The sequence below is a fragment of the Crotalus tigris genome, unplaced genomic scaffold, assembly GCF_016545835.1.
Source record: "Crotalus tigris isolate CLP2741 ecotype Arizona unplaced genomic scaffold, ASM1654583v1 scf7180000024472.5447098, whole genome shotgun sequence".
Taxonomy (NCBI): domain Eukaryota; kingdom Metazoa; phylum Chordata; class Lepidosauria; order Squamata; family Viperidae; genus Crotalus; species Crotalus tigris.
This window is the reverse complement of record NW_024100643.1, coordinates 402719-894999: the sequence shown is the minus strand read 5'-3', so window position 1 is coordinate 894999 and position 492281 is coordinate 402719. Positions and strand designations below refer to the sequence as shown.

General features: G+C 39.5%; 1 protein-coding gene across 20 annotated transcripts; it reads right to left on the bottom strand.

Moving 5' to 3' along the window:
• Nucleotides 1–13835: 13835 nt before the first annotated feature.
• SRCIN1 (SRC kinase signaling inhibitor 1) lies at nucleotides 13836–400810 on the bottom strand. 20 transcript variants are annotated; one of them, XM_039333060.1, is made up of 24 exons: nucleotides 400654–400785; nucleotides 397567–398431; nucleotides 335192–335425; nucleotides 322539–322601; nucleotides 187812–188095; nucleotides 132565–132588; nucleotides 81785–81977; nucleotides 80800–80998; nucleotides 79118–79211; nucleotides 77185–78014; nucleotides 73380–73472; nucleotides 71291–71334; nucleotides 70268–70446; nucleotides 66638–66813; nucleotides 59383–59513; nucleotides 51771–51918; nucleotides 50913–51222; nucleotides 43754–44012; nucleotides 42697–42851; nucleotides 42423–42575; nucleotides 37684–37791; nucleotides 20698–20838; nucleotides 16758–16799; nucleotides 13836–14004 (listed from the first exon to the last, which is right to left on the bottom strand). In XM_039333060.1, exons 3-24 carry the CDS (start codon nucleotides 335292–335294, stop codon nucleotides 13870–13872), a joined length of 3864 nt encoding a protein of 1287 aa, XP_039188994.1. In that variant the 5' UTR covers nucleotides 335295–335425; nucleotides 397567–398431; nucleotides 400654–400785; the 3' UTR covers nucleotides 13836–13869. The 20 variants fall into 20 exon arrangements, 17 of the variants coding, with proteins under 17 accessions (XP_039188994.1, XP_039188985.1, XP_039188987.1 ...); XM_039333051.1 differs by lacking the exon at nucleotides 397567–398431 and having other exon boundaries at nucleotides 400654–400810; XM_039333055.1 differs by lacking the exon at nucleotides 397567–398431 and having other exon boundaries at nucleotides 13869–14196; nucleotides 400654–400810.
• Nucleotides 400811–492281: the final 91471 nt, after the last annotated feature.

Sequence of the window (492281 nt, the reverse complement as noted above, 5' to 3'; positions counted from 1 at the left end):
TTTCAAGATTATTTTGTAACAATAAAATGCAGAAAATTGTTAATAGTAACAGCAAGTCAATTTTACTATTAATCTAAATAGACAGAATTTAGATGTGAAAAATTTTTAAGATATAATCTGGAATAAGCTTGGAGGACTAAATTAGCGTGCAAGGATGCATTTCTCCTTTTTCCACTTTTGATCCTTTTTTTTTTTTTACTTGCTCTTCATCTTCTGCTTATATTGCAGTCTATCTTCCTTTTCTTGAGCTCTCGACAGAGCAGCATGGATGTTACAAAAATGAGGGCATGACATAATGTGCTCGTATCTCTCCATCTAAGAGCTTAGAAAAAAGAAAGTGGGCTGTACATCATAAAAGATAAACCCTCCTCTTCTGGTAAGCTCCAAATCTGGAAATCAGTCAATAAGAAGTGACAGTATAAAGAATATCGTGTTTATACAGTTTATACACTCCGTGAAAGGTGCACATAAGAACAGCTTAGTATTTAACATGCTAATTTATAAACTAATTTAAAGCTAAGAATTATAAATTAAATAGAAATACAGTGTAGAATTCCTTCCTATAGCAGGAGATGGTCTGCATTCAGTCCTGATTGCTGCCAAGATGTCACCTCTGGGCCAACTTTCCCTTCTTTACCTTTAAGCCAGCCTGGAATGATCTCTCAAGACCAAAGACTTCTTCAAACAGAGGTCACAGCTACTCTTGTTCCTGTTTCATCTGCTCAACTTCTTTGGTTGTATGGAATCCAGAAATACTTGCCTCTAAGCAAAACTGTAAATCACACTTTTTAAAAAAGAATAACCCTTAAAACTGTAAATCACATCCCTTTTTTTAAAAGGAATAAACCCTTAAGAAATAAACCCTTAAGAAAAGTGTTATGGGGAGGAAAGAGTATTTTATTAAATTCAGACACTCTCCTAGGAAACACCAGAAATAGAAAAAAAGGAAAATTAAAGGAAAAAAGCAACCTTCCTTCATTTGGAATTTCTGACAAACAAAGATCACAGTTGTCACAGAAGAAAACATGGCATAAACTTTATACATAGGACTCTACCTACAATTAGCAGAAAAGATTTACAAAACTTACAGTGTATTTCAGACTGCTTGTTTCAGTAACCAGTTTTGGTATGGTGGCTTTTTTTTTAATAGAGTGGTCTTCTATTGTTTTTGTTTCCCTTTTAAAAAAAACAGTACATAATGAAATCCATGCAAAAGATATGTCATCAATCCTTCATACACAGTGCTCAAAGATTTCTGTTTTACTTTTTTAAACCTTTTTTTAAAGTGCTTAAAACAACAACCAGACAAGTAAAGCGAGGCTCATGGCATGCAGTGGTGATCGCTTCCCCCACAACACACACATATACCCATTACATCAAAAGTACATGCATAGCTTGGTGCTTTGTAACTTATATCTTTAAATTTTACACACGCGCGTGCACACACACACACACACACACACACACAAAGTTTATTTTAAATAAAATGAAAGCAGACTTATTTGTGAAAGTTAATTTACTGTGTTGCTCATTTGATACGTACAGACATTGTGCCATGTACAATGCAATCTTAAAGGACAAGTGTATATTTTAGGACAAGTGAAAGGATCTAAAACAGAATGGTTCTGGAGATCACTGCCTTCCCACTTACTGGTTTTTAAAGCTGTTTCAACAAAGGTTATTGGCAGGATCTGTTAACCTGATGATCATGCGCTTCAATTTTGCCTGAAGGAATTCTTTGTCCAAAGTGACCTATATGCAGCACCTCCTGGTAGGAAGTGGTCATTTAGCGCCTTGCAGCTATAGTAGTCACTTCCCATGTGGGTTAGTTGGGGTAGATGGAGTTAATAAGTGGTTTGTAAAGACTGGGAGACTGGGCATTACTGGAATCTGTTTATATGCAAGGTTGCTACATGGTTATGGCTTTGCTATATCCCAGAGAAGAAAAGTTATTTGAGTGCTACCTAAGCTTTTTATGATTCTTTCATTATACTCTTACAGAGACTTCCTAGTGACTTTGATTCCTAACTTGTGATGACATAAAATATCAATTGAACTTTAAAAATGCTGCAGTTGCAAAAGTTTCAAAACTCAGTTTGCTTAACACAGGCTGAAAAATACTTATTCTTTTAAACGAAATCCAATAAAAATGAACTGAGACAGATGAAGAGCATTTGAAATACTGTGTAAGATGCTGAAATCATATACTGTAGAGAATTTGTTCTTCCCTTTCCACATCAACAAAGATGAGAATTAAAGAGCTGCACTTAGTCATTATGAATCCAAAAATGATGGCTTTTTTTCTATGCATTGCTGATAAATTATTGCAAAACAAGAGAAGGGTCTATCCATTTTTTCTACTTTGAAAAAAACATTTTCATACCTGCCTTTCAGGAGATCCTTTCTTACCATGGACTCCCGCTACATGTTGCAAAGATTTCCTAGAACATTTTAAATGAATACTATAGTGAATTTGAAGGAGACTACAGGATGGACAAGCTTATTTGTTGGCATCAGCATGAACTGAGTATGCTAGCATTCCCCAGACTGTGACTTTCGGGAGGTTTAATCCCACCTGGCTCAGCTCACATGATCCTCCATCAAAATGACTCGGAATTATGTGATTTGTAGTACACTAGGGAAATTTTGGTGAAATTCACTGTGGTTCTCCAGAATACAGTTTGAAAACCACAATTCCAAAAATGCTGGATTGGAGCAAGGCTTGAATCAAATGATACTAACTTTCTATTATAGCACAATTAATTATTGGGTCACTTAAAAATAGCAAACAGATTTTATTGTTTTGGACTGTAAACAACTAGGTTATTTTAAGTCAGGCCACTGGCTTACCCGCACAGTAGAATATTCAAGTCTGTGTCAGGCAAGGATATTCCCAGTGCTGTTCCCCATATTCCTTTGAGCAAAAATGCCTGAACTTAAGCCTGGGGCTCTGGGCAAGGCAAGGCACACAATTTATGTCAGAGTTGTTGAGAGTTCTGCTTCATGAACCTAAACTAAGCAATAGCTGTATCTGTTCTCAGCAACAAAGGACTAGTTTAGTTTTCAAAAAATATTTTAGTTTGGGACCAGCATTAGTATGCTACTCAGAGGAAATATGCCAATTTATATATAAAGATTAAAAGAAAATGCTTTTGAATACATTGAAGAGAAATATATATGTTATGCTGGCATATCCATCATTGAGAATGTGTATTCACTAACACTTCATAAAGTAAACTAAGCATTCTGTAACATAATTTGCAACTTCAGTACTCTCTTTTGGATAAATATCTTCTGTTGATGCTGCAGAGGAATTTTAAATCATGATAATGGTTACATATGTATGAAAAATGAAGTAATAAAATTAGTCTATAAAATGGTGTAATATAGTAAAATTATGCCATTTAAGTTTTTTTCATGCTGAATAGCATGATTTGAATTTTCAAATATTTACCCAGACTAATGATATAGCATAGTGCAGCATAAACCATGTTGGAAGTATGCATCTGTTGGACATTTCCTGGGGGGAGGGGGAATACTTGTTTTTCCAATTTTTTTAAAAAAAGATGCATAGGCACAATCCAGTTTGTGTTTGCCCAGTAATACTAAAGGCTAATATAAAAAAATTAAAGCTAATGCCAAAAATCAGGTGTTTTTCACTCCTTATGGAATGCCGAGCATTAGATAGCAAACACTCTTATTGGGAGCTCTTTCTGAATGAGAGACGAAGAGCCAAGATGCTCCAAGGACTTCCCCTTAGGGCTGATTAAGTTAGTCCTAACCCTAAAATGTTAGGCAAGCTTTTGGCATGGAAGCAGGTTTGGAGGTTGAGAGAAGGTGGCCCTTTTGTAGTTTTAAACTAAATTTTTAGTTACATTGCTGTTTTAATTATTTGTGTTGGCTGTCCTGAATAATAGTCACTGGCAGAAATATTATGCATGTATCATTTAAATACAGAAAATAATTTGGCCTAAAGTCTGATTGTTGTCAATCTATCATTTCCAAGATAATGTTTCCTTATCTTATTTTCTAAGAAATTGTTTTATTTGACTACAAGGTAATACTTTACAGTGGGATAAGTATAAGTAATCTTCTGAAGCCACTTTGTTCTGTTAGTAAGTAAGTTTAGTCTTTATACAAGAACTTCTGAGATCTAAGGACTTCTCACTATGAAGTATTTTTTTTCCAAATGAAGACATGTATTGCCTCAGATCCATATGTCTTATCTTAAAAGTTGGCCAGAGATATATTTCTCAAATATGTTTTTCTTAGGGTTTTGAATCAGAAGGAGTAACAATCAGAACTAATAAATATTTATAAAAGATATAAAAATATACACTCGGTTAAGTGAGCTGTAGTGCACAAACATTTATGCTTTTTACAGTAATAACATTTGTTAATCTGGAAAAGGATTATCAGACTCCTGATATTTAGCTACTACAACACAGTTGTCCTCCTACAATGTCTACAATCCCAAAGGTATGGAGTTGCTTGAACCTCCTACTTTATTTACTAGTAAAAATATCTAGTAATGCCACTTGCCACTGAATTTGAATTTGAGGAATTAACCCCTGGAAAACATCTTTGTTATATTAAGGGTTCATTATCTTAAAGATCATAAAGGTAAAGTCTCCTTAAAATTTAGGTTAAATTCCTTGCAATTATGTGGAAATGTTTACATATTATTTTTTCAATAAACAGGAATTGAATAATGAAATTTATGTAGAATGCTATATATTTAACCCTTGTGAATAAACTCAATAAATATTTTAGAACTGATCTGCTTATTGATGATATAATGAATTTAAATGCTTTTTTAAAAAATGCATTTTGCTAAATTTGGAGATTTATCTAAAATGGATAATGTTGGTTAAAAGGCATGTGAGAGTATGCTTTGTCTACAATTTTTATTAACTTCTTAGAGGCACAATCAACTGCTGCTTCAGGAAAAACATTATGTTTTACTTAGACATCTATTTCATTTGTTAAATATTAATTTATCTCTGTTTTATTCTGGATATGCCTATTTAATATTTTAGGCCTGTCCTTGTTCTCTTGATCATATTCACTTTAAAAGTATAGATCTCAAAACTGAATGATTCTTGATTCAAAATGTGCTGTAGGCTACTGAATGAGATTGGTGATGACAATAATGTGAAATTAAAAATTATATAATTAAATTAAATTAAAATTAAATTAAGAAACAAACACCTTACAGTTTTCATTCTTTATTATGGCCAGAGATTGAAGTGGGAAAGAGGAAAGAATAGATAAGACAATTTCAAAGTAGGTTAGAATTAATCAATTCTATTGCAATGTAAACTAATTGCTAAGAAGTTTAAATCAATATAACTATATTTTGAAATCACTGGAATCACTAGTAAATCATTATAATCAGAACATAATTACTAATTTTGTCTTTTAAACCCACGTAGATTACAGCTATAGATAAAGATGGAAAAGTAAGGAAACAGACATTGGACAGATAGCTTCTTTTCCCTCCAATGCCCTTTGCTGGTTTGGGCTAACATGAAACTTCAATCTTTTCATGCATGATCTGAGAACTGATGGAAGCTTCGAGAAACAAGAAACTCTTTAACCAAATGACTGATTCTCGGAGCTCCACAAAACAACTGTGGGGTGAATCATATGATTTTAGTGGCATTAATAAAAACATCTATATCAATGGTGGCGAACCTAGGGCACGGGTGCCAGAGGCAGCACTCAAAGCCCCTCTGTGGGCACGCGCGCTGTCACCTGAGTCCTAGGCCTTCAGCTGGGTTTTATAAAACCTTTTCACTTTAGGCCTCTGCTGCCATGTGCAAAAAAAAAAAAAAATGATTTAATCGGTCAATTTCAACATCTTGCGAGAAAAAAAAAGATCTTGCAAAGTTGAAATTGAGCCAATGGGCCACACCCAGCCAATGGGCACTCAACGATGCATAAGTGGGTTTTGGGTTGCAGTTTGGGCACTCGGTCTCTAAAAGGTTTGCCATCACTGATCTATATGATATCCTCAGTGATTTTTTATTAACTGAAAGTAAGTGGAATAATTAAAAACCTGTATGGAACTCCCTACTTTCTCTCTAGGAAATCCTAAAATCTAAGTTTTTGCAAAAATGCTGAGAGGTCCAAACACAATTCTTCAGTTTGTCCCAAAAATGCTTTTTCAAAGGCAAATGGGCTTTATTTGTTTTTCCTTGAAGATATTTCACTTCTTATCCAAGAAACTTCTTAGTTCTGACTGAACTGATGAAAGTTAGCCCAGAGAAGAAATATTAAAAAGGGCAGAAAAATATATTTTTCCTCAAAAGGTCTTTTTAAAACCAAACCTGGCCCCAAATCTATCTCTCTGCCCCAAGCAAGACTTTAGCCCTATACAAATGCAGATGTAAAACCATCAGAAAGTTGAAGCCAGAGCAATCAAGAAGACAAAAGAGAAGATCTGCATACCCCACCCAAACTCTAGGAGTCAGCCCCATCACCTGGGAAGCAGGATATGATAATAGAATTAAACCACAGATATCAAGGCCTAGACAAACACTCAGAAACAGCCTCAAGGTTCATGCCACAGGAACAGGAAACTATTCCAAACAAAAGGCTAGGGGAGTTATAAAACCTACTGCCCATGTGCTCAATCTCGCTCTTCTTCTCTCCTCTGCACTTTCCTGAAGAACCATCTTTCTGCTTCTTCAATAAACTGTAACCTTCTTCCCAAAGCAGTCACCATGTTTGCTTATTTATTCCCGGCTTGGATGAACCAGGATGAAGACTTTACTTCTAACAATTTGGCACCCTGAGATGGGACTCCAAGCTAACCTCTTCAATGGACTGAGACTGGTAAGCCCCATCTTGCCGGCAGCAGACCCCCTTGTGTCTGTGGATGGGTTTCCCAGGCCTTGCCCATGTGGAGCTAGGGTAGTAAAGGGAGTTTTGAGAGTTTGAGCTCAAGGGCTGCTTTGGGAAAGAAGATGAAGGTGAGTACCTCTAAATTTTAAGTTTAAAAGCCCAGGGGAACAAAGAAAATTTCTGTTTGTATGAGTGAGAAGATCTTTTTTTCCCAATCACAGTTGGATTTTGCTGCTTCTGGTCTTTCCTAGCCGCAGAAAGGATCTGTTTAATTGGCAGAACCTGGAAAGCATGGGGGTTGGCCAGAGCACAGAACCTTTTGTTAGGGAAAAGGGAGAGACTGTGTGAAAATGAAATGGAATGAGTGAATGAAAGAATTGGATTTGGGCAACTAGCTGGTAAGGCCCTGTAAGCAAAGCAAAGTTAGGAAATTAAGCCTCAAGAAGGGAGCGGCCACTTACCTCCGAGAGCAAGTGGAGGTGCCCACGGACATTAGAGGCGTCCGTAAACAGTGGTGTGAAGCCGGCCGGTCGAAGAGTAGCCAGTACCTTCTAACGAGGAAACCAGAAGTGTCTCTGCAGACCCCTTTTTGGTCTGAAAACGTGGCAGGATCCCTCAGAGGAGCTGTCCCACGAACTCTGTGAGGGATCCAGAGTGCTCCGTGAGTCCCATTTTTACCGGACTCACAAAGAATCGTGGTGGAAGAAAGAAGTCTCAAAAGGAGGCTTTGACTGTGTAGTGCCCTTTAGCGTCAAGGGAAAATCCCGTCATATAAGAATGGGAGGTTCCAATTCAAGGGCTGAGGTAGGTTTCCCAGTTGAAAGCTTGCTCATAGCCTAGGACAGGAATCAGCTTCCTGTCTAGGCCGGAATGGAAAAGAGGTAGGTAAAGAAACTATATGAAAAAAAAAAATAGACTTTGCTTAGGGCCTTGCTGGGAAACCAATTTGGCTAAATAAAGGTACTTAAAAGGGAAAATAAGAAATAGTGATTCTCTCTCTCTCTCTCTCTCTCTCTCTCTCTCTCTCTCTCTCTTCTCTATGCAACCACGTGGTATGTTTAAAATGTGTGCCTTCCCTAACTTGAGTTATCTGAAATTTATGGTGGGAATGACCAGGATGTGTAAAACTAAGACTTCTGTTCGCTTGTCTTTGTGTATATATGTTTGTCAAAGTCTGTGTGAGAGGTAAATGTGACTGTTAACTGTTTCAAATCCAAAGGAAAAAGAATTTTAAAGTCTGCTAGAAATTCTGCTTAAAATAAGCCACAAAAAGGAAATACCTCACTCTGTTTGTCTGGCCAACAAACAGAGTGAAGAAAAAAAAATGTGTTTGTTTGTTTGTTTTCCTCTTTCTCTCTGTGTACTCTCAAGAACAGCCTTAAGTTACCAGGAGGGATTGTTTTAAGTTTATCTGTTGGAAAAGTTTCACTTGCATTTACTGTATGTATTTTATCTATCCTTTTCCTGAAAAATGTGTGTCTATCTACAAGAGCCTTTTGAAACTCAAGTCTGCTTGTGTGGGGAAATAATTTTTTAAAGTTACTTTTCTTATCCTATCACTTACTGGTGAAACTACTATGAAGCTTTCTGAAACATAAGCATTTTCCAATCTCTAAAATAATGTTATCTATTTTAGAATAAATGTTAAAGGCAGATCCCCCTGCCCTTGGCAAGTTGCACATATTAAAATATTAGGCTTTTAAAATTATTTGGAGTTCTCAGCATTCTCAAACTGTCTGCAAGCTACCCCCCCTTCCAATTCTTTTCTTGACCTTTGTTCTCCATGCCTTTTGTCTGCCTCTCCTGGGAGAGTCCACCCAGAAAGGCGGGGGGGGGAGACCTTGTTCTTGTATCTTTCAGCCCTGCAATCCTTCCCCAAACCTTTGGAAGCAGAACACACAGACCTAGATGCTGCCTCCTTCCATTTGAGCCATGGGATTGAGTTTTGAATCCAGCCATCCACTAAAAGGCCACCATGCAATCTGAGTGGAAAATCTTCCCAAGTCCTACCATTCCCCAGATGCCTGTGAGAGCTGCAGAAGGAAGGTGGTGCCATGTGAAGCCTCAGAAGAGAAAATTAGACTATGGGGGGAGGGTGGAAACTCATTGTAAACTTTTATTTCTTGCCCCATTTGTATTGTAACAAGCCAGTTGAATGTATTAATGGAGAGATGGCACTTGGGAATAGGTGGCAGAATAAGTACTGAACACCTTGGACTTCTATCTGGTGGGAGGGAAAATTGATCCAGAATGTTTGTATTGACTATTTTGAAAAAGTAGCTGCACATACATGCACACACACACACCATTCAGAATTACACTTGAGTCTATCCCCTCCACCTACCTTTAGTAAAGTTCCCCCCAGGCTGATTTTTGCTCTATTGCACCAAAGCTTTGTGGGACCAACTTCCAACAGATTCCAAAGGGGAGGGAACCAAGCCCCCTCAGGTAATTTGCAATTTATATGCCCTGACTAAGGAAGCAACAGGAAAAATCCCAAACTTCAGCCCTGAATATCTTGCACTGTTGGGCTTAGATTGGGATCCCTAGAGCTCATTATGTGCAATTTAAAGAAAATTTAATAGCCTGGCATATTGGACATTACAAACCTGGATGCACTGAATTAAGAGCTAAGGCAGGAAACAACCCTTGAAATTGGGCAGCCAGTGGTCATGTACTAAGGAGAACCATGGCTGTGAAGAATTTTGGGAGGTATGCAAACCTGACTGAAAGCTAAAGGTGATATCCAACATTTGAAAATGATTGGCACAGAATATTGGATACTATAAATTTCTTTTCCACCTAACAAAATTTTGCCCTGACTTTTAGAACTTTATGGGTGCAAGCTCCCCTTTTGGGAGCCACTAAAGGGATCTTTTTCTGCTGCCTCCATTAATGTCTTATTATTATTATTTTGCTTAACAGTTTAAAAGCTTGCCTACCAAGTCTCCCTGACCAGATCAATTTTAATGTGCCAATAAGTGTGTCATAAATTCACACTTAAGGCACAAAGCGGGGATTGATGAAAGAGAAGAAATATTAAAAAGGCAGAAAAATATATTTTTCCTCAAAAGGACTTTTTAAAACCAAACCTGGCCCCAAATCTATCTCTCTGCCCCAAGCAAGACTTTAGCCCTATCCAAATGCAGGTGTAAAACCATCAGAAAGTTGAAGCCAGAGCAATCAAGAAGACAAAAGAGAAGATCTGCATACCCCACCCAAACTCTAGGAGTCAGCCCCATCACCTGGGAAGCAGGATATGATAATAGAATTAAACCACAGATATCAAGGCCTAGACAAACACTCAGAAACAGCCTCAAGGTTCATGCCACAGGAACAGGAAACTATTCCAAACAAAAGGCTAGGGAGGTTATAAAACCTACTGCCCATGTGCTCAATCTCGCTCTTCTTCTCTCCTCTGCACTTTCCTGAAGAACCATCTTTCTGCTTCTTCAATAAACTGTAACCTTCTTCCCAAAGCAGTCACCATGTTTGCTTATTTATTCCCGGCTTGGATGAACCAGGATGAAGACTTTACTTCTAACAGAACTGAAGCTTCTTCAGTCAGAACTAAGAAGCTTTTTGGATGAGAAGGGAAACTTCTTCAAGGAAAAACAAAGGAAGTCCAGTTTCCTTTTGAAAAAGCACCTTTGGAACAATCATGACTTGCATGACTGAGAATCTCCACAGATAATTCTTCTGTTTAATTAACCCCATCTCCAACAATCACCCAATTCTTTGAGAGATATAAACACAGCTTAAAGGCAGTTTCTAAAGAGATATGCATTTAAAATTAATTATAAGTATATGATTCAAATGTAGTTCTTCTTTAGCTAGACTTTTGACTCTCTCCTGTCTGCCCAAGAGGAGGGAAAGGGGGAGAAATTGAATGGGCACCTCAAGCTCCATTCCTGCTAGAGATACACTGATAAACAGGAAACATGAACAATGGAAAACTGACACACAAGATCTAGAGTGTTACAACAATGAAACAATTTCCACAATATCAAAAGCCAAAACCAATAGGAAACATCTCCTGCACCCACCCACCCCAAAAAGAATGGGGTTATTCAGGAGCAAGGAATTGCCCTGTGGAGTAGAACTTTTAGCTCTGTTTACACTACCACTACTTAATGTAGCTTCTAAGCACGAAGAGTTACATATAGAATTGAATCAGTGAGAAAACAAAATCATTCTCTCTCTCTCTCTCTCTCTCTCTCTCTCTCTCTCTCTCTCTCTCTCTCTCCCCCTCCCCCATAGACACAACAAGAAATTCATTTTCTTTTTTGTCAATATTTATATATTTATATTACGTATATTATATTTATATAATATGTAAATATATTTCTTAAAACAAATATATAAAATGTTAAGACACTTCACTGAAATGTAAAGAGGTTGCTTTTTTGTTTTTTGTTTGTTCTGCAATCCCAAGAAATTGCATTATGGATTGTTGTTACATAGTTAAATTTTAAAACGTTTTTAAAACTTTGTTATTCAAAAAAAGGTTGCCTTAAAATTTTTATACAAAAATGATTTGATTTACAAAAAAAAGAGAGAAGAGAAACCATAAAAAACAAATACCCACTTTCCTCCCACCAAAAAATCCCGATAATAAAATTAAAAAGAACAAAGTAGTCAACAAAACCAGAAGTGATTACATCTTGTAATATGTTGCATACAAACGCTTCATTTTCTTTTTTTACAATAGCACACCATTTTGCTATACACATGATGCCCTCACAGATGCACGTTTTCCATGTCAAATATTACTTCATATATTGTATGTGCTTAACATTTCAGGACATAAATCTGGGGGGGGGGGTAATTATCACACACAAACACCACTGAAAAGAATGGGATTTGTGCCAGGAAGTGATTTTGCATCTGCACAGGTACCATTGATTTCATGGTGATTGTGCATGATGAGACCCCCCCCCCATGGATTATGCCCTTTTTTCTTTAAGGAATTTCCTCCCTCCCCAGCCCGCTTCCTCTTGGCATGCCTTTCTGGACACATGCATGCATATGGTGTTTTTATTTTCATAAATTCTCCATGATTATAAACACTCACCCACCTTTCTTTCCAGATCCACAAGGGTTTCAGAGTTTGGCATTTGTGATACAGCCAAAGCATTCTTCCCTTACCATACATACTCACATTCCCATGACTGATATATCTTCTTTTCTGTGCTGTATTTTTTAAAAAATGTCATACTGTGCAGATCATCATGCAGAATCTAATAGAAAATCACTAACACTTCTGCATCTTATCAGTTTAAAAAATCAGATAATTCTTTTTGATAACTTACTAAACATAAAGATAGTTTTTCTATCCAAACCCGATGAAAATTCCTTTCCAGAGATACAGTAGTACATTTAAGTTTCTGCCAATTGCTCCATAAATAGTCAAGAGCCACCCAATTTGGTTGATCCTTCTACAATCCACTACTCTAAAACTCAGCTCTTTTTGAGACCATAATCCTGTGGGAAATTCTTCAATGAAAGCCCCACTGAATTTAAGGACTTTCCCAACTGCTCTTTCTTTCATTCCACACTATCTTCCTCTCCCCCACCCCCACTGCCCTTCTCATCTCCTAGTTTGAGCTTTCGTAAATAAGGAACAGAATCTCTACAAATGATAGATTCTGCCAGCATCATTTCTCCAGCCCTATTTTGAAAAAAATCTGACGAAATCACCTTCACCCCCACCCCACCCCTTCAATTGCAGCAATAGTCTCTTTTGATTTGCTGCAAAGTTCATGTGAAACTCTTCTTTGTCCTTCTGACTCAGCTTCTCTGATACCCTGACGCCCTCATCTCCCTGACTATTGCCTCCTATTTGGTATCCCACACATTTGGGGGGCTCTTTCCCCTCACATACATGGTCACTGAAGAGACATTTAAAGTGCTACATTTGATGGATTAATTTTCTAGGAAGCGTAACTTTCCATTTTAGACCCTGTTCTCAACACTCTTCAGTAAACCTTCTGCTACCTATTCTGGATGTGTTCTCCCTCCTTCCCCTTTTTAAACATTTTGTACACTTAAGAAGATTGGAAGGGGCTAATATATTACCAGCTTGATATTCAGTGCTTTTCCCCCAAAATCTTTATTCTTCTACCAAATTTAATCCAGTGTTTTGGAAGAAAACATCCCCCCTCCCTCCCAAAGCTATCAAATTGCAAGAGATGTGTGTGTGTGCATACATATGCACATACACACATACACACATGTGCATATCCCACCTCAGTCTTTGATACAGCAAATAGAACAACAGAAATCCACAAAGTGGAAGCACACACATGCCCCAAAGTCAAAACACCATTGATTCATGAATGATTTAGCACATACCTACAAAGATTCATATTAATCTATTAATTACAACTACCTTTGTTTTCGTATAAGGAAAGATGAATAGCAGCAATGTCCATGGGGTTCTGAGGCATCTTCAGAAATAGGTCTCTTCCCTTCCCACCTATAGGCTTCTGATATGATTTGGTTTTTCTCCCCCACCCATGTGCTCAATAATGTCTTTGTTGCTTTCAAACATGCTGCTAAATGTTTGAATATTCTTTCAACAAGAACCTAAATTGCCAGAGTAGAAAAGTGAGGTTGAGATAGGAGTGGGTGAGGAAGGGAGGATTCATAGGAGAAACAGAAAGACCTCATCAGTCACATTATAGCATGAAAAAGGATAAACAAATCGGTCAACTTAGAAACTGAGGAGGAGGAACAGTCAACTAGCCATTCTAGAGCACACTAAGATGCCCAAAGTGACCCTTTTGGCTAAAATCAAGTGTAGTATAAACATTGGCCATTTGGAAGTGACCAAGATTGGCCATTTTGATGTAATGCTGAAAAGTACAAGGAAGGGGGAGACCTTTCTGAGGTGCCTCAGGAAGAGCTGGGAGTAGGAAACAGAGAGACACAAGCCCTCCCCAGACCACCCCCACCCCACCCCATCCCCGTTACAGTATGTAGGAAAAACTACCAACGGAGAATTTGGCAAAGGAGCTTCTAGAATGAAATGGAGGAGTTCCGTGACCCAAAGGAAGTCAGAACCGGGATGGAGGTCCTGCCCGAAGTAGGTTTCTCTGAGACTGGGCTGGAAGTCTCATTCCCCATGCCAGAGTCCTTGGCTGATCTAGCGGCCTAGAAAGAAAAGCAAGATTCAGGGAAAAAAAGAAGGTGAGGAGGAGAAAAGGGAAATGGCCAAGGGAAAAACAAATATTTTCTTCTCAATGGGCAGAACAAATAGAAGGAAACAGAGAGAAAGAGGTAGAGTAGGCTAATTGGGAATATTTCTGTTAGAAGTCAGAGCATGAAAAACCTAAGGCAAAAGGTCTGCTCGATAAAAACATGAAGTCAAGGCGAGTAGATTGTTAACAAGATTACTGAACAAGGGCAAGGAGTGAATGTTAGATAGAGGATGTAAAGAACATAGAGGTGAAAAAGAAGTCAGGTGGAAAAATACAAACACAGGCAAGTTGAAAAAAGGGAAGACAGATTTAGGAAAATGAGGAAGAAAAAGAATTAAAATATTTAGTTTGTGGCCATGGACACTAAGTTAGAACAACATTATCATATAGTGGAAGCAGGCAAAGCAAAAAATGAGTATAGGACAAAGGAAGAAAGGAATGCTGGTGCTTGCAAAGGTGCTGTTTATCAAATTAAGAAACAAAAAAACTATTTTTGGTTGGAATTAAGAGATATCATTTGTTTTGAAGAATGTCATAATATGCAGACTACTTTCAGATTTGGCATAGAGGGAAGAAAGTTCTTTTTATTTTTAATGTTAAATATTGTAAAGTTCGTCCAGTGGTTCTCAGCTAAAGATGTGGTAAGGAGGGAAAGAAAAAACAGTGAAAGGTGCGTGAGAATAAAATATAAACCAGTTGTGAATAAGTAGGCTTCTTTTGCAATCATTACTTAAGTTAATTCTATCTATTAAACCTGGCCATTTTGTGATCCCATAAAAGACTTTTTCTTCTGTAGTTGAATGCACATGAAATAAAATCACTTGTCATGGGGATTTGTGGTGGACTTTACACTAAATATATTAGCAAGGCAGACAGAAATGTATTTGCTTGGAAGAGAATCGAAAGGGTGAAAGATAAAACCCAATTCAAGTAATAAGAAGCTACACTAATCTATTCACTGACACTTCTGTGATTGTACATATATCCGTCATGCTACTCCTCTACAAGATAAGAGACGTTATGAAAAATGAAGACAAGGAATAAAAAATGTTAAGCCAACAAAATTAAAGGTGTGGGATACAGGCGGTCCTCAAGTTACCACCACAACCAGAACCAGAATCTTGATTATTGAGCAAAGAGGCGGTTACATGAGATGCCAATTTAACTGGTTCACTAACAACCAGAACCCTGGCAATCCCAGCTGCAATTGTTAAGAGACAGTATAGGTCAGGGGTAGGGAACCTTGGCTCTTTTATGACTTGTGGACTTCAATACCCAGAATTCCTGAACCAGCCATGCTGACTCAGGAATTCTGGGAATTGAAGTCCACAAGTCATAAAAGAGCCAAGGTTCCCTACCCCTGGTATAGGTGATTAAGCAGACAGAGAAAAAGAACTTCCTATCAAATGAGGGGAGGCAGCTCTCCCCCATGTGCAGAAGGGAATTTATGCACTGGACTGGAGAAACAAAACAGGGTTCTCTTTACGATCCCCACTTTGTTTCCCCCAGTTCCTCTCTCCTCTGAACATGGAAATAAATGTGTGTGATGGGCTGGAGAAACAAAACTCAGATTTTTGCAAGCCCTGCTTCATTTCTTCAGCCCAGCACACAAGTTCCCTTCATGGAACAACACTACATACTGTATATGCATAAAGTTCTTACTGAAATGTATGCAAGCCTGGATATATGACTAGAAGTGTTGCAAATAAGTCATATCAAGAAGGTTCTGGTGGTATTCCAGAAATGAAATCCCATAATCCTCCTCCAAAGATTTTACATAGTGGGGAAAAACTCTATTAGTTCTAATCACATTACCATAAGTCTCACCTCCCTCTGTTCTCATTTTTGTCAAAAGGAATAAAGAGGGAGGATTCTGATGTACTGTTACTTATTCTTTATAGACAAGAAACTTTTTGCCAGAAGAAGCTTTTAAATTTTGGTTTTTATCATCTACAAATCTCAACCCACTTGCTATTTCAAATGTTTTGTCATAGCTAGCTTCGTGATAGCTACTGATGCAAAACATCTGCACATCATTCACATAAATTGTTTTGGAAAAAGTTGACCATTAGAAATGTTCCTGACAGACAAACAGCACCTGTGCTAGGTTTGTATTGTAACTAATATAAATAAATACAAATAATAGGGCTACGCAGAAAAAAGTGATGAAGAGGGGTACATAGACTCATTTTGCTCATAACGTATATCTCATAATAGACCATGCTTCCCCAATCTGATATCCTACAAGTTGTACATTCTACAACTTCTAGAATGCTGCCTAGGCATCTTGAGAACATTACTTTTAATACATCTAGAAACAAAATGGCAAAACATTTCAAAAAGTCAAAAGAAGACAGCCAAATTCACCATTAGCCATTTACTCTCCCATGTCTGGAGTAGGAGAGGAAAGCTTGTTTATCTATTGCCAAATGAGCAAAACAGAGAGTCCTTTAGGGAGACATTAAGAACATGGGAAAGCAAGTATCCATGGTCTTTGATCTACTCACTCATGACAAAAAAAGAAGACAGAAGCAGGAGTGAATTCTGGGGAAAGCACCAGCAAATCAAATGTGCTTAGGGGCCAAGAAGAAAGGAAAAAGGGTAGGATTTATGGAAAGGGAGATCAAGTCTCCAGGAACAAAGGGGGGGGAGGGAGAAACAGGTAGATATGTTGTACTTAAGTAATGGAAAAATGGTGGTTGTTACCTTGCTTTGTGGCCTCAGAAAGTTGGCAAGCCACTGGGTACACTGTCAGCATCAGCAAGAACACAGAAGCATGTCAACCCAGCTGAACTGAACTGACTAAACCATTTAGACCCCAACCATTACTAGTGCACTTAGACAGTAGAGTGGCATAATTAGTGAATAGTGATATCAATAAAGAAGAAAATTTGTATTGTGTTTGTAATTCCTTCATTTTCCAGTGAATAATGAATCAAAACTGTCTCTGTGCATTGCATGACTACAGCTGTTAAATTTTGTACTCAGTTAATGTTCAGATAAAAAAGACTCAAGTTAGAGCTGAACAGAACTGTCTGCATAAATATTATATTCATTATGTGCATTGGATTTTCATTTGGAAATTTATAAAATTTAGCCTTGGGGCCCTCCTTTCCATCAGAATCATAAAACAGGCAAGAGTTTAAATTTTAGACTGGGAAGATTAAAAAATATCCTGGAAAAAGACAGTGATAAATCCCTTCAGTACTGTATTGTTGCCAATAAAATTATATGAATGTATCTATGATCTTGCCAGGAATCAAGATCAAATAAAAGAGGACTTTTACTTCCCAACTGCAATCCTAATAAAAATCCCTCGTATGTTGAATTTAGAGGTGGAAAAAGAAATTGTTAATGGTGTAAATGGGAAATTTTATTTTCTTATTTCTAATTGTGTTGCTGGGGAAGAATTTTCATTGTGACTGCTACTACTATGAGAAAAATGAAACTTCTTATGTTGCCTATATAGTTGTGAAAGTGGGGCGTTAATATAGAATAATTAAAATTGTTATATGCAGCTGCAGATTGGCTAATTTACATAATATCTCTTGTTTTCATTGTAAACAATTTATACAGCTTTTATAAAGGCATGCAATATACTGTCAATGTTTGTAGTTGTGGGAATCATGATAATAAGATTACCAACACTAAAATATTCTCATAAAAATATCATTTGTCATACTTTAACATTCTGAAGTTTAGATTGCTTGCCTATCTCTTTCTTCCATCCAGGCATATTCATAGACAAAGACCTGTATGGCCAGAGAAAGAAAAGGAATGCTGGGATAGGGCTTTATGATAGCCAGCTGGGTTTCAAATTGAGGGACACAGCTTGGAGAGCGAAGAGACTGCAGATATAACTTGACCTCCAGAAAAGGTGCTGGGAGCTAATCTGCCCATCCAACCTGAAAGTATCTTTCATCCCTGCTTAAATATTGATGACACTTCCATATAGCTTGCCTTTCCACCACTGAAACCTTGAGCAGCTTGTTTTGACCATTTAAAGTTATTGGGATGCTATGCAACAGGCATATTTATTTCTTTTTGAGTTTACCTTGCTTGTGTGAACCTTGCCATTTGTCAGCTCTCCCTTTCAGGCCTCTCTAAACCAGTGGTTCTCAACCTGTGGGTCGGGACCCCATTTGGGGTCAAACGACCATTTCACGGGGGTCGCCAAACAATGCAGTCTGCCATTTTTTTCCTCCCTTTTCCTTAGCTGTGCTACTCCCTTTTATTCTACTGGCTTTTGAAAGCCAATAGAATAGACTCTCTTGAATAGAGTCTAATTCTACTGGCTTTCAAAAGCCAATAGGAATTGTCCAGGCTGTCTCTGCCCTGCTGAGCCCGCCAAAAGACCAATTCTGCAAACGGTGCTGCACCAGTTGAGTAGTCCTCGACTTACGACCGGTTGAGTAATCCTCGACTTATGACCAGTTGGGGGTTGTGGCATTAAAAAGGTTGAGAACCATTGCTCTAAACAGACAAGGCAAAGCACTATAAAGGATATTCCAAATTTAGAACTTTTCCAAACTGATCACAGCATTTTGAGTTTGGTCCTGATTTGAAATCTAAAAGAACATCCAGTAGGTCATTGAGATATAGTTGGCGTATATATCATGGCATACTCTTCATGTTAGAGTTCCTCAAATGGATCCAAAAAATTTAGCTAATTCTTTTTATTCACAAAAGTAGTTCTATCTCATTAGAGGAGGGATAGTGAAGAACAGTTATGGAATATAGAAGGAATGAATCATTATAGTCTGGGGCCAACATCTATTTCTTAGGCAAAGCGTTCAACTAGAAACACCTTACCAAATTCAGACATTCTTCCATCGTTTCTCAATCCATGTTAATAATTAGGTATATCATAAATTGGGAATCGATGGGTGATGAGCCAGACCAGCAGTTTCCAGAGAAAGGGAAGAGATTGATGATGTGTGTTGTGAATGTCAGCTCCTCATGAGGAAGCCTACAGGACTAGGAGGGACTGAAGGGCAACACTGCATGATGAGGAAGAAAAATAAAGCCTCAGCAGATTCTTTATGGACACGAGGTACAGCACTACTCTATCAGTTTACACACATCTGGAATACAGGTATTTAAATGCTAAAGATATCTTCAGAGCAGCAGAGCAACCAAACCATCCAGTGAATGTTCTTATGGCTTGGGGCATGTTTAAAGGGGAAAAAAAAAAACAGAAAAAAGGATTAAAAAATTATCTAAGCAAAAAAAAAAAAAAACCTTACTAACAGTTTGGATTATAAAAATTTAAATGGATAAAGGGGCCAGTGGATTTTGAATTTCATTTTAAGTTCCTTCAAATTAATTAAATAAATGACACGTACCTCCATAGAAAAAGCTCTGTTTGGGTTCTCCATGGGAAATAACTGATGGATCATTGTTTATTTTTACAAATTTTAACTTATGATGTTATTGTGTTTTTCTGAGAAAGCTGTTTTGATGATGAGATCATTAAAATAAAATATCAATTCATGCTCAAGGGAATCAATCCAGATGAAAATCAAAGAACTAGGCTAAGTATTCAAGTTTTACCTCCAAGTCAATGGGGGGAAATAGCACCTGCATAGAAACTATAGCATCTATGAAATATTAATGCCTGAAACAATAAGCTTAGGATCCATGGAAATTTTTATTGATCTCTTTTAAAAAAATGATTGCCACAATTTGCATCTTTCAGGGACCTCTCATCCATTTTTATACTGCCTCCCAAATGTCTCATTATTAATTCAGTAAAATGAATTATAGAATAATTTTATTCAAAAGTATAGGTATAGTAAACATATTTACATTAAAAAGAGATATTAACTTGTATTTTGTTGTTGTTTTTGATTATTGGGAGGATTTATTTTAAGCTTACCCTTATTCAATATTTTTAGTTGGTTTTGATTGTTTTTTTTCCCAAGCCATTGTTATGCATCTATTGTAATTGCTCCAACTTTCTTCTACTTTTCAAAAAATATTGCAGAGTTATTGTGAATTGATTTTTTAAATAATTGTTGCAGATTTCTTTTCAATAGCATCTTTTATGCCATCTCTACATTTGGGTTATTATTATAATATGCCAGGCATTTTGAAAGGGTGAATTCAAGCTAATGTCTGGAATCTGGGTGACTCTTCTGGAAAATGCATGTGGATGGCCCTTAACAACTGAGGAAGCTAAAGACTGAGTAAGGTAGGAATAGATCTCAGGAAAAATGGATGTGCTCTAGTGTTTGGTGTATATATATATATACTTTCAGAGTGTAGAATCATCTCAACTCCCACTGTCACTGTTAATAAATAAATAAATAAATAAATAAATAAATAAATAAATAAATAAATAAATAAATAAATAAATGTAAGTATCCCTTCATTTTGAAATTCCAGTATGATAAATTATTGTGGATTTTATCTCAGGTAGGATAAAGATCAACTCTGAATACAATTTTAAAACCACATTCCAAATCTAAAGGGCTATTAAGAATCTATATTCAAAATGGATGCAATTCCCACCCAAAGCCTCAGAGACAGGACTATTTTCCTGGGAATAATTTTTTTTTTTTGGCCCAACTACCAAAATGAAGAGTTGCTAATCTGTCTCCATACTCGCACAGAATAATGGCAAAGTGGCCTACAAATAAACTACCTGCTGTTGTCCCTGGATGCGCATGTATTCCATGCGTTGCTTTATGTGTTTGCTTTTGTCTGGGCTGCCTTGCTGGGTTTGCTTTAGCCGTGATGCTGGATTGACCATCTTCATGGCTGGAATCGAGACACCGCCACCACTCTGGGGAAATAACAGATTAAGTGATATTGTTGGGGATAGGTTAAGAAACAAGGATGTTGAAAACCAACACAAATAATAGCTTAAGGGTTGCCTTTGCTTCTGCAGTTGTATTGTCATAGTGTGAATTGGCAGCTGTGTTTCCTGCCAAAAGCAAATTCCTCTATCCACCAGTCAATTGAGCAGCTACGATGTCATGAAATATCCCCAAACATTCTAACTGTTCAGTTACCATTTGTCTGATAATTTTGACACAAAATGCAGCTGAGATGTCAAAAAGGCTATTTTTTTTCTTTGGATTCTGGTCAGGGCAAGTATTTCATGGCAATCTTATCTGTTTCAATTTTATTGTATTGCGGCATAAGAAAATTAAATAATTTTTAAATTTGTAAAACAACTTTCCATCAGTAGTACCCTACCAAACCCATCACATTCTTTGATCAGCCTCTCAAAGAACAGACAGATGCTGATGCCATAGGCCCAGGAAATTACAGAATGCGAGTTTAGTACAAGTTTTTAAAACGAGTCCTTACTCTGTTTACCCCAGCTGCCAGTCTGAAAATGCACGAGGGGTTCGAGGAACAAGAAGAGTTGAACAAAGAAACAGAGAAGTTAATTGAGTAGCAGAAAATAGCAGAAGGATAACATAGGAATGAGATAAAGGGTTTTATTTTTAGTATACAGGATTTCTTCATACAACAATGTAGCAGATCTAGCATATGTAGATGTAAAGCAGTTCCTGTGGTAGATAACCTATGCTCAAAAAACATAATAATAGATATGTCTTATCTCTCACTTCAAGCAACTTAAAACTATTAGCTTTAAAAGTGTCAAAACCTTTTAATACTATAATACAACTTTTTAAAAATAGTCTAAAGCAGTGCGAAAAGAATTACAATTTTAGTCAAAGTATTGATAAAGGCTCACATCACATTGTAATTTATCTATTCAAATCACAGAAAAAAATAAGAATGTTCTACCTATTCCAATATTTTACCTATACCAATTCCTATGAGAAAGAAGAAATCGGTGTAGCTACATAAAAAGCTTAGTGAAGATCTGAAGCCAATGAAAGGATACTAGGAAGGATACTGACAAAAAGCCTATTGCTGTACAGTTAGTGCCTGAAAAGTAAAGCTTGGAATGACTTGAGATATTAACACTATAAAAATAGTTTCTTTTGTTTCTTCAAAGCAAAACAGCCAGGATATTAACAGCACAGTGAAGATATCAAAATGCTAATAGATGATACACACAAACACATAGACATAGGCAATGCTACTAACTCTTGCTTTGATTCAATCTTCTCCAACAATAACATAAGTAATGTAAATATAAAATGAATAAAAGAGAGGGGCTGAAACATGAAGATGATGGAAACATTTTCAGGATACATATGTCTATGACTAAATTTAAATCTGCAATCAGATCAACTCCATCCCAGGTATTAACTGATGATTTCAGTGAGCATTTATATAGTATGGGAGAAAAAAAAGGAAGTTTCAGGAAATTTAATGGATCCAGGAGCTATTGAGCAGTCAGTCTAACATTAACACTTAGGAAAATTTTAAGTATTTGTATTTGTTTTGAAAAAGATTAGGCAATCATCATCAGAAGTCAGCATGAGTTTGCCTAATGGTTTTGCATGATTAACCTTACTAGATGGGAATACAACCTTAATAGACAGGAATATTGAGAATATAATAGATTTTGATTTCAATAAGGCATTTTTCAAAATACCCCCTGCCTTTCTGATTAACAAATTTGATATGTATTGGGCATAACAATTAAATGGCTAAAAAATTAGCTTGAAAGTGGTGTCTAATGAACATTCAAAAATTCTTCATCAAATTGGAGACAGACATGTACTATGGTGAAACAAAGTTCTGTTTTGGATCTTCTAATTTTAAATATTTTTATTGATGACTAAGATAAAAAATTGGAAGGAAAATTCCCATATTTGGGGGTGATACAAATTGGTGGGAGAGCCCACACTCAAAAAGAATCCTTAATAGTAAAAGTAATGGTGATAGTAGAATAATTTACCTGTGTGTTCTCTATCAATAGATTTGTTTACAGAATAAACAGCCAGCAATCACAGATAGTAAGAGCAGGGAACTAATTCAGTGACATAAATGGTCCCTTTTAACTAGTGGTGGGATTCAAATATGTGAACAACTGGTTCTCTGTATGGATGCCGCTTCCAGAAGTCCATTCTGGGCCTGGGCAACAAAAAACTGGCTACCAGTTCTGCCAAATCAGTGCAAACTGGCTGAATCTTACCACTGCTTCTAACTCTATGATATTTCTATGCGGATTGTAAAAAATGCACCAAGAATTTACCAAGATCTATGAAATTGTATGCAATTTTTGTACTGAACTTGGATGCTTGACATAACTCCTAATCTGATTTATTGATGCTAATTACTGCTTGTGTTAGATGAGCGTAGATGATTAAATCTAGCAATCCCATTTTCAGTAACAACTTTTAAATAAATGTATCTTTCATTCTGTCAAATGCTTTATGATTATCTAAGGACAGGAAGACTATGAGAGTTTGATACCTTCTGAATTAATATAGTGGCTATGTGAGAGAAGAGACATAAGCGACACCTACGCAGAGCCTTGCTGTATTTTATTTCCACCACATATTGGAGATTTGGAGTATTACTAACGTTACATTGCATTTTAATTTACTTTCCCATAGATTATCAAAATGATCAGTTGTATGCAACTCCTTGCCTGAAATCACTGTCAAGACAACTTGGCTGCATTGTATAATTTCACAAGTTTGAATTTCAATATATAATCTTTATTTTAATATGTTGATATTCACGTCTATATTTATATGCAGTACCAGAAACCTAAAAATATCAGCTTTCATTTTTTTTTATTTTCAAAGCAATTTTCTAGTTCTTAGGGAATGTTCATGAAATTTGTGCAGCCTAGATTCAGGGATGGATCAGAATTTCTAGAAAATTAAATCCAAATGAATACTTCTTTGTATGCCTAAAGCCTGTCAACCAAATTATAAAAATATTCTTGACTTGCATATTTTATGGAGGCTACAATTTTTGAACAGTTTCTTCAAAATCAATACCTTTGATAAAAAGCTGTATGTGAATGTGAGAGCATGAATATCTAATATATACTACTTGAAAATAATAAAACAACTGTAAATATCTGTACCCCAAACAAATAAAATTAAGCTCTTTAAAGGCTCATGGTTATTGGAGAAAATCAGACAACCATAGAGAAAATCATCTCTCACATTTTATTAACAGGACTGAAAACGTTTAACTCTGAGTTGTGGTCACAATTTGTGATTAATTTGTGATTAATTTAGGTTCCTGTGTACTGCAACTTAAAAAATGTTAATAGTTCTAACTCAAATTTTGGCATAGAATAAGAGTATTAAAGGAGAATCATATTAACTTTTGGTGGGGGGAGGGATAATACAGAGGAAAATATAGGAAGCAGAATTACAAATAGAAGATGACTATATATCTGAGAAGCACAATGAAGCCTTCATCTTGAAGCACCCAGATATCTGAAATAAACTTTAGTTTCCAAACTAAAGTTTTGAGGTCTTCTGAAAACCTTTGGGGGATGCTTATCAAATTAAGGACTTTGTTCTCAATTACTTATTTCTGCAGTCTGGAAAAAAATGTAATAAAGGGAAGATTATGTCTAAGATCTTCTTTTAAGAAACTAATTAGAACCTGTCATAATTAAAATTAAGTAAACAAATAATTAAATTTAAGTAACAAATATGAGAAGGAGCCCAACAGCTTCACTGTTTCCAGCTGCCTTATTTCCTCCAATTTCATAGAATTTTGTTGATAAATGTAGCAAGCAGAAGATTGGATCTTTATTACTGCTGATCTGAAAAATCATGAAAAGCCTCACCTTCTATGCAATAAACCTGCTGCCTATTTTCCCAGTGTGCCGATAAATTGGAAGAAAAATGGGTGGGGGAAAATTCCTTTTTAAAGGGAGGCTAAAGCAGGCCTTTAAACATTGTGGTCTCATTGAAATATAACATTGCCAATGTCTGGACCTGAAGTACTATGAAAAAAATGAGAGACTTCCAGCTTATACAAAAGAGAAAAAATTATCTTTCTAACAACAGAGAAAATTTGTTTTAAAGTGCTTGTTCTTTCCAACTTTGAAGAGAAGGAAAGAGAAGAACATAGGTGGAGGGCAACATTTTATTTTTACAATTCTATCTAGTCTGACATTGTCAAGCTTTCATTTTATTACATAGCTTAATTCCTTTAGTAGTTCTAGAATTCCAAATCAGATGTCAATATACCTTCCTAGCTCTTTTCAAAACAATTGGAAGAGAACCTAAAACCTATATACTGTAGTTATAGCTAATACATATACAGTTGCATGCTCGTTGGCTCCCCAAAAACAGGTATTCATAACTATATTTCAGAAACTGAAAGAATGAAGAGACTATTCTCATCCACCAAGATTGAACATTGCTTGGTGCAGCATCTTGTGTGAATTATTTCTTGCCAGTTCAAATTGCAAAATGTTATTATTTTATGGACATGTAAGAAGTCCATGAAACTTCCCAATCTTGAAAAGTAAATGAATAATTCATTTCTTTCTTTCTGTCTTCAATGGCATATTTAGATATGCCTTAGGGGGTTGTCCTCTCTGCTACATTTAAAATAGAGAGTTAACTCAGAAAGTTTCTAAGTCCGTTTTTATTAAATAATGTTCCATGGCTTCCTGATAACTAAAAGGAAAAGATTCTGGGTTGGTCCACAAGCCTAACTCATTTCTGAGGATTTGGTAAGAGAAATACAGTAAATACAAATCTAATCCTCTAGTTCTATACATTAATGAAATAAATAGATTAATGAAATAAATAGATTAAAATATACAGTATAGTTATCAACTGGAAGAACCGGAGACAACAATGAGTAGATGGACAAACTGTGGTATTTCTTAAAGGGACAATAACACTATCCATTTAAACTCATCAAAATTATTTTCACTGCCTACCCCTATCATATACTCCCAAACTGATAAAGATTTTTCTGGTGGTGATCATGGATTGCTAAGAATTCTGCATTAGAGATTCGAGGATTATTATTATTATTATTGTTGCAAAACTCTATTTTTCCATGCTTGAGTGTGAACTACAGTTGTTGAACTACCAGGCTGTGCCAAGTAGTTTAAATTTGTAGTTCAGATATGTTCAAAGTGAAACTCAAGAAAACCCCTTTCATTTCTATGAAGAGGCAGTACTTAATTCATTTCAGAGATAGATCTGATGGTGATGAGAAAAAGTTAGTACAAACAGGAAGTGAAAAGTGGTAATTACAACAGTACTAAAGAAACAGCAATAAACTTAAAGAACACCAAAACTATTTTATAAAAAGAAAGAACATATAATGAAATTAAAAACAGTTCATTTAACTTTCCAGTGAGACTGAAGTCCCATTTTACAGAGTCCCAGCAACTGGTGGTTTCACACCTTTTCTCTTGAAAACAAATGAAATCTTGAGACAGTAAATGACACTTTCAAGAAGAATCAAGAGGAGGAGCAGATCAAGAGGAACATCAAACAAGTGAATCTGTTCAAAAGAAACTGAGATTTGGATAGTAAAGAGGCTTCGAGATGATTGGAGAAGAATTAGGTGGGCTGTCATTTGCATTTGCCCTGTTTTGAACGTGGCATTCTAACTTCACATCCCTATCAACAGTAATGCCATTTCTGGGCACTTTTTTACCTGCCTTTCCTTCTCTATTTTTTAATCTTTGGATTTTAGCTGTCCAGAAACATTAGGTCAATAGAAGCCTGGCAGCTAAATTACATTGATAGTTCTTTCTGAGTCATTGATGGTCTCTTCTAGGATATCCAGTTTTTGGCAAATGTCTTTTCAAAGGTCTTGGGTTCTTATAGTCATGACATCAACAGTAGTGCACACACCTTTTATTTTTCATCCAGATTCCTTTACTGATCTTCTCTTAAAATATCATCCTCTTCCGTAGAATCCTCGTGTTGCTGCCTAAACAATTTCTCATATTTCGTGGGATTTCATTCCCAAGGGATTGTAGATTTTCTAAGGGAAAATACTATTTGAAACATCAGCCTGGTTACCTCTAAGCATCTGTTTTCAATCTTCATTAAAGGTTTCTCAAAACTGAAAGTATCTCTTCTGAGTTCTGTCTTCTTTGCTTTTTAGTTCTGTAGTGCCATGTTTGTTATCCAACCCCATGAGTACTTCACCTTCTTCTGTGGATGAAGAAAAAGTCTTATCACCAAGTATGACATTTGATAGGAAGACAAAGCTGTTTGTTTCATATATGGACCCCAGCCCCTTTAGCAAATGTTTGTAGATTCTCTGCTTGGTTGGCCCCAGCATTCACAACCATATGATATTGCCTTCCAGTTGAATAAGTTTATCCTCCAGAGATGTTTTGACGCTTTGTGTATTATACTTCCCATTTACACAATTACACAAAAATACCAAAATATGTAGACTCTTTTAGAGCTAACCCATCCCAACTTTCTCTTCCAGGTAGAGAATGAATATATGATGGCCTTACTACACAGATCAAATGATAAGTGCACGAAATATTTCAGTTTCTTTTCATTGTTGCTCAGCTCTCCCAGCAAGACCTTTTTGTTTCTTTTTCATTTTGTCTGTAATCCATGCAGAGTCCCAACTGCCCCTCAGTACTTCAGTAATAGGACCGCATAACTCCAAGCCTGCTTGTGGCTTAGATTTAGGAAATTTGGTTACTCACACACAAAGAAAAGAAAGGAAAATGGGAATTTTTACCAAAAGAGTCCCTGAGAGTCCTAACTCTTAAGAAAAAAAAATATTGAGAGAGGAGTATTTAAGCAGTGAGCAAATCAGGAAACTTCTCTGTTCAATAATCTAATTATTTTATTAGTGTGCCTGGGTTAATGCTTTGCCCCATAGATCATTCCTTTATCTTAGATATTTGGTATTCTGGGGTCCTGAAAACTTGGCCCAAAATGTAAGGATGGATAATGGCAAATCAATATCTCTCATTACAAGTCATATCCAAAATCCTACGAAGTAATATACATATGTAATTTAAAATGGTTCACATATTGGGAATGGCTGAGGAGCAGAGACAAAGAAATAATTCTAGGTAGCCTTCCCCAGCTCTCTCCATACTGACTGGAGAAGTCTGTACATTTGGAAGATGGCCAGATTGGGGAAGAAGAACTAAAGAAGGAAAGTTCCTTTCTATGCCTGATTTCTGTTTGAAACTCTTCATTGCTGTGATTGACAGGTACTTCGGGGCAACAAATATTATGAACTGTTGCTATCTCTGATTTTACCAATTTTTTTTTAAGTTGACAAGCTTACTTTTCTGAGACTTGACTCTCACAGTCCTCTATTTTCTTCTTCATTTTTTCTTAGTGATTCAAAATTTATTAAACTCTTTTAAAGCCGCAGCAAAACTGGCACTGAATCAAGGAGGAGAAAGAAATATGTGCATGCAGCACAGGCCATGATGCTCCTGTTGTAGCCTATTCAACTATTTTATAAACAACATTTCCAGGAAAGAAATGATGAAGTGAAAACAGCTTCACTGAGAGCAGAGCTGACAGCTGTGGCAGAATGAAGACCCAGAAAGTGGGAACAGCTCTTCAGACTCCTCTCCAGACAAGGAAAGGACTTGAGATCATGCACAAGTGATCCAGACAGCTGTTCCTTCTGAGGATATGACATCACAGTGATTTCTGGCAGTTTTAAAGCTTTGGGAAACAAGGGAGTGCCATTTTTTACCAAAGCATGGTCAGTGCCATTATGGACACAGGGTTTGAATACTTCCTCTCCTAGTTAGTTTTGGAAATTGCTTGTTAACTGCTTTTTAGATATTAGAAACATTTAAAATGACAGTTTTTATAGCACCAGGTGAGTGTCTGTGAGTCCTCAGCAGAAGAAGTTTTAAACATGTTTAAAGATATTTTTAAAAAACCTTTCTTTGGAATAAACAAAGAGTGATTAGAATATTGATTTTAGAAAGTTACAAATGGACTAAGAGTCCAGATGAATTTGAAATAAGATTTTGAAATTAATTATAACAATCCTTCCCATGGGAAAATGTTCTTAAATATTATAGATTGGCTACTAGAAGAAACCAAAAGGAATTTAAAATTACAATTAAAGGATACAAATATTTAAATTTAACTTACTAATAGAAAATGGAGCAAAATACTTTAACATGGAACATACTGAGAAGTATTTGTAAACAATGGATCCAGAAGTTATTTTTAAGAGTGATGCCTCTATAATAGATCCTGTTTAAAAGCCCCCATGGAAGAGAAACAAATTTTATGAGACAAGACTGAGACTGATCTTCAAGTAGATTTTAAAATCTCAGGCTACAAGAATGCTATGGAAAAAGATGCTACGCTGGACATACAAATGAAATTGGATGATGTTTTAATAATTTGCATCGCACTGAGGCTGAAAGGATTAGCCACTAACATCACTGTTGGCTGGGGGATGCCCAGCTGGAGGCCCCTTTCATGTCCTTGGCAAGAGATGGAGTGAATGACAGGAACTCACTTAGTCCCACGGCAGCACTTGAGTCTCGAATGTGGGCTTGCTGCTTGTCAACCCGGCATCCTAACTACATGAACCACTGTGTTCCCATTTTAAGAATTAAAAGGGATATGCAAATTACAAACCAAAAGAACCCAAATAACTTTCCTATATCAGATTTACAAAAACATTTGTTAAAGTTTTGAAGAAAAAGGAATATAAAGTTTGTTTATTTGATCAAGTTTAAAATAGATATGTTCTTATCTGTGGCAACACTTAACGGATTTTTGTTAACCAGGACTGAACAAGGAGGTTTTAATGATTTGTTTATAGATAAGAAATGAGATATGAGATGAAAAGTTCATTTATTGTATTATAAAATGTTATAAATTACTAAAAACTATTTCTATTTATACACTATATATCTATTTTCTCTTTCTTTTCTATTGTTATTTCTCTTTCTTATTTTCTGCACTTTCTTTTATATTTTTATTCTTTTATTTTTTGTGTTTGTATTAGTATTCATCTTTTTAATTGTAATACTTAGTAAAATTAGTTTATTATTAATTTATGTTATAAGCTACTCTTTAATTCCAATGCAATTATGTCCAGATCTATTATTACTGTTACTATTACTACTACTACTACTACTACTACTACTACTACTACTACTACTATTATTATTATTATTATTATTATGCAATTATGTCCATGGAGGAACATTGACCATGGGGTCGTGATGGGTCGGACATGACTTTGCAACTAACAACAACAACTACTCAAAAGAACGTTCTGAATAGTTATACTCAGAGGAAATAAGTATAAGACTCAGAGGAAATAAGTATAAGTATATAGCCTTAAAACATATTTCTCTACTTTTATATATATGAAAAATAATACAGCAGCTGGAGGCTTTACTTAAGATAGTGTTCTTTCTCTCATAATTAACAGGAAGTTTAATGACAGAATAAGAACAGCTTTCATAAACAAATACCGGTGTGGAGATGTATCCCAAATAGTGTCCCTTATGAAAGTCAAATCCCACCTAATACTGCTTTTCACATATTCAAACTTCTAAAGGGGCTACTTCACCTATCTCATTGTCCTCTCTAAGATACCAGGCACATTCTAGGTATCATCTGAAAAATATTTTCCTATAAGACTTAGTGAAGATTGAACCTGTGAGACAGCACCTTTGGCATTTTCAAAATATGGTATAGCTATGCCAGCAAACAATTATCTACAATGTTTCTGTATGAAGGACAACCCCATAGACTACTAATCAATGAAAAACATGTAATCATAATGAACATCAGGTGACTAGAAAAGTAATATTTTTAAATGGAAATCAGATTATGAAAATATGAAGGAGACCAGCCTTCCCAGCTGTAGTCCAATGTATATGGAAGGCTCCTAGATAGGGAAAGAACCAGAGATAGGGTTGGAGGGGAGTAGGTAAGACATTTTAAATCAGGAGTTCTCAACCTTGGCAACTTTAGGACTTGTGGACTTCAATTCCCAGAATTCCTCAGCCAGCTTTGCTGGCTGAGGAATTCTGGGAATTGAAGTCCACAAGTCTTAAAGTTGCCAAGGTTGAGAACCCCTGTTTTAGATGAAGCTAAACTTCAAAGTCTAATTCCCCCAAAACAAAACTCAATAACAATAATCCTGGACAGAATCTACTTTAAGGCATCCTGAGTATTTCAAAGTCATTGCTTAGTTCCGACAGGGTTATGAGAGTTGGCTTTACTAACTTTCAGAACTTACTTTTGGGAAAGAAGTGACAAAGAACCAGGCAGTCTTTACAATAAATAGTCAGAATGGGTATTTTTTAAACTAAGTTAAGGAAGAAAATTAACAAGTTGAGCGAGGGCTATCAGAATTCAAATAATGTTATAGTTTAGCCGGACCAGAAACAAGTAGATTTTGCAAGATATGCCACCAGAAGCTGTGAATGCTCCAACACTGGAAGTTTTTAAGAAGAGACTGGACAGCCATTTGTTTGAAATGGTATAGGGCAGTGATGCGAACCTTTTAGAGACTGAGTGCCTAAAGTGCAACCCAAAACCCATTTATGCATTGTCGAGTGCCGGGTGAGTGTGGCCTGTTGGCTGGGTGTGGCCAATTGGATGGGCGTGGCTGCAGTGGTAATGGCAGACTGGGTGGGACTAAAAAGTTCAATCAATCAATTCCAAATTTGCAAGATCTTTTTTTTCCCACGAGAAGTTGAAATTGACTGATTGAACCTTTTTTTTTTTTTTTTGCATATGGCGGCGGAGGCCTAAAGAGAAAAGATTTTATAAAACCCAGCTGAAAGCCTAGGACTGGGGTGTGCCCACAGAGAAGGCTCTGAGTGCCGCCTCTGGCACCCGTGCCATAGGTTCACCACCACTGGTATAGGGTTTCCTGCCTGAGGAGGGGGTTGGACAAGATGACCTCCAAGGTCCCTTCCAACATTACTACTACTACTACTACTACTACTACTACTACTACTACTACTATTATATTTGCTAATTACAATTTTGTTTTGAAAACTGAAAGGGGAGAATTCAGAAACTAAGTATGAATTACAGCAATTATATTTTATTGGAAACAATTTGGCACTAAAGGTAATGTTATTATATTGACTCATTAATCAAATCTTGTATTTAAATATATACTGCAAGAAAAGAGTTAGCATGACTCCTGAATTAAAGATGGATATATAGGAAATTGAGATAGAAATAGGCACATGGCAGATCATAACCTTATAAAAGTGACATGGAAAGGAGTACAAAAAAACCCAAGATGGATTTTAAATCAATCTATACTAAAAGATAAAGAATGTATAGACTTGGCCAAAAAAGAAATGGAATTCTTCTTTAAAGAAAATAAAGAAGAAGACACATCACTACAAAATGTATGGGATACAGCTAAAGCGTATTTTAGAGGCATAGCTATAATGTATATGGCAAAGAAAAACAAACAGAGAAGACAGCAATATTTATTATTAAAAGAAGAATTTAGAAAGTTAGAGACAGAATTACAACAAAACCCACAGGAAAAGACTTTAAAAAGAGAAATGGAAATAATAAAACATAAGTTGAATTTGTTGGACTCAGAAAAATTGGCGGAACAAATAAAGAGAGCAAAACAAAATTTCTTCGAAAATGCTAACAAACCAGGAAGATGGCTAGCCTATAAGCTTAAAAAACAGAAAGAGAAGAAAATAATACATAACTTAGTAGATGGGAAAGGTTGTTTACAATTTAAAAAGGAAGAAATAAAAAAGATAATCAAGACTTATTATATGGAATTGTATGGCAAAGAGGAGGCTGCAAAAGAGAGAATTGTTCAATATTTAGAAGAAAGTAAATTGCCAAAGATTCCAGAGACATTCAAAACTATGTTAGAAGACAGAATAACAATGATGGAGATATTAGAGGCTATAAAACAACAAAAGAACAGGAAAACACCAGCCCAGACAGGCTACTGGCGGAACTTTATAAAAAGCTACAAGATATATTAAGCGAACAGCTGAAAGAGGTTTGCAGTGGACTATTGTTAGAGGCCAAATTCCCAAATACATGGATAGAAGCAAATATTACTTTGATACCAAAAGAAGATTCAGACTTGATGTATATTAAGAACTATAGACCGATTTCATTACTCAATGTGGATTACAAAATTTTTACTTCAATAATGGCAGAGAGACTGAAAAGATACTTAGTTGAGTTTATACATCCAGATCAAAACGGCTTTTTACCGAAGAGACAAATCAAAAATAACTTAAGGGTGATAATGGACGTATTAAAATATTATGAATTACACCCAGGGAAACAATTAGCATTAGTGTTTTTAGACGCTCAAAAAGCATTTGATAATGTCTCTTGGCAATTTATGATTCAACAATTACAAATAATGGATTTTGGAAAGAATTTTATAAATATAATAAAAACAATATATAGTAACCAGACAACAAAAGTGATAGTGAATGGAGAGTATATTGAGAACTTTGAGATAAGAAAAGGCACGAGACAAGGGTGTCCACTATCCCTATTATTATTTATCTTTACTTTGGAAGTATTAAATAGAAGGATAAGACAAGATATAGAAATTAAAGGATTGAAAATAAAAGATGAAACATATAAGTTACAAGCATTTGCCAATGATTTAGTGTTTATTTTGGAAGAACCTTTAGAGATGATTCCTAAATTATGGGAAAAGATAGAAGAATATGGAAAAGTGGCAGGACTAAAAATAAATAAAGATAAAACTAAAACTAAACTAAACTAATAGTAAAGAACCTCACAGATAAACAAAAAAGGCAAATACTAGAGAAAACAGAGGTACAAATAGTGAAAAAAGTTAAATATTTAGGTATTTATCTTTCGGCTAAGTGTTCGTCAATAAAAGAAGACAATTATATAAAATTATTGAAGCAAATAAAGCTAGATTTGGAAAGATGGAAAAATCTCCAATTGTCAATACTAGGAAGAATTGCTACAGTAAAAATGAATGTGTTGCCGAAGATTTTATTTTTATTTCAAACGATTCCGATAAAACTTGAGAGAAAATTCTTTCAAAATTTAAATTCATTGATTTTGAACTTTGTTTGGCAGGGAAAAAAAGCTAGAATTAAGATGAAAACATTATAAGATGCTAAGGAAAATGGAGGTTTTGGGTTACCGGAATGGACAATGTATTATCAAGCATCTGTGTTAACATGGGTGAAAGAGTGGATAACACTCAGAAATAAAAGGTTATTGTATTTAAAGGGACATGATTTACAATTGGGGTGGCATGCTTTTTTATGGTATGGGAAAAACAGAGTTCATAAATACTTTCAAAATCATTTTATAAGAAATGCCTTGTTAACAGTATGGGAAAAAATTAAAGCTAAAATATATTCAAAAATTCCAAGGTGGTTATCAACGATGGAGGCATTCATACATCCGAATCTGGTAGACTTTGAAAAAGTATGGACATATAAAGATATTTTAGGTATTGATGGGAAATTAAAATCTAAACAAGAATTGGAAAATTTAGGAATAAATTTGTCCTGGTGGGCACATTTGCAGATACAAAGTAGATATGAAAAAGATGTAAAAATGAATGGATTTTACAAGGATCAAAATGTGTTTGATAAGATTTTGTTAAGTTCAGATGAGAAATTAATTAAGAAAATGTATAATTTTTTGTTAATTTTAGATATGGAAAGTGAACAAGTGAAAGAAATAATAATAAGATGGGCAAAATTATTTGGTTATGATATAGAATTAGAAAAATGGCAAATGTTATGGGAGAGAAACTATAAATTAACAATTCAACTTCATATAAAGAAAATCTGTATAAAATGTTTTATAGATGGCACCTTCCACCAGCAAGATTAGCAAAAATATTTAAAAATATGTCAGATAGATGTTGGAAATGTAAACATAACATAGGCACGTATTATCATATTTGGTGGACATGTGGGAAGGCAAAGGCCTATTGGAAAAGCATACATATGTGGTTAGAAAAAATATTGGGCAAACAAGTGGATTTTAAACCTGAACTTTTTTTACTAGGCATTATGTCTGAAAAGACTAATAAGCAGAAATTATATTTAATTCTACATATCACCACAGCAGCGAGAATAATTTTTGCACAATACTGGAAGAATGAAGGATTGCCATCAGAGGAAGAAATAATCACGAAAATATTGGAATGTGCAGAGATAGACAGACTAACTATGAGGCTGAAAGACAAAGAAGATATGGACTACTATAAAATTTGGAATTTATTTTATTCTTGGTTAGAGAAAAGAATGAAGGATTAGGAATTGAACATGTATTAGCTTAGCAAACTCCAGACAACTTGTTGATTGGAAAAATTAACATATGTTGATGGAAAAATAATAATAAAAAAGATTATCAAAACAAAAAGAAAAGAAAAAAAGAAAAGAGTTAGCATAAATAAAGGATTTTCATTTTGGGATTGCACCTCTATATTATGATAATATCTAACTGTCCATATAAGAAACAGGTTTTAATTTATTCTTAGATTCATATTAATGTTTCTCAATGGCAGAAATAAGAAACTAATACCAGAAAAGAAGGACAAATTACCTAGCCTGATTTTTAATATATTAATTTCTAGTTTCCTAAGATGGGCATCAAAGAGCGGACACCTTTAATTGGGATAGTTTTTCAGGTTTTCTGAAAAGGATTTTCCTCTTATTGTAAGGTCTACAATGCATCATGGAATTCAATTTCTCTGTAAAGGCTTTCTGTTCTCTATTTTAAAATCCTTCCTTAATCAAATCTTCTTCCTCTCAACTTATTCCAAAATGGTAATCATCTTGTCAGAAATTAAAAGACACTTGCTCCTGGGGAGGAAAGCTATGGCAAATCTAGACAGCATACTAAAAAACAGAGTCATCACCCTGCCAACAAAAGTGCGTATAGTCCAGGCCATGGTTTTCCCAGTTGCAATGTATGGCTGTGAAAGTTGGACCATAAGAAAGGCTGAGCGTCAAAGAATTGAGGCCTTTGAACTATGGTGCTGGAGAAGACTCCTGCGAGTCCCTTGGACTGCAAGGCGTTCAAGCCGGTCAGTCCTAGAAGAGATCAACCCCGACTGCTCTTTAGAAGGCCAGATCCTGAAGTTGAAACTCAAATACTTTGGCCACCTAATGAGAAGGAAGGACTCACTGGAGAAGGGCTTAATGCTAGGAAAGATTGAGGGCAATAGAAGAAGGGGACGACAGAGAATGAGATGGCTGGATGGAGTCACTGAAGCAGTAGGTGTGAACTTAAATGGACTCCAGAAGATGGTAGAGGACAGGAAGACCTGTCCATGGGGTCGCGATGGGTCGGACACGACTTCGCAATTAACAACAACAAAAATCATCTTGTCAGGCATCGCTCCTTTTTTCCTTGTTTGTTTTAATACCTGATTCTCACACCCTAGAGTTAAACTGGGAACCAGATGAGATGTATCATTAATGTTAAGATTGAAAAACTTCACATTTATTGCAAATTTAAAAAATGTGTGGAGAGGGGGTGGGACTCAAAACTGAAATTACATGACAGAAGAATGTTCAGCTTTTTCTCCTTCCCCCCACTTCCCCTTGAGACCCTAGTCATTATTCAACTGCTACAACTGGAGGCTTCCATTAATATCAGTGGAAGGTAGCAAGTTCAAGATTTATTAACCCAAGATAATCAAACAAATAAAGCAAGATTCTTACAGACCTCTCTTCTGTTGCTGAGAAATACATAATAACAAATTATATACTTTATGATGTATATATGTAAGTTTTATGTTAAGACTTCAGCCTGAAGCCATGAAATATTCTTAGTAATATTTCAGAGAGATTAAACCCTTGGAGTGATCTTTATTCTCTTCTGCAGTCTTTAGTTCCCATGGAGATCACTGAACTGTCAGTTGTCTACTGATTTGTCTATACAATCCAGGCTCAGCTTGACCTAAACAGACATGAGCTGCAGCCCCCCAAAACTACTGAACAGATCTCATACATATAACAGGTAAGAGATACAATCTATAATGGCTGCAGGGGGAAAATGTATTTCACAAACCCAGATGAAAATACCCTGAATACCAAATGAAGCCCATTGTCAATTTACCACCATATCATTTTATCAGTAGTATCTCAGATGTGTTTGGAGTTTAAGTCCCCAGTCAAGAGGCAGAAACAGCATTTCTTAAACCCAACAGTTTCAAGACTGATGCATATGAATAGAAATCACTTATTTTTTTAATTTGTATTCAATAAAATGGCTCATTATTTTTAAAACTATAATAATATTTTTATTTCCAAAGATGATAAAATAATTCATAACTAACATGAGTGAGTTGTAGCATTTCCGAGTTCAGACTAAATGCACAATCAGGTATGGGAATTAGTAGCCAAGGTTACCCTAAATGATATGACTTTGATCACAGTTATTTTTTTATTTACAAGAACAAGGAAAATGCAATTTAGTACAGTGAGATATACTTCACCAATAAAAAACAAATGTGGCAAATTGAATTCATGTCCTATTCCACAAGTAGTTTCTGTATCCCTGTAAACAATCCAATATTTTAGTACCCCCCTGGTCTTCAATTTTGTATCAATATAATTGACACCACATTATGTCAGTAGAGTGATGAGACAGCACGAAGACTATTAGTTGATTAATGTAAAGAAAAAAGAAGAAGCTGAATTAATAAAGGCTGTAGACAAGAATTGGACCCTTGTTAGAAAGTGGGTAACCAGTCAGAAGGAGAGAAGAAAGGAGTTGTAATCCATCTGAACAACAGCTGTTACCTTCCATCCTTTGGTGGTTATGGTGGCCCCATTGGGCCACATATCTGTGGCTGGCACAGGTTGGTCGCAACGAAACTTAGGAATAAATGAAGAGCTTCTCTGAAATACCTGAGGAAGTCAGAACATGGAAGGTGGTTGTTTTTTACATACAGAAATCAAAGTAATGTGGATTGCTAATTCTGTTTCAAGAAAGAATACTTATCAAATTAAATCTTAAATGGAACTTTGAAAAAGAGAAGAATTCCAAACCTGGGAATGAGTAAAAATTGCCCATTTCATCTATTTCAATGTAGTTATTTAAAGTATATCTATAGTCAGAGTTTACAAGACATATAATAAGTTATGAGGACTTCATTATGAATTTAAAAACATTTATGCATGACCTTTAGAAAGGAAATATAATAATAAACAATAGCAGATATCCTTTTTATATTACGGAAATTGGTGAATAACATCTTGTTTCTCCAATCTGTAGCTGAAATCCTCTTAGGTTAATGCTCAAATTCTTACAAAGGTCTTAGCCCATCCTTTAAATATTGATTTTAAAATAATGTTTGAGTAGACATGGCAAAAAGTTTATTTCAGGCCCCTTTCAGCATTCAACAAATCTATACTTTTGGCAATTCTACATTTCTTATTTATATCCAATAAAAATGTTCATTAATTCTAAAACTCTTTCAAAAGCCATTAATATTAGTGGATCTGTATTATTATTATTATTTCAATAATATTAATTTCAACAAGTATTTCTACAAATGGCCTATCTAAAATTAAGTCAGATGCTTCTAGAAAATTCTTAGAGAAGAAACAGAGATAAATGTATTCCTTTGTCGAATCCCATATCTTACATTTAGAAAATACATTATTTTTGTACATAAAAAATTTCACTCATTCATCTCTACCAAGGCCCATCAAAGATCCACCTACTATGAATATTTCTAACACTTTCTTTAAAAAAAAATCCTCTAAGATTTGAAACAATCTCTTTTTTTTTTGGTTTTACTTAAATTTCATTTATTCATAGAGCTGAACTGAAGATAAATTCCCCTGATTTATCCTTGCTTTCATCATTCTTCTTATTTCTTATTGTCAAATTTTATGGAATCCTGAATTTTGTCATTATTCTGCAAAAGCAGCTTGTAAAAAATGCATCATATCATATATATTGTCAAAAGAACAGCTAGTGCTAATGGTCATGTGTAGTTAATACATTAGACACAGAAGGTTTGCATATATGCTCACCCCGAAACATGAACTGTTAGAAAGGCCTCATTTCCATGTCTGTACTTGTTACTCATGTGCAAATTACCTAATGTTTTAAAAACTAATATTCAGAATCATCTGAGCAGAATATTTTCTATTATTCAGATAAGCACAAAATTGAACTATTTTTTGCATTCTGTTTTTAGACTCAGATTTAATTCAAGCTGATCTGTATTATATTACTTTACATTATCTCTATTTTCAATGTTGCATTTCAAGTCAATCATATAATAACGAGCACCTGAAAAGATCTTATAAATCTTGGATTTTATAATTCTTATAATTAAACTCTTCTGTAAAATGTAATATCATCTACCCAAATTTCACAACTGGGTATATATCTTGCAGGGCCACCTATGGGAACATAAACTAATAAATATTTGATTTTCAAAAATTCTTTCCAACATAATTACACTGTTCTTCCTTCTTGGTACAGAATGTGGTTTTGCCTTTATTGTGGGGTAGGAATGGGGGTGAAGGTGGGAGGTAGATTATTTCCTGATTTCTTTGCTAAATTAAAACCTATGACAGATACATAGTTTTTAAATGAAGTGAACAGCATTATCTGACAATAACTTACATACATCTGTTAAACAGTCCCTTCCCTGAATGCATCACTACTGGATGGTAAAGATTTTATTAGGCAGATGACACAGGAAATACTTTGGAATTTATTTTATTAGGACTAGGTTATATAACTGTAGTGGATCCTGGATAAGCATTTGTTCAAATTTGGGGGGTTTTTTGCATATATTTTTGTAAAAAAGAAGTAATGGTTAGTTAAATCCCTAGAAAAGGAAGTTAAACAACCATTAACCTATCATATATATCCAATGAATATTTTAGGTCTATCTATGGATTTGATAAATAGGGTTCCAGTAAGCTTTGTGCTTCTGAAATAGAACTATTAATATTGTACCAAATCTCTCTTCTGTGAAAAGGGGACAAATTCAGTAAACTATTGAGTTTCAGCTTAAAAAAAAAACTATGCACTAACATAATATAGTGTTTGCTAATATCAGACTCTAGAGCAGCATCATTAAAATATTGTTTTGAATTATACAGTTCTACCAATAAAGACAGTTTTTTTCTATATCATGTAAGGTACCAATTGCAAATTAACATCACTGTCTGCTCTTTCATTTCAAAAAATTGCCTGGAATAAATCTATGAAACTGGGAAAACTTTCAGGACCTGCAGGTTTTCAATTGTATGGCTCAAAAAGTGTTTCAGGTTATGATGTTTTATTTTATTCTTTACTCTGAAAAAAATGCTAGCATTTTATATATTGGATGATTTATATTATATTATATTATATTATATTATATTATATTATAATTTAATATTTTTATTTAATATTATTATATTATATTATATTATTATTTAATATTATTATATTATGATTTGCAGTAATGGATTTCTGATCTGTGCTTTTTGTCAACATCTGGATTAATTTTTTTATTCAAAAAAGGAAGGAAGAGTACTTTTAATAGTTTAATAATTTGTTTAAAGTTCTTTTATTTATGATATATTTTCCAGACATTCTCATCATCTTCTAAAATTTATCTTAAAATAACTATATTAGTTGCATGAGTGCAATTTTGCTAGTTTGATGTAATGATGTAGTATATACATAAATTTGAATTCTATAAAATCTTTTATAAATATTTATATTGACATTATGAAATTATACAAAAATCTACACAATGCTTGTTGAGACGCATTCTCAAACTAGTTCAGAGGATTTTTGACAACAGAGATACAACTGAAAATATCAGTTGTATCTTGTCTTCGGTTATATACTCTAGTGAACTATATTAGTATATAAACTGGCTTTAGGTTGATAATGGAAAAATCAGCAAAGTACTCATTGCTTGATCAATATGGACACTTTATTGAAGCTTTTCCTAACCTCATGTCCTCCAGATGTGTTGGAAATCCAGTCTTATTTTCATCAATTCTATACAGTCACTGCCATGGGGGAGTTGAAGAGCAACATATTGTAAGGCAGGGGTCTACAACCCCCCAGGCCGTGGCCCACTTCTGGGTTGTGGTCTGTTCGAAACCAGGCCGTAGGAGAGATGGGCAAGCATGTGTGTGTGAAGCTACACTTGTGCAAGCAGAGAGCACTTATGCTTGCATGAGTGGAGCTTCATGAGCAAGCGCAAGTGCTCTCTGCTCTTGCATGAGTAAGACTTTGCACATGAGCGCAAGTGACTGCCGCTGGCATGCGAAGCTCCACTTGTGTCTGCTGCTCGCACAAATGGAGCTGTGCGTGCACACATGTGCCTACCACACACACAGCCCTGCACTGGGTCACCAGGTTGCAAAGTTGGGGATTGCTGCTTTAAGGCACCAGGCTGAGAAAGTCTGTCTTATTGTATAATGATATCATAACAGACTTATATAATGTTTTACAACATATGTCAATGGTGAAATGTATCAGTCAGTCAGTCAGTTTATTACAGTCTTAGACCAGCACAAGCAATGTATTCATGAATGTCTGTGGTTACCCATAAACCTATCTGTATTAATAAACGTATTAATAAAACTTAGTTGAGATATCTGATATAATCTGGAAAATGTAGTTGTAAGAATGAACAAATATTTGAAACTGCAGGACAGAAATACTGGAGGGGGAAATTTGGAAGATTACAATAAAATGCTCTTCTGCATCTGTGTTCCAAATCAATAAATTGTAGTTACAGAGAATTTGCGTTAATATAATGTACAAACCAGACCACACACTAGCACAGCAGTTCTCAACCTTTTTATACGGTGACCCCCGGTCACACGGATGCGGTGTGCATGCGCGGTGCCAGCCCCATGCGTGGCGCGCATGCGCAGCGGCGCCCCCATGCACGGCGCGCATGCGCGGCGTGGCCCCATGCACGGTACCGGCCCCATGTGTGGCGCGCATGTGCAGCGCCAGCCCCTGAGGGGGGAAATGGCGGATCGCGTTGTTTGGCGACCCCCATAAAATGGTCGTTTGACCCCAAATGGGGTCGCGACCCATAGGTTGAGAACCGCTGCACTAGCATGTCACATGTAGTGAACTGGCTCTTATTATCCAGTTCTTATTGCCTGGTGACATAAATATAGGCAGATTCAATAAACACTTATGAAATATTGCTACAATAGCAACTTTAATAAATAATAAAATAATAACAACCAGATAATTGCTAAATAGAGGTTGTTTTGAGCTTGTTCCAAAGCATGAAGATTTGGGAGTCTTGTACATGGTCAAAGATTCAACAGTTAAAGAATAGAATCTCTAGCAATCAGACTATATTTAGTTGAAGCATACATATTTGCTGAGATTAAGTCGTAAAACTATCAGCATAATGAATTTCTCCTGTGCAGATTTCCAGACTGGTGAGATTTTTCTCTGAATTTGTTGAAGTTTTAAAATTGTTTCTTCGCAAAACTATAGAACTTCAGACATTACTTTTAGTCTAATGCCCTTCCCATCCTACCTCAAGTTCAGCAATGATCCTATCCTCCTCATCGTCGTCTTTGATGGCAGAAGCAATGATGGGGGGTGTTGAAGCAGGCCTGGCAACCTCTGATACAGTTCTTCTCAGTTTCACTTGAGGCTTCTGGGTCTCCAGCTCTTCTGATTCAGCTTTCTGATATCATAAAAGCAAAAAGAAAAATGATAAATGGAAGGATAAGAGAAAAAGCTAAACCACTGGATCCTCTTTGGTTTTACTGGTCTGTATTTCTTCATTAGAAAAAAGGTCTTTGTACCTTCATGAAGCCAGATTCTTTTTTGCTGGTGATGATCACCTCTCCTGTGCGGGTAGTTGTAAGCCCATGAGAAGATGGGAAGCTTCGCCGTGGTGGGGGAGGAGGGGGAGACTTGGAGGGTTTCTCTGTACGATATCTTGGCACCGTCAGCTCATCTACAATGATAATGTTGTTAATATGAATTGTGCAGAGTATATGCCATAGCTAATAGTTAGTCGGACCATTTTTTAAATGAACAATTTAAAACTTAGAGAAACTTTGAAGGTGACAATTTGGAACATCTTTTAAAAATGGAAAAAGGATACGTTCTCTTTCCCCTTCCCCTTAAGTTTCCCTCTAATTTCCCTTTAGTTTTTGAGGGGTAGAGGAATATGCAATCCCTCCCTGCAAAAAATTAAAATAAAGCCTTTCCCCAAATCCCAAATAACTAAGCCATCTATATATGGATTTCTTTTCTGACAAATTATCTAAGGCTGCCAATGTTATAACAATGATACTAGAACATGAGATAAATCAGCTCAGGTTACACTTTCCTCATAATTAAATCTGCAACATGTTTTCCTGTTGCTGGTAAATAAAGTACTGGTTGAAAATAAATTATTTCTCAAAGGACGTTCTAAGTTTTTCCTCAGGTATTATAGATAGGCCCTCACACATGCTAACCTATATTTGTAAATGTGTTGTTACTATATAAACCTTAATTCAATTTTCCACAATTGTTCTCTATGCTGAATTTCTCATATTGTCCCTAAAACAATTAGCAGAAAGGCATTTGTGTTTCTTGTAATTTTCCACTGTTTGTCTCTGTCTCTCTTTTGGTTGTGATTTGGTTTCCATTTTAAATAACATTATTTTTTCAGTAGTAGTATGTGAAAAAGCAAGACTGGAGCATGAGTTCAAGGAACTATTTCTTTTCTCTAGAAAATATGCTTCCAATGGAGTGATTTTTATTAGGATGGCACTCCAGGAAGCCACGAGTCAAAACCCTCTCCTCATGTGTCACAATCCTGCTTGATCCTCTTCTTACAAGCTCTAATCAATTTTGTGCCTGCCTTACCTGATCCCCGGCGACCATTGGGGTCCATTTTGGTTGTAGTCTTTTGTGCATGCTGGGGTTTGGTAGGTTTGTGCTCCGGAGTGGAGGCAACACTTCCACTGCCACCACTGCTGGAAGACTGCTTGTGCTTGGCTGCAAACTCCAAATCAGGGATGGCTTTCATCAGCTCAGCTTGGGTCTCTTCCAGAAGCCGGTTAATATCTTTAGCACTGTACTGAGTCAAGGCTGCACGTTTTTCCTCCCAGTCTCGTTCTGCAGCCTGTAAAGTAGGCTTGTATTAACTACAATGAGGCTTCTCTACAGTACTGTGCAGTAGGGATCTATATTATGTGGCCCATTCTATAGACAAATTCTGGATTTCCAAGAAGTGCTGAGGGTGGGTGGGTGAGAAAATAGGACAATGAATAAAGAACCCTGTTTTTTTTAAAGAAATGACTGAAGAAAGAAGAATTATACTTTCCATTCTTGCTATTCAGCAGTTATCAAGGTCAATCTATCCACTGATATGATTGCTTTGTCTCTCAGCACAACTTATATAATACTGTGCTTGTGACAGTAAAATTTCTAATAGTGATTGGCTGGAATGGATTTTTTGCATGCTACCTTACTTGCCAGGGAACAACATAACAGAGTGTTTGCAATCCTGAATTTGTGAGCGGAAAAATTGTCAGTTTGATTGGAATGAAAAATTATCTTGGGTAGTAAGAACAGAGATAGCTTATTTATGAACCAAACTGGGGGCTGGGAAGTGCTATCATAAGGTAGGGAATTAAAATCATCATGACACTGGAATATTTCAGGAAAATTGCTAACACATACATATCAATTGAGCTGGGAAAATGTTAGTTGCAGAAATAGTTAAGATTCTCTCCTCTTTCTATTTATGCATTCCAAACCATCCTGCTCACAATGGTTATTTAAGGGGAAAAAAATCATTGAGTTGGTACCAAAAAATGGCATATATTTTACTATATATTTATATAGGAAGTCCTGTCAACGTTTTCCATATGTGTTGCGTCCTTCGCGAAATGGCAAGATACGAGAAGCAGTTGTAGTTCTCAGGAAACTTCTTTATTTCAGTTCAGCATACTAGGTACAAGACGCCGACGACGCCCAGAACTCCCGGCCTCTTTTATAGGCCATTCCTGGGTCAATCTGCAACTTTTGGCACGCCAGCACTTGCGCATGCGCACAAGTACTGGCGACAGCCTGTCTGGTCCCGGGCAGCTTGCACCTACCCGGGACTGCCTGCAATGCCCCGAGCCTGCTTGCACAGGCTCAGGACATAACACCCCTTCCCCCCGGGTTAAGACTATTGATCATGTCATACTAACACAGAACCCATTGCGAGTGTAGTGCCATACTACCTTAAACCAAACATTTCTTTTGCTTCCATCAATCTCAGTGTTCTATTTCCTCTGTATACAGGAATGTTCTCTGCTAACTCTGTTTTGCCAATAGAGTTACAAAATCCTCTAAATACTTAGGGGATCTTCTGGCTCTCTGTGACCTCCTAACCTCTGGGTACCTGCCAAGTACCCCTTGACTGAGGGGTGGATGTGTATCTGTCCCCCTTATTACACCTTGGTGGTTCCCAAGGACTGTGCTCCAATGCCTGGCCTGCTTGCTTGCCCATCGGGCTCGTCAGGCCAGGGCTTCTTTCCTTGTTTGACCTGGTTGTCCTGCCTAGCTGCAGGCTCTCTGGCCCCTCTAAGTGACTGTCACTGTTGGGCGATTTTGTAGAACCTCCAAGGTCCATCCAAGACCTGTCAGGAGGTTGTCTGTCCCCTGGTTCCTGTTCTGTCCCCGGGCTTGTGGGGTTTTCAGTGCTGTCCCAAAACTCAGTTGTCCCCTGAGTGAAGTCAGAGGTGTTGTAGTCGGGATTTGGTTCCTCGACCACCTCCCTGTATGTTTGCCCCCTTCTAGGGACAGGGGTAGTGTCAGGCCAACTAGAAGGAGTGTGTGCCAGCTCTCTTGCGGGGAGTGGTTTATTGGGATGCTCCCGGGTATCCTCCCTGACTGGAGTAAGCGTTGATGCCTGATATCTAGTTGAGTTCCTTGAATTCCTGTTTGGAGCACTCGCGGAATCTTGGGATAAGCTGTCTGTAGCTTCTCATTACTGATGGGCAGCAGCCCATACCCTTCCCTTTGCCCAAAGGGGTCCCCCTCCCCCCCTGGAGAAGACCCAGGAGTCTCAGTGGGAAGGTCCCATCTAGGGCGAAGCTGGTCGATGTGTCGACGCAGGACACGACCGTTGTCCAGGGACACCTCATAAGACAGAGGACCTGTGACCCTGGATATAGCAGCGGGGACCCATGAATGACCAGGCCCATAATTGCGAGTCCAAACTGGGGCACCCACAAGTAGTTGTCTAGGTGCCCTGGGGTGTGTGAAAGAAGAAGGCAGTCTGTCCGGATGCAACCGGTCAAGCTTGGTAGTCAGTTTGTGCCCCCAATGAAGTTCAGCTGGGCTCCTCCCGGTAGAAGTGGAAGGTGTAGTGCGATAAGAAAGGAGGAAGTCAGCCAACCTGTGATGCCAGTCTCCATAGGTAATTTTCTTCAAGGCGTCCTTGGTGATGCAAACCATGCGTTCAGCCATATCATTGGTGGACGGGTGGAAAGGTGCAGAAGTGGCATGACGAATCATGTTAGCCTGTAAGAAAGCTTGGAATTCGGAAGAAGTGAATTGAGGGCCATTGTCAGACACGAGGACGTCTGGAAGCCCGTGTGCAGCAAAAATCCCCCTCAGTACTTGAATAGTCTTTGCAGCGGTGGTGGAAGAGACAGGTACAACCTCAAGCCATTTTGAATGGCTGTCAACTAGGACCAAGAAGAATTGATCCTGAAAGGGCCCAGCGTAGTCAATGTGCACCCTAGACCATGGAGACTGTGTTTCCTCCCATCTATGTACAGGAGCTTGGGGCATTTCGGGGCGCGAACATTGGCAAAGGTGGCATGCATGCACCTTAGCTTCAATGTCTCTATCTAACCCAGGCCACCACAAATGGCTGCGCGCAAGCGCCTTCATGCGTACAATGCCAGGATGACCCTCATGGAGGGAACCTAAGACCCTAGTCCTCATTGAGGTAGGGATGACAACTCTGCTTCCCCAAAGCAGACAACCCTGGAAGATGGACAACTCGTTCCTTTTAGACCAGAAACTCTGAAACTCAGTGCCAGGACAGCTCTCTGGCCATCCAGATAAAACCCAAGAAAGGACACGTGAAAGTGTGTGGTCTGTGCCTGATTCAGCGGCTACATCCCTGGCATTTAAAGGAGACTCGGGCAAGGCCTGAATGGAGAGGAGATTGGTAGCTGGTGCAGGGTCAGCTTCTATTACCGGCAGGGGTAACCTACTGAGGCCATCAGCATGGCCCATTTCCTTCCCAGGTTTGTGAATTAGGGAGAAATCATAGGCAGAAAGAAAGATAGACCATCTTAGCATTCTGGGGGAGATGATTTGGGGAGTTTGCTTACATGTGGTAAACAGTCCCAATAAAGGCTTATGGTCAGTGAAGACCGTAAAATGCCTGCCATATAAAAAATCATGGAATTTTTTAATTCCAGCAACAACAGCTAAAGCCTCCCTGTCTATTTGAGCATAATTACGCTCGGCAGAAGACAAGGTTTTGGAGTAATATGCAACAGGAACCTGAGTTCCATCTGACCTGAGGTGGCTTAGTACAGCTCCAACCCCATAAGGAGAAGCATCACAAGCGATGCACACAGGAAGGGATTCATTGAAATGTGCAAGTACACTGTTAGAAGTGAGTAAGGCCCTGACCTCATTGAAACTTGCTTCATGTTTTTGTGACCACTGCCACACTGCCTGTTTGTCCAATAGCCTGTGAAGAGGCTCAGCTATACTAGCCTTATGTGGAAGAAAGGAATTGTAGAAATTCAGAAGGCCCAGAAAAGCCTGTAGTTCAGCCTTAGACTTTGGCCTAGGAGCATGCATAATAGCTTTCAGTTTGGATTCAGCAGGGTGAATCCCAGTAGCATCAATTTTGAATCCCAGAAAATCAGTAGAAGACACCCCAATTTTACATTTGTCCTTCTTAAGCTTGAGGCCCGTTTTCCTGAACCTTAACAGGACAGCCCTTAATCTTTCAGCTAGATTGTGTGTAGAGTCTCCTTCAATTAAGACATCATCAAAATAGGGGCAAACCCCTGGTATACCCCGTAGTGTGTTTTCCATTACGCTTTGGAAAATTCCAGGAGCGACATTTACTCCAAATTGTAGCCTCTTCACCTTGAATGCTCCTCTATGGGTCACAGTGGTCTGAGCTACAGCAGCATCATCATCAACAGGCAGCTGTTGATACGCCTGAGCTAGGTCAAGCTTTGCAAAAACATGCCCCCCCTTGAGGGAGGCCAGAATATGACTGACCACAGGAACAGGATAGGCATGTTGCTGCAATGCCTTATTCAGAGTGCATTTGTAATCAGCACAGATGCGAATGTCCCCATTTGCCTTGAGAGGCGTGACAATGGGGGTTTCCCAGGGACTGGAGTCAACAGGTTCTAGAACTCCTTGCTGAATCAGTTTGTCCAACTCAGTGTCAATTTTATCTTTTAAAGCAAAAGGGACCCTTCTTGCTTTAATTCTAATGGGAGTGACAGTGGGGTCTAGCTTTAATGACACAGGGGGTCCTTTGTATGTGCCCAGCTGGGGGCTGAAAACATCTGCAAATTCTTTGCAGACTTCTTGTAGGTCAAGTGTTTGCAGACTATTGAGCCCTGTGACGTGTATTCCCAAGGCCTCAAACCAATCGAGTCCTATGAGACTCGTTCGTTCACCCCCTACTACTATTAGATCTAGTGGACCTTCAAAATCCTTATACTGTACGTTAAGGGTGGCCTCCCCCTTAACACACACTCTGGAGTTTTGAAAGTCTGTTAACACAATGTCAGAAGGCCTCAGCTTGGCCTGAGTTCCGCTACCAGAACAAATCTTCCTGAACGTTTGCATGGAAGTGATCGAAAGTGCAGACCCTGTATCCAGTTCCATAGCCAATGGAACCCCTTGTAGCTTCACCTTAAGTGACAGCTTTTTCTTAATGGGCTTGTGTGTGCCTGTCCTATAGATGCTTCTTCGCGAAGCGCAAAACCCCACTCTGTTTTGGCTGGGAACCCTGGTACCTTTTAGGCGCAATTCCTCCTGAGGTTGTACCTTCTGACGGCCCAGGCACACAGCTGCAATGTGTCCTTGTTTTCCGCATGCTCTGCAGATAGCGGAGCGGAACTTGCAGTCGGTTCTCTTGTGGCGACCTCCACAACCAAGACACATGGGGAGAGCTGAAGAGCTTCCTTTCTGTTTCCCTTCCTTCGTGGGGTAGAAACGGTCCACTTCATCGTCAGGATCCTCCTCAGAGTTCCTTTGGACTCCTTCCTGGTGCACGGACGCCGTATCTGGAGTGCTTCTGATCGGCCGCATGTTCTTGATGGCGCCACCCACTGCTTCTTCTGCAGTGACCTCTCTCAAGGCATCTTGGAATGATAAGTCTTCTTTGGTAAAAAGTCTATGCTGTAACTCTCTATGCCTTAGTCCGCATACAAATCTGTCTCTCAGTCGTTCTTCGAGGTCCTTGAACTCGCAGTGTTTAGTGGCTTTTCTCAGCGCGGCAATGTATTCTTTGGCTGATTCTCCGGGTCGTTGATCCCTCTGTTAGAAGGTGTGGCGCCATGCGATGACGGACAACTTGGGCTGGAAGTGCTCCTTTAGTAGCTTTTTTAGATCTGCGTAGCTGACAGAGTCTAGAGGAACAGGTGCTGCAATGTTCTCAGTGATTTCGAATGCGTCTTGACCGCAAACGCACAGCAGGGTGGCAGCCTTTAAACTATCTTCCCTTACTTGATTTACCTTGAGATAGGTTTCCACCCTGGCTGCGTAGGACTCCCACCTCTCTGGATGTGAGACGTTGAATTCCGAAAGCCTTCCAATTTTTGCCATTTTGTAGAAAGGAAGGGTCTATCAGCCAGCCTACCCCCGATGCTTGCTGGATTGGCGGGTAGCTGCCGAGTCAACGCCGTTCCTGCCGCTCAGGACTCACTCGGGTAAGCTTACACCTTTCTTCTGTTGATGTAAGGCATCCCACCTTCGTCGCCAGTGTTGCGTCCTTCGCGAAATGGCAAGACACGAGAAGCAGTTGTAGTTCTCAGGAAACTTCTTTATTTCAGTTCAGCATACTAGGTACAAGACGCCGACGACGCCCAGAACTCCCGGCCTCTTTTATAGGCCATTCCTGGGTCAATCTGCAACTTTTGGCGCACCAGCACTTGCGCATGCGCACAAGTACTGGCGACAGCCTGTCTGGTCCCGGGCAGCTTGCACCTGCCCGGGACCGCCTGCAATGCCCCGAGCCTGCTTGCACAGGCTCAGGACATAACAGTATGGGTCAATGATGATGATGACTAGGCATATTTCAATCCATGATGAGAACAGATTGAAATAGAGCTGATTATTGTGAAGTTTACAGAATGATATATTCCTGCATTATTATTTATTGTATATGAAGTTAATTCTGGAAAAATACTTTTATAGTTCCTGTGAAGCCGGTGGGAAGGGGGAGTTGCCTGAAAAAAGTGCTGTTTGATTAAACCTCTAGGAATTATGGAAGAAAATAGTTTCTTTACAAAGATTTTTTAAAATTGAGCCAGTGAAGTCCATCAGGCTTGGGATACACAATTCTTCTTTGTATATACACATATATACACTATATATGTACATATGGAATGCCTAACCTTATATAGTGTGTGTCCCAATTTTGTGAATTTAATGTATAATTTTTCTGTTTCTTAATATTGCAGTTTTAGATGAAAGGAGGAATGAAAAATAGAGGAGTATAAATGGAAGCTATATTTGTCTGACTCTGCAGTAAAAAATCTACATGGAAGAAAGAGAAGGTGGAAGAACTTGGGGCTAAGAATGTGGAAATGTTGCCAGTGGTTGTAAACCATTTGCTGCTGGAATAGCTTTTCTCAACTCAGTTGCAGTTTTTATTATTCCTTCCTTTACACATCCAAATATTTTGGGCTGGTTTTGGAAATCCAGATCTGTCTAAGGGCTATCTATTGTCAAAGGACAATGCAAATTCAACAACAACGCAAATTCAGGAAATTCTTCTTTTTTGTGTTGAAAGAATATAAATTGCACTCACCTCTATGGACACTGATCTGTCCATACTTTTTTTGCTGGGAGTCTCAGAGCCTGTTTGGGGCTTGGCAACAATCATTTCGGAGCCCCGGGATGGATTGCTACTTTTGGATATGTGGCTCTGCCCTTGGCTTTGTCCAAAGCTGATTGTGCCTAGGCTATCAGTGGAAGAAGTTAGGTCATGGAGGTTCGTCGGAGGGCTGGTGGGAAGCTCAAAATCCAGACTTCTGCTGAAGTCACTTTCCAGCTCTACCTTCTTTGGAGATTGGCTGAGAAGGTTACTGGAGGAATCCCAGACACCTTCATCTACTTGCCTACCAGGAAAAGGGCAAGAAGAGTTAAAAGTTGGTTAGGAATTTCAGAAAGAAGCTTTCAGGTACAGCAATATACTAAAATGACTCTTCTCATGTATTGTAGTTTGTCTGCCTGGAGGGGCCATTTTTGAAGCTGCATGCATGTATGCATGAATAACAGCATTAACAGAATAATGACTGGTGTCTGGAATCAGTGAGAACAAGAGAAGCTGGACCATCAGGAAGAAGCAAACATGGGTGGATTGTAATAGGGATGATGATGGTAATAGAACCCCAGCCAGTGATAAGAGGGCCTGGGGTCAAAATGCAAGTGCTAAAAATAAGTCTTCCAATCATACAGTCCAGAGAATGGGCCACAGATACCCAATAGATTTCCATTTGCAAAATAAGTACATCTGGCCCCAGTCAAGATACAAGGGACAGAAATGCAACACTTAAATTGTATACTGGTACATTTGCAAGAGAGCTAAGGGCATCTATTAGGAATGCTGATACCCCAGCCTATCAGATCCCAAGGGCTTCTTCTTAGTCAGGAAGGGTTCACTCACTTGCGGATTTCTGTCAGGGTGTCAGTCACTGCTTTGCACCGCTTGAATAGGCCATCTAGGCGATGTGGCTCTTCTTTGAGGAACTTCACAGCCTCTACCTCTACACGGAGAACCACACGCATTTTGCTTTGCAGGCTGGGAAAATTAGCTGCAATGCCAGGAATGGATAGAGAAGGAAAGGAGAGGCATGGGAGTCAGAGCAGGCTGAAAGGAGGTTTTTATCTGAAAGTAAAGGGACTCATGGAGCCAAGTAGGGAAGCAGGAGGACTGGCTGGTAAGGTGCGGATAAATGAGAAATGGGGCTTTTCCTGGTTGTTGCTTGGCAGAGATGAAACAGCATTGACCCTCTGTCTAAACACTCATCTCAACATCTTTCATCTCCTGAGAGTAGTCAATTTTAGCCAAATAAATTCTAGTGTATTTTGAGGAATGAGGGGCATGAAGAAGGACTGAAAAGTCATAACTGTTCTGGTGATGGAAGTATATATATATATATAGGTCTTTGGTTGTTCGGGTTTTCTCCCGCGTAAAATTGGAAGTGTCTTGGCGACGTTTCGACGAAGTCCCATTCGTCATCTTCAGGCTGGTGCTTTCAGCTTTGTGCTTCGAGGAGCAATGTGTGGTCTTAGCTGTTTCTTCCTTTTAACTGCCAGTGGGGGTATGAACTGATTGGGTGGGAGCTTGGCTGTGTTCTGATTGGGTGGAGGTGTGTTCTGATTGGTTAGGGGCGTGGCTGTGCTCTGATTGTGCTGGGGGGGTTGGCTGTGCTCTGATTGGCTGGGGGAGTGTTCTGTTTGGTTGTGCTCAGGTTAGTCTGAGTTGCAGAGGGGTTTAAGATTTTGGGCTGCCTTGCTATTTTTTGGCTTCGCGTTTGTGGTCGTGCCTCATTCTTCATGGAGGGTGTCAGTTTGCTTCATGTATGGATTGGAGGGGTTTAAAGTGGCTAATGATGCAGCTGTGGTCTGGCTTCTGGTTTGTGGTCGTGCCTCATCATCGGTGTGGCTTTGGGTTTGCTTTTTGCGTGGATGTGTGGTGGTGACATCCTGTGTGGTTTTTGTGAGTGTGGGTCTGGTATCATTTTTTGTGTTAGGGAGTCGTTTGTCAATAAGGGCGGGTTTCCAAATGGCTGGTAGGCGGGAGGTATCATCTCGCTTGTTCATGCTGTGTGGGCGTTTTTCTATCTCGATGGCTTCTCTGATTATTCTGTTATTAAAATGTTCACTTTTGGCAATGGTTCTGGTATTTTTAAAGTCAATTTCATGTCCTGTGGCTTTAAGGTGTTGGACCAGGGAAGATGTTGGTTCCTCTTTTTTGACTGAGTTCTTATGTTCTTCAATGCGTGCACTTATTCTTCTGTTGGTTTGTCCGATGTATGTGTTGGGACAAGCAGTGCATGGGATTTCATATACTCCTTGATTTTCTAAGTCAATTTTATCTTTGGGGTTTCTAAGGATGGTGGATATTTTTCTGTTTGTGCAGAATGCTGTTTTGATGTTGTGTTTATGGAGGATCTTACTGATTCTGTCTGTGGTGCCTTTTATGTATGGGAGGAGGGCTTTGCCGTTTTCTTGTTCTTTGTCTTGGATTTTAGTGGGGGTTTCTTTTTGGATTAGGTTTGTAATCTTATTTCTTTGGAATCCATTGGATGTTAGTACATTGGTGAGAGTGTGTAGTTCGGTTTTTAGGTGTTGTTCATCAGCTAAGCGTTTTGTTCTGGAGATGAGTGTCTTGGCTACGGAATTGATCTGTGCTGGGTGGTGGTGTGAGAGAGCGTGCAGATAGCGGTTTGTGTGTGTTTTCTTCTGGTAGATGGTGTGTCCTAGGGAACCATTAGATTTCTTGTAGACTAAGACATCCAGGAAGGGAAGTTGGTTGTCAGCTTCTGTTTCCATGGTGAACTGTATTTTGGGGTGTAGGCTGTTGAGGTGTGTGAGGAAGTTGTCCAGTTTTTCTTTCCCATATGGCCAGATTATGAAGGTGTTGTCTACGTATCTGAGCCAGAGTTTGGGTTTGTGATCCGATTTTTCTAGAGCTTGGGTTTCAAAGTGTTCCATGTAGAGGTTGGCAATGACAGGTGAGAGGGGTGATCCCATGGGTGCTCCTTCTGTTTGTTTGTATTTTTGTCCATTATAGATGAAGTATGTGTTGGATAGGCAGTGGTTGGTCAGATCTAAGATGTGTTTGGGGGGTTATATTTGTTTTGGATAGCTGTCAAGGCTTCTTTAATAGGCACTTGGGTGAAGAGGGATATGACATCGAAGCTCACGAGTAGGTCGCTGGGCTGTAAGTTTTGTTTCTTTATGATTTCTATAAACTGGAATTAGTTTTTTACGTGTGAGGTGATGGATTCTGCATAGGGCTGTTTCTTCATAAAGAAACAAAACTTACAGCCCAGCGACCTACTAGTGAGCTTCTCACTATCAGATAGGATCCTCACCAAAGCCGAAACCAATGTCCTTTCCAAAGGATTCAACTTTGCAGTCGCTCCCAAACACATCCCCACTGAAACCATTATATGTGGAGTTGAAACCAGCCTGACTAAAATCAACCCCGACGACGCCAACAGAATCAGACTCGAAATCACCAACATCCTCTGCACCAGCAAGCCACCCAAAAGCAACTTACCCAAAGAGGAACAGACAGCACTACGTAACCTGAAAGAAGACACCAGCATAATAATCCTACCAGCAGACAAGGGCAACGCCACGGTGGTTATGAACACATCTGACTACCAAACCAAATTAACCAACCTACTCCAAGACTCCACATACAAACCCCTAAATACAGATCCCACCACCTACCTGGAAAAAACCACCAGATCCAAAATAAAAGCCTCCCCCATTAGCGAAGAGATCCAGCAAAGAATCATTCCCAGAGAGAAATCATCCAGATGCCCCAAACTCTATGGTCTCCCCAAGATACACAAAGGAAGGAACCCCACTCAGACCTATAGTCAGCTCCATAGGCTCACCTCTACAAAACCTAGCCAAATTTCTCGCCAAACAACTACAGCCCTATGCAGAATCCATCACCTCACACGTAAAAAACTCATTCCAGTTTATAGAGATCATAAAGAAACAAAACTTACAGCCCAGCGACCTACTAGTGAGCTTCGATGTCATATCCCTCTTCACCCAAGTGCCTATCAAAGAAGCCTTGACAGCTATTCAAAACAAATATAACCCCCCCAAACACATCTTAGATCTGACCAACCACTGCCTATCCAACACATACTTCATCTATAACGGACAAAAATACAAACAAACAGAAGGAGCACCCATGGGATCACCCCTCTCACCTGTCATTGCCAACCTCTACATGGAACACTTTGAAACCCAAGCTCTAGAAAAATCGGATCACAAACCCAAACTCTGGCTCAGATACGTAGACGACACCTTCATAATCTGGCCACATGGGAAAGAAAAACTGGACAACTTCCTCACACACCTCAACAGCCTACACCCCAAAATACAGTTCACCATGGAAACAGAAGCTAACAACCAACTTCCCTTCCTGGATGTCTTAGTCTACAAGAAATCCAATGGCTCCCTAGGACACACCATCTACCAGAAGAAAACACACACAAACCGCTATCTGCACGCTCTCTCACACCACCACCCAGCACAGATCAACTCTGTAGCCAAGACACTCATCTCCAGAACAAAACGCTTAGCTGACGAACAACACCTAAAACCCGAACTACACACTCTCACCAATGTACTAACATCCAATGGATTCCATAGAAATAAGATTACAAACCTAATCCAAAAAGAAACCCCCACTAAAATCCAAGACAAAGAACAAGAAAACGGCAAAGCCCTCCTCCCATACATAAAAGGCACCACAGACAGAATCAGTAAGATCCTCCATAAACACAACATCAAAACAGCATTCTGCACAAACAGAAAAATATCCACCATCCTTAGAAACCCCAAAGATAAAATTGAATTAGAAAATCAAGGAGTATACGAAATCCCATGCACCACTTGTCCCACCACATACATCGGACAAACCAACAGAAGAATAAGTGCACGCATTGAAGAACATAAGAACTCAGTCAAAAAAGAGGAACCAACATCTTCCCTGGTCCAACACCTTAAAGCTACAGGACATGAAATTGACTTTAAAAATACCAGAACCATTGCCAAAAGTGAACATTTTAATAACAGAATAATCAGAGAAGCCATTGAGATAGAAAAACGCCCACACAGCATGAACAAGCGAGATGATACCTCCCGCCTACCAGCCATTTGGAAACCCGCCCTCATTGACAAACGACTCCCTAACACAAAAAATGATACCAGACCCACACTCACAAAAACCACACAGGATGTCACCACCAAACATCCACGCAAAAAACAAACCCAAAGCCACACTGACTATGAGGCACGACCACAAACCAGAAGCCAGACCACAGCTGCATCATTAGCCACTTTAAACCCCCCCAATCCATACATGAAGCAAACTGACACCCTCCATGAAGAGGAAGCACGACCACGAACGCGAAGCCAAGGAATGGCAGGGCAGCCCAAAATCTTGAATCCCTCTGCAACTCAGACTAACCTGAGCACAACCAAACAGAACACTCCCCCAGCCAATCAGAGCACAGCCAACCCCCCAGCCAATCAGAGCACAGCCAACCCCCCAGCCAATCAGAGCACAGCCAAGCCCCTAACCAATCAGAACACACCTCCACCCAATCAGAACACAGCCAAGCTCCCACCCAATCAGTTCATACCTCCACTGGCAGTTAAAAGGAAGAAACAGCCAAGACCACACACTGCTGCTCGAGGCACGAAGCTGAAAGCACCAGCCTGAAGATGACGAATGGGACTTCGTCGAAACGTCGCCAAGACACTTCCAATTTTACGTGGGAGAAAACCCGAACAACCAAAGACCTACATACAAATACCCGCGAAAACCTCAGAAAACATATATATATATATATATATATATATATATATATATATATATATATATATATATATATATATATATGTTTTCTGAGAACTTCATGTATTTTTTTTTACAGAATAATCAGGTATGACATAGGAAGATATATAAGGAACGAGAAAGACACTTAAGGTATCAGGAAATATAGATTGCTGACAACCATAGTAAATACACCTATCTAGCACATCATAAAGAAAAAAGTGTTCCTGAACTAGTAAGGCTACACTCAGGCATATACCTTATCAAGGCAAAATGTTTGGCGCATCATGAAATATATCTGCACAGTGGTGGGATTTAAATATGTGAACAACTGGTTCTCTGTGTGGATGCCGCTTCTGGAAGTCCATTCTGCACCTGGGCAACCGGTTCTGCCAAATTGGTGCAAACTGGCTGAATCCCACCACTATATCTGCACCACTTTCCTTTTATTTTGATTTATTCACGTAAATGTCAAAAACTTGGCAAAACTGACAATAAAAGGCCCAGCGAGAAATGTTAGAAAACAAAATGCTGTCAAGCTGCTTTTTGACATTTACAATTCAAAATGTGAAAGGGGAGAGGGAAGTATTTGGAAATGGTGGAAATGAGACTGACATTTGGATAATTTACCAAAGGCATAGCTGGTCTTTATATTTATTGGAAAACCTTAGGATTTTCTGTAAACTCTCTCTTGATCCTATTGTAATGATGTTTTGGACATTTACCACAAAAGAATAAAGCATATTACCCTCTGGATTATTGGGTTGGCTCTATTTTTTTAAAATAGCACTACAAACCGATATCCAATTGCTTGAAGTACAGAAGCATTGTCTCCAGGTAGCAGATACATAGAGAAAAGTTTGTAAACACATACTACATGTCCCCGCAGTAATCAAACCAGTACAAGTGCAATAAAAAAGAAAATGGGTCTTACTCCTTATGATGTATGTACAAGATTGCAAGCACAGCACTTCTCTGATAGTAATTGGAAAGCATAAAATAAAGCTGATGAGAATTCTACCTAAGAGATCATCATGCTGAGAGACAGGTTTTGAGAGAAACGTTGCATTGTCTTATATGCAAAGTAAAGATATATGTAATACTATTATCTGGAAGAAGATAAGAGAAAGGTCCAGCTCTTTGGCTGGGTGCTGTTGTCTGCTTTTCTGCCTATCTTGAGTCTTGTAAAGATAACAAACTACTTTTTGCCTCTTGGTGTCTCTTAAGGTAGTGATCAATATTGAAATAACAAAAATACCAGCACAGAATATGATAAGAATGTTCAGTAAACAAGGTTGGGTGCGAATTATTGAAGTAGTTTAGGGAATGCATAACACATTCCAGTAGGTAACTTCTTATATTTCTCTTAATATATTGACCATGCAAAGCTAAAGAGCAAGATGAATGATCCTTATCTTTTTCTCTCTTTGATTTCCAACCAAATATAAAAGTATGATTAAATTCTCACTCCTTTCTTGCGTTCTCTCTTTCTCCTTATTTTGTTCAAAACATGTAAAATGATATTTTGGAACAAGATGATTATAAACATTTACAACTGAATATTGACGACCACTGTAAATATACCAACAGTTATTGGCAAAGCTGAAGGAAAGACTTTGGAGCAGAATCCAGGGTCTAGTCCCACTTAAGAGAATGAGCAGAGGAGTCCTCAAAAGCAATGAGGCAAGACTGATTTATCATCTGAAAAACGGAGTCTCTTATGAGGCATTAACTTCAGGAAACTTCCATCTAATGCAATGCTCACGTAGTAACTTAAAATGTTGCTCATTAGAGATTGTATATGAGATCTACTAGTGAATTCTTTGGGTATTTGCTTGATCACAGTTGGATTACTGGACTTAGCAGGTCTTTAGTCTAAACCAGCTTCAGAATACAAGTTTCATGACAAATGTCCTGGAAAACCCATAGCTTCCAGATTGTCCATAATCTATGTAATGAATATTGCAAATGTCAGAACATTTTAAAAAATTTAAAAATCCCTCATAAATTCACACTCAAGAGAAATCTAGACCATGTACAAAATATATCATTTCCTTGTTTCTAAACAAAAAGTCTTGAAATGCGTGAGCTGTTGCTTTTGTTCTGGTGTTACTTTTTAAAGACATTATTTTAATATGAAGATGTCATTAACAAACATTAAGGGTAAAGATCTATGGAAACATGCATGATAAGGAAAATAACCTCAGGTCAGCAACTGTTGAATATGGAATATTATATGAACTAATAGAAACACTGAAACGAATCTAAGAGTAAGCAAGAAAGGACCATTCATCCACTAGTAGACAAAAGCAGTTGTGTCTTTTCTTGGGATCTTGTGGCCATCCTCTGCAATTGTCATGCAAGCCTAGGAAAATATGTGCTTGATTTATGAAACTGCAAACAAGTGCTACCTATAAATGCTCCAAAACATATTTTTGCCTTTAATTCCAAATCACAGCACAATCTTAATATATTCTACTTATACATTTCTCAATGTAATTTCTAAAATGAATATGAGGGCTAGACATTTCCTGATTTGTTTGTATGACTGTTTTATAAGACAATTGAATTTGGTAAATATGGTACCAAATGCTACCACATAAGATTTCTCATCCATGGAATAGATGACTTCTTCCAATTTTGTTATATTTATCTGATCTCAAACCCAGCCCCATCTCACCCTTCAGTTCTGTCAAGGTATCTCCCAACTGTTTAAGCACCAGGGATTTCTCCTCCAGCTCTTGTATGGGAATGAATCTGTGATTATGCATTAAGTCCTTCTGGATCTTCTCTACTGATTTTTCCAAGTCACTGTGGATACACAAAGATAACACACTGAGGTCAGGGAGAAAAGGAAAGGAAAAGACATCTGTTGTCATTCCTTCCAAATGATATAGAAGGCAATACAGCACTAAGAAAGTTAATTTCTCTTTCTTTCCTGATTACTAGCCTTCATCTTCTACTTCTCCTCTTTCCATGGAGTAAACTAGTGTATAACTTGCATATAGACTCTTAAATAGCCACTTGCCTGAGAAAAGTTACAAGCTTGTTATTTTGGGGCGTATATATGAACAAGCTAATGCTTTGTGTGTACTAAAATAAATAACAAACAAACATGGAATCAAGCTAGTAAGTAATAAATCAGTTTTAAAAATCCCTAGAGACTGTACATCTAAATCATTTGACAGAGTTATTTGGAGATGTAGAAAGCAATCAGGAAGGTATGAAAATAGAACTGTAATGATAACGTAGAACTTCACCTGCTTTTAAATTGGCTGAATCAGTCTCAGTTTGACAAAAAGAATCATTTTTACATGCAATAAATTATGTGCAGATAAATGTGACTATTGACTAAATCTTCAGTTATGTTTAGAAAGTATTTTAATTTTAAAAAATGGGTATCCACCACCCCCGGAATAAGATGCAGTTTCATTAAAGAAATGAAAAGGTACCATTTGAAAGGTTAAATCTCATATATGGAACTAATGTAGAATCATTACAACATGGTCTCAAGTAACATGTATTTGATGAATTTTTTTTTTAAAAAAAGACATCACACTGAGAAATTCCCAAAGATCATCAGTATGATTAGGCCCAGGAAACTATGCAACTACCTCAGCAGTATAGTAACTATTTATCTAAGATAAAGGGGGAATAAAAAAGATAGGTGTTATGTCCTGAGCCTGTGAGAGCAGGCTCGGGGCATTGCAACGGTCCTGGGCAGGTGCAAGCTGCCCAGGACTAGACTGGCTGTCGCCAGCACTCGCGCGCATGCGTGGGTGCAAGCGCGCCAAATGTTGCAGTTTGGCCCGGGAATCGCCTATAAAAGGAGCAAGGAGATTTGGGCATTGTCGGCGTCTTGTAACCAGTATGCTGAACAGAAATAAAGAGTTCCTGAGAACTACAACTGCTTCTCGTGTCATTGCCATTTCGTGAAGGACTTAACACTGGCGACGAAGGTGGGATTGCCTTACATCGACTGAAGACAGGTGTAAGCTTACCCTAGAGTCCTGAGCAGTAGGAACGGCGTTGACTCGGCAGCTGCCCGCCAATCCAGCGAGCATCGGGGGTAGGCTGGCTGATAGACCCTTCCTTTTCTACAAAAATGGCAAAAGTTGGAAGACTTTCAGAATTCGACGTCTCGCATCTGGAAAGATGGGAGTCCTACGTAGCCAGGGTGGAAAACTATCTTAAAGTCAACCAAGTAAGAGAAGATAGTTTAAAAGCCGCCACCCTGCTGTGCGTTTGCAGTCAAGACGCATTCGAAATCGCTGAAAACATAGCAGCACCTGCACCTCTAGAATCTGTTAACTACACAGATCTCAAAAAACTACTAAAGGAACACTTCCAGCCAAAGTTGTCCGTCATCGCGTGGCGCCACACCTTCGAACAGAGGGATCAGCGACCAGGAGAATCAGCCAAAGAATACATTGCTGCACTAAGAAAAGCCGCTAAACACTGCGAATTCAAGGATCTAGAAGAACGGCTGAGAGACAGATTTGTATGCGGACTGAGGCATAGAGAATTGCAGCAGAGACTTTTCGCTAAAGAAGACTTATCATTCCAAGATGCCTTGAGAGAGGTTACCGCAGAAGAGGCAGCGGGCGGCGCCATCAAGAACATGAGGCCGATCAGAAGCACTCCAGAAGCTGTGTCCGTGCACCAGGAAGGAGTCCAAGGGAACCCAGAGGAGGATCCTGACGATGAAGTAGACCGTCTCTACCCCACGAAGGAAGGAAAACAGAAGGAAAGCTCTTCAGCTCTCCCCAAGTGCCTCGGTTGTGGAGGTCGCCACAAGAGGACCGACTGTAGATTCCGCTCCGCTATCTGCAGGGCATGCGGAAAACAGGGACACATTGCAGCTGTGTGTCTGGGCCGTCAGAAGGTACAACCTCGGGAAGAATTGCGCCTGAAAGGTACCAGGGTCCCCAGCCAAAACAGGGTGGGTTTCTGTGCTTCGCGAAGAAGCATTTATAGGACAGGCACACACAAGCCCATTAAGAAAAAGCTGTCACTTAAAGTGAAGCTACAAGGGGTTCCATTGGCTATGGAACTGGATACGGGGTCTGCACTTTCAATCATTTCCATGCACACGTTTAGGAAGATTTGTTCTGGCAGCGGATTTCAGGCCAAGCTGAGGCCTTCCGCCATTGTGTTAACAGACTTTCAAAACTCCAGAGTGTGTGTTAAGGGGGAAGCCACCCTTAACATACAGTATAAGGATTTTGAAGGTCCACTAGATGTAATAGTAGTAGGGGGTGAACGAACGAGTCTCATAGGACTCGATTGGTTTGAGGCCTTTGGAATACACGTTACAGGGCTCAACAGCTTGCAAACAATAGACCTACAAGAAGTCTGCAAAGAATTTGCAGATGTTTTCAGCCCACAGCTGGGCACATACAAAGGACCCCCTGTGTCACTGAAGTTAGACCCTTCTGTCAACCCTATTAGAATTAAAGCAAGAAGGGTCCCTTTTGCTTTGAAAGGTAAAATTGACACTGAATTGGACAAATTGATTCAGCAAGGAGTTTTAGAACCTGTCGACTCCAGTCCGTGGGAGAGCCCCATTGTCACGCCTCTTAAGGCAAATGGGGACATTCGCATCTGTGCAGATTACAAATGCACTCTGAATAAGGCATTGCAGCAACATGCCTATCCTGTTCCCATGGTCAGTCATATTCTGGCCTCCCTCAAGGGGGGGCGTGTCTTTGCAAAGCTTGACCTAGCTCAGGCGTATCAACAGCTGCCTGTTGATGATGCTGCTGCTGTAGCACAAACCATTGTGACCCATTGTGCATTCAAGGTAAAGAGGTTACAATTTGGAGTAAATGTGGCTCCTGGAATTTTCCAAAGCATAATGGAAAACACACTATGGGGGGTTTGCCCCTATTTTGACGATGTCTTAATTGCTGGAGACTCTACACACAACTTAGCTGAGAGATTAAGGGCTGTCCTGCTGAGGTTCAGGAAAACGGGCCTCAAACTTAAGAAGGACAAATGTAAAATTGGGGTGCCTTCTACAGATTTTCTGGGATTCAAAATTGATGCTACCGGGATTCACCCTGCTGAATCCAAATTGAAAGCCATTATGCATGCTCCTAGGCCAAAGTCCAAGGCCGAACTACAGGCCTTTCTGGGCCTTCTGAACTTTTACAACTCCTTCCTTCCAAACAAGGCGAGTGTAGCCGAGCCTCTTCATAGGCTCCTGGACAAACAGGCAGTGTGGCAGTGGTCACAAAAACACGAAGCAAGTTTCAATGAGGTTAAGGCCTTACTCACTTCTAATAGTGTGCTTGCACATTTCAATGAATCCCTTCCTGTTTGCATCGCTTGTGATGCTTCTCCTTATGGGGTGGGAGCCGTACTAAGCCACCTCAGAACAGATGGAACTCAGGTTCCTGTTGCATATTACTCCAGAACCTTGTCTTCTGCGGAGCGAAATTATGCTCAAATTGACAGGGAGGCTTTAGCTGTTGTTGCTGGAATCAAAAAGTTCCATGATTTTCTATATGGCAGGCATTTCACGGTCTTCACTGACCATAAGCCTTTGTTGGGGCTGTTTACCACACATAAACAAATCCCCAAATCATCTCCCCCAGAATGCTGAGATGGTCTATCTTTCTGTCTGCCTATGATTTTTCCTTATTTCACAAACCTGGGAAAGAAATGGGCCATGCTGACGGCCTCAGTAGATTACCCCTGCCAGTAATAGAAGATGACCCTGCACCAACAATCAATATCCTCTCCATTCAGGCCTTGCCTGAGTCCCCTTTAGATGCCAGGGATGTGGCTGCTGAATCAGCCACAGATCTCACACTTTCGCGTGTCCTTTCTTGGGTTTTATCTGGATGGCCAGAGAGCTGTCCAGGCACTGAGTTTCAGAGTTTCTGGTCCAAAAGGAACGAGTTATCCACCTTCCAGGGTTGTCTGCTTTGGGGGAGCAGAGTTGTCATTCCTGCCTCAATGAGGACTAGGGTCTTAGGTTCCCTCCACGAGGGTCATCCTGGCATTGTACGTATGAAGGCGCTTGCGCGCAGCCATTTGTGGTGGCCTGGGTTAGACAGAGACATTGAGGCTAAGGTGCATGCATGCCACCTTTGTCAGAGCTCACGCCCTGAAATGCCCCAAGCTCCTGTACATAGATGGGAGGAAACACAGTCTCCATGATCTAGGGTGCACATTGACTACGCTGGGCCTTTTCAGGGTCAATTCTTCTTGGTCCTAGTTGACAGCCATTCAAAATGGCTTGAGGTTGTACCTGTCTCTTCCACCACCGCTGCAAAGACTATTCAAGTACTGAGGGGGATTTTGGCTGCACACGGGCTTCCTGATGTCCTCGTATCTGACAATGGCCCTCAATTCACTTCTTCCGAATTCCAAGCTTTCTTACAGGCCAACATGATTCGTCACGCCACCTCTGCGCCTTTCCACCCGTCCACCAACGGTATGGCTGAACGCATGGTTCGCATCACCAAGGATGCTTTGAAGAAACTTACCTATGGAGACTGGCATCACAGGTTGGCTGACTTCCTCCTTTCTTATCGCACTACACCTTCCACTTCTACCGGGAGGAGCCCAGCTGAACTTCGTTGGGGGCGCAAACTGACTACCAAGCTTGACCGGTTGCACCCGGAAAGACTACCTTCCACAATCACACACCCCAGGGCACCTAGACAACTGCTTGTGGGTGCCCCGGTTTGGACTCATAACTACGGGCCTGGCCATTCATGGGTCCCTGCCACTGTGTCCAGGGTCACAGGTCCTTTGTCCTATGAGGTTTCCCTGGACGACGGTCGTGTCCTGCGACGACACATCGACCAGCTCCGCACTAGATGGGACCTTCCCACTGAGACTCCTGGGTCTTTTCCAGGGGGGGGACCCCTTTGGGCAAGGGGAAGAGTGCGGGCTGCCGCCTATCATTAACGAAGGAGCTACAGACAGCTCATTCTGAGATTCCGCGAGTGCTCCAAATAGGAAATCATGGAGCCCAACTAGAACTCAGGCACCAGTGCCTACTCCAGCCAGGGAGTCACCCCGGGGGCATAATCACTACTCACCCGCATCACTCAGTACTCCAGTCAGGGAGGATATCCGGGAGCGTCCAAACAACCCACACCCTGCAAGAGAGCTGGCACACATTCCGTCTAGTTGGCCCAACACTACCCCTGTCCCTAGAAGGGGGCAAGCACACAGGGAGGTGGTCAAGGAACCGAATCCCGACTACAACACCTCTGGCATCACTCAGGGGACAACTGAGTTTTGGGACAGCACTGAAACTCCAACAAGCCCAGGTACAGAACGGGAACATGGGGAAAGACAACCTCTTGATAGGTCTAGGACAGACCTAGGAGGTTCTACAGAATTGCCCAACAGTGACAGTCACTTTAGAGGGCCAAAGAGCCTGCAGCCAGGCAGGACAACCAGGTCAAACAGAGGAAGAAGCCCTGGCCAGGCATTGGAGCACAGTCCTTGGGAATCACCAGAGCCTAGCAAGGGGGACAAGCATACATCACCCCTCAGTCAAGGGGTACTTGGAAGGTACCCAGAAGTCAGGAGGTCACAGAGAGCTAGAAGATCTCCTAAGTATTTAGAAGATTTTGTAACACTATTGGCAAAACAGAGTTAACAGAGAGTATTCCTGTACACATAGGAAATAAAACACTGGGAAACAATAGAAGCAAACGGGATAACTGGTACAAAGCTAGTATGGGTACCACACTCGTATTGGGTTGTATATTATTATTGTATGATCATAGTCTTAGCCGGGGGGGAAGGGGTGTTATGTCCTGAGCCTGTGAGAGCAGGCTCAGGGCATTGCAACGGTCCTGGGCAGGTGCAAGCTGCCCGGGACCAGACTGGCTGTCGCCAGCACTCACGCGCATGCGCGGGTGCGAGCGCGCCAAATGTTGCAGTTTGGCCCGGGAATCGCCTATAAAAGGAGCAAGGAGATTTGGGTGTTGTCGGTGTCTTGTAACCAGTATGCTGAACAGAAATAAAAAGTTCCTGAGAACTACAACTGCTTCTCGTTTCATTGCCATTTCACGAAGGACTTAACAATAGGGATGGTATCATTGTCATATACCTCATATACAGAGAAATTCAGTAGTTTCATGTGGATGATAAAATAGATACGGACAAAGAGGAACTTAAGCCAGGAAACAGAATGAATCCTCCAGAATTATTTTCACCAGGCTTGAATCACTCAAGGTCTTTGACCTAATTTGAGACAGCCCTCAACCTAATTTCAAAAGCTTTTTGAAATAAGTAATTCAGATATCTGACAAAAGTAATTTGATTCTTTCAAGAAATCTGTTGAAGGAGCAGAAGGGAAAGGAAAGTGTCTAAGTGTGTATGTGTATAGAAAAAAAATGAGGTGAAAAGACAAAATGGCTGCTTTATTCACTTTTTGTGATGTCTCACCCAATTGAAATGGAACACCCAAAAAAGTTAAGATGATGGCCAAAAGTACATAATCAATGCACCTTTCCTGTGCATTGCAACTTTTGTAAAAAGTAGGCAGGATTTCATTTGCACAATCACAGCTTGTGATTATGAATGTCACAATGCATACCTTTATACCTATTGCTATTTAGGTTTAAAAGGACGAAATATTTTTAATTCCTAAATTCTTTCTGAGTCTCTTTGTCCAAACTAAACAACTGATTACCACTGTGACTGGTGCCTACTTCAATGACAAGATATACATTTTTAAACCAACCATGTTTCAGCAGTGAAAATCTAAAATCTAACTGTGCATTATGATACTAAGTTGTATCACCCACAGAATACCTAACCTTGAAATGTCATTCCCACCTAGCCAAAAAAATAACATACAGAGATACTCCCTACAGCTCTGATAGACTATGACAAACAAGTCCTTCTTGTTTATCTAGCCTTGCCCTAGATAAACATGAACATTTTTACAGGATCCTCACTTAAGTTGCTGAGTTATGAGTTCTTCCTCATTGAGGTAGCGGAGGCGTTCCTCTTCAACCAGAGTGCGCTGCCTTTGTAAGGGATCTTCCTGTTTGCGCATGGTGTCGGTCACTCGCACACTGATTTCAGTCTCTGTCCGTCTCAACATGGTCTTTACTGTCTCTTGATTTTGAAGCTGAAATGGATGGGAGGGGGAAGAAAAGCAACAGAAAAATAATCAAATGCAGCTAAATTGCTTCAGTCATCAGATCCATGCTATATTGGATTGTACAAAAAGATGAATTAAGGAGAGTCTGTATCTAGAGATCAAGTGTCTTCCCCAATGTGCATCACTTTCCTCTTAGTGATTCTGGTTTTGTTTCAATGGTACTTGCTTTGATCTAGCAAATAGAACTGCTTTTGCACAAAAATTTGCCAGACTAATTTTTTTTGTGAATAGTGGCACTATTTAGAAGGTAGGAGTCCTTCTATGCTCCAACCTAGCATGTGTGGCATTTTTTTGTGGAACAGAGTATGTTTGATTGTGTGCATTTGTGCAATTCCCCATTATTTCTATAGTTTGCTATGATTTAGGACAGTGATGGCGAACCTTTTAGAGACTGAGTGCCCAAAAACCAGCCCCACCCCTGCCCCCATCTGCCCTGCCCCTGCTCCTCCCCACCCCATCTACCCCACCCACCGCCAGCCCACAAGGCCACTCACTGCCTCCCTAGCCCGCTGAATGCCCAGGTGGCCCAGCAGCGCCATAATGGCCACATCCTCCGCCCGTGCCCCACAGCATTAACCGTGCAATGGGGCACGAGGGTGGAGTCTTGTTCCCACTACCTGGCTGCCATGTGCTTGGCTGTGCTGCTCCACATGGGCCACGCTCGGGGGAGACTCTCTGGGGGAGCTGGTGGTGAGGAGGGGGCTGTGGCAGGAGGCGGGGCTGGAGCAATGGTGCATGTGCCCACAGAGAGGGCTCTGAGTGCCACCTCTGGCACGCGTGCCATAGATTCGCCACCACTGATTTAGGATAAGGCTCCCTAGGTCAGGCTGAATGATAGCTTTCCATGGTCATAGCTAAGACATTAAAGAAAAATTGGAAAAGTAGAAAGCAGATGAAGCATTTGCCTGTATTTCCTCCATAGATAGTCAGGACCAATTAATCATTGATGTAGGATGGAATTGTTAACATTAAAGAAAGCTGCACTTCTAATATCCTTCAGGAACACTATGTAGACAGTATCCAGCGTTAAATTTTCACTCCTAAACAGATGCTGAATATGGATAAAATAATTCATTTGCATGACATACATATATACAATTACTTCTTTGCAATAGAGTTTACACAAAAGTGACATTGAATTACTTACATAATTAAGGCGTGTTTATAAGTACCTGCATTTAAAAAGACCTCCAGTTACTGTGTTTTCTCCTAAACAATGTAAAACTAGTGGTAAAAGAGCCAGTAAATGAGGAATTGGACCTAACTGTACATCTAAAATTCATAACATAAAATAATATTTACAGAGTCGCTTTACTGATGAGATGGTGATGTATAAATTTAATAATTAAATATTTGTTTTACATTTAGAGGTATACAATTGTATTGGAACATTGCATACATGTATTTTTATTTTCTGTCCAAAGTCAAGGAATGTATGAAATTTCAAAGGCTTAGAATTTTCATTTTGTAATTTAGAACTTGTGTGTTGCCGTTGGAGAGAAATCCAATCTTATTACTGTTATATGTAAAATACTACAACTGAAATAAATAAAACCTGGCAGCCTCTATTGTTTAACACTTCATCTTCTTTTATAGTCATATTGAAATTGTATTGGAACACTGCATACATAATTAGAATTGTTTCAATTTTTATGAGACTAATTTGGATTCCAAATTAAGAACGATTAAAAACAAATATTTTAAAAAATATAATATATTAATCTAGTGCAATCTTCTAACATTAATAATACTTCTTAATTGGCAGTCAAGGATTTTTTGTTTGTTTGTTTCTCTCTTCCTTAGAGTTTGGAGGCTTGATTTCTTTTACTTATATTTGCAAAGTAATGAAAGAACATACCGGCTAGTCAATCTACTACACAGATTACATATAGAATTTTACATGCCCTGCCCAATGTTGTTAGGAACCCTTGTCATTGGCCATTCTAGCTGGATCTGATGGGATTGGATGCCAGTTCATTTATCTTTGGAATACCCTTTGTTGAATGAATTTGCCACAGTCTAAAACCTTCCATTGGAATGATGTTACTACAGGTGATTAACACCACAGAAGATATCCACGCAAATCTGGACATAAAATCTGTTGCAGAATTTCAAAGCATCTGGGAGAAATAAGGGAGTGTAAGCCATTTGCTTTTCCACCTCTCAGCACTGTTTGCTGCTTCCCAGTTTCCAACAAGCTGTCACTGTTAATTATCTCCGGAGTTAAGCAAGTCAGAGAAAAAAAACACAGGCACCTCCCACAGTTTGGGAGGGAAGATCAGATTGCTGGCTCTGGATGCACAGCTACCATCTGCCCTTTTATTGGGTGCCACAGACTCCAAATTAATCTCACCTGGCACCAAGGCAGTTTGTTTTGGTGAGCAGGACTAATGAGAATAAATGTCAACAGAAAAGAGAAACAAAATTGAGAGCAAAAAGAGAGCAAGGCAAACTCTTGTGGCAAGATGGGGAAAGCAGAGGCTTATTTTTCATGGTGTTTGAAGGACAAGGAAAGATTTTAGGATTAAACCCCATCTTATCAACTAAGTTAAATGAATCCCAAATAGAAATGGAAAAATAACAAGCTGGATTCAGATAATGGATCCATGTGGCCCATTACTGTCAGTATTGATTGGCAACACCATTTCAAAGTTTTAGACAGAAAACCTTTTGCAATCTTAGTTGATGCCAAAGATTACACTAAGACTTTCTGTGAGCACTGTGTATGTGATAATGCTTAACTATAGAGTTTCTCTATACCTACATTTAATTTGCATTCCTTCTTGTTCTTAGTACACCTTCCTTTCTTCCTCTAGCAATGGAAAATTACAGGGAAAGGTTAATTTATTAAATGGAGTCAAAATATGTGTGTGCAGGAAGAGAGGAATGGACAGTATTGAAACTCAGTGTCTATGATTGCTGAATCAATACTGTTGCTTTTCTCTATAAAAGAAAAGTGAGACACAATTAGTTTTTGCCAAGCTTAAAATCAATTCTCTCCTTATGGAATTTAGCCAGAAACTATTTTTTTTCTTTAAAGAAGAAATAAGTTCTGGTTTATGTCTTTCAATTTTGTATTCTCTGAAGGATATGATTACATCAGATAATATAATTTTATTTCCAAGTGCCTCTCCAAATTCTGCATCAAGTGAAGTTAAATTCACAGAGCTGTATATATTGAGTAATTTGAACAAATTTGCAATACTTTTGCTTCACCTAATTTATTTGTTTTCTAGTGTTATACAGAGCATACTCTTACAACTGGGCATCAGATTCAGCCACTCTCTGAGCAGGAAGCATCATTTGCTTCCAAAATATATCATTTCTAATGGAGAAAAGCTTCAGCCAACATAATATTCTAAAATTTCTCCCTCCATTGGAAAAAGAGCCCAAACATAATCTTCCTTCCAACTCAGGTTACCTGCATCTTCTTGAGTTGCTGCAGCTGGTTGCGGAGTTCACTGGCATTCTGCTGCAAGTCATGGAGATGCAGCTGCATGTGCAGACGAGTGATAGCAGTGGGCTGCCCAGCTGGTGTACCAGTAGTAGATGGGGGTGGAGGTCCAGGAACTGGAGTCCCTACATTGCTTTTGCTTTGGGCTGAAACAGAAAAAAATACCAGAAACGCATAATAATCCATGGAGATTGAAAAAAAGGAAAAGGATTATGTCTTTAAGATCCTTTATCAAGCTTGCTGTACAAAATACAAATCCCGTAATTTTCATTGCAAAGCATTATAGGATAGTTATCAAAGACAACATCTTGAGTAATATCTTCTACATAAATAAAGTACACTAGTAACAAGTGGCTTCTATTTTTACCACAAATTGGTCTAGATAATGTTATTTTTTCAGCAACTCCAAGAATGCAGAGAGCTGCATTAAATTCACTATTGGCTTCCCCTTCTTTATATAATTCTTTTCCTTTCAAACCATCATGCAGAAGGGCCTGATACTTATGTGAAACTATCTTACCTCAGTTTATCTTTGTAACAAAGCCAATTTATTTTTAAGGTAAGAACAACTTTCCTCACTTTAAACTGCATTTTTAATATCATGCATCAAATCTGTTCAGTGTGGAGCATCATCAAGGAGTTGAATCAAGAGTGAAATCAAATTCTTGCTTCCATTTTGTTCCAGACAGCCTCAAAAGTGGAAAAATTGGCAGTGAACATGAGAAGAGCATACAGATTTCTATAACTTACAGGAGAAAAGCAAAAAGACTAAAATGGAAGGATGGGAGATTTTCATGAAAACTTCTTAACTCTAAAGTCCACCTATCAAGATAAAAATACTTTTAGTATATTTCTTCTTGTTCCAGATAAAACAGCAACTACAATTGGAATTTATACTTCTTGTTTTACTGCTCCATTGATGAACCTAAGATGACTTCTTTTTCTTGAGATAAGTCAGATATGAGGATGGGACTTCAGATGTTCACTTACATGCTGATGGAGGTGTTCCTCCATTGGTCCCTTCTGTTTTCTCACTGTAATGACAAATAAGACATAGATATTCCAAAACCATTTCTAGATTTAAGATGTTTGGATGGGAGTAAAAATTGTTTTACTGTAATATCATGTGATTTGTGTATATGATTATAAGTGAAGCTTACTTGCATTCATAATATTCTAGGCTGCCAGCACTAATGCAAGACATAGAAAACACATGTATTCATTTCAGATGTAGAATTTTCATCTTTAAGTGTGAGACATACATGCTCTGGGTCACAGATAGAAGAAAATTCTATTATTTATTTATTAACTAGATTTATAAAGCTGCCTAACTCAATCAATGTGACTCTGGGCAATGTACAAAGCTTTTTCCCAAGAAAAGTTGAAAGCTGGATAGTGGAGGTAAGAAGAAGAAATAATTAACATTATGCTCCTGAGCTTTTGATTAAAGGTTGGAATTACAATAAGTGGAAAAGTCCATGAAAACAAGCAGAATATGTAAATAAGTCTAGCAGCATAAAACTATGTTCATTTTTATCTTTATTTTTCTACATAGCGTTATTTGAGTTTCACTGATTTTTGTTTTTTGCAGCTTTTTTTTCTTATTACAGGGTATGCACAAAGATCTAAAATTTTCTTTATAGTTTTTCTGGAAACTATATATTAATTTAGAATTTTCTACCACATATCCTGACAGAAAATTTATGGTAGATGAGCTATAACTATGATCTGTCTCTTTTTAATGTTATCCCATAAACTTTGTCTTATTTATCCTGAATATTTGCATTTTAATAATGTTAAAAAGTAAGATTTACGTTTTATTTCTTTTTTTAAAAAAGTTTGATTTTTCTTAATATCTTGTGAGATTGATCTGTTTCTCCAAAAAGAGCAGGAAGGCATATGTACATTGCCAAACTAGAAGAAGTACTAGGAATTTATGCTAAAGCAATGATTTTGTATCTCATCTGTCACCCCATAAGGTAGATCAGACTAAGAAACCTAAAGCTTTAATTGGAACTGTAGTAACAGAATCTTGCAAGTCTGAATGTCCTTCCCTTCCCTTCTCTTTCTTTCAAGGCCATCGTCTATACCAGTGGTGGCGAACCTATGGCACGCATGTCAGAGGCAGCACTCAGAGCCCTTTCTGTGGGCACACATGCCATGCCTCGGAGATGGTGAGGGACTGGCCTCCGCCACCTTGGCCCCACCCATCCAGTCTGCCATGACCACTGCGGCCATGCCCACCTGGCACCCAGTGATTTAATAAGTTTGTTTTGGGTTGCAGTTTGGGCACTGGGTGTCTAAAAGTTTCGCCATCACTGCTCTATACAGTACTTGCTATATGACCCATTCTCATTTTAATTTTTGGAGCCAGCAGCACAGCATGGATTGGCAGTGTCCTATTTCTTTAAAAGAAGGAGAGTGCTAGAAACCATAGCAATAACTACCACTCTCTTAGCCCAATTAAGTACAATTTAAGCTAAGGTAACTGATTACTGTGCAATGGTACTTCACAAGGAATTGATGCAATAAAGAAAGTGGTAGCCTCAGTAGTGGTTCTCCTTGAAGTAGAAGGTTATATAATGTGGGAAGGGTGAGTTTGGAAATACGTAAATAATCATTGCAAAATACTGCTTTACCAGGTGCTTTGTCTTATAGTTATTGGAATAGAAACTCTATGGACTGATTGGTTGAGTTGGGCAAATTTGGTGAGTTATTGCCTTAAGATCACCTGCAATTAGGGTGATCAACTGCAAAAGAGCCATGTTTTTTTTTCAATTAAAATAAGTTTAGTTGCGTCTTGCCACTTTATCTATTACAATTCATTACTGAGCAGAGATTTGGTCAAAATCCCATACTCTAACCTTTGTATCATAGTGGCATTCATTCTCTTTTTAATCCTCTATTAAAGCCACCTAGCCAGTTTGTTTGGATTGTTGAAAATATCTCTAATCTGGTAATAACTTTCTGCTTTACATTTATCAGGATAAGGACGTAATTGAGTGAAAAGTTCACCATCTCTATCAATGCCAAGGGGAACAGCAGCAAGTCATGCAGTTTTACCCATCCAATCTCTTACCTAGGAGTCTCTCCATCTGAGCTTCTCATTAATGCACTCTGTACCAATCCTGTGAGACTGGCAATCTGTTTTTCCATCGCTTCCATGCGTTCCCTTAATAAAAAGAGAGCGGAAAAAGAAGAGAGACTGTACATATAAAAAGTTCCAGACAAGGCACTAGGATAATTATATGCTTTTTTCATTGATTCCTAGTATTATGGCAATATGAGTAAGCATAAGAATACAGTATATTTATTTGTATTCAATTTTGAAATAGCATCCTGCATGTCTCTCAATTTAATAATCTGGACTTGTTTGCAATAATATAAAGAAGGTAAAAGTATAAAATCATCAAAGCAAGAAAAAATATTAGCAAAGAAACAATATCATATCCCACACAAAACAGCTAGAAAATTACACTTTAAAAAGCACCTGATGGAAATCCATGTAACTTTCTGAAGCTCTGCAGATGGTAACAGCCTCATACGATGGGTGAAAACTAAGAAACAATTGACCAAAATAGGCTTCCTAAGGACAGGAAATTAAGAGCCTATCAGCTTTGTGGAAGCAGCACAAATTCATAAAGATCTTATAGATATTTCTGGGAAGCTGACAACCTGAAAGGAAGACAACCGCATAAGGTATTTCCTCGATGCTTGATGCCCTTTAGATGCAAATCCTGTAATTCCAGATTAGTATAGACAGCATATCCTCAGAAATATACAAGGCTGGAAATTTTGGCCTGAAGAAGAGAGGAGCTGGTACTTTAGCACATCAGATTTTGCATAGGAATACAGAGTGGTATGTGGTGCTCCAATCCACTGTGCTTCATTCTGTTTTCTCCATCCCATCCAAACAGCACATTATATCAGGTAAAAAAGTGTCACATGCAAAATGTGTTTTTGTCAGTGATTCTGTAGCCTTTATTTCACTCTACTTACAATTGCATTAACAACTTAATAAGTATGTCTACTTTCTCAGTCACAAGTAGACACCTAGGAAGATGCAGGTCAATTAGTGTAAGCAACTGTTATGCCAGTAAAATTCAGGCATTCTGTACCTTTAGTTGGCCAAAGTGAGGTAACACGCCTTTTCCTTTTGGGGTCGTGCTCTTTGATTTTACTTTGAAAAGGGAAAGGCAGAAATGAAATGACATAGCATGAAACTAAGAGTGGTTTTGGCTTCTCTCACTCTCTCCATCAAGTGTCCATCCCAAAGGGCCTCTTCGGGCAATTTTTCTTCAAGGTTCTGAATTGAGGAGCAACCTCTCAAGCATGTTTTCCACTTCATTAACTTCTGATAGGACTATGACTTTGATTCCTTTGACCTCTCCTGTTTACCTCTTGATGTTTCTAATCATTTCTTTTTTCTGTTTTTCTCTTATCCTAATGATCTCTGTTCTTACATTTCCCCCTGATAACTCAAGTCAGCTGAGAAACTATCCTCATTCCTGGATATATATGCATAGGAAGATTAAACATGAGATAAGGCACACAATCTCATGTTGTCTAATTTGCTTTCAGAGTCCTGAAAATTATGGGTAAAGAGATAGACACAAGTTAAAAATTGGGAGAGAATAGATTAACTGCTATTGTAGCATCAAAGATCAATTATTCCAATTTTCTTTCTCAGCCCTTCAGTACTACTGAGACAACAAAATGAAATAAAAAAAAAAACATGTTATCACGCTATTTTGGGGGTCATCAAACTTTTGGGAGCAATGGGCACATTGAAATTTTTGATGACTCCCAATCATAAACACCTTTTTTTAGCATTGCAGGAGATTAAAAAACATATTGGATTGCAGCCATCCCCACTTTATTTTCTAAAATAAAAATTCACATGGAATCTCAAGGTATGCTTGGGAATGATACTTTGCTCTGCAGGATGCAAAGCTTTCCATTATTATAAAATTAAAGATTTCTTAAAAGAATAGGGCAGGAAGCTTGACAAATTATAAGCAGACACATTGTTGTCTTGATACATTAATTGGGGAGCCAGACAGTATATTATCAAGCAATATCTTTGGGCTTTCTATAATATCTAATTGAACAATAAGACCCATTCAGCAAAACCCCTTCTCTTCTTTGTTGAAAGTTTCCTGCTTGAAGATTTTCACTCATTTTATTGCTTACTGCTGGGAAATAGGTGATAATTGTTCCATGAGTAGCATCTTTTAATTGAAGTTTGATTTCAGCTTCCCACAAGAGATAGCTATAATAACTATTTTCCTGCCATTTTTAATTTATTTTTTTAAAATGAGCAAAATAACCGTCTTTTTGCATATAATGAAACAAAAGAAGCAAAAGGAAGAACTCAATATATAATGCCTACAACAGATCTGACATTTGTTCAGCAATCCTGTTGGCAATTATACAGCAGTCAGCCTCATTATAGAGTAGAACATAATGCTGAAGAATACATAGGATTAAGCTGTAAGAGGTAATTACTAGGAGTATCTGTTCAGATTACCCACTCAGTTGTCAAGTAATGTAAGGGCAGAACTTGCAAGGATGGGAATGTAAATAAAGGTACACAGAAGACAGAATGCTGCAACAGTATTTTACTTTGTTATACTGGATTAATCTACTGCTGATGCAACCACATGGCAAATTAAAAAGGAAAAAGAAATAAAACAGATCTGGAAAAAATAAAACATTCTATTTTATTTTTACAGAGGGTCAAGGTAGCATACATTTGTAATTTTGCTGATTTTCCCCATTTTTTTATTCCAAATAGTTCTCTTATCTGAGAAAAGCTGAAGAGAAGAGGGGCTCAAAAAGAAGTGCTTTGCCCAGGCTCTAGATCAAGAGATTTTTGGATGGTCATCAGCAGGAATGGTCAGCAGAAACCTGTTTAACATGTCTTTCTCCAGTCTGTAAGAAGGCACAAATGTATGCCAACATTACTTGCATGGTCTTTCACCTGATCGCTGCTCTGCTTTGCTAATGAGACAGCAATGGGAGGTTCATTTCTGAGAGGTTAATATAGAATTGATTATTGAAAGTGATTGGTGGATTTCCTGCTGCTGCTGAAAAAAACAACAACTTCCAGTTGCTCTCCTTAATAAGGAGTAAGACTGAGGAAAGAGGTTAATTATGATAGATAGTTGGACCTATCTCTCTGGCTTTATTTGAAAGCAGACGGCTGATGATTTATTTCTCTTGCATATTTGCCCAATTCATTCTTTCTTACTTATATAATCTCTTTTTCACTCACATATCTGTCTCTCTTGTGCTTCCTTGTTATTTTGCTTACTTGTGTTCTCTTGCTGTCTCTTTTGCTTTGTCAAAAAACAGATGACAATGGGCTATGGGCAAATGTTCTCACCACTTCAACCAGCAGTGCTCTATTGTGCAAGCTGCCTTGTCAATCAGGGTCTAGTGGTCTTGCATGAGAGAGCTAGACCCATGTAGGCAATTACCCTTCATAGTGCCTGATCATTAATTTGCAAACACTAATCAAGCATCATGTGCTCAAATGCGTAGTGTGTCTGATCACTCCTGCTGCTCCAGCCAAAATGACCACAGGAGTCACCATACGAGTACAAACAAACCATTTACTAACCCATGTGCATTTATTTATTTATGGCACAAAATAACCAAAATCACTTGGGTTCTTTTGTGGCAACAGCATTATAGGATAGAAATCTCATTTACTGAGACCTGAATGTCATTTTTGTACTCAAATTCAAGTTCAGAATAAGAAAGCCTGCATACTAGGGTCCAACTTTCCAATGTATAAAATATTCAGGGTGCTGATCATTGTGTTATTAATAATGGTACATCTATAGATAGCAAGAAATGAGACACTTCCATCTTTTTACCTTGTTTCAGCATCCTTGGCAGGCACTGGTGAGCTGAATCCAGAATGAGGTCGTTCCCCAGGTCCAGGGAATAGTTCCGGAGCACCTGAAGAACTGAGATTCCGTGGTTTATTGACAGGGCTTTCCATGAACACTGAGGAACAAGAGTCTTTGCGGAAAGTCTGCCGTACTGGTGAGGATCGACTTGGAGGCCCTGAATAAGGGCTGTGAGGACTTTGGCTCTGCTGAACATCCACCAGCCGGCCATCAGCTATTTTCTGGGGAGATGACGGTGGCAAACGGAAGCCCATCCCTGGGCCATAAGTATCACTGTAGATCTGTGAATTGGGCTTGTATAAACTATCTTCCAGTTCTGATTGTAGGGCAGCAGCTGAATAGGTACTAAGAGAACGCACTGAGCCCCGCTTATAAAGCCCTCCAGGGTAAGCAAATGGATCTCCCATCCCAGCCAGTGACTGAGTAGATGTAATGCTCAAACGTCCCTCATGTACCATACTGTATGGATCAGCATACAGGCCTTCATTCTTCACCAGCACCATATTTTTTCCCACCAGGTCTTCATCTGGCTTGACATCCCGGCGTTCCAAGATAGCACTTGGACTTGGTGAGACTCCCTGAGCTGGAGGGAGGTTGGAGAGGCGCTCTCCATGATGTACAGGGCTGCCAGCATAGGAGGGTGGGCGCCCACCACTATAAGACATACGGGAACGGGATGGTGAGGATGACTGTAGCACTGGAGGAGGGGAGCCAGAAGTAAGGTGGGAAGCAGGAGATATACTGTTTAGGCGCCGGGTGGGAGAGGATTCTCTGGAAGTGTAGACCACTTCTCTCTAGAACGATAAGAAGCCAGAGAAATTCAGAATGTAATAAATCTTTTCTGCATATAGGTAAAATATGTGAGATTATTTAATCACATGAAACAACTGTATAAGTGCATAATATATACTGAGCTGCATGAGCATAGAGAAAAAAAAATCTTATTGGTATGGTCATCACAATATGGTCTGTCTGTCTGTCTTTGTCTCTCTCTCTCTCTTTCTCTCTCTTGCACAAAATTTCTTTCTTACAGTTTTTTTAAACTGTTGATTCATTCCATTTCATCTCCTCTTTTGGAAACATATTTTACTCTGATGAATGCCTTGATGGGCATATTTATAGTTTCCTGCCAAAGTCTGCTTATGCTAGTGAAATATTCATTGGCAATTTGCCAAAGTTTTTCATTTTTCTATTTCTTCCAAAGCAACTGTTTTCCTTACTAAACTAGGTTGTTCACTACAATAGAAAGCTTGTACTTACTTTTCTAAAGCTAATCACTTGTGGGATAATGTGGGATAACATAATTTTGCACTCAGATTTACAGAAATGCAAGTCCCATCTTAAATTCTTGAAACCTCAAGGACGCCATCCACTAATAGGGGATTCTCCATAGTTTTTTCTTTTCTTAAATTAGAAAAAATTTATAGGATATATAAATTGTTCCCACAGTGGAATTACTTAAAAAAAAATTCTGAATATCTAAAGCTCAAGGGAAATACAGATTTTCCAGTGATCCTCTCTATTAAAGTGATTTGATTCAAGTATTTTAGTTTTGCTGAAAAGGAAAGAAGAAAAGAAGGGGTGGGGAAGGTCCTTAGATTAGAATTGTCAGGATTTTTCTGTTACTTTCTGAGGAAATAATCACCCCAGTGCACATCTATAGCTCTCAAATTACAAAGAGGAAATTGCCGTCTTTTGGTAGAATACATTGAACATGAAAGAGGAAGATTATGACTGCACATCTGCAGAACTGCAATGCTTGCTAAAAGTCAACATATGACTGTGTGCACCATAGCACAGGTATTAACGAAATGTTCCTTAATACATTGCCCATTTTATCTCTTGTGGCACTGACAATAAAGAACTGAATGGCCTCTATGCAATCCTTTGCTCTTACCCGAAGGTCACCATTGGTGATGTGGGATCCAGGGAATGAGGCATAAAGGGGCTCTTTCCGGTAGATTTTGATAATACTTCTGTCCTGAATATCCCTGGAAGAACAAAGTCCAAAGAATCACATGAAATAAATGCGTGTTAGCTTTGGTTATTATTTCAGGTCCTAAAATATGCTTGAGCACACTCATAGCAGCAAAGATGACAGATACATAAAGGCATTTTCCCGTGCCATTGTTTCCTGTTCTTCCAAAAAGCCTTCAAGCAGATCAAATCAGGATTTAGAATTTATAATCTTTTTGCAATAATCTGTTGCTTTGATATACAGAAGTATGTCCATGCAAATACTTCTGTGGGGATCAAATGTGTACCTAGACACAACATTGTTTGGGTCCTATATATCTGTAGGCTTCCTTTCTTACTTGTAAGTTTGGGCTGAATTGTCAAAGCTCACATAAAAGAAACCATGAAGATCTACAAATGGGGATATTTCTGGTAAAATGGGTCCTGGTGCTATCAATGTTTAACTAAATCTCTTTTCTTCATGAATGCGTGTGTTGAGGAAAGATAAAAAGAGAAAAGAAGCTACAGAAAGCACTAATGAGGCCTATAAAAAAAGTGCTAGTCTTCAATAAAAATATTTTGCAAGAAAATATACTAAGTTCCTCAAAGAGTAATAAAAACAAGGATGACCAATTTGATAGAAATATTTAACAATGATGCATAATGCAAAAAGAGTGGCTAGAGACAATTTTTCTCCATTTCCTAACTCTAGAATCATAACACTAGAACTTGACATTAAACAATTAAACTGATTGGCAATAGATTTTGGATGACAAGGAAAAATATTTCTTCCTGTAAGAAATACTCTTAACAGAATCAGTTGTTGCAAGATTTATTTATCCATAATAATGGCTTCAATCTGCTACATTCTTATAGACTGTAAATCAAAACACCACAACGAAGGCAAAAAGTAAACTTATAAAACTCCAAAATCAAGACTCATCATCTCATAAGGGTGGGTTAAACCTCCACAGCCCACATACTTTCCTGAATGGCCTTTCAAAAGAAGTAGGATTGCCTAATATCCAAGAATATGCTGCTCCAAATCACTCATTACCAAGAAGGCTTGCCTTCTCTTTCTGATCTCACCTGAGAAGGCAGTCTCATAAGTATGAAACCCTGAGCCATGAAAATGTGGCAATAGCCCACAGTTTAGACAGATTCAACAGAGAATGATTTCCTGATAGCATATTACTATAGTTCATGATTGAGGCATCTCCCCTGTCAGGTAAGTATGCTGGAGTTGGTGTTCTTAACATTAGAGGTAAATACAATGAACCAGGTATGTTGCTACAGACTGTATTTTGATTAATATTTTCATAAAATATATTTTGATGTTTTCTTGATATACAAAACATTTCTGTTTTCATCTCTCTACCCAGCCTCCTACAATTCTTCTGGAGGAAAGAGAAACATTAGGAGAAACTTCTAATGTTTGGCAGCAGAATCTTAGAGCAAATGTATTTTCCATTGCTGGAAATATTCTAGAAAAGCTGAAAGCTTTTCCTTTAGCAGGGGATTGGATAGAAGACCCTTCCACAGAGTCATTCTTATACATAAATGAACATTCCATTTCCCCTGTTATTTTCTGCCAGGAGTTATTACCTACACAGCAAGTCATACCTGACATCCTCCAATTCGTAGAAAACATTGCGGGATTCGTCTTTGATCAGAATGGCAGTGTTTGGTGACTTAAGCATCCCCATTGTCAACTTCTGAGGAAACATGTGGACAATGAGGGCATGCAGAGTATCCATACTACTGATTTCGTGGGTGATATGAACTCTCCTTGTCTCATCCCCAAACTGCAAGAAAAGGATGCCTGAGGAAATGGAGAATAATAGGAAAAGATAATAGAACAGGGAAGGAAACAGATCAAAAGATGGAATTGTTGAGTGACTCATAACTATAAATTTTATAAATTTGTTTACCGCAAACAAATCTATTTTAAAAAAATAATGTTTTGTGAATTTTGGAAGCTAATAAACTAATAAAAATAATTGTGAACAAGTAAATTAATATAGCTAAGCTTTTTGAATTTCACTCAAAATACTAGTGTCCTGGGAATAGCATGGCTTGTTCTGCTTGGCAGTCATTCTCTAAGACAACCTTCTCAAATCTGGAATCCTCTGATTAAGATGGAACATAGTTTTCATTATCTCTTACAGAATGTCTTATGTTAAAGGTCAGAACATCCAGAGAAGGCTAGAGTAAAGTTTTATACCAGGGTCTTTCCTAGATTTATAAGCTAATATGTTTTAAACTAGGGACGTCAATATTTTAACCTTAACCCTATCCTTTTTCCCCTAAAAATATCTCAGGCCCTTTCTCCAAAAATCAGATTATTATGTTGTGAGAGGAGTGGCCATACAAATAATTTAAATAAATAAAATGAACATGCTACAGATTCATTTAAGATGCTTATATATGCACTGTAAGTGGGGAAAAAATGCTTATACAGAAACATCTCCTTTGAGCGCTCCACAAAGAAAACTCCAAAAAGGTAACACAAAAACTGCTTTCATTTAAAAGAAAAATGACATCTCCTGCCCAAGATCAGGATCCCCATGAAAATGAGAAATGCTTGGGTAGTTCACAAAAAATTTACCTGGTGACCGAAGTTTTGTTTGGCTGGTGGAACGCGACAATGGGAGGCTTTGCCTAAAGCGGTTCATTCTGTTGAACCCAATGGGCAGTTCGGCTTCAGACATGGTTTCCAGAGATTCTGCTGAAGCAAAGGAAAGTTTGGCTTGATCAGCCAGGCCAGGCTGAGAACCCTGTGAATGCCGAGAGCTTCGGGTCTAAAAACACAAATAGAGAGAGAGGGGGAGGGGGGGAGGTGTGACATTAGGACAGATATTTTCTATCACATTTCCAGAACATAGACTTAAACATGTTACTGTCTCTCATCATTTTGATATAGCCCAAATGTTCAGCTACTGTTCTGTTACAGAAGGAATCCTCCTTTTGTAGGAGACGAAGAAGTTGCTCAGGATTAAATATGAGTTGGCAGGAGAAGGTTGTGTCTCTAGTTTGTATCTGTCATCTTCTTTGTAAATTAAGTATGACAGCGAGCCCTGCAAAACAACAACCTGTTGGGAATAGAAACTGCTCTCAATCAAAACAGAACCAGGCCCAGTGATGCTCTTACAGCATTCAATTTGCCATTCATATTTGGAAGGCAGAAGGTGTGGCAGAGCGAGTCTTGTAAGAAAAAAAAAAAGACTGGAAGACAAATGGAAAAGTGTGGTTTTCTGAAATGGAAAGAAAAAACCTTATCGTGAAAATGTTTTTGGTTTCTTGCAACAAAACACAGCATAAGAGCATTTGTGGGAGACAAAGTGTGGGCAGACTTGTACCACAAGCAACATAATCCTAATGACAATGGATCTTAGGATTTGGCAACAAAAGAAAATATTTCTTTTTCTTTAAACTAAGAAGCAATTCATTAAGCCAGTGCATTAATAGAAGAATCCAAACAACAAATTTAAAAAGTCCATGTTAATATCTAAACAACTTTGGCTGCAGAGCTAAACAGGAACAACATGATTACAATCTGTATGGGGCCCACTAGGCCTGGAGACTAAAACATATGAAGAATGGCTGCAGGACTTGAGTTTGGCTAGTCTAAAGAAAAGAAGAAACAGGGATGACATCATAGCAGTATTCCAGTATTTGAGGGGCTGCCACAAAGAAGAGGGGATCAAACTATTCTCCAAAGGACCAGAAGGAAGGGCAAGAAACAATGGTTGGAAACTGATCAAAGAAAGAAGCAACCTGGAATTAAGGAGAAACTTCCTGACAGTGAGGACAATTAATCAGTGGAACAGCTTGCCTCCAGAAATTGTGGGCGCTCGATCACTGGAGATTTTTAAGAAGAGGCTAGAAAGTCACTTGTTTGAGATGGTATAGGTTCTCCTGCTTGAGCAGAAGGCTGGACTAGAAGATCTCCAAGGTCCCTTCCAGCTCTATTCTATTCAAACACTAGGAAATCCAAAGACCAGTGTAGTTTCTGTCCCATGCCTAGATCTGAAACTAGATTCCAAGGGTCCAGACAATCCAGAGTCCTCTGCAACTTCAGGCTCACCAATTTCTCAAACTTACCCACAAAAAGGGAAAATTGGACAAAGAATGAAGTCTTCCACTTTTATTATACCCAGGCCTGGCTTCTTAAGAAATACCAATGCCTCTGGTAGGTCCCCTTCTCTTAAAAATGTGTTGACTACAGTGTGGATCTAAGTTCAAATTCCCTGCCTCACTGCTTAGAGAGGTTGGGCAAAAATCCAATCCACAATTAACAACTAATATAAGAATATTGTGTCCCTTTTCTTGGGATCCACAGGCTCAAAAGCTTCACAGAATACACCCAGAATGTCATCCCTATCATCTCAATAGATTCTGCCCATTTAGATCTAACTTGGAGCAGAAGCAAATTATTTTATCCACGAAAAGCTTAACCAGATTACTGCATATTACAATGACTGGATCTTCTGGCTCATCCCTCCTAAAACTGTCTGGGTATTTTAAAAGCATAATTAGCTAATATTCCATAGATGCAATAAAGGAAAAGTAATTATGCCCTTATTGCTATAACGAAAGCTCATATTTAGGCTTAAATTATATCTAGTCTCGTTTTCTTCTTGTTTTCCATCAGTGCCATTCAACCACATCATTTCACAGACTGCTTAAGTAAACCAAGGAATTGCACAGGATTGGTGGATGCGCAGAGGCCAGTGCCCCAGTTGCCTCTGTATTCCAGTGGTCAAAAAAGCATCTAACAGAAACACCAGCCAACAGATGGCTGGGAACTCCCCAAGCGGTAACAGAATCTTCGTGGATCCATCAGATGTCAGTAGTGGACATTGAATACGTTCTTCCTTCCTTCAGAAGGTGGCAACGAGTCAAAACCATTATCACAAGGAAGTGATCTGTCCATGACAATGAACCGGTGGAAAAGTCCCTCCCAAAATAGATACCAATATATTTGCTCCAAAGTGAATGCAAGATCTAAGACATACTATGTGCACAAAGGCCAGTGATGGCCTACGACAAACACATGATTGCCATGGATGGGAGATTGCAGTCACCTTGTACTCTCTGATGTTATTGTGAATCCAGAATCTTATAATGATTGTGATATGACAAAATATAAATATATAGGGAACAATCCTACTACCTAAATTTATTTAAATTGTTTTAAATGGAATATAATCAAATTTATTCCTTCTGTTTATCTATTTGTCTAGTTGCATTTATTATTTTGAATATGATCCATAGCGTACTTGCTCAAAGGTGGAACATAGCTTCAATCTGAAAAAAGTTGTACATCCCTTATTTAGAAGAAATTTATAGTCCATAAATAGAAACCTTGCCAAAATATTTTTTCTGAAAACCACAGAATCAGTGTTTTATTCCAATATCTAACATGGAAGTAGAATTTGGATGCAGTTATAAACTTTAATCAATTTAATTGATATACAAGCACTTTACTTAATTAATAGTGGTTGATTAATTTTAATCAGCAGAGCTCTACATTAACAATGCTTGTTTAATTTTAAGTCTATTTTCATTCTGCTATATTGCTACATATGGAATGAAATACAAGTTATTAAATATGCTATTCGCACAATACCTTTTTTATAATTTTATGGTACATGCTTCCTTTAATATCTAAAAAAAAGTACAATTTATTGAGCTTTGGCTTGTATGCAAATGTACATAAATTTAGTCAACTAGATGACTGCTCTATTAAAGGCAAGTGATTAATCATGAAAGATGTTTTAATTGGTCAATAGCTTCCACTGGAATGAGCTTCTGCCAGACTTGACAGACCAGCTCAATTAATCTAGTAGTCAAGCATTCATCCAATTTGTTCCTCAAGCTCCCCAATGATGAAAACAGTTTTTATGCAGGCATGTGCAGTGTCCTTGGCAATCGGTTCTAGCACTGTATCAGTATTAAATTAGATTTATATCCAATGTTCTGATTTCTTTCCTTGATTACTTTTTTATTTCTATAGTTTCTTTCCTTTTCACTATGCTGCCTTCTTCATTTGTTCAAGAGCAATAGCAATAGCACTTAAACTTATATACCACTTCACAGTGCTTTACAGCCCTCTCTAAGTGGCTTACAGAGTCAACATATTATCCCTCAACAATCTGGGTGTCAACTCTACAATGAGCCTGGCTGTAGCCATCTTTCTCTTCATTCTAGGTTGCCACACAGGACAGAGGGAAGGGGGCTTGCCCAGGTGCTTCACTAATCATACTAATCTTCTGTCCCATGGGAACCAAGATCATCTACTGCTCCCGTGATCAGGGTCTGGGCATTGTATTAGAAAGCCTGCCAAATGCATTTAATGGGGAACATAGTGATAGCATAGTTTTGTAGGTGGGACATTATACTTGTAACTGGGAAATTTTAGTGAAAATTTCAGACTTGGTTTCACTTTTGATCGTGCCAATACTTTGTAACTAATAAACATGTTCTTTGAGGAATTTTCAAGCCTCGGAGTTCTGCTTTATTCATCTCTGTCTGTTGGAACCATGACATTAAACCAAGTCTCCTAAAACTTGGGCCCCAATTGCCTATCCATCTTTTGGGAGAGTGGTGAGGACTCAGCAAAGATTTGAAGATGGAGGAAAAGAATGGAGTTGTTGCTGGCTACAATGGAACTCTGGCTGTCAGAGCGCAAGCAGCCACCAAGGAGGCATCATAGGCTCAGCCAAAGTTCATGTTGATCCAACCTGGGAAGCTGGTACCGCAGGGGGAAACTACAGTCCTGGTGGACCTATATCAAACTGAGATTGCCCCTCAGCACAGGAGCACTCCTTAGCCACTGAAGAGGAACTCCTGTTTTCATCCACAGCATACCAGAAGGGAAAGGGATCAATTGGAGGGGATGACTCCAGAGACTGGAAGTTCCATTCTGCAGTCCGTAGCCCCCTGCTCAAGCAGCTGAAGGAGAAGTTCAGCAGGCTGGAAGTAAAAGAGATATTTCCCATCACCCAGGATGTGTGTGCCATGGGGGGGGGAATGTCAAGGGCTACCCATCTCTTCCCCCCCCTCACCAGAGTCCCAGCCCCACTGCTGGAGCCTGTACCACCTCACCTGTTTCCCAGCCAAGCTCTGTGATGTCAAGCCCTGTATCCCAGCTGAGCCCGCTGCCATGGCCTCAGATTGCCAGTCCAGGAGCCCGGCCAAAGGAAGTCCAGTAAGTGGTTCAGCTATGTCCCCAGGACCAACAAGCAGCCCAGAAGCAAGTCAAGTAGCCCTCCTGAAGTTTGAGCCACTTCCCATCAAGCCCAACTTTGATGGGGACCCTGAGAAGCTATCCTTCTTCCTAAACCAAGTATGGGCTCATCTAGATCGCTATGCTTATGCCTACTTGGATGTTGCTATGATAGTGAATGCTGTGATGGCTAATCTAGAGGGAGAAGTGGCCAAGTGGGTGACCAACCTCCATGATGAAGAGGGTCCTGAACTGCAGGATGTTGGAGCAACTGAGAGGCTGTTTTGAAGATGAATCCCAGACCCTGCTGGCCGAGAAGGAGATCCATTGTTTGAAGCAAAGAGGAATACATTTGAGAATTCAGAAGAGTTGCTGGTTGGCTGGGGCAGTGGCCAGAACGATCGTTGATCAACTACTTCAAGCAGGGGCTAGACTGTGACTTATTCCAAGCCTGCATCTATCAGGGCATTCCCAACCAATTGGGGGAGTGGTACAGCATGGCAATGACCCTGGACATTGAATTGAACCACCCCAGATAGCCAAGCACAGCCGAACCCAGGCCACCACATGTCCAAGAGAAACGCCTTTTTGGTCGACATTCCCAAGCCACCACGACCACCAGTGTCCCCCAAGCACCATCCAGAGCTCCTATCAAGTGCTAACAATGCGGTCAAATGGGTCACCGTGCTGTGGAGTACCTGGTTTCCAACCCCCAACCTAGAAGCATGCAAGCTGCCACTGCAAAAAGCCCCCAGAGAAGGAAGAGAGAAGACAAACTAGGCACATCAAGATCTGGTTGTCGAGGCCTCCCCTCCTACCAAGCTTGAGGGGAAAACCCAGTCCAAGCCACAGAAGATGCTGGGGCCATACAATGAGAAAGGCAAGGAGGATCCGATGGTAAGTCAGCCCATCCCACCTTTTGCCATTCCTACCAAGATAATAGTACCCAAAACCAGGGCCCAAATGGTTTTAATTGTTTTAATAGATCCAGGTTGCACCAGGTGCCTAATTAATCTGCCCACAGTGCTCAACCTGGGGATTTGAGCAAGGCTGTTACCCCTAGCCATGAGATTTGAACAAGCTGATGAATCCTTTATCAGCGGTGCATCTGCCATGCACCTGACAGAACCAGTGTGATTGGAAATGGCACTGGGAAAACATCCATTTTATAGTAGTCCCAAAAATGACTGAGGCTGTGATTTTGGGTCTGGCCTGGCTTGATAAATGGCACTCAAATATGTGGTGGGAGAATGGAATTTAAAGAATTTAAGATTGGGGATAGGCCCCCTCCCACCTACCACCACCAGTGATATAAAGGCCATACCATAAATGAGATTCAGGAGGAGCACCCTGAGACATTAACGACTGTTGTAGAAAAGCTGCCAGGAATCCAGCTTGTCCCAAATGAATACCATGATTTAGCTGAAGTGTTTAGTGAGAAAGAGTGTGACATCCTCCCCCTCCCCCACTGGGCTATGGACTGCACCATCAAAATCTTACCCAGGGCCAAGTTCCCGAAGCCAAAAATGTACTCAATGATGCCCAGAGAGATGAAGGAGTTAAGAGAGTACATTGATAAGAATCTGGCTCTGGTTTTATCCAACCAGCAAAATCATGTGTAGCAGCTTCTGTATTGTTCAAAAAAAAAGAAAAATGAGTCGCTGAGATTATGTGTGGATTTTAAAAGGTTAAATGCTGTCAGAACAGAGAACATGTATCTCCTTCCCTTAATGAAGGACATATTGGCCCACCTAGCAAAGGGAAAGTTTTTACAAAGTTGGATTTATTACCAAGTCTGGATTAAGGAGGGGGACAAATGGAAAAGTGCCTCCAATTGCTCCCTGGGAAGCTTCCAATTTAAAGTGATGCCTTTCGGACTACAAGGACCCCTGCTGTATTGATGCAGTTAATCAACCGGGTGCTCCATGATCATTTGTACAAGGGGGTTTTAGTTTATCTTGATGATATTCTCATTTACACTGAGACTATGGAAGAACACATTAAATTGGTCCACGAAGTGCTGAGAAAACTACTGAGGGCTAAACTGTATGCAAAGCTATCTAAATGTGAGTTTCACTAGACTCACTTTGACTATCTATGGTACCAAATTTCAAATAAGGGAATAGAAATGGATCCAACAAAAGTGAAAGTTGTATTGGAATGGCAATCGCCTCGCACCGGTAAACAATTTACCGCCAATTTATCCCCTCTTTCACAAAGATAGCTATGCCGATAACCAACTTACTGAAAACATGAAAAAAAGAAGGGGGGAAGCCTCGACCTTGTCAGCCTTTGTCATGGTCCCTAGAATGCCAAGCTGCATTCGAGAAACTAAAAAGACTCTTTGCAGCCAAACCTGTTCTCAAACACCCTGACCCTGAAAAGCAATTCATCATTCAAGCCGATGCAAGTGATGTGGCTGTGGATGCTGTCCTTTACAAAAAAAATCATAGGGGGGACTTGCAGCCCTGCACTTACACATCCCGAAAGCTAACCGACACAGAGAGGAGATGGGCCATTTGGGAGAAGGAGGCTTTTGGGGTACGATGGGATTACTAACATGGCACCACTTCTTGGAAGGGGGGGAGACACCTTTTAAAGTGTGGACTGATCACAAGAATTTGGAAGCTCTGAAAACCCCCGTAAATTATCCACAAAATATGTCCAGTGGGATGGGCTCAATACTTCAACCATTTCAATTTCATCTTAAAGTATCTTTCAGGGGGTAAGAAATTTTTGACTGATGCTTTACCCAGGATGCCTCAGTTCAAAAGCCACGGAGAGAAAATCATTAATTCTATCATTCCTCTACCACAATCTGCCTCTCAAATAACCACTAGAGCTCAATTGTGAAAGCAATCCACCAATCCTGATGACCGCTTACCAAAAAGACTAAAAGAGACCGACACCTGGTTCAAGGACAATAAGTCTTTATTAACCTTTTGGGGAGGGCTAGCCTGAAAGGGTTCTAAGCTATACCTTTATCTTTCAACTAAGTATTTAAAATTACTCGGCAAAAAATTGGGGCCAAAGTTTCTAGGTCCTTTTCCAATCACTAAAATCATAAGTCCTGTTACCATGGCCTTTGATCCCCCAGGATCAAAATCCTTCAGCGCAGTCATGATGCAAAGCAGGCTGGTCACTTTGGGTTTCTGAAAACATTACATTTGGTACGAAGGCAGTTCCGGTGGCCAGGCATAAAAAAAGACATTGAGAATTATGCGAAAAGCTGTGCTACCTGTGCTGCTATGAAGAAATGTCCTATAAAGCCTCCTGGGCTCCTGCAGCAGGAAGCTGACCCTTCCCAGTCTTGGGAAGAAATAGCTACGGACTTTATAATGAACCTGCCCGAGAGCAAGGGAAATATTGTAATATAGACTGTGATTGATCTATTTTGCAAACAAGCTCATTTTATCACTTGTTCATGGCTTCCCATCTGACGAAGATGTTTTTGAAGCACATGTATTGACTCCATGAAGCTCCTTAGCAGATTATTTTGGACAGAGGGGTTCAATTCACTGCAAAGTTCTGGAGGGAGTTCATTAAGCTTATTGGGTCTACTCAGGGACTCTCATCAGCTTTTCATACAAGTACTAATGGGGTGGCTGAACATGCAAACTCAATGGTGGAGCAGTACTTCAGATGCTATGTTAATTACCAGCAGACTAATTGGGCCAATCTTCTGCCTTTCGCTGAAGTAGCCTACAACAATACTGTGCACAGTAGCACTGGTCTTACACTATTTAAGATAGTTACTAGAAGGGATTTTGTGCTTATGCCTGAGTACCCCAAGAAGCCAAACATCAGATCAGTGGATGACCTCCTTTCAAAGTGTTTGGGCAAATGTAAAAAAAGCCTTAACCCAAACTGCTAAAGTTTACAAGGAACAGGCTATTAAGAAATGCTTCCCTCAAAGACTGTTTTATCTTGGGGAAAGGATTTATCTTTCAACTAAGTATTTGAGATTGAGGTTACCCAGCAAAAAATTGGGGCCAATCTAGGTACTTTTCCAATCACTAAAATCATAAATCCTGTTACCATGATCTCAAAGTTTCCACAGCTTTTCTGGAATGTTCACCCTGTATTCCATTGTAGTCTGTTGAAACCTGTTTCTGAGTTCTCTTTAAGATCTATTGTGAAGAAACCACCAGGTCCAATAGTAGAGGGGGAAGCCCATTATGAGATAAAATGAATTCTTGATTCTAGGTTGTTCAAGGGGAAGTTACAATACCTCGTTCAGTGGAAAGGCTATCCACTGTCAGAAGCTATGTGGATGAAATGTACAGATGTGAAAGCAGAATGTTTAATAGAGAAATTTTACAATAGACATCCTTACAAATCTTGAGGAAATACCTAATTTGCTTTTTGTTTCCCCTATAGGACTGTCAACTCTACAATGAGCCTGGTTGCAGCCATCTTTCTCTTCATTCTAGGTTGCCACACAGGACAGAGGGAAGGGGGCTTGCCCAGGTGCTTCACTAGTCATAACAGTCTTCTGTCCCATGGGAACTAAGGTCATCTACTGCTCCACGGTCAGGGACTAGGCGTTGTATTAGAAAGCCCGCTAATGAATATATTGGGGGACGTAGTGATGGCACAGTTTTGTGGATAGGACATTATACTTTGTAATTGGGAAATTTCAGTGGAAATTTCAGACTTGGTTTCACTTTTGATCATGCCAATACATTGTAACTAATAAACATGTTCTTTGAGGAATTTTCAAGCCTCGGAGTTCTGGTTTCTTTGTCTCTATCTGTCGGAACCATGACATTAAACCAAGTCTCCTAAAACTTGGGCCCCAATTTCCTACCCATCTTTTGGGAGAGTGATGAAGACTCGGTGAAGATTTGAAGATGGAGGAAAATAATGGAGCTGTTGCTGGCCACAATGGCACTGTGACTGTCAGAGTGCAAGCAGCTGCTCCAGCCACTGAGGAAGCATCACTGGCAGGGGTTCAGCCAAACATTCAGAGCTTGGCAAAGATGATATTGTGAATTATCTTATAATAATAGCAATTTGACAATCAAAACAACTGTTAAGATGCAAATTCCATCCCTTTTGTACATCACACATAAGTACACGAGTGGAAGAACTTGTGACATCACAGCATACATTTCACCATTTTGATAAAAACCATTGGATGTAGGGGACACTTATGGTTGGTGACATTCAGGCAGGGGAGGGTAGCAAAGAGAGTGGATTTAACATATTTTGCATCTATTTTGATTGGTTACAACCACAATTGGGACTGGAACTTCCGTTGCTAAGTGATGCATTCATTAAATGAGTTTTGCCTGATTTTATGAACTTTTTTGCTGCAATCTTTAGGTAAATCACATGGCCCTCCCCAACTTGTTGGAAGCCCCCTGGGAAGGTCACAACTGGCAAACATATGACCTTGGGACTGCAATCATCATAAACAGGGCTTTTTTTCTCATACAACGTCCAGAACGGAGTTCCGGCACCTTTTGTGGATGGAACCTTGTAAGGTAGGCAAGGCGGGTTGTATGACATGTGTGAGTTCCGGCACCTTTTTTTTTTTTTAACAAAAAAAGCACTGATCATAAATACATGCCAGTTGCCAACCACCCAAATTTTGATCACGTGACCACAGTGATATATGATGGTCCTAATTGCCAGGATTGGCTATAAATTGTAACTCCACACAGTTGTTAAATAAATGATCGTAAGTTGAGGACTACATGTAATGGAAAGCCAAAACAGAGGTTAGATATAGCACAGCAATCAGCAATGGGGAGAGCAATGTTTATGCTGGCATAGTTTCTTTCTGGCTCAAGGACATGCGGATAGCATTTTAATTAAGCTTTGGGGAAGATCCACAGAAATACCAAATAGATATTCTCTCTTTCCTCTCTCAGTGATAACTTTTGTGATAAAAAACAGAACTAAACTGGGAGAATATGACAAAATTTCAAAAAGACATGTTTCTGAAACATCCCCTTAATAAAATCTATATTTGAGATATGCTTTATTCTGACTATACAATAAAAGCTTTTTCTGGAAGCACATTTCTTCTCCTAACAGCAGGAGGGCGAGATGTAAAGAGGGATGGTGGGTGGGTGGGGGGAATGGAATACATTAACTCAGTGCTTTTTTTCTAAAAAAAAAAAAAAAAAAGGTGCCGGGATTCACACATGTCATACAACCCACCTTGCCTACTCTACAAAAAAGGTGCTGGAACTCCGTTCTGGGCGTTCTATGAGAAAAAAAGCCCTGCATTAACTGGAACTCTGTTCTGGGCGTTCTATGAGAAAAAAAGCCCTGCATTAACTGTCGTTAATCAATGCTGGAAGAGAGTTTACAAGGAGGCAACTTGCTCTTCTTCCCTTTCAGGGCCTATCTTGCCCCCTCTACAAAGAAAGTAACCTGTCATCAGATGGCAGCTTTCTTTTATGGCATAGAAGGAAAACCTCCACAGCCTAGATCAAGTAAGTTCTTATAGAAACCTTGATGGCTTTGCTGCCATCAAATAAACAAAGAACTCAAGATATTGGGATCACCTTTGAAATTGCCATAGACTGCCTATCTCTTGTGTGAAACAGACAGCTCCTAGGAGACATAAAGGGAAAAGATGTCATGCAAGGCTTATGGCAGCTGGAAGTAGGAGAGATGGGCATACATTCCCAGCATAGAAAAAACAGTAATGCATCATTTCTTTTAATATAATGTTCCATTTGCATAGGTGATTGTAAGAAGCAAAAGCAATGCACACAAACTCAGTAATTAGTATTACTTTTTAAAAAAAATTTCTGGATCAGCTTTTGTCATCAAAAGGTAATCCACTTCCTTACAATGAACCTGTAAATTAGAGTTGTGTGCAGCGACTGCATTAGAAGAGATAGGGCACTTTTAAACCAGCAATTCTATTCCTTAAGTCCATATATATCTCAATTGTAGACTTCTAAAAACAATTTTTAATCAAAAAATTAAAGATAAACAATCTATGAAATGCTCTGCTTTGGTTGAGACCACAACGCTTACACCATTATTCTGTTTCTAGCATATGGATGTAAAATTCCACCCACCAAGACATGATCAATCTGGTAATTGTAAGCCAAGATAAAACAGAAACAGGGCTAGAGAGAGGGGGGTCTTCCTTTTGGGACATTTTGTCAGAACAATCCTGACATTTTAGAACTCTCACATAAACTTCTGCTATAGTATCTTACAATGACTTGTTGCAAACGGGTTATTTTCCTCTCTGATTCAGGAAGAAAATAGTTTGAAGGGTCCTCTACTTTGCCAACAAACTGAAAAGTTGAAGATGGTGAATGACTCCAAAGGATCAGTAGACTGGCTTTATTTTGAGTTGACAATGGCTGATCATCCCCAGTGGGTTACTATGTAGCAGGCTAAAGCTCTATAATAAGTTTTGAATAATAATAATAATTTGAGCCTTATAAGTCAAACATAGAAGAAATAGTGCTTTATTCCAGTTAATTTTTATGTGCAGAAATAAGTATGTTAGAAAGCAACATGAAAACCATTTTCTTAAAAGTCTGCTGTGTTCTCTGCACAAACTGGCTTTTCATACTCGCAGAGGCTGACATAATGGGAAGACATCCATAAAGAATTATTATACCAGAAAGCAACCTTAGTTTTAATTCTGTGGGCAAACCCTTGACTTCTAAGTTTCTTCCTATAGCATTCCTATATAAATCCATGTAGATTTTTTTTCTTTCTGAGGACATACAGAATAAAATGCTGAAACTAGAAGACTGAACTGGTTTAAATTTAAAGAAGCTCTATCTATATTTTGAACAATGCTTTCAGTATAGATATTACATTTCATATCATTCATTATTACTTTAACCAAAAGAACCAATATTGTGAATGCAAAAATTCTCAGGAACCTAAATTCTTTGCTTTTCAGAAAGATGTGCCATCTTTTCCACCAATACATACATACATAGAAGTGTCTTAAAAAATCTTGTTCTGAACCCAGAAGGGAAACTTCAGAAGAGAGACTTCTGAATGCACACAGTAGGGTCCAGCATCATTCCTGAATAGCTGAAGAAAGCAAATCTGGCAATCATAATCTTTCTTTGCATAGTTTTTACAGTGTAAAAAATTTGTATGAAAGTCTGTGGAAAGTTTGAATTTTTATCAGAAATAAAAAAAAAGTTGCACTCTTGGACCATTGCCACATTAGTGGAAAAAAAGTTTTGAAAGGCAGCTTTGAAATCACTTCAAAGTGAAAGACCATAAAAGCCAATGCAGCAGCTAAACAGATGATGTGTGTGTATGTTCTAGGAGAGTTGTGTAATGGTTTTAATTTACCCTTTGCCAGCTGTTCATTCATGTACCTTTGGCCTGCCGAGCTAAAGATCCTAAAGTGAAACTTTGTGATTTCACAAGCTAGAGATGCCTCCAGAAAGTTTCCAATGGGTATTCATGCAGCTTATTTCTGTAATAAATAAGCAGGGAGTCTAGATGTCCCTGACTTTCATGTTTAATTCTCCTATACTGTCTACACTTTTGCTCTGTTATTTTCCTTAACCCTTCCTCACCCCAATTCAATCAAGGAGTAAAAAAATAAAATAGTACATTATGTCCTTTCACTAGTAGCATTAGTAGCCATCTATCTAGATGTATCCCATTATTTTAGAAGTGGTTCAGAATGGATTGTTATCAAATAACTGCATCATACCATTATAATACTTTTGCTAATGAAACCAAAACTGTGGAAATTGGATTTCTCTTCCCATGACCATCTGGGTCTATTTGCTTCAACACAGCTTGGCATTTATTCTATTTATTAGAGTCTGCCTGAAGGTCAGAAGAACGTATCCAGAGCTCCCATGTAATCTACTGTTCAGACCTCAACCAGAAGAAATCTGCTTAATAAAATAGCAGCTCAAACTAGCAAATAATTTTTGTGTGTATCTTTCCCAGATACATTTTTAAAACATTAAATTATTTACATTCTGGGTGAGCATGGTACAGCATTTTAGAACAAAGACTCACTGAGAATAATGAGCATATATCTGGGTGGAATCTACATTTTTTATTACATCTATCTATCTATCTATCTATCTATCTATCTATCTATCTATCTATCTATCTATCTATCTATCTAATCTTAAGAAAACAAGGGGAGCAAAATCACAACCATTTTCTGAAAGCTTGCATTATTGCAATAAGCACATGAAATAACATGAGATTGATTTCTGAAATATGTGTACTGAAAAATTTGTAAATATATCTATTGCAAGTTTATTTGCCCTAAGATTATTGCTCAAAATGAAATATAGTCTTCTATATATTATGGACACAGTTTCTATTTTTCCAGGATCTGGAGTCTAAACCTTCTCCAGCCTTACCTTTAGTCCATACCTAATTTCTCAGGATGCTCCCATTTTTATTCACGGATTCATCTTCATAGTTATTTTTAAGCCATTTAATTTCCCAAACATTCAATCCCCATGTTACTTTACTCCATTTTTAAACACACTAATAATACCTAAGTGCCTTCTTATTGACAAACTCTGGTTACGAACAAATAATATATTGAAGAAACAGTTTGAGAAAGATGGTGGGAAGAACTAAGATTCTGAAACTAGATTTTAAAAGAATGGAAAGAAGGAAGGACATCAATATTGAAATTATAACAGCTATAATCATTGTTTAAATGGGGCATTAATTGGACTTTAATTAGTCCTGTGTGTGGCACAGAAAATATTCTTTCTATAAATAATTTATTGTAAAATTTGCTATCATTTTTTTGAAGCTGTTGACAACTTTAAACATTTTGGGAAGGTGCTCTCCAAGTTTGGTTGTTTGCTTGCAGACATTTCATTAGCTAATTAGGTAACATCATCAGTGCCAGTGAAAGTAAGGCTTTACTCCCTGTTTTATACAATTGCTTACCCTACCTGTGTTGGCAGGGGTGTGATTTTTTTCCCCCTTGGAAATCCCTTCAAATAGAGTATTATTTTCAGCCAGATCGTTTTCTGGTGTTAATCCCTACTTATCTGGTTGATAGCTGCTGCAAAGGATACGTTCTGATTTTTTTAAATTTCCTGCTTAGCTTTTTTATTGTCTCTTTAGAATGGTTTGTAAATGTGCTTTATCTTTATGCAGGGCTTTTTTTCTCATAGAACACCCAGAATGGAGTTCCGGCACCTTTTTGGGATGGAACCTTGTAGGGTAGACAAGGCAGGTTGTATGACGTGTGTGAGTTCCAGCACCTTTTTTTTTTTTAACAAAAAAAGCACTGTCTTTATGTGTTTATTGATGGCTGATTTATCTGAATGCCAAGCTTCCAGAAATTCCCTAGCATTTTTGGATTTAGTTTGGTCTAGGATGTTCACAGTCTCAACTATGGTTTGAGTCTATTCATATGTTGTGAGATAAAGAAGTTTTTACTGTATCTTCTGACTGCTAGTTGGCATTCACGGATGTGCTCTGCTAGTCTTCAGCCTGTCTATCCTAAAACAGTAGCTGTTACAGTCTTTACAATGCATGTAAACAATCTATATGTGTCTTCATATTATGTGTTATAAAAAACAGCTTATCACGTAAAGATCATACATTCCTATTTTGATTCATGATAAAAAAACTTATGTTTATATTATATATATTTGAAGTCCATCTCATGTTAGAAGTTTCATGGATGTTTTGGAAAAATTTAGGATTGCCACGATGAAGCCCAAACATTTGTCTTTTCTTCCAACACATAGAGAAGAGAGCTATAAACAGTTAGATTTGAAGAGCAAGAAATGTTTAATATTGATATGGGGAAACACTTAGTCATCAGCCTTTGTTGTGAGAATCAAATTTTATAAATACATTTAAACTGTCTACGTACTAACAAATGTGAAAGGCTGGAAACATACAAGTAATCCTCGACTTACAGCTATTTATTTAATGACTGTTTGAAGTTACAATGGCACTGATAACCGACTTACAGCTGTTTTTCACTTTTATACCTTTGCAGCAACAGCAATAGCAGCTGCACTTAGACTTATGTACTGCTCCATAGTGATTTACAGCATCCACTAAGCATCCTCGTGGTCATGTGATCAAAATTCAGCCATTTGGCAACTAGCATGGGAAACAAAGTCAATGGGAAAGCCAGATTCACTTAACAAACCATGTTGCTAATTTAACAACTGCAGTAATTCACTTAACAACTGTGGGACGAAAGGTCATAAAATGGCGCAAACTCAATTAATAACTGTCTTGCTTAGCAATGGAAATTAGAGGTCAGTTGTGGTTGTAAGCCGGGGATTTACCTGTATTCATTTTCTAGTGTAAGTGACCCATTTTAAATGATTATTGATATGGCAAGATCAGAACCTAAATATTGTGGTGTCTAAAGCTAAAAATATCTAAATGAATTAGCATAAAGCATACAGGTAGTCCTTAACATACAAGCATTCATGTAGTAGCCATTCAAAGTTATAACGGCACTGGAAAAATGCTTTAACCCTTTCATTTATAACCATTAGAGCATCCCCACAGTCATATGACCAGACTTTGGACTCTTGGCAACCAGCCTGTATTTATGATGGTTACAGCATCTTGGAGGGGGAGGGTTACCTGATCACTATTTATGAACTTCACAGCTAACCTCTGACAAGCAAAGTCAAATGGTTGAAACCATATCTGTTTTAAGACTGCGTGACTCACTTAGCAATTGCAGTGATTTGCTTAACAACTGTGGCAAAAAGGTGATAAAATGGAGTATGACTCATCTAGCAACTGCCATGCTTAATAACCAAAATTCTTATTCCAATTGTATTCATAAGTTGAATTACTATCTGTAATTCTTGTGTTTATACATACTTTTTTCACTTCAAGTGACATTTGCGCAGAGATTGTCACAAATCAGGTTAGATCTGATTATCTTTTGCTTGATGCCACTGTTAAATGAAAATAAATCACTTGAAATGGCTGCATATCAAAACTTGTAGCAAGGTCTCCTCTATTACTTGTGGCAAAGGTTTTAGGAGGTTTCCGGGTCTGTGTTTTAGACTTACTTTTCTGTATTTTATTCAGAAACTAATTGTATAATATTTCAGTCCCTTCTCTAAGTTATTTCACCTCTTCCCTTGAAAGAGAGGCTAAAACAGTGGTGGCGAACCTATGGCACGCATACCAGAAGCGGCACTCAGAGCCCTCTCTGTGGGCATGTGTGCCATTGCCCCAGCAGAGTTCGCCAGAGTAGCGAGCACGTGGCGTTTGGAAACGACAGGGCAGGAAGTGAGCGAGCAAGCGGCATTGGCCCCCCAGTGATGTCTCGGAGATGGCATCAGCCGCCCTGGCCCCAGCTGCCCTGGCCCCAGCCACGTTCACCAAGTCTGCTGTGACCACTTCAGCCACACCCACCCAGTGGGCGACGCCCCCCAACCCCCCTGAGGGCACCACAATGCTGACGCAGCCCTGGCACTTTGCAATAAATAAGTGGATTTTAGGTTGCAGTTTGGGCACTCGGTCTCTAAAAGGTTCACCATCAATGGGCTAAAACATTACATAACTGATTTCCCAGTGCTAACCAAAATGGTTTTTGTTTTGTTTTTTAACTACAAAACCCAACACAGTTTGGCTCTAAGTCAGTGGTTCTCAACCTTTTTAATGCCGTGATCCCCAACTGGTCGTAAGTCGAGGACTACTCAACCGGTTGTAAGTCGAGGACTACTCAACTGGTGCAGCACCGTTTGCAGAATGGGTCTTTTGGCGGGCTCAGCAGGGCAGAGACAGCTTAGACAATTCCTATTGGCTTTTGAAAGCCAATAGAATTAGACTCTATTCAAGAGAGTCTATTCTATTGGCTTTCAAAAGCCAATAGAATAAAAGGGATAGCACAGCTAAGGAAAAGGGGGGGAAAATGCGTTGTTTGGCGACCCCCGTGAAATGGTCGTTCGACCCCAAATGGGGTCCCGACCCACAGGTTGAGAACCACTGCTCTAAGTTATCTTCAAGACTGTCTTCTGCAAACAGAACCTTTCTATGCTAGGCATTCAGCCTAGGAGATATTTAGGATCCTCCAAGAAGGCTGGAGAAAGTAAGTTTGCAGGCAGATCTTGGCTTCTATCTCTATGAGCTAGCTTATTATTCCTTGCCCCAAATTTGGATAATTCCTTTTTATCCTATCCAAAATATGAACAAAAAGTATTCTTTCTGCAAGGTGTTTTAAGTTTAAGTTGCTAGTGCTAGTTTGTTTTAACTTTTGAGTATGGTTATTGTTGCTTTTAGTTTCTGATTTGATCTATATTTTAATCGGTTGACATTTTCATTTGCTTTGTTATTTTTTACATCAATTTGTAAATTGCCTTTTCAGTGACTTTTTTGGGTAATTTTGCTGTTTGAAAATTGTGACTCACCTAGAATCCTTGGAAGGAGACAGATTACATATTTTATAATGAATAAATCCATAATCTTATTTCTAAAACTACCTACTTTCATATCTTTAAATGTATGCATTTGCCACATATATTTTGTCTTTCATCACTGAATGATCTTCAAAACTACCTGTTCTTGAATTCGAGGCAAAACATTTGCAGTCTACATCAAACAGGTTTTTTTACTCCCTATCGCATAATTTATTTTGCTGGGGGGAAAAAGGAAGCAAAAGATGATTGGATCAAGAGGAGGAAGGGAAAAGCTTACAGCTATATTTTGACAATGGAATGGATTTTTCAGCCAAATAGCTGCCGTTGCTATGCTTTTAAGTTGGTTGCTATGAGGTTTAGGCATACATGCATGTCAGAATGTTTGGGTAGTTAATTTGACATTCTTTTCAAATCAGTGGAGCTTGAACTTTAAGAGATGTGACATTGTTTAGTTTTATCAGATGGAACTTCAGAGAAAAGTAAAGTAGAATTTATGCCATAAACTAATAAAAACGTAAGGCTTGTATTTCTTCATTACCAGTTATAGAAATCATACTTTCTGTCTAGATCCCATTTATATGATGATACCTGAGTAGTGTGGGAATTGTTTGTATAGTAGCCTTAGTGTTTCAGTAAACATTCCCAAGTGGGAACAATCCTACTGTACGTGGAATGGGACCTTTAGGCTCCTACCCTTGGCTACCCCTCTTTCTCCTCAAGCCTCGCACCTCCGCCCATTTGCCTCCAGCATTCCTGCTCGGCTGGCCTGCCCCTACCCATTATCCCTGGCCAATGGGTCCCACACCCTCCGCCTCACATCCTTCGGCCCGGCCCATTCGCCGAGGCCCCCTTTGTCCTCGGCTTTTGGCCACACACAACAGTTAGCCGCTGGCCAATCAGTGGCAGGGAGAAGCCATAGTGGTGCAGGCGAACGGCAGTGCACGATGGGCGATCGCAGGGGCTGTGTTGTGGGGTGGGTGCACAAGCAAATAGCAGGGCAGGTGCAGCTTCTCCGATTACGGGGGAGTGCAGGCGAAAGGAAAGGCAGGTGCGGCTCTTGCAATTGGAGGAGCGGTCTGGCGTGGGGTAGCTGACGAACGGTCTGGCTTGGGGTAGCTGACATCTCATGTATTAAGCAACCAAAGCACCAAATGTCTTGTCTCAGAAACATATGATTATCATATATTTGTGAAGTCGAGCCTGCCAATTAAATGCATTTAAAATTTAATTTTTTTAATGCTGTTTGCTTACTCAATAAATCCCCTCTGTGAATCAGCAACAACCAAAGTGATTGCCACGCAGCGCCTCAATTATTTATCGCCACGGCTGTTATTAATAATGCTGCTGCAATTTCACTCATAAAAGGGCATTTAATATTTCCTGCCAGTCGGTAGACATATATCCCTGCTGAGAATGCATGTACGTTTCTGGATGGCTGGCTGGGGAAGCCGCAGACCCAAATCCTTTTCTGTCTACCTTGATTGTGCTACCAAATTTCAGTCACCAGATTGCAATAAATGAATAAATAACCCAGGTCAGGTGACCGCCCTCTCCCATTCCCAATGATCACTTTGCTAACCCATTCTAGGCCTTGTCTCTCCTTCCTTTGCTCTTCCCTCTTTCTAATGCGTGTGTGTGTGTGTGTGTGTGTGTGTGTGTGTGTGTGTGTCTGTGTGTGAGTGCATTTGCACAAGCACGGGTCTCCCCCCTCGCAGACCCCCATCCTCAACAGAGGATTGGAAGAGAGCTGTGACACATTCTGTGACTGGGGGGGGGGAAGAGTCTCCAAACTTTTTTGCCAGTGTTTCTCAATCTTGGGAAGGGAAGGAGGGAGAAGGAAGGAAAGAAGAATTATGGTAGAAGCATTCCAGAGAACGACTGCCTGGGATTCTGGCAAGATGCAGCGAAGGAAGGAAAGAAACGAAGGATGGCTGATGGCCTGGGTATGGTGTCTGGTGAAAACAATATCTGGGATGCTGGTGCGACCTTGGCAGTAGGTGCATCTTGACCTGTAGGCTTTGTTCAAAAGGAAAATAAAAGAGAGTGAAAAAAAATTACTACAAAAGGCTGCAAGAGAGGCAATGAGGGGGAAAGACATAGAGGCAGGCTGTGAAATTGGGGAGGAAAAGAAGGAGAGAGACAAGAGAAGCTGGGATGGAAGGTTCTTGCAATCTCCCACAGGGCTGGGAGCAGGAGCTGGGGGGAGGGGCTAGGTGCATCAGAATGAGGGGCAAGGGCCAGTCCACAGTCCCTTGAACCACACCATTTTAGTAGTAAGAAGTGAGAAAAAGAAAGAACCACTCCAAAAAACAGTTTTCATTAGTTTATTTGATAATTGATATTTTCTCTCATCTGCAAAGGGGGACTGTTCTATCTCCCTATCCCCAAAGTTTCAATTTCCTCTGTATATCTTGATATCAAGATATGCAAACTGAGGTTCCTGCAGAAGGCTTTGGGTTACATGGAATGATGGAGGCTGTTTGAAGACTGGAATGAAAATTCTTTTTTGGCCTAGAGTGTTGACATTTCCCTAGCTTTCATCTGCCTCCCCTGCACCTTTAACAACTCTGAATAAACAAATGTTGCATATAAATAGTTACAATAGCACTTCAGGAGAACTTAAGACGCTAGATTCACTCCTAATTATCCATACCTATGAAGGATTTTCTTTCCGGTCTTCAAACAGCCTCCATAATTCCATGTAATTCATAGCCCCTACCCCAACACTCTTATGGGAAGCCAATAAAATACTGTATGTTGCATTAATTGAGGACAACAAGACTCGGTTAGTGCTGTTGAGAAGAGTTATGTTATTGCTGTTGAGAAGACTTCTGCCTGCGAGATGGATGTAAATATAACAAGCAAGAGAAGAAGAGAAAAGTTTGTTTTTGATGGGCACCTGTACATATTTGATAAGCTGAGTATAGTTGATTCTTGCCTTACTTTTTGGTGCTGTGAGCAGTGTAATAGATGCAATGCCAGAATTCACACAAGACTCGGAGAAGTAATAAAAAGAATCAATGAGCATTCACACACACCATCAGCAGAGCGTGTGGAAGTGGTGCATTTCCTGAGTAGCATGAAACAGCGGGCAGAGGTCACATTGGAAGGCACATCTGCAGTGTCTATTCTGCAATACCCGCAACCCCAACATTGCGAAAAACTATCAGCAGAAAAAGAAACGAAATATGGGTGGCACCTTCAGATCGGGTAAGCCTTGATGACCTTGTTTTACTGAGCAATACAAGATATATTCACCAACTCCTGGATTACAAAAGCCTTTTCTACTAGGAGATTTTGAAGAGGGATAAAGGAGAATCCTAATATTTGGACGAAGGACATGATTGAACATCTTGCAGTCATCCGACACCTGGTATATAGATGGGACTTTTGCCATAACTCCAAAACTCTTTGCACAGGTGTACGTAATCCTAGCAAAGAAGTATGAGTGAGTGCATTCTGTGTTGTATGCACTCCTTCCAAACAAACAACATGCTACATATGAGAGGCTGTTTGAGTTTGTTAAAAACCTGATGCCTGACACACAGCCACATTCCATTCACATGTGATTTTGAATTGGCTGCCATGAATGCCATCAGAAAATGCTTCCCAGAAGTGGCTTTAAAAGGGTGCTTTTTCATCTAGCACAGTGGTTCTCAACCTGTGGGTCGGGACCCTATTTGGGGTCGAACGACCATTTCACGGGGGTCGCCAAACAAGGCTGTCCGCCATTTCCCCCCCTTTTCTTTGGCCACACCCTTGGCACCCAGTGATGTATAAGTGGTTGGGGGTCACCACAACATGGGGAACTGTATTATGGGGTCACAGCATTAGAAAGGTTGAGAACCTCTGATCTAGCACAAAATATGAGGAAATACTTGGTTAGAGATGGAACCTCACATAAATACAATACAGATGCTGAGTTTGCTGTGAGGGAAAAATTGGTTGTGGCCTTGACTTTCATGCCTATCCCAGACTTGGATGAATACATAGGAGCTCTGGAAAATTATCTCTCAGCCCAGCTGCTCTACCTGCTGCACTGGTTTGAGGATACCTATGTAGGTCATCCAGCCAGAAAGGGGCAAGGAAGACAGCCACCTTTGTTCCCAACAGCCATGTGGAATCTTTTCCAGCAAGCACAGAGATCAGAGGATCATACAAACAATCACTTGGAAGCAGCTCATCGAAGGCATCCAGATCCAACCATTTGGAAGTTTATAGATGGCCTACACAAAGTCCAAGTAGGCAGGGATGCATTTTACGAACAACTCTTATCAGGACATGGTTTGTCAAACTAACTGAAGAAATACTGCAGTGCAGACCAACCAATTTCCTGCATTGTCAGTAAATATGGCAACCGAAACTCTATCAATTACCTGTGGGCCCTTGCACACAATTGTCAAATAAACTAATAAAAGTGGGTTTCTTTTTTAAGTGATCTTTTTGTCACCTATTATTTCTTTGATGATGTGTGGTGGGATGGTGTGTACTTAAGGGAGTATGAATATCCCAAGAAGCGGTTCAGTGGGAGAGGTAGTCTGGGGCCCCATTTCTTCTCCAGTTTTTTGGGGGGCATCCTGTGTTTATAAGACAAGTATTTTCCATCATGACAGCCAATCACTGCATCTTGCCAGAATCCCGGGCAGTGGTTCTTGGAAGGGGAAGTCCTGAATGCTTCTACCATAATGGTCCCAATTTCTGGAAATGTCCTCTGCAGTTGTACCCCTTGCAAACACTCTGTGGCAAAGATGGAGCTACTGCCAAGGTCGTACCCAGCCTCCAGAGATCGCTGCTGCCAGACACCATACCTAGATCAACCAGCCTTCCTTCCTTCCTTCCTTCCTTCCTTCCTTCCTTCCTTCCTTCCTTCCTTCCTTCCTTCCTTCCTTCCTTCCTTCCTTCCTTTCTTCCTCCCTCCCTCCCTCCCTCCCTCCCTCCCTCCCTTCCTTCCTTCCTTCCTTCCCACTCTCCCTCCCAAGATTGAGAAACTCTCCCCCCCCAGTCACAGAATGTGTCATAGCTCTCTTCCAATCCTCTGTTGAGGGTGCTGGGCTGTGAGATCCTAGACTCTACTGTATGGCCTTGTCTGAATCTTTTCACCATTCACACTTGAATTCAGCAAAAACATGCCATGGCAATATCTTACTTTCTTCCGTATCTCTGTGACTTTGCCTTCTTCTCATCCCCAGCCCATGAGTGGGAGAGGTTTAAATTGCCCTGAACTGTACTAGCATTACCGTAGTATTGTTCTTACTTTAAGCCATCTAATAGCAGTTTCAAGGTATGGAAAAGCTGATATGCTTTGCAACTCATATCACTGTTGGAAATATCAGATGACCTTGTAGGGGTGAAATCTTCCCATAGATGCAGGGTGGAGAGGGAGATTGCCTGGACTCCACTGGAGACCAAAGGTAGCCAAAAAGGATCTCTGAGAAATTGTGCTTACTTTCCTTAAGGCACATTTGGAAGTAGTAACAACACAGAAGTGCAGTAGTAGTAGATCCCATTCACTAACTGGTATATAGTACCAGTCCATGAATTTTTACCAACCTTGCAGGAAGGCAGTGTGCATATAGAGCACCCACCTTGGCTCTTTCCTGTGAAACAAGGCATTGGAAATAGTGGCTCAGGTTATGTAATAAGTAGCCTAACAGTGATGCTAGTAATCACAGGATTTTTTTCTCATCTGGTCAATCAAGCTCTTGCGTTTGCCACCCACAAGCCTTGCTGTTATATTGAATGGCTTCAAGCTTATGAAGAGGATGGTCATCGTGTAGGAAGGCTGGACTGGGTGAATAAGAATTATGAGCACTGCATGCCTCTCTTAGGGCTTGAGTTATGCTCCAGCTTCATGCAAGGCTTGCAAACATTGGCTGAAGCAGATTAATGTAGATCTGTGCAAGAGTACTAGAAATCTGTGGAGCTTCCCAGTCATCCAGATCATGGTTGTCCCAAAGGTGCTTTTAAGAGGCAACTGGACTTTCTTTGTTTACAACACAATCCTTTCAGCACTTCCATTTGCAGTATTAACATGATCCTGAAGGCACAGATAAACCCCCAAATGGCTTCAATGACTCTTTGAAAGAGTGCTAATGACCAGAAGAAGGAATATAAATCCTTCCATTCTCCACCAATCAGTCAGGACTGAAGAAGCTTCTTGGATGAGAAACAAAACATCTTCAAGGAAAGTCCAGTTGCCTCTTGAAAAAGCATCTTTGGGACAAAAGTACTAGAACCACACTCTTCCACTTTGCATTTTTAATGCATGTTATGGAGCTGCCTGTATGTTCCTTTTCACTTCCCAATGTTCAATTTCAAAGGACACAGAAATTCAGTCATTAAACCTCACTCTATTCACACAGCACTATCATGAGCAGTGTATATATTTTCTTGCTGGCATTAATATTTAGGAAGCACATCTAGAGGAATGAACTAAATACTCTGTTTAATATGCCCTTTAGTCATCACCACAATTCACCAATGAACGAGGATAATGTAATAGAGGCAGAATAAGAAACAATAACAAGAGCACCAAGGTTCATGCAAGCATAATTATAAGAAGAATAGCAACACTGAAAATTCTGTTTTGGTTAGGATGTGAATTGGCTCAGGAAATTATGCCTGCATGAACCTCAATCAACCAATTCAGGGATATGCCAGCTATAACTGAGCTATTTAGAAGCTGAATTTTTCTATGGAAAAATAAGATGACATAGATTAAGACTGCCATCTTACAAATTTTAACTATTTAAAAAAGGGGGTAGAATGTATTTTTTATCTCCCTGCCCTTCATATGGACCACTGATCACTTAGAAATGTCTGTTATATACTGTACATACTTTCCACAGAAGCTGCATGCCAATATCCCCTGAAAGAAATATATTCCATTCCACTGAACTAATTTGTGAAATTGCTAAAAGGCTTTATTTATGACACAGATTTCACAAATGAATTAGCCAAGAACAAGATAATGTTTCCTAGCAGATCGCATTTTTGGAAACCTCAGAGCCTAACTAAACTACAAACTTAATCAATTTAATAGTAGAACAGCTGTAGTTATAAAGTATGAAAGGAGGAGCAAACAAATTTACCAGAACTGTTACCGAATCCCTAGGATTCTTTCATACTCATAATTTTCCTTCTAAACATGTATGTCTGAATGGAAGAAAATGGTGTAAATTAGTGGAACTATTGAAGTATGTTTGATATTTTATGCACTATGAAAAAGGCAGAGCTTAGGGACTAGTTGAAAAAGGCAAAGGAATTTTTTACTGTCCATAAATAAACATCTATCTCTAGATTGAAGGTTGGCTATGTCACATTAGCAAGTATAGAGTTCACAATACCACTAGATGGCACCCACTGACCACAACATTTTTGAGAAAATTATTATTATTATGGATCATCGCACAGTCAACCAGATGTTCAGACTGAATTTGGCATTTTGTCCACCTATGGAGTCCTTACCCAGGACCTGGGATAGGCAGATGTGGATGTTTGATGGTATTACAGGTATCGTCGCAGGATGGAAGCAGTTCCTAGTAAGGCTGCCTTTTGCAATTGACTAATAGCGAATTTGTCAATGTCAATGATGTTCAAGTGGTGCTCCAGTTGTTTTGGGATTGCACCCAAAGAGCCTATTACTATTGGTACTACCCTTGCTTGCTTTTGCCACAGTCTTTCTATTTCTATTTGTAGGTCTTTGTATTTTGTTATCTTCTCCAGTTCTTTCTCGTCTATTCTGCTGTCTCCAGGCACTGCCACGTCCACTATCCAGACTTTTTGTCTTTCTTATCGACAATTGTTAAGTCTGGGGTGTTATGTTGCAGATGCTTGTCTGTTTGAATTCTGAAGTCCCAGAGCAGTTTAATTTTACCATTTTCTCTGACTTTCTCTATTTTATGATCCCACCAGTTTTTGCTTACAGGCAAATGATATTTTTTGCAGATCTTCCAATGCACCGTTGTTGCTACTTTGTCATGCCGCTGCTTGTAGTCAGTCTGTGCAATCTTCTTGCAACAGCTTACCAGGTGGTCCACTGTTTCTTCAGCTTCTTTGCATAGGCGGCACTTACTATCTGTTGCTGTCTTCTCAATTTTGACTTTATATGCATTTGTCCTTAAGGCTTGGTCTTGTGCAGCCAGAATTAGTCCCTCGGTCTCTTTCTTCAATTTTCCTGCTCTTAGCCATTGCAGGTCTTGTTATTATCTGCTTTCCCAGCTATTTTTTTAATGTATTGGCCATGTAGTGCTTTGTCTTCCCATGCCTCTATTCTGTTCTTCATTTGGTCTTTCTTGGAGGCCACTTTGGTCTCTCCAGTAGTTAGTAAACCTTCCTGATATACTAATTTCAGTGCATCTTCATCATTGTTCTTCAGATATTCTTCCAAAGCCATTTTTCCTCTTCAACCATCTGATGTACTTGTAGCATTCCACGCCCACCTATTTGCCTTGGTAGATAAAGTCTATCAATGTCACTGCGTGGATGAAGGGCATGATTCATTGTCATTATTTTTCTGGTCTGCCTATCCATTGCTTTTAGTTCTACTTGAGTCCAGTCCACTATTCCAGCTGTGTACCTAATGACTGGGATTGCCCAGGTGTTGATTGCCTTTATGGTATTTCCTCCATTGAGTTTGGACTTTAAGATCTTCTTCACTCTCTTGATGTATTCACCTCTAATCTTTTTCTTGACTTCAGTGTGCTTAATGTTGTCAGGTTGAAGGATACCCAAGTATTTGTAGTAATCTTCCTCATCCAGACTCTTAATGTTATTTTCGTAGGGCATCTTGATTCCTTCAGTTTTCACTACTTTTCCTTGTTTGATAGTAAGTGTGGCACATTTGTCCAAGCCAAACTCCATAACAATATACGGACAGTGTTGAGCAGCGATTCTATTTCAGATGATGTTTTTCCATACAGCTTCAGATCATCCATGTAAAGGAGATGGGATAGTCTGGTAGATGTTTTTGATGTTTGATAGCCATGTCTTGAATTATTCAGTATTGTTGACAGAGGAAACAGTGCAATTATTATTATTATTATTATTATTATTATTATTATTATTATTATTATTACTATTACTACTATTATTATTATTATTATTATTATTATTATTATTATTATTATTATTACATGGCTGAAATCTTTCCAAGTATGCTGGGATTGTAATTTTCAGAACACCCATTGTGTGCATGAATTTTGGCAGAAATAGTTCAGGTATATTTGGAGGACAAAAACTGGGAAAGGCTTCTAGAGAAAGCACCAAATTTATTACTGTAATCTTTTTGTCACAGAAAGCAATCAATTAGAAAATGTATTCTTAATATAGGTAAATAAATAGAGGTAGAGTCACATATAATTCTATTACTGGAGATAAGCAAATGTGGTTCAGAAAACCCCTAAACTTTATTCAGCCATGATATCTGCGTAGGCTTGGAATGAAATAGGACTGATTTGGTAAATACCAAAGAATCCTCAAACTTTGAATGAGAGGGAGAAGTTCAAAAAAGATCCCAGAAGGCAGCTGTGGCAAACCATTTTTTTATGGTTGTCAAAAAGCTACATGGATAAAACCATGAAATCACCAATAGCCAAGTTCACCTAGGAAACTTTTTTTTATTTGTTTAATTTTTTAAACTTTTATGTTTTGTTTCTGAAATTCTTACTCTTTAATTCTCAGTGTGTTGGGGAAGTGGGGGGGGGGAGTGAACATACCATCCAATAGCTATTTAACTGCTTATTTCATTCAGATTATTATGAGGAAAGCATTTCCCAATCTTAAAGATAAGAAGCATGAATGTGCTTCTTGTGCTAAGGTGCTTTTTACAATGTTTGCTGAACTTTTGATCAGGCAATTTTGCACAATTAATTTGAAAAACGGCTGCTGTTGCTTTTTAAAGAGTTCTACTTTGATCTATTAACTTGGTTTGGCAAGTCTTATTAACGACAGAGTTTGGTGGATCAAAGCAAAAGCATTTTACAATGAACTGGGACTAGATTTAAAACACTCTAGTGGCATTTTGGCAATGCAGTTTTCAGCACAGCTTGGGTTCTTTACAGGCCAATTAGCTTCACAAAGTTCTAGGATACACACTGGTAAAATAGTTTGCTTTCATCTCTTAAGTCTTATTTCCTGGAAAAGCCATTGTATAGATAATACTGTAGAGGAAATAGCAATAAACGTCTTCTAAATAAGAAGAAAGTTTTCAAAAATAATAGAAAAACCAGTGACAAGCAGTTCACGGGAGATATAAAACTGTAAACTTGGAAGTGCCCTCGAAGGCAAGCTAGGCTTATAAATCAGAGAAATTTGTGATTAGATAATCATATCTAGAGTGCAAAATCAAATCAGTGTTGATGCACCCACAAACTAGCACAAAGCAAAATAAATATAACAGTAGGTCTAAGGATGAGAGTAAAATAATTAAAATAAGAGACAAATATAAAACAATTAATTTTAACTAAAGGAAGTTTTAAAACTAAATAATGCCAATTAACAATAAACTTAAATATAAAACTAAAAGGATTAGAATAAATGAAAGGTTAGAGTTTTTTTAAAAAGCAAATCAATTACAATAAATGATTCATTTGGCAGCTTGGCCAATGGAAAAGTCAGTCAATTTCTAAACTTAATGCTAGTATCTGACAGACCATAATCTAGTAAGTACAACTGTTGTTAGTTACAGGTGGTCCTTGTCTAGTGACTGCCTTGTTTAGCAAATCTTCACAGTTAACAATGATGGAAAAATAATTTTAGAACCAGTCCTTGCATTTATGTCCTCTGCAGGTCTATAAAGCAAAGGAAAGCTGAAGTAAGATGATAAGCACAGTCACCGTTTCACTTAGTAACTACTTCACTTAATGTCTGAGTTGCTGGTACCAAATGGGATCATGAAATCAGGACTACCTGTACTCTGTGTCTTATTTTACATGCAATACCTGGCAGTGTTGCCTCAGGATTAGTGTCAGAAAGCAAAAATGCTTATTGCTCGATGGTAAATCATGTAATGCTATGAGCGGTCTTTGGTGCTCTCTGAGCTTGCTTGTATCTTGCAGATGTTTCATTACTCAAACTAGGTAACATCATCAATACAGGTGATCACTATACTGAGGATGTTACCTCGTTTGGATAATAAGGACCTCTCATTTCAACCCTGAGCTACAAATAATCTCTTTTACAGGTAATGTTATTCAGAAGGAAAGTAATTAGAACTCTAGTGGGCTCCTGTAAAAGTAATAATAGAGGAGACATGCCCATTAGAGCCTACTTATTCTGACTCATAGAGGCAAATGCCTAATACCTGGGCATCTTCTTACAGCTACCTTTCTGATGCACCAAGCAAAAGGCATGGCATTGGATTAAAGTAGAAGCCCTTCTCTATTTGGGACATAGAAATGCAGAGATACAACAGCTGATGCCATAAAATATCTGAAACTGATACTCCATGAAGAGCTGGAGGACACTGCTGTATTAGTTTGGTGTTCTATATCAAACAGGCACTACTTGAACATTATTGTGCCTTGCTTGAGTAAATAAGATGAAAGGCCAAGAAATGAAAAATTGAAATGTCTACTCTCATATTTGCAACATAACCTATAGCAAAGAATGTCAGTATCAGCCAGTAATTTAATGTGGCATGTTGTGTTTTGTTTCTATTCTTGCTGCTTTTATTGTGGGATTAGAGGGTGAGGGGAGATTTTTGGAAAATTGCTTTTCAGGTGAAAATCCAGATAACTACTAGATGTAGAAAACTGCTGCATCTAGTAGATTTATTGGATTTTAGCAGCCCAAATTTGGTACCCCCTGGTATAGCTATCATATAATTGTATACTTTGGTATCATTCTTACCTTAATTGACAACTACATTCTAAAGCTGTGACAAAAAAAGGTAGTTTTGAGCCAAGAATCCTACCTTTCCTCCATTCATCAAGATTAGAATTGTGATTAGGTATTATATAAGAAAGAAGACTTGACAAATAGCCTTAAGTCTTTTAGTTTTCAGTTAAGAAAAGGAGAAGTCCATTTTCTGTTATACAAAGATTTTAGTCCATTTCAATGGGCTGAAAAAAATAGCAAAAAAAAAAAAAAATCCTTTAGGTGCCAGGCGAATATCTATCCCAGTATATGTTTTGTGTTCCAGGTCTCTTTAGTTAAAGAGTTCCATCTGTTGGGAACCAAGAAGAGAGCATTCCTGCCATGGACCCATCCTCTGGAATATCTTTCCAATCCAATAGATTAATAAAATACTTTTCACCCAGTAAAGGTTTTATTTATGAACTTTAGTTCTGCTAAAATGCCTAAGATTTAAAAGCACCCCTTGAGATTGCAGGCAGCTAGCAAATGTCCCATTCAAGAACAAATATACACTACAGCCATACAAAATTGCATGGGAAGTTTTAAAAGCTATAGTGCAGGTAATGAACAAAAGAATTGGGAGTGCAGGAGTGGCCAGGGAACACAGTCTTCTGAATCAGCAAGGGAGATATAAATTTCTGGTTGACATCTTCTGCTAAGGATACTTAAATTATTTTCCAAGAAAAATTACAGTAAATTATTTATTATGCAAATGAATGTTATGTTATGTTATGCTAATCAATTGCTTTGTTTTTCTAACTGTGACATTTAGAATGTTGCTCAGCTCTTCAAAAAAGCTCAGGGTTGTGTATGTGTGGTGATGATGGTAGTGGATTTTTTTTTTTAAATGTAGGGGTAAAGATATCAGACACAAGCTCTCTGATTTTTTGAAATCCATTGATTCTAGTAGGACATTTTAAAAACTCTTATCATTTTAGTAGAAACCAATAAAATATAAAACTGAGCTGGATGGCTGAATTCTGTCCAAAATACCAATGATAGCATAAGTTAGTAGTTTTGTCTGCATGGATACTTTTTATGCAAACCTAAACATTGAAGTTTTTCTATGCCACTTTTTGCTTTTTACTATTTTTACTATGTAGATGGAAATCAGAAATTCTACTGGACTAGCTCCTAAGAGCCAGTCAAAAGGTTCAGGGTAACTCCAATCACAACATGGAAACAACCTTTCCTGGAAATGTGAGCCAGGACGCAACCAAGAAAATATTCCCTTGCGTTGGAGTGGTATTCATCATCTCATTCCATTCAAACACACATTCTTTTGAAAACTAGAAGAGTCAAATGCAGAGACCTCCTAGTATTCAGGGAACATAGTTTCTAATGAAAAGTGGCCCTTTTCAAACAATTCTGTGCAGAACTTCAAATGGAATTCTTCCAGTGGCATTTTGTTCATGTCTAAGCTTGGCAGAAGCAGTTAAAAACATTTAAACTTTATTTAGCCCTGGGTCTTGCACTGAACCTGTACTGTATCTTTCACCATCTCTACTGGCTCTTTTGTTCTATCCTAAATTGAAAATGTGTGAATAGACAGGTGTTAGCTTTGCAGCCTGCCATTCTTTTCCAAACAGCAAATAAACCGGTGTCCATAAAGCTAAAGAATTTTCCCCTCCCACACAAAGTAAATGAACAAAGACCACACACATCTAAGGGGAAAGAGGATGAAATTCCTTCTTTCCACAAATCAGAATGCCCAATAGCCAGGATTTATATACCATTGGGCTTGGAAATGCAATGCCAAGTTTTAAATATCAAGATGAAAAATATTTAGAGTGCGGCACAGATACAGATTTTAACATAAAAATGGGAGTCAAAGATAATGATCAGAGCTAATGACTGAAATCAGGAGAGAAAAGTAGCAAATTTGGATATGTAATAACAGGTACAAAAACCCTCCACTACCTATTTCCACTGACTCAACGATATTATCCAAGCATATCAGAGTACCAGCACTCTGTTATATGGTACACTGGCAGAGATTCATCTAGTCATCTTTTATTTTCTCCTTCCTGTTTCACCAATACTGCTGTCTAGCCAGACATTTCTTTAATTAGTTAGATGTATGCACTGGTTCCCTGGCAGCCTTTATAGCTGCTATAGTAACATCTTTGCCTCAGCTTAGTCTTACTGGTGCCCAGTGAACTTCTCCATTCACGCCTGCATCCTTGTGAGATTTTTTATAGTCCTTGGAATGCATCTCAGATAATCTCACATTCATCCTCTGATGCACACAGGATGCACTGAAGAGCCAACTGGAAGCTACAAATTAGAGAGCACTGAGATCCAGGGATATGAGGGGAAAATGCTCTAAGAGCAAGTCCGTGGATACTCTCATCAAGTCTGAACAATGTACCCATTCAATATGAACATATATCTGAAGACATTAATACAAGAATTGCCAAACTTTCTTTCCTTTCATATCCTAAAAGGATTTCACGTTGCTTTAATTTACTGGAGGTGAAATATTTTTTACTTATAATATCAAGCAACACAAAAGTGAGGCACTGCTCTCCCCCCCCCCGCATCTATACCCCTGAAGTCTGTTTCACATGCCGTACAGGTTCTAATTCATGCTCCATTTGTTGTATGGGAACAATACATTAAGAGTACATATACTTCCGATCTATATAAAAGTAATCTAGGGAAAACTAGGCAACAGTGAGAAAAAATAACCCCTTAATTAATAGTCTAAGAAAGCAACTCACAGTACCTTTGTAGTGTAGAGAAGCCACATTGCTGCTCTATAGAAAATGAAAAGGTAACCTGAGAGGACAAAGTTGCAGGGGAAAATGCTTTAGAAATAAAGTAAGGTTGGGTTGGTATAATGAGCATTCTGCTTTTTAAACTATTTTTTTTACAAATATCTTCAGTGTGGTATGAAACAAACTTAAAACAGAAAAACCATATTGAAGGTAAAATATAAAAATATTCAAATATTTAAAAATGCACCCTGAATAAGTCATTTAGACTTTGTTTGGATTAGCTCTCTTCCCAAGTATTGCAGAGAGAATGCTAACATAGGGAAATGCTTAAGTACAGGAATGATCAAAGCAATAATGCCTGGCAAAATAGCTGCATTGTGAAGTAGCATAGTCCAGAATCCAGCTAGCCACATAAAACAACACACCAATTTAGTGACCTTCATATATGCAGGACCCCAGCTTCAATAATTTCAAACCAAAATAATGGGTGGTAGACTAATATCTGAGTAAAGTACCAGGCTGGGGAAGGCTTGCAGAGAATGTGTCTTAATATCTAAAACCATCTTACATTATCATACCTGACATTAGGAAGTACAGCTTCTAAGAGCATGATTTTGAGGTGTTCAAGCCTTGAACTTTTATTCTTCTAGGAAATTAAGCATCTTTAGCATCCCTGAAATGGGATATATTTTTGCAACCGGAAATGAAAAGAAGGGAAAGCTACTGCTTCTCAGGACACAGACAAGGAGAGGAAAGTATGTTGATACAATTAAGCAATTCTCGCTTTGCATCCAATAATCCCTTCATTGTTCCTGCTGAGAAACAACTTCATTATATCTGCCTGGTTAGATAAGACAGCTTTTCTGTTCCTGCTTCTCTGTGTGCCTGTCTTTTTCTACTCTGCCCTCATATCTTTGTACCACTGAGTCAGTTGATACTATACTTGCCAACCCCATTCTATTTAATGTTTTGTAACTAGAGACCCTGAGAAGAGGAATTGAGAGAAAAGCAAAATACAGTCCAACTTTTTGTACTACATAGAAGCTCTTTCCAGATAATCTTTTTATCAGATGTGCACCTAAAACTGTTCCAAACTCCACTATCTTATTTTAATTAAAGGTACAGACTCAAAGCTTTAATGTAGCCAGAGCATTAAACCTTGAAGCCTACCATATGAAGATATCAGAGTTAGGAGAGGGGGAGCAGTTACTGGAGTGCCTCTTAATGTTATCTCTTTTTAACAAATCTCCTTTGATTTTTGACAGCTATGAGTTTGTTTTTGGAGTAGAAAACATGAGGAATGGGGGAAGCTTCAATAACTGATGTTTGTCTATCAAGGAAACTGGATTCTTCAGCTCAATATTTATTTAAAGTTTTTCTCAACTTTTCATTGCCAATCCTTTCTGCAAATCCTTGGTTAAAATCAAAGAATCATCACAGTTACACTTGTTAGCACTTGTTAAATAAATAGATACTTTCAGTTTTACTGAGATGAAATTACTGTCTGATTTCCATGCACAGAATTAAAATGCAGATACAAATGTGACTGCATCCTAAGAGGTGTGCTGAGGCATTTGCTGACTAAGTGGGACAAATTGCAGAAAGGGGCCAAAAATCTTTCTGAAAGAACTGCTGTGTACATGCTTTTAGTTTAATTTGTTGCAAATAGGACTCTATTTTTTTCATAGAAATAATATTTTTCAGTACTCATATCACACTGTCTGTCCCATATTAGCTTATTCACCACAGCTTTTAAGTACTGTATTCCAGAAGCAGGATCAGTTACCAGTAGATGCTTGCAAAATTGAATATGATCTAAAGAATTTCATACATAGAAAATAAATATAATTCCATTCCAGTCCAACATAAACTCTTATTCAAAAATCCCAATATGATGACGGATGTGGTATTTTAGCCCAGAACCTCTACCTATCCCATCCCATGTAGGTATCAGGCTTTTGAGGCAGCATCTGACAGATATCTTGCTTTTTCCTAAAGCCTGATGTTCACAAGGTGGGGCGATTTGGTGTTTTTATAAAGCTGTGGTTCTTCAGTAAAGCCAACATCATGCACAAAATTAACACTGACAAATGTTTAGTAGCTACTATAAGATTTTGTGTCCTCTCTTAAATAATCAGTTGTATCACATTTTGCTAAGATAATGGCATAACATGCATATCAACATGCATAACATGCTGATAGAAAACAACCTGTTGTAAAATAAACTAAGAAAGCAGTTTATGCTGTCCATAGTTTACACAGATAAGAGTGAGAGACTTCCAGTAACCCAACTGCAGAGATAGTGAAGTGGTCAGTTGATGAAGAAATAAAACTTTGAACTTGGGGCATTGATCAGGATTAATCTTGCACAACCTTCCTTTAAAGCAGGCATGTCAAACTTGTGACATCACGTGATGTCATGTGACATATCACAACTTTTTCCCCATTGCTGGCAATGGGGTGGGCATGGTTTCATTGTGATGTATCCGGCCCGTGGGCCGACAGTTTGACATGCCTGTTTTAAAGGAAGATTTCAAATAAGTGGTTTCTGGAAAAAGAAATGGTTTCTCCCTCTCTTTGCCAATAAAGAAGTAAGGTGGGATTGGGTGAGCAGTGTCTATGGATAGTGAAATTACTATGTACTAGAAAACTTTTGCAAAAACATGATTTTTAGATCAGATTTATCTGACGTGAAATGCTGCTTCAAATTATGGTTTAAAGCAGAATGCATCAAATCAAATCAAACAGTTCCTATTAATACATGGGACGAAAGCACATGCTGTCCAACTCTAAGTACTTTTCATAACATCATTGCAAGAAAGCCACATCAAGATATCATATGCGAGCTGTGTTTCAAATCAAGGCATATTCTGCATACAATGATACAGAAATATTGGATATAAGCACTAGTTAATAACTAAGCAAAGGAAAATATTGTAAACCTTCACAATTCCTCTAGCCCTAAGCATCTAAGCACCTAATAAAGACAGCTCCCAAAAAGCACAACAACACAGTGCAATATTGTAAAAATACAAAATCTTCTTCAGCATTGGTGGTAGGTCAGTCAATCAATGATTTTGAAACTGGGTGAGTGGATAGGAAACTGAATATCCAAACATACAGCTCCAGTTCATCCTACTTTACCGAACCCCATCTCACACTTATCTCCTATTGATTTCTATCTTTTTAAAAGCTCTGCTCTATGATTACATTGGCAAATAAATGTTTGTAATCCTCTAACTCTTGCTACCTCTTTCTGTCTGAAACACATACTTCTTCCAGTAAAGATGATGGAATCTCCCTCTCTAAGTGAACTTTCCTCATTAAAAGACAATATTAATGCCAGCAACTATTAGTTTTTTTGGCATTTTCCAGCACTGTTTTTCATTCAGAAGATGGTCCCAGAAATATATTTCAAATTTCATAATGAGAAAGATCTCTAGGTAGAAAATAGTATTTGAACAGTATGAAAACCAGAAAAGTAAAAACATTTCCCCAGATTAATTCTTGGACAATTTACAACCTTATTCTTTTAAACTAGGAAGTAAAAACTAGGAAGAGAGTAGCAGTAATGAACAAGCAAAGGGAATCATTACTTGCAATGAGAATGAATTACTTTGCAGGCTATTAGTAATATAATAATCTAATACATGGGGCCAATGTTATTGAATTTTCACTTTATATGAAATGTACAAAATCTTCAAGCATAAAAGTCCGCAGAAGGGAAATATCTTTGTTTTCTGTGGGATGGGAGGATGTTAAAGATTTATGATACCTTCCCTAATCGATTATTTAGAATAGGAGAGCAAAGCAGGTCAGCATTCGGAAATGTTGCAACAATACTGTAATATTGTTTTTGATTTTGCTCTTCGCTGGGCTTTCTCCTACTATTGCAAATGCTGGAAATCAGCTTTATGCACATGAATGACAGCAGCAAGAGGGCTTATGCACACATTAACCCCATTGTCATATAAGCAGAGAGAGATTGTGTCTACATATTTGCCTTGATCCCTTGGAAATTCTACCACAACCAAAGTATCAGATACACCATGCTTCAAATAGCTACCTTCTGGATTTGAAAGATGAAATCAGGGCATACCTCAATCAGACTTTCTCTTGCAGTTATTGCCCAATTGGAGGAGGAGGAGGAGGAGGAGGAGGAGATGTTGCAGGGACATCTAGGAATAATAGTGTTGGAGGAGGTGATTCCAGCAGCACTGAAGTCAATGAGGCAATGAGTGGCTGAGGCAGATCCATCAAACCACCAGGACTCCTGTCTACCTACACTGATAATCCATTAGACTCTAAAGTCCAGCTCTACTCAGACCAAAGCACATGTGTGCTTTAAATGTCCAATATTAGAAAACTCAGCTCAGTAAGTCAGATAGATTGGCCAAAAACAAGCCAGCAGAAGATAGACTCAGTAATATGCCTCTGTTTGTGCATTTGAATTGTGAATGTTGGGTATTCAAGACTTCAAAAATACATTTTGAGGAATTGCTACAAGTGAGGATTGCTACAGAGCCAAGAAAGAAATGCAAGGAAACAGTGATAGTTTGTTTCAAATTTTGGAAGAACAAATGATTTATTTACATAGAGAAACAGATTCTCGTTTTCTCTGAGGCCTAACCTTCCCTATAATGATCACATGAATGGGCCTATCCAGAAGAAAAATAAAACATCTGCCTCGGGCAGCAGAGTGAACATAACAGTGTAGAACTGAAAACAAATCTGACTGATAATCCACTGAAAATGGTCATTTGCAGCTCCCTCTCACTTCAATCTATATAACAATTGTTCCCAATGGATTAAGTCCCATGCTAATGTGTGGGAAGATGTTTTGATTTTCCTTTCCTGCACATAAACGTCTCTTGGACTCAATATGCATAGGACACCTTCGTCTTAATAAGATTGGCTCAATCCATACTGCAGTGCTCTGTGAGGACAGCTTCAGATATTTGACTAAATAGGCTAAATAGATTTGCAGAGAAAGGCAAGCATATCCATTGCAAGGATATTCACACACTTAAAGAAATGTATGGACACTGACATACATTCAGGAAATGTGTGGACACTGACATACATTCAGGAATTCTTCTGATTCCTTAGATAAAGATAACCTTTGGATCTGTGCATTGCTTATCCAACAAGAATCCTCTTAAACACCAAAACGGCATCAATTGCCTATAGACAATAATTTTCCCTTCCTGCTCTTGACCTCTAAATCCTAACCTTATTTCTAATTTTATTTTCACTTACTTATATCCCTCCTGATCAAAGAATTTCAATATTCTTTTAAACCCAAATGTCACTTACGCTAAAAAATTAATCTGCTGGAAGTTTAAAATGCTAACCATTTTGTCAGGATTATCCCAATTAATCCAGAATTAATCCTAATCTTTACATTAACAGGATTAATGTTAAAATCAGATTAGCAGGTAAACTGCATATCTCCAGCGCTGGAGGGGGATGATATTCAAGGGTGCAAAATGAATGTTTGTTGAAGATATAATGGATTACCAAGACTATATGGAGATGTATTAAAGAAGATAAAAATACACTGTGATAACCATACAAAATTTAAAACAATACAATAATAATAATAATAAATATTTTTGGAATGTTACTTCAAAAGCAAGCTCTATTAAGTTCAATGAAACATATTTTCAGATAAGAGGAAGCAGGATCGTAGTCTTTAATATTTTACAATTTACAATTGTAGCCAATTGTAGACTGGAGAACCACTTGTCTGAAATAGTATAGAGTTGTTTGAGCAGGGGGGTTGGACTAGAAGACCCCCAAGGTCCCTTCCAACTCTGTGATTCTATTATTCTGCTATTCCATCTAAATCAGCAATGATAAGCAAGATTCCTTGTACAGAAACTCTTGGCCAGATTAAAGACTCAGTTTCCCTGAGATAACACGTTGCCCCATTTCAGTTTTTTCCCATTTCATTTCACAGTATACATTTAAGGACTTCTGACTAAGGACCTCCTCACTTTTAAGGAGAGCAAAGTAAGAAGATTCTATGCATTTCATCCTACTTCACATTCTTTTTTTAAAAAATACCAAGCATTTCATCCAATGAAATGATTGACAAAAAGAAGTACTTCTTCACAGAATGTACACTTTGCGCCTACTACAAGAGCTGGGATAGGCATTATTAGATGGCTTCCCTCCCCCCCCCCCTTTTTTTTTTAAAAAAAGGTGAGGTTATTTTTTCCCCAGATGAAGTGCTGGGTTAATGTACTTCATAAATAAGGCACCCACACAGAAGTTATTTATTACTGGCTTTTAACCAAGGCAACTAAAACAAAGCCTAAGCATTTAGCAGTGGAAACAGAGCAATTTTTTAAGGCTTTGACAATTTCTTGAACTTGGTAAATCAGTAAGACTTAGGTGATTTTAGGCTATAATTGCATAAAAGAATCTAAAGACCACAAGTTATTACACAATTTTATCTTCAAGGTTTAACATGAGAGGAGACAATCCAATACCAGAAATGTCTTTAAAAGTAGTTCTACTAGGTTCAACAACTACTCAAAGTTACAATAGCATTGAATGAGAAGGATTTACAACTGGTCCTTGGAATTCTGGCTGTGACTGTGCTCCCAGAGTCATATCATCATGATTTGGACATTCAGTGTCGTGGCTCACAAGTATGACATTGCAGTGAGCCATGGTCATGTGAATAAGATTTGCTGACTTCCCACAAGCAAAGTCAATGGGGAAGCATGCAGGAATTTGGAAGCTGCTCTCACTGTTGTTGCTTTTTTGCCTGTCCTCATTGGTGACCATATACACTTAACTGTACTCCAGAGCACCTGCCCATGGCACCCACCACCTCCCCATGGATCGCATCCTAAGCTCTTATTTGCTGGCCTGAGACTCCTTCCTGCTTAACTACCTGTGTAGTCCTGAGATTACAACAGCAACCACAACTACCAGGAGTGCCTTTGCTAAGTGATGCAATCATGTGACATTACACTTTATGAATGCAGGCTTCAGTAATGGAAATTGTAACCCAAGAACTATCTTAGTCAGTACATCCTGCATCAAAGTTCTAATTCTAATTTCATTAGAAAAGATGACAAAAATATAATCCCATTGGGATCAATCCTCCCCCAACAATAAGTATGTCACTCAGAGGAAGATTTTATATACTATCCTTCAACTAGCAAGAAGGTGTATCTCTCCCAAAAGGGAATTCTTCAGCCAACGTGGCCTCTACAATTTAAACACATCTGGAAAATGCAAACCTGTCTCATAAGCTCTGATTTCAAAACTGTCAAAGTACAGAGAGGATTGTTCTATTACCTTTCAATCTGTTTGTAATTTTCCTCTTCTGTTTCAGGCAAAATCAGCACCCTGTAGAAGCTAATGCAAAAACATTGCATTCCGAGAAAACTGCCCAAACATTACATGCAAATAATCCAGGAAAGCAACGTAAATAAGAAAAATGTACAGACACCATATCCTCTGACATGAAGACTCTTTCCCAAGATGTCAGGTGCACAATAGATATTTAGAATGTTTTTTTCATGTTCTCTACCACCTTTCCCTCATAACTTGAAAACTGAACTATAGTACTATACATTTCTAGAGATAAAATCTGACTCATATCAAACTTTTGTTGCCAAATATGCAAAGTGTGACTTGCAAAATTTAATCATTACCAGGGCAAATTCCTTAGCAGTAACTGCAACAGTAGCCCATATGTCATTTAGAGAGCCAGCTGGTCTGGCTTTCAGGGTTCTGGTTGCATTTGGACAGAAGGCATTAATCCTCCCTGATATTTGCCTGGTTTGTTGGAACAGACATCTCTGATGCACACAGTTCCAGTTCCCCAAACTCCCAAGTTTGCAAATAAACATTCAGTATCTGCAAGGTGAAACAAAGGTTCCTCTTTGACAGCAATCACCTTTCTAGTATCAAACATAGGACAATGTATCCATTGGGAAGATCCCTGATGTGGGGCTTGCTGAAATGAACAAAACCCACACTTGATAAGCAATGTTCCTCTAAACATGAGCAGAATGTATTTATCTAGTCACTTTAACATTCAAATTTCCACTGCAACACTATCCTACAATTGTATTGTGAGAGCTCAGTTTGAGAAAAATAAAAATAAAGAAGTGGAAAGAATTGCATTTTCAGTCATCAATAAGATAACCACAGATTACCAGTGAACTTTAAAGATTATGAAAAGAGTGTGTGATTTGGAGGTGAGACATGAGTCTCATTCATTTAAAATTACTCACTGGATGTTAAAGGTTATCTAATACACACAAAAGCTACACAAGCTGAGAAAAATGCTTGAAAAACGATGGAGGAGAAATCTTTTTTAAAAGTCTTAACAAGTAAAGTTGATAATGGATTATTATTATTTTTGTACACTGAAGCTTCCTTCCTCTGGTTGCTGGAGCTGCAGTTGCTAGGTTACTAAAGGGCCACTGAGTACCAAAATGCATTTGGATGATTGGTGATAGAACTTGCAATGGGAAAGAAGGACCGGAAGTTCCTATGATAAGTATGGATGACGTTTGAGGGTTAGAGATGAAGTTGAAAGAAAGACAAATCTTCTTTGGGTGATAAATGGGATAAAATGAGAAGGAGAAAGGAACAGGGAATTCAGCATTGAAACACTAACCCAACTCATGCTATATCAAACCACTACAATACAGACTAAGGTTTTTTAGATGGACGTTTTGCTTGTGAAGATTAGTTTGACCATGGAATCCCTCCCACAGGAGAAAAATAATTTTAAAATGTGATTTTGGAGAGCTTAGGAACAGAAAAGAAATTGGCAAAGTTCATATAACTGATTAGATTCACAAGGCATACTTAATTTGGATACTAAATTCAACCATTATATATATAAATGGTTATATATAAATAGTATATATAAAATAGTAAATAGGCTGGTTTTACATAACACACAAATCACAAAAAATAGCCAAATTAAAATTAATAAAGCTTCATGTGTTGTTCAAATTCAGTCACTGTTTACAAGCTCAATCCGCTACATAGTACACAGTGTAACCATGATATTTTAAAACTCTATCTTTCCTCTTTGCACTTTAGTGAAGGTTTTTAGTCAAGAATCAGTCTTAACATACATATTTGTTACTATCATTTTTACTTTGGTCGTCTATGCTGGCAAACATTTGTTAAATGTGCAATAAGGGCAGATTTTCTCCATTCTTTATGCTGTGCAATATTCTGATTTGTACTTTCAATGGTAAATATAAACATTATATAGGATTTATTTATATATTTATATATTTTCAATTATTATTAAAAAAAATTCTAAAATTTCTACAGCACTCTTTAAGACATTTCTTTTCTTTTTTTTACTTTTATAACTCTGGTTTATGAAACAAGATTACGGATGAACAAGTGATTTCTTTTGCATATTAGATTAAGCCAAGGCTTCTTTAATTAAAGATAGGGTATTTTTTTTGTATTTGCTCTCAATATGTAGCCTTTTAGCTTATTTTGATCTATTTTTAAGACAAGGACTAAGTTGAAACATTTGGGGAGAAATATTAGAAAACTGATGAAACAGAGGCTAACTTTAATCCAGAGGTTCAGGCCAGTTCAGTTCACATTAGAATCTACAAAGGTCAAATTTATAGTCTGTTTTAGGTTCAGCTTGGTTTTTGTTTATTTCCTGCTCAGGTCACATAGTGTATATGTGCAAAAGTCAAGCTGAACCTAACACACACATATATAAATATTTAGAATTTCTCTCCCCATAGAGTGACTTTTTCAACTTCTCAATGTAGTGTAACATCCTGGTATTTTCTAATAGTTTACTGTCCAAAGAATGAGGTTTGATCCTGATTATCTTTTTGAGTTCAGTCAAAGTCAGTTAGATGCTGTTTCTATGTCAGAAGCATCATTATTAAAATTTTATGTGTCTTAATTATTGAAAGACAATGGTTATTTATCCCATCAAAGTAGCAATGTTCAGATAAACACATTATTACAAATATTATGGTTGTGAATGCTCAGAATTTATATTTTTCCTCCATTTTAGTTTTAATTGAATTATCATAGCATGTTGTTGAATTCACCTAAATCTGGAAAAAGATTTTTCAGATCACAGTCCTTCAGATCACAGAATAGAGAAGGGAATAAGGGGCAATCTTATCTCATGTTGCAAAGCATTAATTCAATTTCCTTCTTCCCATAAACCATCCATAGCAATAAAACATAGCAATATTTTGTCATGAATATTTGTCTATGCAGAATATTACTTATATCTCCCTTCTAAAATCAAGTTATGAAGCACAGACAGAGCCGCATCTATTCTTAAAATACAAATGCTTATGGTAGATTTGAAGAACACCTTCTCTTCAACCCTCGCCAAGGGCCCTCTGACTCAAAGTTCTCCAATGAAACTGACTGGAAGTAGACTTAAGATAAGATTTTAAAAAGCAATCCTTCATACAACATACTATTACTTATGGAACTTACTGTCATAGGATGTGGTGGATCATACGTATTTAAAAGGATGTTTGTCATGGTCATGAAAAGGAAAAGGTTCATTAAGGTTATTTGCCACACTACGCAACAAGAGTAGTCTACTTCTGAAGTATTTATTAGAGCAGTATGCAGAAGTTTTGAGTTTCATAGAATTCAAAACAGAATTTCTTGAATTCCCATGTCTTATATTGTTTGGATGTTAATATACAGTATACAAATTTCTTCTACAAAAAGCAAAGGAAAAGCAAAGCTTTGACTTGCATATGTTTATCCTTTAGGCATATGGTAAGGCAATGACCAACATTGGCTTCTGACTGTTCAAGTACTCTAAATCTGAGCACACAGAAACCTAACCTGCTCAGAAGTGTTTGCTTTACAAAGTAGATCAGCTTGCTGCTATATGTTGAGCCCAGGAAACAAAGAAAGCATTAGGAAAAGAATAACACTGGGTCCTCTCTAATTTCCTGGACTGTATAAGGGAAGGAAGGGAAAATATAGTCAGCTTTGCAAGCTTCTGTTGCTATTGTGAATCTCAATAAAGTGTAGTTTTAATCATCTTGAGGATTCTGCTTCCTAGTCAGATCTATCTCAAAGGTATCACCAATAACATAAATTCTTCTCTGTCATCACCTAGAAAAATGCAGTCATCCTGGAAATGAATCTTGACTTATTTCTACGCTCCAGATTGCATGTGCAATTAACATAATAAAATATTTTCCATAATAGAGTGTATATTTTTAAAACTAAAATGAAATCTCCTCTGAACATATCAGGGAAAAGACCAGGCTGTAAACCCTTCTCTTGGAACAGACTATTATCCACATGCAGGCAGCCTTTTGAATGAATTATTGTTTAAAATTACAAAAAGTGAGATCTCACTTGTAGTTTGACATGGTGTTATATAGTTTTACCCATTTGAATTCTCAGTGAGAATGTAGCCTTTTATGCAATGTTATAGCTTTGAGATCACAAAAAAGAGACTAGCATTTATTTTCTCCCAGTTGATATTTATTTCTAATTGGAAGTATGTACCTTTTCCTAAAGTAGTCATTACAAATCAGATCTGAAAAACAAGCTGCCAATAATTAGAAGAGTATTACTTATGTGGCTCAGCATTTGTATCAGAATTCAACATAAACTGAGAATCTAGCTCTGACCCCAGTAGCAAAACTCATGCTTTTCAAGTAGAAGAGACAGGATCCAGTTTTTAGAGGTAGTCCTCAACTTATGCCCACAATTGAGCACAAAATTTATGTTGCTAAGTTAGAAATTTGTTAAGTGAATTTTGCCCCATTTTACAAATATGATCCAGTTGTCAAGCACTGGAATGTAAATGGAAATCACATGACCATAGGGATGCTGCAACAGTCATAAGTGTGAAAAATGGTCATAAGTCACTTTTTTTCCAATACTGCTGGAACTTTGAACAGTCACTAAATGAAATGTTGTAAGTTGAGGACTACCGGTATAAGGTAGCGAGTGATGGAAAAGCATATACAGTATTAAGCAGCCTGAGTGGACTTTATCTATCTGTCTCTTGTGTTTAAAAAATTAAAATGAGATTCAGATTAGAATAGAATACAATAATTTGATTTGCTTCAGGCCTAAAAATATCTAACACCAGTGGGGAATATCTGTAGCTCAAGTGTTGGGTGAGGATGAAGGTTTGTTTTCCAAGCTTGTGGGTTGATTTCCGGAGGTTTTATAACCAGGCTAGGTAACATCTTCAGTGGCGTTCAGGGGATGTCTTTGTCAGTGTTCTTCTGTGCAGCTGATTTGGATTCTGAGGGGTTTGTAGGCTGGCCATAGGTCAATGTGTCTGTTGATGGAATTGCTTGTGGAGGGCCAGGCTTTGATGAACGCCCGAGCGTGGCAGGTGGTAGCATGGCCGATGATTTTAGAGTTGCTCCAATCTAACAAGCAATTCCATCAACATCCACCATTCCATCCACAAGCAATTCCATCAACAGACACATTAACCTACAACCAGCTTATGAACCCCTCAGAATCCAAATCAACCTCTCAGCCAGCCAGAGACAGCACTGACCCTCAACCAACCCACGCAAGCCCCTCCTCCCTCCCACCAGCAGTTCACCTTCTAATGACCTTGACCTGAAGTAACTCCCCATCACAAGATCCATCACAAGCCTCTCTCTGATGACTCAAACCTGACCGATCACAAGACCCTCACTTGACACACTCACACCTGAAGCCCTTGTAAACAGAAGAGCACTGACACAGGCATCCCCTAAATGCCACTGAAGTTGTTACCTAGCTGGTAACAAAACATCCGGATATAACTCACAAGCTCAGAGAATGAACTTTCACCCTCATATCTAACATCACTTCAAGGAAATCATTCTTTTCCTTTCTGCAAACTGAGCAAAGCTGGTTTGGAGGTAAACCATGATTTGCATCTTAACACAACTTTATTTATGGATTTAAAACATTTGTATAGTCACCCATCTTATGCTGAACTCTAGACAGCTTCCAATCAACAATTAGAACAACTGTAAAATCAGGATAACATATAAATCAATTAAAACTATAAACATTAAAAATGTGACACCAAAGTTAAACTTCCAACATCTGTATTATATCCTATTATCCACCTAACCCTATCCTAGTGCTTGCGGGGAGAATTGAGTCTTAAGTGCTTTTCAGCGGGCTAAGAGAATAGTGGTCTGCCAAACTTCAAGTGGAAGGGTGTTCCACAGGGCAGAAGGTGCCACAGAAAAGGAATCTTTCCTAGATCCCACATTTAAGGGAAAAGATCAGGAGCATGCCCACTGATCTGATAGGATGTGTAGATGTCCTTAAGGAGAGGCAGTCCTGCAGATAACATAGCTCTATGCCACATAGGGCTTTAAGGTAGTAACTGTGATGGAATATAGTGAGGAGATGGACCTCCAGATGGGTAGGGTCCATTCCAGAGGAATAAGAGGCAACTCAGTCCAGATGTTAGATATGAAAGGAACAGGATGAAGACAGCCCCTCCCTAATAGTTCACAGACATTATTGTAGATGCAGATAGTCTTCAGTCTGGCAAGATTTATATCAGACCCCAAATCACGAATAACATATAATATTCTTTCCAAGTTGAGTTTTTTATTGTTTCACATCTATAGACAAAATCATCCTCTCCTGTAAATAGATTATCTGCTTGAACCCAACCACATGGTTCCTCCTGGGAGGTCTTAATTAGCCAGGAGGGACATGAGTCTGAAACATAGGTAGCAAATTCATAGCCTCAAGGACCTGTCCTCAAGACCAAATGATTTGAAATCCTCTTAGATAAAAAGACTCAGGCTTGTCTCCATCAACTCCAAAGGATCTGCCTAGCCATAGTCCAACTCTGAGTGAACTCGAGCAAAGAGTATTCCTCATAGTGATCCTGCAAAGACTGTCTAGGCTCCTCCTTACCCAGGATGAACCCAAAACAGAGATACCAGCTGGCTGCCTACATTATGCATTGAGAAATAATTACACTGCTCTTGTTACCACAACTAAGTCCTAATATAGTCTCTAACCTTTGTTTGATCAGCCTTGCTCTTTTCCTCAAGTGTGGTCTAAGCATCTCTTATGTTGCTTCATTTTTTAGTCTCTTGGTAAACAATAGAGCTCTATAGTATAAGCGCCACATACAGAGTATCCACACATTAGCGATTCAGTCCATGGTCCCCATTACCTGTTCATTCCAAACTGTGACACAAGCCTCTGCTGAACCATGTAACAAAGTTTCAGGAAAAATTCCAAGCTCCTTCTGAAACCACACTGGTCCACTGTTGGGGCAGGACAATCAAATAGGCTCCACCACCCAGCGGTGTGTGGTAACTTTGGAGAACTCCAAGGCCAAGACAGAGTGGTCCGTCCATGCAAATGGACTGATGATAATGTCCCCCAAATCCAGATCACCATACTACTGCATGGAGACTAACGGCAGATCTACAGTGTGACCCCCTTTGAGAGTAGGGCCAGATCCATGACTGCCATGACAAACATGAAATACCTTACACCTCAGGCCCCCAGACCATGAGCCTGGAAAACTCCATTGCCAATGTAGACAAGAGTCCAGTAGCATGAGGAGGGATGCTGCTGCACTACGAGGAGGAAGCAATCCCCAACAGCCCAGCCTGGTGATGTCCATGTCAGGGCCTCTAGTGACTACTGGAGGCTCACAAAAGACAACAGCCACCTTGCCCAGGAGTCACAGTCAGTGCTACACCTGAAATTTGAGGCAGATTTCAGAGTGCGCCCTCCGTGCCCAATCAAGTTTCAGTGATAAAGGCCATGTCAGTATTCTCATCCATGATGAAGTTGTGGATGACAGAAATTTTATTCCATACTAATCTGGTATTCAACAGCAGACCTCAGAGAAACTAAAACTCTGAAAACCTGTTCATGGAACTGAGCAGAGGAGGCCAGAATGATGGTATCAGTCAGTCTTAAGCACTGATGCTGCCTTGCCCGAGAGCAGCCTGCCCCACCATATTTCTCCACAGCCATTACCACTGCAATACCTTCTCCTGTCCTCTCTTCTCTTTTACCCATTTCTCATTACTTTACTTTTACTACTTTACTTTTTAATCTACTTTTATTTATTTTAATTGCCATGTTTTGCTTTGATTATTATTCTGTTATCTTTATTTTTTATTATTGATCATTCTCTTGAGTGCCATTTGTGGGGAGAAAGAAAGGAGATAGATTTAATAAATATGTGATTTTCTTCAAACTGTTTACAGATTTTGTGCATTGTTAGGTTGCACGTAATATGCAAGAGATTTGGGTATCTTCTATAAGAGGCTGCCATAGTATGGAGAAAAATGGGAAAAGGAGAAAAAAAGACTAATTTCAACATGTCATGATCTTTGCTAATGAGAGTGAGACAGATCTCATGCAGAAAGTAAGATAAAGGAAAATTTAGAATTTTATTTAATTTAGAAATTTGGGTGCATACAAAGACCAGATTGCCCCTCCATTCCTTAATGAGTTGCATGGCCATTACAATCTACAGCATTTTAAATCTGCCCATCATCTTGGTATTTCTGCAAAATAAAATCCCAACATATAAATCCACTATCTATTTACTCTACCCCAAAATGAGAATAACATCATTCAGAATTGTTATGAATTGTAGGTTTAGTTCACATAAAAATCAATCTCTCAAATCTGAATTAACAAAGCACCACATCTATGTGCCCATAATATGCCATGTCCAAACATATGAATACTGTTAAGGCTTAACATGATGCCATAATTTATACACACTAAGCCAGTATCTGGGTTTTTGCAATACAATGGATCAGAAATGATACAACTCAGTTTTAATCTACTCTAGCATTTTGTGTGACCTGAGGCACAGTCTCTCAATTCTTGCTTATTTTTTTTTACAAATAGCAATGGCAAATAACATCTATGTGTCTGGGCAGGATATTTTTCTAAAGTTAAAAAAAATCCTCTATTTTCAATTCAAGGCATGAATTTATAATCTGACAAATTCCTAGTCCTGTTCCCGTCTTTAGTTCTTAGACAGATGTATTGTATCCAACAATACTATTGGCAAAAGCTTAGATTTCTGCTTTTTTAAAGTGAAGTAGCAAATACTTCTAACTAGGAAAAAAGGAATTTCCTTTTCCAAACTATGTGTGCAATGTGTGAGTCATTGCTAAGAATGTTCATTCATCCACTGAAAGCCAAGAAAAGGTCTTAAAATAGCCTGTGACAATAAGATATTTATACCTCATATTTCAGAAGTGTTACAAGCTTGATCTTTTTTCAAAAACCAAAAGCTGAGAGTGTGGGAACTGTGGTTTACTTGAGGAATGATTCTTACTCTTGTAGAAGCTTACATTTTTCTGTTCTGTCTCACTGGCTTAGGCTGACATCCTGCATTTAGCAAAAGGTGGTTTCTTTGGTTCTATTTTAAAATATTGCATGCATTCCGATATTATAGTTTGCTTGCAAGAAGTCCCTCTGTGAGGGAAAAGGGTGGTTTCTAAATTTGATAAATAGAAAAAATAAAAAAGGGTTTTGAATCATCACCCATATTTAAAGTAGTTGGGGCAGGAATCATAGATTACTACTGGTGTGTAAAAGAAAATAATCATGTAAAACTGTTTTGAAATGAAATTCACTCTCTCTTCAGTAAAGAATTTGGGGGAAGATAATATTTTGCATCTAGAATAATAAGCATTTCTATCTTTTGGGAGACCAGTAAGTGGTTATTAAAAGCTCTTGTAGACCACCATGAAATGTTAAGGGTGAGCCTTATGTGCCCTTGGTATCCATCTCATATGAATACATGCAATATATAATATATCTGCAAGAATCTAAAATTTAATGGAAATTAATTTTACTTTTTCTTCTTTAAAATGATAGAAATCTCATACACCAAATCTTTTGAGATGCTGGTATTCTCAGTTGAACTCTCATTTTTGTGAAATATTGAGTGGATCAGCTGCAATACTCTTGTAGATTGCGAGTTATCCACCGACTACTGTTGGGAACTGTTAACATTTAATATTTAAACCAAAACTGTCAAATCCATTATTCACTAATTTGAAACCAGAAAATGATCCATAGGCATTTATCAACAAATTAGGTACTATAGTTGCACCTATGTATTTTAAATGAGGGCAGTCATTTGGATCATGCACCACTCTGTGTTTCTTTTCCATAAATGCAATAAATCTGTTCCCATTTATTCTCTTTCTTCATGGTTTCATTATTCTACTGACTCTTCCAGCAATGATCCTTTGATAAGATTGTGTGCTTTTAGAAGAATTGGGTAGCAAATGAATTCACAATCCTTTGCGTGCAATATTTACAGAGTCCTTGCTGGATGAAATAAACAAATACAAATCAGGGATCAGTCAAGTGTAACTGAACTAATATTACTGGACTGAAACTTCTGTTATCCCTCATCATTAGTCAGGTTAGTTAGGACAGACAGAGTTGGAGTTCAATAACATCTGGAAGGCTGAACCTTTCCCATACCTGCTTGAATAAACTGAATTGGTATATAATAACTTCTTGCTCTCTTCTGTCTACCCTGCTATCCAATTACTCTGCATGGCTGTCTTCCAGGGCTGTAATCATTTGTAAACAGTTGGGAATGTTGTACATCTATTTGTAGTATCTAATTCTCTTAGCTCCCTCAGCTTCAGTTCTGCACTTGCAGATGGTGAAACAGGTTCCAAGATCACTTAATGGTTATAAAGTTGACAGCAAATGTAAGTAATGCAACAAATGTCAAGGTACATATTAACAGCCAAGGTGGATCAAGTTTATTGATCTGGAGCAGAACATTTTACTTATACCATTTCCTGGCAGAGTAGGTGTGTATGTATGTGTATGAATGTGTGCCTTTATATGTATTCATTCGTGCATGCATGTTTGTGTTTATGTACATGTATGCATGTAAACATCTACACACACACACACACACACACACACACACACACACACACACACACCACAGTTTGCTGCCTTTCACCTAAAATTAACTGCCTGAAGCAGCCAGCTAGCTCTGCCCAATGATAGGGCCAGCCAAACATGTTTGGGGAATTAAGAGCTGCCTATTAAAAATAAGAAATCTGGCGCAAGAAAGAGGGCTAAGGAAGCCGAGTTTTCAATTTGCCCGTTCCCTCATGGACATACCAGAGAAAAGATGGGTAAGCGCATGCATTTGTTTAAAATAAAAGCATGGAGGGGAAAAATTGGAAGTACTGACCTTAAAGCTCCAGTAGTTGGGTTGCTAACAAAAAAAGAACAAAAAACAGAACAACAAAAAAATACCATTAAGATTCTGTTTTGAGAAAACAGTCGACTTTAAACAGTGTGATAAGTGATCATGTTTAATTGGTTGTTTAAAGTCCCCTCCCAATGGTTTTTTTTTTTTAAAACAAAAGTCATGAATTCCCTAAAATGAATTGAAATGGTCAGTGGGTTTCACAAAGGAAAGGCTTCAGTCAGGTAGATACAGTGATATAGATGTGAAATTTTACTGCAACAATAAATAAAAGAGCAAAGAGTTCAAGTTCCTATAGGGAATTCAGTCTGCAAATTAACACATAAAGTACTTCATCCTAAAAGAATTTTCCCCATCTAGAAACTATGATTAAACTAGTAATAATATTTTACTACTTAAAATAAAGGAAAGCAACGTCAGTATCACATATTGATTTCTATTTTGAAGTTTGATGATAAAGAATATTTTAAGTTATGACTAAACATACTAAATCATAGAGGAAAAAATGCCTCTCTGTAAAATAGGTTTTACAAACTGATTCCTTGCCAGAAATAGGTTTACTTTATTTTAAAATAATTCCAATTATTATTTTTTAATTGCAAACAATAAGAACACATGATAGATTACACAGCAATGTAAAGAGAGAGTATAGTCCAGCTATCATTTAACATTTACCTTTCCCACTGATTATTAAAAAATAATTCATCATGTACTCAAATAGTCTCCAAATAAAGCTATAAATGCTGCTTAATTTTGGCTATGCTCATGACATATACCTTATTTTCTTAAGGTGGAAGTTATATTACTGATTAGAAGACCTATATATAACATTAGATACCTGGAAAAAATATGCAATTTCATTTTATATGCAATCAAAACAGCAATGGAGAAGCTCAAATGAATATGCCACAAGGGAAGCTGAGCCATATTGAGAAGTGAAAGACACAGAAACTATGCTTAATAATGTACATTGTTCCATCTATGAAAAAAGATGCCATCTTCTTTTCTTTACACTGAGACTATGAGCAAAATGAAATTTAACTACCCTTGGTTATTAATGCAATACGACAGTATCTTCAGAAGTATTCTTAATTTAGTGTGTGAATTGAATAAAATATCTTATTTCTTTCTTCTCCAACAGACATGCACTTAAAGCATTTCATAAACAAAATTATGAGTCCACATCCCCAAATCTAAACATTGGCAGAAGTAGAAACAAAATACCGAATAAAGAGCCACAAATGATTAACACACTGAAATGCTGCATTGCCAGCATTAGAATATAGAATAATTGATTGCAACTTAAAATGTCATAAATTTTAGGAAAAACTCATTTCTAGTTTTCTCATTTTCTAGTCTTGAAAAAAAAATCGAACTTAAATTATGAACTGGCAGAAGCCCAGATCAGTACATCTTGTGAACGTAAATGTTTTCTGGTTTGTGGTGTTGGTTCCCAATTAAATATTTCTTTATGAACCTGCAGATTTGGAAACAGAACCACTGAAATGAAGGGAGGAAGATACCACAAGTTTTGATGACTTAACTACACCAATTCAATCAGACTCAAAATGTTCTTGGTCTTGAACTATATCTAGTTCACTCAAAGGATATATGCTTCCTTATCTTCAGAAGATAACAGATACAGATTGAATTCCTACATTCATTTACTTTGCCACAAGTTCGTTTAGATCAGTAGAATGTATTTCTGAGGAATAAACATGTATTGGAATACGTGCTACTCATTCAAAGGAGAATTCTGTAGCAGAAAGTTAGAAGAGGCCCCCTATGCATGATGTCATTAAAGCCCTCCTAAAATTCAGAATTAATTCAGCACAACTTTGTTAAACAATGATTCATCATCTTGCAGTCAGAGAGCAGCATGTCAGAGGAAATGCTTAGTTAGAACTTCTCTTAGCACATTAGCTTTCCATGTGTAGCAAAGAGATATAATGACTTGGGACAGCTTTCATGCAATCCTTCATGGTTCTGTAAAAGAGGAACTGAACTTCCCACTGCTACTTACACATTACAACCATGTTTTGCCCCGCAGGACAAATATCTGCTTCACTGGTACTGATGGAATTTTAATAAGAAAAACACTGTGCAGCTCTGCTGTCCCTATTCAATCTCCTTTTCCTCTCGGCTATTAGCGTTTGAAAACAAAACAATCAACAATTTCCTTTATCATTCCTAATTCTTTCTGAAAACCAGGAAGTGGGGTAGTACTACACTGAGCCCAATTGAAAAAGCAGATCTTTAGTACCAGATAGTAAATATAAAGATTATTGTACTGTGAAAAACTTAAATAACAACTTATTTTGGCCCACAAACTTTTATTCCTCATTCTTTTAGTCTTTGCTTTCTGCCATATGGAACCTTCAGTGGAAGATAATTCTTTGCATAAAAATGAGTCATTTGAGAGGATAATCATTTGTTTGCAGTCTATTGATGGAGAAGACTGTGTTCTGTGTGTACCATATTGCTCTACTGAAGAATCTAATTGTCTTGCAAATCCAGGAAGAATGCATAGTTTTCAATGTGCATTTCAAATGGAAAAATTAATGGAGGGCATGCTTATTTCTGTCTTAAAGCAAAGTATTATTTGAAGCAAGCTACGGGTTTTGTTATATATATAAAAATAGTGGGGAAGCAGAATACTTAATTGTGGTTCAAGGATATTTCTTAGGCTAGGCTTAATATGCTTACTATCTGCTTCTTGCCAATATTTGCAACTTTTCCATTAAGCTTATTTCCCAAAGCTGTCTACCATACTGCATACCCTTCAGTGCAGCTATTGGCCCAGGAAATCAATTGTATTGCAGCAGGCTGAGATGGTGTTGACATCAGCAGATTTTCTTCTTGTTTTAGAGAAAAACAGGAAGAAGAACCACAATTAATTACTTCTGTTTGTACTGGAGGATCAGAGGAAGATAAGAATAAATGATAGACTTATTAATACCAATAAAAACAGGAGAAATAATGCAGAAAGAATATGAAGAATAGTAAAGGCTAAGGAATAACACATACCAGCATGACTATGAAAACTGCAGGTCAGGTGAAGGTTGATTTCTGAGCAGTGAAACAGGATTAAGATTCCAAAACTAGTTTTCAGTGCAAACATTGAAAGTTCACAAAGACGAATGTGTTTTTTAATATATACAAAATATTTTTCATAAGCAAACAAATGAAATGTTTACAGAACATTCTCCCTAGATAATTCATTTTATTCTTTCTTCCCCAACCATCTCTTTCCTAATCTTTCCCCCTCATGCAGTCATTATTCTGTGGCTAACATGCATGATCTTTATTGATTTGATTTTGTTGGTTTTCCACACTGCAGTGTCCTGAGTGTACATCAGTACATTGCATATACTTCCTAGAGAATGGGATATAGATAACAATATGTTGTAATCTCACTCCCAGACCAAAGATTTTAGCTTGCATATATGGACTGAATGGAAAGCTAGATCTTGAGAGTTGTTCCTACTTTTTAATTGAGCCAAACAGATGCTAGTAAAGATATTCCTCAATTTTGGAAAAAGATGAAAATTGCATGGTGTCAAATCTGGACTATATGGAAGATGAGGTAGATGAGACCCAACTTCACAACTGTTTCTTGTTATATTGCAATAAATTTTCTTTTTATTCTTTTTCTCATAGCTTTGAGCATTGTAGTGTAGCTCTATGAAGTGCTGGTAAGTTCTAGATTCAAAGAAATTCATAGGAATAGCACCATGTCTACCCTAAAAATGTAGTTGTAAGTTTTCCTTTTGAAAAAAAGGGAAATTATGATAGTATTTCATGGATGAATGCTTCATATCTGTGTCATAAAGATAAGCCGATATTTCATCTGCTGTCATAATACTGTGAAGAAATTCTTCACCTATATTCTCATAGTGTGACAACAATTCTAGCAAATTTTAATTCATCTCTGCTATTAGTATGCAAAGGAACCCATCTTGTACAGATTTTTCCATACTGAAGAGCATAAATGTGACCCACATATTTCAATGAAAGGCCAAACTTGTGAACAATTTTCTTTTGAATGATCTGCTGTCTGTCCTTAATCAGCTCATTAACTTTACTTGCTGTATGTGAAACTTGTCATTTGTTATCACAAGTCATCCACTTCATTCTTGATCACAAAAACAGGTGTGATTTTTTTCTGCTTCACCATCTTTATACGTTTTGGCCCAGTGACACACAGTCATCACCATTAATACATTCCTTTGATGCTGAATTTCAATTGGAAGGACTCTTGGTGTTCCAAAATTCAATGATAGCACATTGCTGAAAGTATGCTCACAAATATTCATTGCAGGCTTCCATTTCACAAATTGCAACAATTTTCTCCCATAAATTTCCCATCAGTAAAAGTGAAAGGCAGATGCTAAAAAACACGTCAGAGTTTCAAGTGTAACTGTACTGCCATCTATGGGTGACTTTTTACACTAAGAATCTGTTTAGGGAAAAGGTTGTTTCTAATGTATGGTTTGAACATATTGTAAGTCCATTCATACATGTAAATGGAAAAAGCATGAATTGAATAAGATGAGAAAATTAGTGAAATAATCAAAGATGATAAAGGTTCTGAATGTGAATCATGGCATTTTTGGTAGAGTCAAGAATGAAAGAAAAAGAATGAAAGAAACTAGAATAATAGAATGACCTTAGGAAAAGAAAGTATGATTCCTACCTGCAAAAGTATAATAAGATTAATTATCCAAATAAACAGAATGTGAACATAAGGAAAGAGCATATGAAAATTGCTTGAAAAAGATTAAACCAAACTATTACATAATGCCAGGGAAGTGTTATACAAATGGGAAGTATGAAAAGGGATTCTTGTTGAAATAATGGAATGAAATAAATTCATACAAGGGAACGATTGCTATCTATTTGTTTTTGTTGTATAGAATGAGTCAAGGAGAACAAGATCAAAAGATATGGAAAAAACTCATTTGGTTGGTAATAAAATGGTTTTGGAAATGGGTTCCCAAAGTTCAACAAGAAGCCTCCATCAGAGTGAATGGGATTAAAAAAAATAAAGAAATGAAATAGTTTGGTTGAAACTGAAGTGAAAGAATCCTGGAAGGAGCATTTTAGAATTCTGGAAAGATTAGTGGTATGTCAAAGAGAGCTACTATTTATACTACAATAGAAATTAACATAAATATAAATTAATATAAAAATCATGAAGAGTTAAGTTATAAATGTGATAAATGGAATGCTTAGAGAATGATTCAGCAGGGAGTACCAACAGCAATAGAACTTAGATTTATATACTGCTCCATAGTGCTTTGCAGACTCTCTAAAGCAGTTTACAATGTCAGCGTATTGCCCCCAACAATCTGGGTCCTCATTCTACCAACCTCAGACTGATGGAAGGCTAAGTCAGAGCTGATCAGAATCAAACTCTTAGCAATGGGCAAAGTTAGCCTGCAATACTGCATTCCAACCACTGTGCCACCATGGTTCAAGTAAGACATGCATGTATGATAATTCCTTGCTTGTTTAACCTACTTATGGATAAGTAATATAATAGTAATATTTGAGATACGGCAACTAATTCTCACAAAATAAAAAAAACAACAGCCTGAAACCAATGTCCGTTATAAAAACATAAGAGAGCTATTAAAAAAAGGGGGGGGAGAGAAAAGAAAAGAAAAGAAGAAATGGAAGGGAAGGGAAGGACTTAACATTGTGCAGGCAATAGAAAGAGGCACAAGAATTTAAACCTTGATTTTACTATAAATTGAGATTGCATACGAGACATAGCAGTCCCTGAAATTCTTTCAAACTGTCTTTATTGTTTTTTTCACAATAAGTCTCTTTATCAGAAACACTTATTGTGCCTTTTTTAGTCCAGCTTTTTTGAAATAAGTCTGATATGAAGTAGATGTGAATAATATGTACTTTTGCATGCAGACAATGTTCCTGGCTGACAGTCTGAATGATGTGCAGCATATGTTAAATACTGTATGATGCATATCCAAAAGCTCCAGTTGATGCAAAATGCAACTGCGCATGCAGTTCTTGGGGGCCCTAGGGCAGCCCATGTTACACTGCTGTTCTGTGAGCTGCACTGTTTCCCAGTTTGCTTCTGGATCCAATCCAAGGTGTAGGTTATCACCTATAAAGCCCTTCATGGCATGGATCCAGGTTATCTGAAGGACTGGCTCATCTTATTGGGATGAGTCTGCCCTACCCATACTGGCAGAAGAAACGTTCTGCAGACCCTGTCAATAAAGGAATTTCAGCTGACGGGCCAGGAGAAGAGCTTTTTCTACCAGCCCTCTGGAACATCTTGGCCAGCCATGGGATGAGATCCACACTCATCTTTCTGACCTTCTGAAACAGCTTGAATACTTGGCTCTGCCAGCTGGCTTAGGACCCAAATGGCATCTTGGAGGTGGTTAATGGACCTCCTGTTCTCCACATGTATTTGCTCCCTTCCTTTCCATCAATTAATCAAATTTTATCTGAATTTTTAAAAGTATGGTTCTTATTTATTGCTTTAACGTTTTAATGTTAACTGCATGAGTGTAAGCTGTTTAATGTTTTAATGTCTAAGCTGCCTAGAGTCATTTTGGCAAGATGAGCAGCATAGAGGTCTAATAATAAAATAAAGAAAGAAATGTTTCTTCCTATTTTATTATATGAAGTTTAGAATGTCAGAAAAACAGAAAAATACTTTGAAAATAGTGAGAATTGTTTACTTAAGAAGTGTCCATGGTCGAACAAAAAGGTAATGAAAAATGAATGGGTACTGAATGAATCTGGAATAAATAGAAAAATGAGTGACTGATACAAAAGAGGTGCACTGAGATGGGTTGTTATAAAACAAATATATGAAGGAAGAATAACTGAATTAAAATTGTGGTTTGATGGAGCTGATGAAAAAGAGCTAAGAAGTTTAAGGAACAAAAGGCTACATAGGAGGCTGTGTGTCAACTTGGGGAATGAAAGATAGTTTGTAAACATAGAAAGTTACAGTATGAAGACTTAAAGTAAATGGTTTGAATAAACTAGATTTACTTCTGGTTCCTTCCTTCTGATTTTGCTTATCTTACTGGATTATTATGCTTTGCTTTGCATAATAATGCTTACCATGAAAGAAAAGAGTGTAATCAATATGTATATGTGTCTGGATGTTATGTCAGTGTCTCTTTCTACCCACTAACAATGTATTTTCTATTTTGGAATAGTTGATGTAGTGCCATGTTTTTTGTTTCCCTTCTATTACGGTATGTATTCTTCTGGTATTGAAATATTTTCTTCATATGTTTACAATAAGTTTCAATTAAAAAATGATGAAAAAGAGTAACCATTTTTTAAAAGGAAAAGACTGGTTCCTAGTATTATAAATAAAAGAACTTATTACACAGCAAAACCCATGTAAAGAAAGACATATATTTTTTGCATAGAAAAAACTATGTATAGGAAAGATAAAATGGCCTTAAGAAGACATCTATTTTCACTCAAAATAAGGGGACATTTGTTTTAACTATAAATACGGGGCATCTGTTCTAATTCTAGATAATGAAACATTTATTTCTAATAAGCTAAGACATTCCATTCAATTGATAATAGTTGGCTAAATCTTTAAACTAAAAAAACTAAAGAAAGAACTGGAGGAGCAATCCATTGTAGCTGCCACCCAACTGTATTTGGCAAACTTTTGTTCAAAAAATATATTTCCTTTGACTTCCACTGATCTCTGGGGTGTTTTATTAGATCCCCAGATTACATGAACCACAGGAAAAGAAGCAGTAACTATTTAAAGATGCACACCTGGAAATGAATTTAATATAAATTTATAAAGAAAAGTTGCTGTGCCTTGTCAGACAAAGCAATATCCATCTAGTGGCCAAATACTGGAATCTCCTAAACCACTGGAGATTCTGCAATGGCTATTGAAAATACTGGAATGCAAAGAACTTTAATCTGCCAAAGAACTTTAATTTAAGACTGACAATTAAGTCAACTTATTTTAGCCCCAACTTATTTTATTTGGGAATAAAACTGGCTTATGTTATGAGAAAATTATGGGCTTGTGTGCATGTGTATACATTATAATTTTAGCTGCTGCAGGATGAAGGGCTTTTCCACATGTTTCCAGTCAATATACTCCTGAGTTTTCTTTTGCCAATTGAGCCTGCAATACTTGCTGATGTCGATCCATCTTGTTTTAGGTCTTTTTTGTGGACTCTTTTTATCAAGTGGGATCCATTCTTGATCCACCTGCCATCAGTTTGTCTTGCTATGTGACCACCCCATTTCCATTTCCATTCTTTTACTCTCTTGATGATATCGTATATTTTCGTTTGTTCTCTAATCCATGTGCAGGACTTTCTATCTTGTCTTGTGATGCTGAGCATGTATATTTCCATATTTAGGATAGTAGTTGGACTGAATTTGGGACAAACTGCTCCAGATTTTGCAAACCTTAGTTTTCAACTATAGCAGTAGGGTGTGCAAATCTGGAGCAGATTGTCTCAAAATTCAGTCCAACTACTATCCTAAGTTATTCTCTTACTGCAAAAAGAAAAAAAAACCATGGAGTTCTTTTCTCAGTTTCCTCTGGTTCTGCAGATGCTGATACCTAGTTTTCTGAATGCTTGATTTGCTCATCAGTGTACTACAAGCTTCTCAAGTATCCATGATCAGTTCTTAAACTTGGGAGAAGAAGAAGAATGTGTATCTCAGCAAACCATATTCCAATTCAATAGCCATCCAAAATGAAAGCAGCTGCTAGGCCTTGATAAGACTGAATTGTCATGCAGCGGCACTACTTCCCACCCAAGCAGTCTCCCTAGTTTCCATTCAGTGACAGAGCTATGGGAACACATCCAGGAAGTAGCAAAGCTGATCAAATTTGAAGCTCAGCCATGACAACAAAGGCCAAACAGAAGAGGACAAAAATATATATATGGTAAATTTAAATAGTATTCCCAGCTTTCCTCTAAAGGCAGAGAGCTGGAATAATTAAAACTGATTAATTATTCATTAAAATATAACATCCTTCCTTTTCAGCAATAGTATTAGTAATAATAATAATATTATTTAAGCATTTCATATACAGGTAATCCTTGACTTATAACAGAAAAATAGAGTTGGAAGGGACCTTGGAGGTCTTCTAGTCCAACCCTCTGCTCAGGCAGGAAACCCTACACCATTTCAGACAAATGTTTGCCCAATTTCTTCTTAAAAACTTCCAGTGTTGGAGCATTCATAGCTTCTGGAGGCAGGTTGTTCCACTGATTAATTGTTCTAACTATCAGGAAATTTCTCCTTAGTTCTAGGTTGCTTCTTTCCTTGATTAACCACAATTATGACCACAATTGAGCCCAAAATTTCAGTTGTTAAGTGAGGCAGGTGTTAAATGAGTTTTGTCCATTTTTTTTCTTGCCACAGTTGTTAAGGTAATTACTGATAGCATTTTCATTTTCTGAAATACCTGAGATATTAGAATAACTTGATAAATTTTTTAAAACAAAAAAACTTTTTTTGTTTTTTATTAGTTTTTATAGATATTTGTTATAGATTTATAGCATTTATCAGTAAATTCATTTGATATGCAGATGTTAAGAAATTAGTGGAATAAAGAATTAGAAGTTGTCTAATCAATAGGAGAGTGTCTTAACTTCTATAAGAAAGAGTGTCAATGAACCTCAAATTTTATTTAAAATATTATTTGTTTGATTTGATTCTCCCTACTTTTACTTTCCTCTTGACAAACTCTCTATCAAATATTACATCAAAATCTTCTTTTCTGTCTTCATGCTTTATGGATATGTCCAATATTATGTCCCATCTTACACAGGCATCTGTTTCTTATCAAAATAATAAAATGTGCCATTATTGTGACCTCATGACATATGTACACCTTTTTGTATATTTATCTCAACTTGGCACACAAGGGTATAGAAATTTGATGGTCAAATTCTTTATACCAGTGTACATTAAGGAATTAGGATAAATTTCTGTCATAATACATGCCTTTCTTCTAAAGTGACAGATTTCAAACTTTATAAATTTTCCTCATAAGGGAATTACTTACCTGCTAATAGTTTTCACATTTTAAGTACCTTCCCCGATGTGCAATTTTTTTTTTTTGAGATGTCATGAATAGAACAGCATATTATTTGCCAAGGGTGGTCATTTTGTACACGGACAATTCATTAGTGAAACTAGGTACATAATAGTAGCATCCTCTGCCTAGTGCCAAATGTTGTCCATATCCCCCCTCTGACAAACAGGTTTTATTCAGTTCTTCTCTCTCTTTTTAAACTCTATAATGCTTATTCTTTATTGCTTTTGAAATCAAGTCAATATTTTTCTTTGGTTAATAAAAAAAATCTTGATGCTATATAGCTTATCGGGTTGGTGGGTATATCAACCATCTAGTGGCAAATAGACTCGACTGGAATGGAAGCAGTTACAAGAACTATCCCAGCCCCAATAAAAATAACAGATTCCTGTCATGATATTATGCTGCAAGTCAGTTACAGAAACATCTCTCAAATATTGGTGCTTTCAGATGATACTGAAAAAAATCATGACCTTGCTGGTTTTGGCTTAACACTATTATGCGGATTTAATTAAGACTGTTGAACAAAATGTATGCACAGAATTTTAACGGGAAAAGCACAATGTAAAGAAGATTATTGCTATCTGTTCTATTGTATCAAAGAAAATGATTCAATGCAACCCCCTCCCCCCAAAAAAATGTAAATTAAAAGACCAAAGAGCAGCATTCTTAATAATTTCACTTCCAAAACTGTGACCATACAGTTTAGGAAAGAAAGAAAAAAAGAAAGGTCTGATGGGAGGAAACATTGATGGTAATTGGATGTTGTGAAGCTGGTACCATGCCAATGCATAACCAGCTGGTGTTTACAGGGTGCCACAAGAGGATGTGATGGATGCCAACCTGCAGCCAACAATGCAGATGCCCTTTTTTCAGTCAAGCAGAATTGTTTTCTGGTGGGGCAGGAGTGCTGAAGATTTTGTTTGAAAGCTAAGTCATCCATATACTTTTTTTCATGTGTAACTGTGCACAAGAGATAGTAAGGATCTTCCAAGCTGTTTCTCTCTTCTTTTCAAGTGAACTCATCCTATACTCAGTCTTCATTTAATGCTTTCCTGCCTCATGTCTTTTGCTTCCCTCCATCCTCACCCCGACTATTTCTCTCCACTAATCCTTTATAAGTGAGTATTTTCTCTTCCCCCCATATGCTTCACTGTTTCTCTACCAAAAATCCCTATAGAGCAGTAATGTGGAAATTCACTATAGCACTCAGCATCCTAATATGAGGACATTGCTCTTAGAATGAATGTGGTTAGTAGAAGGAAAGTTAGATTGTTAGAGGACTTTAGAAGAAGAAACAGTACTTGCTCTCTGGAACAGAGCCCCCTCCCCACCTAAGACTTGAATAGTTCCTACCCCATTGATGTTTCAAAGGGTTCCTCATCAAGGTCTTTTGAGAGGATGACTGGTGATCCATCCTTCCTTCCTTCCTTCCTTCCTTCCTTCCTTCCTTCCTTCCTTCCTTCCTTCCTTCCTTCCTCCCTCTCTCTTTGCCCAACTGGCTTACAACAAGCAAAGACAATGTTGCAAGTTGAGTTTCACCTAATGACCACGCTGATGTGCTTAACAACAAGAAGCAGCAAAAAAGACTGTAAGCTCACAACTCACTTAACAGTTGCATCATTTAGCAATGGAAGTTCCAGTCCCAATTGTGATGGTAAATTGAGGATTATCTCTATCATCTCTTATCTGGCAAAAACACCATTCCATCATTTGCTGGTAAAAATGATTGTGGACATGCTATTGCAGTTATCTCCTGCTGTGGGTTTCCCAAAGACATTAGATTGGCTATTCTCAGAAATAAATGCTGGACTGCAGAGTCTTGGATCTCATCCAGAACAGCTATTTTTATATGTTTTAAGCTTTAAGACTAATTTCTCACTAAGGAATGCTTAATTAAAAAGGCCTTTGAAAGTGTTTTAAGTCTGTAGAAAGAACTAGTCATGATTGAATGACTTTTTGAAAAAACGAAACAAAACAGTACTCTTCCTGATAGAAAAATACCATGTTAAAAAGAATGGCTTTGCTTTATTTATCACTGTAAATTCATTAGTTTTCTAAACAAAGTGATTTGGTTTAAGAAGGGGAAATAAATCCAATGCAATCAATCAATTTATCTGCATATAAAACAGAACATCATAATAAACTGTGAAAATAACTGGGTTCCAAGCTGGAATCTTCTATGCTCAACTTCAAATGTCTATGCTCAACTTTCAAATGTCAACTAAAACTCCACCAAGAAGAAACTTAATGTATCAGTTAGAATGTACTTAAAGTTTGGTCCTAGCTGTGCTATGTTCTATTCTTTGCCAAGGAAGACTGTCAAGGTTTTTTTTTTTTAATGCAATGGAGCATTTGAAAAATATCACATATTAATTCTGCCATGCATCAATTACTAGTTATCATCCATTCTGCTCTTTCTATTATTTCTAAACCATTTCCCTGTACAGATGTGATGGTGTAACCCAGTTACAGATTTACTATCTCTGTGAGAATAAGTCTCCTGTAAAACACACTGCTGATTTTACTTCACTGATTACCCCACTGTCTGAGACAGTGCCCAATTATTGCATAAATTAATAGTAGTTCTTGAGAGAACATCCAATTAACATTGTATAAGTAAACCACAAAACAATGTAATATATATATGCAAAATTGGAAATTGCAATCTTAATGAACAGTGGATAAGGCAAAGCTTACATCATTGCCAAAGAAAGGGTATGGGGGAAAAACAAAGATGGATTTTCTGTATTCTGAAATGTCCAAGGCAAAAATATTTCACATATACATCCTCCTGAAAATTTTATACTGAGGAATGTTGCAGGAATGAACAGGTAGGCATGAATGACCAATTTCTTTCCTCAAGAAACAGTTTTAAGAAAGATGTAAATCTTAACTTTTAAAAAAGCTTATCAGATTGCTACTGCAATCTCAGTGCTAGAACCAACTTTATAATACGATATAAAACTAAGACTGCATTTTAACATTTGCAGATCATTTATCTCGCAAATAATGCAGTACTGAACAGAGAAGTGGAAATTTCTGGATTAAAAGATAAACCATATGCTCCTTTTCAGAATTCATTTATGACTGCATTTACTTTTTTTAAAAATAAAAATGGCAAATAAACGGAAGAAGTAAGTCTTGTCTCAGTTATGAAAAAGGAATTGCTTTTTAAAAAATACTGTTTAAAAATAAAAAAACAAAGCACAGTTGTAATAGAAAAAAAGCAGACCCCCCCAACTAAAACTGAGCCAGCTAAAGATTTCTCAGCTCTCTGAGCTATATTACTGAAGGTCTTTGGACCATTATGATTGTCAATAAATCCTGACCTACCTCCCATGGCTGTTGTAAAATTTAAAGGACATCGTGCCCATTTATACCAGGATTCCTTTGCAAATAGGTGGGTTGCAAAAATAACCTCCTTCCCACATACAATATTGGTTCAGTTTTTCATCCCAAAGGATTCTTTTCTACAAATACCCTAAAGGAAATCTTTCTTCTCTCCCCTTAATTCCTTACCACCCTGACAATTCACTGTGACCTCTGGAGTCTTATGGTTGCTATGGCTTAGCAACAATCCAAAGGCACATATAAACATTTCTCCTCTTTTTCTCCCCTCACTTCTCAAAGAGAGAAAGAGAGAGTGAGTGAGAGAGAGAGAGAGACTGCTATATCTCCATAGTGCCATACTTATTTCACTATGCACCAGTTACATCAAAAGAGCAATATAGGATCATCTTCTGTATTGGTCTGTGCATGCACCTAGAGGGGTAGCCCAACGTCCCTTGTTGCCCTCAGTGCCTCAGAAAACATTTGCAGCCTCAGGGCACATTGTGCTATCCTTTGCTTTTAGGCAGAGCTTGATCAGTCTGGGGTGGGATGAGAGGGATACTAGCCAGTTGAACTGTTTGGTGCAATGATTTAGAGGAGGCATAGAAAGAACAATTTTCCTTTCAAAATGATTGACTTCCCACCATCAGCATAAAAGGATGCACAGAGGGGAAGGAGCTGTCTGTATTTTTCTTCTCTCCACAATACAAACAGTAAGACATGCAAGAGCTCATCTGTGGGTCCCGCTCCCCTCCTCCTCCCCCTCCTCCTCTCCCTCCCCCGCTCACTGACATTTCCCTGCAGCCCCCTCCTGTCTTCATCCAGCAGCCTTCTTACCTGCCACAGGTTAGAACAAGCCAGGCCACCTTAAAGAACCTTCTGCCTCTGCCATCCTCAAGCCAATCCACTTCACACAATGGGAGGCTGCAGTGTCTATAAATTCATCCGTCAGCAGCTCGGCTGTTTTCTTTCTGCACTCCCTTAGCTGCTGGTGGATACGTTTTTTCTTGGGTATACAGAGGTGATGTAAAGAGGGGAAGATGCAAGCTTTCTTTGGGGAGGGGAGTGAAATCACCCATTGGAGAGGAAGTAATGCAGGTGCAGCTCCCCCCACCAACTCCATTACACACTTGCCATCATACTCCTTCACTCCTCCTCCCCTCCCTGACCTTAGCAATGCAAGCGAGCTTCCTCTCGCTTTCCTTATTAGGACACAGTCACCGTGGCAACCAGGACTCCACCTGTCTTTTGGAGGCGGGGATTATGCCGGCCGGGCTGGAGTAATGGCAGTAGCCTCCAGCCTTGGCTGCCACTAGGCTGAGATCTTTTATTTCTCATCCTCAGATTTAGAGCTGCCTTGATATTTGAGCCAGACTATTTATCCATCCCCAACTCAGCGTTATCCAGATGAGTAGATATATAACTTCTAGTAATCTCAGCCAGCACAGCCCCATGAGAAGTCTGAGAGCTTTCCTGGTTCTGGAATTCTCTGAGGGCTATTGGAGCTTTCTACACATGTTTTTCTATGGATTCACAGCTCCTTTACAGAGCCCCTAGTTTTGATCATACTAGGCATCTCCTCTCAATCTTGTCACCCTCTAGATGAGCTGGGAATACAGTTCCCAGAATTCCCAAGCGGCATGCAACAAGCTGAACAATACTGCGCCAATAGCACTATCTGGAACTATAAATCCATAAGATGATAACAAGGATTCCCCTAGACCCATAAAGTAACAGTAAAGATATCCATAAGGTGAGAGCAAGGATTCCCCTAGCCCACAAATGTCCATTTGGTGGTCGTCCAGATTTTTGCAGCCCAGCAATGGTTATGCCAAATATAGTTTAATGTGACATCTCATAAATAATAATTTGTATTCAGTTAACAGAAGCTATGGTTTATAATATATTTGCATGAAATGTATTAAAGCGGAAAGTGTTATGATACATCTCTATTATCCAGACTTTGGGGTTTAGTGTGTAGTGCAACTAGAAGCCAAAAAACGAGGGTTTTAGTATAGGGGAATGACATACCAAGATCAGAAGGTGATACTAAGGCAACTTTTGTATTTGTGCTACACCTTAAGGTTGAATTCAGACATCACACACATAACCATGGCTTATTGGATAAACTATTGTTGGGTCCACACTATGCCAAAACAAAATTTATTATTCTGTAAAACCACATTAAGCCACACTTGTTTTAACATATTTTGGGTATTATATTTCTATGGCACAAATAAATCTGACTCACAATAATTTTTCCCCTTCTGTTCAATCATGGCCAATTCTTAGAGAATTCTTGGAGAAATACCTGTAGTTTCCTTGGCTTTCTTGGTTTGCCATTGCCACCTTCCTTTCCTGAGAAAAAGTGATTGACCCACAGTCACCCAGATGGCTTTGTGCCTAAGGGGAAACTAGAACTCACAGTCTTCCAGTTTTTATCCTGATGCCTTAATCACTATACCAAACTGACTTTCCACAATAATGTATTAGTGACCAGAATGTAATAAAATTTCAAAGACAGAGCAGTTAAATAAAACTGTAGGAACAACACAACATCTGGTCTAAAATACATAGCTTAATAATTATATCTCAGAAGCCAATGAGGATATTCTGTGACCTTTAGAAAATAAAAGATTTTGCTTTGATGAGCTATTAGCATGATATCTGGATAGAAAATTATCTCCAATTTCCCTCCCCCCCCCAAACTCTGGCATCTGAAAACTGCCAGAAAAACATGGCTTTAACTTCCTTATTTGGGACAAACTCATCAGGCTACGCTACGTGGAGGAGATGGTCATGAATATGGCTGAGAACTAAATCATATAAGGGCTTTTTAGGTTGAAAACAGCATATTGAATTATTCCTGGAAATCTATTGGAAGCCAAAACAATACCTACAAAATTAATGTTACATTCCTTTATGGTTCTGACCTGCTAGCATGCTAGCTTCTGTGTTTTGTACTAATGGGAGTTTCCAAATACTCCAGAAAGATAGTTCCATTTAAAACATTTTACAAAAATCTAATTCACTGGTGATAACAACATGAATCATTGTTGCTAAGGCTTCCCAATCCAAGTAACGCCACAACTAGTGCCATAATCCAATCAAAATTTGGTCAAGGTTCCCCTGGCTAGGGCTTCCATTTGGGAATACATTATGAATCCTGGAGGAGTCCCAAGGTAGAGTGAGACAAAGTGATGTCCTGTTCAGAATTACAACCAAACCAAACAGGTGGCTGGACAATTTTCTGAACAAACAGCAACTCTGCCTTGGTTGGGGAACAGCCTGTTTCATCCCATCTAGGTCCCTAAGACTCCACTGATTCAAAATTTCCATAGCATCTCCAAGAAATATTATTAAGGCTATCAGATCTATGGATGAAAATCCAAAAGATTACTGGATGGCAGAAAAGAGAAACAGGCAATTGCCACCTAGTGATCGCCTCAAATTGTGCAGCTGTTAGTTATACATAGAATGGTAAAGCAAAACAAAACCATATTATACCTGGCCCATTGCTACATGTACGTCAGCCATGATTTGTGCCAGCAATGGTTGACCAAAATGTTGATTTTTACAAACCTTTGTGATATGTTTGAAATAAAAGTGAATGTGTGAAGCTTAGAAGAGGAAAATGGAAGCAGATGTGCAGTCTTTAACCACAATTTTCCTGTTGTATTTTTGGAAGCTGGAACCACAGTTTGGATTCTATAGTATAGTGATTGCAAACCACAAGCACATTATCTGGAGAATATGCTATAATGCCACACACAATTTAGAAACCAAGGCTTGCAGAGTTATTTTAATGATGATGGCGGGGGGAGACTCCATTGATTTTCAGCCAACATTCTCAACCTTTACAAGCTCAGTTTTATAAGCCCGGCTGTCAGACTGGCATCTGGCAAACATGATTGAAATGCTTTTTCACAAACCAATTGTAGAATTTGTTACTAACTTGAAGCAAAATCCCAGGCATCCTTTCATTAAAATGTCTATCCTGCATGAGGAAGGACAAACCTTTATCTGCTACTTTGAAAGCAAAAAGTCCTTATTTACATCTACCATTTATATCTGGGTAACTTGGGAAATAGCCCAGCTTGAGAGCTCTGGAATTACTCTATGGGTCTATACGGAGCATTTAGCATTACCCTTTATTTTGGCTGAGCATATTGTAAGAACCAATGTGAGTAGCGGTGAAGATGTTGATCTCAGACAAGGGACACAATGCTCAAGTCCATTCTCAGTCATGGAAACTCTCTGGGTGACTTTTGGATACTATTCTCTATCTACCTCTATTGTCTGTCTATGTTGTGGGGCTAAATTGAAAGGACATTTTTATATAAGCTACCTGGAGCTCTTGAAGGAAAATGGGATATAAAATAAATAAAACCCAACTACTTTCTATCATAGCAAATATTACTAAGCAAACTGGGAATGTTGCTCCAATTCACATGTGTGTGCATTTCAATGTTTGGCAGGAGAAATCTGTTTTGTGCCAGGAGAGCACGTTGCTTTGCTGCCTTAAGAAAGAAACAGCTATCAAAGCAGTGATTGGAATTTGTTTGTGAAGCACCTTGAGTCTCTTAAAATGCCAAGATCTATTTCATATACATGTATGTACTGATTTTTGTCTGCCACTTTTAATACAGAATCATCAAATAGTGAAGATTTTAGTACATTTGTGGGTTACCAGATTTTGCTGAACTCTTAATTTTTACAAGTCCCACCACTATCACCATAGAGGAGTTAAGCATCTGGAGGGCTCTAGACTGCCCATGCCTGCTTGCTTCAATATGATCAGATGCAAAACAATAAAAGGATTTGCACCTTTTATTAATAGCAACAGGAATTTCACCAACTGTGAAATGCCATGTAGGGCTGAGGAAAGCTGAATCTGCTGAAAAATTGTTTCTCTGCATTTAGAACTGTTTACTTCTACGTTTGATTTTCATAACACAAATTTATGAAGCTGCCTTATACTGAATTAGACTGCTGGCCACCTACTTTCCAAAATTTTAAGCGGAAATCTTTTCTAGCTTTTACCAGGCTTCTTTTAAGCAAGGGATCGAACTCCGTAATATATACAGAGTTTTCTAGTTGATCAACTGTTGGAGAGTGACATGTTCATATTCCTGCATACTAATGATTTATTGGGTGGTCTAAAGCAACCAGTGGTACGCTTACCACTGGTGATATGTCAACACTGGCAGGTGGTACACATATGGCAGGTTGAAAAGCACTGTAAAAAAAGTGTAAAAGGGGATGAGATGGGATGTGGGAAAGTCAGCTGGAGCTGTGTGAGGTGTTGCCTGGGTTCTGCTGAGAGCCCAGGATCAATGCGCGCAGCTACCGCTGATTGGTGCTTCCAGTGCACCAGAAGAGAAAAGGAGGAGCGGGGAGAGAGAGGAGAGGCTATAAAAGGAGTAGGTTTTGGCAGGGGAGGAAGAGAAAAAAAAGACAATGGGGGAAGGAGAAGGATATAGTGAAAGAGAGATGGAGAAGTGCAGCCTTGAGGAGAGCAGTCAGCTGGCGGTGCACCGAAGAGAAAAAAAGGGGGGGGGGAGAGGAGATGATATAAAAGAAGGGGGGGAGAGAAGAGAGGATATAAAAGAAAGAGGGGGGGAGAGAAGCAAGGATATAAAAGAAGGAGGGGGGAGGAGAAGATATAAAAAGAGGAGGGGAGAGAAAGGATGTAAAAGAAGATGGGAGAGAAGAAAGAATATAAATGAAGGAGGGGAGAGAAAGGGTATAAAAGAAAGGGGGAGAGTAGAGAGGATATAAAAGAAGGGAGAGAAGAGAGGATATAAAAGAAGGAGGGCAGAGAAAGGATATAAAAGAAGTGGGCAGAGAAGAGAGGATATAAAAGAAGGAGGGGAGAGAGAAGAAGATATAAAAGGAGGAAGGGTGAGAAATTTGTTAATGAGTTTTGCTCCGTTTTATGACTTTTCTTGCCACGTTTGTTAAGTGAATCACTGCAGTTGTTAAATTAGCCACACGGTTGTTAAATGAATCTGATTCCCCACTGACTTTGCTTGCCAGAAGGTTGCAAAAGGGTAAACTAGAACTCACAGTCTTCCAGTTACCCTGGGACACTGCGACCATCATAAATATGAGTCAATTGCCAAGCATCCGAATATAAATCACATGACCTGGGGATGCTACAACAGTCATAAGTGTGAAAAATGGTCATAAGTCACTTTTTTTAGTACCATTGAAACTTCAAACAGTCACTAAGCGAACTGTTGTAAGCCAAGGACTACCTGTACTTTATCACTTTTTTCCCTTTTTGGGGGGTCGTGAAGTTTTTGACATCTTGCTAGGCGACTGATGATACTCGAATATTGCCATATCCTGAAAGTGATACAATCGGTGAAAAAGTTGGAAAACCCTGGTCTAAAGCATGTTATTGTTTTTCAGTATTTGTTCACTAATCTGTCAAATGAAGTTAGAGGTGCTAAGCCTCACAAATGGGAGAGTGGGGAGAAAGGAAGAATTAAAAAATTGAATAGAACAAGGGATTATGCAAACATTGCTACTTCTTCAATGTCCCCTCTCTCAGTCTGCGACAGAGAAGCTCACTATGAATGAAAGGCTCTTTTCAATATTGTTTTGCACAATTTTTCTCCTTGCCTTGCTGTTCTAGTCACTCAGCAAACCTTTAAAAAATCAATTTTTAGTGTATACACCTTTCTGCCAGGGTTCCTGGCCTTTGGAAATTAAATATTACACTCTCTTCATTTCATTATGATTTTTGCACAGTAGTTTTCTGCTCCGCAAATATTATTTTATGGTTCTCTGTATTATATGATGGTTAATGAAAGCCTATTAAATCTCCAGCTAGATTGCCTTGATATGGTAGTACTTTTTATGGGAATTTTGTGTCATTATCAACTGATGTTTACTGCAACAGTGATTTTAATTTATACTAATTTGCAACTTGCCTAGAAAACTTTTATTTCTGTAGAACATGAATGAATAAATAAAGAAGTAAAATTATTCCTGCTATTAAGCAAGTGGTCAGCAACCTTTCGCTTCTATAACAGTGATCAATTTAGCAGGAAACGGGAAGGTGGGTGGGTTTATAGGTTCTTACACTATGAAAATTTAATGTTGTGAGCCACTAAAAGTCATTTTGTGTGGATTTGTTGCCCATATAAATTTGTTTAGTAAATTTGTTTTGGACTCTCATTTACCCTCAAATAGATCATAGCACAGAGAGCATACTTAGACCTTGCTTTTTTCCTCCTTCCATTCAACTGTGTCCAATACTTGGAGACTGCCTGGATAAGCCCTGCAGTTTTCTTGGCAAGGTTTTTCAGAAGTGGTTTTACCATTGCCTACTTCCTAGGGCTGAGGAAAAGTGACAGACCCAAGGTTATTCTTAGGCTTGTGCCTAAGGCAGGACTAGAATTCAGGATCTCCCAATTTCCAGCCTGATGCCTCCCAATTTCCAGCCTGATGGCTTTCAGACCTTGCTGTGTAATGTCGAAATACCAGATCCATAATATGGATGCATGAAGTTACTTCTTACTGGATCAAATTACAAAATATAGGGCCAGAAAGAATCTAATAGATCATCCATGCTGAATGCAGGTGCCTGAATTTTAGACACAGGATGCAAGGACACTGTCTCTGATAGATGGTCATCCTAGCTCTGCTAAATTATTGTAATGAAAGAGAGTCCACCAGTTCTATCCTGTAATAAATTCACTTTAATAATCCTGTTCCACCTAAGATGCACGAAAATCTTATCCATAAATCCACTGGCATTCAGAACTACCACATCATTTTTTATTCTGACTTGTTGCTCTTTAAGAAGCTTTCATTATGGTCTAGGTAGTTATTCTGCAGTTCCAATTTCTCTCCACACATCCCCAATGAGCTCTGTGGAAATACTAGATTCCATTGTTATTCTTCTTATTTCTGGGATAAGATTAGCATTGTAAGATTTAAAGTAGCACTCCAAACCTGCAAGGAATGTAATATGTATAAGGACTAGGTTCCCTCGTGGCTCCAAACCTCAATTTGGTTATACTGTTTTATTGAATAACTAAAATAATATCTGACTGATAAGAACCATAATTTTTATTTCTGCAATGACAACATGGCACACATATTTACTGCATCCCCATCCAAATGTCCAGGCCTATAATATTTTGGACTCCTACATCATAATATGTCATGAACTATACTTTGCAAACATTGGAAACTGCTTCATACAGTTTGCAAAGCAGACAAAGCACATGATGGCTTAGCATAATGTGAGAATCAGGTCAAGTAATAAGAGTTTCCAATGCTGTCCAGCATTTCCTTTGCATTCTTGAGATGTCTAATCTCAGAGGGAAGATTCACACAAAATCTGTTTCTATATATGAGTTGCCCTTGGTGGATGATCGCCCTTACGATCATGATAGATTCTAAAATGCCTGCATATGTTAAAACTCCTTATAAAGGAAATAAAATAATGATGCAGCTGTTTGGAATAATTGGTATATAATAAAATATTATTTCTATTATTCTTGGAAGGCAGAAGTTTCTGTGATCTAAAATTGCATTTGGAAACCCCAAATTTTCTCTACCTCCCTTCTGTAGTTTAAGGGGAACTTTGACACGATCCTCTATAATTTTGATTGGAGAACACTTTAAAGTTTTTATTCTTATGTCTGCATTGACAGCTGTACAGATACAGTTCAAAATGCTCATTAATCCTCTATATTTGGTCTTTTCAAGAATCTACATACACACAGAGAGAGAGAGAGAGAGAGAGCAGCTGCAAATTCTCCTAACTTTTATATGCTTTCCTGTGGCTTGTACTCAAAAGAGTAGGAGGAATGGGGTGGGGAAAGAGCTGGCTACAAAATAAGAAAACAACCAATGTTAATTCTTCCTCCCTCTTCCATACCACCCATGCCAGCATAGAAAGCAATTGGGCTTGCATGGTGTCACATCCTTTCTTCAAAGACCAAGGTCAAGCTGACCCTTGTAATCTCCTATTTTCTTATGTTTATAATTTTATGTATATGGGGTTTTGCAACATATCCCTGCCCGGCCCATGTTGCCCAGGTCTCAGCTGACATGGACATTTTCAAAGCAATTTAACTGCTCGAAAACAACAAAGGGGCAGAAGAGGCCAACCATTTTAAAATTGCTGCATTTTTACTTCTTTTTCAACTTCCATTTCATAGTATTATGGAATAGTATGGATTACACCAAGGACATCTGAAGGAGGGCTAGTCCTTTTGTACTGGTAGAGAAATCCTTTACAGAATTTTTTAAAAATGGGAATATGATTGGCTTTTTCTATATTGCAAGGTTACATTAATTTGAGACCTGCATACTCCTCTGAAATCAACACTGATTTCTTTCCATTCATAGTGTAATCTTCAGGTAGGGGGTATATTCCTCAGCACATTTGTTCAACACATCTCATCCTCATCATATAATAGGGAGGAAGGGAAAGAAGGGACAGAGATATGATATCCCAAAGGCTAAATAATCAGCACCTTGATTATCAGGTTCTGTAGGGAATGGGCCTTGGCAATTACTTCTTGGCTTAATCATTCAGGGAACATCATGATTGCAGTCCAATACACATCTATCTGCCAGGTCCTACTGAATTAAATCAGTGGGATTTAATTCAAAAAGACATGTACATCTAATCCAAATGAAGTCCCATTGTATTTTGATTCTTCTAATTATGTATCTCAGAACCTTCTCAGATAGTAACTAATCCTCACCCCCTTTTGGTAACTCTTTGTTGTTCCCCTAGGAGAATTAAAGAGGAAGGGGAGGAAAGGGGAGATTGAACCACAACCCTTTTTGTCAATGGGGGAATGGAAAACTATTGTGCTCCAGTTGCTGCCTTTTTGCTTTCTCACTATATTTTTTCCATAGAAAGGGGATCAAAAGCTAGTGATTATGAAGCAGGAGCAAAAGTTCTTCTCTAATCATTCCTAAAACAGAAAGGAGATGGTGGCAGGATTCTGTAGTGGCAGGAGAGGAAAATTTGGAGGGTAAGATAAGAGCCCACATCAATAGGAGGGACCCTGTAGCTCTAGAGGAAACATACATAAATGATATCTCAATGAATATTCTGAAGAACTAAGCTGGTAGTTAGCTGATTCAATTTTCCAACATTCACTGAAGCCCTGCAATATTGTGAAGACTTGGGGAGGCAGTGCAAATTTCAGATTGGCACTATCCCAACATATGGAAAGATCTCAGTACTCCTTCTGCCTTTTATCTCAATCTATGTAGAGTTTATCAAAAGGGAAGCTATTGGCAGGGTCTTGATGATACCTCACAAGTACCAGACTGATGCATATATCCCAGAAACCTTTGATAAATCCAAATTTGGCTAGAAGTGCATGGAATGAGTTATATAGGAAAGAGAACTTTTAAAGAACAGCAAACACAGGAATTGGATACTGAAAAGAGGCATCGGGCTGTGGTTATCCCAAGAATAAAATTAGATTGAGCCAATTTAGAAATGGGTTGTGAGTACTGCTGCTGGTGAGTTGGTTAAAGAGAATGGGAGGACTCTTAATTGGCAGAGAGCATGCAACAATAAGGAAAAGTGATGAGAAGTATGTCCAGATGTTGCTCAGATGAGAATAGTCCCAGTGACACATTAAGATTCCATTGTCAACTTTGCAACAAACCTGGCTGCAGCCATTTTTTTCCTTTTAGGTTGGCACAAGAAGAGGAGGGGGGGGAAAAGTATTTCTGGTAGTCTAAACATGAGCAACTCTTCTAGGAACCAAGGTCATTCCCATGCCAGAGGGAAGGAGGAGGATCGTTGAGTCAGAAAAGCCCACCAAGGTGCTCTATTGGGTAGCATGAATAGAGGAGTGGGAATTGTTACATTGTATTACTTTGTTTCTTGGAGGAAAAGTTTAGATCTGGTTCCACTTTTGAATGTGCCGATATTATGTATCCAATAAACATGTTCTTTGAGAAATTTCCCTGCCTTGGAGTTCTGATTTATTTGGTCTCATTGATCAGAACCTTGACATCCATATTTTAATCTAGATTAGAAACTGTAAAGTTGCAGGTATTTTCTGATGGGATCTGACTTGTAGTATTGGCTTTCAACCACTATTAAGAAAAAACAAAGAGAACCTGAGATATTCCAGAAGATGCTGGAATTGTGTGAGAATATAAATATCTTTTTCAGTATTGCAAGGTTATATTGCATCAGCAGTGCTGAGTTGACCTGATAAGAAATCTAAGCATCATCAAGAAGTCCACAATAATCCCATTCCTGAGTTAGATTAGGCAGATGGCTAAAAAATAGATAACCAACATTTGGCACCTTAAAAATCTTACTTCTCTATATGTCAGTTGTGGCAGGGGAAAAATTTGAAATCATTTGCTTATCTTATGAAGAACTCTTGAACTTTCCACCTGGTGAATTCAATGACATTCAAAAGAATGTATTCTACTACACCTTATTAAATCTGCCCAATGAAATATTCCATTTTACTTGCACTAATATCATCAGCTGCTACTGGAATATTTGACCTGAGCAGCTAAAGAAGAAAGATCAATTTCTAAATTAATCAGATTTCTTTGACAATATTTGGCATCCAGTTCCCATTCAGCCACAATACTATGAATGTTAAACAGGTCAGATATATATGAGTGAGCTCCCTTACCATGTTTAATTCTTGTTCATGCTTTCCAAGCTTTACTTGTGCATGGATATCATTGGGCAGACACAATTTGAGACAGAATGCAAGATTTTGTCAGGGACATAGCTACTAATGTCTCCCCACCACTCTTCCTCCTCTTTCCAAATAGTAAAACACAAGAGGTTTCTATCAGTTAAACATTCACATCCCAAATGATCTCTTTCCCATCTGGATCATAAATTAGCTGAATTTTTCTTTTTATTTCTTCTTGTTATTGATGGATGTATTTGCTATTATACATATGTTTCTTGCTTTCATTCATTGCTGTGCTTCCATCAGTTATGCAGGCAATTAAAATTAACTTTGCACTCCGTTTTCTGATTACATTGCATATAATAGCAGCAGTACTGAACAAAGAGGTGACATATACACGTTATTTTTTATTTATAGCAAGGACTCTTTTTTTATAATACCATCACCATTTTTCAACAAGAGATTTTTAAACAAAGGTCCAAATTCTTGCCTCCAATATAAAATAATATCCCCCTTCAAGACTTTTATAATAACAAATTCTAAATAACTGAACATTTTAAATATTTCAGTTGCTTTTTTTTTTATTCATTATCCATGGTAAAACTGTGGTCCATTCATTTTGCCCAATCTGGTCAGTACATTTTCACATTGTATTACTGAACTGCACTCTATAAATTAGGACTCACCAATCCATGGTTTATATAGTCAGAATATCTAGTTCTTTAAGTGAGAACAAAAACTGGAGATTTATAAAGCTTTAAATGGGTTACCATAATGAGTTACCATAATGACTCTGACCACAATTGGTTTTAATGGGTCATACAGTAACTGAGCCATGGTTAGAATGAAGTATTGCAGGCTAATTCAAATGATTGCTAGCAATTCAATTCTCACTGGCTCAAGGTTGACTCAGCCTTCCATCCTTATGAGGTCGGTAAGATGAGGGCCCAGATTGTGGGGGCAATATGTTGAATCTGTGAACCACTTAGAGAGGGCTGTAAAGCATTATGAAGCAATGTATGTAGCATTTAGGTGCTATTATTATGCTTGCTTGTTCTAGAGCAAATTCCAGGGCAAATGTTAATTAGGACTGAATATTTGTTCACTTCCTTGGTTCATCCAATTAAATATTTCATTTGACACTTTGCACTGGATTAATCAGTGACAAAGACATTGAGATATTTAAAGGTCATACTTTATTACAGCCACTTTCTTTCTTAATAATAAGTACCCCTGCCATCCCTTTATTTCAAACCAATACTTTCTTACAGTTATAGCCATCTCAGTCTTTCAACTAAAGGCCAGTATTATAAATATCCATCAGCTATTACTTATTGCCTTAAAACCCCAGAGAAGAAATAAAGCTGCATGCGGACTCAGAGCCAGTTTAAGCAGCAGTCCACATCCTCTATGCCAATGTTGGAGAGCTAAGCAAACTTATTTCTGGCTAACCACATAAAACTATAGCCTTTTCTTTAAAACACTGCAGTACTGAGCTTGTGGAAAATCCATCTCCCTATCTGCAAGAGCTCTTGTTCCACTTATCTCTGGGCTTCTAAACTTCAGCAACTTTAGCAAATTTTCCAAGGGGAAAAGTAGTTTCACATCTCTGACCTCCCTCCTTTAGGAGCTGCTCAGATTTTTCTGCATATACCCAGACAAGCCTACATCATGTAAAGTAGGGGAGAATGCAAGCAACTTACTTTCTGTTTGTGTGAATTAGGGTAAATTGTTTCTCCAGGATCTGCAGCAACTAAGGGAAGGACAATGATTCTTTGCTCCTAGTTCTTGGGGCCTGAAGGTCAGTAGAATATAAAACAACAATTGTTGCTGTTATTGTTTTCAAATTGCTTTTAACAGATTGGAAAACACAATGGCGGTATGTTAAGTGTCCTCCATTTGACAACAGTTGGAAATCTGACTCTGGAAGACTTTAATGCCCTTTATAAAAGTCTGCTTATTTCATTTGATCTGTGGAGAACGGGGGGGGGGGGAACGGACTTGGAACAAGATCCTTTCCACCATAGTTCTGTCTTATGGAGTATCTGCAGTTTCCGATATTGTTGCATTCTTCAGGAAAATTGACATTTTCTTTTTAATTCCATGTAAATATGTTAGGAAATTAAATTATTGTAACTACTACTTTTTAATTTACATATTTGCTTTTATATAACATTTTCAAAATAAAAGAAGACTGCTTTGATGGTGTTAAGATACAATAGTCACACTATCCACTAAAGAAAATACCAGATCAAAAATGATGTAAGATTATAATAATAATAATAAAGTTGGAAAGGACCTTGGAGGTCATCTAGTCCAACCCCCTGCTCAGGTAGGAAATCCTATACTATTTCAGACAAATGGCTGTCCAGTCTCTTCTTAAAAACTTCCAGTGTTGGAGCATTCACCGCTTCTGGAGGCAGGTTGTTCCATTGGTTAATTGTTCTAACTGTCAGGAAGTTTCTCCTTAGTTCTAGGTTGCTTCTCTACTTGATTAGTTTCCATCCGTTGCTTCTTGTCCTGCCTTCAGGCGCTTTGGAGAATAGCTTGACTCCCTCTTCTTTGTGGCAGCCCCTGAGATATTGGAACACTGCTATCATATCCCCCCTCGTCCTTCTCTTCATTAAACTAGACAAGTGATGGGCAACCTTTTCGGCGTGGTGTGTCAAAATTCGGCAAAAAATCGAGCATAACTCGCGTGGTGTGTCACTTCGACAAAAAAACATAATTTTGCGCAATTTATACTTTAAACTACAAAAATGTATAATTGCAATATATAATTGTATTTAATAAACCAAAAACAAATTATTTAACATACCTGCTTAGTAACTTCTTTGTTCATCAATCTGTCGATTTCGTATGTTGCCCTTGATATTATTGAACTTGTTTGGGGTGCCGTGAACTGAGATAAGTGAGGGGGAGGACGAATTCTTTAACTAACCTGCATATTAGTGACTTTTTTGTTGCTGAATTTCATTGGCTAAATCTTCAATTGAAGGTTGGTATTTTGTACACTTCAGGCCCAAGCAAGCGCTACTAACCTCATCTGTCAATCTGTTTCTTTTGTTGGTTTTGATATTATTTAATGCTGAGAATAAGGTCTCACAATAGTACGTAGAAGGAAAAATTGTGAGTAAAGCTGTTGCTATATTTTTCAGGGTGCCAAAAGTGTCTGGTAGTCTGTTCCAGGCACTCCAAATTTCCTGTTCGTAGTGGCACTCATCTTGATTCTCCAAGCGGCCCCTTTCCAGATTCTCAAGCTTTGACCTCAAGTCGACAAACACCTGAGCCCAGATGCTGTCTTGAAATTCTGCAAGCTGCATCTCCAAATCATCTATTTGCGTCCATTGGAAACCATTTAATTCCAAATTATTGTAGACTACTACATTAGGATACTTAATTATTCTCATGGTCTGTTCTAGGCTTCTAAATTGACTAAATCCATCAGTAAACTAGTCAAGTAACGAGTCTAAAACATGCTGGCACTTCATATGCAAGAGTTCCACTTCATTTCGTACAGCTGCACTGGCCTTCTCAAAATGCTTTTGTACCCGAGGAAAATACTTATACGTTTTAGTTTCTACATCTCACTTGAAAATTTTTACTTTACTTTCAAAAGCTTTTATGTATCCAAACATAACTTCAATACTTTTGCCAAAACCTTGTAACTTTAAGTTCAGTTCATTAACATGAACAGAGAGATCTGTAAAAAACATCAGGGTGTTGACCCACTTATCATCATTGAGCTGAGGAAAGTTTCCCAGATCCTTATCTTCAAGAAATACCTTAATTTCTTCAAAGCACTCCACAACGCGCTCAAGAACCTTGCCTCGGCTCAGCCATCTTACATTATTGTACATCAGCAGTCCACTGTAGGTGGAATCAACCTCCAGTAAAAGTGCTGAAAATTCTCGCTTGTGAAGGGGGCGAGCAGCTATTAAATGAACTATTTTTGTAACAACTGACATTAAGTCATTTAAGTCAGTGAATCCTGCCTTGGCACATAAAGCCTCCTGATGGATAATACAATGAAAATGCACAATCGGATGTCCAATAGCTTCTGTAAACAATTTCACAAATCCAACTTTTTTCCCCACCATGTTTGGGGCACCATCTGTCGTCACTGACACAACTTTAGAGATCTCAATGCTTAGGTCACAGAATGTTTGCATAACAACCTTACATATTTCGCTTCCTGATGTACTTGTTGGAACTGATACTAACTTTATCAACTCTTCTCTCATTGTGTGACTATCAGAATATCGACCAATAATGGCCAACTGAGCATGTGACATGAAATCAGTAGTTTCATCAAGACAGATGGAAAAATATTTACAATTCCTTATGTCTCTCTTTAATTGATGTTGTACGTTTGTGTTCAGTCTCATTATTCGGTATTTTATGATATTTCTACTGAGTGGTAACTCAGATATTCTCTTAATAATTGCATCTTTATTCTGCATATCGTGAAATAGAAGTGGCGCACATCTTAGGAGAGTTTCTTTAATAAATTCTCCCTCATTAAGTGCTTTTGAATGCTGAGCTATGGAGTGAGCAATGCTCAAACTTGCAGATGTTAAATTTGTACAGCCTTTTATAAATTTAAGGATGGAGTTAGATTGGCTCTTATAAAGGTGTAGCTTCCTGGAAATGTATTCCTTCCTTTCATCCTCACTTTTTTCCAAGAGCTGGGAATGATTAGTTTCAAAATGTCTATTTATATTCCACGTTCTGCTTACTACCGTTTCAGTACATAGAACGCAAAATGATCTGCCATTTTTTTCTGTAATACCATACATCTCGCTCCATGTCTCTTGAAAGGGTTGGCCACTGCTACTACCACTCCCTTTACTTAACCTTTGTTTTTTATTTTTTGGGTGCTCCATCAGTGGGCCAGTGACAGCAGATAGAATTATAGATAGCTTGTTAGCCAATTATGGGTTAACTAGCCTAACACAGCCTCCCCCTCACTTATCTCAGTTATTGTGGGCAATTACCAGTCCATGGCACCCCAATAGTTGCTGCTAATGGCGCTCACAGGTCCCCCTTACTGTGTGGCACTCACTAATTGCGGCCTGACTGGAGAAAGGCGCGCACTGTTCCTGCGCTCCTCTCCTGGGGGTCCTCCCTAATGTACTCTCAGCCATGCTGATGAAGTGTGTGCGCACGGCACACACGCCTTACCAGCAGCCCCTGCGCTGATAAAGGGGCTGTGCCTGTGCTTGCCTGTCAGTCGGCGGCGGCGCAGGCTGAAGTTTGCAGCGGGGACACAGTGAATGAGTGAGTGTGGGTGGGGGAGATCACACGTCCCGCCCCCCGTTCCTCCAGCACAGAGCGTATTTCTTTCATCCTTCCTGGATCCAAGGCCGTAGTGGTACGGTTGCTCTAGGGGGGGCGGTAGTCATAATGGGAGAGTTTTAGTGGGTTCGAGTCCCACATAACCTGGTGACCCGCCAGGTATCTGTGGGGATTTCTCTTCCGTGGCGAAAACAAAAAAAAAAATTTCTTTCATCCTCGGCGTGCAGGAGCCGAGGATGAATTGCATAAAATCGCATGAAATCCTGCGCGTGTCACTCCAAATGGCTATGCGTGTCAGCACTGACACGCGTGTCATAGGTTCGCCATCACTGAACTAGACATACCCAATTCCAGCAGCCTTTCCTTATATGCTTTAGCCTCCAGTCCCCTAATCATCTTTTTTGCTCTTCTCTGTACTCTTTCTAGAGTCTCAGCATCTTTTTAACATCGCGGTGACCAAAGCTGGATGCAGTATTCCAAGTGTGGCCTTATCAAGGCATTGTAAAGTGATCTTGATTTTATCCCTGTTAATGCAGCCTAGCACTGTGTTGGCCTTTTTGGCAGCTGCAGCACACTGCTGGCTCATACTTAAGTGATTGTCCACTAGGATTGAGAGGTCCCTCTCACAGTTACTACTATTGAACAAGGTACCCCCTATACTATTCCTGTATATTTGGTTTTTCTTGCCTAAACATAGAACCTTATTTTTTTCACCATTGTATTTCATTTTGTTAGATAGTACCCAGTGTTCAAGTCTGTCCAGATCCTCCTGTATCCTAAGCCTGTCTTCTGGAGTGTTGGCTATTCCTGCCAGCTTGGTGTCGTCTGCAAATCTGATGAATTCCCCATCTATCCCCTCGTCCAAATCATTGATGAAGATGTTGAAGAGCACTGGGCCCAGAACAGAACCGTGGGGCACCCCACTACACACTTCCCTCCATGTAGATGCGGTTCCATTGAGGACCACACGCTGAGAATGGCCGGTCAGCCAGCTACGGATCCATCTGGTGGTGATGCTGTCTAACCCACATTTTTCTATCTTATCAAGTAATAGGTTGTGATCTACTTTATCAAATGCCTTACTGAAGTCCAAGTAAATTATATCCACAGCATTCCTCTGATCCACTAATTTTGTCACTTGGTCAAAGAATGCAGTAAGATTTTTCTGGCATGATCTGTTTTTGACAAATCTATGTTGGCTTTTAGTAATGACTTTGTTTGCCTCTAGGTGTTCGCTGATTTGTTGTTTGATTATTTTGGTATTGGTAAATCCATGTTGTCTTCTTGTAATCACTTAATTATCTTTAAAGTTCTTTACAGAATATTTGTTTTACAATCGGTCTAGAATTTCCTCAGATACCAGATTGACTGATACATAGAACTTTGGACCCTCTTTTTTCATTTTTAAGACATATTTGCTTATCTAATATTTCACCCATTCTCCAGATTTCTCTAAGATAAAGGAAAGAGGTTTGGTTAGGTGATCTATAGTTGTTTCATTTAATTTGAATTACAGATAGTCCTCAACTTACCACCAAAATTGGAACCAATATTTCCATTGCTGTGCAAGGCAACTGTTAAGTGAATCATGACCAATTTTACAACCTTTTTGTCATAGTTATTAAGCAAATTGTGCTTCCCCCATTGATTTTGCTTGTCAGAAGCTGTCTGAGAACATTACAAAGGGTGATCACATGATCCCAGAACACTGCAACCTTCATAAACATGTGTGGGTTGCCAAGCAGCTGACCACAAGGATGCTGTGAAAGTTGTTACCATGAAGACTGTAAGTCACTTTTTTAATGTCATTATGATTTCTAACAGTTGCTAAATGAATGGTTGTAAGTCATGGACTATCTATATATAAATTTAAATAAGTTACCTATCACAATTATGCTTCAGTAATATAATTATTCCAAGTCAAAAATGATATCAGAATAGAAAGAGAGTACAACATGAATGCAGTGTAAAAATATAAGTTTATATAATTACAAAAGCACAATTTTTCAGGTGCTACATGGTTTAAAGACCTCAAAAAACAAGATATGAAAGCAAAAGCCATCTCACTGCTTCTTAGTAACTGGAAAAAACATATGCTGTTTTTTCAAGTGTATACTCTATTGTTGTGATCACAAATATGTTTAATTATTTTCTGAAGAGCCATCAAAGTCATTATGACATCTAGAAAAATAGAAGTGCAAGGAGATAACACTTGATGACAAAGAAGTAATGGTTGACAATGAAAAAGTGAAGGTGCTAAATAATCTTGATTTTTTTATGCTCAGTTAGCCTAAGAGCAAATAAAGATGGCAGTGTGTTGGAGATATAAAGGGGTTAATCCTAGCAAGGAACACAATGAAAAACTTAGAAATAAAGTAATAAAGAATAAGGTATTTCTATGACAACAAAGATCAAAATAGTTAAAGCAAGGATGTTTTTTTCCCCAGTGCTAATATTTGGCTATGAAAATTCAACATTGAGAAAAAGTTAGAAGAAAAAAGAGAGGCACCTTCAATTATAGATTCAGAGATGGTTATCAAGAATACCACAGTTTACAAAGAAGAATCATTCAGTTTGTGCCAACGAAATAAGGAATAACTGTAGCATTAAGAAAATAAATAACAAGCAAAAACTTATTTATTTTGGACATGTGATACAATAATAGATTAGAAAAAACTGTATTTGTCAAATAAAACAAGTGAAAAGCAATGGACAAAATTGATGACAAGATTAGAAATACCACTGAATGTCCATGTAAGAACTGAGGATTCTTGTTGGGAACAGGTTGAGATGAAGGACATTTGTCCATGCAATCACCAAGATTTAATGGTATTTAGTTATTGCTTAAGCAGCTTCACTACTCCTTAAATATTCTGATCACTCTAACTTTTCCAGACATCTGGAGCAAAAGAATGGCAAGCAATTTCTTTATATATACTGTAAATGCCGGCGTATAAGGCGACTTCCACAAGCGCTGAAATTGGCGCCAAAGACAGGGGTCGTCTTATACGCCGAGTCGTCTTATACGCCGGAAATACTGGTAGTTTCCGGCGTATAAGACGACGTTCTAGGAATGCGGCCCAGTGATAAAGACGGGGGTCGTCTTATACGACGGGTCACCTTTACACTGGCATATATGGTATATATATATATGCAGGAAGTTTTTCAGACAGATGTCTAATTGATTACACCTTGACATTTTTTAACTGCTATACTGCAGTTTTACTTTTTACAATCTCTTTTGCCTTGCAGCCCCCAACTAGGGGCGTTAAGCAGGCTCAAGTCGCAACTGCAAAACATTACAAATCTAAATTTCTTTTTCTGACAAAGAATTAAAGAATTAAATTGGGAGACTAAGATGGCCATTTCGAGCTCATTCTGCTCTCGTCAGTTAGCCACACCCTTTATGGGATTCGAACCTGGGCAGATTCGAAGAGGGAGGAGAGCCTGTGGCTTGGTGGTTAAATCACTGCCTAGTATGTAAACTGCCCAGGTTCGAATCCCATAAAGGGTGTGGCTAACTGACGAGAGCAGAATGAGCTCGAAATGGCCATCTTAGTTTCCCAATTTAATTCTTTAATTATTTGTCAGAAAAAGAAATTTGTGTGTATATATATATATATATGTTTTCTGAGGTTTTCGCGGGTATTTGTATGTAGGTCTTTGGTTGTTCGGGTTTTCTCCCACGTAAAATTGGAAGTGTCTTGGCGACGTTTCGACGAAGTCCCATTCGTCATCTTCAGGCTGGTGCTTTCAGCTTTGTGCTTTGAGCAGCAATGTGTGGTCTTAGCTGTTTCTTCCTTTTAACTGCCAGTGGGGGTATGAACTGATTGGGTGTGAGCTTGGCTGTGTTCTGATTGGGTGGAGGTGTGTTCTGAATGGTTAGGGGCTTGGCTGTGCTCTGATTGGCTGGGGGAGTGTTCTGTTTGGTTGTGCTCAGGTTAGTCTGAGTTGCAGAGGGTTTAAGATTTTGGGCTGCCTTGCTATTTTCTGGCTTCACGTTCGTGGTCATGCCTCCTCTTCATGGAGGGTGTCAGTTTGCTTCATGTATGGATTGGAGGGGTTTAAAGTGGCTAATGATGCAGCTGTGGTCTGGCTTCTGGTTTGTGGTCGTGCCTCATCATCGATGTGGCTTTGGGTTTGTTTTTTGCGTGGATGTGTGGTGGTGACATCCTGTGTGGTTTTTGTGAGTGTGGGTCTGGTATCATTTTTTGTGTTAGGGAGTCGTTTGTCAATAAGGGCGGGTTTCCAAATGGCTGGTAGGTGGGAGGTATCATCTCGCTTGTTCATGCTGTGTTGGCGTTTTTCTATCTCGATGGCTTCTCTGATTATTCTGTTATTAAAATGTTCACTTTTGGCAATGGTTCTGGTATTTTTAAAGTCAATTTCGTGTCCTGTGGCTTTAAGGTGTTGGACCAGGGAAGATGTTGGTTCCTCTTTTTTGACTGAGTTCTTATGTTCTTCAATGCGTGCAATTATTCTTCTGTTGGTTTGTCCGATGTATGTGGTGGGACAAGTGGTGCATGGGATTTCGTATACTCCTTGATTTTCTAATTCAATTTTATCTTTGGGGTTTCTAAGGATGGTGGATATTTTTCTGTTTGTGCAGAATGCTGTTTTGATGTTGTGTTTATGGAGGATCTTACTGATTCTGTCTGTGGTGCCTTTTATGTATGGGAGGAGGGCTTTGCCGTTTTCTTGTTCTTTGTCTTGGATTTTAGTGGGGGTTTCTTTTTGGATTAGGTTTGTAATCTTATTTCTATGGAATCCATTGGATGTTAGTACATTGGTGAGAGTGTGTAGTTCGGGTTTTAGGTGTTGTTCGTCAGCTAAGCGTTTTGTTCTGGAGATGAGTGTCTTGGCTACAGAGTTGATCTGTGCTGGGTGGTGGTGTGAGAGAGCGTGCAGATAGCGGTTTGTGTGTGTTTTCTTCTGGTAGATGGTGTGTCCTAGGGAGCCATTGTAGACTAAGACATCCAGGAAGGGAAGTTGGTTGTTAGTTTCTGTTTCTGGACAACTTCCTCACACACCTCAACAGCCTACACCCCAAAATACAGTTCACCATGGAAACAGAAACTAACAACCAACTTCCCAAGACACTTCCAATTTTACGTGGGAGAAAACCCGAACAACCAAAGACCTACATATATATATATATATATATATATATATATATATATATATATGTTTTCTGAGGTTTTCGCAGATGTTTGTTTCGACGAAGTCTCATTCGTCATCTTCAGGCTGGTGTTTTCGGCTTCGTGCTTCTAGGAGCAATGTGTGATCGTAGCTGTTTCTTCCTTTTAACTGCCAGTGGGGGTATGAACTGATTGGATGAGAGCTTGGCTGTGTTCTGATTGGATGGAGGTGTGTTCTGATTGGTTAGGAGCTTGGCTGTGCTCTGATTGGATGGGGGGTTGGCTGCGCTCTGATTGGTTGGGGGAGTGTTCTCTTTGGGTGGGGGCTTTGTTGTGCTCAGGTTAGTCTGAGTTGCATGAGGATGTGAGATGGTGAACTGCATTGCTATTGTTTGGCTTCGTGTTCGTGGTCATGCCTCATCTTCATGATGGGTGTCAGTTTGCTTCATGTATGGATTAGAGGGGTTTAAAGTGGCTAATGATGCAGCTGTGGTCTGACTTCTGGTTTGTGGTCGTGCCTCATCATCGGTGTGGCTTTGGGTTTGCTTTTTGCATGGATGTGTGGTGATGACATCCTGTGTGGCTTTTGTGAGTGTGGGTCTGGTGTCATTCTTTGTGTTAGGGACTCGTTTGTCAATAAGGGCGGGTTTCCAATTGGCTGGTAGGCGGGAGGTATCATCTCGTTTGTTCATGCTGTGTGGGTGTTTTTCTATCTCGATGGCTTCTCTGATTATTCTGTTATTAAAGTGTTCAGTTTGGGTGATAGTTCTGGTCTTTTTAAAGTCAATTTCATGTCCTGTGGCTTTAAGGTGTTGGACCAGGGAAGAAGTTGGTTCCTCTTTTTTGACTGAGTTCTTATGTTCTTCAATGCGTGCACTTATTCTTCTGTTGGTTTGTCCGATGTATGTGGTGGGACAAGTGGTGCATGCGATTTCGTATACTCCTTGATTTTCTAATTCAATTTTATCTTTGGGGTTTCTTAGGAAACCCCAATGCAGCTCACCATCTCACATCCCCATGCAACTCAGACTAACCTGAGCACAACAAGCCCCCACCCAAAGAGAACACTCCCCCAACCAATCAGAGCACAGCCAACCCCCCTATCCAATCAGAGCACAGCCAACCCCCCATCCAATCAGAGCACAGCCAAGCTCCTAACCAATCAGAACACACCTCCATCCAATCAGAACACAGCCAAGCTCTCATCCAATCAGTTCATACCCCCACTGGCAGTTAAAAGGAAGAAACAGCTATGATCACACATTGCTCCTAGAAGCACGAAGCCGAAAACACCAGCCTGAAGATGACGAATGAGACTTCGTCGAAACGTCGCCAAGACACTTCCAATTTGACGTGGGAGAAAACCTGAATAACCAAAGATATATGTTTGTGTGTGTGTGTGTGTGTGTTTTCTGAATTATATATGAATTTAACTGTATTTTCAACTAACTTATACCTGTAGTAGACCTGGGAATACAGTTTGATGTAGAAATGCAATGCAAAACAAATCTAGAGATTATAAATTAGGTATACTTATAAATAGACATATGTAGAATTATCTCTAGCTATTCCTATACATCATGGAATCTTGTGTCGTAGTTGAGAAAGTGAAAGATTTGTTTAACATTATAAGCATTTCAATTTCTTTATAAAAATCCTGTATTTTAGAAATGCATGGACAGTGGTGGAGGCCAGTTAACATATGTGAGTGAGAAGAATAAATATCAGATTTCTAGTATATCTAGAATTGTAATGTCCTCTTCCTTGGAAGTCTATAGCTTTCCTCTAGTTATAGATTTGTGTGAGAGTTATTGTTATTTAGTAACCAGTGAAAAGTATTCTGCATAATTAGGGCAAATGCCATCCGTGCCCATCCTCTGATTAAGATAAATCGCTGACAAGATCAAAAAATCTAGTGCTTCCTGTTAGTGGGGAAAATCTCAAATGTTTATTATTTATTTGGGCTGTCTTGTTCCCAAAATAAAATACAGTGTTTTGTGATCTGGAAACTAGCCTCCAGATCAAGCTAGGTAATAAGCATCTCATTTTGCTCAGTCCCCTGAGAATAGAATTCAGACCAGCTCAAGTGAATTTTTGCTCAAGTGATTGAAAAAAGTTGCAAGACAAAAACAGCATGTTATCTCAGAACCACTACACCACATCTTTCATAAATCCTGGAGCACTGGGGAAGTACTTGAGGACTGGAAAAGGGTTGATGTGATTCCTAGGAAATTACAGACCAATTAGTTTAACATCAATACCTGGGAAGATCCTAGAAAAGATAATCAAAAAACAGATCTACAAACAACTAGAAGCATAACTAGTAGCTAGCATGGGTTTGTTAAAAACAGATCATGCCAAACCAATCCTATTTCATTCTTTGAGAAAGTGACTAAACTAGTAGACCAGCGAAATGCTGTGGATGTAGTATACTTAAATTTCAGTAAGGCATTTAATAAAGTAGACCACAACCTACTCCTTGGTAAGCTAGAAAAAGGTGGAATAGACAATATCACCACGAGATGGATCTGTAGCTGGTTGGTAAACTGTACTCAAAGAGTAGTCCTCAATGCCACCACATCCACCTGGAGAGAAGTAAGCAGTCAGGTACCACAAGGTTCTGTCTTAGGCCCAGTACTCTTCAATATCTTCATAAATGACTTAGACGAGGGAATTGAAGGGGAACTCATCAAATTTGCAAATGACACCAAACTGATAGGAGTAGCCAACACCACAGAAGACAAACTCGGAATCCAAAAAGGTCTTGACAAACTTGAACAATGGGCCTTATCCAACAAAATGAGTTTCAATGTGGAAAAAATCAAAAACTTACATTTAGGCAGGAAAAATCAAAGATACAAATACAGATTAGGCGAGACCTGGCTTAAAAACAGTAACTGTGGGAGGGAACTTGGAGTTCTAGTGGACGATCACTTGACTATGAACCAGCAGTGTGCAGCAGCAGTCAAAAAAACTAATACAATCCTGGGTTGTATAAACAGAGGCATAGAATCAAGATCACAAGAAGTATTAGTACTGCTTTATAAAACCCTACTAAGCCCACACCTGGAATACTGCAGCCAATTATGGTCACCATATCACAAAAAAGATGTTGAGAGTTTGGAAAAAATTCAGAGAAGAGCAACTAAGATGATCAAAGGCCTGGAAACTAAAACATATGAAGAACGGCTGCTAGACTTGGATTTAGCTAGTCTAAAGAAAAGAAGAAACAGGGGTGACATGATAGCAGTTTTCCAGTATTTGAAGAGGGGGTTATTTACCAAAGCATCAGATGGCAGGATGAGAAACAATGGTTGGAAACTGATCAAAGAGAGAAGCAACCTGGAATTAAGGAGAAACTTCCTGACAGTGAGGACAATTAACCAGTGGAATAGCTTGCCTCCAGAAATCATGGGAGATTTTTAAGAAGAGACTACTAGATAGTCCCTTGTCTTAGATGGTATACAGTAGGTCCTCCTGCTCGAGCAGGGGGCTGGACTAGAAAACCTCCAAGGTCCCTTCCAGCTCTACTCTATTCTAACATTCTAGCAGTGAAAAAAAGATACACAAATTAATGAAATAGTTTATCCCATCCTTTTCTCAGTGATGAACTAGTCAATTTGCACAAAATAGACAGCTGTTTTAGGATATCAGCAATGGAAAACCATCTGCATTGTTTCTGGAACTAAATAGCAAATCTGGATTTTTCTGGCCACAAAACTTTAGCACTACTTTGGAAATAAAATTGCCTAAATGTAGTATATTCTTGCATCAATATGTTTTATTTGAAGGCTTATATTGTTTGCACAATTCTGCATTTTTTTAAAAAAAAATCCTTTATATTATTGGTAAATAATATAAAGGGGAAAGGTGAAACTATTCTTAACATAAAGCCGAGGATAAAATGGAATTTAAATAGAGTATAAGTCTTCTATCAGTTCTTCACATGTGTTGTTTCTTAATTACTTTAATCAGATTTAAAGTTGCTTGTTCTGAAAGATTTCTTTGAGTTTCTGACAGTATATGAACCTGAATCGGACCAAACCAGTTTATTGCCTTAGTATCATTTTTTTAAATTTTCTGACTATTATTTTAGTCACAAACACCTACATTCCTTTCCTTCTGACCCCGAGATTGTCTACTGTAACTTAGTAAAAAAAAAAAGGAGTTAGCGCAGTAAAAGAGAATGTTGCTTCCGTTTTCTAACGGCAGCCCCCCTGAAACTAATAGGAGTTAAGCAGGAGCATTATTTGGTGTCAGTCATATTCCACCGTAGAGAACTGGATTCATCTTATTTTTAAGTCTGTACAGCTTGGGAGAGAACTCTCATTAACATGGCCTAATGCAACCAATGCCATAGTTAGCTGATACAGAAGTAATTAAAAATGAAATAAACCTGAACAACCAGAACAAGAGCAAGACTGAGCTGGAAAACAATCTGTAAGATTTGGGACTGGCCAGGTTATCATCTAGCATTTGGCCAGAGCAAAGATGGTTCCAACGCATGATAGACTAGTGGGTCAATCTTAAACCCAAATCATATAGGGCTGACAGTTATGAAGAATTTCACAAGCAGAATTTAGTATCCTGCAGAGGCAAAATATGAGGTCTCAAATATATCTCATCACAAACAGAGAGCTAGGAAAAGAGAGAAGGATGTTTTACAAAAAAGTTATTCAGAAATATTTCATTCCTATTTTTAAAAAATAAAATGTAATGCTTAAAAAATACAAAATCTATTTCAAATGCATATTATATATTCTAGCCTTGTAGCCCTTCAAGAGATGGATAGACTTTACTACAATTTATCACATCTACACACACTCATAATAAATAAATATTTCTAATATAATTCATGGCAATGAGAATTGGTAATGGCATCCACTGCAAAGAATGTAAATAAAGTCAGGTCCAAAAGAAAAGATAATCCAAATTAACTAGAGTTGTAAGAAGGGCAGCTTTCCTTACAGCCACACAGTACAAAAAGAGTGGTTGTGAATATAAAGTAGTTGCATGAAGAACTTTGTAGCTGAAGATGATGGTGTGTCAGCTTTATGAATGAAGAAAAAAGGGACCTGCAGGGGGTTCTCTGCAAGACAGGCTCCCTCTTCCCATCAAGTCATTTTTATAGATCTAAGCCACCTTTATGCCCTTAGGGGAAAAAACCCTCCTTAGTCTTCTTACAGGATTTCTCTGTTGCAAGCTTAGGGAATTGGGTCTGAAATCTATTAGTAAGTGCTTAGAAATTACATCCAGAAAAGCTTGCAGATGGAAATAGAAAGGATATGTGGCTTTTTTCTCCCAAATCCTCTCTCGGTTTATTCCTGATGTTAAGCATTCTGTACCCAGAAAACTAGTCATATGAAAGAAGCTTGAAAATCCTTTGTGAATTACAAAATCTGATAAACAAACATATGCTTTTCTATGGCTGAATACAAATGAAGACACATGTTATTTGATATTTGATAATGTTTGATTAAAATATTAATCAAATGTTGTTTTAATCTGGTTTAGATTCCAAATACATTAGAATTTAAACAAGTTAATAACTAAATATTGCATGAATAAATCTGAGATATATAAATCTTATTAAGTTAGTATGATATTGAATGAATTTTGGGACTACAACTAACTTTCCTAACTTCTTTCTTGGAAATATTCAATTACTTCTTAAATTGGAAAATTGTGGTTACTTAGTTTGGATTAAGTTAGGATCTTAAACTAACTTCAAGTCATGGGATAGGGTGAAGAGCTATTCAAAATCTGATATATTTTTATGTATATTGATGTCTTGTCTGTGAAAAATACTATGTAATCCAACAATAATTAAACAATTTACAAATGCAGTTTGCAATATAGCAGAACAGAACAATGCAACAGCCATCAAAATATGTTAATATTAGTGGACTAATTAAAATAGCAAGTAAAATGTAATACTGAATGGCTTCCTTAAAAAAGGAAAGTCTTCATTAACTTCTGAAAACAATAATGGAAGATGGGCCTCCTTTGAAAGGTAGTTTAGAGTCACCAAAAAAGACCTTCTTCTTAAATGATCAGTGACATATTTCAAATTATCAAGAGAAAGAAGATTTCTAAAGAATACTTTGTTAAACAGGCTGGCTGACTTGTAAAGGAGCAGGTGGTTCTTCAAATAACCAGACCCTTAATCATTCAGAGTTTTAGAAGCAACCAATGGAACAAGGCAAAAAAAAAAAAAAAAAAAAATCTCCTTCCCATATTTAATCATTCAGTTTGATGTAAGAGAATGTGCTTTCAAATGTTCTTTCGAAGGACAGAACATTAGCAAAATTCCAAAGGAGGGAATGCTATTTCCTTTATTTATTTAGTTGTGAGATGGCTAAGTGTGACATATATGCTTGTCATGGCTTCAGATATATAAGCATCTCACAGACAATCTACAGTATGGGTTCAAACTTGATTGTGCCAAGTGACATATTGTGATGTATCATGATGTTTTTTGCCTTTGTGGAGCTGGCAAAACCTCCTCTCATAGCTCCTTATAGCAATACTACTAAAACTGATAAGAAAGTCCTTTCCTTTAGCAATTGTTGATGAATTTCTCCTCTCCCTGGAAATGGTCCAAGAAATTGTCCATCCAAATATAAGACTCTTCTAAAAGAAAAGAAAAGGGCGGCTCTGAAGGAGTCTTGGCATAGACTAATTGCATCAGTCAGGACAAAAAAATACATCCCTTTTTTGGCACATTACCAGAGGATTGGGGAAATCCCCCCTACCGCCAACTAATCAGGTACCGATTTATGCCTGGGAAGAATATTTTAGAGAGCTATATGCAGACCCTGACTATGTAACTAATGAGAGCCAAATTAATTTGGACCAAACCCTTTATTGGCCCCCTGTTACACCAGGCGAGATATCCCGATTGATTGGAGCCCTTAAGGCTAATAAGGCACCCGGTGCTGACAATGTCTTGCCAGAAATAATAAAAAATAATTCCAGTTGGTGGGCCCCACTTTTAGCATCTCTGTTTACATTTATAGATGGAACAGGTCATATGCCAAGAGATTGGGGATTAGCAATTATCATACCAATCTATTAAAAAGGTAGTAGAAATGACCCAGGAAATTATAGACTCATTAGTCTTCTGAGTGTTATTAGTAAAATGTATGCCAAACATCTAAACTATAAACTTCAGGATTGGCTAATTTCAGGGGGGATAATTAAAGATGAACAAGCCGGTTTTAGAGAAGGAAGATCAACAGTGGATCATATCTTCGTACTTCACCATCTAGTACAAAAATACACATATAAAAAAAATCCTCTGTTTGTGGCCTTCCTTGATTTTAAACAGGCCTTCGACTCAATATCTAGGAACACCCTATGGGAGAAATTAGAAGGCACTACTATTGATAAACGCCTCCTTTTCCTCATACAAAAATTGTATGTGAATTCCACTTTAACCAGCTTAGTAAGGGTACAAAAAGGGGTATGCCAGGGTTGCATCCTGTCTCCTCCCCCTTTTAACTTCTATATCAACCCCCTGATCGATCTCTTACAGAACCGTGATCTGCATCCGCCCAACCTAGCACATCGCAAAATCCCGATTCTTCTATATGCCGACGATGCGGTCATTATTTCGCAAACTCCTGTAGGACTGAAGAGAGCAATTAGGGCAACACTTGGCTACTGCAGACAGAACAAGTTGGTCCTTAACTTTGATCAATCAAAAAATTTAGTTTTTGCTAAAAAACTCAGCCAACACTCCTGGAAAGTAGAAGGTCATAGTTTGGAACAGGTTAGACCATTTAGATACCTTGGGGTGGTTTTCCACACACAAGGGACATGGAAGGCACACCTGGATTATACATTGCAAGCAGCCAATAAGTCCTTAAATGCAATCAAACATTACTTTTACACAGGCTGAGGTCAATTAGTACCTGCTGCCTTAAAACTTTTTGAGGCCAAAACATTGGTGCAAATTCTATATGGGGCACACACAGGAATACTTGCAAAGAAAAACTTTGCAAACCAAATTCCTGTGAGCTATCTTAGCTGCACCCAAAGGAACCCCAAATGCCCAATTAAGAATTGAGACAGGTATGCCCCAAATCCAAGTAAGAGCCTGGAAGATGATGATCATTCACTGGCTTAAAATGCATTTCTTTCCAGAGGGACTGTCCCTGTTAGTGCTGACTGACAACTTCCCCTCCCCCTGGAAGCAGGCGATAGATCATAAACTGGGCTCTTATGGGCTCTCTTCGATATTCTTAATGTCCCTAGGCTTTGACCAAGCAAAGCAAGTAATATCCAATAGAATAAAGGACATGGAGTTCCAAGAAGAACTAAATAGGTTGCCTTGCCACAATAGGGATAGAATCAAACAGGGTGTGTGGGAATCAGCAAGATATTTGAATAATCTGATCTTCCCAAAAACAAAGAATAGCTTTCTTCAGAGCCAGATTTAACATTCTTCCCTCAGCACTCCTCCAGGGCAGGTATAAGAGAACACCAATAGCAGAACGGGTATGTGTATGTGGTAAAGGAGAAGTCGAAGATATCTCACATGTTCTTTTGTACTGTGAGTTATACCAAGTTTATAGGACAGCGTATATTCTCCCTTTATTAGAGAGATTGCCAGGGAGGGCAGACAATTTTTATGTAGGCTTTCTCCTCCAAGACTCAAACCCTTCTATCACGCATGCAGTGGCAAAATACTGTGTTGCGGCCATGTCCACAAGAAAAAAATTGGTTACAGATTTATAGTCGTCAACTTGTGCTAATTTTTTGGAGATATCTCTAATAATGTTTGGAACATTATATTTACTCACACATTAATCGGCTATCCACTCACGTAAATTAGGGAGTGACCCTAACATTTTGAGAACATGTATTTTCTTAACAGGGATGTTATTATTTACTATTAATGTTAGTACTATTTTTATTATTATTATTTAATATATTGTAAAAAGTGATGGCTATTGCTGGTCTACGACCGTAATAAAGTTTATTATTATTATTGTCCATCCAACTGCTATGTCCACACACCTGACAGAGAACTAATGAAGGCCATTTGTGCTTGGCTGAACTTTGAATTATACCAAAAACAAATTGGAAGCTCACCAAGCAGTCCAATAAGGGAACCCCAGACTTTCTGTATACAGTTTCTGTCAACAACAACTAATATTCCTGTAATATTCCTGATAAACTGAATTTTTTGAATACCCTTTAGAGATTACATAGAGCACTTTGCAAAAAATTAAGTGATACAATTAAAGCATTGATCATCCAAGCGAAATCTGGATTTTCTAGGTATGAGAATAGCTGATATCATAACTTTAGTTGAACAAGGACACATTTGATTGCCACAGAGATTTGTTCATTCAAATGACTATATATTCCACTGAGATCTGATTGTCAGAACTGAATCCATAATACTCAATTATAGAAAAAGCAAATTATTCCAGAAGCTCAAAGAACACATTATCAAAACATTTTTTAAAAGAGACAGCCCACATTTAACAAAATTGAAAACAATCACTGTGGTTAACTACAGCACCTTGAATTTAGCTTGCAGTAATATGCATCTCATACATACTATTTACATGCATGCAAATATGATGTACTAAATTGGGACCATTTATTTGCATTAATTATAACAGCTCTCTCTCTCTCTCTCTCTCTCTCTCTCTCTCTCTCTCTCTCTCTCTCTCTCTCTCTCTTTCTCTCTCTCTCCTTCTCACCAATCTTTCTCCTTCTTCCTATCCCACATCTTTGAAAAAAAACCTGGTTTAGGGTCATAATAAGGAAAGGTCATATTTCCTTCTTTTTCCAAAACCAGAACTGACACACTTCACTGCAATGAGCATTGTCATCTTCAGCCTTTGAAAAGATGTTAGGAAACATGCTTTTCAGCTTTGTTGTCCTCGTTTCCCCCACCACCACCACCATTTTGAGAGCACTATTTGCTAGTCATTTGTACTGCCCAGATGAGAAGCATGAAAACAGAGAATTTAAACTGTCTCTTATTCTTTACTATTGACTTAGAAGGAAGTAGAGAAACACAACTAAGATGTTTCAGGGTTTGGTCCTGAGCTGTCACCTTTTAGCATATAGGTCTTGGCAGATCTCTAGAAATAAAGCCACTTCTTGATGGCAGCTAACAAAGATCTCCTGTTATTCAAAGTCACTGTTCTCATCACCAACTGTTGCTATTTTTGCTAGCTAACCTTAAAGTTATAAAAAATAACCTAGTGTATACTTCCAGTTGTCATCTCCATGAAAAATTATCTACACCTGTAGAGAGTAATGCTGACAACTCCCTTGCCACACAATCAAAAGAACATAGTAGCTTCTCTGCTACTAATACTTTATATTCAGCCATGCTTCTGGGGAATTCTAGAAGTTGAAAGCCATTCTTCTTAAAGTTGCTAAGTTTGAAAAACACTGCATTCACTCATAACATTCCTTTAAAAACAAGTTTCTATCCCTTGGTGCTTTTTAAAAAAGACTTGAGCAGATATATAGGAAATTGTGGATGCTTCTCAGATGTGCTTCAGAAAAAGCAGAGTGGGTAGCAAAATAGCAATATGTTGTATAATGCTCAGTGCAAGACTTTTCTAGCAGTACCACTACCATCCCAGTAAAATTAGCAGAAATAATACGCTAAATAAGTAAAAAGGTAAAGGTTTTCCTGTCCATTCTGTCTGACTCTAGGGCACAGTGCTTATCTGTATTTCTTGGCCGAAAGAGCCAGCATTGCCAGAAGACATTTTCTATGGTCATGTGGCCAGCATGATTATATGCAAAAGGGGCACAGGGCACTGTTTGCATGCTTTCAAACTGCTAGATGGGCAGGATCTGAGGCAGGAAGCTCCTCCTGTTGCAAGGCACAATTAGCTCCAGCTGACAAGCTCAGCATCTTTAACAGCTGAGCCATTGCTCCCTCCTGCTAAATAAGTAGCATTTTGCTATCTTTTTTAAAGCACTGCTATAGAGTTAAAGGAATACCACCTATTTAGAGTTTTTAAAAACCAGCATGATAAGCCTAAAACCTTGCTTAAAGAGAGGCACAATGGAAGAGTAAAAATGCAGTTGTATAAGCATACTGTGGTTTATAAAGCCAGCTTTTCTTCATTTGCTTATTAAGACAGAGGTACTAAAGTGATAAAGGAGAATATTTAGAGGTACTAAAACTTTTCAGTTCCATGCAGGCAGCACAGCTAACGCTAAATATTCCTGACTATGCTTTCAACCTTTATTAATGTGGTCCAGAGTGCCCCATTACCTTGCCAAAACCACTCAGATTGGACATTTGGTTTCTTTTATTGTTTTCATTTTGGAGTCAGAAAGCAGTTATTCTTGATCTGTAGCTCCATCTGCTGTTTTAGCCTGGTCTTTCTCACCACTATGAATTTTTCTTCAGAAGAAAAGTTGTCATTCTAATCTTGGAGCCTGAAAGTCAAATATAAGCTGCCTTTGATCTGGGGAATCCAGGTGTGTAAGAATAGGTTCCAAACTTCAAAGCCAAGGAAGCTAGTGACCATCCTGGAGATTGGTAGATATAGTCCACAAGTCTGGGAAGTATAGATTACTATGGGAAATCTGACTGAAAAGGGATATAACAAGCAATTCTGCTGTAATAAGAGGTAAGTAACCAACTGTATGGATGCTAAAATGTATTTTGCTTAATTTGTGTTTTGCTCCATATGTTGTGTGAGCCCATCCAATGTTTGCGTTAGGGCAGAAACCAATAACGAAGACAGATAATGATGACAGTCTATCATCAGGGCTTTGCATATTTGTTAATTTTTTTTCCAAAGTATAACTTTTTACTGAACATTTTTGTTACCATAACAATGTATAAAAAGGGAGAACATTTTGTCCTCAGAAAGAAATATTTTGCTTTAAAGAAATGTGCAATTTATATAAAGTGGGATTATATGCATTACATCAGTTCAGAAAAAAAGCCAATTAGATCTCTCGCAAAAAAAAAAAAGAACACAGAAAAGAGAAACAGAAGCATTACTGGTCCCTCTGAAAAACTTTTCATCTTACTTCGCAGTGTCACATGGGTAAATTTAGCTATAAATTTCAACTAATGATCATGCACAGGACACTAATTTTAAATCTCACTGGCTGATTTATGCTAGGCTTACCAAGTCTTCTGAATCCTTAAGGGATACTATCTGAGATATCATATCTTTAATCCATATGTTCTATGAATTCACTTAATTATCCAGCACTCGGATTAAAGGTATGGCAAATATGGGAAATAAAACACTACCTTGCAAATGTCTTGAGGTTTATAATGAAGCATGCCATTTGAATACTGGGTCCTATCCCCACCCAAAATGCAATTCAGTAATAAGAAAAGTAAGGTCCTACACATTGGCAAGAAAAATCAAATGCACAGATATAGAACAGATGGTATCTGGCTCAATAGTAGTAGCTGTGAGAGGGATCTAGGTGTGCTCCTACTATACCACCACTTAGGTATGAGTCAGCAATGTGCTTCATCTGCCAACAAAGTTAATACAGTGCTAGGGTTAGGGTAAGGGTATCAACAGCGGGATAGTTTCAAGATCTTGTGAAGTGATAGTACCACTTTAAACTGCACTGGTGACACCGTACTTGGAAATTGCATTAAGGACTGATCATCACAATACAAAAAAAGTGTAGAGATCCCAGAGAGAGTACAGAGAAAAGCAACAAAGATAAGTGATCTGGAAGGTAGGCCATATGATGGACAATTGAGGGAACTATGTATACCTCATTTAACAAAGAGAAAAATTAGGGGTGATAGGATAGCAGTCTTCTAGTACTTGAGGGGCTGTCACAGAGAAGAGGCAGTCAACGTATTCTCCAAAGAACTTTAAGAAAGGGGAAAAAACAAGGTACAAGATCATTAAAGAGAGGTCCAACCAAGAACTATGAAGAAATTTCCTAACAAAGAGAACAATTAATTAGTGGAATGGCTAGCCTCCAGAACTTGGGGTGTTTCATCACTGGAGGTGTTCAAAAAGACAGACTAGACAGCAAATGGAATGATTGAGCAAGGGGCTGGACTAGAAGATCTCCAAGATCCCTTCCAACCCTATTATTCTATGCTCTATGTATTTCTTTGCTTTTCTTCCAACTGTGGGAGGTTAGCAATATTAGGTTCTGCTTTTTTAAAAAATAAACTCTCTCTTTCAAATAACCAGTAAAAGATGAAGAAATTCTGACCATCACAATTACACCATCGTTGGTTATTACAGCATCACTGCACCATTACAAATTGGTTCTTCTGCTTCTTTTTCCCCAGTTTCTCCTTCTCTTGTGCCTTTATTGACTGCTAACTCACAGAAGGATACAATCATACAAATATATTTAAAACATGAATTCTTGGTAATAAAAGTTCCACCAGATCCATATTTAACCATATATTATATTGGATTGTTTATTTTTATGCTTGTTTCTCTATTTCTTCAGCCTAAGATTCTTGCATCTTACAACAATACAACATAAATTCTGATTCTAGTCTTCATCATGAAGATATATAGATCCCCTCTGTTAGTTATTGCACAGATCAGAAGAGCACTAAATCTAGTGCTTATACAGAGCACTAAAATCTACCCAGAATCTATAGGAAATCATATGACCATTTATTCCTTCTTTCAAGTCATGAGACATATATTCTGTTTCCTCTAAAAGCTTAAGGCTGCGTGTGTATGTGTGGATATTGTAGATAGATAGATAGATAGATAGATAGATAGATAGATAGATAGATAGATAGATAGATAGATAGATAGACAGACAGACAGACAGACAGATAGACAGATTACATTGGTATGACTATTTTCAGACCTACCTTTGCTGTCTGAAAAGTATGAAACAAATGAAAAGTTTATTTCCCAGGACCATCCATCTAGCAAAATTCCCCAGGGTTGAAGTCGTTTTAAACAATTTGAAATTTCATGGATAGACTCCAGAGAAGATCTGAAGCTAGATGACAGTCCTAATACAGACATCCTGTGAGATTAAATTCAGAAACATTCTCTAGAGTTATGGGCTGGATTTCAAATGGAAAGCCCTAATGAGAGATCTTTGATTTTAGCTTAGTGTAAATATACAGGATTAACCCAGACATTACATATTCTAAGCCATGGTTTATAGCATAATTTGTGAATCTAATCAATTGTAGTTTATTCAATATTATTAAACAAATTATGGTTTGGTATGTACAGTAACCTATAGTCCAATAAAGTTTAACTTTTCTTAAATTGAATCTACTGCTTTTAAAGCCATATCAGATTTTGACAGACTTCCAGCTCAGAATTCAGATTACTTGAAAATTCAAAATAAGCCCTTCAAAGTGAATCAGTCCCACTTGTGTCACTCAGCAATCATAAGCCCAAACAGCAAGTAAAGGATTTCATTATAATAATCCCAAGTAGTCTCTCTCAACCAAGTTCAGTTTTTTACTCCATTCCTTACTATAAGCTCTTCCTCAAAACTGATTGACCCCCAGCAGGATTGGGACTGGAGTCAAACACAATTGTGGGATAGAACTTCAAGGGAGACATCTTAAACTAAATATTTTATCCAAAGTGAAGCAGGAAGAAATGTCAGAGGGATGTTGCAAATTATAAGATAACTATACAGGCAGAAAAATATGTATTAACCTTGGGAAGCCACCCAAATAAGAACAAACTAATGTTAGTCAAAGCTAAGAAACTCAATGATATGGGAGATCATTCACATATTTTGAAAGCTGAAAAGCACAGCCATAGCTAGGGTAGAGGTAAATGAAGTTAGGGTTCTGAAAGAAGGAATTTAATCATTTTTTCCAAACTCACTTCCTAATAAATTGTCCCCTACTTGTTATTTTCCACTTAGAAGAATTTTCATAAAATCTCCCGCATGGTGCTTGCATGTTTTTCTGATCATGAATAATTTAAAGCATTGTATGGTTGGCAGGGAATATTCTGGAAAATATAACTGGGGAAGGGGGAACCTGTGGGAAAAACAAAACAAAAAAGCAATGTGATTCTGACCTATTTTAGTCCTTTCTCCTCATAGGATCCACTGTCTTTTCCCCTTCTTAAATAAAAGGAAGGCAAAAATGGGGCAAATGAAGCAAAACAGTAAAAAAATTTCAGTATGTCACGTTTTTCGTCCTGAAGTTCAACATAGAGATGTGTGGATGTCGGTCCATGTCAGCCTTTTGAAGTATCCCAGAGAAGAAACCAACACCTTGAGTATTAACGTTACCTTTATTGTATGGTTACAGTGAAAGAACATTGCAAGTCTGAAAGCATTTCTCCCCCCCCTCCCATGCCCTGTCTTTACAAGCTAGAGAATTAGAGAGGATCTCTTCTGAGACACTTTCTCCACCCTTGTTTTTTTCTTCTTCTTCTGATATCTCTTGTCTGACTGTTATCTAGGCTGCAGCCTCTCTTCCAAGGTTATTCTGAAAGTCCATTACAATGCATATATCAGGAGATTCATACTTTGAATAATGAAAGATCTTGAGAGTCCCAACTTGTGTAATATTGAGAGGAACTCTTGGGACCTTAATAATCCACCCAAATGTATGATGTCCACCAACTTGCTATCTGAAAATCAAACAGCAGCTTGGCTCTTGTAACTCACAAAGGTTAGAAGAATTGTCCTTTAACGAAAGGTACTTATCTAGATGTTTTAAGATTCTACCATGTTTTCAGGGATTGATCTTTGGATTTGAAAAGATGTTCTCACATTGATCTTAACATCGAATGATACTCAGTCCTAATATGTGCACACCCATAACAACTTGCCCTGATGGCTATATATTATCTCCAGTATTATAGGCACTGTGTCACTCAAACCAGTTGCTAGGCAACATGAGAAGAAAAGTGCTATTGCACTATTATTTTTGAAAGCTTTCCCAAGATATCACCCCAGTGGAAATAGAATTAGATATCCCTGTGATCAAATCCAGAACATCTTTCTCATATTCTGAGGTATTCCTAGATTTTATTCAATAGGTTTCCTGGGGATTAATGTAATTCTGAACACTCTATATCTTACAGAAATATCTTCTTTACCAATCTCTTTAAAAATAATTACAAATGCCATGTGGTCCAATTAAGCCTAACAAATAATAAAGTAAATAGAACACTAAAGGGTAGCAAACCATCCACTTTAAAAGCATTAGTATTCTCCACATATGTTTATCCATTTGCCACATGTACTCATTATTATTTATTATTATTAACCAGGAGATGCAATGCTATTGAAGAGTAATAGTTAGGCTGCCAATTTACCAGCTCTGTTGTAGAAGCTGTGCCATAGGAGGGCAAGCTGGCTTTCCACCAGAAAGAAAAACAAGTAGCTCTTTCTGCAGCAGCATCCTCGGTCCCCTCCCTTCCTGTAACCACCTTGTAAATGGGCCAGGCAACTAGGAAGGTTCAGAACCAGCAGGAATCTAACTGCCTGCACAGAGTGCAAACTCATCTTCCCACTGAGATGGTACCTATTTATCTATTCATATATAATATGCTTTCGAACTATTAGTAGAGAGCAGCTGAGGCAAGTGATGGGAGCTCACCCCGACATGCAATGCTAGAATTTGAACCACTGAAGCAGAGATCTTCTCCAGTCTCATTAAGGTTATTTAGCCATTGTGCCTCTACGTGCACTCGTGTAGCCTTGAATCCAAATGTCAGTGATTTTATTTATATTTATTTGTTAGATTTCTAACTTCCAAGAGCTCAAGGCAGCTTACATGGGAATCTCCCTTTATTTTGTCCCTTATAATGGCAACTCTGTGAGGTAGAGTGATGTGCGAAAGAGTGACTAATTCAAAGCGGTCCTGTGAGTTTTCAGTTCTGAAGCAAAAGTGAACTTAATTCTCTCCTATCCTACTCTAATACTTAAAATTACCATACTATGCTGACTTTGTTTTAGATCATTTATGACTGTTTCAAAAAGATAAACAGGTCCATTTAACCATCCTTTTATGTTTTTTTTAAGAGACAAACCTTTGAAAGGGTGTGTGTTAAACATTGCTCTAGATTGTTTTCCGATTTGTCAAAAACAATCAGTATCATGTCATACAGATCAAGAATTCAATAAGTGCTTTAAGAATACAGATAGAGTAAACCATAGATGATCCCACTTTGGAGTAACCCATTCAATTAGAGTCATAACCTGAAGGCATCATCTGTAGACTAGATCAACTTTCTTGAACCCAATATTGCAATTCCTAAAATTTTTAGAAATTGAAACCATCTGAATAATGTTCAGATTGCAAAAGGATTGATTTAGAGGATGACTCTTTCATGGCTTCATCTGAGCCTCAATGATGCAAGCATTTGAGCTTTAGAAATGACCATTGTAGTTTTTTTAAGACTACAAACAGAAATGGAACCACAAGGTTGTCAAATCCAATCACCTTTTACAATAATCAATGGGCCACAGCTATTTGCTGGAACAATACTGAGGGTATATTCAATTTGCAAACTCCAGTGTGCTCTCCATGGTCCTAATAGTTACTTGGTCTTAACTACAGTATATCACAGTGACTTCCAACCTTTCTGACTCTACAGACTAATTGTGGCAGGGCAGCAGTGGCAGGGTGGAGGAGATGGTTTCATGCGTACAACCTAGATCCTGCACATGTGCAAATGAAGCTTTGCATGTTTACCTGCTGCTTGAACATCCCGATTCCCAACAGATCATGGACTGGTACTGGCATGCAGACCAGGGTTGGGGACCCTGTTATACCAAACCTCATTGTATATGAGCCAATTTCCTTATGGGTCCCTGCTGAGCCAAGGCAATTGGCACTGCGCTTGGAAAGACAGGAAGGCAGGACTTAGGTGGGTTTCCTAGCTTTCCATAGCCTGTTAATCTTCATCCACATTTTTTTCTCTAGAACATAATCAAACTATAAGTCCTAGAACATAAGCAACTAAGAAATAATCTGGATATTGTTAGAAGGGCAAAGCAAGTTGTAGAGCTACCTTGGCCTAGCAATTTGAAAAACAAATTACTCCCAAACATAAATTTTGTAAATCAATTGTAAATCTTGCTCCAAAGTGTGTGTAAATCCAGAACAGACTCTTCTAATTTAATGTTCTAAATTTAATCTTGCAATAACCTAATTTAATCCTAGTTAAACTTGAACATAAAAGGCCAAAAGGATTCTTATTTTTTAAAAATCACATTGCAGTATATGGATTTGAACATTTAAGAACACAGAGATCAATTCCTGAAAGGAGGAGTTTTCATAAAGGGAAAAATATTACTATTAGAATAATGACAAAGAAAAAAAAAACAAAGTTAAATGTAACTGGAGTCCTTGTCCAAACTATCTCCAAATAAAACACATGAGAAATAGAATATCTTTACATTTCACTCTAGTTTCAAATTTGTGATAATCTATTGAGCTAAAGGATTATCTTTGCAGTTCTGATTGCAAAGGCCATTTTTTCTTTAAGCCTGGAGAACTGAGGGGAAATGTGCCTTAGCCCCAATTTGCTCTTGGTCCATGGCAGGAAAAAAAAACTCTTTGCAACTGATAGCAAAGGTATAACAATAATGTCATTAAAATTCAAACAGATAATAATTGTGCAACATAAAAATTTCCAAATAAAGACTAGAATATGGAATGAAAACTGGTAAAAATTCTAAAATATAGCTAATACTTCCAATTTGAAAATTTCCGAAATAATTAGCTTCAGTAATTTCTTTTAAAAAAATCTGGGAAATCATAATTTCATGAGAGTGCTTCAAAATTATTATACATTGACAATGCTTTCATTAAACTGTAATATTTATTCTCAAGAGTAGACTAATGTACTTAAATCTGTAATACAGGTAGTCCTCAATTTACAACTATAATTGAGCTCAAAATTTGTGTTGTTAAGTGAGAAATTTGTTAAGTGAGTTTTGTCCCATTTTACAACTTTTCTTGCCACATTTGTTAAGTGAATCACTGCAGTTGTTAAATTAGTAATACACAATTTTTAAGTGAATCTGGTTTCCCCATTGACTTTGCTTGTCAGAAGGTTGCAAAAGGGAATCACATGACCCCGGGACACTGCAAGCATCATAAAAGTGAATCAGTTGTCAGGTATCCAAATGTAAATCACATGACCCTGGGAATGCTGCAACAGTCATAAGTGTGAGAAACGGTCAGTGCCATTGTAATTTCAAATGGTCACTAAACAAACTATTGTTAAGTCGAGGACTACCTATATAAGTTATTCAGAAATAACTTGTGGAAATGAAGTGACTAGAACTTTAGTCATTTTGGGGGGTGAACCACCATTTCATATCAATGTCAGAAACACATCTCAATAAACTTGGGCTTTAAGGAAATAGGAAGAGAATGCTGTATATACAAGAAAGCATCCAGATAACATTTCCAGTTTGATTTGGTCTAGACCAGGGGTAGGCAACCTTGGCTCTTTTATGACTCGTGGACTTCAACATAGCTGGCTCACGAATTCTGGGAGTTGAAATCCATGAGTCATAAAAGAGCCAAGGTTGCCTACCCCTGGTCTAGGACAATGTTTCTCAACGTTGGCAGGCTTCCTAGGGAATTCTGGGAGCTGAAGCTGACACATTTTAAAATTGTCCAGATTGAGAAACACTAGATTACAAAAACATTATTTGTCAATCTATCAGGACTAGATTAAGTCCTATCACTGTCAAAAGAAAAATAATTTTGTGATAGAGAAAAGCTGCTCTTACCTGATCCCGGATCCTGTCCTGCTGTCCTCGAATTGCTAAGGCATGCTGTGGGTATTTGTTCTTCAAGTGGTCCATGAATGCATCCCTCTTGCGTTCCATCTCAGACTTCTGGAGCCCTGTGAGAGCCTCTAGACTCTGGGCAGCAATGACAGTATGGCGACGTTCTGAGGTGTGCACCAACCCTACGTTGGAGAAGCGGCGTGTGCCATTGCCCAGGGTGCGGTATTCCCGTGGATATTCTGCATCATCTGCTGAGATCATGTGGGCACTAGTCCTCTCAGGATCTACGCAAATTTTGGAGGAGGGAAGGAAAGCAGAGAGGGAGTCAGAGCATCTTTCCACTTATCTCAATAATGAAGAAAACAAATCATGGATGCTTGATGGGAGAAATTTAGTAAGGGTAAGAAAAAGAAAAATCAGTTGTGGGCTTAAACTGGGTTTCCATTAGATTGGATCCTCACTCCCAATCCTGGATAGGGCGAGCCAGAAAAAGTGCCAACTAGCTGCTCATGTGAATTTCATTTTGGTAAGCAACCAACTATCTCAGCCATGGAATGAAACACTTGATTTTTGCATTCTCATTCCAAGATGCAGGCAGCTTCTGTACAAAGTCACATACATTTCTGACTTTTAAAGGTAGGTTAGGTAGATTGCAAGTTTTTGCAGATTTTAGGTTTGGGCCAAAATAGGTTAGAAATTGAGGAGCAAAGAGTTAATTCCTATCACTTTTGATTACAAAGTGATTTCCAGGAAATTTCTGAGGGAAAGGGAGAAAAACTGTGTGGGAACAGGGGCAGAAAAGGCCGTCATCCTTGAAAAAGACGAGACAATAACAGCAAGACAAGTACTGAGGGGATCACAAAGACATCAAAACCGCTCCCAAGGAGCTAAAATTAAAACATAAATGATCAAGAGACCTTAATAGAGGATGACGGCCCAAGTACCCCTTCTCTGCAGAAGAGGTAGCAAGTGGGCAAAGACAGACAAACATTCTGAAACAGCAAATACAGAAAGAAAGAAACTGAAAGAAAACAAAAACAAAATGCAGATTACTTATAGGGAGAGAAGGTTGTAAGAAGCACTACTTTGAAGAAAAGAAATACATAACTACTTAAAACAGGAACACTGGACTTTAGTACCTGCTTCCTCAAACAGAACAGTTATTCACTTCTTATCAGAGCTAGGCCCCAAAAGACCCACATTTCTATCCCAAATATCTTTACTCATACCAATGGGGGCAATCCATAGATCTCATAAGCTAGCCAGATATAAAGAATTATCTTGCACCTTATCTCAGTGCTCCCATTGAAATAAACAGCATCAATAATGATAGTAGCAATATAAGAAGATGTTGGAGATTTGTAGATAGATGATGGCTTTAGTGTCAATGCTATAATGTGGGGAAAAGGCAAAAGTAAACCATGATTGTATTTTACTAAGAAAACCACACAGATGTGTGTGTGTGTGTGTGTGTGTGTGTGTGTGTGTGTGTGAGAGAGAGAGAAAGAGAGAGAGAGAGAGAGAGAGAGAGAGAGAGAGAGAGAGAGAGAGAGAGAGAGAGTGACTGATGACATGGGCTCCTGAATTTGAATGGCATTCAATACGATAATGAGGAAGAGCTGAGGTCTTTCAGAATATTAATGGTATTTATGATGCATCTAGATCAGTGGTTCTCAACCTTTCTAATGCCGCGACCCCATAATACAGTTCCCCATGTTGTGGTGACCCCCCAACCACTTATACATCACCGGGTGCCAGGGGCGTGGCCAAAGAAAAGGGGAAAAAAATGGCGGACAGCCTTGTTTGGCGATCCCCATGAAATTGTCATTCGACCCCAAATGGGGTTGAGAACCACTGATCTAGATTAAAGTCTTTGGGATGTCTAGTTGACATTGCTTCTATGCAGATTAAAAAATCTGAAGCAGTAGAAATAGATTGTCAACATAAAGTATAAGAAAAATGAACATAAGAATATTCAAGGCAATGAAATATAAAGTAACTTGATTATACACTTACATCTTAGGCACCAGCAAATCGGACATTTTCAGTTAGTTCATACTGTTTACTAAGGGCACACACACAAAAAAAACATTGCTTTCATAGTCAGGAAGGATATTGCAAAGACAGGGCTTGGGCACAATGCAATCAATGACCTTTAATATGATGGTTATCCAAGTTGATGGTCCAATCATTGAAGCTGAAGAAGAAGTTGACAAGTTTTATGATTAAGTTCAATCTGAAATTGACAGAATATGCAAACAAGATTTATTGCTTGAGGGTAAACACTGGAATGAAAAGTTGGAAATAGTAAGAAAAAAACAGGCAGTATGGCCCCAGAAACAGAAATAAAGCAGGGAATGACTTACAAGTGTCTGTCAAGGCAATTATTTCTTCAATTAAGATTATAACTGATTCAAAGAATATCAGACAAGGAGGGAAATTGTTTGCTGAACTTCTGTGCAATAGAAGATAGTCCAGGTATGAAGGACACCCAGATGAACTAATTCTTCTTTACTTTACAGTTACAGTAACAAAATCTTGCAAGTTGAAAGCACATTTTTCACCTGCCTTTACAGCCCAGGAAACTAATGAGGGTAATTCTGAGACATTTGCCATGCCTTTATTCCTACTTCTGGCTAAACTGTCTCTTACTGAATTATTCCCCTGGATGTGGCCCTTCCCTGTCTCTCAAGGTCGTTGTCACATACCATTACAATATCTTATAAGATGTTACCTATTTTCAAGAAACTCTAGTGATAAACAATGATCCTAGATCAGCATTCTGGTCATTGTCAAGTCAGAAATATGACAAACTACAGAAGAAGAACCAGTAAAGTTGTAACTAAACCATGCCAGCAAATCTAGAAAACTATCCAGTGGCCAAGATATTGTGACAAATCAATCAAAATATCAATACCAAAGAAAATTAATTTGACAGAGTATGCAATTTATCAGGTAATATCCTTAATTTTTTTGTTAGCAAAATAATGTTTGGGATTAGAGTATTACATGGAAAGTGAGATGCCAGATGATCAAGTTGGATTTAGAAAAGGCTGAGGAACAAGTGATATTATCATTGATGCATGTTAGATAATTAGGGAAAGCCAAAGAATACCAAAAAATAAAAAGAAAAGGTAAATATGTTTTATTGATTATAGAAAGGCCTTTGATTTTGTCCACTGTCAATGTGAAATGTCCATAGGAAAATGAGAATTTCAGAATATCTCACTGGCCTCAGGCAAAACCTGTAGGAAACCACTGTTTGGACAAACCCTGGCAAAACAGATTGACTCCAGTTTGGCAACAACTAATTCTGAATATATATTGAAGAAGGTTTATTTGAAGAAGATGAGGAAAAAGAAATTTCAATATCTCTGCTGGGCTTATGACACTACTCTGGTAACTGAAAATGCAATGGGTCTGGGATTAAATATAAAGAAGACCAGACACATGACAACAGGTATAGCTACCAGGCTTAGAACTGATAATAAAGATACCAATGAAGTAGATAGTTTCCGCCTTTCCCCACACAGGTAAAGAAATATATAAAAGACTAGCACTTGGTAGGGTAGCAATGAAGGCCCTGCAAAAAAGTATTGAGATGCCCTTGACATCTACAAAAATCAGAGTGTTTGTGAAGTCCTTGGTGTTCCCTGAATTTGGTTGTGGATTCGTGTATCAAAAAGAAGTCATAAAATGATTTCTTTCTGGCTCAACAGGTTGAAGAAACCAACACATTCTGGTCTGTAAACCATGTTTGTTTGTTTTTTGCTTAACTAGAAATTATCCTTCTCTCTGGGTAGATATGTGGGAATATCTAGAATAGTAATCTTTTTAGTTAATTTTCTAGCTTTCTTTTGGCCACTTTAGCTCTAAAGGAAGTCCAAATTATTAGGTTACTATGACTTATTTCTTAAGTTCAGTTACTGATTTAAAGCAGGCTACTTTAATGAATCCTACTCATTGAAATCTTATTGATGATTCATAAGAATATTTAATGCCATTAGACTGGATGTCACATCAGAGCTAGTTTGATTTTGGTTGGTAATATATGCAGTATATCCAGCCAAAGGTAATTTATTTAGCCATGGCTAAGTAAATCATTGCTAAGCCTAGAAATATGTCTGTGGAGATTCTCTGTCTGCAGGTCATAGTTGCTTCTTGGATGAGAAGTGAAATGTCTTCCTCTTCCTCAAGGAAAAAGCAGCCCAGTTGCCTTTTGAAAAAAAGAGCACCTTTGAGACAAGCCTATGAGTATGAAACCAGCTTCTGTTGGATGCTGTAATGCAAAAGGAAACAAGGCCATGTAAAAAGATTTAAGATATGTGTGGTGTATTAAAATGAAATTAATTATTTTTTCAGGATATTTTAACACTATGTTAAATACTTAGTGATCCCTTTCTTGGGAGGGAGAGAGGGAGGACATTTGTATCATGCAGATTAGGTTCATACAACATATTGATAAAGTGTAATTGGAGTTAGGTAGCTTGAAGTTCAGTGTTTTGTGGAAATATTCAGCTGTCTTAGAATGTCACGATAACCATCTTGTTAAGTCATTGATAATCAGGATTTGTAAGTTTTATCTGGATAGTTGTGGCGGCTTTTTCTTCCCTCACCATTTCATCATGTGTGTCTACAAAAATAATACGCTTATGGAAGAAGACAAAAGTGCATTACTATTGTTCAAAGATCATATCATTTATTGTATATGCTTAGGTATAACATGGTCATGTAAACACATGAATTATGCAATCACTCTAGTTTAAGATATATCATGTTATCTGAACTCAACCAACTGTCCCATATATTCAGAACTGCCCTTATGAACATTATATACCAAGACGGTGGCAGAACAAAACAGAGAGAAGCAGGCGACACAGAAATCTGTTGAAAGTGGATAACTGAAGGGGAGGATCAGTGACCCACAGTTTGTTTAGCCGTCCCTTAGTGCGGGGGTGAAGAACTATGGCCCTTTTATAAGTTGTGAACTTCAACTCCCAGAATTCCTGAGTGGGCCATGCTAGCTCAGGAATTCTGGGAGTTGAAGTCCACAAGTAATAAAGGGTCCTTAGTTCCCCACCTCTGCCTTAGTGCAATGCATAAACTCACTCTTTTTATCAAATAAGGCAGAAAGATGCCATTTATATGCCCATCATAGTTTCACAGAGTCATTAAGTCTAAAGAAATAAGGAAATGTGTTAGATTGTGAATAATTAACACCTATTTTTGCAACCTTGGGGAAATGGCTACTAATTATGCCATTTAACAATAGAAACAAGAAGAATGTTTCAAAACAGGTGTCAGTCCACAGGCTAGATCAGGAGTAGGCAACCCAAAACACTCAAAGAGCCACTTGGACCCGTTTCCCACCAAAAACAAAACACCAGGAGCCGCAAAACCCTTTTGACATCTAAAATGAAGATAACACTGCATATATCCTTTTTTACCTTTATTATAGGTGTGTGTGTGTGTGTGTGTGTATGTATATATATGTGTGTGTGTGTGTGTATACACACACACATACACACACACACATACATACACACACACACAGAGGTTAAAAAAAGGATATATGCAGTGTTATCTTCATTTTAGATGTCAAAAGGGTCTCTCTCTCTCTCTCTCTCTCTCTGTCTCTCTCTCTCACTCCCTCTCTCTCTATCTGCCCTTGGTCTGCCACTCCTCTTCCCCCACTCTCTTTCTTTCTCTCTCTTTCCTCTCTCTCTCTCCCTCCCTCCCTCTCTCTCTCTCTCTCTCCCCCCCCTCCTATCTGCTGCTCACCTGGCAAGTTTCAAGCTGTTGTCCAACAAGCTCAGGGGTAGGCAACCTCGTCTCTTTTATGACTCATGGACTTCAACTCCCAGAATTCCTGAGTCAGCCTAGCTGGGCTAGCTAGCTCTCTCCTGCCCTTCCTGCTTCCTGCAGAGACGCAGCAAAGGGAGGAGCTCCGCCCAGTAAGCTTTTCAGCTCCTCGGAGAACACTGTGAGTACACTCTCTTTTACACACACACACCCAGAGAGAGAGAGAGAGAGAGAGAGAGAGAGAGAGAGAGAAAGAGAGAGAGAAGCAGGGAAGTGCAATTGCCTCTGTCTGTCTCTGTTTCTCTCTGCAAAGGCAGAGGAGGTTGGGAGCCACAGAGGAAGGCTCAAAGAGCCGCATGCGGCTCCGGAGCCGCAGGTTGCTGACCTGTGGGCTAGATCATTTCCCCTAAAAAAATGTGACGCCTTAGCAGCAGCAACAAATGTTATTCAAAATATAATGAAAAAATATAACCATACTTTAATTGGCTAAGAAAGAAACAGCTATTCAGGCTGTCAAAAACAACATTTTTCTTCTAGATTTTCTATTACATTTAGCAGTGTTTTAAAAACTTTTTTCTCTTGAAATCTCTTCCTATTTTTAAAAATTAGAACTTTTGTTTATGTGGGTTATATTGATCAATATTTACCATATTAAAAATTAAAATTGATGCATTTGCTTCCACTACCACTTCTCATGATTGCTTGATGGGATTTTATCATTGTATTATTTTTCAACATAGGCTAGTAAGTAGTTTTGATTTTGCAGATCCCTGAGAGAATATTATGACCTCCTTGTAAAATATACTTCTGCTATAAGGACAGTAATATGGAATGAGAATGGTCCCCAGGAACACAGAAATTTGTCACATTTTCATGAGGATGCCAGTCATTTATGTATTTGGGGCTCACGAAGAGCAGAAGTTGATCAAGCCTCTTCAGCTAGTCTAAGACAATAATCTATTCACACATGTTGCTAGACCATATTTTATTAAATAATTGGCAGACTTGGATATAATACCAAACTACTGCTCACCAATCTCAGTGTTATGTTTGGTGATTGGTGAGGCATCGACGAGGCAACAGGTGAACAAACAACTCTTTATTAATGGTTTAAACAGAAGCCTGGATAACTGTTGCTCCACACCTATTTATACACTCAGCAACTAGGTGGCGGCCAATAGGATTCAAGTATTAGTTCCCGCTTTTAACACAAATAATTAGCATATAGACAGAAAGTCTGGCTCTTTACTGACAGTCTTATGACCATTTTTTCAACAATTCCAAGTAATTCACCTCAATACATTACACTCAGTATGCTAATAGAAGTAGCTAAAATTTCTGGTGCGTTTTAAAAAAAACTTTTAGGTGGGAGAATAAGAGTGATGATGAGAGAAAATAGCTTCTTAGAACAAAGAGATATGTGCAAGAAAAATGGTTGGTTTTAAAGATGGGGAATAAAAGCTTGTGGTGTCAACTGTTCTTATTCTCCCCCTAAAATCATTTTTAAAAATCTGAAAAATAGGTCAACATTGCCCCACCAATTAATAAATAAAATAATAAAATAATTAGTAAAAATAATATTTCTGTTGAATTTCAAAGATGCCGGGAAAGGATATTGGTCCATTTGGCTAATCTTGCCAAATTCTGATATTTATCATATTTTAACTGATATTGCACTTATATTTTTGTTCATCATCTTACAGATAATGATTCTTAAGAAAGTCTCAGTCTAGCCAAGGCAATATTTTAACTGATTCAGTAATAATTTTATTGTCCATTTCTGACATTTTCTTATCCAATTATATAAAACTAAAAAGAAAAGCAATCTTCAGAATCACTATTTTCTGATCTGTGTGTTAATCTAGAAAGTAATAGTTATATTGATTTACTTAAAAATGCATACTGAACAGAATCCTCCACAATCTCCATAGAGTCCGCCTATATAAAACAGGATTGCAACTTTTAGAAAGATAACTATTAAGTTTGTGATTGTTTGCTTTGATAACCTGAATAATAATTTATGAGTTGGTAGCTTTCAAACAAAACAGTTTCAGCAGTGTATGACCTGGTTTACATATAGCACTAAATAAACAGTTCCCAATTTTCTTTAATATGTACTTCCACCTTCTCCCTGAAAACTTTGGAAGGCCAAGGGTTTGGCAGTGTAGTGCCTGCAAATACTGTGACACTTGACTCCAAGTGATGCCTGCAGCTTCCCAAAATTTTTAAAATGCAATGATTTGAATCATACAAGATTGCCCAAACTCCCAAGATTTTAGGGTTTCTGCCTAAATCTTCTAAGAATTTGAATGAAAAGACCAAAATCTTATTTGATCACTCAAATTTGAAAATATTTAATAGCTTCCTCCCTCCCTCCCTCCCTCTCTCACTCTGTGTGTGTGTGTGTCTTCACCAAGAACCATTCTGTCACACCCTCTGTTAGACCACAGGTAGAAATAGTTTTATGGTTGTTTGTGTCCTGTGCGTCTTGCTACTGTAATTTGCAAAAAATGGTGGTAAATGAGTCATGCCAGTTATGGTTTATTTAATTAATTATAGTTAATAAAACCATGATTTAATGTAATGTTTGTGCAACAAATGTGTCTATGTATATGTCGTGCAACTAGCTATAAAAGGGAATCACAGCATTTGACCAAGCAGATTATTGTAACAATTATTATAGGTAGTCCTTGAGTTACAAATGTAATGGAGCCTGCCCATTCCATTCATAACTCAAGGATTCGTAGGAAGGAATCTCGTACCTTTCACCCATGCATTCGCTAATTTAATGTGTGGGTGAATGCATGGCTTGTTAAATGAACATAAGGTATCTCAGGGTGGGGAAGGCCATGGGAGGCCTAGTTATGGAACAGGCCATATTCAGACCACCCAAGGCCGCCACTGAAATACCTCATGCTCCCTCCCCTGAGGGCCCACAATTGCTCCCCCCATCCTGCCATGCCGGGTCACTTACCTCGTGAAGATCTGTCACCTCTCCAGCCTCTCAGTTTCTTTCTGTGCTCCCAGCAAGAACAGAGGGAGGCCTCTGAGGCCAGAAGGACTTCTGGGAGCACATGGCTACCTCCCCAGCCTCTATTCTAGGTCTCAGAGGCTTGGATGAGGCCTCTGAGGCCCCAAATGGACCTCTGGAAGCCACTGCCACCCACTGCCTCCTGTCCGGGCTTCGGAAGCCTGGAGGAGGCCTCCGAGGACCAGAAAGGGCCTCCAGAGGCCCGCTGAAGCATCCCCCACATTATTTCTGGGCAGCAGCAGCATGGGAAACCCTCTAATGCCCGGATCAGGCCTCTGGAGCCCTGCCGAAGCATCCCCAGTTGTCCTTTCCAGATGGCAGCAGCAAGAAAAGGCCTCTGATGCCCAGTTTGGGCCTTTGGAGCCCTGCTGAAGCATCCTCCAGTATAATATCTTGGCATTGGAGACCTTTTCCGGGCTGCTGCTAGAACGGAATGGAATGGACACTGGGAACACTTTAACGGGCCTCCGGAGGCCTGTTCTGGACCTTGGAGGTTCCTCCAGGCCTTAGAGGCCCAAGATGGAGGCTGTGGGTGGCAACCATGTGCTTTCAGAGGTTAGTTCTGGGCCTCAAAGGGCTCTCCAAGTCTCCGAGGCCCAGAAGCTGGGGAAGGCTTTTGTGTGCCCTGGAGTCTGTTTCTCCCCTAACTTCCATTCTATTCTCTGTTGCAGAGAAAAGAGGCCTAAACTACCATGGGATCATGTGAGATCAATAACCTGAGATCTCGTGCCACTGATCTCGCATGATTTTGCATTATTTTAGGCCCCCATTCTCTGCGAATGCACTGAAGGAAGCACCGAAACAGCCAAGAAAGCAAAGGATTTCTCGATCTTCACAAGGTGAGTATCCATACATCTAGTGCCAGGGAGACCCAGGAGAGGGAGGGAAGGAATAGCCAGGGTGAACAACTGCCATCATAAGGGTGAATGACTGCCATGGTGTGGCAACATTTGTAATTTTGGGACTTTTTGTAAATACTAGGGGGCGCTTATCATGTAACTTCGAACATTCGGTAAGAGAATGCCCATAACTCAGAGATTATCTGTATTCAATATATTATTTGTCAGTGATTTTACATTCTTTGCAAGTGTTTGAATGTCATGAAATCCACAAGATCCTATTTCTAGCTTGTTGATTTCATCTCCTAAGAATAGCACTAGCTCAGTGTCAAAATATCTATTTGCAAAAATATACACTTTCAAAATATCCACTTGCTCTAATAGAGAACTTCAGCTCAAGGTGCAATAAGCACTAGTAAAAGTAAGGTTCACAAATTGGCAAAGTAAAAAATAATCCTTTTACCTCTACAGTGTGGATATATGGCGGTAGAAGGAAGGTTCAAGCAACCTCCTCAATTTAACAAGACAGTAAAAATATTGGAGATCTGCTAGACTGCAATGAAGAATAAGAAAAGTTGCCATTATAATAAAAGCATCTTCATGCTAAGTGTTCTTTTTTTTGAAATTTTATGTGTAAAAATTGCAGAGGACACAGTGAGGCATATCATTCTACTTCATAACAAGATTAAACACAGCTGAGAAATTTTGCCTATGATTTAACCAGTATTCTAAATCTATCTGCACATTGCAAATAGCAGATTGTAGTATGGCACATTATTTGTTTGTTTGCTTGTTTGTTTGAGGTGACAGGCTCAGTGTTACTAGGCTTGCAACATTCCCATCTTTCTGCTCTTCCAAAAATTTCTGTTTTCTGGGTTTTTTTTAAAGCTATATTTTCAACATAGCTGTCTTTATCTCCTTTCACAACTCTATTTCTCTATATCCATGGTGGCGAACCTATGGCATGCATGCCACAGGCAGCACGCAGAGCCGTCCCTGTGGGCATGCACACCATTGCCGCAGACAGAGGGACGCAGGGCTGGGCTCCTCCCCTTCCCCACTCCACACATGTGGAGTCTGGGAACAGCTGTGAGAGCTGGGCAGGGTGAGGGAACCTATAAAAGGAGCAGTTTTGGTGGGAGAGTGAGTGAGCAGTGACCAGTGGTGGGTTTCAAATCATTTAACAATCGGTTCTCTGCCTCGCCTTCCCTCCATCTTGGTTGGGCTGGGCTGCTTGGAGGGTTGGCTGGGGAGGGTACAGGAGGGTGGGGGAGGAGGGAGGGCTGGGATGCCTCCACAGAGGAAAGTCACCCCCCACCGGCCGAGACTCTCATCCACACTGCATAGTAGGATTGCATAGAAGGGGCACCAAGCAGAGGGCTGAGCGGGCGGCTGGCAGGGGGGAATCAGAGCTGCCATCTCCCTTCTGCAGTGCGGTGGCTCTGACAGGGATGGCAGCTGCTGCTCCTCCTGCTGCTCCGAGCCCCTTGACCAGCCAACCACACAGAGAAGCAGGAGATGGTGGTGGTGATCCCTGCATTGCTAAGCCCAGCCGGCAGCAGATCTGGAAGCAAAGCTATGCTGCCCATCCTCATGCTGGTGGAGGCAGCAGTGGGGGAAGGTGAGCTGTGGCGCACTCCCACCCATCACTGCTGCCACCCCACATCGTCCTGCATGAACATCCTGGAGGTGCATGCTGGTGGGGAGCAGCAACAAAGGGTGGGTGCATGCCAGATTCCGCCTTCCCCCGCCACCGCTGCCCCTACCAGTGCGAGGATGGGTGGCACAGCTTTGCTTCCAGTTCTGCTGCTGACCAGGCTTGGTGATGCAGGAATCACCACTGCAGCCTCCTGCTTCCCTGTGTGGTTGGACGGTCAAGGGGCTCAGAGCAGCAAAAGGAGAAGCAGCTGCTGCCCCCATCAGAGCCACTATGTAGACAGGGCCGGCACTAGGTGAGGGCCACCCCGAAGCCATCTCCGCCCATGTCGATGGGGCTGCTGTTGACGGACACTGTCATCCCCCATGCGCTCACGGCCCTCTGTGTGTGGAGGTCAATGGTGTCAGGCAGCAGCTGCTCCAGCCCCTGCCTCGCCTTGCCATGCCCTGCGGCAATTGGCACACCCACCCTGCCTCGCCTCGCCTCACCCTGCAGGATGAGCTTCCAGCCCACTGCCCCTCCTGCCAGAGATCCCTGGATCTCCCCCAACCTTGCCCGGCTACCACAGGCATCCCCCCCCACAAGCATCATCAAGATGGCCCCACCCACCCAGTTGGCCACGTCCACCCAGCACCTGGAGATAAATAAATGGGTTTTGGGTTGCAGTTTGGGCACTAAGTCTCTAAAAGGTTCACCATCACTGCATTATACTATGACTTGGCTTGTCAGTTTTAATGGAAGTGATCTTGATGGTTCCTTGATTAGGTTGTTGTTTACTGTCTGAATTGGTGGTTCCTTGATTCAGGTTATTATTTGCTTCTTGATTGTTGGTCTACTGCTAAACTTGATTTTAATCTCTATCCATATGGGTGTTGATTGCTGGTGAGGAGGTATTTTGGTCAGAGAACACCAAGGATCCCACAGTTCAACTCTGAGCTAAAAATACTTGCTTCTAACAATATTAAAATATGTTCCATCAGTTCCCCCAAAGGCATAGTTCCCGTACAGCATCATCTGGAGAGGGATCAATCTGAGATCTTTCAATGAAGTCAAAGAACTTGGGTCTAAGGAGAGCAAGGTTTAGGCATAAACTGAACAAGTTTAGGGCCTCACAATCTGCAGAGGTCTCTCAAAATTTTAGATTGTTTTCATTTGTTATAGTTATAATTGCATTCATGAAAGTAAATTAAATTCTTCTATAGGGCTTACATGAACCTCAGTATTAAAATACGCTTCTGCATGCAGCAATACCTTCTGTTCAAAGAGGACATTTCCTCTTTTTGGGTTTGTTACGCATCTTATTTGCCATTCTTGCCAAATTTAGTTGTCAAACAGCCTTATTCTCTGTTGCACTTGTCAAATAGGGCTTCTAGAACATCCCTTAGCTTAGGGCCTCACTACATCTAAATCCAGTTGTGGTTCCACGCTATCATCTCTCTTCCCCCATATAACCATTCATCACTTTAAAGAAGATACAAAATTATGTCATATACAATATACTCCCACATACATTTTACTGCCTACATGTCTGTCTAACTATCTTCCTACTGACAAACTTAACCAATTCACTGAAAATGATCTTCTCATACAGAGAATCAGGTATAGAATTGGCTAAAATCTTGTCAGTTTTACTTCATAGTTCTAGTTATGAGTTAATGATTTTACTTTATAATAATCTGCCTTGCCTAAAGTCATCTAGAAATTGACAGCTGAAAAATTTGAAAATTTCTCCAGTCCTTGCCCAACCCTTATTTACAATTCTACTTTAATTCTGTGTTTCACAAAATAATCTCTTAATATGTGAAAAAAATAATAATGAAGAAAGTAAAGTTATGAGGTGGACAAAAATCACTGACAAAGATGAAACTCTTTGCTACATCATTGCATGATATTATACTGTATTTCATTTCTTTCCTGATTAATAAACTTCTGCTATGTCTTTTCATTAAGTGGATGCAAAATGAAAAACAAATTCAAAAGGATGAAGAGAAATGGGAGACTTTTTTTCATTCTGTCCTGCAAATAACTAAATATTTAGCATGAAAGAAGGCACTCACTGTTATCAGTGGAAATTTTCCTCCCGCAGTTAAATCATAGTGGGGGAGTGTGATTTTTAGTAGAGATGTGACATGGGGGAAGGAGAAGATTCCCCATTAGCCTTGAACACTATGCTCACACATCTCAGGAGTTGCTATTTTTGGAGAAATCTGATGTCATTTGATGCATTCATCCCTATAACATCAGGTCTATTTTGTGCCCAGGTTTTACACTCCAACAATAAACTTTTTCAGGTGTAACAGTGAAATGTCCCTCCAGGTTTAATTCAGACATTTAGGAACTCTTAATTTAGAAATGTTCATTAAAAACATAAAAAGAAAAATGCTGAGAGGGGTAAAGTAAGCCTTGGAACTGAGATGTACAAATAGTTACAAAAGACAAACAACATGAAGAAGCAGAAACATACATTTACTGATCTATCTATTTTGTTTAATCTCAATTATATCCCATTTTCTTTAGGAACTCAAGACAATAGGCATGAAAATTTTCCCTTATTTTACTCCAATAAGTAAGTAAGCAAGTAAGTAAGTAAGCAAGCAAGCAAGTAAGTAAGTAAGTAAGTAAGTAAGTAAGTAAGTAAGTGGGACTGAGAGACAGGAATTGCCCTATAGTCAGTTCCATAGTCTAATGGGATTCCATGGTCCTTTGGGACACTTCTATATCACACTGGTGGAGAAGTGGTTAGAATGCAGTATTGCAGACTATTTCTGCTGACTGCCAGCTGCCAACAGTTTGGCAGTTCGATTTTTACCCGCTCAAGATTGACTCAGCCTTCCATCTTTCCAAGGTTGGTAAAATAAGGATCTAGATTGTTGGGGGCAATTTGCTGATTGTAAACTGCTTAGAGAGGGCTGTAAAGCACTGTGAAGTGGTATATAAGTCTAAGTGCTATTGCTATTCTTAAAATGAGATCAAAAGAAGGGTGAGCCAAGAATGCTTTCCACATGATCAAGTATAGTCTTTCTTAACCTGGTATTCTCCAGATACGCTGGATTTCAAGTCTAAGCATTTCCTAAATACTTAGCTTTTTTCTGTGGAATCCAAAATAGCTAGAAAGCATTAAATTAGAGAAAGATAGTCTACAACATACATAATAATAAGTGCAGATAAAGTAGGATTGTTCTCTCTTCTGTGTCTTCTTACCTCTATGTGGAATAAAGCTATTAAGCACCCTAACGCACTCCACAGAAGTAGGGGAAAGACCCGAGGCAAAGAAAACTATTCTTGGGCAGTGAAGTTCAGATCAAGAGGAGAGAAATTCTGAATTTTCTGGTATTGGATTCCCATTAGTCCTACTTGATTTTTTCCCCCCTCTGGATCCTTCTTAAGGGCCAACTAAGGTCAGGTTGAAGAAAAGAGCATCTTAGTTGGAGAATTTGTTATGGAAATCCTTCTCGACAAAAGCTCATCTGTTGCTTCCCTGGATATATTCCGTAAATAGTCTTTCCTAGCATACACTTTTATGCTTTCAGAAGGGTAGCTATGTCAGTTTGTTGCAACAGAAACAACAGAGGGTCTTTTGGGCCCTAAAATTCTCAACAGATTTATTATGGCATGTTTGTCAGCTAGAAAGGCTTAGTCAACAAAAGCTCATGCTACTAAATGGTTAAGATGCTGCAACATGTTTTTGTTGTTTTTTGGTGCGCATCTGTTACTGAATTTTAATACTTTTGATTTTTGTTTAATTGCTTCTATTTTGTTTAGCAGTTTTATTGATAATTATTTTATTGCATTTTTGGTTGTCTTACTTATTTTGTGAACTTGACAATGTATTGAAAGATGGTATGAATATACTCAACAATACCCCTGCCTGAGCAGGGGGTTGGACTAGATGACCTCCAAGGTCCCTTCCAACTTTACTACTACTATTACTACTACTACTACTACTACTACTACTACTATTATTATTATTATTATTACTCTTCTACATGCCTCAAACACCTATTTTTAAAAGTCCCTTGCACAAAATTATTTTACCAAAACAAGTTACATGTTATATTTTAACAGGCCTCTATAACTGTATCACTTAAAAATCATAGAAGAATTACATCTTTTCTCCCTTAATGGATTTTTGTAAGGTAAAGGAAAAAAAAATGGAAAAAGTAGTTGGAAAATACTAGAAGCCTGCTAGAGGGATGACAGTTAAAAGTGGCATTACAATTATATGAAGAAAGCTAGGTAGTTTCCCAAGGAAACGGTCATCTCAAAGTTTCTGTAGTTTTCTGAATTTTCTCTGTGGAAGAGTAATAAAATAATCCCAAGTCTCCTCTGGACTCTAAACTACTACATCTCAAAGAAAGCTTATAGCAAAAAAGCTTTCTGTCTTTGATATTCAACCACCCCTACACCCCCACCCACCTTCGTGCCATATTTTATGAATGCCTTTGAATCCCCATCATGTTTATTGAGAGCCAGTTTGGTCGAGTGGCTAAGTATCAGGCTAGAAACTGGCAAACCATGCATTCTGGTTCCACCTTAGCCATGAAAGCCAGAGCGGTCCAGTCACTCTCTCTTGGCCTTATATGGTTGTTGTGGGGGAAATAGGTGGAGAATGGTGTATTAGATATGTTTGCTGCCTTGGGTTATTTGTAAAAATAATAAAGGCAGGATACAAACAAACAAATAAACAAAAATATTGTCCTTGTTCCTATATCTCTATTCTATCCGAAAGGTGGGTGTCTTAGAATCTCTACCCCATTCTGAAATGGCTCTCATGCATTAAAGCTCAAATTACATGATTGCTATGATTGTTTTTAAAAGAGGAGGATAACCACCCTTCAACCTGACTAGGCGGCTCTGAGATTTACCACAGGAGCAAAACAAATTGGACATTTGCTTGTAGATAGAATCCTGAGAATATTTTACAAACATTATTTTATGATTTTTTATTTTACAAATATTTTACAAACAATAATGAATTTGCCATATCTAGTTTTCAGAGACAAAAATCTGTTTACCAATTGTTATTTGAGAATAAAGGTAAAGATATAGGTTTCCCCTGTCTAATCAGGAAGGGATTCAGAGTTATCCAAAGATATTTCCGCTATCATGTGGCCCAAGATAACTATATGCTGAGGCATATGGAACACTGTTATTTTCCCACCAAAGTGGGAACTATTTATCTACTCACATTTGTATACTTTCAAACTGCCCCGTGGAAAGGAACTGGGGCAAATAATGGGGCCTCGTCCCATCACACGGCATTTGGGCCTTGAACCTGGGCTTTCTGCTTTCCAACTGAGGAGCTTAGTTTTTTAACCATTGAGCCATTGCACCCCATTTATTTGAGAAATTCTCAGTTGTTCAATTTCCTTTCCCCTTTACCTTTTCTGTAAATATCAAAATGACAGCCATTTCTTTTTGCATTTTGCATTTACTTTTGCTGGATTATAGATGCTTTTCCTTTTCAGATTTCAGAAATGGAGGTAAAATGAATTAAAGCATTCATAAAAAGGCCTTGAGATTAAAATCACAGTTGAGACAGAGAGGAAGAATTGCTCTTGACTTGGTTCATTCCCTGTAGCTGAAGTGATTGTGCTGTTACCATTTGTTAAAAAATTTTCTCACAAGATAAGCAGTTTTGTCAAGAATTATCTCTGGAAATACCAGTCAGCCCAGCCGAGTCTAAAACCACCATCCAGATCCTCACAAGACAACAAATTAGAAACAGTAGCAAAGCTGGTATCCTACATTGGACTGTTGGATGGATAAAAAAACAGCTTCAGAAAACAAAGCATCACTTGGAATGCCAACAGCACCTAAGTTACAGAAGATGCAAGATTCAAATTCCAGAGCTGAAATAGGTTACAAGAAAAGTAAATTTTTCAAGATTGGCAAATTCCATTGGCTATGGGAAAAGGAAGAGGGCTTTAGAGCAGACCTGGCCATTTTATGGCTCCCAGGTCTCGTCCGCCTCTGGCTGTCCCTGCCCATCCAATGTGAGGTCAATTGGAAATTAGAAATCAAATGTAAAACGACCGCATCACTTTTACTTTGAAGGCAACTGCTACTTCTTTTTCAATTTACATATGCGCGTGTGTGCCTACACGCCTTCGCAACTCTATTGGTTTAGCCCTCCACAACAGTCCCAGTTTCCCATGTGGCCACTTGGGAAAGTTAATGACCTACCTCTGCTTTAGAGGATCACTATTTTAATGATTGCTAGGAAGCAACTGATGATGTGCATATGGACACAGGGGAAAGAGGAGAAAGTGGAATTGCAAATATATGCTCAGTATGTCTTTCAATAGACCACCTCTGCTCAATTATTCTAGCCAATCCATTAAGCCACATGGGAGAGTTTAACCCTTCCTAGCCTGGCATAAAATCATATACATACTGCTATATACTCAGTTAGAAAGCTTTTTTTCCTTAACCTTAATTTACAATATAGGCAAAAATTATGACATTAGTCAAAGGGGGGGGGGAAGAATTAACTTTCTATGCCCCCCCCATTTTTCTGACATTACTCAGCTGATTAGCAGGCAATTCCTAGCAGTAGGAAAAGCATGGCTGCAACCACACCCCTGTGTCAGCAGGAGACACTGCAGGTTTCCTAAAATTAGATTGCTGCTTGAATACAACCTGCCTGCATTGGGATGCACTTTCTTGAATTAAAGATAAAAGCAAGGACACATTTATTGAAAACTGAAGAATGATAGGAATTGTATATAAAAGCACATATACAAAAGGTATAGTTGAGAAATACACAGTCCCCAAAGCCTATCAGAGAACACATATATGAAAACTAGGAAATGAGTATAAATTATTCTACTGTATAATAAAATATTTTTGTGCCATTTTCCATGGTATTCAATATATATAATGTATGGTTGTCCTGCACAATAGTTGCTTAAATTCACATTTCTTTAATATCTATGCAAACTACAAGCAGTTCTTGACTTACAACCACAATTGATACTGTAATTTCCATTGTAAGTTGATGCAATTGTAAAGCAAGTCATCACATAACTGGACTCAATTTTATGACTGTTTTTACAGCATTTATTAAGTGAATCACCATGGTTGCTAAGTGAATCATACAATCATTAAGCAAATCCAGCATCCTGAATTGATTTTGGTTGTCAGCAGCCAACTGGAAAGTTACATATTGTGATTATCTGACCATAAGACTCTACAACTATAATAAATGTGATCTAGTTGCATAGTGTCTGGATTGCAATCACTTGACTACAGGAGTGGTACAAGAATCATAACTTTGAGGATGGATTGTAAATCCCTTTTTCCAAGGCCACTGTAACTTCAAAGTGTTATTAAACAAAGAATTATAAGTTGAGAACTACCACACTTGTCATGTTTCACATCTAGCTGCATCCATCAAGGATTGCACATCAAAAATTTTCTACATGGAATTCATGAGCTCTATCTGTCCCTCCCATTTTAATTGATTCATTTATCTAGTGAGTCTGATGACATTTGAAAATATTTTTTCTAAATAAGTCTTATACAGTTATAGACAACAGTATACTTGATGTTTCCTGGCATAAAAATAGGACTGTTTTGAGTTGGAGATAACATATAATGATATAGTGATATAATACTAAATACTAAAAGTACAAATGATGGGGTAAATGTGCTTTATAATCAGAGCTAACTGTCTAAAGGAAACGTGCCAAATTAATGAACAACTCTTCATGCAAATAAAAGTATCTCATATGCAAAACACACTTGACCTTTTATGGATTGACAAACAACAAATCTAAGTGTGTCACTGAGTAATGTGTGATATTAACTTCCCTATCAAAGATAAATCAGGAAAGACTTCATTGAAGAAGTGATTGAGGAAAGTTGAAGACCCAACAAATAATAAAAAATGGGACTGTTTTCTGCATAAGAAATGGCTTGGATTGGGATAAATATCAGATGGCAAATAAAATCTGGCAACAGATGAGCTTGAATCATTTGGAACAATAAAAATGTACTGTATATCCAAGACTTATTAGCCTTCTAGAGTTGTAATTCCTTCCTTTTTGTATTTTGTAAAAATTGCTTTAGAATCCTACAAGAATTTCAGTGCCCCGCTTTGTTTTCATATGCAATAAAAGAAAATTCACAACCTTAATAGATGATTTCTCTTGGGAAGAAACTGTGCTCACACAGAGAAACAACATGCAAAAAAGAAAGGAAATTCGGGGAACTTGCAGATCACACACTGAATGGGGGGGGGAATGAAACACTTCTAGTGAAGAAACAGTCAGACTTCCCAAAATTTATAAAGCATTAAGAATGATAGCTATAGAACGGATATAAGAATTTCCAGACAGTTGTTTATGAATGGAACAGATTGTCTTGGGAAATGATGGGCTCTTCTTTGATAAGATTTTTTAAACTAAAATAAGAACGCTTTGCTAAGGGATCAAGCCATATGAGTTTTGAAGAAGGATTAGCACATGCCTTGCTGTGCATTCAGGTTTAACAGATGGCATTTGGGGGCTAAACTAGACAGTCTTATGTTACTGTTAGTATAAACTAGCAGCAAGCAGAAAGTAGATCCAGGCCTAATAGTAAACCTCTAGATGATTTGCAATAGATTAGCACCATTTTTGACTTCTAGCCAATTAATAAGAACATTATTCTTTTTTTTTAAGTTAAGCTATTGAGATGAAGACAGTATAAGAGAAAATCAGGATATTTATATGCAAGAACTATTTGCTCTGTTCTGCTATTGGAAATATATTCCCTTGTTAAATATTTGCAGAGGCATCTTGTTCCTTAGGTTAAGGTTTATCTCTATCTGCCCTACCCCCTTTAAAAAACAAACACCCTATAGCCTGAATTCTGTCCACACCATTGTAAACAACACTAAGTTACCAGCAAATATGGCCCAAAGGCTGACTTTATAAAAGGCAGCTCCTGGGGATCTATAAAATAATTTCTTACCCTCTTGCCTAGGGCAGGACTAGAATTCACAGTTTCCTGATTTCTAGCCTGACGCCTTAACCACTATATTAGACAGGTTCTCTTCCAAATGAGTTTATTAGTAAACTAATATAATATGTTTTGCATTTAAAGTGGAAACCAGAAGTAATCAAATTCCCTGCAGTCAAAAAAATATGATACTAAGGATTATACTGCTTATAATGTTCTACCGGGTTTTTGAAGGATACCTAGCTGAACACTTTCAGTGATAAAATGCTGAATATAATGGATGCTTCACCTGATCCTACAATATTATCTCTGGACAAGAGTGGGGAAGAGATGATGAATTTTGAAATTAAAGAAAGAAAGTGGAATTAGAAAGGAAGGAATAATGGTTATATTAATAGCATTAACATTGCTAGCTAAATGCCCATCATTATGAGAGACAAGATAATGTCAGGGAAAGCAATAACGTTCCTTAATAAAATTCTTTACTTTTACTCTTTATGTAAATGACCATTTAGCAATAACCACTAATGCATGAAAAAACAGATTAGCGCCTCCTCAAATGGAAAGGCCAGATAAATCTATTTTTCATTTATGTAAATTTTTGTGCTTCATAATTAGGCATCGTTTTTTTCATTAAAAAAGACAAAATCCAAAATTTAAACTGTAACAACCTTTCCTACAAGACATGCTTTGTATGCAATTTGTAGCATTTTTTTTCCTGGAGCTATGCATTATGAAGAATAACAGCACATATTAGCCCCAAAGAATCCTCTCAAGTAACTCAGGAATACTATGGTATAAGGCTGCTCTCTGCCTTAAGCCATAGTTGAGAATGAAGTCAAAGCCCCATCTGTACAGCCCTGTCCTGAATTCTATTTCTAAGTGACATGAAGGTGATGCAGCTTGAAGGACTTACTTTTTTATAGGTATCTGTCTACCTAATAGGGCTAAATGTCACAAAAACGACATGGTTCTTGCCCCAAGGAAGTTACAAACTAAATATGGATGGTGAGGGAGATGCATAGCTAGCAGTATAGAAAGGGGGGAGGCGTGTTTGATGCAGGTACACAATAGCAGACAAAAGATGCTGATGATACAGATGTATTTGGGCAGTAGAGCAGAAAGGCACATTTTGAGAGAAAAGACAGTTGATGAAGGGGCAGAGACTGGAAGCTTTAGAACTGCCAGAACTAGCAAAGGCGTTGGTATCTCTGATAAATGATTGCCACTTCTGCTGATGCTTTAAAGCAATTTTGTCCACAATCAGGCCTCATTTGCATAATGAAAAACATCTGCACTATTTTTTTCTGCTCCGCTGCCAAAAATAGTTTTTGTGACTGCAGGATTTGCATATGGTTTACCACCCTCTTCCTTGCTCCCCCAAAATGTAAATTAACCCTTCCTTGAAGATGCCTTCCACAAGTGCTGTTTAGAATTCTTTACATATAACTAGTTAAGAACAATGATTAGTGGCTCTAAAGAAAATGGCAGACTGCTCTCCTCCCTCACCCCTAATACATTGGTAGCCAGCTTAAAGAGGATTGTATAAGTATTACAATGTGCAATGCTTTGGGATACTTATGGTTCCTGTCTAAAAACTTCCAGTGGAACCAATGATATTCCAGCGGTCTTGATATTCACAAGGACAAAAACATATATTTAGATCTACTTTTAAAGAGATGCTTTTTTTAAAAAAGTGAATCTGCATATTTTAGTATTATCTGTTTCAGGAAATACACCTTTGCATCCTTAATTGTACATTATTCTAATAATTATAAAACTAGTTTTACCACATTAGCACAAGGTAGAAGACAAAAGATCTGTTCCATTAAGTTTATTGTCTGTTCTGAAAGCCAAAAGGATAGACATGAACAATGGTTCTGTCCCAAAATGCAGAGTTTAATGGTGAGAAATGTAGAGGTCTATACTTAGATGGAGAAAACAGGTGCATAAATATAGGATAGGTGGTACCTGACTTGGCAATACTACTTATGAAAGTGTCTTGATAGACCACAAATTAAACATCAGCCACCACTGCACTGTAGCTATAAAAGAGCTGATGCAATTTTGCTGAATCAACAAAGGCCAGACCACACTAGAATACCGCATCTAGTTCTGGTTGCCACAATACAAAGACACTGAGAAATTGGAAGGAGCACAAAGTGATGAAAGGTCAGAAGGTCTTGGAGGTTAAATCTTATAAAGGAAGTTTAAATGAACTACTTAGCCTAAGAAAAGAAGGGGACAATCTTCAAGGAAAGGCTAACAAAATTCAAGAGGTGTAGGTCCACAGGGGGAGCTCCAAGAGGAAATAAAGAGGACTTTCCTCGTTGTGGAAGCTATTAACCAATAACTCCATCACTGGAAGTTTTCATGCAAAAGGTGAACAACTATTTTTATCTGAGACAGCATGAGAATTTGTGGCCTCAGGAGGGAATTGGTCTAGAGTTGTTTCGAAGCCTAGAATTCTATGGTAAGACTTTCTCAGTCATGCCAATTGAGGGTCATACTGAAACAAAATCCCTTCAGTTGGTTCTCGTCCTTTTCAATAGGATTGTAGCAGGCAGGAACAACTCCAATAAAATTTATTTGCCTCTCCTAGTGATACTGAAATCTCCCCTTACCCTTCTCTTCAGCATAGTTGATGTGATGGTTTTCACTGGCACAATCATAGGAGAGAAAAAATGTTACTCCTTTCACTATGTTCTGTAATTTTCTCTTCTATCTATAATTTCTTTAAATTTCAAACATAAAAACGTGTGGCTGGTAGACATTAATTAAACATGTTAGAACTGAGTCTCTGCATTATTTGAGTCTAACCCTTACAGCTACCGCAATATGGTTGAAAGTTTGTAAGAATAGCCTCCTGAAATCTTGCAAGAACTCGAGTAAGCAATTTTTCCATTAGTTGGGGCAGAATTTTATTGTTTAATAATATTCCTTTCCCATATAGCTAAGAAAGCAGAATGAAATTACAAGTATTACAGAATGAAAAGCATTAAATAAGAACCCAGCGACATTTGTTCTGTTTGAGTAATTCATACAGATAATAGAATTCAGATTCCTATTTGTGATTTATACTGATAAGTTGCTTTCTTTTTGCAAGAGAGAAATGAAATTAATGGGCTGCAAACAGTTTTATATTTTGAAGCATAGAATGGTACAAATATACTGTTCAGAATGGCTTTGAAAGATTTAGAAAATATTTATTGCACATGTAAAAATAATTTTTAAAATGTGCAGCTCTGTTCCACACTGTCCCACTTCCATGGTATATAATTTAGAGTCATTATTCTACCCACCGAACCAGCTACTGATTGCTGAGCATTAAACTGGCTTATATGAATGTCAGGAAGCACAAGATGGCTGGAGCTACAGCATCACAGTGCATTGAAACAGGGAAAGGGTATCCCTAGAGCCAGACATTTCTTCTCTGTCAAGGTCAGCAATAGTTTTAGTGCAGCATTTCAGGATATTGTACTGATTCATCTCACAATACAACTGATTAAAAGTGCAAGCCTAAATATTTCTACTTTAACATTACACCAAGTTCAGTACAACTTACTCAAGTGGTTTAAAGGACTGCAAGATTACTCTATTAGAAATTAAGAATGGAGTGGGGGGGGAATATAGTTACAATATTTTGCCTTTAGGAATCTCTTTAGGCACACATGTTGCATTGCTCCTATGTTCAGTGCTTTTTCTCTCTCCCTTTTACTTCAATCCATATGCAGTTCCCTTTTCTCCAATTATACGCTTCAGTAGTGGAACATGCCAGAGCTCCTGACTGCTAAAGAGAACTAGTTTTAAAAGGCCATTTGTGCAAACCACACAACAGGATGCTGCTTCTTGTAGCCTTTTTTTTTTCCTAAAAGAAAAAAAACCCTTCATTCCCACAAGCCTCTTCTATTATTTTTTAAATAGTAATCTCATTAATAAAAGATTACAATTTACAGAAATATACTACTGATGCAAACTAAAAAAATAAAAATAGAAATAGAAAAGTTAATAGGAGAAAAAGATTTTTTAAAAAAGAAAAAATAAGAATATAGTAAAGAAAAAGAAAAGAAATATATAAAGCCTATTTTCTGTCTCAGTTCTAAAGAACTGACTCATCATCTGATACTGCTCTCTCTGAAATTTTTTGGAAGGGCAATCTTGCAGAGAAGAGATGCTTTCTGCTGAGCCCAGGTCCAGTGAGAAGTAGCCATGCAATGAAGCTTTCTCCATGAAACTCAGCAGCAAGGACTTCATCAGAAGAGGGGTGGAGATGAATGGAGAATCTTCAAGGTTGGAGAGAGGGTATAGCAGTTTAGAAACCCCGCATGACAGTAATCATGACTGCATAGCAATATTAAAATCTAAAAGTGTTTGGGGAAAAGTCCCCCAATTTCTACCCATATTGTTCCAGGTCTAATTCCATGGAAATTTCTGCATTTTGCTTTTAAATGTTGGTGAACTTAAGTGCTGAGGGTCAAATTTGGGGTCAGTTTCAATCCTCAATGCAGGTTTGACTGCATTTTGGACTGCTACTGAAAAGGTCCTGGAGGTCTATGAGCTTGGTTTTTTTCTTGCAGATGTTCCATTATCTAAACTAGGAAGCATTATCAGTGCCAATTCTAAGACTAGCACTGATGATGTTACCTAGTCTGGATAATGAAACATCTGCAAGAAAATAACCAAGCTCAAATAACCAAGCTCATTTCAACCCTGAGCAACAAATATTTTCCTTTATTGGATTGCTATCGGTATTAAAAGTGATGTGGGAAGTACTGTTTTTATTAACTGCCTGGACAAGTCCATGAAGTTTTCTTAGCAAAGCTTTTGGAAGTAGTTTGTCATTGCCTCCTTCCTATGACTGAGAGAGAAAGTGACTGGCCCAAGGTCACCCAGTTGGCTTTATGTCTAAGGTGGGACTAGAACTCATGAACCTGGTTTCCAGCCTTCCAATTTTTAGCCTGATTCCTTATTCCTTCATTGTTCTAGCTTAACTTCTAAACTATGACACTGTACTTCAAAATCTTTGGTAATGCCCCAGTCATCTGTACATTAAGATAAATGAACAGATAAACTATCTGGTTACATTATATAGCTTACTGAAAATACACAAAAACATGAATTTTGAAATGGTGAGTGTATATTTGAATACACACATTTGTTCTATAGAGACTATCTGAAACATTTATACATCATCAGAAAAGAGCAGTTCCTCATTAGATAAGTATAAATATCTCTGACACAGTTAAAATTAGTAGCGAGAACTGATTGATGGGGCACAATATGCAAGGGTTTCCAGAGGATTATTTCCTTGTTAATTATTGAGGAGAAAGATAGCACTGATACTTGGGTTTCTCCCTCAAGCATGAAAATATTCCTGGATCAAAAAAATGCTTGTAATACATGTTAATACTATAAACTGATGATGGCAAAAGCATGCTCAATTTGTGGGCAAAAGCTAAATTTGGGGTGCATTATTTTATTTGCTGCTTTAGCAAAATTTCAAAACCACAGTAAAACTCTGTAATTTGCTTGAATTTAGTTCCTGCACTTTACCGTTTCACTTGGATTCTACCACTGCCAACTTCTCCTCCCCCATCCTTTCCACCTGCCAGAAGCTGTCCAGTTTCTGTCCTGCTCTGTGAACAATAGCAAATTGCCTGAAACTCTGCCCAGTCTATAGAACATCCTCAATGCCACCCCCCACCACCTCCCAGCTTTTCTCTCAGTAGCTAATGGCTGAGGTTCTGTTTGCAATGCCAGAAGCAATTTGAGCACAAAAAATGGCAAGTCTCTCTCTCTCTCTCTCTCTCTCTCTCTCTCTCTCTCTCTCTCTCTCTCTCTCTCTCTCTCTCTCTCTCTCTCTTTTCCCACCCCGAACCATAGGGGAAAAAAGAGGGGAAAGGAAATTGATCCAACCCTAAAGTCAGTTTCTCTCTGATTATGGTGGGCTTGACCTCTTTAATACCAGGCATTTATCTCAGAAAGAAATACTGAATGTTACATTTTTAAAAGCTTAAATAAACAGGAGCACCTCATTCATTGTTTCACATGCATGGATCTGCATCCTCCATATCCCAGATATAATGTCAAACATTCTAAAACATTTGCCACACAGCAACTCTTGTTCAACCAACTGTCATTGTGGAGTATACTGTATGTATGAAGGAAGACAGGGATCCTCTTCCTACGCTGGGGTAATAGCAGCACTGCTGTTAGGATGAAATAAAAAATCAGTGTCGTCTGCTAAGATTTTGGTTGGTGGGAATGTCCTTCAGCCATGTGACTGGCTGAACTAGGAGTTTAGAGAAGGAAAGTTCTTTAGAGTTCAATGAAGCCATGACATGACTTCATTATTTTTTATTATTTTAAACTACATTGTTTTATAATTAAATATGTTATGTTTTTTCCTTTGGCAACCTCTAGTTTTATAATCTGATGTGGTTGACCATTTAGTACTCTCTGTGTGGTATTTTATTACTATATTTTTTTTATTCCTAATTTAATCAGAATTCTTTAGTAGATTTCTATCTGAATGCTATATGCTGGTTATAAACTGTACATTACTATGATCAGTGGCCATAATGAAGAAGTTCTGCTCCTGTCTGTCCCACCAGGTTTTGCCCAAGCAGCCAATTTGAACCAGGATAAGGGTAGAGAAATCAATTGCCTAGCAATTAATTATCTCTCACAGAAAGATCAAGAGGTCTAGAGCAAAACAGGTTTGTCTAGTGCAACTAGGGACAAAAATAGCAATGAAGAATGAACGAGTTAATCAAATGGATGTAGTGAATGGGGAGAGAAGAATAAAAATGAATACAGAAGCAGAAAGGCCTCTCCCCATTCCCAAACAAGCTGACTAATGAAAAGATTTCCTTTCTCTTACCCTCTGGATAATTCAGGAGGAGCTCCAAGCAAGCTGGAACAGCGTCACTCCAAGAGTTTTCAAGATCTTTTCTTGGATGTGCAGAGACTCCTTAGGTCACAACCAGGAGCAAAGCCAAACCAATGCCAAGACAAAATTCTTCCAGAAACAGAGATGCATCAAAGGACTTCACTGAAGCAAGTGTTGCATTCAGGTCCATATAGTCTGATTTATCCATTCATTTTCCTGCTATCTGCAATGGAGGTTTTGTTCCTTAGGTGGAAGACACACCTGAGGATGTCACTGGGCTAAAGCTCCTTTCTCACATACAGAAAGATAGCTGCATTAGAAAATGTGATCCTGCAGCAAAGGCAGTTCAGGTTGGTAAAGCTTCTCTCTCTTTTCAAAATGAGAGCAGGAAACCTTGCTAGGTCCGTACTGCTGCCAGTACCTCACTAGCTGCTGACACCACAATGGGGAGGGGTCCCAGGCTGGACATGATGGCAGGCTTGCTCAAATCACACCCACCTTGTTGGGCGCTCACTCGAAGATTATCAGAAAAGAGGATCGCTCAAATACAGTTTATTACTGCAGTTCCATAAATCTTCATGAGGCAAGGCAAAGCGAGACAGGCAGCTGGGCCATGAAAAGGAGGGAACAGCACTCAGCAGAGCATGAAAAATAATCAGAGTGATCATCTAGAAATGGACCAGAGGGGGGAAAAAAAAGAAGCAGCAAGAGGCAGAGAGAAAGAGAAAGAAACCTGCTGCAGGACATGAAATTGCATTGGGGGGGGGGGAGTGATGCAGGAGGGAATGAAAGAAAACAAATGAAAAAGCCGTCAGAGTGATGAGAATCTTCAAGGTCCAGCCATTAAGGGGGAAAAGGAAAAGAGAGGCATGCTTCTGCTCCCAAGTCCTGCTGCAGCTGCCAAGACGTGAGTCTTTCCACTCTGCATACGCAGCGCCTGAGGAAGATGCAAGCCATTCGCTGGCTCACTAGAGTTTTCCCATACAAAGATAACCCTTTCCATTCCTCACTACTGTACTGGAGAATTCATGGCCTCCCTCCCCTGACCTTCCATCTCTGGCTCCATATGCTTTGTCTCTAAAGTCAGCCTCGTACAAGGCTATAACTTTAAACCAGGATTTAGTCCCGCAGATTTGTTCAAGGTCTCAGAGACTTCAGACTCAGGATATTTTTTCTTGAAGCAATTAAGAGCTTTAAATATATGTCTTCTGATGAAAAGCCCAAAGAATCCAAGGCAACGGGATATGGGTAATGGGCGTTTTAGTCATCACCATTAATTATTGAAAAAGTATATAATTTACAAGACACATGAGAGTGATGCCCCTTCATCTGAAGATAAATGTCTACTCAGGTTGGTGGGGCTAAGCATGCAGGACCTAAAATATCTGACAAAAGGTAGTGATCTCTGGGATAGATTAACAGATGAGCCAAGGAGGTTGCAGAGAGAATTCCTATCCAAGGATGGATTTCAAATATGTGGGCTCACATATATCATTAAAGCATAGTGTAACATGGTTTTTTAATGAAGTAAAATTTTCTGCCCGACCTTCAAGGTTGAATTTTATACAATGCATTTAAGCAATTCAGATTATTTTTTGCTTTAATGTACAGTGTAGCTCCTGAAAAAATATTAGGATTGCAATAGTGGCAAATATCTGTAGCTCGGGTATAGGAAGAGGGTGAAGGTTCATTCTCCGAGCTTGCAGGTTGATTTCCAGATATTTTGTTAACGGGCTAGGTAACATCTTCAGCAGAGTTTAGGGGATGTCAGTGTCAGTGTTCTGTTTATAAAGGCTTCAGATGTGGGTGTGTCAAATGAGGGTCTTGTGATGGGTACGGTATAAGTCATCAGTGAGAGAGGCTTGTGATAGGTCTTGTGATAGGGATGTTACATAAGATCAGGGCCATTGGGAAGTGAACTTCTGGTGGGAGGGGGGTGGGCCAGGTGTCAGTCATCAGCGAATATTACGATAAACATGTTCACGAATATGCTAGGTTACAGCTGCATAAAAAGTATTGGTTTTGTATTTACCCTCCTGATCTAGCAAAATTCACTTGAATTCTACAAACCTAGCTTGGCTGACAGTTGGAGATGATGTGGATATTTAGAATAGAATAGAGCTAGAAGGGACCTTGGAGGTTTTTTAGTCCGGCCCCCTGCTCAAGCAGGAGAACCTATAGCATTTCAGGCAAGTGACTGTCTAGTCTCTTCTTAAAAACCTCCCGTGATGGAGCGCCCACGATTTCTGAAGATAAGCTTTTCCACTGGTTAATTATCCTCACTGTTAGGAAGTTTCTTCTTAATTCCAGGTTGCTTCTCTCTTTGGTCAGTTTCCAACCATTATTTCTTATCCTGCCCTCTGGTGCTTTGAAGATTAGTTTGATGCCCTCTTTGTGGCAACTCCTCAAATACTGGAATACTGCTATCATGTCATCCCTGTTTCTTTTTTTCTTTAGACTAGCCAAACCCAAGTCTGCAGCTGTTCTTCATATGTTTTAGTCTCCAGGCCTTTCATCATCTTAGTTGCTCTTCTCTGAACTTTTTCCAAAGTCTCAACATATTTTTTGTAGTATATATAAAGTGGTACTAATACTTCGTGTGATCTCAGAGGTTATTTTACACACTGAGGTATTCCAGGTTGGAATATTGCAATCTAATCAAAGCAATGTGTCCAATATCTCAAAAAGTTAGTGCCAAATTTAATGGGCAATTCTACTGTCAATTGTTCAATTTTTGTTTTCTTTTTTCTTTTTTTATGCTTTGATTGGTTCACCACCAGATATCAGTGCACAAATTAAAATTTCACTCATTCAAATTGGAGAGGCATTGCATTTATAGGCAGGTAGGTTTTAATGAAAAACATCAGAAAGAACTGTATATTGTAGTAGTAATTTCAATATTATGCAACTTGTGTGCCCAATCACACTTAGCCAATAAAGAATATTCTATTCTGTTCTGTTCTGCTCTGTTCTATTCTACTCCTCCTCATTAATTAAACCAATGTTTTTGAAACTTTCTGGATTGAATGTTTTTCTGAAAGCTGATTAGAAGTTGTTCAGTGTAAGAGAAGACAGTCAAAAAGCCTGAAAGATAGCTTTGACATCATTAGCAAGGATTTCCCTGCAGTGCAGATACACAGAGAATGGGCAGAGTTCAATTTCTATGCTCGAGTTGCTGCTGTTAAATCTCATCTTCCAACAGCAGTAATCCCTGGTCAAATTAAGGAACTGTGTTCAAGAGCTGTCTTCCCCAATCTGGTTTCTTCTACATATTCTGGGCTACAGTTCTAGTTTACAGTTCTAATAATGGAGAATATTGGTAGCTCAGGGTAGAAATGAGGAGTCCTTGGTGCTCTCAGCACTTAGATGCTTTCTTGCAGACATTTCATTACCAAACGAAGTAACGTTTTTAGTGGACTGATGTAATGAAATGTTTGCCATAAAATAATCTATCTCAGAGAGCACCAAAGTTTATAATTCCTATAATATATCTGGTAATATGGCTATGCTGACCAGAAAATATGAGAGTTGTGGTGCACCCAATTGGAAGGTGCTATATTGAAGAAGAAACCTATCTCAGCAATAATGACAACCAATGAGCAGGAACCTTTTGTACAAGTCCATATTTTCCATCTCATTTATATCTTTTCTAGAATTCTCTTCAATATTCTATCTGTGATTTCAGCACACTGCTCATTAGAAAATTTGATGGAGAAAAAGTTAACTTCAGGACTCTAAAAAAATTATATTGAGCTGCCAAGGAAGACTGTAACAATACAACTACTTTATTTTACTCTGAATGCACCCAACAATAAATGAAATTAATTTTTAAAAAATGTAGAGAATTTTTGCAGCTATCCTGATAGGCCTAGCTACTTTGTGAAAGATTTGCCAGATCCAGAAAGTTTTCCAGCTTACTGAATTATTATATTGTAATTTGTTTGACCAATTTAATTATCATATATGTATGCCAGCTTCATCTGCTGGATTCAGGTTAATAAACAGCAAATAGATCAAATATATTGTTTGGTTGAACTTTTTGAGATTAACTGCTACTTCATTGTTTTAACTTTGTAGTTGCTGAGGTTCTTCTGATTTTTTTTACTTGATTTTTATGGAATGGGAAGTATGTTTTTTAATGTGTTCATATGTTTCGGTATATGCTTTTATGATTGCAAACTGCTTGGAGCCATTTGGAATTTGAAGGTATATAAAGGCTGTAATAAATCAATAAACAAATCCTCAACATAAACAGATTAATGATACAATAAAGCACTACTAAAGCACACTGTGGGCTAAGGGTTTTTTCAAAATAAAATGTCAGCAAAACAGGAAAGTCTTTAGCTTGGCATCAAAAAGCATATAATATAAGTGCCATACTTCTTTTAAAGAAGCATTTTATATGGACATCACCTCAAAAAAACCCCATTTTTTGTTTGTTGTTGTATAGCATTTTTCAGATAGGACAATAAACACTATATATATATATATATATATATATATATATATATATTATATATATATTATATATATATATATATAGAGAGAGAGAGAGAGAGAGAGAGAGAGAGAGATATGGCGGCCCATAATCTGGACTAAGCAACTAGCCAGCATTACTTCCCACATGCCAAAATTCAGATTTTTTTCAATCTGGTTTAGCTATAGCCAGGAACAACATCAGATAGGAGCAGCTTAATACTGCAATGCAGAATTTCCCCCAATACTTCTCAAGTCTTCCCAAACCTAAATTCATACCCAGTGCTAGAAGTAGAAACACCACATTCTTACAGAATGTAAGTATTAATTCTAATCAGATATGCCATTGGCCTGTAATATTCTAATGCCTTCTATATCAGACAAACAAAGCAATCCCTACAACAAATACAAACCTGGCATCTAGAATTCAGCAGAAGACCATTTCAGTCTATCAGGACTGAATTGCCAAAAAAAGCTCCAAGGTGATTATTTCTGAGTTATATTCATCAAATAGTCACCTGGATTTGAACAGAAGACAATGATTCCTATCCACTCTATATGTTAATTAATGCTGCATTGCTAACCTGACTTCTTTAGTATCTATCATTTCTATTGAGCAGGTCACTGCACATAGTTTGTATATGTTTGCCCTTCAGTTGAATTGTTATGATTGATACTTTCTGTGTATAATTTCTCTGTAAATTCCTACTCCCTACTAAGTGTATATCCAGATGCACTTCAGTCATATCCTAAATATGTTAGGTTTTTCAGAGATCTCTCGCCTTTTTGCCCTGAATATGCTCCAAACAACACAAAAACCCACAAATTACAGATTAACCCCTTCCCCAGTTTACTGGCTTTGAAGTCTTAAACAAATCTTGTCAGTTTGTGGGCTTTCCTCTGCCCAATAGAGAGGATTAGAAAGAGAAAGAAGAGGATACAGCATGAAAACAAAGTCTATAACGTCTATAATGCATGAAGGTTTTGCTGCAAGTCACTGTCTCTTATAAGGAACTGCAGTGCAAAAGCTAGCTAATATATAGGTCTGGGGAAGAAAGCAGAGTTCATCCCTGTTCATTCTATCACTTCTTTTTATAGACGTCATTTTCCGAGGATTGTCCATCAGTCATTGCTTCTTTGAGTTCTTATAAACTGGTACTTGTGTCGTTAGTGATAATATCTAGCTACAGTGTCATCTGTCAGACTTATTTTTGATTGGCTTCCATTTTTCTAAGCATCAGGACCTTTTTTCATAACTCTTACATTTGCATTAGCATGTTTAAGTTTTATCTTCATTATTAGTGTGTCCAGTGAGCAGTTTTATTTGCTTCATCTAGTATTGAATACCTTGTTCTTCTTGTGTTCTTTTTTCTTCTCCTTTTCTTCTACCAATTTCAACAAATTTCTCCAGTATTCAAATTCAATTCAAAAGCATTCCGTTTTCTCTGTTCAGCCTTTCTAATGCTCCAGCTTTCACTGTCATATATTAAAACTAGAAAAACTATGGTTTTGACAGTATGTACTTTTGTTGTCAGTGTGATGTCTTTGCCCTTTAATATTTCTTCTAGATCTGACATAGTCATTCCACCCGATAGCAGGCAACTCTTTATTTTGTAGCTTTAGTCACTATCTGTGTGAATTTTTGAGTCTAGGAAGATACAAATCTGCAACAGCTTGAACTTCATATCTACCTATTCGCTTTGAGTTGGCAAATCTTACATTTTTGTTTTGTTTTTGTTTTTATATTTGTTTTTACATTTGAGCACAATTTTTTTTATTCACCACTTTCATCTTCAACAAGAAAGCATCTCTAAGCCTGTGTAGAATCTGACTCTCGGGCTTCAGTCCCTGTTTCCCTTAGCTCAACTGAGTAAATTGATGAATAAATAGATGCGTATTTTTAGGCATACATAATTATAAATGAAGATAGTCCTTCCCTCCTTCCTTCCTTCCTTCCTTCCTTCCTTCCTTCCTTCCTTCCTTATTTTTCCTTTTAAAAACCACCATCCTTACTCTTACAGAATGAACAAGTTCATCCTTGATATATACAAAAATGGTGACTGGAATAAAAATAAAATACAAAAGTTTGTATAAATATCAACAATGTACAATATTTTTCTCTTTGTCCCTTTTTCTTTCTTTAAAAGCACCTATCCTTTCACTGACAGACAGATTGTGAATGGATAGGATATAAAAATATATGAACGAATATAAGATATATTTATACTATTCCTAGCATATACAAATTATGCAAAATGCTAAAACCATAATATGATTTGATGTTGGCACAGGCTCATTGAGATGGCCATTATATAGCATATTATAACATTATAACAGTTCTACAACCTTTACTGTATCTCAACAATACATTGAGGGAGTATTCCTACCTTCACAAAATTTAATTCAGATGGTCCTTGCTTAATTATCACAACTGAGACCAGCAACTGCATCACTAAGCAATGTGACCATTAAGTGAGATATCGTATGATTGCAACTTGTGGTTGTTTTTTTTCCTGCCAGCTTCTTCACTGACTTTCCTTGCCAGAAACTAACTGTGAAAATGCAATTTGTGATTTTCTGACCACGGGACATTGTGATTGTTGTAAATGCCTGCAATTATGAAGAATATAACTCTCAATCACAGGACTATGGAATTGCTGTGATGATCATAAGTGTGAGAACCAATCATAAAATTACTTTTTCAGCATTGTTACTTCAGTTGTTTAACAACAGGACAGTTGTTAAACAAGGACTACCTGTTGTCACAGGGCAACAACTAATGTTCTTTCTACCACCCAACATCATCTACTCACAAGAAAATCAATCACAAACTGCTGTCCTGAATTTTTATCATGATGGGGTTGACCTGTGAGTGGCCAGTTCTACATGTCTTGACTTCTTCCCCACTGGTCATAACAAATGGCTCTGTTGTTGGAATATTCGGTGACAGCCTAAACCCTTTTATTCCCTGAAGAGCACAGAAGTTGCCTTGCCTGGGGCTTTCTTTATGGATCAGGGTTTTTTTTTTTTTTTTTAAAAAAAAGAACTGACACTTGCTTTGCAATACTAGTTTTCAAAACTCTTATTTAACAAGATTAAAGATGTGGGAATAGTGTACTAATCTCTCAATTTCTCACAAGACAAGTAAATTTAAGAAACAACAATTTCCATAGCCATTTTTTTTTTCAAAGCTGCTATTAAGAAACTAAGTATTTGCATAGGACAGGAGATGGGGGCTACCATAGAAGCTGTCCTTTTAAGGGATGAGTAGTTTTTTTTTTTAATTTGTTCTGTTTGACTGGTGAAGTGCTAGGATCCACACTATTTTGCCCCCTGATAAGATAATGTTCTCTTATGTCATCTTTGGTTTCCTCTATATTTGGCCTTTTATGGAGTTAATATTCTCAGGTCCAAGCATATAGAGAAAAAAAACAAAACAGGTTGCACAGTTGAGATATCTAATGTTTCTGGCTGCCAACATCAGAATGACCAGAAAGGCACAATGCCCAGTAATTAGGCAGGGATAGAATCCTTCAGCAGGCTTGCTGAGCCGATAGAAGTAGGGCAAATGGCTATTTCTCACCATTATTCTTCCCAAAGGGTCTACATGGAAAATTCTATGTTGGGAGAAGGAAAGCACCATTTCCAAACCAGAACAACAAAAGATGTCTCAGCAGCTGGTTCAGTATGAAATAGAGGTAGAGTTATGAGGACATCTCCCTAGAATGCTTAGTATTTTTGTGGCAAGCAAAAAAGTGAGAATGAACTTTTAATATATTGTATTAACTTAGCCAGCTGTGATTTATTTAATATCATTATTATCATTCTTTAACATCATTAAAGAAACTAGCCTAGTGTGAACCCGTTCTATTATTCTCTGCTATGGCTGGAACACTCTAATTTTGTTCTGTCTCCAAAAATATATATCATTTTAGTATAAATGCTCAGGGTCACCTATGATGTCATGAAATGACTATATAGCTCAACCAACCTTTATAAAAACATGCTCCAAGGTATATAACACACCACAGAAAAAGCTCCTTCAAAACTAAGAGCTTTCCCTGGCTCAATCAACTTAACTAATACTCAAGATACAGGGAAAACAACATCCATCCTCCACTATCACTGTTTTAAGTACTGGAGATGGGGAGAGGAAATTCCTGAATTCGATCCTAATGAGTCAGATCCTAATGACTGGGAATCCATTAATGGATTCTTCTCAAAAGAGGTGAAGGAACAAAAGAAAGAATCAAGACATGCCTCCAGATGAAATGGGAAAGTTTTAGGAATGTTGTTCTAAATCTCTTTACCAGAATGGTTCAATGTATTCTACATTATGTGCACTTCTACAAAGTGTACAGTGTAATTTTTTGAAAGTTTAATGTTTTTGCTATAACACAAGATGACCTGATTCAATGGTTATTATTTTGTTCCATTCATTTACTTTGTAAAAACAGCAAGTCACAGACAGTTGCATCTAGACTCCTTGTGGGTTTCTTTAATGTGCCTCATTTCAGCCAAGATTCAGAGAACTCACATTCTTGTTATAATTCTTACTCCTAAAAATCAGTAAGCCATTCATTATTGTTTAGTAGCATTCTTCAGAATTTTAGACATATTGTTACTGTTTGTTTACAATCAAAGACCTCGTAACATATATTACCATAAAAATAATTTTAAAATTCAATAATACTCAATGCAGTAGCTAAACAATCTTCTGCCAAACTTTAATGCACACAATTCTGCAACATTCTATACATAAAAAAGTCTAAGTCAAAGATTTGTGGTTTCACCCTGTTTCTGCAACTTCTTATTTCACACAAAAATTCTACAAGGATGCCGAACAAAATTCATTCCAAACTAGACTTGGAATGCATGCCATTATCAGTGCTGAAAACAACATTAATATTGGGTGGGAAGAATCTACCTAGAATGAAAGCTATGCCCTTGCCATTCCTCTGTTTTTTCGAATCAGATGACAGATTATCCTTTGTGATGAAAAAAGCAGAAGAAGGAAAAAAACTAGCTAGAACAAAGCTGACTCTTATGAGTATCAGCAGAATTTCCTTTTGGATGGTGACAAATAAACTGAATGCTAACTGAACTCAAGAAGGAATCACCCCATATATTTTGCTGCTCAGAATATTCTCCTGTGTCCCAACTCATTATATTATTAGAGATCAATCTGATTCCATTGGGTTTCTGCTATAGAGTGCTCTCAATTACACATGTACAGTTGCTGAAAAGAATACAGCTTTATCACTCTTCTAAAAATCTGAAGGATGACTGGCACAACACTACTATGCCCAATTCTTTAAGGCAGGGGTGTCAAACTGCTGGCCCATGGGCCAGACGCATCATGTGGAAGCCACACACACCCCATTGCCAGCAATGACAAAACTGGCCTGATACGTTGTGTGACGTCACGTGACATCGAGAATTTGACATGCCTGCTTTAACGAGACAATAGCAGAATAAATCTCACCAGGGGTTTAGGAGGAGAGCAGCATTTCCACATCAACCTGGAGTGGCCAATAGACATTGTTCTACTGTAATAACGTAACACACATGCAAAATTGTTGATTTGGCATTATGACATTGTACAGGTAGTCCTTGACTTACAGCCACAATTGAGCCCAAAATTTCTGTGGCTAAGCAACAAAGTAAATTTAGCCACATTTCCCCCCATTTTATGACTTTCTTGCCACGGTTATTAAGTGAATCACTGCAGTTGTTAAGTTAGTAGCACATTTTTAAGTGAATCTGGTTTCCCCCATTGACTTTGTTTGTCAGAAGGTCACAAAAGGTATTCACATGACCCAAGAACACTGCAACCATCAAAAATATGAATCAGTGGTCGAATATCTGAATTTTGATCACATGACCATTGGGATGCTGCCACAGTTGTGTGAAAAATGGTCATAAGTCACTTTTTTCAATGTTATTGTAACTTCGAACAGTCACTAAAGGGGCATTGTCTTACCTGAACGCCTTTTCTCAGCATGATGATGGAGAATCCACGAGTGGGTTGTCTTAATCTTCCTGCTCAAATAAGACTAAGTCTGAAAAGTTGCCATGCCTCTGCCGTGCTAGAGCACCCCAGTTTGCGACGAAGGCGAGGCACAGATGTTAATCTGACGCGTGTGCCCATCATATACGGGACACAGGACCAAATAGACACTAAAAGGGAGGTATGGATTCTCCATCATCATACTGAGAAAAGGCAATGCCCCTTCTGTAGCATGATTGGATGGATAATCCACGAGTGGGACATACCAAAGCCCTGTTATCCCTAAGGGGGGGAAGTAGTTTGGGCCTGAGTCCCACTGGCTGATACCACTTGCTGTAACACCCTCCGTCCAAACGAGGCATCTGGAATGTTTGACAAACAAGGATTTCCCCGATAGATGCCTGGATCATCCAAGCTGCTGATGTAGCAGCACTGTGGGTGGAATGGGCAGTGATGTGGCCGGGAACGGCCAATGACTGTGACCGGTATGCTTGGGCAATGCAAGCCCTAATCCACCTGCCTATGGTCAAGGATGAGACCTTTTGACCCATGGAAGAGGGCTGAAAGGAAACAAACAGTGCCTCGGATTTATGGAAGGCCATTTGATGTAACATCATAGAGCTCTACGAACGTCTAAAGTATGCCATTGTCTTTCTCGTTCGTGAGATGGATTAGGGCAGAAATTAGGGAGCACCACCTCCTGGGATCTATGGTACAAGGAATTGACCTTGGGGACAAAGGAAGAGGCAGGTGAAGGGTCACCCTGTCTGCATGGAAAACGCACAGGTCTTCCCTGACGGAGTGGGCAGCCAGCTCTGAAATTTGTCTGGCTGACGTGACCACTACAAGAAAGGCCACTTTCATAGACAGTAGTCTTAGAGTGCATGTGTTAATAGATTCAAAGGGTGGCGAGGTTAGAGCCTGTAAGACCCGGGGTAGATCCCAAGAAGGATAATGTTGAACCGCTGGGGGCTGTGATGACCCAGGACCCCGAATGGAGGCAAAGCACTTAGCTGGTCAGAATAATTGTCTTTGTAAGCACTGCCAACATTCACCCAACAGCCCCCACACATGCTGGCACAAGTTCAATAAAACAGTCAACGGAGTTAAACAGTTCTTTAAAGTAAAACAGATATCAAAGTATGATCTTTTCCATGCCCAGCTTGCCTGTAACCTGCAAACTGCAAAACTGAGGACAGCAAGGAGAACTCAGAAGGAAACAAACTTGGCCCAAAATACAAAGAGTTCAGGTACAAGAGCTCACATCACAAGAGTTCACATTTGTTCCTGGCAAATGCCCCACCCCACCCCTTAAATACCTACTCCCCAAGTGTGCCTTGTGAAGTGGGGCATGACGCTCTCCTCCCAAGCAAGTGAGCCTGCCTCCGTTGTTCCCTCCTCCTCTCTGCTCTTCTTGCTCTGGGATCTGGTGGGGAGGGGCCTTGCCTGAGCTCTGCCTTCCCTGTTCCAAACTTGCTTCAGCCTGTTCTTCCCCAAGTCCTCTGAAGCCACAGACATCCTCTCCTGGGCCTCAACAGGGAACGCCATGTCATCCTCAGAGTCAGGCTCAGATGGAGGCATGACAGGGGCCTGGAATTAGTCACCCCTTTCAGGAAGGAACGCACCATAGGGTGGTGTGTTAAGGGGGCGGAATTGTCACACAGGAACACCGTAGATAGTGCTGAAACCTGCCTGTGGATGGTATTTGGTGCTAACCCTTTGTCCAAACCATCCATTAGGTATTCGAGAACAATCGGGATAGTAATGTCTGAGAGTTCTACTTTGTGCCCTGAACACCAGGTCCAAAAGCTCCTCCATGTGGCATCATAAATCCTATTCATAGAGGGGCGCCTGGATTGCTCAACGGATATGAGTTTCGGGTCAAAGCCCACCGTTCAAGTGCCAGGTGGTCAGCTGGAGCCACTGAGAGTCTGGATGCTGAAGGACTCCCTGGATGAGGGCAATACGACCTGAGGGAATCCTCCTTGGGAGAGAGATGGAAAGTTCCACCAGGTCGGTAAACCACGGACATCTCGACCAATGTGGGGCAATCAGAATGACCTCTGCCTGGTCATGCAGGATCTTGTGGCTTGTCGCCGGAAGGAAGGGGAGGAAAGGCTTGGAAGTTGGGAATTGGTTGGAGAGACAAAGAGGTCTAATGTTGGAAGATCAAACCTATCTGCAATCTCCCTAAACAAGCTGGGGTCCAAGAGCTACTCGGAGTGGTCCACCGTTGACCTGCTTAAGGAGTCCGCCTGCTGATTCGCCTCTCCGGAGAGGTGTTCCGCTCTGATGGAACAAAGATTGTTCTCCTTCAAGTCCCCAACAAGTAGGCCTCCTCCATGAGAGGCCTGGATCTGGTTCCCCCCTGTCTGTTCACATGAGTCTTTGCAGCAATATTGTCAGTGAGCACCAGGACATGTTGCCCTGCCACTCTGCTGCTGAAGTGACGTAAGGCTAGATATATGGCCCTGAGCTCCAACCAGTTTATATTGTTTGCCAAGTCTGTCTAAGACCACCGACCCTGAGCCAATTCTGACTGGAGGTGTGCTCCCCACCACCAAAGGGAGTGCAACACCTGATGCGGAACTCAAACCTTCTGGGTGGAGGCACTGATGCGCAGCCTCTGAAAAGGGAGAAAGAACCACTGTAGTTCCCTGGCAGGAAGGCGTGCCCATGGTACAATTGCTATGCAGGACACCATCTTCCTCAGGAGTTGTGACAACCTTGCTAGGGTGATCACCCTCTCCCTTCAGACCCGATGAATTAGGGTCCGTATGCTGTCCTGTTGTTCCTGTGACAGATAGACATAGGATGTCTATGACCGCACCCAAATGAAGGAAACACGTTGATGGAACCATCTGGCTTTTCTGGAAGTTGACAGAAAACCTGTGAGTCTGAAGGATCGTGATGGTACGGGCTAGGTCTGATTGAGCTTCCAGGAGACTGGAACAGAATGTTGTCCAGGTAGCACTGGACCCGTATTGGGATTTGTTTAGGTGGCGCCCAGCACTGCCAATACCTTCGTGAACACACGGGGGGCCGAGGAGAGACCAAAAGGAAATGCTCGGTATTGGAAATGCTGGTGGGCATAGCAAAATCTGAGGAACCTGCAATGCCCAGGGAGAATAGAAATGTGTAAGTAAGCCTCCGTTTAGTCTATAGATGTCAGAAAGTCCCCTTTTTTGATGCTGGCTAGGATCGATTGGAGCAACTGCATCTTGAACTTCATGTAAGTTAGGTAGTAGTTTAGACTCTTTAAATCCAAAATTGCTCTCCAGCCCCCGAAGACTTTGGAACGACAAAAAGATTGGAGTAAACCCCCCGCCCCCTTTGATCCTCCGGAATTGGCTCTATGGCCCTTATTTGCGATAAATGGAGAATAGCCTCTGACATGAGGTCTGCTTTGATTGTGTTCTTGGGGGTGGGGCAAGACCGGAAGTGCTCTAGAGGACTGGACCAGAATTCCAGGGCTAGACCGTGAGTGATGGTGTTTAACACCAAGGAGTCTTTGGTGGTGACTTCCCATACATTGGCGTAGAGGGACAGTCAACCACCTATGGGGGAAGGATACCTGGAGTCACTTAGTCCTTCTGAAAGGATGTCCCCCTGAGCCTCAAAAGGACTGCTTGGCCTGGAATTGTGTTTTGGTCCTGGATGTGGGGCGGTCCTGTGGACGATCTGGTCTCTGGGAAAAGGTATGAGGGGTTTGAGGCCAGTCCCAATTGGAAGCTGGACAAAAGGACTGCCTGCGAAAATAATGGTGTGAAACTCCGTCACCTGATCGCCTATCCCCTCTCCTACTCATATTTATCATAGTTTTGCATTTATCTTTGCACTCTACTAGATAAGGGTTGAGGGCTTCACCGAAGAGATATCCCCCACTATAAGGCTTAGTAGCCAGACGCCACTTGACCTTCAGGTCCGCACGCCAGTTCTTGAGCCATAGAAGTCTATGAGCTGAGATGTCTGCTGCTATGGCACGTGAGGAATACCTTGCAGCATGGAGGGAAGCATCAACCATGTACTGCAATGTGGCCACTAACTTACCCAGGTTCTGATGGGCAAAAGCCTGGTCAGGGGGAATCAGATCTTGGAGTTCACGGAGCCATATGATGGAGGCCCGAGCGAAAAAGGCCAGGAATGTAGACGCCTTGACCGACCACGCCGAAGCCTGATGGGATCTGCACAAGGCAGATTCAAATTTCTTGTCCTCTGCTTTGAGCGCTTTGGCCCTGTCCCTTGGAATAGAGGAATTAGAAAATAGAGAGTTTAGTTGTTCATCTACTAGAGGGACCTCTAGTAAGGATGCGAAGAAAGGAGCCACATTAAAGAGATTCTTCTCTGAGACCTCCGGAGTGGGAAGGGATCCCAGGTTTGCCCACTGCTTCTGCATAATGTTATGGAAGAAGGGGGGGTAGGGAATATGCTTCTGTGTCACCACCAGCTCAGAATACAATGGATTTGGGTCCTTGGATGTAGAAGGAGCTGGCTGAGCTTCCTGTTCCGGGGCAATGTTAGCTGAAGTGCACGCCTTGATAAGCAACGAACCAAACAGCAATTGGTCAAAGAGGCTGGTGAGAGGTGCCGGATTCGAAGGAGAAACGTCCTCATCATCTGACAGGAGCAGTTCGGAAGTCCTCAGAATCTGATTCCAAGAAGCCTCCTGAGGAAATGCAGGACCTCTGTCTGATGGAATGACTGTGAAGGAGCTGCAGGTTCCTGTTGGGCCTGGTGGTAAACTGAAGAGGCCATAAACTGAGCAAAGGCCTGAGCCATCATCGCCTGAAATTGATCAGGCCACGCTGCCTGCAGCTCAGACGGGCGAAGTCCTGCTGTGGTGGGTGTAAAGGTAGCCTGTGCCCCTGCTTGTAATGTGCCTGGAGTGGCAACCCTCTGTGATTCTAGACCCTGGCTAAGGATAATGGGTTCTACCTATACAGTCTTCCTTTGAGAAGACCAGACCCTTGGGGCTAGATTAGAGGGAACTAACAAACAGCGACATCACAGGTAGAGCAGGTGAGCTGGATGATTAAATTGATGGAACAGCTCATGTGTGAGGCGAGCCGTCCCTGAGTGTTGACTATAGCTTGCAGGGAAGCCTTGAATTATTAAGAGCTTCACTAGATCAAAATGCAATGTCCAATTTAATTCTAAGTAATTTGATCAAGTGAAACCAATTGTCCTGAAAATAACTGTGAAAAAAGGAAAATCCACGAGGGAATTATACAACCTGCTGCTAAATCTGGAAAGGAGCAGTCATCTGCTGAGCAAGAGACTAAGTCGTAAACTGGGGTGCTCTAGCACAGCAGAGGCGTGGCAACTTTCCAGACTTAGTCTTATTTGAGCAGGAAGATTAAGACAACCCACTTGTGGATTCTCCATCCAATCATGCTGGAGAATGAACTATTGTAAGTCAAGGACTACCTGTAATGTTGCTTTTGTGATTTTTCCTCCCTTTGCTTCTTTGGCAAATGCCACTGAATAAGCCTCTTTCTGATTCCATAACTAATTGTAACCTGATTTTGTTTCTGACATAGTAATCAAATTTTACACATCTAGATGCAATTGGATGCAGTTGGGTTAAGGGTCAAAACATTACTTAAACAGCAGTTACAGTTAAGAATGACGGACAGCTTTTGTCCTCCAGAAGGAGAGAAAGTCAAAGTATCATACATAGACAAAAAAGAGATGTTGCCTGAACATATTTCTGTCATAGTTAAGTGCTAGTGGGGTCACTCCAAAGGACACAATTTAGAAATATTGCACAATAATAGAAAAACTAAAATCTCTTTCCTCAGAGCTTGATCTCTTGACTTTATATGTCTCTCTCTATAGTAACTCAAATTCCTTTCTGCTTAGCTACAACCCTCCAATACTTTTGTCTCCTTTTCTCAAAGTATACGTCTTAATATTCAATCCAATAATCTACCAATCACTTTGGCAGTTCAAGCTAAACTTCTCCTTTCCTCCATAATAGAAAATAATATAATATGTTATTATATTAAATAACAAGCATATTCATGTTATTTTAAGACACCCAAATTATCTACTGGGACAGCTGCTTCACTCAGTTTAACTACTAGCCGAGATCTATACTCCCTACAGTAATACTTTATTTCCAAGATAAACAGAAGTAAGGTACCATATTTTCCGGCGTATAAGGCGACCTGGCGTATAAGACGACCCCCGACTTCAGTGCCGATTTCCATGCCTAGAAAGTTGTCTTATCCACCAGAAACTACTGTAATTTCCGGTGTATAAGACGACTCGGCATATAAGACGACCCCTGACTTCGGTGCCGATTTCTGCACTTTAGAAAGTCATCTTATACACCGGAAAATACGATACTGCAGTCAGTTGCTGAGCCCCCTAAAATCAATTGCATCTCTAGCTCTTTTGCAACTATTAGTCCATCCAGTTACTTGCTCTTTCCTTGGGAGATCTTATCATATCTAGGTATTCTTAGATGTCCCTCTTTCAAGAACTCCTTGGGTAGTAGTAGTTGAACTTTATAGTTCAACTATAAAGCTTCCTGAGCTGCAATCAGTGGTGGGATTGAAATATGTGAACAACCTGTTGTCTGTGTGGATGCCGCTTCTAGAAGTCCATTCTGGGCTTGGGCAACAAAAAATTAGCTACCAGTTCTGCCGAAGTGGTGCGAACTGGCTGAATCCCACCACTGGCTATAATCCTGGGACACCTGAATATCACTTCCTCCCTATCACCCAGTTTTTTGTTTTTGTTTTTTTTTTAAAAGCATTTGCACAGGGAAAGGTGACATATTAAAGACAAGAGCTTTAACAAGAAGAGAGATTTGTATTGTGGGTAAGAAACATGGATGTGTAACCATAAAAATCAAAACTCAGCATCTAAACAGGAAGATAATTTAGAAGCTGGGGAGCAAAAAGTAGATAGTTATTTAAGGAAGAGTCACAATGAACAATGCAGATATTGAGAAAAAAAAACAAAGATTGGAGTCATTGATCTTTCAATTGTCTGTGTTTGAGTGTCCCTAGAAGTACACACAAATAAGGCTTTGAAACATACACTGAAAACAGATCCCAAGTATCCTGAATATAATTTAACACCAGCTGTAGAACAGAATTATACCATTTAAATTTTTTAAGATCCTTGATTCTTTTCCACATCATTTAGCTATTCAACTTCAAAGCGCCGGAATCATCATGTAACAATCACCCAAGAGGTACTCAGCTCCAAGTAGATTGTCTTCCCTTTTAAAACTTGTAACTAGACTTGAAATTAGACCAAGACACTTAGAAATCATGGCATATATCATACCTAAGGATTGCTGGAACAAATGTTCACTTGATAGAAGCTAGTTCCAAGTTTTTATGGGGTGGCTATTTCCATAGCCTTCAATTGTATCCTCTGCAACTGCTCCCCTTCTTTTCTTCTATGAAACAAGTAAGAACAATATGCTGGCACCAGTAAGCACCAGTAACTCATTGGTGCTTCTGAGAAAAGGACTTTTTCTAGCATCTTCCAAGTGAATCTGTTTTGGCACTGTCATCCTTAGAATATATCCAAATCATAGTGACTGCTCATGTGGAATCCCAGCTATTGTCTTGAGCAATTTTAGGATTTATAACTTTCCACCTCCTCCTCCTCCTCCTCCTCCTCCTCCTCCTCCTCCTCACCCTCCTCCTCCTCCTCCACCACCACCACCACCATCACCTCTGCCTCCTCCCTTCTGTAGGTTCTAATTTTTGGATCTTATGTTTGTTATAAGTTACATTTAGGATTTTCTAGTACGACCCTCTCTTGTTGCTGTTCTAGTCCAGAGCCCTTTCAGACTTTTGACCCCCCCCCATGCAGTCTGAGCTATGGTGACACAGTGGTTAGTGTTTTGTCCTAGGCCTGCTGAATGACTCAGCAGGCTCAGGAGGATGCAGAAGGCCCGGGCAGACCATGTGGTTGCCCAGGACCAGACAGGCTGTCTCCAGCCTTGTGAGCATATGCAAGGTGGGAGACTAGCCTTGCACGGATAGGCTGATGCTGTCCCTGCAAGGGAAGTATAAAAGAGCCAATGCCATTTTGTTTGCTGTTCTGTTCTGTTTGTTATCTCAATAAAGAAGTTGTGTTTTGTTACTCCTGCCTCGCTTTGATGTCTCTGATTCTAAAACAGAACATTGGCGATGAAAGTGGGATTGGCTGCAAGAAGAACAACAAGAGAAGTTAGGCTGACTTACCAGAGGAGGCCTGAAGCTCTGGGAAATTTGGCGTCCAGAGGAAGCGATTGCCTACCAGTACAAGAACACTGGAGGTGAGCTCGGCTTTGTGGGACCCCTTCTCATACTTGCAGCGAGAGGCATCGAAGTGGCTCCAGACTGTAACGATGTCAAAGCTAGGCCGTCTATCGGAATTTGATACTTCTCACCCTGAGCACTAGAGCTCCTACGTGGCTCAAGTAGCGAATTACTTTTGAGTAAACAAGATCCAAGAAGACTTAAAGCTGCTACATTGCTGTATGTCTGTGGGCAAGAGACTTTCAATATTGCAGAGAATCTTGTAGCCCCAGCCCCAGGAATCAATTGTGTATGCTGAGGATGCTGCGGGAGCACTTCGAACACAAGCTCTCAGTAATTGCATGGAGGCACGCCTTTGAGCAGAGGGATCAGAGGCCTGGTGAGTCTGCTGTGGACTTTGTTGCTGCCTTAAGACAAGCAGCTAGGCCATGTGTATTTAAGGATCTAGAAGAGAGCTCCAGGATTGCTTGGTTTGTGGCCTACAAAGTCGTGAGCTGCAACGGAAACTTTTTGCAAAAGAAGATGTCTCATTTCAAGATGCTTTGAGAGAGTTTGCAGCTGAAGAAGCAGTGGGAGGAGCTGTGAAGGCCGTGTGGCTTGCCAAGAACCCCCCAATGCCTAGCACCGTCCATCACGAGGTCGCTTGGGAGATTCCAGAAGAGGATCCAGAGTTGGAGGTAGACAGGCTTCAGCAGCAAGCAGAAAGAAGGCCTCAGGAAGGTAGACAATAGACAACCTCATTCCCTCAGTGTTTCAGGTATGGAGGACGTCACAAATGCTCCGACTGCCGGTTCTGCTCCGCTATCTGCCGGGCATGTGGAAGGCAAGGCCACATTGCCTCCATCTGTTTGGGCCACCAGAAGGAACGGTCTCCAGAAGAATTGCCTCTGAAAGATACCAAGGTCCCCAGGCAAAATAGGGTGGGCTTCTGCGCATCCTGTAGAGCCGTTTTCAAAACCGGGGTTCACAGGCCACTTAAAAAGAAGCTTCACATTGACGTGAAGTTGCAAGGGATTTCCTTGTCGATGGAGTTGGACACAGGGTCCGCTCTATCGATCATTTCCTTAGACACTTTTAAAAAGATTTGCAGCAGAAGTGGCCTAGGAGTTAAACTCAGGCTTTCAAATTTAATCCTTACTGACTTCCAGAATTCCAGAGTCAGCGTGAAGGGGGAGGCCATGCTCAAGGTGCAGCATAGGAGTTTTGAAGGGCTGCTAGATGTGGTGGTAGTTGGGGGTGATTGTACGAGTCTTATTGGACTCGATTGGTTCGAGGCCCTTGGAATTCAAGTGACTGGACTTCATAATCTGCAAACATTAGGCCTTGCAGAAGTTTGCAAGGAGTTTGCTGGTGTGTTCAGTTCAGAGCTTGGCTCATACAAGGGGCCTCCCATTGCTTTATGTTTAGACCCAGCCATCACACCCATCAGGATCAGGCCTCGAAAGGTGCCTTTTGCCCTAAAGAACAAAATAGATGCAGAGCAGGACAAGTTGCTCCAGCAGGGCATCTTAGAACCTGTGGACTCTAGTCCATGGGAAATCCCTATAGTCACGCCACTGAAGGCCAATGGAGAAGCCCGAATTTGTGCAGACTAACAATGTACACTTAATAAGCATGCCTACCCGGTGCCTGTGGTGAGCTACATTCTGGCCTCACTCAAGGGGGGGGGGCAAATCTTTGCAAAGCTTGATTTGGCTCAGGCCTATCAACAGCTACCTGTTGATGAGGCAATGGCTGAAGCCCCAACTGCAGCCTTTTTACCTTAAAGGCACTGGGGAGCCTTTAAGGTAAAAAGGCTGCAGTTTGGGGTTAATGTGGCTCCTGGAATATTCTAAAGTGTGATGGAGCAAATGCTCCGTGGTATTCCTGGGGTCTGTCCCTACTTCCTTATTGCTGGGGAGTCATCTGGGAACTTAGCTGAAAGGCTGAGGGCTGTCTTGCTGCATTTCCGCCAAGCAGGGCTGAAGCTGAATCAAGACAAATGTAAGATTGGAGTTACCTCCACTGAATTTCTGGGGTTCCATATTGATGCTGAAGGCATTCATCCTGCTGAATCCAAGCTCAAAGCAATTCAGCAGGCCCCAAGTCCCAAGTCCAAAAGCGAACTTCAGGCTTTTCTGGGACTGTTAAACTTCTACCTCACAAGGCCGCAGTATCTGAGCCGTTACACTGGCTCTTGGATAAACAGGCTCCTTGGCAGTGGACACAAGTCCATGAAAAGAGTTTTTCAGAAGCCAAGGCCTTGCTGACCTCAAATGCTGTGTTAGCTCATTTCAATGAGCAATTGCCTATATGCATAACCTGTGATGCATCACCTTATGGGGTTGGGGCTGTGCTGAGCCACCTCAAGGCTGATGGGACACAAGTCTCTGTGGCCTACTATTCCAGGACTCTCTCATCTGTAGAGCGTAATTATGCTCAGATTGACAGAGAAGCCTTGGCAATAGTGGCTGGCATAAAGAAATTCCATGATTTCTTATATGGCTGCCACTTCACAGTTTACACAGACCATAAGCCTCTGCTGGGCTTGTTTACAACAAACAGACAAACCCCTCACATAATATCTCCACAAATGCTGAGATGGTCAATTTTCCTGTTAGCATATGACTTCACCTTGCTTCACAAACCAGGTAAAGAAATAGGCCATATAGATGGCCTCAGCAGATTACCTCTACAGCAGCTCTACCTGCTCCTGCTCCTGCTCTGCACATTCTCTCCATTCAGGAATTGCCTGAATCTACGCTCAATGCTAGGGACATGGCTGCAGAAACTGCCACTGATCACACGCTTACACGCGTGCTGACATGGGTGTTGTCAGGATGGCCTGACACGTGTCCTGGTGCAGAATTCCAGAGTTTCTGGCAAAGAAAGCACGAGCTTTCCACTTTCAAGGGGTGTATCCTATGAGGTAGAAGGGTAGTCATCCCAGCCTCATTGAGGACTAGAGTCTTGCTCTTTCTGCATGAGGGACATCTGGGAATAGTCCAGATGAAGGCGCTTGCGCATAACCAACTCTGATGGCCTGGGCTCGATAAGGAGATCGAGACCCAGGTTCATGGGTGCCAAGTGTGCCAACAGTCAAGGCCTGAAATGCCCCAGGCCCTGTACATAGGTGAAAGGAGACACATACTCCATAGTCAAGGTCATCGACTACGCTGGGCCCTTTCAGGGGCAATTCTTCCTTCTCCTCATGGACAGCCATTCCAAGTGGCTAGAGGTTGTTCCTGTCTCCTCCACTACTACTGCTAGGACCATCCAGGTACTGAGAGGAATCTTTGCCTCACATGGTCTTCCAGACATCCTTGTCTCTGACAACGGACCCCAATTCATGTCTTCTGAGTTTCAGGCTTTTCTTCAAGCCAACTTGATCTGGCATGCCACATCTGCATCATTCCATCCAGCTTCCAATGGCCACACTGAGCATATGGTGTGTACTACCAAAGATGCTTTAAAGAGAATCACTCATGGCAACTGGCATCACAGGTTAGCTGACTTTCTTCTTTGCCACCACTCCACACCTTGCATTGCCACTGGGAAGAGCCCAGCTGAACTCCACTGGGGCTGCAGACTCATTACCAAACTGGACAGGTTGCACCCAGACCAGGTGGCTCCATAGGTGTCACAGCCATGGGCACCTAGGAGACTACAGGTGGGCGATCCGGTCTGGGCAAGGAACTATGGACCTGGACATCTCTGGGTGACCGCAGTGGTATGCAAGGTCTCTGGGCCACTGTCATACGAAGTGGCCTTGGACGATGGTCATGTGTTAAGGCGGCACATTGATCAACTACCCTGGAGGCTTCCCAGCAACACTTACGCTCCTGGCTCTGCTCTCAGGGGGGAGGAAGACCATGATTACGATCGTGGACTACAGTCTCTCTGCAAAAGTGGGGATACACTGGCTCCAGAAGGGGGTTCTGCCTAAAAGGCTGTTTCCGACTCGGGCACTGGGTCTATGGATTTGGCCAGCCAACCGGCACTAAAGGCTTCTCCATCTGCTGGTCTTGGGCTCACGGGACAGTGCTCCCAAGAGTGTCCATTGTGGACTCAGGGAATTCCACCCTACCAAGGAACTCTGGTCTGGGGTTACAGGTTCCGGCCAGTCAGTATGATGGAGGGTCACCGGATTCAAGGGGGCATCTATGTCCTAGTCTGCCAAGCCTGGCAGGCAAGCTTGCAGGCCAGGTGCCCACAACAGCTCTAAGAAGATCAGAGCGAGCAAGAGGTCCCCCCAAGCATTTACAAGACTATGTAAGGTTCTTGTCAATTCCAGGACAGGCCTAACAGTCTTGTGAAAAAATAGAATGTATGTAAGGGAGGCTTAATAGTTCTCTTGAACTCAGGGCACACTCAGAGTTGGGATGTTTTGTTTGATAGTATTAAACAATATGTGGTATTCGTGTAAATATGAGAAATGTAATGACTGGGTCTGCCTGCGTGCAGACATAACTGTGTTTAGAAATAACAACATGCTTAATTGAACACTTTTATATGTATGCTGCTATAAAACAGTAAGTATTCACTTATTGTTTTATCCAAGGGGGGAGAAGTGTTATGTCCTAGGCCTGCTGAATGACTCAGCAGGCTCAGGAGATTGCAGAAGGCCCGGGCAGGCCATTGGTTGCCTGGGACCAGACAGGCTGTCTCCAGCCTTGTGAGCATGTGCAAGGTGGGAGACTAGCCTTGCACTGATAGGCTGATGCTGTCCCTGCAAGGGAAGTATAAAAAAGCCAGTGCCATTTTGTTTGCTGTTCTGTTCTGTTTGTGATCTCAATAAAGAAGTTGTGTTTTGTTACTCCTGCCTCGCTTTGATGTATCTGATTCTAAAACAGAACAGTTAGGATGCAGTATTGTACACTAACTCTGCCCACAGTCAGGAGTTCAATCCTGACCAGCTAAAATTTGACTCAGCCTTCCATCTTTCCCAAAATCAGTAAAATAAGAACCCAGATTGTTGGGAGCCATATGCTGATATTTGTAAGCCATACAGAGAGTACTATAAAGACTATGGAGCAATATATAAATCTAAGAGCTATTGCAATTATGTGTTTATCTGAATTTGAATTCCACCTTTGTCTATTTTGCAAGGTAGTACCCACCCCAAAATCGTCTTAAGTAAAATTTCATTTTTCAGCAAGAATTCCTGCCTGATCAAAGGCTGATACTTTATTTCCCACATTGCACTGGCTTTTGTTGAGTTTTAATAGAAACAATTCATACATTAAAACATGTCATGGCACATATTTAGTGGAATTAGTTCTCACCAGGATGCTGTAATAAATGTCTGTCTGTCTGTCTGTCTGTCTGTCTATCTATCTATCTATCTATCTATCTATCTATCTATCTATCTATCTATCTATCTATCTATCTATCTATCTATCATCTTGCTTTCTTGGTTATGAGCAATAGCTCTGGAAGCTTTACACAATGCCAGCTCATCCAATATGACATTTGCTGGATGAGGGATTGATGGATGAGGACTGACTTTTCGTTACTTTCTTCATCTTTTCTGAACTTCTAACATGATGTGAGACACTTACTCTCCAGCAGGGAGATGCATGCAACATTGCCAAGAAGGGGTGGGAATATTTTTCTAATAAATACAGAGAGAGCTTCTGGTTTTGAAGGATGTCTCTTCTTTTTTCCACTGCAGTCATTTTATTGCATAGCAATGCAAGACTTTTCAAATGCAACACATACACCCCAGCGCACTCAAATTTTACTGATCTATTTCCATAGTTTCCATAATAACTATCTCTATTGACCATATATATTTTTCTTTCTTGCTGGCTTAACTCTAAAATAGTGTTTCTCAGCAACTTTAAGATACATGGATCTAAACTCCCAGAATTCTTGCTGGGGAATTCTGGGAGTTGATATCCTACATTTAAGGATTCAGGTTGAAAAATAGTGATCTAAAGAATGTAAGTTCAAAAATCAGAAACATGATACAGTACTTCAAACAACTGTAGATTGTTTCTTCTTAGCCTCAGAAAGATTTTAAACCTGGCTTAAAAGCTGGCAAGTTTTTCTAAGCATTGAAAATAACATTTAAAAGGCTTTATTTCTTATCATAATTGCATGCTTTGGTCACTAGCTGAATAAGTTGTAGAACAACACCAAAATTAGCTAAACTGTTGAGGAAAGCTGAAGTTACTGTCTGAAAACAAGACAAAACTCCTCTTTTCCACCAACATATGAGTTTCAGTAGGGAGGAGGTTTCTCAGTGGGGCAAGTTGGGCTTCTTCCCAACTTTGGAAGTCAGTGTCATGGGTTAACACTTGACCTGATCCTCACATTTTACATGGGGTGTCCATCCTTTCTTTTGTTAAATTAGAAAATTTGGCAAAAAGCTCTAAAGTGACTGTACTCGTGACAATATTGATCAGTCTTTCAGAGCTGTGCATGTTTTGCTTTTGCAGTAGACACACAACCTGGTTTCCTGTGGTTTTAAACTCTGGATGGCATTGTGCCATATCCTTTTGTTTAGTATGCTTTATTTAGGTGCAAAGTTTTGTAACAAAAATTAATAATTGTTATTTAGAAGTAAAACTCGCAAAATAAATGACTAACTATGTATGTGATCTCAAGAGTGTAAACCAAGAAAAAGACAGAATGGTAGGCACTGAGCCTGTCTGTTCCTGTTCCACCATCTTCAGCTGTTTGGGGGATCATTTGAGATCTCCTCATTTAAGCCATGAGTTCTAATTCTACTTGCACCAATGTTGGTTTGTCTTGGACTTGATCTGAAAAGAATTTGAACATATGCTCTTCCTTTGCAGCTTCAAGGGTAGATTTTTTCCCATATCTGGTTTTCCTGCCTAAGAAATTTAATTCTGTTTTTGGACCCTCCAGAAGCATCTCTAATAATATGTATTACTGTGTTTCAAAATTGAGGTATTCTGATCAGAAAATGCCCCATTCTGGCCCTATCAGAAGTACTTCAGTACAATTCTATTCTTAAAGGAATTTTCACTATAGCAAAATGAACTATTCCAAGTGTGAACAGTTTATACACTTTTATTTGTGAACCATTGGGAAGTGATGTGCAAGAGATTGCAGTTACTTCTTCAATAGCTGTGAGAATGTAGCATGTACCCTGTTTTCCTTTTGCTCAATGTGATGCTCTTTGGTATAATATTAGTAACTTTTGCCTTGAAAGTTTTTAATCCATAAGTCACAAAGCTAAAAAAAAAACAAAGGAGCAAAGGAAACTTAAAAATCTAATTAGAAATCTAGAACAATTCCATGAAACTTATTATTACCATATACAATATACTGTATATAACAGTTTTTATCATCAACCCTGTTTGAATGTAATAAACAAGACTAAAAGATGTACATGCATGCATACATAATACATACATATTCTTTTGGAATAAGCAGTATCATGAATAGCCCAAGTTTTTTTTTAACCATTTGTGTAAAATATAAAATTTCACTCATTTTTCCCCCTGTCAAAATCAACTATCTTGGTCTAATAAAATGATGTTCAAATCGCTATGCATTGTGTGGACTATTTATTCATTGCAAATCTGTTAAATTCTTCACCAACAATATGGCATCATTTATGTACAAGTATAAGACATTCACACCTCCAACAAACACTGTCTGTAACCCGAAGCATTCCATATATACTTAGCTATATACATGGAAATATCACATATCCTGATCTTAGTCCCTATACAGGACTGAATCATCATTCACTAAATATTTCATTTATTTTCATTCTTTCATCATTTACCACTCTTATTACATTTATAACCACTCTGCAACTTTATATTCATACAAAACAATCCATAATTCAAGCCTATTCATTAGATACTTTCAAAATCATCAGATGTAAAATAAATAACCTTTCTTATGCCCATACATTTCTCAATGACTTTCTGAAGAGCAAAAATCTTTTCTATCCATATCTCTTTGTGGGTACATTTTCCAAGTTTTATTCACTTCATTTTTTAACCCTTTCAATCAGAATTTTGCCAAATCATCCCAGACATAATGAACAAACTGATTTTCATATAGTTTCTGCATTTTTTTTGTTATCTTTCCCTTTATATATGAAAACATACATTTTATTTTTCCAATAATATACAAGATTCGTATTTTAACATTTCTTCAATTACACCCTTTTATAACCAAAATCCCTCATTTTAGAATAGAATAGAATGGGATTTTGGAGGTCTTCTAGTCCAGCCCCCTGCTCAAGCAGGAGAATATGTACCATCTCAGGAGAACCTATACCGTCTCAATTTTTTTCAACATTGTTACACGATTCATTACTTTTTCTCTTGAAAATTAATATTCTAGCATTTGTATCCATTCTAGTTTCAGACACATTGATATCATTCCGATAAAATATCTGAAATATTTTTTTCCAGCATTTCTTCAGTTTAGGTTTATCTCAAATCACATTGTCATTTTTTCTTTTTTTCTCCCCCAAAATTTCATCACCTTAAAAAAAATACAAAGAAAGCAAAGAAAGGAAGTTAGAAAAGAAAGAGAAAAGGGCTAACAAAAAAAATATTAGGGAGTACAAGCAACAACAAAAAGCTTCTGGGGTGTTGCCTTGCCAGCTTGATGTTGTTGGAGATTTGATGAGTTCCCCTTCTATCCCCTCATCATTCATACTATTTAATCATCTTATATTCTAAGCCACAATCCTCCATATGCCATCATCATTGCCAGGTGGACACCCAGATGTTGACTTCCAGCCTCTATCATGGCTTTCATCAATCAAATTTTCACATAACACTTTTTAGTAAGATAAGAAAAGGTTACCAGCATTCCAGACTAAGGACAGTACTGGTCATTTGAGGCATGTTTTGGCCAATATGGCACAAGTACAACCAAAACCTGGTTTTATTCCATGCATGCTCACATTATTCAATGTAAGCTAAATCTCTTATCTACAGATTTACTCTGCAAGCCTATATACTGCTATCTGCCAACCGCAAGTACTAACCGCAAGTACCATACCAAAACACACTCTAGTAGTAGAATAAAATACTAAATTTCTAAAGGAGTGAACTACAAAAATCCATCACTTGATATGCCTGAAAAGTAAAGCACAGTGACTGTAATGAAGTGGAAATCCAATGTGACTCTCTTACTTTTGATACCTTTCCAAAGTGGGTCTCAGCAAGCTGCTGCTCTGGAGCATAACAACTTCTTTCTTTCATTCTTTATATCTTTAATAATAATTACTTAGCTTTGGTGCTGCATTCTATATGTACAAAGTATTTACAACCTGAGAGAGTCAGTGTGGTGTAATAATTAAGGGACTGAGGCTAGGCTGGGGGAGAGATAGGTTCCAGGCCACCCTCACAGGATGATTTGGGACTAGTCACTCTCTTCCAGCTCAACCTGCTTCACAAAGTTATTATGAGGCAAAAAGGAGGAGTGGTACTTGTATACAGCCTTGAGTTCCTGAAGGAAAGGAGGGACCTAAGTACAACCAAGAGTAAATTCTTTGCCTTGTTTCCTGTTAAATCTCTATCATCCTCATCTTGTGTAATTAAGCTATTACCATCAGTTCAGCTGGCTGAAATTCTTCCTTTCTCTTGTTTATCCACAAGTGTCTCCATATATTTTACAACTGATCTGACAGTGTTACCATATGTCTGAACTCATTCTGCCTCCAGATCTTTGAATTATGATTGCTATAATCTCTGACCATTGATTGTGGTAGCCCAGGCTTATGAGGAGTTGGGGTAAAAAAACCATCTGGAGAGTACCAAATTGCCTACATTTCTTTCCTGCTTACATTTCTGTTAACCAGAATGAAGATGGGTGGGTTCACAATCCTGCATTGCACCACTCCAAGCCTGCAAGTGGAAGATTGGAATTTTGAATAATCACCTATTTAAAAAGTACCTAGTATAATAGTCATCTAACACATATGGCTACATTTTCTAAATCTCTCTTTGCATGACAATTTAATAGAAGCAGGGAAGGAGTCAGAATTATGACCCTGCACTGAAACTGGAGGTAATGATATACAGAATTATATTATTTCATTTTGTGTAGTGTAAGCTGGCTTTTGTATATCTAGGAGTAGACCGTGATGGGCTAGATAAATATTCAAGCACAGGATAAGCTGACTTTATGTTTTCAATTATCTCTGTCTGCATTTTAGAATTTTCATTTAAAATCCCATCTATCAGCTATTGGCTGAACAATAATAGGTTTGAACATATTTCACTAAGTCCCTCTTGCTACGCAGCAAAAACAAATTCATAACATAAGGTTGGGTCTTTGCTGTCAGTCTTTCGCAAAATTATAAGGTAGGCCAGTGCTAATTCCATTTAATGGAAGAGACACTGAGAGCATAGAATGATCACATTGGCATTGCAGTATTTGATTTTCTATATCAGGGATTAAGGATCTGTAGTTTGACAGAAGTGAGGAAATTATTAAATTTATATGCCCTCTGGCTTCTGGTGACTCTCAATGGCTTACAAATTGTTTAAAATATTAGAGCATCAAAAAAACCAAAAATGAAGATATTATAAACTGAATGACAAACCTGGAAGGAAACAACCCACACAATTTAAAGGGGGCTTCACTCTTCCTTACCAAAGACTGACTGAAGAGTCAGAGCCCTTCAAAACATCTGTAGGGTGGAAGCTATTCAAATTTTGGCAGAAACCTCAATCTAGCAAGGAGGTTCTACTACCGAAAGGTCATATTTCCAATACTGCAATAAATGTCATGGTTTTAATCAGTGCTTTTTTTCTAAAAAAAAAAAAAAGGTACCGAACTCACACACATCATACAACCTGTCCTGCATACCCTACAAGGTTCCATCCAAAAAAGGTGCCGGAACTCCGTTCTGGGCGTTCTATGAGAAAAAAAGCCCTGATTTTAATTGAAATAACCCAGAGTGTGACAACACTGCAACATCAAATCAGCCAGGCAGATGCTATGGAAGAGAGGCAGTCCCTCAAGTTACCAGACCCTATGCCATTGTAGAGTTACACCCTGAAAGCAAAGTGGCAACCAATGCAGGATGCGAAGCAGAGGTGTTACAATGGCGGACCAAGGCAAATGCAGATCCTAACACTCTTCTACATGGATTATGCTAGCTGAGGATGCTGGGAGCTGTAGGTCAGCAACATCTGAAGGCCACATTCCATTCCATGTCACTTGCTATAATAACAATTCCTATTACATAAGCACATGATAACATGTGTGCCTCTAGAACAGTGGTTCTCAACCTGTGGGTCGGGACCCCATTTGGGGTCGAACGACCATTTCACGGGGTCGCCAAACAACGCAGTCTGCCATTTTTTCCCCCTTTTCCTTAGCTGTGCTACTCCCTTTTATTCTATTGGCTTTTGAAAGCCAATAGAATAGACTATCTTGAATAGAGTCTAATTCTATTGGCTTTCAAAAGCCAATAGGAATTGTCCAGGCTGTCTCTGCCCTGCTGAGCCCGCCAAAAGTCCCATTCTGCAAACGGTGCTGCACCAGTTGAGTAGTCCTCGACTTATGACCGGCTGAGTAGTCCTCGACTTACAACCGGTTGGGGGTCGCGGCATTTAAAAGGTTGAGAACCACTGCTCTAGAAGCTCCAATATTCAATGCATTTCTTACACTTTTACTGTGGATGGATGGATGGATGGATGGAAGGAAGGAAGGAAGGAAGGAAGGAAGGAAGGAAGGAAGGAAGGAAGGAAGGAAGGAAGAAAGGAAGGAAGAAGCTACTGGAAAAACAAATGTTTCCCATACAGAAAGTTGAATTACCATTATTTACCCACCTTGATTAAAAGGAACTTAGATTCTCTTGGACTCAGCACTAAATTGAGATGTGCTTCCCATTTTATAACTTAATATATATTTTCAGATGCCATATTCAAAGTTTTGACCACTGGCTCTTTAGAAAGGCAACAGAGTTCTCCTGGGATCACGTGCACTGCTATTTCCATGGACATTTGTTGTATACCTTGACTGCTTCAGTTTGCCATTATGGCTGATCTCTATAGAAATTAGAACTTTGCTTTCTTCCACTATGCAAAGGAATAATCTCCACAGGTTTTCTCCGACCAAGTCAAAGTCTATTAATTGGACACTGGCAACCAGGACAGTTAAAGAAAAACAACATTCCACCTCACCACTAACAAAGTGAAAGGCAATATGACAAGTACACAGAAGTACATACTCATCTCTTTCATATACTTATTTATTTATTTAATGTATGGCATATCTTCCCATAAACTAATAGTAAATGAAACACAGTTAACTAATCACTTGACATTTAAAGCAACACACAATATCTTTTAAGTCAAATCCAAAGAGACAGATTGCCTTTGCTTTTAGCTGTTTATGTTAATTAAACGCAGAGCCCACTTCATTATGAAAACATACTATTTCCACTGCCTTGCAGCTAAACCCATCCTCTTTTACTTTGAGAACAAACTTGGTAGATATTACAGAGCCCCACAATCTGCCAGTTTAGAGATTGAATCTATTAGCATTTTAAGGAGGCTATTGCATTAGATGAGGAAGCAGCAGTGCTTTTTTTGAAGAAAAAAAGGGTGCCGGAACTCACACATGTTATACAACCCACTTTGCCTACCCTACAAGGTTCCATCCAAAAAAGGTGCCGGAACTCCATTCTGGGCATTCTATGAGAAAAAAAGCCCTCGGAAGCAGCATTTGTGCGTCATAGTGACATCAATATATAAGGATGTGGGGCAAGGCATTAAGAAGGAATGAGATTGGCAGTATTCAGTCTAACAGTGCCCGAATTAAGGGATTACAGGGATATAAAAAGAGAATGATTTCCTTCCCTGCAGAAATCCTTCTGCTGGACCAAACAACAAGTTACCAGGAATCTTAATTCTTGAGCTTTATTACTCTGGAAGAAGAGTTTATCTTTTCAGGCATTAGGTTATTCTCTCTTTCTGAAATAATTTTTCACCTCCATTCATGGTTTTTCAGGGGAAAAGTCCCTCAGTGCTATCTGAAAATACTGGAGACTGAATCTAGAACATTTTCAACACAAGTAGATGGCGTCCTGCTCATCATTACCTGTTCTTTCAATGGGATTCCTTTTGTAGGAATGACATAAGAAACCTCTTCAAGCACTTTGTCCTCTCCAGGGGCTATATAATTTATATATAATTTGGATTGTTAACAAAGAATTAAGGGAGAATGGGATAGCTATTTCAAGTTTCTTAACTCATATATATATATATATATATATATATATATATATATATATATATATATATATATATATATAGAGAGAGAGAGAGAGAGAGAGAGAGAGAGAGAGAGAGAGAGAGAGAGTTTCTTAACTCATATATATATATATATTATAATCACTGGTAACTGATACTGAAAAGCCAACTGTGTCTGCCATCCAAGGCAAATCATTAGATCGGAATGATCTGTTTCTTTTTACATAGCACATGGAAGCTTTTTAAAATGTGCATGTACCACCCACTTATCTCTTACCTTTAACAATTCCAAAATTTCACCAGACTATTAGTTTGGCTAGGCTGGATGCATTGCCTTCTGCTATTCTAATGGTACGTTACAAGGATACTTCCCCACTTCAGTATAAAGGTCCTTGTGGGGAATAGCTCAGTAGAGCTCTTGATACTCTTTCACTGATATCTCTATAGGAAAATGGGAATGATTTTCACCTAACTCAGTATTTTTCAATCTTGGCAATTTGAAGATGGATGGACTTCAGCTTCCAAATTCCCCATGCTGGCTGGGGAATTCTAGAAGTTAAGACCATCCATCTTCAAATTGCCAAGGCTGAAATATACTGATCTACCTATCCTGAAGAAATCCTGTGGCAGAGTTTGATTTTGCTTCTCCTGTCTGACAATTGTTCAGGTATTTCTTTCTGGGTTGCCCAAATCCATGCCTCTCCTTAGGTCTTTTTTCCTTGCTTTATATTTTTGTATTTACCTGTTATATCTATATCTACTATTTATACTGACCTTATGTCTGCAATGAAAGTTTGATGTGATTATCTACTTTGTCTACATCATTCAAAACTCTACATACCTCTTTCATGTTCTCCTCTTATTCACAGGTGCACTGCTTTTTAACAGCAGATATACAACTTTTTCATATCTACCATATTCTTTTTAAGACACAGTGATCAGAATCACACACAATATACCAAATAAGGTTGAGTACAATAAATGCACAATGTGATAGCAGTTCTATTTTTATTCCTTTCCCAATGGTCCTCAATATTTTATCTTTCTTCACAGAAGATTATACTATGCTGGCATTTCCATTAAACTCTACCATTGCCATAAGGTCACTTGATATGTCATATCCTTTCCCAATACAAAATATCATTGTATTGATTTTTAAAAAATGAGTGTTGGTCCTAATTTTATTGAACTTTTCCTCACATACAAAAAGAGATAAAATCAAGAGTGTCTCTGTGGTAAATCACCACAATTACCACCCTTAATTTCTCCTTACAACTCCTCAAATTATTTCAAAATCACACAATTGAAATCTGGTCATTTTGCTGTTAAAGTTCACTTCTTCTTTAACCAATCATGCAAATAATAATTTTGCTCTACATTTTTATGATGATAACATTATTATTTACTGCAAAAAACAATTAATCAAATCACATTGAGAAGGCACCATGCTAAAAAGATAGCCCTAGGTATCTGAACAATATATTTATCCCTCCCCTATCCTTAATGATACCCAAAATCTTAAACTTTACGTAACTGTGTCATCTTTGTCTCATCAAATGGTCACATCTATAAGTAGGAGATAATGTAGTTGTCTATATGATTTTGATGTTTATTTTACCTTTTCTAGCCCATACAAATGCAGGGAGACTTGGAAAAGTGGACAATAAAATCCTATAGGGAGATACAGAAAAAGCTCCTCCTGATTAATTATTCATTTTAATAAGCATCATTTTTCACAATTTATTCTGAATATAAATATAGATACCAGAAGGTTGTATGCTACGTCATTGCTAAAGAATTTGTGCAAATACATGTTGCAATCAGGACTAAGCTAACTGGTTCATTCATTCCCATTATTTGTAGGATCCATGCATCTTTATCATTCCTGGCCTTCTGCTATAACCAATAACGCTGGCATCATAAAAATGTAGATTAAGCTATTATTTGCACACCTGGGTAAAGAAGAAATGTAACCCACCTTGCATCAGTTGGTACATCACGCCTGTAGAATTGTAAATCCCTGGAAAACCTGAATACAAACCCATTCAAAAATTGGGAGCAGTTTTGTAATGTGATAGAAGAGGAAACATATTCAAATTAGGATTGGAGAGAGTTATATTAGCTACATTTGATATAGTTCATCAGATTTTATTTGCATCATTCTCTGTGGAAGGTGGCTGCTGAAGAGCCATATAGATTAGCTCAGCATGGCTAATCCAGCTTCACAAAGGGAAATGGGTTGATAACATTTGGAATTCACTGCTAATGGAAAGTTTTAATTTAAAACTAGCGATCAAATCATTTATTTTCCCCAAAATCAAATGCCAAAGAAATCAAGTCAATGCAATAGACTGAGTACAACTAGTCTCCATTTAATGACTGCCTCATATAATAACTATACAATGATTTTGCAGTTATAGCAGCAATGATGAAAAAGTAACCAATCTTGGTAACCAATTCTTCTGCATTTTCAACCTTCTTGTGTCTGTAAAGCAAATGAAAGCTGAAATAAGATCATAAACACAGTCACAGTTTCATTTAGCAACCATTTTGCTTAATGCCTATGTTATTGGACCCAATTGTGGACACTAAACAAGTATAACATGTGTTAGACTACATGAAACAATTATATGCTACAATGTATGGTAACATTTATTTATTAAATTTATATGCCACCCATCTTGCAGTTGGAAGTGATTCTGAGCAACTTGCAACCTAATAAAAGCGTACAGCTATAAAAACAATTATAAACATAAATATGAAATAGTAACACAATGTAACCAACCAAATAGTTTAGTTAGACTCTGATATTTTACTAGTGTTAAAAATAAAAATAGCATATAATAGAATGCATAGTCTGAGCCAATTTTAGGCAAAAGGAGCATTATCTAAATCAATAATTTAAATGACCTTGTATCAGAAAAATGTAACTGAACAACTTATTAGCAGCAGAAACACATCCAAAGAGTTTAAATGTTCTAAAAAGTGAAAGTTCCACAATCCACCTTTTTTTTTTAATTTCATGTTATCATCATCACCCTCCAGGAATTTTATTATTGTGTTTTTTTTCCTCTTATTCCTTTTCAGGCAGGTTTCCACACGGGGCAGATATACTGCTCTTTCCAGTATTTTCAAAGTAGAATAATGTAATTATGTAAAAGTGAAATTATAGGTGAAAGAAGATCTATGTGAAATATAGCTTTCTTCCCTGAATATGAATACCACTTTAATGTTCTGTCTTAATAGCGAAGGGACTAAACAAGCAGTATCAAATGAACAAAATTAAACAACTTACTTAATTTAGCTAACAAATAATTCTGAAAAGGACAGAATTATCTGATGTGATCAGAAAGATGTCTGTGTCCTTTACAGACTTAAGGCAAAATTATCTGATTGCATTACTCCTAAAAAAAAAAAAGCCTGCCAGAGCATCTGAGGTGTATGTGATACATTGGCTGGTCTTAGGCTTCAGAATTCCTTGTCAAGGAGATCTGGCTGGCCTATTTCCTTCTCAAAGGATCTTTCACCTGCAGGTATATGTAAGTTTATTTCTCCAATACAGGTTTACTATGACAATGTAAACAGCAGCCATTCATTCCTTTTGGTCATTTTAATACTGCATATTTTTTTTAAAAAAATATTTTTATGTGCTTCATTTTATACTACTTATATCTATATTACTGTTAGCCATCTTGAGCATCCTTTGAAGAATGCTATGTGTAGCATTATAGAATTATCAAATAAATCATAATATATTTTAGCATAATATAATTAACAAATAAGTCATAAATTTCTTTTTTAAAAAAATTCTGGTTCTCTTAAATTGCATTAGGCTTATGTATTTTTTTTGAATGGATATTATTTTCTTTTTTTTTAATTTTTAGTTTTAACCAAGACAAAACAAAACAAAACATAACACACATATACACAATATATATACTCCTCCTTTTTTTACAGCAATTGCGTAACAGTAATCTGTTATTTACATTTCCCCCTTATTCTTCTTTAGAATATTTGTCCTTATAGCCCTGTTATTTCTTATTTACATTTTTCTTCCTTCATGTTCTACTTCTTACTAAAAATAATTCATATTATTATTATTATACATTATTATATACATATTTTCACTTTTGACCTTTCCATATTTATTCTCCTCTATTATTTCTAGTCTCCAACCAGATATACAACTTTTCCATATTATATAATACTCTGTGTCTTTCTTTTCTTTTATCTCTTTTGTTAATTTGTCCATCTCTGCACAGTCCAGGATTTTTCTTATTACTTCTTCCTCTGATGGTATATTCTCATTTTTCCAGCACTGTGCATATGCTATTCTTGCCGCCGTTATTATATGTAAAATTAAGTACCATATTTCTTTACTATATTTTCTTTTTAAAATACCCAACAAAAAGATTTCTGGTTTCCAGTCTACGGGTTGGTCTATTATTTCTTGGATCCATTTTCTTATTGTAGACCAGTATTTTTTTGCAACTGGGCATGTCCACTATAAATGATAATATGTTCCATGTACTTTTTTACATTTCCAGCATGTTGGTGAATTATTCTGGAACATCTTGGCAAGCTTTGCTGGTGGAAGATGCCCTCTGTAAAACATTTTCAACTGGTTTTCCTTGAATGCCGCCGACATAGTCAATTTTATATTTATTTCCCATATTTTTTCCCATTTCTCCAATTCTATATTATATCCGAAATTTTTTGCCCATCTAATCATTGTGTCTTATTATTTTCTTGTCTGTGTTATTGCATTTTCTTTCCACTTCATGGGAGATGCTATGGGCTACCTTATTATATATGTTGTGAAAATAATGGTTCTAAGGAGATTGAGATTGAAAAATTATTTATTACTGTAGTTAAAAGGCATAAAACAAAACATCAATGATAGACACAGTAAATTTTCCTGGAATAAAAGACTGATTAACATTAATCAGAAACACCATGTCTACTTTTAATATATGGTAAGAGTATTAAAGAACCAGAATTAGTCATCTGGAATTGTATGGCAGTTTTAAAATCTATTACAGGTGGTTCTTGACTTATGAACATTCATTCACTAATAGTTCAAAGTTATGACAGTATTGAAAAGAGTCAGTTTGGTCAAGGCACTAGGCTTGAAACTGGGAGACCATGAGTTCTATTCCTGCCTTAGACACAAAGCTGGCTGGGTGACTTTGGGCCAGTCACAACCTCTCAGCCCTAGCAAGGAGCCAATGGCAAGCCACTTCTGAAAATCTTGTAAAGAACAATGTGGGAACTTGTTAAGGCAGTCCACACTTACTCAAAGATAAACACAAACAAAATGTATGAATACCAACAATGATTCTATATAGGTGAAGTGGTCATAATTCACCATGCCTTCATTTTTTTCACAGCTTTTATTAGCGATGTCATGCTTATTTTAAATCAACATTTAAGTAAAAAGAATATTTTAAAAATTAAAATATGGTGGATGCAAAATGCTGCATAAATTAAATACTGAAGCTTTATAATGGCACAATGAAATATGTGTATATGGTATATCGCTATTTATCAACTTGCTGAAATGATAGCGGTCATTTTAATATAAAACTGACTAAAATAGTCATTCTCATTTTAGTAAGCAGGTTAACAGTATACAGAAATGCCTTTTCCTAATCCCTTTTTAAAAGGATATTATATTGCTTTATTTTTCTCTGTGCTGGGGTTTGGAGGGCAAGGAAGTTTCAGCCCTTCTTGAGTGAGATCAGAAAATAGTGGTGGAATTAGGAAGTCCAGATTGATTTATATGAAGGCACCTGTGGATGTGGATGGAGATGTCAATGGTATTCAGATGATATATAATTATATTATTTCTCTTTTTTTCACTGTCTAATTATTAAGAGACAGTTGAAATTGTGAGCAAATTTGTGGGGACAATATTGAGATAGAAGATTTCTAACAAACTAAAGTTTAGTCCATCTCAGCACTATATACTATAGAAATTCATTGATCTAATGGAAGTTGTTGTGTCCTGAGCCTGCAAAAGCAGGCTCGGGACATTGCTATGGTTCCGGGCTGTTGCAAGCTGCCCGGGACCAGACTAAGCGGCTCCAGCTTGCGCACATGCACAAGGTGCAAAAGCGTGCCATTTCCATTGTAACCTTTTTGCCCGGGGATTCTATTTAATGTGAGAGAGGCCTGTGAGCTTCAGAATGTGTGTTCTTCTTTCGCCATTAACTTGAGGACATAACACTGGTGACGAAGGTGGGATGGCTTGCAAGCTGAAAGAAGAAAACTTGTAAGACTTACCCAAGGAGTCCTTGAGGAAAGGAAGACGGCGTTAAATTCAGCATTTGGCCTACCAGTACAGTGTTGCTGGAGGTAAGCTGGCTGATAGACCCCTTCCTAAATGTAGAAGTAAGGATGGCGAAGATAGGGCGGTTGTCTGAATTTGACATTGCTCACCCAGAAAGATGGGAGTCCTATGTCGCTAGAGTAGAAAATTACTTTAGAGTGAATCAAGTTAGAGAAGATGGCTTGAAGGCTGCAAACTTGCTGCATGTCTGTGGTCAGGACGCATTTGAAATTGTGGAAAATTTGGCGGCCCCTGCTCCTCTAGAGTCTGTAACGTATACAGACTTAAAGAAGTTATTAAAGGAACATTTTCAGCCCAAGATGTCTGTCATTGCGTGGAGACACACGTTTGAACAGAGGGATCAGAGAGCAGGTGAATCAGCCAAAGAATTCATTGCAACCTTGAGAAGAGCAGCCAAGCCCTGTGAATTTAAAGATCTAGAAGAAAGGCTGAGAGACCATTTTGTATGCGGGTTAAGGAACAGATACTTGCAACAGAGACTCTTTGCAAAGGAAGATATCTCGTTCCAAGATGCTTTGAGAGAGGTTATAGCTGAGGAGGCAGCAGGTGGGGCAGTCAAGAACATACGGCCCATCAGAAACAACCCAGAAGCAGTTTCCGTGCACCATGAGGGAGTCCAAGAAGGCTCAGAGGGAGATCCTGAAGAAGAGGTGGATCATCTTTACCCGTCCAAGGAAAGAAAACAGAAGGAAAGCAAAGAAAAAGCTCCAGCTGTGTCCAAATGCTTCAGGTGTGGAGGTCGTCATAAGAGAGCCGACTGCAGGTTCCGTTCTGCAATCTGCAGAGCGTGTGGCAGGCAAGGCCACATAGCATCCATTTGTCTGGGTCACCAGAAGGCACAACCTGGAGAAGAATTGCGTCTGAAAGGTACCAGGGTCCTCAGCCAAAACAGGGTGGGTTCTGCACATCACGCAGAAGTATTTGCAGAACAGGCACACACAGACCACTTAAAAAGAAGCTGTCACTTAAGGTGAGGTTGCAAGGAGTCCCTTTGGTTATGGAGCTGGACACTGGGTCTGCTCTTTCAATCATTTCCATTCATACATTTAGGAAGATTTGCAACAGCAGTGGATTCCAGGCCAAACTTAGGCCATCCAACATAATCTTAACAGACTTTCAAAATTCCAAGGTGTGTGTAAAGGGGGAGGCCACCCTTACAGAGCAGCACAAGGATTTTGAAGGTCCATTGGATGTGTTGGTTGTTGGGGGTGAGCGAACGAGCCTTATAGGACTCGATTGGTTTGAGGCCTTGGGAATCCAGGTTACTGGGCTGCAAAATTTGCAAACGTTGGGCCTAGCAGAAGTCTGCGAGGAGTTTGCAGATGTATTTAGTCCACAACTTGGGTCTTACAAGGGGCCTCCAGTTTCCTTGAAGCTTGACCCTACCATCACACCCATTAGGGTTAAAGCTAGAAGAATACCTTTTGCACTTAAAGGAAAAATTGATGCTGAACTGGATAAATTGATCCAGCAAGGTATTTTAGAACCTGTAGATTCAAGTCCATGGAAAACCCCCATAGTTACGCCTCTCAAGGCTAATGGGGACATACGCATATGTGCAGACTACAAATGCACACTAAACAAGGCACTGCAACAGCATGCATACCCCGTACCAGTAGTCAGCCATATTTTGGCCTGTCTCAAAGGGGGGCGAGTTTTTGCAAAGCTCAATCTGGCACAGGCATATCAACAGTTACCTGTTGATGAAGCAGCTGCTGAAGCACAGACTATTGTAACTCATAGGGGTGCATTCAAGGTCAAGAGACTGCAATTTGGAATAAATGTAGCCCCTGGAATATTCCAAAGTGTCATGGAGAGTACACTTAGAGGTATTCCTGGGATTTGCCCCTATTTTGATGATGTCCTTATTGCTGGAGAATCTACTCAGAATTTAGCAGAGAGATTGAAGGCTGTTTTGCTTTGTTTCCGAAGAACAGGCTTAAAACTTAAAAAAAATAAGTGTAAGATAGGAGTCACTTCTACAGATTTCTTGGGATTCAGAATAGATGCCCGGGGTATTCACCGTGCTGAATCTAAATTAAAAGCTATACAGCAGGCTCCTAGCCCTAAGTCTAAAAGTGAACTGCAGGCTTTCCTAGGTCACTTGAATTTTTACAACGCCTTTCTACCTAACAAAGCCACTATAGCAGAATCACTACATAGGCTTTTAGATAAGCAGGCAGTCTGGCAATGGTCCCAAGTCCACGAAAAGAGCTTTAATGAGGTCAAGGCCTTGCTTACATCCAATGATGTGCTTGCACATTTCAATGAAAAACTACCTGTCTGCATCGCTTGTGATGCATCTCCTTATGGGGTGGGAGATGTACTTAGCCATTTGAGGGCTGATGGAACTCAGGTTCCTGTAGCATATTACTCCAGAACTCTATCTTCTGCTGAGCATAATTATGCTCAAATAGACAGGGAAGCATTGGCCATAGTAGCAGGAATTAAGAAATTCCATGATTTTTTATATGGCCGACATTTCACGGTCTACACTGACCATAAGCCGCTACTGGGGTTGTTTACAACTAACAAACAAACTCCCCATATTATCTCTCCTAGAATGCTGAGGTGGTCTATTTTTTTGTCAGCCTATGATTATTCTCTGATTCACAAACCAGGTAAGGAAAGGGGTCATACTGATGGCCTAAGCAGACTACCTCTGAAGCTTGTAGAAGCAGACCCTGCTCCTGCCATCAATATTCTCTCTATTCAGGAGTTGCCTGAATCTCTCCTAAATGCCAGGGATGTGGCTGCAGAGACAGCCACAGATCTAATACTTACACATGTGCTTTCCTGGGTTTTGTCTGGATGGCCTGAGAGAAGTCCAGGTACTGAGTTCCAAAGTTTCTGGCTCAAGAAGCATGAATTATCCACCTTTAAGGGTTGCCTGTTATGGGGCAGCAGAGTAGTTATTCCTACCTCTTTGAGACCTAGGATCTTGGTCTCTCTCCATGAGGGTCATCCTGGCATTGCCAGGATGAAAGCGCTTGCGCGCAGCCATCTATGGTGGCCTGGGTTAGACAAGGATATAGACGCCCAGGTGCACGGGTGCAACTTGTGCCAGCACTCACGGCCAGAAATGCCCCAGGCCCCTGTGCATAGGTGGGAGGAAACACAATCACCTTGGTCCAGAGTCATATAGATTATGCTGGGCCTTTCAGGGGCAATTCTTCTTGGTCCTTATTGATAGCCATTCAAAGTGGCTGGAAGTTGTTCCTGTTTCCTCCACTACTACTGCCAGGACCATTCAGATATTAAGAGGAATTTTTGCTGCACACGGCCTTCCAGATGTTCTGGTTTCAGATAACAGTCCTCAATTCAGTTCTTCTGAGTTCCAGGCTTTCCTGCAGGCCAACATGATCCATCATGCGACTTCCGCCCCTTTCCATCCTTCCACCAACGGTATGGCTGAATGAATGGTGCACATCACCAAGAACGCCCTCAAGAAACTGACTTACGGTGACTGGCATCACAGGTTGGCAGATTTTCTTTTTGCACATCACACCACACCTTGTACTTCCACTGGGAAGAGCCCGGCAGAATTCCGCTGGGGTCGCAGACTGATCACCAAACTTGACAGGTTGCACCCGGACAAGTTGACACCTCGGGTTTCGCAACCAAGGGCACCAAGGTGTTTGCAAGTGGGTGCCCCCGTTTGGATCCAGAACTACAGCCCAGTCATCTGTGGGTTCTGGCTGTGGTCTGCAAGGTCATTGGTCCCTTGACCTATGAGGTATCCTTGGACGACGGCCGCATTCTCCGGCAGCATATCGATCAGCTGCGTACGAGACTGGACTCTTCCTCTTCCACTCCTGTGTCTTCTCTGGGGGGGGAGGGGGACCATCGTGTGCAAAGGGAAGGGTACTGTCAGCAGTCAGGGGCAAATGGAGAGACAGGGGAAGGCCCTTTCCAAGATTCCGCAAGTGTGCCCAACAGGAATCCATGGGAACAAGGAATAACGCATTCACCATTACTTACTCCATCCACGGAGTCACTCAGGGGGTACTCACACTATTCACAAACCCAATACAGCACTCCAGATAGGGAGAATAACTGGGAGCATCCAAACAACCCAAATCATACCAGAGAACTGGCATCATCACAAACAAACTGGCCAAATGCTGCAATTGCTCCCAAAAGGAAGTCAGTAAACAAGGGGGTAGTCAGAGAGGCAAATCCTGATTCTGGTACCTCTGGCACTGAATGGGGGGCAATAGAGTACTGGGGCACTGCAGAAACCCCAGATAACCCATCTACTGGATTTGGGAGTGAGGGACTGTGTTCTCATGATGGGTCTATTGTGGACTCGGTGAATACCACAAACACACAAAATACTGAGTGGGACGTAGAGGGTCCCGACAGCCTACACTCAGGCATATCAACCAGGTACAGAATGGAGCAAAGTCCTGGTCTGCCAAGCCCGGTGGGCAAGCAAGCAGATCAGGCAACAGAACCCAGGTCACAGGGACCACCAGGGCAACAAAGGGGGGGCAACCCAACTACAATAACTACACAGGAAAGCCAAGGGTGTTCCCAAAATCCGAGGAGGTCGCAGCGGGTTAGAAGACCTCCCAAACACCTTGAAGAATATGTGAAGTTTCTGTCAAGCTAAGGGAAATGAGGGAGATACCCTACTGCATGGTAAAGTTGGAATTGTGAGTAGTGGACACTCAATTCCAAAATGATAGCACGGTACCATACACAAGTACATGCAGTTCAATACTGAATAAGCACACCACGTCTTTCATGAGGTCACGTATATTTATCTATATAGGTTGAGTAAGTTTTATCCGGGGGGAAGGGGTGTTGTGTCCTGAGCCTGCAAAAGCAGGCTTGGGACGTTGCTATGGTTCTGGGCTGTTGCAAGCTGCCTGGGACCATACTAAGCGGCACCAGCCTGCGCGCATGCGCAAGGTGCAAAAGCGCGCCATTTCCATTGTAACCTTTTTGCCCGGGGATTCTATTTAATGTGAGAGAGGCCTGCGAGCCTCAGAATTGTGTTGGAGTGAGCAGAAGACGAATAAACAGTTGTTGGCTTCAGAATGTGTGCCCTTCTTTCGCCATTAATTTGAGGACATAACAGAAGTTGGAGTCAGTATGTTGCTGCCCTGTTAGCAAATATACTTAGATTCACAATCTATTTATGATTTGGCAGCTGTGATCCTACATTCAGATTTAGCCTATCAGCATTCTGTGCAAAGCTTCCTGTGAAAATCATTTAGAAACTTCAAATGATACAGAATGCAGATGTAAGAAAGTTTGGAGAAGCTAAACTCACAGATCACATTACACCTATTCTGTATTGATTATATTGTCAATTTGTTTTTCATTTTGAAACTCTAAGTGATTTGTAACTATGTTATGTGTAAGACCATCTATAACTTTATGAATTAACCTAACAGTAATCAATTCTGAAGGATCTATTCCCTGGAATCTTCTAGACCAAAAAGAACCATTATATTGTTAAGTACTAGGAACTAGGTATTTTTCAGTGGTAGCCAAAGGAATTAAGAACATAAAAAAACTAAGAATATTCCTTCTGGATGCATTTTAATCCAACATTTTCTTTTTTACTAGAAGAAGGTACACTTCTTTTCTGCTACTGTTCTCCCTCATTTGTTATTTGGAGGCATGCAAATGGGATAATATGAATCATCTAGAGACTATGAACCCTTAATAGATGATCTTCTATCGATGTATCCATCTCTTTTTTAAAAAAATCCTTTCAAGTTATTGAAAAGTACCACATTTTGTGGAAATTACTTGTATGTAGTATGAAGTTTTATGTTTTGGTTCTAAAATCTTTTTTCCAATCCCCTTCACTGACTGATGCATAATACTACTGCTTGCTTCTTTTTTCACTTTCTCCATGCTATGAATGATGATACACATCTTATCTCCATCTGAGTCGCCTTTATATCTAACTTAAATGATCTTATAAGAAAGTCTAAGGAAGATGTTCAAGTGCCCCCTCCCTGTGACTATATATATTGTGGCAAACAGAACAGTGCACTGTTTTTTCAGATATGACATAGATTTATGATAAGGCAATAAATTTCAATAATTTTCATTGAGCTACTCACTACAGATAGACAGCTCAGGTCCCATAACTAGATATATGAAGTTGAAGGTGTGTATGTATGTTATCCCAATGTACATTACTCAACTCAATGTATGTGTATGTTATCCCAATGTACATTACTCAAACTGCATTTGCTAATTGCTTGATCACCTGCTACATAGTTGAAAAAGATCCATCTGAACTTCTTCACAGTCACATTTGGTTTTCACCACTTTTGGTTTGGTATCATCAACTAACTTAGCCAGCTCACTCTTTATAACCAAATCAAGATATTTTATGGATAAGTTAAAAAGCACCTATGTAGTAAAATAGGAATATGGCAGAAGATTACGGTAATCTTGAAAAAGAGTAAACCATCATTCACAGCAAACCAAAATTGCTTGAAAATGATTAGGACATTATGACATTAGAATCCATTCTTCCTTGAGCCAGCAGAAGACTATAACAACAAAAAAATATATATGGTGCCCATTGCTGATTCCCAAATTGCCTCTATTACTGACAAATGGTGATGTCCTCTTTCACATGTGTTGAACATAAGGTAAATAATAGTTTCTTTTTGCCTTGTTGCCTCCCTGTCTGTGGGACTAACTAGTTGTGAATAAAACATTTTACCTGTCTAAACTGCAGCAAAAATGAGTTCTGAAGTTTTACTTATTTGAAACATGTAACCTCCCTGTTGATAACAAAAGGTTGGCAAGCAAACAACCAAATTCAGATAGCACCAAAAACTCCACAGTTCAACCCTGAGTTACACACATATTCTCTTCTGTTTGTAAGTCTGATTATGCTGTACCTTGTCCTTCTTATAGTTCTGTTAATTAAGAAGGAGCCTTAATTGCCCGAGCCATTTCTGAATGTTATCTTGTTCTGGACTTTAAAAATGCTTTAGCTCTTTTATCTAGGAAACAGGGTCTGCATATCTCTGTCAAGGCCATCTTCCTTACTTCTACACCAGTTGACATAAAGGTCTATAAAATTGTTGCCCTTTAATTTTTAGTTCTTTTTTTCCCCCAATAGTCATCAAGTGACATATCCAAGGAAAGGAAAGCAACTGATGTTTTCTGAAGAGGAAACTTTGCTGAAGAGGAAAAGAAGCAAGGGAAATTATCAGTTCCTCTCAGAAAGTGATATGGAGGTATTAGTAAACTCATTATAATCAAAATAAAAGAACAGGTTTACATTCAGAATAATATTTCTTATGTAGCTTAGTTTCCAGTCAGATTATACATGGAAAAAAAGTAGCTGAAATTTGCAGCGTATAGCTGCCCTTAGTTTCAGAGAAAAGAATGGCATATACATTTAATAAATACAGCAAATAAATAATGGTGATGGTGATCACACAACTGGTTAATAATAATAATAATAATAATAATAATAATAATAATAAAGTTGGAAGGGACCTTGGAGGTCATCTAGTCCAACCCCCTGCTCAGGCAGGAAACCCTCTACCATTTCAGACAAATGGCTGTCCAGTCTCTTCTTAAAAACTTAATTAAAATTAAATCTATGCTGGGCATCCTTGAAGACAATTCAGACAGAAATTGAAATAGCTTTGAATGTAATGAGTGAAACTCCTTGGATTTGATTTTACCCTATTGTGAAGAGTTTCACTAGTTGCCAGCTGTCTTTTAGCTGATTCAAAAGCTCACAAGGACTATAAGCTTAGCATAAACTTATAATAGCTACTTATTTTATTTATTTATGAGACTTATATACCGCTTTAAGTGCAAGCACTCTCTAAGCGGTGCACACCAGTAAGCAATGTATATATATATATATATATATTTACATTGCCCCCAACAATCTGGGTCCTCATTTTACCTACCCCGGAAGGATGGAAGGCTGAGTCAACCTTGAGCCGGTGAGATTTGAACCGCTGACCTGCTGAACACAGTCAGCTAAAGTGGCCTGCAGTACTGCACTCTAACTGCTGCGGCACCTCGGCTTACAGTACTTACAGGACTGTAAGTACTTACAGGACTGTCTTCTCCATTTCAGTCCAATTCATTCTCAAGTTATTGATGGGCACCATTTACAGGTTTGCTACACATACATTTGACATCATCAACCAGTTGGGCTTTCTTCTTGGTAAGGCCCATTTTTATAAAATAAAGTTCCCATGGAGCTGAAAAAAAACTCTCTGTTAATATATATTCAGAGAGAATCAGAAGTATTTATTTTTCCAGACTGTTTTATTATCACCGGTTTAATGTATGCTATTATACCTATTATGCTTTTAACGGATACCTTTATTGTATATTATTAGCCACATAGAGAATTTAAGGTAGGTAATAGGCAGCATATAACATATATAAACAAATAAATAAGCAAGAAATGGACATTTTGTGTAAAAAAATGTTCCTATCCTAGTAAGTAGTGAAGTTCCTTTCAGATTTTAAATGACACATGTTCAAAACTCTTAGTAAAAATCGGGCTTCTTTCTAAGGAGTTCCAGAGTTCAAACACTTGTTCTATTCCCTAACTTCTAAGATAGAATCTGCAATTTGCAGATAAATTCTTGCTCCTCAGAAACAAGGACATGTAAAAAGAGATTTAACAATTTTGTTTTAATTCTCACATTAGGAAAAGCTTTTTTTTTTACTATTTGTAAATTCCTTGGAAAGTCATTGGAGAAAAATGAGAAAATGCTGACATATAATGCAGCCAACTGTTTAAATACTGTATACATGGTAAGTGGTTCCCAAACTTATCAAATATAAGAACCCCTGTACAACACCATCACAACTTTTGCAGATCCCTACATGGTTGTATCTGTACTTTTGGTATTTGTTAGTTGAAATAAAATATAATGACCCAAAAGTCATTATGTATTGGCTACATAGATGAAAAAGACTTGGACTATGCTACGTTCACAAACACCTCTTAAGAAAAGATGAGTTTTACAAAGATTGGGAGAGAAATATTTGGTACGCACCTTGCAGTCTCATCAAGAGGATGTTAAATTACAACAAAAGAGATCTGAAATAATTAAATTGCAGATTACAAAAAGGATCAGACCCACCACTCAAACATGGGCAGTTTTGGGGAAGAGACTGCATAATCTGGCTCTGAAAAGTCTGGAGTCAGAAACAGCTTCCCCAACCCAATCTCTTAATCAGCTTGGCTGATGGTGACTTGATTTGATTGCTGGAGTCATGTTGTCCAAAGCTTTGTATTTTGTGGTGGTTTTTTTTTTTGTTGTTGTTACTTCTCTCTGCTAATTATAAAGACTAATAGCTTTCCCTTTTGATTGCAGAACTATGAGTGTGGAAGAAGTTGTTAATTAGCAGGAAAAGAGGGCCCATTCTGAAACCTAATTTTTGAAAAGGATTAGAAGGGCCAATAACAACTTTTCTCACTGCTGTACCAACAAAAAAAAATCCCTCAGCAAAAAACGAAAAATATAAACTAGTTTTTAAAATGATATAGCTAAAAGAGTTCTGAATATTATAAGAAGCCCAATTATAATATTGAATCGAGAGAAACTCTTGATCTAATCTTCTGCAAGGCCAGGAATGAGATGGAAGATGAATATTTTATTGATGATAGTTTGGTTCCTGCAAATCAGTGAAGGTAATAGATGTATTAGGGAGGGAAGGAGGGAGGGAGGGAGAATACTAAATAAATTATTGTGCCAAATGAAGGTGATATCTGCCTTTGTTTGCTGGGTTACTCTGGTGCAGAGAACCACAGCAACTGAGTTTGACAAGCATGAATCAAACATTTTCTTTTGCCAACCTGGCAATCTTCTCAATCTGCGCCCTCTCCTTATGGAGGGTAATTGTAAATCAACATGGGTTAGGACTATTTCACACACAAAAACCCCCACATCTTGGCTTCTTTAAGGAAGAGTCCATACTGATGAGCTATGAGCACGCACAATAGTGCATTTATTGCAAACAATGTATTAAAAACTAGGAAGTCTAACTCCATCCAAGATGTATTCTTGAACAGTCACTCGCTCTCTGCTTCACAAACCAGCAAGATACTTATATTAAATTACTGTTTCTAAATTTCAGAGGGCACTAACCCTAACATGTTGTAATGATTCCCCAGAGCAGTTCTGAATACAAAACAGTCCCATATGAGCTGAAACTGTGTCCCAATGGACAGGTGATTATTGAAACCACAGCTCATGTCCTGTTATACTGTACCTTCTATAAAGATTAATTTTATAATTCCTTATCTGATATATCCAGGAAATAACTGTTTTCTTTTATGTATAGCTGTTACTATCACAACAGTATGATACAGTTTCTTTGAACATAGCTAAAATTTGCTATATGGTCTATAAAATTAGGCAGACTTTGGCCAATCTCGTCACTGAAATATACTATTATGTTTTGTTCTATTTTGCTTTGTTTTAATTCTTCTCTCTCTCTCTCTCTCTCTGTATGTGTGTGTGTGTGAAGCTGAGATCAAAGAACATTATGAAACCTGTTTGGAAAGAAAGGAAAAAGTTCTAAACATCTCAAGGAGAATTGGAAGTTTATTTTGCTCTGATTACAACAAGAAAGGCTGTTTGAGGAAACACTTTAGAATATTACCTCAGTGCAAGAATATAATGAGCCTCTTTTACTTCTGGGCCAGTTTTTTTCCCCCCAAGGATTTCCTTTTAAGTTTTTTAAAAGGGGAATAGAGGAATTATGAGTACAAAGAGATATTTGCAGTACAATGTGAAGAAGTACCTGTTCAAAGGCCAACAACTTCATTATTTTCCAGATAAGCTTTTACTTTATACTATAAGATAAAGACCATCACAAAGGAATTCTACCAACTCTTCTTTCACATAATCAATAAAAGGAAATAATGATTTAAGGTGTAATGTACTCTTTTTCAATCTAATTTTGACAATATTCTGAAACTCAAGTTAAAATATAAAAATGAAGTCATATCCACATGACTTGATACTCACAGTAGATTCTGGGCCATTTTGTATAGGTTCCAATTTAACTTTTCTCACCAAATACAGAGTTGTAAGCCACCTTGGAGATCTTCTAATCCAATCCCCTGCCTAAGCATTCAGGAAAAATCCAATCTCTTCTTAAAAACTTCCAGTTTTGGAGCACCCACAATTTCTGAAGGCGAGCCATTCCACCGATTAATTTTTCTTACTGTCAGAAAATGTCTCCTTAATTCTAAGTTGGATCTCTCTTTGATAAGTTTACAGCCATTATCTTTCATCTTGCCTTTAGGTACTTTGGATAATTGCTTGCCCCCTCTTCTCTGGGACAGTCTCTCAAATATTGGAAGACTATTATCATGTTATCCCTAGTCCTTCTCTTCATTTTCATCATGATATAATCAGGTGGCAATACTAATGGATGGAGTAATTGTAATATATAATTACCTGTATATTATAAACTATGTATTTCAGTGACCCAAGCCATCTGATCTGAAGGCCCATCAAGATAATTGTTCCTGCTCAGCTGTTTATATGTGTGAGTACTATCCTCCAGCTCAATAATATACTAATAATATTGGAAAAAAGGATAATTCCATTTTGTTTGTGGAGAGTCAGTGAATCTGAACCTTGCTGGGAAAGGAGAATGAAAGTTTGCTCTTCCATCAAAGAAGTATATTCATTTATAAATCCATTTCCATATACTACAGATGAAATTTGAATGTCTCCCTACATATGTCTCGTACATATTAAGTCTTTTGTTGAAGAAAAGCTTTTAATCAACTTTACAAGGGTACAGTGTAGCAGCAACCCACAGCACCATCTATTTCCATTGCTCACTATAGTGTTTGTTTGTTTTCAAACCCCTATTTAAAAGTGTGTGGTACAGAATTAGACTAGACAGATATTTCTCTGTGAAGGAAGATAAGGGAAAAGCAGGATAATAGCAGTGTCCAAAGTTTTGGCAGAACAAAATGGTTGCCATTGCTGCAATGTCACTGAAGTTTAGGGAATGACTTCCATCTACATAACATTCTTCCTATTCCATCGCCCTGCCTGCTGTCTGCGTGCTCTTTTCTGACATGTCCTCATTCCCATCAATGGGACCTGAAACAGGAAAAGATTTTGTCCCCATAATGCACTCATAAATTTTCACTACGACACATTTTTCAGTCCCTATCCCATTTACTGCAAACATTCTTGAATCCACGCAATGATCTGGCCATAACTTCCTCATTCATTTAAGAGAGGATTCTGCTCCTTATTATAAGCCTGTTTCATTGAGATTTAAACTTTATTTCCCAGTTGCAATTTCAGACTTCTGTCATCAAATTTAATGCCCATTTATTATGTCCCTTCTTTATAGATACCCCTTCTATACCTCCTTTATCTGCTCAGTGGCTATTGGAAAATCACCTGTGCATTCCAATGCTCCTAAATTTTCCTGAAGACTCTTGGGGAATCCTAAAGCTCCAGATACCTAGCTCTATATCTAGCTCTATTTGAGCAATAAATCCTGAATGAGAAAAGGTGCAGAGGTTAGAATGCAGTATTTCAGGCTAGTTCTGCTGATTGCTAGGGGTTCCATTCTCACTGGCTCAAGGTTGACTCAGCCTTCCATCCTTCTGAGGTTGGTAAAATGAGGATCCAGATTGTTGGGAGCAATATGCTGACTCTGTAAACCACTGAAAGAGGGCTGTAAAGCACTGTGAAGTAGTGTATAAGTCTAAGGGCTATTGTTATTATTGGGGAAAATATTTAAAGTTGCTTCTTTACTGCTACTTGCTTATACACAATATAAACACACATACATCTACTATGTGGTTAAATTCCTAAAACTGATAGTATAGTAGTTGATTTTCTGCATAGATATGATTTAAAGCAATAGGTTTTTATCCAACAGTGCTGAGGCCTTGAATGCTTTGCTGTGAGTAAATGTGGGGGATGAGTATCTGAAGAGTCATGAATCAAGCTGGACCTGCATGAAGCCTGACAGTTGGTAAGCAAAAAGCCTTGTTGAGTTCTCTTTGTCGACAACAGCGTTTTCTGGGAAATAGGAAACCGCTTTGTTCTTTTTAAAGATAGCTGTCTCAATTATGCAGATTTGTGACCAAGCTTTGTATTGCACTGTGGTACAATTTGTTCAGATATGGTTTACTGAATAAACCTCAACTAACTGGATCCTTAATGCAAACATACATCATGATGTAATTGTATGAACTACTTAATTTGTGTTATTTGCATGACAATACCATAATGCATATAACTTTATTTGCCCCATTCCATAGAAGTTCATGATCACAGTAAGACACCATGCTATGTTTTAGCACAAAATGTGAAAGTATGTATATGAAAACAATAAACAAGTATATATTAGAATTTTGGTTTGTGTGCAAATGAACAGTCACTGGCCTCTTGAATAGTAACCAATGCATCCCTCAGATTTAAAACAATTATCTATCTCTGCCTCACAATATAGTGCTGAATGTTGTTTATACTATAACAACAGACGAGGATGCAACCTTACATCCTTATATACTGACTTTGAAGAAACACCTGAGTCTGGCTTTCCTAACCACAAGTGGAAATCTTGGTTCTCCACACATTGACCCCTTTTTATAGGATCTGATTTTGTGACAGAAGTTTCATAGACATAACTCACTATATCTGCTCTTTATCGCAGAAGAGAATTAATCCTTATATAAAAAGAAATTCATATCGTTGTTTCAAACACCGATTTGAATCGTCGGATCTGACTTTGGATATAAATCTGGAGCACTTTTCACTTTTCCCCATACTTTTTCATATGGATTGACAACATCCTGTGTTCCTTTCATTATCCTTAAAACCAATACATTGTTACAATTAATAAGAATATTTGCGCTATGTGAATTTTAATTTGTAATTTATTGTTGACTGCATTTCTCACTTTTAGAAAACTTATGCCATTGTCCTCTGGCTTTTAATATAATTTTAACATTTATTTATTATATTTCTATCCCTCTTTCCTCCTATGAGCCCAAGGAATGTCAGGTACCAAAGAAAATCAGAAGATCTAGGCAGTTCAAATGCATATAAAGATTTATTGCAAATATAAGCTCTCTACAAGAATCTGAATTACTAACAGGAATTGGTGGTAGATAAGAGTAAAAAGTATTCAAGATGGAGTGGAGGTAGATCTCTTGGTATGCCCTTGATTTCCCGTTCCTTGTCCTGGAGCTTAATTACTATATAATCATGAATGAGGATTTAAATGTGTCCCTGGCCCTAACCAACACTCTAACAAAAATACCAAGCTGGCTCACCAATATTAATAATGGATCAATAATTTTAAATAAATAGAGATTAAACTGAAGTTTCACCAATGTCCAATTAATATGCAGGAAACTTATCTTACTCACTTATCTTACTTTTCATTTATCACCATAATAGCTCTCTGGGGATTTGATCCATCTTGTGATCATCATAACTATACACTGACTTAAATCTCAAATGCCTTAAATCTAACTGTATCTCCTCCTTTAAAGGCATTTGTGCAAGTTATGTTCCTCTCCTACAACTTTTTTAATTAGGTGTAATATACTGATATGATTGGACAATGATGTTGAAACAATGATAATTAATATTTTCATTTCAGGAAAATGGAAAGAAAGAAAGAAAGAAAGAAAGAAAGAAAGAAAGAAAGAAAGAAAGAAAGAAAGTGTTCTGAGACCATATTGTTTACTCAGGTAACATATTTGCTGAGTGCAACATATTATCAGATTAAAGGTACATATAGATTTGTTAATCAGATGCATACCATATAACCCAGATATCTCTTTCTTCCAACCACCATTACATTCACTCCTTTTTTTACATTACGTAAAACAGCTAAAATTTCAGGTCTTCTTATTAGCAGCCCAAAGGAATGACCCAAGACATATATTACTAAAGTCAGGACATTTATGTAGCTCTTTGGAGGGGGGGGGGGAAGAATGATCTCTCATTCTAATTGTTATAATTATTAGAACAATTAACCCATGGAATGATTGCCTCTAGAAGTTGTGAATGCTCCAATACTAAAGGTTTTTAAGAAGAGGTTGGACAACTATTTGTCTGAGATGGTACAGGGTGTTTTGCTTGAACAGGAAATTAGAATCAGAATAGAGCAGGAAGGGACCTTGGAGGTCTTCTAGACCAGCCCCTCTGCTCAAGCAGGAGACCATGTACCATTTCAGATAGGTGGTTGTCCAGTCTCTTCTTAAAAACCTTGAATGATGAAGCACCTACAATATCTGAAGGCAAGCTGTTCCACTGGTTAATTGTCCTCACTGTAGGAAGTTTCTCCTTAATTCCAGGTTGCTTCTCTCCTTGATTAGTTTCCATCTTTTATTTCTTATCTTGCCTTCTGGTGCTTTGGAAAATAAATTGACCCCTCCTCCTTATGGCAGCCTCTCAAATACTGCTACCATGTCCCCTCAGTCCTGATTCATTCATACAGAATACGAATAACTCCCTAGGCTATTCTTTTCTCACTGTTTCTCTCTCTCTCTCAGTTGTCTGTGATTTCCCAATTATTTTTCCTGACAGATTTCAGGGTGATTCTGGTTCCGTACACTATTGGGTTTTAATATTCCAGTCAATTCGTATAAAGGCTTTAACCAAGAGGGTCAGATTTAAAACAATATGTCCTGTTTTTGCAAAATTTCTAATCTTAACTTAAAGATGGAGAAAGGAATCAACATGACATCTCTGTGTACATGTATGCAACATGGAAAATTATCAAAGGTTATTTTTCAAACCAGACCTAAGAGTTCATATTCCCTTAATTGTGAATCCTCTGCAAGTTTGCCTGCAGGTATCAAACTGAAAAAAAAAAAAAACACGAAAGAAAGATACATGGAAATATAGCATGATTCTTCAAATTCTTCTTATTTCTCTCACAAAGACACTTTTTTTCACAAGGCAACTGTACTTTCTTATTTTACTTTGAAGACATTTCGCTTCTTATCCAAGGAGCTTCTTCTGGCTGGATGGTGGGGAATGGAAGGATTTATACTCCTTGCAGACAGCTGTTCATTTGACTGGATGGTGGGGAATGGAAAGATTTATACTCTTTGCAGACAGCTGTTGATTTGCATTTTTTTAGTGAGTTGTTAATGCTACCTGGAAGCTTAACTATGTCATCAGGGTCATCTGAGTGGTGCAAATGGGTATGGAGCCTTCTTGGAACTATTGAAAGGACTGTGTTGCAGACTGAAGATAGATGATGTCATATTCTCCCCCTCTGTTGAGAGAGAGCTGTTCAGTTTTTACACAGATGGCCTCTTTGACCCATCTTTCAGACCAGCAGTGCTCCCTGTCCACTTTCTTTCATACTTAACAGCCTTATGCATTGGTATGTGTTTGTGTTCATAACACTTGACTGAATAATGAATACATTATTCATTGCAAGTAGTAATTATATCAGAAAAATATATTGCATAGTAATGTTTCAAAAATAAATAAGTTTTAGCATAGATACTACTCTGATTTTACCCAACAAGAGTAATTTTGTGTTCTTTTATTCATACATTTATTTTTTTATTGCTCCAAGGAACCATATTTCTTCCAGTCTATAATAAAAAACAATAGTTTATTATATAGCATAACAATAGCTTTTGAAGCATAAAGTACATTGATTGCATGCTGAGAGACCTAAATAGATGAGATTCAGCTTTTGTTTCCTCACAAAGTCTCTCCCATATAATCCCATTTCTGTAATGCACAACTGGTAAAAGCTAGCCATTCCTTTATTCTTCTACCAAGGATGCTTTGGAAGTTAAATTTAGAAAAAAAAATCACTAGAAAAATTCTCCTTTGCTGGCTGGACCCATGATATCTTTCCTTGACTGAACAAAGGAACGTTGAGTTTTCCAAGAAGAACTAGATTAGGTTAGATTAGGTACCTTTATTGTCATTTTTTTACTATGGGCACATTGGCACACATTAAAAATGAAATTTAGTTGCTTGCTCTCAGTGTACATATACATAACACATATTTAAACATGCTATATACAATATATGTATAAACCTACACCTTACATATAAATATTAATTACTGTCCATCTTGAATACATAATGGGAAGAGGAAGCTTGAGAGTTCAAAAGGCTGATACTGTATGGAACAAAACTGTGACAGAATCTGGATGTTCTGCTTTGGATACTACAGAGCCTCCACCCAGAAGGTAACAAGGAAAACAGGTTGTGAAGAGTATGTGTAGTGTCCCAGACAATCTTGCAGACCCTGCTCAAGCAATACATATATGCCATATGAACTGCCAATAATCTTTTCAGCCACTCTCGCCACTCTCTGCACCACCTTCCTGTCTGAAGCAGTGATGCTTCTAAACCAGACTGTGATGCTTATGACAGGATGCTCTTGATCCTCCCTCTGTAATAAATGGTAAGGCCAGGGGAAGAAAGATGTACTTTTCTCATGCAATGCAGAAAATGCAGGCGCTGCTATGCCGCTATACCAGTGTCTTGCTGTTGAGTGACCAAGCCAGCCTACTCATTAACTGCACACCCAGGAATTTGATGCTGGTAACCATCTTCACAGGTGAACCATTAATGCACAGAGGAGTGCAGCTTTGCCTGCCTTTTCTAAAATAGACTTTGGTTTTGCCAATGTTTAAAAGTAAGCTGTTTTTCTTACACCAGTTCACCAAACCCTCAACCTCCTTGCGGTAAGCACTCTCATTGTCATCTTGAATAAGGTCCATTACTGTTCTATCGTCCACATACTTCGCTCTGGTTGGTGGCAAACCCAGCACAACAGTCATGGGTCAACAGGGTGAACAGCAGGGGACTTAAGTCACAGTCCTGAGGAGAACCTGTGCTCAAAAACATGGTGTTAGAAATACTTGTTCCTTAGCTTCCAATTATCTTCCTCATTTTGAAAAAGTGAAGATGATGCTTTAAAAAGAAAAGAAAAATAAGGAAGGAAATTTATATTTTAACACGGGAGTAATAGATTCAGATTGTCTCTTTTCAGCTATCCTCTCTGAGGTGTTCAAGGGTTTATTCAAGAAGGTAATAAATATCTATTTTAGCTATGTTGGCTATATTGATTTTATTTAAAATTCTGTGTAAAAGTTTGTTGCCAGTTATTTTTCCTATATTACCCTTTCCTCAATAAAATTCCTTTTTATGTTTAAAGTTTTGGCTACATTGGTTTTATAAAAGAATTTCATTTCAGCTCTACAAATTGAGTAATTTTAAATATTTAGCATTTTCTTCCTCTTGCACAATTCATTCCACTTCTGTTATGATGGAAATGAAGATCCTTAATAAAGTACTGAGGCTCTTAAGTAGCCCTTTCTCTATTTCCTGAAATTTCATAAGACTTTGCCACCATCCCCATATTTTTTCAATTATAAGGACTAAACCTGTATTTTTAAGTATGTAAATGCAGAACACTGACATCCTCAGGAAGCTTAATTTCAAACCCAATAATGTATTCTGTGCTTTTATTAAATTACAGCATGTTACAGTTCTGTCTTTAGCTTAAACACAACCACTCATTACATGCAGACATGCTGCATTGTAAGCTGGACTACAAATTATCTTTGCACAGGCTACAAAGATTCCATACCTTCTCTTATACTGACACCTCCATGCCTGATGATAACAAAAAAGATTAATTATGGGAAGTAGATGTTGTGATTTGCACAGGATTTTTAGCGAAGGATACGTTTAATGTATATAAATCAACATCTGATTTGGAAATAAATTTAGAAGAGAGATCTCTATTTAATTTAGACTTATTTATTTATTTTGATGTTGCCTGACTCCAAATGGTTTTGGGTGGCTCACAATAGAGCAGACAGTATAAAAACAATATAATAGAATCCATAGAGAACAACCAGTACAATCTAGAACAAAGAGGGGGAAAGAAAGAAAGAAAGAAAGAAAGAAGGAAGGAAGGAAGGAAGGAAGGAAGGAAGGAAGGAAGGAAAAGGAAAAGACAACAAATCTAAGTAGACTCCAAAAGATTCGTACAACATCCATCAAAGATCACACCAGTTACCCCAGACCTAGATGCTCTTTATAGCCCCTTATGAGAAATACTAAAAGGAATAAATTGTGGAAGGACATTGCTGACTGATAATTTGCTTACTATCACCCCCTTTGTCCAATGCATCATGAAAATCAAAAAATTTCTTTTTAGAAAAGATGCCCATTGGACAAAAGGTTTAAAAAGTATTCACTAAATCATGACATTATTATCCCAAAGGTAGTTTATAAGCCACTAGCAATAATCAATATAATTCATATATTTATACCCAATGAGGTAATCAGGAAATGCTGGAAATTTATATGCAGGAAGATCATTTTAAAGAAAGAATATTACAGTGATGAGGCCATAAATGAAAAAAAAATTGCATCCAGAATCTGTCTTTATTTTTAAATTGTGGTTACAGTTTTGTTCCTGATGATAAGATACCTTACATCTGAGTAGGAGGAGAACTGCTCTCCTCTCCACTGTTTATCAGTGATACCCAGCCAGCACCATAGCTGTCAGGTGACATAGTTTCCACATGATTAGACTTGAACCAGATTATTAACTCCCCAAAAATTTAATCAGGCTCATATTGTCCATGTCAATTTGACTGCACAATGCTTGCTTCATTCTGTAATTTCTGAGTTGTATTGATCATTCATGTTGATAGCTCACACTCTATTCTTTTGTTCTCCAAAATTGATCCCTAATACAGTGTAATAACTTTAAACACATTAGACTCCAAATGATACTATCTAATTTTCTTTCCACTTTACTTCTGCCAAGGTGGCTTGAAATTTTTTGCTATCAGTCAATATGGAGAAATATTTTAAGAGAAAAGTTACTTTATTATCCCTTTCCATGATGATGCAGTTGCTGGGGACGGGTTCTCATATACAAAAAGTTTTAATTTTTTTCCTTGGCTATATTTCCTTTATTAGCCAAATGCTCCACACATTAATTTCATTAGGGGGGGTCACTGCCTTAGATGCTCTTGGAATAATATTCCTGTAGCCTCAGAGCACTTGCAGAATGATATGAGGTTCAGTTATGAAAAACATCTTCCAGACAAGTATTTTTCCAGACTCTGCCTGAGACATATTTATGCTTTAAGTAGATATAGAGATCTACCTACCGTATTTTCTGGCGTATAAGATGACTTTCTAAACCATGCAAATCTTCTCCGAAGTCAGGGATCGTCTTACATGCCGAGTCATCTTATACGCCGAAAAATACCATATTTTCCAGCGTATAAGACAACTTTCTAACCATGCAAATCTTCTCTGAAGCCGGGGGTCATCTTATAAGCCGAGTCGTCTTATATGCCGGAAAATACGGTACTGTAACCATCATTTGAAAATAACATATCTGCAACATTTAAGAGGCCACCTTAACCAAGTCACTTTGTCCTGCTACATGGCAAGGTTGCCTCTGTTTAAGGCATTACAACAGCAAGCAAAAAGATGTTATTGTAATAAGAATAAAAACAAAATCTAAGGCTTCTCCTGCCTTATTCTTTCACATTATTTAAGGTCCCTCCCTTCCCACTCTTACCATTACTTCTTCACACTCTCCCTTCCCCAACCAATACTGTTCTCACTACACCCTTCATTTATATTTTGCTGCTTTTTACCCATTTATAAGCTCTGGGAAGGAGACATTTAAAGCATTCGAGAGAGATATTTAAATTAACAATTTACAAATAGTTTAACTGAAGTCCTGCTCTTTTTTTCCTGAACAGAAGCTGCTAAGTCAGTGGTGGCGAACCTATGGCATGGATGCCAGAGGCGGCACTCAGAGCCCTCTCTGTGGGCATGTGAATTGCAAACCCTGGGCTTAGGATCCTAGCCTCAGTACCATTGTACATGATTGTTGACAGTGGGTTGATGTGCTGTTGAGAAGACTGGAGACATAAGATTTGCTGAGTGGAAGACAAAAGGAGCTACAATCAAACTTTAAAGTAAAAGACTGAAGCTGTCAAAAGATAGGCATAGACAGCTGCCCTTGAAATAAGAGACAATTCTAAAGATACTTAGAAGTACCAAGTAATTGGAAAGGAAAAACTTAGAAAAGAAATGACTGTTTCTTCATCAGGAAATCAGGTCAGAAACCCAGAGTTTTTCCTCTGCCTGAAATTGACATCAGTTTTAATTACCAGGGCCATTAAAAAAAAAAAACTTCAGATTTCTACTCAGAGCTGTGGTGGCACAATGATTGGAATGCAATGTTGCAGGCTAATTCTTTCGTCTGCTAGCAGTTCAATTCTCAAGGCTGACTCACCCTTCCAACCTTCCAAGGTCAGTAAAATGAGGACCTAAACTGTTGGAGGCAATATGCTACTCTGTAAGCCACTTAGAGAGGGCTCTAAAACAGGGGTCCCCAACCCCCAGTCCATGGACCAGTACCAGGCTGTGGTATGCCAGCAACCAGTCTGCACAAACAAGCAAAGCCCCATCTGAGGGATGCAGGCAGCACACAAACCATGCACACTCCGGTCCATTGGAAAAATCTTTCTCCACAGAACTGGTCCCCAGTGCCCAAAAGGTTATGGATCTTTGCTGTAAAGCACTGTGTAAAGTGGTATACAAGTCTAAGTGCTATTGCTATTGCTACTTTAGATCTAAGAGAAGAAACATGATTGTGGAGGACTCCCTAGAGATTTCCTTCTTAGAGATGAAAACAAAACAATTTGACATTTCTAGGCTTGCAGGCCAAAAACAAGAAAACTATTCATATTATTACAGAAGGGTGATATACAATGTAATATAATCAAGCTGCGAATATTTCTCCCTTGGATATTAGTTATTAGTTAAATAATTAACTTTAGAATATTAGTTATTCTCCTCACCATCAACTAATAGGATCAAAAGTAGAGAACCAACATGACAAATCTAATCAGACATTTCTCTCAAAAAATCTAGTGCATATAGTCTTGGTGAGCAGATCAGAGACATTTCTCAGGTTCAGTGATAAACTGATAATATATCACTTAAAACTGACTAAGTTTTTTTTTTTGCTTCATTTGTAAATTCTTGGAAATTTTAATCTAAGAAGCTCAAATTAGCTTTCAAAATTTCACTACAGTTCAAAACTGATTACCCACTGATCATGACACTTTATAACATCCTTGATTTCTTTCTGTTTTATAAAATTTATAAAATATTGGCTTCCAATAAGGAATGGCGAATTGACATTCTGTGGACTGCAGAAAACTTTACTGCCGAAAAACAGAAGGGTATTGGATCCAGACTACCAAAAATTCTGTTGAGATAAAGGAAAGATCTTGAAATTACTCACATATACTCTGGACAGTTGCTCTTGGTGAGTACATGGCAGAATAGCTTCAGAATATGCACCAGAGGCAAATTCCTTGTGTGTGTCCAATCACATTTGGCCAATAAAGAATTCTATTCTAAATAGATGTTTTTGTAGTCACTTGCAATTAGCTGGGAATCATGGGATTCCAGTATGCTCTGAGCTATTAATATATCCTTTTTGAGAATTAAAAGTCCAGCCAAATCCCATATTTGTTTTCAGAGATTGGTATAAGATAATAAGGTAATGATAAGATAAATATTTTAAATAAATGAAAGATAATAGATTTATCTTTTATGGTTTTTAATATGGTTTTTATGTAATTTTTTATTGTTTTAATTCTTGATTGGAAGCTTCTCAGAGTTTGGTATAAAATGGATAGCCATATAATTGTTTTAAATAAATAAATACAAACTTTTTAATAACTTTGGAATTTATTTTTAATTTTAAATATTGATTAAAGATTGAAAAGTTTCAAAATCGTAAGTTTAGTTGTGAGTTTCTCTTCCATGTATTTAAAAAGAAATTTATATGCCTACAGTTTTGTAAAAAATTTCTTTGTTACAATATATAGCAAAAGGGTCATTATAGGGTTGATTTTAGCAAGGTTTTTTTAATGGATTAAGGATTTAAATAAATTTAAATTAAAGAAAGACTTTGAAGTTAATTAAAAGAATCCTCTCTTGTGGGAAGAATTTCTTCGCTGACATTATGAACTGATAATAAGACCTTGAAGTTTGGATACTAGAGGGCAGTAGATGGCTACTTTAAAGGAATTGCTTAACATTTTGGGTCCAAGTAATTCTTGAGCTATTTAGTTCTATAATGGAACCAAAATGCACTTTAACCTGCATTTAAAAACTACGTCTTTTTTAATGAGATGGAAATATTGGGTTTATATGTGGAACTGGATTATAACTTAAACTTAACTAAAACTGCCCAAATAATAAGAGTGGTGTGAATTATTTTATTAAACTGAGTATAAAGAATTTATACTCCTCCACTACTTCACTGGAAATATAAAAAGCCTTTGATAAAGATACAAGAATTCTGAGAGAATATGAGAATGCAAATGTTAGAAATTTATTGATGGGATTTAAAGATTGTTGGCAGAAAGAAGAAAAAAATTCAAAATTGACTTATTTGACTATGGTTAAACTAATGATTTATTTTTTCCTGTTAGTGTTTAGAAATTTCACAGCCAGATTTCAGGCATCAGAATTCTGAGGAAAAAACCTTCAATCTTGCTTTCATGTTCTGTTGCATATTCTGTCTTATACTCAGCTGCATTAGGGAACAAAACAGTCCCTCACTTGCCCACTTTTCTTCACCAACTAGCTTTCATAGCCAAGGCAGACTGTGGGGATCAGTGCCATCAACTAATGCCAGCACACATGTTATTTTTCTAATTAAATGTTATTATTTAAAAAGTACTATCTTAGAATGCAGTTTTTGGTAAATAGTTTGCAACAAATTTGGAGAAGGCACAAATTCTCAAGTCTTAAAAATATTTTGTGGCAATTGGAGTGCAAAATGGCAAACCTACATTCAAGGAAAGAGTCCAGGAAATTGTTATGAATGTCTATTTCAGATCTGAAAGATGTGGAAATGGAAAGAGACCAAGAATAATTAGAGTGAATATATTAACAGAAACCAGATACAAATGCCAGGTTATTAACAATTTCATTCCTTTGATTAGTTCAGACTTAAAATTTATTCATTTATATGGCAGCCCACATACCAAAGGGCAACTAAAAGGAGTTAAAATAGGACAATATGAAAAGAAAAACAATAAAACTCACTATATCCACTTCCCTACCCTAACACTGAATTGAACTGAAATCCTAAAAATCCATTCCAAAAACACATTCATACACAATTCCTCTGACCTGTAATATAACTTCAGCCATTCTGCATGGCTTTGGAAAAATAGCTCATTCTATTGCTGTTATTAAACTGTTCAATTTTAGATAAAAGCTATAGGTCGTTTTTTTTTAATAAACATTTTATTGGTTTTTACATTTTAACATCAAAGTGCTCAGGAAAACACCGTGGTGAAAGGGTAATCAATCATAGCAGAACAAGTCATATATATATAACTAAAATTAATACCTTAAAAAATTTCCCGCTCTATTTCCTCACATGATATAACAAATTTAGTTTAATCTATTTCTTCTTAAAATTCAATCAATCCACAGAATCATCCCTACTATTACATCTACATAAATCATCCCTGCTTTTAAGCTCCACTAATTTCAAATAAAATATTCCAATTGATCTTAAACAAACATATTAATAAAATTTTGGGTATCCCTTCTACAACACACATAATATTCCAAGAATAACATTCTAATATTTTCACATATATTCCATCTCTTAATTTAATACATCATTAATTAATACCCTGTCTTCTCTTATCATAGATCTCTCTAATACTTCTGCTATTACAAAATAGTTTTCTATATAAACAGAGTAAAAAAAAATCATTTCGACCTGTTAAGTAAAATTTAACTGTCAACCAAATTAACTATCGTGTCTAAGACAAACATATTATTACCCCACTTATTATCTCACTGCTTTCATTTACTCAATTAGATTGTCAGATCAGTCCAAATCTCTAAAGCCTTTTTGACCTAATAATTAAGATTTTAAATCGCATTTTTAAATCTAACTCTGGCATTTTTCTATACCAAGCTGGTTTCCGTAATGTCGCATCTATGTCATCAAATCTCAGTATTTGAGTACTAATGTTTATCAACAAATCGATCTGATCAAAATTCTCTTCCCCTTCTTCCAATATCATATAAGCAATATAGTCCATTTTATTCCATATTATAATTTCAGCTTGATTATCCAGGTTGTCATAACTTTCAATCGATCGTGTCTGGCTGTCAATTCCTGTTAATTTTGGCAATGGGAGAACTTCACTTATAGTCATTTTTTTTATCTCCAAAGTTCTCCATTTGTACATAGACTTGTGAAATATCCTCCTCTGTAGTAGTTAGTTGATTTATAAAGTAGTTATTTAAGGTCTCAATCTGGGATTTTGGGTCTAGAATTTTTCTAAAATTCAATTGATCAGTGACTTCTTCCATCTCAAATTGTGTACATTGTTGCATATAAGCTTCTTCTTGGCCTGTAGATTGGTCTTTTAAAATTTGGGGCTCAGCTTGTGATTCTAGAAGATGCTCTTTAGTTTTTCTCCATGACTTCATCTCCTCTGTCATTTCCAATATTTTTTCCAATATCAGCTCATAATCCAGTCCAGAATTCAATTGATCAGTAACTTCTTCTTCCATCTCAGATTGTGTACACTGTTGCATATAGGCTTCTTCTTGGCCTATAGGTTGATCTTTTACAGTTTGAGGCTCAGCTTGTGGTTCTACAAAATAACCTTTAGTTTTTATCCATAACTTCATCTCCTCTGTCATTTCCAATATTTTTTTTCCAATATTAGCTCATAGTCAAGCTGTGGGTAAAAGTCTTTTATTTCCATAGTAAAAGAGTCTTTTAATCTTTTTTGTGGAAACTATATTTATTAAGAGTCCATATACATCCGCCTCCACAATTTTTAAATCACAAACACAACCCACAGCTGTTTCCAAGCCTTTATCTTTTCTTCTTGTTAATTCATGAAGTAGTGTTCTCCAAACACCAAAACAAAGACATTAGAATTGCAATAAATATTTTTGCTACAAGATATCTTCAGTAAGCTACAGAAAGCTTTTTCTTTGCACTTAAAAGCCTTTATCTCATTAAGAATGACAACAAAAGAGACTGAAAAAAGCGAATATCTTCAGTATAGTAAGTAAAATAATGCTCTAAATTAGGAATCTTTTCAGGGATAGCGAAATCTAAAAGGTTCAAAATATTCTGTAGTTTTGTTTAAAGTATTTTCCCCCCAAACAGACAGAAGCTGCTTTCTTAGAACAGGGAAGTCATCCAAAAAGCAAGCTCTTTGCAGGAAAAATAGTTCAGAATGGAGAGATGGAGGAAAGGTCTCACCCGGATTCACCATGGTGGTTCTTTATGCTTAGATGATTTTCTGACTTCAGCTGGCACAGCGATGTGATTGGCCATTTTACTGACCAATCTTCTCCATCATCCCTACAGAGTTAGCTCGGACAGTAGGGGGAGCCGCCGCTCCACGCCAGCTGAACAAAAACCTCCTCGACGGTGGTTGCCCCTCCAAGGCGATTTAAGACCCTCTTGATGCGGGTGAAGAAGGAGAGTGCAAAAGTAGGCTTGAAACTCAACATTAAGAAAACCAAAATCATGGCATCCGGCCCTCTCAATTCCTGGCAAATAGATGGGGAAGAAATGGAGGTAGTGACAGATTTTATTTTTCTGGGCTCCAAGATCACCTCAGATGGGGACTGCAGCCAAGAAATTAAAAGACGCTTGCTCCTGGGGAGGAAAGCTATGGCAAATCTAGACAGCATACTAAAAAGCAGAGACATCACCCTGCCAACAAAAGTGCGTATAGTCCAGGCCATGGTTTTCCCAGTTGCAATGTATGGCTGTGAAAGTTGGACCATAAGAAAGGCTGAGCGCCAAAGAATTGAGGCCTTTGAACTATGGTGCTGGAGAAGACTCCTGCGAGTCCCTTGGACTGCAAGGCGTTCAAACCGGTCAGTCCTAGAAGAGATCAACCCCGACTGCTCTTTAGAAGGCCAGATCCTGAAGTTGAAACTCAAATACTTTGGCCACCTAATGAGAAGGAAGGACTCACTGGAGAAGGGCCTAATGCTGGGAAAGATTGAGGGCAATAGAAGAAGGGGACGACAGAGAATGAGATGGCTGGATGGAGTCACTGAAGCAGTAGGTGTGAACTTAAATGATCTCCAGAAGATGGTAGAGGACAGGAAGACCTGGAGGAACGTTGTCCATGGGGTCGCGATGGGTCGGACACGACTTCGCAATTAACAACAACAAAGGTCTGCCAGTAGAGAGAAAACAGCCAACGAAGAGCGATAGCTCTTCGTATGGCTGAGGGTGCCGTGATCAGGAAGCAGAAGTCAGCTATAGATTGTTTTAATTATTCATTGTTATGTTAAATAGAATTACTCGCCCCTCTCTTTAGTGACTCAGCAGGTAAAGCAAGAAAGACTATACTAGTAAGCTTGTCAATCACCAAAACAAAAGCAACCTCTGAATTCTCTTTTTTCTTCCCAAAGGAAATAAAGGGGAAAGGCAAATCTTGACAGTTTTCAGTAAACTAGGCAATCTCACATTTTTGTACAAATATTATTATTATTACATTTTGGTCTACTTTTTCATCCAAAAACCTCATGCATGTATGCAGGAGCATTAATATTTTACAAATCTATAAGAGTTAAAATGACAGTGACTTAATGAACTTCAAGCTGTAGAACCATTTGAGCCCAGATATACCTAGTGGCTATTTGCTACACTACAGTAGCTCCAAAAAGCAGCTAAATATCTGTCTAAAGCAGAAAAGGTTCCCAAAAATAAAAATAAGAAGAGTCAAATTCCCAAGTATAATTCACTTGCTTACTTGAGTATTTATCCTTAATCAAACAAAAGGCCCATCTTTCATTACATTTGCCAGTCAGATATCTTAGGAACGTTCAGGAGCAGAAAATGAGGCAACAGCTCCATCTCACTGTTGTTCCCAATAGCTGGTATTCAGCAAGATGCAGCTTCTAAAATCTGGTGGTAGCATATATTTGCCATAATTAGTTACCACTAATAAACTTCTTTTTTATTGTCTCATCTCCTCTAAAACTATTCAAGTTGATGGCCTTCATCCCTTTTTTGGAGCAAAGAGTTTTCTATTCTCCTGGGCTTGCCTTAAATCTCCTTCCAATTAGTTTACTAGAAAACAGTGCGTTGATATTATGATAGATGTATTTTCCTCTTTTTTGCACTATGATAAATACAGTTTATAGCTACTTTCTAAATCTAACCCTAATATAATCCACAATTTGCTTAAATGTCATTTATTTAACTTTTGTATGATGAAAAGGTTTCCATGATATTCTATTAGTATCTCTTTTTAGTAGGGTATTATTATTATTATTATTATTATTATTATTATTATTATTATTATTATTATTATTATTATTATTATTTCTGACCCTCTTTTAAGAGGTCATGCTTGGTCATGTTTCAGGCTTTGGACAAATACTCACAATGTTCCAACAAGCTGGTACATCAAGATAACCTTCAAAATGTGCCTGTCACCTCCAGAGGCAGGATGGCAGACCACTTGGCTAAGTGTTGAGAGATTAATTTTGCCCTTTCTCTTAATGGAGGTCAAAGATGTGGAATCCATAGAGGTCTTCACTTCCATACAAGTCTCCACTGCTCTTCATTACCCTTTACAAGCCAGCCAAGGACAACCCCCTCTGCAGCAGTCACTTTGCCCTCATTCTAATTCTAACACATCAGACAGTAATTATAGGTACATCAATGGTGTTGACAGATTGGAAGCTTATTATCCTTGCACCTGTCAGTGTTCAAAATGAGACATTTCGGGAGATGAATGGAAAGATGAGGGATGTCTTGCTTTGTTTTCTTATCCCACATCACTTTATTCTGGGCAGATGCATCTTGCCTGCTTATTTTATCTGAAACTTTCTGAATCGCAGAAGTATAGGAAGAAGCACTCTGACTCTGTACTGTTCATGCTACAACTCATTTCCCACATTTCTGCCTGTTTAATTACTATCCTCTTCCATAAAGACAAACATAGCCATTCAGTGTAATCCATTGAGAAAAGTAATTAAGATCCTGGATCAGGTTGTGAAAGGCCAGCAAGCCTCCACTAGAAATTCACTGGCAGCCAAGAAGCATCTAGGTTTCAATATATCTTCAGGCTTGGGATGATATATATAGGGGGCGGAACCCCAAATCCCTGCTTTTTTGCTAGCTAGAAACAATTTGAAATTTCCCCCCCAAAAAAATAAAGCTTGATATTATTTCTCTCTTGTGAGATTAGACTATGTCTCTCAGGAGCAGGAGAGAAGAAAGGTTTATTCATTTGGTATACATGTCAGTTCTAGAGGGAAAAGACGTTATATATTTATTTCCTTTTTAATCCTTTTTTATTTATTATGCACAAATTGTGGGGGTATTATCTTTTATATCAGTGTTAGAGGAAGGATATCTGATAAAGTGGCTCCTGGAAAGATAAGTATCAGCTGCATTAATTACCAAGCCATGTCAACAGGGCAGAAAGTAATGATACAATATCCAGAAACTTCCAGAGCGTTTTTGGAAGAAGTTTCAGATGTCCAACCTTTCACTCTACATCAGTGGTTCTCAACCTTTTTAATGCCGCGACCCCCAACCGGTCGTAAGTCGAGGACTACTCAACCAGTCGTAAGTCGAGGACTACTCAACTGGTGCAGCACCGTTTGCAGAATGGGACTTTTGGCGGGCTCAGCAGGTCAGAGACAGCCTGGACAATTCCTATTGGCTTTTGAAAGCCAATAGAATTAGACTCTATTCAAGAGAGTCTGTTCTATTGGCTTTCAAAAGCCAATAGAATAAAAGGGAGTAGCACAGCTAAGGAAAAGGGGGAAAAAATGGCGGACTGCGTTGTTTGGCGACCCCCATGAAATGGCCGTTCGACCCCAAATGGGGTCCCGACCCACAGGTTGAGAACCACTGCTCTACATGCTTAGCCTTACCACTACAGTCTGGTATCACAGATACCCAATTTCAAACCTCAATTTATTGCGGAGTATATTGGCCAATTATGGATCAATTACTACATCTCAATCCATTCTACTCTGTAAGGCTGTTGTAAGAATACAGTGCAGAAGTTCCACCATATGCAGTCTTTAACTCTCAGAGGAAAGATAGGATATAAATGTAATAATAACATTAAGATCTCAATAAGCTGATTGGCAAATTGAGTTGCTTAAGGTATCATTTTTTAAAACTATAAATTCTGAATTTTGAGCAGAAAACTGTCAGCACAATGGCAATTCTCTAGGCTTTCCTATAATTCAATGACTAAATATATATATCATTAAGGGATATTGAGAGCAAGAAGATTCATTCTTAAATAAGCATATGGAAAGTTGTTGATATCTTGTGGCTACTACTTACCCCACCTACTTGCCCAAAGATAAAAGGTTAAAATATAGGCAATGAATGAGAAGATTATATGAAATTTTACAAATAGCCCACAAAAAAAGAGGCCTAGGAAAATGGGGAGAAATCTACCATTTGCTCTTAGAAAATATTGTGTTGCATTAGAGATTAGCAATGACCATTGGAGAGTCTATCAAATCAAATCTATCAAATCATCAAATAATTGCAATATATGCCTGTAGATAATACATTTCAAAAAATATTAGAAATCTCCACAAAAGAAAACATATAATAAAAGTCTGGAAATTCCTACCATTTGAAATGTAGGAATTGATAAAAATCAAGAAGAATGTACCACATTATAAGCTAATGAGAATACAGGCAATGATTCTGCCAGCGCGACATAACATTGATATGACAACCTGCAGAAAAGTACAGAATAACTTTTAAGGCCAGAAGTGCCTTTGAAACAACATTTATTTGAGTCTCCTATTTTTAAAAATCCAGAATGGATGTACCTTCTAATTATAAACTAGTTTTTAGTTGTCAAAAACATAATAGTGAAAAATCATCATCATTGTGCCGTTGCAGAACTCAGTTTCTTTTACACTTTCTCTGTAATATCATAGTCTTTATAGGAGGGGGTGGGGGTGGGGGTGGGGTGGAGAATGCTAAAGTGGGGGGATGAAGCAGGCCAGTTCACTTAGTTCTTTTCACAACTCCTCTTCTATATATGTTAAACTAAATATTTCTAAATAAATGTCTTATGCCTTTTGGAAAGAGTGCTAACTCCATGTTCAAAGACAATTTGGTGAGCTCGGCTAAAGGACCCTTTCCCCAAACAGCAGCTTGCAGAGGAAGCAAGTGGTGAAGGTCATAAAGTTACGATGTTGAAGATTGGCCGCTTGACTGATTTCGATGTCTCCCACCCAGAGAGATGGAATTCCTACGTAGCACGGGTGGAGAACTACTTCAGAGTAAATCAGATTAGAGAAGACGGCCTGAAGGCAGCAACTCTTTTGTGTGCCTGTGGACAAGAAGCTTTTGACATCGCAGAAAATCTGGTGGCCCCTGCACCTCTGGAGTCAGTAACATATGCTGACTTGAAGAAAATGTTGAAGGAACATTTCCAGCTGACGTTATCCATCATTGCTTGGAGGCACGTGTTCGAGCAGAGAGACCGAAGGCCGGGTGAATCTGCTGCGGACTATATTGTGGCCTTAAGGCAAGCAGCCAGACCTTGTGAGTTCAAGGATCTGGAAGAGAGGCTGCGAGATCATTTTGTCTGTGATTTAAGGAGCAGAGACTTACAACAAAAGATTTTTGCAAAAGAAGATGTCTCCTTCCAAGATGCGTTGTGAGAGGTGGCAGCTGAGGAAGCAGCAGGTGGGGCTGTGAAGGCCTTGCACCTCGCCAGGAATCCTCCAGATACAGCTACCGTCCATCAAGAGGACTCTCGAGAAGGATCAGAAGTGGATCCTGAAGAGGAGGTCGACAGATTTCACCAGCCAGCTGAGACAGAAGGGACATCCGGTCAAGGCCCCAGCATCTCTTCAATGCTTCGGGTGCGGAGGACGCCACAAGCGAGCTGACTGCAGGTTTTGCTCCGTCATTTGCAGGGCGTGTGGCAGGCAGGGCCACATTGCATCCGTCTGTTTGGGTCACCAGAAGGTTCAACCTCAGGAAGAATTGCTTCAGAAAGGTACCAGGATCCCCAGCCAAAACAGGGTGGGTTTCTGCGCATCCTGAACAGGTACACACAAGCCCCTTAAGAAGAAACCTTCCATTAACGTAAGGTTGCAAGGGGTTCCCTTACTGATGGAATTGGACACAGGGTCCACTCTTTCCATTATTTCAATTAATATCTTTAAAAGGATTTGCAGCAGTAGTGGCCTTTGGGTTAAACTCAGACCATCAAATCTAATACTCACTGATTTTCAAAATTCTATGGTGTGTGTTAAGGGGGAGGCCACCCTTAGGGTACAGTATAAGGATTTTGAAGGTTCCCTAAATGTGGTGGTTGTTGGGGGTGAACGTACGAGTCTTATTGGACTCGATTGGTTCGAGGCTCTGGTAATCCAGGTAACTGGGCTGCACAGCTTGCAAACGCTGGGCCTTGCAGAGGTTTGCAAGGAGTTTGCGGATGTGTTTAGTTCAGAGCTAGGATCCTACAAGGGGCCTCCCATTTGCTATGGTTAGACCCAACCATCACGCCCATCAGGGTTAAGCTTAGGAGGGTACCTTTTGCCCTCAAAGGTAAGATTGATGCTGAGCTGGACAAATTGCTCCAGCAGGGCATTCTAGATGTGGATTCTAGTCCATGGGAAACCCCCATAGTAACGCCTCTAAAGGCTAATGGGGACATATGTATATGTGCAGACTATAAGTGCACACTGAATAAGTCGCTATAACAGCACGCTTATCCAGTGCCTGTGGTAAGTCACATTCTGGCCTCCCTCATTTTTCGAAGCTTGACCTGGCACAGGCCTATCAACAGATACCTGTTGATGAGGCAGCTGCAGAGGCCCAGACTATTGTAACTCACAGGGGGGCCTTCAAGGTCAAGAGACTGCAATTGGGGGTAAATATAGCCCCTGGCATATTCCAAAGTGTCATGGAGAGCACACTTCGAGGTATTCCTGGGGTCTGTCCCTACTTCGATGACATCCTCATTGCTAGGGAGTCATCTCAAAATTTAGCAGAAAGATTAACTTCTACTGACTTCTTAGGATTCAGGATTGATGCTCAAGGCATTCACCCTGCTGAAACTAAATTGCAAGCTGTTCAGCAATGCCAAAGAATGTTCAAACTATCGCACCATTGCACTCATTTCACATGCTAGTAAAATTATGCTTAAAATCCTACAAGCTAGACTCCAGCAGTATGTGGATCGAGAACTACAGATCGAGAAGTACAGGCAGGATTTCGAAGAGGCAGAGGAACTAGAGATCAAATTGCCAACATACACTGGATCATGGAGAAAGCTAGGGAGTTCCAGAAAAACATCTACTTCTGCTTCATTGACTATGCAAAAGCCTTTGATTGTGTGGATCACAACAAATTGTGGCAAGTCCTTAAAGAGATGGGAGTACCAGACCATCTCATTTGTCTCTCTTAGAAACCTATATGTGGGTCAAGAAGCAACAGTGAGAAACGAACACGGAACCACTGATTGGTTCAAAATTGGAAAGGAGTCCGGCAAGGCTGTATACTGTCGCCCTGCCTATTTAACTTATATGCAGAGCACATCATGAGAAAGGCAGGGCTAGATGAATCAAAAGTTGGAATTAAGATTGCCGGGAGAAATATCAACAACCTAAGATATGCAGATGATACCACTCTAATGGCAGAAAGTGAAGAGGAACTAAAGAGCCTCTTGATGCGGGTGAAGAAGGAGAGTGCAAAAGTTGCTTGAAACTCAACATTAAGAAAACCAAAATCATGGCATCCGGCCCTCTCAATTCCTGGCAAATAGATGGGGAAGAAATGGAGGTAGTGACAGATTTTATTTTTCTGGGCTCCAAGATCACCTCAGATGGGGACTGCAGCCAAGAAATTAAAAGACGCTTGCTCCTGGGAGGAAAGCTATGGCAAATCTAGACAGCATACTAAAAAGCAGAGACATCACCCTGCCAACAAAAGTGCGTATAGTCCAGGCCATGGTTTTCCCAGTTGCAATGTATGGCTGTGAAAGTTGGACCATAAGAAAGGCTGAGCGCAAAAGAATTGAGGCCTTTGAACTATGGTGCTGGAGAAGACTCCTGCGAGTCCCTTGGACTGCAAGGCGTTCAAACCGATCAGTCCTAGAAGAGATCAACCCCGACTGCTCCTTAGAAGGCCAGATCCTGAAGTTGAAACTCAAGTACTTTGGCCCCCTAATGAGAAGGAAGGATTCACTGGAGAAGAGCCTAATGCTGGGAAAGATTGAGGGCAATAGAAGAAGGGGACGACAGAGAATGAGATGGCTGGATGGAGTCACTGAAGCAGTAGGTGTGAATTTAAATGGACTCCAGAAGATGGTAGAGGACAGGAAGACCTGGAGGAACGTTGTCCATGGGGTCGCGATGAGTCGGACACGACTTCGCAATTAACAACAACAACAGCAGGCCCCAAGCCCTAAGTCTAAGAGTGAGTTGCAAGCCTTCTTGGGGCTATTAAATTTTTGTCATGCATTTCTCCCACATAAAGCTACAGTGGCAGAGCCATTACACAGGCTCTTAGACAAGCAGGCTCCTTGGCAGTGGACTAAAGTCCATGACGAGAGCTTCAATGAGGTTAAGGCCTTGCTCACTTCTAATGCTGTTTTAGCGCATTTCAATGAGCAACTGCCTGTTTGCATCGCATGCGATGCATCTCCTTATGGGGTGGGAGCTGTACTTAGCCATTTTAAGGCTGATGGGACACAGGTCCCTGTGGCCTATTACTCAAGGATTCTGTCTTCTGCAGAGCGAAATTATGCTCAAATTGACAGAGAAGCCTTGACCATAGCGGCTGGCATTAAGAAATTTCATGATTTCTTATATGGCCACCATTTTATGATCTATATTGACCATAAGCCTTTGCTGGGTTTGTTTACCACTAACAAACAGACCATTTCTCCTCGTATGCTGAGATGGTCCATTTCCTGTCAGCCTATGACTACACATTAGTTCATAAACCAGGAAAAGAAATGGGTCATGCAGATGGCCTGAGCAGAATACCCCTGAAGCAATTAGAGCCAGATCCTGCTCCAGCCATTAATATTCTTTCCATTCAGGAGTTGCCTGAGTCTCCCCTCAATGCTAGGGACGTGGCTGCAGAAACTGCCACTGATCACACACTTACACGCATGCTGACATGGGTGTTGTCAGGATGGCCTGATAAGTGCCCAGATACTGGGGCACTTCTGCTACCCAGCCCTCTCCATCTGCTGGCCTTGGGCTCAAGGGACAGTGTTCCCAAGAGGGGTCCATTGTGGACTTGGGGACTTCCATCCCTCCAAGGTATACTGGCTTGGACTTAGAGGGTCCAGTCAGCCAGCAGCAGGGCGGGTCAACCGAGTATTTGGGGCAGCAAAGTCCTCGCCTGCCTAGCCTGGTAGGTGAGCAAGTAGGCCAGGCACCCTCACCAGGGTCACCTGGGGATTTAAGGCAGCAACGTCCTGGCCTGCCTAGCCTGGTAGGTGAGCAGGTGGGCCAGGCAATCTCTCTGGGCCTTAGAAGGTTGCAACGGGCCAAGTGCCCACCCAAACATCTGAGAGACTTTGTGAAATTGCTGTCAAATAATGAGGGACCTGCTCATGAGGTTCCTGAATAAGGGGAGTAACTCATGGGTAGATTATTTTGTATTATTTTTGATTTCGGATACATTTATTTATATTAATAAATACTGAAGGGGGTTTGCCTGAGGGCAGACTCGAGATTCCACACTCTTTGCATTTGAATAATGCAACTGTATGCCACTCTTCCCAATGCACGACGTGCATGTGTGTACGCAAAGTATGTTCCACCTAGGGGGGAGAGGTGTTGTGTCCTGAGCCTGAAAAAGCAGGCTCGGGAAGTTGCATTGATCCCGGCCATTCCAAAAGCTGCCTGGGACCAGACAGAGTGGTGCCGGCCTTATGCGCATGCACAAGGCATGAAAACACTCTGTTCCTATTGGTTGACACTGTCCGGGCTTCTGGCTATATAAAAAGGCCTGCGTGCCTTTTGCTTTTGCTTGGTTGTTGGAGAAGGAGAATAAAGTGTTTGTTCAACATCACCATGTTTCTTCATCATCCGCACGTGAACGAAGTATACAACAGTATCTGTGGCATAAATTATTTAAAGAGAAACTGAACAGCTCATAATTACTTTAAGTTGCTTTAGCTCTAGGATGTGGGTAAGATAAAGGCAATGTCAAGAGGACATGGCAGAAAAAAAATAGTTACTGGAGCTTGGTTAAATCAGACTGAGGAAAAAATGAGAATCCCAATTTTCTGCATTTCCCCTCTGATTTGAGTCAGTTTCTCCCAAAGCACAAAAATTTCTTTGGATTATCAGTGGCAATCTGTTCATAGTTCTGATAGCAGTACAATTATTTTGTATCTAGAAATCTCAAGCCTATGCTAGTGCTAGAGATTAGTCTGAATCTTCAGATTTAGAAACTGAAGAGTTTGATTCTCACCCACAGGTATTGGATGGAAAAACTGTAGAGAAGGCACAAATGCAGACTGAATCAAGTTATCTAGAGCAGGGCTTTTCAACCAGTGGTATGCGTACCACTGATGGTACGCGACCACCTGGCTGATGGTATGCGGCGTCGCCTTCAGTCCCCCCCATGGCATTGCCTTCCTCCCCCCTCCACTCCTTCCCAGCTTACTCACTTGTGGAAAACATGCTGCTTGGTGGTGGTCTGCAGGAACCCTACCGAGGGTGCACAAAGAGTGCAGGCACAGAGCAAGGCCCTGCCTTCCCCAGGGACTTGTTGTGCAGCAATCAGATTGACTTCATCTCGTGCAGGATCTATGTTGCTCTTCCCCCCCTCTTACTTCAGAAGCAAGCGCGAGTCTGAAGGGGACAGAGCCATCCACTCCCTTGGCAGGTCGGTGTTTGAGACAACTCATGTGCAGCCCTGAGCGCCAACTTCACAACTGCCCCCTCCTTCTTTCTCTCTCTCTCTGTTGTGACTTCACTCTCTTCCATTTTCTTTTCCTCTCCCCCCCTCCCGCGAGCTTATAATACCCCTTACAGCCCTCATGTTGCCTCCTGGGGCTCGAGTCTTTCCCCCCTCTCCTCTTCCCGAGGTGCCCGGGTTCATGGAGGGGAAAGCAAAGCAGCCAGATGGCAAGTGCCCTCCTGGAGGACTCATCCTGCAGCAGCAGATGGGAATCCGTTTGTTTTGTTGATACCCTTTCGGGCCGGAAGTGCACAGCATTGCCTGTATCGTGGGCTTAAAGTTTTTTTTAACTCACTGCTTTTAGGGGCAGTGTAAAGACAACCTCCGGGAGGCGTGCACAGGGTGAGTGTCTTGGCCATCTTCCTTCCCAGCTCACTTGCTTTCAGACAGCGAGCGAGCAAGATTGCCGGGAGCCAGGGTAAACAGGAGGCGTCTCCTGCCTGCTTTGCATGGGGCTAGCCTGGAGAGATGCAGGGCTGTAATTTGCCAGAAAGTTTCTGGAAGTGTTTTGCTGGGGGATGGGGGGAGGAGGGAGAGGAGGGGCTCTGGCAGGTCTTCGGCTGGTGTGCTTTGTGGGTGAGGGCTCGTGTGTGTGTGTGTGTGTGTGTGTGTGTATGTGTCAATCACACACTCCTTCCCAGCTCACTTGCTTGCAGAAAGCCACGGGGTGGAGGAGGAGGGGGGAGGGAGGAGGAGGGAGAGAAGGACTCTGGCAGGTCTTGGGCTGGTGTTGCACTTTGTGGGTGAGGGCGTGTATGAGTGTGTATGTGTGTGTGTGTGTGTGTGTATACACATACACAACGCAAGGATCCTTGGAGGAAGAAGTGTCCTTTTGGTGTGTGCTCAGAAACGCAAGAAAGCAACCAAGTTCAGAGAGCACCAAGGATCCCTCATGTCAACCTGAGCTATAAATACTCTCCTTTATCAGTTAAATAAAAGTGTTATTCTTTTCAATATTTTTCAGCTTTACTGCACTCTTCTGGGTTGCATTATCATTATCATCATCTTAACTTTATTGCAGTCATTAACCAGAACAAAATAATTGGCATTCAAATACTCAGAATATCCAAAAGTAAAGTGAGAAATTCAGGATGGTTAAAAAAGTACTTTCAGACAAACATTTTGGCTAAAAAACAGTATCAAATCAGAATATGTTAAAAGGGCTTACTACAGATATACTACTGATATACAACAAGATGAAATTTAAATATGCAATCTGGATAATATGAACTTGGAATAGCACTGTAAAATATGAATATATGCACAAATACATATGCATATTCATATACATTCTCTCTCTCTCTCTCTCTCTCTCTCTCTCTCTCTCTCTCACACACACACACACACACACACACACACACACACACACACACACACACACACAGCCTGCTTATCCTGGGGCTTCACTTAGCAAGCAGCATATTTGGAGGAACACACACCCCAGTCCCACACCCCTCCACCAGAGACCCATGGAATCCCCCCACACAAGCACCCTGCAACCTGAGGGAGGGAGGGATGGACAATGGAAGGGAGGGAGAGAAAGAGGAAGGGACAAAGGAGGGAAGGAAGGGACAATGGGAGAGAGGGGGAAGGAGGGCACCCATCCCAGTCCCACTCCCCTCCACCAGAGACCCATGAATTCCCCCCACACAGGCACCCTGCAACCTGATGAGCTGGCCACCCCACCCCACCCCCGGCCATTGACTTCGCTTGTCAAAAAGTTGCAAAAGGTGATCACATGACCCTGGGACACTGTGACCGTCATAAGTATGAATTAGTTGCCAAGCATCCGAATGTAAACCCTGGGGATGCTGCAACAGTCATAAGTGTGAAAAATGGTCATAAGTCACTTTTTTCAGTGCCGTTGTAACTTCGAACAGTCACTAAACGAATTGTTGTAAGTCGAGGACTACCTGTACTTTATCATATTTTTCCTCTTTTTTTGGGGTCAAGTTTTTGAAACCTTGCTGGGCGACTGGTGGTACTTGGATATTGCCTTATCCTAAAAGTGGTACAATGGGTGAAAAGGTTGAAAAGCCCTGATCTAGAGTAGGGACTAGGAAAAGTTTGCAGACCATATCACAAATTGAGAAGAGCAAAAGAAGTCAAAAAGAGGAAGAGAAATCTACTTCAAAGAAAGAAGCATGACTCAGGGATTTACTCTAGCTGGGGAGGGGGGGTCAACATCGCCACCTTTCACCAGCCTGAGAACCCTTTCCTGCTCTGGATTACCTGGCTAAATTTTGGACTGAAATTTGACTACGTACTTTCAGAATATTTTTGAACTGGCATCTTGAATGTTTTGGCTATCTGAAAGTTGTTGGATGATTGTTTTCTAAGCTGAAAGCTTGCAATCAATCTTTTATTGCAATCACAAAGTTACTATAGCTACTATAGCTAACTATTGCAGATTTATAATTGCAATAAATGCCTTTCATGTTGGAAAGGTTGTGTAATTGTCAACAGAGAACACTTTGAACATTTCTTGATACTAATAGTCAATGGTATCATCAAGGCAGAACTTTGAGACAAAAGTTAATGCCTTACTCACTCAAATGAGCAGAATAGCCCACAAATGCAATAGAACTAGCTTATCAAATTTGAAATAAATGAAATTGTACAATTAAAATCTAAAGAGTTGGTTATATATAGGAGAGAATTATCTGTTACTAATTATTTCCATGGATGATAAGGAAGTAAAGGAAGTACTTCTTAACGTTCAGGATTTTGAGAAGCAGTTGTTAAGAATTAAAATGGATGACTTTAAAACTACTTTGAAAAATTCCTGGATGGTGAAGCAACCAACCACTGTTAGTCAGTCTATGACAATTTGCTGTGGCCAACTTGCCATGGCCAACTTGCCATAGCCAACTCACCATAGTCAACTCGCCATGGACAACTTGCCATGGCCAATTTGCCACAGGCCAACTCATTGCCAGACAAAAGTTACACTAATACAAAGAAATGGTGGGATATAATCATTAAATAAAGGATGCAAAAGGAGGGACAGAATGAAATGTGATTGGCAAAAAATAAAATAATTTTTATTTATTTTAAATAATTAAATAGTATTGTTAAATTGTTCCACAGTGAGTTGTCCCATGGCAAGTTGTCCCATTCCCCTATTAGTCATGATGTCTCTGTATTGTCTTCTGAGAAAATACAGGTAGAGCTCCATTTATAACCATTCATTTATCAACCAGTCAAAGTTATGACACTGAAAAAAGCAACGTATAATTGGTCCTTGCACTTGTAACCATCACAGCATACCCATGGTAACATAATCAGAATTCAAGTGCTTGGCAAGCAACATGAATTTAGAATGGCTGCAGTGATCTCTACTTGCAGCCTTCCCACTTGCCTTCTAATAAGCAAAGACAACAGAGGAAGCAGATTCACTGAATAACTCTGTGGTTCATTTAACTGCAGCAATTCACTTAACAAGCATGGCAAAAAAGATCATAAAAATTGGATGTGACTCACTTAACAACCACCTTTCTTAGCAATGGAAATGGTCCCAATTCTGGCCTTAAACTGAGGACTATCTGTACACACTTGAATACAAACTGATAGGATCACAAGTTGAAGAGAGTACTCTTTATTTCCTTGATTAATATAAATTCCAGTTATAGCTCTTTAGTGGCATCACATTGGCCAGCATGGGACCAGAATGTTAGTCTAGACCAGGGCTTTTCAACCTTTTCACAGATTGTACTACTTTTAGGACATGACAATATTTTTTTATATAAATATTTTATTAGGTTTTATATAGGTAAAGAAAAGATAGGGTCAGTACAGGTATAAGGGGAATGGGAATAGGAATTTGGGGTAGGATAAGGATAGGTACAATAATGGGGTAACCCTTCATAATAATCCCAAGCTTTAACAAACAAGCTACTGTCCGGATCTAAATATTAAATAAACATAATTTGTATAATATTAAACAATTATAAAGAAAAAGTTAACTATAATCATATAACTGAAATTAGATAGATAAGTAAAATTCCTCTAAATGAATATTCATACTTAATAACATATCAACAAATTCTAGTCATCACCATTAATATTTAAAATCACTAATGAAAAAGCTATTATTAATCTAAGAAATAACATTTAATTAAGAGTCTATCATTTATTCTATTCAATTTTAAGATTCAATTCAATTTTAAGTTCTGATCATATTCTAGCATATTTCTAACCATCGATAAAAATAAATAAATTGAATCTTCTTTCTCCTTCATCTCCAAAGTTAATCTATCCATTTCTGCAGTCCAAAATTTTTGAAATGGTAGATGGTAGATTTTCATTTTTCCAAAATTGGGCAAATATTATTCTTGCAGCTGTTAATACATGTAATATTAAATAGTCATTCTCTTTACCATAGTTAGATCCTACTATTCCTAGCAAAAACAATTCCAGTTTAAATTCTATCTGTATTTTCATCATCTTTTCCAGCCATCTATGAATCTTAAGCCAATATTTCTTTGTGTTAGGGCATATCCACCAGGCATGGTAGTAAGTGCCTGGTTTTTGTTTACATTTCCAGCAAGTATTCGATACATTTTTAAACATTTTCGCTAATCGAACTGGTGACATATGCCATCTATAAAACATTTTATATAAATTTTCTTTATATGTTACTGCTTTAGTAAGTTTAATATTTTTATCCCAAAGTTTTTGCCAGTCTTCTAAGTCTATACAATTTCCAAAATTCTTTGCCCATACTATCATTGTTTCTTTTACTTGTTCCTCTTCCATCTTCCAGCTTAACAAACATTTATAAAGTTTCTTAATCAAGTTCTCATCTGTTTTTAAAAGTATTTTGTCAAGTGGAATCTGCTCTTTATAACAGGCTTTTCAATCTTTTCACCCATTATACCACTTTTAGGATATGGCAACATCCGGGTACCACCAGTCACCTAGCAAGGTGTCAAAAACATGATGACCAAAAAAAAAAAAAAAAGGAAAAAAGTGATAAAGTACAGGTAGTCCTCAACTTATAACAGTTTGCTTAGTGACTGTTCGAAATTACAATGGCACTGAAAAAGTGCCCCCCAAACCACATCCGAGGAAGACACCTGCCTGCCCACCTGGGGGTGCTCTCATTCCCTTCCCCCACTACTTTTCTAGGATGGTTGCATACCACCTGCCAGGTGCCAATGTACCACAGGTGGTACCCATACCACTGGTTGAAAAGCCCTGCTTTATAAAATCCCATTGATTTTATATCTTTTTCATATCTTGTTTGGATTTGCAAATAAGACCACCATGTTAAGTCAATACCTTGTTGTTGAAGTACTTGCCTGTCTTTAAATTTTCCATCTTTATTTAAGATATCTTTATAGCTAATAAGTTTATCATAGTTAATCAAGTTCAGATAAGCAAATGCTTCCATTGTTAAAAGCCACTCGGGTTTTTTCATATACATTTTGTGAGGACATGACAATATTTGAGTACTACCAGTGCAAAGTGTCAAAAACTTTAAAAGGGGGGGTTGGGTTTTACTGACTAGTTTATACTATTATGGAAAAGTAAAAAGTTGAGGTTTGATGTTAATGCTTCATTTTACTGCAACAGAGGAAGTCGAAAGTCAACACCTTTTCTTTTCCTTTTCCCCTCTCCCCCTCACTTTTCCCCCCTTCTTCCTCCCCACTATATCCTACTATTTGCTTTTGTATTTCTGTATTTTATTCTATAATCTAATAAAATGTTACAAATTGTAAAAAAGGAAAAAAGTACTGGTTTTAATTTCTTTGGTGGCAGTTCCTTTGCTGAATCACTTTTCCTTTGCACTGACAAATGTATGATGAATTTATCCATGTTTATTAATATACACCACTACCTTGGTGGCCAGCTGGCTGGTCAGCCCTTCTTCCTCTCTCCCTCTCCCCTCTCTTTTCCTCCCTGCCTGCTGGGCTCTCCTTCCACAGCTTCTTCTCCAGCCCCTTCTCTTTCCCTGTTTTCTTTTTTCCCCTCTCCCACCAAAACCACTTCCTTTTATATCCTCTCCTCCCCCCCCCCTCTTCTTCTCTTCGGTGCACCTCCAGCTGATTCCTCTCCTCAAGGTTGCACTTCTCCATCTTTCTTTATCTGGATGATTTTGAGTCAGCCAATAGCAATAGCAACAACACTTAGACTTATATACCACTTCACAGTGCTTTACAGCTCTCTTTAAGCAGTTTACAAAGTCACCATCTGTAACAATCTGGGAAGGATGGAAGGCCGAGTCAACCGTAGGCTGTGACCAGGCAGCCAGCAGTCAGCAGAAGTAGCCTGCAGTACTGCATTCTAACCACTGCACCACCACTGCTCATAACTCATTGTCTTATCCCAATGTACTATATTGAATTGTTATGAGGAAAATTTGAGACTGGAATAATATATATGGTTCCTTATGGCTATGGAGAAAAAGCTTAGATCTAATCTAATAAATAAACAAACTAGATCAATCTAATATAAAATAAGCAAATCAGATGTGACAAGAGGGAATCCTTAAGTAGAGTAAAAATCAACAGGGACAATATATAGATTATCTTAATTAAGGAAAGGAATACAAGTGGAGCCCAGTGAGGTTTTTAGGGAAGCTTGTTGCTATTGCAACTCTGAAAATACAATGAGGAAAGTACTTCATCATCATAGTTGGTAATAAAGATTGCTTTACTCTGATTAGTCCTTTTTTTCCCAATTACATTTAGTGATACAGGTTAGGAAACAGCCACTTGACAAAGAAAACCCTAATGTTGCTTTTCATTATTAACTTTTTGTTTATTGAAAGAAAAAGAACAAAACGAAGATGCTGGAGATACATGCATTGTCAAACAGAAGAGAAAAGAAACATTACAAATTGTTTTAACAAAACTGAAATAAATGCAACAAAGGGAAAAGAAATAGTATGATATGTCTTCATAAGATCAAACAATTGCAGTTTTATATACTTATTTAATGCAAATTATATTTGGAATAAATACAGGACATTATAGAAATACGTTTTAAGGAAATATCCTTATTTCATCTCCAACAAATACTATTTTTGACAGACCTTTTCTATACAAATGTAATGGAAATAAGTTCTATTATTTTTTGTTGCATAAGTCATAATTTGAGATCCATTGACATTCTTGTTATAGAAGTTAAGACCCTCTCCAATAGTCTAGACTATACAAGAAGTTTTAATTCTATATTCCTTTCATTTACTTCTTCTTCTTCTTCTTGTGCCATATCCGTTATCGGATGTTGGCGATCATGTTGGCGATCCTGTTTTTATCAGCAGCCGCACGAAAAAGTGCTGCTTAGTTTTGTTCAAGCCAGTCCCTTAAATTTTGAAGCCACGATGTTCTTCTTCTGCCTGGACCTCGTTTGTCTTCAATCTTTCCCTGGAGGATTAAATGGAGTATGCCATATTTTTCTGGATGTCACATCACATGTCCGAAATATTCTAATTTTCGTTTTTTAATTGTTTTGATGATTTCCCTTGGCTTTCCCAGGTGCTTATCACTTCCTCATTTCTGATTTTGTCAACCCAGCTTATACGTAACAGTCGCCTGTAAATCCACATTTCAAATGCTTCTAGTCCCTTCAGGTGGCCTTCTGTCAGAGACCAACTCTCTACTCCATAAAGCAGGATAGAAAAAATATAGCATCTGACAAGCCTGATTTTCAGTCTTAGGCTTATGTGGTGACTGCAGAAGATCTTTTTTCATTTTGAAGAATGCTGTTTGGGCTTTTTATATCCTTGTCTTTACTTCAACAGTCATGTCCCAGCTTTCGTGTAAATTAGAACCAAGGTGTATGATCCTTTCAACTTTTTCTAGTGGTATTCCTTCTGAATTTATTGGTGGTAAATTAATGAGTTGTTTGCTGATGACCATGATCTTGGTTTTTGAAGTGTTAAGCTTCAAGCCGTATTTTTCAGATATTTCTGTGACTCTGTTGATGAGGAGCTGAAGGTCTTCATACTTACTGGCAAGCAGAACTGTATCGTCAGCATATCTTAAGTTGTTGATCCAAACATTGTTTACTTTGATGCCAGCATCGATGTTCTCCAGTGCCTCATTGAATGACTCAGAGTAGATATTGAACAACAGTGGAGACAGAATACATCCCTGTCTGACCTCTCTTCTTATTTCTGCATCAGCTGAGTATTTTTGGCCTAGTCTCACATTTGCTACTTGATGCCAATACAGATTCATTATTATTTGGATGTCTTTGTCATCTAGTCCCCCTTGTTTCAGGATTACTAATAGTTTGCTGTGTCTTATTTTATCATTTACTAATACCTGGCATTCTGCATCAAGCTGATTTACTGATAACAAATATCTATAAAAATGGGTTTTTTTTAAAGGATTGAATAAATTGTTCTAATATTTTGGTGTCTCAGAAGAAAATGCTGCTAGTCTAAATAATGTTGTTAACAAATGTAATTGTGATATTGGAATCTAATGCTCCTTTCATCAAAATGGATTTCTGCAGGAACAATAGATATCCAGATCACACTAAACAGGCAGCAAATGAACAAAAAAATGCAGCTCAGATGGTTTCTCTATACTGTATTTAGAAATAATGAAAAATTGGGATGAGTGTTGAGATGACTGAGTTTATGGACAATGCATATTATTTAGAGTCATTAAAAAAGACTTTCATGAGCATTTCTGTAGATTGGGGGAATAGGTGGTATCAGAGTGTAGTGGAATCAAAAGTAAAGTATTGCATATTGGGGCAGAAAAACACCCCCTAACTATAGGTTCACAGGATCTAAGGAGCAATTGACTAGAAAAAATAGTCTAAGATGGTGAAAACAATAAAAATATTATTCAATATGTGGATATTATATAAAGACAAATTCTATATTGGCAATCAATATTAAAGAAACTGAAAATAAAACTCCTATTATCACAATGAACTTACCCAATTTTATGCTGTGACCACACTTGAATATAGTTCTGATCAATGCATTGCAAAATAAATACTGTTGAATTAGAAAAATAGCCCCAGAAGGGCTGGACTAAGCTAATTCTGAAATATTCTAATATTTGGAACTTTCAGACTTTAAAGTTCAAAGTTTGGAAGTTTTAAACTTAAACTATAAAGTCTAGGAAAATAATCTGAAAAACTATTTATTATTGAAACTGGAAGATACATTCTACTTTTGGGGAATTTTCAAGATTGTCTCCAAAGTTCCTCTCAGTAAGGGACTTACCTACGGTATATAAATATAATATTTATATTCTGGAGTTTGGTTATTCTATAGTAGTGGCCAAAATTGTGGAAAACTTTTGGGAAATGCCACCTTTGGTTACATTTCCATCAATTTTTCTTCTAATTTCTTTATAATTATAGCCTTGTTCACTTAATAATACTATTTTACATTGCTTTCTGGGCAACCCGTTAACTCTTTGCACCATTACTTTAATTTTATTACATTTTACAAGCTCACTAAATGAAAGAAAAAAAACCCAACCAACTTGATAGTGATCACATAACACACTGACTAATGTCCTCCTCTTAGCTTCAATACATGACATCAATAACTGAATCCTATTGTGATCTGATTGGCTCATGGCCAAAACAAGATGACACCTGATTGGCTCTTTAAACACTCATGCTCATTGGCTACAGTCAGATGAAGGAAAACTATCTGATATCAACCTAAGCAAGTTGTGCTTCCTTTTTCTGGTTATTTGGCTATAGATTTTCATAGAATATAGTACAGTTAATTGAACAAACTTTGTTGCATTACATTATTGATTAAATTATCTTTCCATTGATATATAATTTTATGGTACTACTGCAAAAAAAAGTGGTGTTATTAGCCATCAAACCTCAAAAATACACTTTTCCCAAAAGGTTTCCACAATTTTGGCCACTACTGTAACTATCTGTCAATCTAAGCTGCTATTAAATAAGTGAAGCAAATAACCTAAATTGACTTTATAGTAGATCCTGAGATGGAAACCTTAGATCTGATAGAAAAGGAAAACAGATCCATGGAGTATTTCTAGCAGGGCTAGTTCTAATTTGCAGTTATGCAAATCAGTTAATTATGCAAATTAATGTCATAAAGTATTTATGATGTCATAAAGTATTCCATTGTTTGTTATCATGGGGTCCAAGGCACACAGTCTTGGGGAACTTATTTGGACCAAGAGAAGGTTAGGTGTACAATTTGTTGTCCCACAGGAAACCAATCCTGTTCCAGAACATAGAAATGTTAACATTTAAGAATATCAGAAATAGGATGGAGATATGTATGAGGATGGGATGGATGGGATTCTCCCTCCCCATATACCCCCAAAGGTTCTGTTTTTAGCTACTTATGTTGTTTGGAAAAAATGATTTTAATTAAAAGGCAAAATGGAAATTGACTCAAAGCACAGAGTTATTAAAAAGCCATTGAGGCAGTGACTTATCCTCCCTATGCTGCTTGCTGGGGAGGGCAATTACACTGTAGCTGGGAGTGCTGAAGGCTGACATCCCTAAGGAGGTGCTAAATGGGAAAGTCAGAAATAGTCACCAACAGCTGGGAAGAGCAGGTCCTTTTCATCTCCTTGGCCGCAGATCTGCTGACCTGCTTATTTTATTAAGTAAGCTTCTCAACTGTGAATCATTTCTCTTTGGCATCTGAGCTTGACGAGTAAATATTAGCAATAGAAAAGGCTCTCTCTGAAAGTAAATAGGTGTAGCTGGCCCAAATGTATTCCATCTCTCATATATATCTACTATCAAGCATTTGCAGGCAACCATCAAATTTACTAGATAACTTTAGGCCCATTGCTATCTCTCCACTTAATGTACCCAGTGGTCAGGATAAAATGAGACACATGGTAGCTATATCTTACAGTATCTTGGGCTCTCAGAAAAATAGGTAAAACATCCATGTAGTAATTAAATACTCAAAATTGTGGAAAGGTAACACAAGTGAAAGGAATCTGTGACAACAAGAATCATTGTCAACATTTATGAAGAACCTGAAAAAGATTATATACCGTAAATGCCGGCGTATAAGATGACTTCTGCGAGCGCTGAAATCAGCGCCAAGGACGGGGGTCGTCTTATACGCCGAGTCGACTTATACGCCAGAAATACTGGTAGTTTCCGGCGTCTAAGATGATGTTCTAGGAATGCAGCCCGGCTATAAAGACGGGGGTCATCTTATACGCCGGGTCGCCTAATACGCCGGCATATACGGTATTTAGATGTTGTGCATTAAAAGGAAAATGTGTAGCTTTAGAAATTACCAAAAAGGGAAGCGTACCTTATTTTTAAAAACTATCATGTAAGTTTAAATGTACATTAAAATTTGTATCCTGGAAAAAATTAGGGAAGTGTAGGTTTTAGATGTATCTTTGAGTATATATAGAGTAGTGGTCACTGTTATGTCCTGAGCCTGTGCAAGCAGGCTCGGGGCATTGCAAATGGTTCCGGAAGGTGCAGGCTGCCCGGGACCAGACAGGCTGTCACCAGTACTTGTGCGCATGCGCAAGTGCTGGCGCGCCAAAAGTTGCAGATTTACCCGGGGATGGCCTATATAAGAGGCCAGAAGTTTTGGGCGTCGTCGGCGTCTTCTAACTGTAAGCTGAACACATGAATAAAGAAGTTTCCTGAGAACTACAACTACGTATCGTGTCTTGCCATTTCGCGAAGGACTCAACACTGGCGACGAAGGTGGGATTGCCTTACATCAACAAAAAAGGTGTAAGCTTACCCGAGTGAGTCCTGAGCGGCAGGAACGGCGTTGACTCGGCAGCTACCTGCCAATCCAGCATGCATTCGGGGGTAGGCTGGCTGATAGACCCTTCCTGATACAAAAATGGCAAAGATTGGAAGGCTTTCGGAATTCGACATCTCACATCCAGAGAGGTGGGAGTCCTACGCAGCCAGGGTGGAAAACTACCTCAAAGTGAACCAAGTGAGGGAAGAAAGTTTGAAGGCTGCCACCCTGCTGTGCGTTTGCGGTCAAGACACATTCGAAATCGCTGAGAATCTTGCAGCACCTGTTCCTTTAGACTCTGTCAGCTACGCAGATCTAAAAAAGCTACTAAAGGAGCACTTCCAGCCTAAGATGTCCGTCATTGCGTGGCGCCACACCTTCGAGCAGAGGGATCAACGACCCGGAGAATCGGCCAAGGAGTACATCGCCGCATTAAGGAAAGCCGCCAAACATTGCGAGTTCAAGGACCTCGAAGAACGACTGAGGGACAGATTCGTATGCGGGCTAAGGCATCGTGAGTTACAACAGAGACTTTTTGCTAAGGAGGACTTGTCTTTCCAAGATGCCTTGAGAGAGGTCACCGCAGAGGAAGCAGCGGGTGGCGCCATCAAGAACATGTGGCCGATCAGGAACAGTCCAGATGCTGCATCCGTGCACCAGGAAGAAGTCCAAAGAAACTCTGAGGAGGATCCGGATGAGGAAGTCGACCGTCTTCACCCCACAAAGGAAGGGAAACAAAAAGGAAGCTCTTCAGCTCTCCCCAAGTGCATCGGCTGTGGAGGTCGCCACAGGAGAACCGACTGCAAGTTCCACTCCGCTATCTGCAGGGCGTGCGGAAAACAAGGACACATTGCAGCTGTGTGCCTGGGCCGTCTGAAGGTACAACCTCAGGAAGAATTGCGCCTGAAAGGTACCAGGGTCCCCAGCCAGAATAGGGTGGGGTTTTGCGCTTCGCGAAGAAGCATCTATAGGACAGGCACACACAAGCCAATTAAAAAAAGCTGTCACTTAAGGTGAAGCTACAAGGGGTTCCATTAGCTATGGAACTGGATACGCGGTCTGCCCTTTCAATAATTTCCATGCAAACATTTAGGAAGATTTGTTCCGGTAGTGGAACTCAGGCCAAGCTGAGGCCTTCTGACATTGTATTAACAGACTTTCAAAACTCCAGAGTGTGTGTTAAGGGGGAGGCCACCCTTAACGTACAGTATAAGGAGTTTGAAGGTCCACTAGACCTATTAGTAGTAGGGGGTGAACGAACGAGTCTCATAGGACTTGATTGGTTTGAGGCCTTGGGAATACACGTCACAGGGCTCAACAGCCTACAAACACTCGACCTACAGGAAGTCTGCAAAGAATTTGCAGATGTTTTCAGCCCCCAGCTGGGCACATTCAAAGGACCCCCTGTGTCCTTAAAGCTAGACCCCACTGTCACTCCCATTAGAATTAAAGCAAGAAGGGTCCCTTTTGCTTTAAAGAGTAAAATTGACACTGAGTTGGATAAACTGATCCAACAAGGAATTCTGGAACCTGTTGACTCCAGTCCCTGGGAAACCCCCATTGTCACGCCTCTCAAGGCAAATGGGGACATTCGCATCTGTGCTGATTACAAATGCACTCTGAATAAGGCATTGCAGCAACATGCCTATCCTGTTCCTGTGGTCAGTCATATTCTGGCCTCCCTCAAGGGGGGCCGTGTTTTTGCAAAGCTTGACCTAGCTCAAGCATATCAACAGCTGCCTGTTGATGATGATGCTGCTATAGCTCAAACTATTGTGACCCACAGAAGGGCTTTCAAGGTAAAGAGACTTCAATTTGGAGTAAATGTCGCTCCTGGGATTTTCCAAAGCGTAATGGAAAACACACTACGGGGTATACCAGGGGTTTGCCCCTATTTTGATGATGTCTTAATTGCAGGAGACTCCACACACATTCTAGCTGAAAGGCTAAGGGCTGTCCTGTTAAGGTTCAGGAAAACGGGACTCAAACTCAAGAAGGACAAATGTAAAATTGGGGTGCCTTCCACAGAGTTTCTGGGGTTCAAAATTGATGCTGCTGGGATTCACCCTGCTGAATCCAAACTAAATGCCATTATGCAAGCCCCTAGGCCAAAGTCTAAGGCTGAACTACAGGCTTTCCTGGGCCTTCTGAATTTCTACAATTCCTTGCTCCCACATAAGGCTAGTGTAGCTGAGCCTCTTCACAGGCTATTAGATAAACAGGCAGTGTGGCAGTGGTCACAAACACATGAGGCATGTTTCAATGAAGTCAAGGCCTTGCTCACTTCTAACAGTGTATTTGCACACTTCAATGAATCCCTTCCTGTGTGCATCGCTTGTGATGCTTCCCCTTATGGGGTAGGAGCTGTACTGAGCCACCTCAGGTCTGATGGAACTCAGGTTCCTGTTGCATATTACTCCAGGACATTGTCTTCAGCTGAGCGCAACTATGCTCAAATAGATAGGGAGACCTTAGCTGTTGTTGCTGGAATTAAAAAATTCCATGATTTTTTTATATGGTAGGCATTTCACGGTCTTCACTGACCATAAGCCTTTGCTGGGACTGTTTACCACACGTAAACAAACCCCCCAAATCATCTCCCCCAGGATGCTCAGGTGGTCTATCTTTTTGTCTGCATATGATTTTTCCCTACTTCACAAGCCTGGGAAGGAAATGGGCCATGCTGATGGCCTCATTACCATGCTGGTAATAGAAGCTGACCCTGCACCAGCTATCAATATTCTCTCTATCCAAGCCTTGCCCAAGTATCCCCTGAATGCCAGGGATGTAGCCGCTGAATCGGGCACAGATCACACACTTTCACGTGTCCTTTTTTGGGTTTTGTCTGGATGGCCTGAGCACTGTCCTAGTCCTGAGTTTCAGAGTTTCTGGTCTAAAAGGAATGAGTTGTCCACCTCTCAGGGTTATCTGCTTTGGGGAAGCAGAGTTGTCATTCCCTCCTCAATGAGGACTAGGGTCTTAGGTTCCCTCCACGAGGGTCATCCTGGCATTGTACGAATGAAGGCTCTTGCGCGCAGCCACTTGTGGTGGCCTGGGTTAGACAAAGACATTGAAGCTAAGGTGCATGCATGCCACCTTTGTCAACGCTCGCGCCCTGAAATGCCCCAAGCTCCTGTGCATAGATGGGAGGAAACACAATCTCCATGGTCTAGGGTGCACATTGACTATGCTGGGCCCTTTCAGGGTCAATTCTTCTTGGTCCTCGTTGACAGCCATTCGAAATGGCTTGAGGTTGTACCTGTCTCATCCACCACCACTGCAAAGATTATTCAGGTACTGAGGGGGATTTTTGCTGCACACGGGCTCCCAGACGTCATTGTGTCTGACAACGGCCCTCAATTCACTTCCTCCGAATTCCAAGCTTTCTTGCAGGCTAACATGATTCGTCATGCCACCTCTGCACCCTTCCACCCGTCCACCAACGGTATGGCTGAATGCATGGTTCGCATCACTAAGGACGCCTTGAAGAAACTCACCTACGGAGACTGGCATCACAGGTTGGCTGACTTCCTCCTTTCTTATCGCACTATTGCGCCCAGCTGAACTTCGTTGGGGGCGCAAACTGACTACCAAGCTTGACCGGTTGCATCCGGACAGACTGCCTCCTTCTGTCTCACACCCCAGGGCACCTAGGCAACTACTTGTGGGTGCCCCGGTTTGGACTCGTAATTACGGGCCTGGTCATACATGGGTCCCCGCATCCATATCCAGGATCACAGGTCCTCTATCCTACGAGGTATCCCGGGACAACGGTCGTGTCCTGCGTTGACACATTGACCAACTTCGCCCTAGACGGGACCTTCCCGCTGAGACTCCTGGGTCTTTTCCAGGGGGGGAGGGGGAGCCCTTTGGGCAAAGGGAGGGGCATGGAATGATGCCCATTATCAATGGGGAAGCCACAATCAGCCCATCTCAAGATTCCGCGAGTGCTCCAAACAGGAATTCAAGGAGCCCAACTAGATACCAGGCATCAACGCCTACTCCAGCCAGGGAGTTTTCCCCGGGGGCATAATCACTACTCACCCACATCACTCAGTACTCCAGTCAGAGAGAATACCCGGGAGCATCCCAACAATCCATTCCCTGCGAGGGAGCTGGCACACACTCCTCCTAGTTGGCCTGACTTCAACCCTATCCCTAGAAGGGGGCAAACACACAGGGAGGTGGTCAAGGAACCAAATCCCGACTACAACACCTATGACTCCACTCAGGGGACAACTGAGTTTTGGGACAGTACTGAAACCCACACAAGCCCGGACACAGAACGGGATTCAGGGGACAGACAGCCTCCTGACAGGTCTTGGATGGACCTAGGAGGTTCTACAGAAACGCCCAACAGTGACAGTCACTTAGAAGGGCCAGAGAGCCTACAGCTAGGCGGGACAACCAGGTCACATAGTGAAAGAAGCCCTAGCCTGACGAGCCCGGTGGGCAAGCATGCAGGCCAGACATTGGAGCACAGTCTTTGGGAATCACCAAGGCAAAACAAGGGGGACAGGCACGCATCACCTCTCAATCAGAGGGTACTTGGCAAGCACTCTGAACTTAGGAGGTCACAGAGAGCAAGGAAATCTCCTAAGTATTTGGAGGATTTTGTAACCCTCTTGGCCAAACAGAGCTAGTAGAAAAGTAGAGCACTGAGGCTGATGGAAGACCAGGAATACCTGGTATTGGGGAGCATGGCACTACACTACAGAAATGAGTTATGTGTTATTATGGTATAAGGAATAGTTTTAGCCCGGGGGGAAGGGGTGTTATGTCCTGAGCCTGTGCAAGCAGGCTTGGGGTATTGCAAACGGTTCCGGCAGGTGCAGGCTGCCCGTGACCAGACAGGCTGTTGCCAGTACTTGTGCGCATGCGCAAGTGCTGGCGCGCCCAAAGTTTCAGATTTACCCGGGGATGGCCTATATAAGAGGCCAGGAGTTTGGGGCGTCGTCGGTGTCTTCTAACTGTAAGCTGAACACATGAATAAAGAAGTTTCCTGAGAACTACAACTGCTTCTCGTGTCTTGCCATTTCGCGAAGGACTCAACAGTCACAATTGTGGAAAACTTTTGGGAAAAGTGTGCAGTAGAAATGCCACCTTTGGTTAAGTTTCCACCATTTTTTCTTCTAATTTCTTTATAACTGTAGCCTTGTTCACTTAATAATACTATTTTACATTGCTTTCTGGGCAAGCAGTTAACTCTTTGCACCATTACTTTAATTTTATTATGTTTTACAAGCTCACTAAATGAAAGAAAAGAAAACCCCAACCAACTTGATAGTGATCACATAACTGACTGACAAATGTCCTCCTCTCAACTTCAATACATGACATCAATAACTGAATCCTATTATGATCTGATTGACTCATTGCCAAAACAAGATGACACCTGATTGGCTCTCTAAACATCCATGTTCATTGGCTACAATCAGATGAAGGAAAGCTACCTGATTATCAACCTAAACAAGTTGTGCTTCTTTTTTCTGGTTATTTGGCTAAACTTTTCATAGAATACAGTAGAGATAATTGAACAAACTATATTGCATTACATTCTTGATTAAATTATCTTTCCATTGATATATAATTTTATGGTACTACTCCAAAAAAAGTGGTGTTATTAGCCATCAAATCTCAAAAATACACTTTTCCCAAAAGGCTTTCACAATTTTGGCCATTACTGTAATATATATTAGGAAAATTCGTATACAAAAGCCCTGCTTATTAGGGATACTCACAAATAAAATTCTACATTAATAGAACATAATAATGCTTTAAAGCCTGTAACTTCAGTATGGACAAACATGGTAGTGGGTACTATTATCAAGAGATCTCTTCTGCACATTAAATTAAATTAAAGTAAAGTGAGAAACTCAAAGGAACACTATCAAAGATAAGTTCCCTTGCACTAGATGCAAGGGAGATGAGAGGTTTAGAAATGTGAAAAATACATAAACAAACAAGCAAATAATAAAATGACTAGAGGGGAAAAAATTCCAGGTCCTATAATTCAAGACAAAAGTAACACAGAATCAAACTGTGGAATTTTCTGCCATCAGAAATGATTATCAGGATAGGCCATTGCATTTAGAAGAGGTAACTAACCTCTTAACCAGGAAGATGGGAGTGAAGAGTTTAGAAACTGCTGAAGAATTAAGCATTCAATAGTACTAGCCATGTGACTATGGATTATCTCTGGCACTAAAAATTGTAAACTTTTCAAGAGCATTACTGGGGAGGTCAGGAGAGAGAGAACGGAGTTGTTTTAATTGTGGGATTTCCAAAGGCGTCTGAATGACCACTATTACTACTCAATGGCCTTCAGTCTGATCCACCAAGTACCTCTTTTTTTACATGAAACATTCTGTGGATTTCACACGAAGATTCAAATAGTTAAAGTGTTTTCATTTCCTAACAAACAGCACTCATAGATAGTGCTGTTGTACAGCAAAAGAATCCTGAAAAAGAAATTAAAGAATAACAAACAGTAGGAAGCTCTATATCTGCGCTTTCTTTGGCCTCCCCTGTGTGCCAATACAGGTTTCCTGCTTGGAATTTCATTGCATTCTTACTCAGGCAATCAGCTTTTGGCACAGCTCATTCATTTTCAGTCAATTACTCAACTCAACCAAAAGAAAGAAAAGATACACTGAGCAGCATCTAAAATATATATATATATATATAAAGCTGATATTGAGGGAGTGAACAATGTCCATGTTAGAGTAGAAGCATCAGTGATTTATGTATGCCCATGGCCATTGTTACCTCTTGTAGCAATTAATCCCCTGGGTTAATTAGACATTGTCTGAAGGAGTATTTTCCTTTGTCTCCATTGAACTTGCTACAGATCAGATTTGGGTGATTTATTTAAAATCTTAGGCCTATACTAATGATCAATTAAAGATACACCATATCTTCAGATTAATAACTTACTCTTTCCCAAGAGTAAGCTTACACTTTCTAGATGTAAAATTTCCAGAATTTCCAATTAGCAGCATTCTAGCTCGGAATTTTGGGAATAGCATTCCCAACACACCTGAATACCACCAATTTGAAGACAGTCAAAATAAATCTTCCCATGCTCAATTAAATGGAAAAAGTACTGGAGTAGAGCTGCATTCTTCTCCATCAGTGTTATCATAGGCATCACTCAACAGATGCCCGTGACAGTGATCCAAAGTATGACATAATAAATTTGGCAGCTGGAAAATAAACTGAAATATGTGCTCCCATGCAGGAGCTGCCCATGTTCAAGCAACCTATGAAAAAGCATACCTTTTGAGAGAGAATGTACAGCACTTTGAAGAGATATTTACAGATTTTGCCCTATTCACCCTTTTTAAAGGCTTTGAAGTTATACATATTTTCACACATGCAGGAATGCATTTGATAATTACAGAATTAAGTGACTTAGATATTTAGGATCAGCAAACTAGTCCTTTAAATATGAAAAACAGCTGAGCAGCTTTGGCCAGTCGCTCTCTTGTCAACCCAACTCACTTCACAGATTGTTGTGGGGAAAATTGGAGGAGAAAGAAGTATTAGGTATGTTTGTTGCCTTTTTTATTAAAAAAAAAAGAAGTCAGAATAAATATTTCTCAGTGGAGGTAGCTGATATGTTTAGTTTCAAAGGCTCTCATGAGCCTTTGAATGTGATCTGCGAATTTGTGAAGCAGACCTGACCTGAGCTAGTGTAAAATATAGGAAGCTCTGAAATAGTGAACATTCAAAGGAATCTAACCATCTCAGATCTATGTTTATTTAATTAGGCCTTGACATGTCTAAGCTTGATATGTAATGAATTCAAATTACACAAAGGGAGCTAGATAACCTATATAGCAGGAAAAGTAACAAGTTTTTTAAAAATAAATTATTAGGATTGGGGACTACAAAAGCTGCAACAGGGAAGACTAATGCTTCTCTTTTCAGCTGCAATTCCATGGCATTGATGAACATTTTCTTAAAAGCATAATTGCTGCATGTTGTGTCCTGAGCCTGCAGGCTCGGGACGTTGCAACGGTCCAGGGCAGTTGCAAGCTGCCCGGGACCAGACTAGCTGGCGCCAGCTTTGCACACATGCGCGAGGCGCAGAGCGCGCCAAATGTTGCCATTCGGCCCGGGGAAGCGTTCTTAAGAGAAGCAGAGAGGCCTGCGTGCCTCAGAGCTGTCACGGAGCAGAAGAGACTACAATAAAGGCTTCTTGACACTACGAGATGTTCTGTGCTTATTCACCATTAAGCTGAGGACTTAACACTGGCGATGAAGGTGGGATGCCTTACAACTGATGAAGAAGAATTGTAAGCTTTCCCAGGAGTCCTGAGAGCAGCTAGGAAGACGGCGTTAAATTCAGCTCCTGCCTGCCAGTACAGCATCGCTGGAGGTAAGCTGGCTGATAGACCCCTTCCTTACAAAGGAGAAAATGGCAAAGATAGGGAGACTCTCTGAATTTGATGTCACGCACCCAGAAAGATGGGAGTCTTATGTGGCCAGAGTAGAAAACTATTTTAGAGTAAACCAAGTAAGAGAAGATGGCTTAAAGGCCGCTACCTTGCTGTGTGTTTATGGTCAAGATGCATTTGAAATTGCTGAAAACTTAGCAACCCCTGCGCCTCTTGAATCTGTTACCTACACAGATTTAAAAAAATTACTAAAAGAACATTTTCAGCCCAAGTTGTCTGTTATTGCATGGAGACATACTTTTGAACAGAGGGATCAACGGGTTGGTGAATCAGCTAAAGAATACATTGCAGCTTTGAGAAGAGCAGCTAAGCCTTGTGAGTTTAAAGACTTAGAAGAAAGACTGAGAGACAGATTTGTATGTGGGCTTAGAAACAGAGACTTGCAGCAGAGACTTTTTGCAAAGGAAAACATATCGTTCCAAGATGCCTTTAGAGAGGTTACTGCAGAAGAGGCAGCAGGTGGGGCAATCAAGAATATGAGGCCTATCAGAAGTATTCCAGAAGCTGCTTCCATGCACCATGAGGGAGTCCAGGAGAGCTCGGAAGAGGATCCTGAAGAAGAAGCGGATCATCTCTACCCAGCCAAAGAAAGGAAGCAGAAGGAAGGCAAAGAAAAGTCTTCAGCTGTACCCAAGTGCTTCGGGTGTGGAGGTCGCCACAAGAGGACCGACTGAAGGTTCCGTTCTGCAATCTGTAGAGCATGTGGGAAGCAAGGCCACATAGCAGCTGTGTGTCTGGGCCATCAGAAGGTACAACCCCAAGAAGAATTGCGCCCGAAAGGTACAAAACAGGGTGGGTTTCTGTGCTTCACGAAGAAGCATTTATAGGACAGGCACACACAAGCCACTCAAAAAGAAACTGTCACTTAAAGTGAAGTTGCAAAGAGTTCCATTGGTTATGGAACTAGACACTGGGTCTGCACTTTCAATTATTTCCATTCACACATTCAGAAAGATTTGCTCTAGCAGCGGGTTCCAGGCCAAGCTTAGGCCATCCAATATAGTTCTAACAGACTTTCAAAACTCCAAAGTGTGTGTTAAGGGGGAGGCCACAATGTACAATATAAGGATTTTGAAGGTCCATTAGATGTATTGTTAGTTGGGGGTGAACGCACAAGTCTTATAGGACTCGATTGGTTTCAGGCCTTGGGAATACAAGTTACAGGGCTTAATAGTTTGCAAACAGTAGGTCTACAAGAAGTCTGCAAAGAATTTGCAGATGTCTTCAGCCCACAGCTGAGTACATACAAAGGGCCCCCAGTTTCTTTAAAATTGGACCCCACTGTCACTCCTATCAGAGTAAAAGCAAGGAGAGTACCTTTTGCTTTAAAAGGAAAAATTGATGCTGAATTGGACAAATTGATTCAGCAAGGAGTCTTAGAACCTGTTGACTCCAGTCCTTGGGAAACTCCTATAGTCACGCCTCTTAAGGCTAATGGGGACATTTGCATCTGTGCAGATTACAAATGCACCCTAAATAAGGCATTGCAACAACATGCCTATCCTGTACCTGTAGTCAGCCATATTCTGGCTTCCCTCAAGGGGGGGCGTGTTTTTGCAAAGCTAGATTTAGCACAGGCTTATCAACAGTTACCTGTTGATGAAGTTGCTGCTGTAGCACAAACCATTATAACACACGGGGGGGCATTCAAAGTCAAAAGGCTACAATTTGGAGTAAATGTGGCTCCTGGAATTTTCCAAAGTGTAATGGAAAATACTTTGAGAGGTATACCAGGGGTTTGCCCCTACTTTGATGATGTCTTAATTGCTGGATATTCCACTCAAAATTTAGCTGAGAGATTGAGGGCTGTCCTGCTGCGGTTCCGGAAACAGGCCTCAAGCTTTAAAAAGACAAATGTAAAATTCGGGTGCCTTCTACAGATTTTCTGGGATTCAAAATTGATGCCACTGGCATTCATCCTGCTGAGTCTAAATTAAAGGCTATTATGCAAGCTCCTAGGCCTAAGTCCAAAGCTGAACTACAAGCTTTTCTGGGCCTCTTGAATTTCTATAATGCTTTTATTCCTAACAAAGCTAATGTAGCTGAACCACTTCATAGGCTTCTGGACAAACAGGCAGTGTGGCAGTGGTCAGAAGCACATGAAGCAAGTTTCAATGAGGTTAAGGCCTTACTTACATCCAATAATGTGCTTGCACATTTTAATGAAACTCTTCCTGTGAGCATCGCTTGTGATGCCTCCCCTTATGGGGTGGGAGCAGTACTTAGCCATCTAAGACCTGATGGAACTCAGGTTCCTGTTGCTTATTACTCCAGAACCTTGTCTTCTGCTGAGCGAAACTACACCCAGATAGACAGGGAGGCCTTAGCTGTTGTTGCTGGAATTAAAGAATTCCATGATTTTTTATATGGCAGGCATTTCATGGTCTACACTGACCATAAGCCTTTGTTGGGGTTGTTTACTACAAACAAACAACTCCCCCATATCATCTCCCCTAGGATGCTGAGATGGTCCATCTTTCTGTCAGCCTATGATTTTTCTTTAGTTCACAAATCTGGCAAAGAAATGGGCCATGCTGATGGTCTCAGTAGATTACCCTTACAAGTAGTGGAGGCTGATCCTGCCCCTGCCATCAACATCCTTTCCATTCAGGTGCTGCCTGAGTCACCTTTAAATGCCAGGGATGTGGCTGCTGAATCAGCCACAGATCTCACACTCTCTCGTGTCTTATCCTGGGTTTTGTCTGGATGGCCAGAGAGTTGTTCAGGTACTGAATTTCAGAGCTTCTGGCTTAAGAAACATGAGTTATCCACTTTTCAGGGTTGTCTGCTGTGGGGCAGCAGAGTTGTTATTCGTACCTCAATGAGGTCTAGAGTCTTAGGTTCCCTTCATGAGGGCCATCCTGGCATTGTAAGAATGAAGGCGCTTGTGCGCAGCCATTTGTGCTGGCCTGGGTTAGACAAGGAAATTGAAGCTAAGGTGCACGCATGCCACCTTTGTCAGCGCTCATGCCCAGAAATGCCCCAGGCTCCTGTACATAGATGGGAGGAAACACAGTCACCTTGGTCTAGGGTGCATATCGATTACGCTGGGCCCTTTCAGGGTCAATTCTTCTTGGTCCTAGTTGATAGCTATTCAAAGTGGCTTGAGGTTGTACCTGTCTCTTCAACAACCACTGCCAAGACTATTCAAGTACTGAGGGGGATTTTTGCTGCACATGGGCTTCCGGATGTGTTGGTGTCTGACAATGGCCCTCAATTCACCTCTTCCGAATTCCAAGCTTTCTTACAGGCCAACATGATTCGTCATGCCACTTCTGCACTATTTCACCCTTCCACCAACGGTATGGCTAAACGGATGGTCCGCATTACCAAGGATGCTTTAAAGAAACTGACCTATGGAGACTGGCACCACAGGTTGGCAGACTTTCTTCTTGCGTGCCGCACCACACCTTCAACTTCTACTGGGAAAAGCCCACTGAACTTCGCTGGGGGCGCAAACTGACTAGTAAACTTGACCAGTTGCACCCAGACAGACTGCCTCTTATGGCTACACAACTCAGGGCACCGAGGTATCTGCAAGTAGGTGCCCCAGTATGGACCCGTAATTACGGGCCAGGTCACTTGTGGGTTCCTGCTGTAGTATGCAAGGTTACTGGTCCTTTGTCATACGAGGTCTCATTGGATGATGGTCCTTCGGCGGCATATCGACCAGCTGCGTACAAGACTGGACTTACCCTCGGAAACTCCTGGGCCTTTTCCAGGGGGGAGGGGGACCACTATGGGCAAAGGGATGGGTGTTGGCAGCAGCCGGGCCCAAACAGAGAGGCCACAGACGGCCTATTCCAACATTCCACAAGTGTTCCAAGCAGGAATCCATGGGAACTAGAAAGCACACAGGCACCAGTGCCTACTCCAGCCAGGGAGTCACCCAGGGGGCATACTCATCATTCACCAATACCATTCAGCACTCCAGTCAGGGAGAATAACCAGGAGCATCCTAATAACTCAAACATTGCAAGAGAGCTGGCACACAAACAGCCTAGTCGGCCCAGTACTGCTACTGTTTCCAGAAGGAGGCATTCACACAGGGAGGTGGTCGGAGGGGCAAATCCCAATTCTGACACCTCCGGCATAGATGGGGGTGGCAACTGAGTTTTGGGGAAATACTGAAACCCCAGACAGTCCCGTTACGGGACTGGGGAGCGAAGGAATGCAGCTCCTTGATAGGTCCAGTGTGGGCCTGGGAGGCTCTACAGAGTTGCCTAACAGTGGCAGTTTATTAGAGGGGTCAGAGAGCCTGCAACTAGGCAGGTCAACCAGGTTATTGGGAGAACAAAGTCCTGGTCTGATGAGCCCGGTGGGCAAGCAAGCAGACCAGGCAACGGGGCACAGCCCATGGGGACCACCAGGGTCTGAAAGAGGGGGCAACTTCATGTCATCCTCTGGGCAAAATGGAATTGGGGATTCTCAGGGTCTAAGGAGGTCACAGAGAATCAAGAGATCTCCTAAGTACCTTGAGGACTTTGTAACTTTGCTGGCAAAGCAGAAACAGTGAGAGGGTGTCTGCTGTTGGGAACAATGGAAATACGGGCATTGGGCATTAATGCCCAGAACAATAGCCTGGTACCATTTGGAGCATGGTTTGGCACACCACACTCATGTTGAGGTCGCGTGTAACTATTCATATAGTTTATTAGTCTTAGCTGGGGGGAAGGTGTGTTGTGTCCCGAGCCTGCAAAAGCAGGCTCGGGACGTTGCAACAGTCCCGGGCAGTTGCAAACTGCCCGGGACCAGACTGGCTGGCACTGGCTTCACACGCATGTGCGAGGCACGGAGCATGCCAAATGTTGCCATTCGGAAGCGTTCTTAAGAGAAGCAGAGAGGCCTGCGTGCCTCAGAGCTGTAACGAAGTAGAAGAGACTACAATAAAGGCTTTTACGAGATGTTCTGTGCTTATTCGCCATTAAGCTGAGGACTCAACACTGCATATGAGCAATTTAAAGATTGTTAGCAGCAGATTCAAGCTCTCATGATCTGTAAAATTTACAGTCTCTGTTAATTCTATTAAAACCTAACGTGAATGCAAAAAAATTAAAACCCTCTCAATTCAATAGGATTTATTTATTTGCAAGGATATTTAGGACATAAGACTAATTGAGGCAACATTTCTACAAGCACCTAAATATAAACCATCACTGAATATAGTGGAACATATATGTGTATGCATTTAGTATTATTATTTAGTTGCTTTTCAAAATAATCTTAGGCAGCACTACAAAATTAGGCTATTAACAATAAATCTATATATTATCAAAAAAATTCTTGTTAACATTTTTATTAGTTTGGATTTTATTACTGTTATGAATGATCTAGAGTTTAATTAAACAAAATATTTCAAACCATTGACATCAAGTCAATAGCAGCAATGAAAAAGGCAATTACAATATATATATATAGTTTTGAAGATACGAGTCTCGAGTATATTAATATTCAAAAACTAAAACACAGATCACCGAGACTGAAGAATTTATTTAAAAACTTAGTTTTCGTCATTTGCTGACATCGTCAGAGTTCTAGCCAGGTTTGAGAATCATGTTCTTATAGTCTCTGTAAAGCCAAGTATTTGGCTAACGAGTGTTTTACCACTCTATTCGGCTCCCACACACCCCCGTAGTTAATTGCTCTGTTGTTTCCATCGCACTCATTGACAGCTGTTTGAATTTCAGTGCCCTGCTCCTCTCTTTGTGCCCCGCCCGTGTGGAGTCTGTGCTCTGCCGCACGCAGTCATCTCACTGCAGATGACAGGCTTCCAATCACTACTACTTGGACCACACTCCCCTATATCCATGGAGTGTCAGAGACGGCTGCAAGAATATTATCTGAGCATAACATTAGACTGGCGCATAGACCCTATCAGACTCTTTGAACACGGGTAATACACCCCAAAGAACCCTTGCCCATGAGTGAGATGTCATCAGTAGTATATCAAATTAATTGTAATAATTGTGTATACAATTATGTAGGTGAGACCACGAAGCATCTTTGGACAAGACTGTATGAACATCAGTTGGCCATCAAACGCCATGAGCAGCAGTCCCAAGCATGGGCTCACACTGCAGAACACAACCTCAAGTTTAACTTCACTAAGGCCAGGGTCATTGCTCATGATGCAACAAAGGGCGGCCGTCTCCTAAAAGAGGCATGGCTATCCAACAAGCATTCTATCAACTGGCATATTGAATTGTTACCAGCTTATCAGACATTACACCAGCAGATATCTTTAAATAAGAAAACTGCAAGGATGAAACAGCCATAGATCCTCACTGATACAAACAGGTCAACAGAGGATCGTATCCCTTCCTCAATGGACTTAGGGTCACAGCAAATGATTGAGAGGAGGTAGATGGCGTCGATGAGTGATAGCAAAAGGCTTGGAACCAACATGGACAGGGACAATGACAGCAAGAAAGAACAACCAGTTAAAACGGCAGCATCGCATATGCAAATGCCAGAAAAGCAGCGAGATGACTGTGCATGGCAGAACACACACTCCATACGGGCGGGGCGTGAGGAAAGGAGCAGGGCGCCGAAATTCAAACAGCTGTCAACAAGCGCGACAGAGCAACAACAGAGCAATTAACTACGGGGCGGGAGTGCTCATTAGCCAAACGCTTGGTGTAACAGAGACTATAAGAACTTGATTCTCAATCCTGGCTAGAACTCTGACAATGTCAGCAGATGCTGATGAAAGCTAAGTTTTTAAGTAAATTCTTCAGTCTCTGTTATCTGTGTTTTAGTTTTTGAATATATATATATAATAGTATACATAATTTTCAACATTTAAAAAAAACACTTTTAATACTGTAACTTTTATTCTGAAGCTCTGACACAGATTAGCAGAGCAGGGTGGGCTGCTTCCTGATGCAAAAAAATTTCACATTTTGACTGCTGTTTGCTTTTGAAGACAAATGCAATGCATTTTGGACAAGAAGCAATGGATGGAAACTAACCAAAGAGAGAAGCAACCTAGAACTAAGGAGAAACTTCCTGGCAGTTAGAACAATTAATCAGTGGAACAACCTGCCTCCAGAAGCAGTGAATGCTCCAACATTGGAAGTTTTTAAGAAGAGACTGGATGGCCATCTTTCCGAAATGGTGTAAGATTTCCTGCCTGAGCAGGGGGTTGGACTCGATGACTTCCAAGGTCCCTTCCAACTTTATTATTATTATTATTAATAATAATAATAACTCAAGATAGTGAGTATATCTATTATTCCTTCCGCCTATTTTTCCCATAGCAGCCCTGTAAGATGATAATAAACAGGGAAAGATATTTGGGATATTTTATATTTGTAGCCCACCTTTGTTTTGTGCAGTTCAAGCTAGTATATTTAGCTGCTTCTTACTCCTATTTCCCCCCCAAAAAACCACCCAGTAAGACTACTTGGGCTGAGACAGATTGACTGACCCAACATCATCCAGTGGGCTTTCACTCCTAAGGACCTAGCACAGTTGATTCTCCTTCAAAATAGTAAGCATACTATATATAAAGTATATATCCACTTAGGAAAAATATTTCTATGACTAAATGGCCTTTGTGTAGTGGTAGTATTTGTGAGACTGACATGAATGATAAATAATGATAGTGCATGTTTCTACTTCTTGCCTGTAGGATTTTTCTTTTAGACTCATTTTCCCTTAATTTAAATGTTAAAGTTTTTTCTTAGCAGCTATTTCACAAGTATTCTTTATCCAGAATGTTCAATATTGGCCCTTGCCACAGAAATAAAATCTATCGCAGTGACAAAAACAACAGCAGGACGGCAATGCCTTCAGCTTTCCTATTATATTTTTATTGTTATTTTGTAAGTCTGCCCAACAGCTCAGCTACAGTTATTTTGCTAATGAATGAGTCTCTCAAAATAAAGCCAGCTAGATTAAAGATTTGATGATATGGGTAAGGAAGATGCTGTAGCCAAACTCAGGAACTTTCATGCCAAGTCTTTAAACGTTTTCAATAACAAATGGTAGATGGCACCAAAACATACAAATTCCCTTCCTCTTACAACAGCTTTTTAGATTGTACTGTCTAAGACAACAACAAAACAATAATTTTGCATTAGTAGCAGAAATGATCATATAGTGCTCACACACCACCTTTCCTTCAACTTATATAAGTATAAAAGAAAAGCATTCAATTAGAAAAAAATATTATACTTGTATCCACCTTTTAATATGCAGTAGGTGGCCAACCTAATATTTCTCCCTTCTCCTATTTTCCCTACAATAGTGCTCTGAAATGACTTAGGCTGAGAGAGAGTGACTGGCCCAAGGTCATCCAGCTGGTTGTCATGGCTAAGATGGGACTAGAATTCATGATCTCCCAGCTCCTAGTCTGGTGCCTTAACCACTAAACTAGATGATTTGCCAGTTTAGTATAAGTCAAACCAACTAGAGCTTATCTCTTATGTACACTTCTTTGTTTGAAATTAAAAGTACCTGCAGGATATTGGGAATCAGCTGGAGGACAATTCAAGAGAGCTGGCTTTCTTAGTTCTTCTTCTATGCTGACATGTCAGACTTAAACCATTCCCACCTGCTGCTATTTTCTCCACTAAATATTATTCTTTTCCTGGAATTTCTACTCTCACTTGTAAGGAAAACAGCAGCTAGAATGTATAGAATTAGATTGGGGATAATTCAATATACTTTACCCCCTGTGCCCTTTCATCTCTAAAAGGCTTTCAGCCCATAGCTCATTCACACATTATTGTGAATGTGTTAAGGCACAGAGCTTTTTTCACAAATAAATACAGTGGTAGATCAATAACTAGATGGAGCTAGCACTCCTTAAAACTCACTCTTAGATTGGTAAGGTAATTAATCTGTCATTTCTTTTTCTTATGGAAATGTATCTTCACAAATAAATGTATCCATACAAAATTGATTCTAAGATTATTCTTAAATCAAATCTTAAATAATTAGTAGATGATTCTGCTATTCCTCCCACTGTTTTCCACTGAAGAGTGGAAGCCCAAGAGACTGAATTCCAACAAAGAGAACAAAGAATGAGTGGAATTCACTTTCATTTCTCACTCTGGAAGTAGTGTCAACTTGGTTTTGAGCAGTGGTTCTTAACCTTTTTGAACGAATCGTCCCCTTGAGCCAATGAGGAAGTTGTCATCACCCCCCTCCCCCAGTATAATCTCTCAATTACAACATAGGAAATAATTTTTCAATTTATGTAAACACTTTTTTGTTTTCTTTAAAATTGTCGTCAGGACATATGATGCAAATAATTTATTTCCAGTCTTTTTCCCATATCTCAACTGTGTGAAAAATTTTGGTGCCACCCGTCACTTTATTCCCAAACTTCGTGATACATGTATTTCATTATTATCTTATTTATTCAAGACACTTAAGTGTAATGACACTGAAAACAAAATTCAATTGCAAGAAAGTGAAATGCCCGAAAAGAAAAACAGTAACATTTAATGACTGAATTACAAGTGAAATTTAAGATGCAAAAAGAAACATAAAAAGGGCATAAGAACAAACCGCAATGCAGGAACTAAGAATTTCAAGACAAAAACTCTGAAACTAAATTAAGATTCGAGGAAAGTATATATAGTCACGCACACTGTAAAAAGGATTAAAAAGACACAAAGAAAATATAATATCGAACTGGAGTGCACGCTAAAAAAGTACAATACAAAGAGACACACAAAACAGCATGCGATGTTTTGAAAGAAGCACTCCCCCCTCCATCACTGCCCATTCTGGCCAATGGTGCGCCACTGTATGGATAGAGCAGGGGTAAGCAACCCAAAACACTCAAAGAGCCACTTGGACCCATTTCCCACCGAAAACAAAACACTGGGAGCCGCAAAACCCTTTTGACATCTAAAATGAAGATAACACTGCATATATCCTTTTTTACCTTTATTATATATATCTTCAGTGTTATCTTCATTTTAGATGTCAAAAGGGTCTCTCTCTCTCTCTCTCTCTCTCTCTCTCTCTCTCTCTCTCTCTCTCCTCCCTCCCTCCCTCCTTCCCTCCCTCTCCCTCTTTCTGCCCTTGGTCTGCCAATCCTCTTCTCCCACTCAATGTGTGTGTGAGAGAGAAAGAGAGAGAGAGAGGGAGAGGGAGAGGGAGAGAGAGGCACTTGCGCTTCCTCTCTCTCTTTCCTCTCTATCTCTTTTTCTCTTTCCCCTCTCCCTCTTTCTCTCTTTCCTCTCCCTCCCTTCCCCCTTCTTTCTCCAGGTGAGGAGAGAGAGAGAGAGAGAGAGAGAGAGAATGAAAGGCAGAGGGCGCCGAAGGGGCAGGAAAGGGGGCAGGAGACAGCAGAAGACCCCCTGTCACTGCTGGAGGCACCCAGTTCCACTGCCCGCCGGGCCTACGGAGACGCCCCTGCTCACGGTCACGTTGGCAGGCCGTCCCACGTGCCGCTGGCGTCCCCGGGCTCAAGTCAGGGCCACGGGACATCTGCGGAATGCCCCGCGCATTGGCTGCATCACCAAACCTCCCCTCATGCCGCCAGCGTTCCTGGGCTTAAGTCACAGGGCATCTCCGGAACACCCCCCCCCCGTCAGCTGCATTGACAAACCTTTTCCTGCGCTGCCGGCATCCTCAGTCGGAACTGGGGCAATGATCCGCCTCTTGCCAGGACCAATGCTGACACCTCCCGTGCTGCCAGTAGGTCTGTTGTGCTGGAGGAGCTGGGGCCGTTACACACCGCGCGGTGCTCCCGGCAATCCACAACCCATCAGCGTCACCCAGGGAGCAATGCCCCTGCCAGCCACCCCCCCAGCCAGGACTACTGCCCAGGGGGCAGCAGGAGTAAGAGGGGAAGGAGGAGGAGGGCAAGGAAGCCGGTGCCGGGCCCAGGAGGAGGTGCTCCCATGGGTCCAGCCGGGGCTCTTCTGCTGCTGATTGGAAAATGCCTTCCCCCTCCCTTTCTCTCCTCCCCATCTTCTGCTCACCTCACATTCTTCGCCGACAAAGCAGCCAGGACTCCAGCGCGCCTTCCTGGCCAGCTGGGCCAACAGTCCCACCGCTGGGGATCGCAGGGGCTGCTCTCTCTCAAGACCGCAGCTTGTGGGAAGGCTGGCCCGCTCAGCTGAGGCTCTGGCGGGCTGCTACCAGCGGGGATCCTGGGGCTTCCCTGCACGGTTCCCCGGCCATGTGCACCTCGGATGGGGCTAGTCAGGGAAAGGGACTTCCTGGCCTTGCTTCTTCCAGGGGGCAGGGCACCTGGGCGCAGGGCCAATCAGGAGCCCTGTGAGAGGGCAAATATGAGAGAGAGAGAGAGAGAGAGAGAGAGAGAGAGAGAGAGAGAGAGAGAGAGAGAGAGAGAGAGAAGCACAAGTGTCTGTCTCTGTCTCTGCAAATGGCGGAGAGGCTCGGAGCCGCAGGGGAAGGCTCAAAAGTGTCCCCAAAACTTCTCGCTCCATCACCCCCATATTGCCCCCTTTTTGTTCCTTAGCCCCCGAGTCACCCCTTTTTGTTCCATCACCCCGCTGAAAAATGAAATCACCCACTGGGGGCGATATCGCCCAAGTTAAGAACCACTGGTTTAGAGGACAAGGCCAAAAAACAGGTAAAAGCAATAAGGTGAGAGTTCCAGAGACATGGGAGAAACTAAGCTGTCTTAGGACAATTTAGGATCTGTAGAAACATCAGACCAAGAGCCTCAGCAGAGTAGACCTACCAAATATAAGAATACATTCTTATTGTTTCTGAGACAAACATATATCAATAACAATGAGCAACCCTAGACAGGAATGCCCCAGAAACCCTGCTTAAGACAATCTATTTCACATTGCAACTTCCATAAATGATCAATCCTATCCTTGGCATATTGAAAACCTTCCATCAAGATCAATAAACCACATAGGTTACTTTCCTACAGAAACAGTTCCAAGAATCTAAGCAAGTTTTAGAAAACCATCAGTGTAAAATAGGGATCCGAGCGCTACATGAGGTGGTTGCAATGAAGAGAATGATATCTAGGGTAAATGGTTTGGTGAAGGATGGAAAGAAGAGTGGCTGACAAGACCCACCCCACCCATTAATTACAACCACTCCATTTACTAACCTGGTGACTTTAAACAAAGGGAACAGAGTCCAGGTTTCTTCCCTCCTGCAATTCGCCCGACGCCTAGTTAAGGACAGGAAAGGAGGACATTCAGGAACAAACAAGTTCAGAAGGGCATTGGGAGTAGGCAACAGGTTGGGATGAATGGAGGTTGTAAGAGACAAATGCATCAGATAAAACAGTGATGTGGATTTCTTTTTTTAAACAAATATCAGAAAATATTTTTGTTTAAAAACCAAACATGATGAAAAATGGGGAAGGAGAAGCAGAAGGGAAGGAGAGAAGTTTTGCATCACAACATGTAACCCTGGACAGTTCTCTTTTGTACATGCAGATGGCTTGCCTGCTACTACAACAGACACAAGGGGGAAAAATTAGGTTCATGCAACTTACCAGCCATTTCAAAACAGAGGAACAGATATGTTGGCAATCTTACACATAACCTGGTATTCTGGCAATTGATATATACAACTGCTTAATTTATAGAATATGAGCAGATGTGTTCCAAATGTGCACCTGCAAGCTAGAACATTTCAAATCTATTCTGGGGCAATAAACACATATCTGGCATACTGGGTGCATGTAATAGGCACTCTCACAAGCTGCCGATTGCTTCAAAATCTCCATTGTCCAGAGAGCAAATTAATAAAGTTACTCCCCACCCTGTAGCTTCCAAGGATGGTTTCTACCACTTAATCTTATTTCATCTTCAGGCAAAATCAGATGGATCCATTTCCAAAACATTGTTACAGTTTCTAAGAGTGCTTCTGGGTTTATGCATGACCCAGAAAAGTAACTAGAAATACTGATGAACTTTAAAGCATATGTTTTATAGCATGCTAGCTTCCCATTTATTTTTAATGTAAATCACTCCAATGGATGCTTACCTGAACCTATCCTAAAACTGTGTCTATTCTTTTAAGTGCTGTGAAAGTCATTATAATAGCTACACCTTCTTTCATCTATCAGCCTTCCTACCTATTTCATCAAGTTGCTGGACTGCACCACAGTAGATGAAAATATGTATAAGGTGAACAGAAGAGCTTCTGATGATTTGTAAGGTGTAGCCATCAACTCCCTGGTTGGGAATTGGCAACCTAGCAACTTTAATAAAATATTCTGAAAATTTCAGTCTATCTATAAAAGGATATGCAAATGTGAAGGCCTTATGCTTCCAGAATACATTTCATGTTTTGTTGGTATTATTAGGCTTGTATATATGCTGCAATTATAAAATAGAAGGCAAAACTTGCAAAAGTTTAAAACAGAATTTGGATTCCCAAGAATTCCAGATGTCATTTAAAAATAAAAAAAAATCAAGTCTGTGATTTATAAAAGTGTGTTTATGTAGATTACTCAATAGGTCTCTAGAAATCAGGGAGCTGATTACAGGAATTCCCATGCAATCAGCAAGTTTTAGGATCTTGCATATATACTGCTCACAAAAATAAAGGGAACACAAACGTATAGGATCCTATATGTTTGTGTTCCCTTTATTTTTTTGAGCAGTATATATATTTTTGTACCTCTTTGCTAATAGGAGAATATGTTGTTCCAAAAAACTGAAGATATCATATACATACATGTATGTATGTGTGTAAGTACACACACACTTATACAATATGTACATGTCTACAAACAAATACACATAAATAAAAGAAAATTATTTCTTATCATACCTTTTAAAAGTTACACAATTGTCAGCTTATCAGAACACATGTTTATTTTCTGCTAAATAAACCTAATTTATTTCCAGTAAATTATAAATATATCAGAATAAAAATATGATTGCCATTAGGGATAGAGGAGAAATGTGTTTAGTTCTCATGTGAATGAAAATATATCTACTTTAACATTTCTGAACAATTACATTACCAGAATACTTTCACAGGAAGACTTTATATCACTTTGAAAGTAGCTGCACATTTCTTTGATTTTCTCCAATTGCATCTTTTGCTATTCCTATACCCACTTTCCCATAAAGCAAGCACAATCTACATGATGCAAATGAAGTACATCCTCAGAGCCAATGTCTATCAACTGTTGTGAATAATATTAACTTTGAGAAAACCACCTTGTGTGTAGGAACAATCGAGATAGAAAAATGCCAACACAGCATGAACAAACGAGATGATACCTCCCGCCTACCAGCCATTTGGAAACCCACCCTTATTGACAAACAACTCCCTAACACAAAGAATGATACCAGACCCACACTCACAAAAACCACACAGGATGTCACCACCACACATCCACGCAAAAAGCAAACCCAAAGCCACACCGATAATGAGGCATGACCACAAACCAGAAGCCAGACCACAGCTGCATCATTAGCTACTTTAAACCCCTCCAATCCATACATGAAGCAAACTGACACCCACCATGAAGACGAGGCACGACCACGAACGCGAAGTCAAAAAATAGCAAGGCAGCCCATCATCTTAAACCCCTCTGCAACTCAGACTAACCTGAGCACAACAAAGCCCCCACCCAAGCAGAACACTCCCCCATCCAACCAGAGCACAGCCAACCCCCCATTCAATCAGAGCACAGCCAAGCCCCTAACCAATCAAAACACACCTCCACCCAATCAGAACACAGCCAAGCTCCCACCCAATCAGTTCATACCCCCACTGGCAGTTAAAAGGAAGAAACAGCTAAGACCACACATTGCTGCTCGAAGCACGAAGCTGAAAACACCAGCCTGAAGATGACGAATGGGACTTCATCGAAACGTCGCCAAGACACTTCCAATTTTACGCGGGGGAAAACCCGAACAGCCAAAGACCTACATATATATATATATATATATATATATATATATATATATATATACACACACACATACATACATACATACCATATATGCCGGCGTATAAGCGACTTCCGCAAGCGCTAAAATCGGCGCCAAAGATGGGGGTCGTCTTATACGCTGAGTCGTCTTATACGCCGGAAATACTGGTAGTTTCCGGCGTATAAGACGACGTTCTAGGAATGCGGCCCAGCGACAAAGACGGGGGTCGTCTTATACGCCGGGTCGCCTTGTACGCCGGCATATGCGGTATATATATATGCTCTCCAAAGCCGACAAAAATCTTATGCTTTGAAAACTGGGTGCCAGGTCCTAGAAATACACAGCACCCAAGACTGTTGTATTTCATATTTTGCTTCAGTAGGAAACAGGGCAATTCTTCTATCCGTTCCTCATTGTGCTGTCCTATTCAAGACTCCAGGGCCTGGATAGAGACAAGGGATAAGTGAGCAATAGATGACACTGCTTAAAAGCTTTTGCAAAAAATCTCATTTCACCAGAGTTGACAGAAGTTGAAGAAAGACTGACCATTGACCAATGACAGAAAAGGAACTGGGACCTCCACTGTCCTTCATCCTTCAAGGCATGCTGCCACATGACCTTTTTATCATATTTTTCTGTTCCTGGTCTTCTAGTTGTCACTCAGCTGCCAGACTTTGCATTTTTACTCTAGCCCCTTAAAGTTTGCAACACTGACAAGTATAGGGCAGAGAAGTTCATGACAAGGCTTATGCTTGTTTCTCCCCATCCATTCATGTTACCAGTTCCAACATTCACAATTACTTCCATTTACAAAATGAAACAGCGAAGAACAAAGGAATCAGGTAAGAGTAGGTTTCTGTGAATCTGAAGACCAAATTCTTCAGATTCAACAGAACCTCAGTTTAGTACTCTTGACCAACAATGAGCTTTTTGTTGTTGCCTTCATAAATTTCCATATTAGTCTTTCAGTGACACCTACCACATAAGTTGGATTTCTATTTTCATAATTTCTCTGCAAACCTCCATGCTTATTTGGTTCTTTATTTATAAATGTTTTTCCATATTACAAATCTATTATGATTATTTGATTCGCCTTATTTAGCTTTGATTAGTTAATTGCTCTGTATATTCATCAAACCAGGATTTCTCTATATTTTTATATTCCCCATCTAACGCACCATAAGGAACAGATGCTATATGCTTTTTGTATAAATCTCAGCGTGGTAGTCCTGTCAGATGCTACTTATACATATAAAGGACTAGGAAAATATAGGAGAAAAGCCTTCCCTCCCATCATTTAACCGGATCTTCTATTTGTTCAATACTACTCTGAATTTGCACTCAGGCATAAGAAAAACTCAATGCAAACCAATGCATTTTAAAATTTATAATTGTAATTCATGCTCACGCCAATTTGTCTCCCATATTCTTCTCCTAAAGCCTTTTTAAAGATCTTTTGATGCTCTACTATAATTTCAGATCTATGATATTTTTTTCTACTAATAGCATCTAAGAACACGATCATGTACAACACAAGTTGCAAAATTGGATCACCAAGAATAAATGAGAAATTTATCCCATCAGAAAATCTATTCATTTTGAACATGATAAAAATTCAGAATAATCTGGAATTGTGCTTCTGGATTCCACATTTTCCCTCCACTATTTTGATTTATTTCACAATTCAAAAAATGTAACAAAAGTGTTATGTCCTGAGCCTGTGCAAGCAGGCTCGGGGCATTGCAAACGGTCCTGGGCAGGTGCAAGCTGCCCGGGACCAGACAGGCTGTCGCCAGTACTTGTGCGCATGCACAAGTGCTGGCGCGCCAAAAGTTGCAGATTGACCCGGGAATGGCCTATAAAAGAGGCCGGGAGTTTTGGGCGTTGTCGGTGACTTGTACCTAGTATGCTGAACTGAAATAAAGAAGTTTCCTGAGAACTACAACTGCTTCTCGTGTCTTGCCATTTCGCGAAGGACGCAACACTGGTGACGAAGGTGGGATGCCTTACATCGACAAAAGAAAGGTGTAAGCTTACCCGAGTGAGTCCTGAGTGGCAGGAACGGCGTTGACTCGGCAGCTACCCGCCAATCCAGTGAGCATCGGGGGTAGGCTGGCTGATAGACCCTTCCTTTCTACAAAATGGCAAAAATTGGAAGGCTTTCGGAATTCGACGTCTCACATCCGGAGAGGTGGGAGTCCTACGCAGCCAGGGTGGAAAACTATCTCAAGGTAAATCAAGTAAGGGAAGATAGTTTAAAGGCTGCCACTCTGCTGTGCGTTTGCGGTCAAGACACATTCGAAATCGCTGAGAACTTTGCAGCACCTGTTCCTCTAGACTCTGTCAGCTACGCAGATCTTAAGAAGCTACTGAAGGAGCACTTCCAGCCCAAGATGTCTGTCATCACATGGCGCCACACCTTCGAACAGAGGGATCAACGACCCGGAGAATCGGCCAAGGAATACATTGCCGCGCTGAGAAAAGCCGCTAAACACTGTGAGTTCAAGGATCTCGAAGAACGACTGAGAGACAGATTTGTATGCGGACTAAGGCATAGAGAGTTACAGAAGAGACTTTTTGCCAAAGAAGACTTATCATTCCAAGATGCCTTGAGAGAGGTCACCGCAGAAGAAGCAGTGGGTGGCGCTATCAAGAACATGCGGCCGTCAGAAGCACTCCAGATGCTGCGTCCGTGCACCAGGAAGGAATCCAAAGGAACTCTGAGGAGGATCCTGATGATGAAGTGGAGCGTCTCTACCCCACGAAGGAAGGGAAACAGAAAGGAAGCTCTTCAGCTCTCCCCAAGTACCTCGGTTGTGGAGATCGCCACAAGAGAACCGACTGCAAGTTCCGCTCCGCTATCTGCAGGGCATGCGGAAAACAAGGACACATTGCAGCTGTGTGCCTAGGTCGTCAGAAGGTACAACCTCAGGAAGAATTGCGCCTGAAAGGTACCAGGGTTCCCAGCCAAAATAGGGTGGGGTTTTCTGCTTCGCGAAGAAGCATCTATAGGACAGGCACACACAAGCCCATTAAGAAAAAGCTGTCACTTAAGGTGAAGCTACAAGGGGTTCCATTGGCTATGGAACTGGGTATGGGGTCTGCACTTTCGATCATTTCCATGCAAACGTTTAGGAAGATTTGTTCTGGCAGTGGAACTCAGGCCAAGTTGAGGCCTTCTGACATTGTGTTAACAGACTTTCAAAACTCCAGAGTGTGTGTTAAGGGGGAGGCCACCATTAACGTACAGTATAAGGATTTTGAAGGTCCACTAGATCTAATAGTAGTAGGGGGTGAACGAACGAGCCTCATAGGACTCGATTGGTTTGAGGCCTTGGGAATACACGTCACAGGGCTCAATAGTCTGCAATCACTTGACCTACAAGAAGTCTGCAAAGAATTTGCAGATGTTTTCAGCCCCCAGCTGGGCACATACAAAGGACCCCCTGTGTCATTAAAGCTAGACCCCACTGTCACTCCCATTAGAATTAAAGCAAGAAGGGTCCCTTTTGCTTTGAAAGGTAAAATTGACACTGAATTGGACAAACTGATTCAGCAAGGAGTCCTAGAACCTGTTGACTCCAGTCCCTGGGAAACCCCCATTGTCACGCCTCTCAAGGCAAATGGGGACATTCGCATCTGTGCTGATTACAAATGCACTCTGACTAAGGCATTGCAGCAACATGCCTATCCTGTTCCTGTGGTCAGTCATATTCTGGCCTCCCTCAAGGGGGGGACGTGTTTTTGCAAAGCTTGACCTAGCTCAGGCATATCAACAGCTGCCTGTTGATGATGATGCTGCTGTAGCTCAGACCATTGTGACCCATAGAGGAGCATTCAAGGTGAAGAGGCTACAATTTGGAGTAAATGTCGCTCCTGGAATTTTCCAAAGCATAATGGAAAACATACTACGGGGTATACCAGGGGTTTGCCCCTATTTTGATGATGTCTTAATTGCAGGAGACTCTACACACAATTTAGCTGAAAGATTAATGGCTGTCCTGTTAAGGTTCAGGAAAACGGGCCTCAAGCTTAAGAAGGACAAATGTAAAATTGGGGTGTCTTCTACTGATTTTCTGGGATTCAAAATTGATGCTACTGGGATTCACCCTGCTGAATCCAAACTGAAAGCTATTATGAATGCTCCTAGGCCAAAGTCTAAGGCCGAACTACAGGCTTTTCTGGGCCTTCTGAATTTCTACAATTCCTTTCTTCCACATAAGGCTAGTGTAGCTGAGCCTCTTCACAGGCTATTGGACAAACAGGCAGTGTGGCAGTGGTCACAAAAACATGAAGCAAGTTTCAATGAGGTCAAGGCCTTACTCACTTCTAACAGTGTACTTGCACATTTCAATGAATCCCTTCCTGTGTGCATCGCTTGTGATGCTTCTCCTTATGGGGTAGGAGCTGTACTAAGCCACCTCAGGTCAGATGGAACTCAGGTTCCTGTTACATATTACTCCAGAACCTTGTCTTCTGCCAAGCGTAATTATGCTCAAATAGACAGGGAGGCTTTAGCTGTTGTTGCTGGAATTAAAAAATTCCATGATTTTTTATATGGCAGGCATTTCACGGTCTTCACTGACATAAGCCTTTGTTGGGATTGTTTACCACTCGTAAGCAAACTCCCCAAATCATCTCCCCCAGAATGCTAAGATGGTCTATCTTTCTTTCTGCCTATGATTTCTCCCTATTTCACAAACCTGGGAAGGAAATGGGCCATGCTGATGGCCTCAGTAGGTTACCCCTGCCGGTAATAGAAGCTGACCCTGCACCAGCTATCAATCTTCTCTCCATTCAGGCCTTGCCCGAGTCTCCTTTAAATGCCAGGGATGTAGCCGCTGAATCAGGCACAGATCACACACTTTCACATGTCCTTTCTTGGGTTTTATCTGGGTGGCCAGAGAGCTGTCCTGGCACTGAGTTCCAGAGTTTCTGGTCTAAAAGGAACGAGTTGTCCATCTTCCAGGGTTGTCTGCTTTGGGGAAGCAGAGTTGTCATCCCTACCTCAATGAGGACTAGGGTCTTAGGTTCCCTCCACGAGGGTCATCCTGGCATTGTATGCATGAAGGCGCTTGCACGCAGCCATTTGTGGTGGCCTAGGTTAGATAGAGACATTGAAGCTAAGGTGCACGCATGCCACCTTTGTCAACGCTCGCGCCCCAAAATGCCCCAAGCTCCTGTACATAGATGGGAGGAAACACAGTCTCCATGGTCTAGGGTGCACATTGACTACGCTGGGCCTTTTCAGGGTCAATTCTTTTTGGTCCTAGTTGATAGCCATTCAAAATGGCTTGAGGTTGTACCTGTCTCTTCCACCACCACTGCAAAGACTATTCAAGTACTGAGGGGGATTTTTGCTGCACACGGGCTTCCAGACGTCCTCGTGTCTGACAACGGCCCTCAATTCACTTCTTCCGAATTCCAAGCTTTCTTACAGGCCAACATGATTCGTCATGCCACCTCTGCGCCTTTCCACCCGTCCACCAACGGTATGGCTGAACGCATGGTTCGCATCACCAAGGACGCCTTGAAGAAAATTACCTATGGAGACTGGCATCACAGGCTGGGTGACTTCCTCCTTTCTTATCGCACTACACCATCCACTTCTACTGGGAGGAGCCCAGCTGAACTTCGTTGGGGGCGCAAACTGACTACCAAGCTTGACCGGTTGCATTCGGACAGACTTCCTTCCACACTCACACACCCCAGGGCACCTAGACAACTGCTTGTGGGTGCCCTGGTTTGGACTCGTAACTATGGGCCTGGCCATTCATGGGTCCCCGCCACTGTATCCAGAGTCACAGGTCCTCTGTCTTACGAGGTGTCTCTGGACAACGGTCGTGTCCTGCGTCACACATCGACCAGCTCCGCACTAGACGGGACCTTCCCACTGAGACTCCTGGATCTTTTCCAGGGGGGGAGGGGGACTCTTTAGGGCAAAGGGAAGAGTACAGGCTGCTGCCCATCATTAACGAGGAGGCTACAGACAGCCCATTCCAAAGTTCCGCGAGTGCTCCAAACAGGAATTCACGGAGCCCAACTAGATATCAGGCACCAGTGCCTACTCCAGCCAGGGAGTCACCCCGGGGGCATAATCACTATTCACCCGCATCACTCAGTACTCCAGTCAGGGAGGATATCCGGGAGCATCCAAACAAATCACACCCTGCAAGAGAGCTGGCACACATTCCCTGTAGTTGGCCCGACACTACCCCTGTCCCTAGAAGGGGGCAAGCATACAGGGAGGTGGTCGAGGAACCAAATCCCAACTACAACACCTCTGACTTCACTCAGGGGACAACTGAGTTTTGGGACAGCACTGAAAACCCCACAAGCCCGGGGGCAGAACGGGAACCAGGGGACAGACAACCTCCGGAGAGGTCTTGGACGGACCTTGGAGGTTCTACAGAATCGCCCAACAGTGACAGTCACTTAGAGGGGCCAGAGAGCCTGCAGCTAGGCAGGACAACCAGGTCAAAAAAGAAAGAAGCCCTGGCCTGACGAGCCAGGTGGGCAAGCAAGCAGGCCAGGCATTGGAGCACAGTCCTTGGGAACCACCAGGGTGTAATAGGGGGGACAGATACGCATCACCCCTCAGTCAAGGGGTACTTGGCAGGTACCCAGAGATTAGGAGGTCACAGAGAGCCAGAAGACCCCCTAAGTATTTAGAGGATTTTGTAACTCTATTGGCAAAACAGAGTTAACAAAGAACATTCCTGTGCACAGAGGAAATAGAACACTGAGACTGATGGAAACAAAAGAAATGCATAGTATGAGGTAGTATGGCACTACACTCACAATGGGTTATGTGTTATTATGGCATGATCAATAGTCTTAACCCGGGGGGAAGGGGTGTTATGTCCTGAGCCTGTGGAAGCAGGCTCGGGGCATTGCAAACGGTCCTGGGCAGGTGCAAGCTGCCCGGGACCAGACAGGCTGTCGCCAGTACTTGTGCGCATGCACAAGTGCTGGCGCGCCAAAAGTTGCAGATTGACCCGGGAATGGCCTATAAAAGAGGCCGGGAGTTTTGGGCGTTGTCGGTGACTTGTACCTAGTATGCTGAACTGAAATAAAGAAGTTTCCTGAGAACTACAACTGCTTCTCGTGTCTTGCCATTTCGCGAAGGACGCAACAAAAAGTGTAAAGAAAAAAATGCACATAGAAAATATAACTAAAGAAATACATGCAAAAATGTATTTCTATATAAAACAACTGGTTCAAAGCAGAGCACAGTTTAAGAAAAACTGGAATAATAAATATATATATTAACATTCATGCATAATAGAAAACATGTATTTTTCTGACAAATTTCAGAAGACTGGAGTCAAAAGAGAAAATCAAAACTGCTACTACTACTACTACTATACTACTACTACTACTATTATTATTATTATTATTATTATTATTATTCCTCTCCCATGTCTAGATCAAACTGTAAACTGCCAGAATGAAGCCATCTTCTTGGCTTTGTCCTTGGCCAAAAATAAGTCACTACCAGTACATGTTTCTGGTAATAGTCAAGATATATTGCTCTATGGTCTCCTTCCTCCATCTGTTAATTAAATTTTGTTCCAGCATACCCTCAAGAATGTTTGTTCTTGCAATAAAACTTTTGTTAGATCTGAGTTGGCATGCTTGGAGCATATGTCCATTCAGAAGATGTCAAGGAGCATTCTCTTGCTTAGTTCTCTCGGCATCTGCTTCTACCTCTTTCCTGATCTTAGATGGGCAATGCCAGTGAGAATATATGTCTTCTCAATTGGTGTAGGTTTGAAAAATCTGTATTGTTCCATTGATGGCAACAACAAACTTGTTTCTCATGCACACTGGAGCAACAGCAGATATAATACATCAATATGCATCAAAATCAAAAGCCATACACAGAAAGCAGGGTGCACACCTATGCCTCTTCCCAAGTGAAATCATTTCTAAGTTTTGCCATTGTGGTAAACTCCACTTTAGAATTCCTTGCATTGTTATATCTTCTTATCCTATGTCCTCTGGGGCAATAGATACAGTGAAAGTTATGTAGCTATGCATTACTGCTTTGACACAACTAGTACTATGCCTCTAATTGGTTGACTGATTTCCTCAGAGTTACTATTAGTTCCATATTCTGTTTCTTGTTTCCATTTCCTCCATTGATAATAGAATAGATACCATTCCTTTGATTCATTTACTTAGAATATAGCTGGATCATGTATCCTTAGGTTTTTTTTTATCTAAATGTAATTTCCTAATAAAGGTTTTCTTTTGAGTTATCTTATTACTTTTTTCCCTTCTCTGCAGGCATATTTTGCTGCTTAATGCTATTCCCACAGCTTTCAGTCTTATTTGGCTTCAGTAGCTAATGTTGAATTTAGAATATCTCCTTGATGTGATTTTTCCCTCTTTCTCATAATGCAACAAAAAAAGAAAAAAAATGATTCTGTTGAAAAGAAACCCATGCAGAAAGAAAAATTTGCTGGGTTATTTTTTCACAAAGAGTACTTTGTTCATTTGTTTTAGCAATAATTTATTCTGAATTTTTACATCCATTGAATCTGAAGATTATGCATTATTTTAAAACCTCAAGTTATGTGGGGAAAAAGCTAATAAATTCTTTAGCCATGAACCTGCAATAATAGTTCATCATTAGCCTCTTGCAAGAGAACAACCTAATGAAAGTGGGATAGGCAAAACAAGGTTGATTAACCCTCCAACTCAGTTTCTGTATGAGATCTGACATCAGGCTCTTGGTAGCTGACTCAGCTGAAAGCAAGATTCCCACAGAATCTTCTTTAACAAGATTTATTGAAATATTAAGGAATAAAGCTACAAAACCTCTAGCAACTGGATTATGTTCATTTTAGAATCCATTTATCTTTCACGTCATTAGAGTGCAGACTTTAAAAGCGGAGCCAATGTTTTCCCAATGTCTTTCCTGTGAACCAGTGAGCTAATTTGTCTTTTTCCAGATAACAAAGGGAAGTATAAAAGTTTTTTTTAATAGTCTAAATACCTTGGATGAAAGGAACTCTGACACAACCTGAGCTTTTGGTTCAAATCTATTATTGGCCATTATGCTACTGGAACAAGAGAAAAAAAATCTAATTTACCCCAACCTTTAAAGAATGCAACCCCCATATTTTTAATATAAACAGAGTGTAAAAAATACCAAAAGTGGCAAATAAGGACTGCACCAGAACTAAGCTCCTTTTGAACCCAAGAAATATTTTAGTCATTTTACTCTATGGAAAAAAATACTGAATGATCACTGCCCAAGCTATCCTGTTCAGGTAAAAGCAGAAAGCACTGAATCAAAAACAAAAGGAAAGACTTGAATCCTTGGGATGAGTTCACAAAACATAAGAAGTCACAAGCTATAGTATGATTTTAGTTACACATATTGCTGCTTATAACCCATGATTAATAACTGGGCACAGGATGAAACCAGCCATTCAAAGATTCCTGCCTGCTCAAACACCCGATTGGCCGGTAAAAAAGAATATAAACAAATCATACATTCCATATACCTTAGATTTCTACTTCTGAATACCAGTATAATTGGAGCAATATTTCATCTATGCTAAGCCACATGCTTCATACATATGCTGAGTCACATATCCTATTTATATACCTTTGGCTTCCTGCTAAACAGTTGCAAGAAATTTTACATTGTAGACCCAGGTAGGTTTGAACCTTATCATATTTCATTGTGCAGACTGAAACAAACTCTCAAAGAATTAAAGGGACATTCAGGGTTTAAACTGGGCCAGGGTTAAACTACAAAACTGATGTCAATTCATGGGCTGAGCCCCAAATACATGAAAGAACAGAGATGTGTTTCTAAACATGCAGAATGCCTTTCGCTCACCACTGAGTATCTGCAACAAGCCCCTCATACATCTGGGAATAGGGGCCAGTATGATATCTCTTCTGGAAGACTCCTCGTCAGAAGACGAAGAAGAACTGGACATGCCACAGGCTTTGCACGGCTCAGGGACAGATGTGCCACAGGCTCCACACGGCGCAGTTCCAGGCTCAGACCACCAGGAGGCAGATCGTCCCTCTCCTGGGTCAGAAGGAGAAGCCGAAGCTCCACCAAGCCCTAGGGAACATAGGCATTTGCAGGTTCAGTACCACAGATGCAGCACACATCCAAGAATAGGTCTCCTGTACAAGAGTGGAGCCACAGTCACAAGGAGGAATTATTTCTGTTGGATGTAATGGGAAGCACTGGGACATTGGCAGAGACTACAGATGGAAAGAATGTCTTTGAATATTTAGAGACCAATACAGCCATTCTACTTGCCAAATTGGCAACACAGTAATTCCAAAGGCTTCGGTAGAGCAGGCAGTGTTTTCAGGTCTACCACCGCTAACACTGTGAACAGGGGATGAAAAAGATATTTCAAATAGTGTATTGCTATAATATATCTTTCTTTTAATCACACCTGTTTATCATTGCAAAAATCAGTTTGATGTGAGGTTAAACACCCGAGCCAGAAACCAGGCGGTGGTGAGATCCAGTCTGCTAGGTGACCTTAAGCCAGACATTCTCTCCCAGCTCTTGGAAGAAGGCAGTGCCAAACTGCTTCTGAAAATGCTGCCACAAAAACTGCATCCGGGCAATTGCCAGGAATCAACTCTGATTCCAAAATGCACATACACATACAAAATACTTTCTTTAAAAGAAAATCATATGATGTAAATTATAAAGAATGGAACCCCAACATATCTTTTTACACAACAAAGTACAATTGTACCCCTGCTATAAAACTGACTTTGTCTACCTCATTCATTAGCATTTTAGCTTATCCACTTTTGTTAGAAAGTTGGTTTTTATGTGGTACCTTATTTTTAATTGTGTTTTAATTATTGTGTTTTATCTTTAAATATAATTAATTTACTTTTTCTGGATCTATGAACCAAAAACATATGCCAGTGGGTGGCTATATAAATTTACCAATAAATTGTGCCCTCTGTGTTTATCATTGACTTTTGACTCTTTCAGGGAACTGATTCTTTTAGTTCTTCAGTTCTGGAATCTATAAATATATTAAGAAAAAGTCCATCTTTTAAATGTGTCAAAATAAATTTCTGAAATCTATGTAAATTTTGAAAGGCACAAAATATAGTAATGCTTGTATTTGTAAGCAGCAGAATGGATGCCTTTCTACAATTAAGGCTTCATCATGAAAATTGGTTGGAAAATGGCTTGGCAACTCTGAATTAACTAGAAGAATGTTGATTTTTTTTCTCATTCGTCAGGAAGGGGGGGGGGAAGAAGATTCTTGGTAGCGTTGTCCTTGAGCGTCCTTTATCAGCTTTTTACATGCAGTGCAGTGAATAGGGACAGACTGGGAAATCCCCAAATTATTTTTGTTGATTTCATTTCTTCTTTCCGTCCCTACCCTTCATTCCAGTGAGTCCACTAACACAAAAAGGAAGGGAAAAAACATTAAAAGATGGAATTTCAAGAACAACAGAGGCTAATTACCATTTTATCCATCTGAAAAAGTGAATATAAAGGAGGAATCTTAAACAGAATTCTGAATACAAGTACCTGAACATTTTTGTAATCTGCCCCTGTTACAAATGTTAAGTTTGCTTATTTTGAGTATGACATTTCCTTGTTTATTTACATTCTGCCCTTGCCCTGGGGTCTTGGGCCAGCATATACTATATGAGAAAAGTTTTCTGATGTCATCTTTGGAACAACGACCTTGTGAGTTAAATAGGTTATGAAATAATGATTCATTCAAGGTCTGCCAGTAAATACATATCCTATGAATGGGTAGATTTAAAGAGGTAAATTACAAGCTGATTTACATACTGCACAAACACACAGCAAACTATTTAACATGTAAACCCTTAGTGGAGGTATGGCACAATAATGCTCTCTAAAGCATCTGGCAAGTTGATCCCATGCTGAGAGGTCTGAATCAATGGAATTATTGTTTTCCCTAAAAACATTTCCAATATAATCAATCCCGTTCGTAAAATGGCACAATTAGGGAAAACTAGATTGAGCCCAAAGGTCGCCAGGAAGGTGGCATTAACTTCTGATTTCAATTTTTTTTTAATTTGGTATACAATTATATCTATTTTTCTATGACAGAGCTGAGGAAAAAAATGACTGACAGATGCAACCAGTGAGCCTCTGTGACTGAGAATAGAATACATAAACAGTATCTTGTTAGATTGGATCCCTGATCCATCTAGTCCAGCAGGCTGTTCTCACAGTGGCCAACCCACCACACAAGGAAGCCCACTAGTCTCCCAGCAGATGGTTTTCTAAGGTAGTCACACTGCCATCCAGGCTAATTTCTGTTAATCCCCACGTTTTCCCGGAATTGGCCCAACTCTTTTCTGAAGTCAGCCAAGCTGGCAATTCATTAGAATGGCTTTAAACTAAAATTGAGGAGGAAGGGTGACCAATCTTTAGAATCTCTAGAACACAAAACCAATCATAAATCCCAAGAAAACAAATCAAACAATGAGGTTTGGAGTGATGAGAAAAAAGAAAAAAATCAAACAACAATCAGGAGATGCAGGAAACATACCCAGGGGCAGGCATAAAAGTCTTAAATGTTTATATACAAATGCTCAAAGCTTGGGGAACAAACAGGGTGAACTAAAAGTAATAGTACACAAGGACAGGTATGACATAGTTGGCATTACAGAAACCTGGTGGGACGAAACCCATGACTGGAATGGCCTGAGGGATGGATACAAATTGTTCAAAAGAAACAGAACTACAAAAAGAGGAGGGGGAGTTGCACTATATGTAAGAGAATGCTACATATCTACAGAAATGCACATGATCATAGATAAAAGCCCTCCAGAATCTATAGGGGTCAATGTAAAAGGGAAAAAAGTGACATTGCCATAGGGTATATTACAGGCCATCCAACCAATCAGAAGGAATAGATGGAATCTTTGCCAACCAGTTATTAAATGTATGTAGGAAACATACCACAGCAGTAATGTGAGACTTCAACTACCCAGATATCAGCTGGGAGACAAACCTTGCAACAAGCGGCAGATCAAACTGATTCCTAACCAACCTAGCAGACAACTCTGTCATCCAAAAGGTAGAGGAGGGAACTAGAAGTAAAACTATACTGGACCTAATTCTTACTAATAGAGAAAAAGTGATAGAGGGAGTTGAAGTTGCCGGAACCTTGGGGGAAAATTACCATGTCATACTGAAATTCAATATAATGCAAACAAAAGCATAGAAAATAATTCAACCATGTCTTAAACTTCAAAAGAGTTGACTTTAACAAATTCAGAGAGAACCTAGAAAATATTACATGGATGAAAATCCTAAAGGGGAAAACAACTCAAGAAGCATGGGGAACTCTGAATAATGATATCATAAAAGCCCAGTCCAGCACAATACCATTGAAAAAGAAAAACAAGAAAGTCAAGAAGAAACCAGCATGGCTGCACAAAGATATCTCAGACAAACTGAAAGATAAAAAGGACAAGTGCAAAAAATGGAAAAAGGGACACATAACTAAGGCTAATTATCAGCAGACAGCTAGAACATGCAAAGATGAAGTCAGGAAAGCAAAGGGTCAGAATGAACAAAGATTTGCAACAGAAACCAAGGATAATAAAAAAAATTCTTTCAACATATTAAAAACAAGAAAAAACTCAAGGAAACTATAGGTCCACTAAAGAGAGAATATGGCAAGGAAGTAACAAGCAATATGAAGAAAGCAGAGCTGCTTACCTCATTCTTTGCATCGATCTTCACACAAAAACAAACTATAGCACAACATACAAAAAAAATATTGCAAAAGACAAACTAGAAACAAAAATTAAAATAAGCAAGAAAATGGTAAGAGAGCACCAATCCAGCCTTGATGGATATAAATCACTGGGACCCAACAGATTACATCCCAGAGTTCTGAAGGAGCTGGCAGATGTTATCTCAGAACCATTGCACCATATCTTTCAAAAATCCTGGAGCACCAGGGAAGTACCTGAGGATTGGAAAAGGATTGATGTGGTTCCCATCTTCAGGAAAGGAAAAAAGACACACCCAGGAAACTATGGGCCAATCAGTCTAATATCAATACCTGGGATGATTCTGGAAAAGATAATTAAAAAACAGATCTGCGAACAACTAGAAGGAAACAAAGTTGTAACTGGTAGCCAGCACATGTTTGTTAAAAACAGATCATGCCAGACCAATCTTATTTCATTCTTTGATAAAGTGACCAAATTAGTAGACCAGCAAAACGCTGTGGACATAGTATACTTAGATTTCAATAAGCCATTTGACAAAGTAGACCGCAACCTACTGCTTGGTAAGCTAGAAAAAGGTGGAATAAACAGCATCACCACCAGACTGATTTGTAACTGGCTGACAAACTGTACTTAATGAGTCATCCTTAATGGTACTACATCCACATGGAGGAAAGTAAGCAGTGGGTTACCACAAGGTTCCGTCTTAGGTCCAGTACTCTTCAATATCTTCATAAATGACTTAGATGAGGGAATAGAAGGGGAACTCATCAAATTTGCAGATGACACCAAACTGGTAGGAGTAGCCAATACCCCAGAAGACAAGCTCAGGATCCAAAAAGATCTTGACAAACTTGAACAATGAGCCCTATCCAACAAAATGAGTTTTAATGTGGAGAAAAGCTAAGTTTTACATTTAGGCTGGAAAAATCAAAGATATAAGTACAGATTAGGTGAGACCTGGCTCAAAATCAGTAACTGTGAGAGGGACCTTGAAGTCCTAGTGAACAATTACTTGATGATCCAGCAGTGTGCATCAGCAGCCAAAAAAGCTAATACAATCCTGGGTTGTATAAATAGAGGCATAGAATCAAGATTACAAGAAGTATTTTATAAAACCCTAGTGAGACCACAACTGGAATACTGCAACCAATTTTGATCACCATACTACAAAAAAGATGTTGAGACCTTGGAAAAAGTTCAGAGAAGAGCAACTGAACTAAGATTAAAACTTATGAAGAATGGTTGCAGGACTTGGGTTTATCTAGTCTAAAGAAAAGAAGAAATACTGGAATACTGATAGTAGTATTCCAGTATTTGAGGGACTGCCACAAAGAAGATGGGGTCAAATTGTTCTCCAAAGCACCAGAAGACAGGACAAGAAACAATGGTTTGAAATTAATCAAAGAGAGAAGCAACCTAGAGTTAAGGAGAAAGTTCCTAACAGTGAGAACAATTAACCAGTGGAACAGTTTGCCTTCAGAAATTGTGGGCACTCTTAAAAAGAGACTGGACAATCACTTGTCTGAGATGATATAGGTCAGTGGTAGCGAACCTATGGCACACGTGCCAAAGGCGGCACTCAGAGCCCTCTCTGTGGGCACGCGCACTGTTGCCCTGTCCCCACCTGCCTCCATGGCCCCCTCTTCACTAGCAGCCCCCCGAAGGTGAGTCGCCCCTGGGTGTGGCCCACATGGACCAGCGCAGCCAAGGACATGGCAGCCGGGCAGCATGGACAAGACTCTGCCCAAAGTGCCCTGTTGCGTGCAAATGATGCTGCGGGGCATGGGCGGAGGGCATGACTGCCATGGCGCTGCAGGACCACCTGGGCAATCTGCTGCAGCAGGCTGTGGAGGCGGTGGGTGGCCCTGCGGGTGGGTGGGACAGAGTGTGGGGTGGGGTGGGGGTGGGGTGGGATAGAGTGGCGGAGCAGGGGCGGGCAGGAGGCAGGGCGCGGTGGGGTCGGGCGAGGCGGCAGAGTGGTTTTGGGACACTTGGTCTCTAATAGGTTCACCTTCGCTGATATAGGTTCTCCTGCTTGAGCAGGGGGCTGGACTAGAAGACCTCCAAGGTCCCTTCCAGCTCTACTCTACTCTACTCTACTCTACTCTACTCTATTCTACTCTACTCTACTCTACTCTTGCTAGTAAATTCCAATGTTCTATTAGAATCCATGTCTCCCCAATTCTATTCCAATAATTTAACTACAGGATCTGCTGCCTAATCCAGGATATCAGAGATGGATCGTTTTTCTTGACTAGGCAATGCAATGGTTGATCTTCCCAGAGAAACCAGTTTTCACTTATTTTATACATTTTATAAAACAAATGCTATTACTCTTGGGGAGGGGGGACTCCGAGTGTGTCAGACTTGTCTGCAAATAGTCCAGCGGGAAATCTAGACTATCTGTTTCCAATCATGCCATCTGCAATGAATCTTGAACACAATAAAACCCAAGGGCTTTTTAAAGAAGTAATATGTACCCAGTTGAGCTAGGCTGACTGTATTGATTTTATATGAAAACCTATGTGTGTTTGTTTCCTTCTCCTTTTCATATATTTTTCTTTCCCAAATAAATTCTTTTTTGTAACCAGATTTGGTTTCATTCATTTTATAAGTGACTTTCTTGTCGATCTTGTGCCCATGTAGCATAATGCAGCATAATTACATAGCTAATCCTGTGCTCCTCTATTGGCAGAAGGTTTAAGTATAGGATTTCTGGTTTCTTTTCAAATTTTACCTAGGTTTGGGCTTAACTTATTATCTTTTGTTAAAGAAGTTTTTGAAGGAGATGGTTTAAATATATTCCTGTCCACAGTGTACTACAATATAGTTAATAAATCACAAGTCAAAACCAATCAGAATATGAATGTAGCATATGAACCAACCAGAGAGTTGCCTAGATTGTAAGTTCAAAACAAAATTATATGAATTCTGAATTCTGGGTCAAACCCCTATTATAAGCAGGAATTGCAGCATACATTCCTAATTATGAAGGTATTTATCTTCAATAATATCATAGTCTACCCCAGGGATGTCAAACTGCCAGCCCACAGGCCGGACATGTCACCAGGAAACCACACCCACCCCATTGCCAGCAATGGGAAAAAAGCTCCTATACGTTGCACGACGTCATGTGATATCGCAAGTTTGACATGTCTGGTCTACCCATTATATGCCCTGAAGCAGAGGGAGCATGATTTTAGGTCTAAATAGTATTTCGCAATGGCAGACAATTATCACAATAATAGAATATGATTCCAGGGACATAAACTTTCTGTCACAAGCATTTTTTATTTTCATAACAATCCTTGAGTCAAGGTAATCCTGAATCAATGTTTGGAATTAGCAATGAACTAGATACATGAAATTTTATTGGAGCTCAATAATATTTTTTTTGTTCTGAAGCAAGAAGGTAGCAAAAGGGATATGATTATGCCTGCTGTATTTTAGGTGGGCCTGCAATCCCCTTAAGAAGTAGATTTGCAATAGTTATTAAGTTAGTATTATCTATTTTTAAAAAGGCCTATCCATTGCTGCACATGCATTTTTAAAACCAATATTATATTAACATAATTCATTGCAACATTCTGCAATTTAGCGCTACAGGGGTTTGCTGAACTGCACCAGCCTCAACAGCCCACGCCAAGTAGAGATGACAGAACTGTTGTAATGTTCAGAAAGACTGCTATATGGAGGTTGAATTGATATGGAAAGTCCAGCTTGCGAAGAAAATATTGAGAAATTCATACAAAATGGAACTCCAGTTTACTATTCTATGTTTAAAGCTCTAAATGGCTTGTATTCATAACATAAATATGAAAAAATGGAGCTTACATTGTCATATTAACATACATTTCCTCATTTTGGCATCACCAGAGTTAGGAACAAATGTTTCTGTGGGCAACAACTAGCTTCTTCAACTAGTAGGTGTGATTGTGTGCTACCAGAACCCCTAAAAAGGAACTCACACTGGATCAGGGCCGATCAGGTTGAGCGTGTTGCAGAAACAGGTGTATATTCTTTCAGGTTCACCTGGGTGAGTCCTATTGCAGAAATTCAGTTGGCAATAATATGTCAAATGGCTTACGTCAGGGCACTAGTGGGCTGTAATGGGCTAGATCACTCAGTGAAATGACTAGTAACCATAGCAACAGATAGGAAAATTGTTGCATGACACTCTCTGCAACATCTCTATATACAGCAGGATTCTATGCATCTCAAATCAGAAATAATTCTTGGAAAGTTCAAAGGGCTAACTCTTGTTAGATTTGGTGATTATGTTTTTAAGATCGATTATTAATAATTGTTTTTAATGTCATATATCAAGTACTTCAAACTGCAAAAGGGAGATAAGCTTTAAATAAGTGATTTAGTAATGTTGTCTGTCTTTTTAACAAAATAAATTCACATGTGGAAGAACTGTTCTTCTAAGAATCAGTATGCAGCCAATTTGCTCAGCAGACTATGAGTTTTAGGATCTTTATAAACTAGAATCTGCATTCAATATTTCAGGTAAGTTTTTTTTTGTTATTGTTTTTTTGCCAAGAATGATTCTCTGTTCACTTAGCAATGTGGATAACACTTTTCTTAGGCTCATGTTAGGCTTCATTCTATTACATCAGCAAGTCTGCAAACAAAATAGGACAGAGATATGGCTGTAAGAAAAAGGACTGTGTTATGTCCTGAGCCTGTGGAAGCAGGCTCGGGGCATTGCAATGGTCCTGGGCAGGTGCAAGCTGCCCGGGACCAGACTGGCTGTCGCCAGCATGTGCGCGCATGCGCGGGTGCTGGCGCGCCAAATGTTGCAGATTGGCCCGGGAATGGCCTATAAAAGAGGCCGGGAGATTTGGGCGTTGTCGGCGTCTTGTAACCAGTATGCTGAACAGAAATGAAGAAGTTCCTGAGAACTACAACTGCTTCTCGTGTCATTGCCATTTCACGAAGGATGCAACACTGGCGACGAAGGTGGGATTGCCTTACATCGACTGAAGACAGGTGTAAGCTTACCGGAGAGAGTCCTGAGTGGTAGGAACGGCATTGACTCGGCAGCTACCTGCCAATCCAGTGAGCATCGGGGGTAGGCTGGCTGATAGACCCTTCCTTTTCTACAAAAATGGCAAAAGTAGGAAGACTTTCAGAATTCGACGTCTCGCATCCGGAAAGATGGGAGTCTTACGTAGCCAGGGTGGAAAACTATCTTAAAGTCAACCAAGTAAGAGAAGATAGTTTGAAGGCCACCACCCTGCTGTGCATTTGCTGTCAAGACGAAATCGCTGAAAACATAGCAACACCTGTACCTCTAGAATCTGTTAACTACAGAGATCTCAAAAAACTACTCAAGGAACACTTCCAGCCCAAGCTGTCCGTCATCGCTTGGCGCCACACCTTCGAACAAAGGGATCAGCGACCCGGAGAATCAGCCAAAGAATACATTGCTGCGCTGAGAAAAGCCGCTAAACACTGTGAGTTCAAGGATCTAGAAGAACGGATGAGAGACAGATTTGTATGCGGACTGAGGCATAGAGAATTACAGCAGAGACTTTTTGCTAAAGAAGACTTATCATTCCAAGATGCCTTGAGAGCGGTTACCGCAGAAGAGGCAGCAGGCGGCACCATTGAGAACATGAGGCCGATCAGAAGCACTCCAGAGGCTGCGTCCGTGCACCAGGAAGGAGCCCAAAGGAACCCAGAGGAGGATCCTGACGATGAAGTAGACCATCTCTACCCCACGAAAGAAGGGAAACAGAAAGGAAGCTCTTCAGCTCTCCCCAAGTGCCTCGCTTGTGGAGGTCGCCACAAGAGGACCGACTGTAGATTCCGCTCCGCTATCTGTAGAGCATGCGGAAAGCAGGGACACATTGCAGCTGTATGTCTGGGCCGTCAGAAGGTAAAACCTTGGGAAGAATTGCGCCTGAAAGGTACCAGGGTTCCCAGTCAAAACAGGGTGGGGTTCTGCGCTTCGCAAAGAAGCATTTACAAGACAGGCACACACAAGCCCATCAAGAAAAAGCTGTCACTTAAAGTGAAGCTACAAGGGGTTCCATTGGCTATGGAACTGGATACGGGGTCTGCACTCTCGATCATTTCCATGCACACGTTTAGGAAGATTTGTTCTGGCAGCGGATTTCAGGCCAAGCTGAGGCCTTCCGACATTGTGTTAACAGACTTTCAAAACTCCAGAGTGTGTGTTAAGGGGGAGGCCACCCTTAACGTACAGTATAAGGATTTTGAAGGTCCACTAGATGTAATAGTAGTAGGGGGGGAACGAACGAGTCTCATAGGACTCGATTGGTTTGAGGCCTTGGGAATACACGTCACAGGGCTCAATAGTTTGCAAACACTTGACCTACAAGAAGTCTGCAAAGAATTTGCAGATGTTTTCAGCCCCCAGCTGGGCACGTACAAAGGACCCCCTGTGTCACTGAAGCTAGACCCCACTGTCACCCCTATTAGAATTAAAGCAAGAAGCGTTCCTTTTGCTTTAAAGGGTAAAATTGACACTGAATTAGACAAATTGATTCAGCAAGGAGTCTTAGAACCTGTCGACTCCAGTCCTTGGGAGACCCCCATTGTCACGCCTCTTAAGGCAAATGGGGACATTCACATCTGTGCAGATTACAAATGCACTCTAAATCCTGTTCCTGTGGTCAGTCATATCCTGGCCTCCCTCAAGGGGGGGGCGCGTTTTTGCAAAGCTTGACCTAGCTCAGGTGTATCAACAGCTGCCTGTTGATGCTGCTGCTGCTGTAGCTCAGACCATTGTGACTCATAGGGGGGCATTCAAGGTAAAGAGGTTACAATTTGGAGTAAATGTCGCTCCTGGAATTTTCCAAAGCGTAATGGAAAACACACTACGGGGTATAACAGGGGTTTGCCCCTATTTTGATGATGTCCTAATTGCAGGGGACTCTACACACAACTTAGCTGAGAGATTAAGGGCTGTTCTGCTGAGGTTCAGGAAAACTGGCCTCAAATTTAAGAAGGACAAATGTAAAATTGGAGTGCCTTCTACAGATTTTCTGGGATTCAAAATCCATGCTACCGGTATTCACCCTGCTGAATCCAAACTGGAAGCCATTATGCATGCCCCTAGGCCAAAGTCCAAGGCCGAACTACAGGCTTTTCTGGGCCTTCTGAATTTCTATAACTCCTTCCTCCCAAACAAGGCTAGTGTAGCCGAGCCTCTTCGCAGGCTTCTGGACAAACAGGCAGTGTGGCAGTGGTCACAAAAACACGAAGCAAGTTTCAATGAGGTCAAGGCCTTACTCACTTCTAACAGTGTGCTTGCACATTTCAATGAATCCCTTCCTGTGTGCATCGCTTGTGATGCTTCTCCTTATGGGGTGGGAGCCGTACTAAGCCACCTCAGATCAGACGGAACTCAGGTTCCTATTGCATATTACTCCAGAACCTTGTCTTCTGCTGAGCGAAATTATGCTCAAATAGACAGGGAGGCTTTAGCTGTTGTTGCTGGAATCAAAAAATTCCATGATTTTTTATATGGCAGGCATTTCACGGTCTTCACTGACCATAAGCCTTTGTTGGGACTGTTTACCACATATAAACAAACTCCCCAGATCATCTCCCCCAGAATGCTGAGATGGTCTATCTTTCTGTCTGCCTATGATTTCTCCTTACTTCACAAACCTGGGAAGGAAATGGGCCATGCTGATGGCCTCAGTAGATTACCCCTGCCGGTAATAGAAGCTGACCCTGCACCAACTATCAATATCCTCTCCATTCAGGCCTTGCCTGAGTCTCCTTTAGATGCCAGGGATGTGGCCGCTGAATCAGCCACAGATCTCACACTTTCACGTGTCCTTTCTTGGGTTTTATCTGGATGGCCAGAGAGCTGTCCTGGCACTGAGTTTCAGAGTTTCTGGTCCAAAAGGAACGAGTTGTCCACCTCCAGGGTTGTCTGCTTTGGGGAAGCAGAGTTGTCATTCCTACCTCAATGAGGACTAGGGTCTTAGGTTCCCTCCACGAGGGTCATCCTGGCATTGTATGCATGAAGGCGCTTGCACGCAGCCATTTGTGGTGGCCTAGGTTAGATAGAGACATTGAAGCTAAGGTGCACGCATGCCACCTTTGTCAACGCTCGCGCCCCAAAATGCCCCAAGCTCCTGTACATAGATGGGAGGAAACACAGTCTCCATGGTCTAGGGTGCACATTGACTACGCTGGGCCTTTTCAGGGTCAATTCTTTTTGGTCCTAGTTGATAGCCATTCAAAATGGCTTGAGGTTGTACCTGTCTCTTCCACCACCACTGCAAAGTCTATTCAAGTACTGAGGGGGATTTTTGCTGCACACGGGCTTCCAGACGTCCTCGTGTCTGACAACGCCCCTCAATTCACTTCTTCCAAATTCCAAGCTTTCTTACAGGCCAACATGATTCGTCATGCCACCTCTGCGCCTTTCCACCCGTCCACCAACGGTATGGCTGAACGCATGGTTCGCATCACCAAGGACGCCTTGAAGAAAATTACCTATGGAGACTGGCATCACAGGCTGGCTGACTTCCTCCTTTCTTATCGCACTACACCATCCACTTCTACCGGGAGGAGCCCAGCTGAACTTCGTTGGGGGTGCAAACTGACTACCAAGCTTGACCGGTTGCATTCGGACAGACTTCCTTCCACACTCACACACCCCAGGGCACCTAGACAACTGCTTGTGGGTGCCCCGGTTTGGACTCGTAACTATGGGCCTGGCCATTCATGGGTCCCCGCCACTGTATCCAGAGTCACAGGTCCTCTGTCTTACGAGGTGTCTCTGGACAACGGTCGTGTCCTGCGTCACACATCGACCAGCTCCGCACTAGACGGGACCTTCCCACTGAGACTCCTGGATCTTTTCCAGGGGGGGAGGGGGACTCTTTAGGGCAAAGGGAAGAGTACAGGCTGCTGCCCATCATTAACGAGGAGGCTACAGACAGCCCATTCCAAAGTTCCGCGAGTGCTCCAAACAGGAATTCACGGAGCCCAACTAGATATCAGGCACCAGTGCCTACTCCAGCCAGGGAGTCACCCCGGGGGCATAATCACTATTCACCCGCATCACTCAGTACTCCAGTCAGGGAGGATATCCGGGAGCATCCAAACAAATCACACCCTGCAAGAGAGCTGGCACACATTCCCTGTAGTTGGCCCGACACTACCCCTGTCCCTAGAAGGGGGCAAGCATACAGGGAGGTGGTCGAGGAACCAAATCCCAACTACAACACCTCTGACTTCACTCAGGGGACAACTGAGTTTTGGGACAGCACTGAAAACCCCACAAGCCCGGGGACAGAACCGGAACAAGGGGAAAGACAACCTCCTGACGGGTCTTGGACGGACCTGGGAGGTTCTACAGAATCGCCCAACAGTGACAGTCACTTAAGAGGGCCAGAGAGCCTGCAGCTAGGCAGGACAACCAGGTCAAACAGAGAAAGAAGCCCTGGCCTGACGAGCTCGGTGGGCAAGCAAGCAGGCCAGGCATTGGAGCACAGTCCTTGGGAATCACCAGGGTGTAACAGGGGGGACAGGTATGCATCACCCCTCAGTCAAGGGGTACTTGGCAGGTACCCAGAAGTCAGGAGGTCACAGAGAGCCAGAAGATCTCCTAAGTATTTAGAAGATTTTGTAACTCTACTGGCAAAACAGAGTTAACAGAGAACATTCCTGTACACATAGGAAAATAGAACACTGGGAATGATAGAAGCAGAGGAAATAACTGGCACTAGGTAGTATGGGCACCATGCTCGCATTAGGTTGTATGTTATTATTGTATGATCATAGTCTTAGCCGGGGGGGAGGGGTGTTATGTCCTGAGCCTGTGGAAGCAGGCTCGGGGCATTGCAATGGTCCTGGGCAGGTGCAAGCTGCCCGGGACCAGACTGGCTGTCGCCAGCACTTGCGCGCATGCGCGGGTGCTGGCACGCCAAATGTTGCAGATTGGCCCGGGAATGGCCTATAAAAGAGGCCGGGAGATTTGGGCGTTGTCGGCATCTTGTAACCAGTATGCTGAACAGAAATAAAGAAGTTCCTGAGAACTACAACTGCTTCTCGTGTCATTGCCATTTCGCGAAGGACGCAACAGACTGTTTATCTTTTTTAGATTGAAAGAGAAAGGTGGGGTGGGGAGGGAGAGGGGGAGGGGAGTGGACAAGTGGGGAGTACAGGTAATTCTCAATTTAGAGCCATTAGTTTAGTGACCGTTAAAAGTTACAACATCACTGTAACCTTTCACCAGTTTTCACTGGTTTGATTGTCATATGTTAAGAATTCAGTCTCCTGGCCACTAGCATGTATTTACCACAGTTGCAGCCTCATGGACTGTGTGATCATCATTTGCAACTTTCCCAGCCAGCTTCTGATAATCAAAGTCAATGAGGGAAAGTAGATCCACTTAACAACTGCAATGATTTGCTTAACAATTGTGGCAAAAATGGTCATAAAACGGGACAAAGTTCACTTAAGAACTGGCTCACTTTAAGCAATGGAAATTTTGGGCTCAGCTGAAGTTATAAGCTGAGGACTATCTATATATATGGCATGAGCAACATTGCCATATATCAACAGCGTGTCAAAGGCAACGGTGTGGATGTTAGCCCCATACAATATTAGCATCACCCATAAACCAGACCAAACCCTGCATGCTAAGGTAATGCACCACAAAGAGCCTCTCCCCAACGAAGAAAGATCCTCAATAGTATATAGAATAAAATGCAAGAACTGCCACTACAATTACGTTGGGGAGATAACCAAACGGCTCAGGACCAGGATTCACAAGCATGAGCTGGCCATTAAATGGCAGGAACAATGTTCACAAGTATGGGCACACATGGCCAGCTGTAATCATACGTTCGACCTTGCAGGGGCGGAGACCATTGCCCGCCAGGATACCACCAAGGGAGGCCGACTACTCAAGGAGGCTTGGCTATCCGACGGACACTCGATCAATCACCACATAGACTTACTGCCTGCTTATCAAGCACTAAGGAAGTGGGAGGAACAGCGTAACAACTTGCGACAAGTGCAACGAGCGCCGACCATGCAGGATCAGAACAGTTGGCCCATGCGACAAAGAACTACAACTGCTGAAAGGAAGGAATCCCCAGTGCATCCTGGGCAAGAACTAAGCAGGGGGGCCAGGGCACAGCAAAAAGGAGGGGTGGCCATAGGACAAGAGGCGTTAGGGAACCAATCTACAGCAACAGGCACTCAGACATGAACCAGGCAGACAAGGAGAGCAACCATGAGGGAGGAAATGATTCCTGAGTTTAAGAACACATGGACTGATACAAGACAGCTAGAAACAATACGGCCAATTGGGGCAGGTAGACTGGTAACTCGGTCCATGAGCAGAGCGCAAAAACTGGTGGCCTTATAAGCATATATGTATGTTTTCTGAGGTTTTCGCGGATGTTTGTATGTAGGTCTTTGGTTACTCAGGTTTTCTCCCGCGTCAAATTGGAAGTGTCTTGGCGTCGTTTCAACGAAGTCCTATTCGTCATCTTCAGGCTGGTGTTTTCGGCTTCTTGCTTCTAGGAGCAATGTGTGATCGTAGCTGTTTCTTCCTTTTAACTGCTAGTAGGGGTATGAACTGATTGAGTGGGAGCTTGGCTGTGTTCTGATTGGGTGGAGGTGTGTTCTGATTGGTTAGGGGCTTGGCTGTGCTCTGATTGGATGGGGGGTTGGCTGTGCTCTGATTGGATGGGGGAGTGTTCTGTTTGGGTGGGGGCTTTGTTGTGCTTGGGTTAGTCTGAGTTGCAGGGGGATGTGAGATGGTGAGCTGCATTGCTGTTGTTTGGCTTCACGTTCGTGGTCATGCCTCATCTTCATGGTGGGTGTCAGTTTGCTTCATGTATGGATTGGAGGGGTTTAAAGTGGCTAATGATGCAGCTGTGGTCTGGTTTCTGGTTTGTGGTCGTGCCTCATCATTGGTGTGGCTTTGGGTTTGCTTTTTGCGTGGATGTGTGGTGGTGACATCCTGTGTGGTTTTTGTGAGGGTGGGTCTGGTATCATTTTTTGTGTTAGGGAGTCGTTTGTCAATAAGGGTGGGTTTCCAAATGGCTGGTAGGCAGGAGGTATCATCTCGCTTGTTCATGCTGTGTGGGCGTTTTTCTATCTCGATGGCTTCTCTGATTATTCTGTTATTGAAATGTTCACTTTTGGCAATGGTTCTGGTATTTTTAAAGTCAATTTCATGTCCTGTGGCTTTAAGGTGTTGGACCAGGGAAGAAGTTGGTTCCTCTTTTTTGACTGAGTTCTTATGTTCTTCGATGCGTGCACTTATTCTTCTGTTGGTTTGTCCGATGTATGTGGTGGGACAAGCAGTGCATGAGATTTCATATATTCTTTGATTTTCTAACTCAATTTTGTCTTTGGGGTTTCTTAGGATGGTGGATATTTTTCTGTTTGTGCAGATTGGTATCTTGATGTTGTGTTTGTTGAGGATCTTGCTGATTCTCTGTGTTGCCTTTTATGTATGGGAGGAGGGCTTTGCCGTTTTCTTGTTCTCTGTCTTGGATTTTAGTGGGGGTTTCTTTTTGGATTAGTTTGGTAATCTTATTTCTTTGGAATCCATTGGATGTTAGTACATTAGTGAGAGTGTGTAGTTCAGTTTTTAGGTGTTGTTCATCAGCTAAGCGTTTTATTCTGGAGATGAGTGTCTTGGTTACGGAGTTGATCTGTGCTGGGTGGTGATGTAAGAGAGCGTGCAGATAACAGTTTTTGTGTGTTTTCTTCTGGTAGATGGTGTGTCCTAGGGAGCCATTGGATTTCTTGTAGACTAAGACATCCAGGAAGGGAAGTTGGTTATTAACTTCTGTTTTCATGGTGAACTGTATTTTAGGGTGTAGGCTGTTAAGGTGTGTGAGGAAGTTGTCAAGTTTTTCTTTCCTGTGTGGCCAGATTATGAAGGTGTCATCTACGTATCTAAGCCAGAGTTTGGGTTTGTGATCAGATTTTTCTAGAGCTTGGGTTTCAAAGTGTTTCATGTAGAGGTTTGCAATGATAGATGAGAGGGGTGATCCCATGGGTGCTCCTTCTATTTGTTTGTATTTTTGTACATTATAGATGAAGTATGTGTTGGATAGACAGTGATTGGTCAGATCTAGGACGTGTTTGGGGGGGGTTATATTTGTTTTGGATAGCTGTCAAGGCTTCTTTGATTGGCACTTGGGTGAAGAGGGATATGACATCGAAGCTCACGAGTAGGTCACTGGGCTGTAAGTTTTGTTTCCTTATGATCTCTATGAAATGGAATGAGTTTTTTTACGTGTGACGTGATGGATTCTGCATAGGGCTGTAGTTGTTTGGTGAGAAATTTGGCTAGGTTTTGTAGAGGTGAGCCTATGGAGTTGACTATGGGTCTGAGTGGGGTTCCTTCTTTGTGTATCTTGGGGAGACCATAGAGTGTGGGGCATCTGGATGATTTCTCTCTGGGAATGATTCTTTGCTGGATCTCTTCGCTAATGGGGGAGGCTTTTATTTTGGATCTGGTGGTTTTTTCCAGGTAGGTGATGGGATCTGTGTTTAGGGGTTTGTATGTGGAGTCTTGGAGTAGGTTGGTTAATTTGGTTTGGTAGTCAGATGTGCTCATAACCACCATAGTGTTGCCCTTGTCTGCTGGTAGGATTATTATGCTGGTGTCTTCTTTCAGGTTAAGTAGTGCTTTGGTTAAGCTGCTTTTGGGTGGCTTGCTGGTGCAGAGGATGTTGGTGATTTCGAGTCTGATTCTGTTAGTGTCATCAGGGTTGATTTTGGTCAGGCTGGTTTCAACTCCACATATAATGGTTTCAGTGGGGATGTGTTTGGGAGCGACTGCAAAGTTGAATCCTTTGGAAAGGACATTGGTTTCGGCTTTGGTGAGGATCCTATCTGAGATGTTATGCACTGTTTGTTTCATGTGTGGCTGTGAGGGAGGAGGGGTTTGTTTCTGGCGTTCTTGTAGTCTTCGGAGTTTGTTGGTGTGTGTGTCTGTCTTGAGGGTGGTCTGTGTTTTGGCTCTCCAGACAGCGAGTTGTTTGGATTTGTCCCAAAGCGCGGGGTGGATCTGGTTGCTGAGTTTGAGGTGAAGTGTGAGGAGATCTTTGTTGATTTGGTCTAGGAGGAATCTTTTTGTGTGAAGTTCATTTCTGATTAGGGCCAATTCTGTTCTTTTCAGGATGTGTTTGGTCGCTGCAGAGTTGGAGTAGAATTTCAATTGGAAACATGTGGGGATTAAATTTTGATCTTGGCAGTTGCGTAGGAATGCGAGGTCACATAAAGTGGAAGCTCTTTGGACTTCGAGTTTTTCATAGGTACTGGTCAGATGGTGGATTTCCTCCCCATTGAGGTGCAATATTTGTTTTCTGAGGTTTTTGCAGATGTTTGTATGTAGGTCTTTGGTTATTCGGATTTTCTCCCGCGTCAAATTGGAAGTGTCTTGGTGATGTTTCAACGAAATCCCATTCGTCATCTTCAGGCTAGTGTTTTCAGCTTCTTGCTTCTAGGAGCAACATGTGATCATAGCTGTTTCTTCCTTTTAACTGCTAGTGGGGGTATGAACTGATTGGATGGGAGCTTGGCTATGTTCTGATTGGGTGGAGGTGTGTTCAGATTGGTTAGGGGCTTGGCTGTGCTCTGATTGGATGGGGGGTTGTCTAGGAGCACAAAGCTGAAAGCACCAGCCTGAAGATGACGAACAAGACTTCATCGAAACGTCGCCAAGACACTTCCAATTTTACGCGGGAGAAAACCTGAATAACCAAAGACCTACATACAAACACCCACGAAAACCTCAGAATATATATATATATATATATATATATATATATATATATATATATATAATATATAGAATACAAACAAAATACATCTTGTACTTGATACTCCTGGTAGCTAGATCAGTCCTATTACAAATTGCCTTGCCTTTCTCTCCCCACAATCAAACATTAAGATAAATAGATCAGAATATTTTTTTAAAGGATGAACTATGCATTCCATAAAGGAGGTCAAATGACAGATGACATTAAGAACTTGATTTATCTTGACATTTTTGTTTCTTTACTAAATAGTACCAAGATAAAGGGGAAAAAATCCAGACTGGAACTATATAACTGGGGGAGTCTACCATTGTCATAATCCCAAATTGTCTAAACTTATTGTTTCAGCTACTATTCATACTTCCCCCACTCCAGGGCAAATAGAACTAAATGAGAATGGATTCTGGTTATATCTATTATGGAAATAAGGAATAATATCACCTCTTGCCTTCAGCACCAAGTTTGTAATTTGGATCCCTTTCTCTTTTTCTCTTTTTCGCATAGTTGTTGTTGTTGTTGTTGTTGTTTTAAAGTGCATGAGAATCTTGTACTGGCTTGGATTTCATTTGTTTACTGCCGACTACTGATCTGTGGCCATGCCCAGAATAAGGAACCTGTGGCCAATGCTGCTAAACTAACAACCAGGAGCCCCGAGCAATGGGGAGGTCTGCAAGTAGCTGTAATTCAACCACTTTTGGAAGCCTCCAAATTCCAACCCCTGAGTTATCCCTCATTTGTATGATTAGGCTTTATCAGGTTGTACAGCTTTGCTTGGATCCCCACCATTAAGGCTGCAAGTTGAGACCCACATGATTTAAATCCTTGTTTCCTCATCTTTATCTCATAAACTAGAAAGCCTAGATTTCACCATCTTCCCAGTAAATGTTTTCTTTTTTTATTTGATTCTGCTGAATATATGAATCTGCTGTCCCTCAGAAGGCTCAAGGAAAGGGAAGAGACCAATTTGTCAAGACACTTGGTGCTATTTACATGCCTCTCCCCTACTTTCTAATACAAACCTTGGAAAAGGCTATCAGTGATGCCTTTGAGCCAACAAACACTATTTTGCTTGGTCTGCACAATGTCTTTTTAATGAGCCATATAATGCTGTTCAAATTATGTTGGAATCATTAATTTTTCCAAAATGAGACAGATTTCCCCTTTGCATCCTGAGGCAATGCCAAGGCAGCTTGTTATGCTTCTAAGAGCTCTCTCTGTTTTATAACTGTGTCAAGACTCAGTGGTACAGCTCAGCGCTGGCGGTATTCTTTGCAATCTCACGCAAATTTGTTGCATGACCCTTCTCTCTCCCTTTCTCCTGGTATTTCTTAAACAAAGAAAAACAGGACAGTTGGAAAAGCTAACACCAGAAGCATAAAAACAAGTAGATCAGCTGCAACCAAAGACTTCAAACAGATGAATGCAGGTGGAGGATGGAGTTGCATACAAATATTCAAAGGCGCCAGGAGCAAGGAGGGAGAGAGTAGGAGCCAAGGACATGGCTAAGAAAGAAACTCATCCTGGCACTACAATTTGATTTCTTCATCATGTACCAGATGCTACACAGTCCATTCTCCAGTCTCTTTTTAAATTATGTTTCATTTTAAAAATAAAATTAAGGGTTCTTATGTATTTGATAATATAAGACATCCCATCATTAGACTAGAATTGCAATCAGCTTAACCCATAACTATACAAGTCCTTTAAAATACATACTTCTATCTGTGAATAATAACTGTGCATTTCTCTGTGGAGGCAATATCTTTGAATTTGGGAAAATCAAATCTACAAAAAGCAGATTTTATTTTAACATAAGATAGAATCTGTAACAAAATGTTACAGCATATGAGTACAGATACAATCACTGTTCTAGTCAGTTATCTGAACAAGTTAATAAGGCAAAGGGGAAGTTTGCCTGGGAAAAACAGAATGGGAATTTAAGAGAAAGTACCCCTAAATGAAGACCTGTAGTTGATTAATGTAAAGCTTCTGAAAGAAAAAAATAACAGCCTTCTTACAAGAATCTACAACTGTAATCTGCAATGTTTGTGCCACCTCTGTCTTCCTGCTGGAAAATAGCATAGTTTATATTGGTAGTGAATGCTAGCTCATAGCAATCCTTTAAAAAAAAGGATTAGAATAGCGAACTGCCATCCTTCAATTGATTAAAAAGGATGAGGATTTTTAGTTCAAAGAGTCAGTGGAAGTAATCCCCCATAAGGAAGACGGAAAAGAGAAGAGCAAACACAATGCTTGAGGGTAGAATCAGAAGCCAGAGATGCAGAAGATACACTGCACCTGTGGAACTTAAAAAACAGCTCACAGATGAAACAAGATCTGAGCATTTAAGGGGAAAAAAAAGACTCTGCAGAATGGGAGAGAAAATGGTAGGGTATCTGAATTATCTAGCTAAGGAACTGCTGGTACAAAATGGGGCCCAGTCCTGAAAAGGACTGGTAAAAATGTATATCACTAAAGCACAGCAGGCTTCATTAAGAGGACTTATAAGAAAAATCCTGAGGGAAAGTGGAAATGAAAACTTTGAGGTAAGGAACTTGGATAAAAGATGTGTGCCATGTGGAAAGTGGGAATTGTTATGTCCCGAGCCTTGCAAACGGGCTCGGGGCATTTGCAGGCAGTCCCGGGCAGGTGCAAGCTGCCCGGGACCAGACAGGCTGTCGCCAGCGCCTGTGCGCATGGGGTGCTGGCGCGGGAAAAGTAACACATTGACCCGGGAATTGCCTATATAAGAGGCTGGGAGGTTTTGGGCATTGCTGAAGCCTTCACCTGTAAGCTGAACACAGAATAAAAGAAAACCTGAAAACTACAACTGCTTCTCGTGTCTGCTTTTCGCCAAGGACTCAACAGGAATGTTGTTGCTGAAATGGGTTTTCTTAAATCATTGGAATAAAAACAAAGAAAAGTGCATTTATTTATAAAGTTAATCAGCTTCACTGTTTATACAAAAATGTCTAATGCCTGGGCACTAAACACAGTTAACCTGAACTCTTAGGGCAGAAGGAAAAGTATGATTTAATACACCAGAATTGTAACAGAGCATTGGGAGGGATGACTCCTATGACAAGACTATAGTAACTGAAGAATATTGTTTATTCAAAAGGAACAGAAACAGTACAAAGGGAAGAGGTTGAACTGTATGCTAAAAATATCTTTTACTGCTCAGAAATCCAGATCTACCAGTTATTGACTACAGAAATCCAGATGACTGCTGGATGAGAACAAAGTATAATCTCGTTTCCCCAGAAATTGAGTGCTTCTGAGAAACAGAAAATAGTTTTATTATAGAGAATGTATGTTCACTCCTTCCAACGATATACTGAAACCACAAAACACATTTACAGGCCATTCAATTTCTCCTAGATCCATCTATGCCAAGATGAGAAAGGGGCTGAGATCAACTAAAGCGTAGGTGGGAAGAGGCCAGCACATAAGCCATTGTTCGTTGCCTCCCAAACAGCAAGACAGCATAACTGGAAGAGCTAAGAGAGTCTGCTAGGCTGACTCATATCAGTGCACTTCTGCATACATATGTGATTTGCCCAGTGATGCCAAAAGCTATCATTGAGAGCTACACAAAGTTGCAGGATTTACCATTCCCCTTTTCACTAGACAAGTGGCAAGCTTAGATTGCTTTTCACAATATTCTTTAAAAGATCACAGAAGATATAGAAGCTCTATTATCATGCTATCATGCTGACTTCGGAGAAAATCAGTACATTTGCCTACCATAAATTCATAATGTCTGAATATCATTTATGAATATCATGGTAGTCATATCATGAATTATATAAATAGCACATATTATAATGATAGTTATATAATCAGATGATGCATGACAATTGAATTGGGGTAGGAAAACAACCAAAAATAATATTGTTATCACCTCTTCTCTAGTCTTGGAGATTTATGTGTCCCACTAGATGGCACTAGATGGCAGCAGAATGCCTAAGCCATCTTAGGCATATTGAATTTACCTGAAGAGAGGTCACACAGAATGACATACAGCAGAGGTCCCCCTTTTGGGCAGCAGGGACCGGTTCCGTGGAGAGAGATTTTTCTGCTGACCAGAGGGTGTATGATTTTGTGTGTTGCCTGCATCCCACAGATGGGGCTTTGCTTGTTTGTGCGGACCAGTTGCTGGAATGCCGCAGCACACTACTGGTCCATGGACCGGGTGTTGGGAACCCCTGACAAACAGCCTGACCTGGACATTCTCAGAGGACTTTCTCAAGGCACTTACCCAAATTAGCATGTCCTGAGACTGTAATATGGAGCAAGCAGGAACAAGCATACAGGTAGACACCTATTTACAACCATTTGTTTAGTGATCATTCAAAATTATGACTGAGAAAAATGACTTAGAACCAGCCCTTACAACCATCACAATATCCCCACAGTCGTGTGATCAAAATTTGGGTGCTTGGCAACCAACATGCATTTACAACAGTTGCAATATCCCAGGATCATGTAATCGCTATTTGCAACTTTCCCAGCCAGGTTCTGACAAGCAAAGTCAATGAGGGAAGCCAGTCGGCCATGTGATTCACTTAACTGCAGTGATTCACTTAACAGCCATGACAAAATAGGTCATAAAATTGGGTGTGACTCACTTAACAACCACCTTACTTAATAATGGAAATTCTGGTCCCAATTGAGGTTGTAAGTTGAGGACTACCCATACGTCAAAGAAACAAGGAGATCATGGACTCCAATATGGAAGACAGCTAAGCAAAACTTCTACAACTTGATAATGATAACAATCAATCAATCAATTCAATTTATTGTGGTCAAAGACTAATACAGATAATAAACAAATAATTTAAGACATAGTTGTAATATAGTTGTAAAATAATCTAACCAGCATTTAATATATGATATCTAGGATAGAGTCTACACTAAATTATAATGTAAACACTGAAATTATATTAAGCATGATATTTAAATTGCAACAAAGTACCTATTAATATCAGCAAAACTGTAATATCTAAAAATTAAATGAATTATAATTACAGAGAATGCATTGCAGAATATTGGCCCATCAGAATTGGATGGATCTTCTGTGCTGTTGTACAAAACTTAGCTACATGCTGTGATCAACAGTCAGTCAAAAATATGGTAATGAAGTAATTCCCATAATGAGGTAACAGGTGGGGTGTCATATAGTGGTTGAGCCCAAGTTCAGTTTCTCATTTAGCTGTTAGATAGCTGTTCTACGTTTATGCTGTTATTACTTTGGATGTTATCATAAGAGTATCCCAAATTATCGTACTATGAAAATTTTCAATAAGCCACAACTAAAGTTAAGGAAATCACTTGTAGTTTTCATCTCCCTGGTCAATGAGATTTCTCACAAGTGCTTGCTTTTGACCTGATATACTGTGAAAATCTACCTAATTATAGTTTATTCAGTAAGCCATGATTAAACAAACATCTGAATTTTGATCACATGACCATGGGGATGCTGCCACGGTTGTGTGAAAAATGGTCATAAGTCACTTTTTTCAATGTCATTGTAACTTCGAACAATCACTAAATGTTGTAAGTCAAGAACTACCTGTACTTTTTTAACTTTAATATTTTTTCTCTGTTTTTGTTTCTTGTATTTTCTTTCCTTTTTAATTTATTTTTTAATCTATGAAAACTTCTTAATAAACATAAATTTAAAAAATATCGCAAATCTGAATGCTACTTTAACTGCTATATATGTCCAAGTAATGCACTGAATTCAATTTCAGCAATCTACAGAAATCTACAAAAGTCTGGACATTGTTACTTCCAAATGCTAGTAAAAGATGTGTGATCTTTAAAATTTGTGTGAAGATCTGCAGGCTTTAGAATGCATATCTGGTAGAAAGCAGAGCTAGAGGTATTATCAATTTCATCAGCATTAAATTTAGATTAACCTGGAATCATTATTATCATCTATTTGTGACATAGTTCAGCAGAATCCAATAACATGATTCTCCTCTATGGAGTGTGTAACTCTGCAATATTTTCATGTATACCTCTGAATAAAATGATCTCTATGCAGTACAAGTTAACCTGACAGAAAGATTGTATATCCTTTCATTCTGTATTCTGTCCTTCTGCTTGCCAGTCTCTGGGCTTACAGGTGACTGCAGTGATCTGATAACTGGGTTAAAAGCAATGCAAAAAGAAAAAAGAAAACAAATCAATAACATTATACAGCCTAAGAATATTTACTGATATAACCAAAAATCAAAAGATGTACTACTATGAGTGAGAAGAGGAGCACAACTTTGCAGCCCTCAGAGCCTGATGAAATAACCATGTTTTAACAGCCTTCCTAAAACTAGTAAGACAACAGCATCTGGTTATCCAGAAGAATACTCTTTCATAAAACAGGAGAACGATTGAGAAAGCTTTGTCATTTGGCTCTGCTAAATCTGTAAATATTGTGCTTTAAACTATCAGTTTAAATCAAATCCTTACCCTTTGCTTTAGAAAAAAAGTCAACTTTGTTCAGTTTCAGTAAAATTTCATATAATAAAAGAAAATATTATAACCAAATATGTTAGAGTTTGCTTTGCATTCTTGTGCTTGGAAAATTCTGAGTAGTTGAAAAGTGTGCACTCTTCATTTTGATACTAGTTTTCTCAAAACAGAAGTTGCCACTTTGTTCCCTCTGCGTTCTTCCTGTATGGAAAGCACGCAGCTGCCACCACTCTGATACTTCAGCTTTGCACGTTCTAGCTTCACACCCCCTTCTCTTCTCTAGAGATCATTTGATTCCAATAATAGAAGACATACTGCTCAATATTTTTCCATGTACAGTGATCTATAAAAGCAATCACCTCCCCCTAACCAGACCTTGAACTGAAAGAGGCAAAGGGAGCAAGTCTAGTTCATTAACATAAAGCCAATCAGCCAAACAAATACATGTCGTGACAGCATTTGCTTGAAATAACGGGAAAGCGATTGTTTTATTCATCCTCAGTTCTGCCCTTGCTGACAGTAATGACAACCAGAAACTGACAGGTGGTTGCTTAAGTCCCAATTACCACATCATTTCATGCAACAAGGCCTAGTTCCTTTTGTCTTTTCCCGACAAGACTGAAGATATTTCTAGCTCTGGGTTCAGCAGGGAGCAGGCAGAGAGATGCTTAAGAAAGCTAGATTGCTTTAGATGCACAACAAGGAAGGAATTCAGCCTGAGTGACCTTGGATTCATCATCCAACCTTACCTTGATAGTATGAAGGAGGCATCATGCGCAGTAAATAATGCAGCTTACAGCCTTATCTCTAACTTTATCGTTAGCTACTGTTCAAATATCCTATACAAATAAAGCATGAAAAGGGAAAAAAAATGCACTGGCAAAACAAATCCAGAGGACTATGGAAATTTCTAGGAACTGCTGAGCACATAAGTCAGGCCCATAACTCTTCAGAGATAAAGTACCATGAAAGTAAAATGGGTGTCTAGAGATCATACATGAACACTTAGAACCAGGCAGCTGGTCAAACAGTTCTGCAACATTCCTGGCCAATTTTCCTCACTATGATTATACTGTATTTATTGTTGTTGTTGTTGTTACTACAATTTTGTGTATGATGAGAACATGACAGAAGAGAAGAGAACATATACAAATAATCCATATAATTATATTCAAAACTTCTATAGGGGTATGGCAGTGGCCTCATAACTGGATATCCAATTCAGCTATCCAGGCAATTCATGCAGATCTTCTAGGGAACCAGAGAATGCATGTCATGGGCAATCTTACACAAATGTTTAATAGTTTGCATATTAGCACCACAACTGCAACAAGGGGAATCTTTCCATCCCCATTGATACAAGGCAGAGCCATTTCTTCCAGTATTACATCTAATTCTGTTCAGTTTCGACTAGACAGAACAAGGACTGTATTTCTATTAAAACCAGTGATTATTTTTAAATGTACATCTATTTTTATAAATCAGCATGTGCCAACTAAATGGAAATCTGTTCTCCTCTAGCAACTCATAAGAATTTAGTCCAAAACAGCTCATCTCCAGCATCTCTCCAGCTCTCTTGACAAAATATGCTCAGAACATTATTCAAATAATGTTTCATATATACACAATGTATTTTTGTTCATATATGAATGCACCTTGTTCATATATTTGGGGAAAGAAAACTATCAATAACAAAAAAAAAGTGACAGTACCTTTCCTTTCCAAACATAAAAGCCTTGGAGACCAAAAGAGAGAGGAAAAAGAACCTGCCACATGCACATATCCAAGCTGTAAAGAACAAATGATAGCACAAATAAAAGGAAGGAGAAAAAAATGAGGGAAGAAGAGTGACAGTTGAGTATAAGACATATATTGTGTGCCTCCATCTTCTCTTAATGAACAAGTATTTGGATATGTGCACATCACAAAGAACATCAAAAATGAGACTCCTAATTTAATTAGCACAGTATCTGTTCTGTTCTGTGCGTTGGTAAGGCATTGAGATGAGGCAGACGAACAATAGTTACTTCTTTATTGAATCTCCAACAGAACCAAAAACAAAATGCAACGGATTCTCCCGCATTGCGCGTGCGCAATAGGTTGGAGACAACCTGTCTGGTCCCGGGCAACCACATGGTCTGCCTGGGGTTCTCTGCAGCTTCCTGCACCTGCTGAGTCACTCAGCAGGCCCAGGACATAACACCCCTTCCCTCTTGGTTCAAAACAAGTAAACATTTATTATTTTGCACTACTATAAATCTAACACTTGTTCTTTGAGCGTGTTCTGATTTCTAAGTACCCTTAAGCTTGCCCATCTACTGACAGGAATCTTACATAGTCCTGTAAATGCTTGGGTGGACCTCTGGCCCGCTCTGATCTTCTTGGAGCAGTTGTGATTGCCTAGCCTGCAAGCTCCCCTGCCAGGCTCAGCAGACTAGGACTTTGATGCCCCTAGATTCAGGCAACCCTCCATAATGCTGACTGGCCAGATCCTGTAAATCCAGACCAGAGTTCCTTGGTGGGATGGAATTCCCCAAGTCCACAATGGACCCCTCTTGGGAACACTGTCCGTGAGCCCAAGACCAGCAGACTGAGTGGCCTGAACAGCCAGTTGTGTGTAGTATTGCATGGATCCAGTGCCAGAGTCAGGAGCCACCTTGTTGGCACAACCCCCTTCTAGTGCATGTGCAATTCCGCTTTCGCAGAGAGACTGAGATCCACGATTGTGATTGTGGTCCCCCCCCCCCGAGAGCAGAGTCAGGAGCTGAAGAGTGACAGGGAAGCCTCCAGAGCAGTTGGTCAATGTGCCGACATAACACATGACCATCGTCCAAGGCCACTTTGTAAGACAGCGGCCCAGTGACTTTGCAGACCACTGCTGTCACCCAGAGATGTCTAGGTCCATAGTTCCTTGTCCAAACCGGATCGCCCACCTGTAGTCTCCTAGGTGCCTGCGGCTGTGACACCTGTGAAGCCACCCAGTCTGGGTGCAACCTGTCCAGTTTAGTAATGAGACGGCAACCCCAGCGGAGTTCGGCTGGGCTCTTTCCAGTAGCTGTACAAGGTGTGGTGTGGTGGCAAAGAAGAAAGTCAGCTAACCTGTGATGCCAGCTTCCGTGCATGAGCCTCTTTAAGGCGTCCTTGGTTATGCGCACCATGCGCTCAGCTTGGCCGCTGGAAGCTGGATGAAAGGGTGCTGAAATAGCATGGTGGATCATGTTGGCCTGTAGAAAAGTCTGAAACTCAGAAGAAGTGAATTGAGGTCCGTTGTCGGAGACAAGAACATCTGGGAGCCCATGGGAGGCGAAGATCCCTCTAAACACCTGGATGGTCCTGGCAGCAGTTGTGGTAGAGACTGGAGCGATCTCCAGCCACTTGAAATAGCTGTCCACAATGATCAGGAAGAATTGCCCCTGAAAGGGCCCAGCATAGTCAATATGAACCCTTGACAAAGGAGCATGTGTTTCCTCCCACCTATGTACAGGAGCCTGAGGTACTTCATGGCAAACATGGCAACCATGGACCTGGGTCTCAATCTCCTTATCAAGCCCAGGCCACCAAAGATGACTACGAGCAAGCGCCTTCATCTGGACTATTCCCAAATGTCCTTCATACAGAGGCTGCAAGACTCTAGTCCTCAATGAGGTTGGAATCACTACCCTGCTTCCCCATAAGACACAACACTTAAAGGTGGATAGCTCATGCTTCCTCTTCCAGAAACTCTGGAACTCAGTGCCAGGACATGTGTCCGGCCATTCTGACAGTACCCATGTCAACATGCATGTTAACGTGTGATCATTGGCTGTTTCTGCAGCCACATCCCTTGCATTGATGGGGGACTCAGGCAAATTCTGAATAGATAGTATATGGGTAGCTAGAGCAAGATCTGGTTCAATAAGTATTAAAGGTAATCTGCTAAGCCCATTTGCATGGCCCATTTCTTTGCCTGGTTTGTGAACCAGTGAGTAGTCATATGCAGAAAGGAAAATTGACCATCTCAACATTCTAGGAGAAATTATGTGTGGGGTTTGCTTGTTGGTTGTAAACAATACCAGTAATGGCTTATGGTCTGTAAGGACTGTGCAATGGCGACCATATAAAAAGTCATGGAACTTTTTTATGCCAGCCACTATGGCCAAGGCTTCTCTATCTATCTGTGCATAATTACGCTCAGCAGATGATAGAGTCCTAGAATAGTAGGCTACAGGGACTTGTGTCCCATCAGCCTTGAGGTGACTTAAGACAGCGCTGATCCCATAAGGGGATGTATCACAGGCTATACACACTGGCAGCTGCTCATTGAAATGTGCAAGAACAGCATTTGAAGACAGCAATGCCTTGACCTCTGCAAAACTCCTTTTGTGGACTTGTGTCCACTTCCATGGAGCCTGTTTGTCCAAGAGCCAGTGTAATGGCTCTGCCACTGCAGCCTTGTTAGGAAGAAAGGAATGATAGAAATTTAGAAGCCCAAGGAAGGCTTGAAGCTCGCTCTTCGACTTGGGGCTTGGGGCCTGCTGAATCACTTTGAGCTTAGATTCAGCAGGATGGATGCCTTCTGCATCTATGCGAAACCCCAGAAATTCAGTGGAAGTGACTCCAATTTTGCATTTATCTTTCTTCAGCTTCAGCCCTGCTTCACGGAAACACAGCAAAACAGACCAAAGCCTCTCAGCCAAGTTTTCTGGTGATTCCCCTGCAATGAGGACATCATCGAAGTAAGGGCAAACCCCTGGAATATTGCGGAGTATTCACTCCATCACACTTTGAAAGATGCCAGGGGCTATGTTAACCCCAAACTGCAGTCTTCTTACTTTGAAAGCTCCCTGGTGCGTTACAATTATCTGGGCCTCAGCCGTTGCTTCATCCACCAGTAGCTGTTGATAGGCCTGAGTCAAATCAAGTTTGGCAAAAACTCAGCCTCCCTTGAGTGAGGCCAAAATGTGGCTCACCACAGGCACCGGATAAGAGTGCTGCTGTAAAGCTTTATTTAATGTGCATTTATAGTCAGCACAAATGCAGACTTCATCAATGGCTTTCAGTGGAGTAACTATGGGTGTTTTCCATGGACTAATATCCACAGGTTCCATGATACCTTGCTGGAGCAACTTGCCCAACTCTGCATTAATCCTTTGTTTGAGCGCAAAGGACACCCGACGAGGCTTAATCCTAATCAGTGTGATGGATGGGTCTAACCACAAGGAAATTGGAGGCCCCTTGTATGAGCCTAGTTCTGGGCTAAACACATCAGCAAACTCCTTGCAAACTTCTGCAAGGTTGGCCGTTTGCAAGCTGTGCAGCCTAGTCACTTGAATCCCAAGTGCCTCAAACCAATCGAGTCCGATTAAGCTTGAGCAGTCACCCTCAACCACAACGTCAAAAAACCCTTCAAAGTTCGTACACTGCACTCTGAGCATGGCCTCCCCCTTCATGCTGACTCGGGAATTCTGAAAATCGATAAGAACTAGATTTGATGGCCTGAGTTTAACTCGTTGGCCGCTTCTATAACAAATTTGTTTCAGAGTATTCTGGGATATGATTGACAGAGCGGAAAGGGTGTCCAGCTCCATCGTTAAGGGGACTCCCTGCAATTTGACATCAATTCATAGCTTCTTCTTAAGTGGCTTGTGGGCCCCTGTTTTCAAGATGCTCCTACAGGACACGCAGTACCCCACCCTGTTCTGGCTGGGAACCCTGATACCTTTCTGAGGCAATTCTTCCGAAAACCGGTCTTTCTAGTGACCCAAACAGATGGCGGCTATGTGGCCTTGCCTGCCATATGCCCAGCAAATGGCGGAGCAGAAACGGCAATCGGAGTGCTTGTGGCATTCTCCACATCTGAAACACCAATGGAATAGAGTTGCCTTGTGTTTTCGTTCTTGAGGCCTTTTCTCTGCTGGCTGCTGCAGAGTGACCTCTTGGTGGATTGCGCTCGAAGATGGAGGGTTCTTGACAAGCTGCAAGGCCTTTACAGCTCCGCCCACTACTTCGTCAGCCGAAATCTCCCTGAGGGCATCCTGGAAGGAAACTTTATTGTCGCAATGCAGCAATAAAGTCCGCAGAAGACTCTCCAGGATGCTGGTCCCTCTGCTCAAATGCATGACGCCATGCAATCACAGAAAGCTTCAGTTTGAAATGTTCACGTAGCATTTTCTTCAGCTCAGAATAAGTGATGGATTCAAGTGGTGCTGGGGCAACCGGATTTTTGGCAATATCAAATGTCTCTTTCCCACAGACACACAGTAACGTTGCGGCCTTGAGACCATCCTCCCAAACTTGGTTTACCCGAAAATAGTTCTCTATTCGGGCCACGTACGAACTCCAACGCTCAGGATGTGCTGTGTCGAATTCTGACAGATGGCCTAGCTTAGACATCATTGCTCCTCGGTGGCCTTGTCAATGCCTCATGCTGCTTCGCTTGAGAAGGTGTTCCTGGACGAATCTTGCCAAGCTCTCCTCCAGCGTTTTCATACTGGCAGACAGAGTTGCACTCTTCGGAATACCAAACTTCCCAGCACGTCAGGCCTTCCATGGTGTCAGCCTATCTTCTTTCATTGTTTTCTTTCAGCACGATCCCACCTTTGTTGCCAATGTTCTGTTCTGTGCATTGGTAAGGCATTGAGACGAGGCAGACGAACAACAGATACTTCTTTATTGAATCTCCAACAGAACCAAAAACAAAATGGTGTGGATTCCTTTATATACCCCTTTGCAGGAACAGTGTCAGTCACTCAATGCAACGGATTCTCCCACCTTGCGCATGCGCAATAGGCTGAAGACAGCCTGTCTGGTCCCGGGCAACCACGTGGTCTGCCCGGGGCTCTCTGCAGCTTCCTGCACCTGCTGAGTCACTCAGCAGACCCAGGACATAACAGTATCCATAAGGAAAAAGCATGAGCAGGAAAAGAGAAAGAAATATAATGCAACTTGAAGAGATTGAGCACTAAATGCTCCAAGTCATTTGACTGTATCAGATTTTTCCTATAGCTAGACAATAGAGAATATGAAGGAAATTATTAGAGGATGATATAAAATACTCCCTAAGATCAATTCAAAATCATTAAAAGCTGAATATAGAACACTACAATGGTACAAAGAATTAGGATACTGGGAAATAAGATATTGCGCTATTTTTTTTTGCAATGCAAACTTATTTCACTCATTAAAATGCAAATCAATTTATAACTTTTTTGAAAGTTTTTCTGGATTTTTTTTGTCTCTCTGTTAAAATAAACCTACCGTTAAAATTATGGACTGATCATCTTTGTCAGTGGGCAAATGTACAAAATCAGCAGGGGATCAAATAATTTTTCTCCCTCACTGTATTAATCACATCCAACACTCTACAGATCTAATTTTCAGTAAGATAACTTTTTTTATTCATTACAGTCCTACTGAAATTCAATTAGCTCTGTCTGATTTCATCCCAAAGTTTTTATTAACCAGACTTTTACTTATCTAATGAGAAATTTATCTTTATATCTAATTATAAAAAATTGGAAGATACAAAGCCTAAACAAAAGCAGTATTAGCGCTATTGCCACAATAGCTGCATATGCAAATGGATCTGATGCAGAATCTATTACTGCATATGCAGTGTAATGCAAACACAGATAATCAACAAAAACGATACCAACATATGGAGGCAGCTTGTATGATTTTGCAGAATCTGCTTGTTGAGTGAATGTGTGCATGCTGGCCCCCAGCTACCTTTAAGCCAGAAAATGATTTGAAACTCTACCCCTCAACTGAACTGACTATCAGCCATATGTCTCTCATACCAAACCACCTTTCAGACCATTACAATGTTCACAATGTAGCTGTCACCTTAAATAAGGGTCAGGAATGATCTATGAAGCACAAATACGGGGTACAGTATATCAGATTCCACATTACATCTCCCCAGTCCACTGAGAGACAAGTTAACAGAGGAAAGGAAGTCTATGGATGCTCAGAAGTACTGAATATATAGTACATCACTCAGTAAACCAAAGCACAGACACAACAACACTAATTCTCACTTGCAGGGTTTGTCCTCTGATTCTGTTCAACAATTCTGGGTAATCCCAATTAATTATAAGAAATCTATTTACATAAAACAATATCTATATTTATGGCCGGCTGGAGACCTCTTACGGACTTTTTTCTTGAAATGAAAAAAAATGGATTTATGATTTGTGGTTTTAATGATTAGGGGAAATTATGCCTTTTTCTCATCCTAAAGGAAGAAACAATTTTGTAATTGTACTATACAGGCTGCAGATGAAATTGGAACTTGTTTCTTTCTTTTCTTCTTTATTATTTCTTTCTACACTTTTCTATATTTCTTTCTTTCTTTCTCTCTCCCTCCCTCTCTCCTTCCCTTTCATTCTCTGTTTTAGTTTGTGTTAGTTTTAATGTTCTTTGTAAAACTTTTAATAGCATTTATTTAAAAAAGAACTCTGGGATTGAACTGATGTTGACTCTTTGTGCTCTCATGCTTTGTTACTCCACTTATCAATGTCTCAGTTAAAAGCTTAGTTAAAACTCTTGCATAACCTCTGCATTCCTCAACTTTGACTGCTGTACATCTGTCTAGTGTTTCAGTTAATTGGATTGCCACAAAGTCATGCTCTTTTGACTTTTGACATGACACATTTCAAATCCTGCATATTTTATCCCAATCCAATTAAGCTATCAGCCTTCAACAAACTATTCTGTTTTACCTGCATTTCTCTACATATCCTGTTTTCCTGAGCTGTCCTGATGTGACAGTAATTATTCATACATTAGTTCAATCAATCAGAATAGACCTTGGAGGTGTTCTAGTCCAGCCCCTTGCTCAAGCAGGAGTCCCTATACCATTTCAGACAAGCGGCTGTCCAGTCTCTTTTTAAAAACCTCGAGTGATGAAGCACCCACAACATCTGAAGGCAAGCTGTTCCACTGGTTAATTGTCCTCACTGTAGGAAGTTTCTCCTAAATTCCAGGTTGCTTCTCTCCTCCTTAGTTTCCATCCATTGTTTCTTGTCTTGCCTTCTGGTGCTTTGGAAAATAAATTGATCCCCTCCTCCTTGGGCAGCCTCTCAAATACTGGAATACTGCTATCATGTCCCCCCTAGTCCTTCTTTTCTCTAGACTGGCCATTCCCAAATCCTGCAGCCTTTAATCATCTTAATTGCTCTTCTTTGCACTTGTTCCAAAATCTCTACATCTTTTTTTAATATGGTGACCAAAACTGGATGCAATATTCCAGCTGTGGCCTTACTAAGGCTTTATAAAGCGGTACCAATACTTTGTGTGATTTTGATTTTATGCCTCTTTTTATACAACCAAGGATTGTATTAGCTTTTTTGGCTGCTGCCGCACTGTCTTGGCTCGTGTTAATGTTTAAGTGATCATCCACTAGGACTCCAAAGTCCCTCTCACAGTTACTGTTTTTGAGCCAGGTTTTGCCTAATATGTACTGTACTTGTACCTTTGGTTTTTTCTGCCCAGGTGTAAAACCTTGCTTTTCTCCACATTAAATATCATTTTGTTGGATAGGGCCCATTGTTCAAGTCTGTCAAAATCTTTTTGGATTCTGAGTTTGTCTTCTGGAGTGTTGGCTATTCCTGCCAGTTTGGTGTCATCTGCAGATTCTCATTCTATTCCCTAATCTAAGTCATTAATGAAAATAGTGAAGAGTACTGGACCTAAGACAGAACCCCCTGGTACCTGGAAATTAATCAAAGAGAGAAGCAACCTAGAACTAAGGAGAAATTTGCTGACAATTAGAACAATTAATCAGTGAAACAACCTGCCTCCAGAAGTTGTGAATGCTCCAAACTGGGAGTTTTTAGGAAGAGACTGGACAGCCATTTGTATAGGTTTCCATTTGTATTGGTATAGGGTTTCCTCTCTGAGCTGGGGGTTGAACTAGATGACCTCCAAGGTCCCTTCCAATTTTATTATTATTGTTGTTGTTGTTACCTCACTGCTTACTTTCCTCCATGTAGATGTAATACCATTAAGGACTACTCGTTGAGTATGGTTTGTCAGCCAGTTACAAATACATCTGGTGGTGATGCTGTCTATCCCACATTTTTCTGCTTACCAAATAGGTTGTGGGCTACCTTGTCAAATCCCTAGCTGAAGTCTAAATATACTATGTCCACAGCATTTCGCTTGTCTACTAATTTAGTCACTTTGTCAAAGAATGAAATAAGATTGGTTTGGCATTATCTGTTTTTAATAAACCTGTGCTGGCTACTAGTTATAACTTTATTTGTTTCTAAATGTTTTTTATTATTTTTTTCCAGTATCTTCCCAGATATTGATGTTAGGCTGATTGGTCTGTAGTTTCCTGGGTCTGTTTTTTTTTTTTTTTTGAAGATGGGAACCACATCAGCTCTTTTCCAATCTTCTGGCAGTTTCCCAATGCTCCAAGATTTTTTAAAGATATGATATAATGGTTCTGAGATAACATCTGCCAACTCCTTCAGAATTCTGGGAGGTAATCAATCAGATCCTGGTGATTTATAATCATCAAGGTCAGTCAGGTATTTTCTTACCATTTTTTTGCTTATTTTAATTTTAATTTTGTTTTTTACAGTTACGTTTTTGGTAGGTTGGGCTATAGTTTGTGTGTGTGTGTGTGTGAAGACTGCTGAAAAGAATGAGTTAAACCGCTCTGCTTTCTCTCTACTGCCTGTTACTTCCTTGCCATCTTCTCTTTAATGGACCAATTGTTTCCCTGACTTTTTTTTCCCTATTTATATGTTGAAAGAAACTATTTTATTATATTTGACTTTTGTTGCAAATTTTTCTTCATTCTGAGCCTTTGCTTTCCTGACTTCATCTTTGCAGATTATTGCACATGGGCTCTACATAGGTCTACCCTATACTGTAGAGTGATTGAACATTATGATTAGGAAAAATCTGGTGGTAAGGCTGCTAATTGCTGCAAGTTTTATTTCTTAAATATTGAAAAAGCAGCAGTGGTTATGTATTGTGTTTTTGCTCAATTTAAGAAACTGCTTTTAACCTTTAAAGACCAAACTGTTTCGGTTCTGTTCATGGCAGAACTGTTAGTCTATTTATTATTATATACAGTTGGTAAGATCTGCAGAAGCTCCTGAGGACACAGCTGCTTTCAGAGAGCATTTTAATTGGTATTCATCATACCCAGATTATGTAATTCCCTTCATGATCTTTCGTTGTAGAAAAATGTACATCAAAGTTTTCTCACTTTGTCTTTTAAATATAAGTAATGTGTAGTATTTTATCAGTGTCTTCATGGTTTGTATTATTATGATTTTGTTATTTTATTTTAATCTTTGTAGTGCCCCAATGATTTTATAGCACAGGAAATCAATACAGAACTGTTCGTTGTAATACAATTCTAAATGTGGTAATTGCTATAACTATCATGACTGCTCAAAAGATTTTTAGAACGTAATTCTGTGAAGTTTCTCTGAAATATTCCCTTTTTCAAGAAATCCCAAGAGACAAATTATCAGTTGCATAATAACAATCCATGCTACAACCTCATTCCTATCCAAGGCTTCCCCCTTAAAACAATATTTAGAGAAGAGAGTTCTAGTATATGTTCCCAGCCCATCTCTTCCCCTCCCTCCAATGGAGGTTACTTCTGTGGGACATTCACATGGGGAGAATGTCAGCACTGCTATTCTCATGACATTCATAGGCTTCTACATGGAAATATGAGTGTCAGAGAGGACAATCACAAATCTCATTACATTGATTTGATAATGCTTTAAAGAGGATTTTGCAAGACCCAGCAAAGGCTCATATCTAAAGCAGGAGTAGTCAATTAGTTTTCTCAAGGGGCCACATTAGAAACTGGGACTATTTTGAAGGCTGCTGTCACACACACCCCTCCTGCCACCACCACCCCACTACCACCACCACTGCTGCCTCTTACAGTCACTGCACTGGCCAGGCAGGGACAGTGAAGGGCCAGATGTGCCCCCATGGGCCATAAAATGCCCAGATCTAATCTAAAGGATCCAGTTTAAATAATGTTGCAACTTACAGTCAGCATAGAAAATTGCTGGAATAGCCCTAACATTAAAGGGAATTGAGTAGCATAGCTATGAGCATTTGTAAAATGAGTGGTATAGCCTGGGCATTTGTAAAATTATTCTTTTTTCTGTAGGAATCCTGCTGTGAAATTTTCTAGGATTGCAAAATACACACAACCTTGTTTCTAAACTAGATTGATAATATTCAGCTGCTAATTGCTGCTGTTGTTTTTTCTTCTACAAACACAATCACTAGAATGCTAAAAGGCATCAGACTTCAGAAGTCATTTGGGACCTTGACATGACAGAAAGCACAACATTGGAAATACAAAAGAGTGTCTTCTAAACATCCTAAAAAGGCAAGCCACCACCAGGACTTTTTATTTCAGAGGAAGACACTCCAACAAATCAATGACTGCACAAGGTCATAAAGACTTTGTTATTAAAATAAAAAAATAAAGGGGTATACCAGGGAGACATATAGATACAAGATGTTGGTATATAATTCCTGCAGTCAGGTTTCAAAATTTAAGTACTTCCAGATCAAGATTAACAAAAAGTTAACATTTCAAATAATCTGAGGTATTTCAAACACTAGATGTCAATGCTGTAAACACTGGATGTTCCTGCTTTGACAACTGATGAAAATTGCAGCCATTTTCTCTTTGCTTTTAAAATGCTTTTTCTGGTATTTAGAAATCAGGTGCAGAATGGGAGGGTTGGGATGAAAGCTTGAGCTCAGCTAGCCATAACAATAACGCTGCTTATCAGGACGAGCTGATAACATTTTGGCGGGCTGAGGAGCTAGGGAGAAAGCCCGCATGTTACGCTAATTGGGGAATGTAATTTATGACATCTTATTGGGGGTGGGAATTACACTTTGTTACTTTGTATCTGGGGAAAGGGAATTTACTTTTTGGGTTCAACTATGTAGTGCTAATACTTTGTTTCCTGAATAAAATGTTCTTTAAGGAAGAATTTTGCCTTGAAGTTCTTTTGATGGGTTTCATCTATCAGAACCATGACATTAACCCAAAAACTACCTTTCTACTTTAACTGATTTAACTTCACTCTGAAGTACATACTGGGGGAGAAAAACTTTTTAGCTGATGCTTTATCCAGATTGCCTCAATACAAGATCCAGCATGAAGAGGTTAATGAAGCAATCATATCTACACCGCAAGCTGCTTCTCAACTAATGCCATGAAGAGCCCCATCTTCAGGAGTCCCAAACCCCAATGACCCAGGGGAAAGGAAATTAAAACAGGAACTCCTCAACGATCGATGGTTCAAGGACAATCAAGGATGGATTGGCTTACAAAGGGGGGAAGTTGTATTTGCCCAAAACCCTCCGCCTCAACGCTCTCCATCATGGTCACAATGTGAAACAAGCTGGACACTTTGGCTATTTAAAAATACTGCATCTGGTTCATCGACAATTCTGGTGGCTGGGTTTGAAACGAGACATAGAGAACTACGTCAAGAGCTGTGATATCTGTGCCACCATGAAAGAATTCCGGGAAAACCCCCTGGACTATTACAGCTGGTTGTGGACCCTTCCCAGCCATGGGAAGAAATTGCTATGGATTTTATAGTGGAGTTACCTGAAAGTAGGGGGAATACGGTGATTTGGACTGTGATAGATCTTTTTTCGAAGCAGGCTCATTTCATCGCCTGCAAAGGACTCCCATCAGCCCAGAAACTAACCAAGATGGTTCTTAAACACATTTACAGGCTGCTCGGCATGTCAAAGCAGATAATCTCAGACTGAGGGGTACAATTTATGGCCAAGTTCTGGTGGGGTTTCCTCAAGCTAATTGGCTCATCGCAAGGACTGTCATTGGCTTTTTACCCATCTATGAATGAGATGGCTGAAAAAGCAAACTCAGTGGTGGAGCAGTACGTCAGATGCTATGTGGATTATCAGCAAACGAACTGGACTGACCTCCTCCCTTTCGCAGAGGTGGTTTACAATAACTGTTCACAGCAGCACCGGTTTTACGCCTTTTAAAGTTGACACAGGAAAAGAATTACCCAATACCCAAATATCCTCAAGGACCTTCTGCTTCCCAAATGCTTGACCAGTGAATGAGGAGGTGGGAGGACATTTGGGACAAAATGAAAATTGCTCTGAAAAAGGCTTCTGAGACATATAAAAAACAAGCAGATAAAAAGAGGGCTCCCCAAAGGTCATTCCAGGTTGGGGGAAAAGTTTACTTATCCACAAAAAATTTATGACTTAAGTTGCCTAGTAAGAAGTTGAGACTGAAGTATCTAGGTTCCTTCCCCATCATAAGAATCATTAACCCAGTCACGGTAGAATTAAAGCTTGCCAGAATCTTAGGGAAAGTCCACCCTGTGTTCCACTGTAGCCTACTGAAACCTTTTTGGGGTTCTACCTTACGACCTCCTCCTAAGAAGGCACTTTGCCCTCTAATGGTAGCTGGACAGACCCATTATGAAGTGAGGTGAATTTTTGATTCTAGACTTTTTAAGAGAAAGTTATAGTACTTAGTGCAGTGGAAAGGATATCAATTCTCTAAAGCCACATAGGTAAAATCTAGTGATGTAAAAGCTGACAGGCTCATTAGTAAATTCTATGAAAAGCACCCTAATAAACCAAGGGGCAACCCCTAACCTATGATTTTGTTTGAATTGTAGGATTAATCCTTTTTATAAGGGGGGGATGTATGTCAACACTGTAAACTTTGAATGTTCCTGCTCTGACAACTGATGAAAATTGCAGCCATTTTCTCTTTGCTTTTAACATGCTTTTTCTGGTATTTAGAAATCAGGTGCAGAAGGGGGGTTGGGATGAAAGCTTCAGCTCAGCTAGCCATAACAATAACGCTGCTTTGTGGGAACCCAAGGACAAGCTGATAACGTTTTGGCGGGCTGAGGAGCTGGAGAGAAAGCCTGTGTTTTAAGCTAATTGGAGAATGTGGTTTATGACAGCTTATTGGGGGTGGGAATTGTGCTTTGTTACTTTGTATCTGGGGGAAGGGAATTTACTTTTTGGGTTAAACTATGTAGTGCTGATACTTTGTTTCCTGAATAAAATGTTCTTTAAGAAAACTTTTTGCCTTGAAGTTCTTTTGATGGGTTTCGTCTATCAGAACCATGACACTAGAATCACCAAGGACAGCCAAAGTTTGCAACTGCACCTGTGGAAGCAGTACAAATGATGTCAGGATCAGCCAGTTCCTCTTAATGACATTTGTTGTGAGTATTACAAGGCTTTAGAATGGAGCTTTTCCCCAGCTATTAGACTACAATTGGGATAATGAGGTGGAAGAGTTCTGCTTTTTTCCATTGCTTTTTCCTCTCTGTGAGTGGGGTTATTTATCTTTGAATATCTGGGATTGTAGGTTATGGGGGGGCTTGGGTTTTTAATCCTTGTCAAACATGAAGAATCGGGATCACACATGAGTTCTGCTTCAGAAGATGTATTGCTCAAGCCTATACTGTTCAACATTTTGGTGCTAGATAAAAGTTAACGGAATTCAAGGGGGTCTGGACTTGGAGCATTTGTGGATATGCTAGGATTCTAGGCTAAGCTCTCTCTTGATTCTGTTCTCAGGCTCTACTAACTCATCTCTTACACAAACTGCCAGGGTCACTTGTGTGGGATGGGCAGCTCTATAAATCATATAAACAAATAAACTCATGTCATTCCTAAACAAAGGTAAAAAAAATGATGCTATATTTCCCAGACACGGTTGACATAATAGTTGTTTGAGTTGTCAAATATACTCAGTGTACTGTTAATTATTCTAAAATTGCCACCTGCACATTACTTTTTTAATCATTATTATTTCATTACATTATCAGTAACATGGGAAATTTACTTACAATAGGGAAACTAACTTACAATAGCATGGGGAAGATACAGATATGTTTTTTTTAAAACCTTGTGATTTTTAAAGACAAACCAAGCTGTATACCATTATCTTTTTTACAGTTTCCTATAACAATCAGGTACTGAAGGATACACAATGCATTCTCCCAGAATAGAAAAGGCATCTTCCTCAGTCTGGACTCTCCAGAGATGTTGTAACTCTCACATTGTCCTGGCTGTACAATCTCAACATCTCTGAGAATGGCAGGTTGGGGGAAATTGAGATAGCTATTGTTAAGTCCTGGACGCAATGGCAAATGAAGAAGACTCATTTCTAGTGAACAGCTCTTTTATTGCATTTAGTCAAAACTCCAACAACAAGCAAAGGCACACAGGCCTCCTTTTATACGTCCCAAATCCCCGGACATAATAGCAACATTTCTAGACACTTTCGCACCTTGCAAATGCACGCTAGGCCGGAACCACTCAGTCTGGTCCCGGGAAGCTTTTGTAATTGCCCGGGAACCTTGCAATGTCCCGAGCCTGCATTTGCAGGCTCAGGACACAACACCCCTTCCCCCTTAGCTAGAACACACACAGTACTTGTTTATTTACAGTCAACACAAGAATATAAATAATACATTAAAAAAAAAGATTCTTCCTCCTACAGACACTCTACTCTATTACAACATTGTTTTGCCACTCTCTAATGTGTACGTCGCGTGTTCTATTGTTACCCACATAGGTACCATCTCCTCACCATAGACTTGTACTTTCCTTATGCTGACAAGAACCTTACATACTCGTCTAGGTGTTTAGGAGGGGCTTTAGCCCATTGGGACCTACGCAAGGTTAGGGAGGGTGCCTGGCCTGACAGCTCCCCTGTCTGATTGAACAGACCAGGACTTGACCTTAAGGATGCCTGGCCTACCGGCCCATCTGCTGGGCTCGCTAGACCAGGACTTTTATGCACATGTTTTACAGGTGACCCCAGATAGGGTGTACCAGCAAAAATGCCAGAACACACCTCAGGCTCTGTGAGAGCAGCTGCACTTTCCCAACCTTCTGAGTTGGATGGGGATTCCAAGACTCTTCTGGATGGCTCCTGGGAACCAATGTCCTCGAGCCCGTGACCAGTCTCGGACATGACCTGTGTAGCAGGTGTGTGTACAGGGCCCCAGTATTCAGCGGACCCCAAGGTCATGCCTGAGGTGCCAGAGCCAGGAGTAGCCTCTCTGTTTGCCCCCCATACAGAGGACTTCCTTCTGGGAGCATTTTCAGAATTTGGGCGGCTCCCATGCTATATTGCCAGTTCTTTTGCAGGAATGTGAGTTGTGTGAATACCCCCGGTCAGTCTCCCTGTCTGGAGTAGTGCTAGTTATGGGTGAATAATGTGGATACCCCCGTGTGCCTCCCTGGCTGGAGTAAGTATGGGTGTGTGGGGTGACCCCCTGCCCCATGACTTCCTGTTCAGAGCACTTGCAGAAACTTGAGATGGAAGACCAATGGCCTCCTCAGTGGCCATTAATGACTGCTGACATTGATCCCCAGAATGAACATTATAACCTTCCTTCCCCCCCCCAGAGCAGATTCAGGAGCGGAAGGGTGAGAGTCCAGCCTTGCACGCAGCTGATCTATGTACCGCTGAATGATGCAGCCTTCAGCCAAGGACACTTCATAGGACAAGGGTCCCGAGACCTTGCAGACCACAGCTGGTACCCAGAGATGACCAGGCCTGTAGTTCCGAGTCCAGACCAGATCACCCATGTGAAGGCACCTTGGTGCTCGTGGATGGGGCACCTGAGACGTCACCCGGTCAGGATGCAGTCTGTCCAGCTTAGTAATGAGCCGGTGACCCCAGTGGAGTTCAGCAGGACTCTTCCCCGTGGATGTGTAAGGTGTGGTGCGATGTGCAAGAAGAAAGTCTGCTAACTGTGATGTCAGTCACTGTAAGTCAGTCTCTTGAGGGCATCCTTGGTGGTGCGTACCATATGCTCAGCCATTCTGTTGGTGGATGGGTGGAAAGGAGCAGAAGTTGCATGGCAGATCATGTTGTCCAGGAGAAAAACCTGGAACTCAGATGAGGTAAATTGAGGACCGTTGTCTGAAACAAGAACATCTGGAAGGCCATGGGCTGAAAAAATACCTCTCAGCACCTGGATAGTCTTGGCAGCAGTAGTGGAGGACACAGGAACAACCTCTAGCCACATAGAATGGCTATCAATAATAACCAAGAAGAATTGCCCCTGAAAGGGCGCAGGGTAATCTATATGTACCCAGGACCATAGGGTTTGAGCTTCCTCCCACCTATGAACTGGGGCCTGAGGCATTTCAGGCCGGGACTGTTGGCACACATGGCACCCATGCACCTGAGCCTCAATGGCTTTATCGAGGCCAGGCCACCACAAATGGCTGCGCGCAAGCGCTTTCATCCTGACTATGCCAGGATGTCCCTCATGTAGAGATTGCAGCACTTTAGTCCTCAATGAGGTAGGGATTACTATCCTACTTCCCCATAACAGACAACTCTTGAAGGTGGACAACTCATGTCTCCTTTGCCAGAAACTCTGGAACTCAGTATCAGGGCATCTGTCAGGCCATCCTGACAACACCCATGACAGTTCACGTGTAAACGTATGGTCAGTGGCAGTTTCTGCAGCCATATCCCTAGCATTGAGGGGAGACTCAGACAGGTCTTGAATGGAAAGAATATTAATGGCTGGAGCAGGATCAGGCTCCAGTGTTGGCAGGGGTAATCTACTCAGAGCATCAGCATGACCCATTTCCTTTCCCGGTTTGTGAATTAATGAAAAGTCATATGCTGACAAGAAGATGGACCAACACAGCATACGAGGAGAAAGAATATGTGGGGTCTGTTTGGTCGTGGTGAACAACCCTAGCAGTGGCTTATGGTCAATGTAGACCATGAAATGGCAGCCGTATATGAAATCATGAAACTTCTTAATGCCAGCCACAATGGTCAAGGTTTCCCTGTCAATCTGAGCGTAATTTCGCTCAGCAGAAGACAGGGTTCTGGAATAATAAGCTACAGGGACCTGTATCCCATCAGCCAACAGATGGCTAAGAATTGCCCCCACTCCATATGGGGAAGCAAACAGGGAGTTGCTCATTGAAGTGAGCTAGTACAGAATTAGAAGTAAGCAAGGCTTTAACCTCATTGAAACTTTTTTCATGGACTTTAGTCCACTGCCAACAGGCTTGTTTGTCTAAGAGCCTGTGCAAGGGCTCAGCTATAGCAGCTTTATTTGGCAGAAATGCATGGTAAAAGTTTAGTAGCCCCCAAAAGACTTGTAGCTCCCCTTTAGACTTAGGACTTGGGGCCTGCTGAATGGCCTTTAATTTAGCTTCAGAAGGGTGGATGCCTTGAGCATCTATCCTGAATCCCAGAAAGTCAATAGAATTGACTCCTATCTTACACTTATCCTTTTTTAACTTAAGGCCTGCTTCCCTAAAATGAAGCAAGACAGCCCTTAATTTCTCAACCAAGTTTTGAGATGATTCCCCTGCAATGAGGACATCATCAAAATATGGACAGACTCCAGGAATACCCCTCAGTGTGTTCTCCATGATACTCTGGAAAATGTCAGGGACTACATTCACCCCAAATTGCAATCTCTTTACTTTAAAGGCTCCTCTATGGGTTACAATTGTCTAAGCCTCAGCAGCTGCTTTATCAACAGGCAACTGTTGATAGGTCTGTGCCAGATCAAGCTTCGCAAAAATGCTCCCTCCCTTTAGGGAAGCCAGAATGTGACTTACTACAGGTACTGGATAAGCATGTTGCTGCAGTGCCTTGTTTAGTGTGCACTTGTAGTCTGCACATATACATATGTCCCCATTAGCCTTTAGAGGCATTACTATGGGGGTTTCCCAACGACTAGAATCTACAGGCTCTAAAATGCCCTGCTGGAGCAATTTGTCCAGTTCAGCATCAATCTTGCTTTTGAGTGCAAACGGAACTCTCCTAGGCTTAACCCTAATGGGTGCTATGGATGGATCTAATCGTAATGAAACTGGAGGCCCCTTGTAGGATCCAAGCTTAGAGCTAAACACATCTGCAAATTCCCTGCAGATTTCAGCAAGACTAGACATTTGCAAATGGTGCAGACCCGTGACCTGGATTCCCAGAGCCTCAAACCAATCGAGTCCAGTAAGACTGGCACGTTCACCCCCAACAACCAACACATCTAAGGGACCCTCAAAATCCTTGTTCTGTACCTTAAGGGTGGCCTCCTCCTTAACACACACCTTAGAATTCTGAAAGTCTGTAAGTATCACAGTGGATGGCCTGAGTTTCACTAGAAGTCCACTGCTGCTGCAAATCTTCTTGAATGTGTTGAGGGAAATTATGGAGAGAGTGGACCCAGTGTCCAATTCCATGGATAAGGGAACCCCATGCAACTTAACTTTAAGGGACAGCTTCTTCTTTAGGGGTTTATGTGTGCCTTTCCTTAGAATACTTCTGCGTGTTGCGCAGAAACCCACCCTATTTTGGCTGGGGACCCTGGTACCTTTCAGATGCAATCCTTCTCTAGGTTGTACCTTCTGATGACCCAAAAAGATGGCTGCGATGTGGCCTTGCTTGCCACAGGCCCTGCAAATGGCAAAATGGAACCGGCAGTCTGCTTTTTTGTGGCGTCCTCCGCATCCGAAACATTGTGGAACTGCTGAAGCCTTTTCTGTGCATTCCTTCTGTCTCCTTCCAGCTGCCTGGTAAAGCTTATTCACTTCATCTTCAGGAACTTCTTCCGATTCTTCTGGCACGTTCTCCTGGTGGACGACAATGGTCTCTGGGGAGCTTCTGGTGGGCCGCATATTTTTTACTGCTTCACCTGCTGCTTCCTCTGCTGTAACCTCTCGTAGAGCATCTTGGAAGGAAATATCTTCTTTCGCAAAAATCCTTTGCTGTAAGTCTCTATTTCTCAGTCCACACACAAAACGATCACGCAGTCTTTCCTCTAAATCTTTAAATTCACATGGTCTGGATGCTTGCCTCAAGGCCGCGATAAAGTCCTTAGCAGATTCATCTGCCCTCTGATCCCTTTGTTCAAACGTGTGCCTCCACACAATGACAGACATCTTGGGCTGGAAATGCTCTTTCAGAAGTTTCTTGAGATCCGTGTATGCTACTGTTTCCAGGGAGGCAGGGGCCACAAGATTTTTGGCAATCTCGAAAGCCTCTTGACCACAGACGCACAGCAAGGTGGCAGCCTTCAATCCATCCTCATGAATTTGGTTGACTCGAAAGTAGTTCTCCACCCTCTCAATGTATGATTCCCATCTTTCCAGTGTGAGACGTCGAATTCCGATAAGCGACCGACCTTCGCCATTGAAGCTTGCTCTTCCCCACTTGCGTTTCTCAGGGAAAGGGTCTTTCAGCCCAATCTCACCCTCCAGCAATGCTGTACTGGCAGGATGGATGTTGACCTTGACGCCATTCTCCCTGCGCAGGACTTCCTTGGTGAGTTTAAATTTTCCTTCTAATTTCTTGTCGAAGGATCCCACCTTCGTCACCATTGTTAAGTCCTGGACGCAATGGCGAATGAAGAAGATTCATTTTTAGTGAACAGCTTTTTTATTGCATTTAGTCAAAACTCCAACAACGAGCAAAGGCACACAGGCCTCCTTTTATACGTCCCAAATCCCCGGACATAATGGCAACATTTCTAGGCACTTTCGCGCCTTGCACATGCGCGCTAGGCCAGCGCCACTCAATCTGGTCCCAGGCAGCTTTTGCAATTGCCTGGGACCCTTGCAATGTCCCGAGCCTGCATTTGCAGGCTCAGGACACAACAGCTATCATGTTAAGGCCAGTAAAACTTTGATTGAATGTCTGATTTAACCATGATCACTTGGTAATCTTGAGCCAATTCCACTATCTTAAGCCAGCAGCCCTTATGGACTAAAAAAAGTGAGAGGAAACTCCATATCCACTGTCTTGAGTTTTTGATTTTAAAAGATGAAACTAAATATAACAAAAAGAGCTAATTTGGTGTAGTTGTTAAGGCATCAGGCTAACAACTAGGAGACGGTGATTTCTATTCCCATCTTAGGTACAAAGCTAGATGGTTGACCTTGAGCCATTCTATCTCTTTCACTTTCAGCCTTAAGGAGCAGGCAATGGCAAAACACTTTTGAAATCTTGCAGAGAGACTACAGGGACTAGTCTAGGCAGTTGATAGGAGTCAACTAACTTGTAGGCACACAAAGAGTTGAACCATGTGTTTTGAGTGTTTATAACAAAAAACAGTCTGGTTCTCTTCAGATACTTCAATGCCCAGCTAATATAACTAAGATATAAATAAATGTAATAAAACATTTCCTACCACTGCTTGTATATTCAGCCAAAATGTTAAATATATTTACAATACAACTTTCTTTTCTTCTTTTTTAACTTGAAAATATTTGACAATAACTGAAAAATGCAATATATTCCTTGTATGATGTCAATTCTGTCCTTAACTACTTGGCCTTGTTCTTTCCTTCAGTGTTCCTGTTTATTTGACCCTCTTCAATCATCTTGCCTACTTTTAGTGTGAACCCTACCATCATAACTTTGTCACTGCTCACCAAATCTGTAATAGAAACTGCTTCTGAATCAGTTGTGCTATGTCCCCATCTAGTCCCAATTAAGTTGAGACATGCCTACAACCCAGCTCTGAAATTCAATAAAGAAAACTAGTGTTCTTTCTTTCCTAAAAGTTGTAAGCAAATTAATCTGTTCCCCAATTTCTACAAGGATATAGTCAAACTCAAAAATAAATGCAGAGGGTCCTTTTTTAAAACTACTATATTTCCAGGCTTCTAAAATGGCTGTTCATAGCATATTATTTCCTTCATTAGAGTACACAACAAGAGAAAGCATTAAACAAAAGATTACTTGTTATTCATGAGTGCCTCAAGTTGGAAAAAACGAAAGGGATGGGATAGGGGAAGTGTTTGGCATGCTAAAAGTTGAATTATTGCAAATTTCAAAAGAACTGAATTAGTGTGTGTAAAAAGGATCTGCCTTGTCCATTTCAAGGAATTGCTTGTTAATTGCTCATTACAGCTTGGTATAAACTCTCTCAATCTATAGCACTCAAGCTGCAGGTCTACTCTCAGAGTAAATCAATCATTGGGAACTTTTAAATTTTGCACCTCATCACTCTGCAGCAAGTACTCTTCCCTATATAATAGTTTATTCATTTATCCTTTTAATGCATTTATATTCCAACATCAAAATTATGCTGGGTCGGGAATTTTGAGATTTGAAGTCCACACATCCTAAAGTTGCTAAGGCTGAGAAAGACTGGTCTAAATCCTTATCTAAACTAAAAAATATATGAAAAATGAAAAATGTGAGAGAAATTTAGAGTTTTGAAGAGGATATGGATATGAATAGCAGACTAACAGAGTTGGAAGACACCTTGTATGTCTTCTAGTCCAACCCAGGATTTAAAAATGACATGGTTCAAGTCTTTGTGTGCCTACAACGAAAAATGGCCATTTTTTAAAAAAAAGAAAATACAAAGCTATAGTCAACATTATATTGAAGAACTAACTAGCAGTGTTTGAAACTGTTTTGAAATTTTCAATATAAGAAGAGAAATTTCCTTTTAGAAAGTCATCAACTTCTGTGTTTTTTTATTTACTGTATATACTGTATGCCTGTGTGTGCATATGTGTGTGATTCTTCTTTTATTTTTATGTACATAACCACATTTTTCATTTTTTTCCTTTTAAATATAGTTTCTCTATATATGTAATAGAATGATATTTGAATGTTAAATTGAATCTTTATGGAGATTCTACATCTATCAGCAATATTAGTAAATAGGTAAAGCCTTTAAATATATAAAAGTATTAGATATTTGTTAAATAGTCATAAAATCAATTGGGAAAGTGGGCCAAAATAAAATTTATAAAGTTAGTCTTAATGTAAACAGGTTACAAGAATTTAAAAAACAAAATGTAATCTTAGAATATTTATTAAGGACAGATATTGCTTAATACACTACAACAGAGATGTCAAACTCTCAACGTCACATGACGTGTCACAACGTATCACAACTTTTTTTCCATTGCCAGCAATGGGGTGGGCGCATCTGGCCCATGGGCTGGCAGTTTGACACCCCTGCAGTACAACATCAGTTAACAATGATCGGGGGGGAGGGGAGGAGGAGGAGCAGGAGCAGGAGAAGGAGAAGGAGGACAAGAAGAAGAAATAATTGCTTATCTGCAGGAAACTCACTAAATCTCTATTAATAAAGGACTGGACAAAAAAGGTTTATCTTACAGACACAAAAGCTAAATGAGGGCCATTTTGGTTTAAAAAGGATTTCCAGTTGATGTTCAGCAAGGAATTATTGATGCAAATGGATGATATTTAAATTTATGTGCTACTGTAAAATAGCAAAAACTGTAATAGCTATGGTTAATGTTTACAGACAAAATTTAAATTTGCATATTTTATTAGTGTTTTCAGCATTTAAATGAGTATATGTATATTTATGATAAATTGATAATAAAAAGAATTTTAGAAAGCTGAATTTGATAGAAATATATTGGAAGGAAGGAAGGAAGGAAGGAAGGAAGGAAGGAAGGAAGGAAGGAAGGAAGGAAGGAAGGAAGGAAGGAAGGAAGGAAGGAAAAGAAAATCCCAAATACTAATAAGGGAAACAATGAGAACTTATATGGAAAAATAGAATTTAATGTATGTAACTAAAAGAGAATATACATTTCAATGAAATGTCCACCAGGATTTTTTTTTTTTTAGGCTTGATTATTTCTATCATTCTTATATCACCAAATTTGGGGGTGTCATATGAATGTTTATTATGTATCTTGAAATACCTTAAAATGTATGTTTCAGAAACTCATTTATGTATCAAGAAATTAATATTTTAATGTTTCCTTATTGAATGATAATGAATTTGTACAAAAAATGTGGATGGAGACTTTACAATATATTGATTTAAATTCAGAAATATCAAGTGCCAATTTTTTAAATGGGAAATATATAAAGCATATATTTGAAGTAGAATTATTGGTTATGTATCATACAAAAACATTAAAAATAAAAGGAAAAATAATTTGAAGAGTGAATTGAAACATTTATCAGCACAGAGAGATGCCTAATATAATGTTTGTACAGAGAAATGCAAAAAAATAAATATGAATTAACTAATATAATACCATAGCAGACAGAATTTATGCTAACATATCTAGACATACAGAGATAATATTTTAAATTTTTTATTCAGAATGGTATAGTAAATCAGAAAATTTATTGAGTGAGATCTTTTTAAATAAAATTAAATTTACCACATTTAGATAAACACAAAACAACTTTCATTTGCTCCATCATTTTAGACCAGAGATGGAGCACATTAAATAAATAAATATTTTTTTAAATGGTGAGTGCAACAACACAAAATTAGATTCCCTGTTGAGGATGTAAAAAATTTATAGATCTTTTGGTGCCAAAACTTTGTCAATTTATGAAGAGATATTTAATAATGGAATTTTACCACCAGCTTTTAACAACACTTATATTACAGTTATACTGAAAGCAGATAATGCTTACACAGAGTGCTAGTTATCATCTAATCTCATTGATTAATGTTGATACAAAAACTTTAAAAGCATGTTAGTGAATAGATTACAGCAAGTGATATTATTTATTATTAAAAATGATCAAGCAGCATTTATAAAAACTAGGCAAACAGAAACCAATATTAGATTAAATATACTGTCGATCTAATGAACTTGAACAAAATAAAAATCATTGTAATTTTATCATTAGATGTTGGAAAATTTCTTGACAAAAACATAAAGAGTATATATTTGCTATACTAAACAGATTTGGGTTTCCTCTGGAATTCATAAAATGAATTAAGACATAGTATTAGTTGCCCATATCAAAAATAAAGATTAATGACGTATTTTCTCCTACTTTTTCACTATTCAGAAGAATTAGGCAAGGATATGCAGTTTCACACTTGTTTTTTAATATCTTGGTTTCTGCTATTAGTCAACTTAGTCAACATAGTATGGTACAGTATTAAGTTGAACACAAATTGTTCCTATTTGCAGACAACATTCTTTTCTTTATTTCTAAACCTTCTATCCCACTATTGATGCAAAAGATAGATGGCTTTAGCAAACTGGCAGGCTACTCTATTAATTGGTCCAAATCAGAATTGATACCAATAGGTGAAAATTATCTTACCCGTCCATTCAAAGAATAGCAATTCCATATTTGCACAGAATCCATTTAATATTTAGGCATGCATATACAAAGAATTAAACTCAATAATATGTAGTAAAAGATATCTATTGTTTTTTTTCAAATATTGATAGATGGGGGTCACTAAGCCTTATCTTCTAGAGAAGACTGAACTCTCAAATTGAATATTATTCCCAGATTAATTTATACAATGAGAAAAATTCCAGTTTCTATATCTAGAAAATATTTCCAGAAAATAAATTACTTGTTTAGAAAAATTTCTATAGATTTTTTTATTTTTATTTTTACAGAAAATTACCAGCTAATGAGGGAGCTACTGTATATCATCATGCTTACTGATTGTCATATATTAAATACTGAAAACCAATAATTGGTGTTAATTTTTTATTTCAGTAATTTTGGAATATACAGTATATATATAACACCTTTGGTTGGACAGACAGTATTAGGATTTAAATATACAAAAACTGGGGTATCTCTGGAAGCACTGTGTGAATTAGAAAACTATGGAATGAAATGTCTAATAAAAAAAAGAGTTGACCTTTTCCCCCATGCTCTATGGGGCAACCCAACTTTAAAAATTGGAGAAAAGATGGTGATATGAAAAAATAGGAAGGAATATTGACTTTGGACCAACTGATAGAAGATGAAGATTTTTAACATAACTCCTCATTAAGAGACAAATACCATTTATCAGATTTAACCTAATAGCAATATTTATAATTACAAAATCTGTTAACAACATTATTTGAACTAGCAGCATTTAAAGATTAAATCCTTTAAAACTAAAAAAAAAAACCCTCTTGTTAAATCAATCTGATAGGTGCAAAGAAATTAGTGAAACATAAAGCAGAAGTTCTTATATTGCCTAGACATTGGGAAAGTGTCCTCTAAAGCAGACATGTCAAACTCACGATGTCACATGACGTCGCGCAATGTATTGGACAGTTTTGTCATTTCTGGCAATGGGGTGGGTGTGGCTTCCGGATAATGCATCCGGCCCGCGGACCAGCAGTTTGACACCCCTGCTCTAAAGCAAGAGTGTCAATGCACTGCAGATTATGAGTTATACAAGAAGAAATAATATTTAGAATTTATTAAACTCCCTTATGTTTGCATAGAAAAAGATTAACAAAGAATAGCACTTGGTTGGAGATATAATAAGGATATATCTTTACAACGTCATATACTTGCCAGATTTTGTAAGAAAGTAGTGGATTATATAAATATTGCTGTGTTACAATAGCTAAAATTTTCAGGAGATAATATGTTTTTGAACTACAGTATATACCTAGTACATGGGCAATTGACAACACATGAGATTTGTATAGACAAACATAAATAAATATAGGACTCATTTATATAAAAAATAAATATTTAAAGATACATATTTGTACTTGAATTATTAGCTTTCTGTTTTGCTGTTTTGCTTTTTCATTATTAATTCAAAAGCAATAAAAATAAATTAAAAATAACATTGAATTAAGGAGCTATACAAGAATTAGGTGACATTTTAGAAAAGGTAGTATCTACAGTACTAGATTTGGATCCTACCTTCTTGAAAATCGTATATGTTTCTCTCTTCAATACGAAATCTGCAAGAGCTGAAATAATGTGCTTTCAAACATATATCCACAACCTATATTATTAAAACTGTGACCTTTTCATCCATCTTGTTTTCCAGATGTATGCACACAAATACAACAAAATGTATAGAATGCAAGGTGATTAAGAAATGCCTCAACTTATTCATTTTTATTTTAATAATTTGCATCCTGTTTTTTAAAATAATGCTTTTATGAAAATACTAACAAATTAGGAATTTTTTAAAAAATATATTAAAATAATTGCATGCTTTTTTATTATTTTCTACAAAGAAAAGTCTTCTGAGTACAAATCATAAAATGTAAATTAAATTCGTATGCCTTTACTATAGCTAAAAGATTGATGTTCCAGCATTGGAAAAGTAAATGTATAACTCCATTTATTCAGGGGAATGAAGATCTGGTTGCACTTGCCACTGTGTGCTTTGTCATCTCTGGAGCAATCTTCTGAAAGGAGAGGAAAAAGTATATACAGGATAGACAAAAAAAAATCCATTTTCTTGACACTGCTACCTGGATATGTGGATATAAATAGAATGAAAATCGTAAAGTATTTTTCTTTCATATTTATTTTTTAAAATATATATATATAGCCACAACTAAACATATGAACTTAGGAATCTATTTATTTGCTTAGCCTAATAGTATCTTCTGTGACTAGCAACTGAATTTTTTATGGTCTCATCATGTCTGTAACTCTAATACTGATTACATTTAAATCTGCAATACAACTATTGAACTTGAAAGCTTCCATAAGCAGTACAGTAACCACTGCTTTGGAATTTTCAAATCAGATTTTTATTTTATTTTTTTAACCATAGAAAATGTAACAATTAAACATGGAAATTATTTGTAACAAGTACTATATCATTTCAATACACAAATTAAGATGTATATTTTAATCTGCTGTTTTATTAAAGTTTCATGACTTAAACTAGATATTTGTGGCATGAACCATACACTTAAATAATGAGAAAATAAAGCACACCGGTTGTCTTAAATAGTCATGCCATTCTCCCCAAACCCTGTGGTCACATAGTAATTTTTTTTTTTTTTTTTGCTGCATTTGAGCAAACAATGACCAAATGAATGAATTCATTTAACAATCATGGCATTCACTGAGCAATTGCAGCATTTGTTTAATGACCATTTGAAAAAGGCGATGAGATTACTTGTGGTCACAACATTATGGTTGTGTGTATTAAGTAAAATAACTACATCAATATCTGCCTGATTACTTTATCCCAGCTTCAGTTCCTGGCACCTCCAGATAAGGCAAGAAAAACTTCAGTCTGAAACTTTAGAGGTTTTCTCCCATCTTTATCAACCATAATGGGTGAAACAGATCAATAGTTTAATTATTATAAAATAATTTCCTTTGTTTATGCAAAGGAAATAGAATATTTTGAATCTGAATTTTAATATCTACTATTTGCAAAATTGATAGAAGTTACAATCCTAGACACATGGATGGTCTTAGACTGGGAAAGTCTGATCTAAACCTTAAGTTCCTTGCCACTCCATTTAATGTAGGAAAAAAAATGAAGTACACTTAAATAGGAATTTAAAATAATTAAATTTTATAAGCTATTGTTGAAAGAAGAAAAAGAGAGATTCTCAAACTATTGGACTCTATTAATTAATAATATATCCCATGATAGAAATAGGGAATTTTGTTCATAAGAATATGGGAAGTCTATTGCAGTTAGGAAAGATTGTATTAGTTGAATTGAGCATTGTGCATTGTATTGCACAAACCTATTCACCCTCTGGTTCATAAACAATGATTTATGGCAGGGGTAGGCAACCTTGGCTTTTTTATGACTCGTGGACTTCAACTCCCAGAATTTGGATCCAGCCATGCTGGCTCAGGATTTCTGGGAGTTGAAGTCCACAAGTCATAAAAGAGCCAAGGTTGCCTACCCCTGGTTTATGGCTTAACAAATGGTATGCAATCATTTCTGGACAGGAGATAGCTGAAGGTTTGGGAGCCTTATTTCAGGCACACTCACAAAATGGTTCTCTTAAGAGATTTTTCTCAAATGACTCATTTAAAACACTTGTTTACCAGAAGCTGAAGTAGCTCTCTAGGACATTCTGTGTCATCCCAATGGGACTTTCAGGAAACCAAATGCCTTGTATAAATCCATACAATACAAGAAGCTGGTGAAGCTAGCTTGTAATTCAATATTTTTATTAAACAAATCTTTTTAAAAGGTCATTTTATTGTACTCTGCTTCTGTTATTTACACATGAATTGTGAAATAATGTATTTCTGTGACACTAATGCACTCCAAAACATTGGATGGCACAAAGGCTAAAAAAGACCACATTCATTTTACATGGAACAATAAATATGAATTAAAAATATGTTTCTTTTGTCTTTCGTGTCAAATATAGTTTTAAAGGGCTTTCATTGGTTCTTTTATTTATTGTACCTTACTTTTGTTTATTTGTTTGTATTCTGCCTTTATTATTTTTACAAATAATTCAAGACAGCAAACACTTTCCTACTATTTTCCCCACAACAAGAAACTGGTGAGGTGAGTTGGGGTGAGCGTGATTGGCCCAAAATCTTCCCTCTGTTGTTCATGGTTAAGACAGAATTAGAACTCATGGTTTCCTGCTTTCTAGCCCAGTGCCTTAACCACTAGACCAAACTGGCTATAGCTTTCTGTTGATGGAAGGTGCTAAGAATTATAACTTCATAATTGCTTACAGCAAATATTAGAAGTAAACAAATAAACATTGACTACAACTTATAGATAAAGATCTGAGGAAAAGAGAGGGATGATTGCCTAAGGTTTTCTTCTGAATTGATGTGAGGAGTGAGAAATTAGATGGAGAGTTAACTTGGAGGCTGAGCTCACAACTGGGCATGCCTCAGACAACAGTGATGTCACTGGCTGATCCTTTTAACTAAGGAGGCACTTCAGTGCTTCCAACACAAAAGTACAATTTGGAAGCTAATAAATGGTTTGATATCTTGGCTATTTTTGGGAAAAGAATTACTCCTTGCTTGCTTGCTTATTTCATTCATTCATTCATTCATTCATTCATTCATTCATTCATTCATTCATTCATTTATGAACATTTATATGACCATCCACTAACTGTCAATAACTCTGGGTGGCTTAAAAAAATAAAAATGCAATATATAAACAATAGAAACAATAACCCCCTCCCCCGTGCTCCTGGCGACAACAATTAATCAATCAATCAGATAAGCTAGTTCATGGGCTCCATTCCATTATGGGTTCCCAAGGCCCATTGGCAAACCAGATCTTCAGGTCCTTGTGAAAGAATATCAAAGTGAAGGCTAATCTAATCTCTGAATAGTAATTTAGAAGTTATACTTATAACCTATTTACAGTACAATGTTAAACAACTTTATATTAACTTGAGCTAAGAACAGCAAATTTATAAATAAATATGAAAATAATTGCAATAAAATAGATCAATTTGAACCAAGATGCCACCAATTAAAAAGTCCTCTGTGGTAAATAGCCACTACATTTCAAATGGTTGGAGAAATCAGGCTAAATATAACAACCTTATTAAAATATACGGTACCCACTTTGGTAACCTCTTTGCCTTGGGTCAGGGCAAAGATTTTCTCCCAACAGACAGGCAGCCCTTCTATGTATGATGCCAGAAACATTCATAGGCAGCCCTTCTTTATGAATAAAATGTGTTTCTCTATTCCTTGGATTTCTACACAGGAAGGGAAGCTCTTTAGGGAGGCAGGACTGTCTCCAGCAATGCCTGCATGCTACAAATCAATATGCAGCAAAAAGAAGAATCAGTTTCCACATGTAAATCTCAGATTGTTTCATTTTTATTTAGTTAAATTTGCCCTTTGTTGGTTTTGGAGCAACCTTTCCTCTTACAACAGGCCTCTTTTCTACAGCTGTTTGATTTGATGCCTGGTACCATGGTTAGCTCCACAGAAGCCTTGGCAGCTGACTGGAACTGGTTGTCTTCTCAGCAAGGAGGCTATGGCTGTTGTATCACTAAGCTCCCAAAGGTCCTTTTTCTAAAAAAAAAAAAAAAAAAAAGGATGCTGCTACTATGAAGAAGCCACTGTGAGAAATAAGCACAAAGATTGGCTTTTCTACATTTGGCTTCATACAAACAAGAACATGCAAAACAATTTGATTTTTCCAGGGGGATTGCAGATGTCTGAGTTGGCTGGACTCATATTTTATAGGAGAATGGCTTGAACTAAGCCAAGATAAAGTATGATCTGCTGAATGTATTAGACACAACAACATAAAGAAAAGTGCCATAAAGGTAGAATGTGATGGGTATCATTGGATTTCCCTCCACAGGAACAGACATAGGGTAATCCAACTTCATTATCCAAGTGCAGCTGATAGTGTCAGCATGACACTGCATGATTCAACTGAAGATATAACTGTGTGAACTACAGAGAAAAAGATGAAGGGAAAATGCAAAGTTGGTAGGTTGCCAATACAAGATATTGTAAGAATGGCAATCTTAGTATCCAGAGGATAGAAATTAAAGGAAAATTAATGAGATTTTCAATGACTATATATCAGTTTTACAGGATAGAGATGGATGTGCACAACCTAAAAAGTTGGCTGTTCTTTTAATGAAATGATTATGTCTGTTTGGATTCAAACAAAATTCCAAAATCCAAAATTCTATTTGTCCAGTATCTTTCTTTAAACTCAAAATGCTGACTTCTTTATCTCAAATTAGTAAACCAGGGGGAGAAAGAATCTGAATACAATTTTGTAACTTGGAATTAGGCTTATAAGGGGATCACTTTACTATGTATTTAGAACATTTAATCAATATATTTTGTGTAGCAGAATTAAGAAAATAAGCAATACACTGGCATAACTTTTAAGAGAAATAATCTTACAGTGTGTAATTATTATAGTTCGAATGAGTATCAAGGAGACTCAGTGATTGATCAGTAAACTGCTAAGAAATTGAAATCACTTCTGAAAAGTCCTTAATGGGAATAGAAGAATTGAAAGGAAGAGTTTGGATGCCAATATGACTCCCTTCATCAAGAAAAATAAAAGAGAGGTGGGATGCAGAATTCAAGAATTCAACTTTTTTTCTTTGTTGTTTTGCAAAGTGTAACCTTGAGAATATCTCTATTACAGGCCACCCCAGGTTTATTGCATAGCTCTGTGAAAGCACTAGCAGTTCTCTTCTACCTCCAACATTTTTCTAAAGGTTGCTAGGTAACTATCGTTATTGACCAATTCCAAGTTAATCCCCTGCCAGTGTCCCAATGAGGAAGACAAAAATAATGCCCGTTCAAATAAACAAAACAGTCCATGTTATTTTATCTTCCTTTTCTTCTGGATTTTATATGTTACATAGCACATGTTTTCAAGCTACAGTAACTTTTGTGGTATTAACAGTCTTTACAGTCCAGCTTAATCTAGTTCAGATCTACTTTAGTTTCATTGGGTAGCCTATGAAATACTTCACATCCTGGTTTGAATCTCATCTCAAACACAAATTGTGTGATTGGATTTATGCAACCTGTTAAGTCCCAATAAAGGCGAATGATGAAGACACATATTTGCAAGGAACAACTCTTTATTTCGTTTTCAGCCAAAATACCAACAATGAGCAAAGGCACGCAGGCCTCCTTTTATACGCCCAGATCCCCAGACACAATGGCAACAAAACAGGCGCTTTTTGCGCCTTGTGCATGTGCACAAAGCCGGCGCCACTCAGTCTGGTCCCGGGCAGCTTCTGCAAGCCCCGGGACCATTGCAACGTCCCAAGCCTGCATTTGCAGGCTCAGGACACAACACAACCTATTTCAGGTCACAACCCCCTTCCCCATTTAGGGTTCTACTGAGTTAGTTTAAGATTATTATGATAAAGTGTTTTGAAGCAATAAAGTTTAAAGCAATATTATTTAATGAAGCATATATTTCTATGGAATTGTCTTAGGAAGACTGCCCCTTCTTTCTTGCATTTTTCTTCATTCTGCAGCCTCACTCTATTCTCTATTCATCTCCTCTCTCTCCTTTGGACTTTGAAGAAGCAGGATAGGAAGAGTATCAACATTTTTGTACTCTGAAGACTCCTAAGAATACCATGGACAACCAGGAAAACAAACAAATAAATCATCAAATAAACCAACCCAGAGTTCTCAGCAGAGGCACAAATCACCAAATTATCCTATTTTGGCATATTATGTAAAGAACTAATGAAAAAGGAAAAGGCTTTGATGCTGGGGAAAAGTGGAAGGAAAGAGAAGATAACTAGCAGTAAAATTGATTCAGTTATAGCAGAAATGGATACATGATTAATAATGGAGAATATTTGTGGCTCAGGGTTGAAATGAAGGGTTCTTGGTGCTCTCTAAGCTTGCTTTTTTTCTTGCAGAAGTTTCATTATCCAAACTGGGTAACATCATTAGTGTCAGCTGGTGGAGTTACGTAGTTTAGGTAATGAAACATCTCCAAGAAAACAAGCAAGCTCAGAAAGTACCAAGGATACACTATTGGAAGACTTGAAAAATCAGGTGGGGCAGATCATTATGAAGACTATGTATGTGGTTGCTAACAGTTGTCACCAACTTGATAGCATATAACCAGCTTTTCCACCCTTGGTGTACAGAACCTCTAGTCTTTTATGACTTCTATCCTTTCCTTTTTAAGCCAACTATTCTTGTTGATTTACCTTCAATGTCTAGCTAATCTCCGTCACCCTATACCTTACTATACTATTAGGCAGCCTGCTAAAGCTTGGGTTTCAGCTGACTGGATTATGTGCTCCACCTAACTGCATTCAAGATCTGTTTCTTGAGTTGGAACATATTACCACTCCTAATCCAAGAACTGACACAGTCTTTCTAACCATTCCCAATGTCAGTATCCCATCTCTAGTTTTTTTCCTCTATATTTTTATGCATTCTTCTCTGATTTTCTGCTCTCCAATTGTGCTAGACTATAGCAAACCCACAGCTGGGGATTTTAGGATTTATAGTTCCATACACCTAAAGAGCATCAAGTCAGGAAAAACTATTTTAAATCACAACAAACACACAGAAATGTATCCTAGTCTACAATTTTACCTTCATTTAATTTTGATGATAGAATACCTTGATTAGTATATGCTGAGTGCCTGTTTCCTGTGCTTTGATCTGCTATTTGAAAAATTATTTACAATGGTGAAGAATTCTAAATTTGTGTGTGTGTGCATGTGCATTTGTGTGTGTAAATGTACATCTACATATATTTATGTATATATGTGTGTGTGTGTAAAGTAAAACATGTTCTTTTTATAACTGCTTATGAACAATTGTTTAAAAATGAGAATTTTTGTTGAGTCCTCTGCTATACTGCTGCCTTCTCTCTTTGTGACCGTACCTTATGAATCTCTTTTTTTCCTTTTTGCAGAAGAAATAAATGGAGACAAATAAAATTTTGTACTTCTCCTTTAAATAAAGGAAAATTTCTATGCACCTTTATCATTTTATAAAAGCTAAACCAATTCTGAGTGATAATTATTTGCATATCTAACCCCAGCTTGGGTTTTTGGCAGTATAATTTATCTATTTAGGGCTTTAGCCCTTCTTTATTTTCAAATTTCCCTAGTGCCAACAGATTGAACTACACATTTGAAAAAGACAATCGCAGCTGGAAATGGCAAAATACAAAACTTTTTCAGAGTGGACAATCCTGGTTACAGGCCAAACCACATGCATACAAGAAGGAAATATCAACATCATGTTTTTCTCTATTGCTTCCTTCAAGGATAACCCATAACCATAATAAAATCTTGCCATTGGAAGTCTTTTTTTAGATTTTTGCCTCCCATGCAAATTTCTTCTATTTTTTTTAATCCTTAAAAGAAGATAAATTCAAGCTTTTTCTGTTGCAAATGTATTTAAATCCCACTCAAAACTTGCTATATGCTGAATAGCACAACACTACAAATGAAGTTATTAAAAAGCTGGTTGCATATTTATTTTTAATGCAGATCATTCTTTTTTTACAGCTGAATCTATTTTGGGCACAATAAAGACCTGAACCCTCTCACACTGTGCTCCTCATGTGGATGGGAATTTCATTCAGCAGGGGAGTTATTTTTCCTCTAAAAAGTGCAAGGTGATATCCATTTCTTCTGCAAGATATTTATGGACCAGAAGAAAGTGCTCCTGAATTTTTGTCATTCAAGACAATTAACAAGTTAAGTAATTTGCCCATGTGGGATGTCTCTGATCTTAATATCAAGTAACTGTTCCATCTCATTATTTCTCTTATCAGATACTAGACGTGTTTCTTAAGATGCCACTCTTTGAAGCAAGCACACACACAAACACACACATACACATGGGGGGGGGAGTTAAAGTCCTTTCTTTGATAGAGGTTTGCACATGATTGCTCAGTGGTAGGGATGAAGTAAGAAGAGAAAGCCTTGATGGACAAATACAATAATCATGACTAACCAAACATTTCAGATATGTTCATATATGCATACAAGTTGCATTTGTTGTGTATAAACCATCTTCATCTTAACCATCCATCATTCCATAGGCAATTGATATTCATTCACCTCTTCTCCCACATCTGTGAGTTGTACCAATTTAGTGATTTTATAGGAATGCTCTGACTGCTGCAACCATCCCCCCCCCCAGATTCTTAATCACACCTGAAATCTGAAGATTTTTTCCTCCCTGCAATCATTCATGCTATTGAAACACACATGCACACACACACCCTCCTCTTTGACTCAAAACCTCTGCTTTCTTTCTTTCTTTCTTTCTTTCTTTCTTTCTTTCTTTCTTTCTTTCTTTTTCTTTCTTTCTTTCTTCTCTCACTCACTTACTTTCTCTTTCCTAAGCTTCTTTGTTTCCATCATTTAACAAACCAGGCCAGCAATAGCCTTACTCTTCATGAGAAATTAAGTGGGTGTGGAAGGAAAGAGGGAAAATAGCAAGGCAACCATTTACAAACTGAGAGCATCCCGGTAAATCTTAAGCGCAAATTAAGGCAGGTGGTTAAAATCTTAATAATTGGACTCAAATATCTATCAAGACCTGTCCACCCATCTTCCTTTTGCCTCTGCCCCCCCCCCCAGGCCCAGCTCTTTTCCGATCTATATTGCTAGGACAATAGGTTCTGTAGCTACTTAATCTCCTTGGAGCTCAGCAGCCTTGACAACAGGGTGGGAGAATATACAGACCCAAAGAAAGCAGTGCACGCTCAAGAACTCTGATGTACCTTAACATCTTTTCCTTCCTGGTTCACACTTAAATCAGAAATTTGGTAGAATTCTACCTTATTTCTCCATCACAAGCTGCGGGGGGGGGGGGGGGATGAGTTTCTCTACCCACCACACCCCCTTTTCCTTATCAAAAAGAATAATGCCCAATTCATATGTTGACATTTGAAGCAAAGACTAACATTATATGCTAACAGCATCACCATAGCAGCAAAAGCATCCTACAGAATCAGCAGGTTGAGAAAGAGAAAGGAAGGATTAAAAAAAAAAACACCAATAAAAAAAATACCTGCTACTTAAGAATGGATGAACATTGACATGCCTTGAGATGGTGTATTTCCCATTGTGGTCTCGGCTTTGTTCCTCTGTCTTCGTTGATCTGTCTGCCCGTTTGTCTTTCTTTCTCTTGCTGACTGAGTCAGGCCCAGTCAACCAGCAGAGATCGGTGGCAGAAGTGCAAGAAGAGAGTGTGAGTGTTTGTGTGCGTGTGCGTGTGCGTGTGTGCGTGTGTGTGTGTGTGTGTGTGTGTGTGCGTTTCTGTGTGTGTGCGTGCACCCGCGCCGACGAGCCTTGGAGATAGTACAAAGGAACAGAATGGGCAAAACACATTAGCTCATGATAGATTAATGTGCTAGGAGAAGACACCCTCTCTCTTTTTTTCTCTTCTCCCCCTCTTAAAGGCCCCTACCTTTTAATCAAAGATGGGTGTCTAGCATAAATGCCAGGAGGATACCATAATAACAGTAATGATAATAACAGGATGGTGCATAATTATTGCTGTATTCTGGCAGGTCCAGTGGAGGCAACAGAACCATGTGGTCACCACACAAAGACAATCTGCAATTTTTTTACTCATCTACCTTGTGTATTTCTGCCTTGCAGAAAGAAGAACCCTAAAATTGTATAAATATGAATATTTTCTTACTTTAGTTTGATAAATTGAGATAGGATTTGGAACCTAAGACCATCAGATTAGCATTCTACTATATAACACAGTTGTGAATCTATTTACCAAATCATTTACAACACTTATTTTGTTGACATAATCTTCATGTCATAGTTATTACCAAACCAATCTGCCCAAATTATGTTCCATGTTGACAGGAGAAAACCTTGACATATATCTCCAAGTATAATCCAGCTTTGTAGAGATGCTAAGAAAACAAAGAAATGTAAAAAAGTGGAAAAGAAATCTATGCATAAAATATTCACAAAAAACTTGTTACATGCTCAGGAGAGCACTAAAACCCCTTCCCAAATTGATACTGATGTTACTACAAGAGTTAATTTTATCAAAAACAAAAAATTAGAAGAGGTGAGGTTTTTAGGAAAAGGAGATACAAGAAAAATCTGAATTAAATTCCTTTGTTGTAATATTTTTTCCCAAGCAACAGTGACTGTTATCAATAATAAAGTCCCTAGCTATCCATTATTTGACAGTTCAGCACTTCTCATGTCTAATTAACAATATCTAGATCTAGTTTTCTGACTGGAATCTGATGCTTCTGTTCCTGCAAAGTATACACTTTATTGCCATTTAACAAAACCAGGTTTCTAGCTCTCAGGGAAATGTAAAAAACAAGATAAACAAAATATTAAAAAAAACAAATAATTACAGAGACTGAATTTTATCCAAAGGTCTCCAGGACTAGAAAATGGTACATCATTAGAGTTCAGTATTGTTGCAAATCATTTATTTTAAATTCACATTTTATGTGGATATGCTAATTTTCTAAAATGCCATGCTTGTGTGTACTGGGCTATAGGATATGATAGCCTTGATATTCACCTCAATCAGGAGAGTGGAATAGAATAGGACAGAATAGGGCAAAGTTGGAAGGGACCTTGGAGGTCTTCTAGTCCAACCTCCTGCTCAGGCAGAAAATCCTATACCATTCCAGACAAATGGCCATCCAATCTCTGCTTAAAGGCCTCCAGTGATAGAGCGCTCACAATTTTTGGAGGCAATTTCTGTTCCACTGGAATACAGCCAGACTGGCACTAGGGAAAGTAATATTTTGTTTGCATTCTAATGACTACTGGAAATGATGAATAGATCAGAAAGTATTATAATATGCATTCCTGGTTGTCTAAAAACTTCACTGCATTTGGTTTTTATTTAGCAAACATATATGGGGCCCATGTCACTGGACTCTAGACAACAACAACTAAAACAATATTACAACTATTAAAACATTTAAAAGAATAAAAATAAAAATACATAAAAAACAAGATTGCAGGGAAAATAACAACCATCTAAACAAGAATGCAACTATCTCACATACTCCCTATGGTGTCCCCGAGGTTCTTGAAAATGATTTTAAAAAAAAAAAAGATTGACAGGGATAGAGCTAATCAGGGATAGACCCGATCTTTCCTTTTAGTATATATGCAATTCAGGCTTATCCCATTTAGGACATTTGCATACAAAACACAACCCCTTGACTTTCTCATAGCCACTCCAAAAAGTAAGGCTACCATTCTAGCCATTCTTACTATAACAGCCGTGAAACAAAATTGGTGTTACTGTATTTCCAAATAAAGACAAAGAACTGTGTAGTTAAGAGACCATTTAATCAAAAAGCAGTTAAGAAGAAAATTAAAGTCAGGACTCTTAAATCAGACACCAGCCATATTATCTTCTGCAGCTTGCCAAATATAATAAATGAAATAAGACAGAGTTATTAAACTCCACTTTGGTACGTTCTTCTACAAAAATACTAAAAACCAATGTAATAGACAAAGAAATGATGTGCCATATTTAAAAAAATATTCTACTTCAAGATCTTCAGTGGCTTCCCAACATAAGGATAAAGGTCCTTATAAATATGCAATAATAGTTAAAGTGTCAGTTTGGGGGTACTGGCAAGTATGTTGTTCTTCCCAAAATGCTCTCACCTTGAAATCCATGAGATGCCTATTATTAGACACCTGTTGGAAGTCTATCTCCTCATACAGACCTTCCCATTATAAATGTTATTCTGGTTTTATTTTGTTTTCTCTCCCTGACTTTTTATTAAATGTTTTCATGCTGTTTGAATGAACTGTGCTTTATTATTCTGTTTATTCATATATTACAGACCAAGGGAATTAGACATGAGAAACATGCTTATGACCACATAAGCAAAATATAAACAGAGAACTGCCTACAATCGTTCAAAACTTCTATACCAGGCTTTTCAAATAATGTCTCCTCTTCCAGGAAATCATAATAAACACAGGACAATAACTACTCAACTCAGTATTATTATTTCAAAGTAAAATATGGAAGCAGAGTATTAGCAAATAGTAATCATCTTCATACAACTTGTATACCTTCCACCATTTGCCACTTTGTCATTCTAACTCAAACTACTATGCAAGAGAGATTACTTACAAAAAGAAGAACCAAGGCAAAGTAGGCAGCTGACATTCAGTTCTAGCATAAAGCTGTGATGATCTGGTAACAGGCCTAAAAACTCGTGGCCGCTTAATTTTCCTTTTCCTTGCATTTGATGCCTCTAATTTTAGAAGCACATTGAATTCAGGTGCGTAAGGCATTTGCTCTTCTTGGGGCTTCCTAGGTGATCAGGTATCCACCTCTGGGAAATGCAAACAATAAGACTAAATTAAAGTTCAGCAAGGTGGGGGTAGAGAAAAGGCTGATTGGTGTGGGAAGGTCTTCCCTGGAGAAGTTGTCTCCAACCATAGAAAGCAGGTGCGCCTTAGAATGAGCCTTATTGCTCTTGCTACAAACACATTTGCAGAACAAACTGAAAAAAAAATACAGTAAACTATAGTATAATTGTAAATATGACTCTTGATTATATGTGTCCTGGATATCCAAACCATTCAAAATAAGTGAATAGCAGGCAGAATGAATGAATGAATGAAACAAGGATAATTTTTTAAATAATGTTAATTTTTTATATTAAAAATATGTAATATTTTGGAAAACTGCATGAGAAGGAAAACCAAGTTGAATATACTATGGACTGATTAGAACAAGGCATTCAACTACTTGTCAAATTATTTGATAATCAAGGGCCTAGAAATAACAACAGTCAGTAGAAATGTCAAAAGTTTTGTGCAATGGGACAAAGAGACACATTTGCTGGTCAATAGTAGTAGATTGGAGAGGTTGATATCAAGAGAGAAACCTTTTAAGGAGCCTCACTATCACTGTTACCATTTGTCATTGCACTGATTCCTCTATCAATAATACTGCATAACTGTCAGGCACCAGAGAAATCAGGAGATTTAGGAAGTTTAAATGATATAAAGATTTACTGCAAGCTTAAATTCTCTACAAGAATCTGACCAACTAACAGTCAAAGGAAAGAGTGGGAGATAGGAGAGGCATTCAAGGTGGGCTGCACTTAAATCACTTGCGGGCACACAAGGACTCAAGACTTATGATGCATTTGATCTTTCCCTCAGGGTCAGCCGGGTCATCTCCTACATCAACTTAGGTCAAAAACGTCTGCCAGATTATCCCCTCTCCTTCACATGGATGTTTTGAAGCTGTATGGGAAAACACTCTCTGAAAAAGAATCACTACTCAACACTGTCCATATTTATAATAAAGATATTGCAGTAGAATTTGACCTGGACAAATATGCCACGCTCACCTCAGATGGGGAAAAATAGTGAAAACTGAAAGAAAAAACATCAAACATCTAGATCAGTGGTGGTGAACCTATGGCACGGGTGCCAGAGGCAGCACTCAGAGCCCTCTCTGTGGGTACACGCGGCGTCACTCCAGTCCTAGGCCTTCAGCTGGGTTTTATAAAACCTTTTCGCTTTAGGCCTCCGCTGCCGTGTACAAAAAAAAAAAGGTTCAATCGATCAGTCAATTTCAACTTCTCGCGGGAAAAAAAAGATCTTGCAAAGTTGGAATTGATTGATTGAACTTTTTAGTCCTACCCAGTCTGCTGTTACCACTGCAGCCACGCCCACCCAATGGGACACACCTACTCAATGGGCCACACCCACCCGGCACCCGACGATGCATAAGTGGTTTTGGGTTGCAGTTTGGGCAACTCGGTCTCTAAAAGGTTCGCCATCACTGATCTAGATGAATATATAGGCATCCTTTAAGCTGACATCAAACACACAGAAATCAAGAAAAAGTTTAGAAATTAATATATCAAGAGAGTGAAAAAATCTTAAAGTCCAAACTCAGTTAATGAAATATCATCAAGACAATTAACACCTGGGCAATTCCAGTCATTAGGTACATAACTGGAATAGTGGACTGGACTCAAGTAAAACTGAAGGTCCTGGATAGGAAGACCAGAAAAATAATAACAATGAATTATGCCCTTCCTCCAGGCAGCAATGTTGACAGGATCTATTTACAAATGCAAATAAGTGGGTGTGGAATGTTGCAAGTACATCAGACAGCTGAAGAAGAAAAAAAGGGCGTTGAAAGAATATCTAAAAGATAGCGAAGAAGATGCACTGAAAGAAGTATTTATCAAGCCTACTGACCAAAGTGGCCTACAAGAAAGATCAAATGAAGACCAGAAAAACATTACATGGCTAGTACATTTAAAAATAGCAGAGAAAACAGATAATAATACTTGCTAATGGCTAAGAGCAGGAAAGTTGAAGAAAGAGACAGAAGGGCTAATTCTGGCTGCACAAGATTAAGTCCTAAGAACAAATGCATACAAAGCCAGAATTGAGAAGACAGCAACAGTCAGCAAGTGCTGTCTCTGCAAAGAAACAGTGGATCACCTGATTAGCTGCTGCCCGAAGATGACACAGACAGATTATAAACAATGGAATGAGAAAGTAGCAACAATAGTGCATTGGAAGTTCTACAAAAAATATTATTTGCCTGGAGGCAAGAACTGGTGGGACCATAAAACAGAGAGAGTAATGAAAAATTAAGTTCTCTGGAATTTTAGAATTGAGACAGGCACTTGCCCCATAATACCCAATTATTGTTGGGTATGTTGTTAGGTAATTGTATCAACAAAGATAAAAAATTTGGCTAGTGGACATGGCAATATGTGCAGACAACAGAATAGAAGAGGAAGAACTGGAGAAAATAACAAAATATAAAGACCCGCAAATAGAAATAGAACAACTGTGGTTTTAAAAAAAAAGCATAGGTAGTAGCAATAATAATAGATGCCTTGGGCACAAAACCAAAACAACTGGAGCACCACTTGAACACCATTGGCATTGACAAAACCACCAACAATCAATTTTAAAAGACAGCTTTACCTAGAACAGTTTTCATCCTGTGACAAGATCTTTAACATCATCAAAAAACAACATCTGCCTATATCATACTCTTGGGAAGGACTTGATAGGGTGAGAAAAATGCCAAATCTACTCTAAACATCTGACTAACTGTGCAAGCAACTATAATAATAATTACTTTGGGAAACAGAAGGATAGGAAGTAATTTAACCATGTCCTCAGCATAAATTCTAAATGTAAGTCAATGGATGCTGACAACAGCTATACCTCTTTTTCTAAACAACACCTTGCTATAATTTTTATCAAAGTGCCATTATATCTTTGCTGCTCATTCAAACTTTCTAACACCTATTCATTCATTCATTTGTTCACTGCTCATCTCTGGGTGGTGTACAATATCATTAATAAAATTAAACATTAAAATAAAAATAATTTAGGATTAAAAAATGTAAAATTATAAAAACAACTATAAAAAATTCAGAAGGTGAAGAATTCCAGCCCCATGGTTCTGTGGGGTTCTGTGTCCCTCATGCAAGGCTACACAGCCAAGTTTTGACCCCTTTATGGAAGGCCAAAATATGAGGGCTTTCCTCACCTCAGGGAGCAAGATGTTCCACAAAGCAGGGGCAGCAGCAGAGAAGATCCTCTTCCTAAACATTTTTTGACTGATGGGGTCTGTAGCATACCTTCCCTTCCTGAACAAGTGGGATGTGATGATGTGATGGGGTGAAGCCAGTTCAGTAGATAGCCTGGTCCTATGCCATGTAGGGTTTTATAGATAATAACCAACACCTTGAATTGGATCGAGAAGCAAATTGGCACCCAATGCAGTTCACAGAATAATGGTGTTAGATGTGCCCTTCATTGGATTCCTCAGAATGGCTTATGCAACTGCATTCTGCACCATATGAAACTTCTGTATACTTTTCAAGGGTGGCTTTATGTACAGTGCATTGCAATAGTCCAGTCAAGAGATGATCAGAGCATGAGTGGCAGAGTGGAGGGCCTCCCTGTCCAGGAAGGGTGCAACTGGCACACAACAGGAAATTGGGCAAAGACTCTCCTGGCCATGGCTGCCACCTGCTATTCAAGCAGCAGCTGTGGGTCCAAGAGGATCACCAAGTTGTATACCAGGTATGTCTGGGATAGTGCAAACCCATCCAGAGTCAAAGATAAACTCCTGGATATAGAGGAACCCACCCATAACTACTCCATCTTACTAGGGTTCAGGTGAAGTTGTTCTGCATCAAGACTCATATAGCTTCCAGGTATCACATAAATTAAAGTTTTGCTCTAGCTTAAAGCATTGCAAAGTCTTTTAGAACAACAGCAATAAATAGCTTAATAATCTGGCCTCAAAGTTATTCAAAGACAAGCCCATGTTTGTAACTTTAGAAATGGAGGTTACTATGTTTACACATTTAGAAACATCAGCTGCCCATTTGCACATGCACCCAGTGTATAATCTGCTCAGGAATCAGTTTATGCAGGATTTCAATCCAAGAAGCCAAGAACGACCTATATTGCTGGCTAAGCAGTCAAACACTTCTGTACTGTAGTATTTTAAAAGATTGCTAACATTGTAGAGTCTAGATTTTTAGGAAGACCATGGTGGTCAATAAAGCTTGCCAGGAACCAGAGGGTTGGAGGCCTTCCTGCATCACACTGAAACCATACAACTCTTATTCCTGGTGACCAGACTTTGCTTCAGACAGCGAAGTGTAACAGATTTTATCCAACCCTTGCAACTGCTACTAAATACCATTGGCTTAAGTGAGACAGAGCTAACACTGGTACAATTAGGAATGATATAAGCCTGCTTTATTCATGAACTGAGAATGAGATGAATGGAACAGAGAGAAAAAACCAGATCACGTTTGCACTATGACTGTAGTGTAGTGAATATATTAAAAGAGTCTAAATGTTGCATCCATGTTATTTACTAGATTTGAAGAAACTTCGTCTTGTTTTTTGCCAAGCCTTGCAACCAGAACTGTGTGTTGAAATTTCTTACATCTTAAAAGAAGGCTAGTTTTTCTGTATTATTAATAAGATATGCAAATATTTTTATTTAGCCTAGGCAAGACCGGGCTATACTCAGCTGTGTGCATCCTGTAAATGAAGTACAGCATGCTATAATTCAGCCTTCAGGCAGAGAAAATAGTCTTGGAAATATGCAGACAGTTTTTAATGAATCTTCCTCAGAAGGAAACTGATATTTCCAGTAGTGTATTGCTTTTTTTTTGCTTTTTTTCTTTCTTTTTTTTTTTTTGCATTTTCCGTATTAAAAAAAATTAGCAATAATTCTGTGCAGTATACAATTGCATACACAAACCTACAAACATGCATAACTGGTCTGTTTAATAAAACATAGCAACTTGGTGTGATTTCTTTCCATTCATATATATATATATATATGTTTTCTGAGGTTTTCGCGGGTATTTGTATGTAGGTCTTTGGTTGTTCGGGTTTTCTCCTGCGTAAAATTGGAAGTGTCTTGGCGACGTTTCGACGAAGTCCCATTCGTCATCTTCAGGCTGGTGCTTTCAGCTTCGCCTGAAGATGACAAATGGGACTTCGTCCGAAACGGCCAAGACACTTCCAATTTTACGCGGGAAGAAAAACCGAACAACCAAAGAGCATACATATATATATATATCTACGCGGGAGAAAACCCGAACAACCAAATACCTACATGAGATATCTATATATATATATATATTAATATATAATCATATACCTGTAGGTCTTTGGTGTGTTCGGGTTTTCTCTCGCAGTAAATTGAAGTGTCTTGGCACCGTTTCGACGAAGTCTCATTCGTCATCTTCAGGCTCGGTGTTTTCAGCTCGTGCTGAGCAGCAACGCTCAAGCAAGAAGCTAAAAACACCAGCCTGAAGATGACGAATGTGACTTCGTCGAAACGTTGCCAAGACACTTCCAATTTTACGCGGGAGAAAACCCGAACAACCAAAGACCTATATACAAATACCCGCGAAAATCTCAGAAAACATATATATATATATATATATATATATATATATATATATATATATATATATATATATTAACCTTGAATGAACACCCTGTCAGCCCAGATATGGGAGAAAGAAATCTTCTTTCTTTTCTTTTCTTTTGCCTGTATCAGCTCAATCTAGAGCCATCCACAAGCAGCAGTCACTAACTGCGACATCATTTTACATTTTACATCATTTTCTTTCTCCCATATCTGGGCTGACAGGGTGTTCATTCAAGGTAAAAATCTCCTCCCCCTGTCTCTCTCCTGGTAGCTAACAAAGTGGGAGAGAACCCGTGGCTTAGAGGTTATAACATCTGCCTAACATGCAGATAGCCCAGGTTCGAATCTCAGAAGAGTAAGTTTGGCTGATGAGAGTTAAAGGAACTCGAAATAGCTATACCATTCTCTCTTTATTTTAATGTTCAAGCTCCATTCAGTTACCCCAGCTCAGCCCCGGTCCAAGGGATTACAGATAGTCCTCGATTTACGACCATAACTGAGACCAAAATTTTTGTCCTTAAGAGACATTTCTTAAGTGAGTTTTGCTCCATTTTATGACTTTTCTTGCCATAATTGTTAAGTAACTCACTGCAATTGTTAACATGGTTGTTAAGTGAATCTGGCTTCCTCATTGATTTTGCTTGTCAGAAAGTTGTAAAAGTTGATCACATGACCCCGGGACACAGCAACCATCATAAATATGAACCAGTTGCCAGGCATGTGAATCTTGATCACATAACCATGGGAATACTGCTAAAGTTGTAATTGTGAAAAAATGATCATAAATCACTTTTTTTAGTGCTGTTGTAACTTTGAATGGTCACTAAATAAACTGTTCTGAGTCAAGGACTAACAGATATAGATCTTTCTGCAAGAAAGAGCATATGACATTTTGTATGACGCTCCTGAGAACAGAGAAGAAGCCTTAAATCTATGCATCTTTTGATGACTTAAGTGCATTGTTTTTAGAGTTTTAAACAAAAGTGATAGAGTGTCTGTTTTATATATTTAATATCAGCTTACTTTTCTAAACAAATCACATGTTTGTGCATAAAGATATAACTGTGTCCACAATACACTACTTTGTTAGGACACAATTATAGAGATGATAGTATGACTAAGGGACAGATGCGTGTGGGTAGCTTGTGTGGGAAGACAGTGGTATACTTGGGACACGGCATGGGCTCTTATAAAACTATGAGTCACTCTTAGTTTGCCTCCCAACATTCAACTTCTCCCCTCCCCCTTTTAATATTTACAGTACATTTCATAAGCACTACTTTTCTCCTGTAATGTGGGAAAAAATATGTCTAACAGGGCATTTAGGGTAGATCAAACTATCCTACTGTCCAAAGTAGCTGTTCTATATAAACCCAGAGTAGGAGCCCAGAATATTGCTATTCAGTAGAAACTACAACAACAGACTGTGTATAAATGAACTGAGAAAACTCTTCAGTATCCCAAGGATGAGTGGGATATATATGTATCAGGTGCATCACAATGCAAAAAGGATTGCAATGTTACATAGCTACAATTCCTAGATGGTGTGAAACCAAGTTATCAGTCTGCAGATATTAAGTTGGCCTAGCATCAAACACAGTGCTGTCATGGACAAAAATTAAAGTGAAGAGTCAACATACTGAATTAAATAGAGTTTGTTACCCCTGTTTTAGAAGTACAGTGATCCCTATGCAGTGGTGGGATTCAAATATGTGAACAACCAGTTCTGCAGTGGTGGGATTCAAATATGTGAACAACCGGAAGTCCATTCTGGGCTTGAGCAACAAAAAAATTACCTACCAGTTCTGCCGAAGTGGTGCAAACTGGCTGAATCCCACCACTGTCCCTATGTGAGTTGTAAAGATGTGTGCAATCTAAAAAGAAGAACCCACCAATATCTTAATCTTCACCTTTGACAATGATGTAGTCAGCGAGGAATAAAAATAATGAGCAACCAAACTGAAAATAAAATGAACTTCTCCAGGCTAATAGTTTGGTAATCCTGCTTGGTTCGAGCATAGCTTTAAATTTAAACTTGAAATAATGGGTAAAACTGAATGAGCTTTGCAGGATAGAAAGTTCAGTCACTGTGAGGTTATGACTGTGATTCAGAAAACATAAATAACTCACCTGTCAAGATGAGGAAGAATTACACTGACATATAAGTGAATTATGGCAGGTAAATTGTGGTTGTTTTTTCAGAAATCAAACCTAAGCAACTGAAGATAATAGAGGCAGAACCTCAGAGGACCTTACTAATTTGCCTTTGTGTTATATGCATTTTATTTACTTATAAATAAGACAAGAAAAGGAAACAAAAGAATACAAAAATATGGTCACACATCACAATTTTTCTGCTGACTAAAGAGTTCGGTGTCCCTCAAAGCTAATATTTTCCCGTTCTTCTGCTTATTTTTTTTTTTAAAAAATACAGTATAACAAGAATATGTTGTATTGTGGTAAGGGCAGTCAAAATAATTTGCTAAAGATGGTTCTTGAATTGCTTTTGACATCTAATGGCTCTTACTTGCTCAGCAAGAAATACCTACTTGAGATTAGATGCTAGAGAGAAATTGGAAATTGGAATATACACAACAAAACATAGGCTTTGTAGTCTCTAAAGAGAAACGATGTTATTGCTTATACTTACCTTTTCCTTCAAGTATAATAATACAGATCATATCAGTGCCAAAAGTTTTCAGTCCTCCCATCTAATAAAGTTAAAGCTACTTGGTGAACTGAGTGATATAAAAGAATATCAAATAGCAATATGTATTGGCATATGCAGATCTTTTAATCAAAGTCAAATATGACTTGGGCCCTCTATTAACATATAGCACACCATTAGAGACAGTGATATTTATATAGATAGAAATCAGAACAATAATTAAATGACATTAAGAGCATACATAGGCTCAATCTCTCTATACATTGTTTTTCTTTTTTCTTTTTATTAGAATTTTTAATACAATAAAAGTATATGCACCAGAGACAAATTCCTTGGGTGTCCAATCACACTTGGCCAATAAGGAATTCTATTCTGTTATGTAATGTTATGCTGTGCTGTGCTGTGCTATGCTGTGCTGTGCTGTGCTATGTTGTGCTATGTTATGTTCCACCTTAAAGGGAAAATAAGAAAAAGAAAAAATAGAGAATAAGAAAAGAAATGAAAGAAAGGAATAAAAGAAAAAATACTGGTAATCCTTGATTTACAACCATTCATTTAACAACAGTCTGGAATTACAATGAAGTCATAGATGAGTGCTTTGTGGTCTACAAAACACTTCTATCTCAAAACATTACACCACCATTGAACATTCATGTGATTGTACTCTAGATACTTGGCAACCTGTTCACCCTTATGACAGATTGCCCAGCACTCTGCAATTATGAGATCACTATTTGCAGTCTTCCCTGTCAGCTGCCCCAGAAAGTTAATGGGGAAGTTGTCAGGGAAAGTTGCAAGCTCCTACTACCTGCTGTAGAGCTGAGATTCCCTCCCAGCAGGCAGCTCTTTGAGAACATAGAGGCTGCCGTGCTTGCATGGAGGGAATCACAGCTCCACACAGATTTCCACCCACCCTCCCAGCACCAGCAACCCTTTGAGGACAAAAGTCCTGCCTGCTGAGGCAAAGGGAATCCTCAAGCAGGCTGCAGAAATGAAGCTGAGGTCCCAGAGATCTGAGCTCCATTCCTGCAGCATGCCAGAGGAATTTTCCTCCATGCAAGAAAGGGAGGGGAACCCTTTCACAGAGCTGCAGAAATAGAGCTCAGATCCTCCATGCATCTGAGTTCTGTTCCTTCAGAGAAATTGCTTTTCACAAAATTCCATAGAAGGCCTGCAGAAATAGCAGGAGAAGAGAAAAAGAATTCTGGGAGGCCTGGAACTCAAATAAATAAGTCCTCAAGAGATCAATAGAACTTGATCCAACGCTACAGTCAAGCACCCAGTTCAAACTATACACAATAAATTGACAAAAGAGACCAGCCAAAATAGTTCTGGCACCAATCCCAACCACCAATCAACGGATACTTTGCAAGAAGCCTCCAATTATAGTACTGTATGCAGGCTTTGAATACTAAAGATGATCTCCACTTCTAAACTGAAAAAGCTTTGCAAACGCATGCAAAAAAACCAAACCAATATATCCAGTTTAGCATTGATCTCCCTAAAATCCAAGAACCATAAAGAAAGTAAAAATTGTACTATTTCCAGTATTTTCTTACATTAAAGAGGATTTAAAAATATCTGTCTTTAAAACCTACAGTATAATTATGAGACTTGCAATGTATAGGCAGTTCAGTGTTCCCCAGATTCAGAACAATATAACCCAATTACTATCTAAAACAATTAGGTTGAGGAGGCTGTAGATCTAAATAATGTGAAAAGAAAGATAAGGCCTAGAGTTAATGTATTTTTTTGCTCCTCCCTGCAACAGCCAATACTGCAAAAAAGTTTGTAAAAAAACACCATAAAAACATCAGAACACAGATTAATGAATGGGGCATTATAAAGAAAAGGAGAAAGCTATTAATATGCTGTCACCATTTTCAACAACAGCCAGTATGTGTAAATGCCCTGTTTAAAAAACTACAGGAAATTTGCTAACTATAAGGGGGGGGGGAATCGTGCCTGTTTTATAATTCTATTGATTTATATTTATATTTTTTTCATATGGTAACCATGCCAAAAATACCTTGGATGATGAAACTTACCTGACAAAAATTGTAATTAAGACCATGCATTTAATGTAAAACAAGAGATTTTTACTTTATTCGTATGCCCATTATTTGTATACTAGCAGAATTATAGGAATTCTAAATAGTTCACACAAGCAAGTCATTAAAAAAACATTAAAAGCTAGGTAATAGCTGTAATAAAAAAAATCACTACAATTTAAGTAGTATGCTGCTTATCAAATGTCATACAAAGCACAGATATCACTGTCTGCAAGTTCATCAGAAGGCATTTGATGAAAAAATGGGGGAAAAGTTGTTCTGGAGGTCTTGTCAACCCCAAAGAATCAGGAACAACATGAGGAGTTACTTCAGAGTAGTTTCTTTATGGTTGCTCACCTATTGTTACTCACCTATAGACAGGACTCTTGCCAGACTAAAGCACTAAGCCTAACTATTACATATACCCTATGAAAAGCTAGGGAGAGTGCACCTCCATTCTCTTCCTGCATACCAAAGATTTCAAGTTGACTTGTCCTTTTGTTCCTTGGGAAAGACCCCTTCCCTCCTGGGATTCTGGACCACATTTTACTACAGTCTAAGACTTAATGTATCCCTTCCATACCCTTAGCCCAGGGGTAGGCAACCCAAAACACTCAAAGAGCTATTTGGACCCATTTCCCACTGAAAACAAAACACCGGGAGCCGCAAAACTTTTTTGATATCTAAAATGAAGATAACACTGCATATATCTTTTTTTACCTTTATTATAGGTGTGTGTGTTTGTGTGTGTGTGTTTGTGTGTGTGTATGTATGTGTGTGTATGTGTGTGTGTATATATATATATATATATATATATATATATATATATATATATATATATATATATATATATATATATATATGTAGGTCTTTGGTTATTCGGGTTTTCTCGCGCGTAAAATTGGAAGTGTCTTGGCGACGTTTCGACGAAGTCCCATTCGTCATCTTCAGGCTGGTGTTTTCAGCTTCGTGCTTCGAGCAGCAATGTGTGGTCTTAGCTGTTTCGTCCTTTTAACTGCCAGTGGGGGTATGAACTGATTGGGTGGGAGCTTGGCTGTGTTCTGATTGAGTGGAGGTGTGTTCTGATTGGTTAGGGGGTTGGGTTTGCTCTGATTGGCTGGGGGGTTGGCTGTGCTCTGATTGGCTGGGGGGGGTTGTGCCTGTGGCTGGGGAGTGTTAGTTTGGTTTGCTCAGGTTAGTCTGAGTTGCCGAGGGTGTAGAGTTGCGGCATGCCTTTAGCCTATTTTTGCTTCGCGTTTGTGGTAGAGGCCTCATTTTTCATGGAGGGTGTCAGTTTGCTTCGTGTCTGGATGGAGGGCTTTGAGTGGCTAATGAGGCAGCTCTGGTTTGCTTTGTGTTGTGGTTGTGCATCATCATGGTGTGGCCTTTGGTTAGAATTTTGCGTGGATGTGTGTTGGTGACATCCTGTGTGGTTTTCTGTGAGTGCTGGGTTGATCATTTTTTGTATTAGGGAGTCGTTTGTCAATAAGGGGGGTTTAAAAATGGCTGGTAGGAGGGAGTTATCATCTCGCTTGTTCATGCTGTGTGGGCATTTTTCTATCTCGATGGCTTCTCTGATTATTCTGTTATTAAAATGTTCACTTTTGGCAATGGTTCTGGTATTTTTAAAGTCAATTTCATGTCCTGTGGCTTTAAGGTGTTCGACCAGGGAAGATGTTGGTTCCTCTTTTTTGACTGAGTTCTTATGTTCTTCAATGCGTGCACTTATTCTTCTGTTGGTTTGTCCGATGTATGTGGTGGGACAAGTGGTGCATGGGATTTCGTATACTCCTTGATTTTCTAATTCAATTTTATCTTTGGGGTTTCTAAGGATGGTGGATATTTTTCTGTTTGTGCAGAATGCTGTTTTGATGTTGTGTTATGGAGGATCTTACTGATTCTGTCTGTGGTGCCTTTTATGTATGGGAGGAGGGCTTTGCCGTTTTCTTGTTCTTTGTCTTGGATTTTAGTGGGGGTTTCTTTTGGATTAGGTTTGTAATCTTATTTCTATGGAATCCATTGGATGTTAGTACATTGGTGAGAGTGTGTAGTTCGGGTTTTAGGTGTTGTTCGTCAGCTAAGCGTTTTGTTCTGGAGATGAGTGCCTTGGCTACAGAGTTGATCTGTGCTGGGTGGTGGTGTGAGATAGCGTGCAGATAGCGGTTTGTGTGTGTTTTCTTCTGGTAGATGGTGTGTCCTAGGGAGCATTGGATTTCTTGTAGACTAAGACATCCAGGAAGGGAAGTTGGTTGTTAGCTTCTGTTTCCATGGTGAACTGTATTTTGGGGTGTAGGCTGTTGAGGTGTGTGAGGAAGTTGTCCAGTTTTTCTTTCCCATGTGGCCAGATTATGAAGGTGTCGTCTACGTATCAGAGCCAGAGTTTGGGTTTGTGATCAGATTTTTCTAGAGCTTGGGTTTCAAAGTGTTCCATGTAGAGGTTGGCAATGACAGGTGAGAGGGGTGATCCCATGGGTGCTCCTTCTGTTTGTTTGTATTTTTGTCCATTATAGATGAAGTATGTGTTGGATAGGCAGTGGTTGGTCAGATCTAAGATGTGTTGGGGGGGTTATATTTGTTTTGGATAGCTGTCAAGGCTTCTTTGATAGGCACTTGGGTGAAGAGGGATATGACATCGAAGCTCACAAGTAGGTCGCTGGGCTGTAAGTTTTGTTTCTTTATGATCTCTATAAACTGGAATGAATTTTTTACGTGTGAGGTGATGGATTCTGCATAGGGCTGTAGTTGTTTGGCGAGAAATTTGGCTAGGTTTTGTAGAGGTGAGCCTATGGAGCTGACTATAGGTCTGAGTGGGATTCCTTCCTTGTGTATATTGGGGAGACCATAGAGTTTGGGGCATCTGGATGATTTCTCTCTGGGAATGATTCTTTGCTGGATCTCTTCGCTAATGGGAGAGGCTTTTATTTTGGATCTGGTGGTTTTTTCCAGGTAGGTGGTGGGATCTGTATTTAGGGGTTTGTATGTGGAGTCTTGGAGTAGGTTGGTTAATTTGGTTTGGTAGTCAGATGGGTTCATAACCACCGTGGCGTTGCCCTTGTCTGCTGGTAGGATTATTATGCTGGTGTCTTCTTTCAGGTTACGTAGTGCTGTCTGTTCCTATTTGGGTAAGTTGCTTTTGGGTGGCTTGCTGGTACAGAGGATGTTGGTGATTTCGAGTCTGATTCTGTTAGCATCGTCGGGGTTGATTTTGGTCAGGCTGGTTTCAATTCCACATATAATGGTTTCAGTGGGGATGTGTTTGGGAGTGACTGCAAAGTTGAATCCTTTGGAAAGGACATTGGTTTCGGCTTTGGTGAGGATCCTATCTGAGATGTTATGCACTGTTTGTTTCATGTGTGGCTGTGAGGGAGGAGGGGTTTGTGTCTGGCGTTCTTGTAGTCTTTGGAGTTTGTTGGTGTGTGTATCTGTCTTGAGGGTGGTCTGTGTTTCGGCTCTCCAGACGGCGAGTTGTTTGGATTTGTCCCAAAGTGCGGGGTGGATCTTGTTGCTGAGTTTGAGGTGGAGTGTGAGGAGATCTTTGTTAATTCGGTCTAGGGGGAATCTTTTTGTGTGAAGTTCATTTCTGATTAGGGCCAATTCTGTTCTTTTCAGGATGCGTTTGGTGGCTGCAGAGTTGGAGTGAATTCAGTTGGAACATGTGGGGATTCGATTTGATCTCGGCAGTGCGTAGGAATGTGAGGTCGCATTAAATGGAAGCTCTTTGGGATTCAGTTTTTCAATAGGTCCTGGGCAGATGGTGGATTTCCTCCGTAGAGGTTCAATATTTTTCTGAGGTTTTCGCGGGTGTTTGTATGTAGGTCTTTGGTTGTTCGGGTTTTCTCCCACGTAAAATTGGAAGTGTCTTGGCGACGTTTCGACGAAGTTACATTCGTCATCTTCAGGCTGGTGTTTTCAGCTTCTTGCTTCGAGCAGCAATGTGTGGTCTTAGCTGTTTCTTCCTTTTAACTGCCAGTGGGGGTATGAACTGATTGGGTGGGAGCTTGGGTGTGTTCTGATTGGGTGGAGGTGTGTTCTGATTGGTTAGGGGCGTGGCTGTGCCCTGATTGGCTGGGGGGTTGGCTGTGCTCTGATTGGCTGGGGGGTTGGCTGTGCTCTGATTGGCTGGGGGAGTGTTCTGTTTGGTTGTGCTCAGGTTAGTATGAGTTGCAGAGGGATTCAAGATTTTGGGCTGCCCTGCCATTCCTTGGCTTCGTGTTCGTGGTCGTGCTTCCTCTTCATGGAGGGTGTCAGTTTGATTCTCTTTTCGTGTTATGGATTGGAGGCTTTGAAGGGCTAATGATGCAGCTCTGGTTGGCTTCTGTTTGTGGTCGTCGATCATCAGTGGTGTGGCTTTGGGTTTGCATTTTGCGGGGAGGTGTGGTTGGTGACATCCTGTGTGGTTTTTGTGAGTGTGGGTCTGGTATCATTTTTTGTGTTAGGGAGTCGTTTGTCAATAAGGGCAGGTTTCCAAATGGCTGGTAGGCGGAGGTATCATCTCGCTTGTTCATGCTGTGTGGGCGTTTTTCTATCTCGATGGCTTCTCTGATTATTCTGTTATTAAAATGTTCACTTTTGGCAATGGTTCTGGTATTTTTAAAGTCAATTTCATGTCCTGTGGCTTTAAGGTGTTGGACCAGGGAAGATGTTGGTTCCTCTTTTTTGACTGAGTTCTTATGTTCTTCAATGCGTGCACTTATTCTTCTGTTGGTTTGTCCGATGTATGTGTTGGGACAAGTGGTGCATGGGATTTCGTATACTCCTTGATTTTCTAATTCAATTTTATCTTTGGGGTTTCTAAGGATGGTGGATATTTTTCTGTTTGTGCAGAATGCTGTTTTGATGTTGTGTTTATGGAGGATCTTACTGATTCTGTCTGTGGTGCCTTTTATTTATGGGAGGAGGGCTTTGCCGTTTTCTTGTTCTTTGTCTTGGATTTTAGTGGGGGTTTCTTTTTGGATTAGGTTTGTAATCTTATTTCTATGGAATCCATTGGATGTTAGTACATTGGTGAGAGTGTGTAGTTCGGGTTTTAGGTGTTGTTCGTCAGCTAAGCGTTTTGTTCTGGAGATGAGTGTCTTGGCTACAGAGTTGATCTGTGCTGGTTGGTGGTGTGAGAGAGCGTGCAGATAGCGGTTTGTGTGTGTTTTCTTCTGGTAGATGGTGTGTCCTAGGGAGCCATTGGATTTCTTGTAGACTAAGACATCCAGGAAGGGAAGTTGGTTGTTAGCTTCTGTTTCCATGGTGAACTGTATTTTGGGGTGTAGGCTGTTGAGGTGTGTGAGGAAGTTGTCCAGTTTTTCTTTCCCATGTGGCCAGATTATGAAGGTGTCGTCTACGTATCTGAGCCAGAGTTTGGGTTTGTGATCCGATTTTTCTAGAGCTTGGGTTTCAAAGTGTTCCATGTAGAGGTTGGCAATGACAGGTGAGAGGGGTGATCCCATGGGTGCTCCTTCTGTTTGTTTGTATTTTTGTCCATTATAGATGAAGTATGTGTTGGATAGGCAGTGGTTGGTCAGATCTAAGATGTGTTTGGGGGGGTTATATTTGTTTTGGATAGCTGTCAAGGCTTCTTTGATAGGCACTTGGGTGAAGAGGGATATGACATCAAAGCTCACAAGTAGGTCGCTGGGCTGTAAGTTTTGTTTCTTTATGATCTCTATAAAATGGAATGAGTTTTTTACGTGTGAGGTGATGGATTCTGCATAGGGCTGTAGTTGTTTGGCGAGAAATTTGGCTAGGTTTTGTAGAGGTGAGCCTATGGAGCTGACTATAGGTCTGAGTGGGGTTCCTTCCTTGTGTATCTTGGGGAGACCATAGAGTTTGGGGCATCTGGATGATTTCTCTCTGGGAATGATTCTTTGCTGGATCTCTTCGCTAATGGGAGAGGCTTTTATTTTGGATCTGGTGGTTTTTTCCAGGTAGGTGGTGGGATCTGTATTTAGGGGTTTGTATGTGGAGTCTTGGAGTAGGTTGGTTAATTTGGTTTGGTAGTCAGATGTGTTCATAACCACCGTGGCGTTGCCCTTGTCTGCTGGTAGGATTATTATGCTGGTGTCTTCTTTCAGGTTACGTAGTGCTGTCTGTTCCTCTTTGGGTAAGTTGCTTTTGGGTGGCTTGCTGGTACAGAGGATGTTGGTGATTTCGAGTCTGATTCTGTTAGCATCGTCGGGGTTGATTTTGGTCAGGCTGGTTTCAACTCCACATATAATGGTTTCAGTGGGGATGTGTTTGGGAGTGACTGCAAAGTTGAATCCTTTGGAAAGGACATTGGTTTCGGCTTTGGTGAGGATCCTATCTGAGATGTTATGCACTGTTTGTTTCATGTGTGGCTGTGAGGGAGGAGGGGTTTGTTTCTGGCGTTCTTGTAGTCTTCGGAGTTTGTTGGTGTGTGTATCTGTCTTGAGGGTGGTCTGTGTTTCGGCTCTCCAGACGGCGAGTTGTTTGGATTTGTCCCAAAGTGCGGGGTGGATCTTGTTGCTGAGTTTGAGGTGGAGTGTGAGGAGATCTTTGTTAATTCGGTCTAGGAGGAATCTTTTTGTGTGAAGTTCATTTCTGATTAGGGCCAATTCTGTTCTTTTCAGGATCCGTTTGGTGGCTGCAGAGTTGGAGTGGAATTTCAGTTGGAAACATGTGGGGATTAGATTTTGATCTCGGCAGTTGCGTAGGAATGTGAGGTCGCATAAAATGGAAGCTCTTTGGACTTCAAGTTTTTCATAGGTCCTGGTCAGATGGTGGATTTCCTCCCCGTAGAGGTTCAATATTTGTTTTCTGAGGTTTTCGCGGGTATTTGTATGTAGGTCTTTGGTTGTTCGGGTTTTCTCCCGCGTAAAATTGGAAGTGTCTTGGCGACGTTTCGACGAAGTCAATTCGTCATCTTCAGGCTGGTGTTTTCAGCTTCGTGCTTGAGCAGCAATGTGTGGTTCTTAGCTGTTTCTTCCTTTTAACTGCCAGTGGGGTATGAACTGATTGGGTGGGAGCTTGGCTGTTTCTGATTGGGTGGAGTGTGTTCTGATTGGTTTAGGGGCGTGGCTGTGCTCTGATTGCGGGGGTGGCTGTGCTCTGATTGGATGGGGGGTTGGTTGTGCTCTGATTGGCTGGGGGAGTGTTATGTTTGGTTGTGCTCAGGTTAGTCTGAGTTGCAGAGGGGTTTAAGATACCAGACCCACACTCACAAAAACCACACAGGATGTCACCACCACACATCCACGCAAAAAGCAAACCCAAAGCCACACCGATGATGAGGCACGACCACAAACCAGAAGCCAGACCAGAGCTGCATCATTAGCCACTTTAAAGCCCTCCAATCCATACATGAAGCAAACTGACACCCTCCATGAAAATGAGGCACGACCACAAACGCGAAGCCAAAAAATAGCAAGGCAGCCCAAAATCTTAAACCCCTCTGCAACTCAGACTAACCTGAGCACAACCAAACAGAACACTCCCCCAGCCAATCAGAGCACAGCCAACCCCCCAGCCAATCAGAGCACAGCCAACCCCCCAGCCAATCAGAGCACAGCCAAGCCCCTAACCAATCAGAACACACCTCCACCCAATCAGAACACAGCCAAGCTCCCACCCAATCAGTTCATACCCCCACTGGCAGTTAAAAGGAAGAAACAGCTAAGACCACACATTGCTGCTCGAAGCACGAAGCTGAAAACACCAGCCTGAAGATGACGAATGGGACTTCGTCGAAACGTCGCCAAGACACTTCCAATTTTACGCGGGAGAAAACCCGAACAACCAAAGACCTACATACAAACACCCGCGAAAACCTCAGAAAACATATATATATATATATATATATATATGTTTGTTTTCTGAGTTTTCGTGGGTGTTTGTATGTAGGTCTTTGGTTATTCGGGTTTTCTCCCGCGTCAAATTGGAAGTGTCTTGGCAACGTTTCGATGAAGTCTGATTTATCATCTTCAGGCTGGTGTTTTCGGCTTCGTGCTTCTAGGAGCAATTGCTCCTAGAAGCACGAAGCCGAAAACACCAGCCTGAAGATGACGAATGAGACTTCGTCGAAACGTCGCCAAGACATTTCCAATTTGACATGGGAGAAAACCCGAATAATCAAAGACCTACATATATATATACACACACATACACACACACACACACACACACAGGTAAAAAAGGATATATGCAGTGTTATCTTCATTTTAGATGTCAAAAGGGTCTCTCTCTCTCTCTCCCCCCCCCCTCTCTCTCTTTCTCTCTTTCTCTCCCTCCTCTCTCCCTCTCTCCTATCTACTGCTCACCTGGCAAGCTGGCTTCAAGCTGTTCTCCAAGAAGCTCAGGGGTAGGCAACCTCAGCTCTTTTATGACTCATGGACTTCAACTCCCCGAATTCCTGAGTCAGCATAGCTGGGCTAGCTAGCTCTCTCCTGCCCTTCCTGTTTCCTGCTTCCTGCAGAAACGCAGCAAAGGGAGGAGCTCTGTCCAATAAGCTTTTCAGCTCCTCAGAGAACACTGTGAGTGCACTCTCTTTTACACACACACAGAGAGAGAGAGAGAGAGAGAGAGAGAGAAACAGAGAGAGAAGCAGGGAAGCGCAATTGCCTCTTTCTGTCTCTGTCTCTCTCTGCAAATGGCAGAGGAGGCTGGGAGCCACAGGGGAAGGCTCAAAGAGCCGCATGCGGCTCCGGAGCCGCAGGTTGCCAACCTGTGCCTTAGCCCATTCACCTTCTCAATTGGTGGTAACTGAAACATTTCTTCCTATATAAAAACAACAAACGTTCTAGAGCCAAGTTGAAAGAGAGAGACCCAGAGTTAACTGGGACTTATACCATCTAGGACTCTGTAGAGAAAGGCCAGCACCTTGAATCTCAGAAATCTACTGAAAACAAATAGTATGCCCAACATGAATGTATTTCTCATATTTATATGGGCATCCATCTCACAAAAAGCAACTCTGGGCAGCATACAGCCATCAAATTAAAACAATTATTATAAAAATGGAAAAACCCATTATTAGAAATGAAAATAATATTAAAAATTTAAAATATGCAAACTGCATTGAAAGTAAAAGTATCAACCACAATGGAGCCATTTCAGGAGCCATCTCCAGTTCTCAGATCTGTAAAGCAAAGGAAAGCTCAGGTAAGATCATAAGCACAGTCATAGTTTCATTTAGTGATCACATTGCTTAACAACCAAGTTGCTTGTCCCAACTGTAGTCACAAAATGGGGACTACCTGTATAGCTTCCAGCTCTGTGGGAATGTTAGCAACTTTATCAGCTAAGTGCTTTGTTGACATGTTGTAATACTCCAAAGACAAATCTGCTGATCTGACCGGCAACCACAAGGTGGCTAGGTCATCTTAAACAGGGCTTCTGGGTGACATTCCATTAACAATTTATAAGAGCCATGGTGGCACAGTGGTTAAAATGGGGTATTGCAGACTAATTCTGCCCACCATCAAGAAGTTTAATCCTGACCGGCTGAAAGTTGGCTCAGCCTTCCATCCTTCCGAGATTGGTAAAATGAGGTCCGACATTGTTGGGAGCAAAATGCTGACATTGTAAACTATTCAGAGTGCTTTGAAGCACTATAGAGCCGTGTATAAGTCTGAGTGCTATTGTTGTTGCTATTAATACAATATGCACACTTACCCCCACACTTACTATTATAGCAAAGATGTCAATATAGACTAGCGGTTCTCAACCTATGGGCCGCGACCCCATTTGGGGTCGATCGACCATTTCACGGGGGTTGCCAAGCAAGGCTGTCCGCCATTTTTTTCCCATTTTCCGGTGGGTGCCTTACCTCCCCTGGGCTGGGCCAGCTGGTGGCCCAGCCAGTGGTCGGCCTGCTCCGTCTCTGCCACTTGCCAGCTACGCTTCGGCCGGCGCAGGGAGCAGCACCACGCATGCGTGGTGCTTCCAGGCAGGGAAAGTCCTCGACTTACGACCGGTTTAGTCCTCGACTTACAACCGGTTGGGGGGTCGCGGAATTAAAAAGGTTGAGAACCACTGATATAGACTTATATCTGGGCTCAGTTATAGTAGCTTCTTTAATTTTGTCTCATGTACCCCGGAGTCCTACAGTAACCCAAAAAGTCTCTTGGCACCTATGGTAAGAAGAAACCTGTCATGCTGCTGAGGTCTTGAGGCTCAATACTTCTGTAGAATAACTGCTGATGCTATCACTGGGGAACTCTGCAAGCACCTACTGTAATCTTAGTGGAGCCATAAGATATCTGTCAGAGAGCCTGTTAACTGATTCCTTTACCCTCACAAAGGTCGCTTTGACATTAGCCACATACTGAATCAGAAGTGACTCAGTTTTGATAAAGGACAAGTAACAAATTATATTTGGTCTCCAAATGAAAACTAGATCTAACATATATCCACTTAGTTGAGTTGGATCGGAGAATGAATGGGATTAGCTATGGTTGTCATGGAGACTAGGAACTCTTGAGATATTCCAGATCCCAGGTTGTTGGCTGTAGTCTCTTAGATCTAATACACTGGCAGCAGAATAGGCTTTTCTGAGAACAACTATTAAAATAATGTAAATTTTATATATCTTTTTACATAAACATTGCTCAAACAACTAATTAACCACGATAGGCCCACTCTGATCCTGAATATAAAACAAGTCATTCATTCCATTGGTCTCAGATATGCAACCACAGCCCTTAGGGATATAATCAATTGACCCAACCGCTTAGTCTCTGTGCTTCAGCAGAAGCCTTAATAACTGTTAAATAATGCATTTCTTGGCAGATGTTGCGAATCAGAGCTATCAGACTGAAAGAGCTGCTTTGTGTATTTGCTACAATGTGTTGTCACAAGAAAAGAGTTCAATGCTTTGTTGCTTATCCCCTTCCCACTAGAATATGCTGAGAAACCAACAGTCGATCATTGAGCTGGTCCATAGCTAATTTCCACTGGGATCAACTCACACAGTTGATCAAAACTCACACAGATGGAGCTGGCATTGAAAAGATCTCTCTCTCTCTCTCTCTCTCTCTCTCTCTCTCTCTCTCTCTCTCTCTCTCTCTCTCTCTCTCCCTCCCTCCCTCCCTCCCTCCCTCCCTCCCCCCCCTCTCTCTCTTTCTCTAGATTTTACATCTTTTGCCCACTATTCTTCAATTAAGCAAAAGAAAATGAATTAAAATGTCTGAGAGAAAAAAGAAGTTACCTCTAGACTCAGCCAAATTTGATCCAGACACTGAAAAGAGGGGAAGAATAAATTAAATACAGGAGGGATAGCTCTGTTCTTTATTCTTATTCTTATTGTTGTAAACAATAATATAATAAATAAATAAATGGGCTTTGTGCTGTCTGCCATACCTTCATTAAAGGTTCTGCCTTTGTAAGGAAAGACTACACTATAGAGATTATAACATATTAAGCAGTGTCTAAAATTCCCAACAAAGATTTACAAATGCAAGAGAGAGATAATCATGAAGATGTTTCTGTGGAAGCACTCATTTTACAGCTATGAACATTTGTATGAATGGAGAAGCTTTATGTTATTTCTATTGTTTACATTTTTACAGAGCTGAAAATTTTTCTTTCAAATTAGAAACCTAGAAGGATGCATGCACATACACATTTCAAAATGCAAATAAAAGTAATAGATCACAAACTTGGGCAGTTCTTAAATGAAACAGCTGACTTAAATATAGCTAGGGGGAGGGAATTAAAATATGACCCCCACAATATACAAAAGACCCCAGAAGTTAAGGGCATAAATTTATGTGGATTACTTTTGCCCTATTCCTTGAGCAGATAACATTTCCAAAATTAAATATAACATCCATGAAACAATAACACAGATAGGCATAAATAAATAATCTGTATTATAATTTAAACATTGCTTCCCCCCTCCCCCAAAAAATCTATGATGAATTACCTATTCTAAATAATCATGTTGAAAAAATTCTGCCCTGGTACCAAGATAGTCAGCTATAATTTTAGAGAGAGCAAGCTAAAGGTAGATGCCACAAGCAATAAAATGAAGCAAACTCCTTCCTTTTTCTTTGCCTTAAAGTAATTCTCTAACACCTGGATGGGCATGTCCATAAGAATGTACTTGGGATTTCTGCTTAGTCCCTGGACATTTATGGTGCCATATTGCAAAGCTTTATTTTATCCTACATACTGTTTAACATCTACATGAAACTGCTTATCATTTGGAGATTTAGAGTAATATATCAGGAGGAAGAGGAGGAAGATAATCCTGTTTTATCTCTTCTTTTCATTCGAACTGGGATTCTGTACAATTGCTGAATTAGTGCCTGGCTGTTTTAATGCACTGGATGATGACAAAGAAATCCAAGCTCAATAGATAGTGGTGTTGGATAATTAATCTTTGCAGGTGAATGGAGTTGCATTGCCCTGAAGGTTTGTGTATGTAGCTTGTGAGTGCTCTTGGATTCATTTTTATGTTAGTCAGAGGCACAAATAATCTCCTTGGCTTGACATGAAGTAATTTCCACCAGGATATGCTGATAGACCAGCTATGGCCCTATTGGGCCTGAGATAGGCAGTGGCAATCCATTTCCTGGTAACTGTTACTGCTCTGGATGTAGACAGTCAAGACTTCATGTTAAGTCAAACAGGAAAGATGGAAGATTGAACATCACAGTCAATCCCTTTTCCTTTTGTGTATGCCTGCATGTACATGTATAAAAGGGATAGGGCTTATATTGCATTGCCATTTAACCTGCTTTCACACACATATAGCAAGTAATCTAAGGTTCTTAAGGTAAACATCAGAGGCCTTGCAGCAAGTACCCCTTAGGTTAAAATATGGTGAATGGCTATTCAGAAGAAAGATTTTTAGTGATAACCTCTAAATTTTGGAATGCTCTCAGAAATACACTTGGCATCATTATTATCTTTCTGATTCCAGAAAAGGACATTTATATTCTTCCAAATCTTTTATTAATATGTTAATATTACTATGATGTTTTTAAAGTGTTTATTTCTGTTATTATTCCATTTTATTTTAAAATTTTATTGCTGCTTTTATTTGGTATGTTTTATATAATATTTTAATCTAGAGTGTTATTTCTATCAATTGTTTAACTCACAGTTTGAAATGATTGCATTTTATTTAACTGAGTTTTTTTTTAATGGGGAGGTACATAAAAATGTTTTAAATAAATAATAAATGAAAATTTCTGAAAAAATTGTTCACTACTATAACTTAGGGAGAAATGCAACTCTGCTCTGTAACAGGCAGCATAACATCTTACTAGCCAAACAGCCCAACCAGAAATACTTCTATCTCATTATATTTTTGGCTTAAGTCTATTATTGATTCCAAGGACAAGTATTTATAAGTGGTTTCAGATTTTAATTAAAATATTTAATACTACTTTAATTCTAAATCTTTTCAGCACTAAGAGGGATGAGTTCCTATGAAATATATGAAAAAAATTACAGTTCATAAATTTAAGATTCAGTTTCTCAGACCCCATTTTAATTTGAGCTACTATGATTCCTAATTTTCATCCTTGGTTCCTTAACATTTTCATGATCTTTCTCTTAGATCTATTACCAAAAGTTCTCTCTTTCTTTTGGTTGATTTTGATACACAAGGCTTCAAAGAAAGAGTTGGAATATTTCACAAAGATACTAAATTTCCACTGATACGGTGGAAAGTTGGCCTGACATGTTTGTATTAACAATATAGCAGTAAGAAGTTATTAGACGAGACCTTAGAGAAAGCAGGAAATCCCATACCATTTCAGACAAATGATTGTCCAATCTCTTCTTAAAAATCTGCAGTATTGGAGCACCCACAACCTCTGGAGGCAATTCATTCCACTGATTAATTGTTCTGTCAGGAAATTTCTCTTTAACTCTAAGTTCGTTCTCTCCTTGATTAGTTTCCATCCATTGCTTCTTGTCTGCCTTCAGGTGCTTTGGAGAATAGCTTGACCCCCTCTTCTTTGTGGCAACCCTGAGATATTGAAACACTGCTATTATGTCACCCTTAATCCTTCTTTTCATTAAACTACACATACACAATCCCTGCAACAGTTCTTTGTATGTTTTAGCCTCCAATTTCCTAATCATCTTTGTTGCTCTTCTCTGCATTCTTTCTAGAATCTCAATATCTTTTTTATATTGTGGCAGACATAATTGGATGCAATATTCCAAGTGTGGTCTTACCAAGGCATTATAAAATGGTATCAACACTTCATGTGATCTTAATTCTGTCTTTCTTTTAATTCAGCCTTTGACTTAGTTGGCTCCTGTGGCAGCTGTAGCAATTGCTGACTCATATTTAAGTGATTGTCCACCAGGACTCCAATATCCCTGTCACAGTTAGTACTATTGAGCCAGGTACTATTCTATTCTATACCTGTGCATTAGGGGTTTTTTTGCCTAAATGTAGAGCCTTACTTTTCACACCATTGAATTTCATTTTGTTAGATAGGGGCCCCAATGTTCAAGTCTGTCAAGATCCTTCTGTACTTTGAGCCTATCTTCGGGAGTGTTGCCTATTCCTACTAGCTTGGTGTTGAGTCGAGTTCTGGCTGACAATAATTGAAGTTCTAATAAACTTATCTGGAAGGCATCCAATGGGATAAAGCTATAATATCTTGAGTAAACATGAGAGTCACCAGGCATAGAATTGTTGGACAGATATTACTAAGCTGCTCCAATTTCACTAAACTGGAAATATAGATATTTAAATTTAGAGAAGAATTTCATCATCATCCACTTTTCTCTAGTCATATTTTTGTTTTGGGGGTGTTGGATTCAGAGAGGGTACACAATCTTCATCTTAATGGATTTGGGAACTTCACACTTGGTAATGATAAATTAGAAAAGACTAATCTAACTAGGTTTTTTTTATATGTAATTCCATTAAGTTTTAAGAACAATAATAAAAAAATATTACAAAGCAAATTAGAATACAGGAAAAAGAGAAGGAAAGAATAGAAAAAGCTGGACGTGCAATAAGAAAAAAGAATAGAAATAGAAAAAAAGAACAAGATATAAAGAAAGTTTTAAAGATGTAGAGGCAGCCTTCAACTTATTGCTTAGTAACTGATTGAAATTATGATGTGGTACTTACAATCCAGATTCAAAGCTCTGATGTTTGCCATCACAAGACTGGACTTTTGAGTGCTCAGCAACCAGGCCACATTTACTAACATTTGCAGCATCCCATGAACATACGTCTATGTTTTTTTTAGTTCCAGTTTTTGGCAAAACCAGTGGTTCACTTAACAATTGTGGCATCCACTTAATAACCACAGATTCACTTCATGATTGTAGTGATTTGCTTAATGACTGCTGTAAAAAGGTCATAAAGTTGGATTGGTCACATGGGTGGCCTAATTTATGATCATTGTGAATTACTGTGGTGAGCAGGCTCCATTGCAGTCATAATTCAAAAATTACCTGTAAAGGAGTAGCTTTCAATACTCCTAATTGCACTTATAAGTACAAATATATTTTAGCTCTCTCTCTCAAGTTACATCATGACTCTCTTCTTTCTGTAATTATCCTGTCTAATCATCAAAACCATAAATCACAAGTTTGGGGGTGGGGTTAGGGAAAAATATTTTTAGAGGGCTTTCACTCACCAATAAATGTAGATTCTGATTCTCCCAAATAAGGTAGTTTATCAATCTCAGCAAGTTCTGTCAATTTTATAAATAATTTCTCCATGGTAGGTAGCACCAAATCTTTCCACCTCTGTGTTTACAATAATCTTGCCCCACTAATCATATATTGAAATACTCTTTCATAGTTGGCTGTTTATCCATCAATCCTAAAAGGAAACATTCTGGCCTCAGCGGAGTATTAATCTTTAAGAACCACTAGGCTAGTGTTGACAGTCTGCAATCTGCTGTATGCTGCATCAGATTGGGGAATTTAGGTAAATTTATCCTGTGGAGAAACAGTTATTCTGAAGGGAAATGTAGTGACAAAATTTTCAAATGTTTCAAAGAGTACTGCAAAGATAGGGAAGGAATGATTTATCTTTCCTGTCCACTGGGAATAAGGCAAAAGAAAAATCTTTTGACCAAAAAAAAATTGTAAGAAGCTAAATTATTATTAATATTGTAAAAAAAAACTTCCAAACCAGAAAAGCAGGTTGATGATGCAGAAATTCATTTAAAGAATTTCCTTTCTTTGAGATTTTCAGGTAAGGATAAAACAGCTTAGAATCACAATAGATGTGACCCTTACAAAAGGGGAAATCACCATCTTTTGATGGGGTTTGCATTTAGGTGGCTCTTTGTTTTTTAAAACTATATTAAGTCTGTTTGGAACTGACATGATGGCCTTTATTTGCTTGCCTTTCAAATGAAGCAGGAAACTACTGCTGAGTTTTTACAAGAATGAACTCTGGGAGATGGGGGGGGGGAAAGGAACAGTTATATGGGGCCTCTTATTTGATGAAAGACTGCTAAAAGAGGAAAAAATGAACTGAAATGTAGGTGATATTCTGAGTAATTTTTGTCAATACGGTTCATGCATGTCAGATAATATATTTGATTCTGACAATAGCGTTATGTTCCGATGGGAAATAGTTATTTAAAAAAAATAAAACAGGATGAATTGGAAATATTAGCTCAGTACAGAAATCCTGAATTCACATTCATATCCTTTGCCCTTTAAAGCCATCACTTTCTCTCCCCCTCCCTTTGCCTCCAGCTTCAAGATGGAGAATAATTACCTTCTCACAAGGGAGTCAAGCAGCCTCATTAATGGTTTGTAAAGTGCTTGGCAATCATCAGACTAAGAAGGACAGAACCTTGACAAATTATTTTTAGCCATTGAAGAAAGCTCAGTTTCTAGAGATACTAGAGGCAGAAGGAGAGTTTTTTGTGTGCATATGTGTTGTTCTTCCATTAGTTAGGTACCAATGGCAGTGGAAATCTCCTGTGCATCTGCATGTTCCTTCAAGCAATTATTTTGTTCTCAGTTTTCTGGCTAAGACAAAGTATATGTAGACTGAAATATGTTACATCTACATTAATCGCCACCTTGATCATTCTGAAAAGATAACAAAAAAAAAAAGCAGGACAGTTGGAAAGAGATGTTCAAAAAGAATATGAAATAATACTTTTGGTGAAAATCTGTAAACATTGTTGAAATATATATATATTGGGATATATATATATATATATATTTTCAGCAAGGTTTAGAGCTCTCCATCAAAAAGGTTGTTTCATATTATTTTTTTCATTGTTATGCTTTTGGATAGACCACTAGAGCAGTGGTTCTCAACCTGTGGGTCGGGACCCCATTTGGGGTCGAACAACCATTTCGCGGGGGTCGCCAAACAAGGCTGTCTGCCATTTTCCCCCTTTTCTTTGGCCACGCCCCTGGCACCCGGTGATATATAAGTGGTTGGGGGTCACCACAACATGGGGAACTGTATTATGGGGTCACAGCATTAGAAAGGTTGAGAACCACTGCACTAGAGAGAGAATATTGCATTTTGATGGGGAATCCTAACAGCTGAATTCAAGCTTAAGCTTAAACCTGTGGACAAATTAGTGTCTCCCATGGGTCCATGTGCAACCTCTTTCTTCCTCTCTGCAGCTTGACCTATTTCACAGGGTTGGTATGGGAATAAATTACACTCTGGATGTTGTATACATTATCATTATAATAGCAGATAAAAAGAGCAGAGGCCAATACTCTCCTTCAGTTACCACATTTTCATTATACCCAAACCTTCTTCAACAGACCATTTACATGAATGGTTTCTACATTTGTAAATGCATTTTCTCCGTTTGTCTTCCTTTCTGCAGTCTCCTGAACATTAATTCCTGAGAGTGTCTTGGGTCTGCAAAGCAGATGGAAGGAGAGGCTTTTGAGAGGGCTGGAATTTGATCCACTGGTTGTATCCCATTGGTTTCAATTTGCAAGGGCATAGTTATTATCAAGTATCCCTCTCTGTTAACAAAATGGCCATTGAAGATTTACTAGGGTTTTTTTCCTAGTCAAATGCAGCCCATTACAACTATCTGGATCTTCATCTGGATTAAAGCAGTAAACCATCCTTCTTTTGTATAAGATCTTATTCTGAAGTTATGGAGAGCTGGAGGACACACTATCATATTTTGTTTGTTGCATCAACCATTTTAACTAGGGTTAATTTAAAACCACCAGGAGTGCAGAGTTCTCATATCCCACTAAGCCATAAATCATTGCTTACAAATCAGTATCTTGAATTCATATATTGCATTAGTCCAAAAACAAACAAGCCACTTTATGACTTATTGCAACCTAGCTACTTTGATCACCAGCCATGGTGTATGATTTAGCAGGAAGTGTGAACCCCTGTAAAATGTTTTCTAAATGAATATGGAATGCACAGTTATTTGGTCTGTTTTCACAATGTGATAAGCCATAGTTTGCCTAGTTATGGCTTAATGAATAAATAATACTGATTGATTATAGTCACTGTGACCTAGTTTGGTCTAGTATTAAAGGCACCAGGCTAGAAAACAGGAGTCTGTGAGTTTTAGTTCCACTTTAAACGCCAGCTAAGTGACCTTGGGTAAGTCACTTTCTCTCAACTCAATGCAATTCACAGGGTTGTGTGGGGGAAATAAGAGGGGGAAGGTGTGTTGGATACATTCATCACAATGAATTATTGTAAAAAATAATAAAAGTGGGATACAAGTAAATAAGCAAAGGTAGTATCAATAGTCAATTGAAGCACCACTTGTACACCATTGGCACTGACAAATTCACCATCAATCAATTGCAAAAGGCAACTTTACTCAGAACAGTTTACATCCTGCCACAGTATCTCTAACACCATCAAATATCCACATCTGCCTATCCCCAGTCCTTGGGAAAGATTCGATAGATGGACAAAAATATCAAATCTAGTCTGAACATCTGTGTGACTGTGTAATGAACCATATAATGGTTAGGAGGCAATTAATATAATGCATTAAACCAAAAACAATCAGACCACATTATGGCTTAACAAGAAGTGTCAGCATCTAAAGGATGTGACCATAATTGTCTTTTATGCAGCTGAACTGCTTGTTTATTCTTATGCATGGGAATGAGCTGAGGTACAAACTGAATTTTGTTGCTTGCTTTAGGCTCAAGAGTTTAAAAAAATGGTGACTCAGCTCTCCCTGAGGCTGTGTGTATATATACTTGTGAAGTGAAAACTGGAATTGGTTCTGGCAATGATCAGTGTGAGGCACTTGGAAGACAGCTTTCTTAGTTACAGAAAACCAGCTTATTGAAATTCACTCCTACTTTAAAGATGAAGATATATTTCCATGATATGTTTTGGACATTGCTAATACAGTTTTGTTGCAACCATGGCAACTGTGGTCATTTGCGTCCTGAGAAGAGAAACCTACTTATACTAGTAACATCTAGTGTAAAGTTGCCAAATAGCCACAGTTGCCATGGTTGCAAGAAATATATATCCTGAAAATATGCCTTTATCTTTATAACAAAAGCGAATTTCAATAAGCTGGGTGCAAAACTGTGGTATTTACTGCTGGCCTTCTAGTGGCTCAGATTTACCTGACTTTACTCATTTATTCTTTTTTTCACTTGTGCTATTATGCAGAAGGATAACTCATGCTTCTTCTCCCACAATGAATTCTGTTTATTCCATGTTGATATGCTTGACTGCCAAAGGAGAGAAGTATGTTCCTGTTCAGGTGCTTTATCTTTCAAGGGGAAATAAGCATAAGTCAAGCCACCATCGCAATACTTCACCCTCCACTGCTTCTCCTCAGTTCTTACTGGATTTTTCAGCAGTTCACACTTCTTAACAAGCCATTTTTTAAAATCCAGGGCCAGTACAGTGAATTAATTGAATATTTTGATGAATGTCTTCTATAAATATAAAATGCACCTTTTCTGTGGAGCAACAGATCATTTTGTTTGAAAGAACCCCAGAGAGGGGTTAGGATTCTTCTGCTTTCTCCAAGGTTTCCTTTTTGTTTGTCTGTTTGGAAAAGTCCCATTAGACATATTAGACTAGAGATGAACAATATGGTTATAAATAGGAAAGAAAACAATCCCTCACCCAAGTGTATCATAAGGGCTATTGAAGAAAGGACAATGAGATTAATTTGTATAGAGTAGAATCCCTCCTTAATTCCATGAGAGACAAATGTATGGAAATGCAGCAACTGTGAGGGCGAAATCAATTCAAAAGGTGTGAAATTAAGGGAAGAAATGGAGCCCAGTCTATGAGAAATCAGAAGGAATGTATCCCACTTAACATCTCAAACTGACTGGGTTTTATACATTGTGTTAGTCATGATTTTGCTCTAGCTTTCTGAATAAGTCATAGTTGCCTGAGCTCACACAATAAGTTAAACCATAAGCGGTGGTTTATAAACTCTAAAGTTTCTTGACATTAATAGCATAAAGGACACAAAAGTATCAGAAAGGCTTGTGTCTCAGAGGACTTACAGAATGACTAAATTTCTTCCTCCAATATGACACCATATTGTACATCCTTTGTTATAAAGAATAGCCCTTTATTTCAGAAAGCTATCCTTTACATGTACTTATTTTTCAAAATTTCACTTTTGTCCCTTATTTTGGTCATTTAACTTTTGCTGTACAAATTGTACCACTTAATGAAGTCTTTCACATTCATGTGAAAAATATGGAGACTGAATTATGTTTTTAAAATCAATGTACATATACTGTTTGATTTTATTACAACATGCATTTTTGTAAAATGTTGTTTGGTTTTACTTTTGGATTTTCCTTTGTACAGCAAAGTTATAAACATAAACAATTAATTGTTTTTATCCTCAAGAACTTTTTTCAGATTTTCCCCATTGTCAGTCTTGTCCTTTATTTTTTCCAAGAAAGTATGGTCACCATATCCTACATGCAAGTGTCATGAAAAAAAAGAACTTAAAATGTAGGAAGAATTAAAATGTATAAAGGAATGAGGAAAAACAAAAAATATTCCTACTAAACTAGTCAATATAGGTTGACCAAAAAATAGTCTTGGCTTTGCAGAATCAAGGGAATAGATTTGGCTCAAAGAACCAAAATATTGGAATCAAACATGAGATAGAAGCCACACTGTGGGATGAAGAAAGATTCACACATACAGGTATGCTGTTGCTGTGGCAACCAGTCATGAGAAAATGAGAGGTGGAAACAGCCACTCTGACATTTTCCTCATGCTCTTCTTACCTCTGCTTCCATATATATATATATATATATACCACCCTGTACTCAGGCAAATGCTGGACAGAGTAGGAGACATAAGATAGGAAAAAGGCTTCCCACAAGTTTTTTGAGGTACCCAAAATAAAGACAGGTGGCATGGAAGTGTTTTGCTTCCCCATTTGCTAGTATTTTCAGTAAAATAAGAGAACAATTGCCCAAAATGCCAACTCCAGAAAGAAAAGAAATTTTGGTTCTTTTAATTATCCCAACTTCTCCTCTTATAATAAACATTTGTGAAAATATGTAAAAAGGCTACATTCACACAAAATATGAAACCAATGTAGTTTGCTCTCTTAAGGCTTGATAGATGTGTCAGCCTCATCACCATGCAAGCCAAGCTTATTATGCCTTCTTCAGTAAACTACAGCTAAGCAAACCACAGTTTACTATATGATATGTATACAACTATAGAATTCTGATTGTTTTTGTTTTCCAATCATACTCAAAATGGGGCACTGGGTTGTTTAATTTTGAAAACAGCTACTATCTTTGTTATGTTTGTGGGTTGGAGGCATTAAGAGGAGACGCATCGTGTAACAACAAGCCTTCTTTATTGTTCTCATCCACAACCAACAACTACAAAACAGCTCGCAGGCCTTTTATAGTGTCCTATCCTCGGACAATGTCAACCAATGATTGCAGAGGCTGTTTCCCGCCTTGCTGAGGCCATCTGCATTTCTTTTCCAAGTTTGTGAATCAGTGTGTAGTCATATGCTGACAGGAAAATTGACCATCTCAGCATTCTGGGAGATATTATGTGAGGGGTTTGCTTGTTTGTTGTAAACAACCCCAGCAGAGGCTTATGGTCTGTATAGTGGTGGCCATATAAGAAATCATGAAATTTCTTTATGTCAGCCACTATGGCCAAGGCTTCTCTGTCAATCTGAGCATAATTATGCTCTGCAGACAACAGAGTCCTTGAGTAATAGGGACTTGTGTCCCATCAGCCTTCAGCTGCTCCCACCCCATAAGGGGATGCATCACATGCGATGCACACTGGCAATTGCTCATTGAAATGCGCTAAGACCTCATTTGAAGAGAGCAAGGCCTTAACCTCATTGAAACTCCTTTCATAGACCTTAGTCCACTGCCATGGAGCCTGTTTATCCAAGAGCCGGTGTAACGGCTCAGCCACTGCATCCTTGTGGGGAAGGAATGTGTGATAGAAATTTAAGAGTCCCAGGAAAGCCTGAAGCTCGCTTTTGGGGCCTGCTGAATTGTTTGAAGCTTGGATTTAGCAGGATGGATGCCTTGAGCATCAATTCTGAAACTAAGAATTCAGTGGAAGTGACTCCAATTTTGCATTTATCTTGCTTCAGTTTCAGACTCGTTTGACGGAAACAAAGCAAGACAGCCCTTAATCTTTCAGCTAAGTTTAGAGATGACTCCCCAGCAATGAGGACGTCTTCATAGTAGGGGCAGACCCCAGGAATACCACAGAATGTGTGCTCCATTACACTTTGGAAGATGCCAGGGGCTGCATTAACCCCAAACACCAGTCTTTTGACCTTAAAGGCTCCCCTGTGTGTTATGATTGTTTGAGCCTCAGCTGTTGCCTCATCAACAGGTAACTGTTGGTAGGCCTGTGCCAAATCAAGCTTTGCAAAAATTCCCCCCCCCCTTGAGGGAGGCCAGAATGTGGCTTACCATAGGCAGTGGATATGCATGCTGTTGCAGCGCTTTGATCAATGTACATTTATAGTCCGTGCAAATTCGGACTTCTCCATTAGCCTTTAGAGGCGTTACAATGGGAGTTTCCCATGGACTAGAGTCCACAGGTTCTAAGATGCCCTGCTGGAGCAGCTTGTCCAGCTCTGCATCAATTTTGCTTTTGAGAGCAAAAGGCACCCTTCTAGGCTTAATCCTAATGGATGTGATAGCTGGGTCTAAGCGTAGGGCAATGGGAGGCCCCTTATATGAACCAAGCTGTGTGCTAAATACATCAGCAAACTCCTTGCAGACTTCTGCAAGGCCTAACATTTGCAGGCTGTGAAGCCCAGTTACTTGGATCCCAAGGGCCTCGAACCAATCGAATCCAATGAGACTTGTGCGATCACCACCCACTACCACCACATCTAGTAGGCCTTCAAAAGTCTTATGCTGCACTTTGAGCATAGCCTCCCCCTTCACACTGACTCTGGAATTCTGCAAGTCAGTGAGAATTAAGTTCAATGGCCTGAGTTTGACTCAAAGGCCACTACTGCTGCAAATCCTTTTGAAGGTGTCATATGAAATGATCGATAGAGCAGACCCTGTATCCAACTCCACTGACAAGGGAACCCCTTGCAGCTTCATGTCAATGTGAAGCTTTTTCTTAAGGAGCTTGTGTGTCCCTGTTTTCAAAATGCTCCTGCGCAACGTGCAGAAACCCGCCCTGTGTTGGCTGAGGACCCTGGTATCTTTCTGAAGCAATTCTTCCCGAGGTTGAATCTTCTGGCGACCCAGACAGATGGAGGCAATGTGGCCTTGCCTGCCACATGCCCAGAAATGGCAGAGTGGAACCTGCAGTCAGTTCACTTGTGACGTCCTCTGCACCCAAAACACTGAGGAGATGCTGGTGCCTTGTCTGGATGCTCCCTCGGCCTTCTCTCTGCTGGCTGATGCAGCCTGTCCACCTCCTCTTCAGGATCTTGTTCTGGATCTTCTCGAGCAACCTCTTGATGGATAGTCATGGTGGCTGAAGGATTTCTGAGGAGCTGCAAAGCTTTCACAGTGCCGCCCACTGCTTCTTCAGCTGCAATCTCTCTCAAGGCATCTTGGAACGAAACATCTTCCTTGGCGAAGATCTTCTGTTGCAGTTCATGACTCCTTAGGCCACAAATGAAACAATCCCACAGCCTCTCTTCCAGGTCCTTGAATTCACAAGGCCTTGCTGCTTGCCTTAAGGTAGCAATAAAGTCCGCAGCAGACTCACCAGGCCTATGGTCCCTTTGCTCGAACGTGTGTCATCAAGCGATCACAGAAAGTTTGAGTTGGAAATGTTCTTTCAGCATTTTTCTTCAAGTCTGCATAAGTCACTGACTCCAAAAGTGCAGGGGCCACCAGATTCTCTGCTATGTCAAACGTTTCCTGTCCGCAGACACACAGCAGGGTAGCCACTTAAAGGCCGTCTTCCCTTATCTGATTGACATTGAAATAGTTTTCCACCCACGCCACGTATGAATTCCAGCACTCCAGGTGTGCAATCTCAAACTCTGACAAGTGGCCAATGTTAGATATCTTCTGTAACCCTTGTTAATGCCTTCGCTGCAAGCCTGTTACCTGGGGAAGGGGTCCCTTTGCTGAGCTCACCTCCAGTGATGCTGTACTGGCAGGCAGAGTCGCTGTGCTGGACGCTGAACTTCCCAGACTTCTTGGTAAGTCCTCTCTTCTTCGTTGTTAAATGTGGCTTAGAGCGATCTCATCCTCGTCACCACTGTTATATTCGCGGGTTGGAAGCATTAAGAGGAGACGCATTGTGTAATAACAAGCCTTTCTTTATTGTTCTCATCCACAACCAACAACTGCAAAATGGCTCACAGGCCTTTTATAGTATCCTATCCCCGGACAATGTCAACCAATGATTGCAGAGGCTGTTTCCCGCCTTGCGCATGCACGCAAGGCTGGAAACAGCCAGTCTGGTCCCGGGCAGTTTTTGGTCTGACCGGGACCCTTTGCAACAATGCTTCAGCAGGCTCAGGACATAACAATCTGGATTTTTTTTTTGTAGCTACCAGTATGTATGTATGTGCACTGCTTTCAGTGCATAATTAAAGAGATCCTGCTAAATTAGGTAGTGACTGAATGTCCTAGCTTCTTATTTAATCCTTATCCCTAATTTCTAAATCAGAAGTTAGAAGTAGAAAGCCCAGAAGCCACATAATGGGCCTCATCCCCTTTTAATGGCTCCTAGAGGTACCAAGATTTTGCAAAATAGCTTAGGCTATCTGAATGCAAACACTTATTTCTGTTCAACAAGGATCTTTAGAACTACAGCCATAAAATTCAAGTTAACACACATTTAGCATTAAGTAGAAATAAGCTTGGAGCAAGTATGCCCTAAACCAAACTTTTTTAAATTTTCAGCATTGGCAGATACCAGATCTATCATACTGATTTTTTTTCTTTTACAATTCCAGTACTATGTTCCTTTCAGTTTACCCCTCCTTCTCTCTTTCTCTACTGACCTAGTTTTCTTCATTTCTGTGAGGTAAAAGATATGCAGCCAGTATAGTACTGCAAGGTGATCTCATGGGAATTACACTCCTGAGAAGTGATGTTAAATTAGTAAGTCTCTACAAATCTAGGAAATTTAAAGAAAGAGAAATGTAGTTGAAAGAAGTGTCCTCTACTGGACATGGGGGTTTGTCTTTTCCATGAAACTACTTTCTGAAAGAACTGGATATGAAAGATTCTGAAAGAAAAGATATTGTCAAAACTATTCTTGGTGTAATAAGAGTTTTATCTGAGTGGAATTTGTAGTTGACAAATTCTTGATTAATACACATTTTGATGTTTATTTATTTAACACACACACACACACATATGCTTTTCAAAAGGCAACTGGAGTTTCTTGGTTTTTCCTTAAAAAGTTTCACTTTTCATCACACTGAAGAAGCTTTGTCTTCTTCAGAACTGAAGAAGCTTCTTGGAGGAGAAGCAAAACATTTTCAAAGAAAAAATACCAAGAAAGTCTAGTTGCCTTTTGAAAAAGCACCTTTGTGCACAGGAGAGTCTTTCCACTAGTTATGCTGTCATCTGACAAGTGCCTTTGAGCAAGGAGATTAAATTTTTAACTATCGTTGCTAAAAATAATTGTTAAATTTACTCTTCATTAATTTATCTAATTATGTTTTTAAGGTATACATAAGTGACTATTCATCACATCTTCTGGAAATAAATTCCCTAAGTTAGATACTGCATGACAAAACATAACTATGACTTTGATTTTACACTAAGCAATAAAATGGTTAATTTAATTTTCCCTTAGCTTATTCTATGAGTACAACCACTTACGCTTTCTAAACTGGGATTTGAGATAGAAATTCAGCCAATTGTGTTTTGTTTTATAAATGGATGAATGAACCATATCATAATGCAAGAGTAAGCTACATGAAATGAGGAGGCTGAATTACAAGGAGGATGGGCACAATTACTCTATGGAGCAGTTTAGTTGATTTCCTCTTCCTTTTTCCTTTAACTGTGACAAGTCTATTTACATAGTATTTTGTTTCCCATCTAAAAGTAGTAGGAATGTTATCCATTTTCAGTAATAGTAATAGTAGTAAAGTTGGAAGGGACCTTGGAGGTCATCTAGTCCAACCCCCTGCTCGGGCAGGAAACCCTACACCATTTCGGACAAGTGGCTGTCCAGTCTCTTCTTAAAAACTTCCAGTGTTGGAGCATTTACTGCTTCTGGAGGCAAGGCTGTTCCACTGATTAATTGTTCTCACTGTCAGGAAGTTTCTCCTTAGTTCTAGGTTGCTTCTCTCCTTGATTAGTTTCCACCCGTTGCTTCTTGTCCTGCCTTCAGGTGCTTTGGAAAATAGCTTAATTCCCTCTTCTTTATGGCAGCCCCTGAGATATTGGAATACTGCTATCATGTCCCCCCTTTGTCCTTCTCTTCGTTAAAAGATTTTATAAAGCCTGATTAAACCAGAAAAAATATTATTTAAGGAAGAAAAACTAAAAAAAACAAGAAGCAACAGGTGGAAACTAATCAAGGAGAGAAGCAACCTAGAACTAAGGAGAAACTTCCTGACAGTGAGAACAATTAATCAGTGGAACAACCTGCCTCCAGAAGCAGTGAATGCTCCAACACTGGAAGTTTTTAAGAAGAGACTGGACAGCCATTTGTCTGAAATGGTATAGGGTTTCCTGCCTGAGCAGGGGGTTGGACTAGATGACCTCCAAGATCCCTTCTAACTTCTACTACTACTACTACTACTACTACTACTACTACTACTACTACTATTATTATTATTATTATTTTCCTAAATTCCATATGTGTAAGGACCCACCCCACTTTGCATCTTAAGAAGACAGAACTCTTGGAATAGCTCTTCCAACAGGAATCCTTTATTAAGAGAAAATGGTTGCAGGCATGCTAGACAGGACTTGGGGTTCAAGCTCTCCCATTCAAGGTTTTAAGGGGTTCCCCAGTAGTCCCACCCAATCAACCCCCCTTCCAGTGATAGTTTCAAGTATCACAATTCCATCCCCTTTCTTCTTCCGTCTGGATGGAGACTTCAGATAACTACATGAAAGGCAATTACTCTTCTTTGATATGTTAAAGCTTAGAGGCCACAATAAACACACATTCAGTCCTTTGAAGTGTGCTGAAGGAAGTGAGGGCCATAAAGCCCCTTTGCTCTCCCCCTTTTCTCCCTCTTATGGCAGAATCCAGAGAAGGCAGAATTGGGAGTTTCTATGTTTGATAATTAAAGATGAAATATAATTGGATTCTGACATCCGGCCCCTCTTAACAATAAGAGAGATCCACCTGAAAGAAAACACAAGTAAAAAATTTAGTTAGGCTTGTTAGGATACTCTGTGTGAAACTTCTTCAATAGCTTCGGGGCTCTGACGTGACGTTTATGGACCCACTCATTTTGTGAGGCAGGGAGGTGTTTCCAGGCAACTAGGTACTGAGTTGTTCCACGATATCTCCTAGAGTCAAGGATCTCTTTTATTTCGAAGTGTTGTTCCCCCTCCACCATGATTGGAGGTGGTGGGGGGGGGATTTTTGGCCGTAGAGGTGACTGATGCTCTCTTTTCAGCAAGCTGCAATGAAAAATTGGGTGTATTTGCCTGAGGTTTTTGGGTAATTCTAATTCTACTGTTACTGGATTTATGATCCTTTTAATTGGAAAAGGTCCTATATATTTTGGTCCAAGTTTTTTACAGGGCTGTAGGGACTTTAGGTATTTTGTAGATAAGTACACCATTTCTCCTATAATGAATGGTGTAGGCTCAACCCTTTTTTTATCGGCTTGTGCTTTGTATGCCCGCCTAGCTTCATCTAGTGATTTTCTGACTATTGGCCAGGTGTTTTGTAGGCTTTCCATCCATTCTTTCAGTGAAGGGATCGTTGGTTCTTTTGGGGTTAACTCTGGCATAGGGTTGAAACTTTGGCCGTTGGCTATTTGAAAAGGAGTGTAGCCTGTGCTGGAGTGGACTGCATTATTGTAGGCAACTTCTGCAAAAGGAAGTAAGTCCGTCCAATCACTCTGTTGGAAATTTAAAAAACATCTCAAATATTGCTCAAGTACCGACTGGCAGCGTTCCGCTTGTCCATCTGTCTGAGGGTGATGGCTAGATGTCAGTCCCTGAGTGGTCCCTAAGAGGGATAAAAATTCCTTCCAAAATGTAGACGTAAATTGCACTCCCCTATCAGAGATGATGCGTTGGGGTGCCCCGTGCAATCTGTAAATGTGCTGGATAAAAAGTTTTGCTAAGGCCTTTGCAGTGGGAATTTTTTGGCAAGGGATAAAGTGCACCTGTTTGGAAAATAGGTCCGTGACTGTCCAGATAACAGTATTCCCATTGCTTTCAGGCAATTCCACTATAAAATCCATGGCTATTTCCCTCCAGGGGGCTGAGGGACTTGCCACTGGTTGTAACAGCCCTGGTGATTTCCCTTGCAACCTCTTTGCTGATGCACAGGTTGGGCAGCTGGCAACATAACTTTCTATGTCCTTTTTTATTGATGGCCACCAAAATTGCCGTTTAATTAAGTGTAAAGTTTTTTTTTCTTGTAATAGCACAGCCCCCACTGCCACATCACTTGCATCTGCCTGTATTATGAAGGGCTTGTCCATGTCTGGGTGCCTTAGTACTGGTTCGGCAGAAAAAAGTCTCTTTAGTCTCTCAAACGCTGCTTGGCACTCCATTGTCCATGTTAGTGGCTGGCTAGGTTTTACTGAGGATGTTCCCTTCGTTTTTAGTAAGTTGGTGAGGGGCAAGGCTATCTGTGCAAATGAGGGGATGAATTGGCGGTAAAAATTTGCAAAGCCCAGGAAACTTTGTAGTTGCTTTCTTGTGCGGGGTGGTGCCCATTCTAATACTGCTCTGACCTTCTCTGGGTCCATTTCAATGCCCTGTGGGGATATGCGATAGCCTAGGTAGTCTATCCTTTCCTGGTGGAATTCGCATTTTGAGAGTTTGGCATATAGGTGAGCGGCTCGCAGCTTCTTTAAAACCGCTCTGACAAGTTTGACGTGTTCTTCTTTTGTTTCGGTAAAGATAAGAATGTCGTCCAAGTAAACAAGGACCCCCTTAAACAGGTGCTCCCTTAGAACGTCATTGATTAATTGCATAAAGACTGCAGGGCCCCCTTGTAATCCAAATGGCAAGACTTTGAATTGATAGCACCCCATGGGGCAGTTAAATGCAGTCTTCCATTCGTCCCCTTCCTTGATTCTCACGCGATAGTAAGCTTCCCTTAAGTCTAGTTTAGAAAAAATTTTCCCTTTCGATAGGTGTGACAGCATGTCTTTCATGAGGGGCAGCGGGTATAGGTTGCTTTCACTGATTGTGTTCAGGGCCCTATAATCCACGCATAAACGTAAAGAGCCATCCTTCTTCTCTCTAAAAAGGACCGGGGCAGCCACTTTAGGCTTAGCTGGTTCAATGAAACCTCTCTCCAGGTTTTTTTTTATAAATCTTTCCATTTCCTCCTTCTCCTTTGGGCTCATGGAGTATAATCTGGGCTTCGGGAGTTTTGCCCCAGGCTTGAATTCAATGGTACAGTCTGTGGGTCGGTGGGGGGGAAGCTCATTCGCCCTCTCCTCACTGAAGACTTCAGCAAGGTCCCTATATTCCTCTGGTATTTCTGTTAATCTTTTTTCCTCTCCTATGGATGCTTTTTCTATTCTTGATTCTGGTAGCCTCTCTTGGGGTTTTAAGTCCATAGGGTCCCCCTTCGGGAATTTGATTTCTGTCGTCCTCCAATTTACCCAGGGGTTCCATTTTTTCAACCATTCCATCCCTAGAATCATTGGGCATTCCATACCTGGGGTCACCACAAACGTTAAGTCCTCTTCATGGTTGCCCAGGGAGAGGTGTATTGGCAAGAGTGGCTAGGGTAGCTGGCACCCCCCCCTGCTATGGATCCATCTAGCTGGCCAAATGAGATTGGTTGTTCCAGTCTCCTGGATGGGATGCCCAGATTCCCCACTAGTGTTGGGCTAATGAGGCAGCGGGTGCAGCCAGAGTCTATTAAGGCTTTCCACCTTCACAGCTTCGGGCATGGGGGGGATTAATATAGTCACTGTTTTGAAGATGGGTGTGATGCGTCCACTTACCAGGGGTTCGCCTTCCGAGCTGTCATCTGAGGCATCCACCGTCCCTGTGGTGTAGGCTGGAGTTCTTTCCCCTTGGTGAGCAGAGGTGGGGTTTTCTGCAATTTCCATCATTTTCATGGCTGTTTCTTTTGGCTTAGCTGAATACCCTCTGGGTTTGTTGATTGGGGATCTGTCTGGGTTGTGCTGGGGGGCCTTTGAGCGGCATTCTACAGCTCGATGCCCTTCTCTTCCGCACTTGAAACACCCCATCTGCTTCTTGGCTGTATCCGATGATTTCACCGGTTGGTGTGTCAGCTCAGGCGGGGGGCGGCTCCATTGTTTTCCTCGGCGATGCCTCTTCAATATGTCGATCTCTGCTTCCTCTGCCAAGACGTACCATTCCTCAAGTCGATGTGGGTCTCCTCGGGGCAGGCAAGCATCATATAGATCATAGTTTAGTCCGTCTTTGAAACGGCCAAGGAGGATGTCTTCTGGCCAATTCAGTTTGCTGGCAATGGCTCGGAATTCTTGTGTATACTCAGCCACTGGGCGTTTGCCCTGCCTCATCGTTGTTATTCTTTCACGGGCTTTGCGATCAGCCAGGGGGTCTTCAAACCGTCTTCTCAACGAGGACATGAAACGGTTGAAGTTACTGAGTTCTGGGGCATTGGAGTCATGCAGGTTCACCACCCAATCTGCAGCTGGTCCATCCAGGGCAGATTGCACGATCCGGATGCGGGCTTTGTCGCTGGGGATGTCCTGCCCATATTCCTCCATGTAGCTGAGGACTTGGGTTAGGAAAAACCCCAAGCGTGTTGGCTCCCCTTTGAATTTCACCTCCAACGGTGGACGTCTTGGAATGGATCGGTGCCTCCATTGTGGGTGGTAGTGTCTTCCGTCCAGATTTCCATCTGTGGTCCGGTAGGGGGTGGGAGCTCCTGGATCAGTAAATGTCCCTGGGGTTGCAGGTTCCACGTCCCCCTCGGTGTCTCTCCCTTTGTGGCTCCAGGAACTGGGGCGGGCGTAGGGCTCAGGAATCTCCTCTCCTAGGGAGCTGAGAGTTCTCTTCATCAGGTCAATAGCTCTCTCTAGGATCCAGTCTGAGTACGGCATACAGCTTCCTCCCTCTTCACTTGCGTGCAGGGATTTCTCCATCTCCTGCTTCCATTCTGGTTGCTTGGTTCCCCGTCTCAGGGTCACTTTTCTTGATTCCTTTCCCCACTCGCTTTTCTTTCCAACGCCCATCGACCAGCGAGGCTTGTGGTCCTGTGTCTCCACCACTTCTTCTTCTGAGAAATCTGGCCTCTCGGATCCCAACATCTGGCAAGGTTCCAACTGGGTCAGCGGCTCTCTTTCCAGGGAGCTTTCTCCCTCTCTTGCTTCGTTGTCTGACATGGTAAATTTTTGCAAAATCCCCCGGCAAGGGTCTACCTTCCAGGTGGATTAATTTTGCAAGTCCTGTCTAATGTAAGGACCCACCCCACTTTGCATCTTAAGAAGACAGAACTCTTGGAATAGCTCTTCCAACAGGAATCCTTTATTAAGAGAAAATGGTTGCAGGCATGCTAGACAGGACTTGGGGTTCAAGCTCTCCCATTCAAGGTTTTAAGGGGTTCCCCAGTAGTCCCACCCAATCAACCCCCCTTCCAGTGATAGTTTCAAGTATCACAATTCCATCCCCTTTCTTCTTCCGTCTGGATGGAGACTTCAGATAACTACATGAAAGGCAATTACTCTTCTTTGATATGTTAAAGCTTAGAGGCCACAATAAACACCCATTCAGTCCTTTGAAGTGTGCTGAAGGAAGTGAGGGCCATAAAGCCCCTTTGCTCTCCCCCTTTTCTCCCTCTTATGGCAGAATCCAGAGAAGGCAGAATTGGGAGTTTCTATGTTTGATAATTAAAGATGAAATATAATTGGATTCTGACATCATGATTGGTGAAACCTGATGTGTCTTAATTGGTATAACGTTCCAAGCATAAAAGGCTATTAAAAAGGGCTTGGATGTAATACATACACTATCACTACTACTCAATTTATTGTTCTTAAAATTTGTTCATCATTTGTTCAGGCTATTGCTGATTAAATTTTCTATCTGATATATGATATTTTATATTTTTAAATATAATACATACAGCCTGTTATTAGCATATGTCCAACATCATAATCTCAGAAATTAGTTAAACAGTTTTTTTTCCTCTGTCCAATTTTTAATGCTGTTTTAATTTTCTTTTTCCCATTATTTTACAGCTGCATGGGGGGGGGGATGTTATTTTTGCTTTCAGCCCAAACTAGCAGCTGATTACAGCTGCATGCTCCTAGATACAAAAGGCGTCTCTGTGCCAGGCATCCATGTATATTTATAACAGTCAGCCCTTAATGGTAATGTATCAGAAATAAAAAGTGACCTTTGTAGATCTCTGAGAAGATCTGTTTTGTTCAACAATGCAAGAATACAAGAGATCCACAGACATAAAAGAGTAACTTATTTTCTCCAGGCATTTTGAGAGTATATCTGCAATACTGCAAAATGTTAACGTGGAAGCTTGTTTTGAAATTTATGTTCATTCACATGTTTTTGTGTGTTTTTGTATTGTATCCCATGGATCTATGGCTTTGAGTAACTGGTTAATGTATTTGTACAGAAAGGTCTATAGCATCCTTCAGAAAAAAAAAAATCCTGTGGCAATTTGCATTACACAGAAGAGTTAACATGCAGATACAAGGAAACCTCCAATCATAAAGCAGAAAAGTTGAAAATGCAGCAAGCTCTTAAAAGATGAAAATTATTAGTAGAACAAAAATTAAGCTGAACACTAAAGGATTTTGCTGATGCTTAAAGAACCTAAAAGTCTCAAAGAGGTATTTCTGGGAAGATCATTCCAAAAGGAGGATTGTGACACTATTTGAACAAGGACCATATTAATTTTATTTTTGTTATATTTGTACATAGACAGGTTATATACATACAGCAATTTCATTTTTCCCATAACAATAACCTTATGAGATAAGTTGAACTGAGATATACCTAATGGTCCGAAGTTACTCAGTCAGCTTCCATATCAGAAGGAGGTCTTGAACCTGGGTTTCCCTAGTCCTATGCTAACATAAGTTCACATTTAGTGAACTACTATCTTGTTAGTTATTTATTTACAAATAGTCATAAAGAATCACAAATCATTATTTAAAAACTGTAGGAATTATACAGCTGGCTATATGTTGATTGATTGATCAACATCATCTCAATGTAAACTCTTAATAACATAAACCAATTTTCTTCCAGTCAGTCTGTTCTTAACCTAGTCCTTCAGGTCTTTTAATAATCTATCCCCACTGTATTTGAGTCCATCCACCTTGCTGCTGATCATCTTCTTCTCTTCTCTTTCCTTCTACCTTTCGCAATATAAGAGCCTTGTCTAGAAAGATACTTCTTCACATAATGTATAAGTGGAATATTTGAAGCTGTTCATTTGTACCTTTAATGAGAATTCTGCACTGATTTGTTCCTTCTTCCCTCATGTCTCTCCTGTTCAAGTTTGAAGAGAAATTAAATTACTTGTCCCATCTTTCCCAGTTACTCTCATCTAAAGGACCTTTAAATTATCATTTCCAAAGATGGAAAGTTGGTTGGGATGATGAGAACCATAATCCGGGGGTCCTAACTCCTGGGCCACAGACCAGTATCAGTCTTTGGCCTGCTAGAAACCAGGCTGCACAGCTGGAGATGAGCGGTGGGTGACGGTGCCAAAAAGGTAGGTGACCGCTGCTATAATCCATACCCAAGGGACCCCACTTTATGGTGTGGTAGATTTTGGGCATAACTGGCCAAATAATTCCTCTGCCTTTTCTCATGAGGTACTAACATTGCATGTCTATATTTCAAAAGCACTGCGCAGCTGTAGTTTATCAACTGGCAATAGCCTTAGCAGTAATGGTCAATTCTAACATCACAATGAGCTGTGATTAAGGAAGATTAATTGTGTTTTAGTCTAATGTTTGGATTAACTAATGGAAGTTTGTAGCTAGTAATCCAGAATGTTTTTTTAAAAAATAATTCACATATACCATACTATTTTCTATTGTTATATGCAGATAAAAATAGTTTTATGTGTGCTTGATTAGATAAATAGGAAGAACTTGACAGAAGTAAGGGTAATGCTTTTCTCTTCTCTTTAACAGATTGCTGGGTTTAGCATTAATGCAGGGAAACTTCACTGAATTATTAAATATTGGAATATTGGAACTGAGTTCATAAGAAAGTAGGGATTCTAAGGAAGAGAAAGAACAGATAGAATGATGCCCCATGTATTCTAAAACTTCTATTGTGCAGAATTGCTAGCAGTTTTTTATTGCCAGGATATTTTTTGTGAGGTTAGCAAAGTCAAGAGGAGGGAATAGAAAATATATAAACACACAGGCAGACTAATTATCTTTAGTATATAGACCAATTAGCTTTTTTAAAATATTATTCAGAGAATTAAAACTGCACATTAAAACCTGCATTCTGTTTTTTAATGTTTTGTATATCTTGAAATGCAATGTAATCTTAATGTTAAAAAAAGTAATAAAATAAATAATCAGCAGTTCGTATGATGAATGAACCCTGTCAATGTTTTTGGTTTTAAAGTTGATGTGAATATGTTTTCTGTAAGTGCACTTTGTTTGAGATGTAGTTAATTCAAATCTTGGATTTGAACCTTGTCTTTTGGTTGACAAGAAAGTAGGGTTTTTTTCTTATTTTAATGTAACAGTTTTATTGCTTTAGTATAGAAAATAGAAATATATAATAAAAAGAAGAAATATAATGATTACTGTAAACAAAGATGATTATACATGATAGGATACATGATAATGAACGAAACATAGTTTTTCAACAACATATTAAATGTCACAAAGCTGTGGATTGAAGTAATGCAAATCTTTCTCTTGCACTACTGGTACAAACAGGAAGAAGATGCTTCAAGACAGATGGCTTCTAGCACTATCCATCAAAACGTTTTATATAACTGTGTTGTCTTTTCTGGCTTAATAGATTTTTATGTAGAAAGGAAAAAAGGAAAGGGTTGGAAAGGGTCATGCACAAATTTCTAAAGCACAATTATTATCCATATCTCTATGGATTTTGTGAGTGACATAAAGCATAATAGGATAAAAGCCACATTTGGAAGAATTCAAGTTAAGATGGAATATAGAAAATATAGGACTGAATAACACCCCTCCTTCCCCCATCTCCCCAACATTTTAAAAACATCAAAAATATGTTGGAGTGTTAAAACTGTGAATCCCCATCTGTGCTATGTATGGGTAAATAACCTTTATATGAAGGAAATTGTTTATAACTTCAGTATCTCATGCCAAAGACACTAAAACTTTAGGAGTTCTCACTGTTTGGAAAATTAGACCTTACACAACAAAATTATTTCTATTCTAAACACATTTTCTTTAATTTAATATCTGAGCACCTATCTTTTTTGCACAACCTGGACTGCCTATTACATTACACTAGCTCTTAAATTTGGGATGGTTCAAGAAGATCAGTTCTAAAAGGAAGAGGATAGCTAATTACCAAGCTCCAAAGTTGAAGAATTATTTTTACCTAACATATAAGAATATCAAACATGATTGATTATTTTGAGTTGGCATGCTCAACTTAAAAGAGAGAAATCTTACTCAGAAATGCTCTTTTTCTAACTAAACAGGAAGTCTAATATGATTTTTGACAAAGTGACATGAGGAGAAGAGAAGGGAGTGTTGGCAATTAAATTTTATAACTCTTTAGTAATAAGGAATATTCTTGCTGCTGCAGCAATTTGATTTATGCATTCAGATTCAGCTTGCTGGCTCAAAATTAATTGAGCTGTTTGCTTAGCTTTTTTTAAGTCAAATCTCTCCTACAATATGACATTAGTTAAGAATTAGAAAGAAGCCATTCTCTGCACCATAATAATTGTCAGGTCTGAGAGTTAGCAAATAGCATCCAAGCTTTGAGAGAAAATAGATGTTTCAATAAAATACATTTATATTAAGTAATATGATAGAAAGTGAACCCTAAAACCTGTCCATTTGTAGGAAATACATTATATGCTTTGAACTCAGATGGTATCCTGAGAGCTTGATGGCTAGTTGAGGATGTAAATCTTCAGCCATCCTACCATAATCAACAAAGCTGCATGTTCTAATGAGGAAATCCTCTTGAAACTCCAGGATGAAACTGAATCTTATTTAAAGCAGCTGGATTTTCTTACTATCTGTATGTAAGATGACTGCTGTGATGAGTTTATTGATAGAAAAGGACAGAGCCAGTGAAAATGGAACAAGAGCTCCGCCTTCCCTTCTGGAGTGGAGTGACTAGAATAGTAATAAAGAGATGAAAGAGTGTGTGTGGGGGGGGAAGAAATAAAAAAAAAAACCTAATGCTGCAATTTCTTGCCGGAGGATTATTACCAAGGTACTGCTATGCGAAGGAAGGTTATAGTTCTGTACTTATAGTTTAGAATTTTTAGCCTTTATTTTAATTAAAAGTAGATTGGAATACATAACCTCTGGACTGGTTGCTGGTACTACATATTTCAATTCAATCTGGTGTCGATAATTAATACTACTGCTAGGATTTTATTTGTTTATTAAACAATTTTATATGGCTTACACAAAGGCAGCTTACAACATTAAAAATCCATAACATAATAGCCCCACCCATCCCCCACCCCGCAGCAACAGCAGCAGCAGCAACGCTATCAAATCAACCACTTGATTATCTCCATCTCAATTCATGGTCACCAGGCCCACTGACAAAATCATATCCTCAGGGGTTTTTCGAATAGAGACACGGTGGAGGCCAATTATACCTCAGGCAAGACTAGACTTTGGGATTAGATCTCAGCATCAAAATCCGAAATCTCTAATTATCCAAGCAGATGATAGATGATTAGGGCAGAAATAAGAAAGTCCAGCATCCATCTAGTGGCGAAAATTTAACATTGTAATTTCTGGTTATTGTTTGAAAAGTTTTGACCTTCAAATTATTCTTGAAAAAAGATAAGCTGTGCAGCTGTTGGGAACTGTGGGGGTGGACACTGACTAATCTTTATCAAATACAGTCCCCACAAAAAAGAAAAAGAAAAAAGAGATTTTTTTCTACTTACTATTAAAATGGAGGAATCGCATTCACAACTAAACTATAATCTTATACTGGAAAAGATATATGAGGCCACTGCAGAAATTTGTGCCATATTGAAAGAACCTATTAAAGAACTAAAATTCAGAAATCTCACGTCAAACATTCAAACCGCTGCTCAGACTACATCTGTCTATTTGACAAATCAAAACACACCAGAAGAGGAATTAACAGAGATAAAAGAAGAACTCATCATACTTTACAAATCTCTCATTTGTAGCTTTGAGGAACAGAAGAAGCAAAGATTGAGATTTCAAACTCCAAAGCAACGATATTTTAAGGAGGAGAGAAACAGAAACCTGACACAGAAGATGGGACTCTTATTCTTTCAAAGCTTACTGCAAGCAACAAAAATAGATCTACTGACTGAAAAGGAAGCGTCTTTATGGAAACCTACCTGGCATAGGAAAAAAGCCAGAATTAGATTGAAAAGAGAAATTTAAAATTGTATAATGGAATAAAAGACAATGCTGGATTTACGGACTGTAAATAGGATATTTACTGTGTTGTGGAAGAAGAAACAAATGAGATTGGTGATAAAATAAGGGATGTGAGAGATTAAAATTAGAATTGATAATTTGTTGTTTTAAAGCTAAATATGGTAATTGTAAACTGATAAAGTTATAAAACAGGTTGAGTAGTTATAGAAATTTAAAATAGAAATAGAATATTTTAAATGTATTATGTTATTCGAGGGAAATAGAGAGGGAATAGCGAAATGTATTGTGCTGAGCTGTTTATATATGTCTTTACTTTTGAATGTTTGACCACCCAAACACCACGGTGGGTCTTGAGTACTTTTTTCTTAAGAAATTAAAAAACTAATAAAATGTGTTAAAAAGAAAAAAGAAAGTCCAGCATCAGTATCTAGATTGGCAGGAATATTTCAAGGTTGCTTTCCACAGAATTTCTTCTTTTCTTTTATTTAAATTATTATATCACTGTGTTTTAAATCATGAGACTAAAGTGGGAAAGAAATAGAATAACATAAAATAAAGAAGAATAAAGTAAAATAATAATAATAATAATAATGAAAAATCACTAAAAGCAAAAATCATGTGTCTGCATAATCTCTGAAAGAAAGCTGTGTTAACCAAAAGCTGTATTAACAGTACGTGAATGACCTATGCATATTTAGAAACATTGTATAAAAGTAAAAACTGCCTTCATTGTATTCCCATGAGAAATGGACCTAACATGTGAGAAACTATCTGAATGTTACACAAAGTAGATTCCATATACAATGTAAGATTCCATCTATGCTTCCTTTGTTCCTGAGAGAAAGAAACCTATAAAGCTTTAGTTTAGACCCTCCCCCTTGTTCAGAAATTTGCTGATTGTTAAAATCACTTCTGAACCTTTTTGCGCAAAAATAAAGATCTCTCTTTCACCCATGGAATTTCGTAAAAGCCCTTTATTTTTTTAAGGCTTTATTTTTCCACAAGATTTATGACGACTTCTCCGCCGGGACATTTTTAAGGGCTTTTAAGAAAAAGGATTTAACCTTCCAAGACGGATTGCCCTGGTGGGGCCCCTCTCTCCTAAACGACGACAGCTCCAAAAGCCAGCTTCGTAACTCTTGACTACAAGGAGAACTCGACGGGAGGAAAGGGAATAAACCCATCAGCGAAGCATTCCAGTCTAAGGATCCATGAGGGTGACAGACAGATCTTAAATCAACAAAGGAGTCTGGAAAACGTCTGCAGGCAAGTATTGTAAAACAGGGGAAACCTGATCCCTTTTGGATCAGAAGAAGGGATTGATCACCCCTTAGAAGGCAAAGGTGTCGTCCTTAAGCCTTCAATAGGCAGGATTGTGTGGGAGGTTAAACCATTGTAGCTCATGCTGAGTGATTCATATTAGTAAAGTTGGAAGGGACCTTGGAGGTCATCTAGTCCAACCCCCTGCTCGGGCAGGAAACCCTACACCATTTCGGACAAGTGGCTGTCCAGTCTCTTCTTAAAAACTTCCAGTGTTGGAGCATTTACTGCTTCTGGAGGCAAGCTGTTCCACTGATTAATTGTTCTCACTGTCAGGAAGTTTCTCCTTAGTTCTAGGTTGCTTCTCTCCTTGATTAGTTTCCACCCGTTGCTTCTTGTCCTGCCTTCAGGTGCTTTGGAAAATAGCTTAATTCCCTCTTCTTTATGGCAGCCCCTGAGATATTGGAATACTGCTATCATGTCCCCCCTTGTCCTTCTCTTCGTTAAACTAGACATACCCAATTCTAGCAACCGTTCCTTATATGTTTTAGCTTCCAGTCCCCTAATCATCTTTGTTACTCTTCTCTGTACTCTTTCTAGAGTCTCAACATCTTTTTTGCAATGGTAGTGTATTAGAGAGATGGGTGGGAAAAAGTCAAAGGAGAGCGTTGACCAGACGCCACTCCAGTGCATGTTAAAGAATTTCAAAAAGGGGTTTTCTAGGGATTATGGAGATCCAAAACCAAATCCAGCCATGTTAAAAAGATTCTGTGAATCTGAGTGGATTGCCCTGGGCGTAGGGTGGCCAAAAATGGGATCGGCGAATCCCGAACTCGTTGCACGGGTTCATCAAATTGTGACTGGAAATGGTTATTGGGACCAGTACCCTACATTATGGAAAATCAACATTGCAGAAAAACCGAGATGGTTAGCAAAATGTCAGATAGAATGTGCAAAGATATATTTGGCAAGCCAAAAAGCCAAGCCTCAAACAAAAGCTAAGATTTTCAGCCAGGAAGATAGGGAGGAAATTGCCAGACCACCCCCCTACGTTCCTAGAAGAGAAGAAGGGAGAATAAATCAGCAAATTCCACTCCCTCTGCCTGAAAGAGAAGCCCAATTTCAGCCAGAAGCCGGTGAGGAAGGAAAATTAGCAACAGCTGGATCCCTTCAAGAAACAGATAAAAGCGACTTCCGGTGGATCTGCGTTGGGCGATGGCGGCTACTTTGTAGCCGTCCTCCTGGGTAAGTGTAATGAACCGCTATGAACAGCAGACATCAGCTGTTCAGCGGTTCAAAATCCCCCTCCCGGGCAAAGGGGGGGGGCAGAGGGTAGTCTGAATAGTGGTAGAGCCTCTTATGTACCCCCAATTTTTCTTTTTTGGGGGTGACAGAGTGCTCCCACGGAGTTCAGACTGTCTCCGCTTCCCAGCTGCTTTTGTCCTTGGGACAAAACAAGCCCTCGCAACCACCTCCGCGTTTAAAGTGATTTAGTGGTTTTTTTTTTAAGAAGCGGACAGAGTTGTTTAGAGGATTTATTTTTTTGCTTTCCTTGACTTTACATGTATTTTAAATTTAAAGGTTTATTCTTTTGTTATAGTCTTTCTTTTTATTTTTTGCTTTTTGCTGAAAGGGAAAGTAAAATGGCGATCGGCAGACTTTCTAGTGTTTTTTTTTTTTTCGGGAAGCTAGAATGGCGATCGGCTTTTTTACCTTCTCTTTTTTTTCTTTCTTCTTTTTAAGGACTGGATGGATTTTAGAGTATTATTAATTTTTGTTGTTTAATTTTCTAAACATTATTGTTTTGGTTTGATTTTTTGTTTTGCTTTTTGTATTTTTAAAAGGCAGGCATTTTGTTTTCCCCCCCCCCTTCTTTTTTTCACTTTAACGATTGGAGTGTATATTCTAATTTCTTTTATTGATTTATTTTTCGCCTTTTTCGATTTTATTTTAAATCCAAAGGTTTATTGTTTTGTTTACAGTCTTTTTTTTCTACTATTTGCTTTTTTGTTGAAAGAGAAAGTAAATGGCGATCGGGAGACCTTCTAGCGTTTTTCTCTTTTTTTTTTTGGGGAAGCTAGAGTGGCGATCGGTTTTTTTTACTTTCTCCTTTTTTTTTCTTTTTAATGAATTGGATGGATTTTAGAAGTATTATTATTGTTTTGGTTTGATTTGTTGCTTTGTCTCTTGTATTTTTAAAGGGCAGGCATTCTGGTTTTGGTCTGATTTTTTGTTTTGCTTTTTGTATTTTTAAAAGGCAGGCATTTTGGTTTTTCTTCCCTTTTTTTCTCACTTTAACGATTGGAGTGTATATTTTAACTTTTTGTTTTGGTTTGATTTGTGGTTTTGTCTCTTGTATTTTTAAAGGGCAGGCATTCTGGTTTTTTCCCTCCTCTTTTCCTTCTTTTTTTTCATTTTAATGATTGGAGTGTATATTTTAATTTTTTTTATTTTTTTTTTTTCTTCTTTTCTAACTCCCTTTTTTATTTTTTTATTTTTCTCATTATTTTAAAGATTTTCCTTTGAGGGAGTTATGATTTTCTTTTGAAGGAATTTTTGTAATTTTTAAGAAGGAGTAAAGTTTTTTTTTTAAGATGGCTCCAAAGCGTCCACTGAACTTCACAGTTCCTAAATCTTCTGTGGCCCAGCCAACAACTGTGAAGGATATGCAACAAATGATGGAAAATTTTACAATTCAAATTAGGGCAGAAATGAAAAAGATTTTGGAAGAAAATAATAAGATTTTGAGGCAAGACATAGTTTTGGCTCTAAAAGGAGTTGCTTCTGTTCTTGAAAAGTTGAATTCCCATGTGGAAGAAGTAGCTGAAAAAGTGGAATTAATGGAGGGGAAAATTGAAAGTATGGAAAAAGAAATGGAAAACGAGATTCTTATGCTTCAATATGGTCAAATGGAATACGCCTTAAGAATTAGGGGCTTGGAAGAGTCCTTGCAAGAAGATCTGAAAGAGATGGTTGCAAAGGACTTTGCTGTAATTTTGAATAAAGAAAAAGAAGGAATACTTAGTGAAATTGAAAAACTATTTAGAGTTAATTCTGCGGTGGCAGTACAAAAGAATTTGCCAAGAGATGTGGTAATTTACTTTGGGAAGAAATCTTTACGCAATGAAATTATACAAGCTTTTTATAAGAAGAGATTTCAAATTGCTTCACAAGATGTTATAATTTTAAAGGAGATCCCATCTAAAATTTTAAGAAGAAGAAAGGAGTTTGCCTTTTTAGCAAATGAACTTAAAATGAGACGAATTTCGTTTAGATGGGATGTTCCGATTGGAATGGTGGTGAATTACCTGGGAATATGTTACAGACTTAATACTGTTTCTCAAGCAAAAGATTTTTATACTTCAGTATTGGGGGTATGTTCATCTCCATCTATTAAGTTCAAGACTTTGGAAGAAATGGATGTAGAATTACAGTTTGAAGACTCTAAAATTGGGCAACCCCTGTTTAAGAGATCTCAACATGTTCAGATTGAGGAGCAGGAGACAACTTGTGTAGCACAAAACTGTAAAGAAAAGCAGCAACTGAAGAAGAGTAATGAAATTTCACACCTAGTGATTGCTGAATCTGTGGGAGAAGCAAGACCCATAAATCCTGTGGAGCAATCTTCAAGGATGGAAGGGTCATCTGAGATGAAAAAGGGGAAATTCCAGCCTGAGGGGCGTCAACAAGTTGAGAGGAAGGGGCAGAGGAAAATCTGTGCAACGTATAATTGTAAAGAAAAAGACCAACAGAATAAGGAGATTAAGGAATCCCCACATGTACTGGCTTCTGAGTCGTTGGGAGACTCAGAAAATTTGGAGCAGCTTTTGAGGACAGATCCTAAAGCATTTGTTTTAAGCTTTATGACGAAAATGGACAATCGAGGCTGACAATAATAATATCAGTATGATAATGAATGGAGAATGAAAATGGACAATTGAGATTGATAAGGACTGGGGTTTTTGTGGTTGCAACTTGTTACTGATGAAGATTTGAATATCTATTGTGTTTATGGTGGATGGAATTTCCTATAGTGTTTTTTGAGGGTGGAATTTGCTATAAACTGTCTACTTTGGATGGAATCTGATAAGATTTAAATGAGTATAAAGGTGTCTTGTTTTTTTTTCCTTTTTTAAGTTTAAGTAATGTATAAATTTGTGTTTTGGGGGAGTTTATGAAAATGATAATAATATTTTTGATATTAGAAGGATTGGAGTATATTACAATGTGTTTAGTGTTTTGGGCGGGATTTTTAATGTTTAAAGTTTTAAGTAATGTTTAGATTTGTGTTTTTGATTGACTATAATTTGTTTGTTCTAATGTTTCAAGTTTTGATTGTTTAAATTTGTGTTTTGGAGGGACTATAACTCGTTTAACTAAATCTATTTAGATTTGCTTATGATTTATGCTGACTTTATATTGTAGTTATAGATGTTTAAAGAAAGCAGTGCTTAAAATTGTGTCTTGGAAGAAACTTATGTAGAAGGATGGATAATATTATAAGTAAGATTAGAAGATTTTTAGAGTATATTATAATGTGTTTATTATTATTTTCTAGAAATAATTCATTTAATTTAAGGTTCTTAGGATTGTTTAGGATTTATAGGTGTCTTAAGTTTTATATGTGTTTTAAGTTCTTTTTCTTTTTTTTCTTTTGAAACATTTTGGATAAGCCTGTAATCAACTCTGGGAGGTTCAGGGGAGGGTTAGGGAGGTTTGGGGAGTTGGGGGAGGGTATGGGTAGGTGGGCGGGTTTGGGGAGGGGATTTATTTTGTAAAATGTTAAAAATTCTCAATAAAAAAAAAAAAAAAAAAAAAAAAAGAAACAGATAAAAGCTTGAATAACTTTGAAAATGAAACTTCAGTTTCTAGCCGCACCAGGAGCAAGTTAGAAATAAAAACAGAAGAAAATATTGCCCCTCTAAGAGAGGTGTTGGTTCCTGGACCAGATAACACTAATATTTCAATGCTTTAATATGTTCCGTAATGGTAACAGGGAGGAGGAACGCAAATCAGATCAAAAAGAAAAAAAGAAAGTTGAAATGTTAGCCGTGGCATTGGGAGGAACATGCCTAGGACCCAATCAGTGTGCCATCTGTAAACAAGAAGGACACTGGCAAAGGGAGTGCCCCCAGAGGAATGGCCAACCCAGGGGACAATCTTGCCAGTATGGAAGAGGAAGAGGAAGAGGATTTAGAGGAACTTTCCAGAGAGGCTTCAGAAAGAGCTTCAAAGGAAGAGGGCATCCATTTTATCCCAATCAGACAGAGGAAAGAGAAGAAAACATGATCGGCTTAGCTGACATGGAATGGGAAGACTGAAGAGGACAGGGTTCTATCGCCCACCCCCAGAGCCCATTGTTAAAATACGGATGGGAGGACAGGTTGTCCCAATGCTAGTTGACACGGGAGCCACCAGATCTGTCCTAAATAAATCTATTGGCAAGCAATCAAATCCTTGTGGTAGCCGTATATTTAAAAATTCGCCAACGTGCTTTAGTCAAGCCCTAGCCCAAGATCTTGCGTATCTGAAGTTATTCAGACAAGAGGATTGTTGCCTTCAATATGTCGATGATGTCTTAGTAACTGGCCAAAGCAGGGAGGATTGCTTTGAAAACACGTCCAGACTGCTCCAATTGTTACAAGACTGTGGTTATAGAGTATCCAAAAAGAAAGCACAATTAGTTCAAGAGACTGTAATGTATTTAGGCTATGAACTTTCACAAGGACAAAGAACTTTGGGCCCTCAGAGAAAGCAAGCTGTGTTACAGATTCCCATCCCACAAACAAAACAGGAAGTTAGAGCCTTTTTGGGAATTACAGGCTTCTGTAGAATTTGGATTCCTAACTTCGCTCTCACAGCTAAACCATTGTACCAAGCTTTAAGGGGACCAGAAAAAGAACCTCTGTTGTGGCAAGAGGAACAAACCCAAGCAATGAGACAATTGCAACAGGCTCTCACCACAGCCCCTGCCCTAGGACTACCTGATATATCTAAGCCTTTTTCACTTTATGTGGATGTAAGACAAAATGTAGCTTTAGGGGTCCTTACCCAAAAACAGGGAAGTTGGAACCGCCCTGTCGCTTATCTGTCAAAACACCTGGACATTTCTTCACAAGGCTGGCCCCAATGTTTAAAAATTCTAGCAGCAGTTATGCTATTACTGCAGGAGGCAAACAAGTTAACCTTTTCAGCTCCAGTGACTGTTTATACTAGTCATGCCTTGCAGACAATCATTGACAATAAAGGACATTTATGGATAAGTAATCAACGAATGCATAAAATACAGGCTCTTTTATTAGAAAATCCACAAGTTACACTGCAACAATGCTCAACTTTAAACCCAGCAACTCTAATGCCAATTCCTGATTCAACCAAACCTGTTCATAACTGCATGCAAACAATAGAACTACAATATTCTTGCAGACCTGACCTTACAGACCAACCCTTGCATAATCCAGACTATCAATGGTTTACTGATGGTTCTAGCTTTATGGATAAAGGATGTAGATACTCTGGTTACGCAATAGTTTCTCAAACTTCTACTGTTGAGTCAGCACAGTTGCCTAGGAGATAGAGTGTGGGTAAAGAACTGGAAATCAGATCCCTTGAGCCCAAGATGGAAAGGACCGTATACTGTTGTCATGTGTTCTCCTTTGGCAGTGAAAACCTTGGAAGGAAAGTCTTGGATCCATTGGAGTAGAGTGAAAGCAGCTGCACCTGCAGATCCGGTGACCTACAAGGTGGACAAGACTGACAAGCCTTTGGTGTTGAAATTTACAAGAAATACAGCAACGGGTTCCCAAGACACGGTGTGATCAACAACCTTGCTGAGACACCCCAGGAAGCTGTCTCTCTACGCACGGTGGAAGATATGAGGATTCTACAGCTCGTAATATTTGTTAATTATTTAATATGCACACACATTCCTACACAAATCAGTACAATGGCTACACAAGAGGTCATAATGCAAAAACCCTCTAATAAAGAATTATTGAGTAGCACACACCAAGAAAGAGCAGAAACACAGGGAAACCAAGGTTGTCAAAACTGTATCAAAACTACAAAACAAGGAAACCAGATAACCAAGACTTTGATTTACCATACAGTTAAACCAGAAGGGTGCCAAGATAGTTCTCCTGACTCTTGTACATACAATAGAACTACATATAAAGTTTGTAGAAAAGGTGTCCAATATCAGTATTATAACCCGAAGTCTGATCCTGATCGTTGGGCCTTACAAATCAAAACACATAGAACAAGAACTAGCTATAAGGATCAGGCACTCTTAGGGATCTCCCAATGGAAATCCAATCCACACTCCAGTTTTAGCGTCACCTTTGATGTTTGCAAAGCAGCTAATTATTGGACTCCAACATATGGTTGCGGAGGGATCGGTAATATTCACAACTTTATCCCAAAACATAAGTACTTGTGCCCACCAGATGGATGTGCGGTCAAATGTAAGTGGTGGTCATGTATTAAGTGGCATACCCAAGACCCAAAAGAGATAGACCACATCTTGTTTGAAAAGAATGAAACAAAAGCAAATTCCTGTGGAACGGATAACTGTAATTTGGTGACTCTCACAGTCAAAAATGGCAGTTGGTTCCTGGAACAAAATAGGTGGGAAAGTAAGAAATGGATGTTTGGGATAGGAATAGATACAAATGGCTATGACCCAATGTCAGAAATAGAAGTCAAAATTATAACTGCAACCAAAAGACCAGAACAAAAATCATTATTTTGGTCATATTATGAGGAAATGGAGAACCTACATATTCCTGAAGTACCTAGACATGTAACCAATACCTTTGTTAAGTTAGCAGAAGACATTGCCCATACTTTAGGCGTGTCTAACTGTTTTGTGTGTGGTGGAACAAACATGGGAGAAAGGTGGCCATGGGAGGCACAAGAGTTAAATTATACCAAGGTACTAGAAATGTCTAAAAATAATAATTTAACCTATACAAGTGGGAAAGATGGTGCTTGGGGTTTCACTTCCAACTTGGTAGGACATGTATGTTACTCAAGAAACAAAACAGAATCTTGTGTAGCAGTAGGTGACCTCCTATGCACAGGGACATGGGAAAATGGTAAATGGTGGTCTGGAACCAATGAGACCACTGCTATGGATCCTGGAATTAACAATGCTGCTATAACTATGAAGGTTTGTAGGCCTGCAAGTCTTGTTAATTCTAGGATGTATTTTAATTCCTTGCTTGATCCCCTGTCTTATAGCCATGATTCAGAGGATCTCAGAAAGTACAGCCCAATTAACAGCAAAACATGAAACAATGTTAGCCTTATGGGAATATAAAATGGTACCTTCAGGCGATCCGGAATCAGAGGTAGAATAATGGACGTTTAAGCTGGAAAACTTCCAAAAGGGGGGAGTAAAGTGGGAAAGAAATAGAATAACATAAAATAAAGAAGAATAAAGTAAAATAATAATAATAATAATGAAAAATCACTAAAAGCAAAAATCATGTGTCTGCATAATCTCTGAAAGAAAGCTGTGTTAACCAAAAGCTGTATTAACAGTACGTGAATGACCTAATGCATATTTAGAAACAGTGTATAAAAGTAAAAACTGCCTTCATTGTATTCCCATGAGAAATGGACCTAACGTGTGAGAAACTATCTGAATGTTACACAAAGTAGATTCCATATACAATGTAAGATTCCATCTATGCTTCCTTTGTTCCTGAGAGAAAGAAACCTATAAAGCTTTAGTTTAGACCCTCACCCTTGTTCAGAAATTTGCTGATTGTTAAATCACTTCTGAACCTTTTTGCGCAAAAATAAAGATCTCTCTTTCACCCATGGAATTTCGTAAAAGCCCTTTATTTTTTTAAGGCTTTATTTTTCCACAAGAAGACCAGTAAGATTTAATGTATTTCACTTGTTCCACCAATAATATTTCAGATAAATCACAATTTATGAGTTGGCAGCTTTACGTATCAATATTCCAATTTTCAGATGTCGATATTGTATGTTTAATATGGGCCAGTGGCATGACCAGCTGTAACTCAGAGGATTCTGATGCCAAGGAATCCGTTCTGATGGACATGTGTCAGATGGACATGTCTGAAGTAATTGTGGGCCCTTAAAACCAGAGGCTAATTTGATCAGCAGTCATCAAGACTGCCTTCAGTCAGAGGGTGAGGAACAAAATATGGAGCATTGATCCAATCCATGAACAGAACAGTGGTGTTCTGTTTGTCTTCTTGCCTGGAAAGGGCATTCCCAGTTTTGATTGGCTTGACTGGCTTGGGATTTTCTTAAAAGCCATCTCTAGCTTGGGTTTCCTCCAGTACAGGAGATGGAGAATCCACCTATGGGTTTTCTCTGTCTGCCTGCTCTTGAGACCAAGTAGCCAAATTAGCCATGCCCCTCTTGCCAGGATATCCAGTCTTAACTTGGTCTCCGCTCTTGCAAGACTTCTGTGACTTGGCTCTCATCAATTGCAGGTTAGATAGAATTACTTTGGTGGATTCTTACCATTTCTTTATTATTGGCAACTCTAAATTGTCATCTTTGATTTTTTTCCCCACCAGGGCTGGGATCAGCTCTGATCTCTAACCTATTTGAGAGGTGGGGGTGCGTGTGGGGGGGGGGAATTCCCATAAGCAGGGGGGAGAATCCACAGCCAAGGGGGGAAAAATTCCCCAGTTTTGGCAGCAGGATTCCTCAAACCTTGTCTTCTTCCCTCGTGGTTGTTTTTGCATCCCTCGACTGACTAGGCCTCATTCTAACAGCGGCGGCCATTTTAGCTCCACGTGGAGGCCTATTCAGGCCTAACAGGCCTGGCCATAGGTATCAATACCATGTGAAACACTGGTAAATCTCATGCCCTTTTCTCTTCCCTTTCTCTCTTCCCCAGGGCCCTGGATGGGGGGGGGGAGAGAAGGTAATAGCAGAGACTGCTTGCTGCGCCTTTTCTCCTGCCCTCCCAGCTTTCCTTCCCCAATTTGGGAGTGGACTACAGTCTCCTGCCTCAGATTCAGCTTGAATCCGGACTGTCGGAGGCTGTATAAGCAACCCAGAGCCCTCGCGGACACCATTTTCACAGCCAAAATTTCGGCTGTGAAATTAACTTTCCCTGTTTGGTGCACAGCACAGGAAGCATTTGGGGGCCTGCACGATCACATTGCAACACCCCCAGAATGCTCCAATCGTTCGGGGGAGCCCAGATCTCCCCGTGGAGGCCGCGGAGCCTAAATTCGGTGGAATTAGGTCGCTGCCGCCATTTTGAAAGCCCGAACGATCTGAGGAGCCGGATTTTGCTTCTTTCGGCTTGGGAAGCAGGGGGGGGAACAAGCCACCATCACAGGCCTCTTCTCCATCAGTTAGCCGCCAATTGAAAATAATTCCAATTGCTCAAAAATATTTTTTTGTACCTTAATTGGGGTTGCTTGCAAATTTTTTTATTACTGGTGCACACTGCCTGGCTACGTAAGGTCTCCGGGTGAAGCCCAGAGAGTGGTTCCAAACGTGCCTTCGGTACCTGCCTCATTTACCGTGACCATAGTCCAGAGAGAATTATTTTTGGTTGGAGGGATCACTGTTGCCTCAAACCTTGGGCACGCCCTCTCCATCACCCAATTACAGCTGCAATAAACCTTCTGAACAGAAGGCGGTGGGCAAGTGCAAAGCTAAGACAAAACATACACTAAAGAAGACATCCAAGTTGGCGGAAAAGCAAGCCAGCCATAGGCACCAGGCTCTGGAGAAGGAGTTCTCCAGAGCACAGAGGCAGGCCCAATTGGACATGGATCAAATGGCGGCCACCAAAATGGAACTTCCCTTGGGCCCATCAACATCATCTCAAGGGGTGTGGCCCATCCTGGGAATGCCGGTAACATTGGGTTCGCCCTCCACATCGGCTCAGCAAGCGACACCTGTCCTGGGCACCATCCCTGAGTCCACATTCACGCCCATGGCCACGGGACTCAGGGGTCCAGACATCGGAGATATTTTCTCCGATGGACGCTTGGAGGCATTGTTAACTAAGGTTGTGGACAGAGCTCTGGCTCAGCGCTCAGTCCACTCCAAGCAGGAGGCCTCCACCTCGACCATGCCACCCTACAAGCTCCCAATGGAGCCCCCAGCACCTCAGGAACCCGTCTCTCCCAGCCAGTCCTCCATGAGTGGATATTCTTCCCCTCAAGAGGAGGAGCAACTGGAAATTACTCTCTCAGAGGATGAGGAACTCCCCCCAGAGTCTTCCACTTCAGGGAGTTTATTTAATGCCAACCTGTTCCTAACAATACTCCGCAAGGCCACCCTGATGGCAAATATAGGGACAGACCAGTTCCCTCAGCCGCAGGGAACAACAGGCACCCCGTCACGGCCAATTTTTGTCGAAAAGGTGGCTACTGAACATCATGTTCCTTGTCCTGCCATGTTTCTGAAGGGGATCAAGAAACAATGGGACACTCCATCTTCTCTCCCTTCAGTAAGTTGAACGGACAAAAGGCTATACACCACATCCACGGATCTCTCTGATGCCCTGGAAGTCCCCAAGGTGGATGAAGCCTGGACTCCTTTGGTTTCCCAAACTGCCATGGCGGGGGACTTATTGGAGGCACTAAAGGCAGATGACAAGAGGTGGGAGCAAATATTCCCCAAAACACATCAATCTGCAGCATGGGCTGTCAAAGCGGCCACATGTACTTCCTTTTTTGTCCGCTCCACCCTTTTATGGTTGCAACAACTTCAGGCCAGGGTCCCAATTGAGGACATGCACACTCATCAGGATCTGGCCAAAATGGTGGCAGCCACAGAATATGTGGCAGATGCAACACTCCAGTCGGCCATATTTTCCTCCAAATCCATAGCGTCCAACATAATTTCTAGGAGGATGTTGTGGTTAAAGTATTGGCAGGCTGACACCAAGGCCAAGTGGCGCCTAGCAACCGCTCCTTATCTAGGCAGCAATTTGTTTGGGGAGGCCCTCACACCTTACCTAGTCGAAAATAAGGATAAACGTAAGGTCATGGGACATTTAAACAAAAAAAGCTGAAAAACGGCCTACACCTTATTTTTCGAGACAGTCCTTTCATCAGCAGGCGGCCACAGCTGCCAACCAACCTCCCTGAACATATGTCCCCAGACAGGACAGGTCATACGACCGTCCCTACGACAGGCCAGGTTTTCGACCCAGGCAACAGAACCAGTCAAAACGGCCTTTTCATGGAGCAGGCCACCCCTTCTGTAAAACCAAATGACTTCTACTCCAATCTCCCAATCGGGGGAAGGTTGGCCCACTTTTTCCACCAGTGGGAACAGACCTCCACGGACAACTGGGTCCTATAGACCATACAGTCCGGGTTGTCCCTGGAGTTCCTTGCAACACCTCCAGACCGATTCACAGTCTGCTCAGTATCTTGGGATCCCAGCAAACACAGGCTTATGCAGGAGGCCATCCAACATCTCCTGGACATTCAAGCCATAGAACAGGTTCTGACAGGTTACAGGGGCAAGGGGTTTTACTCCATCCTCTTTGTGGTTCCCAAGGCCTCAGGAGGATGGAGAGCCATCCTGGAATTAAAAAATCTCAACAGGTATATAAAATACAAAAAATTCAAGATGCAATCCCTCCAGTCCATTCTGGGAGGCATCAGGCAGGGTGACTTCCTGGCTTCAATAGACCTCATGGAAGCTTATCTTCACATTCCAATTCACCCAGCTCACCGTTGGTTCCTACGTTTCTGTTACAAGGGCAACCACTTCCAATACAGGGCTCTTCCTTTCGCCTATCTTCAGCACCCAGGGTGTTCACGAAGATTCTGGCAGTGGTAGCAGCCAGACTGAGGAAAATCCCAATTCGTGTCCAATGCTATCTGGATGACATCTTAATACAGGCAGCATCCCTCCAGACAGCTCAGGCGGACGTGATGACCACTATTCACATTCTGCAACAACATGGGTTCTCAGTCAACTTCAAAAAGAGCCAGACAACTCCTTCATCCAGATTACTGCACCTGGGAGCCATCATAGACACATCAAATTGCATGGTCTATCTCTCCCAGGAGCATGTGGTCAGCATCAAGGAACTGGCTCGCCAGGTATACAGGCAACACACAGTTCCACTGGTCTTACTCTCTCAGTTACTGGGCAAGATGGTCTCCTGCATAGCCATAGTTCCCTGGGCCAGACTCCATCTGCGGGACCTTCAATGGTTCCTTCTCCCATACCAGCAACAGAATACCAGCGCATCCAGCCGCCTGGTAAAAGTTCCGGTTCACATTCGAAGGACGCTTCGCTGGTGATGCTCTCATGCAGTGACCAAAGGGTCACTCTTCAAAGAACCGGAACGAGTTACCATCACAACAGATGCCTGTAGGGTTGGGGAGCCCATCTACACTCTCATTTCACGCAGGGACATTGGTCCACCGCGGATCTGAGAAACAATATAAATTGGTTGGAGTTCAGAGCCATCCACCTAACATTACAACACTTCAAACACATGATCAAAGGTCATCACGTTCTAGTCCTCACAGACAATGTGGCGGCCAGAGCACACATCAACCGACAGGGAGGCACCAGGTCCAAATCCCTCATGTCCGAGGCGCGGCTCCTGTTCACCTGGGCAGAGTCCACCCTGGAGTCACTCAAGACAGAACACATTTCAGGGGTCAACAACGAACAAGCGAATTTCCTAAGCCGCACCACAGTGGACCCTTCGGAGTGGGGCCTACATCCGGACTTGTTCTCAGACATCTCTCACAGGTTCAGTCGCCCAGTTCTCTACCTGTTCGCTTCACAGGACAATGCCCAACTCCCCAGGTTCTATTCCCGTTACTTCCTTCCGGAGACGGAAGGGATGGACGCCTTACGGACCCGGTGGCCACAAGGCTTAGTTTATGCCTTTCCGCCACTACCACTCATTCCGGCGACCATCCGCAAACTAATTCACGAATGAGCGGAACTGATGCTCATGGCCCCTTACTGGCCACAGAGGCCCCGGTTTGCCGATCTGATGAACCTGTCCCAGTCACCCCCATGGAGGATTCCCCCACATCAGGTGTCACTGCATCAGGGGACCCTCAGTCACCCGGATCCCCAATGGTTGCAACTGACCACCTGGCGCTTGAACGCAGCATAATGGCACAAGAATCATTTTCCTCGTGAGCCATCTTCATGATTCAGGCTGCGCGCCGTCCTGCGACCAATCGCATCTATGATTCCACTTGGAAGAATTTTTGCCTTTGGTGTAGGAGGTGACAACTTGTCATATCCAAATTGACCATTCCCCAAATAGTGGATTACCTATTGGACAGACTGGACAGAGGCCTTGCCCCTGTGACTATTTGCAGACAAGTAGCAGCCCTGTCCACTCTTTTCTCGTATCAGGATTCGGTTCCCTTGGCTCACCATCCCAGGATTCGTGCATTTATCAAAGGGGCGTGCAACACCAGACCTCCTGTTGTTCACAGGTACCCAACTTGGGAGTTACCGAGAGTCCTCCGTGCTCTCACAAAACCACCATTTGAACCTCTAGGAACCATTTCGTTGAAACACCTGTCCCTAAAAGTGGCATTCCTGATAGCCATCACATCAGCCAGACGAGTATCGGAACTGGCTGCATCATCGGTCAGGAATGACCTCTGCATTTTTCACAGTGACAGGGTTGTCCTATGTATAGATCCTTCGTTCATCCCAAAGGTAAATTCCCTGTTCCACAGATCACAGGAAGTAATTCTACCAAATTTTTGCCCAAATCCGACGCATGACTTGGAGCGGCAGTGGCATACACTGGATGTTCGCAGGGCTTTGAGACGGTACCTCAAACACACGGAGGCATTCCATAGATCAGAAGCCCTCTTTGTTTCATTCCGATCGGCTTCCATGGGACAGAAGGTTTCTGCGGGCACCATTGGCAGGTGGATCCGAAATTGTATAGCGGAAGCGTACCAGTCTGCTTCCCTGCTGACTCCAAGTCATCTTACTGCCATTCCACTCGCAGTGCTGCAACCTCTGCGGCTTGGGCTACTCAGGCTTCCATTGAGGAGATTTGCAGGGCTGCGACATGGTCCTTGCCATCTCCATTTGTACGCCACTACAAAATTGACCGTTTTGCTTTGGCAGACGCCTCCTTTGGTAGGAGGGTCCTCCACCAAGTGGTCTCTGGGGAATCTATTCCAGCCTTATCTGTTTCCCACCCATCGGGACAGTGAGACTTTGGTATGTCCCATAGGTGGATTCTCCATCTCCTGTACTGGAGAAGGGGCCTTGTCTTATCTGAACGTCTTTTCTCAGTACGGAGATGGAGAATCCACACCCACCCTAAGGTCAGTTAGGCCGTTCTAGGGAATTGAGAGCCAACGTCAAGTTCATCTTCAGCCGCTTTGCCCTCGTTAAGACTGGATCTCCTGGCAAGAGGGTCATGGCTAATTTGGCTACTTGGTCTCAAGAGCAGGCAGACAGAGAAAACCCATAGGTGGATTCTCCATCTCCGTACTGAGAAAAGGCGTTCAGGTAAGACAACGCCCCTTCTCATTGGAAAACTGAAAGCCTGGACTCTGCATTTGAAACTGTGTTCCTCTAGCATCCTAAAACTCTGCCCCTCTGATCCTATGTTGGCTATTAGTCCACCCATGTCATCCGAACCTCTGGACTGTGACCTGGCTATTCTTCTGCCTGTTTCTTTTTGACCACTTGAAATTTGTTGTGGGTGAGCTCTCCAGGGATTTAGGACTTTTTGTTAACTGGGTAGCAGTAGCCTGCACATATGTCCTGTGTGCCACTGCCTGTATTTGTTTGATCCTGAGTAAAGCTTTTTGTAAAATATTCCTATGTGTGGTTGTGATTGTGTGTGTATATGCATGCGCACACATATGACCTGGAGCAGGACAGCTATCATACTCTATCCATCAAGAATTTTCCATTTTCATGCCTTTGGTGCCATTTGTGCATAGAATTATAGGATCAATCTTATCCAACAATATCCTCTCTTTTCTGACTAAGGCATGAGTTTATTTGTTCTTTTTCAAATCAATTACTATCACCTTCAAATCAATACATCTCATTTGATTTGATAGAAACAAGAACTACAGCTAAGCATAATTATCATTGCTATAAAAATAAAATTCTTCTATTTTCAGAAGTTGTCTATCTTTCTCTATCAGGGATGGAAAGGACATGTAGATATCTATCACTCAAGGTCTGTGGCTGCTGTAGTTTAGACTTAACACCAGCTCTGCCGATTGCCAGATCAATAATTCCAGTCTGGAATTTATTAAGTCCACTTTAGGGAGAGCACAGGAGATAAACAATATAAAGTATAGGGTGAAATTGCCCTTAGTATAAAATACTTATTCAGATCCATGGAAATCAACTACTTAAAATACCAAAAACAAAGTTTCATTTTTAAAATACATCATTCAGCAGTGAATTACCTGTGTCCTATCATACTATGATATGGCTGCAAGTCCAGGACACCTTTATCTCAAAGCAAATCTCCTTGTTTGCCTTATGATTTAGCAGTTCAAAAGCATGTAAATGCCAGTAGATAAACAACTTCAGTGGGAAGGTCACAGCATTCTGTGCACCTCTGCATATAGTCATGCTGACCACATGACCATAGAAACATCTTCAGATGATCCTGGCACCCTCAGCTAAGAAACGGAGATGAGCACCGGTCCCTAGAGTCAGACACAATTGGCAAAGAAAACCTTTATTTTTAAACATAAAAGATATGTACACTATTGTATAAAGTGATGGGAAGCGCTTTCTTGATTTTGTTTGGGCACTACATTTGGGAGAATAAAGAAATAGCTGAGAGCTCTTTCTTTGGAACTCTCCTTCTCCTCATGCAATTTTTTTTTTAATCTTGTTGCCTTCTGATGCTTTAAATACAACTTTCATAATTGCCTAGAAAACAATCACCATGCTTAGCAAAGACAGTCCAACAAAGTAGAACAAACCCTGTTGTTGAGACCTGTTCTAGAGATTCAGTGACTTGGCTCCAACATTGGAAGAAGATGCAACACAATTCTTTGCTTTTGATTAACTATATTATGTGGCATTCCCTCATTTTGATTTCAAAATTATGACCTAACAAGTGTGATCCCAGTCCCATTTTGCTAATAAACTGTAGTTCATAATTTATCACAGTATGAAAACATTGTTAATACCTAAAACATTGCATAAAATGTTGGAAGTCCTTTCTTATTTGAACTGACTTTAAGGATTTTGAATGATGTTTGAATAGGGCATAGGATTTTGAGGGAGGAGGGATATATTTCATTTTCATATCAAAACTTGAATCTATGGCCTAAAAATCCAGCTAAATAAGTGTGTGGCAACAGAAAAAAAATCCACCATGTGCTATTTTGAATCAGAAACTGCCAATCGCTATATTATCTGATATGGCTCAATCTTTCCCATGGATGCTACTGGGGCTTTATATGGCTTTTATCTAAGTAGCTACACCAAGTAAAAGTACAGAAATACATGTAATAGCAACATGAATTGAATCTGAAATTAATCAGAACAGATCAAATGAAATCAATGAGATTTAAATGAATTTACTCTGTGTATTCAATTTTAAAAGAAGTTTTTAAGCATTAGATGTTAAATGGTAGACCCTTTTATTTAAACCCAAACAATTCCAATAATGTATAGACTAGAAAGAGAGAAATAAGAGTTATGATATTTTTTAAACGTAAGGCATATATGAGAAATAAGATTTTTCAACAACTCACTAAAAACCTATGCATGAATCAGCAATCTAGATTTTGGAGACTTCAGAAAACAGATAAAGAGAGGTAAGATATTGTATCCCCCTTTATGGATTACTGCCTTGTCGTGGCGAAGGGGCTTGCGTAACTCAATGAAGCTATAAGCTATGCCGTGCAGGGCCACCCAAGACGGACAGGTTATAGCAGAGAGTTCTGACAAAATGTGATCCACTGACAAAATGTGATCCACTGGAGAAGGAAATGGCAAACCACTCCAGTATCTTTGCCATGAAAACCCCATGGACAGTACTAAAAGGCAAAAAGATATGACGCTGGAAGATGAGACCCTCAGGTCGGAAGGTGTCCAATAAGCTACTGGGGAAGAGCAGAGGGCTAGTACTAGTAGCGCCAGAAAGAATGAAGCGACTGGGCCAAAGCCGAAAGGACGCTCAGCTGTGGATATATCTGGTGGTGAAAGGAAAGTCCGATGCTGTAAAGATTTTTTCTCCATAGGAACCTGGAATGTAAGATCCATGAATCAAGGCAAGCTAGACGTAGTCAAAAAAGAGATGACAAGACTGAACATTGACATCTTAGGAATCAGCGAACTAAAATGGACAGGAATGGGTGAATTTAACTCAGATGACCACCAGGTATACTACTGTGGGCAAGAATCCCTCAGAAGAAATGGAGTAGCCTTCATAGTCAATAAAAGAATAGGAAAAGCAATACTGGGATACAATCCCCAAAATGACAGAATGATCTCAATTCGAATCCAAGGCAAACCATTCAATATCACAATAGTCCAAATCTATGCCCCAACCTCTGGTGCTGAAGAGGATGAAATTGACCGGTTCTATGAAGCCCTACAGCACCTTATAGAATTAACACCAAAAAATGATGTCCTTATCATCATGGGGGATTGGAATGCTAAGGTAGGAAGCCAAAAGATAACCGGAATAACAGGCAAGTTTGGCCTTGGAGTACAAAATGAAGCAGGGCACAGGCTAATAGAATTTTGTCAAGAGAATACGATGGTCATAACAAACACTCTTTTCCAACAACCCAAGAGACGGCTCTACACATGGACATCACCAGACGGTCAACATAGAAATCAGATTGACTATGTGCTCTGCAGCCAAAGATGGAGAAGCTCTATACAGTCAGTAAAAACAAGACCAGGAGCTGACTGTGGCTCAGATCATGAGCTTCTCGTTGCAAAATTTAGGCTTAAATTGAAAAAAGTACGGAAAAGCACTAGGCCACTCAGGTATGAACTAAATCAAATGCAAGAAAGCAAAATGGCTTTCTGAGGAAGCTTTGCAAATAGCTGAGGAAAGAAGGGAAGCGAAAGGCAAAGGAGAAAGAGAAAGATACACCCAATTGAATGCAGAATTCCAGAGAATAGCTAGAAGAGATAAGAATGCCTTCTTAAATGAACAGTGCAAAGAAATAGAAGAAAACAACAGAATAGGGAGGACCAGAGATCTCTTCAAGAAAATTGGAGATATGAAGGGAACGTTTCATGCAAAGATGGGCATGATAAAGGACCAAAATGGCAGAGACCTAACAGAGGCAGAAGAGATTAAGAAGAGATGGCAAAACTACACAGAAGAACTATACAAGAATGAGCTTAATGTCCCAGATAACCACAATGAGATGGTCACTGACCTCGAACCAGACATCCTAGAATGTGAAGTGAAATGGGCCTTAGAAAATCTGAGCAACAACAAAGCTAGTGGAGGTGACAGTATTCCAGCTGAGCTATTCAAAATCTTAAAAGAAGATGCAGTAAAAGTGCTACACTCAATTTGCCAGCAAATTTGGAAAACTCAACAGTGGCCACAGGATTGGAAAAGGTCAGTTTACATTCCAATTCCAAAGAAAGGCAATGCCAAAGAATGTTCAAACTATCGCACCATTGCACTCATTTCACATGCTAGTAAAGTTATGCTTAAAATCCTACAAGCTAGACTCCAGCAGTATGTGGATCGAGAACTACCAGAAGTACAGGCAGGATTTCGAAGAGGCAGAGGAACTAGAGATCAAATTGCCAACATACGCTGGATCATGGAGAAAGCTAGGGAGTTCCAGAAAAACATCTACTTCTGCTTCATTGACTATGCAAAAGCCTTTGATTGTGTGGATCACAACAAATTGTGGCAAGTTCTTAAAGAGATGGGAGTACCAGACCATCTCATTTGTCTCTTGAGAAACCTATATGCGGGTCAAGAAGCAACAGTGAGAACTGGACACGGAACCACTGATTGGTTCAAAATTGGAAAAGGAGTCCGGCAAGGCTGTATACTGTCGCCCTGCCTATTTAACTTATATGCAGAGCACATCATGAGAAAGGCAGGGCTAGATGAATCAAAAGTTGGAATTAAGATTGCCGGGAGAAATATCAACAACCTAAGATATGCAGATGATACCACTCTAATGGCAGAAAGTGAAGAGGAACTAAAGAGACTCTTGATGCGGGTGAAGAAGGAGAGTGCAAAAGTTGGCTTGAAACTCAACATTAAGAAAACCAAAATCTCCGGTGGTTCCAGCGATGACAAATGGCGGCGTTTTACAAAGCCGCCCGTTCCTGGTGCATGTAAAAGCTGCGGGACTTTGACAATCAGCTGTCCCGCAGCTTGAATCTCCTCCCTGGGAAAAAGGGAGGAGGAGAGCTCTCAGGTAGAGGTAAGAGCTCCCCTGGATCCCTGTTATTTTGGGGATCGGAGGGTAGAGCTCCCTCGGAGCCTGAGCAACTCCGCGTTCCAGGGAGACTTCATTCCGAAGCTTTTGGGATGAAGCAAGTTGCCGCTTCCACATCTGCTTTTTTTTCCAGCTGCTTGTGAGTATTTGAAAGCAGTCGGAGCAGACCAGGAGAGACTGTGCTCAAGTTTGATGGTGCCTTTAACTTCAGCAAGTTTCCTCTTCCTTTTCTTTTGTTCACTTTCCCTTTAGAAGAAAGGGAAAGTGAAAAGTAAAATGGCGATCGTCTTTCTTGCCTGATTTGCATTACAGAGTAAAACCTGGATACAGATTAACTCTTTAAATACAGAAGTAAGAATTTGGCTTTTATTCTTTCCTCTTTTTTTCTCTATTTTTTTTCTCTTTTTTTTTAAGAATACTTAAAAGAACTGTGCCCCCCTTTTTTTTTTCAATAAGAATCTTTCTTCTTGGAACTTAAGAAAATGGCTTCAAAACGTCTGCCTCCCGCCCCTAAGGTTCCTATTTCTTCTCCAATGCCTCAGCCTGCATCTCAGAAACCAAAATCACCTCCACCTTCTCCTCCTCCTCCTGCAATTTCTCTTAATGATTTACAAGATGCTTTAAAACAGCATGCCTTGGATATTAAGGAGGAGGTAAAAGATCTTATAATTGCAGAGAGGGCTAATACAGAAGAATTATTGGAGAAAAAGAATAAACAAGTAAGAGACCATATCCTTTTGGCCTTTCAGGGCCTAGCCCTGCACATAGAAAGGATTGATGACCAGATGGAAAAGATTACTGAAAATGCATCAAGGATGGAATTTAGAATGCAGGAGGTAGAGAACAAGATAGAAATTACACAGGATGAACAAATCATTTCACAATATAGGGAGATGGAACACGCATTGCGTATCAGAGGCCTGAGGGATAACCCTCAGGAAGACTTAAAGATGCTTATTGTGAAAGATATTGCTCCTAATATTGGCTGGCGGCCTGAAATAATTGAGAATGAGATAGAAAAAAATTTTAGAGTTAATTCACGGGTTGCTAGACAGAGAAATCTACCAAGAGATGTGGTTATTTATTTTTCTAGAAGATCTATCCGTAATGAAATTATACAGGCTTTTTACAAACAAAAGTTTCAAATTGCTGATCAAGACGTGATAATTTTAAAAGAGATACCTCCAAAAATTTTAAGAGCCAGAAAAGATTTTACTTTCTTGTCTGATGAGTTGAAACATCGTCAAATTCAGTTCAGATGGGAGATTCCAAGAGGAATAATAGTAAATTATGAAGGGATATGTCACAGATTAACTACTGTTTCCAAAGCAAGAGATTTTTATCAGTCTATCTTAAAAGCAAGATTGTCACCACCTCCACAAATAAGGATGACGGAAGAGTCTCTTATGGCAGGAGCCTCATCAATGATGGTTATGGAACAAGCTGCACCGAATTCTGACATAAAAGAGCAAAGGATGACATGAGCTGCCCATAAACGTAAAGAAAAAGAGCAGTTGCAGAAGAGTGGTGAAAGTTTGGTTGTTACAGAGCCTGTGGGAGGGGCAAGACCAAAAAGATCTTCGACAGCAGATCTGCAGGCCATGCTCCAGAGGCTCCAGGCCGGTGGAGATGGTCAGGTTCCTGACCTGGAATGTTAATGGCTTAAACGTGCCACAGAAACGAAGAAAGATTTTCCATTATTTGAAACAACATAATAATGATTTGATATGTTTGCAGGAGACTCATATAACTTTAAAGGATTCTAAATTCTTGATGAATTCCCGTCTGGGCACACATTTTACTGCTCCAGCCCCTGGGAAAAAAGGGGGAGTGGTAATTTATGTGAAGAAAACTTTTTCAGCTAAACTAATTGAGGCTGATTCTGAAGGAAGATATCTTTTTGTGGAATTATTATTACAAGGCCGAAAGGTTCTTATTGTTGGACTATATGCTCCCAATCAACAACAGAAACAATTTTATAAGTTGCTGCATGGCAAGATATCTCAGTTGGATTATAAATTGGTAATTTTGATGGGTGACTGGAATGGGGTTTTAGACCCAACTATAGACAAAAGAAGTTCCTCTAAAACTTTTATTCAAACTAAATTACCTATGACTTTCTTTGATTTGAAGGAAGAATTGGAGCTTATTGATATTTGGCGAGAAAGGAATACAAGTGATAGAGACTTTACCTTTTATTCTGATAGACACCAGTCATTTTCAAGGATTGATTTTTTTTTGATTACTAGTGACTTCCTCCCTAGAGTGAGGAAGGTGAAAATTTTTCCTAGAACATTGTCAGATCATAGTCCGGTGTGGATGGAGTTATATTCGGAAGACGGGAATAGAAGATCCTGGAGATTGAATGAGAACTTATTTAATCGGGAGGAGTTCGTACAAAAGTGTAAAGAACATTTAAAGGACTTTTTTACTATAAATATGAATAAGGGAACATCGATGTCTATGGTGTGGGACGCTAGTAAAGCATATATGAGGGGAATTTTGATTCAATTGAATAAAGTTTTTAGGGAAAAAGGGTCACAAAGACGTAGAGAAATAGAAGAAGAGATCAAATCAAAAGAACAAGAGTTGGTTCTTAACCCTACTGATAATAATTTAAAGGTATCTATAAAGATGCTTAAGGAACAATTTAACATGTTGATGGCAGATCAGGTGGCTACCAATCTGTCGTACATGAGACATAATACTTTTTGCAATGCGAATAAGCCTGGGAGGTGGTTGGCTTATCAGTTACGAAAGAAACAGAAAGCTAGAATTATAGAGAAAGTAAAATATAAAGGTACTGAGGTTTTTCAGCAAGATTTGATTAGAAAAAGCTTTTTGGACTTTTACACAAAATTATATTCAAGTGATAATATAAGGGGTTTGGATATAGATAAATATTTACAATCAGTACATTTTCCTAGACTTTCAGAGGAACAACAAAATGGGATGAATAGTTCAATTACTGTGGAGGAAATTGGTTTAGCTATTAAGCAGTTAAAGGTTGGAAAGTCTCCTGGAACAGATGGACTGACTTCTAGGTATTTTAAGATCTTATCTGAAGAAATGATAGAGCCATTAAAGGAACTCTTTAATAATATTTTGTTGGGTATGCAAGTTCCTCCTTCTTGGAAAAGAGCCTTTATATCACTGATTCCGAAGGAAGATCAGGATCTTACAGAGCCTAAGAATTATAGGCCAATTTCATTATTGAATGTTGATTATAAGATCTTTACAAAAATTTTGGCAAATAGATTAATGCAGGTTATGAAAGACTTGATTCATAGTGATCAAGCAGGATTTATAACAGGGAGATATATGAAACATAATGTTAGACAAATTATTAATTTAATTGAGTACTTGGAGAAGAATAATCAGATTCCTGTGACTTTTATCTTTTTGGACGCTGAGAAAGCTTTTGATCAATTGGACTGGCAATTTTTATTTTCTTTGGTAGAGAAAATGAATTTTGGGGACAATTTTTTACATGCACTTAAAGCTATATATATTAGCAGCAATCTGCACAAATTGTTGTAAATGGGGGATTGACTGAGAATTTTAATATTCAAAAAGGGACAAGACAAGGATGTCCATTATCCCCATTGTTATTTGTTTTAACATTGGAAATTTTATTGATTCAGATTCGGGAATCGAAGTTAATTAAGGGTGTAAAGATAAGGAAGAATGAGTATAAATTGCGGGCATTTGCGGATGATTTGGTTTTAATTTTGGAACAGCCGAATCAGGCGATTGATGGTTTATTAGAACTTATAACACAGTATGGGAATGTTTCTGGTTTTAAAGTTAATAATTATAAGACTAAGATATTATCTAAGAATATGTCAGTTAAAGAAAGGGAAAGTTTGATTAAAGCCACAGGTTTTCAGATGGTAAAAAAGGTTAAATACTTGGGAGTATATCTAACTGCTTCAAATGGAAAATTGTATAAGAACAATTACGAACCACTATGGGCAAAAGTCCAAAAGGATTTAAGAGATTGGAAAAAATTGCAATTGTCATTGTTGGGGAGAATTTCAGCTGTAAAAATGAATGTTCTACCAAAGTTTCTTTTTTTGTTTCAGATGATACCTATTCTTAAAAAAGAGGCAAATTTGGAGGAATGGCAAAAGGGTATCAATAATTTTATATGGGCCGGGAAGAAACCAAGGGTTAAATTTAAGATATTACAGGATGCTCGAGAAAGAGGGGGACTTAAGGCACCTAATTTGAAATTATATTATGATGCAGCCGCCCTAACTTGGTTAAATGATTGGCTTAACTTAACAAATATGGATATTCTTTTTTTGGAAGGTTGGGATTTAATATACGGTTGGCATGCATATTTAATTTTTAATAAGAAAGTTGATCGGACTTTTAAATCACATATTTTGAGGAATGCCTTATTTCGTGTTTGGAAGAAGTATTATTATAGATTAAATTATAAAATACCTATCTGGGGGATTCCCAGACATGCAATTGAGGGAACCTCTAAGGGGACAAATTTTGATAAAATTTCATACAAAGAATTGTTAATTTGTTCTGGTTCGAATTGGCATTTGAAATCCCTAGATGTATTAAGGCAGCAAAATATTCTACAGTCATGGTTTCAATATTTACAAATAATGGATAGATGGACTGTAGACAAGAAAGAGGGAATAACACTAGAAGATAGACAATTGGTTATTCAGATTAAAAACCAAGGTCCGGCTCATATAAAAAGAATATATAATGTTTTATTAGAGTTAGATTCGGAAACAGAATTGGTTAAAGATTGTATGATTAAATGGGCTCAGAATATACAGGAGTCGATCTCATTGGATTTATGGGAGATAATTTGGATAAGAAATGTTAAATTTACACAAGCTCAAAATTTGAGAGAAAATTTTTATAAAATGTTTTATAGATGGCATTTAGATCCTAAAAAATTATCTTGTATGTATTCCAACATACAGCCCAAATGTTGGAGATGTGGCAATAATGATGCGACATACTTTCATATTTGGTGGAATTGTAAAAAAGTAAAGGCTTTTTGGATTATGATTTGGTGGAACATTCAAAAGATTTTTAGAAAAAAGATAAAGTTTACTCCTCAACTATTTTTACTTGGTATTTTTGTTGACTTAAATGAAAAAGAAACTACTTTGATGTTGAATTTATTAACTGCAGCAAGGTTACTAGTAGGTTTATATTGGAAGAAAGATTCCTTGCCTACTTTAGAAGAATGGATATTTAAAGTATCTAGTTTTGCAGAAATGGCAAAAAATTCTGCTTATTTAAAGGATCATACACAAGAAAGATATATTACTGTATGGGGAAGGTGGATAGATTATATTCAGAAAAAGTATGGAATTAAAAAGTTTTATTTATTTTATGAATGAATATCAAATATTATAGAGAATTGTTTTATAGGTTATGGAGTTAAAGGTTAATTATGATATTTTTTTTCTTTCTCTCTTTTTTTTTCTTTTTTCTTAATCATTATAATTTTCTTTTTTTTTCTAACCCTGTATTCTGCTCTGGGAAGTGAAGGGAGGGGGGGTGGGGGTGGGAGGGAGGGTAAGGGGGGGTTCTCTATTCTAAAATTTTATTGTATTTTTATAAATGATTGTATGTTTTAAAAAATAAAAATTTTCAATTAAAAAAAAAAAAAAGAAAGAAAACCAAAATCATGGCATCCGGCCCTCTCAATTCCTGGCAAATAGATGGGGAAGAAATGGAGGTAGTGACAGATTTTATTTTTCTGGGCTCAAAGATCACCTCAGATGGGGACTGCAGCCAAGAAATTAAAAGACGCTTGCTCCTGGGGAGGAAAGCTATGGCAAATCTAGACAGCATATACTAAAAAGCAGAGACATCACCCTGCCAACAAAAGTGCGTATAGTCCAGGCCATGGTTTTCCCAGTTGCAATGTATGGCTGTGAAAGTTGGACCATAAGAAAGGCTGAGCGCAAAAGAATTGAGGCCTTTGAACTATGGTGCTGGAGAAGACTCCTGCGAGTCCCTTGGACTGCAAGGCGTTCAAACCGGTCAGTCCTAGAAGAGATCAACCCCGACTGCTCTTTAGAAGGCCAGATCCTGAAGTTGAAACTCAAATACTTTGGCCACCTAATGAGAAGGAAGGACTCACTGGAGAAGGGCCTAATGCTGGGAAAGATTGAGGGCAATAGAAGAAGGGGACGACAGAGAATGAGATGGCTGGATGGAGTCACTGAAGCAGTAGGTGTGAACTTAAATGGACTCCAGAAGATGGTAGAGGACAGGAAGACCTGGAGGAATGTTGTCCATGGGGTCGCGATGGGTCGGACACGACTTCGCAATTAACAACAACGAAGATATTGTATCAGGATAGAACTGGGATCAAGAAAATGTGAGCAGCCTTAAGGGGTCCAAGATCATGGATAGATCAATGGGAATTACAACAACATACCTCAATAAAATCTCATCTTATCATCTCATTCTTTTTCTATTTCTGCCTTTTCCCAGTACAATGCCCTCCAGATGTAGTAGAATGTAATTTATGTCATCTTGTTTTCAATTACCTGTGACCTGGAACACAGTGGCAGAGCATATATTTTACACACAGAAAGTCTCAGCAGTTCAGGCCATATTCAGTAATGCGATATACATAAATATTAACTATAGGTCTTGTATGATTGTAAACAAAAAATATAAAATAATAAACTAATAATTTTAAAAGTGAAATAATAGAACCAGGAGTTCAGATCTACATGAAACTTCTGGGTGATATCTGACTCCATGGGATGTGGTATCATTCATATGTTGATGATACCCATTTATATATCTGTGTTCTTGGTGAAGTGAATGATGCAGTGGAGAGCCTTTCATGATGCTTGGAAGCTGTAGGAGTTTGGATGGGGATGGGGAACAGTAGAGTTCAACTGAACCCCAGATAAGTGGCTATGGGTGGGTCCCTCTGTACCCAGGAGTTCTTCACTCCACTAGCCCAGCAGACCCAGTGCTTAACAGGGGGCCCTCTTGGACTCACAGCTCCTACTCAAAGAGCAAGTGGTGGCCCTGGACAGAAGATCCTTTACTCAACTCCATGTTGTGAGCCAATTATGCCTTTTGCTAGATAGGGAGGCTCTCCACTGGTAACTCATGCCCTGATCATCTCCCAATTGGATGTTGTGATTCACTCTACATAAGGCTACCCCTGAGAAGTATCCAGAAGCTTCGGCTGGTGCAGATGTGGTGATACAAGACATACTGGGTGTCTGAAAAAGAACACATGTAACACCCTTGCTATGCAAATTGCACTGGGTAGCAGTTTGCTTCCAGTTCCAATTCAAGTGTTGGCCATCATTCTAAAGCCCTACTTGGCATAGGACCAGCTTCACTCCATCTCATCAGCCTGTTACACTTGATCTGGCAGTGAAGGTATACCACAGACCCCATTAAACCAAAAAAATTCAGCTGGCGGGATCTAGGAAGATCGCCTTCTCTGTTGCTTCTGCCTTGTCGAACATCTTGCCCCCAGTATTGAGGAAAGCCCCCAATCTCATGCTCTTCCATAAAAGGTCAAAATTTGGCTCTGCAGCCATGCATGAGGGAGGGGGGGGTACAGAAGATCAAACAACCATGGGGCTGGCTAATCCCTTGAGAGCTCCCGAGTCTGTAATACTCCAATGTTAAATGGCCATCATAGGATTTTCCCCCTTTTTGATGTTCAATATCATTATTCTATAAATTTAAAAAAATAACCCTAATTTAATTTTTAATTTTAATGTTAATTTTATACATTTGATACATTTTTAGTTATCAGTTGTATTATATTGTAAACTGCCCAGAGCACCTCTTTGTGGAGATAGGCAGTTTAGAAATATGAAATTATACATATAGACCAGTGATGGCGAACCTTTTAGAGACTGAGTGCCCAAACTGCAACCCAGTACCCATTGTCGGGTACTGGGTGGGTGTGGCCCATTGGCTGGATGTGGCCAATTGGGTGGGTGTGGCCCCTTTGGGTGGGCATGGCTGCAGTAGTAATGGCAAACTGGGTGGGACTAAAAAGTTCAATCAATAAATTCCAACTTTGCAAGATCTTTTTTTTTCCGCGAGAAGTTGAAATTGACTGATCGATTGAACCTTTTTTTTTTTGCACATGGCGGCGGAGGCCTAAAGCGAAAAGGTTTTATAAAACCCAGCTGAAGGCCTAGGACTGGGGTGACGGCATGCATGCCCACAAAGAGTGCTCTGAGTGCTGCCTCTGGCACCCATGCCATAGGTTCGCCACCACTGATATAGACAGACACATACTTTTTTTTAAAATAATAATAATTTTTATTTTGCGGTCACAGACCAAAATGCAAGTGCAACAAAAGAAAACACAAGAAAAATATAATCACAAACAATTAACACCAGAAGCCTTGGCTAAAGGGAATTACAACATTCTCCTCTAATAGTTACAGCTCTTAAAAGAAATTTAGAAACCTGAGAAGTAATATAGGAGGAGCCATCCCCTAGACAATATAAGACCAAATTACTAACATTAGACCCAGAGGGATCAATTCCAAGGAGAGACAATAATTTAATTCTGGCTGTGTTATACATAGGGCAGTATGATAAGACATGCTCCACAGTTTCAACTTCAGCCCTATCACAGGGACATAGTCGCTCACTAAACAGGAGCCTCTTGAATCGCCCGTCGAGTAGTGCTGAGAGCAAAACATTGAAATGGGCTAGGGAAAAGACTCTTCTATACTTGGGGATGGTTAGAGTATAGAAATATGAAGCCATCCTCAATCCATAATTATTAGAATGGCTGAAGATCAAAGGGGAGCAGGTTTTGTTGGCTCTGGATCTTAAATATTGCAAATCTATGTTGGACTACCCTAAACTGGGCGTTCTTGAGACCATAATCTCCCAAAGCATCCCCCGTAAAACCTAGCAAGTGGAGTTTCTTCGTCAGCTCCCTCTCCCAATGAGAGGTATGAGAGTCAGCAAACACCAGGGAGAGGTAGCTACCAGAGACTGCCAAAAAGAGAACCTGAAACCACCATTTAAAGGTGTTAATCCACGCCATGCATTCGACTGAACAAATGCCCAGTTCCAGGTACATCAAAGCAAATCCAACACAAGGAGGAAGACCCAGAAGATTCCTAAGAAAAACAGCCTGGGTCCTTTCAATACAATCCTTGAAGCCTCGTATCCATATGGGAATTCCATAAAGAGTTTGGGCCAGGGTTTTGGCTTTATATACATGCAGAGCAGAAGGAGTAAACTGGCCTCCTTGGGTAAAAAAGAATCTTATAATCTGCTGATGGCTACAGGAGGCCAAATTCAGTACCTGGGTTCGATGTTTAGTCCAAGCACCAGTATTCTGAAATTGAATACCTAAATACTTAAAATGGGAAACATGCCTAACAACATTACCATTGATAGCCCAGTTGTATGATTTCCATGCTCTAGAGAACACCAATACTTTGGATTTTTCATAATTAATAGACAAATGGTTCTCAGCACAGTAGGACCCAAATGCAGAAAGTAATCTTTTTAGACCGAGCCTTGATTGTGATAGAAGGACCGCATTGTCAATATAAAGAAGAAGCGGAATCTTCATATTTAACAACTTTGGGGCATTGGACTCAATGCGTACAATGTAAGAGGCCAGGTCAGATAAGAATAAATTAAACAGAAGAGGGGCCAGGACACAACTCTGCCTAACTCCGCTCTCAATCGGGATAGGATTTGAAAGTTCTCCCTGCAAGCCGCACCTAACCTGGCTAGAGGTCTGATTATACAAAGATCTAATTAGGAACAAAAGACGTCTGTCAATAGAACTTTTGTGCAATTTTGATCACAATAGTTCCCTAGGGACTGAGTCAAACGCTGCCTTTAAGTCAATAAAAGCAGTAAAGAGTTTGCCACCTGATGTAATAGCGTATTTGTCAACCAGGTATGCTAAGACAAAACAGCGATCCAATGTGGCACAGCCCGCTTTAAACCCAATCTGCTCTGCACCAATAATGTTAGACTCCTCAACCCAAATGAGGAGTCTACATTGAAGATATTTAGCATACAATTTCCCAATGATGGAAAGCAGGCTTATAGGGCGATAATCGGCAGGGTTGTTCTTGTTTCCTCGTTTAAAAACTGGAATAATAATTGCTAGACTCCAAGAGATAGGAATCCTACCAGAGGAATTAATATGGGTGAAAAGTGTTACCAAAAGTGGAATCTACCACTTGGGATTAGATTTTAACAAAATGGGGGGGGTATAGCATCGGGGCCAGGGGCTTTGCCTGACTTAAGTTCTGAGATAAGCTCAGCGATTTCAGCATGAGTCACGGGTTGCCATATAGGAATTGCAAGAGTCAGTTGTGATCCAAGCTCGGTTGAAGTTAGTGAAGCCTGAAAAATTGACAAAAAATGATTTTTCCAATCTCCATTAGAAATACAGCAGAGAGGGAGTTCTTGGTAACCAGGGAGAGAGCTGGCAACAATTTGCCAAAATAGTCAGGTGTTCTTCTGCTGGACAGAGAAGAGAAGTAAATCCTACTTCTCTCTCTCTTTAGCCCTCTTTTTCTTAACAATTAGCCCTTTATACTCCCGCTTCAGGTGGTAATAGTCCTCTGGTGGGCATTTGTCCCCTCGGTTATGGTAAAGCAAGTAAGCCCAGTTAATCTGGTTCCTAAGCATCAGACATTCTTTATCAAACCAAGAATTGCTTCTTAAGTAATATGGACCCCTTGGCCTACAATCAGCTCCTAACTCCCTTTGAACACTATTAATTAGTGATTCAAAGGCCAAGATTGTCTCTGAGCCACTACTTGTTAGAACCTGATTATAAAGGCTGAGACATTCCGGAGATGATAAAAAGGAGTGGAACTTTCTTTCGGTATTAGAAGACCATTTGATCCGCTTTATATAGAAGGCCACATGGGGATCCAATATCTGGGGACCTTTAGATAGTGTATATTTGAGGAAAGCCCAATAATTGTAACCAGGGGGTAATGATCACTCTCCGTGCGGCAGTCCACATAGAAAGCATGGACTGCCTTTCTTAGTAACTGAGAAACCAGCACAAAATCAATAATGCTACTCCCACGTGAGGAACTAAAAGTAAACTCACCGACTAGATCACCTGGGGTACTCCCATTAAGGATTATCTTGTCATGTTGGGATGCTAAAAGTGCTAACTGAATACCAGCAAAATTTGTTAGTTCATCCTTAGAATGTCTAGCTGAAATCTGATGACCTATTGCCTGAAGGATTTCTTGGGAGTAAAGTGCCTCAATTGATGGAGGAACTTGGACTCCCAGTTGGGCATTAAAGTCGCCCCCTATAAGGGTGTATAGTCCTGGAAATTTAGTTTCAATACAAGTAATATAGTTCTCCAGTTCATCCCATTGAGCCTTAATGTCGGCTTGCCTCACCGTCGGAGGAAGGTAGACGTTAAACACTAGCAATTTGCTACGTCCTCTCTTAATTAGGAGCGCCATAGTTAAAGAGCCACAGGGGGACAGCTTCACTGTCTCCACCTTTAAAGAGGTAGGGACCAAACAAGCCAAGCCACCCTTGAGTCTTCCCGTCGCCGATTGTTTGATGGCGGCCAAGGAAATGGCCATAAACCCTGTAAGGGATATCTTATCACATGCCCAAGTCTCCTGAAGCAGAACCACGTCAAATGCCTGAATATAGTTGGTAAATTCTATAGTACCACACCTTTCCCCCAACCTGCTATGTTCCACAAAAGATATTTAAGAGTACAGAGGGGGGTTGCCAAATTTGATAGTCATTCTATATATTGATTTTTTCAAGGGAGCCCTTCTGGTCCAAAAAGATACACCTGTTATTAAAAGGCAGTGTCACCCTCATGGGAGATAAAGGCAGGGAAGGGGGGAAGGGAGGCGAACCTTGTTCATGGGGCTGTAGAACTCTAAACGCACTCCAGTTCGTACTTGTAGCATTAGTTGGATGCTTGGCTGGCAAGCATTCAGTGGCATTAGCAGATGGGGTCTGAGGGAGCCCAAGATCTTCATATTGACGAGTTAGACATCCTGGAAAAAGGGCCAGGGGAACTTCCACTGATGAATCGGTATGGGCTCCCTGGAGTCCAGGGAAATCCTTATCAGATAGTGAGAGACTCCAAAGCTTGGCTTTAACTGCAGCCAGACGCTTAATAATTTGAGCTCTTTCTGAATGTGGGAGCACACAAAAGGAGTCAAAGAGCTGTATCTCCTCCTGGTTCCAGAAATTATCTTGAGATAAGTCAGTCACATGAATAGATGGAATCCCAGAGTCATTGGCCTGGGGCTTATTCGCTAAGAAGCCTTGAATACTCTGGGCTGATGTCGCTTCCTTTGAGGCCATTTCTTCCCAGCTGATCAAGTCAAGGCAAGGATCCTGATGAGATGTTACTCGCTGAGGGGGGTTGGTTTGATTGACAATAGGAAAATCAGTCAACACCTCATCAAAGAGAGCACCATTAGGAGATTTTACAAGCATAGATGTATATTTAGTAGATGGACTAACATCAGAGGTGACATTCAAGGTTGGCACATTAACATGTGCTACTGAAGATCTTTTAGGAGCAGTAAATCTCCTAACACTCACAGGTGGTCGATTACTTAAAAGAGGCTTAGTCGACATATCTTTGAAGACTCTTCTTGGCAAAATGCCAAAAGACTTTAGTAGAGATCTCCTGAAGAATAGTTGGGGGTGTTAGAATTGTCAAAACTAAGTAACACTCGAGTGCAGTATATAGAGGAGGGTAAAAATTCAACCTTCTTCAAATCATCAGCTTCCAACCCCAATATGACTCCTTGTCAGCCATATTGAGCCCCAGCGCGGCAAGTAGCCATTAATAGGATTGATATTTAGGGCCACCTGTTTTGGCTGTAAAACCAGGTGACTGTTTGCATCTAGGAAAATAGAGTTCAAACTGTTGATAGGGTTACATTGAGCTGATCTTTTGCTGAGGCTTGACAAGGGAGGCCCTGCTATCGCATCGGGATGCCGAGCAGCCAGCCCAGCACTACCACTGACAACCCAAGAAACTAAATAATTTAGGGTACTTATTATTTTATCAAGCTGGAGCTGTATGCTCGCTGTTGTATCTGCAACCAGGAAACATTGCTGAGCCAGAAGTTCTGTAAGGGTGGGCTTGTTTAAAGATTGATTGGGGACCATAGCTTTAGGGAAGCCTTTGTTCTCAACTCGAGGGGTGACACCCTCAACCATCGAAGGATCACCATGACCGGCAGCAGCCAGAAAAAAAAGGAGCTGGAGTTTTCAAACAAAAAAGGCGGAGCCAAAACAAAATCTTCCATCTTGGATTGCTTCAAAGAAGCTTGAGGAACCAGGTCAGTAAGGGATCTGCACCTTTTCTTTGACTTCATTTTGTTAAATAACACAATAACGGAGGAGCAGTGTAATATAACAAGAGACTGATCCCCAAGACAAGTCCTGGATCCAAAAAAAGAAGCCAAGGGCCAAGAGACAAGAAAAAGCAAGTCCCGATGCAAACAATAACAAGGCTCCTCATAAGTAAGGCAAGAATCCTACCCTCCCGCCAAAGCAGGGAATAGGGAGTGAATAAAAATCACAAAATAGTAAAATAATAAAAAGAAAAGAGTAAAAAGAAAAATGGTAAAAAGTAGTAGGTAAATAAATAGATCAAATAAAAATCACTCAAAACTAGAGAATACTAGGTTTCCTGACAAAACAGAAAAACCTATATAACAACAACAAAAAGCAACAAAAAGCAGCAGCAAGGCATTCCCATAGCTGAGGCCCAGCTTGGGATATCAAAAATACAGCTAAAATATAGCTAACCAATAGCTGAAATATAGCTGAAAGTGGATTAAGTGGATTAGTGGCCACACTGCATAAAGTAAGAGATTTAAAATTAAGAAAATTAAAACAGTAAATTGGTTTAATCTAGGTTAAAAGGGGAGAGCCTACTTGCCTGCTGCTGCTGCTCATAGTAGCCTGCATAAACCCAAAACCACACACATGCTATTGAATCAGAGCTGGCTTCCAGTTATTTATAACATAAATAACTCATAAACATTAAATTGTCCAGAATACATTATAAAAGCATATTGTAATAACATTAATAATATAATTGTACAATTAATGTGAATTATGTAATTTGCATCAAGAATCATATCATAAAACAAATGTCACATCATGTCCCTTATGTGGACAATCACTTAAATATGAGCCAGCAGTGTGCTGCAGCTGCCAAAAAAGCCAACACAGTGCTGGGCTGCATTAACAGAGGGATAGAATCAAGATTGTGTGAAGTGTTAATACCACTTTACAATGCCTTGGTAAGGCCAACTGCATCCAGTTTTGGTCATCATGATGTAAAAAAAGATGTTGAGACTCTAGAAAGAGTACAGAGAAGAGCAACAAAGATGATCAGGGGCTGGAGGCTAAAGCTGTAAAGAACGGTTGTTGGAATTGGGTATGTCTAGTTTAATGAAGAGAAGGACGAGGGGGGACATGATAGCAGTGTTCCAATATCTCAGGGGCTGCCACAAAGAAGAGGGAGTCAAGCTATTCTCCAAAGCACCTGAAGGCAGGACAAGAAGCAACGGATGAAAACTAATCAAGGAGAGAACCTAGAACTTCCTGACAGTTAGAACAATTAACCAGTGGAACAACCTGCCTCCAGAAACGGTGAATGCTCCAACACTGGAAGTTTTTAAGAAGAGCCTCACCTTCCTAATGGATGCTTGTGCAGGCTAACGAGGATTCTCAGGCTTAGTCTGTTCTGTGAACCTATCACTTTGGATCATATATATAGTTTATGTCTTCACAATGGTAAACTAAACAAACAAATTATTTAACTTGGCATCGAGCAGCTTTTTGTATTCCTGAATGCTGAGTTGCATGACACCCACCTCTTTTTTTTTAAAGAGAGACACAGTCAGTGTGCCATATGGCTTCTCAGTTACTTTTGGTAAGCTTCCAAAAATCTTACAAAACGAATCAAATTAAGGACCTTACTAAATGGCAGTAGAAAGATTGTGGGTTGAATCCCAGGTTTGCTACAATCATGTAGTAAGTTCAGAGGGACTTTTGGGGTGCGAGATGTTTCTGTTTTTAGTATCAGTACCAATCTGCTTGTGAGCTACATTAATTGAAATAATAAATACATAAATATAAGTACCGTGCTAAGTAAAGGAAATAAAAGTTCTCTGACCTGCTGATTACTTTCTAATAATCAAACCCAAAGTGCTTATTTTCTCAAATGAGTTTCCATGTATTATTAGAAATATGTTGTGAAGGAAAAATATTTGAAGAAATAAGGAGATATGGAAGAGACCTGCAGGAAGATATGAATGGCATTGATATCTTCAACTCCATCAGGCTTTTTGATTATATTATAGAAATGCTTTTTTGCCATTGCTTCTTTTCTGCATTTTTAAAAAGTTCCTAGCCCAATATAAAATCCTGGTAGCGGCGGTGCAGAGCTAAGTATGACAGCCGGCTGGAGTGCCCACAACAGCAGCTTAGAACAGCACGGTGGAGCAGATGCGCAGCAGCTAAACACTCAGATCAGAACATTGAAAAACGCAGCAAGAAGGCAGAGAAGAAAAGAATAAGTACATAACACTTGTGTGGACAAGGAGCAAAGGGATAAACATTCAAGGCAAAGAGTAGAGGGTTAAGGGCTAAAAAGCACCTAGAAAAAGGCCTGAGATTTCAGACATAAAGAACTGCATAACACTTCCTAAAGGGCCAAGAACTTTTGTAAATTCTTACATTTTTAACATTTATAATAATAATAATAAAGTTGGAAGGGACCTTGGAAGTAATAATAATAATAATAATAATAATAATAATAATAATAATAATAATAATAGTAAAGTTGGAAGGGACCTTGGAGGTCATCTAGTCCAATCCCCTGCTCGGGCAGGAAACCCTACACCATTTCGGACAAATGGCTGTCTAGTCTCTTCTTAAAAACTTCCAGTGTTGGAGCATTTACTGCTTCTGGAGGCAAGCTGTTCCACTGATTAATTGTTCTCACTGTCAGGAAGTTTCTCCTTAGTTCTAGGTTGCTTCTCTCCTTGATTAGTTTCCACCCGTTGCTTCTTGTCCTGCCTTCAGGTGCTTTGGAAAATAGCTTAATTCCCTCTTCTTTATGGCAGCCCCTGAGATATTGGAATACTGCTATCATGTCCCCCCTTGTCCTTCTCTTCGTTAAACTAGACATACCCAATTCTCGCAACCGTTCCTTATATGTTTTAGCCTCCAGTCCCCTAATCATCTTTGTTGCTCTTCTCTGTACTCTTTCTAGAGTCTCAACATCTTTTTTACATCGTGGTGACCAAAACTGGATGCAGTATTCCAAGTGTGGCCTTACCAAGGCATTGAAGAGTGGTATTAATACTTCGCGTGATCTTGATTCTATCCCTCTGTTAATGCAGCCTAGTACTGTGTTGGCCTTTTTGGCAGCTGCCGCACACTGCTGGCTCATATTTAACTGATTGTCTACTAGGACTCCGAGGTCCCTCTCACAGTTACTACTATTGAGCATGGTGCCACCTATGCTGTACTTGTGCATTTGGTTTTTCTTGCCTAAATGTAGAACCTTGCTTTTTTCACCATTGAATTTCATTTTGTTAGTTAGTGCCCAGTGTTCAAGTCTGTCCAGATCCTTCTGTACCTGAAGCCTGTCTTCTGGAGTGTTGGCTATTCCTGCCAGCTTGGTGTCATCTGCAAATTTGATGAGTTCCCCATCTATCCCTTCATCCAAATCGTTGATGAAGATGTTGAAGAGTACTGGGCCCAGAACAGAGCCCTGGGGCACCCCACTACACACTTCCCTCCATATAGATGCAGTTCCATTGAGGACCACTCGCTGAGTACGGCCGGTCAGCCAGCTACGGATCCATCTGGTGGTGGTTCTGTCTACCCCACATTTTTCTATCTTGTCAAGTAGTAGGTTGTGATCTACTTTATCAAATGCCTTACTGAAGTCCAAGTAAATTATGTCCACAGCATTCCTCTGATCCACTAATTTTGTCACTTGGTCAAAGAATGCAATAAGATTTGTCTGGCATGATCTATTTTTGACAAACCCATGTTGGCTTTTAGTAATGACTTTGTTTGCCTCTAGGTGTTCGTTGATTCGTTGTTTGATTATCTTTTCCAGGATCTTCCCAGGTATTGAGGTCAGGCTGATAGGTCTGTAATTTCCTGGATCCATTTTTTTTCCTTTTTTGAGGATGGGAACTACATCAGCTCTTTTCCAGTCCTCTGGTAGTTCCCCTGTGTTCCAGGATCTTTGAAAAATATAGTTCAGTGGCTCCGATATCACATCTGCCAGTTCCTTGAGAACTCTGGGGTGTAATCCATCTGGTCCTGGCGATTTGAACTCATCTAGGCTGGACAGGTGCTCCCTAACCATTTTCTTGCCTATCTTAACTTGTGTTTCTGTTTTGTTTTTTATGGCACTATTTTTGATAGGTTGGTCTGTTTTTTCCCTTTGTGTAAAGACAGATGCAAAAAATGAGTTAAATAGTTCTGCTTTCTCCCTGTTGCTTGTCACCTTCTTGCCACTTCCACCCACTAATGGACCAATCATTTCCTTCACTTTTTTCTTGTTTTTTACATGTTGAAAGAAGCTTTTTTTGTTATTTTTGACTTTGGTCGCAAGCCTTAGTTCATTTTGAGCCTTGGCTTTCTTCACTTCATCTTTGCAGGCTCGGGCTATTTGCTGATATTCTGACTTAGTTATGTTCCCCTCTTTCCACTTTCTGTACTTGTCCTTTTTATCTTTCAATTTGTCAGAGAGTTCTTTATGCAGCCATGCTGGTTTCTTCTGAGAGCTGTTATTTTTCCTCTTTGTTGGTATTGTGCTAGACTGTGCTTTTATTATCTCATTTTTCAAAATTTCCCAAGCTTCTTGAGTTGTTTTCCTCTTGAGGATTCTCATCCATGGAATCCTTCCTAAGCCCTCTCTAAGTTTATTGAAATTAGCTCTCTTGAAGTCCAAGACTCTAGTTTGACTGTGTTCTATTGGTTGTGCTTCTATAATGTTGAATTCTAATATTGCATGATCACTTCCTCCCAGGGTTCCTATGGCTTCAACACCGTCTATCATTTCATCTCTGTTAGTGAGAATTAGATCCAAAATGGCTAATCCCCTAGTTCCCTTCTCTACTTTTTGGGAGACAAAGTTGTCTGCTAGGTTTGCCAGGAACCTGTTTGATCTTCCACTTGGTGCGGAGTTTGTCTCCCAGTTGATGTCAGGGTAGTTAAAGTCCCCCATTACTATTGTGGTGTGCTTCATCGAGTCCAACCCCTTTTTTAAAAAAAAAATCTTTTTTGAAATTTTGAAATTTCTTTTTTTGATTTTCAATTTCTTTTTTCAATTTTTAAATTCTTTTTTCAATTTTTTAATCTTCTTTTAACTTTTAAAATTTCAATTTCTCAATTCTTTTTTCAATTTTTTTTATAAAATTCTTTTTTTAATTTTTTCAGTTTTCAATTTCTATTTTTAATTAAGCAATTAAAAAAGAACAGTTTACTTCAATTCTTTAGAAATTTTTAAATAAAAAATAAAAATAAAAAATAAAAAAATCATGGAAAAAGAGACAGACGCTTAAAACAGGGAAGATTTTTCAAGACAGAGAACAAAAGGTTGAGAACTATTGTAAACTGACATTTCACAACAGGGAAAATAAATTTTTAGAATTTTTTATTTTTTTAATAAATAAAAAAATCATGGAATAGAAACTGACATTATAGTGAGTTGCAAAATGTGTCATATGTTTGAGCTTGTACCCATATAAGACCCAAACAATATATGTATCAAATGTAAATCATATGAATTATTAGAAGAAAAAGTAAACGGTCTAGAACAGACATGTCAAACTTGCGATGTCATGTGACATTGCGCGACGTATCAGAGCTTTTTTCCCATTGCCAGTGCGGTTTCCTCATGATGCGTTCGGCCCACAGGTCGGCAGTTTGACACCCCTGGTCTAGAAGCAACTCTAGCCACTCTGAAACTCAATGAACTAAACAAGATGACTACATAGGGAATTAAACAGGGAGCAAAGTTTCTTTTAAAAATGACCCCATATATGAACAAAAAGAAGAAAACAGATGCACCCAAATTGAACACAACAGGGAACAAACTGTTTCTGGGGGGGGAAATGACCCTATATATGAACCTAAAGAGAAAGACCAATGGAAACATATCATTTTTAGAAGAAAACAACAACCAAGAGCAAAGCCCGTACTATCTATCCTAGCCCACTCCAGTGAAGCCCCTCTGGAACTGAACAATTACTTTTATAGCCTCCCCCTAGAAGAAAATGTGCAGATACCTATAAAAGAGCAGTCATCAATCGTTTTTAGAAAGGAGACACAATCCAGCATTCCTGTGATAGAAGAATACTATCCCAGAGTTCCCTAGGGGAAAAAATGGTGAATATTGGTGATAGGAGATTCAAATCTTTGGAGAACAGAAACTATAGTCTGCAGACTGAACAATCAGTCTAGACAGGTATGTTGTCTCCCTGGAGCAAAAATCAAAAATATAACTGAGAACCTTACTAAAATAATCAACCCCTTTCTTCTCCTACATATGAGGACCAATAACACAACAATGAATCTAAAAACAACAACAAGAGATTACGAACAGGGAAGAAAGTTAAACAATTAGGAACTCAAGTGGTGTTCTCGTCTATACTTCCAACTAAAGATCAACATCCAATGAGAAAGCAAAGGATTTTAGAAATGAACTACTGGCTTAAAAACTGGTGTCATCAAGAAAACTTAGGTTTCCTAGACCATGATCTACATTACCTACATGAAGGGCTACTGACCAGGGATGAAATGAACCTCACAAGAACTGGAAAGAATATATTCCGAAAAAGACTGCCTCATCTTATCAGAAGGGCTTTAAACTAAAATTGAGGAGGGAGGGAGGCAATCTTCAAGATCTTTAGAACCTAATTCCAAGCAAAAACCACTAGATAACCAATCATATAAGAAGATAGGGAGTAAAGAGAAAGAAGAAGAAGAAAAGGGGAAACACAATGAAGTACAGAGTGATGGAAAGGATGGAAAATCCAGATACAAAGTAGAAGATATAAGAAACATACTGAAGACCCATAAAGGACTCAAATGCCTATACACAAATGCTCAAAGTTTAAGGAACAAACAGGATGAACTTGAAGTACTAGTACATGAAGGTAAATATGATATAGTTACCATTACTGAAACAAGGCAGGATGAAACTCATGACTGGAATGTATTGATGGAAGAATACAAACTATTCAAAAGAAACAGACCTAGCAAAGAGGAGGTAGAATTGCATTTTATATATAAAAGATCACTACATCTCTACAGAAATCCACAAAACCAAGGAAAAAAACCTTCTAGAATCTATATGGGTCAATATAAAAGAAAAAAAGAATGACATTGCTATAGGCATATACTATGGCTAACTAACCAAACACAAGAAATAGATGAACTTTTTGCTAAACAACTAACAAATATATGTAGAAAATATACCACAGTAGTAATGGCAGACTTTAACTACCCTGATATCAACTGGGAGACAAACTGCAGAAAGTGGGAGATCAAACAGATTCCTAACCAACCTAGTTGATAACTTTGTCATCCAAAAGGTAAAGGAAGGAAAAATATAAAAAGATAAAAAGCTATACAGGACCTAATTCTTTCTAATAGAGAAGTGATAGAGGGAGTTGAAGTTGCCAAAACTTTGGGCTAGAGTGATCATGTCATATTGGAATTCAATATTATGCGAACACAAGCAATAGAACGTAATCCAGCCAGTATCTTAAACTTTAAAAGATCTGATTTTAACAAAGTCCGAGACAGCCTAAGAAAAATTCCATGGATGAAAATCCTTAAGGAGAAAACAATTCAAGAAGCATGGGAAACTCTGAAAAATATTATCATAAAAGCCCAGTCCAGCACAATACTACTGAAAAAGAAAAACAAAAAAATCCAAAAAGAAACCAGCATGGTTGCACAAAGACATCTCTGATAAACAGACAAAAAGGACAAATACAAAAATTGAAAGAAGGAAACATAACTAAAGTGGAGTATCAGCAGATAGCCCAAATCTGCAAAGATGAAGTCAGAAAGCAAAGGCTCAGAATGAACAAAGACTTGCAACAAAAGTCAAAGATAATGTTAAAAAATTATTTCAACATATAAATAACAAGAAAAAAGTAAAAAAAACAGAAGGTCCACTAAAGAGAGAAATGGCAAGGAAGTAACAGGCAGCAGAGAGAAAAACAGAACTTTGCATCAATCTTCAATCTTTGCATCAATCTTCATGCAAAAAGAAACTATAGTCCAACCTACCAAAAACTTAATCATAAGAGACAGACTA

What these genes read in the sequence shown, in the direction of transcription:
- SRCIN1 (XM_039333051.1), bottom strand. Translation starts at nt 400,768, where the DNA reads ATGCAAGGAAAAGGAAAATTAAGCGGCCACGAGTTTTTAGGCCTGTTA. An exon ending in TTGCCTTGGTTCTTCTTTTT is followed by an intron (nt 335,426 to 400,653) that starts GTAAGTAATCTC and finishes TATGTTCCCTAG; the next exon opens with GGCTTGGTGGAGCTTCGGCT. An exon ending in CAATGGTCGCCGGGGATCAG is followed by an intron (nt 42,852 to 43,753) that starts GTAAGGCAGGCA and finishes TTATCATTGTAG; the next exon opens with ATGAGCTGACGGTGCCAAGA.